The 572,466-nt window shown below is 47.1% G+C and overlaps 10 protein-coding genes, 5 long non-coding RNA genes, 1 other non-coding gene and 2 pseudogenes across 62 annotated transcripts; 8 read left to right on the plus strand and 10 right to left on the minus strand.

Annotated features, from left to right (window-relative positions):
* The first annotated feature begins 5,463 nt into the window (after window positions 1–5,463).
* Window positions 5,464–9,488, plus strand: LOC144281776 (uncharacterized). The gene is made up of 4 exons (XR_013350173.1): window positions 5,464–5,744; window positions 6,747–6,927; window positions 8,205–8,306; window positions 8,472–9,488. It is a non-coding gene; the product is annotated as an uncharacterized LOC144281776 (long non-coding RNA).
* On the minus strand, window positions 6,198–10,833 carry LOC144281775 (uncharacterized). The gene is made up of 3 exons (XR_013350172.1): window positions 10,697–10,833; window positions 8,433–8,628; window positions 6,198–6,612 (listed from the first exon to the last, which is right to left on the minus strand). It is a non-coding gene; the product is annotated as an uncharacterized LOC144281775 (long non-coding RNA).
* A 4,205-nt stretch (window positions 10,834–15,038) lies between these two features.
* LOC144281781 (uncharacterized) lies at window positions 15,039–48,635 on the minus strand. 3 transcript variants are annotated; one of them, XM_077844515.1, is made up of 4 exons: window positions 32,239–33,914; window positions 27,308–28,804; window positions 16,530–16,722; window positions 15,039–15,475 (listed from the first exon to the last, which is right to left on the minus strand). In XM_077844515.1, the coding sequence occupies exons 2-4, from the start codon at window positions 27,436–27,438 to the stop codon at window positions 15,386–15,388; spliced, it is 414 nt and encodes a 137-aa protein (XP_077700641.1). In that variant the 5' UTR covers window positions 27,439–28,804; window positions 32,239–33,914; the 3' UTR covers window positions 15,039–15,385. The 3 variants fall into 3 exon arrangements, with proteins under 3 accessions (XP_077700641.1, XP_077700640.1, XP_077700642.1); XM_077844516.1 differs by lacking the exons at window positions 27,308–28,804; window positions 32,239–33,914 and adding exons at window positions 48,130–48,452; window positions 48,529–48,635 and having other exon boundaries at window positions 15,245–15,475; XM_077844514.1 differs by lacking the exon at window positions 32,239–33,914 and having other exon boundaries at window positions 27,308–30,107.
* LOC144282753 (U4 spliceosomal RNA) lies at window positions 22,580–22,720 on the plus strand. The gene has a single exon (XR_013351205.1). It is a non-coding gene; the product is annotated as a U4 spliceosomal RNA (small nuclear RNA).
* SCMH1 (Scm polycomb group protein homolog 1) lies at window positions 47,449–223,728 on the plus strand. 17 transcript variants are annotated; one of them, XM_077844492.1, is made up of 18 exons: window positions 47,491–47,549; window positions 85,856–85,936; window positions 93,741–93,870; window positions 102,963–103,031; window positions 103,489–103,512; window positions 111,865–111,959; window positions 112,354–112,489; window positions 113,379–113,449; window positions 124,820–125,054; window positions 140,068–140,156; window positions 143,078–143,321; window positions 180,797–181,029; window positions 184,508–184,634; window positions 202,407–202,607; window positions 204,347–204,538; window positions 214,174–214,368; window positions 221,498–221,640; window positions 222,613–223,728. In XM_077844492.1, the coding sequence occupies exons 3-18, from the start codon at window positions 93,858–93,860 to the stop codon at window positions 222,736–222,738; spliced, it is 2,193 nt and encodes a 730-aa protein (XP_077700618.1). In that variant the 5' UTR covers window positions 47,491–47,549; window positions 85,856–85,936; window positions 93,741–93,857; the 3' UTR covers window positions 222,739–223,728. The 17 variants fall into 17 exon arrangements, with proteins under 17 accessions (XP_077700622.1, XP_077700618.1, XP_077700624.1 ...); XM_077844498.1 differs by lacking the exon at window positions 111,865–111,959; XM_077844503.1 differs by lacking the exon at window positions 93,741–93,870 and having other exon boundaries at window positions 47,499–47,549.
* Window positions 185,374–186,636, minus strand: LOC144281780 (protein-associating with the carboxyl-terminal domain of ezrin pseudogene; annotated as a pseudogene).
* On the minus strand, window positions 186,397–199,574 carry LOC144281738 (protein-associating with the carboxyl-terminal domain of ezrin pseudogene; annotated as a pseudogene).
* A 218-nt stretch (window positions 223,729–223,946) lies between the features above and the next one.
* Window positions 223,947–227,806, minus strand: LOC144281782 (uncharacterized). Of its 5 annotated transcripts, none has more exons than XR_013350174.1 (4): window positions 227,651–227,806; window positions 226,567–226,831; window positions 224,581–226,065; window positions 223,947–224,390 (listed from the first exon to the last, which is right to left on the minus strand). XR_013350174.1 is itself a non-coding variant. In XM_077844517.1 (3 exons), the coding sequence occupies exons 1-3, from the start codon at window positions 227,665–227,667 to the stop codon at window positions 225,870–225,872; spliced, it is 360 nt and encodes a 119-aa protein (XP_077700643.1). In that variant the 5' UTR covers window positions 227,668–227,805; the 3' UTR covers window positions 225,602–225,869. The 5 variants fall into 5 exon arrangements, 1 of the variants encoding a protein (XP_077700643.1); XR_013350176.1 differs by lacking the exon at window positions 223,947–224,390 and having other exon boundaries at window positions 224,397–224,834; window positions 225,093–226,065; XR_013350177.1 differs by lacking the exon at window positions 223,947–224,390 and having other exon boundaries at window positions 225,602–226,065; window positions 226,685–226,811.
* On the plus strand, window positions 227,243–232,969 carry SLFNL1 (schlafen like 1). 3 transcript variants are annotated; one of them, XM_077844510.1, is made up of 5 exons: window positions 227,243–228,098; window positions 228,988–229,542; window positions 231,071–231,535; window positions 231,695–231,838; window positions 232,438–232,969. In XM_077844510.1, exons 2-5 carry the CDS (start codon window positions 229,156–229,158, stop codon window positions 232,558–232,560), a joined length of 1,119 nt encoding a protein of 372 aa, XP_077700636.1. In that variant the 5' UTR covers window positions 227,243–228,098; window positions 228,988–229,155; the 3' UTR covers window positions 232,561–232,969. The 3 variants fall into 3 exon arrangements, with proteins under 3 accessions (XP_077700636.1, XP_077700635.1, XP_077700637.1); XM_077844509.1 differs by having other exon boundaries at window positions 228,992–229,542; XM_077844511.1 differs by having other exon boundaries at window positions 227,244–228,098; window positions 228,992–229,542; window positions 231,191–231,535.
* Window positions 232,970–232,976: 7 nt separating this feature from the next.
* Window positions 232,977–234,193, plus strand: LOC144281779 (uncharacterized). The gene is made up of 2 exons (XM_077844513.1): window positions 232,977–233,167; window positions 233,236–234,193. The coding sequence occupies exons 1-2, from the start codon at window positions 232,977–232,979 to the stop codon at window positions 234,092–234,094; spliced, it is 1,050 nt and encodes a 349-aa protein (XP_077700639.1). The 3' UTR covers window positions 234,095–234,193.
* An 874-nt stretch (window positions 234,194–235,067) lies between these two features.
* Window positions 235,068–264,430, minus strand: CTPS1 (CTP synthase 1). The gene is made up of 19 exons (XM_077844519.1): window positions 264,304–264,430; window positions 260,124–260,302; window positions 259,081–259,251; window positions 256,633–256,733; window positions 255,596–255,712; window positions 253,114–253,197; window positions 252,165–252,245; window positions 248,380–248,531; window positions 246,903–247,035; window positions 244,563–244,651; window positions 243,625–243,719; window positions 242,691–242,753; window positions 240,803–240,846; window positions 239,482–239,578; window positions 238,558–238,613; window positions 238,370–238,466; window positions 237,728–237,872; window positions 237,187–237,278; window positions 235,068–235,913 (listed from the first exon to the last, which is right to left on the minus strand). The coding sequence occupies exons 2-18, from the start codon at window positions 260,287–260,289 to the stop codon at window positions 237,194–237,196; spliced, it is 1,776 nt and encodes a 591-aa protein (XP_077700645.1). The 5' UTR covers window positions 260,290–260,302; window positions 264,304–264,430; the 3' UTR covers window positions 235,068–235,913; window positions 237,187–237,193.
* A 45,754-nt stretch (window positions 264,431–310,184) lies between these two features.
* Window positions 310,185–335,468, minus strand: LOC144281784 (uncharacterized). 4 transcript variants are annotated; one of them, XR_013350180.1, is made up of 6 exons: window positions 335,412–335,468; window positions 319,819–319,949; window positions 318,238–318,285; window positions 314,380–314,492; window positions 313,035–313,183; window positions 310,185–311,292 (listed from the first exon to the last, which is right to left on the minus strand). It is a non-coding gene; the product is annotated as an uncharacterized LOC144281784 (long non-coding RNA). The 4 variants fall into 4 exon arrangements; XR_013350178.1 differs by having other exon boundaries at window positions 310,185–313,183; XR_013350179.1 differs by lacking the exon at window positions 335,412–335,468 and adding an exon at window positions 320,896–321,743 and having other exon boundaries at window positions 310,185–313,183.
* A 15,838-nt stretch (window positions 335,469–351,306) lies between these two features.
* Window positions 351,307–352,596, plus strand: CITED4 (Cbp/p300 interacting transactivator with Glu/Asp rich carboxy-terminal domain 4). The gene has a single exon (XM_077844520.1). It carries the CDS (start codon window positions 351,572–351,574, stop codon window positions 352,130–352,132), a length of 561 nt encoding a protein of 186 aa, XP_077700646.1. The 5' UTR covers window positions 351,307–351,571; the 3' UTR covers window positions 352,133–352,596.
* An 18,085-nt stretch (window positions 352,597–370,681) lies between these two features.
* On the minus strand, window positions 370,682–422,935 carry KCNQ4 (potassium voltage-gated channel subfamily Q member 4). Of its 9 annotated transcripts, none has more exons than XM_077844525.1 (14): window positions 421,604–421,924; window positions 393,008–393,098; window positions 392,233–392,359; window positions 391,859–392,034; window positions 391,236–391,361; window positions 390,742–390,852; window positions 390,448–390,543; window positions 387,768–387,856; window positions 383,706–383,762; window positions 379,015–379,235; window positions 377,953–378,052; window positions 375,647–375,778; window positions 373,290–373,419; window positions 370,682–372,782 (listed from the first exon to the last, which is right to left on the minus strand). In XM_077844525.1, the coding sequence occupies exons 1-14, from the start codon at window positions 421,915–421,917 to the stop codon at window positions 372,570–372,572; spliced, it is 1,983 nt and encodes a 660-aa protein (XP_077700651.1). In that variant the 5' UTR covers window positions 421,918–421,924; the 3' UTR covers window positions 370,682–372,569. The 9 variants fall into 9 exon arrangements, with proteins under 9 accessions (XP_077700651.1, XP_077700649.1, XP_077700654.1 ...); XM_077844523.1 differs by lacking the exon at window positions 383,706–383,762 and adding an exon at window positions 385,951–386,112; XM_077844528.1 differs by lacking the exon at window positions 383,706–383,762.
* On the plus strand, window positions 372,971–377,250 carry LOC144281787 (uncharacterized). 8 transcript variants are annotated; one of them, XR_013350187.1, is made up of 5 exons: window positions 372,971–373,431; window positions 373,591–374,597; window positions 375,060–375,213; window positions 375,372–375,467; window positions 377,099–377,250. It is a non-coding gene; the product is annotated as an uncharacterized LOC144281787 (long non-coding RNA). The 8 variants fall into 8 exon arrangements; XR_013350183.1 differs by lacking the exon at window positions 372,971–373,431 and having other exon boundaries at window positions 373,438–374,597; window positions 375,372–375,471; XR_013350182.1 differs by lacking the exon at window positions 372,971–373,431 and having other exon boundaries at window positions 373,438–374,597.
* Window positions 422,936–433,113: 10,178 nt separating the features above from the next.
* NFYC (nuclear transcription factor Y subunit gamma) lies at window positions 433,114–500,545 on the minus strand. 3 transcript variants are annotated; one of them, XM_077844532.1, is made up of 10 exons: window positions 500,372–500,545; window positions 462,973–463,085; window positions 455,190–455,261; window positions 453,616–453,729; window positions 450,131–450,226; window positions 444,742–444,915; window positions 441,012–441,170; window positions 437,754–437,861; window positions 435,336–435,395; window positions 433,114–434,058 (listed from the first exon to the last, which is right to left on the minus strand). In XM_077844532.1, the coding sequence occupies exons 2-10, from the start codon at window positions 463,075–463,077 to the stop codon at window positions 433,939–433,941; spliced, it is 1,008 nt and encodes a 335-aa protein (XP_077700658.1). In that variant the 5' UTR covers window positions 463,078–463,085; window positions 500,372–500,545; the 3' UTR covers window positions 433,114–433,938. The 3 variants fall into 3 exon arrangements, with proteins under 3 accessions (XP_077700658.1, XP_077700659.1, XP_077700657.1); XM_077844533.1 differs by lacking the exon at window positions 500,372–500,545 and adding an exon at window positions 484,114–484,259; XM_077844531.1 differs by lacking the exons at window positions 450,131–450,226; window positions 500,372–500,545.
* An 18,496-nt stretch (window positions 500,546–519,041) lies between these two features.
* On the plus strand, window positions 519,042–560,989 carry RIMS3 (regulating synaptic membrane exocytosis 3). 3 transcript variants are annotated; one of them, XM_077844534.1, is made up of 8 exons: window positions 519,042–519,330; window positions 535,163–535,339; window positions 540,919–541,166; window positions 547,234–547,375; window positions 550,527–550,639; window positions 552,974–553,075; window positions 553,402–553,541; window positions 555,110–560,989. In XM_077844534.1, exons 3-8 carry the CDS (start codon window positions 540,950–540,952, stop codon window positions 555,320–555,322), a joined length of 927 nt encoding a protein of 308 aa, XP_077700660.1. In that variant the 5' UTR covers window positions 519,042–519,330; window positions 535,163–535,339; window positions 540,919–540,949; the 3' UTR covers window positions 555,323–560,989. The 3 variants fall into 3 exon arrangements, with proteins under 3 accessions (XP_077700660.1, XP_077700661.1, XP_077700663.1); XM_077844535.1 differs by lacking the exon at window positions 519,042–519,330 and adding an exon at window positions 520,796–520,933; XM_077844537.1 differs by lacking the exon at window positions 519,042–519,330 and adding an exon at window positions 533,396–533,510.
* Window positions 560,606–568,452, minus strand: LOC144281790 (uncharacterized). Its single transcript, XR_013350191.1, has 2 exons — window positions 567,068–568,452; window positions 560,606–560,926 (listed from the first exon to the last, which is right to left on the minus strand). It is a non-coding gene; the product is annotated as an uncharacterized LOC144281790 (long non-coding RNA).
* Between the last annotated feature and the right edge of the window lie 4,014 nt (window positions 568,453–572,466).

Consider the following 572,466-nt stretch of genomic DNA (forward strand, 5'->3'; position numbering starts at 1 on the left):
GTCCCTTTGATGTTCTACCAAGACCTCAGACTCATCACACCCCAAACTGTCCTTCCCAACCTGCTTTCCCCCCTCAATTCCCTATTCTTGGTTGTAGCCACACCGGCTACCTAGACACCCCAACTCAAGCTCCCCAACCCATTCCCCAATAGACACACATATGGAATTCACTGACGCCCCAGGTCCATGAGATCTTCACCCCGTGAACAGCTGATTTGGCCACAAATACAAAATTTGGCCAAATACAAAACTCACACTCCTACAAAACTCATGCATGTCCAGCCGCACAAAAATAAAATCAGAAGCACACAGAGAGCTATGCAGAAAAGAAACTCACACTCCTGCGTCATCACAGCAAGTCATGCATAATGATAAATACACGTACATACTCACACGTACACGGTCCTAGGCGACAAGCCTTTCACCAAGAATGTTCTGGGGAAATGAAACATGGTAAAGTCCAATCATCTTGAACCCAGACCCAGGCCCTGAACCCATAAATCCTACTGGGGGAGGAGGGCAGGCGTCGCCTTTCCCCTGCTCCTGACAGCCGTGATTTGTGCCTGCTCCGTGGACCCTGGTGCCATAATTCACCCTCAGTGCCCACAAGATGACTGTCCAGCCTGGCGATACGCCTGCCTTAAGCTCCAGGTTGGCTGTGCCTGTCCTCCTGGCCCCAGATCCAAACTGTGTCAATAAAGCTAGGGCTGAGAGCAGGGGATAGAGGTCACATAAGGCTCTGTTTCCCAGGACAGAGGACCACAAGATGTGTCTATCACCCCAACATCTTCCAGAATCCCCTACTTATTCAGGAACTCCAGGACAAATTCCTCTCTGTGCCCAAACCCAGACCACAGTTGACATCCAAGCTGCCTTCAACAAATTGGCAAAGAGGATGCCGACAGCCAGAACCTGGCTGTAAGCCCCAATTGTGAGAACCCAGACTTCTTACTGCATGAGCAACCTGGAAGTCACTGCTCCCATCACTCTGCCTTCCCTTTTCCCCACCTCCAAACACACACACAGAATTCCCTGGCTGTGGCCTGCCGGAGGACGGGCAGCTCCTGAGCAATCCCTGGGCCTAATGCTCACTGGGAGGGCAGTGGCAGGGTGGATGAGTAAGATGGCACAACTTCCTTATATGTTCATGTGGTGGTGTGGAGGATCTGGGTGGTGGCTGGAGCAGATGAAGGTGGGAGGTGATGGAGGAGGTGACAGTCTAACAGAGATCCAACGTTACACGGCAATCTACTGTTAAGCCCAAAACAAGAAGGTCGGATTTTCTCCTTAATTGCTGAGAGCTAGGAATAAGGCTGCACACGTAGAGCCTTCTGGAAAGGGCTCTGATAGTAATGACGGTCTGTCTCAAACCCTGTAACATCCTGCCTCTGCCCATTAAGAGTGAGCGAGTCCACAGTGAAGAGAGATTCCACAGGGATTGGCTGCTAGTGGACTGGGGAATCCTGTCTGAACTGCTCTTTTGACCTACTGGCATCCCTTTCTGTCTTGGAACCTTGTTTATTTACCCTTTTTCCCTCTCTGTCCTCACTGGGGGAAAGATCGAATAATCGAATGTTGTGGAGATAATTGACCAACCATTTGGAAAACAATACAGCTGGAGTCTTTACACAAAAAAATAATTTCAAAAGGGTGAAAACATCAAGCGTAAAAAAGTGAAGCCACACAAGTACTAAAGCAAAGTGTGAATATTTGTATTGTTTAAAGGAAGGGTGGCTTTTCTAAGCATGACACAAAATACAAGAGTTCTAATTCTTTTTTTTTTTTTTAATTTTTATTTATTTATGATAGTCACAGAGAGAGAGAGAGAGAGAGAGGCAGAGACACAGGCAGAGGGAGAAGCAGGCTCCATGCACCGGGAGCCTGACGTGGGATTCGATCCCGGGTCTCCAGGATTGCGCCCTGGGCCAAAGGCAGGCGCTAAACCACTGCGCCACCCAGGGATCCCAAAATACAAGAGTTCTAAAGGAAAAGCTTGGCAGACTAGACCACAAGAGAATCAAGTATTTATGAAAGACAAAAAATAAATAAGATTGAAAGTCAGGACAAAGTAGAAAACATTAGGACCATTCTCTCTAATACGTAAAAGAGGTCCTGCAAATACAATTTTTTTTTTAAAAAAGGATAAATATTCCAGTAGAGAAATGGACAAAGAACATGATCCAGACAATTCAGAAGTGAAATGTGATTGCCGTTAAGAACTGAGTATACGTTCCAGTTCAATAGTGATCAAAGAAATGCAAATTTAAAAATGGTATCAGCTGTGACCTAGCAGGTGGGCAAAAGTTTTTTAAAAAACCGACAAGGGTAGAGACACCTGGGTGGTTCAGTCTGTTAAGCATCTGCCTTTGGCTCAGGTCATAATCGCAGGGTCCTGAGATTAAGCCCTGCCCTGGGCTCCCTGCTCAGCAGAGAATCTGCCTCTCCTTCTCCCTCTGCTGCTCCCCCCACTTGTACTCTCTCTCTCTCAAATAAATAAAATCTTAAAAAAAAAATCTGACAAGGGGGTCTGTCATTGGCAACCGAGTAAGGAAAGGAGCTCTCTCCCACGCTGTGTTCATGGACTGGAAGATTCACTTTTGTTAAAATGTCAATTCTACCCAAAGCAATCTACAGAGTCAGTACAATCCCCACCAAAATTGCAATGACTTTTTTTTTTTTTTTGCAGGAAAGGGAAAAGCCATCCTAAACTGCATCTAGAATCTCAAGAGACCCTGAAAAGCCAAAACTATCATGAAAAAAAACAAAGCTAGAGGACTCACTTGCACCTCCTGATTTCAAAATTTATTTCAAAGCTACAATAGTCAAAACAGTGTGGTAGGGGCATAGACACAGACATATAGACCAATGGAATAGAAGAGAGCACAGATATAGACAGTCCAACGATTCTTAACAGAAGTGTCAAGACCACTCAATGCGAAAAGGACAGTCTTTTCAATAAAAGGTGCTGGGAAAACTGGATATTTATATGCAAAAGAATGAAGTTGGGCCCTTACTTACCATTATGTCCTCAAAAGTTACCTCAAAGTGGATCAAGGACCTCAATGTAAGACTTAAAACTATAAAATTTTTAGAAGAAAACACAAGGCAAAAACTTCATGACATTGGATCTGGCAATGATTTTTTTGTATAGGACACGAAAGGCACAGGTGGAAAAAGAAAAAAAGAGAAATTGGACTTCACGAAAATTTAGACATTTTGTGCATCAAAAGATACTATAAAGAGAGTAAAAAAAATAAAGCAATCTACAGACTAGGACAAATATTTACAAATTTTATATCTGATAAGGGGTTAATGTCTGGAATATATAAAGAACTCCTACAGCTCAAAACTAACAACAATAAAACAACCAGATTTAAAAATGGGCAAAAGACTTGAAAAGACAAGTCTTCAAAGAATATATACAGATGGGGGCAGCCCCGGTGGCCCAGCGGTTTAGCGCCGCCAGCCCAGGGTGTGATCCTGGAGACCCGGGATCAAGTCCTGCATCCAGCTCCCTGCGAGGAGCCTGCTTCTCCCTCTGCCTCTCTCTCTCTCTCTCTCTCATATGAATAAATTAATAAAATCTTTAAAAAAAAAGAATATATACAGATGGCCAATAAGCACATGAAAAGATGTTCATCACTCGTCATCAGGAAAATGCAAAACCACGATCAGATACCACTTCACACCCTTTAGAATGGCTTCTAAAAACAAAACAAAACAAAACAGAAAACAACAAGTGTTGGCAAGGATATGGAGAAATTGGACCCCTGGTGCACTGTTGAGGAAACATAAAATGGCGCGACCACTGCAGAAAACACTGAATCGTTTTCTCAGAAAGTTAAAAATAGAATCATCATATGATGCAGCAACTCCATTTTGGGGTATATATCCAAAAGAGTTGAAACTAAGGTCTCAAAAAAATATGTTCATGGTAGCATTATTCAAATGTGAATAATGTGAAAGCAACACAAGTGTCCCCTGATGGATAAATAGATAAACAAAATGTGGTATATACATATGATGAGATATTATTCAGCTTTTAAAAGGAAAGAAATTCTGGCCCAGGCTACAACGTGGATGAACCTGTAGGGCATTATGATGAGTGCAAAGAGCCAGCGAGAAAAAGACAAATATATGATTCGGCTGAGATGAGGCCTTGAGAGTCGTCAAAATCACGGAGGCAGGAATTAGAATGGTGGTTGCAGGGCCTGGCGGGTGGGGTGGGGAATGGGAGCTAGTGGTTAATGGATACAGAGTTTGAGTTTTATAGGATGAGAAGCATTCTGGGGTTGAATGATGAGGGTGGTTGTGCAAGAACGTACTAACCGCCACAGAACTATACACTTAAAAATGGTTAATATGGTAAATTTTGTGTTGTATGTATTTTACCACAATAAAAAAAAAAATGAGGGGTGCCTGGGTGGCTCAGTCAGTCAGGTGTCTGCGTTCAGCTCGGGACATGATCCCAGGGTCCTGGGATCAAGCCCCACATCAGGCTCCCTGCTCAGTGGGGAGTCTGCTTCTCTCCCTCTCCCTCTGCCCCTCACTCTGTCATGCTCTCTTGCTCTCTCTCAAATAGATAAATAAAATCTTTAAAAAAAAAAAAATTGAGGGAGAAAAGCTAAAAAAGAAAGAAACCAAACCCGACCAGGGTGTCCACCTGTGGCAATGGTTTAAAGACAGGGGGTCCCTCCCACACTGATGCAGGGAGACATGAGCCCGGGTCCCGGGGCTCCAGAGGCCGGCGGGCCTGTGTCCCCGTAGCAGCTGCTAACAGATACAACCCTTACCGCGCACCAGGCATCGTTCTAAGTGCCCAGCACTTCATCATCCTAACAGTAATCCCACAGGATAAATCCTATTATTATCCCCATTTTACAGATGAGGAAACCGAAGCCCAGAGAGGTTAAGTAATTTGCCCACCATCCCTTTGCTAGACAACGACAGAACTGGTACCGGCATCTGGCTCTGCTATGCCACATTATACCAAAATGTTAATCGTGCAAACCCTTTGTCCTAGAAATTCCACTCCTGGGAATCAATCTTAAGGAGTTAATTAGGCAAGCGCACAGAGATATATATACAGGGATGTGGCTCCCCATGTCAAATGTATCAGAGAAAAACTGGGAACGGTATCAATATCCATCAGTAGGAGATCCATTGACTGAATTATCTTGTGTCCGTGAAGCAGAAATGCTGCGCAACCATTAAAAAAGTATGAGTATATTATATTCGCTGATACGGAAAGAGCTCAACAACATATTGTTGAGTGGAAAAGCAGGTTGCAAAACAGCATGCATCGTATGATCCCATTTAGGTAAAATTATATATATATCACTCAAGATCCAAGAGGATGCTCACCGAGCGCTAAAGGTTATTATCTCGAGATGGTGGGAATTTCAGGGAACCTTGATGTTCTCCTTTCTCCCTTTCTTGTGTCGTTTGGATTTTGTACAGTGGGCATATATTATCTTTGTAAACAGCAAAGGCAGTTTAAGAAAAATGAGCCTCCCGGCGCCCCCTTGTTTGTATCTCCCCACGCTTCGTTCGCCCAACCTGCCGTGAGTCCCCACGACGACCTGGGAGGCCTCGGACTGGGAGGAAAAAGAGAGAAATGGACCCTCTTTGGATGAATCAGGGGGGCAGAGACAAGGCCACTGCGGGAAGCGTGGGGAGAGCGATGCATACACCCTGCTTGACCGAGACGGAAACCGGTCCAGACACAGAAAGGTACCAAGCAGGTGAGCCAGGGAGGAGGGAAGGCGAGAAGGTGCAGCCGCAGGTACTTGGTATGGGCGCCATGTCTCGCTCCCAGGTTGGCTAATGCTGTCCTGTTAATGAAGTGAGTGATTAATAGCCAAGGGGATAGAGAGCTGGTATATGAGATTAATCCCAGTTAATGAATCCATTGTTAACGGCATTAAATAGCGACGGGGGATGGGGAGGCAGGCTCCTCTCAGCACACCCAGGCCCGCTGCCCCGCAGACAGCAGGGAGGAAGGCCTGGTCTGCTGGGGGTGGTGGGGAGCGGTGGGGAGGTGGGGGGGTGGGGAGCCCAGGCCCCACGCTGACTACCGTGAGGCTGGCACCCTTCACAGGCCCTCGGCCCCTGGCCACGTAGCCCTAGCCCCCCACCCCTCCCACCCACCCACCCCCACCTCCACCCCCACCTCCCACCCCCACCTCCCCGGCCCTGGGAGAGCCAGCTGGCCCCGTCCCTTGTCCCTCGCTGCTGTCTCCGGCCTCCTCAGCCTGACTCCAGGCCGGGCCACGCTCCCTCCCTGGGGAGGCTGAGTGCCCAGGTCTGGGGGCAGTGGGGGCGGAGGGTGAGGAGAAGCAGCCACTGGCCACTGGAGGCCAGAGGACACGAAGCCCTCCAAGGGTCAGGGCACGAAGGGTCCTGGGCGGGGGAGAGAGAGACTGGACGGCAGAGGGTCCTTCCTGGAGGACAGCGGAGTCCGGGTCCGGGTGACCCTGCAGTGCACTGCACATCTTCGGGGGGCCCAGGCATCAGGCGCGCCCTGGGCGACCTCGGGCTCTCCAGGCTGTCTCTCCCCGGGTTCCAGCTGACCTCCCGGAGCCTCGTGGATGAACAGATCCCCGGTGTTTCCTGTGTGTGGGGGAGAGATAACATTTCCTGAACCCTCGCTTGTCTAGGCCCCAAGCTCGAAGCTGAGAACAAGCTCATGGGCGTGGCCCTCACCATAACCCCGAATAATGGCTGTTCTTGTCCCCATTTTACAGAGAAGGACACTAATAAGGCTCAGGGACGGGCAGCGTCCTGCCCACGATCACAGAGCAAGATCGTGGTAGAGCCAGGGTTGGAAATCGGTGCCGCACGGCTTCAAAATCTACGCTGTCACGGCAACGCTTCCTGCCCCTCGACCAAGCGGTGGGCCCCAAGGGGCGGTCTCCACAGCAGCAGGTACAGTGTCCGCCTCACCTGGCAAGCCCTGGGCCCCACCTCGGACCTGGGGGAGCGGCCCCGGGGGTGCTGGCGGGCACGAATGATTCCCGGGATGCAATGAACCTTCTGAGGCCCCGCTCTTCCAGGCCTGCAAATGCTGACGCACCCAGGGACCCTTCTCCCTGTCTACACTCTCTGTCTCTCCGGGTGATCTCATCCCGTCCCCTGGCTTTAAACATTTATATGCTGACAACTTCCCAATTTATATCTTCAGTCCTGACATCCCCGTGAACTCCTATCACATACATCCAGCTACCTGCCTGACATCCCCATGTAGCCGTCTCCAGGATCTCAAAATTAAAGTGCATCCTGATTGTCCCCAATCCTGCTCCTCCCCCATATCCCCCTTCTCAGAAAGTGGCACCAACACTGACCCGAGTTGCTCAGGCCCTAAGTCTTAGAGTCACCCTTTACACCCCTCCTTATCTCGTGGCTCATGTCTAGGCCAACAGGAACACCCGTTGGTTCTATTTTTAAAATATATTTCAAATCTGACTCCATTTACCACCTCTGCATCTGCCGCTATGGTCCAAACCATCTTTCTCTTCTCACCAGGACACATATGTTCACATCCCAAATGACCCCTGAACTCACACGCAGGCTCCTACAGTCTTATTTACTCTCAGTGGCCAGAGTGATCTTTTTAAGACATAAAGCTGAGGGAATCCCTGGGTGGCGCAGCGGTTTAGCGCCTGCCTTTGGCCCAGGGCGCGATCCTGGAGACCCGGGATCGAATCCCACGTCGGGCTCCCGGTGCATGGAGCCTGCTTCTCCCTCTGCCTGTGTCTCTGCCTCTCTCTCTCTCTCTCTCTCTCTCTCGCTCTCTGATGACTATCATAAATAAATAAATAAATTTAAAAAAAAAAAAAAAAAAAAAAAAAAAAAGACATAAAGCTGAGATATGTCACCTTCCTGGTCGAAACCCCTCCAGTTCTCAACATGTATAGGATTAAATCCGTAGTCCTTGCTTGACCTCCAAAGTCTTGTACAGTCTGTACCCCTACATCCCTCAGTCCCCTCCAACCTCATCCACTCTCTCTCACTACACCTGCTCCCCCACACCACAACCACACCTGCTTCTTAACCACCTAGATTGCCATGAGCATGCCCCCACCTCAGGGCCTTTGCACCAGCTATCCCCTCTGCTCGGGTGTTCTTCTAATTGCTTCATTCAGTTCTTTTCCTTTTTTTTTTTTTTTTTTTGGATTTTATTTATCTATTCATGAGAGACACAGAGAGAGAGGCAGAGACACAGGCAGAGGGAGGAGCAGGCTCCATGCAGGGAGCCCAATGCGGGACTCGATCCCAGGACTCCAGGATCACACCCTGGGCTGAAGGTAGGTGCTGAACCGCTGAGCCACCCAGGGATTCCCATCAGTTCTCTTCTTAAAGTCAAAGCAACCTGTCCCACCTCCCACCCCATGCTCACTCAGCTTTGTTTTCCGCACAGCACTCATTGTCACCTGATGTCACGTTGTTTTCATGTCCTCCTCTCCTACCAGGCTGTATGCTCCATGAGGACAGGGACTTCCCATTTGCTCAGCAACCAGAACGGTGCCCGGATGGGAGCCGCTCAATCAGTGTTTGCTGAATGAATGAACTTCCCTGAACTTCTGTTTCCCCTCCTGTAAAAATGGGCATCCTGGCCCCAAGAAGTGCCTGTGCAGATTGAAAAAAAATAGGTAAATGACCTGCGTAGCTCATGATTGGCCTAACGTGGATCCTCAGTGAAGATTTTTGTCATCTTGGGAATCTTCCCTTCCTTCCCATGCTTAAGAATTCCTGCTGGCTCCGCATGTCCTACCACCTCGAGTGAGTGTGGGCCTTGACCAGATCGGGCTGGGGAGGGTTGGCCACGGCCAAGGTGCAACCCAGCCTGCTTCTCCCTGGGCCCCCAAAGAAACTAACCACAATCTCACATCTATCTGATTCTTCACATTTTGCCCCAAACTGAGGTCAGTGTTGACCACACCCTCACCTCCGACCTCTCCCTTGTGCCTGGATCGCCCTCAGCTCTGCTCTGATTCCAGGCCCTACTCTTGCTCTGAGAACCAGCTGGCCTTCCTCCACGCCTTCCTCCTCCTCCTGGAAGCCGCCTTCCTCCTCCTCCTGGAAGCCGGCCTGACTTTCCCTCTCTCCTCCAAGCTTCCCACGTACTGCATTCTGCACTCCCCTGTGCCGTCCTTGGAGTGTCTCTAGGGTGTTTTCCCTCTTCAACCATAACAACAGTGACACCTAATTTTTAAATTACGTTTGCTGCGAAGCCAAACAGATCAGAGAGCTATAGAGGGAAAAGTCGAAGTTCCCCTTCGCTGGCCCTTGTCCAGGCTCGTTCCTCCGTGGGGTGACCCCTGCCAGCAGTCTGGCCTGACCACTCACGCCCCTCCAGGCATTTGCACACCTACCCTCGCCCACACCCCAGTAGACGGGATCATGCTGTACCTCTCCTTCAACCTGATTTTTTGACTTAGCAGTATGTCTCAGTGATTGTGCCCTGTCAGCACCGACTCCCTTTTGAAGACTGCACGGCCGTGGCTGGGCCATGATTTATTTAACCACTTCTCTCTTGATGGACGTCGGGGTTGTTTCCAGTTTTGCACTATCAGAGGGCGGAGGGCGCCCTGCCCCAGCAGCCCCGTGGGGTGGGTGCTGCCCTGAGTGCACGTTTCTGCAGGAGAGAGGGAGGCAGGGAGGCCGGAATGGAGGCCGGGGTGGGGTTGCAGGGGAGAGGCTGCCCCCCTCCAAAGGGCCTGAGCCGCCCTGCCCACCGCGCGGCCCACACCTGACCCTGCGCTCTGATTTCACGAAGCACTTCCACAAGCACTATTTTATTTCTCCTCACAAGAGCCCTGCGAGGTAGTGACATCAGTACCATTTCACAGGCGAGGACTGGAATTCAGCCCATCCTGTCACTCTGCAGAGCTCCCGCTCAGCTCAGCTCGGGTCCTGTGCAGACCAGACAGGTCCCCAGGCCCCAGGGGTGCTGCTGGGGCATGCACACCACCGTCCCAGTGGGGCCGTGGGCGCCAGAGGAGCAAGGGGGTCTGGAGATAGAGGGGAGGCGCTGGGTGGGGGCTCCACAGCCCGAGGAGGGGCTTTCTTCCCACTCCTTCCATGGCTCAGAGGAGCCTGGGCTCAGGCTGAGAAGCAGGGCTGCTAGGTTGCCATGGAAACGGAGGGTTCCTCTCTCCCTCACAGCAGGAATCACGGTGATTGGGGGTGGGGGGTGGGAGGAGGATGTTTCCCTGGCAGCAAGGCGGGTTGGGGCTAGGAGGCCGGTCACTCCTCCCCTCCTCCCTCCCTTCCTTCCCGCTCCCCACCCAGTGTGGAGGCCAGCCGCCAGCAGGGGGGCCGATGGGGGGGCTGGCCTAGACCCCCAAAGGGAGACTGTCAGTTGGTGGCGGTGGGGTGAGGCGGGGAGTCAGGGGATCCCAAAGGAAGGTACAGATGGTCCCTCCTTTTAGACCCCCCACATATGAGGGCCCCCGCCCAGGTGCTCTAACAGGACAGAGCTGAGGTTCCTCTCTCACCCAGAGAGTGGACCCCACTGACTAGCCCAGCTCACACTGACCCCAGGCACATGTGCACATGAACTCCGTACACACACACACACACACACACACACACCACTCACCGGCAGTCAGGCACTGATACGCTCATAGGTTGATGGGTTCTCGTGCACGCTCATTCATACACAGTCACACCCACACACGCACACCACACGCACCTGCTACCTGATGCACGCGTGTGGTCACATATTCCAGCACGCGTGCAAACATGCATCCTCTCTCTGCCTCTGCGACTGCTTGTCAGTCCTGGAAGCGCCTTCCCTTCTTCGTCACATCTTGTCCTGCTCACTCCCCCTTTGCTCTGTCTCTCCCCCTCTCCCCCAACCCTCAGCCTTGTCCTTGGCAGGAGCCCTGCCCTCTGGGCTCAGCCCTGGAAGGAGATGCTGTCATTTCCAAGGGAGCAGATTCTCAGACACAGACAGCACTCAGCCTTGAAAAAGCAAGGAGGGTGGGGGGGGGGGGGTTGTGGGGGGGAGGCGTGCAGTGTCAAGTTTAATACCCCACCCACCTCCTTCTCTTTCCAGATGAGGCTCCTGCCGAATCCTGGCTGGATCTAAGAGCAGCAAAAGTTACCCCCTTCCCCAAACATGACAAACAAAAGCCTCCCACAAGCTCAACCTCAGTGAGTTAAATTGTAAATATCCAAACAACCGTGGTTAATAATAATAGGCAGCTAAGTGGCTACTACTGAGGGCTTGAGTACCAAGTACTATGCTAAGTTCACGGTCCCACTTATTCCTCGGATCAGCCTCTCAGGCAGGGAATATTATTTCCATTTCACAGAGAAGGAAGCTAAAGCTCAGAGAGCTTGTGTAACTTCCAATGATGGAGCTGGGACGGCCAGACCCCAAGCATTCCCACCGAGGGGCCACCCTCCTTGCTCACCCCGCACGTACCGAGCAAGGGCCCCTGGACCAGATGGGAGGCTATCAGCCGGGTGACTGGTGCAGGAGAGCAGACACCTGCTAGTTGGAACTGCATACCAGACACCCTTCTCCTAAGGGTCCTCTGGTCATTCTCTGCCTTCCACTGAGAGCTTGCAGGGTTGTTGTCTCTGGGTCTCTTTTTTGTTTTTTTAAGATTTTATTTATTTCTGCATGAGAGACACACAGAGAGAGGCAGAGACACAGACAGAGGGAGAAGCAGGCCCGCAGGACTCGATCCTGGATCCCGTGAGCCGAAGGCAGACACTCAACCGCTGAGCCACCCAGACGCCCCATGTCTAACCGCTGCTCTATGTCTAGACTCCTTTCAGCCTCTTCGCTTCAAGTCACTCACTTGGTCATCCTTCCAAGCCCTCAGCTGCAGAGTCATCCTTTTGCAAAGAATTCTTCTAGAAGTTCCATTTCCCCTCAGGCCTACTCCAGCCAGACCCACGGAGCTATTAGGTATGAATACAATGGCTCATCAAGGTGTTATGCTAAACACAACTTACTTAATTCCTAAGAGGAATTCTGTTCTCAGTTGTTTTTTTTTTTCCTCCCTGCTACACTGTGATTATATCCTCCTAGCTTTTTGAAGGTAAAATGTTGTTTTAAGTATCCTTACTCAATTTTAAGTTGCCAAATTCTATGAGTTCCTCGATTTTTTTTTTTAAATAAAGGGGTCCGGAACTACCGATTGCCTACTGATCTAATCCAACCCCTTATTTTTCACACTGGGAAAATGAATCCAAGAGACAAGAAGGCTTGACTTGTCAAAAAATTATTTGTGAGCTGCACAGGCTCTAGGGTCAAAAGATCTGGCTAAAGCCAGCCCAGCCACTGCATGGGCACAGATGGGCAAGTCAGTAGACCCAAGTGAGCCTCAGTTTCCTCATCTGTACAATGGACTGATCTGAGAACCAAACAAGACACTAAGTAGTTCGGCACTTGGAAACTACAAAATGCTGTCAAGCATTAGCCATCACATGACCCTTTGGCTCCCAGACTGGAGCCAGGAGCCAGGCTTCCAGATCCATGTTCTATTATTCCCCCCACGGTAGGATGTTCAAGTGGCACAAGGGCGAGCTGTGGATTCGGAGACCTGGGTCAAAGCCCAACTCCTTAGTTCACTAGCTGTGCAATGGTCCTTCATCTGAAAACAAGGCATTTAAATACTTGATCTGTGGGTGACGGGATTAACCGAGTTACTAGACAGGAAGGGGCCTCTGCGGAGCCTAGCACCAGGCTGCTGACAGTGAGCGCTGCTTCCCCCCGCCCCCCCAGCAGATCTTCCGCCAGCTGTCAATCTCTGAATTTCTTCAGTGGTGAGTGGTGACCAATCTCTTGCCTCCTCCGAAGGAAGATTTGATTTTGGAAAGATCCCAAGGTCGTCTGGTCAGGGAGGCAGACAGTTAGTAATCAAGCCCAGAAAGGAACACCCTTTGGAGGTGCCAATGGGTTTCAGCTCTACAAGGGGGAGGAAGAGCTTCTCCTCCAGAGGGAGCCTCCGGAAGGAGGCCAGTCTTGCTGGGGCCTGCAGTTCCACTTTGCAGGGCCTCTCCTGGAGGCCTTCGTAGGAAGCAGGTCTGCACCTTCCAGAGCGGTCGTCATGTGTTGGCAGCCCAGAGGGGTTTCTTTGGCTCTGTGACTGCCTCTCATCCTTGCCAAGCAGATGTCAGAGCCAGAATGACACATCATCTAGTCCACTCCCCCTGTTTTTAAATGAGAGAACCAAAGCCCTTCCCTCCCCTACCTGTTCCCTGATGGACAGAAGCAATGCTTCAAGTGCAACCCAGAGCTTCAAGAGCAACCCAGAATGTCCCAGTCGGAAACTGACCTTGGGGCTCTCCAGCCCAACCCTCTCTTTCTTTCCCACTGCACTTTACAGATAAGGACACAGGAGGCAGGGAGAAAAGAGCCATGTGCTAAAGACACATGCTCCCAAGGTAGTGACAAGGTGGCTGGTACCCCCAAGCCTCCTGTCCCTCAGCCTGTGTTCTTCCACTGCCCAGAGACCCATTCTTTATATGAGGAGCAAAAGACCGCTCTCCCAGCCTCTTCTGAGAACATCCACAGAGGCTAAGGAAGGAAGGCCAGCCCGGGAAGAAGTTCAAGAGGCAGGATGGCAGCCCAAGGGGGTGGCACTTCATGCTTTCATCAGGTGTCCTGTATTCAGTCAGCAGAGGGACCAGCTGGGCACCTGAGTCATAGGGTGATGAGGCAAGCCTCCTCCTCTCCAGTCTTCAGCTTCCTCATCCAGAAGAGAATGGATGCTGCCCTGCATACATCTTGGTTGCTCATCCCATGACCCCAAGGACTGCGGCCCCTAAGGTTCAGAGTCTGATGGCCAGAGTGGCAATGCGTGCCCTGCTCCACTAACTCCCATGGCGCCCGGTGGAGGAGCAGCAGGGATCATCGGCTGCAGATTTTGACCTCAGATGCCCACTTCCTTGGTTTCCAGTATTATCTGTATCCTGCACCGTCCCCCAAATCTTCCCACCCCCTTGGGAGACAGCAGCTAGGTTCAGCCTGGAAAAACTGCGCCACCTAGGGGCAGTTGGCTCCCACTGCAGCTTGGTAGGAAGGAGGAAGGGATGTGGGGGTTCCTTCCTCTACCAGAGCAAGCTCCTGACCCTTGTTTGTCTTCAGGGTCCTCATTACAGCCTCTAGAAGGGCCGGTCAGGGATTCTGAAGATGAGGACACTGAGGAGGTCAAGCCGCCACCATGTGGCAGGGTCCAAACCAGAGCCCAGGCCTCCAGATTCTAGCAAGCTCTAGAATTCTGCCTTTCCTTCCTCCCCGTTCCAAGGGTATCTCTTGGTGGAGTGATAGCTAACACGTAAGTGATGAGTAAGTCTTCAACAACCACCCTCTAGTGGGGCAGAAATCATCTTAAATCGCTGTGAAATGTATTTTGTTCGTTGTGACAAGCACTTGGGGCAGAGTGGGGCCTTGCTCTCGGCTGTGAAAACATCAGAACCTGGGGGATAGACTAGGGGTCAAGTCTTGGCCCTTAGCAAGGGCTCAGCTGAGCTATCCTGATCCCCCACCTGAGAGAAGTCTCGGAACAACCTGCAAAGCAGGTTTGACTTTTTTGCTGGGTTCTTGGAAGGATTAGCAGCCAAGTATGAGAAACAGGGGACACATGACCAGCCTCAGCAAATTAGTCAGAGCCACCCCGACCCTCTGCACCCAGAACCTTCCCCTGGCCTCCTGACCCAGAGTAAGAGCCAAAGTCCCTCTGGCGGCCTTGAGGCCACTTGGGAGCTGCCTCCCTCACCTCCCTCACCATGCTCCTCCTCTATCCTGCCAACCTCACTTGCCCAGCTCATCCTCAACACCCTACCCTGGCCTCTTCACCATCCCTAAACATCTGGGTATGTTGTTTACTGTTCCTCTGTTTGGAGTGACATTGGTATAAGCTGCTCCCTCACCTCCTTTGGGTTTTTACTCAAATGTCAGCCTCCAGAGGGGCCTTCCCTGCCTAAAATTTCAACACATGCCCCCACCAACCCACAGGATTTGGGTTTGTCTCCTTTCACATTTGTTACCATCTAACACATTATCTATACGTAACTCACTTCTCTTATTTATTCTCTCTCCTGTTCCATGTGTTCACTGCTGAGCTCTTGGCATATAGGCGGGGCTCAATAAATATTTGTTAAATGTGTGGGTGACAATTCAAATATTCAAATAATAATTTTGAAAAGAAAGAGAAAGAAAGAAAAATCAGAACATCAACCCTCAATGCCTCTTGGAAACTCAGAAAATAATGAACACGTATAAGACTTTTCTGTTTATAAAAACTGGTTTCCTATAAAGCATTGAGCATTATCCCCAGGAAACTGTGAAGAGCATGGTGGCCGTGCCTACTCTGAAGGTCAGGGAGCAGAAGCCCTGCAGGATGGAGGTCTTGTGTCTGGGTCACACCCCTGGTGCCGGGCAGAGCGAGGAGGATCCAGTCTTCAGGCTCAGAGGCTCCAGAGCTTTCTGCTTCCCACGTTCCAGCAGCTTCTGTGGAGCAGAGAACCTGGAAATGCTTACACTGAAGTACTTGGTTGAAGGATTGTTCTTAGCATAAGCACAGTACTTAAGTGGCCACCCAGCCAGCTTTCAGAGGGCTATCCCAAGGGACAAGCAGAGCCTTTCTTAACATGCGTGAAAGCTTATTGGGCACCAGCTCTATGGCAGGGCCATGAGACCAACCCCAGGGCAGACACAGCCAGACTGCTCAAACCAGTGTGGCTAGCTCTCTAGACAGAAGCTGCTCCTGCGGGGGTAGTCCAGGAGAGTAGATGGATCTGGAGAGAAGTCAGGTGCCCAGGAGGGAAACACTAGAGCAGGGCACAGGGATCCTGGGCTGGAATCCCAGCTCTGTACAACCTGAGGCCTTGCCATCATTCAGGTCGTTTCCCAAAAGCCTCTCTTGGGTTCTGGGCCACGAGGCACCCATGCTCACCACAGTGCACACTGTACTGATGGGTCAGCCTCCTTCCCTCTCTAAGCCAGCAGTTCTCAACTAGTGGGGAGAGTTTGTCTCCCAGGGGACATTTGGCAACGTCTGGAGACATCTTCGGTTGTCACAACTGGAGGGGGGCTGTTACTGGCAACTAGCAGGTAGAGGCCACGGATGCTGCTACACATCCTGTAATATACAGCCTCCTCCCTCGAGAATTATCCAGCCCCAAGTGTCAAGAGAGCCAAGGTAAGAAAGCTTGCTCTAGATTGTGAGTTCCCAGAAGGGTAAGAAGTGTCAGGTTCTTCTCTGCACACCCAGTGCCTACCATGGCATGTGTAAGGCCTCCTATTTGCTGACTGCTGAGGGCCAGAAAACTCTGGGTCCCCGTGACTCTACCCAGCAGGCCCGCCCGCCTTCTCATTGGCAGGGCTGATAGAACTGGGCTTGGAGGTGAGGAGGAGTTCCCAGGAGAAGGGGGCTCGAATCAGCCAGTTCACAGGCTCAGAGTTCCCCAGCTCTGCCCACGTCTTCCCTGTTTCAGAGCCAGCAATAGGCTTTAGAGTCAGTTTCCCAGCTGGAAAGGACGCTTCCTGGAGAATCTCCACTTACCTTGGCCGCAGTCAAGCTATGAGCGTCTGGGTCGCCTCCGAGGCAGGATCCGGCCCAAATCAACAACAAGCTGGCCCCAACATGACGACTGGAGGTGATGTGGGGGTGAGGAAGGAGCCCCTTGAGAACAGGACCATGTCTACAGGGATCAAGGGCACATCCCTGGTGCTCACCATCATATAATATCTGGAACCTGGTAAAACAAATGCATATTTCTGTTGCTCCAGACTGTGTCTGGTCCCTGTCCTGGCCTTGTATGCAATCCCATTTAATCCTCTTAACAGCCCTGCCAAGAACAGCTACATCCCACATTCACAAAGGAGCTGAGGTTCACAGGTGAAGCATTAGGCCCAGGGTCACAGAGCTCATAGGTGGCATCTCCAGGATTTGAGCTCAGGTCTTTTACCAAAGCCCACCACCTTCCCACCGAACCACCCTACATGCCCTCCAGCCAGGGGTCAGAAGCGCCTTTGAGAAGCAGTTCTAGGAGAAAGCCCCTCCAGCCCCAAGGGACTCCATGTTGCCCTATGGAGAGAAACCAGGAGCCAGCTAGGATCCTCTCTCTTCTACTCCCCACACCCAGTCCCAGCCAGTATGGGGGAGTCCCTGGAGCTGGGAGAGACTTCAGCAAGTGCCTAGCACCATTCCTGGCACAGCCTCTGGAATCAAGGTCCAGGAACTGGCCCTTCTCACAGGCAACCTCTGGCTCCTATTCCAGAACCTCTGGGGATGCGCATAACAAGGCATTCGAGGCTGGGCACCTCCACCTGAAGTCTCCTATCCATTGCCTGCCAGTCTCTTTAAACACCTACCGTTCCACCTCCCAGGACCACATGCTCTTGCTAGAACCTGCTGGCACCCTCACTCCTCCCCGTCTTTCCACATCCTGTTTTCTCTACCTGGGAATGAATGCCTTTCCCTGTCCTGTTGGCTGAGCCAATTCTTCTTAACCTGGGCTGGCTTATCCATTAGGCCTAACAGGCATCGTGCTTCGGGCCTAAAACACTTCTAGCAACCCATGAAAATGTTTTCATTTCCCTTTTTTATTTTTAAAGATTTATTTATTTATTCATGAGAGACACAGACTGAGAGAGAGAGGCAGAGACACAGGCAGAGGGAGAAACAGGCTCCATGCAGGGAGCCCAACATGGGACTCAATCCCGGGACTCCAGGATCACGACCTGAACCAAAGGCAGGTGCCCAACCTCTGAGCCACCCAGGTGTTCCTGTTTTGATTTATTTTAAAATCAGAAGAAAAAAAATAAACTTTCAGGTCAAAGAATATGTTTTAAGATGTAACATTAATAAATTGCCTTTACACTAGTACGGTTGTAAAATATCCTTTTTCATGTATATTTTCTGTTTTTAATATACTTTTAAATTCTGTGTGTATCATTGCATCATTTAGTTTGAATAATGTATATTTATTTGCATGTGTGCACGTGTGTGTGTGCGCGTGCACGCGCATAAGGAATGGTCCACAGAGGCCAAGTTCAGACCACAAAAATCACAATGTAGCCCTGTCCTTGACTTCCAAGCCCAGCTATTGAGTCATTTCTCCTAAGAAGTCATACCAAGAGCCCACCCCCAACAGAACTGTCTATTCTCTGTGTCTCTATCCATTTCCTTGCTTAGCATATGGTATTATAATCACGTGCTAACCTGTCTTTCCATTAGATGGTGAGCTTCATAAGGGAAGGGTCCAGGATGTGGCAGGTACTTGGCAAATGTTACCAAATTCGGTTAAAGCTCCCTGAATGCCAGTGAGGAACAAAGGCCTCCCTTCCTTGGGTCACCCACAACGTACACAGCAAAGCCGTCTCTCTAATCACGTCTTTACTCAGGTGGGGCAGTTACCTGACACTGTCCTAGGCAGCAGGGGTCAGCCTGCTGCAAAGGAAGCCGTCATGGTTCTACCCTCACAGGGCTTCTACGGGTAGGCCCCTCCTGCCTAGGAGGTCTCTACCCCTTGAACTCTGCCATCGTTTCCCATCCTGCCCCACGAAGCTCCCCCAGTGCAGAGGGGCCAGGAGAGAAAGCGGTGCTAGGGCAGGCCTCCTTCCCCCACCCACCCCGGACCCCCATCCCAGACCCCACTACCTTTCCCTGGGGATCGCATTCCTCCTCCAGGGCCCTCCTGGAAGGTGACTACTGCAGCTCCTGGGTGCTCATTAATTTCATGCTCTGTCTCCTGCGTGACTGACCTACTTTTTGCTCTTCCCCCACGTGGCTGCCCAGCAGGCGGGGGCTTCCCACACCTGGGGCTGGGTTTCCCTCAGCCACTCCCCATCCCTGCAGCAGGCTACTCGCAAGGCCTCAGCCCTCCTTACCCCCACCAGAGAGCCGAAGCCTTCTGGCCTCATTCCCCCCCAAACACACACAACACCCCCAGGGGGAAGGTAGGCAACCTTGGATTCAAATCTCAGTTCCCTCCTTCCCAGTCTCAGGGTCCCCAGCCAGTCGTGGTCCCATCTAGCCTGATGTCCTCCTCTGTATGCGAATCTACCCTGCAGGGCCCTTGCGACAAGAAAGCAGCTGCAAAGGGCCGGGTGTCCCAAGCAGAGGCTTTGTCCCTGCCCCATGGGGACCGGCCCCAGCTGGAATTCCATCCTCTCTGAAGGCGCCTGGTATGTCCCCCCTGCTCTGCTGGCAGAGGCGCCCACCTACCCGTCGTCCTGGCCAAGCCCCTTTATCTGCCCCCAGCCTCCTTCGAGGCCCAGCCGGCTGTGCCCCCTGGCCTCCCCACTGCTCAGGACCCCCCCAGACCCACACCAAGGCCTGTATTTCTTCATACCACCCCCCCTACTCTGGAGCAGATTTGAGGCAGGGCTTTTAATTGGTAATCCTCATTTGGCATTCATCACAGAGACTTACATCTGGGCTTTTCTGGGAGAGCCCCAATGTCGAATATCCTGCTTTCCCATTCCCATGACCGCATGGTGGAATAATAAGAATAATAGCTAACATTCGCTGTGGGCTACGCTGCTCGGCTCTCAGGACTCTACACAAATCAACTTCATTACTCCTTGCCATGATTCTATGAAGTAGGTACCCCCGATTTGCAGTTGAGGGACCTGAGGGACAGAGAGGGGAAGAAAACTTGCCCAAGGTGGTGGAGCTGGGATTAGAGCCGAGGCAGGCTGGCCCCAGAGCCCAGCCCTAAGTCATTACCACAGCAGCCAGACTACAGACTGTCGCTTGCACTTAGAACTGGCTTAAAAATCCCTGGGTCAAGAAAATGGTCCCCAGACACTAGATGTAACTTTCCTCCTGCAAATGGGACTGATTGTCCTCTCTCAGGTTCCCTTCTCTCAGGCAGGACTTAATGGCAGGGTCCAGGCTTCTAGAACTCCATGTTCTTTCTAGGACATCAAGCTGGAACCAGGGAGCTCTGGGTTCTATGCATATGTCTGGAAGGCCAATGCCTATGCCAGCTCCCAGGAAACCAGACTACATGGCTGCCCTGAGTGAAGGGGATCATCTAATCCACTTGGAGGCCATGAGGACAACCGAGGACACTGCATCAGGAGTGTGGGACAGTCCCTGGCTCCAGAAGTGCCATGTGGAAATGCAGATGCCAGGCAGGACCTGCCCACTCCGCTGCAAAGTCCATTTAAAAATATAAGTGGTGGGGAGGGTGGGGACTGGGCAGCCAGCACTTGCTCTCCACCTGCCTGGCCCAGCAGCAGGTGCTTAAGCTCCAGGAAAGGTGCCTGGACAAGGGTCTGCCCTCCCCATGGGGAGGAGATGCTCTCCAACACCACTTGACTAGAGGGTTAGGGAAGTGACTTTGTATCCAGCAGCCTTCATCTAGTTTTAATAACGCATATTTGTTTCTGATTGTAAAGATAAAACGTGTTTATTGCCAACATTAAGAGAAAATTGAAAAGTCGTCTATAATCCCTCGATCCAGAAGTAAGAACCTTTAACACTTTGGTGCTTTTTCTCTAAGCCATTCTTCCATACTTAAGTATTTTTACATCATTGGGATTTTAACGGTATATTGTGCATACTTTCCCATTCTGAGAACTTTCCAAACCATGATTTTTTTTAAAGATTTTATTTATTCACGAGAGGCACACACACAGAGAGGCAGAGATGCAGGCTGAGGGAGAAGCAGGCTCCCTGCAGGGAGAGTCTCATGAGAGACTCGATCCCAGGACCCCAGGGATCACCATCTGAGCTGAAGGCAGATGCTCAACTGTTGAGTTACCAAACCATGATTTTTAGTGACTTTCTAATGTTTGATTCTATATAGGACATCTCACGATGTATTTAACTATTCACTTCTTGGATGTCTAGGTTATTTTTGAGACACTCCATTTCAAAGCTGCAGTGGCTATTGGAGCAAAAGACTATACTTTCCAGTCATAAAGGATCAAAGGCTTAAATGAACGAAGAGGGTCGGTCCAGATGCTTAAGACTCTTGAGTAGCCAGGGAGGGGATTTTGGCCCTGACGCTGTGGTCGCCAGTGGGGTGGAGGGTCAGGAGTTGGCCGTCAGAATATTGTTTGGACTCTTCTAAGGCAGGTGCTGCAACCTTGGCCTTCCTGCGGGCTGGTAAAGGGGCACTCCCGCCACCCGGGCCTGGCCTAAGGGACAAAGCACTGCAGCAGCCCCGGGGAGCTTGCCAACCAAGCTTCCCTGGTGGTGCAGGGCTGAAAGAGGCACTCGCTCCACTTTTCACAACATTCAAAGGCAGAACTGTCAAAAGCTGGCCCCCAAATGCTCATATTATGTGGGAGAAAGTCTTGGGGAGAAAATGAGGAAGGAGGGGAATTATGCAATTGAAAACATGTACGAATCCAGACAGAATAATGAAGCACAGACACAAGATTTTGCACTCAATGGAAATTGCATTTAGCCATGTTTTGTGGTTTGAGAAAAAGAGAGAGACTGACTCAGAGAGGCAGATGGAGACACACGGGGTGAGGAGAAAGAGAGGGGAAAAAAGAAAAGAGAGATGCAGAGAGAGAGAGTCCTCACAGCCAGCTGGAGTTCCACGGAGGGGAGGAGAGGGAGCAGCCACGTGGCTTTGTCTTCTCCCTATGCCAGTCCTCACCTGGGCCAGAGGGAGACCAGGAGACTCCCCCCTCCAATCTGGGGGCTTGGGATTGTTTTCCCTATCTTTTTCTGTATATTTTCTGGACGTCCAAGTTCTTAAAAAAAAAACAAAACAAAACTGTACCCACCCCCGGCCCTGTGGAGTACTACTTAACAATAAAAAGGAACCAGCTGTGGATAGAGACAACAACCCAGACAGAGGGCAAGGGCACTACGCTGAGTGAAAAAAGGCAATCTCAAAAGGTTACAGACTGTGGGATTCCATTTATATGACATTCTAGACATGAAAACAATGACGGGAACGGAGAAGATTCGCAATGGCCAGGGCTTCGAGAGAGTGGGAGGAAAGTCCGTGATGTAAGAGTCAAGGGCAACATGAGGGAACTTCGTGGTGATGGGATGTTCTGTATCTCGGTTACAATGGTGGTGACATAAATCTATACGTGTGACAAAATGACACAGAACTGTACCCACGCATTGTACCAGTGCGGATTTCCTGGGTTTGATTTGATAGGTACCCTTTGTGGGGGGTGGGAAACCTGGAGGAAGGGTCATGTGACCTCTGTGCACTATTTTTGGCAACTTCCTACATATCTATAATTATTTTAAAATAAAGAGTTATCCTCCAAAAGTTAGCAAAGAACAGATCGCATATTATACTGATAATCAGAAAAGGTATCTCAAAATGCAAAGTGCCACACAGCTGAAAGCTAAAATTGAAGACACTGTGTCGTGACCTAAGGGCTCTAATCCACATAGAAGGGGTGCCTGGGTGGCTCAGTGGTTGAGCGTCTGCCTTCGGCTCAGGTCCTGATCCCGGGGTCCTGGGATCGAGTCCTGCATCGGGCTCCCTGCATGGAGCCTGCTTCTCCCTCTGCCTGTGTCTCTGCCTCTCTCTCTGTGTCTTTCGTGAATAAATAAATACAATCCTAAAAAAAAAAAATTCACATAGAAATTCTTGCGTAAGCAGAACAAAAATCCTCCCAAGCTTTGCGCAGTGGCAGGATTGCAGCAAATGCGGTTTCTCCCAGGTGCAATCATTGCTATTTGAAAACTTTTCCCAATACCCTGCGGTGAGGAATTGAAATACGGTCAGCATTGGCAATATTTGCCAGTCTCTACGGAGACTATTTTTAAAAAAAGGCAGAAATCCTCTCTGAGAAAAGGTCAAACAGAGACCAACTAGAGGATGTAGAGAGAACATGGTTGAGAGAGAGTAGGGCACTCAGCCTCTCCCTGGCTGTGTGACCTTGGGCAAGTCACTTCACCTCTCTCAGCCCTGATTCCTCATCTGTAAAATGGGAAGAATGGGACTGCACTGTAAAGACGAAGCACACAATTCCTTCCTCCAAGAAGCCACCAGCAATGACAAGTGCAATGGCCGGCAGGGACCCTGCCTTCACCTGCCAGGGCCCAGAAGAGAGGTGGACAGTGAAAGGGCCCTTAGGAGACCCCCTTGTATGACACCAATCATGCTATAGAAACTCTTTTGTGCTGCCAGTCATGCTATAAACCCCACTAAAGTTGGGGGGAAAATACCCATTTTTTTCCTGAGAAGGTCTTTCTGGGATTACATTTATCCCTTTGAGGACATTTTAAGGGATAGCAGTGAAAGAAAAAGATGCTATGGCTTTAAAACACAGACAAAACCAGTAATTCCATTAGTATTTTTGAATTGTAAAAGATGAAGATAAATCTGACTGCTATGGTAACTGTGAAACATGAAAGATAACACAGGCTTTGAAGCACAGCCGCACCGGCAGCTGGGATCACCTCTTCTGAACGGGTCACACAGGTGGGTGAGCATGCGTGGGGTAGACTGAGGGGGCTGAGTTCTGGGGAGCAGAGGGGAAGCTCCTCGTGGCCTGGACCCTAAGATCTGCTGGTGGAGACTCTGAGAACCCCTGTGCTTGAGTCCAACCCTGTCATTCAGGGGCCAGACCCCCAAAAGGTGACCTAGGCGCCCCATTCTCAGGGTACCAGCGTAGGATACGCTTTTGGAAACGTATCAGCATGGGGAGCGAGGCTGGCTTCAGAGCAGTAAGAACATCTTAGTGACACTTTTCAGCTGCTTCTTTTGCTTCTCCCAGAACCCTCCGTCTTGCCTCCAGATCCTTCCATCCAGGGCCCCGCCCGGCGCCCAGTGGAAGGTCAGCCGTCCACCGCTTGAGTTCCTCCAGTGACAGCAGCCCACGCCTTGTTGGACAGCTCCTGTCGTCAGAAAGCTCTCCCCGCCAGCCAGGTGTGATGTCTCTGACCCAGCCAATCGACCCCACACACAGCCTGTCATTCCACCATTTGAATTCCATTCCTGTACATTTTAAAGATGAAAACATCTTTATGAGTCCCTTGTTGAAATTCAAATATGGCCATGAACACCTAAAGCCCCGCATCAGTGAGGACCTTTGAGGTGGAGTGTTGGCAGGGAGCCCTGTGACGGAATGACTTGGGACAGTCAGGGGGCAATGAACCAGGAGACTGGGAGGCCAGGAGGCCCAAAGAAGCCTTATTCAGGGGGGCTCTCTGGGTCCTCCAGAGCCTGCGTCTCCTTGGAGAAGAAAATAGAAGCTTCCAGAAGGGCAGGTTCCTTTGTTCCCCCTATCTGCCTGCCTGGCTGCTGGAAACAGTCCTCTTCATAGGCAGAGGGTCTCCACTCTGGGGAGATCCAAAGGATCCAGAGACTTCTGGTCAAGACGGTACTATACGTTCATGTTCTGAATCCCACCTCCATGCATTAAACTTAGAGCAATGATTAAAGAAAAAAAAAAAAGATAAATTCAAAACAGGAAAAGTCGTGCTCAAATCCAAGATAAACATTTTTAAGGCCCAGAAATGTAAGAGACACCCAACAGGCTAGGTAACATGGAAGCTAGAGATGTGGGTGCATAAGCCGGGGGAGCAGCCAGGAATTCAACTCCCTTGGGGGGCTGAGGGGCTGAAGGACCCTCAGGTGGGGCCGGGCCCAGGCTCCACTCAGGTTCCGTGACCGGACGTGTGACCCCTCGGCATGAGGCCTGGTTCTGGATGAGGGGCCCCAGGAGGCCGAGGTGTCTTTGCTGTGGCTTTCGTGCTTTCTCTTTATCCTTGGTATGTTGTAGGTTCACTACAGCACATCTGGGTGTGAATTTACTTCTCCTTGCTCCGTTCAGCGCTGAGCTCTCGTGTCTGTCTTTAATTCTGGAAAATTCTCAGCCTTATTTTTTTTTAATCTTGCTTCTTCTGCACTCCCCGTGCCCTCCTGGAACTCCTGTATGGCATTCTGTAGACCTAAACTTCTTCACTGCTTGGGGGCATATAATGCAAGTTGTTCCCCAGTATCTATTTTCCCCCTTTTCCTTGAAATAGAATCTCTGACTTGTAACTAGGCCCACGGCCGCTTGGAATAATGACTATACTTCTTCCTTTTATCTACTTAATGGATAAATAACTGGGTTCTGCCCAATGGGTAAAAGCATGAGTCTCAGGGAACTTCCTTGAAATGTCTTTAAAGCAAATGCTACCCTCTGACCTGCCCTTCCTCCTGCCATCTGGAAAATGCACGAGATGGCTGGAGCTTGGTGGAGTCATCTTAGACCTTAAAGTAGAATTGAGATAGAAGGCGTCTCCATGACGTTATGAGGTTGCCCTAAACTTCCTAATGATGGGCCACTACTCCATGAGCGAGAAATGGACTTGTATCTTGTGTAAGCCACAGTTATTTTCCTGTCCTTAGTTTGGGTTTCCCCAAAACGGATCCCAAGACAAGGATTGGGATGCAAGTCATTTATTTGGGAAATAAGGCCAGGAAGCGCAGTGAAGAAGTGGGGAAATGAGACAGAGGAGAGATATAGGATTGACCACGAGCAGGTTCCTGTTGGGAGTCACTGAGGTCCTATGGGGCGGGGGGGAGGCTATGGGAGATTGTGCGAAACAGGCTGCATAATTGTCCCACTAAGGGGCAAGGAAGGTGAAGCATTTATCCATTAACATTAGTTAATGTCCCTTATTGCTTGAGGGTCTTTCCTGGGGCCAATGCCCCAGCACTCTGTCCACCCTTTGTGCAAGCTGAGCAGGCTCCTGCAGCCAGACAATGCTCCCAGGTGGAAAGGCCGAGGGTGTGGTCCTGTACAGAGCGGTCTTCAGGTGACTGCAAGGATCAGCCAAGGGAACAGGGGCACCCATCAACCCGGGCTGCAACCTCTCTGCGGCCCGTAGAGCCCCTCCGACTTCTCCACTGCCCTTTATCCCTGTTGCATCCTAGGTGAGATCCCCAATTCTCTCTTCCAAATAATGAATCCTATCTTCTAGTGTGTCCAAGCCAGATTTATTTTGTCTCCCCAGTTAATTTCCATGACCGTATTTCTCATCCCCAGAGTTTAGAAATGGTTTTCATTTCTTCCTGCTTTAATATTATAATTTATGTTTCTCTTTTTATGGGTGGATGTTATTTGAAGAGCTTCAACATCGATTTTGAAGTTGTTTTTAGATAATTCTTTTACTTGCTTTTGTCTGTAGTGGAGTCATTCTACCAGTTACTGATTTTGTTGGCATTATTAGCTTTAGCTTTCCTCGTGTGTTTTGGAATTTTAGTATGTAGACTTTTCGTAAGTGAGATTAATTTTTCTCTACATAATCACCCTGTCTTGTGGTTTGATGGTTTCTCCTCAGACCTCTGGGGCCTCATCCATACCACATTTAATGCCAATGACTCAAGACTCCCACGCTGTGATGCTAGTAGGGTCTCAGATGTCTAGTCACTAAGCCTGAGTGGGGTTTGGCCCAAGCTGCAAGTGGGTCCCCTTCCATGTAGAGGAAAGACAGTTACTCATTTATTAATCCAATAAATATTTATTGAGTGCATTCTTTGAGTCTGGCCTGTTCTAGGGATGGGAATACAATAATGACCTAGACAACTAAGTATAAAAAAGTCTAACATTTATCACCACTGATTGGTGCCCTTACAGAAACATAAAGCAGAGTTAGTGACAGAGGGCAGGGGTTCATATATATATATATATTAGGTGAGTTGTTCAGGGAAGGCCTCTCAGCAACATCTGAGCAGAGAACTAGATGAAGTCCAGCAAGTCACGCACAGATCTGGGGCAAGAGCATCCCAAACACAGAGAAGAGCAAGTGCAAAGGCCCTGAAGTAGAAGTGTGCTTGCTATATCCAAGAAACATTAAGAAACCCAGGGATCCAGCAGAGGGAACGGGGGGAGTAGGATAAGAAGTTCCTCTGGAGAAGTAGTCTGGGACCAGTTCCTACACATGGGGCCTTGGTGAAGCACTGTGCTGGAGCCAACTCAGACGGGCTCTGGAGCACTCATTGTCCAGTGATGTCATACTGGAAGCTTGAAACTGGCCTTGGAGGGAGAAGGCACTCTACAATTAGCAAATGCTACAAATCAGGGCTCCCCACCCCTGAGAGCCCATTATTAAGCATTTACCAGCACACCACTGCCTGTAGGGTTGGTAAGGAATTTGTTCTGATTGGGATAAGAAGCCATGGGAGGGTTTCGAACTGGGGAATAATGCGGTCTCACAATCAATACAATCACTTAAGAGATTTTAATACAATCACTTAGAGAACAGACCGTTAGGGGTGTAAGAACAGAAGCAGGGAAGTAGATTAGGAAGCTATTGCAGCAGCCCATGTGAAAGGGGCTGGGAATTAGTGCAGAAAGATCACAGGAGAGGAGGCGGTTTTAATTCTGCCTCCTAATTCCTGGTCTTACCTCCCGTAACATCCTGGGTGGCCTCTTTCAATAGAGGGATTTCCACTGGCTGGTAGCAACCTATTTCCTGGAAAGATGGTGGGCTTTGCAAGCAGAGGGCCTGGATTCAAATCCCAAATCCACTTCTTCATAGTATCCCTTGGGGAAAATTAATTTCTCTGAGTCACAGCGCCTTATGTGGAACACTGAGATAATATCTGACAGAGTGGCTGGTAGGGAGTGTGAAATTCCTGTTTATCCTTTCCCGGGGCACAGCACCCGGGGTCCCTCCCTCTGTAGACCCCCGGATCCCTCTGCTCCTTGAAGCCAGATCCCTCTGCTCCTTGAAGCCGTAATGGAAGCGCTGGTCACCCTGCTCCGGGGCAGCCTGCTGAGTTCTCCTGTTCCCAGGTGGGCCACCAGTGCCACCTAGTGTCCTATCTGCTTCCTGCAGGCCAGCCTTTTCCATAGGATTTCTCCAAAATCCATCAGCTCAAGGTTAAAGGCTCCTGTGCCAGACAGAGCCAACCCCATCGCCCCCTGATCATCCTAACATTCATTGTCTGACCTGACAAGCGAGCCTGAGGTCCCCCAATCCCTCCTTGCGTGTTGTGACTCTTGCCTCCATACCCTGAAGGGCAGGCCCTGCATCTTCAGAACCCTATTTCTGAACCCAGAAATAGTTCCTATTTCTTGAGCAATTACTTTGTGCCAAGCACTCTGCTTCGGTAATCAGATATTTATTCTTTATCTGGAGAAATTGAGGCTGAGATGTAAATCGAGTCCCTTAAGGTCCCTGGGTAAGCAACCGAGGTAAGATTTGATGCCAGGGCTTCTCTCTGCCAGTCCAAGGTTTGGGTTTGGTTTTCCCACAAAAGCATCCAGCACAAATTGGGCAACCAGAAGATGCTCAGGGGTCATTTTAGTTATTAGGCTCTTTGCAAGTAGTGAAGCAAAAGGAAGACCAAACGGGAGTCGGGAGACCCACGCTCAGGTTTAAAGTCTGCCCTGAAAAGCGTGCTGAAGGATGCCCCTCCTCCCATCCTTGGGCATGCCCCCCTCCATGGTCTTCACCATCCATGTGATTAAGGAAATGGGTTGGACTAGATGATCTGGAACCTCCCTCAAGTCCTGATATTCAACACCAGCAGAGTCAAGAGGGTTCTTGGTCCAGATGAATGTTCTGGGTGCTGAGGCCACTGCGTGTGTGAGACCGAGCTCCACCACCTGGTAGTTGTGAGGTCTTGGGCAGGTCGCGTACCCCAGCCTCTGTGCCCTTGTCTGTGGAGGGAGGACGATGAGGCCGCTCGCTCCCTCCCTTACAGGGTGCTAACTTATCTGTTAGGCCCTCTCAGACAGAGTAGGTGGTAAGTTCCTGTCCTTTTAACAAAATATGGATTCTACTTGCCACTTAATTCTTTTTGTTAAGCCATTGAGCCACATCCTGTACGAGTCTTGTGCAGCACAAACAACGTTTTCCGTTGTTCGATTCCTGCGAGCTCCAGCGCACGGTCACACCTGTAGCCCCAGATAAAGCAACACTAAAGGTCACACGATTGACATACAAGTGGCATCACTTGGATTACGACTTAAATAAAACCCGAATTGCCTAAGATAAAATGAGACCATTAATGGCCTAAGACCATTAAAGTACCCAAAATCTCATCCTTCTAGATAGCTCGGAAATCTGGAGGTCTGAGTCCTGAACAAGGCTACTCTGGACTTTGGTTTCCTCAAGAGGAAACTGAGGCAGGGTAGGGGGGACTAGCTGAACATTTATGAAGTCCCCTATTATGGGCAAGGTGCCATGAGAGGTCTCCATCTGGTGAAGTCAGAACGTAGCGTGTACTGACGAATGGACAGAGAACCCCTGTCTTCTTGGGCCGGGTCATCATGTGACAGGAACCAGGGGCTGGGCAGTAGAATGGTGTGTCCACTCTACCCTCTTTTGGGGGATCTCCTTCTGAACAGGCAAGTGGGGAGGCTGGAGAGGCTGCTCTGTGATGGGACATATCTCTTCCCTTCTCAGAACCACAAGCCTCTGGTACAGCACTGCCCATAGAACTTACCGACATGATCACATTCAGTATCTGTGCTGTCCCATCTGGTGGCCACTAGCCACCAGGGCCTTTTGTGTATTTGAAACGTGGAACTGAATTTTAAATTAATTTAATGTTAATGATTTTAAATGTAAGTTGTGCCTTGGGCCTAGTGGCCACCATATTAGATAGAGCAGCTCTACAACACCCAATGCAGAGCAAACTCCTGCTTACAACCAGCCCCTCCTAGACCCCCTGACACAGCCCAAGTGGCCACACGGAGTGCCGTGTCCTTCACGCAGCAAGTAACGACCCCAAGTTTGTTTCACTACAGGTGTGTTCCTAGTGGTCTTTTGCTTTGTAAGTCATTTACAAAGACTTAAGTGTTGGGAGTTCAGCCCCCATGTTAGAGTAGTGGAGGGACACACACACACATACACACACACACACACCCCATGTGTGTATATCCAAATGCATATACATTATATATATCTTAAGCTTTTGTCTGAAGGATCTTCACCTCAAATCATACAGTGTGGGTGACTCACTATTTTGCTTATAAATGAAATTGGCTATTTGGTCCAACCAGGCTCTAGTAAAATCTGGAAAATAACCATCACAGGTAAGGGGAGAAACAGAGACAAGGAGAGAGACTTATGTTTATGGAAATCTTACCATGTGCCAGACTTTATCTTATTTAGTCCTTACGGCCATTCTGTGGGGGTAGGTACAGTGTTATTTCCTGCAGTTTACAGATAGGGAAACTGAGGCTTATAGAAGCTCGGTAAGTGTTTGGCCAGGGTTTGAAGCCCATGCTCCTTCCATCCAGCCTGTGAGCTCCTCTGCCCTCCTAAGGACGAAGGAATGAGCAGAACTGCGACCAGTCCGTGTCCCTGTCCCTGAGTGCCCTGGCACACCAGACCCCCTAAATCTGGCTTCTCTAAACCTACAGACCTGGGTAAGGCCTACTAATCAGAAATGAGTAAAGCATACTCTATCAGAGATCAGAAGCCCTTTGTGCATTCTCATTTTATAAGTGGGGAAACTGAGGCCCAGGGAAGTAAGTGCCCTCCCCTACCGGGGCTTCCTCCAACAGCTGCCAGAGCTGATTCCTACCAGCTTGCAAGGGGCCATGCCACATATCCTAACTCAGTGTTTAGCGATGTCCCTTTGGTAGCTTGCTACCAGCCGTGGTATGAGCATTTACACCATGGATATTGGCAAATGTTATAAATCAGAGTTTTTGCTTGTTTGTTTTTATTCCTTCTGAAGAGAGCCAGTTAAAACATTCACTAGCACAGCCCTGGCTTCCTCCCTCCCGTAAGGAAAAGGAATTGTGAACAGTAGCGGGGATGTGTTTGAGAACAGCTCCCACCAGAGTACAGGCAAACTGAACCTCAGCCTGGCGTGGCTGTGATTTTGTCACTAATAGCCATATGCTTGGTGATTTATTTGTGTCAGAATAATCCGAGGGTCTTGATGAAAATGTCTCCTGCGCCCCACTGAATCAGATGCTCTGCAGGTGGGGCTCTGGAATCTGCATTTCAATAGGTCTCCTCAGGTGAATTTTTCTTGGTTCCTGAGTTTGAGTATCACAGCTGTACATCCTCACTGCCATACTACACAGTGCTCAGACACAGAGGGCAGAGTTTAGGCCCACAAAAATATTCAATTCAGCCTCCATTCTTGAATGTTCGCCATGTGTTAGCTGAGGGTGGATGAAAGTCTGCTTCTAGCTGCTTCCCCCTGTCTCTGAGGTGATGTAGAGAGTTCAGGGATACAGTGACACTAGAATTGGGCAAAATTCCACCTATGTCACCTCCCAGAGAGTTCCATGTAAGTTTGCCTACTGGAAAGTTCTAGTAGAATCTAGAAAACGTATAGCTGAGTTTCAATTGTCCAAATAATTTGAAGCAGAAGGATCAAGTTAGAGTCCTGGATATGGTCTCCCCTAGGTGTGTGATCTAAGGCAAGTCCCTTAACTTCTCTGGGGTTTAGCTGCCTTTAGCATCCTCCCCAGGGGTTTATAAGATTTAAATGAAATAACCCGGGGAAGGCAGACTCGTTTATACAATGCTAGACACGCGTTTATCTCCTTGGCGTCCTCTTCTTTGCGGGGTGGACCCTCCCCAGCTCTAGCACCATGGAACCGGCTCCCTCTCCAGGCTATGAGCACCTCAGAGAGGGCTCTGGGATTGCCTATCTCTGTGTGTGTCCCGCACATAATAAGTATTTCCTAAAGATCTGTGATTGAATATGAATGTATGGCGTACACGTGGATATAGACAGATAAAGCCTCCCACACATAGATGCACACAGATACTGGCATGGGATTACTCACAGAGAGGTGACATGAAATTGTAAATAGAGCACAGGGCTTGGGGGCAGGAGTTTCAAGTAGTAGGGTAGGAAGCTGAATCTACCGCCTACGTAATAAACTATCACAAAATTAGAGGCTTAAAACAACACACATTTATGATCTCACAGATTCTGTGGAGCAGGAATCCAGTGTAGCTTAATTGAGTCCTCTACCTAGAGCCTCACAAATAGACAGCCAAGGAGTTAGCCAGGGCTCCGGTGTCATCTGAGGCTCGACTAGGGAAGGGTCTGTTTCTGTACTCAGGGCAATTAACAGAATTCAGTTCCTTGCAGCCATAAGACTGAGCACTTCACTTTCTTGTTGGCAATGAGTCAGAGGCTGCCCTCAGCAACTAGAGTTGCTGCAACTCCTTGCCACATACGCCTCCCAACATAGGCATTCCATAGACGGCAGCTTGTTTCTTCAAAGCCAGCCAGGGACTTAGAGAGAGATGCCAGCAAGATGAGTCCTACAATTTTAAGTCATGTAACCAGGTAACCACTTATGTAATAATGCATATCCCGTCTAATCCATTGTGTCTGTTATATTCTTACCAGTTAGCAGCAAGTCCCAGATCCTGCCTATGCTCAAGTGGGCGGAATTGCACTAAGCCATGAATGCCAGCAGGTCTGTCCACCGCAGGAACTCAGATGAAACTCATGAAGGATCTTCCTTGTAAAGCTGGCAGACAGATCTGGGAGACAGTAGAGGTCTGAGGGATACCCTATAACCGTTTCACTTTCCACAGGAGAAAACGGAAGCCCAGAGAGACTGAGTCACCGGTAAGTGGATGGCAGAATCAGACTGGAATCTAGGACACCCCCCCCCCCCCAATTTCCACTCTACTGCTTCTCTCCCCGCTTATTGTTAGGACTTTGGAGCCAACAGACAAACAAAAATTTAGGTGACACTTTGAAGATTCTAGCTCAGTGGATATTGGAATGTCTTGGAATACCTACAGGATAAATCCAAATTTTAGCATGACATTCAAGGCCCTTTGACTGTCTGGTCCAACCAAGCTTTCTTGTCTTAGCTTTTACTATCTCCCCCTGGTATGTTCCATCACAGAGAACTATGTGCACTTTCCCACCAGGAATGCCTTTCTCTTTCTATGCCTGGAAAATAAACAAAACAAAACAACAAATAAACCCACTGATCCTTTGAGTCCCAGCTCAAATGCCACCATTTCACCGGGTGAAACCCTCCTTAATTCTTATAGGCAGAACTAATCACCCCCCCCCCCCTAATCTGCTGTCCTGGGATTTCGTTCAGTCTGCTGTATATACCTTTTCATATGTGTGATCGTTGCTTTTGAGTTCTGTTTCTCCTGTGAAACTAGGACCTTAGAGCAGGGTTATTAGAAAGATATGAAACTAATTTGGTTTAAACAAGTCTATCCTGCCAGCTGGCCTTGTCAAGAGACTACCACAGTCTCTTCTGCTGAGCTGAGACACCACCAAGGTTAATGAGAGTATTTATTTCAAAGTTGATGTCTCCAGAAGCTCACTGCAAGTCAAGGAAAGGCAAGCTAGATCCCCACCCAATTACATTCTCCTCAATAGTTCCCCTAGCCCTTTGCTCCCGCCAGTAAATCTTCACTGATTGATTGAATAGAATTGGACTGTCATTCAATAACCATAATTGATGTATACCAAAGGCCGGGTCTATTCTAAGAGTTGAGGTTACAGAGACAAGTAAGACAAGAAAAGGACATGAAAAAATCTAAAGCACATGGGCTTTAGAATCAAAAAGTTTGATTCAAAGCCAGACACCATTACTTATCAGTTCTATGACCTTGAACAAGTAATTTAACTTCTCTGACCTCAGATTCTGCAGCTAAATGGGGAATAACAGTGTACACTTCCTAAGCGCTGCAGTGTGGGTTACGTGAGAGGATATAGGCTCCTGGCCCATGGCAGGTGCTGTGTCCCTGCCCGACCCACGGAGAATCACTCGCCACGTGGTGATACTTACCCTCTGTGACAAGTGCTGTAACAGATCGGAAGTGCTGGGAGAGCAGAGTGAGTGGAGGGACTTGTTCTATTATACAGAAAAGGAGGAAGAGGGGCGCCTGGGTGGCTCAGTGGTTGAGCATCTGCCTTCAGCTTAGGTATTGATCCCGGGGTCCTGGGATCGAGTCCCACATCAGGCTCCCTGCATGAAGCCTGCTTCTCCCTCTGCCTGTGTCTCTGCCTCTCTCTGTGTGTCTCTCATGAATAAGTAAATAAAATCTTAAGAAGAAGAAGAAGAAGAAGAAGAAGAAGAAGAAGAAGAAGAAGAAGAAGAAAGGAGTAGGAGGAGGAGGAGGAGGAGAGGAGGAAAGGCTTCAGACAGGATGAGCAGTAATGGCCAGAAGGACCTTCCAGGCAGAGGGAACAGCAAGCACAAAGCAGGTTGTCCTAACACCTAGTCTTCATTTTGTCTGCTTCCAGACATCCAGGGCGGCATCTAGGCCCTGATGTTAATAGAGACAAGACGGCATCTTCTATCTGTGACAGATGACTGACATTTTTATTTCTTTGTCACACTGGAGAAAGTGCCTTCTCTCTCAACCAGAAATATGAAATAATCCAATTTGCAGCTGAGTTAGTGCTGAGAATTGAAATGCACTGAATTCTAAAGTTTCTGATTCTAAGAAGAATGTCAAATGAGTCTCATTCCCAATCACACGTATGAGATACATCTTAAAATATGTTTTACAGAGTGTGATGCTATTAAATTGAGACATATTATGACCTGTGGGGGAGGTCGTTGCTGTGGGAGCTCTTAGAACCGTCTAACATTTTACATCTATAATTGCATGATCCTAATATCTATAACTCCCTGAATCCTAGAATGTTAGCGAGGGAGGACCCCGCAGAAGTTCAGCCTCCACATCTTCCCGATGGAGAAACTGAGGCCAAGGCATGGGGAATGAGCTGCTTAAGACCATACAGCAAAATCTGACACTGGAATGCAGGTCTGTAAACATCAAGTCTGGGCAGGGCTCTTTCTCCTCTATGATGGTTGCCTACTCCTGAGGGGCTGTTAAAAGTTTAGGGTGGGTCTTTTCAAATTGTATACTTCAGTATGTTTCGAAAAGGATTCATTTCCTTTAGGTCCAATTGGTCGTTTTTAACATGGTCAATACCAAAAGGTTTTTTCAGTCTCAAGCTCTTGACCATGCCTTTAGGACTCAGGCCCTGAAGGTGACAGGACTTACCAGTACAAAGGGATTTTAGAGGTGCATCTTGTTCAACTTCCCTTCCACCAGAGAAATAGCCTTCTTGAGCATATCCAGTAATGCTTTTACTTTTCCCAAGGGAATTTATCCCACTGGGTGGCCAGGAATCCACTTATCATTGAGCAGAGCTCTGTTTCTCCGTCCACTCCATCCATTAAGAGAAAGGGAAGGAAGGAAAGGGTGCTGACTTACTGAGCACCATTCAGGTACCAGGCATAGATGAGGGGCTTGGGTAGATGACCCCATTTGGTTCTTAACACGTCTCTCTAAAGCAGATGTGATCATCTCAATACGTGACTGGGGAAAAAAAAAAACAGAAACAAAAGACAAACAGACTCATAGAGAGTTTAAATAATGTGCTCAAGTTCATTCACAATAAGTGGAAGATTCAAGCCCACATGTAACTCTTTGGAGTATCCTGTCTCCTCTGCTTTCTGTCTCTCTTCCATAAAGCCTTTCGGCCTGCCACACTACAGCATCCTTTCAAAATAAAAATCCCCTGCTTAAATGCCTTTGATGGCTCTTCAATACCCACTCGAGGTAAATAGTCCAAACTCTTTACCTTAATATCCAAGGCCCTTGACAATCTGGTTCTTGCCGGACTTGCAGGCAAGTCTCTTCTCTCTACCCTGCCAGGGCATCTGAGGTTTGCCAATGAGGATGCCTTTCCGTCTGCACCTGCTGCCTGAACGCCCTTCCCTTCTTCCTCTGCCTAAAGCTCCACACAGATGTCACCTCCTTGGTGGGCCTTCCAGGCTCCCTGCAGAATTCATTTTTTTCTGCCTTCCCCCAGCACATCACACATGCCCGCTTTTGCACTGTTAGGTCCTGCATCGTCTAAGAAGACTCTTCAGAACAGGGATTGTATTTTACTTTGCTTTGCATTCTCAGTTTTTGACACTTAATAGTGAATACTATAAATATCTGTGGAATAGGACTGATGCTTAATCCTTTCCTGGATGTGAATCCATTACTCGAAGACCCCTCTGAGGTCTGTCTATGTCATTCTTTTCCTAGTGATTTCTTCACATCAGAAAGTCCTAGTTCCTCTAGCTGTTTCTTGCAAAGCCTGATTTCCAGGTTCTTAAGGCTCCTGGGTGACTCAGTCGGTGAAGTGGCTGCCTTCGGCTCAGGTCATGATTTCGGGGTCCTGGGATCGGGCTCCCCGCTCAGTGGGGTGTCTGCTTCTCCCTCTCCATCTGCCCCTCCTCCTGCTCCTGCTCTTTCTCTCTCTCTCTCTCTCTTTTTTTCTCTCTCTCTCTCTCTCCCTCTCAAATAAATAAATTCTTAAAAAAAGTCTGATTTCCAGAGTCTTATCATCTTGGTCATTTTCTTCTGGGTGACAATTTGTCAATATCCTTCTTTTAAAATATGATGTTTAGGACAAACAGGAGCTTAGATAAAATCTGGCTACAGCAGAACAAAGTAAGAGGATTCCTACTGTTTGATTCAGAGGTTACATTTCTTTAACCATTTCTGTGTGCCAGGCATCTCTGCCTATCTTATCTTCTTTCACTCATGCAATAATCTGGCAAGGCAGGTGCTATTTTTCCTGCCTTATAGATGAGGATATTAGCCATCTGGTAAGGTACTTTGAGAGCAAGTTAACTTAGAAGTCACATGCCCAGAGCACAAAGTGAACTTGTGGCCAACTGATAGGTTGAGCTCATTTTGACGTCAACTGCTGTCAAGTCATTTTTTTCCTGTTAGCAGCTAGTGACAGGCTTAAGAGTAACTGAGGACAAACAGGATCCATGCCTTTAGAAGAGTGTGGAACCCCAGCACAGAGAAAAGGCAGGTTGGATTAATGACCAACTTCCTAACAATAACAGCCTTTATCTAGGACCTCAGAGAGAGTCTGGAATTTCTCAGCCACATAGCTTCCTGGAACTATTTTTATTTGGTATTTTACAGAAGGAAAAGGAGCAGAAGTGTCTTAATAAACAGTGAGATTTGGGTTCAGCACTCCTCTGCAAAGCCCTCAGACCATCAGAATCTGAGCAGCCAGTCCCAGGGTGGGGGTGGGTGGGTAGGGCCAGGGACTGTGAGTTATAGAGTAGGCAATGAGGAAGCTGCCCCTCTGGTCTATGGCCTGGGCCTGCGAGGACCCTATGCACACATCATTCCATAAATATCTACAGAGCATCATTCTGTTCTAGGTATGGTGTGAGGTGCTGGGCGTGTAATAAAGAATGCAGAGTCAGTTCCAACCTTCTGGAGCTTATCATCAGCTGGAAGACAGGTGCAGAAGCAAAGGATATGCACATGACCTAGTGATATAATGATGAAAGGATGTGCACAGGTTACTAGGAGAGCAAGAGGAGGGGTATTTATTTATTTATTATTTTTAAAGACTTTATTTATTTATTCATGAGACACACAGAGAAAGGCAGAGACACGGGCAGAGGGAGAAGCAGGCTCCATGCAGGGAGCCCAACGTGGGACTCAATCCCGGGACTCCAGGATCACGCCCTGGGCCAAAGGCAGGCGCTAAACCACTGAGCCACCCAGGGATCCCCAAGAGGAGGGGTATTTAACCTATCCTGGGCAAGGGTGGAAGACAAGGGATCAGGAGAAACTTTAGCTTCATGGATGAGCAGAAGTTAACCTGGGGAGGAAGAGACAGAAGAAAGAAGAAGTTCCAGATATGAGCAGAGCCTCAGAGGCATAAAGTTCCCAGAGTGTGGAAAAAAAATTACAGGCAGCTCGGTGTTTAATTACACTTCAAGAGGCCGAGGAAGTAGACAGGATTATCAAGTGCGTGTGGCGTGTTAGGCACTGTGATAGAACACTCACATGCAAAACACATTATTTCAGATCATCAACTCAACTGTGTGACTTTGAGGGAGTGGCTGCACTTTTCTGGGCCTCATGAGTAAAATGAGGACTAGATGGATTCCAAGGTCCCACCTAATCTCAGCTCTGGCCTAACCGAGGGGAAGGCATTCTACTCTGTGGTCTGTCTACCATGTTTACAGAAATGCTAGTCAGGTTGATGGAGCATCATGGTCCCATTTCCCCAAGTTACAGGCCAAGTATTCAAGAGGAAGTAAATTCTATTAGACTTGAACATGTTTACCAAGCTTCTAATGTGTGCAGGATTCAGGAGAGAAACACACACACACACATACACACACACACACACACACACACCCCAGATTAAAATCTCTATCTGGCAGGGTGGGCGATGATAAATGCCATTGACAAGGGTAGGATGGTGAGTTGTGGGGAGCTCAGGGTTGGGAGAGATCAGAGCCAGCTTGAAAGGCTGGAGCAGGGCTTCCTGGAGGAGGAGGCATTTGTGATGGGCACAGGGTGCACAAAATGTCAAGGAAGATGCTGAGCAGAGGCAGCCCAGGCGAAGGAAGCAGCAAGAGCCTGCAAACCAATCAAAAACTGTCCTGCTCCCCCCACCTGCGGCCCCACTCCCCCCTGCACGTCCTCTGCTCACCCCACACTGCCCATTCTCAGGATTCTTAGCTGACAGTTGAGACTCTCCAGAGCTGAGCCTCATTCTCTGTCCAGCCTACTGACCCACGTTGCTCCTACGTGGACCCTCTGCTCCAGCCACACACAGCTCCTCGCCATTTCTTACATGCTCCCTCACTTTTCTGTCCCTATCTCACTCTATCTTCTCCAGACAATGCTTCATTCCCCTAACACTCCCTCTTCTGCCCCTAACTTTCCTACCCGTCATTCAAGGTTCACCAAAACTACCACCTTCTCTATAAAACCCTCCCTGAATCTCTTCCAAACACCGTAACATTCTGACTGCATTTCGAGCTTCCTGCCTTGGGGCACCTGGGTGGCTCGGTTGGTTAAGCGTCTGCCTTCAGCTCAGGCCATAGTCCCCGGGTCCCCGGATGGAGCCCACATCCCCTGCATCAGGCTTCCTGCTCAGCTGGGAGCCTGCTTCTCCCTCTGCCCCTCCCTCCTGCTCCTCCTCTCTATCACACTATAAATAAATAAATAAATAAATAAATAAATAAATAAATAAATAAATAAATTAAAAAAAAAAATAACTTTTGGCCTTGTATAGTAATACTTTTCCTCACAAGACTGTAAGCTCCGTGAGCAGAATGCCATGCTATGTGGGTGTCTCTCCCAAGGGTCTTGCACAGGGGCACTCAGTAACAGATGGTCAGCTGCCCGGCAAACACACAGGCTGTAAGTGAAGTGCCTCTGGGTAAATAAACCAGCCCTTGGACCTTCATCTAAGGAGAACGGGACTTCTTTCATCGCTGGCCATCTAGCATCCTCGTCCTGAACCCAGGGGAGGCATGGAGCTCACCTCTGGCTCCTGCAGCTCACTCTGTTCTCCTATCTTCATAATCGCTTCTAGGAGGTTCAGGGCTCCTGGTGAACCTGATCAGAAAATTTCCAACTGCTCCTCTGATGCCAGACTTAGTATACAGATGAGAGCTGTTGACATAATGATCTTAGGCAGCCTTGACGCAGAAAGCAGTCACTAAAGGCCGACAACCAGAGGAAGGTGTGAAAGGGCGAACATCCATATCAAGGTGGAGGCCAAGAGCCTGCTACGTCTCGGGGCCGCCCCCACTCCCCAGCCCCCTCCACCTCACTTGTCTTAAGCTCCAGAAGCCATCTTTTCCTTTTCCTTCACCACTTCTCCCTTGGGGATCACTGCCACCCAAAAGTGAAAATAAAATGCTGGACTATAAAAGTAAACTACTGTTTCCTTGGTTGTCAGCCCCCAAATAAACACTTTCTTGCTGTCCCTTATGGACAGCTCTGCCAAGTTTAGTCCTTAATGCTATGTATAAAACAGCAGGCCTGGGGGTTGCTAGCATTCTTTCTTGGGAAAAAAAAAAAAAAAGAAAAAAATTTCCCCCTATTTTCCTCCCTCTCTGCTGCCTCAGCACTTCTGGGCTTCTGCCCCTCTTGCAATCCTTCCCAAGGGTCTGGTCTGCTCACAGCCCAAATCCACTCTCCATCGCCTCTTGGTTTTAATAACTATGTCTCCTTTTTAGAAATTCGTACATTAAACAAGGAAATCTATGATGCGCTGTGCCCTGGGATACGAAAGGGAATAAATGGGAAGCGCTCCCCTATGGACTAAGCCACTACAATATGACACACTCCATGCAGACATATTTACCAAGTGACAGCACAGAGGAGGGAGCAAGGAATTCTTCCTGAGGAGTGTCAGAGACGTTTTGACCTGGGGACAGAATAGAAGCCAGAATCCAAAAGACAGTATCTACCCTTTTCTATTTCCTTAGCAAACACAGAGGCATAGCTCCAGAAGAAGCCTCATCTGAGACATTGGAGCTGCAGGTGTGAACAAGGTTCCCGATCCCAAGAGACTTTCAGCCCGGAAAAGGAGTTTAAAAATGTACCCTAATAATGGCAAGACAGCACATATCATGCCACGGAGTTTCAGAAGAAAGCACCAGGGGAGTTCATAGAGACCGTTAAAGAGAATGCTTCTCCCTGGGTGTCGTAGGCAGAATTTTTTTAAAAAGATCTTATTTATTTATTCACGAGAGATACGGAGAGAGAAGCAGAGACACAGGCAGAGGGAGAAGTTGGCTCCATGCAGGGAGCCCGACATGGGACTTGATCCTGGGACCCCAGGATCATGACCTGAGCTGAAGGCAGACACTCAACCATGGAGCCCCCCAGGTGTCCCTAGTAGGCAGACTTCTAAGAAGGTCTCCAAGATTCCTGGCCCCTAGTCTGTGCACCTTGCATAATCCCCAAGACAGCATATATGATGTTTTACTCTCCAGATTAGGTGTACGTGCTGTGGCATTGTTGGCCTCTACTAGAGGAATTACCGGGCTTCACCTGACCTTATTACAAGTTTTGTAAAAGCTCAGAGCTTTCTCTGACTGTTGAAGTAGGGGAAACCAGAGAGATACAAAGAGTGAGCAGGATTTGATGTGAGAGAGTCTCTGTCGATGAGATGGAAAGGGGGCCATGTGCTAAGGACCTGAAAGTCCTCAACTGCCAGCCAGCAAGGCAGTGGGGATCTCAGTTCTATAACCATAAAGAAATGAATTCGGTCAAGAGGCAGAAGGAGCTTGGAGTGGACATTTTCCTAGTCAAGTCTCCAGATAAGAAGGTAGCTGGTCAACACTAACTTTAGCTATATGATATCTGAGCCGAGAACTCAGCCATGCCTCACCAGACTTCAGAACTACAGAACTGTGAGCTGCTCAATGGTGGTGTTTTAAACTGCTAAATTTGTGGGGCACCTGGGTAGCTCAGTGATTGAGTGTCTGCGTTTGGCTCAGGTCATGGTCCAGGGGTCCTAGGATCAAGCCCTGTGTGGGGCTTCCCACAGGGAGCCTGCTTCTCCCTTTGCCTGTGTTTCTGCCCCTGTGTCTCTCATGAATAAATAAATAAAATCTTAAAATAAATAAACTGCTAAATTTGTGGTAATTTGTTATGAAGCAATAAGCACTTAACAACATTGTCTTCTTGTTGGCTGTTTATATACCAGTTTCCCCAACTGTGTGCTCCTTGGATCCAGGCCACATCTAATTATCCTCATAACCTTAGGCTACTAGTAAGACAGGTACTCCCTGAAATTCCATCAAATGAATGTTTAAAGGCGACTCGAGGATGCAGATGAGGACCTGGATGCAGATCAAGATCTGAGACACTCTGCCCACTCCCTCCTCCCAAAAGCGGGGAGACTGACGCTGGGCCCAACGCTCAGACAAAAGGAGGAGGCCCCCATTCTCTCCAGTGCTCCAAGGCCTATTCTACAGACAAAGCAAGTAACTCGGCCTTAGCTATCCCAGCTGCAGCCCCAAACTTGGCTTTGGTGGACTTGTTTTCAAGGAGCACTGTTCACAGAGGCATCGTTAATCAGGAGTCCCTGTGTGACCTGAGAGTTACCATGTTCTTTTTTTTTTTTTTTTTTAAGATTTTATTTATTTATTCATGAGAGACACACAGAGAGAGGCAGAGACACAGGCAGAGGGAGAAGCAGGCTCCACGCAGGAAGCCTGACGTGGGGGACTCGATCATGACTCCAAGATCACACCCTGGGCTGAAGGCAGGTGCTAAACTGCTGAGCCACCCAAGTGTCCCACCATGTTCTAAATAATACCCACACCCATCTCAGCAGGGCTTTTGGGATTTCTATTTCTCGGGAGATCTCAGCTATAGGTGAAAGCCAAATAGATTTTCAATCAGCCAAAATAAAAGTAAATAAGCCCTTGAATCTCATCTATTCATTTCTTATGAAACATTATTATTCATATTAAAAAAATAACACAGTGAACACTTGTGCACCCTCCACCTTGCTTGAAAATAGTTAAAATTCACTGTGCACTCTCCCTGATAGCATTTCCACCCTCAGCCCTCTAGAGATAACCACTCCCCTGAACTTACAGTTTCCATGTTTGTCTTTATGTTTTCCTACATGTGTATGTGTGTCCCTAAACAAAACTACACTTGATCTTAGCCAAAAGGCCGAGAAGTGATCCCTAAACAAAACTGATAATGCTTCGCTTATTTTTAAACTTTATATAAGTGGCAACATGCTGCTTATTCCTTTTTGGTTGAATGCTACTTCTAAGATATTTTCATATTATTACATGTGGCTCTAGATTGGGGTTTGGCAAATTTTTCTATATATGGCCACAGAGTCAATATGTTAGGCTTTGTAGATCATAAGGCCTATGGTAGCACAAAAAACAGCCATAGATAACCTGACTGGGTTCTAATAGACCTTTATTTTCATATAAGTTTCACATGTCATGAATATTCTTCTACTGATTTTTTCAACCATTAAAGAAGGTAAATGTTCTTACCTTCTGGGCCATATATAAACAGGAGTCAGGCCAGATTTGGCCCAAAGACCCATGATTTATCAATCCTGCTTAAAAAAAAAAAAGATTTATTTATTTATTCATGAGAGACACAGAGAGAGGAAAGCAGAGACACAGGCAGAGGGAGAAGCAAGGTCCACACAGGAAGCCCGACGTGGGACTCGATCCCGGATTCTGAGATTATGCCCTGAGCCGTAGGCAGACGCCCAACCACTAAGCCACCCAGGTGTCCCAGCCACCCAGGCGTCCCTCAATCCTGCTTTAAATCATTCATTCTTATTGCTATGGAATAGTCTGCCTTTAAAAAAGTTACTAAATATTTAGAGGGTCAAGAAATTTAGTAGGCACTGTTTTAGATCAGACACTGGTCCTGCTCTTAAGAAATTCACTATGTAAGAGGGCAAGATAAAACATGCTAACTGATAATGAGGTAGAAAAGGTTAAAGACCCTAATAGATGTTTGAATGGCCTGCCACGGGCGCTAACAGGAGTGGAGGTGGGAAAAGTCCTTTCATTTTAGTCCAGTGATTGAGAAAATGGGCTGTAGAGGTTCCTATTCTGACTCTACCCAGGCTGCCTGGGTTCCTATTCTGACTCCACCATTTACTAGCTATGTGACCTTGGACAAGTTACTTTCCCTTCTTGTGCCTTGGTTTTCTCATCTGTAAAATGCAGGTCATAGTCATGCTTACTAACTAGGTTTGTTATGAAAATTAAACTGTCACAAGAATTAATTAAGATAGTACATGTAAAGCATGTAGAAAAGTACCTGATTCAAAGTAAGCATTACATAAAATGTTGGTTTTTATTATTCAAACTGGAAGATCAGGGAAGGCTTTGTGGAGGCAGTATGAAATCAGAGTTTTCAAAGATGGGTAGAATCAGGACATATAAGAAATAGAGAGAAAGGCATTCTAGAAGACAGAGCAGTTCCTGGAAAAGCCCAGAGTCGCAAAGGACAAATGTAGAAAAGTACAAGTGAGCCAAGTAAAGCAGAATGGAGAGAAATGAATTTAGAAAGGAAAGTTATGGCCAGATCATGGAGAGCCTTGAGTTCAAGGCTAAGGCATTGGACTTTGTCCTATAGGTACTGAGGACTTACGGAGTTTTAGAAACTGGGGACTGGCATGAAGCTTGTAGGAGGTAAGTTTGGGAGAAGAGTCTGAATTAGGTTACAATTCCTAACCTAATTGGAATTTAGTCCATGGAATGGAGCCTCCACTAGGGAAAAGGCAGGGTGCTTTGGAAATGGATTGGATGCGGAGGACAGACAACAGGGAAGCATTTTAAAAAGCACTATCATGGCATTAAGACTGACTGACCGGGAGGATGGCAGTGCCATTGTCTGAAACGGGGGAACACAACTAGAAAGAGAAGGTTTAGGATGGAGAGTCATGATTTTTTTTTTTTTTTTAACCCATGAAGTTTAAGGACTCTGGATGGAATTGTCTAATGGAACTGAGCTAAGAACAAAAAAGGTTGGGGTGGGGGCTGGTGACCTAGATGACATGCTCTGAGTTACTCTTTCCAACAACTTGATGTGACAGGTACATGATTATCCCCCTTCTATCCTAGAGAGGAAGAAACTGAAACCAGAGAAGTTAAGGCTAACCAACCCCACAGCTCATAATCAACCACCCCACTCTACTGCCACTGCAGCTGGCTTTCACAGGGCTTCACCCTAGGACAGTCCCTCAGACCCTTATTCAGAGACTATTTGATGCTCTGGGGAGCTTGGACTATTTACCTTCTTGGCTTTAGCAAATTAGAAGCAGGTAGGAAGGGGATGGGCATAATGACCATTATGCCCATAAGATAAGTGGCAGCTAACAACCTGAAACTTTAAGAAGCCATCATGAGAACTCCAAAGCATAGCATTCTGGGGTATTTGTTAAAGTGGAATATAATCCTTCACTCTCCAACAGCTCAAGAGGATTTCTTTGTAAAGAAGTGCGATATTGCTACCAGAACATATAACAAATCAAGAAAATAATGAATCTATTTCTGCATACTTAGTATGTCTAGGAAGTTCCTAATACACCTTTAAAAGATTTTCATCTGGTATGGATTTTTTTTTTTTTTTTTAATGTTAAAGGAATAGACTCTCAGCACTGTGGGGGAACTTCTCTTCAAAAGCAGCTTTCCAGACAGCAGAGCTTTTAATTCAGTTGTTTTCCCCCTCACTACCTAAAGAGCTCTAGAGGTTTGTGGAGGATAGCCTGGGCTGTGGAGCTTTAGAGGACCCTTTGCCAGGACTCCCAGGCCTACTCAGGCTGTCTTCAGCAATTTCTTCCCTTCCTCTCATCCACCTCCCTGACAACTTGCTTCTCAAGAAAACAGGCAATAAGAAGGAAGGTGTACTGGGGTCAGAAGGAGTAGCATTCACAGAAAACATGAGCAAAATCCTCAGTACATGGGGCCCAGCGGAAATAAAGGAATAAGACACTTGCCCTGGTGCTGACCTGTCAGAGGATGAGGCCGCACCAAATTAGGAATAAAAAGACTGATGCCATCCAGTGTCCTAGCACTGTTGCTTCTCAGCCCTGCACTTTCCTTTCTCTATCCCTCTGCCTGGTATGCAGGTGCCTTGGGAACATATCCCTCAAGCCCTGGCTTGGGTCTTGAAAGCTCTTTCTGAAGAAGCTTTCAGAAAGAAAGCTGATTAAGTTACTCCCCCATTTAACACTTCAGAAATCTTTTGGTCTCCAGACCCCTTTCCACGCTGTAAAAATTATTGAGGATTTTGAGGGGCTTTTTTTGTTTTTATGCAGTTTGTTCCTTCTGTCAAGATTAACCACATTAGCAATTAAAACTGAGAAATTGGGATCCCTGGGTGGCGCAGCGGTTTAGCGTCTGCCTTTGGCCCAGGGCGCGATCCTGGAGATCCAGGATCGAATCCCACGTCGGGCTCCCGGGACATGGGGCCTGCTTCTCCCTCTGCCTATGTCTCTGCCTCCCTCTCTCTCTCTCTCTGTGTGTGTGACTATCAAAAATTAAAAAAAAAAAAAAAAAACTGAGAAATTTCTAAATTTTAATTTATTTAAAAATTACAGTAATAAACTCATTACATGTTAACATAAACACATTTTTAATGAAAAAGAAATCTACATTTTCTATAACAAAATATTAATGGGAAGAGTGGCGTCTTACATTTGTGCCAATTTCTTTAACGACTGGCTTAAAAGAAGACAGCTGGATCCTAAAATCTGTTTCTGCATTTAAGTTGTTGCAATACCGTATGTCCTATATTCTTTTTTTTTTTAAAGATTCTTATTTATTTATTCATGAGAGACACAGAGAGAGGGGGGCAGAGACACAGGAGGAGGGAGAAGCAGGCTCCATGCAGGGAGCCCGACATGGGACTCGATCCTGGTACTCCAGGATCACGCCCTGGGCCAAAGGCAGATGCTCAACCGCTGAGCCACCCAGGCTTCCCAGTATGTCCTATGTTCTATGGAAAACTTCACTGTACACTCGTGGGAGAATGGGTGAAAAAAAGAAAGAAAGAAAGAAAGAAAGAAAGAAAGAAAGAAAGAAAGAAAGAAAGAAAGAAAGAAAAGAAAAGAAAAGAAAAGAAAAGAAAGAAAGAAAGCAAGCAAGCAAACCACATTTAGCATTATTCTGAAAATAATTCGGAGCTCAGTGACCCCAGGAAGGATCCGAGGGAGATCCAGGGGTCGCGGGGACCACGCGATGAAAACCACTGGCCTACAGGGTGACTTCTAAGGTAGACGGACAAGGACATCCAAGGTCCTTCTGGACCCCCTAAACGCCTCGTCCCGGGTTCTGGCTTCCTTCAGCCGCATCACCACCCACCCGGTCCATAGGTCTCCATACTCCTGCCACGCCGCTCCCACCAGCCAGCCACACGGCGTCACGTCTTTACGCCTTTGCATCCATCCTTCTCTCTCTGCCCCCAAATCAGCCCCCACCCCCACCCCCACCCCCACCCCGCAGGCTCCGCTAAGAGCCAACTTGACCGTGTCGTGTCGGCTCTCGGGGCCTCCTTGGACCCCCGCGGAGCCGACCGCTCCCTGCGGGCGGAGCGTACGCAGGCGTCGAGGTCAGACAGGCGGCGGTCAGTCTTCCCCCCTCAGTCGTTCACTCGCCGGCGGACCCCGGGCCAGCGGTGTCCCCCTGTGCGTGGGGCCATCCGGGGCGGATGGGGGCGGATGGGGGCGGAGGAGGCGGGGAGCGCGGCGGGGCGCCAGCGGGCGCCGGAACCACGACCCTGGGGGCCCACGCGCGCCCGCGGAGCCCTGCGGGGGCGGCGGGGCCTGCGCTGACCGAGTGCAGCACGGTCACGTGACACGCGGCCCCCGGCGGGCGAGGAGCGAGGTCACTGGCTCAAGGTCATCCATCACCCGGCGGGTCAGCGGCGGGGCGGGGACCCGAGCCCCGTCAGTCGGGCTGCGGGGCCGAGACCTGAACGCTCGTGGCCCGGCCGCCTCGCCCCCGGCGGGACTCGAACCTGAGCCCTGCGCCCTCTGCCGGCCTCAGTTTACCCGCCCGGGTCGGGCCCCCGGAGGGAGGGCCGGGCCGCTCGGTGGCGCCCTCGCCGCCCCGCCCCCCGCGCGCGGGCCCAACGGCCGAGGCGCGCGCCACCCCGCGGCGGGAGGGAGGGGCGGGGCCCGGGAGCCGCCGCCGCCGCCGCCGCCGCCGCCGCCGCCGTCGCCGCCGCCGCCGCGGTCGAGCCCCCCGCCGCCCGCCCGCGCCCGCCCGCCGGCCCCGGAGCCGCCCCCGCCCCTCCGCGCGTCCGCTCGGGCTCCCTGCGCAGCGGAAACATGGCGGCGGGAAGGGAGTGAGCCGCCCCGCGCCGCCGCTGCGCCCGCAGGTAAGCGTCTCGGCCGCCGCCTCCGCTCCCCGGCGGGCGCGCGCCCTGAGGGGCCTGGGCCGGCGGGCGCCGCCCGGGGCGAGGAGGCGGCGACGGGCCCCGCGGGCCTCCGCCTCCGCCTCCGCCCCCGCCCTGAGGGCCCGCCGGCCGGCCGCTGCCTGTCGGGCCGGGGGCCTGGCTGCGCTCGGAGCGCGGCCCTCGGCGGCCGCGGCAGCCGCCCCCGCCCCCGCCCCCTGCCCCCTGCCCCCTGCCCCGGCGGCCGCGGCGCCTCAGCGGCCCTGACGCGGGGGGCGCGTGCGGAGGGGTCGCGGCGGGTCCCCGTCCGAGCGGCGGTCGGTCGGTCGGTCGGTCCGTCGCTCCGCTCGGGCGCCGAGGGCTGCCGGGGGGTCGCGGGCGGCGGGGCCGGAAACGGGCGGGGAGAGCAGGTGTGGAGCCGCGGAGCGCCGGCCCGAGGGCCCCGGGAGGGGCTGGGGGGGCGCGGGGTGAGCCCCAGAACAGCCCCTGACGGGAAGGGGCGCTCCCGCCGCGTCCCGAGGCCTCGGGGAAACACCCCCCAAAACATCCTCCTCGTTTGACGAACCTGTCCGAACACCTCGTCCAGGGATGGGAAAGCCGTTCTGTCCCAGAAATCCGGTTCCGGTTGAGGGAAACCGCGGTCCCACGTTCTAAGCGGTTCTTCTCCCTCATGGGCAGCTGTGAGGTGTCTGAGGTAGGGATCCCGTCCCCGGAGTCGTGTCTTCTCTTCAGCTAATTCCAGTTCCTTCGGGTGTTTTTAACGCGGTTTACTCCGGTCTCTCCTCTGAAGGAGCTTGCCCGCGTCCGCCTCGAAGGAGGGCTTCTCGCTGTGTGAGGAGACAAAACCTACAAGTTTCCCCAAGAAGTTCCTTGGTCCCACGGATTGACCTGCTTAAATAAAAAATAATAATAAAAAAGTATTCCCTTCCTCATTTCTTTTCTATCTTTCTTTAAAAGATTTTACCATTTGTTCATGAGAGACACGCAGAGGCAGAGACGCAGGCTCCACGCAGGGAGCCCGACGTGGGACTCGATCCCGATCCTGGGTCTCCAGGGTCACTCCCTGGGCTGAAGGCGGCGCTAAACCGTCGAACCACCCGGGCTGCCCCCCTCCCCGCCCCCCCTTCCTCATTTCTGTGCTGTAGTTTGAACTTAAAAAAAAAAAAAAAAAAAAAGACCAGTGCTGTGTTCAAACGAACTAAAAAGAGATCTTGTTTTAGGAAGCTATTTGGGTTTCCCCCCTCATTAAAAATAAAAACAAACAACTGTGTCAACACTTTATCGAGAGAGCCGATGTGTATCAAAGTGTGGCAGACAGTGCAGCGCGCAAATAGGAGAGCTGATTATTTTTACCCTGAAAAAGGATTGAGACCTAGTTTGGGGCCAGACTGCAGTTCAATATTTAGTTGGAGAGGGGAATGCTTATTACATCGAACTCTTTGCTCTGTTTCTAACTGCCAGCAGAAGGCCCAAAATTACTATGAAAAAGAACATTTTCTGTTGCTCATTTACCAGCATTATTTTTTTCTTGCTTTTTCATCACTCAGCCTTGGTATGTGAGGGTTAAGTTTTTAAAAAGTGCCTTTTACCAGCGTCCTAACGTCCAACCCTAAGCAGCCCTGCAGGTTAGTAATTTTTAAAGTCCAGCAGAGATGTGATGGCCGTGTAGATAAAATGCCAAACTTGTGTCTGGGGACCCTGTTCAAATTCGAAGCAAACTTTCACTGTTTTTATGATGTAGGCAAGCACGTACCAGCAGTCAGAATTGGCTCTTTATCTTTGTTTTTATGTCTTTATTTTTTAAATTGGTCAGTGGTTTTGAAGTTTGTAGCACACATGTCAGGTTTTGATTTCTGGTTTGTTTGTGCAAATGCTATTTCCTTTTACGTCACTTGGGTAAATTTTGTATAGAACCATTCTGTACAGAGCCATACAGGCTCAGGAAAGGCTCTGGTTCCTTCCCTTCACAGAACTTGAAGTTAATGGTTGGAAATACTGAAAACTCTATGAGAAAGAACTGGTGTGAAGATACTGCTGCAGAGTTACACTTGGCATTTACTAAACTTAGTGCTCTAAGCCTATGTATCTACTTTGCGTCTGACACTATGTTTATGACACCAGCCTTTAGCTGGGTGTACTGAGATGAGTAAATTACATTTTCAACCCTTGTGGAATTGGCAAATTAAATGCCCAAATAACTCATCTCAGAATAAAAGGTGAGAGAGATGCATTTGATGCTGTGATTGCCCCACCGTTGGGGTGTTTAGCCTAGGACTTGAGGGAAGTTTTGGAAAAGAAAGGACACCTGACCCAAAGGATAAATGGTTAAGTAGAAGCCAGGCAAGCAGAGAAGGGTAAAAAGTACGCTCGAGGAAAGGCATCAATGTGAGAAGGAAAAGGAACGGCTTGCATAGAAAACCACAAGCAGTTTGAAAGCTAAGAATATAACAGTAAAGACAGAAATGGTAAGTTATAAAGTTGCAAATAGAGGTGGAGACCATATGATAGTAGACCTTGTACTTGTATACGAGGGTGATTTTTCTTTTTTTATATCACTGGAGGTTTTTTTATCGGACGTGGTGGAATAACACTTTTAAAATGTGGTCATAGGGATGAGGAAAAAGGATTGGGGATGCCTGGGTGGCTCAGTGGTTGAGTGTCTGCCTTTGGCTCAGGTAGTGATCCCTGGGTCTTGGGATCGAGTCCCACATGGGGCTCCCCATCCCCCGCATGGAGCCTGCTTCTCCCTCTGCCTGTGTCTCTGCCTCTCTGTCTCTCATGAATAAATAAAATCCTTAAAAAAAGAAAAAAGATTGAAGTTTTGAGAATCTGTGAGGCTTTATGATTGATTGGATGTGTAGATGAGAAGGCCAGGAGTCCAGCATGATGCTCAGATTTTGGTTTGGGTGACTAGGGGGATGGTGGTGACATTAACTGAGACAAGAAACACTGGATGATGAATTCGATTTTGGAATTTGAAGATTTTTCAGTAGCTTGAGTTAAATTAGTGAATAGATGTGGCAGAAATAAGCCAGAAAAAAGGGAGGTTGTGGTCAGAAGGTGGGATATTGGAGTTAACTTGTGTGGTGTGGAGCCCTTCCAAGTGACAGCTCGGTCTCTGTGCTGAGGTACAGCAGAGGTGAAGGTTGGTGAAACCAAGTGTGACAGCAACTGCGAGGCTGTTGTATTGAATGGGTCATCTGTGTGGATAGTGAAGTGATTTAGGGAAGAGAGGAAGATTGTGACCCAGGCGCAGTGAATGGAAGGGATTAATCGAGAGGGTGGCGGATGACAGATGAGGAGGAGGGGTAGAGAGTGATACAGCCAGATGGTGGACACCTCAAAGGAAGAGGAGTTTTTAAAGAGTGGAAAAGTAGTGTTTTTTTACTTTCCTTCTTGGGAGCAGGATTCGGATCTCTTCAGCTTTATTTAGGACTCATATTAATCATTCTTTTTGCTCTCAAGAGTCTGTTCTTTGTCTTGAAAAGTAGGAAGGCGAATACCCTATATCAATCCTTTTTGCTGATTGTTAATGACAAAAGTCAATGGAGGTTTCCCCACTGATGATTAGTAGGTAGGTAGGAAGCAGTCAGATAAAGCAGTGAGATTATACCCATGGTTTCTGGAAAGAGCCTACATTTTGAGTTAGAAAGACCAAGATTCAAATATAGGCTCTGTCACCTACTAACTTTAGGACTATAAGCATATTGTCTAACCTGTGTGACTTGCAGCGTCCTTACCTGTAAAAAATAAATTCCTATTTCATAGGTTGTCACAAATTCTACATGAAATTATGTGTATAAAATCATTAGAAAAGCAATTTAAAGGAAATGTTCTCTTTCAGCTACGTTTAGGGGACTTATGCTCTGCTGGTGGAACTTTTCTCATGCTAATTTAAACTATAAGGCAATAAGTACTCTAAGAAAAAGCAAAGGGATACAGAGTTCCGAGGAGGGAGCCATCATTCCTCAATATCTGGAAGCAAGGTTAGGCTTCACATTAAAAATAAATTTCATTTGGGTTTTGGAGAACAAATTTCAGTGGATTAAGTAGTTAGATGGAGTTACAAAGAGGGAAAAGTGCAGGTATGTTTGTTAAAAATTGATCGTTGCCACAGATCTCAGTATTATTGTGGAAGTCAGCAATGACCGATATGACTGGAGAGATGAGCTGGGGCCATAGTATTAAAGACCTGTAACTATGGAGTTTGGACTTGGTTCTAGATAGACTAGGGAACCATAGATTGTACATTCTCTTTCCCCTACCTCAGTTTCCTATCTAAAATTTATAGTTTCAGAAACTTGGGATTTTTATTTGAAGTAAAACAAGTAGGAAATTCCACATTTGAAAATAAGTTCATATGTAGGCCAGTTTTAGCTTCAAAAAATAACTCTTCAGATTTGTTTTTATTTTTTTTAAAGATTGTTAAAATTTATTCATGAGACACACACACACACACACACACACACACACACACAGAGAGGCAGAGGGAGAAGCAGGCTCCATGCAGGGAACCGACGCAGGACTTGATTGCGGGTCTCCAGGACCACACCCTGGGCGGAAGGCGACGCCAAACGGCTGAGCCACCCGGGCTGCCCCAGATTTTATAGTTGTAGCTTAATGCCTGAGATAACCTTGTTTGGTGTAGGCATAATGGAGTTAAGAAACATATAAGCCCTTATTGGTAGAAAGTGACTAAGGATGCTCTGATTTCAAAATGTCTTTTTTTATGCAAAATATCACTAAATATTAATTGTACAACCCTGGGCAGGTCACTTTGCCTCTCTGGTCCTCAGTTCCTGGATTTTTGTTAGGTATGAGGTTTAACTAAGATGGGAAGTGTAAAGCACTTTACATAATGTCAGTTACATAATAGGCACTCAGATGTTGCCCCTCCCCTCAAACCATTGCCAAGGTCTTAGTGCTAACTCCCTTGCCACCAGGGCACTGCTAGAACTAATTATTTTGATAACCTTATGGCCATATAAAGCCAGCAAGTCTTCTCATCTGTTATCTTTGTCCTATCCCTTCCACTCACTTGTCTTCTGTACTGCTTTTCCTGTGCTGCCTCGGCTTCCTCCTCCTCTCTCCCAACCCTGCTTCCCTGCTTGTTTGTTCCCTCTCATACCTTTCCATTTGCTCTCTCAAACCCCTCCTTCCTACCCTGTTACCCATCTTACTAGGTTTCTTGTGTGTTCTGGCCTTAAATGGAAGTCAGGCCTCTCATCTGAGGAGTCATGGAGAACACTGTCACTTGCACTGTAATTCTTTTAAAAGGGGGCAGTGCATTCTCCCACACTGTACAAAATGAGAGAGACAAGGATGACTGTGGTTTTCTGTGCACCACTATTAACTGACCATTACTTGTCCATCCTCTTAAAATCCCTGTGCTCTGTGGTGCACAGGGGCTATATGGTAACTCTTGTCATCTTGTATGTAGATCTTCTCCATCACTTAGGACCTAGCTGGTACAGTCTTCCTCGCCACCTCAGGTTCCATCCTCACCCTGAGTGACTTCAGTATTCACACAGATTATTATTACTCTATCACAATAGCTTCTTCAACTCAAGTGACCATGTTTTTAGCTTATCAACTCTCATAGTCACACCATGAGCCTTATCACCCAGAGATGGCCCGCCTCTGAAGCTATAAATGAAGACATGCAGCTTTGTTCACAGTGCCTCTGCCTGACCTTGGCTATCCCCACCAGCTCTGTTTGTTCTCATTGAGGCCTATCTTCACTTCCTTCCCTATCCAGCTTAACTTCCTCAGTCTATAATTTAGTTCATTCACTTTCTTGCCATCAGTCCTCTATTCCCTTGCTCTACTGTTCTTCTGTCCTTCTCTGGGCAAAATCTCAAACCTTGTTGAATTGAACCTCTTTCTTCTTAGCAGTAGTTACAGCTCTGAGGCCTACTGGAGAAAATCACACACTTATACAGATTATTGCCATTGGGCCATTCAATACCTAGTTATTTCTTTGCCTGGTCTCTATGAGATCTTACGTCAAACCTGTTTCTTAAAACCATACCTGTGTTTTCTTGCTGCTGCTTCTTTCCCAAGGCTACATCTCTGACCCCTGTCTTTTCATTGCCTTCAACCTTTTTTCCCTCTTCCGGCTCTTTTCTTTGTTTATTTAAATCTCCCAAAATCTGTTTATAGATGTCTCCCATCTTCAGGTAAATCTTATAAATAAAATCTTAAGTCCATGTTTCCCTCCAGGTACCATCTAGTCACCTACCCTTAACTCAAACTTCTTGAGTTATATACATTTAATATATAAACTCTCATTTTTACCTGTTCATCGAGTTCTGGTTTCTAGTCTCTATCAGTAAGTTTCAGTTTCCTTATCTGAAGATGAGGATGATAATAGTACTTATTAAGTACTATAGTACCTTAAGATTTTTGTGTTTTTTGTGTGTGTATGCGTGATTTTTTTAAGTGAGAGAATCTGTATTAAAGAGCTCTGTACAGTGTCCAGTATGTTGTAGAATGCTATATATGTTGCATTCACATGTTACTTTTGCTATTATTGCTACTTATTTAATCTTCAAAACACTCATGAGGAGACAAGTCTCCTTATTTTGCAAAGAAAGGAAACTAAGATATAAAATTTTAGAAACTAGTCCAAATCGTATAGTCTCTGAACTGTTCTCATCAGGGTCATCAGCCTTCTCCTTGTTGTTAATGCAAGGGGGAGGCAAGCATTTTCAGGACTTAATAGCAGCATTTTACATTCATGATAATTCCCTCTTCCTCAGAATGGTATTCCCACCCCCACCCCCCTTTGGCTTTGATGCACTTCAGCGCGTTGGTTCTTCCCTGGCCACTTCATCCAGTGCCATTCTCATCCCAGATGAGAGCCTCCCTTCTCTTGCCTGTCTTTGGTCCTAAGCCACCTTCTGTACATTCCCTTAGCAATCTCATCCACTCACTTGACTTATAAGTAACATCTATATGCTCATGACTCAAATTTCTATCTATAGTCAAGATAATCTCTTCTGAGTGTTAGAACGATATATTTAGCTACCTATAGTTAGCTTCACAAGTAGCTAGGTATCATACCTACTTTAAAATCACTATGTCCCATCACTACAGGTCCTAATATACTAAGTGAAAACCTTCCGACACTGAAATGGACCTAATAAAAAGATATTTCGTGAGAGATAATGCTTAAAGCAAAGTCAGTATGTCCCAGACTGAACTCAACCTTGCCACTTTTCTTGCCCCACCTCTTTTAAGAATATTTCTCTTCCACAAGAGTGAATCTGTTTTAGAGAAATTTACATTTATTCAGTAAATAGTTATTGTTGATCACTCAAGACATTTAAGGCATAGTCCTTTCTCTCAGGGAACTCACTGTTTATAAGGGGAAGGTAAGACACATAACTAACTCTTATATGCAACTCTTTAAACACTCCAGAAGTTCAGCCGAGTGGAGGAGAAGTCACTGACTTCTGCGATGGTCATGTAGTCTCCAGGTTCATTGCTTAAGGAAAGTTCAACATACGTAATCTGAGAATAAAGCCTGGGATGGAAAGGATGAGAACTTGGCAACAAAGTAGTTTTTGGAAAGATAAAAGTGAAAAATTTGTCCTCTCTCTTAAATCTCTGGCATATTACAAACTCCATTAAAAAAAATTCTCGTAGGCTAGATTAGTTCTAATTGTTCCTTGATAGAAAGTGTCATAGGTTGTTACCAGCAGTTTATTGGAGCCTTCTGTTGAACATACACTCTGTTAGACACTTGTGAGATTAATAGGAAATATTCAAAGGGCACCTGGATGGCTCAATTGGTTGAGCGTCCAACTCTCGATTTTGGCTCAGGTCATGATCTCAGAGTCATGAAATCAAGCCCCACGTCAGGCTGTGCACTCAGTGCAGAATCTGCTGGTCTCTCTCCCTGTGATCCTCTCCCTTACACCCTCTGCTCTCTCTCAAATAAATAAATAAATAAATAAATAAATAAATAAAATCTTTTAAAAATTTTAAAAAAGGAAATATTCAGTTCTGTGCAGGCATTTATAGCCTACTAGAGGAGACAAAAATGGTAGTTCTATTACAATATACTAAGTGCTATAGCAGTGGTGGGTGCTGCATGGTTGCTTTCTACGTATTTGCTATGGGCTGAATTATGTCTCCTGCACTCCCACTCCCCTCAAAATTTTTATGTTGAAGTCCTAACCTTCAGTATTTCAGAATGTGACTGTATTTGGAGATAGGGCCTTTAAAGTGGTAATTAAGATAAAATGAGGTCATATGGATGGGCCCTCATCCATTATGACTTGTGTCATAGTATAAGAAAAGAGGTTAGGACACAGACACAAAGGAAAGACCATGTGAATGAAGAGAGAGGGAGACAACAGCCCTCTATATAAACCTAGGGGAGAGGCCTCAGAAGAAATTAACCCTGCCAACACCTCTAGCCTGTGAAACTGTGAGGAAATACACCTCTGTTGTTTCAGCCACCCAGTCTGTGGTCTTTGTTATGGCAGCCTGAGCCGACAAATACAATATCCATTCCAGAGGACTTTATATCTTGTTCTGCCTGGGAGTTTCAGGGATGATGTAGAGGACACTGGATGTGAGGAAGGTTATTATTGAAGGATGTCACATACATTTTCTTATTTAAATTGAAATGCATAATAACCCTGTTAGGTAGGATGCTAGATCATTATGAACTCTATATACTGATCTTACTTACTTACTTACTTACTTACTACAAATCTTGTACTTTGTCCAGAATGATTCATTGTCTCCTGTGACTTCCTTTTTAAGACCTGTGCTGTCTGGGATCCCTGGGTGGCGCAGCGGTTTGGTGCCTGCCTTTGGCCCAGGGCGCGATCCTGGAGACCCGGGATCGAATCCCACGTCGGGCTCCCAGTGCATGGAGCCTGCTTCTCCCTCTGCCTGTGTCTCTGCGTCTCTCTCTCTTTCTCTCTGTGTGACTATCATAAATAAAAAAAAAAAAAAAAAAAAAAAAAAGGCCTGTGCTGTCTGAACTTCTGTTTCTGTTGCAAGTCATCATATATTAATTTCTGTATATTTTGAAACATTTAAGGCTGCTGCATTTGTTTTTTCTCTCTGCATATACTGTAAATGTTACTATACTACAATTGTTAGCTATCAAAATTAAAGCATATGCATATTGTACATTCATTTTAATCACTACGTCTGTTGCTCATTGGCATATTATAACATATTTCCAAGTGTTTTCTTATTTGTTATAATTGCTTTACACTCGTGCTTGTGTAGATTTTCCTCTGGGGCATTCAAACATGATGGAAATAAAGGCTATTTTAGTCATTATGTCCTGTAAAGTATAATAGAAAACATGAGAGCCAGTATACTTGTTCTTGGAGATATTTAAGAAGGGAGCAATCATTTGTCTTAGATGATTTAGAATGTTAGACTTCCAACCTTGATATTTTAGTATGCTATTTTATCTCCAGTTACCTCCAGTTAGCAGGGACTGCCAGAAAGTCTTCAAACCAGATTAAATTTTTTTCTTTAAATATAAATGAATTTTAAATATGAATTTGGGAGTGTAAAAGTTTATTTTTTTAGTAAGAGAGAGAGAGTGCACAAGTGGGGCTGGGGAACAGCTGAGCAGGGAGCCCTATGCAGGGGCTCTGTCCCAGGGCCCTGAGATCCTGACAGGAGCTGAAGGCAGATACTTACCTGACTGAGCCACCCAGGTGCCCTGGGAGTATAAAAGTTTATAAAGCCTAATAGGCATAGACAATCATAACTCCAAATTAAGGGAATATAGAAGTTTTAAAACATCTAATTTCTTTATATTTGTTCAGGTTTTCATTCATTCATTCATTCAATATTCAGCATCTACTGACTGCTAGACATAGTGCTACATACAGTAACAAAGAGGAGTGCCATATTTTTTAACACTATAATTTTTAAAATGCAAAAACAAGTCACAAAATTAAAGAATATATATGGTACATGAATCAGCCAAATATCACTATCTGTGATAATAAAGGATTCCCACAAATAGATTAGAAAAAGACAAATTCATAGAAAAATAACAAGGCATAAAGGAGGTAACCTAAATATTTATTAGCCATTGACCAATAATTAAAGGGAAATTAAAGCTCTAATGAGGGGTCATTTCATAGCTATTAGGCAAAAATTAAGAAGTCTGATAATTTCAAACACTGCTAGGATATGAAGTTAGAACTCTTGGATACTATTATGGGAATAGAAATTGTACAATCATGGCAAAGAACAATTTGAGCAGTATCTATTAAAACTAAAGTACATATAATCTATAGTCCAACAATTCTAGGTCAGTACCCTTTGGAAACTCTCCAGTGTATGTATAAAGAGACATAAAATATTCATGCAACTTTATTATAGCAAAAACTTCAGACTACTACAAATGTCTATCAATAAAAGAGAGAAAATATTACAGTATATTTACCTAATGGAAGTCTATACAATAATAAAAATGAACTAGACCTATCTAGAAACTTGGATAAATATCACAAATACAAGGTGAATAAACCAAATGGCAGAACACGTTTACATGAAGTTTAACATGCATATATTATTTAGGGAAGCATACTTAAATCATAATTGAACAATTGCATGGTCCTGATAAATATCAATTTAAGTATAGTGGGTATTTCTGAATGGCAGGTCAGGGAGAAAAGACTAAGAATAATGCTGGGAGGAGCACACAGGAGGCTTACATGATACAGTAGTCCTCCTTTAACTGCTGTTTCAGTTACCCGTAGTCAACTATGTTCGGAAAGCTGATGATCCTCCTTCTGATGTATGGTCAGAAGATCAGTAGTAGCCTAAAGTTATGTGGCAATGCCTCTGTCATTCACCTCACTTCATCTCATCACACTGGGATTTTATCATCTCACATCATCACAAGAAGGGTGAATGCAGTACCATGAGATATTTTGAGAGAGAGAGAGAACACATTCACATAACTTTTATTATAGTATAACTGTTCTATTTTATTATCAGTTATTGTTGTTAATCTCTTATTGTGCCTAACTTTTAAATTAAACTTTACCATAGGTATGTATGTATGTATAGGAAAAGAGTATATACAGGGTTTGGTACTATCTGTGGTTTTAGGCATCCACTGGGAGTCTTGGAACATATTTACCCCACAGCTAAGGGAGACTAGTGTACTGGCAAATACTTTTTCAGCTAGGCTGTGGATATATGGGTGTCCATTATGCTTTATAACTTTTTCTATATATAAAGTATTATGTATATATTTTTAAAAAATAATAGTGTGGGGATCCCTGGGTGGCGCAGCGGTTTGGCGCCTGCCTTTGGCCCAGGGCGCGATCCCGGAGACCCGGGATCGAATCCCACATCGGGCTCCCGGTGCATGGAGCCTGCTTCTCCCTCTGCGTCTCTCTCTCTCTCTCTCTGTGACTATCATAAATAAATAAAAATTAAAAAAAAAATAGCGTGTAGTTCTTGTTATGAGTGTAATGCAGGGAGGAAGGGAGTAGCAGAAATATAAAGAGATGTTATTAGGATGAATCATGTAAAATTGCTATTTTTATTGGTCTAAAATGGTCTAATAAGCAATTTCAAATGGTTCAACCTCATTCAATCTATTATAAATAGTGTTCTCATTGAAATATTGAGTGCTATAGGAACACAAGGGCAAGAACAACTGACTGCTAAGGCAGAAGGAGTAAGATCTTGTAAAGGGTTAGCAAGATAATAGATGGATAACTCAGAATAGTAGTGACTCTGTCTACCAGTTCTGTGAACTAGTGATTGTAATTCCATTTACACTCTGATGGAGTCAGACTATTCAAAATAGATCGTCTCTATATTTAAGTATTTGAAATATCAACACAATTGAAAATTTTAATCCTCTGCAGTCTGTATCATAGTTTCCCTAGTTAGCATTTTAGCTAACTAGGATTAATATTGACAGCTTTGTTTATTCTTCTTTGTCTTCTGGCTTTAATAAAGGTAGAAGTAAGGATGTTATTGACTTAGTGGATTTTTAGAAATGGATAATATTCCAACAATCAGTACTTCAGTCTCCAATATTTCATAGATAAGGAGGTGAAAGAGATCTGAGGTGTGTGGAAAGAATTATGACTTGGTGATTGGGATTTCCAGTGAAGTCCCAGTCTGCCCCTCACTGTATCTAATTTAGGCAAGGGGATTGCAATAGGTGATGTCTAAAATTTCTTCCAACTCGTAAGTTCCATGACTATTAAGTCAACTATTCAGTGAAGAAATTGAGGCTTAGAAAAGGGATGTGGGGGATCCCTGGGTGGCGCAGCGGTTTGGCGCCTGCCTTTGCCCCAGGGCGCAATCCTGGAGACCCAGGATCGAATCCCACATCAGGCTCCCGGTGCATGGAGCCTGCTTCTCCCTCTGCCTGTGTCTCTGCCTCTCTGTCTCTCTCTGTGACTATCATAAAAAAAAAAAAAAAATTAAAAAAAGAAAGAAAAGGGATGTGGGGGACGCCTCGGTGGCTCAACGGTTGAGCGTCTGCCTTTGGCTCAGGGCGTGATCCCAGGTCCTGGGATCAAGTCCCACATCGGTCTCCCTGCATGGAGCCTGCTTCTCCCTCTGCCTGTGTCTCTGCCTCTCTCTCTGTGTCTTTCATGAATAAATAAAATCTTTAAAAAAAAGAAAAGAAAAGAAAAGGGATGTGGTTTGTCCAGGGTCATAAAACAGGAATCTCATTCTCTTGACCAAAGAAATCTAATAGAGGAATCATCAAACATTTGAGTGGCTTCTCTATGTCAGGCACATAATTGGTACCTGAAAAAAACATGAAGGCATGTGAAATTGTCTCACAATTTATTTATCCAGTATAAAAGTAACAGCCAGTATCTTCTGTGTTTATTTATACATATCCCACTTTATTCCAGGATGTATTTAAAGCATATCAACTCTGTGTAGTGTACCATACTAACAAAGAGAATAACTTTTTTTGAGTATCCTTCAGACATATTCCAACATGCAGGTGTATGTTGTTCTCACCCACCTGCAAAAAGGTATTATTAGCTCCACTTTATGCGTAAGCAAACTGAAACTGAAAGGATATGTGGCCCAAATCATGCATTTATAAGTGATAGGACTCAGTTTCAAACCCAGACCAGGCTCACTTCAACCCTAGACCTCTTTGCATTTCACTGTGCACACTTCGTCACAAGCAGTGTGATGTAGTTCTAAGACTCTCTGTACAGGAGGCAAAGTAGACTTGTAAGAATTAACTCTTTTTTTTTTTTTTTTTAACTGAAACCACAGTTAAGGGAGGACTTCTGTGTAATTGAAGTCCCATTGTGCTCTTCCCAGCATTACGTCCAGTCTTTGCTCCCCTCTTCCCAGAGATGCCCATCCATATACTATCCATATAAATTTTTTAAATCTCAGTGTCTCATACATGTAGATGACAAAAATATGCCAAATGCTACTCAACAGGGAGGACTCAGAAAAATGTAAAAGATTCTTACCGCATAATATTGCCTGTGAAAGCACCATGCCATTATTTGGTAGAATTTTTGTAGATAAGTTCCCATATTTGCTTCTGAACAAAAGTGATGCTGTTCATACAGGAATGTTATTGTATTTGAGCTATTTGAGCGACCCTAAAATAGCGCTAATACCTATTGCCAATATATGTGTGTGTGTGTGTGTGTGTGTGTATAAGTTGCATAGTTATTTTTTCTGCAGATGCTATATAAGTTGATAAGTCCTGGATTTAGTTTTTAAGAAAAAACTTTCTTTTTTTAAGAAAGATTTTATTTATTTATTCATGAGAGACACAGATGTTGAGAGAGGCAGAGACATGGCAGAGGGAGAAGCAGGCTTCCTGCGGGGAGCCCTATGTGGGACTTCATCAGATCCTGGGACTCCTTAGGCCCTGAGCCAAAGGCAGACGCTCAACCACTGAGCCACCCAGACATCCCAAGAAAAAACTTGAGAAGTCGCTTAATTACAGAGTTTATAGTTTTCTACTAAGTATATTTTAATCATCAGTTGTAGTTGTACCTACATTTAAAGATAACCATTCATAGAAATCTATCTTCAAGAACACATTCTGTAAATAATTATTAATGACCCTAGATATCCTCTCTCTATATAGAAAGCTTAGAAAATATTGCTAAACAAATACCATCAGAGACAGCAATTCTTTTGCTTATTTCTTGCTTCAGAACTTACTCTCCAAGAGATGTTATTCCTCTGACTTAATTACTTAATGCAACTTAGTGAATAAACAAGAATTGGTTGTTTGGGCTGAATTCTATTAACAGCCTTAACAATGAGTGGATGATGTTTTATGCTGACCTGGACACTTAGGTGTCAAAGTTGTCTTTTTGAGAACCTGCTATTTGAATTTGGTAAAATGTTAAGTAATGTTTTTGTTGACTTTTTTATTCTCAGCACTGACAATTTTCTTTTGATATGTTAAATTCCTTAATGATGGTATTTAAATAAACCATTAGGCTGAAAAGAGAAATGTCATTTCAGACAATTTGCTAATTTGCTGGTGTTTCTGAATATTAGTAATCAATGAAAACCTATATTTAGGTGCCTAATACAGTAAATGTTTATATAGTAAGTGCTCAAATATATGTTGGTTAAATCAAAATTAGAATTAATGAACTGTTTCCATTATGTATATTTTTTTCCTTTTTGTGCTCCTTCACCTTATAGTAAGAGGGAAGTGTATTTTACACTGACCATATTTTGAAAATGGATTTGTTGTCTGATGGAAAGGGGTTTAAATCTTATGTCTTTCACCCCTAATCTACCAAAAAGATACTTAATTTATTCCATTGATCAGACACATTTAGCATTGTATGTATATGTACGTATTGCCTTTTCCATGACTTAAAGGCCACAAGATCCTAGTTAAGCAAGGCCACATCTTACACTTTTCATGCCTCACTATATGCATACTATGTGGATTCTGATATGGTGATGGGCTCTTAGTGTAAATAAATAAATAATTAAATAATAATTATTATAATATTCTTTCTCTGTATTGCTGGGAAATAACAATTACTCTTTCATGAATAAGGGAAGAGACAACCAGACTTTTGTTTTCCCAATTTGTTTGATCATCTGGAGCACACATTAAGAATTAACAGATACCTTGAGTTGGAAATTCTGTTTTTAGTAGATTTGAGGTTAGTGCCTCTGGTGATCCTTTTGGAAAAAAAGCAGTGCACTAGTTTTTTTTAAATGTGCACTAGTTTTTTTAAATGTTGGTAGTATATTAACAATTTTTGATTGTAAAGAACAGAAACCCAACTAACATGGATTGAAGCGAAAAAAGGAAATTATTGGCTCAATTAATTTGAAATAGGGTCTGGGGAAGGGAGTTATTAATAAACTCCTTCTAGATTGTATCTCAGCTTTATCAGGCAAGAAGTGCATAACAGACAGAGGTGCTTGAAAGGACCCTAGGGGAATCAAGACTCTTATGTCTCAGTCTTATCCATAGTTGTAGGTCCTGCCTTTCTGTCTTTCCTTGTGCCATTTTTAGCCCTGGGTGATTTTACAGTTCAGCAAGCCTCCTATGCAGGTTCTAGGCAGAATGAAACTTTTTAAGAAAAGCTATATTTCCTACCCAGTGTTTTCAGATTGACCAGCTTAACTCAGGATTGATGTTCCTCGTTATTCACTGGTATGGCCTTATAGGCTATTTAATATTTTTAGTATCTCCCTTATTTCATATTAAACAATTTCTTTTTTATAGGAACTGATTGAAGGCCACCTATTGAGCCAATTCATATCACATCTGCGTTTTCCCTACCATGTCTCTTTGCAACGTACATCAACAATAATGAGTCCTTTTTTTTTTAATTTTTATTTATTTATGATAGTCACACAGAGAGAGAAAGAGAGAGAGAGGCAGAGACATAGGCAGAGGGAGAAGCAGGCTCCATGCAGGGAGCCCAGTGTGGAACTCGATCCTGGGACTCCAGGATCACACCCTGGGCCAAAGGCAGACCCTCAACCACTGAGCCACCCAGGGATCCCCTTGCCAGTCTTATATTTAGCATTTATCACAGTGTTGGGCATATAATGGCATTCATTAAATATTTGTTGAATGAATGAATGAATCTTCGTTGCCACTATCCTGGTTCAAGCTTCTGTCCTCTTTCCCCTGAATTAGTACAATTGCATCCTAACTATTCTGCCTACAACTGTTCTGACTCCCTTTAATCCATTTTCCATGTTGTTTCTAGGGTAAATTTTTAAAGACCTGAAGTCTGAAATAAAAACTTACAGTCTGATAATTACACTAAAATTATTCACATACTTCCTGTTGATCTTAATGTAGTTCATAGAACTTTAAAAAATAATTTTGAAAATCATGGTGAAATATACATAATAAAATACATCATTTTAACCATTTTTAAGTGTACAGTTTGTTGGCATTAAGTATATTCACTTTGTGTGACCTTCACCACCATTCCTCTCCAGAACTTTTTTCATCTTGCAGAACTAAAGCCCTGTACCCATTAAACGATAACTGCCTGTATCTCCCTCCCACCCCTCCAACTACGATTCTTTCTGTCTCTATGACAGAACTTTCTGTCTGTCTTTAACTCTTCCACATACTTCATATGAGTGAAATCATATAGTCCTTTTGTGACTGCCTTATTTCGCTTATGTCTTTATCAATGTTTTTGCTTCTAGAACTTTTAATGACCTAGCCCATCTACCTTTGTGACCTCTTTTCACTTTGCTTCTTGCTTTCTGTGCATTAGTGATTCTTTCTTTCTGTTCCGTGGACTGTCAATGCCCCATCTCACCTCACAGTTTTTTCTCATGCCTGTTCATTCCCTCTGCCAAGAATGCTCTTTTCCTTTCCTCGCCTGGTTAATTTCCACTCATCCTTCAGATTTCAACTAAAACATCATTTCTTTAGGATATACTGCTTTAATTTCCCAGAATCGATTTAATCTCTTAAATTACATGATTTAATAGTGCCATGCGACTTTCCTGTGAGTACTTATAATAATAGTTTTTTATTTTTTTTAATTTTTGAACAAGAGTGGGGGGGAGGTTAGTAAAGGGCAGAAGGAAAGGGAGAGGGAGAATTCCAAGCAGGCTCCACACTCAGATCAAGCCACATGGTCTCAATCTCATAACCCTAAGCTGAAATCAAGAGTCAGACACTTAACCAGCTAAGCCACCCAGGCACCCCTTAGCACTTATAATAGTTTTAAATGACACATCTATTTATGTATTTTGGTGGACTAATGTCTGCCCTGGTGGCAGAGATCATACATTATGTTCAGTATGTATCCCCAGCACCTGGTATATAGTCAGTGTTTCAGTCAATAACATTCCATATATAATAAAGAATATTAAAATCTGTTGACTTCTTGAATTTAGGCCTGGAAAATTTTTTTAAGATTTTATTTATTTATTCATGAGAGACACAGGCAGAGGGCGGAGAAGCAGGTTCCACGCAGGGACCCCAATGCGGGACTTGATCGCGGAACTCCGGGATCACGTCCTGAGCTGAAGGCACGTGCTCAATCGCTGAGCCACCCAGGTGTCCATAGGCCTGGAAATTGATGGCTTCAGGTCTTTCTTCCTCTAAAAATCTACTAAACATGTCTGAGCCTTCCTTGAACTATTTTAGTTTGCAGAGATCTTTTTTTCTGTGAACTTTAATGTTTTTATTCACTTGCCAGCTGCTTAACATTTACACAGGTTATCCTTATGTCATCTGAAATGTTCTATTATTTTATATTATTTATGCTTTATGTTTTCCAGTTGATCTTCCTCTTCTAAATAGCCACTAAAGTTATTTTTCTAATTCTCTAAATTACAGATCTGATCAGTGTGGCACCTCTAGGGCAGTGCTTTTTAAGCTACACATGTTGAAGGAGCCATAATTTTTTTTCAAGTTCTTTTTTTTTTTTTTAAGATTTTATTTATTTGAGAGAGAGAAAGAGAGCATGTGTGGAGGGGAAGGGGCTGAAGGAGAGGGAGAAGCCGACTCCCTGCTGAACAGGGAGCCCAATGCAGGGCTTAATCCCAGAACCCTGGGATCAGGCCTGAGCTTAAAGGCAGACACTTGGGGCAGCATGAGTGGCTCAGCAGTTTAGCGCTGCCTTCAGCCCAGGGCGTGGTCCTGGAGACCTGGGATCGAGTCCCACGTCAGGCTCCCTGCATAGAGCCTGCTTCTCCTTCTGCCTGTATCTCTGCCTCTCTCTCTCTCTGTCTGTCTGTCTCTCATAAGTAAATAAATAAAATCTTAAAAAAAAAAATAAAAAAGGAGGACACTTAACCTACCAAGCCACCGAGGTGCCCTTTTTTTCAAGTTTTTATTTAAATTCCAGTTAGTTGGGCTGCCTAGGTGGCTTGGTCAGTTAAGCAGTGGACTCTTAATTTTGCGTAAGGTCATGATCTCAGGCTCGTAAGATGGAGCCCCATGTCGAGCCCCACGTCAGGCTGTATACTCAGCCAGGAGTCTGCTTCTTTCCCTCTTGCCTAACCCCACCCCCAGCTCACATGTTCATGCATGTGCACCTTCTCTCTATCAAATAAATAAATAAATCTTTAAAATATAAATAAATTCCAGTTAGTTGACATACAGGATAATACTTAGTCTCAGGAGTAGAATTTAGTGATTCAACACTTAACATACAACACCTGGTGCAAAGGAGCAATATTTTCCATTCATCTTAGACTGATACTTTTATAAATAAAAATAAAATATTAGATGAAACTTTTAAAAATCCAAGTATAGACTTCAGAATTTTATTAACATAAAAGTATTCTGTTAAATTGTAGTACAAAGTTTCAGAATGCTTATTCTTAATTACTTATTACAAATTAATAACCATTTGCTGAGGAGGACTACAATGCTGAATACTAGCACCACTTCAGTTTTCTGTGAAGGGAGCCCCAATGATGGGGTGTCAGGGTGAGACAGAATGTATAGACTGAATCTTTGCTTCCCTTCTATCTAATAAGCTCTGTAGTCATTATATATTGTTGTGTTTTGCATAAAAATTTGTTTGAAGATGGTTCTTTGACTTAAAAAGGTCTGCAGAATATATCCTGGATCTTTCCCTGATTCTAACTTGATTTTCTAATTCTGTCACTGCCTTCTGCCATATATTCTATGCTTGAGCTATCTATCATTTTCCACAGGACATCATAGAAGCCCTTTCACTACTTATTGCTTTTCTACTTCCCTTTGCTTAGTTAGAATTTCCTAAACTTCCTTCTCTGTCTGGAATAAGATGCATTCTCCAAATTCTGGTTCAGAAGTCACCTCCTCTATGAAGGTTTTTTCAATTCCTTTAGATGAAGTTGGTCTCCACTTTTCACATACCTATGATAACTATATGTTAGATTCTGTTGTAATGTATTTTGCACTTTCTCCACTTCTAAATTAACATGGTTCAAGTCCTATCCATCCTTATATCCCTAACCCAGAGATTGATACATAGAGTATTCAATAGGTATTGATTGGATAAAGGGAAAGTCATCAATATTTTGTACATATGTCAGACAGAGAAACTTTTTATTTGGTCTTGGACAAGCTGGATGATTTTCTTCTCACTAGGGAACCTATACTTGTATATTAAAAATGACATATATAACAGGGGTTGAAATATGTATTTTAGAAAATACAGGGGCACCTGGGTGGCTCAGTTGGTTAAGTGTCCAACTCTTGATCTTAGCTCAGATCTTGATCTCAGGGTCATGAGTTCAAGGTTTACATTGGACTCCACAGTGTGTGTGGAGCCTACTTTAAAGAAAAAGATACAAATAAGAACCTTATGGCCAGATATCTTGTGTGGACATGCCTTAAAGTTCCCAGGGAAGAGGGTGGGAGGTGTACAGAGGAGGGTAAAAATGAAGTAGCCTTGAAATTGGTTTAATTGAAAAGCTTTCAGTCTGATTTTTTAAATAGCACTCTTGTTTTGTTTCATATTAATTGCATTTATCTGTTCTTGCAGTTTTATGAATGACCTTTAAGTGATCTCTTTCTGGCAAGAAAGACTGGCCTATGGAAAAAGTACAAGATTTGAAGTCACATAACTTAGATATTCTAATCCTAGATTTAGCAATTACTGTGTATTACCAGTTATTTAAACTGTCCGAGCCTTATTTTCTTTATTTCTAACGCACAGATACTAGTATTTGCCGTTTGTACCGTACAAGCTTATGAGGACCAAATGAAGCAGATGATATGAAAGTGCAGCTAAAGCCCAGAAAATGTGCTGTTTATTATCAACTTCTTGACTTCAGAGAAGTTAAAATCTTTGTACTTCAGCTTTCCCCCCCTATAAAATGAGAAGAATGATAATGAATGTCATTAGGTTTATCGTGAGAATTAAGATACTCCTAAAAAGCACGTAGTAGGGATCCCTGGGTGGCGCAGAGGTTTAGCGCCTGCCTTTGGCCCAGGGCGCGATCCTGGAGACCCGGGATCGAATCCCACGTCAGGCTCCCGGTGCATGGAGCCTGCTTCTCCCTCTGCCTGTGTCTCTGCCTCTCTCTCTCTCACTGTGTGCCTATCATAAATTTAAAAAAAAAATAAAATAAAAAAAAACACGTAGTGTACAGTTCTGTGGCATTAAACACATTCTTTTGCTGTGCATCCATCACAACCATCCATCTGCAGAACTTTTTCATCTTCCTCAGCTGAAACCCTGTCCCCAGAAACAAAAACTCCCCACACCTCCCCGACCCTGGCAACTACCATTCTGCCCTCTGAATTTAACCTCTGGGAACTTCGGATAAGGAGAATCAGACATTTGTTCTCTTGTAACTGCATGCCCTTTTGAATTTTGAAATGCAGTACTAATGATGATAATAGTAATGGTAATTCTAACGATTAGTATTTAACTTTTGGGGGTAGACAGGCATATTGTTTACTTAATCTTTGCATTGTTGGCCAAGAAATGACCTACCCATCCTCATTTGACAGTAGAAGAAGATGAGGCTAAGGAGATTAAATTTATCTGGGGTCACAGGTATGTGAAGCATCAGATGCAGAATTTATTCTGTGTTCTCCTAAGCGCCTGCTATGCCTACTGCACCAGAAGTTGATGAAGCAGGCCTGACTACAGCCCATATTGGGACAGCATCAGAAAGGGAATACCTGTTTTTCATGGCCTCCACCAGTTTACCTTGTTCAGATTTCCAAAAAGTAGTGCAAAGAAAGTTCCAGTAAGAAGACATCAACTTTTATGTTGGACTCCTTTAGGTTATGAGCTCTTATCAAAAACAGCCATATCTTTTTTTCTTGTATTCCTAGTGTCTAACATAGGCTTGGTATTTAGAAGTCATAAGAATGTATGTTAACAAACTATATGCTCTCTCAACCTGCCCCTTCTTTCCTATCCAAGTAAGCTGGTCTCTGAAATAAAGATAGCTCTAAGTATAGTTCCTGCTTTCAAGGAGTATAGAGTCTAGTTGGAAATGACACATGTAAAAAATTACCATCACCAAAATAGATTTTTTAAAAGATTTTATTTATTTATTCATGAGAGACACACAGAGAGAGGCAGAGCCATAGGCAGAGGGAGAAGCAGGCTTCCTGTGGGGAGCCCCATGTGGGACTCCATCCCAGGACCCCAGGATCACGACCTGAGGCAAAGGCAGATGTTCGACCACTGAGCCTACCAGGTGCCCCACCAAAATAGATTCTTATTAGAGTCAGTTATTACACATATTGACTTTAAGTGGCTCATTTTAAAAAGTCATTTTGTATTTCAGTTACTTCTTTTTTTTTTTTTAAGATTTATTTATTTATTTATGATAGAGAGAGAGAGAGAGGCAGAGACACAGGCAGAGGGAGAAGCAGGCTCCATGCCAAGAGACCCGATCCCTGGACTCCAGGATTGCGCCCTGGTCCAAAGGCAGGTGCCAAACCGCTGAGCCACCCAGAGATCTCCTGTATTTCAGTTACTTCTAAAGCTTAGTTCATATAAAAAACATTTCGGGGGAAATTAACCGTCATTACTTCATGAGTCAAGGGGTTGGAAACAGTCCCTCCAAATACAGGTATATATCCCCTGGTGAAATTCCCTCAGCTGCTGCCTGCCCACAATCCAGTGGTACTTACTTGCCACTCTGGAATCAGTGAAGAGTGTCTGAGTCAGGCAAGGAGTCCTCCAGCTGAGGATGAAGTCCTTGTGTTGTATGAGCAAATGAGCCTCAATCCTCAAATACCTAGTAAATGCCCCAATTCCGTTCCCTGGTAGACATTCCACTACACATTAGCTAAAAACCATTATCTCTTAAGAGAAATAATGAAAAGCCTGATTCTACATATGATAAGGTTTAAGGGTATTAATATATAATGTATAAAGGAATGATACATGAAAGTTAAATAGCAGAGAGACCAAGTGACTTTTTTCTTGATAGCATGTTTTCTCTTTTTTATCACTGGTTACTGTTACGTATACCAGGCCACCATAGGACTCCGTTATGATATTCCATTTTATTAACCCAACTATTCTGACACCACCTGGTATAATCCAATTCAATTCTGATACTAACCACCCAGAATTAGTGTCAGATTGCATAGGTTTAAGGGAACATGATGCCCAGCAAGATTGCCTTCACTTCATATGCCAGCCTCAAGTGAGGTCCTCAGACTACCTATACTTCTAACCAACTGGCTGCAAATCTGATGGTTCCTATGACCTCCCAAGTTTTGTAATTCACTAGAACAATTTAGAATTCAGGAAGGCACCATACTTATGATTACAAGTTTGTTATAAAAGATATAAATCTGGTACAAATGAAGAGACGTATAAGGTGAGGTCTGGATGAGTCCCAAACACGGAGCTTCCGTATCCTCTCTCCATGGAATCAGGGCATCCTCCTGGCACATTGATATGTTTACCACACCAATTTTTACCTTTACCTTACCAATTAGGAAGCTCCACTGAGCCTCAGTGTCCAGATTATTGATTGGGGCTCTATTATATAGGCCAGGAAGGTAGGCTGGCCCAAAGCCCCAATCCTCTAATCGCATGATTGGTCTTTCTGACAACCAGCCCCCATTCTGAGCCATCTTATTAGTACAAAGTCACGTGTGATCCAAGGGGCTTATGAATAACAAAGATATTCTTGTCACTTGGAAGATTATAGGAGTTTTAGAAGCTCTATGCCAAGAACCTGGGACAAAGACCATACAAATTATTATACAGCATATGTACATGAGAGAAAGTTTAGCATAGTGGTTAGGAATAGTGTGTTAGAAAGTTACTTTATTTTCCTCATGAATTGTAAGGCACTTAACACAGTACCTCGTACTTATTAAGTCCTGAGTATATATTAGTATTAAGGAGTATTTTAGTTTCCTAGGACTGCTGTAACAAAGTACCACACATGGGTGATTTAGAACAATGGAAATTTATTCTCTTACAGTGTGGAGGGCAGAACTCTAAAATCCAGGAGTCAGCTGGGTCATGCTCCCTCAGAGACTGAGTGGAACCTTTCTCTAGCCTGTGGTGGCTGTCAATTCTTGACATTCCTTGGCTTGCAGCTATGTCACTCCAGTCTCTGTCATCCTGTGGTGTTCTCCTTGTTGGTGTCTATCTCCACATGCTTTCCTCCCCTTTAAGGACACCAAACAGATTGGGCAAGGGCTCACCCTATGACTTCATTAGCTTGATTATATCTACGAAGACCAGTTTCCAAATAAGGTCACATTCAGAGGTACCAGGAGTACATAATTCTGGTGAATACAACTTATAATATGATGGATAGTGAATTCAACACGTAGCATCCACGCCCTGGCCCCCCAAAATTCATGACCCCTCATTATGCAGAATACATTCAGGCTTCCCAACATCCTCCCAAAGTCTTAACTCATTCCAGCATCAGCTCTTAAGTCCAGCATCTCATCTAAATATAATCAACTCAAAAAGTCCCAAATCTCATTTTCTAAATCAAGTATGGGTGAGACTCTGGTATGGTCCATCCTGGTATGAAATTCTCCATCTATGGACCTTTAGATCTAGAAAACAAGTTATCTGCTTCCAAGATACAAGGTAGGACAGGCATAGGAAAGACATTTCCATTACAAAGGGAAAATGGAGGGAATAAAAAGGCCACCAGTCTAAAGCAAATTCACAATCATGGCAAATTCCTTTAGGTTTCAAGGCCTGAGAGTAATTCTCTGTAACTTGATGCTCTGTCTTCTGGCCTGATAGGGCAGCCCCACCCTTTTACACCTAGAAGGTCCCACTGGCCCAGACCTTGACCTCTGTGACTTTGCCCTTTGTGTTATTCTTCCTTCATTTTATCCCATCTTTGTTCCCTTCAGTCCAGACTGACAGCACTTCTGCTGGTATTAAATTCTCAAAAACCTTTCAGTCTTCCATGTAGTTCTTAGGGATCCAAACCATCTGACAAGAGGTTTCCTGGATAACCATATCTCTGTTCCTAGCTTTTGAGATGGTTGATTATATCCATGAGTCACAGGCAAACGATTGTCCAGCCACACCCTTGGCCCTATTTCCAAAGCAAGCAGTCTAGTTAGGCAGAGAATTTTCCAAATCATCAAGTGCTGGTTCCTTCTTAATGGTTCATTCCTCAATTTATCTCTGCTCATATTTTACTGTAAGCACCAAGCACCTAGGCCACACTTCAACACTTTCTTTGGAAATTTTTTTCAGCTAAATATCCAAGTTTATCACAAGTTCACCCAATGACCAAACACAATTTAGACAAATTTTCTGCCACTTTATAACAAGAATTACTTTTCCTCCAATGTCCAATAACGTGTTGTTTCCTTCAAATGCCTCACCAGAAGCATCTTTAATGTTCATATATGTACCAAACATTGCTTCAAGGCAGTATAGGTTTTTTTAATTAAGCCTCTATCATTATCCAATTCCGAAGGCACGTCTCCATTTTTAACTATTTGTTAGAGCAGCACCCCACTCTCATCAATACCAAAATCTATTCGTTTCCTGAGACTACCAGAGGCCAAAAGAGGCAAGAAAGGTATCTTACCCCGCAGGGTTTAGAGAAAGTATTGACTCTGCCAGCACACACTGATTTCAGACATCTAGCTTCTAGAACTGTGAGAGAATAAATTTCCTTTATTATATCCAGTTGGTGGTACTTTGTTATGGCAGGCTTAAGAAGCCAAAACAGGGGTATTACTGGGAGGTACTAAGTCATCAATGAAAGACCGTGAGTATGTAGTATCTGCCTATATCCTCAGGGTTTCTTGCTGTTCCTCTTTTAAAACCATATTTATGTCCAGTTGTACTTAAAGTTTACTTTTGTGTGCTGACAGCTTATGATTTGCCTCTCTTTTATTTCAGGAAAGCAATTTTAAATCATTGGTAGGAATACTATGGTAACAAGAAGCCTTCTAACTTTTAGAGGAGTGGTGGCTTGAGTTTTACAGACCTTCCTTCTGCCAGAATGCCTAGTACTGGTTCTTGGTTCTCAGGCATACTGCCTCAATCAGGGTGAAGCAAGAGGAACCCCAGTGGTACTTCACTTAGCCCCTGTATAGGTAATTGACCCATAAATGATGATTACATAATGAGTCCTTTACCATCACTTCTAATAGATGTCTATGTTTTTCAGTTTTGAGTTAGTTATTTTTCAAGAACACATTCTATCAAAATGAGGACCAGTACTTTTTTTGAATTCCCCTTAGTACCAATCACAGTGTTTGTAAGTCTATTAGAAGATATTCTATAAATATTGTTTTGCATTAAAATAGCTTACCCATGACACTGCTGGTGAGAGACTAGCTCTAGTGATAAATAAGAGATGCTAGTTGCCAGGGCTGTCATTTCAATTTGTCTTGCTTGTGTTGAGCTCATTAATAAATTGCCACAGTGATAATATGAAAGTAATGAACCTTCTGGAGGCCCAGCTGGGGCACAGAGTGCCAGCAGGGACCTTCAGGCAATTGCCATTGTTACACACTTTTCTATTAAAGAGTTTCAGGCTCCTTTTTTTTTCCTTTGAAACATTTATATTTTTAAAAAAATCCAAATCCTTTTTTAATATTTTTGTACTTTTTAAGTGAGTTCATTTGAATTCAGCTCAACAAACATGTATGTATCTGATGCCTGCTACTGTCAGGCACTGTAGTAGACCCTAGGGATTTAGAGATGACTAAGACATCCCTTAGCTTTGCTGTCAAATAGGCGGGGGAGATATGTAAACAAATAATTGTAATACAGTATTTAAATGCTGTTAGTATGAACCAGATATAAACATAGAATAGAAAAGGAAATGATTATCTAGAGAAAAGATCCAAGAGGGCTGAGGAAGGAGAGATTCATTGATTACTGAGTTAAATTTTGAACGATGAGTTGTTAAGTTGGTAAGTTGAGTGCATAATGGGAAGAGGGACTTGCAGATGCGTTGAGGGACTGTAGATCATTTAGAATAACTTAAAGAAAGTAAAGTAAGAAGGAGAAGATGGGCAGATGAGGCCAGAGAAGTAGTCAGGGGCTAAATCTTAAAGAATTTTGGTTTTGAGAGGCTATGTATGCAATGCCAAGGACTTTGGTAGATTTCATTCCATAGGCTACATGGATCCATCAAAGGATTTTTTTTAAAGATACTATTTATTCATAAGAGATACAGAGAGAGAGGCAGAGACAAAGGCAGAAGCAGAAGCAGGCTCTCTGTGGGGAGCCTGATGCGGAACTTGATCCTAGGACCCTGGGGATCACGCCCTGAATCAAAGGCAGACACTCAACCGCTGAGCCACTCGGCGTCCCTCCATTAAAGGATTTTAAGCAGAGAAATGACGTTATGGAATTTTTATTTTTGATGGATTACTCTAGTTGCCATACACATGATAGAGGACAGTAGAGAGAAACCAGTTAGAAGGCTAGTTTTGTGCAAGCAAATGGCAACATAGTATACGGCAAAGAACAGTGACTGAGATTGTTTCAGATCCCAGTTTAACCACCTACTAACTCCAACTCTGAAATTTCCTCATCAGTAAAATGAGAATAATAGTAATCTCTCACTAGGTATTATGGAAAATCATATGAAATAACCTGTATACGTGGAATTGGTCCAAAGAGCTGAATATAAATATTAGCTGTTACATATCAACTTCTAGTTTTGTTGAGTTTAGGTAACCTATAACTGAGTTTACGATTTTCAAGAAGCACTTTAATTTTCTTTGTATCATTCTCTTAATAAAATAGAAATCAAGAGGTTTACAAACCTTTTTATCTACATTAGATCCATCTTTCAGGATTTTTCAAATACTTAAAAAATAATGTAACTAAAGTTTATTCTTTTGGACAACCTGCTGGACTCTGAGTTGGAGAATTAAGCTTAAGGTCCTTTTGAGTCAGTGGTGCAATATGAAAAGACTGGAGCTCTAGTTCAATAAATGAGCTTTTTAGCTAAGAAATAGCAGCAGAGTTTACTCTGCCTCTGTTTCTTCAAGTGTTAATAAGAATAATGTGAACAGGTTTCCTAGCTACCTTGTATATCTATTGTGAGGGTCACATCCTTTCCATAAGTAAACATTCACTAAACTACTATTCAAGGTACTACTACAAAGAATGTAGAAATGAATCAGATGTGGATCCTAATTTCAAGGGATTTATAGCATTAAAAGAACTATAAAAGATGTACATAAATAACTCTAGTACCAAGAAGATAATATGTGAATCAGTTAACACTGAACATTATAAAGGACTTTGAAACTAGAAGTCATATTTTTGTATAATATATTGTAAAAAATAACTGTCTTATAACAGTTGCTTCAAGGTGTATTTTACATGTTCTTACTATTTTTAAAGTGCTTCTCCAAGCAGAGGTAAAATAGAGTCACTTTCTTGGATACCTGTGGAAAATAAATGATAAGGATAGATTAAGGTTTTAGGTATATTTTTAAGTATATATGCATTTTTTTATATTTTCACTGATATCCAAGTAAATGTCAAAGTACTCTTTGAGCCTACAGAGTCTGTGTTTGTGTGTGTTTGTGATGTATGTGTGTAGTTTGTGTAATGGAGATGATGTCATGTACCTCAGGTTTGTTGTGATGAATGGTCATTATATGTAAAAGTGCTAAAACAACAATGTTCATTCTTTCCATTATGTTACCTACCTTTTCACTATTGCCTGATGTTAAGCTTTGAGACAGCAGCCTCTTTGGGATATTTTCAAGTTTATTTTTAGTTATGAAAAATTTTAAACATGCAACAAAATCAAAAAGGATTTGCAATGAAAAACCCCATGTCTACCACCAAAATTTTACCATTACTTGTAAATGTCACATATCTGCTTATCTGTCCCTCTACCCACCCAGCTATGTTGAAATTTCTCTGGTGATTCTCTAGGACTTTGCTGAAGGAGGTTTTTTTAATGGAGGTATTTTAACTAATTTGGAAGCCAGGAGTACAAATACGTTTTAGATATTTGTTTGTTTTTTTTTAAGATTTTTTATTATTTATTTAAATACACAGAGAGGAGAGAGAGGCAGAGACACAGGCAGAGGGAGAAGCAGACTCCATGCAGGGAGCCTGATGTGGGACTCGATCCCGGGTCTCCAGGATCACGCCCTGGGCTGAAGGCGGCGCTAAACCGCTGAGCCACCCAGGCTGCCCCCGTTTTAGATATTTGTAATTAAATTACAGTTTTCTTATTTACATTGCTTTGCTCCTCTGAAGAATTTTATTTACTGAGTTATTCTTTTTTTTTTTTTTAGTTACTTATTTTTTGAATCTGTCTCTACTATTTGTACTCCTACATTATCATTTTCAACCTTAAATTGTCCCATTGAATTTTCCTGAGAATGCCTTCAGTTGATCCTCTTTGCAGTGTCATATTTAGAGTAGGCTTTACATAGTCTTCCTTGTTGTCTCTTTCTCCTTTGAAAGTATCTTTAAAAATTAATAAGAGGGATCCCTGGGTGGCGCAGCAGTTTGGCGCCTGCCTTCGACCCAGGGCGCGATCCTGGAGACCCGGGACCGAATCCCATGACAGGCTCCCGCTGCATGGAGCTTGCTTCTCCCTCTGCCTATGTCTCTGCCTCTCTCTCTCTCTGTGTGTGACTATCATAAATAAATAAAAATTTTAAAAAATTAAAAAAAATTAGTAAGAAACAATGGTGTGCATTCTGTGTCTGGTGGCAACCACTACAGCTAGAAGCTTTGTTTGTGTAGAATGGAATGCCTGCCCAGGTCTTCAGAGCTCAGGTATCCCAGCACTTCCCATTATCTCCAAGTTTTTGTTTCTGAGTGTTGCTTTTTCCCAGGATAGTTAGTCTATTTAGTATGCCCTACCAGTAAATACAACCTTTTTACCTATGTTTGGTTACAAGTCCTTAGCATTGATTGATTTTCTCCATTACATAGCCATATTTAGATTACATATGACAGAAATTCTTCAGAGCTTCTGATTCTCTGATGGTACTCTTCCCTGTTTTCCAGTGCTGCCAAGTGTTAGGTGGATTTCCTTAATGGGCTATGAGGACTGTATTCAGAAAAGTTTTTGAAAAACCAAGTTGTATTCATAATTATGTCTCTCAACTGCTTTCATCCTCTCCTTACCTGTTTGTAATGGTCCTGTCAGATTTGAGACTGACTTAGAGATATTAAAAGGACCCAGCTTGTTTTGATCTATTTTGAGAGATTTGCCCTCAACTGTTTCTCTCTCATATTTTATGCCTTTTTTCTATTAATGATTAGCATTCATTTCATTCAAAAATACTTACTGAGTACCTCTTCCATTCCAGGCACTATTCTAAGTGCTAGAATACAGTGCTGAATGGACAACACGAAGTCTCAGTGGAGCAGACAAATGAATAGACAAGGAAAATATTACATAGGGCACCTGAGTGGCTTAGTCGGTTAAGTATCTGCCTTTGGCTCAGGTCATGATCCCAGGGTACTGAGATAGAGCCCCATGTCAGGCTCCCAGCTCAGTGGGGAATCTGCTTCTCCTTCTACCCTTCCTGCCTGCTCATACTCTCTCTCACACACTCTGACATGCGTGCTCTTTCAAATAAATAAATAAAATCTTAAGAGAAAATATTACATAGTGCTAACTGTTGGGGAGAACTAAACGTGGTATCAAACGAAGTCTGGATGACTTCTTCAGATAGAGTAGTCAGGAAAGGCTTCTCTGGGGAGGTGATATTTAAGCTGAAACCTAAATGATAAGAAGTGAGCCATATGAATATGGGGTGGAACATCCTGGGTAGTGCCAAAGCCCTCTGGTAGTGAGGAGTTTAGTTTGCTTCTGGAGCAGAGGACAGTGTGACTGGAGCAACGGGAATGTGGGAGGAATGTAGGAGCAAAGGAGTAGGGGGAGGGGTCAGAGCATGAAGGATGATGGGGGTCAGGGTAATAAAGGACTTGGATTTAATTTGAAGAGCTAGGAGGAACCTTTGGGAGATTTTAAACAGGAGAGGGACATGATCTAACTTATATTAACAAATAACCAGGATAGGGCCATATGATGGAGAAAATTTGCCAGTGCTGAGAGCATCTAACCGGAGGCAGAAGATTGCATTTACTCCTAGGGCAGTAAATACTAAAATGGCCTAGTTTTCCTGGAAAAAACCCAAGCCTCAGAGACAAGAGATTGGCCAAATTATCACAGCTCCACCATTTACTAACTGTGTAATTTGGGGCAAATTCTAAGACCTCTCTCTGTATGGATTTTCTCCTCAATAAAATGAAGATAATAATAGTACCCCCAAGGACACCTGGGTGGCTCAGTCAGTTAAACATCCAACTCTAGATTTCTGGTCGGGTCATGGGATTGAGCCTTGTGTCAGGCTCTGCACTCAGCAGGGAGTCTGTTTGAAATTCTCTCCCTCCCTCTCTCTCTCCCCCTCTGTTCGACTCACATGCTCACTCTCTAAATGAATGAATGAATGAATGACCCTACCTTAATGGGTTGTGAGAATTGAACAACTTAATGTAAGTAAAGTGGTAAGAACACATTAAGTACTTAATGTTTAAGCTTATAATTTATTTCCTCTAGATATGGGTGATCTAACATGATAGCCATGACAGCCATGAAGTTCTGAATTGTAAATTTTCTTTAATTTTAATTACATGTAATTTTTTTTGAGAGAAAGAGAGAGTGGTGGGACAGGGTGGAGGGAGAGGGAGAAAGAGAGTCTTAGGCAGACTCCACACTTAGCATGGAGCCTGACATGGGGCTCAATCCCACAACCCTGAGATCATGACCTGATCCAAAATCAAGAGTCAGACGCTTAACCAACTGAGCCACCCAAGCACCCGCTGAATTATATTTCTGTTGGGCAGCATTGCTCTAGACTGTGGGTCAGAAGGGAGAGCAGTGGGAGAAGCATTTGAGCTGAGGGAGGTGTTTTTTGTAATTACACAAATACCCTTGGAGATTCCAAAACACTTTTACCTAGTGGAGACTCCCCATCAGAGAAGTCCTTTCTCTTACCCTTTTGCTGAAAATCAGTGCATTTATGAACCTGCCATCCTGATAGTGTTTTGTATTCTTCAGGTGTGTCAGAGTGGGGAAAAAATTTATGAATCACTGCACTGTGTTAAAGTGTATTGCCTGGTTTTACATCTATCAATGGTTTTGATTAAGTAGATTTCTGGAGTTCTCTGGAATAGTATCATCATGTAAGATTGTTCTCTGAAATAAAATCCACCACTAATCCTGGCCCAGTGGACCCCAGCGACTTAAAATGAGGAAAAATTAAAGTAGATTTTAATTAAGAAGTGAATTGCTGGTCAAAAGCTGAGGAATTTGAGAAAAGCATCTTGTGTCCTAAAAGCTAGATTTCCAGGATTGGGGGAAAAAAAAAAAAAAACCCACTCAAAAAGGTAAGCAACCAGAAATTTATCTCTGAATAAATTTCTGAAAAAAACATGTTTTTTCTTCTCATGCCTCTTGGTTCCTGCCGGCTCTGTGGTTATATAGAAAGGTTTTCTGACTTGTTAGCACAAAAAAGGTTCCTAGTAAATATGGATGACTATTAGCAAATGGCACCACTCTTCTGCCTTTGCTGTTTGGAATGTTTATATTCTTTATTATCCCCAAATAATTTTATAAAATCAGTGGTATGCCTCAATTTAATACCACATTTCAAAGATTATTCCATGCCCTTTCAGTCTCTTCTAGAGAAGAGAGCCCTTTTCTAAGATTGCTATACTTTCAGACTCACAGAGGACACATTTCACTGGAAGCCCCTTTGTCTCTGGCCTTACTGATACAGAGACGAAAGAGGTAGTCTCAAAGACTCCCAACCAGAAGTGGGTGTCAGGGCAGTTGCCCAAGTAGCTTGCAGGAAGACAACTGCACTTGATAAAGTTCCCTTACTTCATTAACAACAGAATTTTCTATGAAGCCATAAAATCAGACACTTGTGGAGGGTGGATAATGAGAAAACAGGCATGCAGCTTGTTTTTAGTAAATATGGGACCTGCTTGGGAATGCACTATAGAGTTTTCACCTCCTAGTTTTCTGGTGAAGAATTTGAAGCCCTGAAGAAGGGACTCCTCGGTGACCTGGAATGAACCAGCCCAAGTTTAGACCTAAGCTGCAGCTCAGTTCCTTCGTACAGAGAAACTATAATTACCTCAAGTTTGTAATTCTGTAAGATTCATACAGGACCCTGGATAGGGGCACCTGGGTTACTCAGTGGTTGAGCATCTGCTTTCAGGTCAGGGCATGATTCCAGGGTCCTGGGATTAAGTGCCACATCAGGCTCCTCACAGGGATCCTGCTTCTCCCTCTGCTTGTGTCTCTGCCTCTCTCTGTGTGTCTCTCATGAATAAATAAATAAAATCTTAAAAAAAAAAAAAAGACCCTAGACTTTGGGGGGATTTCTAGAATGGTTTATAGATGCCACTCTGTCCTGGAGCCCAAATTACTTTATGTACCTCTCTCAGTGACCTAAGCAGGTGAGGATTTAATCTATTCTCAAGACTCTATGTCTAAGGAGGTAGTTTTCTTTTTTGGGGGGGTTAGGGAGGAGATAGTTTTCTGTACGGGACTCTATCTTCTTAGACTTCAATTTTATTAACTTGATTCTAAGTTGATCTTGAGATCTCTGGTACCTGGTAGATATTTTTCAAAGGGCTGCTTGGGCAGTGTGAACAGATAAAAAGTGGTAAACGGGTTAATAGTCTTTTACTGTTCCCCAAAGCCATCTGAGTCTGACCTCAGATTTTAATTTTGTCACTATGAAAAGCTGTTATTAAGTGGTTCCTGTCTGTAGATGGTGACATACATTCAGATCTTCACTCCAAGGAAACCTTGGGGAAATAAGACTCTCTTAGAAGCTTAAGGTTCTGGATAGCTACAGGTTTGTTCGATTATACATTAAATCTTTATTTTTAAAAATCATTTTAGTTGGAAATTATCCTAAAATGAATTGTACCTTTCTTCTTTTTAATTCAGCTTGTTGAGCCTAATTTAATCTTTTCTTAATGACTCAGATCCTTATGGGGTGTGTGTATGTGTAAAGGATACAAAGCTCTGTGGGCTTTTTAGTCTATTCCTAACTGTTTTTCCCACAAGACCATTTTTAGTGCATAATGTTTACAAAGTGCAGGGTTTTCAGGAATGCATATCGTTGTATATAAATGACTGGAGTTAAGCCTGTGTGGGTCACAGTCATGAAAGATTTGAAAGCCGTTGCACTAGGTAACTCCTTCCTTGTGCTAACAACACTTTCTTCCATTTGCATAGTACTTGACTGTTTGCCAAGCCTCCGTACATATATATGATATGATAAATATACATATATATGCCTATGATAAATAAACCAGGGAAAGAATTAAATTTTTGTTGTTTTTAAATACAGTAAGCAAGCATAATGTAACCAGAAAGAGCATGGACTTTCCAATTAGACATTAGTCTTTAGTCTTTAATTTTAGCCTTTCCATTTAGTAGCTATGTGGCCTTTGATGCCTTAATTCACTCCGTTAACTTCAGAACCTCAGCTTTTTTTTTTTTTTTTTTTTTTAACTGAATGGGAAATGCTAGAATTGTTGGGTCCTTTAAGTCAAGTAATGAAAGTAAAAGTGCCTGCTAAGGGCAACACGGATGAATGTTGAGTGGAAGGAAGTAGACATGAAAGAATATATGTGGTATATTTTATTTAAAGTTCAAAACAAGCAAAACTATTCTATAATGACAGAAGTTGAGACAGTGTTTACTCTTGGGTGGAGTACTGACTGAGAGAGGACACAAAGGAGTACTTCCTTAGGTGCTAGTAACAATCTCTTTCTTGGTTTGACGACACATTGTAAAAGTTCATTGAGTTTCATACTATGATTTATGTACTTTTCAGTATGTTATACTTTATTAAAAAGTCATTTTTAAAGTGCTTGGTACAGAAAGTAGCACATAGTTGATTCCCTTCTCCTATGATGGTTCTGTAAGTTCACATTATGAAAGTCTATTTAACAAACTGATCCTAACCTCTTTTCCTTGCAACCTCTCAGTTTCTTTGTTCTCTTACAGTCCTCTATCTCCTGATTACATCTTATACCTAGGCATGTTTAATAATTATATACAGTGATAATCCCAACTGGTGTAGCTGAAGGTTTAGATCAGTCAGGTAAGGTGCAATTGAATATCTGACCGCTGTGATTTAGGAGTAAATCAGCAATATGAATTCTGATTTGATGCTATTCTCTGATGATTACTTGATGTGATATTTTGCTTTTTTTTTTTAAGATTTTATTTATTTATTCATAGAGACAGAGAGAGAGAGAGGCAGAGACACAGGCAGAGGGAGAAGCAGGCACCATACAGAGAGCCTGACGTGGGACTCCATCCAGGGTCTCCAGGATCACACCCTGGGCTGCAGGCGATGCTAAACCGCTGTGCCACCGGGGCTGCCCGATATTTTGCTTTTTAAGTGGAGATTAAATGTATTTTTAATTTTGCCTGATATCAAATCAAGTTCATTATTGAGTTTTTTAATGGTGGAACATTGGACTTACTCTCTTATTTCTGGCATTTTTAATACAAGTCGATTACAGTATAGCAGGCTTTGAAATAGTCACCATCACACCCTGTCACACCTCATATATTTTGCTTTAGTTCTCATCACTGAAAGAAAACCATATATACTGTTTTTACCTTATTGCTTTGTACTATAAGTATAGAGACAGAACTTATGTACTTGGAAATTTATGCAAAGCCTTGTTATAAAAAAAAACTTAGAATTGTTAAAAAGTCAATTTAAAAACTCAGAAAGTTATTTCTTCTGATACAGGCTATGTGTGGGATATAAAATAAGCCTATTAGAGTCTCTGCCCTCGGGGGTAGAATCCTGCAGGAGAGGTCTGTGAGATAGGCAGAAATGAACCTATCTTTACTTTTGGTCTTCTGGATGTCTTTGTTCTTGGAGAGAAAACTTGGACTTTCAAAGAGAAGGTTTTTCACAGAGGGACTAGCAAGGCCCTTTATTTTATTATTTTTTAAAAAGATTTTATTTATTTGACAGAGAGAGAGCACAAGCAGGGGGAGCAGCAGAGAGAGAGGGAGAAGCAGGCTCTCCACTGAGCAGGGGGCCTGATGGAGGCTCCATCCCAGGACTAGCAAGGCCCTAACTGAATCCACAGAGAGCTGTGGCAATGATTGTGTGAATGCTGATGGAGCCAATAGAGAGAGACCTGACTGACTTCATCAGGGATTAGATACCCTATTACCTGTTAGCTACTTACTTATATACATTGATTAAAATAGATAATGCCATTCAACCCTCATAAACCCTTTGGAGTAGACACTATTATTTCTACTTTAAAGATGCAGAAATTATGGCTTAGAGACATTTAGTAACTTGTCCAAGTTTACAAAGCTAGTGACAGAGTTGTTATTCAAACTCAAAGCCCATCTGTACCACATGCTTTATATAGATAGTAATTTTATCCAAAGAAAGGATGTATCTATGGGAAGATAGCTTAGAAACCTGTGAAATGGAAGGTCATAAAGAAAACTGATGTTGGCTGATTGCATCTAGAATTACCCAGGAAAGAGAATGTTATGACTCCAGAACGTAAGTTTAAGTCCCTGTGCAGCTTTTTGTGTTTCTCTTATGAGATGGTTGAATGGGACTGTGATGCAAATCTACATGTTACCTGTTTCTCTTCTTTCTTCTATTTTGTAGTAAGATATATAAAACATAAAATTTACCATTTTTAACCACTTAAAGGCATTAAGTACATTTACAGTGTTGTTTAGCCTTTACTACTCTCTATCTCCAGAACTTTTTCTTTTTCTTTTCTTTTTTTTTTTTTTAAAGATTTTATTTATTTATTCATGGGAGACCCAGAGAGAGAGGCAGAGACACAGGCAGAGGGAGAAGCAGGCTCTCCGCAGGGAGCCTGATGATGCGGCACTCAATCCCGTGACTCTGGGATCTTGCCCTGAGCGAAAGACAGACACTCAACCGCTGAGCCACCCAGGCGTCCCATCTCCAGGGGAGATGCTTTTTCATCATCCCAAGCGGAAGCTCTGTACCCATTAAATCACTCTCCATTCCCTCCTCTGCCCTGCCTTAGTACTTCTACTTTGCATTTCTGAATTTGCTTATTCTAGTTACCAAGTATAAGTGGAATCGTACAGTGTTTGTCCTTTTGTGTTTGGCTTATTTTATTTAGAATGATGTTTTCAAGATGTGTCTGTGTTGTTGCAAGTATCAGAATGTTACTCCTTTTTATGGAATAAATATTCCATTGTGTGTATAAAGCATATTTATCTGTTCATTTACTGATGGACGCTTGGAGTGTTCCTTTCCTTTGGCATTGCGAATGATGTTGCTATGAGCATTAGTGTACAAGGATCTGTTTTAGTCCCTGCTTTCACTTCTTTTGGATGTATACCCAGGAATGGAGTTGCTGGATCATATGTTAATTTTATGTTTATTTCTTTTAGATTTTCCACAGCAGCTGCATCACTTTTCATTCCTACTAGTAATTTGCAAGATTCTAATTTCTCCACATTCTGACTTGTTATTTTTGTTTTCTGTTCCTTTTTTATGATAGCCATTTGAATGGGTGTGAAGGGGTATCTCATCCTGATGTTGTTTTGCATTTCCCTTATTGATTAATGATGCTTAGTATCTTTTCATGTGCTAATTGGCTATCTGTATAGAAAAAGGAGAAATGTCTATTCAAGTCCCTTGCCCATTTTTTTAAATTGAGTTGTCTGAGGGGTTTTTTGTTGTTGAATTGTAGGAGTTCTTTATATATTATAGGTATTAATCTCTTCTTGAATATATAATTTACCAGTATTTTCTCCTATTCTGTATAGGTTGTCTTTTACACTCAGATAGTGTCGTATGATACACAAATATTTTTCATTTTGATGAAATCTAATTTATCTGTTTTTTTTTCATTGCCCGTGGTTTAGATGTTACAGAATCATTGTCAAATCCAATGTCAAGATTTTCCCCTATGTTTTCTTGTAAGAGTTCTATAATGTTAGCTCTTGTGTTTAGGTCTTTGCATTTTGAGTTAATTTTTGAATTCAGTATAAGGAAAGTTTAAACTTCATTCTTATGCATATGGGAATAGTTTTCCCAACATCACTTGTTGAAAAAAATATCCTTTTCCCATGAATGTTCTTGGCACCTTTGTTGAAAATCATTTGACCTTATATATTAGGGTTTGTTTCTGGGCCCTCTATTCTATTCCATTGGTCAGTGTGTGTGTCCTTATGCCAGTACCACACTGTTTTGATTACTCTAGCTTTGTAGTAAGTTTTGAAATCACAAAGTGTGAATTTTCCAACTTTATTCATTTTCAAGGTTGTCTAAGCTCTTCAGGGTCCTTTGAAATTCTACATGAATTTTGGGATAGCTTTTTATAATTCTGCAAAAGACATCTTTGGGATATCGCGAGGGATGGCATTGAGTCTAAATCACTTTGGGTAGCATTGTCATCTTAACAATGTTAGTCTTCTAATTCATAAACACAGAATGTCTTTCCATTTATGTTTTTTTTTATTTTTTTCAGCAGTGTTTTGTAGTTTTCATCATACAATATTTTACTTCATGTGGCTATTATATTTCTACAGTAAATTAATAAGTTAACATTCTAATTTACCCATCGTTGTTTAATGACCTATAGAACTACCCTCAAGAATATATTGTTTTTAACAGAATCAGTGTTCTGAACCCACAAAGCTGAGGGAAGGATCCTGGAAATTGGATCCTATTTGGATAGGTTTTCCTTTCCTTTGGGAAGCCCTGTCCGGGTGTCCTGCCTGTTGGTTTCCTCTAATAAAAACCTGATTTTACTGCATGTCTTCTTTGATCTACAGTAGTTCACATTTCTAATTTTTTCTGCCTTTACTTCCAGATTTCTCCATCTTGCTAAGGAGGAACACTTTCCTATTTGATATAACTGATGGTACCATGCAAAAATCGGATCCTCGAAAAGGTCAGAACCTGTATTTATATATAATGGAAATAGTTTTCCTCTACTAGATTGTATATGAATGTATGTGTCTCAAAAAGCTATTAGAGCGAATAAAAGAATCTCACCCTTTCTTGCCAACTTATCCTGCAATTTTAACAAATCCTGCATGTCATTTATATAGCTCTTTATAGTTTGCAAAGTACTCTTCATGTAATTTGTCTTACATAGTCTTTACAGTAATCTTGTGAAGTAGGTACAGTTACGTTTCCTGTTTTATGGAAACAATGAGGGGTTAAGAGACTTATTCAAAATCTTGTTACTATGTGCTGCTGTATAATTTAGTTCTAGATCTTTTGCCTTTAAATCTTTTTCTTCTCACTCCATCACAAATTCATGATCAGTATCAGAATTTAGAAGGCATGGAAGTAGTAAGTGTGGCAGCTGTATGAATACGGGAAATAATGTATGTAAAAATCTGTGAAAAAGAGTTAAAATCCCTGTATGGATGTAAAATATCATTAATTAAGTCAGATCATGATACTGAATGTCTAACGTAATCTTTGAGATGACATGAGATGCCTCAATATGTAATGTAATATACCATTGTCTTACTATGACAAATGAAGCTCTGTGTTTGCTGCCTTCCTACTTTAAGATTCTCCTCTCACTTTATCTCTGTAGCTTACCCTGCCCTTTTCTATCTATAATAAACTGCTGGTTGTTGTCCACACACACTGTCCATTTTCATGCCTTAGTACCTTTTATATTCCCTTTGCTTAAAATGCCTATTCATCTTTCTTCTACAGTCCTAGTAAAACTTGATCTCTGTGGTGCTTTCCCCACTTCCCTAAGCAGGGTTAATCATTCCTTTCTGTTTTCCCAGAGTGCTTTGTATAGCACATCGCTATTAGAGCAAAATTCATGTTATGTGATGATTGTGTATTTGTATTGCTATCTGTCCTACTAATCGGTGAGTTCTTTGTGTCCTTACTGCCCCCACATTACTTCTAGGCTTAGATACATTTTGTTTAAAGAATTGAATACTAGCTCTCCTTAAAGATATGTATACCAGTCTTAGTGGGAGACTGACCACATACAAAACTTAGAAGCTTGTAAATAAACATGGTACATGCTTGAAGTAGAACAGAGGGATGATCATAGCCAAGCAGGATTATTTAGGGACGAATTCCTCTAGATAAGGGATTAACAAACTGTGGCTCATGGGTCAAATCCTGTGGGCTGCCTGTTGGGTAAATAAGGTTTTTTGGGACATAGCCACGTTTGTTCTTAATGTGTTACCTATAACTGCTTTCATGCTACAGTGGTGGAGTTGAGAACTTGCAAAAGAAACTATATGTTCCATAAAATTGAAATTATTTACTCTTTGGCCCTTTTGAATAGAGGTTTGAAGAGAAAAGGAACGTGAATTGGTGAAGCATGAGTGTATATCATAATGTAATGAAAACAGGTTGTAGTAGTAGATATGCTAAGTGAGAAAGTTCCACTTTAATTGGGTTTATCAACAAGAGCTTTGTTGAAGTGTTAAGAATGCTTTGGATTGGTAAAGAAGGGACATAGAAATTCAATGGAAAGAAATGACCAACTAAACAGTCTGGATCTGTAGTAAGTTTCTTAATTAAGTTTCTTAATTAATAGCAGGGCATGAGGGTGATGATGACAGAGAAGAAGCAAGCAACAATACAAATTAACATTGATTGAGTGTGTACAATGACCAGGAACTGGTCTAAGTGCTTTCTATGTATCCTATTTAATTCTTGCACCTAAATGTGCTAATTACTATTATTGTCTTTATTTTCCAGATGAGGAAACCAAGGCACAGGGGGTTAAGTTACTTGGCCAAGGTTATACAACTAGTAAGTGATAGAACCAGATCCGAACCCTGGCAGTATTGCTGTAGAATCTTCATAAGAGAGGAAGGAAATCTAGGGATATTTGGTAAAAATATCCTTGAGATTGAACTAAGGTAATTAGTCTGAATAATTAGGAAGTGTGCTAACCCATCACAGTGAAGTGAAAATAAACAGACCATAGATGAGTAATGTTGGAAGGCAGAGTGTCCAATCAGAATAGTTTACTCTGGATTAGGTGGAATGAGAGGGACCAAGAAGCAGATACATTATACAATGAGACAGGTTATATAGTTAGTCACTGAGTTTCACCTTGATAAGACCAGGAAGCAGGTAACTTTCCCTGCACACCAGAGAGCTGCCCCATAATGCCTAAAGAGCAGGCATACTCAATTGTGATAGAGATGAGCAGTGATTTTCAAGGAAGGAGGTGACATTCAACACCTTCCCCCCACCCAAGTATATTAGAGTCCTAAGGGAGGTGTCACATCAAACACATGCCATTCTCTCCCTTTCAGTTTTGTTTCCCTAAGGGGACTTGTTCCTGTCTAATTACCTACCACTGCTGTGATAACCTTTACTCCTTTGAACCACTTTTCTTTTTAATATGTATATGTGTTAAAATTATGTATAAGCACTGTGAAAAATTTGGCAACAGAAGTATACTGAATGAAGAGAAAGTTTTCCTCCCATTACTCTCTTGTTCTCTTGAGAGACCTTTTTTAAAAGTTCAGTTGTAGATGAAACTACTGTTACTAATAAAAGTATGCTGACATTCCCTAGTGGTTACTGAGATAGAAAAAATACTAAGAATCACTTTCCTAAGGCCAAGATCCACAGCCAAGAATGGAAGGAACTTCCTGGGGAGATGTGGAATTTTTATCAATGGCGGTATAAGAAGAGACTTGGTAGGCATGCTAGAAAGAAGATTCAAACACTGGCTAGGATTGGTAGAATTGGAGGCAGGGGAGGAGGAGGCATTGAACTAAATGGCTTTTACTGTTCCTTCCAAACCTGTAGTCCTATACCATCTGACTGATTATCAAGCACAAAGGAAAAGACGTCAATGTGACTGGCATGGATGACTTGAGTGGAAGACAGTGTAGTATAAGAGAAAATCCAATGTATAAAATCCAAATTTATAGAACAAGTTACTTTGTAGTAAGAAATTGAGCTTATTTTAATAGGATTTCTTGTTGTGCTCAAAATAGACTTCGTTTTTTATAAAAGAATTCCATTTACATTAAATTTTGTATTTATTATGTAAAATAAAAGCATCACACACTGTTCATTACTTCAAAGAAAGAAACTATTTCAGGTTATTTGCTTGGTTTTAAGTTGTAACAAATACAGAGTAAATAATTGGCCTGATTCCTTGATGCTGCTGCTCATAGACTCACAATATGATAGAACTTAAAAGGGACCTTACAGATCATGAGTGAAGTTCAGCCTCTTTATTTTACAAATGAAGTAAAAACCAAAGATCATGTGTTACTGGCTCAGTCTCACAGTAGCCTAGCTGGAACTTGACTCTCAAAGATGAGAGCTAAGGTATGTAAAGTGCCTTCTGTGGTGCCAGTACATGGCAGATGAAGACACAGAAGGGAAAGAAGAAGAAGATGATGATTTTATTTCTTCTGCCCCCACATTACATTTCTGTAAGCCTTCAGAGAAAAGTTGGTATTGTAGAAATATATATTGTCCATACTGCAAACCTAAAGTTGTACAGTGTTAAAATGATGAAATCAGGAGGTCCATACCTCCATGAAATTGTAGGATCTCAGATTTGGAAGGCCTTTTAAGGTTACCTAGTCTAACCTCCCTCTTCCTTTTCATGATTTAATACTTTCACTGAGAGGTTATTTTACCTTTGCTTCTATACCCTCCATGATAGCAGATTCACACCTGTCCTTCCAACAGTTTATCTGATAGTTGGATACCTCTGACTGCCAGAAAGTCCTTCCTAGTAATGAGCTGAAGCTTGTCTACCTGTACCTTCTACCCACTAGTCCTATTCTGTCCCTTGGGGTAATATTGAGCAAATAGAACAAATCTCATCTCTCCTCTACATGAGAACACACCAGGTTTTTGCAAACAGCTCTCCTGTTTCCCCCAAGTCTTCTTTTCTCTTGGTTAAAACTCCACAGTTTCTTAAACCTTTACTTTCCTTGTTGCTTTCCTTTGAATAGAATTGTATTCCTGTATCTCATTCAGAGTATAGGAACTAGATTTGAACATAAAACTCTACCTCCAAAGTGTTCTAACTGGCAGTGTAGATCATCCAGTACTGTTATTTACTTTTTTCTGGATACTGATGGGAATGATGGTGGTGGTGGTGGTGCCTTACTTAGTTCATGACATGAGATCGATATATTTCTGCCAGGAAGTATGATGTGGCACCACTGGTACCACTAAACTTCTTCCCTGTTCAGGAAACATGAGCCAGAAGCTTTATAGAAAGCATCAGCCTCTCTTATGCTCTGGATCACACCTCTGTAAGCCTCTGGAAGGGGTACACATTATACATAGTTGAAGTCTCCTAGGTCTGCCTGCAAGACAGAGGGAGTTATGGCTTCTCTGCATTTTCATTAGCCATTCATTGCTAGCTGCCTTGCTTGTTAAAGGAAATGCTGATGTTCTCTGGGGTTCTTCTCTCTCTGTGCACGTGCAGAGATGTATAATTGCTACAGAGGGAGTGGGGGCAGGGATGATTGCCAAGGAGAGATCTGTTCCATCTTCTTTGTTCACAACTGCTGCATGCACAAGACAGGATTTATTGCTCTCTTTGAGAAAGAGATTGCCTAGCTTGCTTCCCCTTCCCCCTCTTCTGGCAGATCATCCCAGAGGAATATTACCATCTCATCACACTTATCTCTGAACAGAATAAAAGTAAATGAAGGAGAGCTGGAGGCAGAGAATCAGCTAAAAGGCACTAGGAATAGTTGCTAATAAGAGAGAATGGCTCAGAGAGAGTGGTACATCCCTGACTAGTCCCTTGTCTGTCTCTTGCCTCCTTTGTAGCTTGTCCTCCGTGACCACAGTGGGGCAGGTATGCTGCTCCCAGCGTTTCCTTTTTGATCTCTGTGCTTATTGGCATAGGATTATGGCTTATTAAAATCATAACTACTATCATTGCTAACATTCAAAGAGTTTTGTCTTCATGAGTTTTCAGGAGTATGTTTGATGCTTCTTTTTCCTCTTTTCCAGTTTATATTTCTGAGAAAAACATCCCTCCTTCTCTGTCCCTTCTTCCCTTTCTCCCTCCCCCCTCATTGATATGTGCATGTAAGCCTGCATTACTTCTTTTGTGTTTTCCAAGCTCAATGAATATTTAAAACATGGTACCTTTGAACATCCTCCATTTAATCGAGTTTTGCCTCATTAAATCCTAGACTATGCTTAATATTAATTCAGTGTTCAGGTCAAACTAATAAGGATCAGTGCTTCAGTCTTTACTGTAGTAAAGTGGGTAGAATATCTAAGTTGGGCTATTTTATGTTAGAAGCATTTGTAAGGTTTATTTCTTGTATTTTTTTTCTTTTTTCTTTTTTTTTTTTTTTTCTTTTGAGAGAGAAGCAGTGTAGTTAAGAGCAAAGTTTGGGTTCAGATACTGGCTTTTCTATTGACTGTAGCCTTTTAGGAACTTATTCAACCTCTCTGGGTATTATTTCCTCAGTAGGTTAAAAAGGGATAATGATACCATACTAAGGGGTATCATACTGGTGAGGATTTAACAAGAAGGTTTTATTGAAATAATTAGCACAATATCTGGTACATAATAAACACTTAAAATAATAGCTATATAATATTAATAATACTGCTGTTATAATATATAAATGATAATTTATAATTAAATTTTTTTCTTAATATATGAAGAATTTCTTCTACTTTTCCCTGCTTCAGGGGATGACCTATTATGATTGTTTTGCCACGTGTTGAAAGGATGCTTCCATAGCCTTGTAAATTTTTCTGTTACATATTATTTTTCTCTCAAGGGTTTCCAGAAATACCAGAATCTTTACATTCTCTAGATCTTGCACTATCCAGTATAGTCACCACTGTAATTAAGTGAAATTTTTTAATTTAGTAAAATTAAATACAAACAAAAATGGAACTCTTCAGTCACACGGGCCATATTTCAAGTGCTGAAGAGCCACAGCATCTACCCATTAGATAACACATTTCTGGCATCAAAGAAAGTTCAGTAGGACACCACCACTTTATATTACTAGTCTATGTTCCTGTGCTCTTTTCTCAGAAAGCAAAGAGGATATGTTTTCTAGAATGTTCTACAGATTTCTCTCTTAGTGTTTCAGGGCTTCAAACATGCATTTTGAGGATTCAGGTTACTCTTCTTATTCCAGTCTCTTAGTGTCATTACAGTCTTTTGGAATAAATATAGGCACTTTTGCTTCCCCCAAGAAGATTGCATTATGATAATTTTTTAAAGGTTCCAGTCAACAGTAAGAGGAAGCCAAAGGGAGAAGAGGCAAAGAGGCAAAGCAGATATTCCTTAGAGTCGCTGCTCAAAAATCAAGTGTTTTAATCCTTAGGGGCTGACTAGTAATAGGAGGTTCTAAAGTACATTGTATTATTCAGGATCTCAGTTTTCCTTCTTAGAAAAGTAGCAAACAGCAAGTTTTTCTTAATAATCCCTATTAACTGTGTTATTTGCTCTTTTTTTTTTTTTTTTAAAGATTTTATTTATTTATGAGAGGCAGAAACACAGGCAGAGGGAGAAGCAGGCTCCATGCAAGGAGCCCAGTGTGGGACTCGATCCCGGGCCCCCAGGATCACGCCCTGGGCCGAAGGCGGCACTAAACCACTGAGCCACCCAGGCTGCCCTGTGTTATTTACTCTTAAAGCCATTTTTTTTTTCATTTGTTCTTTACAACAACCTAGTAAAGCAAGTAGCATTGGGATTACCATCCCTATTTTACTAATAAGAAAACAGGCTCGGTGCAGTTAAGTTAGTTGCCTAAAATCTTAAAAGGAAAATACCCTTAAAGAGAAAATACTGCTGACATTCAAAACAGGATAGAATTTTAATTTCCAATTTGATATTTGTTTTGTTTTTATTTTGTTTTGCTTTATTTTATAGTCAGACTATAGTAAAAGAGTGAAGATTCTTAGGGCAACTTGAAAACTGAATAGTGTTGCATGGGGTAGTTATTCTAAAAAAGAGTGACTACAGCCTCTTTTGTCCTGTGACCATGTGTGTTAGTCTGCTTGGACTTTCACTTAAAAAAAAAAAAGTGCCACTGGTTGGGTGATTTAAACAACAGAAATTTATTTTCTCACAGTATCTGGTCTGGAAGTCCAAGATCAAGATGCTAGCAGGGTTTGTTTCTGGTCAGGCCTCTTCTCACCTTATAGACAATCACTTTTTTGGCCACATCCTCACCTAGCCTTTTTCTCTGTATGTTTGTGGAGAGAGAGAGATCTCTGATGTCTCTTCCTCATTTTATAAGGACAAATTAGGACCCCACCCTTACGACCTCATTTAACTTTAGTTACCTCCTTGAAAGTCCTGTCTCCAAATACAGTCTTATTGGGAGTTGGGACTTTAACATAGGAATTGTGAGGGAGCACATTCAGTCCATAATGGATTTTTAGTATCTTTTGAGTTTTTGGCTTAACCTGGTTAGTTGGAAATTATATTCATATGCAATATTTGCATGGGACCAAATGTAGCAAATATCTGTATTTTTGATTTCTGTGAATATTGAGGCTTAGTTAAGTTAAACCTGTGGTAACTTGTTACAAGGTACTGTCCACCTTGAGCTATTCTAATAAGCAAAAAAGATATATTTAAATGTCCTTACTTTTTATTTTATTTTTTTATTTTTTAATTTTTGTCCTTACTTTTTAAATAATGTAGTCAACTTGTTAATACTTAAGTCTCAGTACATTAAGGGGTAATAAGTGTCCTCCTTCCTTCCACCCCCATTTTACAGATGGAGAAATTAACATACAGAGAAACTGACTTGTCAGAGGTCAGAGTAAGGTATTGGTGGATCCAGGGATAAATCCCAAACTCCTTAATTCCTTGACCAGTTTTAAGTCCATTGACTATGCAGCCTAGTGGTAAGTATCTTTTTACCCTATTTTGGAGGTAAGAGGGATTAAGAGATCTAGCAAGGACTGACTCTAGGAATTCTTCTTGCTAATTTTGTCATTCATTATCCATTTCTTTTAGCCATGATGTCTTTTTTTCAGTTCATGGAAGGAACTTGCTTTCTAAATTCCTAAAGACTTTTGTAACACTCAAGATTATTAAGAAATGAAAGAAAAACCTATTATTTAATGAATTTGTTCTCTGTTAGGCCGCTAGACTCTTTAGTGTTTAAATATTTAAATGTCATTAAAACTTAAAGCCATATCAGGAAGGTATGTATTCTTGCCATTTTTATAGCAATATTTTTAATAGTATTAGTTGAATTTAATAAAAATATCTCATAAGTTTCAGAGTTTAGATTCCAAATAAACTTTTAGCTTTATAGAAACTAAGAACCTTATCAAGAATCTTCAAATATATAAAATCTCTCTGTTAAGCATAGGTTTCTAGTTTATTATGTCTTACTCCTTTTTTTATCCTTTGCTTTGGATTTCCTGAGGTGAGATGATTTGCCTTGTCTAAGATTAAGTTAATCTTGCTCTTCTACTTGACATGAAAATCATGGGAATTTCTCTAAAGTCTTTTCATCTATCTGTACATCTGAAATAGTTAGGATTCCTTTAATTACTAGACAGGTTGAACAGCTATGCCATGTGAAAAGCAAGAGTGTAGTGAGCCTCCAGAACCAAGGTCCCATAGCCATTAGTGTATTCTTTACATTGTCCCTCACCTCTACTTCTGCCCATTGGCTTATTTTTGCTCATAGTAGATCTGCTTTCTCCATTATAGTAAAAAATATAGTCACTGACATTGACCACATTTTACTTCTCTTAGCATACCCACTAACATGCCTTTTCCTCCAGCCACATTATACTACAGTTGCCCAACATGGCACTGTCCAATAGAAATAGAGGGCAAGGGATCCCTGGGTGGCGCAGTGGTTTGGCGCCTGCCTTTGGCCCAGGGCGCGATCCTGGAGACCCGGGATCGAATCCCACGTCGGGCTCCCGGTGCATGGAGCCTGCTTCTCCCTCTGCCTATATCTCTGCCTCTTTCTCTCTCTCTCTCTGTGACTATCATAAATAAATAAAAAAAATTAAAAAAAAAAAAGAAAAGAAATAGAGGGCAAGTCACATACATAATTTTAAATTTTCTAATAGCCACATTGAAAAAGGTAAAGACGAAACAGAGGAATTAATTTTAATAATTATTTTGTTTAACCTAGTGTATCTAAAATACTATTTTTGACATGTAACCAATATAACGATACATAATGAGCTATTCTGCATTCATTTTTTTCATACTCAGTCTTCAGAATCTGGTGCATGTTTTACAACTAATAGCACATCTCAATTCAGACACCAAGTTTTATCAGAAATACTTTATCTATATTTAGATTTCAACAATTTTTTTTTTTAAAGATTTCAACAATTTTCATTGGAAAAAGTAGATTCTCTTACCCAGTTTTATTCCAAACAAGGTGGGAGAAAGGAGGGCATTTGATGTAATGAGCACTGGATGTTATATGCAACTGATGAATCACTAAATTCTACCTATGGAACTAATAAAAAAAAAAGTTTTTCCTATAGCTGTACTGAATGTCATTTATGAATCTAAATTAATAAAACATTAAAATTAAATATTTACTTAGTTACATAAACACATTTCAGGTGCTGCATATGGCTAGTGGCTACCATATTAGACAGAGCAGGTCTAACGTAGTCTTTATGGCATCATTTCTTTCTTTACATTATTCTCTCTGTGATAAACTTTTATTACTCCAACCCCAAGACTCAATTACTTTTTCATAGCCTTAATTTTTCCTTCCACCTTCTCCCTGGACAGAACTGTCTCCTCCCCTCTCCTCTACCTTCTGAGCCCCCATATACTTTTAATGCAGCACCTATAATACTTTATCACACTTAGTCATGTATCTTTCTCCCTCTTCTAGACTGAAAGGAGACTTTATTGCTTTTTGAACCCCACATTATCTGGCACAAGGCTAGAACCTTTGCATAGTCAAAGAATTTTTGTTTAAAGAGTGAATGACTATAATTTCAATCTGGAAATAGGAAAGACTTTAGAGGGTTATTTTGAAAATAGCAAATTGGAAATAGAATTTAAATGTCAAATTGAACAGGATTTAATAGGAAGCAATCTACTGTCTTATAGGCCTGTGGCATCGCATTCATTCATTCATTTCATGGACTTAAACACATGAGATGTAAAGGGGAATAAGACATAATTGATATAAAAAAAGACATAATTTATAGCTAAATAGTTCATAGAATGTGTGCATATGCTCAACCACACACACACACACACACATACAAGATATAGTTGTGTATTGCTGCCTCATAATATTGTTTGTTGCTTAGTGAAATAGAATTTCAAAGTTGAATTGGATCTTAGAAGTTAGGTAATTAATCCCTTTCCTACCCATAAATTCCTTCACAGCTTGGAAAAATTTCAGCATCTTTGGTGATAAGTGATCATCCAGCCTCTCTATTTGTACTCTTTGAGGAATGAATAACCCATTCTCTGTAGGATAGTTCTCATTGCCAGGAATTCTCATTCTGACATCTGCTTCCCTGCAATGAATGCTATTTCAAATGTGTCCAGTCAAAAGATCACGTTTTGTGGAACCTGTGGTATAGAATGTAAACTTCATGAGAAGCAGGAGTTTTTAATCTGTTTTTAAAGACCTATCTTCAGTGCCTAGAACAGTGCCTGACAAATAACAAATAATAAATGTTTATTGAATTAATAAGTCTATATAAACCAGATTCAGGCATTAATTCAATTCAGTTTTTTATTTGTGAACAGTTATTGCACATCTTTCATTGCTGCTGCCTCACCAACCCTTCCCCTCTGTGGCACTGTTAAACTTTATGTGCCTCAGATTCTTATTATTCACCTGCAAATAGATGTTGGTAATACCTGAGATGATATGTGTGAAAGTGCCTGGTGCTGGGCCTGGTATATGGTAATGATAGGTGTTGGTAGAATCTGAAATGGAATCAGTGTGGCCTCCTGACTCGCAGAAATGGAAGTCCGTTTTTTTAAATTAAATGAATCTTAATAACTGAGACAAAGGGGCACCTGGGTGGCTCAGTTGGTTAAGCATCTGCCTTCAGCTCAGGTCATGACCCCTGGGTCCTGGGATCCAGCCCCTGCTTAGGCTCCCTGCTCTGTCTCCTTGCTTTCCCACTGCTCAGGCTCTCCTTTTTGCTTCACTCTCAAATAAATAAATAAAATATTTTTTTAAAACTGTGATAAAAGACATAGAACTTAAAATTTACCATTTTAACCATTTTTAGGTGTACAGTTTAGTGCCATTGAATACATTCACATTGTTATGCAACCGTTTCCATCTGCAAACTTTTTTCATCTTGCAAAACTGAAACCGAAACTCTGTATGCATTAAATGATAGCAAGCACGTTTTTAATATTAGCCTAGGTATTGAAATAGTAAATCTGTTTGGAAAAAGTTCCAAAATCAGTATATAAATGATTTGTCTATTATATGCAGTTTTAGATGACCTGTTTTTAAATTATTATTCCTATTTAACATGAATAATTAATATCTAATTGTGCTGGATTCTGTATCTAAGTATCCATTTATGTGTCAAAATTGTTTTGATAAAAGCTTGCATTTAAACATTGATTTCTTGGGGCACCTGGGTGGCTCAGTTAAGCGGCTGCTTTAGGCTCAGGTCGTAAGCTCAGGGTCCTGGGATTGAGCCCCAAGTTGGGCTCCCTACTCTGTGGGGATCTGCTTCTCCTGCTCTCTCTGCCTCACCCCCTGCTCATGCTCTCTCTCTCTCTCTCTCTCTCTCTCTCAAATAAATAAAATCTTTTTTAAAAATAAACATTGACTTCTTAATATGTGTGATTTTCTCACATTGCCTAATATTTTTCTGAGTTTGGCAAAAAGACAAACTTTTTTTTTTGAGTGTTGTGTGCCAAGCCCCAAAAACTGGATTAGTAGTATTTAGCTGTGACACTGTAGAGCTGGTATAGAAGTGGAAGGTGGCAATAGTGCTCTGCTTAGAGATATTGCCAGAAAGCTATTACAAAGTAACATTATCCTGGACCATAGTGAATAAATGGGAATCTCCCAAGTAGAAAAGTGAAAGTCCAGACACAGAAAACAATATGGCCTGTTCATTATGGAGACAGTTTAGATTTTGATCTTTGAAGATATTTAAAGGAGTAGTGACAAGTTTTATCTAATCTGTATTTTAGAAAATGAGCACTAGAGCATGGTTTGGAGAGGGATGGGGTCCCACACAGGACTTTAGTAACTGTTTCTGTCAGGCAGGTGAGAGAGAATGAAATCTTAAACTCAGAGTAGGAACAGAGGAGATGGTCATTTCAGAGGGAGAACTGACAGATTTTGGTAACTGGTTGGATCTGGAAGACAAAAGAGAACAGACAATTAAGGAGGTCTCCAGGTTTCTGATTTGTCGCTGTTAACTAGAAGAGGGAAGACCAGAGAAGAAATATACTGCGTGGGGAGACAGAATAAAATAAGACTGATTGTTTAAAAATAGTAGCTACATATCATAATATATTCTGAAACATGGCCATTAATCTTAGAATGCTCTGAAAAATAACTAGCTCCCTTTTTTTTTTTCCTATCAGAGGCTGCATTCTGTTCATTTAGGAATTGATACAGGGATGATTCCCTAATCTACTGAGTAATTTATCGTGATGCTTAAAAATTAAGCAATTTGCTGGAGGGTATTATGCTGAGTGAAGTAAGTCAGTCGGAGAAGGACAAACATTATATGTTCTCATTCATTTGGGGAATATAAATAATAGTGAAAGGGAATATAAGGGAAGGGAAAAGAAATGTGTGGGAAATATCAGAAAGGGAGACAGAACGTAAAGACTGCTAACTCTGGGAAACGAACTAGGGGTGGTAGAAGGGGAGGAGGGTGGGGGGTGGGAGTGAATGGGTGACGGGCACTGGGGGTTATTCTGTATGTTAGTAAATTGAACACCAATAAAAAATAAATTAAAAAAAAGAAATCAAAAAAAAATTAAGCAATTTGTAATGAATGTAGTTGTTGTCTCCTTTTCTTCTCTGGAGGCTGCTTTCCAGATTCCACTTTTTTGTGCCAGGAGTTTCAAGTATTTCTTCTCAGGAGTTCCTTTATTCATTGTCTTGTGGAGCCTTATTTGATGCCTTTCTGCCCAGTTAAGTTTATTAATTATTTTGTTCATTTTGCTTCATCATTGAGTCTGGCTTTTGTTTTTTCTCTTTACTAGAGAATTTTTTTCCTAAATTGGGTTGGTTGCTTTTGAATTGTCTTATTAGTGATCTTATAGCCCGGTTTCTATTTATTGTGGCTTCCTGAATCTGTTTTGCGTATACTGATAGCTCATCTTTACTTGAGTGATGATAGTGAAAACTTTTGTACATAAGTGGAATACATATTATATATTTAATTTTTAAGAATACATCCTAAGTATAAAATTTTTTTAAATTGTGAAAACTTTTTAATATAAAATCAGTTATGATACCCTAATATCTTTTGTCTCTGTCACCAGTTTTTTAGCCTGATCAAATTTGTAATCTTTATCAGTGATTTAGGGGAGAACAAACATGGCAGGTATTAGAAAGACAGGGGACATCCAACTAGGAGAGAAGACACTTAGGGTGGAACACTGGCCAGTGTGACTGGAGTATAGTGGAAAAGGGAAAAGCCATACAGGCTGAGATCAGAGATGTGTCAGCAGCCAAATCCTGCATTTGCTGTGCAAGGCACCTGTAACTCAGTGGGAAGCTATTGGGAAGCCATCCATAAGCAGATGAATGACATCTGTTTTGTGTTTTAAAATGCTCATTCTTGGGACACCTGGGTGGCTCAGTGGTTGAGCATCTGCCTTTGGCTCAGGGCGTGATCCTGGAGTCTGGGCATTGAGTCCCACGTGGGGCTCCCTGTGTGGAGCCTGCCTCTCCCTCTGCCTATGTCCCTGCCTCTCTATCTTTGTGTCTCTCATGAATAAATAAATAGAATATTTTAAAAAATAAAAAAATAAAAATGCTCACTCTTGGGGCACCTAGGTAGCTTAGTCGGTTGAGCATCTGACTCTTGCTTTCAGCTCAAGTCATGATCTCAGGGTCATGAGATCGAGTGCCTCTCCCCCAAATCAGTCTCTGCACTTAACAGGGAGTCTGCTTAAGATTCTTTCCCTCTCCCTCTCCCCCTGTTCTCTCTCACTCTCACTCTCTAAAATAAATAAATAAATCTTTAAATAAATAAAATGCTTACTCTGAGCCCTGTATGGTGAGTAGATTGGAATAGACCAAGAGTGAAGAAGGGATTCCAGTTAGCAGGTTGTCATAACAGTCCAGGTAAGAAGAAGTCCAGGTAAGAAGGTAAGCAGGGATTCCAGTCAGCAGGTTGTCATAACAGTCCAGGTAAGAAGAAGTCCAGGTGATGAGTGACTGGAACTGGAGTGTGAACCATGGGAGGAGAGTGACAGATGGGTTGGGACATGGTCCAACAGAGTTTACTGAGTGGGTATGAGTATGAAGGAAATAGAGGCATCACAGACAACTTCAGGGATTTTTTTGCTTGAGCAACTCGGTAACAGAGATACCATTTACTGGTTTAGAGAAGACAAAAAGGAACAGATTATCTTCCCCAAAACCAGTAAATGGCATCTCCATCACATATAATTTCACTCATATGCAGTATTTAAGAAACAAAACAAATGAGCAAAGGAAAAAAAATGAAGACAGACAAACCAAAAACCAGACTCAACTATATATAGAGAGCAATCTATAATGGTTAGCAGAGGGAAGGGGTTAGGGGGTTGGATGAAATAGGTGATGGGGGTTAAGGAGGGTACTTGTGATGAGCACCAGGTATTGTATGGATGTGTTGAATCACTATATTGTACACCTGAAACTAATATTACACTGTATGTTAACTAACTAGAATTTAAATAAAAACTTTAAAAAACAAAAGAGGAACAGATTGGTAAGACATGGCATTCTGTTTCCGTGATGTTAAGTTTGAAATGTCTGATTTGATGGGTCATATATGACCTATAGGTAGTCATATATGTAAGCATGGAATTCCAAGAGGAGGCCAATGCTAGAAATATAGATTTGGGAGTGATCTCAGTGGAATAATAACCAACCAGAAAAAAAAAAAAAACCTATTTGGATTAAGAGATAATGTGAAGAAGGGAGAAGGCAGTGATGATAAACAACTCTTAAAATAAGTTTCCCTGAGAAATAGAGGATATAGCAGGAGGGATATATGTGGGATTGAGAGTAGGAGGTGGGGTATTTGTTTGTTTTGTGTGTTTGTTTTGATAGGAGATGATGGAGCAGTAAGGATGCGGATGCAAACAGTCTATTAGAAAGAGAATACTTGCAAAGTCCTTGAGAGGATGCGAGAAAAATGAGATCTGGAGCAAAACTGGAGGGTTGCTTTTTGATAAAAATAGATACTTCATCCACAACAATAGAGAGCAGTCAGAAAGAATGATGAATGAGTAGATTATTCATTCACCAAACACTAACTGAGCACCTGCTACTATACTGTGCATGGAGGATATACCACTAAACATAATCAGATCTCTACCTTCCTGAAATGAGTCATATAGAAAGTTCCTGTCCCTTCTGTTTTCTCAATGAACACGGAAAACATCATCTTTAAGAGTGAAAATGAGGGAGGGAATATTTGGAGTATGAGAAGAGAGAAAAATATATGAATTTTTTTTTTTGAAGGTGGAAAAGCAAACACAGTAGGGAAATGTATGATTTCTCGATGGTGTCAAGTTGCATTTGAGAATTATGGCCATGAGTTTAAAGTGAGACCAGTAAGCTTGCGTTTGTTTTTCTTCAGCATTTGTGAGCTGTTGGGTTAGGCATGGTAGATAAGTGGACAAGTGGCTTTAACCAGAGTTAAGACTGAGGCTTTCCTAGGCAAATTTGACAAAAAAGAGATGGGAAAGAAGAGTATTTGCCAGGAGGTGTTTTTAATGAGGGACCATGGAATTTGAACTGTGTAAGAAGGGAAGTAAAAAATGATGGGTAATTAATGGCAAGAAAGTGGTAGGGTCAGTAGAAAGTAACTTATACTCTTTATAGAAAATTTAAAAATATATGAGATTAGAAGATAGGGGGAAAAAATAGGATCACTGCCTAACCATAACCAGATGTTTATATTTGCTGTGTTTTCTTCTTCTTCTCCTCCTCCTCCTCCTCCTCCTCCTCCTCCTCCTCCTCCTCCTCCTCCTCCTCCCTCTTCTTCTCTTTTTTTCTAGTGGTAACTTTGTAAGGTTGTATTAGTTTGCTAGGGCTGCAAAAATTATAGACTTAGTCATTTAAACACATTTATTTTCTCATGATTCTGGAAACTGGAAGTCAGAGATCAAGGTATGGTAAAGTTATTTTTTTCTGAGGCCTCTCTCCTTGGCTTGTAGATGTCTGTCTTCTCCCCTTTTTTACATGGTCTTTTCTTTGTCCCTGTGTATGTCCAGATTTCCTCTTATAAGGACACTAGTCTTACCAGATTAGGGCTCACCCTAATGATCCCATTTTAATGTAATTACTTCCTTATAGATCCTATCTCCAAATACAATCACATTAGAACATTAAGGAGGTTGGGCACAATTCAGTTCATAACAGGGCTGTTCTTTGTTTTCAGTTTTTTTACATAATTGCAATTATTCCATAAATATAATTTTTGATCTGATATTTTACCAGATAACATTAAACATTTTCCTATTTCATTGTGTAGCCTTTGGAAAAATTTAACAGCTGCAAAATACTTTATCAAGTGATCAATGTATTGTGGTATCTTCATCAGTCTTCCCGACATTTAGGTGCCATCCCCTCAGTTTTTTGTTATTATAAACAAAACTAATGCTTTTTAAATAAAGCCGTTTTTCTGTATTTTTGAGCATTTCCTTAGAATACAATCTCATAAGTGGATTACTTTATCAAAATCTGTTAATACATACTGTTAAATTAGAGAAGTATTGAATCTTGCATTTTCTTTTCACGTGACTGTTTTCTCTCTTCCTGCAGTAATAGACTGGAATGATGTTAGAAAACACAAATATGGTCATCTCTCAGAGTCTGCATCCCAATATCAAGGTAAGGAAAAAAAAAAAACTATGTAGCATGGAAAAATTTAGTTTGACATCTCTTACCATGAAACCTCTGTTCTTAGAGGGCTGTGGTACAAAGAACTCACTTATTAAAGCACAAGCAAACATTAGAGTTTGTAGTGGTGACTATCAAAAGCAATTTGCTTTGTTTTGAACCAGAAATCAGGACTCTAAATACAGGTAATTCCAAATTAGCTTCCTAGCCTTAGGCCTGATTGCTTGGCCTGTCTGCATTTCCAGTTTCTAAGAGTTTAGCCTTAGGAGTGAGGCAGAATTAGGCGGTATATTCCACAACTACTAGTAACACATTCAGTATCTTTTAAAATGAGAGGGTTGGATTACACAAACTCTCAAGCCTTCATTTTACCCCAGAACTTTACCTTTCTATCATTTTGGCATGTTTGTCATGATGACTTACACTGTAACATTTTTTTCTTTAATAGAAGCTACTGACATCCTGGAACTAGGTAAGACTTCTTTCTTGTATTTCTGTTAAATATGAATACTAACCAAACCAGAGATTAGAGTGTGACTTGGAAAAGAATGCTATGCTGTGTGTCCCATGGGCTAGTGAGTCCTGTGCTCATCTGCTTTAGGAGCCTTTGCAGCCAGTCCTTATCAGGAGGTGCAGACCAAGCTAACAAAGATGAGGGGTAGGGGAGGCACAGGGGCTGACCCAAACTGGAAGTTACTCTTAATTCACTGAATCTAGAACTAAAACAAACCCTGATGGTCCATAAATCAGAATTTGGTGGGGTTTTCCCAAAAGAAATTATTCATGAGATATATTGAACTGAAATTTAACCTAAATATTTTCTTTAAATTTTAACTAAACACAATCAGAAATATTAACAATCGAAATAGCAAGAATCAAAGTGCTACTACATTTAGTTTTCATCCCTACAGGGTGTACCTCAGGACTAGGATTCAAGAAATAATGTTAATGTTAATAATTCTTAATCAGCCTTCAGGATTTCTACATAAACTTCAGTCTTAACTTCTTAGTCCTTTAAAATCTATATTATATAAATATTATTATCCTAATGCCTTTATCAGTTTTTGTTCAGATATTTTTATATATTTTGTTACTGCAACTTCATGTGTTCAGCTCTATTATGATCACTATCTTTTTATTCCCTCTTGCCTTTTCTTCCAAAACCATTACTTTTATTGCCAACTGACAAAAAAGATAGCGTAGAACACTAGACTAGGAGTCAGAACTCCTGGGTTCTTCGAAAGTCTGCTACACTTAATAATTTTGTGATGACGATCCTTAGTTTTCTAACTTGGAAAATGGGGATAATAATCCCATTCTCCCTACTTCACAGGGTTTTTAAGAAGATTATGTGAGCTAATAGATGTGAAAGCATCTTAAAACCTCTCAAATACTTTTCACCTTTGGATGTTGTTATTTTCATTCGGTTGAGGAACTATCCTCAGATAATTACTCTAAGTCAAATCTTGGAACATTCTTTGAAGTGAAGTATTCTATGAATGTGAGCTGAAAAAAATGATTGAAATGAAATAATGTAGGTAAAGGGCCTAGCACTTGATAAACAATAAATGAGAATCACTTTTTAAGGACTTAAATCTTGCCTCAAGCTAAGGCATTGGTGTATGATAGAAATAGCACAGACATAAGAATCAGATAGCCCTTCATTCAAATCCCTGTTCCCTACTTACCAGTTTTGTGACTTTGAGAAAATTACTTAATCTTTCTGAGCCTATTTCTTCATCTTTAAACTGGCAATAAAACATACTTTTCTGGTTATAATGAACTTAGGAGATATTGAACACTGTGTGGCATGGTGTAGGCAAATGGAAGGTACTCAGAGCTGCTGCTGATTTTGGTTCTGTTGCTAATATGGTAACAATTACATATGGTTCAGTGACAAGGTATGCTGTGAACAATCTATTTTGTTGGTAGGTAATTGTAAAAAGTGGATACTCAATTTAGCATGGAGTACATAGAGCAATGTTAAAATTTGAGAGTATATTTTTCCTTGTACAAGGAGTAGAAGCTGTGCCAACATAACACAAGCATAGCCAGGCATAGCTTCTGATGAGTTGATCCTGCAGGTTTCATTTTGCCCATCAGGCATAGAGAGCAACCCCAAATATCAAACTGAAATGAAATTCAGTAGATTTTTAGAATCTCCAAGTTTGGAAAAGACCTTAAGGTAATCTAACTTGGCCCAGCATTTCAAATTTGACATTTTGAGTATCTTATAAAATGCCTTGTCTTGAAATCCTCAAAGTTGTTGGGGACTTACAGCATCCTCAGGAACTCTCTTCATATTCAGACAGATATTTATTGGGCCCCTGATTTGTTTTTTTGTAAATTTTCTGTCAATCATACTTACAACTTTCAGGGCAATATGGAATAGTTTAGCCAATTTTTCATTCACCAACCTCTAGTTATTAGAAAGCACCTCTAGGGACTGCCTGTTCACTGCCATGCTACCTTCCTAGTTGAAGCACCATTATCTCATACCTGGGTTATTAGAATAGCTTCCTAATTAGTCTTCCTGCCTTCAGCCTTGTCCTCCTCTAATCCTTCCTTCACACTGTAGACAGAATGACTCTTCCCCCAGAGCCTTCAGGGCTTCTTATTAATGTGGTGTAGGAGACTTTCTGATACCTGAACACCACTTTGATCTAAAACCGCTTTTCTGTTTTTGTTTTTTTTTAATTTTAGCATGAGTTTCTATTTATTTTTTTTACTTTTATTTTTTATTTTATTTAAATTCAATTAATTGACATATAATGGGTTATTGGTTTCAGAAACTCAGGTCAGTGATTGATCAGTCTTTTTTATTTTTTTTAAGATTTTATTTACTTATTCATGAGAGACACAGGCAGAGGGAGAAGCAGGCTCCCTGCGGGGAGCCTGATGTGGGACTTGATCCTGGGACTCCAGGATCACGTCCTGGGCTGAAGGCAGGGGCCAAACCGCTGAGCCACCCAGGGATCCCCAATCAGTCTTATATAATACCCAGTACTCATTATATCCTGTGCCCTTCTTAATGTCCATCACCCAGTTACCCTGTCCCCCACCACCCTCCCCTCCTGCAGCCCTCAGCTTGTTTCCTATGATTAAGAGTCTCTTACGGGTTTCCCTCTCTGATTTTGTCTTGGGTTTTTTTTTTTTTTCTTTTTCTTCTTCTCTTTTTTTTTAAACTCTATCCATTAGCCATACCAAAATATTCAGTCTTTAGAGGTACCTTTTCTTACTTCTGGGTCTTTATACATGCTTTTCTTTCAGACTAAAACAAAAGATTCTTCAAAGAATTTTCTCTCAAATTTCCTGGGTGGCTCAGTCAGTTAAAGCATCTGCCTTCAGCTCAGATCATAATCTCAGGTTCCTGGGATCCAGCCCCACATTGGGCTCCCCCCTCAGAGGGGAGTCTACCTCCTCCTCCCCTCTGCTTGTGCATTCTCTCTCTCTCTCAAATAAATAATCTTTAAAAAAATTTTTGTCTTGGCCGACTTGCTGTTTATCATTTTAACACTTTAATTTAGAAGTGTAGAGGTTACTTTCTCTGGGAATCCTTCCACAAGCCCTCCTAGAGCACCCTCTGTAGCCAACTATAGTACTTAACATACTTTATTATAGTTGGTTGTTTAATTTCTGGCCCTCAGTGAAGCTCTGTAAGGGCAAGAACAATATTTTGATCATAGTTGTATCTTCAGTGCCCAGCACAATGCTTTGATACACATGATAAATAGATTTGTTGAATGGATAGATGAATGGATGGTTAGATGAAAAAATGGCTCCAAGACTTTGCTTGCCTCTTCAAGCTGAATGTTCATTGATCCTTCAGCTGTTCCTCAGGTGATGTGATTTTGTGTGGCTTCATTTAGGCTTTGGTTTGTTAGTTCTTAGAACTAAATTTGATATCCCAGGTGTGATTTCACTAGTCCAGAAAAGAGTAGCACTGTTGCATGCTTGCTTCTACTTTTCACTCACTTTTCATTCACTAAACTTTTATGGAGCCAGTGGTAAGTTTCAGGCACTGTGTTAAACAATGAAGATTAAAAATAATAATAATAAAGATAGCTGCTATCTGTAAAGAGCTTAAATAAATGGATGATGTGAGAAGTATGAAAATAAAGGTATGAACAGGATGTTACAGAAGCTAGGAAATGTTGAGATTTGTTCTGGGAAACAGGGAGAGTCAGACATTTCTTTTTGGCATGGTGTTTTATCTTTAGATGATGGATTAAAAATTATCAAGTTACTAATCTCAAAGGCCTATGGACACTGTTTTGAGAATGAACCACTGTGTATTCATAAACTTAAGCTTTGGGCATTTAAAAATGTCTAGGTCTTATTAGTGCTCGATATGCCATAACTTACTACTCATTTGAAAGTGCCAAAAAAACATGGTTTAGGGTATGCCTTATAAAAAATACTTGCTCTATTTAAATTGGTTTTGAAATTACATGAAACGAAGTGCTCCTTGTGCTGGAACAGACTAATGAGAGGAACAGAACAGAGACCAGAGATAGGTCTAAATGTATATAAGAAATTAATATGTGATCAAGGTGACATTTCAATGTCCCCAATCAATGGGGAGAAGGTGATTTATTCAATAAATTGTGGTGAGCACATTTATTGAATAAAGGTGAAAAGAAAGCAGCATCTTTGCCTTATCTCTGAAAATAAATTTGAGATAGATCACACATTTAAATGTAAAAAAAAAAAAAAGTGAAACCTGAGAAATCCTAGAAGAAAACATGGTTTAGTGTTTCTTAAATATTGAAGAAAGCATGATGTAAAAGCCAAGAAGTCATAAAGAATAAGACAGAGAAATTGAAGGGTAAATTCTAGCAGATAGAGACAGATGTCTTCAAGATACATGACAGGCAAAGGATTAATATCCTTAATCTACATGGAACTCTTAGAATCTGTGAGAAAACCAAAGAATACCTCAGTGAAAAAATGATAAAAATAAAATATAAATGGACTAAAAAGCCTAAAAAGATCTTCAACTTTATTAGTAATCAAAGAATTGAAAATAAAAGTGTAATAGTATTTTGTTTTTTCTCTGGTAAGATTTAACCAAAGTATAGAGATTATTAAAGCAGTTTTATTTATTTTATTTTTTTTTATTAAAGCAGTTTTATCAAGGATATAAGAAACATTTTCTTGGGGATCCCTGGGTGGCTCAGCGGTTTGCCTGCATTTGGCCTAAGGCACAATCCTGGAGTCCCGGGATCAAGTCCCACATCGGGCTCCCAGCATGGAGCCTGCTTCTCTGTCCTCCTGTGTCTCTGCCTCTCTCTCTCTCTCTCTCTCTCTCTGTCTCTCTCTATCATAAATAAATAAATAAATAAATAAATAAATAAATAAATAAATAAATAATAAATAAATAAATAAATCTTTAAAAAAAAGAAACATTTTCTTATGCACTATTGGCAGGAATTATATTGTATCAAAATATAAAATATGTCTGCTCTTCGTCCATTCATTCCCCCCACTTGCCCTAAAGTGATAATCTTAAAAATGTTAAAAGATATATACAAAAAATACTCATCAAAAATTAGAAAATGCTAAAAAAAAATTAGAAAATGCTTATATGACCATTGAGAGCATATAGCAGATACTTTTGTTAACTAATATAAATTATGGCACATATAAACTGTGGAACAGTTTTCAGACAGTAATCTTGGGGAAGAATTTCTGACCTAAAGACTATGATTATCTTTATTTCTCTTAGGAATTTAGGTTCCACACTTAAGGTGGAATGAGGGTAGAGTTCTTGTAGAGAAATGTGGCCAAATAGTAACCAGCATGAGTAGAGGTGCCTCATGTAACCAGGTCAAATTACCAGCATTTGAGGGATTTGGGACATATTTAGAAAGAGAGGTTTGTGTATATTATGCCTGGGACCAATAGGTAGAGGTTAAAAGAAAGCAGACTTAGACCGACTATAAAGGTTAAAGTCTATCCATTTGTACTATGGAATAATAAATAAATAAGGAATTTATCATCATTGGAAGTATTCAAGCAGAGGCTAGAGGGAGCTTGAGGTCTCAACTTTTATATCACCCCATCAAAATGCCTTTCTTGACTATCTGCCTAACATAGGACACACATAACCTCAGCACTCTTTCCCTTTTACCTTGCTTTCTTTTCTCTTTATTTGAAAAAGGCCAAACAGGGGCCACATAAAATGTGTCTCTCTATTGCCCTCTAAAGCAACTGACATATTTATTTATTTATTGTTTTTCTTCCCCTTTAGAAAGTAAGCTCCATGTGGACAGAGACTTTGGCTATTTTATTCTTTGCTATATATCACTAGTGCCTAGAGCTAGGATTGGCACATAGTAGGTGTGCAGTAAGTATTTGTTGAATGAACGAGTATTAGGGAAAGGTATTTATGCATTCGACTTGGTGGATCCTTGTGCTTGACATTTTGGGGATTTTTAATTTTTTAAAGGTACTTCTATGTAGTGTGTCTCTTCAGGGCAGGGATTTCACTTCCTAATAAGTATAACTATCAAGTCATATGCATTAGAGTTTAAGTATTTCTTTTTTTTAATGAGGTTTATCATTTTAAAAAATTTTTTTATTTATTTATGATAGTCACAGAGAGAGAGAGAGGCAGAGACACAGGCAGAGGGAGAAGCAGGCTCCATGCACCGGGAGCCCGATGTGGGATTCGATCCCAGGTCTCCAGGATCGTGCCCTGGGCCAAAGGCAGGCGCCAAACCGCTGCGCCACCCAGGGATCCCTGCATTAGAGTTTATAAGATACTTTCATAAGCGTTATTCAGTAATATAAACGAGATGACTTTTTTTCTTATCTGTAAAGTCTCAGGTCCAGTGATTCCTTTCTAGAGCATCTGTCCATAACTTCGCCATCTAAGATAGTTCCTAGCCTCTGTCCATCACATTATTTTATTTCCTTCAAATACTTACCACTTATTAACTTATTTATTTGGTTATGTGTTAATTGTGTCTCATCTACCAGAATGTAAATTCCATGAGGGCAGGGACCACTTGTCTTATCCCAGCACTGAGAATACTACCTGGCACATAGAGGAATATTCAAACATCAGTTGAATGAATAATTGAAATCATTTTGTAAATTATAAAACATTATACTTACATGAGTTAATAATATTAATCTTCACAGTAATCCTTGACCCCAGTAACAGATCAAATTTTCCTGTTCTGCATTCTCAAGGCAATCTATACTACCTCATTAATTTAAATTTATCATAATTATATCAGATTATTTGTTATTATTTATTTAATATCTCTGCTTATTTCTAAACTGCAAGCTCCATGAATTTAGGAACCATGTCTGTCTTATTCCTCTTACATTTAACACAGTGCTTTTGTACTTGGATGGAGTTTAATAAATATTTATTGAATGAATAAGTGTGTGTACAATTTTGCATGATAGATACTATCTCTATCCTTATGATGAGCAAACTGATACTTGGAAGGATTAAATAATTTATCCAAGATAGTTATAGAAACAAGACTTTAGGAGTGTAGTCGGTTAAGCATCTTCCTTCAGCTCAGGTCATGATCCTGGGGTCCTGGGATTGAGCCCTTCATTCGGCTCCCTGCTTAGTGGGGGGGCGGGGGTGTCTGCTTTTCCTCTCCCTCTGCCCCTCCTCCCTCCTTATATTCTCTCTCTCTCTCTCAAATAAATAAACAAAATCTTAAAAAAAAAAAAAACCAACACTTTATCCAGCTTCTTCTGACTCTCAATATTACATTCTTTTAACTACACCAGTAATTCCTAGACACAGATGTGAATCAGAATTACTTAGGGAACCTTTGAAAATACAGATTTTCAGACCACACCCAAAGCCCATTGAATGAGTACCTCTGAAGATGGGGCCCAAAACTTGATTGAAAGAAATGAGAAAAATTATTTAGGAGATTCTGGTGCTAAGTAACATTTGGGAATCAATGATCTATGCCAAGGGTTGGCAAATCCAGCCCACTGCCTATTTTTATAAATAAAGTTTTAGTGGGATCAACAGCCATGTTGATTCATGTACATATTATCTGTGGTCATTTTCAGGCTACAGTGCACAGCTGAGTATTTGTGACAGAGATTGTGTGGCCCACAAAGGGTAAAATTTTTACAGTCTGGTCCTTTACAGAATGCTTGCTGACCCCTCCCTGATCTATACCTTGCTGCCTGTCCTATTTTTGTGTGTGTAGTTGGAGATGTAGTAGACATATGGAGATGACATTTGGCTCCATTATGGGCATTACAGTAGGTGCTCAAACATTCTTATTGAGTCAATAAAAATTAACTTGTTTGCAATTTACCTGAAATTAAGAGACTAAGCCCTAGGAAGCATAAGCAGCAAAATTTAAGAAAAATACTAATCTAGGTATGGTTCAATTACAGTTGGTGAACTGCTTTTAACAAACAGATTCATTTTCATTCAGTTGGTAATAGGGTGTTCTCTAAATGGAGAAAGATGTGAGGTTTCTTGCCTAACAAGGGACTGATTACCAAAATTGATGTGTAATAGAGAACTATAATTAATACCTCAACTATTTTGGTACCCCTGATACTGCCATAATTTTTAAAACCAAAGTCTCTTGGGTGCTTGTGGTCAGAACTCAAGCTACTACAAGCAATTACCCAGGACTGACCAAACCTCTAGACCTGCGCTGTCTGATACAGTAGCTGTTAACTAGATGTAGGAATTTAAATTAAATCAAAGTAATTTAAATTTAAATTTCTCACTCACACATCTCAAGTGTTCAGTAGTTACCCGTGGCTTAGTGGCTGCCTTGCTGGACAACACAGACACAAAACATTTCTGTCATTACAGGAGGTTTTAGTGGACAGTGCTGCCATAGATGCTGGAGTTGCAGGAGTTGCAGTTCACTCAAATCCCAGACTTTCTATGTGACTCAACCTTTATTTGTAAGAATGGGATAGTACTTTTTAATGTTTTCTTTTTCTAACAGCAAATAGTGATGAAATCTATTCATTCTTTGGTGTAGGGATGTCTCAGCTAAGAGCAAACTCTTTATTACATTCTGATAAGCTCTTTAAATCTTGATTCCAAGAAATATCTATCCCATTTACCTTATGGACTCTGTATTCACGATAGTTAATCACTGGCCAGTAGGTTAAGTGGTTCAGAACTGATCATGATTTCTGGCCAAATCTATTTGGCTTGCTTAAGGATGATGGGAAAGGGACCAGTTTTAAAACAGAAGCTGTAAAGTCAATAGAGTATATAAAGTCTTGGCAACATCTTTGAAGTGATTTAGATTTCATCATTCAGTGAATCATTTTTATTCCCAACATCTAGTGCTTTTTACATGGTCCAAAGTGGCCCTGTGCTACTCCACTGCAGAGGAAACATCAAGAAATGCTGGTTTGCTACAGTATTTTAGTTTGTGAGAGTCTCTGGGATCTTCCCTGCACCATCATGGGGTCACCTCTAGGTGGGTATTAGGGGGAGATTGGTAATTGATTTAACCTTTAATAAAGAACTTAGTCATCTTTTGTGATTTTATAAGATAGATATATATATATTTAACCGCTTGTTCGTTAAAATGTTTTCCCTGACCCCAGCAGTGTTACCTTGAAGACTTTCTCTAGCGCAGTGTTCCTCAAATTTTGAGAGGCTCTGAAAGCCACTTTAAGAGGCTAAAAGATCCTGTAGAGTCCCTAACTTATTCTTAGTTACTCTCATCAGAAATGCTACCAAGGACCTACTTTTCTGTAAAGTACCAGATCTTTGTCATTTTGCACCTCAGCAGCACAGCTGTGGCAAGAATGGGAGTGGATTGGGGATGGGTAAGAGAGAGAGAGGAAGGATTCAAGTATAATCTCACTTATTCTGGCTTTTCATGCCATCAAACCATTTTACCCTATTCTCTCCTTCATTCTTTCTGAGCTAAGATGATGGGATCCAACTGTATTGGGTGTTAAAAGCTATCATTTGATGGTATTAAGGGATCTGTTCAGGAGTCAGGTGTTCAGAAAGATTCTCCTCACCCACACTCTATGTCTGCTGTTCTGCTGTCCACAAACTTCCTGGACATTTCTGTGAGATTCTGATATATCTTGCTCTGGCATTTGGATCACTTTAAGGACTAACATGAAGAACATGTAAGGTCATCTTCAGACCATGATGTTAAAACATTGACCTAAAATGATCCACTCTGGTCACCTAGATTTCTACCCCTAGATTTCTACCCCTAGATTTCTACTCTTGAGCCCAGTAGGGGAAAATAAGTTTTTTCTTACACCTAATGTTTAGTCTAGATTACAGCCCAAAAGGACTTTTTAGGAAGTTGACTGTGATAGAGATTTCTATTTCCTTTACAGGTCATTTTACCTGGGACAAATACCTAAAAGAAACATGTTCAGTCCCAGCGCCTGTCCATTGCTTCAAGCAGGTAATTGATTCTCAACATCTTTAGTAGGTGGGAGACAAGTAGATTTGTTCTGGTCCTTAGGACAAGTAAAACATGAGGTAGGAGTCCTTGGACTTCTCACCTGAAGGCTCTAGAGTAAACTTCTATGGTAAGAATACAGCTCAAGGCTCAAAACTCATGAGTTTTGGCAGCAGTCTCTCCGACTTCTTCCCAAATAATACCTTTTCTTTTCTTAACCCCTTTGAGAATATGTTTTACTACGAAGAACAATACCCAATTTTTATGATAGCTCTTAACTCAGACAGATAGGAAACAGAGTTATAGCCCCTTGACAGTTCTTGCAAGTGGAGCAGTATTCATTTCTCTTTGCACAACGCCCCAGCCAGTCTTACCTTTCCATAAGAATAATGGCAACGAAAAAAAAAAAAAACAGAATAATGACAACGAGTTCCATTGGAGAGTATGTTAGGACCTTACTAGAGGTCACTCTGAGCTTCCCACATAGGATTAAGTGTCCCACACAATGCATAGATAATGTTGACTGTATCAGAGCATGATAAGGCTGGTAAACAAAGAAGTGTACTGCTGCTAAACAGAGCTAAACATCAGGAAGATATTTATACCTTCCTTTATTATCCAAGTGTTTATTTCCTCGCATTGTCAGCATTTCACTTTGAATTTTGTGTTCTAAATAAAAAATCTAGGACTTCTGCTCATTTTAAATAATAGGGACTAAAATCATAATACCACCTGAAATAATAATAATAAAAGACAATATGTTAAACAGTGGTTTTCAAGTTACTGAATATTAGGCAGCCAAGCACAGTGATCTCTGAGGGATGAAAACAATGACTTGAGCCCCTTATGATTTCCCAGCTGTCTTAAGAGAATTTAGAGACAATGGCCCATTAAAGAGGAGCCCAGCGTGAGCCCAGTAGCTCTCTAATTTGAAGAAATGGAGCTGAGTGGGGAAACCAGGTGGCTAGAATTTGGAGGACAGGGTGCCAAGAGCTGCACAGAAAGAAAACCACAGAGATCTGCAGAGAGCCCTATTTAAGTATTCAGCAGAGTGATGTTGTTCCATGTATGCAGATGAGGAAACTACCCGAAATCCAGAAAAAAAAAAAAAATCTGACAGGACTGGAAGGAATAGAGCCCCATACTCCCACAGGGCTGGGAATGTTGACTGATTCTACCAGCCAGACTAGAAAATCGCATAATTCATGTGGCATCAGGTGGGAAACTTGGGAAGATCTTACTCAGTAATGGGAAATAATTAGCCTTAGAATGAGCACTTCTCTGGACCTGCCTAACAAATTATAAAAGCATGACTCAAGGGGATCCCTGGGTGGCTCAGCGGTTTAGTGCCACCTTCGGCCCAGGGCGTGATTCTGGAGTCCCGGGATCGAGTCCCACATCAGGCTCCCTGCATGGAGCCTGCTTCTCCCTCTGCCTGTGTCTTTGCCTCTCTCTCTCTCTCTGTATGTCTCTCATGAATAAATAAATAAAATCTTTTTAAAAAAAAAACACGACTCAAAATTATCAAACTATTTTCAGGTAACTTAAATGCATCTAAGAGCACAGCACAAGACAAAATGCAAAAATGAACAGTAACCAACAAGGAAAAAGTCAAAATGTCTGGCATCCAGTCAAAGATCACCAGGCATGTAAAGAGGAAAACATAATCAGTCATAAGCAGAATAATCATACAGTTGAAACAGACTCAGAACCTATATAGATCTTAGAATAGCAAGCAAAAACATTACTTTTAATTCCATGTGTTTGAAAGCTAAGCAGAGACATGGATATAAAAAGACTCATATTGAACTACTATGTGCAAAATGAAAAATACTCTGGATGGGATTAATGGCAGAAGAAGAGATCAGTAAACTTGAAGACATAGCAGTAGAAGCTATCCAAAATGAAACACAGAGAAGAATCTTAAAAAGATGAAAAAGAACATCAGTGAGCCAAAGGATAACTTCCCTTTCCATGGAATAACTTCATAGACCATCTAATTAGAGTGCCTAAAGCAAAGGAGATGAGGGACAGAAAAAGTATCTGAAGATCTAATGGCTAAAAAATTTCCAAAATTGAGGAAAATGTAAATCCACAGATTGAAGAGGCTCTAAGATTCCCCTCCCCCAAATAAAAGACAAGAAAACTACATAAACACATCATAAATGCTCAAAAGTTAGCAATAGAGAACATCTTAAAAGCAGCCAGAGAAAAAAGACACTACATACAGGGTAAGTAAGATGAGAACATTATATTTTCTTGTTGGAAATGATGCAAAGAAGAAAGTTGAATAACATGTTGAAAGTACCAAAAGCAAAAACTGTCAACCTCGAATTCTATACTTAGTAAAAAGATCTTCCAAAAACAATACCAGATGGAATTACAGATCTATAAAAAGGAGTAAAAGTCTCTGATAATTGTAATTACAACGGCAGATATGTAAGATTTTTCCTTATTATTTGAATCTCTACAAAAGATAATTGTGTAAACAATAATAATCATATTGTTATTGTAGAGGTGATAATAGATGTATAAGTAAAATGTATAGCATAAATGCCCAAGAGAGGAGAAATCTTAAACATACTGTTAAGATTCTTGAAACAGTATGATATTATTTGAAGACAGACTGATAAGTTAAACATGTTAACTATAAACAGCAAAGCAATCACTAAAATAGTAGGAAATAAATAGCAGCTGGTAGACTTAAATCCAACCATATCAGTAATCAAATTAATTATAATTGGTCTAAATGCCCATTTAAAAGGTTGAGATTATCACATTGAATTTTAAAAAAAGATCCAATTATATATTGCTTGCAAGAAATTATACTTTAAATATAAGGACATAAATAACTTAAAAAGTAAAAGGATGGAAAATGATTAGCCACAATAAAACTAAAATGACTGTATTAATATCAAAGTATATTTCAGAGTAGAGAATACTGCCAGGGATAAAAAAGGTGATTTCATCATGAAAAGGGGACAGACATTTTTACATGATGCAAAAAATGATAGAAATATAAGAAGAAATGAATACATCTAAATTTATTTATAGATAGAGTTCTAATACTCCCCTGTATGATTAAAGAACAAGTAGTAGGAAATCAACAAATGAATAGTAGGCATCAGCAACACTGTCAACCAGCCAGACCTAATGGACAGGTAGAGAGCACCCCCAGCAACAGAATGTACATTCTTTTCAAGTGCACACAATGTTTAACCAAGTTAGACCATATTCTGGACCATAAGGTTAGTTTTGATAAATTTAAAAGGATGTAAGTAATATAAAGTATATTCTCAGGTTACATTGAAGTTAAATTAAAAAATTAATGCAAAAAGTTATCTGGAAAACCTCCGAATATATGGAAACTAAGTAACACATTTCTAAATACTCCTTGGGTATGGAAAAATTAAAAATGGGCATTAGAAAATATTTTCAGGGCAGCCCAGGTGGCTCAGCGGTTTAGCGCTGCCTTCAGCCCAGGGTGTGATCCTGGAGACTCGGGATTGAGTCCCACGTTGGGCTCCCTGCATGGAGCCTGCTTCTCCCTCTGCCTATGTCTCTGCCTCTCTCTCTCTCTGTGTCTCTCATGAATAAATAAATAAAATCTTTAAGAAAAAAAGAAAGAAAATATTTTCAACTAAATGGAAATGAGCATTTCAAAATTGTGGATTGCTACTAAAGCAGTCCTTATAGTGCCGAACACTGATATGAAAAAGAAGAGTTTCGTTTTCTGACCTCAGCTTTCATTTTAAATAATGAAGGGGAGAAATAAATCAAGTTAACTGCAAAGTAAGCATAGGAAAGGATATAATAAAGATCAGAGCATAAACCAATGATAGAAGAAACAAAAATAATAGAGAAAATCTTTGAAGTCAAACGCTGATTGTTTGCAAAGATCAATAGAAATTATAAACCTCTAACTAGATTAATCAGTAATAAAACACAGATTACTAATGTCAGAACTGGAAGTGGTAACATCACTATTGATTCTATGAATATTAAAAGGATAATAAAGGATTATTATGAACAAATTTATACCTTTAAATTTGACAACTTAGTTGAAATGGATAATTTTCATGAATAACACAAATTACCAAAGTTCACTGAATAGCACTATTTCTGTTACAGAAGTTGAATTCGTAGTTAAGAAATTTCCCACAAAGAAAATTTCAGGCCTAGATGACTTCACGGGTGAATTGTTCCAAACATTTAAGGAAAAGGTAATACATATTCTACACAGACTCTTCCAAAAAGTTTAAGAAAAGGGAATACATCATTCCAGCTCATTCTACGAGGCGGGTATTATGCGGATACCAGAATCAGGTAAAGATACGGAAAGAAAAGAACTACAAAGCAACATCCCATATGAAAATACATGTAAAAATTCTAAAGAAAATTCTAGGAAATTAATTCTAACGATATGTAATAATTTAACCATGACCAGGTGGAGCTTAATTCCAAGAATGCTAGGTTGATTAAACATTCAAAAGTCAATTGGTGGGACGTCTGGGTGGCTCAATGGTTGAGAGTCTGCCTTCAGCCCAGGGCATGATCCTGGAGTCCTGGGATTGAGTCCTACATTGTGCTCCCTACATGGAGCCTGCTTCTCTCTCTGCCTGTGCCTTTGGCTCTCTTTCTCTGTGTCTCTCATGAATAAATTAAATCTTTAAAAGCAAAAAACAAACAGACAAAAAAACCGAAAGTCAATCAGTGTTTCACCATGTGAACACACTAATGAAGAAAAAGTCTGGTCCTCTCAATAGATGTAAAAAGTCCACTGTCTATTACTAATAAAAACTTTCAACAAATAAGAAATAGAAGAGAATTTCCTAAATACTACACCCTAAAAGGCATCTATGTAAAACTTAAAGATATCATATTTAATGGTAAAAATTTAAATGCTTTTCCCTTAATGTCATGAACAAGACAAGGATGTCTGCTCTTGCCACTTCATTCAATATTGTACTGAGAATGTGACCAGGCAAAAAAATAAAAGAAAGAAAGAAAAAGGAAAGGAAGGGAGGTTGGAAGGGAAGAAAGAAAGGGATTCTGATCGAAAGATTAGAGCAACTACCAAGGAAAATATGTGGGTGGCAAATAAGTGCGTAAATTGATGGTTAACATTTTTTCATTAGGGAACTACAAAGTAAAATCATGATGAGAGGCACACCTGGGTGGCTCAGTGGTTGAGTGTCTGCCTTTGGCTCAGGTTGTGATCCCAGGGTTGTGAGATAGAGTCCCACATCAGGCTCACTGAAGGGAGCCTGCTTCTCCCTCTACCTGTGTCTCTGCCCCTCTCTATGTGTCTCTGATGAATAAATAAATGAAAATCTTTTAAAAAATTATAATGAGATATCTCTATACATTTATTTAAATGCCTCTGATAAAAAGGACTGACCATACCCAATAGTGGCAAGGATGTGGAGTAAATGGAACTTTCATAAAGTACTGGTGAAAACATACAATTATTTAATTGCTTTAAAATGTAGTTTGCAAAAAACTTCAAACTACTGAGCCAAAAAAAAATCCACAAAATTAGGAATTGAATAATACATCTTTAACTTGAAAAACTGTTTATACCTCAGTACTATAGTTAAAAGTAACTCAATAGAAGACATAATAGAAAAGAAACTCTCATTTACAATAGCAGCATTTACAATAGGTATATACATACATATATGTAATATAAAGTGTATTCTCCGGTTACATTGAAATTAAATAAAAAATTAATATGAAAGAGTTATTTGGAAAACTTCCAAATATATTACGTGTGTGTGTGTGTGTGTGTGTGTATGAATAAGCTGACAGATATGCAAAGCACCTTACCTAAAGCATGATTCAGTAAAAAAATTGACTTTGACTTTGTCAAAATTAAGTACTTCTGCCCTTCAAAAGACACTGGTAAAAGAGGGAAATATAAGCCATAGTCTTGGAAAATATTGGCAAATCAGACAGTTGACAGCAATGCTCTCCAAAATAATCAATCAATTTGGTGTAATTCCTACCAAAATCCCAGGTAGCTACTTTCTAGAAATTGAGGTTATCCAAAAATTCTTAAAGAAACACAATGGAACCAAAATAGCCAAAACAATGTTGGAAATGGAGAACAAAATCACATTTCCTGATTTCAGAACTTACTATGAAGCTGCAATACTCAAGACATTGTGGTACTAGCATAAAGATAAACTTATAAATCAATGAATTAGACTCAAGAGTCCAGAAATAAACTCATGCATTTATGTTCAATTGATTTTGGATGAGTATGCCAAGACAGTTCAGTGGTATTTTCAACAATTGGTGCAGGGACCACTGGATATGCACATACAAAAGAATGTAGTTGCACCCTACCTCCACATGATATACAAAAATTAACTCGAAGTAGATGATAGCCCTAAATGTAAGAGCTAAAACTGTAGAACCCTCAGAAGAAAACGTAGGAGTAAATCTTCATGACCTTGGATTAGGCAGTGGTTTTTTAGATATGGCACCAAAAACACAACAAAAGATAGTTTATACTTCATAAAAATTAAAAGCTTTTGTGCTTCCAGGGACACTATCAAGAAAGTGAAAAGATGACCCACAGAATGGGAAAATATTTGCAAATCATATCTGTTAAGGATTGTATCTTGAACATATGAAAAACTCTTAAAACTCAGTAGTTAAGACAACCTAATTTTTATTTATTTATTTTTTAATTTTTATTTATTTATGATAGTCACACACAGAGAGGGAGAGAGAGTGAGGCAGAGACATAGGCAGATGGAGAAGCAGGCTCCATGCACCGGGAGCCCAACGTGGGACTCGATCCCGGGTCTCCAGGATCACGCCCTGGGCCAAAGGCAGGCACCAAACCGCTGTGCCACCCAGGGATCCCAAGACAACCTAATTTTTAAATGGGCAAAGAATTTGAATAGATATTTCTCCAAATATACACAAGTGACCAATAAGCACATAACAGATGTTTAACATCGTTAATCTGTAGGGAAATACAAATCAAAACTGCAGTGAGATACCACTTCACGTCTACTAGGGTAGTTGAAATTAAAAAGGCAGACAATAGGGATGCCTAGGTGGCTTAGTGGTTGAAAGTCGGCCTTGGCTCAGGATGTGATCCCAGAGTCCCTCCACGGGGAGCCTGCTGCTCCTCTACCTATGTCTCTGCCTCTCTCTTTGTCTCACGAATAAATAAATAAAATATTTTTAAAAAATAAAAAGGCTATGAAGAAATTGGAACCTTCATATTACTGGTTAGATTGTAAAATGCAATAGCCTCTTTAGAAAAGTTTAGAAGTTCCTCAAAATTTTAAACATAGAATTAGCACATGACCCAGGATTCTCACTGTTAGTTATACACAAGTGAAGGGAAAACATATGACCACATGAAGCACACACAAATGGCATCATTATACATATATTGTATGTTATATAATATTGTACATGTTACGTACATTATACATAATAGCCAAAAAGAGGAAACAAATATCTATCAACTGATAAATGGTTAAGCAAAATGTAGTATGTCCATACAATGGAATATTAGTCATCAATAAAAATGAAGTACTGATAAATGCTACAACATAGATTAACCCTGAAAACATTATGCTAAGTAAAGAAAGGAACCACTCACAATATTAAATCTTCAGAATAGGCAAATCCATAGAAACAGACGATTAATGGTTTCTAGGGACTGGGGTGAGGGCAGAATGGGGAGAGTATGGTAATAGGTATAGGAATTCTTTGGAGGGATGATGAAAATGTTCTAAATTTAGATGAAGTGATGTTTGCACAACTCTGAATATACTAACAACCACCAAGTTATACACTGTAAAAAGGTTAATTTTCTGGTATGTGAGTTAAACAAATACATACCATATGATCCACCCGTTTCACTTTTAGATAGTTACCCAAGAGAAAAGAAAATATATTTCCATAAAGAGATTTACACATGGGTGTTCGTAGAAGATTTGTAATAATCAAAAACTGGAAACACACCAAATGCTTATCAACATGATGTACTACTCAGCAATAAAAAGAAGTAAATTATTGATGCCTTCAACAATATGAATGAAATCAGAATAGTTTGTGGAGTGATAGTATTTACAAAAATCCTATAGCCAACATTACACTTGATGGTGAGAAACTAGAAGCTTTCCCACTAAGATCAGGAGCAAGACAAGGACGTCTCCTCTCACCTCTCCTTTTCAGTATCATAGTGGTAGTTTTAGATACTGCAAAAACACAAGAAAAGGAAATAAAAAATATACAGCTTGGCAAGGAAAAATTAAAACTCTTTTGCAGATGACATAATTAAACCCTCCTAGAACTAATAAGCAGTTCTAGCAAGTTTGCAAGATACAAGGTTAATATATAAGTCAGTCATTTTGCTTTATACTGTAATGAACAAGTGGAATTTGCAATTAAAAACACAATTCCATTTAGCACCTCCAAAAATGAAATATTTAGGTATATATCTAACAGGATATATGCAAGATTTATATGAGGAAAACTATAAAATTCTGGTGTTGAAATCAAAGAGCTAAAAACAGATAGTCCATGTTCAAGAATAGGAAGACTTGGGGTTCTGGGGTAGCTCAGTCAGTTAAGCGGCCAACTCTTGATTTTGGCTCAAGTCATAATCTCAGGGTGTAGTGATTGAGCCTCACATCAGGCTTCGTGTGGCATCTGCTTGAGATTCTCTCTCCCTCTGCACTTCCTCCCACTTGCTTGCTCGCTCTCTCTTTCTCATAAATAAAGTAAATAAAACCTTTAAAAAAAAAAAGACTCCATATTGTCAAGATGTCAGTTCTTCCCAATGTGACCTATAGATTCGATGCAAGCCTAATCAAAATTACAGCAAGTTATTTTGTGGAAAATTGATTCTAAAGTTTATGTGGAGAGAGAAAATATCTGGAATAACCAACATAATATTGAAGGAAAACAAGTTGGAATACTGACATTATCCAACTTAAAGGCTCGTTGTAAATAAACAGGAGTCAAGACAGTGCAGTATTTGCAAAAGAAGAGCCAGATGTATCAGTGGAACAGAATAGAGAGTCAAGAAATAGTTCCATATAAGTAAAGACAACTGATCTTTGATAAAGAAGCAAAACCGATACATTGGAGCTATGATAGTTTTTTCAATGAATAGTGCTTAAACAACTGGACAGCCACATGCAAAAAAAAAAGGAATCTAGATAGAAGCCTTACACCCTTCACAAAAATTAACTCAAAGCAGGCCAGAGACTAAATGTCTAACTCAAAACTATAAAACTCCTAGAAGATAACATAGGAGAAGAACAAGATGACTCTGGGTGAGGTAATGACTTTTTAGAAAGGCACTATCCATGAAAGAAATAATTGATAAGCTGGATTTCATTAGAATTAAAACCTTCTGCTCTAAGAATGACAGTGTCAGGAGAATAAGAAGTTGAGCCATAGACTCGTAGAAAATATTTGCAAAAGGCATATCTCATAAAGGAATGTTATCCAGAATATACAAAGAATGCTTAAAGTCTCAAAAAAAGAAAACAACTTGATTAAAAAATGGGCCAAAGATCTTAATAGATACCTCACCAAAGAAGACAGGCAGATGACAAAAGAGCATGTGAAAGATGTTCCACATCATGTATCCTCAGAGAAACAAACACAAATTAACAGTAGTGAGATACCACTACACACCTATTAGAATGGCCCAAATCCAGAACACTAACATCACTGAAAGCTGGTGAGGATGTGGGGCAAAAGGAACTCTTATTCATTGTTGGTGGGAGTGCAAAATTACACAACCGTTTTTGTAAGATAGTTTAGTGATTCCTTACAAAACTGAACATACTCTTACTAAATACAATCTAGCAATCACATTCCTTGGTATTTACCCAAAGGATTTTAAAATTTTTATCTGCACAAAAACCTGTGCATAGATGTTTATTGCACTTTTATTCATAACTGCCAAAACTTGGAAGCTATGAAGATACCCTTCAGTAGGTGAATGAAGAAACTGGTATAGCCAAACAATGGGATGTACTTCAGCCCTAAAAAGAAATAAGCTATTGATCCATGAACAGACATGGAGAAAACTTAACTGCCTATTACTAAGGGAAAGAAGCCAGTCTGAAAAAGTTGCATGCTGTACAATTCCACCTATGTGACGTTCTGGAAAAGACAAAACTATTGAGACCCTAAAAAGATCAGTGTTTGCCAGTGGTTGAGTGGGTGAGGGATAAATAGGCAGAGCACAGAGGATTTTTTTAGGCATTTAAACTATTTTGTATGATCCTATAATCACAAATAAATGTCATTATACATTTGACCAAACCTACAGAATGTACAACACCAAGAGAGAACCCTAACATAAACTAGGGACTTTGGGTAATTATCATTGTAACAAATGTACTGCTGTGGCGGGGGATGATAACAGGGGAGACTATGCATGTGTAGGGCCAGGGTGTGTATGGGAGATCTCTTCACCTTTCTGTCAGTTTTCTTCTGAACCTAAAACTCCTCTAAAAAATAAAGTCTTTTAAAACACAAAATGAATTGTTGATATATTCAGCAATATGGATATCAGAATAATTATGTTGAGTGAAAGAAGCTAGACACACACAGAAAGAATATATTCTCTATGATTCCTCTTAAGACTATAAAATGCAAACCAGTCAATCTACAGTGATAGAAAGTGACAGGAGTCTGGGTAGGGCTAGACAGGGATTATAAAGGGACATGAGAAACCTTGGGAGTGTGTCCATTTTCATTATCTTGATTGTGGTAATGGCTTCAAGGGTGTATGTGATGTATATGCTGTCATGGGTGTATACATATGTCCAGATTTAACAAAGTGTATAGTTTATGGTATGTCAATTATAATTAAAATTGTTTTAAAATATGAATTGATTTATAAGTTAGTGTCAAAAGAAGAAAAATATTAACCCCCAATAATCTGTGTGGTGAGTATACAAACCAACACACTGAAATGCTCCATTAAGAGACACTAAGGATATGAGATTTTAATAGGATGATTTCTGAGAAGAAAATTTTATGACTACCTGGAGAGTTAAGGTGCTGGAGAAGATAGGATGAGAAAGCATTTAAATCAGGACCATTTGAGACACTGCTGTGCTTTTCTTACTAGTGAGAGTCAGTATTTGATGCTTCTTTGGAAAGTAATTTTTTTCCCCTTCATCTTACCTTCTAGTCTCTCTTTTACATGAAACCCTTCCTAAGGATTAGGGAATAGTTCAAGGCAGTTGACTCAGGCCAGCTCTAACCAATTTCAGTCCAAAACATAAATTGTCAGGTTCCATCTCGTAACATCCTTACTGAAAATGCCATTTACTCTTAGTCTTCCTAATCCCCATGGCTTGTTTTTCTCAGTCCTACACACCTCCAAGCAACGAGTTCAAGATCAGCATGAAATTGGAAGCACAGGACCCCAGGAACACCACATCCACATGTATTGCCACAGTAGTTGGACTGACAGGTGCCCGCCTCCGCCTTCGCCTTGATGGTAGCGACAACAAGAATGACTTCTGGCGGCTGGTTGACTCAGCTGAAATCCAGCCTATTGGGAACTGTGAGAAGAATGGGGGTATGCTGCAGCCCCCTCTGGGTGAGTAACTAGACCCAAGCTCTCCTTAGCCAATTAGTTATCTTCCAAAATTGTACATCCTATTATGGGAAAGCCTAGGATCCCCCACCTATTCCTTCTTTCTCATATGGCCAAAAGGAAAGGCCCACCCAAAATGAAATGAGTTGTAAAATCTGGACATATTCTTCTCTACATTAGCTTATGATATCCAAACTTCGCTTAAGCTCTCCTTTTTCCAACTAGAAACCACACCTTCCATCCTTCTTTGTCAGTTCCTATTTACCCTCAGAGACAGAATGGAAGGAGGTCTTACCATTTAACCTGCCTCAGAAAACCACAGAGCTTTTGCCAAATCCTACAGTGATTACACAAGAGGTGAGAGAAAATTTCCCAGTAAAATGATGACTGTTATTGGGGTTCCTTCTTTCCTTTCCCCTAAATTCTCACTTGGTCCTTGTCATATTCTCACTTTGAATTAATTTGTATTATTTTACTTAAACTAATAACCCCACTAGATTTTACCTTTTTTTCTCCTCAGTATATCGAAGTGATTTAGACCATCTTATCAATTACTATCAATCACTGTTGGAGTGAGTCTCAACAGGGAAGAGAGAGAGAGAGAGAGATGGGTGATGAGCTATGGGCTATGTTCCCCTCAGAAGGTTGTAGTAAATTGAGCATTAGGAGACAGCTGTCATTTGCAGGAGACCACAGGTAGTTACTGAATATTATCCCCCATTAAAAAAAATTTATTTGTAATATAAAAATTCCAAACATAAAAGTAGAGTAGCGCAGTGAATGCCCATGTATTCTTTATCCTTGATAATTATCAGTACATAATCAATCTTATTTTATTTGTACCTGCACATACTCCCTGCCCCCTCCTGCCCAATTGCCCAAACATCATATCATTCTGTCATTAAATATTTAGTAACTCTGTCTCATAGATAATATTTTTAAAATGTAATCATAATGACATTATCATATGTAAATAAACTAATGATAATTTCTTAATAACCACAAATATTTACTCAGTGTTTAAATTTTCCCTGTTGTCTGTCTGTCTGTCTCTCCTTCTTTCTCTCTCTCTCTTAAGTTTCTTTGAATCAGGATCCAAATAAGATCCACATATTGTAGTTGGTTGATATGTCCTTTAAGTCTCTTTTAATCCATGAGTTCTCCTTCTCTCTTATTTTTTCTCACAATTTACATGTTAAAGAACCTAAATAATTTGTCTTTCATATTCCTCACAATTAGATTTTGCTGATTATATCTCTGTGGTATCATTTGACATGTTTCTCTGTTCTCTCTTTCCTAGAAATTGGCAGCTAGATCTAGAGGATGGATCAGGTTCAGGTTTAATTTTTTCATAAGAATATTTCATAGGTGGTGGTGGTGTTTATTTCTAATAAGAAACATATATGGTCTTGTTATCTTTCATTTTATAATGTAGCAGCCATTACTACTTGTGGTCTAGATCAAGGGTTGACACATTTTCTTAGAGGATTAGACAGCAAAACTTTCAGGCCTATTGGCCATACATTTCTCTGTTGGCAACTAGTCAGCTTTGTCATTGTAGCTATAGACAATACATAAACAAATGAGCAAGGCTGTATTCCAACAAAATCTTGTATTTACAAAAACAGATTACCAGCCTTCTGGCTATAATTTGCTGACCCCTGATTTAGATCAATCAATTCATTATGGTTGCAAAATGGGGAATTTTAGTCTTATAATCCCATCCACATAAATTAAATGGAATATGTCTATTAAACTTACATCATTTATTTGGATATTATGAGGATATCATTCATGGAAGAAAGCTTAAATGCTTGATTCTTTTCTTTATTTACCAATTTTCAAAATAATGAATTGGCTTAATACCATCCTTCAAAAATATTTAGGACAGTTTTTTTGTTACTGTTTAGTATCATAAATCCAAGAATTAATACATATTTGATGTTTTATTACATTACACTAATTATTCTTATTGATTCTTGATTTGTCCCATCATTGGCTGTATAGGAGCCTCATCAAATGGTCTCCTGACTCTTTATTGCTTGATAGCTCTCTTGGATTTTTAAAATTTCAAAATGTTCCAGGCTCATCTTCTATATTATCTACCCCCAATATGGAGTCAGTTATCTTTTAAGTGCCTGGGTTCCTTTTAGTGGGAAATGATATTTAGAGACTATAATCTGAACGCTAGAGTGCTCACCTCTACTGGGTTAATTCGTTCTTTCTACATCTTTTTGTCATAGATAGGAACTGCCTTATTAGTAGTAGTAAAGATAAAATCATTAGTTCATAATTGATACTTCCTGCCAAAATTCAGGACAAATGGTGTTTTTATTTACTTTGTCTTTACTGTCTTAAGTCTGTCTCTCCTCTATATCACAACAAAACCCTAGTTTTCCATGTCATTAACAAAATAACCCATTTGTTTTATCCTACAGTACACATACAAGAGTCTCAGAATAATAATACAAACACTTACCACTGTAATCATTACTGACAGTATTTGAGTTACTTGCATTTCTTTTTTCTTACCCTCAGGTGAAGTATAGTCAATAATACATTATAAGGTTGTTTGGATTGGTTTCTCTCTGGGTGGCAGTGCCACCAACTTGATATAAACTTAGGTTCGTTTATTGCATGTTTTAAGATTTATTTATTTATTTTAGAGAGAGAGAGCATGTGAGTGGGGGAAGGGACAGAGGGAGAGAATCCTCAAGCGGACTCCCTGCTGAGCATAGAGCCCAATGTGAAGCTCAATCCCACGACCCTAAGATCACAATCTGAGCCAAAATCAGGAGTAAAACTCAACTAACTGAGCCACCCAAGAGCCCCTGTATTTTTTATTTATTCATTTATTTTAAATATTTTATTTATTTATTCATGAGAGACAGAGGGGCAGAGACACAGGCAGAGAGAGAAGCAGGCTCCGTGCAGGGAGCCCAACGCAGGACTCGATCCCGGGACTCCAGGATCACGCCCTGGGCCGAAGGTGGGCACTAAATCGCTGAGCCACCCAGGGATCCCTGCTTGTATTTTTAAAAAATTATTAGAGATTGCTTTTAAGAAATGTTCCTTTATAAATATATATGTGGAATACATCATTTTTTATACACATCATTCTTAAAGTCAAATCCATAAAACAAAGTATGTTCAGAGAAATCCCCTTCACCTTATTCCTTTCTCCTACCATAGGCAGCCACTTTCTTTTAATTTTATAGTTTGTACTCCATTTATTAAAATACAAATATATTTGTGTGTGTGTCTGTGTGTGTACATATATACATATATATTTCCCACTTAAATACAAATGACAGCATACTATACATACTGTCTTAACCTTGTTTTCTTCTATTTAATGAAATATCTTAAAGATGACTTCTTAGTACTATGGAAATATTTCTCATTCCTGCATAGCACTGTATAATGCTCAATCTGCTCTATGAATTGCTATTTAGAAACATCTTGGTAGGCTATTAAAAATACAGTTAACCCTTGAACAACATAGGTTTGAATTGCACAGTTCCATTTTATACATAGATTTATTTCGATAAGTATATCTTTACATTATCATTAAGTTTTTTTATCATTAAGGTTTTAACTACTAAAGCTTAGTCGTTACGTTTTAGGGGAGTCAGATGTTATACATGATTTTTTAGTGCATGGGTTTCAGGGAGGGTCAGTATCCCTAACCCCCACATCATTCAAGGATCAACTAATAAGCTCCCGAGGATAATGGTGATGATTTAAATCACAATCTTTTGATAAATTCTCTAGAAATAAACAGATCAAAAAGGAAACCAAACCAACCCACCCATAATTCATGTTTAAATATTACTGGGAGTCAAAAATACCACAGATTTCAATTACATGTTGTCTACTTGTTCAGATATAAAGGTCTGAAACCATTAGAGCTAGTTCCTAACTCATACCAGAATAATAGTTTTATGTGGGTAGAAATTGCATTTAAAGAGGGGAGGGCAATGGGGGCCTAACACAATCAAAATCACCTCCAGGAAAAGATAGTCCAATTTAGAGTGGGAAATACTGAGAACAGAGCTAAGACCTACTTGATTAGAGCATTGGCTACTGAGGAATCCAAAGGAAGAGAGTAAATTGAAAGTGTGAGAGACTAGGGAGAGCACTCTTGAGAAGATAACTGTCTTTGGGGAAGGGTAGATCTATGTTTTTTTTTTGTTGTTGTTGTTTTTGTTTTTTTTTTTTTTGTTTTTTTTGGGGTAGATCTATGTTAAAGGAGAAAAAGGAAGCAGGGGTTGTAATTCAGAATTATACAGAAACAGAAGAGAATCATAAAGTCAAAAGGCACACCAGTCTTCCTGTCCTATCCCAACAGGCTCATCTACTAAAGAAACTGCATTTCATTATGTCAACAGAAAATTCATAACCCGAGATCCCTGCCAAAATAGAACCTCCTGTTTTTGCTGGTCCAGGAAAATATAAGACATTACAAATTATTAAGAAATAGCAGTCAACATCTGTTAAAAGGTTCTATATGATGAAAAACCAAAGATGAGGATAAAACCATTTTTACTACTGAAAATTCTGCCAAAATCAATGACTAACCAGAACAAAACTCTTGCACAACAACCCAATTTGAATTAAATAAGTATTGACAGGTATGAAAAAAAGCACCATGAATCATAAATTCTAAAAGTCAGACTAGAAATGTACAATATACGGGAAGATGTGAAAATAGAATTGTCCAAGCTCAAGAAAAAAATTAAAGACAAAATAATCTCAATTGCAGACTCAATTCTAGGATGCCCAATGGACAGTAGGTATAACTGAAAATATAGTAAGGGACATTGAGAAGAGAAATAAAAACAACCAAGAGAATAAATATAAATATTAGGAAAGGTTTAAAAGTATCAGAAAGGAGCTGTTAGATATAGAACATAGTCAACAAAGATTCAGTGCATATATGTGAATGTATATATGCATGTATAATTAGAGCCTCTGAAGAAGACGAACTAAACAATGAAACAACTAATACTTACAAGAAAATTTTTCCAAAGCTACTGCAACTAAGGACCGATTTTTTTTTTTTTAAAGAAGCACCTGGATTTTTAATTTTGTTTAATTGCAATTTAAAGTTAAAAAGCCTATGTGACTGGTGGCTACTCTACTGGACAGTGCCGTTCTAGGTAATAGAGAAGTAGGAAAACATCCAGATTCTTTTTATGAGGCAGGTAGAATTTTGATACCCAAGCCTAATTTAAATTACACACACACACACACACACACACGTATATGTACAATTCCTTGTATGAATATCTTTATAAAAGTCTTAAATATTAGGAATTAGAATTCATCATATTTAAAAAACAATAATTTATCAAATCAAAATAGTGGTTTTTTTCTGGGAATGAAAGAAGGTTTAACTTTAGAGAAATCATTAGTGAAATTCACCACATTAAGATAGCTAAGCAAGAAAGTCATCTGACCTTTAACAGAAATTAGCATACTACCTAGGATTCATATTTCCTGTTTTCACAACTTCTTACAAAGCAGCAGTGCCCAAGATATGTGGGACTGTTATAAAGATAGACTTACAGATCAGTGGATTAAGTTTGAGTGTCCAGAATTAAACTCATACATTTATGTTCAGTTGATTTTCAACAACGGTACCACGACAGTTCAGTGGATTTTCAGTAACTGGTGCAGAGCCAACTGGAGAATACATAACAAAAAAATGAAGCTGGACCATATATATAAAATTAATTCCAAGTGGATGATAGTCCTAAATGTAGGAGCTCAAACTATAAAACTCGTAGGAGAAAATACAGGGGAAAAGCTTCATGATATAGGAATTGGCAGTAATTCCTTGGAAATGACACCAAAAGCACAGGCAACAAAAAGAAAAAAAATAGTTAAATTGGACTACATAAAATTAAAATCTTTTTCATCAGTGGACAATATCAACAAAGTGAAAAAGGAACTCACAGAGTAAGAGAAAATATTTGCAAATCATGTATCAGATAAGAGGTTAATATCCAGAATATTAAAAAACAAAACCAAAAAGACCATCCTTCAACTCAACAACAAAAGCAAACAACCTGATATAAAAATGAGCAAAGGACTTGAATAGACATTTCTCTAAAGATATACAAATGATCAATAAGCACATGAAGAGATCTCAGCATCACTAATCATTAGGAAAATACAAATCAAAACTACACTGATACTCTATTTCATACCCATTGAGATGGCTATTATCAAATAAATAGAAAATAAGAAGTATTGGTGAAGATATAGAGAAATTGGAATCTTTGTGCACTATTGATGGGAATATAAAATAGTGCAGCCACTATGGAAAGCAATATGGCATTTCTTCAAAAAATGAAATACAGAATTACCATGTAATTCAGTGTTTCCACTTCTAGGTATATAGACAATTAAAAGTAGGGACTCAAGCAGATATTTGTACACCTATATTTAGAAGCATTATTCACAATAGCCAAAATATCAAAGCAACTCAAGTGTCTATCAGTGGAAGAATGGTTAAACAAAATGTGTCATATGCATACAATGGAATATTATTGAAGCTTAAAAAGGAAAGAGATTCTGACCCATGCTACAATGTAGATGAGTTTTGAAGACATTATGCTAAGTGAAATAAGCCAGTCACAAAAGGACAAACATTGTATGATCCCACTTATACAAGATACCTAATTAAGGCAAATTCATAGAGAAAATAGAATGCTGGTTGCCAGGAGCTGGTAGTGTAGGAGGAATGGCAAATTATTCTGTAATGGGTACAGAGTTCACTTGGGAAAGATGAAAAATTTCTGGAGATGGATGGTGGTGATAGTTGTACAACAATGTGAATGTCCTTGATGCCACTCTTGAGAAAGGGAAATATATATACACACATGTACATCTTATACATGAAATTATATATTTTGCATACATACTTTTATAAGAAGAAACATAGGAATGTTAAGTCAGAAAATAAAGAAAAGATCACCTATTGGGAGTGTCTGGGAATAGGGTCGAAAGTAGAGCAATGAGAGTGAGACTTTTCTAAGAATACTCTTTTATAGTCTCTTGACTTTTGTGTTATATAAATATTTTACTCAAAAAACAAAATTAAACCAGAAACAAGAAAAATCATAACCTAAAATTGATTACAAACAGAAACAAACTGAACTGTGTATCAAATGGATATCATAACAACATTGAAGAAAAAATTAATTCCAGTACCTTGAAAAGAAAACCTTCACAGTATACCCTTGAGGGGACATATTTCAAAGAAAAAATGGAAACTTCAGATAAATTCTGATGTTTTCTTAATGTTAGTGGGTTATCCTTAATAATCTGAAGTGATTTTGCATGCATTGAAGATAGAGCAAATGAGTAAATAAGATACAAATGAGAGATGTGGAAGGTGAAGAACCCTGTAGTATAGAATTTGAAATTGGAGGTATCTATATGAACTCCTAAACTTAAAAAATGTATATAATTTTATATATAGTTGTATTATAATTTTATAACTTATGTTCATTGAAAAGGTCTAAAAGTAATGACACCTTAGTAGCAATGTGGTTTCTAAATCCCATTCTTCACTAGATGGAATCATGGCTCCTTGGAGGAATGACTTATTCCAAGGCTGAGCAGAAGAGAAAATGTAAGATGAATTTGGAACATTCTATTATGCCAGAAAGAAAAGAAGTCTCAAAGAATAATGAGGACATAGCAGAAAGACACAGGAGCCAGCTTGAAGGAGCTCTGACCAGCCAAAATTGGAACAATATGAATATCAGAAAGAATAATGAAAACAAAAGAACAGTGGTATTGACATCCATGGGTCCCTAGTGTAGACACAAAAAATTTTAGAGTTTCAGGAAAAGGTCTAATTACAGAATGCCAGCTAATAAATATAGAAAGAATGATAGAAAATTACCATTTTGCAACCACCATTTTAATTGATTCAGGTGAGGATAATCAATGAATGCTAAAAGCATTGAGTAAGAAAAGCTTACCAGAGAATAGGATATTCACATAGTCTCAATGTTTTTCTACCACTGATTACCTATTAATTACAAAGAGAAGTTATAATGAAGAAATCTGTCAGTCACTCCTTAACAAGTGATCAAATTTAGTATCATCAATAATTAGACAAACTGACATTATGTGCTTCTTAAAGAAATGAAGTGGGAAGTATTCAATATCACATGTGTTTTTGTCAGAACTGTTTAGTATGAATGTAAACATAAGGAAACAATCAGAAAAAAATCTGAGTTGTGGGATACTCTGCTAAACAGCTAGCCCACGGTCTTCAAAAATATCAGTTTCATGAAAAACAAAAGCCAACAGGACTGCTGTAGATTAAAGGAGACTAAAGGAACATGACAGCCAAATGCAAAATGTAATTTTTGATCAATTCTTGTATTTAAAAAAATTAAACAGCCATAAAGGACATTTTGGAGAGAATTGAGGATATTTTTAATGAAATTTCTTGGGTATGACAATATTACAGTTTTAAAGGAGAATGTCCTTGTTCTGAGGACAAATGTACTGGTGTATTTAGAGGTGAAGTGTCACTATGTCTCTGACTTTCTCATAGTTCAGAGGACAAAGTATGTAGATAGATGGAAAACAAATATGGTGAAATGTTATTAGTTGTTGAATCTAGGTGAAGGGTACATAGTTCTTGTACTGTTTTTGCTACTTTTCTCTAGGTTTAATATTTTTCAAAATAAAAAGTTTAAATAAATTATGTATGTAATTATACATATATATGTGTGTGTGTTCATGTTCCCCAGGCCTCCTCTGGACCTCTCCCCAGAGTTGCTGAATCAGAATCTCTAGGTAATGGGGCTTGGGATTCTGCATGGTAAAATGACTCTCCCCAGACTCTTAACAAAATTGGTCTATATTTGGGAAACATTGCTCTAGAAGAGCTTTCTTCTCTTGTAAAATCTTGTATGATTTATGTGTATGTATGTGTGTTCTGTTCACAAAAGGAAGATTCATACTCCCTTACGGAGTCCTCCAGGGGAAAAGGTGGAAAGGTAGAATGACCCTCAGGTGACATTATTAGCTCAATGCTGCCAACCTTTTCCTCACACTCCTTTGTTTTATTGACCTATTCTGCTACTCGAGACTGTGATTATTTCTTCTAAACAAGACTGTTTGGATCACTGGTTCTCAAACTTGGCTGCCAGTTAGAATCACCCAGAGAGCTCGTAAAACTTTCAGTGCCTAGGCATTACCTCAGATCAGTTAAATCAGAATTTCTGATTCTGGGTGGAACCAGTGTATTCTTTAATGCTCCCCCAGGGGATTCCAGTGTCCACATTTGAGAGTCCCTGGTCTATAACAGAGGCTAGCTTCTGGTGAGGCTTCCCTCCCCCACCCCCAGTGAAATGTGTCAGAATCCCAGTACCAAGGGCCTAGTCAGTAAGCTGTCACATGCTCTGGGGTATATGTGGTACCTTGACTTGAAAGGAACTCTTTGTATATTTCTGTCCCTGACCAGTCTTTTCATTTGCTAAGTAACCTCCAGGGCCTGTCAATAGAAAAGGGGTTTTAAAAAGATACACATCTTTTTTTGTGATCACAGAATTTGAACTCTTTACAAAACCTGTGGGGGTAGAAATAGCCCAAAACTTTGGAAGTTTATTTAACCATGTTGTCTTAAATGCTTATTTTACAAAGACAATTTAAAAAATATTCACTAAACTCCCTCTTCTCTACAGCAAGGACCCTGCCAGACCCATGTATATACCTATCTCAAGATTAGTCACAACCAATTAAATTAATTAAATTAATCTGAGTTAACTTGTGTTTGAGAGTATATTTGGGAGTTACACTCCCAGCAATATAGGGATGGAATCGTATCAGAGCTAAAAGGAATCCAGTCTTCCCTGATAGTCCGGCTGGATCTTCACTTCTTCCTCAGGGAAGACACCCTGTGTGTTCAGCACCTCTCTGTCAGTTTCATTTCTCCTTTCTTTCATGTGTAGGGTAAAATTGAGATAGTCCACTCAACCTCGGTTTGGAAGCATAGCTTTATTTAGTTCAGTGTCGTCATCTGACAAATACAGAAACAAGGAAAGGGAAGTAAGTTGTTCAGGGCCGTACAGTGAGTGGCATGTTTCTGTACATGAATTTGTAGACATGTATGTATGTAAAGCTCCTGTGGGAGAAGAGAATGAGTTGAGCATCATTTTGACAGGGATAAAGTCTAATAACTTCACAAAGCTTGGAATTATTAGATGGGACAATGGCCTGGTAGAGAGTGGAGCCCATACCCAAGTGGTTCCTGGTGTGAGTGCTGTTCTGGCACTCGCCACCAGAGGGCATGAACCATGACTAAATTGTAGACCTGCTGATCTGTGCCGAAGTCCAGAGCTTCCTCAGGTCAAAGTTTGTTTAAACAGCTGGATCCTAACTCACTCAGTGTCCCATCGTCTTGGGAATATCTAGAAGCTCTTTATAACTGGTTCTTTATAAATATTTTTTAAAAGAAATCCTAGGTAAACAAACACAGAACACTTGTAGCATGCCTGGGTTTAGAATTAAAGAGACCTGGCTTTATCATATTAGCTCAGCCACTTATAAGTTTAGTTATGTGGCCATTGATAAGTTGCTCTTCCTTGACTTTTAACCTTGAACTTCAGTTGCCTCACCTGCTAGATCATTCATAAACTCTGCCACACCGGGGTTTAGTGAATATTAAATGGAATAACAAAGTATCCATCAATTCTTGATAACCTTTTTACTAAATGGACATTTTTCCTTTGTTCAGTAAGACTCTCATGGAGTTTTTTTTTTTAAAGATTATTTATTTATTTATTTATTTATTTATTTATTTATTTATCTATGATAGACACAGAGAGAGGGAGAGAGAGAGAGGCAGAGACACAGGAGGAGGGAGAAGCAGGCTCCATGTCAGGAGCCTGACGTGGGACTCGATCCCAGGACTCCAGGATCGCTCCCTGGGCCAAAGGCAGGCACTAAACTGCTGAGCCACCCAGGGATCCCCATGAGCCACCCAGGGATCCCCTGGAGTTTATATTCTAGTTGGAAAATGCATACACATTACTATGAAAAAAGAAAGGAAATTCAGACAACAGTGAGGGCTAAGGATAAATAAAAGGGAGCAGGATTTAGAAGGCTATTCTAGGGAAAATGGTCTAAGAATGCCTCTCTGAGGAGATGATATTTCAGCCAAGAACTAACAAAGATTTGAGAAAAGGGAGGGTGTTTGAGGCAGAGGGACATAGCTTGGAGTGTCTGAGGAACAGAAAGATCAGTGAATGGGGTGCAGAGGAGTGTCAGGAGATGAATTATGAGAAGTAAGCAAGTTCTAGACCATGTAAGCCTTGTTAACATACCCGAAGACCGAAGGTTTATTTAATGGGATGTAAGCGTAGCAGTGATATGATCTGATTGATAGTTTAAAAAAAAAAATACAACCATAGAGGCAAGAGTAGAGGCAGAGAGTCCAGCTAGAAAGTTGTTTGAGCATTTTAGGTACAGTGAGATCAGAGGTGGTCATTGGTTGTTGAGAAATCTTGAATGGTGAGAAAATGGTTTGAAGATGCACACGCTATCAAGCCTTGCTGACTAATTGTATTTGAGGGGTGCTAGAAAGGAAGGAATCCTAGGTGATTTTTAGGCCTTTTGATCTCAGCCACCTGGATTTAAATAAGTGATGCCATTAAGTGAGATGAGATGACAGGAGAAAAGAGCAAGTTGGGGGCAGGCAGCAAATCCAGAGTTCTGCGTGAGACTTACTCGTTTTGAGACCTCTTAGCATGCAAGTAGACTTACAGAATAAGGCAGTTGGAAATCTGAGCATGACACTCAGGGCAGGGATTTAAGCTCAGGATATAAATTGGTGGTTCTATTTGCCAAGAGGAGACTGGAGACCAAGAAGAGGAAAATGGGTGGCCGAGCACCGAGGTGCTCCCATTCTCAAAGGTTGGGTTTTCTGACCCACCTGTTCTTTTCCTCACAAGCACCTCAGGCCACTGCTTAATTTGAGGAGATCCTCAAATTACTATTTTTATTCTTCTCTTCCCTCTTGCACAATTTTATGACCCAAACTCCTTTTACCAGTGAGAACGCTATGGCAGGGTGAGTGATGAAATATTTGAAGACCTTAACTTGCTGATTGATAATGAAGGTTCTGGAGACAGAGGACTTGGGCTTAAATCCTGCCTCTGCTATTTATTAGCATAATAACCTCAGATATTTTACTTCATTTCTCTAACTCAGTATTTCCATCTATAATGGCTAGCATTTATCTAACACTTGTTATATACTAGGCTGGGTTTTAAGTTTTTCACATGTCTTAACCTATTTTAATCCTTAGAACAACCCATTGAGCTAGTTACTGTTTTTATCCCACTTTATTGTTGAAGAAACTAAAACCAGAGAGAGGTTTTTATAATTTGCCGTTAAGTTGCACATCAGGTAAGTTAAGTGACAGAACTAGATTTGAATCGAGGCAGCCTGGCTCCTGAACTTCCCTGGCTACTCTTCTCATAGCTGATTCACAGAGTTGTAGTAGTGATTAAATGAGGTAACCCACTTAAAGTGCATAGCACATAGAGCCTAGCATATCATATGTGCATAATAAATGTTTTCTTTGGAAGGTAGCATAGTGTAATGAAAGAGGAGCAAATGAAAAGTCCTAGGGGTCCAGCCTGATTCTACAAGAGCAACTTATGTGACCAGAAATAAGTTTCTTAGCCTCTCTGGACTTTAGTTTTATAGTCTGCAACATAAAATCTTTTTACTATATGGTCTCTGAGGGCCCTTTCAATGTTAAAATGCTATCTGTGACTGCCCGAGACAGATTATGGATACATTTTAATTTGGCCCCACATCACCTTGGGGGTTGGGGAAATAAGGTGCCTCAGTAATTCTTTGGTTTGGTATCATTTCTGTGTTGCCCTGCTACTCTCACTAGGAGGTAGTGAAACAGAATAGTTAGAAACCCTGAGGTCTAGAGTAAGACTGTCATATGTTGGCAATCTTCATCGCTTACTACTTTGGACAAGATATTTATCTTGAGTTTCCGTTTCATCTTCTGCAAACTAAAGGTAATAATAGTGCATACCTTGTGGTATTATTTCAGATATCCAGAAAGAAATTGCATGTGAAGAATTTAACATGTAGTAAGGAGTCAATACATATTAGGCCTGAATTTCTGAAGAAATTTAAATTAAAAAAAATTTTTTTTTTACCCTGATCAAAGGAAAAGTAGTCAAGACTCCTTTGGCTGTGAATTCAAGAACTCAACTCACACCAAGTTAGAGGAGGAGAAAAGGAGGAAAGAGGAATTACTAACTCTGTATAACGAAGAAGTTAAGGTCAGCTGCTGAGTGTGTTTGGACACAGGATTTTAAACACTCTCATGGCTCCCTGTCTCTTGCTCTACCTTGGCTTTATTCTCAGTTATGCTTTCCATTTAGCAGTGCCAAGCCAAAGACTCTGATCTGACATGCCTATGGTGTCAGAAAACAGTTGACCCAGCTTGGGTCAACTTGGTGTGGGGCAATCTGGTGCCCTCAAATGGCATGATTTTCTACTCCATGGCAAGGTTGGTAGAGTCATGCCATAGACATCAAATCACATAGGGTTTTTCCAGAGGGGAAAAAAGACTAGGCAAGCAAAGAAGTAAACAATAGCAGTTTTAGATGAAGTGATAGGAACGTCGGCATTGCTGTCAACATTGTTGATATCAATGAGTTCTCACCGTGGGCAGCTCGGCTTAGCCTAGCCAGCTTTGAGATGTAAAGTTTAAATCAAATGGGGTAGTAACTCTCTTATTTCTTTTTTTCTCTCTTTTCATGACCTCCTCCTCAGTTATAGTCATTAATTAATACTTAATCCCCAAAGCTGATTCTTCCTTTTTCATTTTACCTGCATGCTGATAGTTTAGCATAGTCCATAGTGTGGACTTAAGGGACTGGGTTTCACTTCCATCTTTCTTATTTGCTCACTTCGAAATCTTAAGAAGTTTATTTTATACCTCCCTTCTTGTCTATTAAATGAAGATAATATTTACTTCCTTGGGTTGTCTTGAGTAGGTGGTCTATGGAAAGTGATCAGCACAGTGTTGTGCACACAGCAGGCTCCTCAGTAATAACAGTTGTTATTTCCAGCCCTGCAGCTTGGATGCAGCCTGTCTGTTCTTCTGTCAGGGATGGGAAAGCTGAGGGCAATGGGGAGACTCTCAAAAAGCACTAGTTTTGAATATCTCAGAATAGAGAGTTGGAGCCAAAGAGAAGGAAGCATTCGGAGCTCTAATTGGAAGGCCTAACTATGATAACAATGAAAGACAATGGACAGTTAATCTCTCTGGGCTTCTTTTTACTCTTTTGGAAAATGAGTAAAATCTTCGTTATTGTCTGATCCTTAATTGTTTAAGTAAAAATGAATATCAGAAAGTGTTTTGTACTCTGTGTTTTTGTGTGTGTGTGCGCATGTGAGAGAGAGAGAGAGAGAGAAAGAGAGAAAGGAAGAGAAAGTGAGAAAGAGAAATAGTGAGTTAGTTTATATTGAAATAAACCAAAAAGATTTACTGATATATTGGGTGTATCGGTTCACATATTTGATTTCTTCTTAAGATGTTATCCTATCCCCTTTCACACTTTACTGTCTAGATCATTTCTAAGTATTGGTTAATCTTATCTCACATATATTTTGGACTTTTCAAGAAAAGCTTTATAGACATCATAATACATATTTTATAATACTTGTCATAGAGTCAGAAAAGTTTATTGAGGACTTTGTTCCACTGCTTATCTGCAACATTACCTTGGGCAAGTTACTTTCCCTCTCCCGTGCCTCATTTCCTCGGCTGTCTAATGAGGCATTTCTTCTATTTAACCTTTAAGTCCTTTCCTAACAGTCTATGATTTTGTAACTATCACAGCATAGGTTGTGGCAGGAGTAGCTGGATTGCCAAGGGAAAACTTAATATCACCAGTCCCTTTGAAACATATTTTTTACCTGTTGCCCATTATGTTTGCTGCAGGATTTCGGCTGAATGCCTCCTCTTGGCCCATGTTCCTTTTGAAGACACTAAATGGAGCAGAGATGGCTCCCATCAGGATTTTCCACAAGGTATGGTGTCCTTCAGTTATCACCACTTGCTTAAGGTTACATGATTCCATTCTTGCATTTTACTAAGCCCCTACATCAGTAGGCCCAACAAGCAGTAAGGCTATAAACCCAAGGACTTTCAGATAATAGAGATATCAGATAGAGATTATAAATTCAGTATTTAAAAATAAAGAATGAAAAGAGGGAATTTAAAAATTGAGAGAAATACAAAGCCCTATTTCCAAAAGTATTTGAAAACAAGCAAATTGAATATCTAGAAATGAACTTAATGATTAAAAGAACAAATTAATGAGTAGGAATATAAGAAACTAGGACTTCTGTGAAGAATTAACTGAAAGACATGTGTAACGATTTTCTCCAGAATGCAGTGCAGAGAGATAAAGAGATGGAAAATATTAAAGAGAAAAGACAGAATAGTAGAAGGTCCAATATATGCTGAACATGAACTTCAGAAAGATTAGTAAGAAAGATAGGGAAGAGTCATATTCAAGAAGGTATTGACAGAATTCTCCAGAGTGTGTATTAAGCACGAGTATGTTTTAAAACATCACAAAATGACTGAAGCCCGAAGAAAAGATCTGAGCAAATAATCACACAGAACACCTTCCAGAGGATTCCTGGTCGGCTGGCAGTGCATCTCCTGACAGCAGTACAAGCCAAAAGATATTAGAACAGTATTTTCCAAGTACTGAGAAAAAATTACTGTCTACCTACAATTTTATATCTACCTATGTTATTTCAAAATGAATGTAAAATCAAAACATTTCCAAACAAACTAATACGAGTAACTGCTAACATAGATGCAGAAAGAACAACAAAATATATTTCAGGAAGTAGGTGAGTGAGCTCAGAAAGTAAGAATGGAAGAAGTAGTGGTGAGGAAAGATTGCTTAACATGTGGGTAAACCTAATCAAGCATTGCCTGTAACTATATAAACTAAATATAATAACAGTGTGGAACTAAATTATCAAACACCTATTAACTCAGGAGTAGGTAAAATAGTCTAAAGTCTTTATATTGTTTGGGACTGTACATAAAGATGAGCTTAGATTTAATTATGTCAACTATACAGTTACAATCTTAAGGGGATCCACTGAAAGAACTATAAAGAAAATGATTAACATCTGAACCAATGGAGAGGTGGAAAGGAAAGAAAATTCAATTGATTGTAAAGGAACCTGGAAAAATCACGTTACATAGAAATCTAGGCAATATGATAATTGTAATAAATTTAAATACTTCAGTTATAAAAAATGAGCTTAAACTCATCAGTTCAGAATACATTAGATTGTTCTTAAATCTAGCTACATGCTATTTACAAGAGACACTGCTAAAATATGATACCAAAGTGTTGGAAGGAAAAGAAAATACCATGAAAATCTTCATCAAAATGAAGCCAGTCCTAACCATACTGACATTAGGCAAAGGAGACTTTGCTAGTGAAAGACATTCTAAAGAGGCTGCCATCTAATTAAAAAAATACATGCTTCTGAAAAACAGTGCCTCAGATATGAAAGCAAAATTTGACAGAATTTGGACAAATTGGAAAATCCACAATTGCTACGGGATATATTGGTACAGATCTCTCATTAATTGATAAATCAGGTAGATGAGGAAATTGATATATCAGCATAAGCTACTCAGTACTAAATTGGCTGATGAGTTTTTAAAAATCAGTTGCATTGTTATTTAACAGCAACAAGTGGTTGAAAATAAAAATTTTAGAAAAAAAATTTTAGAAGAAAGCAATAATATTGTAATATGCCTAGAAAAATGTTAGTAAAAAGTATGAGATATTGGTGGAGAAAATGTTTAAATTCATATTAAAGAAGAAATCTACATTAAAGAATACTTAGTAAATGGAAAATACTGTCATGTTCATGGATGAGAATGCTAAATATTAGTTTTACAAAGGTTTCTTCCTAAATCTATAAATTCATTAGGATTCCAGTCAAAATATCCAAATAGGGGTTTTCTATGGACTTAAAAAGCTTATTTTTTGAAATCAGCTCTTATATGAAAGATCATAAGAAATTCATGTGAAAGATCAATAATAGCCAAAGCCATACAAAAAATGACAAAGTAGGGGACTTTTTCTCCCAGATACCCATTTTGTAAGACAGTGTTATTGGTGCAGGATCAGAGTCTAAGTCTAGGGAAAGAATAGAGTGTATAGTACTTTTTGGGAACTTTATCTTTGGAACTACATTGCAAATTCACACTGCTGGAGAATGTGTGATGTTAAAACCACTTAAGAGGGCAATTTGACAATATTTTAATAAAGTGTAAAATGTATATATCAGTCCTATAACCCAGCAATTCTGCTCCTACAGTAACCCTCCCCATGTGTGTAGAGGAACAAGTACAAGAATGGTCATTAAAAATCTTGAAATAGTGAACAATTAGAAAGAATCTTAAATGTCCATCAGAAGAGAATGAATTAATAGTGATATATACATATAATGGAATACTGTTAGCACTTAGCATTTATCAACAGAGATAAATTTCAAAAACATAATGTTACCACCAAAAAAAGTTGTAGAATATGTACAGTATAATATCATTTATATGAAATTTTAAAGTGTGTAAGTGGATGTGTGTGTGTATATATATATGTATGTATATATAGTTAAATCGGAAAACATGCATGAGGCATGGGCGCAAAAGGGATTGAACTTTATCGGTTACCTTTTATTTCTTAAAAGTCTGAATCAAAAGTGGTAAAATGTTAGGACTTAAGTAATACTTTGGTACCCTTTGAAATTCCAAACTTTAAATTTTAAAACTAAAACTAAACCTTCGTGATCAGTCTTCAAGAGCAGCCAGTCACTTTGTCATCATCCAAATATGGTGACAGTCTTTTGGCGTACACAGCCTCTGTCTTTGCCTCTAGGTTTGCATATTTCTGTTTTTCATCTAGGAACCACCATCGCCTTCCCACAACTTCTTCAAAATGGGAATGAAGCTAGAAGCTGTGGACAGGAAGAACCCTCATTTCATTTGCCCAGCCACTATTGGGGAGGTGCGGGGCTCAGAGGTGCTTGTCACTTTTGACGGGTGGCGAGGGGCCTTTGACTACTGGTGCCGCTTCGACTCCCGGGACATCTTCCCTGTGGGCTGGTGCTCCTTGACTGGAGACAACCTACAGCCGCCTGGCACGAAAGGTAAAGGCTCATCTGTGAGCTCTTGAAATCAGGACCCAAGTCGGGAAGGGGGATTGTCTGGATCTCCCATAGTCAGCATCTCTTCAGTAAACCTCACCAGTAAGCAACTGAGGTAAAAAACAAGGTCTACCAGAGAGTAATTAGAAACAATAAGAATTGAATATCAAAGGAAGCTAGACGTGGAGTTTGGGATAAAGTAAACGTTCTTTGCTCTAGAGATCCTGGTTTATTCTCAGGCACCCAGCCTTTCCTCTCTGTGACTTTGGTTCCTGGCCTGTTTCAGAGTTTGCGTAGTATTGTCTCAGGGTGCACTTCTGTCTTGGGTCTCAGCTTTGTATATGAGCTGAAGTATCACCATGTCGTCAGAACACTTGAGAAGCATTGTAGCACAGTGGGAAAAGCGTGAGTTTTGAGACCTAGGTTTGAGTCCCAGCTCTGCCTTTTCTTCACCAACTGTGTGGCTTTGGGCACCCTCTTTAAACCTCAAATTCCTTGTCTGTAAAAGAACACATGCTTCATAAAGTTATTGTGAAGAATAAATGAGATGACGTGGGTAAATGCTTACATACTATTTGGCAGATAGCCAATGCTAAACAAATGTTTTTATTATATTCTGTTATTATTATAGTTATATGCTATATGTCTTATAATTATTATATAATATATATTATGCCACATTATTATTATTATGCTATTATTATAAAAATAACTACTCCCAATGGAAGAGTATATATGAAATACTGGAAGAGTACCACAGGATAGTTAAATAGTAAATTATATTTCTAATGATGATTAGAGTTGGACATCATCCAGGATAGAGTTTGAGGTAGCTGCATCTCATTCCTGAAGTCTAAAAGTACTAGTTAATCTGAGGGAATAGAAAGCCACCCTTCCTGTGGTCTGTCAGTCTCTTTTCTAAACCTCTGTCAATTTCATTCATTCATGGCACCTGATATTTATTGGCACTTAATTGTGAGCCAGGCTGAGGATACAGCAGTTAGAAAGATGAAAAAGATTTCTGCCCTCCTGGAACTTCTGTTCTAGAGGGATGAGATAGCTGATAAGCACTGAAATCAAGAAATAAACAAGCTGATTTAAGATCAGTTTTTCCTTGGGACTAAAGTATGTGAGGTAGTGGCAGTGAAGGAGTGATTGTGAAGGGAGTTTTTGTTTAACAGCTTTATTGAAGTGTAATTGAAGTGAAACAAATGGCACATATTGTAAGTATGCCATTTGAAAGGTTTTGGCATATGTGTACATCCATGAAACCATGACCATAGTCAAAATAATGAACATATCCATCATGGCCAAAAGTTTCCTTTTTTCTCTTGGTGGGAGGGGGAGATTCGTTAGATAGAGTTTCTTTTCAGGAAAATTTGTCTGAAAAGGTGATATTTGAATTGAATAACAAGAAAGAGCATTCCAAGCAGGGATGGGACGTACATACACCCTGGTGCTGAGGCATGAATGAGCTTATGTGTTTCAGGGGCAGAGAGAAGCCTACTCCTACTGTAATGCACTGTGTGAGGAGGAAAGTAGCAAAACCCAGTAGGACCCCGAAAGCCAGAGTGAGAATTCAGATTTTATTCCAAACATAGTGGGAATTGTTAAAGGGCACTATGTAAGGGAATGACAAAATCTGACTTACTTTTAAAGAGTCACATGTACTTGTATACAGAATTCAACTCAACAATGAAATAAACTACCCAGTTAAAAAAATGAGCAAAGGGTTTGAATAGAATTTCTCCAAAGAAGATGTATAAAAGGCCAATAAGCACTTGAAAAGATTCTCCAGGTCATTAGCCATTAGGGAAATGCAGATCAAAGCCACAAGGAGATAGTACTTCACACCTGTGGGTATGATCTCACCAAAAGGCAGTAACAAGTGTTGGCAAGAATCTGGAGGAATTGGAGCACTCATACATGGCTAGTGGGATTGTAAAGTGATACAGCCACTGTAGAAACAGTTTGGAAGTTACTCAAATTGTTAAACATGGAGTTACCTGTGACCCAGGAATACCACTCATGGGTATACACCCAAGAGATAGAAAATCTTTCCACGGAAAAATATATCATGGATGTTCACAACAGCATTATTCATAGTAGCCAAAAAGTCGAAGTAGCGCAAGTGTCCATCATGTAACAGACAAATAAAATGTGGTATATCCATATGAAATATTATTGAGCAATAAAAAGAAATAAAGTCCTACAATATGCTACACCCACAGATATACCTTGAAAAACCTTATTTAAAAAAAAATAAAGCCAAAAAAAAAGCCAATCACAAAAGACCACACATGGGATGATTGCATTTGTATGGGTTGTCCAGAAGAGGCAAAAATAGACAAAAGTAAATTAGTGGTTGCCAGCAGCTTGAGGGAGAGAGGAAATGGGAAGTGACTTTGATAGGTGCAGGGATGATAAATATGCTCTAAAATTAGATAAGGGTGATACTTGCCATTCTGTGTATCTACTAAAAACACTGAATTATACACTTAAAAGGGGGTGAATCTTATGGTATGTAAAGTATCTATTAATAAAGCTGTCATTTAAAAAATCACTTGGGGGCAGCCCAGGTGGCTCAGAGGTTTAGCGTCGCCTTTGACCCCGGGCGTGATCCTGGAGACCTGGGATCGAGTCCCGTATCGGGCTCCCTGCATGGAGCCTGCTTTTCCCTCTGCCTGTGTCTCTGCCTCTCTCTCTCTCTCTCTCTCTCTCTCTCTCTCTCCTCTCTGTGTTTCTCATGAATAAATAAATAAAATATTTTTAAAAAATAAATAAAAATAAATCACTTGGGCTGCTATGGAGATTGGATGGCGCCGTGCTAAGTGGACAGGAAGAGGTGAGGGTTGCTGGAATTAGGTGGGTGGCACTGAAGTTGAGAGACCTTGAGGTGGGGGCAGGCAGGTGGGGAGACACACTTCTTGCCTCAGGAAAGTGCTATTCCTCTCTATGCTTCAAGAAACAAGTGCCCTGAGGTTGCTATGAGAAATCCATTGCCGTCCTTCTGCAAGCCCTGTGAGGCGGTATCTCTGTGGAAGCAGCAAGAAGAGACGTGCCTCGGAGGTGGTAGCGGAGTCATTTTTTGTTTACTTGAGACAAACAGGATAACCCTCAGTGCTCCAGGCTGTGTTCAGTGAGTAGGTTGATTTTCTCACTTTCTTGCATAGAGAATTTTTTATTTTGATCAGCAAATGTCTTAGAGCAATTAGGCTGTTCTCGAAAGCCAGAAATGCTGGGAGCCTTCGTGCCCAGGAGTTGCTGGGCGAGCATTCCTTTCTGACTGTATACCATGCTGATAAGCATGACTCACTCTGTGGTTGATGCTTCCAGAGGTGTTTGCTGACTGTTTTCATCCTCTGCTGTGTGTCTGTGGATAGCTTCGATTTGTAACAGAAGGTGACCAGGAAGACCAGGCTCAGAAGGTGGAGAGAGACCTTCTTCCACCTTCTGTAGGCATTTCCACAGCGGGTCCTTTGGTCATCATTCCAGCAGCCAGGGCTCCTCCAGTGACTCCCTTGCCCCCCTCCTCATGCCCTCAGGAGGTTCTGTAGTGTAGCTTTCAGTAACAGCGGAACTTTAGCCACCTCAGTGTCCTGGCGAGGGAGCAAGTGATCCAATGTGGAAAAAATGTGGTTACTCAATTCATTTCTCAAAACAAGATGTTCTCTCTGTGTAAGCCTGTTCTCTTTCTAATCATACTGTCTCTTCTTCCCTTTCTACCTTCTAGTCAGTAGTGTGTAAATGTTAAAAAAAAACAAAAAACAAAAAAAACCTCAAAGTAATATGAGATAGTTTCTTGCTCACAATGAGTAGGAAGAAATACCGATTTTATTTAATGTTGTTTTACATGCATTATTTCATTTATATTTCTGGTAACTCTGCAGTAGTATAATTATTCTCAAATACTTTTATTTATGAGAAAAGTGAGGTCCAGAGGATTAAGTGACCTAGTTCTCTTGATAACTGAGTCTAGAGGGAGAAGTCATGGAGATCTTCCAGTAGGGCCAGCTGTTGGGGCTGTTTTGAGTCATACTGCCTTTATGCCCTGTATCCTCCCCATTCTCTTTCAGGCTTTCTTCAAAGCTCCATATGAGATCCTGGATTTTGGCATCCAGTTCCTGATACAAAATAGAAAAAAAAAGTGGTGTTGTATACGATAAGAGCTTTTAAATCGGGTCTCATCCCAACTGGGCCACAAACTTGTCTTATATCTTTGAGCAAGTGATTCCTAATGTGAGAGTTTGAACTAGATGACCCTTAAGGGCCCTCCCACCCTGTGATGGGTGGGTAACAAGTGTCTCCTGTGACTGTCTCCTGATTGGTTCCAGGTCCACACTGGCCTTGGGCTCTGCCTCTCTCAGGGATTCCTGCATGCTGGCTCTTTCTCCTCTGCTAAGAAGTAGTATCCTTATTAGAGTTCCTGAACTCCTGGGGCCCAGCCAGCACTCATAAGCAGCAAATACCAGGCTTGCAACTAAGCCAGGGTGTAGTTGATTATAAAAGGTAGAAGCTTTTTTTTTTTTTTTTTTTAACATTGCTTGTGTGTGTGTGTGTGTGTGTAACTTAACATAAAACTGAAACAGAGGCAAGCTTTACTCTTTAAATTTTGAAAAACAATGTTTAGTCCACTTGGCATGACTATAATGCTAAATTAGACTTTTCACCATCATAACAATCCACCTAACTCCCCCTCACACTGCTTTCAAGCTGGGCAAGCCCGTTCTAAATTATAGTCTTGATTTAGCTTCCTGTGCAATTTTACAATAGGAAGAGAACATGAGATACAAGCTATTCCACATTTACATTTTTATTATAAATTAATATATTGGTCTCTGGATTATACTTCACTGTCTTGTGACTTCGTAGAGCTGGGTCCGGCTGCTCTCCATATACTCCCTGGTCTAGAGAGTAAGAATTTGAGCTTAAAAACAAAACTTTAGACTGTCTCTTCCAATTGTTTCTGTAAAACATTTAAAAAGTATTTCCCATACTTTATGGATGGCCTCTTCATCTTGTAAAACTACATAGGAAACTATACTTTAGTCACTTTGGGATTCTGGGTCAGAAAAAGAATTGGCTGAATTGTAACCCTAAACTATATGCAGGGGGAAAGTAGGATAGAGGCAAGAATAACACAACCCAGGCTAATCTGTAGGTCATGGCATGTAGGTTAGCTGATAGGCTGATTTTCTTCAGCCAGCCAGCCATTCATTCAAGTTCTATCAGATCACAGCTGAGTGCTAGTAATTGGCCTAATCAATGGAGCTTCTCCCTTTAGAGTTTACAGATTGGGGAGCATATAGATAAGTAGATAATTACAGCTTTGAAGTAATAAAGTACAGAAGGGCCCATAACCTAGTTTGGAGGATAGAAGGTGAAGGTCAGAGGAGGCTTCTGAAGGAAGTGACTTCTAAGCTGAAATTGAAAGAATGGGGAGGTAGAGGAAAAATTCTAGCTAGCAGTGGGAAAAATTCTAGCTAGCAGAGGAGTGGAGGCCCAAGATTTTTTTTTTAAAAATGTGTTGGGGAACTGAAAAATGTTTAAACTAGATTGCAGAGTATAAAGAGAGGAATAGAATGAGGAAGGGCTGGAGAAGTAGCACAGGAAATATACAGCTTCCCTTTTAGACCATTTTAAAGATCAGAGTCTTTGCCTTAAAAGCAGTGAAAGCCATTGAATGGGCTTTAATTAGTAGAGTTACAAGTCACATTTGTGTTCCAGAATCATTCTGGTAGCAGTGAGACGACAGATGGCTTCCAGAAGTTGGAGGCAGAGATGTCCGTTCACAAGCTGTTATAATGTTCCAGTGAAAGAATTGAGGCAGTGACATTATGGTAAAAAGGGAAAAACGATTGTGGGAGGGGCATATTCTTTGAATAAAGAGCCAAAATATGAGTTCTTACAGTTCAACACCTGTCATAACTATTTTATTTATATAACAAGTAGTTACCCCTATAATGTAAAATATTGCCAGTTTTTCAGTATGCACATTGAGAGAGCTAAAATTCTTCTTTTTGGGGGTCCCTGGGTGGCGCAGCGGTTTGGCGCCTGCCTTTGGCCCAGGGCGCGATCCTGGAGACCCGGGATTGAATCCCACGTCGGGCTCCCGGTGCATGGAGCCTGCTTTCTCCCTCTGCCTATGTCTCTGCCTCTCTGTATGTGTGTGTGTGACTATCATAAATAAATAAAAATTTTAAAAAATTCAGGTTTTAAAAAAAAATAAAATTCTTCTTTTTGTTTTGTCTAGGAAGTTAGGATTCATTACTTCCTGGAGTCTTCGTTATATGGAACTAATTTATTAATTTCATCTTTATATCCCTAGCACTTAGCACATGGTAGTTATTCAGTAATAATTTGTTGCATGAACTAGATTGTGTTATTTCTTTTTTTTTTAAGATTTTATTTATTCATGACAGAGAGAGGCAGAGACACAGGCAGAGGGAGAAACAGGCTCCATGCAAAGAACCTGATGCCAGACTCCATCCAAGGACCCCAGGATCACGCCCTGAGTGGAAGGCAGACACTCAACCACTGAGCCACCCAGGCATCCCAGATTGTGCTATTTCTGATGCCATTTCTATTCATCAACATCTAAAGCCACTAATCACTTAATTACAAGAGTGAGAGTACTACTCTCATTTTAATAGCAGATTCAAATCTATTTAAATTAATGTCTTGTTATTTAAATTTGGGAAACCTCACAACCAAAAGAGTGGCAAGGGGCACCTGGGTAGCTCAGTCAGTTAAGTGACCAACTCTTTTTTTTTTTTTTCTGTGACCAAATGGGGTTTATTGTAAGGATGAAAGATTGGTTCAATATTCAGATCAATCAATGTAATCTCCTTTATTAACAGGCTATAGAAGAAAATCCATAATCTCATCGGTCAATACAGAAAAAGCATTTGACACAATTCAAAACCTATTTGTGACAAAAAATCTCAGGGAATGAGAAAGAGAGAACATTTTCCGCTTGTTAAACAAAAGTATAAAATACCTATAGCTTCCACACATGGAGATGAAAACATCCCCCCCTAGGGTGGGGACCAAGGCAAGCATGTCCAGTCCCTCCATTACTATTCAACACAGGACTGGATGTTCCAGAAAGAACCATAAGGAAAGAAAAGACAACTCTCCATTTTCAGGTGAGACAGTGATCTACATGAAAAATACAAAGAACACTGCAAATGTACATATAACTATATAAATTCCAAGGATGATAAGTAATTTCAGGATGATCCTGTGATACAAGATCAACATAGAAAGATCATTTAGATGTGTACACACTAGCAATAACCATATGAAACAAACTCTTGATTGCAGCTCAGGTCATGATCCTCAGGGTCACAGGATGGAGCCCTGTGTCAGGCTCTGTGCTGAGTATGGAACCTGCTTAAAATTCTTTCTCTCCCTCTCTCCTTTCCCCTCCTCTCTCACTCACTCTCTCTAAAAAAAAGAAAGAAAGAGCACTCATTTCCAGAAACATTAGTACAGCTCTATAGCTGCCTTCCACCCAACTTCTTTTGCTACTAAGCCACAGCAAACAAGAGAATGTCCTCTCTCTAGGAAACTTCTCACAGCCGATATACCCCGCTTGTCCCCTGAGAAGGTGTGTTCACTAAACCATGTCAGAAAAGGTGCAGGCACACTGATTAATAAGTGAGACAAATTCTTTGGTACCTTTAATGAGGACAGCCTCTCAGCAGTTTGGCTGTTTTTTTTACCCTCTCAGATATTCTATCTCTAGGCCTTGCCTTCTCTGATATATCATTTCCTCCCTCCACACATTTGCATGCATGCACATACAATCTCTGTCATTATTCCAGCTTCGGCCTGGTACTCGACTCACACCTACGAGCTCTGGCTTTTATTCATCCATGTGCCCGACAGTTGTAGAGCAGTCTCCTTTAAGTAATGCTGGGCTCAGGGGAGGTTATAGAGAAGTGCCTACTTCCCAGGTTGAGTGAGTAATTGAAATAAGAGAAAGAGCATGCAAATGTATAGCACCAAGTAGCACATGATAGATGCCCACTATATGTTATTTCTATCCGAATTGAGATGCATGGACATCCCAAGAAAAGGGAACTATGCACAGAAGCATTTAAATGCTCTATTTTGGTTAGAAAAAAATACATATACTTAAGAGATAAGGTTTGTACAGTGAACCAGTACTCCCATAACTGGTTTTTTTTTAATTTTTATTTATTTATGATAGTCACAGAGAGAGAGAGAGAGAGAGGCAGAGACACAGGCAGAGGGAGAAGCAGGCTCCATGCACCGGGAGCCCGATGTGGGACTCGATCCCAGGTCTCCAGGATCACGCCCTGGGCCAAAGGCAGGCGCCAAACCGCTGCACCACCCAGGGATCCCCAACTGGTTTTCTCTTCATTGGATGCTTATGGTACACAAATAAAAACAGGTAAATGGGGAAGAGACCTGTTGACACTGGATTATGAAGTGGGGGATCTGGGTTCTCCCTTTGATTCTATCTGCTAAGGGACAGAAAAATCCTGTCCCAGGCCTCTCTTCTAGCTTCCTTAAGCTGCATGTAGGTTCTGCGCAATTCCTTGGCTGTGAAGGCCACAGATGCCTGAGAATGGTAGCAAATTTTTGGCACATGTAATGAAACAACTGGCATCTCTCAAACTCCTGAAAATAGTGGGATGCGACTTAGGCAGTTCATAGATTTGGCCACACTTGCTGTTGTCTTCAGAATTCTTAGACTCATGTAGTTTTCTTTGGCAAGCTTTTATTACATACAGCACCTACTGTGTGCCACCAGCAATACATATCAGCTTGCAAAGTCCCCTATTTTAAATAAGGTATGTGGTTTTTCAGAAAGCCATACTGGAAACAGTAAAATATAAACTCCATGTAACTACATTCTCTTCCTTAATTAAATCTATGATTTTTTGAGAAAATATTACAGTTATAATCTCAATAATGACTTACTAAGTAGGAAAAAAACATAAACATTCAAGTGTATCAAAAAAGATGAGGAAAACTTGGCAAACTCTTCAACAGAGCAAAGAAAAAAAACAGATTTTGAGGGTGCTACAGCAAGAAATCAGGAGTTTGACTATAAGCTTTTGGGATTCATTGTTTTACTCTAAAGACAGCTGGAATGTGCTCATGGCTGACCAGCGTGTGGTTCATCATAGTGTGCTCTCACACTGCCTCTCGGAGGGCTGTGAGTTTCATGAGACCAGTTTGCAGATCTTCTTCTGAAAGCAAATAGCCCTACACTTGAAGAAACTGGTCCCAAATCCTCTTACCTATCGTCCTAGATAGCTAAGGTCAGTCACTCCTTTGAATGTCAGTAGTAGAAGGTTCTTAAATTTGGCTTGTGGTCCCATCATGTATGATTTTGTTATCCTCTCTTTTCCTCACTCTCTATAGATTTATCAGCCTAAAAAATCCCCAAGAACACATGAAATGTCTTTATAGTTGCAGAGGTTTTCTCTTCATGCTGTAGGAATTAGAGTCAGAAGGGAGAGAAGAGTTAGATCTGGAGAACTGAAAGTGTTAATTGGGCTAGATCAGAGCAAAAGGAAACCCATGCTTTATTAAGTGAACTTGAATTTAGAGGACTGGAGTTTCAGCCTTGGCATCAACCCAGCTGGAAGCACATTGCTGAACCCAGCCAAGTTGAGCAAAGCTAATAAAGAACACATCCTCTAAGTAACTATGCCAAGGCCAATGATATACTGCTGTGAATGAAAACAAGATCCCAGTCCAGGAAACTGATAAACCAAATGGGTTTCCCCCTGTTCCTTTTTCTTTTCCATTGTTCATGTTCTATGTCATATAGACACATACATACCCACACACACACAAGCTGCACTTACTTACATTTTACAGATCAGTTTCCAATCCCATATACTGTGTTGTTGCTAGAGAGAGGAGAGATTTGATAATGAATCCTTTTGAGTAACTAAGACTCCTAACTAAGGATTATTGGAGAAACCTAGAAATCAGTAATACCCTGATACCCTTCATTATTATAACTAGGCATGTTATAGGTTCATTATCTTCTACCCTTTATTTGGGGGATACACTCTTGTTTATCAGTTTTAGGGTAAAATAGTGGAAAGAGCATGAACTTTGAAAATCAAAAAAGATCTAGGTTCAAATCTTTGCTGTAGCTGTGTGTGCTTTGGCAACCTCTGTGAGTTCAGTTTCTCCATCTTTAAGATATCCGAGTAGAATGGTTGCCTCAGGAAAAGGCACTTGTGGGATTGTTTGAGTTGCAAGCTCAAGTAGCCACTTTTTCATGGAACATCATCTCTTTAATTAAAAGAACAACTGACTTGGATATTTGACAGACTCTTCCTTCAAAATTAAGTGAGCTGGTAACTTCAAGGAAGATAATCTATAAGCATTTACTATAAATGAGAAATTTAAAGTTTCAAGTGAAATCAGATTTTGGGGATACTTGTACCTACCAACCTGAGCTTATCTTCCCAATATGTAAAGGCTTCAGAGTCACTCTTTGCCATGTTCTCTTCTATCTCAAAGTTGCTTTGGTTAGTTTCAGTTCTCCTAACTCTGGGAAATGAACTGGGGTGGTGGAAGGGGAGGTGGGCGGGGGGTGGGGGTGACTGGGTAACGGGCACTGAGGTGGGCACTTGTCGGGATGAGCACTGGGTGTTATTCTTTATGTTGCCAAATTGAACACCAATAATAAATAAATTTATAAAAATAAAAAATAAAAAAATATTAAATATGAAGTGTCAGGGAGTAAAAAGTCATAGAAGCCTAGGATCTCAGGGTTAGAGTGAACTTCAGAAGTCATCAAATTCAACTTCCACCTGATTGAGGGCTCCCTTTGAGAGCATCCCCTGTAATTATGCATCTAGCCCTTACCTCAGTTCTTCCAGAGATGGAGAGATCGTAACTTCCCAGAGGTGAGCCTTTTCCATTTGTGATAGCTCTAATGACCAAAAATGTTCTTTTTTAAATTTTGAGCTAAAATCTGCTTTCCCCCATTATCTATCTCTTGGCTCTAATTTTGTTTCTTAATTCACCTGAAACCTTTTTCAGATAGCTCTTGATACTCTTTTCCTCTGGGCCTTTTTTCCTCAGATATATCTGAAATTGGATAGTTTCTGAGCCCTTCATCAGCTTGGTCTCGGTTCTTAACTGATTTTAGCTTACAGTGTTGTGCCCAGAGTGAACTCAACACGTCAGGAATGGTCTAACAAGTGCAGGATGGAGTGGCACTTATACTTCCCTTAAGAGGGGACTCCACTAGTCTAGCTTCTTGAAGATAAGGGATTACATTGTGTCTCTTTTTATATATTTAAAAAGGTTAGAGTAGATGTTTAATGATACCCCTTATCAAGTCTCAGCACAAGTTGAAACAAACTTCAGAACATAATGGCCATGTTGGAGAAGGGATTTTCTGGTAGTGTGGTTTTTTTATCTTTGCCACTAAAGGGATGGTAAATACAAGATTTGGAACATGCTTTTACAATTTTTTTTAATCACATTGTCCAGATTGCAATACACCCAAGTATCTTCCTCAGGGAAGTTTCACCAGATAAATGTATTCCACCTTTTTCCCAAGAATAGTTTTTCCTCATTCAGACCAGTAGGGATCATATGGTATCAGCTGTGTAGAAACATGGAGGGTGGCCTTAGAGCTTAATTTGCCCATGTACCCATGGTCAATAGAGTATACTTTAAAACAGTCTTATTTGTAACTTTCCATGGAAAAGAATGTAGATCACAAAAATGCTTACCTTTTTTTTTTAAGATTTTATTTATTTATGAGAGACGCAGAGAGAGAGAGGTAGAGACATAGGCAGAGGGAGAAGCAGGCTCTATGCAGGGAGCCCAATGTGGGACTCTATCCCAGTACCCTAGGATCATGCCCTGGGCCGAAGGTAAATGCTTAACTGCTGAGCCACCCAGGCGTCCCAACAAAAATGCTTACCTTTCTGTGTATCTGCTATTTTAGTACTACATTAAACCTTTTATAATGTCGTTTAGAAGAATGTTTAATGAGCACCATTCTAATAAGAAAGGAAGTTAACCTTTACAGTGCCCCATATAAGGTTCCAAATACAGCCAGCACTTTGATACATTATCTCAGTGAATCTCCCAACTGCCCCTGTAGGGTTTATAGTACAATCATCCCCCACTTATCCTCAAAGAATATGTTCCAAGATTCCCAGTAGATGCCTGAAACCCCAGGTGATACTGAACCCTATATATACTATGATTTTTCCTGTACATACATATCTATGGTAAAGTTTAATTTATAGGTTAGACACAGTAAAAGATTAACAGGACTAGTGAAATAGAACACTTATAACTCCATACTATAATAAAACTTATATGAATGTGGTCTCTGTCTCTCTAAGTATCTTGTTGTTCTGCACTCACTCATCTTGTGATGATGCGAGATGATAAAATGCATACACGATGAGATGGACGTTGTGATATAGTGTTATATAGTTGATTTTCTGACCGTACATCAGGAGGATCATTTGCTTGTAGCTGAAACCATGGAAGACAAAACTGTGGATAAAGGGGAACTACTATATTTAACCTTGTTTTACATATGAAGAAACTGAGGCCAGGAAGTTTACCAGAAGGAATAAGAAGTAAAGTCCTTAGGTCATCTCAGACACAGCGCTTATCATATCCACATCATCAAACTTTCTCAAACCTCATAATAACCCATAGCTCAAAGGGATTAAATGATTTGTAAGGACTTGAACCTATCTCCATGGGTTTCTAACTTCAAAATCTATGCTCTTTCTACTGTACCACACTTCTCTATGCCTCAAACAAGTTTTAGAGATACCCATTAGGTAAATAAGTCTGAGATAATTGTGAATAAGATTGAGTTAGTGAATGTTAAAGTAATTTGAGAATTGTGATGTGTGATTCTCATATGAGAGGTTTCCATCAGTGATTTTGGAAATGCATGGTGAAATTGACCAGAAACTCCAGGGCCCATTTTCACCCTAGCAGCTGAGGTGGGATGAGTTTGAAATGTGTGTTTGGGGTAGAATGAGAGGGAATGAGAGTGGGAAGATAGACCTTTCAAAGCACCAATAGCTAGTCACTATACATCTGAACATCAGAAGTCAGTTTTCCAGGCCAGTCATAGCCAGCTGTTCATCCATGGAAAATGAAATATAGTAGCTCTCACAGGGAAAATCATTCATAATTGAGTAGAGCCACCTGTATATATTATATAGTTATGCAGTCAACTATACCAATTGAGATATTCCTGGGAAATTTAACATTCATGGAAGTAAAATAGAAGGAGAAAGCCATCTAGGGACACTGGGTAGGATCCCCCCCCCCCAAGGATATTTTGAGTACATGCAAGTTTCTCTATTTCTTCTTCCTACTCTTGCTCTAGCTGTCCATGACCTTTTTCTGCTTTATACCACCTGGAAGCCTATGTGGATAGGGACTAACAACACTTATCTAGTTACTTGTACATTTTAGTGACAGTGTATCACCACACTTTGTTTTTTCATTTGTTTATGCATGTCTTTGTTTTCAAAATCATGTTAACATATGTCAAATGAAATAATATTCTCATCTTAATTAACTTGGCAGAAGCTAACCCCCAACTCCATCAAAATCTTTAAACAATGTTAATTTTACTTTCCACATTAACATTGAGGAGTAGTTGGATTTTCTTTACCTTATCTTTCCCAGTAATGTCTTTTGATCTGTACCTGGCTTTTAGTGTAATATATGATGCTAAAAATTGAAGTTTCACTAATTTATTAGAAAATATTGAGTTCATATGTGTATTGGCCAGTATGCTAGGTATAACAGGGAATATAATTTTATTAGAGGAGATGAGATATAGGTAAATAGAATATGAAGTAGAAACAGTTGTTACTGATTTGACTTTCTTCTGCATTCAGTTTAGATTTGAGTATTTTTAGAACCATAGAATTCTCATAGAACTTTCAAAATGGAAGGGCTTTTTAGAGATTTACTAGCTGTGTGACTAAACAAATTATTTAACCTCTATTAGCCTTAGTTTCGTCATCTATAAATTGGAGGCATTAATCGTTCCTACTTACAGTGTTGTAAGAAGTTAAATGAGTTTGTATATTAGAACAATGGCTGGCACCTACTAAACTCTCCAAAAAATGTGAGTTATTAAGTCATCCTCGCTTGATGGCTGTGATTTTTTAAACAAGAACATTGAGGTCTAGGAAGAGTAAGTCACTTCATCAGGTTTTATTTGGATTAGCTATTAGATGATGTGTGTTTTCCCTATGATGATAAATAAGGTGGTCTTTCATGGGTCATATGAAAATTTTCAGTTTATGTGTCTTACATAAATACTTGTAAGTTACATGTTACATAAGCACTTGTAAAATAGCTGTCAAAAATAGAACAAAATATTTAAGAGTTACCCACAAATAAATGAAGTTCAAAATATCATTCAGATTGAATCAGTGAAAAGAGGGAAGTTGGGGAGGGCTTCTTGGGATTTGTGTCATTTACTGAAGGACACCTAGAATTGATAGCCACCTGAGGAAGTGCTGGGGAGGCATATTTGAGGGGATTTCACAGGTACAAGACACAAGGTAAAAAAGGCATATGTCAGAAAACTAAAATCAGATAATAAGGATAGGATAATAAACAAAGCCTGCTCAAGGGGACTTGACCCAGAAGATAAGAAGAGACCATTGAAGGATTTTAACCAAAGGACTGATGTGATCCTATATGTGTTGTAGACAGCTCTCTATGACCTGTCACGTAAGGGATAGAGATAATGATTAGTGCAAGTGAGTTAGAAGGAGGGAAACCAGCTAGTTGACCGTTTCAGTGATTAAGGCAAAAGATGATGAGACTCTGATTTAAGGTAATGTCAGGTGGGATCAGCGTGAAAGAAATGAATTTGAAACATCAGGGGACAATTTATCTGGGAAAATCCATGCTTTTCTTGAGACATATTGCTTTGCTCTTCCAGTGCTAGAGAATCTTATAAATCGTGGACTTGATGTCAAACTAAGTAAATAGAATAAATGCTAAGTTAGACCATGTTATCAGCAGAATATGCCAGATCTATAGGCAGACAGAAAAACTAGAAAACTGAATCTGAAATCAGTCAACTGTTGCAAATCAAGAAGATCAGTTGCTCAGATGAATTTGTGATGAAAGATACAATTTCTCCAACCTTAAAGGCATAGCACTTTGAACCACCTCCTGACAGGCTAATTTGGTTTCTAGACATACTTTTTATTTCAAAGACACTAAAATAACTACTGTACATCCATTGTTTTAAATAAGATATACTTGCCCTTTCCTCACTTAGATATCCTGCACATTACCAGAGTTGGAGCAGAATTGAAGGTTCCCAGAATGATTAAAAGCTAACATGTGAAGAAATGGCATTTCTTTGAACTAGGTTAAAAAGCTAGAAATTGCTGCTAATGTGCATATCCCCTAAAGCAGCTGGTCCCAAATATTGCCCAAATTACTCTCCGTGAAGTGGAAAGCACTAGAAGAACTTTATAGTAATTATCAGCATGAGAATGAGCACAAAAAAGCAAGGCAAGGGGAGATAGGAGGATGGCCTGGGTTGTCCTCTTCAGTCTTGAGTGGCCGTCTTTAGTCTTAGGACAGGACTCCCTTTGTCTGTCTTTTCTGCTATAACAGCTATGCAGGGTCCCAGAACCATGAGGATCACAAGTACTGTTTTGCTATCAGGGTCCCTTGGCTGCTTTCCTCTCTTCCTTTCTCTTTCCAGCCCTCCCCAACCTGCTCTCCCCTACTACCTCCTGTGCAGCAGCATAGTAACAAACTGTTCTCTAGAATCAGAAGGGAAAGAGCTAATGTTTATTGAATACCATGCAGGCAGCACTATAGTGGTCCCATCCTGTTATTTCATTTTACCTTGGCAGTAGCCACTTAAGTAAATACTACTATCTGTTTTGCAAATGAAGAAGCCATAGTGCAAAGATGTGAAGAAGTTACTTCCTCAGAATCACACATCATGTCCACATGTCCGTGGTTCCACTCCAGCATTGCCATTAACTTCCTGGGAGATTTTAAGCAAGTATTTTTTTCTCTATCATCTTTAGTTTCTTCTTCTTTTTTAAAAGAAGGAGATTAAACTACATGATATGTCAAGTCCCGACCAACTCTAAATAGTTCTAAGACTGTTTTGGATATATCGAGTTAGTAATTGGAATAAGACATAATACATTAGTGTCTATTAGTTCATATAGTTGTTTTTGTTATTGGATCTGTTCTGTTCATCTGAGCTTCCCATCTTCCTCCTCTCTTTTGCCATTGTTAACAATTTGTATATTTTATTCTTATTTTTATTCTTTACAAATACTTTTTTGAAATACAGTTTAATCACATTGAATATTAAGTTTTATAGTTTTTCACTTAAAGGATGTCATCTGCCTAGTTCTGTTATTTTACACAGTCTTTATAGCCATCATTTTTAATGATTACATAATTTGATTGAATGGATATGCAACTGTTTGCTTAATTATTCCCCTAGTTTGATGGTCCAACTTTTATAATAATGTTTTGATAAACATGTAAGCATTTTTTTCAGTGCTGCAGAACATATTCTTAAGTTAGCTTCCCAGAAATGCAAGATTAAGTCAAAGAATTAGAATATGTTTAAAGGTCTTGGCTGCACAGAGTCAAGTGTGCTCATTTAAAAAATAAACCTTTGCATGTTAAACCAAGAACCTTCTGGTTAAGACCAACCAGAAAACATCAGAATGGCAATTTTTTTTTTGTTTCCCACATTTTTGGTTAGGAAACACAGAGCCACTGAGCTGAGGTCATCATTGTTATATACCAATTACAGTGTTTCTACAGTAGAAATTGTTGCAAACCAGAAAGAAATAGGTAAAAAAGTTTTGCCAATTTTCTGCCCCTCCACATGTGTACTGGCTATGAACAGAGTTGACTATGGGACTACAAATATTCCCTAGGGAAGAGAATACACATAGTATGTCCAAGACAAGTGCCAGAAGCTTTGGAGACTACATGGAATGTAGATTAGCCTCTGGTCTTGGAGTTTATATTCTGTTTGGGAAATAAGATATAAGTAACCAAAAAAGCAATCTAAGCAAACCAAAATCCTGGAATCAAATGCTGGATTATGAGTTAGATTAATTCCTCAACTAAGATTTATTGAGCATCTACCTTGTATAAAGGATGATTCTAGGAGGTGGCAATAACAGCATTTTCCTTAGAAATTTCTGTGCTAGTTGGGGGAAATGGAAAATAAATAGCAAGTGATAATTTCTCTGTAGAAAGATTGAGTAGAGTAAAGGGAAAGCGGGAAGTGGAGTGTGACAGAGGATGGGGGATCCAGCGGGTGAGTGGAGGTATTATTTTATATAGGATGATCAGGGAAAACCTCACTGAAAGGTACCATATGGATAATTGGGCAAAAGAAATTCTTTCCTGGCAAAGGAAGCTGCAAATTTAACTGTACAAAAGCAATAGAGAGTTTAGTGCAGCAGTTGTCAAATTGATCCTTGGATCTTTGGCATCCCCACGATACTTTCACAGGATCTAAGATCCAAAGTATTTTCATAATAATACTAACTCTATTTGCCTTTTTCACTGAGTTGATATTTGCACTGGCAGTGCAAATACAACAGTGAGTAAAAGTAAAACTGCTGGCAGCTTGGCACAAATTAAGGCAATGACCACACATTGGGGCAAGGCAGAGATGCCAGACTCACTAAGAGTGTTCTTGATGAAGCAGTAAAATGTGTTAATTTTATCAAATTCCAATCTGTGAGTACATATATTTTTAATATTCTGTATGAGAAATGGGAAGTATGAATAAAGCAGTTCTGCTTTACATCAAAGTACTTGGTTGTCTCTAGAAAAAGCACTTGTAAAATTGAGCTGTCAGTTGAATTATTTACTTTTTTTATGGGTCACCTTTTTTACTTAAAAGAATGACTAACAGGCAAACTGTGATTATTCAGATTTGGTATCTGGCAGACATTTTCTCAAAAATGAACTAAGGGAGCCTGCCACTTCAAGGAAGACAACTAATAGCATTTGTTGACAGTGATAAAATTCAGGCTTTCAAATGTAAATTTGAATTTTGGAAAACTTGTGTCTGCCACCATGGATCTTGACAGCTTCCTAGTAATTAATACAGATTTTTAAGTTAGGATTATGATGATGTCAAGTATTGTAAATTTTTGATGTTGCATAATAAATGTGCCAACATTGGGAAATCTGCATAACTCAGTGAAACCATATTTTCCAAATGACCAATGCATGATGTTACGAAATCCATGCATGTATACTTTGGATGGAAGATCCATTCAAAGTATAAGGTTGACCAGTGGATATTAACATTAACAGGATATGAAAAGTTCATCAGTAAGGTTTCAGATTTCATATTTCAGCTAACATGTAAGAAAACAACCACTGGGTGAGTTTTGTATAATAGTAAAGGATGATATACACGAATACCTGAAAATTCTATTTAAACACACCTCCCTTTTCCAACTACATATCTCCAGAATATTTTCTTCGTATACCTTACATACTTCAGCCAAAAAGATATACAGTAACAAATTAATGCAGAAGTGGAGATATCCAGCAGTCTTCTGTATTAGGTCAGGCACTAAAGAGATTTTCAAAAATGTAAAACAATACCATTCTCACTAAATTATTTTCTTTTGGAAGATACATTAAATTTCATAAAAATATATTATGTAAACATGTTTTGTTAGGTTAAAATTAATATGTTTAAATAATTTCTCAATTTTAATCTCTAATATGATAGATCTAACCCAGATAAACAAAAGCTCCTTGCAGTCCCCCCAAATTTTAAGCATTTAAAGAGTTCCCAAGACCAAACAGTTTGAAAATCCCTAGCTTTGAGTAGAGTAATTGAGGGAAGGTGGTGGGAAAGTAGGTCAAGGAAGTAATGAGGAATCAGATTATGTTGGGTTTAGTAGGTCTGCATGAGGACTTGGCTTTAACTCTGGGTAAGACAGGAAGCTATTGGAGGTTTTGAGCACAGGAATGCTGATACCTGAGACGTGTTTTAAAAGGCTCACTCTGGTAGCTGTATTGAAATTAGATTAGAGGGGCAGGGATAGACCATTTAGGAGGCTATTGCAATAACTCAGGTTAGAGGTGATGATGACTTAGACCCAAGGAAGTAGGAGAGGAAGTGGTGAGCAGTGGCCCAAATTTGGACATATGAAAATTATGGCCAATGGAATTTACTGCTGGGGACATGGAATATGAGAAGAGTCAAGGATGACTGCAAGGATTTTAGCCCGAGCCATTTTAGAAGATGAAATGAAGCAGAAAAGACTAAGAACAAGTTTGAAGGCAAGAGGTGGAAGAACTAGGAGCTTAGCTATAGACATATGCTCAGAATAACTAATAGATTTTCAGACGATTGTGTTGTTTAGGTCTTCTTTATCTTTTCTTTTATTTTGTCCTCTTGACCTGTCTTATTCTGAAAATGGTGTGTTAAAGTATTGTATTACTAGTGTTACTCTGTTTTTCCTTGCATTTCCTATAATTTCTACTCTCTAATAATTGCTATTTTGGTGGGGATATAGAAATATTTATAACTCCATGTGGCAAGTTTATGATGCTTATATGGAATAGTATACCCTTACCTTATTCTGAAGAGATACATGTTGAAGGAATAGCAGAACATAAAAATGGAGCACAAATTTGCCAAAGTGATATAACACTTTAGCTTCAGAAACAGAATTATGTTTGCTATGTCCTGGGCCACTATTCTTTTTATTGTACCACAGTTCATTGAAATGTGATTGCTGGAGATTTATTTCTTCCTTCCCTGATTTCTTTTCATCTTTTGGTTTGGGATCTTCCAGAATACTGGCTTTATGTAATAGTTTTCCTAAGACCCCAGGTCTCTTGTTTTTTTTTTTTTTTCCAATATATTTGACTTTATTTAATTTGTTGGTTATATAATACCAAAGAGAGCCATCATATGTTTCCATGGAAATAGCTATAAGCTTTATTCCCTTATGTCTTATTCCTCAAGAAAGTGTGATTAGTTTCCCAGTTTCTAGACTAGTTTTAGGCTGACTTCACACACTGTTTTTTACACATTGTCCTATTGCAGAGAGACTGAGCAACCTCTACTTTAATGATTATACCTTCTCTTGCTCCCCACCGCCAATTTGATACATTCGAACGAACTACTATAACATGTGCTTGGCATAATTCAGGGTGTTAGGATACATGCCATGTAACTTTGGCCATAGGGTTCTTTTGGGATATCAACATAGATAAGAGAATGGTATGGCCGAAAACAAACCATAGGCCAAAATCAGACCTTAGGAACTCTAGGCCAGTCACCAAAGCTGTGTTGAAGAATAGGTCGGAGAGCAAGCCAAGTACATGAATCAGGCATTAGCAAGGCCTAGATACCAAAGGCTTATAACAAATTTCAAAGAACATATAGAACAAGAAGGAAGTCTAAATGATGTTTCCCAGACATTGCCATACTATGGATCCAGTGGGCCTGCTGTTGCAGATTTGAAATGGGTGGGGATACTCCTAGCACTAAAAAAAAGTATGCTCTGGTTAAATTATATAGCTAGTTGGAGAGATAAGACTTAATAATAGTGAAAGTAATTAGAGAATGAACAGTTCTCCTCCTATTCCCCCAAGATGTGAAGTTATGTTAATGTAGTATTTAGCCAAAATACTATTAGATTAATGAGGCCATCATGCAAATTAAAGTTTAGAACAGTTAAGAGTTTGATAAGAAACAGGCAAAGCTGGGAAGTTAAAAAAAAAAAAGCAATAGAGTGGATTTAGACCCAATATACCAAAGGAAATACGTGGGTGTGCGCGCACATGCGTGTACCCATTTAGATGGGAAAAGAATATTGAATAAGGAATCAAGAGACCTGAATTATCTATCTACTCTTGCTGTTTCTTCCCTCCTAAAGGAAATGCCTAGTACTAGCAATTTGAAAAACTAAAAAGCAAAACATCAACTTTATTTTATCAGGATTCCAAGACCTCAAGAGAAAATTAATGAGAACATGTATATGTTTGTTCAGTTGTTCTGAAGATTGAAAGAACTGAAGGAAATAAACATTGGTTGTGGAGTTTATATGTCTCAGGCACTTTACTATAACTGCTCATATAATTTTCCAACAATGCTGTGATTCTGTGAGTGAGATTATTCCCCATTTTAGAAAGGGGATAGTAAGCTCAGAAATGAGATATGACTTGTACAAAATTATACCACTTGGAGATGGAGATTCAAGGTGGAAACCAGATCATTTTGATTCCAAAACCCATAAACTTTTCACTAGGTCTGACATTTGAATCATACCAGTCTTACTAGGCTCTATCAATCAGTTTATTTTTTGCCAATATTTTTGCACCATAGGAGAGTACTGCAAACATTTAAAAGAACAGGCTGAGTAGGAGTATCTGCTCTGTGATAGGTACTATATAAGGTAATTTACATTATCCCTAGTTCTTTTAGTGTTGTGAGGTAGATATTATAATCCTAATTTTTAAAAAATTCCCAGAGTTTGTGACTTGCCCCCTGTCCTACACCTACTATGTAGTAGAGCTGGAATTTAAATCCAAGTCTTTCTGACTCCAAAGCACAAGCATTAGTGTTAGTTCTTGATTCAGGTTAAATTGGAATTGATTCACTACAAAAAAAAAGCCCCAAAGAAATGTCAGGTACACTCCTACACTGTGTTCCAAAAAGGTCTTTGGATCTGAATGAATTACATTTAAAGGGCCAAAAGAACACTTGGAAGAGAAGGGTTTCAGTATCACCATTGACTGCCCAGCTACAGGCTTGGGCAGAGCAGCATAGGGAGGCCATGGCATGGTTTATGGTGCCTGCTTGTTACTACAATAGATGAAGAGCCTCTGCGCCTAACAGAGGCCAACCCTCCACTTGTTCCCTTTACTGCATCCTCTCTTGCCTCTCCTTCATCTACCTCACTGGTTTCTTACTGCAACCTCTCCTTTCTGAAACATTCTCATCAGCATACGGTCAAGTTGTGATGACTTCCATCTTTCAAAACTCTCCCTTGACTGCTCTGCCGTGCATCTATGAAGTTTCACAGTATGTTAATTTCCTATGGCTGCTGTCGTAAATGACCACAAACTTGGTGGCTTAAAACAACACAAACTTATGATGTCGCAGTTCTGCAGGTCAGAAGTCTGAGTGAGATCATTGGTTCTCTGTTCCAGTCTCACGCAGCCAGAGTCAAGGTATTAGCTAGCCTGGAGCATCTGGGGGAGAATCTGCTTCCAGGCTCATTTGGGTTGAATTGGGAGGATTCCAGTCCATTCAGTTGTAGGCTTGCGTCTCCATTTCCCTGCTATCTGATGTCTGGGGGCGCGGGGGGGCTTGCTGGGAAAAGGGAGAAACTTAGCTTTTAGAAGCTTCTTATATCCCCTGGCTTGTGGCCCCTTTCATCATCAAAGTCAAAACAGAGGATTGAGTCCTTTGCACATTTTGAATCTCTCTGATTTCCACTTTATGCCTCATCTCCCCTACTTCCAGCTGGGGAATGACCTCAGCTTGTAAGGATTCTTCATGTGATTAGATTGGGCCCACTTAAATAATTTATGATAACTCCCTATTTTAAGAATTCAACCTTAATTATATCTGCAATATTTCTTTTGCCATGTAACATATTTACAGGTTCTAAAATTAAGGCATGAATAGCTGAAGGCCATTCTGCCAGCGACACACAATAAAACTTCTTAAAAAAAAAAAAAAAAAAAAAAAAAACCTGATCTGTAATCATTCTACTTCTATTATTTCATGAGCTCCGCAGCCCCTTCCAATTGCTCTTCAGTCCCCACTGTTCTGGCGAACTGCACTTAGCAAGAACACATTGACCTCCTTGTTGACAAAGCCTTCTCTGACCTCATTTTGTGCAGTATTTCCAGCACTCCCTCCTCCTTGAACCATTACCGTCTCTTAGCTCCTGGGATGTTACACACACTGGATTGTCAGTTCCTGTCCCACTCACTATGCGTTGCCAGTTTCCTTTAGCTAGACTTCTCCACTTTTCAGCCTCTGGTTGGGAAAGGGCTCCAGGGCTCAGTCCTAGGCCCTCTCCTGTACTGTTCTACATACTCTTTCTCCTCCCAAGTGATTTCAGTCGGTCCCCTGTCTTTATATACTGTCTGTATGCTAATTAATACCAAAATTATCTCTACCCTTGACCTTTCTATAGAACTCCAGACTCATTTATTTGACTACCTACTTGTTATCTCTACTATCTAAGTCATAAATGATGCACATGATACAACTAGAACAGATTCTCAAGTCGCAATCACCTCCTCCCAAACCTCCAACTCCTTTTGTCTTCCCTGTTTGGTGAATGATCAAAGACCTAAAATTCATCCTGAATCACTTTCCCTCCCTCTGTTCCATCTGTGAGCTCTGCTTACAAAACCTGTCTTGTCTTTATCCACTTCTTTGTACCTTCATGGCTGTCACATTAATCTCCATCACTGTTACCTTTTGTTTTTTTGTTTGTTTGTTTGTTTGTTTTTTTATTTTTATTTTTATTTTTTTTAATTTATTTTTTATTGGTGTTCAATTTACTAACATACAGAATAACCCCCAGTGCCCGTCACCCATTCACTCCCACCCCCCGCCCTCCTCCCCTTCCACCACCCCTAGTTCGTTTCCCAGAGTTAGCAGTCTTTACGTTCTGTCTCCCTTTCTGATATTTCCCACACATTTCTTCCCCCTTCCCTTATATTCCCTTTCACTATTATTTATATTCCCCAAATGAATGAGAACATATAATGTTTGTCCTTCTCTGACTGGCTTACTTCACTCAGCATAATACCCTCCAGTTCCTTTTGCATGGACTTCTACAGTCAGCATCCTACCCAATGTCCCTGGTTCCGATATTTGCCTTCCCATAATCCATTCTCCATAGAACATCCAGGGAGATATATTTCAGAAGCAAATTAGATCATGTTCTTACCATGACCCAAAAAACCCTGCATGATCTTACCCCACCTGTTTTCTGACTCCCTCTTGTGCCATTATTTCCTCTATTCCCTCTGCTGGAGTCTCTCTGGCCTTCTTTTAGTTTCTTAAAGAAGTCACGCTCATTATTTTCTTAGGGCCTATACACCTGCTGTCTCATCTGCTGGAACACTCTGCCCTAGATCCTCATATGCTTGATTTCTTCTTGTTGTGCCAGGCTCAGGTCAAATGTCACCCTCTTAAGAGCTTTTCTTGATGATCTCTCTGTCATTCTCTGTTTTTTTCTTCATAGCACTTAACCACCATCTGAGATTAATTTGTGTACTTCTACTCCTGCTTCATACTGGAGCCTTCCACATAATATATTCTTAATAGAGAATGTTTGTTGGATGAATGAATGTACAGATGAGTGAATGGTATGATGGAAAGAGCAAGGATTTTAGAGGTAGACATTCTGGATTTGAATTCCAGCCTTGCCTCATTAGTTACATGCCCTTGGCCAAGTTACTCAAGTTTTAGTAGCCTCATCCATTAAATAGAAATAATGACATTTGCATCATAGGCAAGGCTTCAAAGCCCATTGTTTTAACTGCCAGTATATACAGGTCTTACGCACCCTAATAAATTTTATTGACAATGATAATTGTCCATATTGCCTTACTGCCTCTTTCATCATAAGTGCCCAATAAATAAATGTCTGTTCCATTTAAGTAAATTTAATTGCATCATTAGGAGATACCCATTTGTAAACTGCTTCTTTTCTCCATTCTTGGCCTTAACAGTTTGTCTGCCTTTTAGCAACTTTATTAGTCATTGTTATGGCCAAGGGAATAAGGATTAGATATACACATTTGTGCACAGATCAAAAAAAGTTCGTCAAGGAGAGATCATTTCTATACAACTTTATATGCTACTACCTGCCTTAGATGTGCTTTTGCCTTTATGATGAACCTCACCATTACTTTTTCCATATGTAGGGTCATAGTACCCACCCTGCATCTGTTGGCAGAATCATTGTATGTTAGCACCCCTTAAATGTCCTGTGGACTCTTCTCAAGCTGGCTTTAGCATCTCTCTCTAACCTTATCTGTTTCTCCTTCTTATGGACGTAAGTCACACAGAACATGCTTTTCTGTAGCTCTGTGCTTTTTTTATGTACTTTCTCCTCTGTTTGAAGTACTCTCACCCTCCACCTTTGCCCTTTTCCTAATGCAAGATCTAGTCATTCTTCAAAGGTTTGTTAAAATGTCACTATGAAATCTTGCCTGAGAAGTCTCCCCTGCCTGTCTCCCTTGCACCCTCTCCCTTCCCTTGCAGAGTTAGTCACTCCTTCCTCCAGATTCTTAAAACCCCTGCATATGGATACATTTTGGTACCACACTCATGAATCACCTTTAATACTTTATTTGGGCACACCTGGGTGACTCAGTGGTTGAGCGTCTGCCTTCAGCTCAAGTCGTGATTCCAGGGTCCTGGGATCAAGTCCCGCCTCAGACTCCCCACAGGGAGCCTGGTTCTCCCTCTGCCTATGTCTCTGCCTCTTTAAATAAATAAATAAAACTTTATTTTGACATAATTTCAGCCTTACAGAAAAATCGTAAGAAAAATACAAAGAATTCTCTAAGTATTAACATTTAGCACATTTGCCTTAGTAGTCTCTCTCAATAAATAATACATATTTTTTCTGAACCATTTGACAATCACTTGTATACATAATGTCCCTTTATTATGATAGACTTTAGTGTATACTTTCCTAAAACAAGGGCATGCTCTTCTGTAAGCATAGTACTATTATTAAAATCAGAAAATTAGGGGCACCTGGCTGAATCAGTTGGTGGAGCGTGTGACTCTTGATCTCCAGGTTGTGAGTTCCAGCCCTGCGTTGGGTATAGAGATTACTTAAGAATAAAATATTTTTAAAAACCAGAAAATTAATGTTGACCTAGTATTTAGAGATAATCTGTAGACCTTCTAATGTTATTAAAACCAGAAAATTATGGGGAATATAAAAATTAATGAAAGGGAATAAAGGGAAAGGAGAGAAAATGAGTGAAAATATCAGTGAGGGTGACAAAACATGAGAGACACCTAACTCTGGGAAACGAAAAAGGGGTAGTGGAAAGGGAGGTGAGCGGGGAGTTGGGGTGACTGGGTGATGGGCACTGAGGGGGGCACTTGGAGGGATGAGCACTGGGTGTTATGCTATATGTTGGCAAATTGAACTCCAATAAAAAAAAATTTTTTTAAATAGAAAATTACTAGCCATACAATACCAGTAGCTAATCTATAAACTTTTTTCATATTTTGCTAGTTGTCCCAATGATGTCCTTTGGGGATAAGAAAATTGGAGTTCATGAGTTATGCTTAATTATCATGTCCTTGTAGTCTCCACTTAGCTGGAACCATTTTTTTCTATCATTCTTACTTGTCTCATTAATATTTCCTTCTAAATATTTGTTCAGTTATCTTATAGATTGGGTCTCAGTTTAGGTTTGTCTGGTGTTACCTCATGATTAGATTCAGAGTGTATATTTTTGACACACATATTCTAGCAGTGACTTTCTTCTCAAAGCACATGATAATCTGTTCGTTTCATTACTATAGTAACTTTGGTTACTTGGTCCGGCAGTATCTACCAAGTTTCTTCACTTCATTCCTTTGTGGAGAAATATTCTGAGACTATAAATATCCTGTGTCTCACCAAGTTTTCACCCGCTTTCATATTTATTAGTTGGGGTTCTACTATAAGCAACAGCTTTCCCCTTTTCTATGTTTTTTTTCAATGCATTAGTTACATTTAGTAGGGTCCCACACTTATTTGATTCAATAATAGTTTATTGTCATTATTTGTTTTGATGCTCAAACTGTCCCAGATTTGGCCAGTAGAAGCCCCTTGAAGTTGGCTCCTGGTGTCCTCTTGACATGTCCCCATTGCTCTTTGAGCATCCCCATTACTTTCTGACCAGTATGTTCCAGGTTTGTCTTGTACCTTCCCGATCCCAGTCCGTACCCACTGAGTTGTTATTGTGTAAAGGTAACGAACCTTCTCAACATTGTGCTTTTGTAGGACAACAATCCTGTTGGGTTTTCACCTTAGACAACTGGCAAACTTGATACTTAGCATTTACTAAATTGTCAACTGATGTGGTCAAACGAATTAACATATGAATTGCCCCTTCCTGGACTCCTGAAGGAAGAAAGACTGCTTCCTTCCTCCTAGGCTACCAGACAGAATGTGTGCACCAAAGACTAGAATCTTGCATGGCTCTGCCACCTTCACTCCTCTGAGGCTTGCTTACCTTACTTGTCAAAGAAAGATGATACATCACCCTCACAGGATTGTTACGAAGGCTACATGAATATGCAAGAATTTTGTCAAAGTTTTGTTGATTAAGAGTGTAATCCTGTCAAACTTAGTAGCATCAAATGTGTTGGAGAATATTCCGATCTTTCTAACAGAAATTTCTCTGAAGTAGGACAGTCATTAAATTATTTAATTATTTACATTTGGAAAAATAAGAAAAGATTGTGTTTAAATGACAAACTCAAGGTCATACCATAAGGGACAGAACTAGAATTAGATCCCCAGTCCCCTGACATCACTCCAATTCTTTTTCCCCAACTAGGATAATTAAGTTAGAATGTGGCAGAAGAGGACTTCCTGATGGGAAGAACTTCCAAATCCTGGAGTCCCTCAGGATAGTTTAAGAAATCCATTATTAAGAAGCTTTTAAATTAGTATGAAGCTTAATCTCAGTGCTGGCTTCTCACACGTGACCTGAATGCCCTGATTTTTCTGAACTATTGAATGTAATTGGTTAGTTCTTCTGCCCAGATCTTTCAGGTCAGAGAGGGCAGCCTCTCTGACAGTTGGCATCATGGACGTTTATGTGTAGCTTTAAGGGAAGAACTATCTTCTGATTGTTAGAAGGCCACATAAAGACCTGTTCAATTCATCTCATCTCTGTTTTCTTTTTTTATTCTACAAACACGTGCTGGGTCCCAGCTAAGAACTTGGTACCTTGTCATATGATGGCAGGAACTCCAAAGTAAATCCCTTACTTCCTTGCCCAACTCAGACTCCATGGTCTTACTAGAGATACAGGGGACAACTTAGGATTTTAGAGTAATCAGTTTAAATATTTGGGGGACACCCGGGTGGCTCAGCGGTAAAGTGCCTGCCTTTGGTCCAGGGCGTGATCCTGGAGTCCCAGGATCAAGTCCCACATCAGGCTCCTTGCATGGAGCCTGCTTCTCCCTCTGCCTGTGTCTCTGCCTCTGTGTGTGTGTGTGTGTGTGTGTGTCTAATGAATAAAATAAAATCTTTTAAAGTAAATAAATAAATATTTTATTTGGCATGTCTAGTTACTCAGGTTTGGGTGTAGAATAAGTAGAGAATTAGACTGGGACTTTTTCTAGGCATGCGTGTTGGGAAAAGAGGGGCAAGGAAGTGATTATAATTATAGGTCAGTGGTTCTCAAACTCTTTGGTGTCAGGAAACTTTGGTATTTTTAAAGACCCCAAAGAGCTTCTATTTGTGGATATTATCCATATCACTATATTAGAAATGAAAACTTAGAATTTTCAAGATATAAGAATATACAAGTGTATATTCTGTTAGCTGTCAAAATAATGATATCACATATAGAGTCTGGAAAACTCCATTGTGAGAGATTCTATCTAGTGGCCCTTCCAAATTCATTTTTTAATAGGTTTTGTAGATGGGAGGGGGGGTACTTTATTCATGAGAGGTACAGAAAAGGGGAGATAATGTTTTAGTATCATGAGAATAATTTTCATTTTACCCCTAAAAGGATTTCAAGGTCCTGAAGGAGCTCCCAGAGCACACTCTGAAAACTATGGGTTTTGTTGTTTTTTTTTTAAAGATTTTATTTATTTTTTCATGATAGAGAGAGGCAGAGAGAGGAGCAGAGACACAGGCAGAGGGAGAAGCAGGTTCCATACAGGGAACCCGACATGGGACTCGATCCTGGGTCTCCAGGATCAGGCCCTGGGCTGAAGGTGGTGCTAAACTGCTGAGCCACCCGGGCTGCCCAAAAACTGTGTTTTTTAAGTGCATTTTACTAATAATGGACATAGGATCATTTCAAGTTTTCAGTTACTACAGTAACACTGCTGTAAACATTCATTTACACATATCTGAAGTGTACATGTTCAAGAATTTCTCTGGAGTTTATACCTAAAGTTGGAATTCCAGAATCATAGAATATGTACATCTTTTAGACTTTTTAGATAATGCCTACAATGTCTCCCAGAGAGTCTTCAGAAAAATGCTGCTGTGAACACTCTAGTACATGTCTTTTTGGTGGTCATGCCACTCATTGCTCTTGGGTATGTACCAAGGTGTGGAATTGCTGGGTGAGAGTATAAAGCTAAGTGGTTTTCCAAAGTGATTTATATTCCCATCAGCAATGCACAACAGTTCTAGTTGCTTTGTATTCCTCACCAATATAGGCACTGTCAGCCCTTTAATTTTAGCAGTTTTGGTGGAGATACAGTGTCTTATAGTTTTAATTTGCATTTTACTGATAATATTCAGCAACTTTTCATATCTTTATCTGCTATTTGTATATTTGGTTTTGTGACATGGTTCTTCAAGTCTCATCTTTTGAAAATTTAATTGTTAGTCTTTATTACATATTTTTAGGAGATTTTCATATTTTCTGCATATTACTTTTCTGACATGTGTTTTGTATATCCTTCCCCACTTGCAAGATTTCTTTTTCTTTTTCACTTTCCTAATGTCTTTTGAGAAAAAGAAATCAATCTTTTTTAGAAATCAATCTTTTTATAATTAATCTTTGTGTGTCCTGTTTGTCCTGCTTAATCTTGCTTACCCCAGAGTTTTGAAGATACTCCCCTCTGTGTCTTGGAAAAGTTTGATGTTTTAGATTTCATGTTAATTTTTGTATCTGATATAAAATGCAGGGTTCAAGTCTCACTTTTTTCCATATAGATATGTTTGACTCAACACAATTTTATTTTATTTTTAAGATTTTATTTATTTATTCATGAGAGGTACAGAGAGAGAGAGAGAGGCAGAGACACAGGCACAGGGAGAAGAAGGCTCCATGCAGGGAGCCCGATGTGGGACTTGATCCCAAGTCTCCAGGATCACGCCCTGGGCTGAAGGTGGCACTAAACCGCTGAGCCACCCAGGCTGCCCAACTCACCACAATTTTATTGAAGAAGTGTTCCCCTCTACCACCACCACAGAATTACAGGGTCACCTTTATTATAAATAAGACAACTGTGTATATTTTAGTTCTATCTCTGGACTCTGTTTTACTCCATTGATCCATTTGACTATCCTTAACACCAATATCACATGTCTTAATTACTCTAACTTTATAATAAGTCTTAATTTCTAATGATGTAAATACTCCCTCCAGCTTTGCGGTTATTTACCAAGATTAACTTGGCTGTTCTAGATCCTTTGCATTTCCTAATAAAACTTAGAATTAACTTGTCAGTTTGTATACATGCACATTAAAGAAAAACTGCTGGGTTTTGATTGGTATTGCATTGACTCTAAGTCAGTTTGATGAGTATTGAGAGCACAACTTGAATCTTCTGATTCACGATTGTGATATATCTCTTCATGGCCATGTGGTATCTAGATCTTATTTAATTTCTCTTGGAATGTGTTACAGTTTTTACTGTGATATATTGCATGTCTTTCACTGAATATTTGACTTGGGGTTTTTAAATTTCATTTTCTAATTGTTATATATAGAAATAGAATAAAGTTTTGTATTTTGAATTCTATCTAGTGGCCCTTCCAAATTCATTTTTTAATAGGTTTTGTAGATGGGAGGGGGGGTACAGTTAATGTAAAAAAAATTATGTTATATGCAAACAATGCTTCTTTTTTACAACCTGTATTTATAGCTTTTATTTCTTTTTTTTTCTCCTTGTTACATTGGCCTTCAATACAATGTTGAATAGAAGTGGTGATAGTGAATGTTTTTTTATTTTGTTCCATAATTCAGTAGGAAAGTACTCAATATTTCACCATTAAGTTTGCTATTGCCTCTATTGATTTTTTTATAGATGACCTTTTCTATAAGGAAATTCCAAACTTGCTGATATTTTTTATGATGAATGAGTGTTAAAGTTTGTCAAATGCTTTTTTATCTGCATATATTGAGATGATATATGGATTTTCTTTATTTTGCTTATGTGATAGATTCAGCTGATTTTTTTTCTATTAAAAAAATCTTTGTATTTCTGGGATAGATTCTGCTTAGTCATGATATGTTATCCTTTTTATATATTGCTGGATTCAGTTTGCTAATACTTTGTTAAAGATTGTGCATCTATGTTCATGAAGGATGTTAGTCTATAGTTTTGGTTTCTTTTAATATCTTTGTCATGTTTTGGCATGAGGATTATGTTGGCCCCTAAAATGAGTTGGGGAATCTTTCCTTTTCCATTTATTTGAACAGATATCGTACAATTTGTTGTCATTTTTATTTCTTCTTTAAATGTTTGCTTAAATTCACCCATGAAGGCATCTGGGCCTGGAATTTTCTTTGCAGAGGGGTTTTTCATTGCAATTGCAATTTCTTTATTATGTATACAGCTGTTCATATTCTGTGGTCTTCTCTCCATTTTAATAAGCTGCTCTTACAAGGAAGCTGCACCGTTCCATCTAAATTTTCAAATGTAGTTGCATAAAGTTATTTATGATGTCCCGTTACTATCTTTTTAATGCCTGAATTATCTATAATGAAATCTACTCTTTCATTCTTGATATTTGTCTTTTTATATTTCTTAATAAGGCTTGTTAAATGGTTATCTTTTCAAAGAATCAGACTTTGGCTGTTGATTTTCTCTGTAGTATGTCCGCTTTCTTTTTTCCATTGACTTATCCACTCATCTCTATAATTTCCTTACTTCTATTTTTTTCGAGATTAGTTTGCTGTTCCTTTCCTAGCTTTTTGAAATAGAAGCTTAGGTTATTGATATTTAACCTTTCTTCTCTTCTGATACAAATATTTAAAGCTATACATTTGCCTCTTGAGCACTGCTTTAACTAAATCTCACACAGTTGGATCTGTCATATTTCATGAATTTTAAGTTCCAAGAATTTTCTTATTTCTGTTTTTATTTCTCTGATATTTAAGTTATTTACAAGGATATGTTACTTAATTTCTTAGCATTTGGGGGTTTTCAATTAATTTTTTGTTACTGATTCCTATTTAAATTCCACTGTGGTTGGGTGAAAGGGAGTCTGGGAGGATTTATTTATTTATTCATGAGAGACAGAGAAAGAGAGAGAGAGAGAGAGAGAGAGAGGCAGAGACACAGGCAGAGGGAGAAGCAGGCTCCATGCAGGGAACCCAACATGGGACTCGATTCCAGGTCTCCAGCATCACGCCCTGGGCATAACATATAGAGATGTTGAATCACTGTGTTGTTCATCTGAAACTAAGGTAACGCTGTGTGCCAACTATACTCAAATAAAAAATTAAAATAAAAAAAGAAAAAGCCGCAAGATATCAAGGCAGAAATATATTAAGATTCTTCCTTTTGTTTTTTTTTTTAAGATTCTTCCTTTTGACACTTTGCATTTCTCTTCTAAGATAGACATATAGTTTATGCATAACTATATTAACATAAAGTTATTAAGCAGTGATTAGAATAAACAAATGAATGCAAATTTATGAATTGAATCAGTTAGTACAAAAAAATCTGCAAATTCTTATGTTCTGGCTTACAGGTCTTTGTTTTTAGAGCTATAAGTCTTTCTGCATTACTGGTAGTAGAGCTGAACATACTAACTTGTTTATCTTCCTGCTGTATCGGAATTTGTTAATATAGAATGATTTATAAAACTTTTCCTAAAACACCAAAGCAGTAGTGTTTTCTAAAAATAAATGTTGAAGATTGTGGCTGAGACTAAATTAATTACTTATTTCTGCTGTGGCTAGAGAACATGTTCTGTATGATTTTAGTTCTTTGAACTTTATTCAGGATTGCTCTTTCACCCAGCATATAACAAGTACTTGAAAAGAAAGTGCATTCTATACTTATTGGGTATAGTGTCCTACAGATATAAATTAAGTTGATTGGTTAATTGGTTGTTTATGTTTTTATCATTTAATTGAGTTATTCAAATTTTTCCTATCCTTACTGATTTTTTTCAACTTCCTAACCTATCAGTTATTGAGAGAGATATGTTCAAAATCTCCAACTCATAATTTGGATTTGTCTGTTTGTGCTTTTCATTCTCTAAATTTTTGCTTTATATGTTTTGTGTTATTACATATATATAAATTTAACTATCTTGATGAAATGTTCCATTTTAATCTAGACCTACTTCTTCCCTTAAAGACTAACTTGTTTGATATTAATATAGCCACATGAGCCTTCTTTTGGTTACTGTCTACAGGGTATATATTTTTCCATCTGTTTGTTTTTATCTTTTTATCTGTGTCATATTTCAAATGTCCTTATATTTCAAGGCCCTCTTATAAAAAGATTTAATTAGGTACTGAGGGGTTTTGGTGCAGTATGTTAGTTTTTTCCTGTTGTTTTACCTAATCCATTTGTATTTAATCTTAATTATTTATTTGGATTTAATTTTGCCATTTTCCTTTTTATTTTCTATTTGTCAGAGTTCTTCCTCATTTCTTTATTCCTCCTTTCTTGCCCTTTGGATTAATCAGGTGTATTTTATTATTCCATTTCTGTCTCCTTAGCTTTTAGTGATACATTCTTTAATTAGTGATCCTATGAAACTTGTATTCTGGACTCATCAATATCTTCTTTAAATAAGTGCTTTGTAACCACTCCTTTGTAACTAGCAAGCACTCCCCAAATAATGTAAAATCCTTAACAAAGTTTGGCTCAATTTATCCCCTACTTCCATCCTTTATGCTGTTGCTTTCATATAATTTACTATAATTATAATATATACATTATAAATTCTATAAACCATTTTATAAGTTTTTGTTTTAGTCAGTTCTTGTTCTAAGTTCTTTAGTCAGTCTAGTTCTTTAGTCAGTCTAGTTCTTTTGTCAGTCTAGTTCTAGTCAGTCTAGTTCTTTAGTCAGTCTAGTTCTTTTGTATCTAGCACATATTTTCCCTTTCTTATGCTTTTCATTTCTTCCTGCAATTCCATCTCACTATCTGGGATTACCTTCTTTCAGTCTGAAGAACTTCCTTTTTATTTCCTGTAGTTTAGGTCTGCTGGTGATAAATTATTTCAACTTTGATTTGTCTGAAAATATTATTTTACCTTCAGTTTTAAAAGATACTTTTACTTGGTATAGAATTCTAGGTTGGCAGTTTATAAATCTTAGCCCTTTTATGTATCATTATATTGACTTCTATAGTTTCTGTTAAAAAGTCAGCCATCAGTCTTATTGGTGTTTCTATAAGAGTAATGCTTCTTTTCTCTGACTACTTTAAAATTTTTTTATGTCATTTCATTTTATTTTCTTTATTTTCAGCAGTTTAACAGTTACTTGATATAGTTGGGGGATTTTTTTTTTTTCTGCTTGTTAGATTGCTGAGCTCCTCTTTTCATTTGTTTCTAAATATTATGTTTGCCTAATTCTCTCTGTCTTCTTCCTCTGGGATTATAGTTACTCATATTTTGGATCCATTGACCATGCCCACATGTCTCTAATCCTCTAATGTTTTTTCCATATTTTTGCTTCACTTTAGATGTTTTATGGGATTTTTCTTCAAGTTTATTAATCCTTTCTTCTGCTAGATCTTATCTTCCCTTAAATCCATCCAATGAGTTCTTAATTTCTCATGTTACATTTAATTTTTTTTTTTTAATGATAGTCACACACAGAGAGAGAGAGAGAGAGAGGCAGAGACATAGGCAGAGGGAGAAGCAGGCTCCATGCACCGGGAGCCTGACGTGGGATTCGATCCTGGGTCTCCAGGATCGCGCCCTGGGCCAAAGGCAGGCGCCAAACCGCTGCGCCACCCAGGGATCCCCTCATGTTACATTTATAATTCCATAATGTTCATTTGGTTTTTTTTATGTAGATTCCTATTTTCTTGGGTGTTTTCCTTTCTTGCATTTTGTTCATCTTTTCCTCTACTTTCTTTAACACATTAATTATGCTTATTTTAAAGTCTCTATTCCATTACATGGATCATATGTGAGTCTCCTTCTGTTGTTTTGTATTTTCTCTTGATTACCAATCACTTGTTTCTGCCTCTTTTTACATCTAATATTTTTTTGTGATATACGAATATTTTATATAAAAGAACTGTTGAGGCATCAGCTAATCTCTTCCATCAGAAAGAATTCTTCCTTTCCCCTATTTAAGCTAACAGGATAAGGGCTGATCCTCTCAATCTAATCCTGGATTGAGCTAGTTCAGGTCTGGATTATACCTGTAGTTTATATCTGTTTCTTGGATGTGGGCCCTCCTGGGCTCTTGATTTGAGAACCTAATAGGTCTCTCTATCTCCTCAGCCCTGAAAAATTGCAAGAGATTGTCCTACCTTTAGAGGTTGGGGGTTTAGTTCTTTAACCTCTTAAATTCAAAATATGGCATTTATCTTGAAGAAGAGATACATGTCTGAGGTAGACCTCCCTCCTTCTAGTGGGACTCTATTTATCCCCTAAAGTCACAGGATTATGGGAGATTTCATTCTGCCTTCTAGAAGCTCTCAGCCTAGCTTCACATGTCCAATGTGCAGGCTCAGAACTCAGCAAATGTCCCGTGGGGAGAATTGGCCACACACGGAGTTCTAGTCCCAATCTGTCACAGCAGCCTGTTGGATTTCTTTTTCCTCCAGTAGAGGTCCTCTGACTTCCATTCATGCCCCAAATTGACAAATGTCCTCAGGAAAGAAAACATTGACAACTATCTCAGAAGCCCTCCTCACTCAGTTCATCTAGTCCTTGTGATTTCTACAACACTGCAGTGTCACTTCAAAGAAGTATCTGACTTTTCCTAATTTTTGAATCAGCAACACTGCACTGCTGTCATCTGTTACATTCTACCTAGAAGCATAATCAACGTTACCCTCTACCTGCCCATTGTAATTAGTTTGTGAAGTAGTCTCTCTAGTTCTACTCATGCAGCTTCTTTTCATGCTTATAATAAGTTCAGATTCATTTTCACCATCTGCAAAGTCCTACACGATCTTATTGCTACTTCCTTTCTAACCTGAATCCCCTCCACTCCTCTCTTTGCTCACTCAATTCTAGCTGTACTGACCTCCTTACCATTTCTCAAATACACTAACATGTTCCCATCTCAGAATCTTTGCACTTGTTATGTACCCTCTACTTGGGAGGGTTTTTTTTTTTCAGATCTTCACATGGCTTTGCCTTTATTTCATTTGGAAGTTCTGTGTAAATGTCATCTCCTCAAAGAGAACTTTCCTTACTACCCCACATAATTTTCATCATAGCTCTTACCTGGCATAATACAGTATATTTATTTGTCTGTTTTCTGTCTCCTCAACTAGGAGGTAAGCTCCACAAGAGTGGCAACTGTGTTTTGTTAACTTATAATAAGTGCTCAGTAACTATTTGTGGGATGAATTAGATCTGCTTACCTTGAAGTATTCTCGGTTTAAAGAATAGATGAATGGTTGGAGTAAAATTGAAAGTACTCTAACATAAATGTCTCCAGAATGCTTTGGGGGTAGAGTGGTACTGACTTATTTGGGGAATAATCAGACAAGACCTCAGTAAGGAGGTGGCCCTGGAACTGAGTGCTGGAATCTGAGTATTGATTTTTACTTGACTAGGAAGAATAGGGAACTCAACATATATGAATAAATTGGTTTTCAGAAAACAATTGAGCTAGAATATAGGGGGGGCTGTGTGTCAAGAAGTGACAACAGACATCACCAGAGAGCAAGGCAAGGGTAAAGTCACAAAAGTCCCTGGATATCAGGATAAAGAATTTGGACTTTACCTTAAAGGTAATATGGAGCAAAGATTTTTGAAGTAAGGAGAGATGCTGTCAGATGTATTTCCATGTGTTTCACTACTCCTCATTGCAATAATCGTACTAAAACTTTACGTAGATTGGTGAAGAAAATGTGTAACTTGGTTGTCAGGGCCTAGTTTCAAAATATAAGTCCTCATCCTAGTTCACTGTATAACCCGGATAAGGCATCATTTCCTCTGCTGAGCTTTGGAACTTCATTCTTAGCAGGAAGGGATTGTAGGCTTCTAAAAGTCATTCCATCTCTGAGCCTATGGTTCTGTTTATATGCTTTAACTAGATGCCTTGGGGAGAAAAATTTAATATTTTCTCTGCATCTGTCAGAAATAATTAAAACTTCCAATTCTAACCAATCTAAATTCAGTTCTCCTCTGAGATTTTCTAACATTTAGGTCAGATGCCAGGAAACTAGCTTCTTGAAATAAAACTACCCAAGCAGAAGTAGCAAGGTTTTTTTCCCCCTCTCTTTGGGATGGGAATACAGGTGGGAGGAGGGGGTGATAGAATGAGTCTTTTTCTTGCAGTTGTGATTCCAAAGAATCCCTATCCTGCATCTGATGTGAACACTGAGAAGCCCAGCATCCACAGCAGCACCAAAACTATCTTGGACCATCAACCAGGGCAGAGGGGGCGTAAACCAGGAAAGAAGCGGGGCCGGACACCCAAGCCCCTAATTCCCCACCCCATCTCTACCCCATCCAAGTCAGCTGAACCTTTGAAATTCCCAAAGAAGAGGGGTCCCAAACCTGGCAGTAAGGTAGGTAAAAATGTGGGTTTCCTAGAAAGGGATAATGGGCTTTAAAGGGATAACTCACCCATATCCATCCATCTTGGAAAGGGGCATGTCTGGCCCTATTTTCCACCTTGTGTATGCTTTTAACAGGAATCTCCTAGATTGTCATCCCTGCTTAGCTACTTATCTGGGTGTTAGTAATATCAGAGATAGGATGGTATGGATAAGAAACAAACTTTGACCTTGAAAGCTACTCACATTTGCGGGAATTCTGGTCTAATGTTTTCCCTAGATGGAAGACCCCACTCCTAATTGTTAAGCTACCCAGAGTGGATGCCCAGGCACATGAACAGAAAGAAAGAGAAAATTGACTCTATAAATGTATTTCTTTTTCTATCCCTGCCCCTTCTTTTTAAAAAGAAAGAATTATTGAATAACTTGTAAGTATCGGACTCTGTATCAGACACCATTACATACATATTACATAATGATCACAAAACCCTAGGAGATGAGTAGTGTTTATGTTATCTGATAGTTAAGAAATTTGAGACTTAGATATGTGAAAAGACTTCCCTAAGGTCACATAGCTAATAAATGGCAAAGGCGCCAGAGATGGGGCTCCAGGTGTTCTGGTTCCATGGTCACTGCTGCCCAACCATGGGTACCATGAGCACTCTCCCACATTTCCTGAAGAAGATAACAGTTATCTCTAGTGCAGGAAAAGACTACTGAGTTAAGCTTCACTGAGCACTGTAACTGCAAGTACCACCTTTTAGTCATGACCAGTTTTTCATGCATGTCTTCCTTAGGGAAACCATTGATAAGAAAATTCCTCAGCTGTTTCTCTACAGCTTCCTTTAGCATCACCTTCTCCACTCACCTCTCGTCAAGGGATTTCTTTGCAGATCCCTCCTGAACTAGACTTCCTCAATTTTAATGTGGAAATGATAGCTAGTTCTCTTTGGGCACCCCATCCTAATCTCATGAGTTCCTTCCTAAGTTTGGTTGGTTGGTTAAATGGTTGACTGATTGGTTTTGTTCTGTTTATTAACTTCAGCTGACTTCAGTTCCTCTAGAATATAAGCTGCTCAAGGTCAAGAATCTAATCTTGTTCTTCTCTTTTTCTCCTGTGGTACCTTATATCTCAGTCTCTTTGGAGATGTTCAATATGTGCAGGATGGATGATTTTAGTTATGATGTTCTAATTGGGATTATCTCTTAATTGGCTTTGAATTCTTGATATCACATCCTGATCTTTCTGTGTAACACATATGATCCTGATCTATCTACCACTAACTCCTAACCCAGGTCCTGATTCATTTTTGTCTCCACTACTCTCTTCTTATTCTTCTGCTGTGGAGAGAGACTGAAGGCTCTAAAGATTCCAAGGCCAGAAAAGCCATGCATTCGATGATGTGAAGACATTTTGAGGACATCAGATTAAAGAGGGAGAAAACTTGTAAGGTTTCAAAGACAGAACCAGAACCAAAAAGTAGAAACTCAAGCAGACAGGCTTTGTATCAACATATGAGGAATAGTTAAATCTATCCCAAACAGATGTATTGATCTGAAAAATAAAAAAAGGTGGAAAGGAAAGAGAGAAGGAAGGAGAGAGGAATAGTGATGTACCATCACTAGAGGCATTTTGTCAGGGACTGGATGACCCGTATGGGAGGGATGTTTTCAGGAAGAGGGAAGTAGGAGAGGGATGGTTGGATTAAGTGGCCTATGATTCTGTGATTGCCTCTGCTTTGCTTCCTCAAGCAGTCCTAAACATAGTAATAACCAAAGTCTCCTTTCTTTCCAACCCTCTTGAAAACAAGAATTCTCTTATCCGGTATTTTATGGGCTGGCATTTGACTCGCAAATTCTCCCTCCTATCCTTTTGCCTACTTTTATAAATGAATATGCCTTCCACTTAACCCATGACCTTTCTGTTCCTTTCTGAAGCAGAGTGGTTTCATGATGAGAGCAGAGGCTTCGAAGCCAACAAACAGGTTTATATCTCATCTCCATTTGTTACCACATGTGTGACTGTGGGAAACTTTGAATAAGGTTCTGAGCCCCAGTTTTCTCACCAATAAAGTGGATATGAGGTAATATATGAAGAGATATAATGAGTGTAAATGCACCTATCTCAAAACAGTAATGCCTTCCATCTCTCTGTTTTCTACTACTATATTTGGGCACCAGGCATTTTCCTTCAGGGACCCCATGAAATCCTACCACTAATTCCATGAAGATGAACTGCCATTTCCTTTCCTTCCTGACCCCTTGCATATTTAGACTTTTACTTTTAGCAGTATTAGAAAAAAAAAATAAGGAGGAAATGTCTATGTCCCATATATGCTTTGAATGTTTCTTAAGTGTTTGCATGCTAGCTTCCACAGACAAGGCCATCTTATATATGCCCGTTGTCACTGGTACTATTGCTTTATATAATACACTCCTAGAAGGCAGACAGATTTATATACCTCCCAGCAGTGGACCCTACATAGGACATTTAGTAAAAAAGGGATTTCTGGATCTCAGTGATGATTATGTTTTTCTTGCACTCATAACGGCTTTTAGAAAACTTATTTCTTGAAAGGAACCTTCTGGGATCTTATTCCCCTAGAGACTGCCCCGAACAGCATAGAGAAGATATTAGATTTTTCTCGAATCATTTTCATTACTTCCCCCATTATTGGGTTTCTGTACTGTGTGCTTCATTGAAAATATTTATTGAGACTTATTATATGGCAGTTGCTGTGCTAGAAATAGTACTCAGACTCAGAACCTCAAGGAGCTCCAGGCTAACAGAGGACACCAGTGTCTAAATATATATGACAATACATTGTGACAGATTCAACACAAAGTACAGAGGTAGCACAAAAGAGACAGTAGAAGAAATCTAGAAATATTTCCTGGAAAAACATATATTTATGAAGTAAAAAAAAGAAAGAAGGGGCATTCCGGGAAGAAAAGACAGTTTATTACTGTAAAGGCATGGCCGAGGTAAAACCACAGGGTTTTTAGAGAAGTAATTTAGTTAGAGATTAAACCTTAGAGTATAAAGTTTAAGATTGGAAATGGCAGATGATGAGCTAGAGGTAGGCAGAAGAACGAGTTTGTAGTTAGGGGAAGGAGAAGCAAAGTACAAAATAACATCAAAGTAGACTTAAAACCTCAGCATTTTTTTTTCCCGTTTTTGCTGTTGTCTGCTCAACTGATAAAGAACCTGGAATTTCAAAGGATAGTATTGAATCTAGTATAAAAGACTGTGCATTAAGCTCCAGCTCAATAGGAGCCCAGAGTCTTATACATAAGTTTAGAAAATTTTTACTAAGCCACTACTATATGTAAAGTGCTGAGCAAGATTCTGTATGGAAAACCAAGATAAAACACAGCCCCGTCCACAGAAATATTTCCATCCCATGGGTGAATAAAGGGCTAGGAAAGAGGAATCAGAAGACAAGTTACCTGTCACGGGTAGCAAACTTCTCCCCATCCATTTTGACAGAGGAAGCCTCGGACTTTGCTGAACCCACCACCCACCTCACCAACAACCAGCACCCCCGAACCGGATACCAGCACTGTACCCCAAGATGCTGCCACCATCCCCAGCTCAGCCATGCAGGCCCCCACAGGTAAGAGCAGATCATGGGATCAGCTGCCACAAGCCCCAGGCCCCCCTATCTGTCCTTTATCTTATCTTGCACCAGCAGTTAGCCCCCCAGTTAACCTAAATCAAATCTTTAAACAGATGTTTTATCTTTGGCATTTGAAATCGTTTCAGAGAAACCTTCATCCTTTCAAAACAATGGAAGAAACTTGGATAGATATCCTGTGAACTCGGAATTGGGGAGCTGGGGTGTGGGGATAGGACGGAAGTGGAGCTAGCACCAGGAGCACCCCCATCCCACCCCACCCCGTGCCCAGTTTGTATTAATACCCATCCTTTCCAGTTCTGAGTGCTCCCTTTTTACTGATCCTTTCTAGCATTACAATAATTCTGCCATCCCTCCAATATGTGTGCAACTGCTCTGATTTTTTTTCTAGTGAAAATAGTCTTTATGGAATATTTAGAAAACAGGACTGTGGGACATGTTGCTCATTAAGAACTTTGGTACAATATAACACATGTGGGACAGTCAGTACCTGCCCAGTGCCCACAGGGCTATGCATTCGACAGCACAACTAGACACCCATTAGCTGCATAGGAAAAGCTTAGCAATTTAAAAATCATTCATATACTTTATAGATAAAATTTTTTCTGTAAGTTTTATTTCATAGTAGAGCTTACTCTTCTGACTTAAAGAAATAGCACAGAACTAAGCTAATCAGCTTGGCTTTTTGTATTTATTTTCTTTCTTTACTGGAGGAAAAACAGTAACAGTGAATTCAGCCTTTCAACAGCCACTTGTGTTTCACAGAGCTTCTAGTCAAACCCACGCAGCCTTTCCTCAGAGAAACCAGAGCTGTGAGCCTCTTCACTGCCTGGGGCTCTTAGTTGCACTCAGGGGTGCACACTGCGGGTAGCACAGAGCTCCTGCTACCGCAGAAACAAGATGCTCTGGGGGGCATTGTCTGCAGAGCCTGCTTTTGAGGTACTAGTTTCATGTGGTATTTTTTTCCCCTAAAGGAATCCTTTTTCCTATAGTGTAACTGCCACACAGTGTCATAGTTATTGTTTTCCTAGCTCAGGTCCCTTCCCCTCCCCAGCCTTCAGGCCCTCCCTCAGTAATTTGTGCTGCAGCAAAGTTTGAGGAAAATTGCATGACTGGTGAGACATCATCCTTGAGAACTTTGCTCTCAATCAGGTAAAATAAGAATAGCAGTTACAGGCTTCATTTCTGGGATCGTATCAGCAAAACAGTCCAACTCAGGATCTTGTACTGGCTTCTTTTTTACTTGAATTGGTAAACTCTCCTAAACTCAGTTCTGATGGAACCTTAGGCCTCCTTTCTTGTGACACATTTCAGTGGCTTGGTTTGATCTGGCTCATCCCCACTTTGTGCAAGACTGGTCTTTTGGTGTAAGCTTGATCTTAAAAGCTTGGACTCTTCAGTGAATGGAAGCAGAGGAGGAAATGCCTTTTGCTCCCCGAGGTAATAGGTTTTGCAGCCATGGTTCCACCTCCAGAGTATATCTCAGTGTCTTAGCTGCTGAGCTCAAAGTCATCCCGCATCTCCTCGTTAGTGAGCGAGGACTTGGCAGCGTCATAGCATTTCTGTGGGGCAGATATATACATGGACAGTTTTGTTTGCCGACCCCTTTAGCTCACTCTAATAAGGCCCCTCTTCAGCCTTTTTAGACCTTGATGGGAAGGAGTTTTCACTGTGTTCTGAGGTACTTTTTACATCTGAGATTCCATTCATGGGACATTAAGTAGGCTAAGAAAATCCACCATCAGGAAGGGTCAATAGTTTTCATAGAACTGGAAACAGTGTGTTTGAAGATATCTTTCTCCTCCTACCATCACCTCTAATCCAAGTAGACCAGCATTGCTGGGCTGTAAAGAGTAACTGCCACAATGGAATCACTGGCATCCCGCCAGCCTGGTGACACGTGTGGCAAGGTGACTTTCTTCAGGTGCTCCTGAATGAATCGCTCCATGTTGGCCTCCAGGTGGGACAGCAGCTTGTTCCACATGTGCTTCACCTCAACAGCTGGAGCAGCACGGGGCTCACCTAGGACTGGAACAGAGCCAGCAAGAGCAGGCAGGGGGTTCTGGGGTTTTTCCCTGTGCATTGTTTTTATGGGGTCAAGCAGGGGAGGAAGAAAACTCTTAAAGGCTGCTGGCTCTGCACACACCAACTGATTAAGCAGAAGAGGCACCAACCACAATGCTATTAATTCCTCTTACTAGCAGCTGAAACTTGAAGAATTCCATTTTTCTCATCTTTACTCTTCAATGTTAAACTTTTCAAGAAATCCACAACTTCTAGAAAATCATTCTTGAAGAAGTCATGGGACAGTTACGTGAGAGCACTGGCTGACATTTTAGGATGGGATTCCACAAAGTCTGTTGAAAGCTGGAGAGAACGTCCACCAACACTGAAATCCAGAGCTACAGTTCATTTCCAGTGAGAGCCTTCACCTTCTTTTCAGGATGATGAGGGCAAAAACCAGTCTGTAAAATCCCAAACAAAACTCTGGCTAATTTTTCTTTTAAGTCCTCGATAGTGGCAAACCTTGGTACTGTGAGAGTGAACTTGATTTTGGAGACCAGCCAGTGAACATTTGATTCAGAGCAGTGTGGTGGCTGCAGTGGGCAGGTAGTAAACCAGGGTTATGTATATCTGTTTCCATTTCATAAACCAGCCATCTATGAAGGTAACTTTAGAAGAGCTACACCGCTGGAATCCCAATGGGATTACTGTAAAGAACAAGACTCATTTCTTACGTTGTAAAGAGACATGTGAAACCTCACTCTGGTTATTCTGTAGATCCTCCACCTTCTTTAAGCAATTGGAATGATCTCCAGGGAAGTTAGCAGAGTCTTTTTCTTAGGAGTTAAGTATGTCTCCACCCAAATCCTAGAACATTTAGTTTCATGGGAAGGCCAGCTCTGGTTTCTTCTCCACATAACCTTTGGGTCCTATTACAAAATTTCTCCAAATATATTATCTGCATCTAAGCCCAGCCAGTTGTTGGGTTAGCTTCATGCAAGAGTATCATTAAATTAATGAACAGTGGCCTTTGCTCCTAAGCTCCATGGATGAGGAAGAAAAAACAGATAAACACCTTAGTAACCATACTGATTATATGTTTTCCAACCTCATGGCATGTCCCCTAGATGCTTATATATTTGCTTGGTTTATCCACATCATTCTAGATACCACTAAGGGACTTGTGCACCTTTTCAACCTTACCTAGAAGACCCACAGCAATGACTGTACCTCACTATTCCATTTAAGGGATGCAGGTTCCATTTAAATCTGACCGTCACTGAGCTGGCATCCCTTCCTCAACCTGACTCTCACAGCCTAAGAAAAGTGGGAACTTGCTTTCCATCTCTGTTTCCTGCTCCTGGACAGACTATAGCAGTTTTGACCATTCATTGTGTGGCTATCCTCTACCTGGGCCTTGGCTCATTCTGTGTGTCCTTGACATCACTTCCCTTTCTAAGCCTCAGTTTCCACACTTATGCAGTGGAAACATTAGATGAAGTTACCGTTTACAGACTCTTCAAATGTGAACAGTAAAAGCTATCATGGATTGAAAGCTATGTGCCACACTGTATCCTTTATACCTCCCTCTCATTTTTTTAACTGCACAACACTTTTTAAGAGTTAGTTTTTTTTTTTTCAGTTATATACATGCTCATAATTTAAAGGAACAATATGTTTTTAAGAATTACGACGAAAACAAAACAGACTGGTCACCTTTTCCACCTGTCATTTCTCACTAAATGCAATCACTTTTAATTCAGCTATTCTTTTATTTACCTCCAGATGTGTGAATGGCGTGTTGATATTGCTAATTGTTTTTATGCTTCAGGTATTTTTTAACTGACAACCCACTTTAGAAGTTGAAAATTTAACTCTTCTTAATCTCCTTGTCCCTTACCCACCCACACATACCTCCCTATTTTAATACCATGATATTATAATTTTGATTAGATTTCAGTATTTTGTCTTTTTTTTTTTTAAGATTTTATTTATTCATGAGAGAGAGAGAGGCAGAGACACACGCAGAGGAAGAAGCAGGCTCCATGCAGGGAGCCTGATGTGGGAATCAATCCCGGGTCTCCAGGATCATGCCCTGGGCTGAAGGTGGCACCTCTGAGCCACCCGGGACGCCCAGTATTTTGTCATTGTAATTTGTGGCATACTGTTCTCAACTGAGCCAAGTAGTGTACTATGATTACTTTTCCTTTGTTGCACATGTTTTCAGAGTAAATCTTGTTGATTTCTTTATGTGTTTATTTTGCTAGTACTAATTCAACCTTAAGCTCTCACTACTGTTTACATATCTCTTTATGTCCAAGCACTTTATATATTCTATCATTTCATACTGTCATGAAGAGTCTCTTCTGAAGCCTGCTGAGTTCCTTGACATCTTCTTTACCTCCCTTTCGTATTATTCCCAGTTTGCTACTTCCCCTGTCTTTGTTTTCCCATGTAAATCTTACATTGCATGTTTAATTTTACATGAAACCTGTTTGTTTTCTTCGATGTTCTCTTCATCCCTAGTGTTCTGCAGTCTTACCTAGGATGAGACACTGCCATGCTGGCCCTTGTGTGTGCCCATTCATTTAGTTTCTTGAAATTTTCTTAAAATCTTTCGTCAGGGATTTTCTCCTTCTTCTTTGTCTCTCTGTACTCCTCCTGACACACATTGTTCATGATGTTGAACCTCTTGAACCTGTCCTATAATATTCTTAACCCTCTTTAATCTTCTCCTTATTCTCTTTGACTTTTTGCTCAACTTTTTTCAAAGCTTTCCTCAACTCTATCTTCCAAATTTTGTATTGAGTTTCTCATGTCTAGCATCTTACTTTTAAGTATCATTATTCATTACTCTAGTGGCATTTTCCAATGGGTGTTTGGTGGGAAACCAGTCCTGCAAAATGATTGCATAAAAGAATTTTACATACATTTAGGATATTTGTCACATATATTTAGGAAAGGCTTATGCTCTACTTCCCCACTCTTGGATATTTGCATCTGCTAGCTCTTTTTTGTTTTCTGAATTTTTACTAGACTGTTTTTTCAGGTTCACAGCAAAATTGAGCAGAAGGTCCAGAGATTTTCCATATACCCCTGTCTCCACACATGCATAGGCTTCTCCATTATCAACATCCCTTACCAGGGTAGTAACTACATTTGTTTCAAGTGATGAACCTCCATTGAAACATCATTATCATTCAAGATCCATAGCTTACACTACGGTTCTCTCTTGGGGTTGTACATTCTATGGGTTTTCACAAATGTATAATGATATGTATCCACAATTCTAGGATCATACAAAATAGTTTACCTGCCCTAAAAATCCCCCATGCTATGCCTATTCATCCCTCCTTGCCCCCTAACTCCTGGCAACCACTCATCTTTTTACTGTCTCTATAATTTTTCCTTTTTCAGAATGTCATAAAGTTGAAACCATGCAGTATGTATAGCCTTTTCACCTAGTAATATGCATTTACATTTTCTTCATGTCTTTTTCATGGTTCATTTCTTTTTAGGGCTGAATAATATACCATCGTCTGGCTATACCACAGTTCATCTATTCACCTACTGAAGGACATCTTGGTTCCTTCCAAGTTTGAGTAATTATGAATTAAGTGGCTATAAACATTCATGTGCAGGTTTCTCTGTGGACATAAATCTTAAATTCCTTTGGATAAATACCAAGGAATAAGATTTCTGGATCATATGGTAAGAGTGTGTTTGGTTTTGCAAGGTACTGCCAAACTGTCTTTTCCAAAGTGGCTGGACCATTTTGCACTCCCATAAGCAATGAATGAGAGTTCCTTTTTTCACATCCTCGCCAGCATTTGGTGGTATTAGTGTTCTGGATTTTGGCTGTTCTAATAGATGTGTGGTCGTATTTCATTGTTTTAATTTGCATCTCCCTAATGACATACAGGGGAGAGCATCTTGTTATATGTTTATTTGCTATTTGTGTATCTTTTTTGGCAAGGTATCTGTTTAACAGCATTGACCCAATTTTTAATTGGGTTGTTCATTTTCTTATCATTGAGGGTTTTTTAAATTCTTTGTATATTTTGGAAAACAGTTCTTTATCCGGAGTGCCTTTTAAAGATATTTCTTCCCACTCTATGGCTTTTCTTCTCATTATCTTGATTGTCTTTCACAGAGCAGAATATTTTCATTTTAATGAATCCAGCTTATCAGTTATTTCTTTGGTGGTGTATCTAAAAAGTCACTGCCATACGCAAGGTCATTTCATTTTTCTCCTAGTTTATTTTCTAGGAGTCTTATAGTTTTGAATTTTACATTTAGGTCTGTAAACTATTTTGAGTTAATTTTTGTGAAAGTTGTGTATACGGCAGTCCCGGTGGCGCAGTGGTTTAACGCCACCTGCAGCCCAGGGAGTGATCCTGGAGACCCAGGATCAAGTCCCATGTCAGGCTCTCTGTATGATGCCTGCTTTTCCCTCTGCCTGTGTCTCTGCCTCTCTCTCTCTCTCTCTCTCTCTCTGTCTCTATGAATAAATAAATAAAATCTTAAAAAAAAAAGTTGTGTATAGTCTATATCTAAGTCTCTTTTTTGCATGTGGCTGTCCAGTTGTTTAGCACTTGTTGAAATGACTACGTTTTTCTTTATTATATTGCCTTTTTTCCTTTGTCAAAAATCAGTTAACTATATTTATGTGGGACTATTTCTTAGCTTTCTATCTGTGCCACTGATCTATTTGTCTATTCTTTCACACTATCTTGACTACTATAGCTTTATAGTGAGTCTTGAAGTTGGGTAGTATCAGCCCTCCAGACTTGTTCTTCTCCTTCAAAATTGTGTTGACTATTTAGAGGTTTTTTTGCCTTTCCATATAAACTTTATAATCAGTTTGTCAGTAGCCATAAAATAACCTGCTGGGATTTCAGTTGAAGTTGCATTGAATCTGTAGATTAAATTGGAAAAAACTGACATCTTAACAATATTGAGTCTTCCCGTCCATGAACATAGGATCTCTCTCCATTTATTTCATTTTCTCTTCTTTTATATTTTATTTTATTTTATCATGATAAGTGTATTCTTTAATCCCCATCACCTATTTCACCCATCCCCCCACCGACCTCCCCTCTGGTAACCAAACCGTTTGTTCTCTATAGTTAATAGTCTATATTTAGTCTGTATTATAATATTAATTATAGTATTAACTGTATTAAGAGCTTTTTATTATTATTATTTCATTCACCAGAGTTTTTAGTTCTCCTTTTTTGAAAATATTTTATTTATTTGAGAGACAGAATGAGAGAGAGCATGAGCAGGGAGAGAGGCAGATAGAGAAGGAGAGGCAGACTCTCTGCTGAGCAGGGAACCCAATGCTGGGCTCAATCCCTGGGATCATGACCTGAGCCAAAGGCAGATACTTAACTGACTGAGTCACCCAAGTGCCCCTGTAGTTCTCCTTATATAAGTCCTGTACATATTTTGTTAGATTTATACCTAAGTATTTCATTTTTAGAAGTACTAATGTAAATGGTATTGTGTTTTTAACTTCAAATTTCATTTGCTCCTTACTGTTATATAGGAAAGCAATTGACTTTTATGTATTAACCTTGTATCCTACAACCTTATTGTAATTGCTTATTAATTCCAGAATTTTTTTATCAATTTTTTCATATTCTCTACATAGACATTTCTGTCATCTGTGAACAGAGATAGTTTTATTTCTTCTTTCCCAATCTGTATACCTTCCTAATGTGTTTCCTTATCTTATTACATTAGTAAGAACTTCCAATACAATGATCAAAAGTTGTGACTTGACACCAGGGTGGCTCAGTCAGTTAAGCATCCAACTGTTGATTTCAGCTCAGGTCATGATCTCAGGGTCATGAGATTGAGCCCTGCATCAGGCTCCATGCTCAGTATGGAGTCTGCTTGAGATTCCCCCCACCCCTTTGCTCCCCCTGACCTCCTGCTCACTCTCTCTGTCTAAAATAAGTAAAATCTTTTTTAAAAGAGAGAAGTTATGGTTAGAAGGAACATGCTTACCCTGTTCCCGATCTTAGTGGGAAAGTTTCTAGTTTCCTACCATTAAGTGTGTTAGCTGAAGTTTTTTTCTAGATATTTATCAAGCTGAGGAAGTTCTCCTATATTCCTAGTTTGCTGAGAGTTTTTAATCATAAATGGGTCTTGGATTTTGTCAGAGGTTTTTTGTCATCTATTAATATGATTATGTGATAGTTCTTCTCTAGCCTGCTCATGTGACAGATTACATTAATCGATTTTTAACTGTTTTGAACCAGCTTTGCACACCTGGGATAAATTTCATTTGGTTGTAATGTATAATTCTTTTTATATATTGTTGGATTCGATTTGCTAATAATTTTGCTGAAAATTTTTGCATCTGTGTTTATGAGAGACATTGATCTTTAATTTTCTTGTAATGTTTTTGTCTGGTTTTGGTATTAGGATAATGCCAGCCTCCTAGAATGAGTTAAGAAGTATTCTCTCTGCTTCTATTTTCTAAGAGACTCTAGATAACTGGTAAAATGTATTTCTTAAATGCTTGGTAGAATTCACCAGTGAATCCATCTGAGTCTGGTGCTTTCTATTTTGGAAGGTTAATTATTGATTCAATATGTTTAATAGATATAGGCCTATTCAGATTATCTTTTTCTTCTTTATGAGTTTTGAGAGATTGTGGATTTCATGGATTGGTCCATTTCATCTAGATTATCATATTTGTGGGCCTAGAATTATTCATAGTATTCCTGTGTTACCCTTTTAATGACCATGGATCCATAGTGGTGTCCTCTCTTTTATATCTGATATTAGTAATTTGTGTCATCTTTTTAAGAAATTAGTCTAAAGGGTTATTGATGTTAATCTTTTCAAAGAACCAGCTTTTGGTTTCATTGATATTTTTATTCTTTTTTTAAATTTTTATTTATTTATGATAGTCACATAGAGAGAGAGAGAGAGAGAGGCAGAGACACAGGCAGAGGGAAAAGCAGGCTCCATGCACCGGGAGCCCAACGTGGGATTCGATCCCCGGTCTCCAGGATCACGCCCTTGGCCAAAGGCAGGCGCTAAACCGCTGCGCCACCCAGGGATCCTGATATTTTTATTCTTCTATAGATTTCCAATTTCAAAAAAAAAAAAAAAAAAAAAAAGATTTCCAATTTCAGTGTCACTGATTTCTGCTCTAATTTTTATTATTTCTTTTCTTATGCTTACTTTAGTTTTAATTTGCTCTTTTTTCTAGTGTTCTAAAGTAGAAGCTTAGATTGTTGATTTCAGATCTTTCTTCTTTTCTAACACATACAGTGCTATATATTTCCTCCCATCCATGGCTTTTGCTGCATTCCAGAAATTTTGTGTTTTTATTTTCATTTAGTTCAAAATATACTTAAATTTCTCTGGAGATTTATTCTTTGACCCATGTGTTATTTATAAATATGTTGTTTAACCTCCAAGTATTGGGGGGATTTTCCACCTGTCTTTCTGTTACAGGTGATTTTTTTGTTTAATTCCATTGTGGTCTAAGAGCAAATATTGTACAATTTCTGTTCTTTTAAATTTGTTAAGATATGTTTTATAGCCCAGTATATGGTTCATCTTCATGATGTTTCATATGAGCTTGAGAAGAATATGTGTTCTGTTGTTGTTGAGTAAAGTATCCTATAGATATTGGTTATATCCAGTTGATTGATGGTAGGATTGTGTTCTTCAATGTCCTCAGCGATTTTCTGCCTGCTGGATCTGTCCATTTCTGAGAGGGATGATGACGTCTCCAATTATAATAGTAGATCCATCTGTCTATCCTTAGAGTTCTATTTTTACCTTTCATATTTTGATGGTCCTTTGTTAGTTGCATATAAGGTAAGAATTGATATATCTCCTTAGATAAATGACCTCTATATCATTTATGTAATGTTTCTCTTTATCTGCAGTAACTTTCCTTGCTCTGAAGTTTACTCCATCTCAAATTAATATAACTATCCCCACTTTCTTTTGATTAGTGTTAGCATAGTATATCCTTCTCTACCTCTTTACTTTTAATCTATATGTCTCTTTATATTTAAAGTGGATTTCTTGTAGGCAACATATAGTTGGTTCTTGTTTTTTGGTCCACTTTCAGAATCTCTGTTTTTAATTGGTGTAGTTAGGACATTGGTATTTAAAATGATTATTGGGGCACCTGGGTGGCTCAGGCACTTAAGTGTCTGATTCTTGGTTTCTGTTCAGGTCATGATCTCATGGGCCATGGGATTGAGCCTCACATTAGACTCTGAGCACAGTGCCGGGTCTGCTTGAAAGATTCTCTCCTCTGCCCCTCCCCTTGCTTGCTTGTGCTTACTTGCTCGCTCTCTCTCTCTCTCTTTCTCTCTCAAATAAAGAAATCTTTTTTAAAAAAGGGATTATTGCTATAGTTGGTTAAATAGCTTCCATATTTGTTGAGTTTTCTATTTGTTGTCTTTATTCTTTTTTTTTAATTTTATTTATTTATTCATGAGAGACACAGACAAAGAGAGAGGCAGAGACACAGGCCGAGAGAGAAGCAGAATCCATGCAGGGAGCCTGTTGTGGGACTCGATCTGAGGACTCCAGGATCACGCCCTGGGCCAAAGGCAGGCACTTAACCACTAAGCCACCCAGGCATCACAGTGTTGTCTTTATTCTTTATGTCTATTTTTGTCTTCCACTTTTCTCTACCTTTTTCTTTTAGATTTTAGTTATTTATTTGAGAGAGAACACAAGCAGGGTAAGGGGCAGAGGAAGAAGCAGACTCCCCACTGAGCGGGGAGCCCAGTGCATGGTTTGATACCAAGACTCTGGAATCATGACCTGAGCCTAAGGCAGATGCTTAACTGACTGAGCCATCCAGGAGCCCCTTTTTCTCTTGTCTTTGGTGGTTTTAATTGAGCATTTTATAGGAGTCCAATTTTTCTCCTTTTTAGTATATGTTATACTTCTTTTTTATTTTTTAGTGATTACCTTAGAGTTTACAATATACATTCATAACTAATCCAAGTCTACTTTCAAACAGCACTGTACCACATCACAGATATAACAAATAATCCTAATTCCCCCTTTCCATCCCTTGTATGATTGCTGTCATTCATTTTACTTATACATAAGTATAAATAAGCATATACACACACATAAGCATACACAAATACATTTGTTGTTATTTTTATTTTGAAGAAACTGTTATCTGTCAGACCAGTTAAGAATAATAAAATTAAGTTTCTTTTTTGCTTTCATCTATTCCTTCTCTAGTGCTTGCTTTCTTTATGTAGATTTGAGTTTCTGATCTGTATTATTTTCCTTCCCTCTAAGGAGTCCCTTGAACCTTTCTTCCAAGGTAACCTATTAGCAGCAAACTCCCTCTTTTTTTTTTTTTTTTTGGTCTGAGAAAGTATTTCTCCTCCACTTTTGAAGGATAATTTCACAAGGTACAGAATTCTAGGTTGGTTTTCCCTCAACACTTATACCACAGTATTTCCCTGTGGTCTTTTCCTGCTCACATGGTTTCTAAGGATGTTAATTTTTATTGTTGCTCATAAGGGGGCTTTCACCTCTGGTTTCTTTCAAGATTTTGTTTTTAATTTTTGATTTTTTGCATTTTTATATACTATGCCTTATTGTAGGTGGTTTCTTGGTATTTTTCATGCTTGGTATTCTCTGATCTTCCTGAATCTGTGATTTGGTGTCTGATACTAATTTGGGGAAATTCTGTCATTTGTCTTCAAAAATGTCTTTTGTTCCTTTCTTCTGCTGGTATTCCTACTGTGTGTATATTATACCTTTTGTAGTGTTTCCATAATTCCTAGATAGTCTCTTGGGTTGTTTTGTTTTGCAGTCTTTTTTCTCTTTCCTTTTTTAGTTTGGCAAATCTCTATTGAAATACCATCAAGCCTGGTGATTCTTTTCTTGTCCATGCCCCCTAATGAGTCTACTAATGAGCCCATCAAAGGCATTCATTTCTGGGGCACCTGGGTGGCTCAGTGGTTGAGCATCTGCCTTTGGCTCAGGTTGTGATCCTGGGGTCCAGGGATTGAGTCTCACATCAGGCTCCTTGCAGGGAGCCTGCTCCTTCCTCTGCCTGTATCTCTCATGAATAAATAAATAAAATCTTTTTTTAAAAAGGCATTCATTTCTATTATAGTATTTTTTATCCCTAGCATTTCTTTTTGAGTCTCTCTCAGAATTTCCATCTTTCTGCTTACACTGCACATCTGTTTTTCATGCTGTCTACTTTATCCATTAGAGCCCTTAGCATATTCATCATAGTTTTAAATTTCCAATCTAATACTTACAGCATCCCTGCTATGTCTGAGTCTAGTTCTTATGATTTCTAGTCTAAGACTAGTTTCTTATGCTTGTGCTTTATCTCTTAAAACTGCAGTTTTTGTCCTGTAGTATACCTTGTAATTTTACTCTTGATAGCCAGACATAAAGTAGTAGGTAAAAGGAATTGTTGTAAATAGGCTTTAGTAATATGATGATAAGGTGCTGAGGGAGAAAGTATTCTATAGTCCTGTGATTAGGTCTCAGTCTTTTAGGGGGCCCATGCTGTGAACTTCACCAGTATTTCTTATCGTCCCTTGCCCTTAGATGGGACAGGATGACTAGAGAGGGCTGGAATTGGGTATTTCCCTTCTCCTAGTTAGGTTAGGCTCTGACCAAATCCTGGCAGGGCAAGCTCTAGTAAAATAATTTTTCCGGAGGGCAGGCCTTGTTAAGAAGAGTAGAACACTCTAGCATGTTTTTAAATGGTTCCTTTTCCATGCCCAATGCTTTTCCATGCCCAATGCATGAGGGGATTTTCTCCAATATTCACTATGAGAATGTTAGTTGATCTCCTGAAGTAAAACTCTTAGAAAAGTATGGGACATCCCCACCCCCGCCCTGAGTGGGTCCCCCTGGAGTCTTTAACTCTTAGACTCGTCCACACTAAACTTCCAGCAATTGGTCAGTTACAGTTTAGATTTTCCTACCTTGGCACTGGTTACTGTGGAGGTTTCTGCTTGGCAAAATGTGATTTTCTGTACTCACCTATCTCTCCAAACTTGGGTGGCTGCAGTTTATCCTGTAACCTCACTCCTCTGATGGATCTAAAAAGGATTGTTAATCTTTTCATTTATTCAGCTTTTCATTTGTTGTTAGGATGGAGTGGCCACTTCCAAGCTCCTTATATACTGAATCCTTCTCCAATTTTTTTATAACCTCTAATTTCATGGGCACAGCACAAAACCAAAACATGACAGTTATAAATATCTTTACAACCTTAAGATAGGGAAAGAATTTCAAAACAAAAAAAAAAAAGAATTTCAAAACAAGACAAAAGCATGACCCATAAAAGAAAGGTATATAACCTTTCATATACCAAAAAGAGTAATATCAATATATTCAACTGTATTAAAATTAAGACAGTTCATCTCTCTTCCACATGGCATCATTGGGGTGGCTCAGCTGGGGCCAGAGGATCCAGTTCCAAGAAGGTTCGTTCACATGGCTAGCAAAACTGGTGCTGGTTCCTCTACACAGACCTCTCTAAAAGGTAGCTTGTGCTTCCTCATACCATGGTGGCTGCATTCCAAGAGCAAGTGTCCCAGGAGACAGGAAGTGGAGGCTTCCATTTAAGACTTAAGCCCCAAAATTAGTATAGTGTCATTTTCACCATATTCTACTTACTTAAGCAGTCGTAGAGTTCAGATTCAAGAGAAGAATAGACCGTACTCTTCTATGAGAAGAGGGTCAAAGAATTATGGACCATATTTTTAAATCCCTTCACTCTACTCTCTGGACATAAATTATTTACATTTTGCCTGCTTGGGAAATTTATTCTTCTTGCAAGATTCTCCATTTAAAGTTCCATCCCTTTACAACATCAGGCTCTGGATCTAGGATCTCATCAGCTATATCAGATCCAGTTGCAAATGAAACCTCTCAGGTGCAATTCTCAAGTTTAGTAGCTCCTTGAGTGTACTTGTTCTCAATCTGAAGATCTGTGAACTAAAGAAAAATGTTGTCCACTCCCCACAGGTATAGGATAACTTACAGGTATACCCATTCAAAAGGGAACAGTCACTGGCTTGTAGAAATTCTGAAATCCAGCTGGGCACATGTTGCCAGTTCCTTAATTAGATCCAATACTACTTTCCTGGGGTTTTCCATGGGTCTTAGTTTTGTCTTCTGAATCATCCCTCCTTTTCCATAAGAAAACTAAGGTTGCTTTCTTGGTCTTCATCCCATCTGGAAAAGGTTTGGGTCTAAAGGATTCTTTCATTTTGTACCATTTCTGTCCCTTTTAATCTGAGCTGACAGTGTTTATGAATGATTCTCTTAGAAACTTGAGGGGTTTTCTGTGACTACCATTGAGATTTCCTTCATTAGACAAAAATCACAACCTTGAATCTTTTAAAGGTAAGCCCTTCCCTACTTTGGGCTTCCAGTATGGCTGCTAGGAGACAATGCCTTTAAGATTCTTAAAAACTTACCGTTTAAGGGAAAGAATCTGCAAAGCTGACCCTTAAGATTCATGGAGGGCCTTTTGGTCAGAAGGAATCTATGAAGCATAGTCTTAAGTCATTCTAGCCCCTTAATAAATTATTTTATTGCCCCACTCTGTATTTGATCCTTTCTTAATTTAGAATTGTTTGTCTTCTGGAAGGACTAGAAATGAGAAGCACTTTTATTTGTGGAATCTATGAGTCCTGGGCTTTTTTATTTTTTATGTTTTTTTTTAAACTCATCTCTCTCATTTTGCATTTTTATCATAGGCAGTAAGAAGCCACCTGGCACTTTAATTACTTCGTCTGGAAATCTCTATCTACTTCACTGAGTCCACCGGGTACACTTACTTCCTGGTTCCACGTTACTGCAGGTGACAGTGTTGTCAAACTCTGCATCACTACCTTGCAAGTGTCTCCCATCCTTCATCTTCCAATAAGATTTTCCTCACTTGCCTTAAGTGCTCACTGGCAGCCTCCTCAAAACCTTGTAGGCTTCCACTCTCAAGTTTCTAAAAGAAGCCTTCTGGTAAAAGCATTATCAGGGACAGAGACAGTACAAAACAAAAAAGAATCCTTTGATTCTGCCACATTCTACAGGCTTCTACTTCAGCCCTTTATGCTTTCACTCCTACCCTTTTCATGGCCCTGTATTGCTGCTTTCTGCTTCCCAGTCCCAAAGCCAAAGCCATGTGTGTTATGCTTTTATTACTGCAGCACCCTATTTCTGGTACCACAGTCCCTTCCACTAATCCTTTGCTACACAGCAAACTACCACCAATTGTGTCTGCTCTACACAGTGTCAGCTGACATGGTTGACAAGGATTGGAGGACCCACTTCCACCAAGTGGCTAACAAGTCACTTGTAGCTATGGATTTCACTCCATGTGGACTTTGCCACAAGGTGGTGGGTTCTACTCACACATGGTAGTTGGGTTCTAAGAGTGAATGTCCCAAGAAAGCGGAAAGTTGTTTTGTGGGGAGGGCCACATTTTTAAAGGTTTTATAGTTTAGGAGCACCTGGGTGGCTCTGTCAGTTAAGCATCTGCCTTCGGCCCGGATCATGATCTCAGGGTCGTGGGATCAAGCCCAGTTTCAGACTCTGGCTGCTGGAGATTCTCTCTCTCCCTCTGCCCCTCCCCACCACTCATGCTCACTCGCTCTGACTCTGTCTCTCTCAAATAAACAAATATATCTTTAAAAATAATACTAAAGGTTTTATAGTTTGCCTTTTGTATTTCACACTTCAATTCATGTAGAATTTCTTTTTATAATCATCACTGGGCTGGTTATATTTTTTCTTTTCATATGTTTTAATTAAGTAAAATTTACATGCAGTGAAGTGTGCGTATCTTAATGTACAATTAGATGAGTTTTAATCTGTGTAAGCACCATGTAACCACAACCCAAGTCAAAATAAAAGTCATTTCTACTGCCCCTAGAAGTCATATCATACATCCTTATGATCAGCCTTCTCTCCTACCTTTATTCTGATTTCTATCACTGTAGATTAGATTTTCCTATTCTTCAACTTAATATATAAATAGAATTATATATACCTTTTGTATCTGCTTTCTTTCACTAAAAATAATGTTTTTGAGAAGCACCCTATCAATAGTTCATTCTTTTGTACTGCTAAGTGCTATTCTGATAAATGAATACACCATAATTTGTATATGTATTCTCTTGTTGACAGACATTTGAGTCGATTCTAGTTTTCTGCTGTTATGACTAAACTGCTATGACCATTCTTATGGGTGTCTTTTCATAGATCTGTGTCTTCATTTATTTTAACTACTCTTCCTACTCCTTTCAGTTCCTACATTTTTACTTGTTTTATTTCCAGTGAAAGAGTCATATCACCCACTTTACCTGCTACTTTCAGTAGATCTGCCTCACACCCACCTCCAGAGGCACCTGCCCATTCTTGGGCCTTTTGTGAATTATAAGAAAAAACAGCTTGATTCTTATTTTTCCCCATTGTTGGTTAAGGATTCCACTTTTTGGGAGTCACTCAGTCAATTGCTACTTTGTTTATCTGCTTTCCAGCTTCCAAAGTTTTTAGCTGTCTCCCTTATTGTCTGACTCACTTTAGAGGGTTTTAGGAGAGAAGGAAGTTGAATGTGTATTTCAATTCCTCTTGCTTACCTTTTACCTTTTTTCCTTCTTCTTTTTCCACCTGTCACCTTCCACACCCTGCCTTTCTCACTATTTTCCATTTCCTTCTCTTCATCTTGCTTTGCCTTAGAATTAAGTGAGGAGTCCTCGGACAGCACATGGCTTAGCCCCCTCACTTTCCAGAGGCTAAAACTGAGGCCCCCTGCATGAGAACAGTAGTCCATCCACAGCCAACCCAGCTATGCACTTAGCTTTTTTTTGCCTTTAATAGCAAGAAAGGCCCTTTGCCCACCTCCTCCTTTAGTTAGTGATCCATGGCAGTGTGAGAAAGCAGAGTACCCCTGCTCAAATGGGGCCTTAAAGGCACATCAGAAGAGAGAATGTCATAACTGGCCAGGCTGCCATGGGTCCCCTCTGGAGACCAAGAAAGTACCTCCATTGCCCAATCTGTTCCCTGCCTAGCACCATGCCAGGTAGAGGGCTGCAGTAGGAGAGAGCCCTGCTGGCCTGACAGGAGAGACTCCTGAAATGAGCAACACTCTCCACATGGGACCCTCTAGCCCTTTCCATGGTTTTCTTTATTCCCATATTTGTCTATTTTACCACTTTCTTTGGGCCTGACTACTAATGCAGAAGATAACAAATAGATTCCCAGCCCCAGAACAAAAATCAAGGCAGGTGACCTGTGGCGTGACCATTCTAAGTGCAAGGCCAAACACACACAAGCACACATTCTGGCTAACATTGCCATGGTCCCTACCACTCCAACACACATAACATAAGAGATCCAAAGAATGTGTGAGGTGACCAAGTATTGAACATGAAAGTGCATACATCTGCAGGAATTGTTTAGATTCCCTTTTCCGTGCACAGAAGACAAAGTACAAGTCTGGGCCTTGGCTTTTGGTCTGGACTGTTCTTCCAGCAGGCTGTGTTCCCAGAGCCTTTGGTCATGCATTTTGGGCTGGCTGCAGCTGGACGCAGGCCTCCACCCCCACCCCCCTCCTGGTGTTCCACCAGCCTAGCAGCTGAGAGTCTTGCGAGGGACCAGAGCCCAGAGTGCGAGAGACAGAAGAGAGCACTGTTCTATCACTTCTGTAACCCAGACGCTCTGTAAGCTGCTTTGGCTCTTTGTCTCCTGCAGTTTGTATTTACTTGAACAAGAATGGCAGCCCAGGCCCCCACTTAGATAAGAAGAAGGTCCAGCTGCTCCCTGACCATTTTGGGCCGGCCCGCGCTTCCGTGGTGCTGCAGCAGGCTGTCCAGGCTTGTATCGACTGTGCGTATCATCAGAAAACCGTCTTCAGCTTCCTCAAACAGGGCCACGGTGGTGAAGTTATCTCAGGTAAGTGCCCTTGGGCCAGTGTGGCCTCCTAGTCAGAGGGGCAGGCCTTCTTCACTGGCTGATTTCTGGCAAAGTATCCCTGTTCCTACTCTGTGCCTGTAGGCTCTGTTGAAATGGGAAGGGATTCCATTCCTCTGAGAGTCCTGCTTTTCAACTCCTGGGACCCTTCTGAGCGTCACACACACCTCTGCCAAGCAGAATACCCACACAGACTCCACTTATAAGCCCCTGGGCAGACTCCCGTCCTGCTACCTGCTCAGCCCCTGCATACAGAAAGTAGATGTGTGTTGCTTTCCAGAAGAAAGAATCCAGAGGGGCTGCACTGTGGCAACAGGAGCTTCTCCAGACTGCCACAGCCTCCTGCCTAGCCTTGGAGGGACCACAGGACTCTTATCATGTGCTTCTGACTCCTTAGCCACCCGGTCCCAAGCCAGCCCTGTTACAAGGAAGTTGAATCCCAGGGCAGAGTGGGAAAAACCATTTCCTCTCTTTCTCCTGCTGTGTCTGATTCAACTGCACTGTGTTTTTTGTTGTCATTGAGAATATTCACTTTTTCTCCTGTGCCCTGGTTCTGTTTCAGTGTTTCCAAGTCCAGAACCCTATTCCTTACCCATCAAACCCATGAAGACTTGACCTGGAGCCTTTCAGTCTCAACCGCACGATACTACATAGTCTCATACCCCTTCCCCCTAACAAGTTGCAGTATCAGCTTCAGGAAACCCAGCTATCATGGAAGACTCCATGAATACCTGAATTCTTTTAGAAGACTCCATAAATAATTCTTATTTTGTTAGCAAACCTTTAGTGAATGTTTATTATATGTCCGAGGTTATTGCCAGATCCTGGCCAAGGGAGAGGGAGGAAAGATGATAGGTGAGAGGTGTTCTGATGTATGAGAAATGTGTATAGGGTGGTGTGGGAGCCCAGGCTAGGGAGCAGTTGGCTGTGTGGAGGATGGGAGCAGGCATGAAAGGCATTGTTCTAGAAGCCTGAGGGACTGCTGGGAAATCAAGCCTCCTTCTGAGGAAGACTTCTGTGCCGTATAGTCTGCGGGAACCTGACCTTCCCTGCTTCCTCTGTGGAGTTACTGTTGCCCACACCTTCTCTAGGGTTCCTCTTCTGCTCCAAAACTGGTTCTTGGGAATGGCCTATCTCCTCATTACCTTGCTGCCCTTAGAGACAAATGCAAAAGCCTGCTTTGTAAGGCTTATACAGATACTTCCTTGAATAGAAATAGATAGGGAGTAAAATAAAACCAGGCGTGGGATGCTTCCAAACGTTACTGAAACTCTAGCACCCTTATACAGATCAGATTGTGCACCTAAACCATTACTGGCAACAGCTGTATTCTCATCTGCCCAGCTTCTCTGTTCTCGGGCAGTTCTTAGGGAAATAGAACCCGAAATGAGCAGATTTCCTGGAGGAGGCCCAGCCAGCTGATGGAGCAGATAGAGTCATGTTCACAGTCGTTTTCACAAGTTGAGTGAAATCACACCAGAGCCCCTGCAGCAGACCTGGCTTGGCCACTCCCATTACTGCCAGGCCTTTGGAGTTGGAGGCAAAAACCAAACCCTTGAGGGAGGGAGGGGAAGGGAGGGGAGGGAGGGGAAAATCCTGGGCACTGATTGCTTTGTGTAACCAGGTAAGCCGGAGGCAAGCAGTAGGCTGGGCTCTTCCTGCCCCGCTCTGCCCTGCACCGCCAGGCTGACGTGCTCGGCCCTGTTTCCTTAATTCCACAGCCGTGTTTGACCGTGAGCAGCATACTCTCAACCTCCCAGCAGTCAACAGCATCACCTACGTCCTGCGTTTCTTGGAGAAACTCTGCCACAACCTTCGCAGTGACAATCTGTTTGGCAACCAGCCCTTTACACAGACTCACTTGCCACTCACCACCACTGAATACAGCCACAGCCACGACAGGTACCTACCAGGTAGGAGCTGGGATGGGGCCGGGGCTAAGAACGGGGCACAGGGCTAGCTGGTAGCAGCGCCAGTGAGGGCCCTGGGGCCGGCCCTCACACCTGCCAGCCTGGTACCTATGCTCCAGAGACCTGGCCTTCTGTTCCTTGCCTTTGCCATTCCTGGGACTCCTTGGTCTCTTCCAAACTGTTCTTTCCAGGATTTTGTCTCCTATCTCTAGAATTAACCTTCTCTCCTCTGGATTTTTATCCCTAGAAAATAGTGGTTCACAATTCCCTTTCTGAGCCCCACGCAGCACGTGAAGCCACCATGAAGTCACAGCACCCCTCCTAGGGTGAAGCCGGCAGCAAAGGCCTAAGGGAGCTCTCCCTTGCCAACAGGAAGGTTTAGTCTCAGGCTACAGATTGAGAAATGCGCTCCCTCGTGATTGGCCGTCCACTCTTTCCTTTGGCGCGTGGCCCTAGCTCCTCTAGCACTGCCTGTCTAGCAAGTCAATTCAAGTTCCTGCCATCTCGACCTGAGGTGGAAAATAACTTTCTCAGTTAGTAGAGCAGACCCACAGCAGGAAGGCGGAGGCCACGTGGCCCTGGCCAGATCAGTGACTAAGCACTTCCGAGAGTGGTTACAGAGGGAAAGGAGATCAGCATTGCTTATCTGCTGCCCTGGACACAGAACGGAGGGGAGGAGAGCTCGGCCCCACACATAGTGAGGTAGGTCACTGTGGAGAGAGGGAGCAAAGGCCCTTGAGAAGAGTCTCGTGGAACTCATCCTGGGCAGAGGAGCAGAGAGGTGGTGCCATCAGTGCCAGGGCTGTGCTCATTGCTGAAGGAGCCAAAGTCAGAGAGGTGCCCACACCTCTGACCTGCCCAAGTCTTGTTCCACAGCATCTTTTTATCGTCATCTTAATGGAGTCACTCCTGATAAAAGTGCCACTTCTAGAGAACGTGCCTGGGGAAGTGACTTCTCACTCAGCTCCCCAACCCTGCCTCCATCTATGTCTGTGCACCCCAAAGACCGCTGCTCATATGACTTACCTGCAGGGCAAAAAGACAAGCTGAATTTCAGGTACTCCTTGGGAGGGCCAGACCATCTGGTCCTGCAGACATGTCTGTGCCCCCCTCACTGATCCATTTCTTGGGAGGGAACTTCTTCTTTAACCTCTTCCCCTACTTGCTTTCATCATTAGAATCTGAGAACAGAAAAGAGCTTTCTTATCATATTGCACTGAGATCTGGGCTGGGCATGGCGGGGAGGGGGGCAGACAAAGGCAGTTGTTAAATATCCCTAGCTGGTGGCCTTCAGGAACTCTGAGCTGCACTCAGTAATGAAAGTGAAGCCTACCTGAGATTCTGGAAGATGAATATCATGAGAGGAGATAGTGTGCACCAAGGCTAGCTGCTAGTCTAAAGAGATTTCTCAAAGAACCAGGAATCCAGAATTTTTAAGTGGAGTATCATCACTAAGAGCGAAGAGAATCACACTGGTAGCAGCATGGAGAGGCCAGGAGGGGTGTATTGGGCCTGCAGTCATGGAGGGAGTTTGGAATCAAGGCCTGGTATTTCCTGGGAATTGTTTCAGTTTGCATCTCTCTGATTCAGCTGCCAGATAGGAGGAAGCAAGCTTTGGCCACTCTGCCCTCTTGCCTCATCAACTAAGAGACAAAGACCAGGGTTATCACATTCCACCACTGGCTGCCCCTATTCCTGCCCTCATTTCCAGATGATTCAGCCAACTCTGTGCCTTCCTCTGCCCACTCTGTAACTTCTGTGGCCCATCCTGGGTGCTCAGCAACTTGGCTGCTCTCACCCCAGTTTCTGTTTACTTCCCTGAAGTGAGCGTTCTAATTGTGCCCAGACAAGCCAGAGCTTTGCCTAGATTTCTCACTCCTCTATGCTCCTTTGCTTATCTTTCCTGCCTGCTTACCTGCCTGCCTGCCTTACTGACTCTTTGCTCCACCTCTGATCATCTGTTATTTCTTGTACTTTCCTGTTTACTTACCCCAGCCTCTGCCAAACAGCTTGGTCTGCACAGGGCTGTCTTTTGCTTTGCCCTTTGGATCTGGAGTTTATCACTGCTGCCCTTCTACCTGGCTACGTACTTATACTAGTTCAACACCCAAAGCTACCAGCTCTCTTATCTAGGTACTTACTGGAGCCCCCGCCCCCCCTTCTCTACAGCTTGTCTCCACACTACCCTAGCCCTCAGGGTTTGGACCTGACTGACCATGCATTTCTGGTATAGCAGGTCCCATTAGGCTTCCATATCTAAGTTGAGACTTCACTTTTTTCCTCTAGTGTTTTATTTTGAAAAACTTCAAACCTACAGAAAAGCTGTACAAATAGTACAGTGAGCAACCATGCACTCTTCATCTAGATTTACCACTTAACTTTTTGCAGTATTTACTGTACTTATTTCTCTAAGTACATGCACATATATTAGTGCCTGTATATTTTTATTTATTGAACCATTTGAGAGTTAACTGCAGATGAGAGCCTTAATCCTTAATAAACTTTCCTATGTATCTCCTAGGAGCAGGGAACACAGTACTATTATCTCACTCAAGAAATGTAACGTTAAAAAAAAAAAAAAGAAATGTAACATTAATCAGCTCTACTAGTTGATATATATATGGTTTGTATCAAGTCTCCCCAGTTGTCCCAGTAATGTAGTTTTAGCTATTTTTCCCCCTAATCCAAGATCCAGTGAAGGGTCATCCACTACATTTAGTTGTTCTATCTCTAGTTCCCTTATATCTACAGCAGTTTTCCATACTGTTTTCTACCTTCCATAACATGACACTGGCATTTTTACAAGTCCAAGCCAGTTGTCAAACACTCTGTGCCAGATCCTGAGGAGCCAGAGATTAAACAGACTCCATCCCCTCTCTGAAAGCGTGCCAGCTAAGAGAGAGGCATAGGTAGACATACTTGTGGTATGAGCCGGGAATGATGAGCAATGGGCAAGGTGAAAGAGGAGGTTAAAAAGAGTTCCTGGGGGAGGCAGTGCCAGATTAGGGGTGCAGTGACAGGTAAGAGGCCTGTGAAGGTGAGGTCACAAGGAGCTCCTTCCAGCCCTCAGAACAAACAGTGAGACAGGAGATAGCTAATATAGCTGGTCCCACAGACTCTTAATCTTTTTTTTTTAATTAATTTTTATTTATTTATGATAGTCACACACAGAGAGAGAGAGAGAGGCAGAGACACAGGCAGAGGGAGAAGCAGGCTCCATGCACCGGGAGCCCGACGTGGGATTCGATCCCGGGTCTCCAGGATCGCGCCCTAGGCCAAAGGCAGGCGCCAAACCGCTGCGCCACCCAGGGATCCCAACTCTTAATCTTATTACAATTACCCAGCCTTAACCTCTAGGTCTTATATTTAGAGACTTCCCAGATTCCTCTCTGCTGGAGGAAGGGGTTCATTTGTCCCATGGTGGTAAGCTCCCTGTGCCTGTCTTTCTAAATTGCCATGCCAGGTCTTCTGAGCTTATAAAGTGGTTCTCCTTCAAAATCCTAACATTCACAGGATTAAAGCCAAATAACTGTGAACTCTGTTAAGATGCCCCTTCATCCTCATACAGAGTTTCCTTGTAGAACTGTCAATTCTAAGATGACACATAATTCATTGAACCTGTATTTAGTCCATTACTCAACCAGTCGGTCAATCAGAATTTATTCACTGCACAATGCCAAGCTCTGGTTTAGGCACAGAGAGTTCCACAGTAAACTAGGAGTCCAGGTCCTTACACCAAGTTTACAGCCTAGTAAAGAAGAGGAACAAACAAGTGAACAGTGAACTTGTGGTGATATACTTTAATAGGACAAGTTCCGAGTTCAGCAGTTCAAACCAGATGTCAGGGATGACTTTCCAGAAGAAATGATATATCTAAGCTTGGCCCTGAAGGAGCAAGATAATCAGGTGAAGATGCCACAGACCCAAGGAGATGGAGGAGGGGAGTGAGGAAGAATGCTCCGGTTAACTCAATAGCACGTGAGACCGTGAGGGACAAATGGGAGCACAACCCAGGTCAGAGGAACTGGGTGTCTGTAGGGCTGGGAACCACAGCGTCAGGGAGGCAGCGGCCGAGTTGGAAAAGCCCTAACTGACCATGTTAGCGGCTTTACCTCATTGTGCAGTAAGGACCCAAGGAAGGGGCACGGTCAGTCCTGTGCTTCAGAGAGGTCACTCAGGATCCTGTGTGGGTAAATGGCTTGGTGTGGAGAGACACGGTAGGCAGGGAGACTGGCTGGAGGTTTTTGTGGATCTGTGAGTCCTCTTAGATTTCGGGATGATCCTTTCCTTTGATATCCAAATCTGAATAACATAAAATGAATCCCCACCCCATGTAATTCAGACTAGGTTCCCTGCTCTGACTCAATTCTTATCCTCTTCTTTCCCTGACCACTCTCAGAGCTGACCATCTCTCCCTAAGCTCCTTTGTCCCAACTTTTGATCCAGTTCCTCAGCCTTCATTTCCCTAAGGGAAAATGAATACAAGGCTGCTAAGTGTAATAAACTTATACTTGAAGCTCAGGAGGTAAAAAAGAATTGTCACATAGAACAGAAAGCATTTTAACATATTTGTTTTAATCTTAATGTTTATCAGTGGGGCACCTAGGGGACTCAGACAGTTAAGCATCCAGTTCTTAGTTTCAGCTCAGATCACGATCTCAGAGCTATGAGATTGAGGCCCACGTTGGGCTCTGCACTCAGCTGGGAGTCTGCTTGAGATTAACTCTCCCCCTACACTCATGTGCTCTCTCTTTTTTAAAAAAATTATTTATTTATTAGAGGGCATGAGAGTGAGGAAGCACAAGCAGGGGGAGCGGCAGGCAGAGGGAGAGGGAGAAGCAGGCTCCTCTCAGAGCACGGAGCCCAGTGTGAGGCTCCATCCTAGGACCCTGGGATCATGACCTGAGCCAAAGGCAGACGTTTAACCAACTGAGCCACCCAGGTGCCCCTTTCTCTTTCTCTCTTAAATGAAACAAACCCCCCCTCAAAAAAAAAATTAATGTCTATAGCTATTATAGGATATATCTTATTGGCCTCCTTCACCTTAGGCCTCAGCCTGCTGCCATTTCCAGGACCCACTCTGGGCCTGGGGGATTTTCTTCTCTATTTTCTATTCCTTCCATCCTCCTCCTTTTCCAGCTACCAGCAGGCAACTCCAAATTAATTTATCATACACAATCATTTCATTTCCTTTGGTCTCTGTTTTCCCTGACCTTGTCTTTCGTAACCATAATTATATAAATAAAACAACGTAATTATATAAATGAAAGAACCATATAGCCCACAGATCTATACTTTCAGCAACTCAAAGAACAAAGACAAAAGCTATTGGTAGAGAGATTTATTCCATCTATCCTGTGTTTTTTTCTGCCTTCCTGTGGATTAATCCAGTTGTGGTGTGTGTGTGTGTGTGTGTGTTTTGTTTTTTTAATGATTTTGTTCTCGTTGGCATCCTGGGTCATGCTTCTGTCCTTTGCAATTTTTCTTAGGGATCAAGTGGTTAGGTAATGCTTGGGATTCATTGGGGCCACCAGTGAATCCTAAAACCAAGCATTGTCTAGCACACCTCCACTTGGACTCTCCTTCAGGCCACAGCTTTTAAACATCAACTTGTCAGGAACAGTTCTCAAGGTCTCCTCATCTTAAAAAAGCTCCCCTTGGGCAGCCCTGGTGGCTCAGAGGTTTAGTGCTGCTTTCAGCCCAGGGTGGGATCCTGGAGACCTGGGATCGAGTCCCACATCCGGCTCCCGCATGGAGCCTGCTTCTCCCTCTGCCTATGTCTCTGCCTCTCTCTCCCTCTCTGTCTCTCCTGAATGAATAAATAAAATCTTAAAAAATATATATTACTGGGATCCCTGGGTGGCGCAGCGGTTTGGCACCTGCCTTTGGCCCAGGGCGCGATCCTGGAGACCGGGGATCGAATCCCACATCGGGCTCCCGGTGCATGGAGCCTGCTTCTCCCTCTGCCTGTGTCTCTGCTTCTCTCTCTCTCTCTCTGTGACTATCATAAATAAATAAAAATTTAAAAATATATCACTAAGCAAAGGAATAGGATATTAAGACAGAAAATAACAAGGGGAGCTTTTTTTTTTTTAAGATTTTATTTATTCATGAGAAACAGAGACAGAGAGAGAAAGAGAGAGAGAAAGGCAGAGACACAGGCAGAGGGAGAAGCAGGCTCCGTGCAGGGAACCCGGGATGTGAGGACGATCTGGCTGCAACATCTGTCACCCCATTGATCGCCAGGGTTGATTCGGCTAATCTGGCTGGCTAGGCAGGTGTCCCCTTCCTCCCTCACCGCTCCATGTGCGTCCCTCCTGAAGCTGCGCGCTTGGTCGAAGAGGACGATCATCCCCGATAGAGGAGGACCGTTCTTTCGTCAAGGGTATACGAGTAGCTGCGCTCCCCTGCTAGAACCTCTAAACAAGCTCTCATGCAGGGAGCCCAACGTGGGACTCCATCCCGGGTCTCCAGGATCACACCCCGGGCCAAATGCGGCGCTGAACTGCTGAGCCACCCAGGCTGCCCTGCTTAGTAATATTTATAGTAGGTTCTCACTTTTTATAAACTTGTGCTTGTCATCCTTCCCACTTAGGTTACTTATTCCATGAGGAGGGGGAGGGACAGTATCTGGTTTTTTCATCGTTCTCCATATCCATCATTGTCACATAGCAAGTATTTAACAATATTTGTTGAATGAAAGTGTAGTAGAGAATGTCAGACATACAGTTCAGAGAAGGATTCTTTTTTAATGAGACAAACTTAAGCATACACAAGAACTCTGGGTCCTGTGTTGGTGGAAGAATTTTCTTAGATACATAGCACGAGTCCATTCATTCATTTCACCCCTGGAAGGGGAAAGCGTGGTTGTGAGCACAGAGTCCTTGAATCTCAGAAGTGGAGAGTCCTCTGGAGGTGATCTAGTGTCTAGCCCAACAGATGAGGGTAGTTATCTGACTTCTGCTTAAGTGCTCCCGATGACAGGTTGCTCACCCTCTCCTTCGGCAGTCGATTTTGTTGAACACTTCTGATGGCTAAAATGCCTTCCCTTTTGAGCCAAAATTGGTCTTCTTATAACTCCTTTCCCCCATTTTACTCTCTGCCTTTCAAAAAGGCCAATCTGCCTCCAGTTCTCTTCCCTTCCTATGACTGCCGTTAGGGTATTTGTCTCCCCTGACTTTTCTCCAGACTCTATATTCCCAGGCTCTTTCTCCTTTGCATGATTTCTAGACTTCTCCCCACCAGTCTTGCCATCTTCCCCTGGGAACTCTAGTTTTTAAGGTAGCCTTGCAAGGTGATAGAGAAAATCTGCTTCTAACTGAAAATCAGTGGGTAAGGAAAGCTCCTTATCTGTCTGTTTACCTCTGCACACCCCCTCCCTAGCATAGCAGCTAGTACACAAATGTTCGTTGAATGTAGGAATGAGCTCCCTCTCATACTGACTCTTCTCATGTCTCTAGCACATCCATAGAAAATTTAATATAAATTGACCCTATGAGGCAACTTTTCATAGATGGCCAAACTGAATCCCAGAAAAAAGGCAGTGATCACCAACCAGTGATCAGGCCAGAAATTGAACTCAAGTCTTTCAGCCCTAACTTCTGAGCCCTGGGCCAGTGGTTACAAAGTTTCTTTTGTTTCAGTAGTAGAACTCCTTTTTGCAAAGTTAAGATTATATGAGAACTCTGGTGTATAAAAGTTAAAACCAGAGCTATTCTGCTAGAAGCTGGCCTTCCTGTGGAAGTCCTCAGGGCTCTGTGGAGCAGTTTGAAAGCACTGCAGTGTTCTATACAGCATTGTCTTACTGAAGCAGCCAGGGCCTTGTTCAGTTGGCCTTAAGTGGACTAGGACCTTCCAGAGCCCTAGACATGAGTCTTCATTTGGCCACTACATCTCATTAGTGGAGGTTTGATGACATTGTCAGTCCAGGTGCTACCCATCCAGATTTCCAGGCCCCTCAACTCAGACTCCAGGGCTCAGGTGCCATTCCTAGCATTGCTGAGAGGAAGACACACTGACTTGCATCAGCAGCTGGTGAGGCCCTGGCACTGTCATAATAATTCTTCACATCTGTTAGCGCAGGGTAGGCAAGTGGTACTGGCCCCAGGCTTTGCTGGGTAAGATGAGGTCTAGAAAGGTGAGATCACCCTGCCGACACATGCAGAAACTAGATGTCAGCTTTTTCTTGAGTTACTGCAGAGGACGTGGGTTTGCCATTCTAACTCTGAGTGAAGAATAAAAAAAATGGCAGGTCCCCACCTTGATAAAGTCCGTCCCATTGCATCTTCTCATCTGATGTTTTCAGCATGTCAAAGGGTGATGTTTTTCCCCCATTTTACAGATGAGGAAGCTGGTGCTGAGAAAACACAGCTTGCCTGAGGTCAAATACCTAGTGAAAGGCAGGAGCTCAGGCCTAGAATGCAGGCCTCCTGTCTGAGGGTCTGTGCGCCTGTTCTTGTCTCAAAATGAGATGCTGCTATGGTCATCTCTTCTAGAAAACAGGAATCTGAAAGCTCATCTGCAAAAAGGGGTGGGCTGTGGTTCAGGTACCCAAAGCTTCTCTCTTCAGAAGCATTTCTGGGGAAGGGTTTCATCAGTCCCAGTCCCTGAGAGAAGGGCCAGTAGCTCTCTCCTGCTAGACTTGACTTTATGCCCCTGGTTACCAAGCAAGTTCAGGGGAGTATTAGAAAGTAGTCCTAGAATCCACAGAGGTCTTACTATGTGCCAGACATTGTGCTCAACCGTAGTGTTGACCACAGGCCCTAAGTGAGTCCCAAACATTACCTAAATAGCCGAGACCTCTAAGAAAAACCACAGAGGACAGTGGTATGATGCCCCAGGAGCCAGGATGCCCTCCACAGGCAGAGATGCTGTGACCAGGGTGAGAAACTGGCCTGTTGCAGGTAGACCCCAGTCATGAGAGGGAACCTGCTTCAGGTTCTGGAGTGCACTGTCAGGGGCTGCTGCCTGCTGCTGGACCTCAGAAGAAAAGAAAGGCACTTCCTGTGTTCTAAATGAGAGTGTGGCTCCTAGAGAAGCACCTTGCCTATTCAGTGCCAGAGCCAAGTTTTAACCCTGATTCTGGTCTCCACAGCCCTACTCTCACAATTGCAGAAGCCTGGCTTCCTTGGAGTGTTTCTCTTGAGCAAGGCAAATAAGAAAGGAGGGGAGGGAACATAGGAGCGGACCTTTCACAGACAGACCTTTAGCCAGGCATTGAAGAGCAACATTAAATGTCCTGCTGGCTGAGAGGGTCACCTTCTAAAGTACCCTCATCTAAGCAAGTGTATCTCTTCTCCAGCACCAGTCCCCTGCACTTGCATCTCATGTGCAGGGAGGCAGCCTCTTCCTAAAATAGCTCTATTTGTTTTAAGGTTTTCCTTATCCAGAAAAAGCATAAGACAGCCAGTCTGGAAGAAACTTCAAAGACCACTAGTCTAAAACGAAGAATCTCTAAGGAGATCCAAGCCCAAAGAGTGGCATTGGGCTTGACCAAGGCCACCTAGTGAGAGCCTGAGACACAGCCCAGGGCTTCCTGTTTTGCTGCCTCTTGCTCCAAACAGGTACCTGGGAGGCCAGCACCCTGCCAATCATTCCAGGGTAGTTCCTGCTCTAACTCTGGCTTTACTGTTTTCCAGGTGAAAGCTTTGTCTTGGGGAATAGTCTGACTCGGTCTTTGGAACCACACTCAGACTCAATGGACTCTACCTTGAATCCCACCAACCTTGTCAGCGGCTCCCAAAACCTTCGAACCCATGGGTACCGGCCTTTGCTTCCATCCTGTGGCCTCCCACTGAGTACTGCCTCAGCTGTGCGCAGGCTGTGCTCCAGAGGTAAGCTGACCGGAGTTCCAGCACTCCCACCCTCCCTCACTCTTTCCTTCTTCCTCACTCAGATCTGATTGCCCCTCATCTGGTAGTTGGACTCGGGTCTAGACCCATTTGTGTCTGACTAGGTATCTGGGGGGCAACTGAAGCTCTGGAATTGGCTTGAGAATAATGGAAACTAAGAGCCAAAGACCTAGAATCAAAGGGACAGGAAGGGATACACATTCACTTATTACCCATTTATTTGAACATCATCTGTGTTTGGCATGGGAATACAAAAATGGATCACTTCTTGTCCTTAAGGAGCTCACAGTCTTAGGGGAGAAACAAACAGTACTGCAACACGTAATTGTAAAACATCATCTTGAATTCAGAGATATGCTGTGAGTAGTATGAAAACTGTAAGAAGAATCACCTAACCCAAGCTTGGTGTCCAGGGGAAGCTTCTTTGAGGAAGTGACACCATCTCTGATTTAAAAGCTTGACTGAAAAAAAAATAAAATAAATAAATAAATAAATAAATAAAAGCTTGACTGTATAAATGGTGATCTCAAGGGTAGTAGGGGAGAGAGAGCTCTCCAGAAAGAGAGTGTAGCAGGAACAAGGGCAAAGGGATAAGAACCGGTACAGGTGGTGTGCATGGAACTGCATGCACTTTGGTATTGTTGAACATAAAATGTCATACTGGGACTTCAAGCAGAAAAGCCTGGAAAGGTCAGAGGCTACTTCATAGAGGACCCAAATGCCATGGTAGAGTTTGGAGTGGATCCTGCAGGCAATGTGAAGCTGCTAAAGGCTTCTAATTAGAGGTGAGACCTAAACAGGTTTGTGTTTTCAGTAGATCATAGGCTACTGTGTTGAAGGTGCATCTAAGGAAAGACAGATCAGAGAACCAGTTAGGAGGTTGTAGAGTGGACCAAACCAGAACAAATAAAGGCCTAGACTAGGATGGTGATAGATTTATAGAAGATTGAATCAATTAAAAAACAATTCACATGGTATATTTAAACAGATTTAAGGATTGTGAGAAAGAAGGCAGCAGGACTGTCTCCTCGGTTTCTAGAGGGTGGCAGGGGGGATGGTGGTGCCCCTCACTGGAGAGAAGAGACCAACCACGGAAGAGAAAGAAGGGGAAGGAGACCATGGGTCATCTAGATGATACCCAGCAGGCACTGGCTCTGCAGGTCTGATTCTCAGGGAAGTGGACCGAATCAAAGATAAATATTTCGGAGTCATCAGTATCTAGATGGTAGTTGAAGCTGTAGGGTGAATGACAGCCACTTTCCAGGAGCATTATTGTAGAATGAAAAGAACAATTGACCAAAGATAAGGTCCTGGGGCCAACAAGGTTCAGGAAGAGGATCCCAGAAAGAGACAAAGGAGTAACCAAATGTGAGGAAAATCAAAATTTGATATGGCAGTGGCCAGGATGACAGAGTATTTTAAAGATAGCACAGCCATACAAAGGTTTGGTAAAGCAAGGATTCCCCCCGCCCCTGCGATGTGGAGATTAGAGGGCAGCTGACAGCCTTAGCAAGAGCAGCTTTGATGGTGGTGGAAGGCGATGAGGACAGGTTGCATGGCGGGCTATTAGGGAGGGTTTAGTGACCTTCAAAAGAAGGTCTTCCAGAGCAGGAGTGCACTGGGTGAGTATCAGCAGACAAGTTGAGCCTTCCAAGAAGAAGAGATACAGGAGAGAGGAGAGAGCAAGGTGTGGATGTGGTGGGAAGAGTTAGGGATCAAGGGTACAGACAGAAAGATGGGTCAGTCTTAAGCATTGTCCTCTGAGACTGGAGGGAAGATTGACAGTGGCCACAAGGGCACAGAGAGGGGGCCGAGGAGGAGAGGGCTTAGGGGTGCCCCCAGAGTGGACTGGTCAAGAGAAGAGGGAGGAAATGGAGTGAGGAGAAGGGAATGGCCTGCAGGAAATACCAAAGGCCCAGCTGTGCTTGGACACTAGTCTGCCAGTTTGCAAGAGAGGTGATTTTCCTCTATGGTTCTTAGAAACCTAGAAAAGCCTGAGAATTAAAGTTTTCTGTTGAGCTAGGAGGGCCAGAGGGCTGGGTTGAGGGAGTGTGCGAAGGAGTGATAGCAATGGAGGGACAGTTGTTTAGGTTAGCAGCACCGGATTTGGGCCGGGCAGGGAAGAAGCACAGCTGGGACAAGGCTGAAGGATGGGGGAGTTTGTAAGTCTGATGTGCTAAATCTCCCTGTGAGGTGACGGGTTTAACGGACTTACGTCCAGGACAGTTGCAGAGATGGAAGGTTGGGATCAGAGAAAGGGATGTTTGAATTTCTGAAGTGGGTCTGTTCCAAGTGATGGCAAGAAGCAGACAGTGGCCTTAGCAGGAGGTATTTGAAGTAGTGGCTCAGGGGTTAAGCGCCTGCCTTTGGCCTAGGGCGTGATCCTGGAGTCCCGGGATGGAGTCCCACATCAGGCTCCCTGCATGGAGCCTGCCTCTCTCTCTGCCTGTGTCTCTGCCTCTGTGTGTGTGTATGTCTCATGAATAAATAAAATCTTTAAAAAAAAAAAATGAAGTAGAGTCGAGGTGAAGGTCACTGGAGGCATGGTGGCTTAATGGTGTGTGCCTCTGAAGATGATGATAGGACCTGGCTGGAGCACGAGGGAGTGACCAGTGTAGCCAACAGTCTTCATTTAGCAAGGGATAGAAGCCCAGGGGTCAGCAGGCAGCAGTGATGAGGAAGAGCAGATGGCTGGGGACATATCTGGCCTCTGAAGAACATGAACTTTCCTAGGAGAACGGCCTAAAAGCAGCCGTGGAGAGACAGGAGAATGCCACCTCCACACCCCCGCTGTGGCCTCCTGCAGCCCTAGCTGTGGAACAGGGGGAAGATTCCATTGACAAGGCCTGCAGAGGAGAGAAGTGGCCTCAGGAGAGAGAGTATTCAGGGAGACTGAGCAGGAGGAGGGTGGGAAGAGGCTGGGACACCCCCTAGCCCTCACCCCACAAGGCAACGTGGGGAGCTCTGCAGTCCCTGCCTTGAGTCTGAGGGACGTCCACTCCCCTCTCAGGCCCCTACATTCCTCTCATGCACAGCAGACGTGCTGATAGTGGCCTGGTGTTTTCACAATGGAAGCAGGGATATGGGGTCCCTCGGGAAGCCTTAATCGTTGCCCAGGTGTGAGGATTACTGTCCGTGTTCTGCCTCCCAGGACCCTCTCTGTTAGCCGTGCTTCTTGACTGCTGCCCTGTGCGGCACTGGCCTCAGAGGCCACTGTTGTCTCCAGGACACTTCCACTCCCCCTGTGGGATGCCTGAGTCTGCTGACCAGGTTATGGTCTACATCTCTTCTGACCTCGAAGAACCTCATAAGGCTATGAAGGATTCCACATTTGGCACTAGGATTTTTTCCCTCAAAGTATTCAGATGTTGAGTCTGTCTGTCCCTCTTATTTCACTAATGGAGGATGAGTAGGCATCAGTTTGTTAGTCTGGTGTCCTGCCTTAGATGCACCTCACCTGCCTTAGTCATTCTCAGACGCAGACTCCCTGTCTTCCTTGAGGGGCCGCTGTACTCACTGGACAGCAGGGGAGAGGCCCGCTATAGTCTGTGTGTAGAAATAGGAATGGGAAAAGACAGATTCACGGCACCAACCTGCCTTCTTCCTAGCCATGTGGTCTTGGGAAAGTCAATTCACTTCTCTGGGCCTCCGTTCCCCCATCTCCAAACTGAAGATGATGCTACTTCCTTCAAGGGCTGTTTTAAGGGGCAAACAAGCTGACAGTGGGGGCGAGGGTTCCTTGGTGATGTTCACATTCAGACCCTGCTTCCCCACCGGCACCACCACCACCTGGGGCATGCCACAGCCATGTCTCACTGGGACCGTGACAGCAGCGTACCGGTCTCCACTCTGCCCTTACCCAAAGTCTAAGCCTGTTATCTGCATGGACTCTGAGAGTGATTCTTTCCATTGTGAGCTGATTCAAGTCACTCTGCTCAGAGCCGACCTACTTCATAGAAAAGCCAATGGCTTCTCAGTGGTTTACAAGGTCCTCTGTTACCTGCACCCCCAGGCCCCCCACCCCGTCACACATACTGCCTCTCAGATGTTATCCCCTACCCCTTTCTCTTGATTCACTCTACTCCTGGCTCCACCTTACACGTACCAGTCACTCTTCTGCCTCAGGGTCTTGCTCAGGTATCATCATTTCAGAGATGTCTCTCCCAACCTGCTGCCTGCCCTCCTGGAGCGTGTATTCTAACAGAAGAAGGCTGACAGACAAATTCATAATATATAATAGTATAGTATATGTGACTGTGGAGTGTGTGTTTATTTCTGGTCCCCAGGGGCTGAGGAATTGGCTGAGGTGGTCCAAGGACACACCCAAGATGTATCTTCTCTCTGCTGTCCGTGACCTCTAGCTGGTTTCTCTGTTAGCGTCACGGTGGACTGTGAGGGTGGGCCAGGAGAAGTGGCTGGCTCACAGAGCCCTCCAGCTTCCTGCCGACCACCAGCTCTGAAGGCCATTGGAGTCTCTGTGGCTGTAACACCCTACTTGCTCCAGCACACCTCTCCCCTGGCCAGTGCCCAGCTAGAAGTCTAAGATAGAACATGCTGGAGTCTCTTCCCCAGGGAGCAGGCCAAGCCAAGTGTGCTTCAACTTTTAGACCTGGGACCCAGAGTGAAGGGAAATGGAGGAGATTTTTAGCCTTTGTAAGAGATAGGTGAAGAGTGCACCCTTCTGCTTTCTTAGCTGTGTTTCAGCCCACCTCTCAGCTGTGTGCCGCATCTCCTGGGTGGTGAGGATACAGACATGAGCAGGGCAAGGTCCCTGCCTCAACGCCGTCGTCGTCTGGTGGGGGAGACAAAAATACACAAATAACTATTATGTGCGGTCATTCATTCATTGAACAAACCCGTTTGAACATCTGCCACGGCAGACCAGGCATCTTTCACATGTTGGGGACCGTGAAGGAAGACCCTGCTCCCCCGTGTGTCTCCCCTACTCCTAGTACTCTACTCAGCAGGACCTCACCCTTGACACCAGACGCGGGGGTTCTCCACACACCAAGCGATTGTGCCACTCCACCTGGGAGAGTGTCCCATCCCACGGGGTAAGGGTTCCATCACACAAGCCTGCCCCCCCGCCCCCAGGCCACACAGCACTCCAGGTTGTCACCTGTGCTTCTGACTGGCTGTAAACAAGGGTTCCCACGATCTCCTCCTCGGGTTCACTCAGGAACACCGTTCCTTACTTAAGTTACCAGCTTTTTATGAAAGGATATAGAAGAGCTGCCCAGGGCAAGGCTTGAAGGCGGGGCACGGACCTCCACGCCCCACCCCACCCCGCCCCGCCCCGGGGTTCTGCTCTCCCCACACCTCCATGTGCTCACCAGCCCAGGTGCTCTCCGACCCCCATCCTTTTGGTTTTTTATGGAACCTTCATTACACAGGCACAGTTGATGAAGTCATTGGCGATACTTCTTCCCAGGGAGGTCGGCAACCAGCCCCATCCTCAGGGGTTTTCCAGAAGTGAGCTCATGAACATAGGTGCGACTGAAAGGGGCTTATTATTACACATAGTAAAAGACATCTTTATTTCTCTTACCATTTAGGAAATGCAAAGAATTTTAGGGTTCTGTGCCAGAAACAGGACAAAGACCACATGTGTATGTTTCTTATTAAAAATCACAGTATCGGGCAGCCCGGGTGGCTCAGCGGTTTAGCGCCGCCTTCAGCCTGGGGTGTGATCCTGGAGGCCCAGGATCAAGTCCCACGTCGGGCTCCCTGCATGGAGCCCTGCTTCTCCCTCTGCCTGTGTCTCTGCCTCTCTCTCTCTTTCTCTCTCTCTGTCTCTCATGAATAAATAAAATCTTTAGGGATCCCTGGGTGGTGCAGCGGTTTAGCGCCTGCCTTTGGCCCAGGGCGCGATCCTGGAGACCCGGGATCGGATCCCACGTCGGGCTCCCGGTGCATGGAGCCTGCTTCACCCTCTGCCTCTCTCTCTCTCTCTCTCTGTGTGTGTGTGTGTGTGTGTGTGTGTATCATAAATAAATAAAAAATTTAAAAAAATAAAAATAATAAAAATAATAAAATCTTTAAAAAAATAGTGTATTTAAAAAAAATCACAGTATCACCAGGAAAAAGGGCAGAAAATAGACTACAGACAGTAAACATAAATACATGAATTATTCTAGGTCGTGATACGTGCTGGGAAAACAGAAGAGTAATTGGATTGAGAATGGCTCTGGGGGGAATGGAGTACTTTTACTAGGAGGTCAGTGACGATCTCTGAGGAATTGATATTTGAGATAAATATTGAGAAGGAATCAGATATGCAAAGTCCTAGGAAAAGAACATTGCAAACAGAGGAAATTAAAGGTCAAAGAATAAAAGCATAGCCTATTCAAGAAGCAGGAAAAAGCCAGTGTGTCTGGAGTGTGGAAAGGAAGGGGTGGGAGTAGGGGGTTGAGATGCAGTCAGAGGTAGAAAGGGCCAGATGATGGGGTTCCTTCTAGACCGTGCACGCGGTAAGGAGTTCAGATTTCAGAGAGCCCAGATCCCATCAGGGAAAGGAGAGGATCTGTACTTGAGCCAAGACTGATACAGAAGCTCTGAGCAGAGCACTACATTAACGAGGTTCCTCGCAGCCCAGGCAAAGCTGTCTTCTTCCTCTGTGCATCATCAGGCTGTGACGAGGTTAGCCACTCTCCAGGCCTTGGAGGAGGCATAGGGTATTAGCCACCACTTTTTTTCTCCCTAGATCCCAAGGATTTGGCTTTAACCTTCCCCATCTCCCAAAGTCTCCCCAGAAATGGTCTCCAGAGCCAGGACAAAAGCAGCCTTCCCCACCAGGCCCCCACTGAACCCAAGTCATCCCCTTACTCACTGTTACCAGACTCAGTTCTAGGCTGAACCACAACCTTAATGTAAAATTCCTTCTGACCCTTTCCAAAATCAGATCTAAAAGAACAAAGAGTTGACTGAAGAAGAGTCTCAGAGCTTCATCCCTTTGCAGAAAAACCCTTCCCTCCCTCGGTCACCTCCAGTTCCTCTGCTCTGGCACTGCCACGAGCCTCACCCACAGGGCCCTTGGGACACACCACGGAGAGTGGTGGGGCGTTACAAACCAGTCCCCACCCGTTATGGCAGGTTCCCTCCTGTCCTGCAGGGTCGGACCGATACCTGGAAAGCCGGGACACCTCTCGACTGAGTGGCCGGGACCCCTCCTCATGGACAGTGGAGGACGTGATGCAGTTTGTCCGGGAAGCTGATCCTCAGCTTGGACCTCACGCTGACCTTTTTCGCAAACATGTAGGTACCCCTGCCCGACCAGTCCCGTGTCCACCGGGAGCCTTGCTTCCTCAACTTGTAGATGCTTAAAGCCCCCATGGAACTGAGCACAGGAGACCCCCAATGAAAAGAGAGCCAGAATCTTGGGTCTCAAGCATCCCTGGTTGGGCACCGAGTCCAGCCTGTGCCTATAGTGTCACATTCCTGCTGGCTGCATGGCCAGGGGCCTCAGGGCCAGGGCAAGGACTCTCCTCTTTTCCTAGGAGTGCTTGCTCACACATCTGCCTGCCATGGCCTGAGAACCAGCGGCCTCAGCCCAACTTAGAGTTCCTGCCACATGGCTCCCACTGTCTGACCTCCTCAGCCCCCATCCTGTCCTTGCTCTTCTGTGAGCCTGCAGCATCTCTTCTGTGACTATTTGGCTGTGCAGCCAGGTACTGCTGCGGACCTGCCAGCAGCGACCATACTCCTGATCTGGGGTGCAAGCCCCTTTCCCCGCAGCCCCCACTGCTTGGTGCTGCTCTGCCCTTTGGGCGCTCAGAACAGATGTGCTGCCTCTCATGAATCATTTCACTTTTCCGTGCTGGTGGGTTTCGGGGCAATCTTGGGTCAAGCCTGAAAGTCTCACAGCTGCTCAGTAAGGGCCTGCTCTGGGCCTAGCTCACACAGAGGGGTCCCTGCCCCCCAGGAAGAAGGTGGCTCCCAGAGAAACAGTCTGGGAGAGGGGCTCCAGCACAGGACTGGGGGGGTGGGGACTCCCGGGAACTGGAACATAGAGGTCAGCCTGTCAGCCATCAGCGGTCAGCCATCAGCCGCTGGGAGGGTGGGGACACTGCCTCAGGCTGCAGCAGGGCAGTAAAGCTGTGAGGAGCACCCACTGGGCTCAGGAGGAGTGGCGGGTGGGGGAGGGGGGCTGACTCACTGGGCCCCGTGGACCTGGCACCTCCCAGGGGGTCAGGCCACCAGGCCTCTGATGGCACATTCCCCCCGCAGGAGATCGACGGCAAGGCCCTGCTCCTGCTGCGCAGCGACATGATGATGAAGTACATGGGGCTGAAGCTGGGGCCAGCGCTCAAGCTCTCCTTCCACATTGACCGGCTCAAGCAGGGCAAGTTCTGAACCGGGAGACGCAGCCTAGACCACCGAGGGGTCACCCAGAACGGGCCAGCACTCTTCTCCCCGGAAGGGGGGCCAGCAGCCCACTGCCGGCGCCTCAGTGGAGTTCAGGGCCGCCTCAGGACTCCGGAGGCTGTGCGGAGCCACCACCGCTCCCCCTCCTGCCATGATATGTCCTTCCATGAAGGACCAAGGGGAGAGTGTGGGCCCAGGGCTGGCGCTTCTCTTCCCCTCAGCCCTGCCTCAGCTCTGAGGTCCCTCTGTATTTATTTCTCAAGCCTGGTTGGCTTCTCACAGGGCGTTTAGACTGACACCTGGGCCCCATCCCCCTGCCACCTGCTGGGCCTGGCGTGGCACCCCATTGCCCCGCAGCTCCCACCACCACCTCATGAGAGCCCCAGACTCCAAACTCATGGTGCAGACCTCTACCTTTTTTTAAAAAAGATCTTTTCTTATTGTTTAAATATATTGTTTCTGGCACTTGGGCAAGCCCTCCAGCTCATACTCCTCTCACTCCTGACACTGGGCTTCAGGAGAAGGGAGACTGCCTGGCCCTGGTCCCCAAGAGACATGGGCCCTCTTCAGAGGCCATCAGGGCCATCCCCCGAGGGCACGTTGTCTGTAGGATGGACAGATCCTTCAGGCCTTGACCATATCACTCAGCGGGGGGAGGAGAGGGTCCCTGTCACCTTTCCCTCTTCTGCCCCTGGGCCCTTTAGCCCTGGACCTCCACTGTGGGAATGGGAGTCCCCTGCCCCATAGCTCCTTGCCCTGGCCAGAACTACTGCCGAAGGAGGTTAGGCCCCATGATTTTAGGTCACGAAGGCCGTAAGGTGGATGGAAGGGAAGGGTCTGCAGGCTGGAGTCTAGTTGTACCCTCTCCGTCATCCAGATGCTTCCTTTATAAGCAAGTCAGCAGCACAGCTGCCCCTGCTGCCATCCAGACTTCTTTTATGTCAATCTGTTTATAAATAAAAACCAATATAGATGCCAGTGTGGTTTTAATCAGTCGACAGAGCACTGCACTTCCAATGGCAGAGCACTCCCCTCTCTTGCCCTAGTTTCCTCATTCTTAAAGGAGGTGTGTGGACAAGGTGATCCCCAAGAGTCCTTCTGATTCCAGCAGTCCCCAGAAGCAGACTGTCTTCCCTATGCCTACTGGGAAGGCCGTGTGGAGCTCATTCCTGCCCTCAGAGGGCCACGCTCTGGTGCAGCAAGACAGTGGGGAGCACAGAAGCCACACGAAGTCCAAGCAGGAAGAACAGTATTAAAAAGAAAAAAAAAGGAAGAACAGTATTTGGGTCAGCGGCTCTGAGAACCTCCGTGGCTGGGTTCATCTTCTTCGTCACTGCCTTGAGGTGAGATGCAGGCTCACCCAGCTTGCATTCTACCCTTTGTGGCGACCTGGGGCCCACTCCAGTCCGGGGCCACATGGCCTCATTTCTATTGGGGTCACCGGAGGTGGTGTAGGGGCAGCGGCGCCATGCAGGAAAATCTGATAATAGCTGACACTCTTGTGTCACTGTGGGCCCGTGAACTACTCCACAGGAATTAGAATTGGCCCATTAAATCTTCACAGCAAACCCATCTTCTGGATGAGGAAATGTAAGGTCAGGTCCCAGGAAGCACCAAAGCAGGTGTTTGAGCCAAGTACTCTGAAACCAAGGCCAAGGTTGAAGTTCTAGTGAGTGTGTTTATTGTAAGGCTTTGGCTGGGTCATTTCCCTTTGTTGGGCCCACGTGGCCATGAGGGCTTCAGATGATGGCCCTGCCAATTCTCGCCATGGCTGGCGTCAACATGGGGAGTAATTTATGTCTTTTACACTTGGCCCCTGTGAGTTCTCACCACGGTCGTGCGGTCTGGGTCCAGGCTCCTGAACCAGAGCAGGACTGTCTTCTCCACAGGCTCCTGGACATGGGGTGTGGTAGGCGTGCCGTCCGTCCAGAGACAGCCTTACTGACCCCTGACAATGAACTTCTGGGTGTGATCCTTCCCCAAGAGACAGACGCAGGGACTGGAGGTAGCGCCAGCACGTGGAGGCAGGCCAGATACCCTGCAGGGCTGCCCTGGTGGAGCCGGCCAGCTCCCGCCTCTCCTGCCTGCTGGTCGCCAAGAGCATAGTGTACCAGCTTGCTCGTGCTGACTTACTCATGCACAGTCTTGTTTAAACCTCACCGTCACCCTGAGGGACTACCATGCCCGCCCCTCCCCCCACACCCTTTGCAAGTGGGGAAGCTACAGCTTGGACAGCTACTTGACCCCAAACTCCACAGCTTATCAGGGGTGCCTGTCACACCCTCCCGGGCCGCCGTCCCAGATCCTGCTGACCAGTCAGACTCAGGGCTTCCACAGGCTACCTTGAAGGCTGTGAGATGGAAACTTCCGCCACCGCAGGACAGCATGAAGCAGTCTTGTTTGGGGTAGTCCCTGCAGAGCCCACCATCATCCAGGTGACAGCTCAGGTGCAAGGGGAGCAGTGGGGTTCACCTTGGCCTAGCAGCATCACGCCCCGAGGGACCGTAACTCCCTAGTTTGTAGGCATAACAACTCTGGAGGCATCGCTTCCGGGTCCCTGCGAGGCCCGGGCCCACTGAGCCTCTGCATAGGGAGGCCCAGGGCTGTGGCTTTGAAGCCAGCGTCCCCATCCAGGTGATTTACAGGGAGGGTTCACTCTTACTGTAAGCAACGTCGCCTTGAAGCGGTTGGCATCCCACTTCTACCTGGTTTCCAAGGGAACCGAACTAGAGAGGTAACCAAACGTCAGCTGCTGTAGGAGGGGAGAGGATCTGTTCCCCCTTCACTCTGCCCTCACCCCTGGGATCAGAATTAAATGTCTTCTAAGAAAAAAAACACTTTTGAAATGATCTCCTGAAGCCAAGCCTTCTAATAGTGACCCACAGTCATGCGGAGGGGCTGAAGTGGCCTCTGGCAGGCCCGTACCCACATGCTGCAGGGCGGGGGACACCACTCCGGCAACCCCACCAGTCCAGCCACCCATGAGACGGGAAGGCCTCTGGGACTGGGGGACAGAGGCCTCCTGACACCAGCTCCACGTGCCCCCCGCCCCCATGACAAGGACAGGACATTGGCTCCAGCGCTGAGGACCATCAGGAGAGGACAGTAGAGTCTAGGCACTACTTAGGGAACCATCTGCACCGCTCCCTGCCGCTGGCCACGCCGTCCCTGTCACCACTGCAGTCAGGCTGGAGCCTCCACAGCCCTTCTCGTTGGCACCTTCGTGAAACCACCCAAGACCTCCATGGGCTGCAGTTGTGGCGGTGCGCGTGGACCCCTCCTCGGAAGAGCTGGAAGGTGGCTCCCCCCTCCTCCCTGCAACCAAAGCTGAAAACTTAGAGAACCTTCTTGCCTTGGAGAGCCCAGATCCCCCTCCCTCCATTGCCCTCAGCTTTGTGCAACCTCCTTATCCTAATACCCCAGGTCACCCCAGTCACCAGGAAGCTCCACAGCTGGAAACCAGTCCAGGCACCATGGCAGCCAAGCGTCATAACTGCATTAATTAATGCCCGGCCTGTGACACCACAGCCACTGCGGGTGCTTCAGGAGCCCACAGGTGACAAGTCCCAGGGTGAAGACACTGGACCCAAGGCTCCTGTGGGAGGCTGGGGCTGGGCCCTGTGGGACGTGGGTGGGAATCCACAGGCAGGTGCCCATACGCAACGGGAGGGCTCAAGACAGGCCAGAGTGCCGGGGCCCAGATGGCCAAGGCCTGTGTCCACACCACCTCTCCCCTGAGGTCCAGTTTGCTCTCCTGGCCTCTCCCACCCAATGGCCGAGCTCAGGTGCCATCGCTGCCCCTGCCCCTTCACGCACCCATCCTTGTGCTTTCAGGGATCACAACCACGTGGGGCCACCAAGTGGACACTCCCCAGGTAGCACGAAGACAGCCGTATCCGCAGCTGCCCTCTCCCTCAGCTTTGGGTCCACTCACGGTCTGAACTTTAAATTCAAGAGTTGTTTCCCTCTAGGTGCCAAGTAGAGAGTGTCAGGAAGGTCACAGCCCTCCGGTGAGGGGACGCGGGGCTGCTCGTCCTGGAACACCGAGCCCATGTCGGCCACTGCAGTTAGGAAGCGGATGCTGCAAATAACCCGGTTACACTGCAGTACACTCCAGCGTCTGAAATCCTATTTCCTACATGTATTCAGTGCTGACGGTGACCGTTTCGCGCCCTCCCCAAGCAAGGACGTGGAACGGACGTTCCTCTCATGTAAGGTGAGGAGAGATCCCGGGAAACACGCGATCCAGTGTTTGAAGGGACCCCAGTAAGCGCGGGGGCTGTTCGGGGACTCGGGGGTGCAGACCTCGCACAGAAGGCAGCCTGTCCGCGGGCCTTGGGACAAGCATCACGCTGCGCAGTCGCGCCCCTGGCCAGGCCCGCCAGGTCCCTGCGGCAGCGCAGCCCCAGGGCCTCCCTCCCGGGCAGCAGAGCCAGGCCATGCGGTCCCCACCTGAGTGGCTCGGGATGGCCCGCGGGACAGGGCAGGGCAAGCCGCGGCCCTCGCCCCCATGCCCTGGCACCTCACACCGTCTCCCCCGCCAAGCTTCTCCTCCATCCCGAGGGGAAACAAGATGCCCTTAGCTTCTTCGGGATGGCTGCGCGGAGAGGGGGCGCCCCCACGGCCCTACAGGCTCCCCGGCCGAAGCCTCTGCCGCCCACTCAGGGCTTCCGGAAGCTGCGTGGACTGGGCTACCCACATCTGCACAGCAGAAACATTTACCACCACCCCCCCACCCCCAGCTGCGCTAACAGAGGCCGTGTATCCCCCATGTCTCGGGCCCATCGAGCAGCAGGTGACAGGCCTGTCCTTGACAGGGAATGGCAATTCTTGACCTATTTCTCGGGGCGCTTCTGGCCACCAGCCTCCGCCCCGGGCAGGGAGAGGACCTGGAACCAACCGTGCGCATTGCTTCATCTTGGTAGTAGCTAGGCCATCTGCGCTCGTGAAGCCTGGGACTGGGGACTAAAGGGGAAGGTGGGGACCTGTGGCCCCCGGCCCTGAGGCGGCCAGGAAGGCATTGTTGACTCCTGTGAGATCACAGGCAGTGCCCGGCCCCGCCCATTTCCCCCCAGCTTCCCTCTGGCTGCCCCGCCAAGCCCCCAAGGGTCCCCAGGAGCTGCTGGCTGGGGGTCAGGGGTCTGTGGGAGCTGAGGGCTGGCACCTCCCACGCTCCCCCAGGAACATCGGGACATGAGGGTCATGTCCTTTCCTCCTGTTCCTGTTGGTCCTGAACGCCCCCACCCCAGCCGCACTGCTCTCCCGGCCCTGACTGTCCCAAGGATCCACTCTGGAAAGATGCAGGCCGGTGGCACCCGCCACGCAGAGCAGAGGTCAGGCGTGTGGGGGTGAGTGGAGGTGCTGCTGTGGGCCACACAGGGCACAGCTCAGGAGTGAGGCCCCTGGCCCGGCGGGAGGGGCGTACTTCAGGGCCCCGGCTCTGCCCCCCCCTCACTTCTGCTCTCTGGACCAAGATCGGAGGCCTCCGTCTAGACCAGGAGCTCTTAAGAAGGGCCACAGCCGCCTCAAATTAGCTGTGTATGGGTGGAGGCCGTTTTTCTGGGGAGGGGCCAAAGCTTTCCTCGGTCAGTGTGCCTGAAGCAGAAAGATGTCTGCTCTAAAACCCCCTGGTTCACACCAGGTTCAGATGAGGCTCGCACCAGGTTCACACCAGGTTCACACCAGGCTCATACCAGGCTCACGCCAGGTTCACACCAGGTTCAGCCAAGGCTCACCAGGTTCAGACGAGACTCACACCAGGTTCACACCAGGTTCACACTAGGTTTACAGCAGGCTCACACCAGGTTCACGAGGTTCACACCAGGTTCAGACCAGGCAAGGGCAAGCAGCACTGCAGCCGCTGCCAGTCCTCAGACCCCTGGGTGGCGGCTGCTTCTCCGAGGTCCCCTTGAAAAGGTTTCCCTGAGGTCTGGAGGCAGCAGGAATCTCTGATAGCCAGGGAATCCCAAGCGTTTCCTCCAGCCTGTGGACTGGGGGGTAAGACAGGACACCTGGGGCCCGTGAAGGGGCGTGGCGGGGCCCTGAGACCTGAGCTCTGGGCCGCTTGCCCTCTGGGGGGCACATCCCCTCCGTCTTCCCCTCTGTGGGATGGAGGGGCAGGCCCACGCGCTCTGTTGTCCGCCTCGGCCCTGGCTCCCCTCTCCTCTCCTGCGCCTCGGCGGGCCGCAGGCCCCTTTCGGCTGGCCCTCCACCCTTCCCCCCTCTGCTCCTGCCCAGCCAGCCCTGCCCAACTGTGAACCTCCCAGGAGTGTCAGTGCCCCCTGCGCCCCCTGGGCGGTCCTGGGAGGAACAGGCGGCAGTGAGGAGTCCCAGAAGCCCTTCTGAGAGAGACCTCTCCAGAGACCCCCAGGAAGAGATCACCGCAAACAGCGGCAGGAGCCCCTCATGGAGCCCCCAGGCGAGCAGCCCCTGCAAGAGCCCCCGGGGAACAAGTCCCTGCCCCAGGACTCGGGCCTCAAGACCGCACCCGGCGCACACATTCTCTACGTGGGCCACCTGAACCCCCAGTTCTCCGTGCCCGTGCTCACCTGCCTGCTGCGAGACACCCTGGAGCGGCTGGAGCTGCGGGTGCCACGGGAGCACATCGAGGTGGTGAGGCGACCGCGCAGGGCCTACGCGCTGGTGCAGGTGTCGGCTCCTGAGGACACCCTGGCCTCCCTCCCCCGGCTCCTGCAAGCAGCCTGGGAGGAGCAGCAGATCCCCAAGGAGCTGGCGGCCCGTGGGAAGGAGCTGGTGCTGGGGGAGGGCCAGGGGCCCCCAAACTGCAGGGAGGTAAGTGCGGCCTGAGAACCCTAGAGCCTCGCCCTGGGGGAGGGGCGGGGGCGGGGGTACAGGTGTGTCTTTGAGGAGCCAGGGTCGGATGTGCTACCCCGATGACCACAGCCTGCGGCTGGCGCTGCACGCTGCCCCCTCAGCACAGGGCGGTGGTTGGCTGCAGCCTGGAAGCTCCAGCCTGGAAGACGGGCCGCGCGGGGCCTCCCTGGGCCCCCGTCCATCCTCCCCGGGCCCCCTGTCCATCCTCCCCGGGTCCCCTGTCCATCCCCCCTGGGACCCCCGTCCATCCTCCTGGCCCCCCTGTCCATCCTCCCCGGGCACCCTGCCCATCCTCGCTGGGACCCTGTCCATCCTCCCTGAGGCCCCCCACCCATCCTCCCTGGCCCCCCGTCCATCCTCCCTGGGCCCCCTGTCCATCCTCCCCGGGCCAGCCCAGGCCCTAGGGTATGCACTGTCCACTTGGGGGCAGGATCCGTGCTGGCTGAGGCGGGTAGGAAAGTGTGGGCTGCTCGGCTCTGCCCTCAAGGAGCCCCCAGCTCGGAGCAGAGCCGGACCCGACGAGTCACAAAGCTGCGGGCGTCACAGAGCTGTAGGGACAGATGCGCAGGACGGAGGCCCCAGCGGGGACTAGGGAGTGGAAGGACGTCCTAGGCGGGGGGACCGTCCTGCGTGCATAAGGACAAGCCGTCTGGTGCCTCCGGAGCTCAGGCTGAAGGAGAGCTGGGCCAGGGGGCAGGGGCCAGGCCCCAGGGGCCGCAGGGGTCCTCTACGGGGGTGGGAGCGGCCACGCCAGGGCACTTGGCTTTCCTTTTCTTTTGGGATGAAAACTCTGTGTTTAGATTGTTGCAGAGCCGAACAGCTCTGCGGCTGGCACTTCAAGGCGCGTGCGCACGTGTGCGGGACAGTTTCCTCAGGTTTCTGATAAGCTGTCTTCTCTGGGGGTTGCGGGGCGGGTGGGGCCGTGCCCCGCGCCACCAAGCCCCCCACACACGCTGGCTGGAGACTGGAGGCCACCAGGAGCCAGGGACAGCAGCAGAGAACCCCGTTAGGGGGGACGGAGAGTCCCCCTGCATCCCAGGGTCCTGGAGGGAGGGAGGCAGGGAGGCCGCGAGGAGGCCGGGGCCAGGCCAGCGGAACAGAGCAGAAACGGTGGATGCGGCCTCAGGGGCCCGGAGGAGGCAGGAGATTGGGGGCGCGGGGGGCGGGGGGGGGGGGGGGACGGGTCCGTGGTCCGGAAGCAAGAGGCAGGCATCCCAGGGAGACCAGGAGGGGGCGGGCTTCTGGGAGCCCCCTCACCCGCTGTCACAGGGCCTCCGGGTCTGTACCCTAGTAGGAAGGCACTGGCCACAGGAGTTGCAGCGCCAACCGCAGGCGGGGGAGCCCGTCAGACCCGCCATGCACCCCGCGGCCCGGCAGGAAGGAGCAGGGGCGGCTCAGAGCTGGACCCCGCAGGTTCCCCGCCCGGGCGAGCGGCAGGGCTCGGGGCTGCTGACTTCCGGCTCACCCCCGCCCTCCCGCCCCGCAGGAGGAGGACAGCGGCCCGAGCCCCTGCCCCAGCCCCCCCAGCAGCACCCCGGGGCGGGCCCTGCGGGGGTCCCGGGGCCAGGCGGGGGGCACGCGCTCTGACAGCGCCATCGCGCACCAGGAGATCCTGGGCCAGGAGCGCCTCTTCCAGGGCGCCTTCCTGGGCAGCGAGACGCGCAGTGTGGAGTTCAAGCGCGGCGGCGGTGAGTACCTGAGCCTGGCCTTCAAGCACCACCTGCGGCGCTACGCGTGCGCCTTCCTCAACAGCGGGGGCGGCAGCCTGCTGGTGGGCGTCGAGGACAGCGGCCTGGTGCACGGCGTGCGCTGCGGCCACCGCGACGAGGACCGCGTGCGCCTGCTGGTGGACTCGGTCCTGCAGGGCTTCCGGCCCCAGGTCTTCCCCGACGCCTACACGCTCTCCTTCATCCCCGTGGTCAGCACCTCGGCCGCCAGCACGCCCCTCAAGGTGGGTCCCCCGGAAAGGGTCCAGGTCCGTCCGGGCCTCAACCCTGCTGGGCTGGGCAGGGGTGGGGCCGTGACCCGAGGAGGGCCCCGAAGCCCCCCGCACCCCAGGTGGCCCCAGGCGCCCCGAGGAGCCTGCCAGAGCCGCCGTCGCCCCCCCAAGGTGATCCGCCTGAGTGTGCACGGCCCCCGGGCCCCGGCACAGCCGCAGCTCTACGAGACCGACCAGGGTGAGGTGTTCCTGCGGCGGGACGGGAGCACCCAGGGCCCGCTGTCCGTCCACGCCATCCAGGAGTGGTGCCGGCAGGTGCGCTCCCGGGAGGGCCGGCGTGTTCCCCGGCCCCGGCACCCGCCCCCCGCCCCCCGCCCCCAGGGGCTGAGCGCGGTGACCGCCGCCCCGTGTGGGCTGGGCCAGCCGGGGGAGGGGGCATGGCGAGAAGTTTTAGGAGCACCCGAAGACTGTACTGCGTTTGGGGGAGGCCCTTATGATGGGAGGGAGTCAGTGCTGGACTCGGTCCCACGTCGGGCACAGGAAAGCAGAGAGGGACAAGGGCTGACGGCCAGAGGGGGGCAAGTGGCCACGGAACTGGGAGGCGCCAGAGGCTGGGTGGGCCGGGGTCTGGGATGCTGGCGGGAGTCGGGTCAGGCGGCTTCCCTCCAGACCCAGGCCTGACTTGTCAGGGGTGCGGCACAGCAGGGACCGGCTCCCACCTCGAGGGGACGGCGGGCCTCCCAGTGGCCTCCAGGAATCACCCTCCCACCCTGGGCCCCCTGGGTCTTTCCCTCCATCGGTTCAACCCCCACCCGGGGCCCCTGGGTCTTGACCCCCTCCATCGGTTCAAGGCCAGGTGGAGGGGGCCCCCCCAGGCGGCCCCGCCGTGGACTCTGGCTCTGTGGCACCCGCAGAAGTGGGCGGCCGAGCTGGGCAACCTGGAGCAGAGGCTGAAGGTGCTGATGGCAGAGAAGGAGCAGCTCCAGCAGCAGCTCCAGCGGCGCCGGCCCATCTCCTGCACCTGCTGCGTCCTGTGAGGGTCCAGGCGGCGGGCGGGCGGAGGCCAGCTCCACCTGGAGGGGGCGCTCCCCCGATGGCCTCCCACTGGCCGTCCGTGCGGGGGCCTCGAGCCGAGCAGATCCGGGTCCGTGGAGCTGAGAAATGGCTCTTCGCACGAAACCCCAGCAACCATGCTTCCAGAAAGCGCTGCTAAAAACGGCCGGAGCCACCCTGGGGCCGAGCTCTAAGGACGGCCCTGCTTCCTCGGAGGCTCGTGCCTCGGATGCAGCAGCGAGACGCACCAGAAGGAATGTGCACTGGGAAAGCCTGGGGAGGGCCCACTCGGTCACATGGCTCCGGGGCCAACAGGCCACTCCGCAGCCCCCACCGCGGCCTTTGCTGGAACCTGTGACCGTCACAGCCCTTTAATAAATTCCACACACCTGGGGCGAGGATGGTTCTTTCTAGGACGCCCGGTGAGCCGCTGCGCGCAGCTGAGTGGGGAGTGCCGCGCCCGCCCCCATCCACGAGGCCAGCCAGCGCGGGGCTCCTCCCGCCCAGAGCGTGGGGCCCGGGCAGGTGCAGCTCGGCCTTAGAGACAGGCCCTCAGCGGCCAAGTGCTCCCGCTGTTCAGTTTCTTCCTCTGTAAGACGGGAAATGGGCGCGGGCGGGGGCCCACGGTCACCATCAGACTGACGCCCGTGTCTCCCCAGCACCACCAGCGCCTGCCAGGAGGGGTCTGACCTCCACGCCAGGCTCCCTCCAGCCCCGGGCGAGGATCCCTGCTCAGGCCACCCCCGTCCAGGTCCGCACACAGAGCGGAGATGGCCAGCGAACGTCGGGTGGCGTCAGGGCGCAGGGCCCTGCAGGAGCTCCCGTTCCACCAGAGGCAAAGTCGGAACAGCGGGCCCACAATTCCGCAGCCCGGCCCTTCTGCCCTCGCCCCCTCCTGACCCTCGCCCACGTCACGGCCACACGGCCACCCCGTCCCCTGAACACACTTGCGGCAGGGCCTTCGACTGGCCGCCTCCCCCCCCGGAGGGCCCCTTCCCACGCTGCAGGAGCCTGCTCGCTCTGGGTTCAACTTCCCCCCTGCCCCACTGCACCCCCCTTCCTGCTTCCAGGAGCCCCCCGAGCCCCCCTTCCTGCTTCCAGCCTCCTGCCGCAGCGTCGGCCATCACGCTCTGCAGCCTTTCCTCGCCCCCTCGCCCAGCGCAGGCTCCAGACCACAGGGAGCGGGGGCATAGGGTCGCGGCTGCCGTCCAGAACCTACCTCAGGCAGGTAGTAGGGGAAACACACAAGGATGCCCCTGGACTCGGGGTCTGAGCCACGGGGAAATACGGAACCTGGTGGAACAGGGCAACGCCCGGGGCCCCGGAATGCACGGCTCCCCCTCCCGGGGCCCCGGGGCCGTGCAGCTGCCAGGGCCGGCGCCACGCTCCCACCGCTTCCCAGACATGCGGATAATGGATGTGTGTCCTGACTGGTCACCTCCTGCCTCCTGTTCCTCGGCCCCTGGGCCCCCGGTCACCCCGGCCCGGGGCCTGAACAGGTCTGCAGAGGCTCCGTGAGGACAGCACAGAGTAGATGCTGCTCGGGAAGCCAGAGGAGCAGGGGCGCCGGGTCCAGGGCAGCTCTCCCGGGATCTGGGGCTCAGAACCGGCCCGACTCTGCCGTCTCGGGGGGGGGGGGGGGGGGGGGGCGGGGGGCAGGGCTGTTCAGGCCCCCAGGCCCGGGGAGCCGATACCCGATGGCGGGTCAGCTGCAGCGCGCTCCGGCACGGGCAGGACATCGGCGCACCGCGGGGCTCTGCAGACCACCCCACGCCCAGCCGAGGCCCCGTTGCTGCAGGGAGGGCAGCGCGGCTGTCGTCAGAGCCTTGGTGTGGGGAACGGCTCTCTCGGAAACCATCCTGTGTGACGCGACCCCGGGGCAGCAGGGCTTAGAATTCACCCCATCAGCCGCGGCTGAGGCAGTCGAGGTATGAGGCCGGCGTGACGGGCTGGGACACGCCTGGCTTGGGGCGGTGGGAATGGGGACAGAGGGGGTGCGGCTACCCTGCCGGGGGAGGGCAAACCCCAGCTCCGGGGCCCCAGCGGGGACAGGCGTCCGGGGAAGTCCGCTCCTCTGGATCCACGGAGGAACCGCACCACGCGGTAACAAAGAAATGGTTTTCTCCCCGACCCGGGGACCCGGCTTCTCCCGGCTGCGAGGAAGGGCAGTGCAGGCTGAGCCTCTGCCCCGCACACCGCGTTGCCGCCAGCACGTGGGCTCAGCAGCCAGAGGGTGGGTGGGCGGGTGCCAAGGTCACTGCACACGCAGGGAACGGACTCGGCCTGGGACACACAAGGCCAGGACAGGAGGACCCGGGGCGGATAAAGCCGTCCTGCCGGCGTTGAGCCCTGGAGGAAGGAAAGGCTCCTCTTAGTTTCTGAGCAAAGCTCGGCTCCCCCACTGAGGCCGCCCCACCAGAGGGCAGGCAGGTGCTGAGGGTCCGGGGCACGAGGCCACGTCCTGCGCCAGGAGCACGACACACGCAGTGGGTCCCGTTCTGTGTCATTTATTTCTTAAGTTAGAGAATACACGGAGTCTGGCTAGGGGTAGCGGGCACCGCGGTGCCTGTTGATGCACCACGATAAGAAAATAGCTTTCGGATTGCGTTTCAGCTGCAGTAACACCGTTCTGGAAGCAAGAGCTCCCCTCAGGCAAAGCTGTCGGTACAGGAGAGGCTTCTAGAGGCAGTTTCCCCCAAAGATGCTTTGTTCTTTTTTTTAAGCAACCCCTTGATGCAAGGAGTACGGCCCAGCCCCAGGAGGAGAGGCGTGGCCAGAGGACGGGGATTCAGAAACTACGCTGCAGACACCGAACGAACCGTCCCCGCCGGCCACCGTGGGCACCGAGGCCCCGTCCTCTCACTGCTCCCGGGGGCGGCGCTGCCCTCCGGCTACCAGCACAGAGCGTCCTGAGCTGTCCCTCCGGGCACTGGGTCTGCGCGGCGCCTCCTATGGCCTCGGCCTCGGCCTTCCAGGGAAACCACGGCTACCCACGTGAATCCACGACGACGGGAGGTAGTTGGAGAAACAAGGTGACCGACGGGCGCTCCCCCAGCAGGGGCATCCTCCACTCCCGCCCAGGGGCCGCCCTCCTCCTCCTCCTCTTCCTCCTCCTCGGCCGAGTGCGGCGGGGCCCACGTGGGGTGTGGATGCCGGGCGCACGCTGTCAGGGGCCGACACACAGGATGGGCCACGTGAGTCACAAAGTCTTCCAAATACCTTTGCCCCATAATAAAATAATCTTAATAAAAACATAATTTAAAGGAAGTGTCAAAAGCTGAGTGTAAAATCAAAGCTGTAAACTCTCAGAGTCCGAAGGCTCTCCCGAAGATCGCCCCTGTTTAAAACAAGAACAAAAAGAGCAGTTACGTGATGCCCGTTCAGGTAGGAAAGGGAGTTTACAGTCAGCTGCTACCGCAAACCACGCCCACCCCCGGCGAAAGCCAGTGGTGGGAGCCTAATATGAATAATTAGAAGCTAAATCTGTAATTCCTGCACAATCACACATTTTCCAAATCTCACAAGGCTCCTTCCTCCACCCGCTGCCTGCACTCCTGTCCGCGCATCAGTGTCCTCACGGCCACCAGCACGGAGGCCCCCATGTGGCGACGCAGGAGGATCCAGGCTCCACCGACCACCCAGCCCCTGACAACGTTGTTCGCTTTCTCTTTAGGGAGGTTTCTCCGACTCGCAGGCAGCAAACTGCCGGTGGGGAGATGGGGTGCGTCTGTGCCAACACAACACAGCCCTCCTCTGGGCGAACCCACAGGCCGGGGGGCTCAGCGTCCAGGGCAGGAGGGCACAGGTGTGTGCCTGCGGAACCATGCACGCAGCCAGAGGCCCCGGGGTCAATGCGAGGTGTGCGGGGTTCAGGAGGCCGCCCGCCCGGGCCGCTTGGTGGGAGCTTTCCCCACCCGTGGTGGGACCCCCCGACATGGGCCCACACCACATCCCTGCTTCTCCTTTCAGACCCCACAGACCGCTGACAACCCAACACCCTCCCTCCACGCCCACCAGGAGGTGCACTCACAGCAGGCGGCCAACACGGTTGGCTCCACTGTCACAATACTTAGCATAATTTTAGGGCAGTGCCCACAGCTACCCCACGTCATAAGCATATGAACCCTGTCAACGTAAAGATCAACGTTCAAAGCATGCCCGGTGATTGTCCGGATCTTAGGGGATTTCCAGAATAAACAGCAACCAACATAAAAGTGTTGCGTGTTGTGTCAGTTTTTAAGCACTCCCTGATGGAAGCCTGAGTGGCTGCAAACGTGACCATTCTGTCTCCGTGGTCACCTCCCTCAAGACCTCCCAGTTCGCGGCTACACGAGGTACCCAGGTCTGAGAGCCCAGTTCCCCTGGAATTAGGTCACACCGGCACCTGAATGTAGCGGCGACAAGACCAGTGCCCGGTGACTGGAGCCCCCGGAGACAGGTGCGCCGCCTCCCAGAGCGGCCTCGCCCACCTGATGCCCACACGGACCTTATCACCCACATCCTCCGGCAGGTAAAGCTCTCAACGCCAAACTTTGGTGGTATCTTAACTCCAGCATTACCGCCATTAAAACCAACGCACGCAAATACTAGAGCTGAAGAACACCACTTACGTGACCATCAGTCGTGATTTATGGACGGGAACTTCAACTCAGTGATTTCAGAGTCCGGGGAGCTGCTGCCACTCCTGTCGCTATAGGTGTCCCTGTGGAATTCAGGCAGTTTATTCACTACCACCAAAGACCCGCTTTCCCTCTCCGTCCTCCCAACCACCAGCACCGCAGGGACACGGTCCGCATGCAGCAGGAGTCGGAAAGATGCTCCCCTGCACCACGTATTTAGCACAGAGATGCGGAGGAGGCATTTTCTGCTTCTGGTTAGACAAGATACACGTTCGATTTCTACTTCACTCCTGAAACTCTAACCACCAGCTCAGCGTGAGTAGTAACTGGGCCCAGATAAAGGTGGCGGTGGGGCAGGAGACCCGCTGTGGCTGCCAGCGGGAAGGGGACCCCAGGGTGCTCCCAACACCTGCGATCCCAGAGGCCAGGTGAGGGCCGGGCGGCACACAAGCAGCCCAAGGACCCCAGGGAGGAGAGCACGCCCGCGGCAACGAGCCGGGGACCCCGACGGACCAGAGAAGAGTGACCGCACCTGGGCGAGAGCCTGCAGCCCTTCTGGAGGTAATGCGGGAGCCTCCCCACGGAGGCCAGCAGGAGCCCAAAGTACGGAGGCGAAGGCTTGATGGGCCTGGACAGAAACTCCGGGTGGTACTGAACCCCAACGAAAAAGGGATGATCTGAAACAGACACAAAAGCACTTTTGTCCTGTGCATCCACACAGAAAAGGAGCAAACCCCGTCCAACGTTTGTTCCTACAGACCCTACAATTATCTAAAAATAGCATCGTAATCAGGACCTGGGTGAAGGCAGCCATAAAGTGGGGGCGGGGGGTGGGACACAGACGGAGGAGGCTCACACGATGCCCTGGCCCTGCCCGCTGGTGCCCGGAGGGCTCAGGAGGCCGCCCCTCCAGGGAGCCTGCCCCCCCAGGGAGCCCGCCCCAGCTGGCGCTGCCACAGGACCGAGTGTGCAGCAAATCAGAGCAGCAGCAAGTGCAAGCCCTCATTCCAGACAACGAGGCCCGAGGCCGGGCTCCCAGCTCCCAGGGCCTGGTCCCCGAGAGCACCCCCCACAGAGCAGGGCTGCCCGCGCTCACTGTCCGGCCACCAGCTGGGCGCTCACGCCCCCGTGCCCGGCACCCACTGACCCCCCCCGACACGGCCGCCGCGCTCACCCTCCAGCTCCACGATCTCCATCCTCTCTCCCCCAACATCCTGGCCAACGAACTTCAGGCCCTGCTCTTCCAAACACTTCTTCAAGACTGGATTCACCTGCGGACACGTGAAGAGGAAGTTGGCAGACCTCTCGGCTTCCTGTGTTTCCAGAGGAGAAGCGGTTAAAGGTCACAAAGCGCCTCCTCACCTCAAACCTGTGGCGGTGCCGCTCTTCCAGGTAGTCCGGGTCTCCGTAGAGCTTCCCTGGCAGGAGAGAGCACGCCAATGCAGGGGATCCCGGCTCACGAGCTACTCGCGACCGCACCTGCTTCTCAGCGTACGGCTGTCACCCAGCAGCCAGGCCCCTGGAGGCCGTTTCTGGGCTCCTCCCGCCAACCCCGGCTGCCTGCTCGCAGCAGCGCAGCTTAGGCTCATTCTCGGGCTTAGTTTTACTGACCACGCCAGGAAAACCGTAACAAAAACAGACGTTCCCATCACCAGCTCCCAACGCGGGGCTACTGGGGTACGAAGCACTTTCCTCCTGGCAACTGCCTGGGAAAACCCCCCCAGACACATCCAATAGCTAAGCCCTGACAGAGACACTCCCAGAGCCACGGCGATGGCCTCGGGGACCCGGGGACCAGGGAGCACCGTGCAGTTAAGCGACGGTCCGCAGAGCGCCCCGGCGCCAGCGCTGCACCTGCTCAGGGGGCGGCCGGGGTAGGCCCCAAGCCCGCGGACTCGCAGCCGGACTGCAAGGTGGCCTACTCCAGGGACGCAAACTACGACAGACTCTGGGACAGAATTTTCCCAGTGAGCAAGAAAACGACACTGGAGTAATTCTCAATATCTTCCTCCCCCAATTTTCCCTACATCTTTAACACCGATTAGTAATTTTATCACTGCCCCCTCCCAGCCCGCCCGCACCCGAGGCCCCCAGGCCCCTGACCGCACCACCCATGGGCTAAGAGCCACGCTGCTTCCTCGGCTATTGAGTAGGAAGGGGAAGAAAAGAACTCGCCTAGTGAGAAAACCCAAGACGCCTCAGCCTGGCCCTTCGCAGCCCAGCAGCAGCCCCAGACGTGCGTCCTGGACGTGCCCGCTGCAGGCGGGCCGGGGAGGCAGCGCTTACTCATGACCGAGTTCTTGGTCTGGAACAGGGTTCTCCTCTTGCCCAGCCGCATGGTTCCGCCCATCTGCCCGGGATTGTGCTCCGGCATGTCTATGACCTGGAGGCATCCGAAAAACAGGCACGCGCTACCACACTCTGCTTCCGCTGGCAGAGAGCCCGCCTGCCCGGGGGCCGGGGCCTGTGAGCAGCTCTGATCTCCCTGCGTGGCGGGGGTGTGACACTCGGGGGTGTGACACTCGTCGCTGGGGAAAGGCCTTCCTCTCGGCATTTTCTACCCCGTGCTGGGTGGGGCTTAAGCACTTCAGGCGGCTGCCCTGGGCTGCAGGAACACAGCGGCCCATGCCCCTGGCCCTTCCTGCCCCCAGCACTCCGGATCACGAGGGCTGCTGGGCCACAGCACCTTCTAGAGCCTAACACGGCAGCACGGATGCGAGATGGGATAGGTTCGAACACACGTCACCTCTCCTGGACTGATGAGCCGCTCGAAGGACAGCGCGGAGCTCGGTCCCGGGCTCCTCTGGGCTCCTGTGGGCACCTCCCAGCCTCGAGGACTGTCTCTGGGCCCTGCTCTCCCACCGCCGAGAGGCTGCACACCTCAAACCCTACACTCTTCTTCTCCTGAGCTCTTCACGTGAGCAAAGTTCAGTTTCAGGCCAACACATGCACACGGATGCTGTTAAAATGCCCTGAGATCCAGAGCTCTGACCACCTTGTATCACAGCATCGCTGCTGTCATCGAGAGCAGACCTGTCACCCCCTGGCGCAGTCTGAAGAGGACCAGAGTCGCTGTCCCTCCCCCGGAGCCCCAATCACAGGAGGCATGCGGCCCCCACAGGCTCCATGGGCCCCCACGGGCTCCGGTTACCACTAAGCACATCAGAGCCACATTCCTCAGCTCTCGAATAATCTGCCCACCCCCCGGGCTGTCGAGGATGAAACGAACGGGCGTCTCTAGAGGGGTGAGGTCTCTAGAGGGGTGAGGGCGGCGCCTGGCACACTGGGTGCCCCGCGAGTGTGCACTGGGTGCAGCCGCGTTACAGCAGCGGTGTTACAGCCTCGTGGGGCCCGAGGGAGGGCGGACAGAGCATTATCCTAGCCGGGAACCACCAGGCTGCTACCTGTCTTAAACCTTTTCTGCTGCAAACTAGGAAGAGAAGTGAGAGATCACGCAATGAAAATGGAAAGTTCTTCCATCCAGTCGGGCTGAGGGTCCCGGGGATGGGCCCAGCGGTCCCCTTCCCGTGTCTGAGCATTAACGGCTCCCGCGACCGCCCCCTCCGCACCCTTCTGAGCCCTGGTGAGGCTCAAACACTGGACTCACCACAGGATGATTGGTCTTAGGGTCAAACTCCGTAGAATTGGCATCTGAAAAATCGAAAACCTTACGTTACAACAACAGTTACCAACAACACTGATGATTTCCAAGGGTCTTTCCTTGGCTCTGAACCACAAATGCCCTCCCCAGTTCAACGTGACCATTCAGCGATCGCAATGAAACCAGGGGTAACCCGAAGGCCCGAGGCACCAAGCGCACAAACGCGGGGAACATTTTCCACCTGCTGGCTCTCTGGAGCCACGCTGCAAAAATGGGGAAATCGGAACCAGCGGCACAACCTCGTCACGTCTGTTCAGGGAACAGTTCTGTACGGCAGCTCTTACGCGGGTGCCTCAACTCTCCCCTTCTTGTTTTAGGCCGTCTCTCATCCACAGCACCTCACGTTGCCTAACCGCCTCGTGCAGCAGGAAGTCACTGATCCCAGAACCCTGTGACCTCCCTTTCCTTTACTGAATTTATGGTCCAGCTGTGAGCAAAACCACTAAAGACTAAAAGGAAGAGGACCCAGTTCCTGGTCCCGCCCGGCCCCTTGTGACAGGCCGGGTACCGTTCCCTGCTGGGCCTCAGCAGGGCCAGCTCCCCGCTGAAGGGAGGCTCGTCACCGGGTGGCTCACCCACCTGGGACCCCGAGTGGGCGGTGGAGCATGGCTGGGAGGGTCCAGGGGCCCAGAGGGCCAGCTCCAGGGTGGTGGGTGGTCAGGACACCGGCTGCCAGGGGCTCGGGAGCCACAGCTAAAGGGTGTGCTGCCCACAGAACGGCCACCAGCCCCTCGGGGTACCTGGGAGGCCGGCCTCTCAGAAACACGTACAAGGAGCCCAACCCTAACAGGAGAGCCCCTCGTCCCTTGTGGAGCAGGACCGCTGCTTACGCTCCTCAGGATGCTTGGTTTCTTTCTTACAACTCATGAGGTCTTTCTGAAAAACCTTGTCGGCTGGGCCGCGGGGACGAGAGGGGCCGTGGGGGCTCTTCATCGGTGGTCCCAGAGCACCTCGCCCCTCAGGGGCACTGTGGTCCCCTCCCCCGCCAACCGCGCTTGGCCCTGGAACATTAGCAAGCTTGTTGAGCGCGTGCACACCGGGCCTGCGATTCTGGAGGCTGGTAGGTCACCACGCTGTGAGGGGCTGTGGCTGAATTAGTGAATGATGAGCCTTGCTGCGTGGAGAGAAGCATCTCTATGTCCCTGCTGGGCAGGGCTGACTGCTCGGCAGGGTGATCTGATACAAGACCGGGAGCAGGAAACCAGCCTGCTGAGCCCAGTCGACCCACAGCCTCGTGAGACCTGATACGTGGTGGGAGGCCACGGAGCGTTCGGGTGGGCTGGAGGCACAGAGAATCTCCCGTCTGCCGCGCAGCATGCTGGGACTACTTACACACGTTTTCATTTCCTTCTTACAAGCATGAGAACTAGGGGCCAGCATCACTCCGTTTGACAGAAGAAACAGAAGCCCAGAAAGGCTAGGTGAATTACCTAAAGTCACCCGCAACGAGGCAGAGTCAAATGTGAGCCCGGGTCTGACCAGTTCCGGGGCCCGAGCTCTTAATAACCGCACAGCCTCAGGGAGGCCAGAGCTTCCTTGCTCGGCACCAGCTCAGGGACGGTGGCTACGGCGAGGGGGGTGCAGGCACTCCATCCAGGGCAGGAAACGCAGGCAGAGAGCCAGGGCGGTCCCCCCTTCCTGCAGTCAGTAGGCTTGGAGGAGCCGTGCTTTCCCTCGGTGCATCCGGCGGTTCCCCTTCCCTGTGCCCCGACGACGTCCCGCGAAGCCAGGCTGGGCCCCCTCCACGGCCCCCGTCACCCACCGGGCGCCAGGCTTCAGACCCTCCACGAAATGCTTCGGCAAGAATTTAGCAAGGTTTTTAACGAACACTTACCTTGCCATCCCAGCACATTTCTTGAAAATTCAACCACCGCCAACTGCATTCCTAAACATACACCTTGCAGGTGGAGAGAAAACACACGTGAAGCTCCGTCGAAAAGGCAGCTCCCACCTTCCCCCAGTCTGCCCTGGCCCCTGCGGCCTGGTGCTCCCAGGAGGACAATCGCAAGCTCTCGTACTTTCCTGTCACAAACAAGCCCCCCGCCCCCGCTGTATCAGCTTTCAAACACTGGGGGTCTCAGCTCTCAAAAACTTCTCATACGAAGATTTCAAGTTTTAGAAGCTATTCCACTTAGAATTAAGCAATATTCTATTCATACTAAAAAATTCAAGTTTTCCTCTCTCCCATGATGTCCCCATTTACAACCGATCATGTTGAAAATTATTCAAATCTGCAGCATCAGAGAGCATCCAGAACCACTCTGCCTGATTCCAAGGGACGATGTGAAACTCTGCACTACGTGTCCTGTCATGCAGCTGGGACCAGCGAGGGGCCAAGACTTCCTGCTTGCTATTCCGTTCTCCCCAAATTCCAGGATGCCTACACGGGATTGTACACGCTCTTAAAACTTTTCATGGTGGGCAGCCCCTGTGGCGCAGCGGTTTAGCACGGCCTGCAGCCCAGGGCATGATCCTGGAGACCGGGGATCCAGTCCCACGTCAGGCTCCCTGCATGGAGCCTGCTTCTCCCTCTGCCTCTGTCTCTCATGAATAAATAAAATCTTAAAAAAAAAAAAAAAAAAAAAACCTTAAAATAAAATGAAACTTTTCATGGTAAGATGGTCTAATTTTCTCCCAAAAGGAACCAAAATGCTTCTACTTGAGTTGTTACCCAGAAAGATGGCACCTAATGCTCGGTCTCAGTAACCTGGCTGTTTTATTCCCCAGCTCCCACGTGGCACCTTTTCTTGATCTCCACTACTCCTTACCCAGAAAAGGCTTCTTCTGTTTCCGAGCCCAGGCGATTGCTTGGATTTTTCCTTCCGTCCCCCGAACACCAAATCCCCCTGGAACCAGCACTCCACTGTACGAGAGAGCACACCACAAGGCGATTGGCCCTGCCCGCCAGCCTGACTCGCAGTCACCACCCAAGGAGCCATTCCCAAGACACTGGTGCCACCAAGTCACTCTGTGTGTGTTGCTACTGGGGCTCTGACGGTGATTTCGAGATCGCCAGCGAGCTGTACGTAAACACTATGAACTTAGAAAACGTGCACTAAATGTTTCTGAGTGATGTTACAAAATGCTTAAAGTTAAAAAAAAAAGGTACATGTGGATTCTCTCATAATTTTTAATATATGTTAAAAATGCACGTAAAAAATATATGTTAAGAATGCGACTTGTTTAAAAAAAAAAAAAAAAAAGAATGCGACTTGTTACTTCCTGGCTTAAAGTGCTCCCTTGAGCGGAAGGGGAGCCTCTCCTTGTCAACTGAGCGTGCCTGCTGAGCGGCGGTCTCAGTCACACTGCAGGGCTCTGAAACACCCCACCGTTCCAGCAACTGAGGCTGTCGTGCCGATTTTACTATTATAAAGAACAGCTGCTGAAAACAAACCAGGATATTCTGCTGATGGGCCCTTATCCAACGTCCCGGGTGAAAATCTTTAAATAAGCCTCATCGGTAGACGCGTACGGCAAACGTCAATAAAATCGGAACACATTTTCTTCAGGTTCAACTACACCCTACTTTGTATAAGCCACGTTTTTGTGAGGCTGGCATCGTACACATTGTGGCCTTTGCCATAATGAAAAGATCTTGGAAAAAAAGGGAGCTAACCTACTCCCGGCACGGGAGAGCATAGCGCTGTGCTCATGGAAGCTGCGGCCCTCCGCTGCCCCCCACCCAAAGCCAGGGGGCACCACTCACTGAGCACTACACAGTTTCTGCCACGCTTCGTGGTAGCGCACGGGCTCCTCCTGCAACGTGCTCGGCTCCAGGTCCGTAGAATCTATGTACTGGGGGTTATTCAGACAGAGAGAGAGAAGGTCAGGGTTCTTGCTCACTCCCACGTAACACTCTCAATGCCCCATCTTCCTTGACTTGAAAATAAGCTTCTAAAATCATAATCTTCAGATATTTTAACTTAATAATTTTCAAATAAACTTTAAAATCTTATATTCTAAGATACAAATGCTGCCTTCAAAAATCCGTGGCCCCCCCCCCAATCCGTCTCCCCACCGGCCCTATCCTCAGCCCACTGGAGGGAGTCTAAAGCGTCTGCTCTGCTCGGAATGCATGGCCCCAGCCCATCTCCTGCCTAGATGGCTTTCCACGTCTGCACCTTTACTGAAGCGTGACTCACGTACGACAAAATCCAAACATCTTAAGTATACGCTCCAATGAGTTGTGTCTGACATACACACAAAGGTGTGACCACCAGCTCAATCAAAGATTAAGAAAATGGCTGTCGTTCCAGCAAGTTCCCTCTGCCCTCCTGCCAACCGCCTCCTCTCCACCTCCTGCCCCGGACGCTCCTGGCTCGGCGTTCTATCCCCGCAGATGCCTCTTTCAGAACTTCACAGAAATAAAAACATACAACATGCAGCCTTCTGTGTCTGGCCTTTTTGGCTCAGGATATCTCCGAGCTTCATCATCCCTGTTGCTGTGCATGTCACGAGTTTATACCTTTGTACCCCTGGGTGGTTTCCCTCCACAGAAACAGAGGACCATGTGTAAACGGACTCATTCTGGACATTTGCACTGGTCCCGGATTCTAGATATCAAAATAGTAGTCCTAATAGTCCTCTTGTATAAAAATATGCTTTGTGGCCATATGTTCTCAGGGTAATCATCTGGCAGTGGAAGTGCTGAGGGTCATGGAGTAAGTGTATGAAAGTTTACCTTCGTGTGGGTCCTAAGGTGCCTGTGACACCTCACAGGCCCACCAGCAAGGATGTGAGTCCCACACCCTCACCCTGCCAGGTGTGTGTTAGTGACTCACAGTGATTTAATTTGCATTTGTTTCCCTGACAACCAAAGGTGCTGAATTTGACTGTCTTTCCACACACATCAGGTGTGTCATTTAGGGACGTGTCCCCTCAAATCTTCTGCCCACCTTCTTATGATGTGGTTCAACTTTTTCCCCCCACTCCTTCCTGCCCAATACCCTGCGACGACTTCCCTGAACCTCAGGGTAAGACCTGCTGCGGCCCAGCTGACGGGACTCAGGATCTCACAGGCCTGTCTCCAGTTCACCCTTTTCCATCCACTGAGTGCCCATCCAGCCCTGCCTCCAAGCCCGTGGATATACTCTACCTTCTGTCTGAATCCCTTCCCTTCCACCTCACCCATCGTCCCAAACTCTCCCAGAGTCCCTCCTCGAGGAAGTTGGCCCTCCTCACACATCCACCCAGACAGGTTCACCCCTCTCCTGCGTGCTCCCTTCACACCTTCGAGACCTCACTGACTCATTCCCCACTCGGCCCCCATCAACTAACAGATTACGTCCAAGTGGATATAACATATGAATGAGCCAAATAACTAGCAAAAGTCAGTCAGGGAAGTGTGATAAGCTCCCGTAATTCTTAAAACGTATACACTAGGTCATTGTACAGTAATCTGTTTGCCAGCACAAAGCAAACTAAGTGATGGCACCGAGAAACACCTGGAGAAGGAGGAAGCCAATCCCAATGCCAGTGGTGAGGACACCCAGAATCTGAGCCCTGAACCTCAAGACCTCACCGCCTGAAGAAGACAGGCAGGGGCCAGGCCCTGACATTCCATCAGCTTGGCTTCTGCACATCACGTCATGGAGCAGAACACAAGAAGTACTATTCTCACTGGGTGCTACCCATCCTCCAGGCACTGGCCAGGCAACTGAACACACATTTCAAAGAAACTGCTGAGCTCTAGGAGGTGGTGATTAGCATTCCCATTTCACAGATAAGGTCAGGGGAATAGCAATGTGCCTCTGGCCCACCAGGGCTCCCCTGTTCTCGTGGGGCAATTTTACTTGGTCATCTGATGCTCAGATTCAACCGTTTGCTCTTTCTCAACTACTACTCTGACCATCTCTCCCTTTCGTTGTTTCCTGAAAATGTTATACTGTTCTTTCTCAAAGCCAGGGGCCAACCATGAGTACATTTTATTTCTAAAAAAGAAATTCTGAGCTCCAGGAATACAGAGCAGATATGCCTGCAGCATCTATGAGAATACAAAAGCCCTCCCTGTTCATGCCTCGGCTGTACACGTGCCACCTCTCCTTACCTTGATTTCTAACTTGTGGTTGATGGCCAGTGCAGAATGCTCCAGAGCTTTAATGACAGAGGCATAGGAGTCCGAGAACTTGGTGTATTTTCCCACAAGGGCAATAGAGCAGGTCTCCAGCAAGCGATCGTATCTATCAAAGGCCAAGAACCACCAAATTATTTAGAATGTATATACCTATCGTGAGATCAAAATTGCTTTCTATAAAGAAAAACATCTCTGGGAAGAAATATAATGGGACTAGGGATGATCTGAATTCTATGGACAGAATAGTAAAGAGGAAGCAACTTTCAAATTCATGTAGCAGACTTTGGAAAGGAGGATTTTAGAATCATGCATGAAGAAATGGCTTTAAAATCTCAAAAATCTTTTTAAAATTAAAATCCAAATAAATAAATAAAATTAAAAATTAAAATCCCAGGGCCGGGGTGGCTCAGCGGTTGAGCATCTGCCTTTGGCTCAGGGTGTGATCCTAGAGTCCCGGGATCGAGTCCCGCGTCCAGCTCCCTGCATGGAGCCTGCTTCTCCCTCTGCCTGTGTCTCTGCCTCTCTCTCTCTCTGTGTCTCTCATGAATAAATAAAATCTTAAAAAAAAAAAAAAAAATTAAAATCCCAAAGAGCAAAAAAAAAAGAAAAAAAAAAGTAACAGATAATTCAGATAATTCAAAAGAGTTATTAACCTAATGAAGGAAACAGTCAAATAAATTACAGGACATTAACACAATTGTCTATATTCACTAAAAATGTTCATTATAAAGCATAATTAATAACAGAGCAAAAACGTTTTAATACGTTTTAAATTCTTTTTTAATGAAAAAAAGATCACAGAGCCGTGTGCATTTTCATGGCTACCTACGGATTTATGTGGAAACGCATAAAGACTGAAAGGGAGGATGTCAAAGTGAAAGGGAGGATGTCAAAGTGAAAGGGAGTATCAGAGCCAGAGCAGCGCCTCCCCCGTGCAGCTTCAGCGGGGCACAGCCAGTGCTCTCAGGCACTGCGGGAACACCTCTGATGTGATGCCAGAGCATCGCCCAACTTTCAGAGGAAGGGGGACGGTCCTCCAAGCGATGAGCTTTGGCAGCAGTAGTAACACAAGACTGGACACCCCTGCGATGCATCCTCTTCTGGTGGGCGGGGAGTGCCACATGCCCAAACCACAGTTCAGCTATCTGCAGGGGACCCAGCAGTGCCATCCAGGCAGGCCTGGCATAGGAGTGCTCGCCCTTGGCCACTAGACACCTGTTCATACTGATTTTTCTAGTCAAGGGGACACAAGGTCATGGGTGTGTGATCTGATCTCAGCTCACCAGGACTTCTTCATCCCCGATGCAACTGAGGGCTGAGAGCCTGTCTTTGCATTTCTTACCACAAAGTCCTTTCCTAGCATGAGCTGCCAGCACGGGCAAATTCCTTGCAACCCTCCGGAAAAGAGAAATAAAGGCCCGATCTCCCAGCTCCTCATAAAGAGGCAAACCTGTCTGCCATCTCTTTCCACTTCATCAGCATTTTCCGTGGCTGCCTCTCGATTGGAAGGTCAAGTCTCCGGAGAAAATAGTCTACGACCCCCTGCTCCTCCAATAACAAGGGAACTCGGTAGATAGATGAGACATCGTGGACACAGATCACCTGCATAAAAATGAGCAAAGGTTATTCAATAAAAACAAAAACGAACCGGACTGATAGCCTCCTACTGGCTATGTCACCTTCAGAAAATAACTTCTAAATCTGAAAATGGCAAGGGCAATCTTCTAGGAAAATATACGTTACCAACACTGACTCAACACAAGAATAAAAAACTAGTCGCCAATCCCTTATGAACATGAATGTAAAAATTCTTAAAAAAAAAAAAAATCAGGGGTGCCTGGGTGGCTCAGTCTATTAAGCATCCAACTCTTGATTTCACTCAGGTCATGAGATTAAGTCCCAAGTTGGGCTCTACACTCAGTGCAGAGTCTACTAGAGATTCTCTCCCTCCTCCCCCTCCCCACCACCCACTCATGTTCAGTCTCTAAATAAAATCTTAAAAAAAAAAAAAAAAAAAATCACAAACCAAACCACAAATGTAGTTTAAAAAAAGAAAAAAATTCACTTATCCAAGTAGGATCTGTCCCAATAACAATAGCTGTCAAACTTGGCTATACACTGGAATCACTTGGGTGAATTTTTAAAAAAATTCACAAGTCCACAAAGCACCTCGTACCACTTAAACTAGAACCTCTAGGGGGAAGCAGGCAGGCCTAAGTAGTTTTTCAGGCTGAGTCTGAGAACCACTGCATTAGGATACTTAACAGTGGAATTCACTACACAAATAGATTAAAGAAGGAAAAACAGTCACCTCAGTTGATGCAGATCTAATAAAAATTCAAAACCAATCCACCGAAAAAATTCTTGGTGAATTAGGACCAAGAGGGAAATGTAAAAAATATAAAGAAAATAAAACCCCTCATTTGGTTCTCAATATTTAATACTAATGCTTAATCTTTAAATTCTGAAACAAGGTAAAACTGGCCACCATCACTACTGCTATTCAATAATGTACTGGAGATATCAGCCACTACCATTAAATAATATATATATATATACACGAACCAGAAAATAAGAAAATACTGCCAAAAACTGCAAACAGTATTACTACTTATCCATAAAAACCATAAGAATTTATAGGCAAATAATCAGAACTAGCAGAATTTTAGTAAGGCTGCTAAGCTTGAGATCAATGAGTAGAAGTCAGAAGGGTTCCTATACATAGGTTGTATCTAATTAGGAAACACAATTTTTTTTTTAAAGATTTTTATGTATTCATGAGAGACAGAGAAAGAGGCAGAGACACAGGCAGAGGGAGAAGCAGGCTCCATGCAGGGACCCCGATATGGGACTCCATCCCAGGTCTCCAGGGTCACGCCCTGAGCCAAAGGCAGGCCCTAAACCGCTGAGCCACCCAGGGATCCCCAGGAAATATAATTTTGTTTTTTTTAAGTAGGCTCCATGCTGAGCATGGAGATAAACATGGGCCTTGATCTCACAACCCTGAGGTCAAGACCTGAGCTGAGATCAAGAGTCAGATGCTCAACCAACTGAACCACCCAGGTGCTCCTAGGAAATATAATTTTTAAAAATATACCATTCATACAGTTACAAAAATTATGAATAGCTATAAATAAAGCTAGACTAAAACTTTACAAAGATAAACAATCCTTAAAAAGCACCTTTATAAAGAAAAGTATAGATTACTATTGAAGGACAGTCCTTCCAACGAATGGAGTTGGAACAACTGGCTATCACAGGCAAAATGAATTTCAACTTTTACTAGAAAGCTGCTATACATAAAAGCTAACTGACAATGGATCCCAAGCCTAAATATAAGACCCAAAATCACAAAACTTTTAGAAGAAAACATAAAAGAAAATCTCTGTGGCATTTGTTAAGTGGAGTTCTTGGATGATACCAAAAGCACAATTACAAAGAAAAAAATTGGATAAACTGGAGTTCATTAGAATGTAAAAGCTTGTGCTCCAAAAGACACCACTAAAACAGTAAGACAAGGGCAGCCCAGGTGGCTTAGCAGTTTAGCGCCACCTTCAGCTCAGGGCCTGATCCTGGAGATCCGGGATGGAGTGAGTCCCCCATCAGGCTCCCTGCATGGAGCCTGCTTCTCCCTCTGCCTGTGACTCTGCCTCTCTCTCTCTGTCTCTAATAAACAAATAAAATCTTTATAAATAAGTGAATGAATGAATGAATGAATGAATGAATATAAAAACAGTAAGGCAAGCATGGACTTGGAGGAAAATGTGCAAATCCTGTATCTGATAGAAGACTTCTATTCAGAATATACCTTTCAACTTAGGATTTTTTCAACCTAAGAACAGGTGCATTAGGACTTAGCCCATCGTAAGGCAAGCAAGATCTGTACTTAGTAGGAAGAGGAATTCCTGAGCCAGAGCACCCAGCTCCGGAAACACACCGGGAACATTGATCTCAGGCCCTGGGCCACGCTCACACGCTGACACCTGAGTGCCTGCAGAGACGGGGGGCGGGGGGCGGGGGTGGCTGCAGGTCAGAGGCTGTCCTGCTCCGTTCATTCCAATGCCAGTGACTTTAACTTTTTGGACCCTCACTTCTGTATTCCTTGTAGTTTTGTAAAAGGATTTCCTCTTATTTCAATTCTGCTGCTTTCTTCTCTCCTCACTAGGCCAGCCAGGCTCTCCTGCTTCATCTACTGATCCTCAGTAACCTGGCGGCAAAGCAAACCACTCACAACCTAATCACAAATTCCTTGACCTCAACTTCCCCGCTCCCCTCCTTCAGCCGAACCTGACCACAGCCAACATCTCAACTTACCACCACCAGGACTCCCCTACCATGCCCCACACTGGACAGATGAGAGGTCCCAAAATCTTGAATTTCCTATTTAATAGGTACCCTCCGTTAGCACAGGTAATGAAAACTAAAATACGTTTAGAGCCTACACCACCTTAGATACCAGGCACCAGGAATATAAAGCCGAATGAAGTGGTCCATGCCTTGAAGAAGCTCCAAGTCTGGGGGCACCTGGTGGTTCAATTGGTTAAGCATCTGCCTTCTGCTCAGGTCATGACCCCAGGGTCCAGGGATGGAGCCTGTGTCAGGCACCCTGCTCAGCGAGGAGTCTGCATCTCCCTCTGCCTCTGCCTACGGCTCTGCCTACTTATGTACATGCACTCACTCTGTCAAATAAATAAAGTCTTAAAAAAAAAAAAAAGTTCAAAGCCTATGAGTAGAGACAAATATGGGGACAGGGACGGACACACACACACACACACACACACACACACACTGAGGGGCAGTATAACAGGCCCACCACCAGCACCCCTGAGACAGAGGTCGCCCCAGAAGGATCCACCCTGAGGATCCACCTTGAGGTCTGAGGGTGAGGCAGTCTGACCAGTAAAGCTTCACGGACAATCCTGTGTTCTGGCTAAGCCCTGAAGGATGAAAATGAATAGGAGACGGCCAGGCCAACAGGGAGGGCTACATCCATTCAGCATGGCTGGAGCAAAAAGTACAAGGAGGAGGGAGAGAAGTGGCAGGAGAGGTCAGGTGTGTCCAGAAAACCACAAGCGATAAGGTGATGGAGAATCACGGGGCCAACAGACATCAGTTCTAGCGGACAGTCTGCTGTCTCGAATTATGAAATGCCAGGAGCCTCACGAAAGTGGCTGGGAGACCTCAGGATAACTAGACGCAAAGCACGACTTACACGAAGGCGGAACTGCTACTTACCTGTTCAGGTTCAACGTGGCAAAACATCGATATTTTCTCTTTCACTGACGTGTCAAGAGGGTTTGAGCACCTGCACACAACCTAGCAGTAAACAGAGGAAGATGTTCAGACAGAAGAAAGGGATTACGAAGTTGGGGTTTTTCCCCCAACTGCAGTTAAAATAAACATCACCTTTTGAAGCCAGATCAAAACATTAACTCCAGCACAATGCACACCCACTGTTTAAGTATAACCCGTTTTTCAAAATTGAAATTCCTAAATCTCAGTCTGGAGCAACTAATTGGGGGGCGGGACAGACGACCACAGATAAGGATCTACTGGAACCGAGGAACTGAGGCTTTCCTCAGTTTAAGTCCTGGATGCAAGGGAGGGGACAGTGAATGATGGACGGAGGGGAGAGACCAGGCATGACCTCATGCTTGCCCCCGAGGACATGTCTGTGAGACAGCCCCAGCGCAAAGCACCAACCCTGTTTCCCCACCATCAATGAAAAGCATGCCAAGAAAAGAAGATTTCAATGTGCCATGGAGCAAAGATTTTCTTGCCTTTTTTTTCTTTTAAACTGAAGTGTTGTTGACACACAGGTTTACATCGGGTTCAGGGGTCCAGGGGTACGACACAGTGATTTGACTCTATACCCTACGTTATGCCCACCAGGCGTGCCGGGTCACCAGGTGACGCCAACACAACACTACTGACTTCATGCCCTGTGCTGTGCTCTTCTTCCCCATGACTTACTCCCTCACGGGACGCCTGTGTCTCCCCTTTGGCCGATTCCCTCCCCTCCCCTCTGGCAACCACCAGTTTGTTCTCTATCTTTATGGGTCTGCTTCTGCATATTGTTTGCTTTGTTTTTTAGATTCCAAGTTAAGTCACAGGGTACACGGAGAAGAGATTTTAATTAGGCACACAAGACTACCCTGAAACCAGGGAATCATAAAAACCTTACCAGATCTGGAGAAAGCCCGAGCCCTCTGAGTTCCCGCACACTATTCTGGGTGGGTTTAGTCTTCTGCTCTCCTGTTGAACTTGGCTATTTTACAAAAGGAAGAAAGTTAATTTCTCTCTGATAAGGAATTTTCAGGTATGATTGTTCTCTGTACCCCTTTTATTGACCATTATCTAATTTAGTGGTGTTTTGTTTGTTTGTTTGTCTTGGTCAAAGGCATGTGTGCATGTATTTTAGAGTCAAAGAGCTCCAAAGTCTGTTTTAAGGATGGCGGTACTGGTGCCCGCTGAACCACTCCCCTTCCCCAATCCCCAGAGGCGGCCGGCCCCTCTCCCACTCTTACCTGATCCTTCTGGTAGGCTTTGAGCTACTTCTTGATTTGTAGCTTAAGACATTTCCTATGGATTCCCCTGTTAGAGGAGAAACCTTCTCTCTCTACTACATATGAACCTGTCCTCTGGCTACAACCCATCTCCTGATACCTCTCCAGTGCTACGTGTGTTGAGTGTTTAAATACTGCCCACCATAAACCAAGCACCATGCTTTTCCTTTCTGTCCAAATTTGGTTTGTTTTCCTTTTTGGTGTTTGTTTTGTTCTCTTTTCTCGGTATTCTGAGTTTCTTAAGCACTAAATTATCCCTTATCTCCCCTCACACTTAGTAGATTTGCTGGGAATAGAATTCTAGGTTGGAAAGCATTTTTCCCTGAGCGCTTATAAGGAAATAGCTCCAATAGTCTTCTAGTTTCTAGTATTGCTGCTGAGAAAGTGTAATGCCTTACTGACTCTTGGTTTTTCTCTTTAGAGCCTTTTAGAATGTCTGCCCCATTATTCTGAAATTTCAGTGATGTGTCTTGCTGTGGGTCATTTCTCACTCAATATGCTGGGCATCTGGTGGGTCCTTTCAATCTAGAAACTAATGTCCTGAGATCTCCTTGAATCATTTAAAATCAAAGGATCAGAAAACTTTCCCTGTAAAAGCCAGATAATATTTTAGGTTTTGTGAGCCATACAGGCTGTCATAAGGACTCGAACTCTGCTGTTTTAAATAAAGAAGTCGCCACGGACAACACATAAACACTTGGGCAGGGCTGTAGTTCCATGTAATTTCATCTGCAAAAACTGGGAGTGAGCTGACTGGGCCTGTGGGCACAGTTTGCTGACCCCTGGTTCTGATTACACATCCCCTCCGTTTCTCTATTATTTTCTGGAAATCCTAGCCCAGTCCTCTCGTTCTCTTACCCCTTCTCTCACATTTCCTATCTCTCGATCTTCTTGTGTACTCCCCGGGGTAGTTCCTCCACCTTCTTTCTCTCTTTTTCATTCCTGCTATCCCATTTTTAATTTCCAAGAATTCTCTTCATTCTCTGAATGCCCCCTTCTTAGGCCCAATTCTTGTTTCATGGATGCAGTTTATTTCCCCTTGACCCCTTGACTCTCTGAGGACATTAACGACAGGTTGTTCTGGCTTCCAAGTTAGGAGGTTTCAGCTTCCTCCAGAGCCCAAATTTCCTCTAAGTTCCCCCTTTGTCCTGCCGTTTTGATTTCTTGTGAAGTTAGGTGCTTTTCCCAAATATCTGGTGAGCACTGGCTGCCAGTTGACATTTAAAATCTAACTGGAAGTTCTGAGTGGGTGGATTTGTCCCCTGGGGTCCTCACTTGTGTCACTGGGGAGCCTCGAAGGGCATTGTGTTTTCTCTTGGGCGAGTCATATACCCTATCATGAACCTTGTGGGAAATGGTCCAAGACTGGATATGATTCTGGAAACCGAGGGACAGAAGGCAGGGTGTCCCAACAGCATAGAAGTGCGCTTTACCCCTGTGTTTTTAGTTCAGTATTACCACTCTTCACTGTTCCTAATATCTGCTCGTCTAGAATTCCTCTCCAGAGAAAAAGCTTGGTGGAGAGGGACTGATGCCCAGTTATGCATGTTAGGGAAGGAGATGCTGGGTTCTAGCTGCTTCTCGAATAGCAGTTACCATGATCCGCCCCCCAGCCCTCACGGCACCTGGCACTACCCCTGCCTGGGCCCTGGGGCTTCTGCAGGGCAAACAGGGCTGCTTCTCAGCTGGCCCTGCTCCAGGCTTAGGATTCTGCTCCCACCTCTGCTATGTCACTTTGTACACATCACCTGCTTTCTGGCCGCCTACGTTTTGCTCCCATTGATTATTTCACATTATCTTTGTGAATTTTTCTCTTTAAAAAAAATTCCCTTTACTCTAGTTGTAGCAGGCTTTCACCATGTAGTAGAGACAAATGAATATTTTCAATCCACCATCCTCAACTGCAGCTTCCCTGGAAAATCTTCTAAATGTTTTCCATCCGATCTTTTCAAAAAATAGGATTACAATAATTTTAAATTCACAAAGAAGGTCTTTATTCCCTTCACCTCACATATCTAAAACAGATAAGGAATGACAACCATCCTCTTCTCTTTCTTTTCCACAACCCCCTCTCCCCAAAGTAAAACTTAAATGCCTTACCTGAGGAACCAGACTGACGTGAATATTACAAAAGTTCTCTCTTTTGACCTTGAACTGGAACTGACGGAAGGCCTCAATAAAGGGCATGCTTTCTATATCTCCCACTGTTCCACCGAGCTACAAGAACAAAGGTACCGTAGAGGTCAAGCACTAAGCCTTTTTCTCGTGGGTTAGTTTTCTAACACTGCACCTCATCAGCTCAGCTCTGTGATCAGAAACAGCATAATGTGGACTCTCTGAGCCCAGATAATGTCACTAAGGAGTAACTGACATTTCTTTATGCTGAAAGGTTACTTTCCTGGACAGGCTCTCCATTTTCCAAGGTTATAGATCTGGCCAAGAAAAAGACTGGGTGAAAAAATGAACTAGAGGTTTTATTTGCACAAAGTTGCGAAGCAAAGAAAACCTAAATCTTATCTACTTGGTTAGCTGTAAATAACTTTTGTATAAAAATGTATCAATCATAAACTGCTGGAATTTCTGAGTCCCCTACTTTTGTGGGAACATGGATCTAGGACCATCAGAGCAGGAGTAAAGAAACTGAAAGCCATGGGGCTCACTGAGAGAGATCAACATTCCTACCAGAGGAGGGCTGAAGGAGCTGACTTTCTCAAGAGACGGAGGAAAACATGTCCTGCCGCTCTCAGCGGTACTGTCCACAAAGAGTGAACGGACACATGCTTGCACAGAGTACTGCTTGCAGTGGTGTGGCCGCTCCCATGACTGTGCCCTTACCCGCCCCCTGCAGTGAGGAGGGTCAAGGGCCTCACGGGGCACCTCTTATCGGGAGCTGATGGCCTGAGGGGAGGAATATGTACACTCGGTTAGAAAAGATTCATACTGGGCGCCTGGGTGACTCGGTGGTCGAGTGTCTGGTTCGGCTCAGGTCATGATCCCGGGGTCCGGGGATCGAGTCCCACATCGGGCTCCCTGCATGGAGCCTGCTTCTCCCTCTGCCTGTGTCTCTGCCTCTCTCTGTGTCTCTCAAGAATAAATAAATAAAACCTTTAAAAAAAGAAAAGAAGAGACATACAAACCTCAATAACGCACACTTGAGGCTCCAGGCCATCTTCATCCACAGGTATTAATGCCTGTCTCATGACCCACTCCTGGATTGCATCTGTGATGTGAGGGACAACTGGAAGAGAGAAAAGAAATACATACCTTAAACTTTTCTGTCAGTGCTGGTGGAGGCAGACATGCTTACGAGGACAATAAAGTGCTGCAGGCTTTGCCTGGAGTGGTGATGGGGTCATAAACATATTTTTGACACAGCTCCAAGATGGCGTTGAAAAATCCTTAGGTTCCTCATACTTCCCACAGCCTCCCTTCCAGGTTCCCAAGTTGTGGCTGAACGTACAAGAGGGTAAGGCCAAGCGTGCATCCTGAACCACATCAGAGCACTTGGCCCTGAGCAGAGTCTACCCCGGCAGCACCACAACTCAGCCCCACACCACTGATTGTGGAAGGCGGCCACTTCACACCCGGGGGCTTCCCAGGCCCCCATTCCATCGTGTTCCGGTTTACAGAAGGATAAACAATCCCCCAAGGAGAGACAGTTGGGTCCGGCAGGGTGGTCAGGAGCACAGCATCTGGGGCCTGAATGTCTGGATTCAAACCTCAGTTCCACCGCTCATTAGGTACGGATCCTTGAGCAAATGACTGAACTATTCTTAAGCTCGATGTCCCTATCCACTCAGGGGCAGTAAGAGCTTCAACTTCATGAAGTTGTGGAAATTGTGAGCGACACTACTGGTAAGATGCTAGGTGGAGCGCCTCGCATGCCAGGGCTCAGCGGAGCCAGCTACCAAGCTAAACACTTGTTAAAATCCTAGTTGTAGGACTCGGGAGGCAGCCTCCTAAGGGGCAGGGATTACTGTTTAACTGGCTCGTGTTTATAACCAGCAGTGCCTCGGGCACAAGGATACTCATTATCTATTCCACACACAGCAGCCAAAGGGATCTTCTAAAAATGCAAAACAGAGCTCCTCGGCTCCCATGTTCTAAACTCTTCTACGGCTTCCCACTGCTCTGAAATCCAAACTCGGGGACCATGGCCCAGAAGGTCCTGTGTAACCTGACTGCAGGCCACCTGACCCCCCCTCCACGCATCCTATCCCCCCAACCACAGGTCACTCTGCAGGACACCCTCCACCCCCTGACCTCTATGACAGGGCCCCTGCAGCCCGGGCCTCTGTGTGCTGTGCCCCATCCCCTCCGGCCCCGGCTGGCCTCTCATCACAAATGCCCCTCGGGGAGACTTCCCCTAGCCACCTGTCCAAATGGGCTATCTCCACACACTCTCTCCTCACTATTTATTTCCTCCACAGCTCTTATCAGACGCCGTGTTTCATGTATTTTTGTGTCTCCCACTCGGTAGCCTCCGCCTCCGTGGGGGCAACGAGCTCACTGGTCTGGTTCATCATGTAGCCCCAGGGCGGGTGTGACCGTAGTGAGGATTCAAAAAATATGTGACGAATGAATATGTACACGAATGAATACCCCGGAGACCTAGAACAACAAACTGTATCATCGAGATCGTCATAATTCCTAATTGACCCCCTTTCCGTGTGTCAGGAGCCCAGAGTTTTATTGCCCTCTGAACAATCAGGAAGGGCAGGTAGTTTATCGCCATCTCCCAGAAAAGGGAACCAGATCTCAGAAGTTAGGTATCGGCCTGCCTTCACACCGCTGGGAAGTGGCAGGGCTAAGGCTCTAACACATGACCCCATTAGCCCCGAATCTGACCAGGGCGACCCCAGACTAGAGCGGCCTGTCAGCCTGACCCTCGGCTTAGCAAAGTCTAAAGCTAAGAGGAGAGCCACTCTCATAACACACACGCCGCCCCCAATCTAGACTTCGGCCATTACACACTAAACCAGTGGTTTTTGAACCCCACCTTTTAAGAGTGGCAATTTTCTCAAAAGAGTGCTGTGTGAAACCCCAGGGCAGCAGACAGACACAGGTGAAGCCGGCTGATGAAAGCACAGGAGGACCCAGGGACCGGCCTCTCAGACTCGCCCAGGCCCATGTGCGCCAATGAGCAGCCTGCAAACCAATGAACACGAAGGACATTCTTTTCCTACCACCGCCGAAATCCATCCCAGATGCACGACATATACACACACCACCTGGCTTGCTGCCCTGGCCTAGCTGCCGTCCTTAATTCACACCCATCACTGCGTGCAAACAACAGCTCTCTGGACTCAAATCCTGCCACAGGACTCACAGCTTCCGTGTCATTCTCAGAACAGCAGGGGCTTCTTCACATTTATTATTTTTTTTTTTTTTTAGTAAACAGCAGCACAACTCTGAATTTTCAACCGAAGGCATATTTCAGTAACAATACCTGGACACTTCTGGCTGCAACTGCACAGATAGTAAATTTCTATACACAAAAGAAAGCAAATTGGAATAAAAAAAAGAAAAGAAAAGAAAGCAAATTGGTTAAAATATTTATACCCTGAAGGCAAACCCAGTTTTACCTTGGACGGTTTTCCCCAAGTAATCTCCTTTGCGTTCCTTGTTAATGACGTACTGGTAGATCTTTCCAGTCGTCAGATTATTGTCCTTGGTGAGGCGGATGTCAAGGAAGCGCTCATAGTTCCCCAGGTCGAGGTCTACTTCCCCACCGTCATCCAGCACAAAAACCTCACCTGTGATGAACGGCGGAAATGGTCAGGGTAAGTGAAAAACACGTTATGTCATGGCAAACGCGAGTCTCAAAACGTAAACACTTAAGCAGAACAAAGTCTGCATTACCTTGATACGAAGCAGAGAAATTTATTTCTAGAAAACTAAACATGACACAAAAGAAAGAAAAATCACCAACCATTCTGCAAAAGGTAATAGGATACTTCCAGTCTATCAACAAGCTCAGTCTCAATCAGGAAGTAATGAGAGGGCGAGGAACGAAGGAAATCATAGCCTCAAGGGCGGTGGGTACGGGGAGCTTGACAGGAGTGTGCTATCTGCTGCCTAAAGAGAAAGAACTTTCAACAAAGCCTCCTACAGAAAAACGTTTCTGATGTGATCAAAGCATGATTTCCTTCAGAACTCATACCGGATATTAAGATCCTGTTGATCAGAAAAACCAACTTCTGGGCTACACTTTGGTTCCAAACAAAGTTGTGAAACTCAAAGTTTCCCCCGTTCCTTTGTTTAACATTCATTCCTTGAGACGTCATCCTAGAAGTTCTGCCCAGGATGGTTCATTCTCACCATCACAAAAGGAGAAGAGCTCACAAATGGGAAAAAGAAAAAAATGTCTTCTTTTCCCCCCTCAGAGAGAGGGTTCTCTTTCAGAAACCTCTAGACTCTCCTCATGACGTTGCCTGTTTAGATTTCTGCTTCCTGCTCTCTGTTCAGGTGAGAAAAGCATATTCCACTACACTAAGGACTTTTCTGGAAGGAAGGAAATGCAAGTTATGTTTATGCAAAATATACACAATTTCCAAAGGCTGACATGTGCTTCTATACACTCCACCATCATTATGTTAATCAAAGAAAAGAAATGCATCGTGCTTACCATGTTCATAAGGAGAGAATGTTCCCGCATCAATGTTAATGTATGGGTCAATTTTAATTGAAGTTACATGTAAACCACATGACTTCAGTATGGTGCCTATGCTGCTGGCGATGATTCCTTTTCCAATTCCTGATATAACACCACCAGTGACTAGAATGTACTTCATTTTACTTTTTGACCTGGGAGTGGGAGAAGGAAAAATTTCAGATAAAGTATATCTCCACAAAGCATGCGTATCTGGGCTCAAGGGCTCTGCCTCTTACTGGCTACGCACCCTCCAGGAGCCTGTTTCCCTATCAGCCGCACCACTCTAGAAGGTTGTCAGGTGGGACCCTAACAAATACTTCTTGGGAATCACTGAATGGCTTTAGTGAAACGGGAGTCAAAAAAACAACTCGCTTAATCAAATAATGAAGCTCTTGTTGAAGGCTTGGACAACTAACAACCTTGAGAGACAACCTAAAAAAATAAAAATAAAATGTAAAAACTTAAGAACAGCTCTGTGGACAGAGAACACTATGCCCCCGATGTTGGCTGACATAGCCACTGGACCCAGGAGTTTGGAAGCGATGCCTCATTATCTTCCCTGCGTGGAAGTGGAAAAGGTTTCAGTCTTGGATGAGCACTTTGGCCACGAAAGAGAGAACGTCTCTGGCCAATCTACAACGTATCACCAAGAAAACACAACTTCTCTAGGTTATGGAAGACAGTAGAGTTTCAACGCTGAAAAGGAGTCACAATGAAGCCTCAAACTCTTCATCAGAGGTGGTTCTCTCCTGTAATTTTCGAATAACTTACTCCTTGCCAGCAGTCTCGCCCAGGTAGGGCCGGGAAGAGAAAGCGCATATACTGCAGGGAAGGAACATCGGATGCCCACCCGGCCTGAAGCACACAATGCGCAGAGGATGCAAAGGGAGGGCAGATTTGATTAAATCCAAAGAGCAGCGCAGCTGTGGCCGGGAATGGAACAGATGCGGTGAGAGATAAAAGGGGTAGATGTACGCAGGAAGAGCAGAGGCTCGAGGTGAGGCGACAGCCACAGGCTTGCCGGGGAGAAATTATCACTGGCCCCTCAGCTACAGAGGCCCAGACACACCATGTGGTTGGTAAATCCAAATGTGACCAAAGGGAGACACACAATCACCAAGCAGAAGAGAATGCTTGCTTTGGCATGGTCAGGACATTTTCCTCCTCCGGGAACACTTCATGTGAAGCCAGATTATAATAAAAATAAGCTCAGAAAGAACAAGGAAACAGGGGAGTTCTACTTGAAGCATTCCCCCGCCCCACTCCTCCCCGAGGCAGGAATGAATACTCTTGGCAAAGTAAGACCGCTGGACGCGACTTCCCCCTTGGACCTCAAGGAAGACACCTAGAATAGGACTTGCTCTATCCTGTTAGAGCGTTTCCAAAAGCATGCTCCTTGGTTTCTGCAAAACGTATATGGGGTTCCCACAAGGCGGCCTACAGACCTATAAATGAGAGAAATGCTGTTTAACAGTCAATTGGTTTAATGCCAGACCTCCAGTAGCCTTTAATAACTTAATGCACATTGTGATCTCCCCAAATGGGTATACGGTATGCATTCTTCCCAAGTCCCTAATACCTGGGAGGGAGGGGCTGCTACTGTCACCTCAGTCAAATGGCTCCTTATGGACACACAAATATCAGAAGTCAAATGGCTCCTTATGGACACACAAATATCAGACTTGGCTACATTTTAGATGTGTTCTTATCAGGTATATCCCTGACACTATATCCAGTCTCAGACTCAATTTTCGTCGTCCCTAGAAATTCCTCGGCCACCCTGAGTGGGTTATGGAGTAGGTTACTTTTACAGAAGACCCATCTCATCCATTTGCATTTGATTTGCCCCAACTTTATTCAAAGAGGGTTAAAGCTCTCTTGAGGGATGATTCTTGCAGGCTCCCACAGTGCCTGACAATGAAGATTCCAATGTGCCCAAAGACCAGGAGGGAGAGGCTGACAGGACCCACTCACTCACCCTGATGCGCGACACTGATGTGTAGGTGCTACTGTGCTGGACACTTTGGGAACCACAAAACCATTTTGTTTTGGGTTTGTTTGGTTTTTTTTTTTTACCTTTATTTGCATTTATTTTATGCAAAATTTACTCCCAGGCCATAGTTTTTTGTTTCTTCAGTTTCTTCTGGGCAACCTCCTCTTCTGGTTTAAGGACAATCTGCTCTTTTTCACTACGGATGGGAGAGCTCACATATGGGTGAATCTGGCCATAAGCCCTGTAAATTCTACACCACGCCTTGGGGACTTTGTTCACCTAGATGTGCTCAATGACCACATTTAGGGGGGACACTGCTCTGTCCCCTCTAAATCCCTAAGTTCAGCAGCCCTCTCTGAACTTTTAGGCACGTGTAGTAAAAATCCAGCACGCTTTTTGGGCCACCGACCCTGTGTGCATGCCCATCATGTGGCCTGGGCACACCTACCAACTCCACCACTGTAATGACCGAATGGCACATAGTACATCTACAGAGCGACAACCTTCAGATACTCGGTGGCTTTTTCGATATGCCTATCCTTGATGGCCTGAGCAGTTTCACGCATGCTCTTAAACTGAACACGAAGATGCGAACCTCCTGATTTGCGAGATTTTGTAGGGTTTTCTGGGTCAAGTGAAGAGCGAACCATTTTCAGAGATCGTCTCAGGCCACTCACAGGAAGAGCAGGGACCACAAAACTTAATCACATCTGGGCTCGTAACTGAAGTTGCTGGCAGTTTGGTTAGAGACAAAACAGTTACAGATAATGAGTAATCCAGTGATGGTGGGAAACCGGGACAACATGTGAAAGGCATACGTGGAGAAGGCGGAGCAGAAAGCTTTCAGTGGCAAGACCAGGGCAGAGATCGTGGCCCAGCAGAAGAAGGCGTGAGAAAAATTAAGGCAGGGAGAGGATCCAGACTGCTCCTGCTTCGCTGAACTGAGACTTGCAGGGAGTCTTCAAGGACTGACTGTAAGATACAAAGCACGGGGAAGGGAGGAGAGTGAACAGGAAGGTGAAGGCCATCTACAGAAAACAGAAGTAGGGCCAAGAAGAGAGATAGGGAGACGGTGGGAAAGGCGGAAAGGGAGGACGGGGACACGGTGGGAAATAAGCTGGAAATGTAAGCAAGGGACCAATTCATTTGGAAACCTGAAGGTCCTATCTGAACTTCACTCTGAAGGCAGTGGACACATCAGGGAGTTCTCAAGCACAGACGTAACATAAATCAAGATGCTTCAGAGGCCGCTGGCTGGCTGGCTGGCTACCTAGGTAGAGGAAGCAACTCTGCATCTCCAAGTTGTGAGTCTGGGCCCCCCCAATGGGTGTAGAGACTACTTAAAAATAAGAAAATCTTAGATAAAAAATGCACAGGGGAATTCAACAAAGATGGAAAGAAAGAAAAAAAAGAAAGCTTTTTTTGGTTAAATTGGTGTTTGAGAGCCACCTCCTGCCCTAGCACTTTGTGCACTGAGACCCATCGGGTTGCTCCGAGCTGCCTGACGCCCCGGGTCCTTACAGCTGGTAAAAATGGGGTGAGAATGCCCCGCATGGGCCGTCACCGCGGCGGCCCAGGGCTGGGCGTTACGACGAGCGTGCACCTAAGCGGGCCACGCAGACGTGGTGAACTTCTGCAAAACGCAGCAGGTCCGCCGCGGGGCAGCGGGGGCCGCACCCTGAGCCCGGAGCGCGGGCGCTGCAAGGCCCCTCGGCCCGCGGGAGTCGGGGCGCGCCGGGGGCGCCGAGGCCGGGCCACCGAGCCCATCCCCCGCGCGGCGGCGCCTCCGGGACCCGGGGCGCCCCCCGGCCGGGCCGAGGCCGTGCTCCCGGCCGCCGCGGCCGCTCGGGCAGGGCTGGGCGCAGGGGCTCCCTTGCGCCCCCCGCCCCCGCGCCCCCCGCGCCCCCCGCGTCCCCGCTCGCCCGCGGCGCCCGGCCACGCGGCCCCGCGCGCGGGAGCCGGCTCCTCGCCGGCCCGGCCGCCCGCCCGCCCCGCTCGGCGAGGCACGCAGCCCATTGGCCAGGCCCGCGGGGCACCTCTCCCTGATTGGCGCGAAGCCCCGTCTGTCCGCCGGCGGTGTGGCCGTCCCGCGCGGCGCTCGGCGGGCGCTCGCCGCTTCCCGCCCGGGAGAACGGCTCCCCTGGCCCGCAGGCAGCCTACCTGAGGCCGGCTCGCAGGCCTGCCGTCGGCGGGGGCGCTGGGCGAGGGACGCGCGGGGCCGCGGGCAGCCAGTGAGCCGGCGCCGCCGCATGCGCCCGGCAGTCTCTCGCGGGGGCGGGCTCCGGGCGCTGCGCACGCAGGGCGGGGGGCGGGGCTGGCGCGCGGGCCCTCCCCCGGGGCGGGGCCTGCGCCGGCCCGAGTGCGCAGGCGCGGGCGGCCGGCTCCTCGGCCCGGGGGCGGTGCGCGGGCGGGGCCGGGGGGCGGGGCGGGGCCGGGCCGGGCCGGGCGGGGCGGGGCGGGGCGGGGCCGGGCGGCGCCGCTGCCTCTCTGGCGGGGGAGGCTCTCCGACCTGGCAAGGCTGTCGCCGGGCTCCTGCAGCCTCCCAGGCGAGGCTAGATGGTCCCGCCGCGTCTCTGAGCCGCCCGACCCCGTGAGCACTAGGTTCACGGCTGCCGGTCGCGGGCCCGCAGCTCATCTCTGCGGCCACGCCGCGCCACGCCACGCCCTCGGGACCGGGGACCGGGGACCGGGGACCGGGGACCGCGGCAGTGTCACCGTCCCACCCACCCCCGCTGGCCTCTGAATGCAAAAGCCTGGAAGGAGGACGCCCGGGCGCTCACTGCTTCCCCGCAGCTGGCTTCCCGTGCAGCTGCACCCGACCTGAGGGCGGCCGCTTTCGGCGGAGAGGGCTCCAGAGACGGGGTTCCCGCCGGCTGACGCTCATTGAGCACCCCCTGAGTGCCCCACGCTGGGCCGGGCTCCAGAGGACCCCGTGTCCTGGGTGTGACGACGGAGTGGGGCAAAGCGATCAGCTAGTTGCACGTCATCGTGATTCCCAGAAGTTCTTGCTGCTGGAGTGCCCAGCGCGGGAACTGACCGAGCCTGGTGGGGGTCGGGGATGCAGGCAAGAAAGTCTTCCCTGAAAAGGTAGTTCAAAGCTGACAACTGACATTTACTGGCAACGAAAGGGAAGGGAGAGGTTGGGAGTGAGAATGAGTGAGGCAGGAGGTAAAGCATGTGTAAAGGCCCTGAGGCCCAGAAGAGCCCAGCACAGCTGCATGGGAAGGCCAGCGTAGCAGCATTGGAAGAGCCAAAGGAAGAGAGATTATGAGACCAGACTGGAGAGGCGGGCAAGGCCTGGCCATACCATGCAGAGCATTATATAGTCCAAGTGACGGATTTTCTCTGTCCTACAGGCAGTGGAAAGCCATAGAAATTTTTTTGAGGAGGGGATTTTGTTTTTCTTTCGAATGGCGAACACATGCAGATGGTTAATTTTTTTGCCCCTCCAAACACTACACCAGATATACTCGAAAAATCTCACCTCTGTACCCCAACGTTCCCGTTTTCTTCCCTAGAAGCAATTTGTCACAAGCTCTTGTAATCTTCATTGAAAGATTCAAACGGAAGGTGTGACATGATCACGTTTGTTTTCAGGAAAACGACTCAAACAAATGGTTTCCAAGGAACCAGTTAGGAGCCTTCTGCAGTGGCCCAGAGAGAGCTTCTGGCTTCTTCCAAATCTGGATCACCATTGCTCCTACCCTGCCAAGCTACCCAAGCTGCACTCAGCTCCAAATCGAAAACATGCTTGGGATGTGTTTGAGGATGTGCTATGGCCACACATTCTTTCGAGAAGCATTTGGTGTTTATCTTAGCGCTGGGACATGATAGACACTGAGAACATACCCGCTGAAGTAATCGAGATGCTGTAGGAGACACGAGCACGAGCCACGCTGTATTCGAGATCATCAGTTTACCCTTTCCTTGCTTGCCTCGAACCTCCACCTTCTCCTCCCCGATGCTCTTTCTCAGCAGTGGTCTTGCTTCCTATTCCACTGAAAAATAGAAGCCATCAGGAGAGGCCCCCTGAGCTCCCACTGCCGTGTCCCCCAGCCCCCTTCTATCTGCACGAGCTCTGGCTCTTCCCGGCGCTGTGGACAAACTATCCCCATAGTTGTCTTCTCCTCAACTTAGGAAGGTCACCCTGGTGATTCTCCCCTTGTGCATCAGCAGTCAGGTCCCCCCCCCCCCCGGATCATTTCCACTAGCATGATGCCATTTCTCCCATCTTAAAAGCTCTCTCTTAACTGTACATAATTCTCTGGCTACCCCTCATGTCTCTGTGTCCCTTTTCAGCAGGGCTTCCAGAAAGTGCTGTTTGTACTTGTTGCCTCTGGTCTCCTCCCTGTCTCTGGGACTCATTCGCATCAGGCTATTGCTCACGAAATTCCAATGAAACTGGGCTTGTCGAAAATTAACCTCTGTGTTCCCAGACCTCTGGAGTCCAGGCTAGACTCACAAGTCCTGGGTAAAGATGCCAGTGTGGCTGTACTTGCACAGTGTGAGTGTGTGTGTGTGTGTGTGTGTGTGTGTGTGTGTGTTTGAGCTGCTCTCCTCCCCCAGCCCTGAGCTCACAGACTCCCTGGGGGCTTGTGGGTGCAGCTGCACTGCCCCCAGATCCTGCTCCTAAACTGAACACTTCCTAACAGCATTTGTCACAACTAGTTACTCCCTCCTTAAAACATGTTCTTGGGGCACCTGGGTGGCTCAGTGGTTGAGCGTTTGCCTTTAGCTCAGGGCATGATCCTGGGATCCCATGATCGAGTCCCACATCGGGGTCCCTGCAGGGAGCCTGCTTCTCCCTCTGCCTATGTCTCTGCTTCTCTCTCTGTGTCTCTCATGAATAAATAAATAAATAAATCTTTAAAAAAAAAAACTGGCTTCTAGGAAACCACTTTTTCTGTTTCTCTTCTATTTCATAGGGCTCTCCTTCTGGGTGCCCCTTCCTAGAGCCGTTCGTGTTCCTGACCTGTAAACATTGCTATGCCCCAGGGCTCAAAAGATGCCGTCTCCATCTGTAATCATTCTCTACATGATCTCATCCCGATTTTAAGTACCATCTATACTCTGATGACTCCCACATTGGTATTTCCAGCCTGGACCTGTCTCCTGAACTCCAGGTTTGGGGCTCTTCTAAGCATGAAAGTCACCGGCTCGAACAAACAGTCACCTTGTCTCCAGCTAGGATAATTCTGCAATACTGGCTCCTGCTCTAGAGCTCCCACTGGGAGGCCTAAACCAGGGGGCAGCAAACTGTCTGAAAGGGGCCTGATCATAAATATTTTAAGCTTTTAGGGGGTCACAGAGTCACAGCTACTCAATTCTGTCTTCGTAGCACAAAAAGTGTCATCCCTGAACAAAAGAAACGCCACCAAAATGGAAATAGATCTGAAGGCCACAGTTTGCCAACCCCTGAACTAAACACACCCCTCGTCTTGACTAGCTCCTTCGCTGCCCTGTGCTGCCTCCCCGTTATGGGTTTCACTTGTGAGCATTGCTCAAGTGAAAAGTGAGCATTCCCTTACACAAGAACCCCATCTCAGTCTTGATTTCTAGGGAACGGGATCTAGGACAGCGCCTCTCCTACAGGTCCTCCCACGGGGCGCTCACTGCTTCCCTAAGACATTTATTCAGCCGGGTGCTGAAATTGCTCGTCTACTTGGACGTCTCCTCCCCACCCGATTGTAATCGCTTTGAGACTGCTTCACATTTCTGTGTCTCAGATCCCTTATCAGACATAATTCCCATTCACCTTTTAATAACTTTAATTCCCACTATTACCCTGTGATGCAAATGCCATCCTTATCACTACATCCCATGTGACACGAAACTGGGAGTGAAAAGTAAAAATGCCCTCCTGAGAGCACATATGAAGGTTCACTTTGACTCCTTTCTGTTCAGCCCCCCTTCCTCCCCCCCCCCCCCCGCCCATCACCAAATCTTGCTAATTGTTTCCCCACCAAGGCTCCTTGGAGTGACTTTCTTTACTTTCACATCAATATGCTGTCACCCTGGCCGAGTGTTCTAGTATATTACCTGGGTGAGGGCCGCCTGGGTGGCTCAGTTGGTTAAGCATCTGCCTTTGGCTCAGGTCATGATCCTGGGGTCCTGGGATCGAGCCCCACATTGGGCTCTCTGCTCAGGAGGGAGCCTACTTCTCCCTCTCCTCCTGCCACTCCCCCTGCTTGTTTTCTCTCTCTCTCTCTCTCTCTCTCTAATAAATAATAATAATTTTAAAAAACATTATCTGGGTGAGCTGCGGAGGAGGACGGAGCCCACAACTGCTGACTTAAATTTGTATAGTTTGCCCAGATGGGGGCTAATTATACTAAAATAAAAAGGTTGTTTTAGTTTTTAAAAAATACATAAATTGTACAAAATTCAGAAGGCAAAAAGAAACACACAGTAAAAGCTTTCCCCACATACCTATTCCCCGGCCACCTGGTTTTCCTCCCAGAGGCAACCAGTATTACCAGTTTCTTATTTGTCTTTCAAGAGATACTCTGTGCATAGTCTGTATCCTCTCTTATTGGCTATATATTATTTTCATACAATTGTGATATGCTGGATTTTCCTCACTTGAGCCAGTTTTCTTTAATGATGGTTAGTGAATTACGTGGTTATACCCTCACTTGGACATGAACAGATTAAAAGCTCTGTGTGTGTGTGTGTGTGTGTGTCTGTCTGTCTGTGTGTAAGATACGAGTGAAAAAAATGAGGCAAAGAGAAAATTAAGGTAGGAACTTTTTCTCCTCAGTGGCACTCCACTGCCTTCAAGATAAAGTCAAAACTGTAATTTGATTTAATGAGGCTGCCCACAAACTGGCCTCAGTTTACCTCACCAGCCATATGACCCACCCCATGCACTTGTCATGCTGGACTCTTTCAGTTGCCTGAATATGCCATTTATTCTCTTTCCCACATCTGGATCTTTGCATAGACCTCTGTTGGAAAACCCCCTTCCCTTTGCCTTACTAATGTCACATTGCAGCTTGGCCTTCACTTGCCCAGGTAACTTTCCTGGACAGCCTTCCTCCCCCAAGCTGGGTCTAGCACTTCTCCATTCTTCTCTTGCTGCCTGGACCTCTCCAAGCACAACACCTACGAGTCGTGTTTTGACAGTTCATTTCCATGTCCAGATCTCCCCCTTACCTACAAGCTCTTGAGCTGTGGGACCTGTTTATGTGATTTACTGGTATATGCCCAGTGCCTAGCTGGTCCCAGCACATGGTGAACATTTGGAAAATATTTTTCCCCTACAAATAAATGAATCTAGAAATTAAATTAGATCCCAAATCCTATAAGCTTTCTAGAGGTGAGTCACAAATTTGACTTTTACTTCCCAGCAGCCAAAATGAAAAGGGTCAATATGATTTATAGAACACCGTACAATAGTTGCTCAGAAGAAATATAACCCTTCGCTACCCCCCTAGAGCCTCCTATTGGCACCCGTAAGGGGCCCCTACACTATTTTTCCCTGGTCGCATTTATCAAAAATATAACAACTGATGGGGTAATTAGTTATTTGATGTGTGTCTTCTCTACTAGACTGTATTTCATCTAGGAGTGTATCCCAGCACCTCTCACATTGCCTGCAAGTAGTAGGTGCTCAGTTAGTGTTTCCCAAATGAATTAAAAGGACTTTTATTTCTGTAACTAAGATCAGAAATCAATTTCTTCTCAGAGTCTTCATGGAGAGGACGCAGGATATGTAATGCATGGATAAAATGTCTCAATCACACCCATACAGCAGACCTCTGGTCACAGGGCTCCTCCCTAGAATGATTCTCAATAAGGGCTGATGGCAGTGCCGCAAAGTGCAGTTCAGGCAAAGCAGCTCTGCTGAGAGCCAACAGGATGCCAAGAGTATGCAGTGGGGGGGGGAGGGAGAAGCCACTGGAAAACCTGGCTTATTCAAAAGTAAATTATGAAGCCTCTTCTCGTGCTCATCTATAAAGAAAGTTCTCGAACCTGAGTGCTGGGTAGATTGAAAGGGGCAATGATTACACTCTGAGAGAGACATGGAACAAAGCTATTCATGTTACAATCAAAGGCTTTCAACAGTTACTTGAGCTTGGGGTAAAATTCATATCTACCTCAGAATTAATTGATGTCCTTCATGAGAATATGATGGGATGTTATAATCTGATGGAGACATCTGTCTCATATAGGGCATATAATAATATGCATTAGTACTATATATAATCCTATGCTATGATCATACACTAGTACCTCAATAACACGTTTAGGGAAAAACATAGTAAAAGACAAAGAAAAAAACACCTTATATGTTATTATGCAAGCATAATAATGAATTCTTAGTTGACAAATACGTTTACACAGCTGACATCACCACCTATCCCAGATTCAGAAAGACACTTCTGATTTCTTGGAATTTTACTCTTTATTCTTTTTAAGAAAAGTAATGTGTTATGTGTGTAACTGAATGTCATTTTGTTTTTATATTCATATAAGACTTTCAATGCAAATAAATAGGCAGAGAAGAAAGTGACTACTTTTTCAGACCATATATTTTGACTTTTGGGTTCAGAGAACATGGCAAGCAGGACTCATTTCCAGTCTCCTCACCGTTTAGCACCCCTCCCAGCTCCCCATGCTAGTTGATTGCTACTCCTCTGATCTACAGAGCACGCTGTAATGGAATTCATCCATTCCAGCATTTACCACATTATATTGAGATTATCTGGATTTGCTTCTCTCTAGACTGAGAAAAAAAAAAAAACGGCCTTTTTTCAGCTGCAGTAGCTGCAGGAAGGGGTGGCAAAGCCTCCCTCAAGCTTCAGAAGCCCCCCCGGAACCACCTCAAACATCTAATCTACCTAAAAAATCTGCACTCGTTGTGCAAACAGAGCTTCAGAACAAGCTCCCACCACTTGTTTCCAACCAAACTGCGGCCCTTACACCCTTTCAGTATGAAAACTCTAGAGGCAGAGCGCTCTGTCCACAGTGCCTAGCAGAGTGCTTGGCACATAGCAAGCCCTCAATAGACATTTGACGAGCTGAATTATGAAATTAACCTTGTGATGTTCAGTTTTCTCATGGTGTGGCCTTTCCCCACCTATTTGTTCAAGACAAATGAGTGTTATTGCAAGAAAACCAATTATACTTCAGTTGGGAAGACACCACGAAAGCAACTTCAGCCCAGCTCAGTAATCCAAGGGACTCAAATGTTTCCAGGCAGTGTTGCCTCAAGGTGTTTTGTGGACTGAGAATCACTAAGGGGGTCAATATGTCAATATTCTCCAGACTCTCACTGGGCATCTAGCATTCTCCCAGCTGCCACAGAGTTGAGTGACTTAATCAATTGGCACAAAGAAGATGGACAGTCAGGAGCTTGAGAGATTTAGAAAGATTTGCATCCAGGAAGCACTCAGTGGAGCCATATATGTGTATAAAACTCCATAGTTATAATTTCAAGTTCTGAGGCCAGGCTCCAGACATCTGTATCTCGATCTCTCAAAGAGATCTATTTCAGTCTCTAAGAACAACTCCTGCCTTTAGTGCCAGGATCACTTGAAAGGCACCTTTTAAACCTGGGGGGAAATAGGGACAACTCATGTAGATCTCCAACAACTCCCACGTTTGCATAATTAACACTTCGATTCCTGTAGCACATGATGAGAGTTTTAAAAATGATTCAACCTTTTAAAATACCTGCATTCAACACACATTTAGCTAATCTGATCTCAAGGAGGTATGGGGGAAACACCCATATGTTTGTGGGTTTAAATAACTGGAAAGATGGATGAGGCTGATATGGTAGGTAGAAGTGATGTTATTCTGGAAGAAGAAGTTTGGGGCTGAGTTATTGTTTGTTTGTTTTTTAACTTTATTTTGGGGAGTCCATTTGGCTCTGTCAGAAGAGCATGAGACTCTTGGGTGCCTGGATGGTTGAGCATCTGCTTTCTGCTCAGGTTGTGATCCCAGGGTCTGGGGATCGAGTCCTACGTCAGGCTCTCCGAGGGGAGCCTGCTTCTCCTCTGCCTGTGTCTCTGCCTCTCTCTGTGTCTCTCATGAATAAATAAAAAAAATCTTAAAAAAAAAAAAAAAAGAGCATGAGATTTTTCATCTCAAGCCCTACATTGGGTGTAGAGATTACTTAAATAAATAAAACCTTTAAAAATATCTTTTAAAAATTATATTTTGTATAACATACTTACAAAAAATTGTAAAGATCATAAATGTACAACTTGATGTATTTTTACCTATTGACCACATCCATGAAACTAGCACCCAGACTAAGAAACAGAACATTACCAGCACCCCAGAAGGCCCCCTCGTTCCCCTCTAGCTACCAGTTCTATGTCCCTCAGCCCCCACCTCCTCTGCAAGACCACCACCCTGACTTTTGACAAGACAGATTAGTTTTCTCCGGGCTCTTTTTAAAGCTAAACTGGGAATAATAGGCTCCTCTACCAAAGCTCTTATTTTTTTCAAGAATCAACATTTTGTTTGGCTCCTTTAAGTTGTAGCTGTCTCCTCTCTCCCCCCTCCATGCCAGATCCTCTTCCTTTTTAGGTAAACAAGTCATCTTCCTCTGTTTCCTTTTATGCAAACAAAGCAAAAAAGTCAGCAAAATAAACATCTATTTCATTCATTCACTGACGCCTGTATTGGCCTCCCCCATGTGCCAGGCACTGTCCCAGGGGCCTGGGTCACAAAACAATTACCATACCGAGGTCAGGATAGGATTGGGGGAAATGGAGGGGCACCTTACGCAGCCAGATGTCAAAAAAAACTTTCCAGAGCAGCATCTCTAAGGCTGGCGAGGTGGGGGACGGAGGGGTCAGAGGAGGGCCTCACGTGCTGTCACAGATCCTGGTAGGAAGCTGTGAATGGCTGGCTCCCTGCGAAGGCCTCAGTGGTGAGAAGACTTCGGGGTTACAACACTAGATTGAACAAACACGCCAAACTTTCCCTCCCCACTGAAGAAACCTCATTAAAACTACAATACAGAGGGGCGACTGGAGGGCTCTGCTCGTCAAGCATCTGCATTCAGCTCAGGTCAAGATCCTGGGGTCCTGGGATCAAGCCCCACATCCTGCTCAGGGAGGACCTTGCTTCTCCCTCTCCCTCTGCCTGCCACTCCCCCTGCTTGTGCTCTCTCTCTGTCAAATAAATAAAAAAACTTTATTTAAAAATAACTCCACTAAAGAAAAGTTTTTAAAAACACATTAATCCAGGGGCACCTGGGTGGCTCAGTCGGTTAAGTGTCTGACTCTTGATTTTTGGCTCAGGTAATGAATGATCTCAGGGTCATGAGATCGAGCCTCCCTCAGCCCTGGAGCCCACTTCAGATTTCTCTGCCTCCCTCTGCCGTTTGGCCCTCCCCACTCCACCCCCGAAAATAAATAAATCTTTAAAAAATACAAATAAAAACCCGTTAATCTGTATAAAGGCAGGAGAGCAGGAGAGATGATGGGGGCGGTGGGCTGGCGGGGAACTTTGGCAGCAAGAAATCAGATGACTGAGTGAAAACCTAAGAGACTCAAGGAAGCTGAGAGCCCAGCCAGTGGGGGAAGCATCGAGAGTCACCTTGACTTGCTGAGGCTCCAGGGATTTGCTATGGGAATTAGACTGTCAGGGGAGCTAGGGAAGTGAAGGCCCTGGGTGGGGAGACTGGGGCGATCAGAGAAGGGTCACTAACGAATCCTTGTGAAGAAAACCATCCAGGGCAGCCCAGGTGGCTCAGCGGTTTAGCACAGCCTTTAGCCCAGGGCCTGATCCTAGAGACCTGGGATGGAGTCCTGTGTCGGGCTCCCTGCATGGAGCCTGCTTCTCCCTCTGCCTGTGTCTCTGCCTCTCTCTCTCTCTATCTCTCATTAATAAATAAATATTTTAAAAAATCTAAAAAAAAGAAAGAAAAAGAAAGAAGAAAGAAAGAAAGAAAGAAAGGGAGGAAGAAAGGAAGAAAAGAAAGAAAGAAAGAAAGAAAGAAAGAAAGAAGGAAGGAAGGAAGGAAGGAAGGAAGGAAGGAAGGAAGGAAGGAAGGAAGAAAGAAAGAAAGAAAGAAAGAAAGAAAGAAAGAAAGAAAGAAAGAAAGAAAGAAAGAAAGAAAACCATCCAGGCTGGGCTGTGGAGAAGCCAGCCACAGGGAAGGGGAGCTCTGGGGGGCACCCAGGCCTGGGGGGTGGGCGCCTGGGGCCCCCATGCTCAGCAGGGCCAGCAAGCCCTGGAGCAGGGGCGCCGGTCGAGGAGCAGAGGACAAGCTGGAAGCCACCCAGCGCCTCGGCATCCATCGGTCCCCAGAACCCCCTTGGGAGAGCAGTGGCCCCAGCTTCACTTGGGCCGCCCAGGCTTCGAGGCAGCTCATCTGCGCCCCCTGTGTGGAGCCCTCCAGGGGCAGGGGTGCAGGACCCGCAGCCCCAGCTCACCCAGCTTGGAAGTAAGGCCTGGAGCCCTGGGCACGGGGGCGCACCATGGGCGCGGAGGCCAGACTGGCACCAGGGAGCCACGCGGGGCCCCCCACGCTCAGGTGGCACAAGGCAGAGTAGGAAAACCGCCGTGGGCCTCCTACGGCGGCCGGGGCTCTGTCCCTTCCTCAGATCACGGGCCCCAGAGAGGACACGCTCCTGGACGTCCTGCCCCCTCTCTGGCCAGCCCGCCGCCTCGGTCGCCTCCTCAGGCACGTGCTGTACGTCGGCCCTGGGCCCCTGCGCTCGGCCAGCGCACCTGCCGGCACTCCCCAGAGGCTCCCGCACGGCCCTTTGGGGCTCTCCTGCCTCCAGCGGGGACCACCTCACCCCCAGGAACTCCAAACTGTGTGGCTTCAGTAAGAGGCGGTTTATCTCTCCCGGCATCACAGCCTTAGGGCGAGTGGTGGCCGACCCGCGAGCCACCCCGGACCCAGGTTCCTGCCAACTTGTTACTCTGCCTTCCTCGCCCTCGGCCGCCTGGGCCAGGCTGGCTTCTTGCAGTGTCTGGGTTCACATCAGCCAGGAGCAGAGACGGAAAGGATGTGAAGGACAACGATTTCCTTTGAGGCAATAATGTAAGATGTTGGGGTGCCTGGGCAACTCAGTGGTTGAACAACTGCCTTTGGCTCAGACTGTGATCCCGGGGTCCTGGGATCGAATCCTGTGTAGGGCCCTGCTTGGAGCCTGCTTCTCCCTCTGCCTATGTCTCTGCCTCTCTCTGTGTGTCTCATGAATAAATAAATAAAATCTTTAGAAAAAAAAATAATGTAGACGTTGCCTGCACCCCTTCTGTCCCATTCCATGCATGGATCAGAACTGAGCCGGAGGGCCACATGTGGGCTGTAGGTAAGGCCAGGGAATGTCCCCTCTAGCAGGGTGACCATCTGCACAGGGAAGCTCTTATTACTAAGGAGAAGCAGAGAATAGAATTGGGGGGTGGGGGGGGGCAGATAACCACAAGTCCACCACAGCCAGGCTGCTACCTAAGGCCTAGAAGATAATCACCACTGCCCGCTTCTCATAACATTCCTTCCACATCCCAGGCAAAAGGTAGGGTCCACCCAGACATTTCTCTCTAAAAACAAAACAAAACAAAAGGCAACATCCAGTGTAGCCAATATTGTCATCACCTGGCCCATGTGCTTAGCCCTCCAGGGCACATTACCTTGACTATACACTGTCCAGTCCCAAAAATCTTTGCCTAGGGCTTCCTGTGGCTCCTAGAACCTCTGTGCACACAGGGCAGACCTGACGTGGTGGAGGATTAATGTCCTTCCCCCGAGCTCTCAGTCCCCTTCATCTCATCCAACACTGATGCAGGCCCACCAGTTCGAGGCTCAGGGCTAGGTACCAGGTAGAGACAAATCCTGAGCCTTATCGCCCTCACTCTCCGCCAGATGCCATACTGAGTGCTTGACCCGCCTTCCTCATTTAATTCTCCCCACAGCCCTTTGAGTTTTATTCTCTGCTCCCCATTGTAATGGATGAAGAAACTGAAAGTAAGAAACGATGAGTACTGCCCAAGTCCCCAGCTGGTAATCAGCAGAGATGAGGTTTGAACCCATGTCTGTCTGGCTCCAAGATGCTTCATCCAATGAGAGATGCTCCCTGCCCTGAAAGCCTGTGGTCAATAGGAGAACAGGACAGGTAGGAAGATCACTAACATCCCCTGCTGGATGCAACAATGACAAAGGTCAAACTCACCCCTTCTTACTGGCTGACATGTGTTCAAGTGATGACCCAAGGAGCCAACACATCATCCCAGAACTGCTTGCGTTTGGACTATTACCTGACAAGGCAATACAACTCCGTATTTGTTAAAGATTTATTTATTTACTTAGTTGAGAGAGAGAAACAGAGAGAGAGAGCATGGGGGGGTGCAAAGGGAGAGAGAATCCCAAGCAGACTCTGAGCTGAGCTGAGAGCCTGACTTGAGAGTTGACCCTGGACTCTGAGATCAACTGAGCTGCAAACAGGAATCAGTCACTGCCTGAGCCACTCAGGTGCCCCTATAATTCTGTATTTTTAAGCCCCCATAATTTGAGTCTTTTTACAGTAGTCAAATTCTTTTAACTCAGTGCTTCCCAAACATGTTCCACATCATGGGACATATAGGAAATGGCAGTATTTATAGGGAATATCAGAATATACTCAAGATTTGGGGCTATTGATATAAAACTTTGTGAAAATACTATATTTTCTTCATGGTACATAATTATGAAAGGAAATAAAATACAAAGTATTTAGGAAAATAGTAAATATTTAATAGAATTAAATTAATAGAGTAAAATTAATTAATAGATTTAAATTAATAGAATAAAACTTCCAAATAACGTCTCTTCAAATGTCAGATAGGAATTCAGCTTGCTTTTATGAACGTTTTCTATTAGATTCTATCTTGGAAATGGCCACAATATTTCTGACTGTGTTTTTCCAATTACGCTCCCTTCTAATTCATGATCATCACCATTGACAAGAAACATTTCACAAGAGGATACTGGGAGTGACAGCAACATCTCTAATTTTCCCCCTCCAACTGTCAGAAACTCCTTTCTTACTCTTAATAGAATTAGGATCCTTTGAATTTTACTTGAATGAGTCAATTGTTCTCAAAAGCTAACAGTTCTGCTTTTTCTTTGGTTGACAACATGTAATGTTGAAATTTCTGGTAATAATATAAAGGGCTTTAGAATACAATGGTACTTTTCTCAAGTCAAGTATTTTAAAATTATGATGAATTTTTCTTCCAGAATACACAGACATTGCTCTACCAGTCTTAGTAGTTTCTTTTTAGGGTTCAAATCATAATTCCAAGTTAGTTCACCAGTAATTTCACTTCTCTGAAGGTAAAGTCTTTTTCTTTGTCCCTAAATGTTGGTAACGTGTATTAATTAATACTGGAGGGGAAATCCCAAGACTGCCCCTAGGCTCTGATTTGCTAGGGGATTCATAGAAGAAAATCAGTGCAGGAAAAAGGTGCTTGGGTGAAGAAGTCCAGGAGAAACTAGGCACAAGCTCCTAGTTTGATAGAGTCACCCAGAGAGGCCCTAGTTCTCCCAACAATGATATGTGAACACATAGGCAGAGTGGTGACAACCAGGGAAGCTCAGCTAGCTTTGGTGTCCAGGGTTTGTTTTTGTTTTTTTTTTAAGATTTTATTTATTTATTCATAGAGATGCAGAGAGAGAGAGAGAGAGGCAGAGACACAGGCAGAGGGAGAAGCAGGCTCCATGCAGGGAGCCCCATGTGGGACTTGATCCCAGGTCTCCAGGATCAGGCCCTGGGCTGCAGGCAGCGCTAAACCGCTGCACCACCGGGGCTGTCCCGTCCAGGGTTTTTAATTTGGGTTAAGTCACTTAGGGATGCAGCACCCACATGACTGGCCTTAGCAACCCCATCTCCAGGTCCCTGCATATTAAACTAATGCATCATAGACCATGGTCCAATATGTTTCAGAGGCCATCTTCCAAGAGCTGGTCAAGGGTTAGTCCTAAATATCTTTGGAATGTGCAGAGTTTGGGGAACCTGGTCCTGCTGAGCTAACCCATTACTGCACAAATGTACTTTTGCCTAATTCTCACAATTTTTGATCAAGTTGATTCAGAGACTCAAAAATGTCAACTAAGTAAGTCAGATTCTGAAGCCACTTACAATCCTTCAAAACAACTGCAAAGTGAGACTGGTTCACAATGTTTATACTTTATTTTTATTCTTTTTAGGCCCAAAAACTCTTGACAGAACTCTTCTTGGGGTGAATCAATGCATTTCTGTATGAAACAGCAGAGGGTCATATTATTGGCCTATTTCTTCACATGAAGCTGAAAACACTTGGGACTAACAGGCTTGGGGGGCTCTCTCTCTCTCTCTCTCTCTTTAAGTGGATTCCATGCCCAGTTTAGAGCACTACATGTAGGGCTCAAACTCACAACCATGAGTTCAAGACTTGAGCCAAAATCATGAGTCAGATGCTCAGCTGACTGAGCCATCCAGGCCCCCCATGGCTTGGATTTTAATTTATCACATTATTTATTGCAAAATGCAAATCTTTACATATGATAACTTCCTGTGAATGAAAGAATGTGTTTCTCAAGTCTAGGATTTAGGGGATGAACTTGTGAAGTCAAGCTTCTGCATCTTGTTGCTGCAGCCACCCCAGGGGACCATAATCCAAGGTGCTTGCTTACCCCTGACTGCTTGCTCCTCACTGGTTCTGAGAATTTTGCTAGCTGCTGCTTCTAGCTGACCACTGTGATTGATGACTGGAGGTTCAGCATTTTGCACAAAAGGTTTTTTTGAGCTTCTAGTTCTACATTACCTGAGATGTTTTCAATGAGTCCATAGGATTGTTTGGAAGAGGCAACTTTTTATATGCTGCTTTTTGGGAGGGAGGGGTAGACAGTAAAAAAATTTTCAATACTTACAATTTGAAGGAACCAATGTGACATTGGAATAACCTTGAATTGACAGGAGAAAAAAACATCCAAATTATTCTTTGCATATATCTTGATGAAAGGGCAGGGAAATTTATAATTATTCATGAGAAAAGGTGTAGCATTCACATTGAGCAAACCTATGCATAACATATATTCCCATGTTTACTTTGGGGTGGAGACTTCCTATCAGAACGAGGTGGAATATAGTCCTTGATGTCAGGAGGTTGTCATAGGACACGGAGAAAGGCCTATGGGCACACTCTAAGAGCTGATATAACATGGATGGGAGTCTTAGGCCTGTTGTCTCAAGCAAGGAATACAGGCCCTTATTTATTTATCAATGGAGACCATATCAGTTGACCTTGAGTTCAAGCTTTTGCAGAGGCAGTTAGTGAATATGTTAGTGGGGTGTGCTAAGGCTGTTGGGAAACTCCGTAAGCAAGGTCTCAGACCCACATTTCTGAGGGCCTTCCTTGGCTTCATAAATCAACCTTTTCTTAAACTTGTCTGGTCATATCTAATTCAAGGCATGTTTCTCTTAAACATATCATTCCAGTCAAAGCCTTGGTAATACAAACAACATTTCTAATGGTGTCCTCTGTGAGCATTGGTTCCTCCCCCAAAGCCGGGGGCTTCAATGAGCAAACCAAAATCTCTATTTGTTTCTTCAGCCCCAAACTCAGTATTGATAGTTCTCATGCAGACTGGTGAGATGAGCCAACAGATAAAACTGGAGGGTCCCAGAGTACAAATGGGTGATTATCTTGGTGTATTTATTGACTGTTGAATGACAAATGCTTTTTTGTACTACTGTGTTTAGTGATTCTGATGACATCCCAGTTTTTTTTTTTCAAAGATTCATCTATTAATTTTAGAGAGTGAGAGCAGGAGTGGGGACCATGGAGGGGCAAAGGGAGATGGAGAGGGAGAGAGTCTCAAGCAGACTCTCCATGGAGCTTAACATAGGGCTCTATCCTAAGACCATAATAAGATCATGACCTGAGCTGAAACCAAGAGTCGGACGCTCAACCAACGGAGCCACCCAGGTGCTCCAATGACATCCTAATTTTAATTTAAAAGCTTCCATTATAATGGAAAAAATAATTATCCATAAATATTATGCAATGAGATACCACCTCACAGCAATCAGAATGACTAGAATTAACAACTCAGGAAACAACAGTTGTTGGTGAGGATGCGGAGAAAGGGGAACTCTCTTACACTGTTGGTGGGAATGCAAGCTGGTACAGCCACTCTGGGAAACAGTATTGAGGTTCCTCAAAAAGTTAAAAATAGAACTACCTACAACCTAGCAATTACACTACTGGGTATTTATCCCAAAGATACAAACATGGTGATTCGAGGGGGCACATGCACCCCAATGTTTATAGCAGCAATGTCCACAGTAGCCAAACTATGGAAAGAGCCCAGATGCCCATCGACAGATGAATGGATAATGAAGATGGGGTCTATATACACAATGGACTACTCAGCCATCACAAAGAATGAAATCTTACATTTGCAATGACGTGGATGGAACTAGAGGGTATTATGCTGAGTGAAATAAGTCAGTCAGAGAACGACGGTTATCATATGATTGCACACATATGTGGAATTTAAGAAACAAAACAGATGAACAGAAGGGAAGAGAAGGAAAAATCAGATGAAAACAGAGAAGGAAATAAACCATAAAAGATTCTTAACTCTAGGAAGCAAACTGAGGGTCCCTGGAGGGCGGTAGGTGGGGGGATGGAGTAATTGGGTGACGGGCATGAAGGAGGGCACTGGGAGTAATGAGCACTGGGTGTTGTAGGCAACTGAGGACTCACTAAGCTTGACTTCTGAAACTAATAATACAGTGTATGTTAATTGAAATAATTTTTTAAATTATATCTATTTAAATAAAAGGTAGTTAAGGTTACCATAGGTCCCTATGCCCATATGTCTTCTGCATCTCTAAGAATGCTTTATACGCATTGCATTAAATTTTTTTTATTATTTTTTAATAATAAATTTATTTTTTATTGGTGTTCAATTTGCCAACATACAGAAGAACACCCAGTGCTCATCCCGTCAAATGCCCCCCTCAGTGCCCGTCACCCAGTCACCGCCACTCCCCGCCCTCCTCCCCTTCCACCACCCCTAGTTCGTTTCCCAGAGTTAGGAGTCTTCCATGTTCTGTCTCCCTTTCTGATATTTCCTACCCATTTCTTCTCCCTTCCCCACTTTTTAAAAAAGAATTCAGCAGGCAAAGTAGGAAGTACTAAAATGTTCATTTTATTTAACTTACTAATTAAATTTCTGAAAATTCGTGACATAAAGCTATTACTCATATTCAAACAGAACAAAAATATTTCAAAAACCCATTTTCTGGTGCCATAAAGTCTAAGTCTCTTAAACATTGGATTTGATTATTTTTAATTACTTTCATTTCCAGGCCTAACATTTTTATTGTTTGTTTTACATTATTTTTATTGAGCTATGATACACAGAGTGAGATGTGTGAAGTGCATGAACCTGCAGCGTACACTTGTATTTTTCCATTTCTGTGTGCCAGATCCAGATAGAGGCAATTTCCATCCGCCCAGAAAGCAGCCTCATCCCTTTCCAGGTAACCACCGATCTGATGTCTCTCACCTTAGGTTACATTTGCCTGTTCGAGGACTTTATGTAAACAGAATCCTACGGTGGGTGCCTTTTTACCTGGCTTTTTCACTTGGCTTCATGTTTGAGAATTCATCCTCACGGTGTGGATATGTCACACTTTATTCATTCATCTGGAGATGAACATTTGGGTTGTTTCCAGTTTTCAGCTTGGATGAACACGGCTGCTCTGAACATGCCTGTGCGTGTCTTTTCGTGGACGCGCACTCTTCCTGCCACTGGATAAATCAATACCAAAGACTAGAAGCGCAGGGTCCGTGCAGGTATGTTTTACTTTTGAAGCATTTTCTCATTTTTAAAAGCTCACAACGACTCATTCTGAAATTCCATCAGGAATCACACTGACTTAAACATTAGCATCAAAAATCAATAGTCATTCACTCAGTCAAGAAATGACAAGGGGGAAAATTAACACGTTCATTAGTTTTTATACAGAAGCACTTGCCACGACTAATAATAACATCCATCCTCCCATGTTAGCAAAATGGGGAAAATAAGAGAATTACAGATATGTCAGTATTTTATAGGTCCTCGCAAAATAAACAGTGTTGTAGTTGCCAATTAGGGTGCTAATCAGCCGATCTGAGATGGTTCGCTCTGCACCTCTGGGAGGTGTGGCCTACCTAATGTGGCCCTGACAAAGCCTTGCTGGCAGCAGGTGGCTTGCCGTAAAATCTTGGCCATAAAAATAAGTATTGCCAATCACAGAGGGAGCCATCTGATAGGGTTCAAATATATTTTCAGCTGCAGTAACTTTCTGAGTGGTGGAACAGATCAACGTGCCCACAGCCCGTTCGTGGCACATCAGCTGGAAAGCTCTGTCCTAGCTAGTAGCCAAAGGGACCCCAAGATGAAACATGTTCTGTGATCAAATAATTTTGGAGAATTCTTTTTTTTTAAGATTTTATTTATTTATTCATAGACACACAGAGAGAGAGGCAGATACACAGGCAGAGGGAGAAGCAGGCTCCACGCAGGGAGCCCAACGTGGGATTTGATCCCGGGTCTCCAGGATTACACCCCAGGCTGCAGGCGGCGCCAAACCGCTGCGCCACCGGGGCTGCCCAATTTTGGAGGATTCTATGCTAAAATTAAGCTGTACAGGAATTCTCAGAACCTTTAAGACACTAATGCCCGTTGTGAACCCTTTTGGGTCCCCAAGTGAAAACAGGCAATGCACAAAAACATGTCGTTCACATAAATGTAAATAGTCAGTAAACATATAAAAATGCTCAGTCCCACTCATAACTAAATAAATGCTCAATAAAACAAGATAAGAAAACAAAACAAAACAAAAAAAAACAAGATAGGATGAGTCACACAGAAGATCAGCAAACCTGAAAGAGCTTTGCGGCATCCACCCTACTTGGGTGGGAACAGGTGATCTCACAGAAGGTAGGAGGCTGTGTAGACTCCCATACTGCTTAGAGGCAGTGTCATTTAGGAATGATGCTCAGCTGCATATAATAGAAAGCCCATGACTTCATCAAAGAGGAATTTATTATCCCCCCCCCCAAAAAAAAAGGTTGGAGATGCAGTCACACTGCTGCATCCCCAGCAGTTCAGACCCCTCCTGTCTTTCTGCTCCACCATCCTTAGCGTGAAGCTCTTATTATCACGGTTGCCTCGTTGTGACCGCATGGCTACAGGATGGCTGCTTGACCTCCAGTCTCAGGTTCACATTCCAGGTAAGAAGATGGGAGTAGCAAGGTGGAAGAGGTGATGCCTCCATCAGGAAATCAGTGCTCTCTCACAAGCCTCCAGCAGACTTCTATCCACTTAGATCTGTCTAGAACTGGCCACCCATAGAGGCAAGGAAGGCTGGGAAGTATAGGTTTTTAGCTGGGCACTTTGCCTCTTTGAGCAAAATCAGATGTTGGTTTACCTAATCTGGCCTTAGCTGACTCTTGGATCTCATTTCCTAATTCTTCCCCTTGGCTTCTCCTCCTCAGCCTCATTGACTGTAACAGGTAATGTCAATGCTCCACTAATAATGTTTGATAATATTACATGGCTTCAGGTTCTCCCTTTGTGCACATCACGTGCGTTCTCCAGCTTTGGTGCACTTCTGCTTTCAACACTTAGTACCCATGGCTCTTTGGGGGGAAGGGGGTCAGGGCCACCCTCAAGCTACTGGAGCCCACTTTGCTTGCATGAAGCATCTGAGCTTGTATTTCTCCCTGGGTGACCCTAAACCAAGGGTGGACGGGAGTATGAAAGTCTCAGCAACCTTGCCTTGGGTTGGGACAAACTCTAAGGCATGACTCACGCTCCAGAGCTCCCTGTGGAATCAGGCTGGGCCCACCCTCTGCAGCATCCTGCCTGAAGTCACATCTTTGCTCGGACTCCTCTTCCCTGCCTTGCCCCCCCGCCCCCCCCCCCCACGCACTTGGTGCTCACCCCTAGGGGACCACCCAATAAGTCACTTGCACGTGAATCTTCATCTCAGAGTCTGCTTCAGGATTCTGACTTAAGACCCTGGCCTTCACACTGTTCCTAGAATACGCCAAGCCTGCTCCTGCCACAGGGCCTTGGCATATCATCAGGAACGCCTTCTCCCAGATATATGCCCGGTTCAGAGCGTCACTTCGCTGAGGTCTTTGCTCAAATCTCATCTCAGCAGTGAGGCTTTCTGAACCACACCTAAAATAGACCCCGTCCATCAATTGCCATCTCTTGCCCTACTTTTCTTTATAATTTCTTTTCTTTATTACTGCTTAACAGTATATATTTTGCTTATTGTCTTTCTCCTCCACTAGAATGTAAGTTCCAGGACTAGGAACTTTGTCTTTATTCTCCTCTATACACCCTGCGCTAGGATGAATGCCCGCAGGAAGGAATGCCTCAAATATGCTTGGAGATTGAATTAACGAATGAATTATATGTAAGGATTTATGCAGCCTTAGGAATTAGAAAGTGATTTTCAGCTTTGAAAGGAGGGTTTGAGTGGTGGCTGGGTGGCTCAGTCGGTTAAGTGCCTGCCTTTGGCTCAGGTCATGAGCCCCAGATCCTGGGATCGAGCCCCGCATCAGGCTCCCTACTCAGCAGGGAGTCAGCTTCTCCTTCTCTCTCCTCCAGCTCGTTCTCTCTCTCTCTCTCTCTCAAATAAATAAATGCAGTCTTAAAAAAAAAAGAAAGAAAGAAAGGAGGGTTTGAGAGAGTATTGGAGCTGTGTGTGTGTGTGTGTGTGTGAGAGAGAGAGAGAGGAGAAAAACAGCCTTTCAGATTCCATAAGCATTTATTGAGACACCAAAGCTAAGTCAGGAGCCCCAAAGAAGCTCATGATGTCAAGGAGGACCCAGACCCCACAAACCAGTACTTACAGGCCCCATGGAGTCTCCATAACGGCCTAGGCACAGGGTTATACGAATAATCACTTCTGTCTGGGAGAGACCAGGAGGGCTTCATGGAAGAGGCCACATTTGACATTAACAGAAGAGTAAGTTTCTGGGAGGGGAAGGTGGGCTGCAGTCCTATTAGGAAGAACAGCATATGGGAAGGCACGAAATCCGAGGCTTGTAGCTGTGGATGAAACCTGGGGTTCCCGAGGGGAGCAACAGAGTACTGAGGGGCAGGAGGCAGGAGAGGAGAGGCGGGCAGCAAAGGACCGGGAACGCTTGGCTTCACCCAGAAGGCAGTAGACAGCCGTGGGTAAGGTCTAACCCGGAGGAGGGGCAAGAGGGAGAGAGGGAGCAGAGTCACCTTTCAGCAGGTGGCGCGAGGACTCATCCCCTCCGGCCCAGCCACTCGCTCCAGGCGCAGAGCTGAGCTGGTGCCACCAGAGGGTGCTATGACCTAGGCCACAGGCCTCCAGGTGCCCTGACCCTCGGGCGGCCCCCCATCTTCAGCCTTCAGGCTGGTGGCACCTCTGGCTGGGTCACAGCGCTGTCTGGCTGCCAGCCCACAGAACCCCGGGAAACCCATGCTGCATGTTGTTATTTGACTTTCTCTGCCATCGTCACAGGTGACACGGAGGGGCTGCCAGAGGTGCCACGGTATAAACCGGTAAGATCCGTGGCGTCTTAGAGAACTCAGGGAAGCCAGAGGTCCCCCCGGCCTGATGCCTGGGGCCAGCAGCAGCAGCAACTGCTGTGAACCTGTGAGAAAGGCGGATCCACGGGGCCCACTCCAGACCCACGCAGCCCTGCACTCGGCAGGGGGCCTTGACATCTGTCTTAACAAGCCCTCGGTTTGATTCTGATGTGTGGTCCAGGTTGAGAATCACTGCTCTAAGAAAGCTCTGCACACTGTAGTGGTGACCTCAAAGGAGTGAGGTCACCTCCCGAGAGGCTTCCTGGAGGAGGTGTCATAGGAGGCCTCATAGGAGGAGTCAGTCGGGCAGAGAGGGGGAGGGAAAGGCATTCCAGGCTGAGAGAACAATTGCACCAAGGCTCCTAAGACAAAGGCCTAGTCTCTTATTAGACTCTGGCAGGAAGGAGACTGACACAAAGGGGCTCTGGTGGTGTGTGTGTGTGGGGGGTTCATGTTTTGAAAGTTGTTCTCTTCCAAAAAGCTGCTCTAAATAATTCATCATTCATTCATTTCCTACTATTTATTAATCAATATATGTAGCTCCAATCAGTGTTTCTGATTGGCACGAGATGTCCAGGCCTCCTACCCTGAATTAATAATGACAGTAACTACCCTTTACTCCAGGCCAGGCTCGGTGCCAAGCCCCTCTACCTGTGCCAACTCATTCCATGGGCTCCGTCATCCTCTGAGTGGGGGGACTGTAATCACCCTCATTGCCACCAAGAGGAAACTAACACCCGGGACAGGCTGACCTGGCCAAAGGCCCAACAGGATATGACCTAACCTGGGTCGGCCCTCCTGCGGAGCGGGCTGGATCCAAATGCTTTCCTGTTCCTGGGGAGGAAGGAGTTCCAGCCCCAAAGATAGACACCTGGCCGTCAGCACATAGTCTCATCCTGAGCAAATGCACGATTCCTGTTATGCATTTAGAAGTACTAAAATAGCTTATGGTACCCATTTCTATCTCGAGAGTTCCCTGGGGTTTTGGGACTCCAGGTCAGAATCACTGAGCTGGCCCAACATTCTTGCTCCCTCCCAACACCCACTGAGAATATGGAGGACGACTGGGTGGCTCAGCCGTTGACTGTTTGCCTTTGGCTCAGGGCATGATCCTGGAGGCCCAGGATCGAGTCCCTTATCAGGTCCCCCTTAGGGAGCCTGCTTCTCCCCTTCTCCCTCTGCCTATGTCTCTGCCTCTCTCTGTGTGTCTCTCATGAATAAATAAATAAAATCTTAAAACAAAATAGTTAAGAATATGGAAGCCCAGGGAGGCGCAGTGAAGTGGAGGCAGTCTTCCAGGACCTCCTCGAAGCATTCTCTGGGAGCAGGAAACTAGGAGAGAGCTCGCTGGTTCGTGGGCCATTGGCCCCCCCCACTCTGCTGCCTGGCCCTGGCCCCCATCTCTGCCGCCCTCTTTTGCATCCTCCTCCAGCATCCTCCTAGAATCCGCTCTGTGCCAGGCCCTGGGCACGGGGGATACCAACCCAAAGAAGTGCTTCACGTCAGCCTCTCAATTGCACGTGGGCTGTGGCAGGCCGCAGCTACCTGCCTTTCCCGAGCTGTGTCCATCACCAAGGGGTTTTCAGGCAGATATCCTGAGCAGCGACCCCAGCTCTCTCCTTGCCTGCTAGCTTTGTAGGACAGCACGCGGTATAGTCTGTCCCACCCGCCACTCCATCCGCACCCACCACTCTGCCTTCTGTTCCCACGATGGACAGGCTCCTTGCCCAGCAGTCCTGCCTGAGATATTTGGAGGGTGCTGGCTGCCTCCCCCCTTTCTCCCTTTCATAAACTGACTTGCTGTATTTGCTCTTTCTCCCTCTCACCCTCCTGCCATTGATGGCTCACTGCAAAGTCTGTTCTCGCTTCTTTACATCCATTGGCTAGCCAGACATCACCACCTGCCTGGTGGGCAAGTCTTCTTGGCCTATGTTTGTGTTCCCAAATTAGGGCCAGTTACCTTTTCTGAGCTGGCCCCTAGGAATACAGACAACAGTGGGATGGGGTGTCTGCCCTGGGGGAGCTCAGTCTGGGGTGGCAAGGGGAGGATGCCATTACCATGCTGTGAAAGGCCGACCCAACAAAGTAGCTTAATTTTTCAGGGTTTGCCTTAAAGCTAAGGGTTCACACTTGGGCCACTTTTACTATGTCCCAGTGAGTCCTGGGCAAGCACGATTGGCTTCTCTGGGTCTCTCGGGAGAAAGGGCAGTCCTCCCAAACTCTAGCTCTCAAAGGAAGTTGGGGTTCTTGGTGGGAAGTCCCTAAAGCTGGGAGAGGAAAATGTGATCCAGCAGAAAGCCAGAATTGCTAATTGTGTTAGCAATTGGGAGTCTATCCTCAGAGGCAGACTTAGTAACCAGCTCACAAACACTGATATATTAAACCAAAATAAATATTTTAAATACAGTTAAATATTAAAAATATTTTTAATACAGCTGTTTTCTAACATTGCTGTAAAAGTATTATGTGCTCACTGGAAAAAGTTTAAGTGATATAGAAAATGTGAATTTTAACCTTAGCCTTTCCTTTTTTTTTTTTAAGATTTTATTTATTTATTCGTGAGACACACACACACACACACACACACACACAGAGGCAGAGACACAGGCAGAGGGAGAAGCAGGCTCCATGCAGGGAGCCTGACATGGGACTCGATCCTGGGTCTCCAGGATCACACCCCAGGCTGAAGGCAGCATTAAACCGCTGAGCCACCAGGGCTGCCCCTCAACCTTAGCCTTTCAATCTAAATCACTATTAACATTTTGGTATATAAGTTTTCAGATATATAATCACATATAATTAGATATTATGTGTGCGTGTTTTCTACAAACATATGGAGAGATCATTTTAAAAATATAAATTAAAAATTAATAGCATTTGAATATGTATTATAATATATATTAGTGATATAATATTACATATGTAGATAATATATCCGCTATTCAGCTTGGTTTTTTTTTCAAAGATTTTTTTTTAAATAATCTTTACATTCAACATGGAGCTCAAACCCACAACCCCAAGATCAAGAGATACACACCCCACTGACCAAGCCAGCCAGACGCCCTTCCATTTGGTTTTCTTTCAAAATAGAAAACTGAGTTGTGGGCATCTTTCCACATTGGCATATATAGATAGTTCGCTCTCATTCTTTATCAGCTGTCTAATGTGGACATACCATGATTCCTCAATCCTCTGCTGATACACACACATTTCCAGTCTTTTGTTATTACAAGCAATGCTGCAAAGAACTTCCTGTGTATTTATCTTTGTCCCCTCATACCAGTGTTTCTATAAACAGATTCTCAAAGCCAGAGTTAACGAGATCAAAGTCATAATGTAAATATAAAGTCTTGGTAGAAATTGATGAATTTCTCTCCAAAAATAATGTGCCTATTTGCATTTGCCCATCGGTCATGAGAGGGCCCAAGGCCACTCTGCGCCTTTTAATTTTTGCCAATCTGATATATAAAAAATATATCATCACATTGTCATTTTCATTTGGATCTGGTTTTCTGGAATCAAGCATCTCTTCATGTGTTTTTGGCCACTTGAATGTCATTTTCTATAAAATGTATTTTCCCATGTTATTTGCCTATTTTTCTTACTCATCTTTTTCTGTCTTTTCTTCCTTTGTGCTTTTTTTTTTTTTTTTTAAGTATTTATTTATTCATGAGAGACACAGAGAGAGAGGCAGAGACACAGGCAGAGGGAGAAGCAGGCTCCATGCAGGGCTGATGGGGGGCTCAATCCCCGGACCCCGGGATCACGACCTGAGCTGAAGGCAGCCGCTCAACCACTGAGTCATCAGGTGACCCCCTTTGTGCTTTTTTTAAAATGCTGGTTTGTGAGAGTTCTTGGCAGATCAGCTTCTTAGTCCTCATCTGTTACATGAAAAGCAAATCAGTATTTTCTTCAGTTGAGCGTGTCATTTGCTTTGCATATGCCTTTTCCCCGTATAAAAGTTTGAAAATATTTAAGTAGTCAGAGCTGCCCATCCTTTTCTCTTTTTTTTTTTCCTTTCTTTCTTTTTTTTTTCCCCATCCTTTTCTTGATAACTTCTGGGATTTGTGTCACGTTCTAGAAAGGTTTTCTCTACTCTGTAATTACAAAAGCCAATAATTCTCTGATAGTTTCTTCTATTATTTTTATGGTTTTTGTTTTTGTTTTTACATCTTGGGCTCATCTGGAATTTGTTTTAATGTATGCAATGAGTTAGGGGCACAGCTAGATTTTTTCCAAATGACCCATCAATTGCCCCTAAGTGGAATATCCTGTCACATACGTGAAAGGCCACCTTTATCATACACCAAATTTCCTTGTAAGTTTAGGTCTGTCTGTGGCTTCCATTCCTCTCCATTAATCTCTCCAGTTTCTGAGCCAGTTACACACTCTGAGTCTTGCAACCTTTAATATACACCTACTCTTTCCTGAACCCTTTCTCTCAGTAAGACTTTACCAAATCAGCAGGGAAGCTGCACACCTTTTCCCTGGCTGTGCCAGGGTCTTTAGGATGAGGATAAACTGTCCCTTCCAGGTGACTCTGCATCTCTGTATGTTCATTCACTCATTCTCAAGCATTGGCTCCATGCCAGGGGCCATGGTGGGAACAAGAGACAGAGAGAGAGAGAAAGAGAACAAGAACACAGATGTGGGCCCTGCCTCGTGGACTGATTTTAGCAATTAACCCTCACGGCCCCTGTGACGTCCATAATTCCGGATTCCTGAGTTCCAGGGACTGCTTCATGGTCAGCCCAGGTTGCCGCCCAGAAGCCAAACCCAGACCTGGTTGCTTTCAAGATGACCCTGAGCCATAACTCAGCCAAGGCCTGTGGTAACAGGGCCACCAAAAGTTGGATTTTAGGGGCACCTGGATGGCTCAGTGGTTGAGCATCTGCCCTCAGCTCGGGGCATGATCCTGGGGTCCTGGGGTCCTGGGATCAAGTCCAGCATTGGGCTCCCCGTGAGGAGCCTGCTTCTCCCTCTACCTGTGTCTCTGCCTCTCTCTCTGTGTCTCTCTCATGAATAAATAAATAAAATCTTTTTTTTTAAAGTTGGATTTTAAATAAATCTGGCTTCCTCTCCAACATTGTTAGAGAGACCCTTAACCAGTCCACTCTGTTCCCATCAGATAAGAAAGAGCCAAAGTAGATGGAGATATTGGGAACTATGGTGTGCCATGAGCTTTCAGAAATGGATTTGGGGATGGGGGGAGGTGGAAAGAAGGGAAGGGAGAGAAACTGAAAAGGCTTAATTAGAAATTATCTTTGAATCCGAGCAGCAAGAAGTCAGCATGGGATCAGTCTAGTCGTGTGACCTTGAGCATGGCATCTAGCATCTCTGGGCCCCATCTCACAAACGAACAGGTGCTGGACTGAGATCTTTGCTTATATGTTTTTATCTGACCCTCAGGACATCTTTGTTGGGTAGCATCCTTACTCTCAATTTGTACACAGAAACCCAAGACTCAAAGGGGAAACTGATGTGCCGGAAACCACTCCTGCAGAATGAACAGAGTTAGGATGCGATGGGGATTGGGTTCTGAAGTCCTCACCCTTTCTGTTTGGGGAGATTGTCCAACTCCTCTCCCTTCCCTGGTGGGGGTGCCCTGCTGTGCTCGGGGCTCTTCTAAGGAGGGCAGGGAGGAGGGACTTACTCTGAAGCTGTGCTCTGAAAGCAGTGTGGTGCTGCTTCGGGACAGATGAGACCCAGAGCCAGACCCGCACAACTACGGGACCTCAGTCCATGGCAGAGGTGGCAACTTATTATTTCACGGTGTAGAGAGAGATTAGCTCTCCACGGATTGAGAGCTTGCATTTCAAACATAAGACTCCAAAACTCTTAGTAGGAAATACAGGTAAATATCTTTTAGAGTTTGGAGTAGAGAAAGATTTCTTAAATAAGGTCGCCAAAGCATTTACCACAAAATAAAAGAGTGATAAACCTGTGTTAAAATTAAGAATTTATGTTCAACAAAAGCACCTTAAAGGAAGTAACAAGACAAATTATGAGGTGGGAGGAGAAAAGGGAAAAATATAAAAAATGTATAAAGAACTGGGACACCTGGGTGGCTCAGCGGTTGAGCATCTGCCTTTGGCTCAGGTCATGATTCCAGGGTCCTGGGATCGAGTCTTGCATCGGGCTCCCTGCATGGAGCCTGCTTCTCCCTCTGCCTCTGCCTCTGCCTCTGTGTCTCTCATGAATAAATAAATAAAATCTTAAAATATTTATATTATATATATATAACTACGAATCAGTAAGGCAAAAAACAACAACAAAAGAGAAAAATGGACAAAGACCATGAGCATGATGTTCCAGTGAGGAAGAAGCACGGAGAGCCAGTGTGAAGAAACATCAAGTGTTGTTAGTGATCAGGAAAACGCAAATGGAGGCCTCTGGGAAACACCATTCTACATCCACTCACTCTGCAACAGTTGAAGGTCCGGTAACACCAAGTGTGGGAAGGGCGTGGATCCCTAGGATCTTTTGCACACGGGTGGCAGGCATGTGTATTGGTGAAACCTCTATGGAAAGTCTGGCTTTATCCTCTGAGGCTGAGCATCCATGTAGCTAACGACCCAGCAGCTCTGGCGTTACCCGTGTTTCTAGCAGGGCTGCCCATGTAGTAAAACCTGGAAGCCATCTGGGATCGATTGCATTACTTATTCATAATTGTTTATTCCTTTTCACCTTTGCCAAGTCTCCCCATTGGCAAAGACTCTTTCCCAGCAGAGCCACATGGGACCCTCCGCCTCCCAGAATGAGAGCTAGAAGTGACTTGGTGCTGGAAGCCACTGAAACATTGGGGTTGTTTGTTCCTGTAGGAAATGATGGAAAATGTCCATTTCAAATGCCCATCAGTGGGAGAGTGAGGAATAAACTGTGATATAAGCTCACACATGATGTCTGATAGACAGCGGTCCAAATGAAGCAGCTCCAGGGACATGCCTCAAATATAAATTAATTTTACCGGTCTAACACTAAACAAGGAAAGTAAATCTCAAAGGATTGCATACAGTACGATAGCCTTTTGTGAAGTTAAAAATGACTAAGATAGAAAGGATTCTTTAAAGGAATACAGAGAGGTGCAATAAATTCTAAAAAATGGGAAAACAAGGATTGATGAGCATAGGATCCAGGGCAATTGGTACCTCACTGTGGGGAGTAGGGTCAGCTTATCCACTGGGGATAGCAGACTCAGTGCGTTAGGCCCGAAATATTTGTAGGGCCCATCAAAATGTTTTAATTTCTTTTCAATCAGAAGCAAAGGTCAAAGAAAATGTTTTAATGTATAATATTAGTATATTCTTTATATCAATAGTCATATAATAAACATAGATGTTTGTCTGTGTGTGTATGTTTGTGTGTCTTTGTGTGTGTGTGTAGGAATAGACCCACAAAGGCAGAAGCATCCATATCCACGAAAGTCAAAATGTGATACTGGGTGAGACAGGGGCCGGGATGGGGGGATTTAAGTTACTTATAGATAATGGCCAGAGTGCTAGCTTTGGTTTTGGATAACATATTACATTACTATAAATAACAAAATGGAGTATAATATACGTGGGCCAACTGAGTGTGCCATAAATGGAGGTGCCTGGGGGGCTCAGTCAGTTAATCATCTGCCTTCAGCTCAGGTCATGATCCCAGAGTCCCAAGATCGAACCCCACATTGGGCCCCCTGCTCAGTGGGGAGCCTGCTTCTCCCTCTCCCTCTGCTTCTCCTCCACTTGTGCTTGCTTGCTCTTTGTCCCACTCAATCTCTCTCAAATAAGTAAATAAATAAAATCTTTTTAAAAACATTTTGCCATAAACCAAGAATTGTGATCATTTATTTCTGTATACCTAGGATCCCCTGGAAAAACAGTTAGCAAAGATACTAAGTGCTGAATCTATACCCATTCAAATACAGTTTTTTCAAAATTTTTAATTAGAGATTTGACCTTGCTTCTGGGAACCTAAATTTTTAGATCAGATTTTGTATTCGCAACAGCTACCCAAAATTCCTGATCAGAGCTAATAATTACCTCTAAAAATTACTATCAACACTTTTTTGCAACCACAATTGAAATTTTATTTATATTTTTATAAATTTATTTTTTATTGGTGTTCAATTTGCCAACATATAGCATAACACCCAGTGCTCATCCCGTCAAGTGTCCACCTCAGTGCCCGTCACCCAGTCACCCTCACCCCCCCAAAATTTTATTTAAAGAACTTAACAGCCCTTCCTTTTCTGTCATTGATGACTGAAATGACTTCAAATGATGTGAATGGACTTTGAATTCAATAGGACTTTATGGTACCAAGTATTTCAAACTACTAATGAAGCTCTTATCTGCAGAGTGTTCATTGTTATGGCAGTGGCCCTGCAGCTACCCTGGGCATCTTCAAAAGAACACAGCCACCAGGGATCCATCCAGATTTTGTAGAAGCCTGAGATTTATACAATTTGGGGAGAGGAGCTCTTGAAGGTAAAGATTATGAAATTAGAAGTGTAAAAAAATTTTTAAAGATTTTATTTATTCATGAGAGACACAAAGAGAGAGGCAGAGATACAGGCAGAGGGAGAAGCAGGCCCCATGCAGGGAACCCGATGCGGAACTCGATCCCAGGACCCCGGGACCTGAGTTGAAGGCAGACACTCACCCACTGAGCCACCCAGATGCCTCTAGGAGTGTAAAATTAGATCTGAATAGGGTATTATGTGATTGAGCCCAATTCTTCACCCCTCCTTGTGTGCACATTTCTGGCATGAGACCTTGCAGGTCTGGCCACTAAAGATGCAGAGTATATCCGCAGGGATATACTGATGCTGGGTTTGGTCACACAATTTGGTTTAACCAATGGGATGGAATGGAAATGACAGTGTGACACTGGTGAGCTGAGTTTTGCCTGCCATCAGCACAAGGACATGCCCTGGAGCACCTGGATGACTCAGTTAGTTAAGCCTCTACTCTAGTCCTGATCCCTGGGGTCCTAGGATCAAGCCCCACGTCCGGTTCCCCACTCATCTGCCTCTCCCCCAACTCATGCTCTCTCCCTCTGTCTCTGTCTCTCTCTCCTAAATAAATAAATAAATAAATAAATAAATAAATAAATAAAATCTTAAAAACCAAAAACAAGGACATTCCCTGGTTAGCACACTGGTCCCAGGTGGAAGAGGAGACCCTTGGAGCAGAGCCATCCCCCTGGGCCTGTCCCAGGTCATCTGACTCCCAGCGGCTCTTACCTAAAGCTGTGGCACCCCAGCTGATCAACAGAACCATGTAAATAAATAATTAGGGTTGTAAGCCACTGAGTTTGGGAGTACTAGAGCAGAATTACAGCAATAGCTAATGAATTTAGGTGCAGGAAGATTTATTTGCAATGAGAAAATAAATCACAACAGATTATAAAATTTTAGCAGCTGACAAATAGCTCAAAAGTCACAGAATCCAAAAAGGTACATGACATTTTTGTAAATTGCTTGTCTGACATCCCTTTCTTGTTTCCTGTGTTCGGGGCTACATTTTCTTTGCTCGCCTCTTCACACTCGGGACAACAATTTTGTAAGTTTGTGTTTCTATACAGAGAAGAGAGGGACTATTCCGCTTTCCCTCCAGCACAGTTTCTTTTCCAGCATGGAAAATAAATAGTGTTGATAATTCAGAAAACTTTCTTCCCATTTCACAACTTGCTATTGGTCACGTTTATGGACATTTTCAGGACTGTTCTCAAGCTCAGGAAAACCTGTCAGGTTTCTTTCAGAACACCTTACATCTCACGCAATGACTAATCCTGAATCCTTTGTTAACTGATGAAACTCATCCCTCAGTTTGCCATCCGTGTCCTTTTGTAAGGGCGTGTTACACCTTTTACGTTCTCCTAGTCAGTTCAGTACTTTGTGTCAAGTCCACAAAAAATGTCAGTATTCATGCGATCCACTCCTTTGTGCTAAGTGGATCGTGAAAGCCTCCAGGAACCTCTACATACCTGCTTTTCACACTTACCCATCCCACTTAGGGATGTATTGCTTTTGGAATGACTGGAAACAGTTTTTAATTTTTTTTAAAAAGATTTTATTTATTTATTTGAGAGAGAGAGAGAGAGAATGAGCAGGGAGAGGGGCAGAGGGAGAGGGAGAAGCAGACTCCCCATTGAGCAGGACCTTGGGACCCTGGGATCATGACCCGAGCCAAAGGCAGATGTTTAACCAGGCACCCAAGGCACCTGAGCCACCCAGGCACCCAAGGAAATTCTTTGGTTTTAATTTTCTTCCTTGATTTCATGGTTCATTTTTATGGCTTCTGTTTCATAAATTTTAAATATTCATGTCAGTTATTTCATAATATACATTTAAAGATGACAAAAATATAAAGGTCCCCTTACATATATTTCCAAATCAGAAATCTGTGATTTCTCAATGGTTTTATTGAAAGGCAAATGCCTCTCCTTCAGACAGACTCAACTCAGAGAACTTTCCCTGTCACTTTCTAATCTGTGATTTTCCCTTCTTTGCCTTTATGGCAGTTGATTTGAGATTAACTATATGCTGATGCTTGTTGTCTGCCTCCCTCTATAGAAGCTAAGGGATTTTTAGATCCATTATGCCCCTAATCCCTAGACCATTGATAGATAAGTAAACAAGTACATGTTTGTTGAATGAGTGAGTGATTGAGTCAGTGAGTCTCCTAGGTGACACCGAGCATGTCTGAGCGGTGGCTCCTGTCTAGATATTTCACCCACTTCCAGGACCGGTCAAAGCCACTACCTGCTGGGAGCCTGCTGTGGTCTAAACCCTACTGAAGCTCCCCATGCACATCTCTGTACTCCAAACATCTCCATCTGCAGTGTCTTTTCCAAAAAAAAAAAAAAAAAAAGGAACAGATCCCCCAAACCAAAGTCCCTGTTTGACCAATAATTACTTTACCTGCCTCTCTACTCCTAACACAGCACGATTTGGCTTAATGTACTCTAGTTTACTCTCCTTAAACTGTTGACCCCTTTGCACCCCCAAACTCAGCCTAAGCTCATCATGTCCCTCTGCATGTGAGCAGGTTGGTCTTCCGTTCTCCAGTTGCTCCGCGGAGCACCTACAGGCATCCTGGCCACTATCTCTTCCCATTGCTCCCAGTCCGTGTAGGCATCCCTCCCTGTTGGCTCTTTGATCTCCGGACCACTCCCTGACACACGCATCTCTCCTTCCCCACAGCTTGCTCTCCGGTCTAAGTGTCTGAGACCAGTCTCCCACTAGGGTCCTCCACCCATCTCTGGAATGATCTGTTGAGATGCGGATACCATCACTGCCCTAATCCAAACCTCCAAAGGCTTCCTGAAGCACCTGGGATGAAGCCCCAAGGCCTGACATGACCTACCCCACCCTGCACACTCATCTCTACCTCTGCCCCCCATTCTCTGAGCTTCCCTTACTCTGGTTTTCTCTGAATTCCTCCAAACAGCCCTCCTAACGCTGTGTCACTGCACATGCTGTTCCCTCTGCATGGAACACCCTTCCATCCCCACTTGGCCTGGCATCTCCTGCTCATCCTCTGTCTTGCCTTAAACATCATGTCCTCTGAAAAGCCTTCCTCGACCCTCTGGGAAAGTCCAGGCCATCCATTTTATACACCAATCGTGCACTGTCCTTTTCCTTCTTGATACATCTCAAAAACAGTAATTCGTATAATTAGTTTTTTAATGTCCATCTTCCCTAGAGACAGCAAGCTCTGTGAGGCAAAAGTCATGTATTACCAATAATAATACCCCATGTATATGTGGGCCTTACTCCGCGCCAGGTAATATCCTAAGCACCCTGCATTTGTCATCTCATTTAATCCCCACAGTAACCCCTTAAGATAGATCTATATCTCTTCCTGTTTTAGGAATGAGGAACCTGAAACAGAGAGGTCTGGTAACCTGCCCAGGGACGCACAGATAGTAAATAGTGGAATCAGGATGTGAACCTAAGCTGTCTGCTCCCGAGTCCTTGCTTTTTCCCACTTCCCTTGTGCCTTCCATGTCTGTTCTGTTTCCCATTATATCCCCAGCACTCAGCGCTGAGATACATAATAGGTAGTTTCACAAATATTGGCCAAATGGATGGGAAAACATGCGTTTGCTGAGCACCTACTAGCGCAAAGCACTGTGGAGAAATTTAAAATGTGGACCCTCCCCTCACCAAGCTTCAACTCCAAAAGCGTGAGAAAAAGAGAGATTTGTCTCAACTGGAGCATGAAGAAGAGGTTCTTAGGGGAGGTATTTCTGATGTTCTTTGGAGAACAGAGGACAGACAACAGGATGTAAGTGGCTGGTGGGCAGGGGAAGGGGGAGCATGGAGGCAGACGCTGGGGAGTTGAGGTGGGAGCCAGCAGCCTGGCAGGGGCGCCCACATGCTGGGGGGGTGGAGCAAAAGCAAGAGAAGGGACAGGTGCACAGAGCTGAGGGCGCCCCAAGGAGGCGCTCACCCTAACCAGACCAAGGAGAGATCTCGGATCTGGGCCTCCAGGGATTACTGACTGTGCGCTGGGGAGGAAGCCTTTGTGGGAAGCAAGACCCACCTACGCAGAGCATGCAGGCAGGAAATCGCAGAGGGTGTTCAGGAAACACAAGCATGTTCTGTGGGATATTAATAGGGTTTCACAGTCAAAGTCATTTGGAAAACTCTGGATTGAACAAGGTTAAACAGATTTCTATCCTGAAAGGCTTTCTCAGAATGCTTAATCTGAGAAATAAAGAGCATCGGGTCTACAAGACAGGGATGCACATGCAACAGCTCCAAAAATGGCTGTAGACTGGCTTTTTTTTTTTTTTTACAATTTTTAAGGTTTATTATTTATTCATGAGAGACACACAGAGAGAGAGAGAGAGAGAGAGAGAGGCAGAGGGTGAAGCCGGCTCCCTGCAGGGAACCCGATGCGGGACTCGATCTGCGGACCCTGGGATCACGCCCTGGGCCCAAGGCAGACGCTGAGCCACCGGGACGCCCCCGTAGACTGGCTTACTAACCTGACAACACCTTAGGTTTGTTTTTTTTTTTTTTAAGATTTTGTTTATTTATTCATGATAGACATAGGGGAGAAAAAGAGAGGCAGAGACACAGGCAGAGGGAGAAGCAGGCTCCATGCAGGGGGCCCGATGTGGGACTTGATCCCGGGACTCCAGGATCACACCCTGGGCCGAAGGCAGGCGCTAAACTGCTGAGCCCCCCCAGGGATCCCCCACATTAGTTATAAAGAGGTGGTGGAAGGGGTGGAGGGGTGATGGGCAGCAAGGAGGCCACCTGATGTGATGAGCACTGGGTGTTAGATGCCCCTCCGGAATCCCTGACCTCTACCCCTGAAACTAACAATACAATATATGGTAACTAATTGAATTTAAATAAAATAAAAAATTTAAAAAATAAGTCAAATAAAGAGATGGCAGAAAAGGGGGCAGGTGGACTAGCCCAGGTGTCCCAGCTGCCAAGCCGAGGAATTTGGTCCGTAAGTGAGACCCGCCCACCCTCCTTGGCCCAGTGGGTCCCGGGGGCTGCCTCAGGTCCTCTGTGAGGGAGAAGCCACTGCGGCCCCAGCATCCAGGATGGAGCCTTGCCCCACGGCCCACTCTGGCTGGGATTTGAAGGTTCATCCCTGCCAACAGCCCAGCTCCTGCCCACTCTTGTTTTGTTGCCACTCACGCAAGCCCACAGGGGCTGGGGGTCGGCAATGGTGCCTGCAGAGCAAGGAAGGTGAGGAGGAGATGGGGGTTTCAAGGACCTCAGTGAGACCCCGTGGCGTTCTTGGGTCTGCCACCAGCTGGCCGTGTTACACAGCAAGCCCCTGCACCACCCCCGAATCTCAGCCCTCTCACCTGTAAAATAGCCCTAGTGGCACCCCCCCCCAATGGAGCTGCTGGGAGCATGAACATTTCCCCCCAGAGCCCTGCCCCTTCTCGTGCTCACTCCCAAAGGCCTGCAATGAGCAATCGAGAAACAATCATATATCATGTTGGTGGTGGTTGTATGCTGTTTTGTGTGTCTTTATATGGCCTGCACGATCACGGCCACAACTAGCAATTGCTAAGTATACAATACGCTCTAGGAACCTTTCTAAGTGGTTTAGAGACCACAGCTATTGTGGACCAGAGCCAGGGCTTGAACCCAGACTCTCTGACTCCACGGCCACGCTAACCACCCCATATTTTGCTCAGTATAAGTCTTCATGTATTAGACCGTGAGCTTCCAGAGGACGTGGACTATGACTTCTGCCGGGAGCCAGGAGCCAGCTCAGGCCCAGCCCTGAGTGGGTTTCAATAAATGCATTCGTTTGTTCATTCATTCATTCATTCATTCATTCAACAAGTATCTACTGAGCACCTTTGATATACCAGGCACTGTTCTAGGAGCTGGGGAGAAAGCAACGAGGAAGGTAGAAAAATCCTCTGTTCCCATGGCAACTACATTCCAGGGGGGACCCAGGCACTAGACAAAGGGACAAATGCACACACAAGAGGAGTATCTGCCAGGGACTCAGGCAGAGAGCTCAGACAGGGTTCTATGGCAACCAGAGACCGGGGACTGCTTTGACGAGTGGGTCAGGCAAAGCCTCTCTAAAGAGTTCACATAGGGGGGATCCCCGGGTGGCGCAGCGGTTTAGCGCCTGCCTTTGGTCCAGGGCGCGATCCTGGAGACCCGAGATTGAGTCCCGCGTTGGGCTCCCAGTGCATGGAGCCTGCTTCTCCCTCTGTCTGTGTTTCTGTCTCTCTCTCTCTCTCTCTCTCTATTAATTAATTTTAAAAAAGAGTTCACATAGGAACTAAAACCCGAACGATAAGAGGAAAGCAGCCATCCAGACAGAGGGAACAGCAAGTGCAAAGGCCCTGCCACAAGAACAAACTGGGCCTGTTTGGGGAACAGAGGGAAGCCCAGTGCAGCTGGAGTCAGTGACGGGAGCCAGGGAGCCAGGGTCCACATCACAGGAGCTTCGTCAGCTGGAGGGAAGAGTTTTATTATTTTTTATGATTTTTTTTTTCAAAATGTGACAGAAGCCGTTGGAGAGTTTTAAACAGGGAAATGACATGATCTGACTTTTTTTAATTGATAGTCTTTATTTTTCAAGGCCATCCTAGGTTTTAGGTTTGGAATGGTTTTAGACAAATTAAGGGTAAAGTACAGAGAATTCCCATATACTCTCTCACCGCCCCCCCAACACACACACAATTTTCCCTATTATTAACATTGTGCATTAGTGTGATACATTTGATGCAATTAATGAGCCAATATTAACCTGTTATTATTAATTAGAGGCCACAGTTTACGTTAAGGCTTACTCTGTGTGGTACTAATGTGTAATGAATGGCATGTAACCACCACCACAGTATCCTATAGAACAATTTCACCGCCCGAAAAATCACCTGTGCTCTATGTTCATCCCTCCCTCCTCGTGAAGTCCCTGGAAACCACTGATTTTTTTTTACCGTCTCCATAGCTGTGCCTTTTCCAGACTGTCATGTAGTTGGAACCGCACAGTATGCAGTCTTTTCAGACTGGTTTCCTTTACTTGATCTGACTTTTTAAAAAAAAAATTTTAAGAGAGAGAGAAAAAGCACATGCACACCCAAGTGAGGGAGAGGAGGGAGGGGGAGAGGGAGAGAATCTTGAGCAGGTTTCATGCCCAGCGCAGAGCCCCATGCAGGCCTCAATCTTACAACCCTGAGATCATGACCTAAACCGAAATCAAGAGCTGGACACTTAACTGATGGAGCCACCAGGGCACCCCTTGATCTGACTTTTTAAAAGATCACAGTGGCTGGCTTGTAGAGAACAGGTTGGAAGGGGACAAAGTAACAGCAGGCAGGCAGGCTGATCAGGAGGCGAAGCAGTTGTCCGGGGTTCGAGCAATCGGGTGGGGAGAAGTGATGGCCTCAGACACCTGTCCTGGGCTGTAGATCTGCTGGTAGACCAGCTGCAGAGGGAGTTCAGGGGAGAAAAAGCTGATGGTTCCAGTATAGGGTAACACAGGGAGAGAGGCTGCTGTGGGGTTTTTTATTTACTTAAGTATATAAGAATTTTTTTCTCTTTTTTTTTTTTTAGAATTGAAAAAACAAGGACGCCTGGGTGGCTCGGTGGTTGAGCATCTGCCTTCAGCTCAGGTCGTCGTGATCCCAGGGGTCCTGGGATCGAGTCCCGCATCAGGCTCCCTGTGAGGAGCCTGCTTCTCCCTCTGCCTGTGTCTCTGCCTCTCTCTCTGGGCCTCTCATGAATAAATAAATAAAATCATAAAAAAAAAAAGAATTGAAGAAACAGGTGCAGAGAGGTCTCCTGGTGTGCTTAGGATCACACAGAAACCAGGTCTCCCTTGGATGGCGGACCTCCAGCCTCTTCATCCAGAGCTCTGCCGTCGGCTGCCAGCAACCCATCCCTCTGGTGCCTGCGTGAAGTATTTGCTCTTCTCCGGTGGTCGTTTTGTTACATAATCGATAAACCACTAACAGAAGTATAAGGCTTCCAGATACACTGCTGAGTCCCTGCCTGGAAAACTGTCCGCTTTGCCCTCCTTAAAACCCTCCTGGCTTCTCATTGCACCTGGGGGAAAACACCCACTTGGCATCGAATCTCTGCAAAACTGCTTGTTAACTTATCCTGACCCCTGAATTACTTTGGCTTATTTTGGTCTCAAGTAGCTACGTTGAGTCCAAAAAAAAAAAAAAGTGGAGGTAAGAGGGGCTGATGGATTTCTCGGGAGGCTCTACAGGCACATCACAGATCAAGGAAGGGGAATTGAATAAACAATAATTAATCTGAAGGACAGGTCCAAGGTCCCACAGAAGCCTGCTGCCTTCCAGGGGCAGGGCTACTGTGACCAGTTCCTGGGTCTCTCCATGACATTTGTGATCCTAGAAGGCACTGGATGGCCTCAGCTTGAGCCGGGAGTGCATTGGCCCCTGCTCAGATCTCAGATCTGGGGGACGGAATACAACACCACATGGTATGAACTGGGTGGTTCCCCATGAAGGTAAAATCTTCTTGGGGGATGGAGCTGCTAATGCCCTGCCAGATAGAATTGGCCATCTGTCCCCCGTAATCCTCTAACTCAATCACAGCACCTCTTTGTCTTTCCATCATTTCTTGACATGTGTTTCCCCTTCGTTGGACAGTGGGCTCTTCAAGGACGTGGCCTCAACTTATCCAGCTTGGCATGCTACCACAGAGGTCCCCAGTTGCCATCTTCCCTTCTTCTACACTAGCTAGGCTCATCGCCTCCCAAAGTAATGCCATGTCCCACTCTACTTTGCTGCTTGGGGTGACCGCATGATAAAGGTCTGACCAATGCATAAGAATAGAGATGGCATGAGCAACTGCCAGTCATACCTGTCCTGGGAAGGGTATGCCCTCCCCTTTCCATCCTCCTACTGGCTGGAAGGTGAACGGGGTGGTGTACTCTATGGGACCACGCGGAAAGGGGCAACTTCTTGGCAATGGCAGAGTCACCAGACAGAGATCCAGGGCCCCTGACACCCTGAAGCTGCCATATCAGCTTTCAACTGCTTGCTTCCAGAATATTCTGAAAAGCAATAAAACCTCTTTTCTTGAGGCACCTGGGTGGCTCAGTAGTTAGGTATCTGCCTTTGGCTCAGGTCCTGGGATGGAGCCACACTCCAGACTCCTTGTTCAGTGGGGAGTCTGCTTCTCCCTCTCCCTCTGCCCCTCCTCTCTGCTTGTGTCCTCTCTCTCTGTCTCTATCTCTCTCTCTCTCAATCTCTCTCAAATAAATAAGTAAAATCTAAAAAAATAATAAAACTAAGTAAAAATAAAATCCATAACACTATTTAAAAAAATACTTAATTTTTTTAAAAACTCTTTTCTCTTTAAGCCTTCCTGTTAACAAACCCTAATACAATCCACACTAACAACCATGCTTAACGTGGTGGCTGACATTTAGTAATGGCTCAATAAATTATGGTTGAATTATTAAACCCCTTGCAAAAGATAAGAAACCCTCGATTCCAGGATTTAACATATCAACTCTTTGCATGTTCCCTCTCCACTCTTCTCTACATGCAGGTGATAGCTGTAATAGATGGATTCTTAGAGCAGAAATAGAATCCTATACCCAGCCTTTTCCCTTTAACAGTAACATTGTCATAAACATTGTCCATGTTAGGTCAGATTATCATCATTTTATTTCTTTAAAATTTTTTTTTAGATTATCATCATTTTAAAGAGATCAACCATAATTTGCTAAATCACTCCCTTACTGCTTGATATGTACATTTTTTCTATTTTTTGCCAATTACTGGTAATGCTTATGATGCTCATCCTTATTTTTTTTTAAGATTTTATTTATTTATTCATGAGAGACAGAGAGAGAGAGAGAGAGGCAGAGACAGAAGCAGGCTCCATGCAAGGAGCCCGATGTGGGACCCGTGGGACCAGATCCTGGGACTGGGGATCACGCCCTGAGCTGAAGGCAGGCTCTAACCCGCTGAGCCACCCAGGCATCCCCACTCATCCTTATTTGTGACGGATTTCTTGTTGCCCCTTCTAATACCTTCGAACACCCTCGACCCTCACCAGCTGCTCTCAAGCTTTATAATTCCCAGCTTGCTCCTGAATGACAGTCACGACGAGGCTGATAATTTTAATAGCAACAGGTGCACTGCTGACCCCGGATTATGTAAGTGCGCCGTGCTGGCCACCGCGGCGTCAGTATCTGCACGTCTGTATATACTTTAGCTCGTACTTCCTGCATGCTGGGCAATGTTGCCAAAAAACCCCCACAAATCCCAGAGTTTGACTGGATTCAAATGACAGCAAGATAACTTCCTGTGAGACCTCAGAGAAGCTACCTAACCTCTCTGTGCTCCATCGTCTCATCTATAAAATGGGGATAGTGGCACTTTCTGCAGGGGGTTCCTGCGGCCAAGTGAGAGAACAGTAACAGCTGGCATTTCTTGAGTGCTTCCTAGGCAGCCAGCAGGGTGCTAAAGGCTTCGTCGTGATGACCTCATTCATCCCTTGCCAGCACCTAGGAGGTAAATGTCTCCACCCCCATTTTGCAGCCAAGCACCTGAAGCTCAGAGCCAAGCGATTCTCACATGGTCAGGGGCTGGCCTCAAAGCCCCAAGTTCCTTCTAAAAGGATTCTTCTCTTTCCTGAGCTCAGGAAGCCAGAACCCCCAAAGCCCAGCTTCTGCAGCACAGTCTCCCCGTCTACCCGCCTCCCCGCCCCTCCATCCCACAACACGCAGCCTTCTTCTCGGACCTGCTGAGCCATCCACTGTCCTTCCCACACTTGCCATTGAAGCATGGAACGCCCCAGAAGCTCACTTAGGAGCTATAACCGTTTACCACGCACTAGATCTGACCGGACTCTGTGCTTGGTGCTTTATGCCATTATCTCATTTAATCCTCAAAACAGTCCTAGGACATAGGCACCATCACCCCTACTTTATAGGTGGGGAGATCCAGGCCCGGAAAGGTAAAGCAACTTGCCTGGTATCACAGGGCTATTGCATTTTAGAGCTGAGTGTCGCAGCCAGGTGGGGAAATGCGAGCCTGGCATCTTGCTATCCTCACCCACCGTCCTCGCCTGGGATGGTGGTTTCCGTGGGCCGGGGAAGGTTGTGCTGCGATGGTCCCATGCTGCCACTACCTACCCCAGAACAGCCATGCAGAGGGCACCAGCACAGTGCCCACCAGGGTCCCCTGGCCTCCCAAGGCGCAAAGGCAGAGACAGGATCCAAGCCAGAGCTGTTGGATGAGCTTTCTGTGCCACCCCTGAAATAGCCCAGCTCTGCAGCTCCTGCTCCGGGAGGTGGCAGGCGGCTCCCGGAATAGCTCTTTCCTACTGCAAGGTGACCTAGTTAGCAGGTTCCTCTTGTCATGTGAGGCTGGCTGAGCAAGACATTCACCTGCCTCTCTCTACACAGAGAAGGCCCAACCCAGAACTCTCCTCTCCCCCTCCCTCCAGTGCTGCTCTGGCCTCTCCCCCCCGTCTGCTCATCCTGGAAGTCTGGGGAGTGGGTAATAATACACTAGACACGGCGCTTCATGGCCTCAAAATATGTGCACAAACATCACCGTGTTTCTTTCCCCCAGCAGACAGAGAGGGAGGACCTACTATCATCCCATTTCACAGGGGAGGAGGTGAAGGCACAGAGAAGGGAACAACACCAGCAAGGACACACAGCTGGGAGGAGGTAAAGCCAGGATCTGCATGACACCAAGACCAGTGTTTTTGCAGTGTCCTGAGCACCCCGGTTCTGTCTCCTCTCTGAGGAGCCCCAGTAACGACACCTGCCCTCCACCCTGGTTGCCACCTATGATGGGGCTCCCAAAAACACCTGCAGTAGAGTGGGCCTCAGAGGTGGGGACCAAAGACTCTGAGGTCCACCAGACCATGGGTGGAGCTGGGGTTTGCATTGCAGCATTTAGCACCTCTGTTGCTTTATTTTTTTAAAAGATTTTATTTATTAATGAGAGACACAGAGAAAGAGAGGCAGAGATATAGGCAGAGGGAGAAGCAGGCTCCATGCAGGGAGCGCAACTTGGGACTCGATCCCAGGACCCCCGGATCACGTCCTGAGCCAAAGGCAGACGCTGAACCACTGAGCCACCCAGGGATCCCACCCCTGTTGCTTTACACCTCTGAGACTCAGTTTCTAGATCTGTAAGATGCGAACGATAATCACACCTGCATGCTGCGGTTGTCGCAAGGATTCAGTGAGCTAGCCTGTGGAGAGTGCCCAGCAGGCTCCTTGCGTTCTGCATGGCCTTGATAAAGTAGCTATTCTTGTTACTTTCTATTAGCACTGACATCTTGAATTTAACCAAAAAAGGAAAAGTTTAAGAGTTACTACAGCCAAGGACTTTATGGCTTTTCCCACACCGTCATGTCACAAGCCTGGGAGATATAGTTGCATTTATGGTATCACAACCCTAGGATATGGCAACTTTTCCAAGGCCTTGGGCCCTGGTTCTCCGGATGACTGTGTGGCCCTGGGGTAGGCTATTGGCTGGAGTGAGATCCGTCCCTGACTCTCATGGCAGAAACCCACAGAAGGGGAGACAGAGAAGTGGTGGCAGGGCCCCTCCTTGGATGTCCCCATCCTGGGCTGTCACCTGTGGGTGTGCTCATTACTCTGCAAGGGGCACATCACACCAGCAAGCAACGCAGAGAAGGGCAGGGTACATGCCCCCGTGGTCCCTGGAAACACAGGGTCCCCGTGGAAGAGAAGCTGCAGAAAGAGATCGGGGCAGGCCTGAAGGGCCCTGAATACTTAACCTCAGGGGAGAAGCCCCTGTGAGCCAGTGAGGACAGAGCTGGACTTGGGGGGGTCAGATGCTGGCCCTTCAAATCCTGCACCCCCTTAAATGTGAGGCCACAGATAAGTCGCTGAACCTCTCTGCACCTCATTTTACCCGTCTGTAAAAAACTGGGCAGAGCATGAACCTCATGGGGACGGGGAGGTGGCAAGGATTGGGTGAGTCACCCACACGTAGCACCGGCTCACAGTGGGTGCCGGGTAAACGTTCGAGAATCTGAGCTTGCTAAGTCTAGGTAATGACGCCCCAAGAGCAGAGGTACCATGCTAGGAATTGGGAAGGAGAGATGATTGCACCCTGGAGGAAACCAGGCTGGCTTCGGGATGATGGGCAGACTGGCGCTGGGCACGGAATCCAAGCAGGACGGAGGCAGACGGGGAGGCGCGGGTACCGGCACTCCAGGCAGCCCCGTGGGCCGAAGCCCGGAGGCGGGCGTGGACAGGACACACCGGCCCGACGGCAGCTCCCCACGGCACTCGGGGAGATTTGAGCTCCTCCCTGTGGCCCGGTTCCTGGGCGACCCCGGCCCGCACACCCCTGTCACGGTGCCCACGCCAGGGCCCCCTCCTGGAGACACACTGTCATCACTCCCCATCCCCGCACCCTGCCGGCCCCTGCTCGCAGCACCCATCCCACGCTCCCTGCTGCGTTACCTGCGCCCACATTTACTGTCTGTCTGTCCACCCAAAGAGACTGTAAGAGCTGCGAAGGAGAGGACTTGGTCCACCTGTCCCCTGGAGCATCCCCAGCCCCCAGAGCAATGACAGCTCCACCAAGAGCCCTGAGGCCTGGCGGTGAATAAGCAGCAAGAGCCCAGGCGGGCAGGAGGAGGGGGCCCCCAGGTGCAGTCGAGTAGGCTCAGGCCAACCTGGGGAGGTCTGGGAAGTCGGGAAAGTGGGGGGACGCTTCAGGGGGAATCAGCAGAGCTTGTGAGCACCCAGGTATCCGGCTGGTCGGGTTCCAGGCCTGGGTGACTGGGAGGCCCGTAGTGCCACCGATGGAACTTCGTTCATTTGTTCCTCGAGACCTTGATGTGTCTCTTCTGGACCAAGCTCTGGGTTGGGCCCAGGCCTACAGGTAGGACCAAGCCGCGCTTCCTCCTCTCAAGAAGCTCCCCGGCCTAGTGGGGATCCAGGTGGGGAGGATGCAGCGGGGGAGGATTCAAACACTGAGAGATCCCGACGGACCCGCCCCCCAGCACCAGCCAGTAAGGACAGGGTGACAGGGACGGGTGCAGAGAGCCCGGGAAATGGGAGAGGAGAGAGAAGGGACAGCAGGACACAGAGGCCTCTGCGGGGCCCCGGGGTGACATTCCGTCCCTTGCTGCCCTCCGGGGTCCCCGCAGGAGGAGCGGCCAGGCTGCTTCCTACCTGAAGGCCTCTCCTGCGGGCAAGGACACAAGGAGTGGGGGGGAAGCGCTCAACAAAGAGGCATTCTTCCAGCCACGACCCAGAATCAATGGAGGCTTGTTTGCCCGGCTGCCTGGGGAGTAGCCAGGCGTGCTGGCCGGGGACCTGGGCAGCAGGGTGGGAACACCGCGTTCTGAGCCGCGCCAGCCTGGAGCATTGTTCTGGCCCCGGAGGAGCCACACCCATGTCTCCCAGCAGCTTCAGGAAAGCACACACACACACACACACACACACACACACACACACACACACAAGGAGGGTGAGGTGCATCCAGAGAACACCAGGCCCATCTTCACCTGCAGGGGGAGCCTTGGGGCTCAGAGACTGAGACTTTCCCACCGGGATGGGGCACATTTGCCCAAGCGCCTCGGTTGTCCAGAGTGGCACCAACTGGGCTTCATGGAGCAGAAGGCCCGAGCCTAAGTGCCAGCTCTGTGATCTCTCCCAGCCTCAGTTTCCTTATCTGAAAGATGGGACTAACGATACCCTCATCACAGGTAGGAATTACTGGGTGGATCCAAGGGGACAGTGTGTTCAAAGGGCTTTGACAGCTGCATGGTGACTGCACCTGGGAGGATGCTGGGAGAATGGTGGCCTGTGGATGACTTCGCAGAGGGGGTGTGAGCCTCAGCAGGGTAACAGGGTGGGGTCCCCATGGACCTGCCCTGCTGAATGCTCGCAACTGCGGGGAAAGACAACCCGCCCCTCCAGCCCTGTCTTCTCTCCTATGCCACCAGCACGTGTCCCATCCCTCATAGGTAATCCTCCTCTTCTCTGCCGGCTGTTGATTTCGGACAGAAATTTCGTGGGATTGGAAAGAAGGACAACAGCTACCGCCATGGAGAGCTCACTGCTGCAAGCAGGGAGGAGCCCGAGCTCACAGGATCCTCAGGGCAGCCTCATGAGCCAGATCCCATCACCGTCCCCATTTTAGAGAGGACAAAACTGAGGCTCAGAGTCATGAATTAACTTGGCGGATGTCCAGCTAGAGAGTATGCAAACCTGGGGCGAAATACACATCTTCGGATTCCAAGGCCAACCAATACAGCTCTTCCCCAATCCAAAATTTGCCCCAATCCCAGCTGCCACTTCCAGGGACAGGGCAGGCTACCTTCCTGCGGCAGCCTGTTCCACTGATGGGGCACCAAAATCCACCCCTAGAGAGTAGACTTGGCTCAGACTTGGGATGTGACACGGGATGGATGAGGTGACAGGAAGAGGGGGGAGATCTGTGGCACAGGCCAGCAGGGCCCACGGAAGGTGCGGGGAGGGTGAGCCGAAGGTGGCCCAAGGTGACCTGTACCCGGACTTCTACTTGCTACCATGCACCTGCCCAGGTGATTTCCTCTTCTGCCTCTCCAGAGGATGGGGCCCTCCTGAGGAAGCCAAAAAGCAGCCAGAAGGACACAAGGCTGGATTCACCCACGCTGACACGCCCGACTCTGACTCCTGTCTGCCCCTCGCCACCACAGTGAGACGTGGCCAGGAAAGGGATCATTGCCCTCCTTTTGCAAATGACCAAACTGAGGCCGAGAAGTGAGGTGGCGTACCCGAGAGCATTTGCCCATCAAACATTTGTTGACACCTAACCAGGTGCCAGTCCTGGGACACAGCTGAATGAGGCCCCACCCGAGGCTGAAGCCAGGCCACCAGACCAAAGCCGGGAGCCCGCCCCGCAGAAGCGCATTGTCACTTGATTCTCCAGCCTTGCCTCTCTCACCACTGTCTTCTGCCTTGGAATTCTACAGACTGAGTTCATGTTCGAAGATTTGGCAGACGGATAAATGGTATTTTTGTTTACTGATGTCAAAGGGAATAGAAAAAGCTTCCATAACAGGGAGAAATTATTTCTCTATGTGCCCCACAACCCAAACCAAGGAGAGTAGATGCTCAAGCTCCGGAAAGAGGGGCTTCTATTTGCTGGGAGGGGTGATGCTGGCACAGTGGGGGGAGCTAGGCCACCTCTACATTGCTCTGCCGAGAGGCGGGGGAAGGGGGTTGGGGGTTGGGGAGCTGGGGAGAGGTGGGGGGTGAGGAGAAGGGAAGATGAGGACCAGGGAGTTGGGTGCTGGGCAGGGGCGAGGGGGCAACAGGAGACGGAAGCCAGAAGCGAAGATGGAAATTTCTGGGGTAGGAGGAGTCTGATCAGCATTTGTGTAAGTTGTGCTCTGGGGTGCCCAATGTCACCCTGTCTTCCATCTTCCGGTGAAATCTTCAGCAAAATTGGGTTTATTCGCTGTGCCTTCTTGAGGGATTTGGATTAGCCTTGGCCGTCTTGGCTGAAGAGCTAAGCCCTGGTTACAGGTGGGTGCAAGCTACCAACAGACGTTGTTCCTAGGGTTCTCAAAACTGGTTTCCATCTCCAGGTAATTTAAAAATGGTTCAGTATGAAGCAGAACAGAAAGATCTTTTGTCTTGAAACAATGAATAATGAAAGTCCCGTTGTGTTGCCTGAGTGATCGTCAAATGCGATACTCCTCTTCCATAAGACTGGCGCTTTTTGGTGGCAGGTTATTTTTCCTCCTAGACCTGTTTTTTCTGGCTTCAGCCTCATCAGTAGATGTACCTCTGTCTGCTAACTCCGAGGACAGCGCCAGCCCAGGCCCTTCCAACTGCCCAGGCTCCGGCTGGCCCCACACAAAGGGGCTTTGTGGGTTCCCGTGAATTAAGCACGGATGGGTGATGGGGACCAGAAAAACTCGGTGACCAGGAGTGCTGAGTCTTGCCAAGTCCCCATTCCAGCACTCATCCTCCCCTGGAGGTGGTGGCGGGGTGGATGTAGCAGGAGGCCATTGTATACTTCTGAAACTGGGAACAAACTCGCAGGGTATTAAAATGTTTTATCCAAGTTGAATATAAACGGTCTCAAGCACCTGCTGACTCGAGCACCTGGATGAGCAGAGAGCCCAGGATCACCTCTTGTGGGCCGTGCCTTACCCCCCTGCCACTCTGACCACTTTGGGCCTTTCAAGAATAGCCGAAGCTTCTAAAATCTGAGAGAAGTGAACCTACTTGACTTTAACTCCCAAGGTGGGGACAAGAGTTTCAAAGTCTAGAGGCGGTCATGTGATGCCTCTGTCCCTGCCACTCTGATGCTGCACTCCAGCTGCCCAGGGGCTCTCCTGCCCCTGCCCCAAGCAGTGAGGGGCTGTGGGCACCACTCCCCCTACACCAACCAGACGGGGCCCAGTCACCTGTGGGCCTTGCCTGTTAGGGTCCCAGGTCACCCACTGTCGGAGCCAGCGCTTCATTCTCAGTCCCAGGTCCCAAATATCCGGGTAACTCCTTTTAGAAGAGATGTTGAATTGCCCCGAAGCACGGCCAGAACTTAGAAACTCAAAACAGTTCACCTGTGGGGGTGGACCAGGGGTGGGTCCTGGAGGAAAGCCCTTCCATCCCTTTTCACCCTCTGGAGGAGAGACCAGAGGAAAGTTTTGGCATCTTTTATGCTAAAGCAGAAAACAGTTTTCAGCAGATCACCCCCCACTTTTATTTTTATTAAGGAGAAGCCCCATTTTTGTTGTTGTTTGTGAGGAGGGTTGCACGTGGTTTGTTCCCTTCAGACTTTTTAGGAAGTTTTGTGAGATCTAAGAAATGGTGACTGGGGCACCTGGGTGGCTCAGATGGTTAAGCGTCTGCCTTTGGCTCGGGTCATGATCCCAGGGTCCTGGAATCAAGTGCGCATTGGGCTCCCTGCTCAGCGGGGAGTCTGCTTCCCCCTCTGCCCTGCCCTCCGCTCGTGGTTTTTGTTTTTTTTTTTTTTTCTCTCTTTCACTGACTCTCTCTCTCTCTCTCTCAAACAAAATAAGATCTTTTTAAAAAATGGATGACTGGATAGTCATTCTCCAATGGGCACCCCAAGACAGTGTTTGTGGGGTGAAGCATTGCCCAATGACTGTTTCTAAACAGTTACACTCTGCCTGCCAAGTGTCTTATTCCATGTTTGTTCTGGGTAACTGCGTGAATCTCTGTGCCTTTTTATCTGTCTTCCTCTCGCTATAAAGTTATAAAAATAAGTACCAAAGCCTGCTGATGTCAGAAATATTTCATAAAAAGCCAAAGGTCTCTGTGTAGTCTGCAGCAGAAGCTCCCAACCTGAGGGCTATAGAATTCTGGAAGGCTTTCGAGCTATTGCCAGGTATTAGTGAGCACCCGTGCGTGCTGTGTGTTTATCGTGGAGCCATTGATGTCGGGCTGCCTGGGCTTGAACCTCAGCTCCATCAACTTTCTGTGTGAACTTGAGATGTGTTTTTTGAATTCTCTGAGACTGGATTTCATCACCTGTAAAGTGGGGGTGATACTAAAAGCATCTAACTCATAGTTATTGTGGGGATTAAAATAAATAATACATGTAAACTGTTGAGCCCTGTGCCTGACATAGTAACTGGTCAATGGATATTTATCATTGTTATGAAGAGCCTTCCCATTTATCAAATTATTTTTCAGGCACAGTGCTAAAAACTTCCCCTCCGTTATCTCAAATCCTCAAAACACCCCTAATTTATAAAAAGTGAGGCTTGGTAAATTGTCAGATGCTAGACTATTCCAGGACTTTTATTTTATACTGGTTTTCAAAACTAGCTCTTTTTTGGATCAAAAGCCCGCTTTCTCTGAGGCGGATCAAACTGTACCTGAAGTGTACTGCAGGCTGATTATTCAACAGGTCTTGTGTATATATGCAAAACTTGCGTTCTCTTCAAAGTATTTCCGAGTCAGTCCAGCACAGAATGGAAGGTTCCGAGCCGCGAGCTGGGGATGAAGGGTGAGGAGGGCTCCAGTCCTGTGGCAAAAATGAGCGCTTCAGTTGCGGAATGGTGTCAAATCCATAAAATCATCCCCAAACTCATTTCCAAAGCCCATGCTCCCGCTTTACTGACCATTAGGCAATATTCTCTTTTTCTCACTAATCTAACAAAAATTATTCTAGTCTTTTTCTTTGCCCACAAAATGTCTCTCCCTTGGGTGAATCTTCTAATTGCCCTGCTGGAGACTTTTCCCCTTGCAGTGAGATTATAGCAAATTTCAATGTGTACTCATAACTGAAATGTCTGGAGAGTTTAGATTTTTTTTTTTTTTTAACTGTGGAGACATGAGGAGAAATCACCAAAGACTCAGGGAGGGTGGGACTTGGAATAGGGTGGAAGCAGTCAGTATTTACCAATGAGGGCAGAAGTATTTCAATAATTCCAAACCAATGTGGCCTCAGTGGTGGGTCCCAACTCTGAGTCACCCATGAATACAATATGTTTTAAATCCAGCTAGACTGTGTAGATTTTATTGTGGTTTATACAGTATAAAAACTGATTTCACAATAGCTTATTGACATTATAAATTTTCACAAACAATGGATACCATGGTGGGTTTTTTTTTTTTTTATGTTAAAAGTATTCTTCTACAGCACGTAGCTAACTGCCACAGGCAAGGTCACTGATGCATGTGCAACAGTAGGGGAAATTTTAAGGAGAAATAAAATATCTGCCTAGCCTCAAAAGGATCTTAAAATGTTAATCACCATAGAGGCTTTAAAAGATGTCCTTAGGGACAGCTGGGTGGCTCAGCAGTTGAGCGTCTGTCTGCCTTCTGCTCAGGAGGTGATCCTGGGATCCAGGATCGAGTCCCACACTGGGCTCCCTGCATGGATCCTGCTTCTTCCTCTGCCTGTGTCTCTGCCTCTCTCTCTCTCTCTCATGAATAAAAACATACATCTTAAAAAAAAAAAAAAGATGTCCATAGATTCTTTGATACTTTTCCCTCTGGGAAGCAAAGCTTAATTCTTACTCAACCTCCCCACTCCCAGGACCAGACTTAGTGACTCACTTCTAGAGTATGGAAAAGAAAAAAAGAAAAAAATAGCAATTTTACAGTGGAGAAACCTGGCAGACATTACACTAGCCAAGTGATTAAGGTTAACATCGGCAGCAACAAGACAGGTAGCTATCATATACCCCCGGATAGCACGCAAGAAGGCCACCCCACCTCTGTGACATTCTCCTTAATCCACAACCTGGTTCTAATCATAAGAAACCTGGAACAAAGCCTCAGGAGCATCCTACAGCAGACCCGACCAGTGCTCTTCGAAAGCCAGGGTCCTAAAACACAAACAAAGAAAGAAACGGTCACAGAGTGAAAGAGCCTAAGGAGACATGGTGGTGACCAAATGCAGTGCGGGAACCTCAATGGGATCCTGGAACCGAGAAGAGACACTAGTGGAAAAACTGGTGAAATCCAAATAAAATCTGTAGTTAGTAGCGTTGTCCAACATCAATGTCTTAGTTTTGATGGATGTGCCATGGATATGAAACATGATGTCACATTCAGGGAAGCTGGTGAACTCTCTGTACCATTCTGGTGACTCTTGGCTAAATCTAAAATAATAGGACCAAAAAAAAAAAATGACCAAAGGAATAACAAAATCACAAAGCCTTCAGATTTCTCATTTACACAACAGAAGGGGTCATCCTCACGAAGACTGGGAACTGCCATCGACACAACCCGCAGAGAGCTGAATGAAAGGAAGACCACTGACAAAACACCATGGGCTGCATAGACGTCTCCAACCATCCCAATGGATGCACAGGCCGGGGGAAGGGCACCCAGCTCGAACAACACGGAAACTGTGAGGTTTCCCAATCGGGCTGGGCGGATGGAGGGAGAGCATCCCAGCATGAATGGAGGAAGATCATGGGCATTAAAATAATGAACAAAGGGGCAGCCCGGGTGGCTCAGCGGCTCAGCACTGCCTTCAGCCCAAGATCTGATCCTGGAGACCCGGGATCGAGTCCCACACCAGGCTCCTTGCATGGGGCCTACTTCTCCCTCTGCCTGTGTCTCTGCCTCTCTCTCTCTCTCTCTCTCATGAATAAATAAATAAAATCTTTAAAAAAATAATAATTAACACATGTAACACATGTAAAGTGCTCAGCCCTGTGCCAGACCTAAAAACCAGTCAGTAAACATTGTTTATTATTGTTTTTACCAGTAGCAGTAGAAACGGTATTGCCATTTATCACATACCTGTTGTTTGGTAAGGCCTGTGCCAAAAAACTTCCCATGGGTTATCTTCAAATCCTTACAACGCCCCCACTTCATATAAAGTGAGGTTCAGGGACTTGCCCAAGGCTGAACTGTTCCAGAACCTGTGTTCATTACTGGTCTGCTCAGCCCCTTCCTCGTCTCTGTTTTTCCATAAGGTGAAAGGATAGAACTGGCCCCAGAAGGGCGGTGGAGCACAGTGGGGGAAAAAAAACTCAGGCTCTGAAGTCATAGAAACCTTTGTACTTTCCCCAGAGGGTTGTTGAGAGGACAAATAGGATGCTGGCTGTCGTGCTCAGCGTGGCGCCAAGCGCATAGTTAGTACTCAATTTGTGTTATTGGAGCAGGATAATATTGGGAATTTTTAAATTGAGGGTTTTTTTTTTCTTCGCCCAAATGTTTCTTGCTGTTTAATGGCCCTTCACTCATTGTCTGAGGGGGTGGTGGAGAACAGGCTTGGAGAAAGAAGTCATTGTTCGCCGCTGAATGTCAAATTGGACTCTTGAAAGAGTCCGAAGCAAAATTGCTTTGAAGGGCCAGGCATTCAATTGCAAGAGTCAACATACATAGGAGAAAAAAAAAAATTTTTTTTCCAGAACTCTAAAATCTTCTCTTTAAGTAAACGTTCGTGTAAAACTTCAAATAAAACTTGGTCGACCCAGCGCATGAAAGTTTCCCTCTAGGCAGACAGTAGGCCGTTCCTCTCAAGTCAGACAGGGAGCTCTTCCTGTCTGGGTTGAGAAGAGCAAGAGCGTGGGATTGGAGGCTGGAGCCTGCTTCTCGAATCTTCTGCCCAGGGTGAACACCCCGTGGAAGCCGACCCCAGGGCCGAGAGGCTTCCTCCTGGTGCTGGAGGGGACGTCCCCTCATAGAGGGACGTGGGAGCCGTGCTGGGGCAACGACAGTGAGGTGTATCTAGGGAGAGGACCTCACAGTCTCTCTGCCCAGCGACACCCCCCCTTGCCACCCCTTCCCATGACACTATTAGCTCTTAACCCCAAACCCACCTCTTCTCTTCTGTCTTGAGACACGTTTCCATGGTAGGTTGTGTCCATAGGGGCACAAGACGGGATGCAGGGCAGAGGACTTGAGGTTTTGCTGGCTAGTCCTTTGGGGCAACATCACCACCCAACAGCCCTTCACCCTGGCAACTAGACCCAGAAACAACTGGTCTTCACCTTCCCAGAAGCAGCCTCCCTGTGGCCCGGCTGGCAGCTGCAGCACCTGCCACAGGTGTGCCCTCACCAGGGTCGGGGCTCCAGTCTCTAGGTTCTAATAATCTCAGCTTCTCCCTCTGTCCTCCCATCCCGAGGAGCAGCTCTGTTTCCTGCAATTACGCCTCAGACAGCTCACCGTTTGCTTTTCCGCTTGTCCAATACTGTCAGGCCAAGTCCTAGTATTAAGATTTCTCTCTTAAAACACCCAGTGTGATTTCCATTTTCCCTATGGGACTGACGCCTAGAGGGCCAGACTCCCCCAAGGCCTTTGTGGGTCATGGTAAGCATCAGAAGTTTCCAGTGGGGGCGTATCCAAGCATTGATAAGACATGGATGGTGAGAGGCTTGGGGTCAGGATGAGAAGGGCTCGGAGGGGACAGCCTGGACATCAGAGGCCTTGACTGCTCGGGAGCCACGCACACTCAGGACCCAGAGCCAGGCTGGACCGGTTATGCCAGCAGAGAAGTGATGGGGAGTGAAGCTGACACCGGAGACCCAACAGGGCAGGGCTGGCAAGTCCAAGCCCAAGGCCCCAGGTGTCCCAGAAGGCTCTGCTAGCAGATGTCATCTGGAGGGGTGGGGAGCGGGCTCCACCAAGAGAGGGAGTAATTCCGAGAGAGAGTTTGGATCCTGAATCGACTTTCTCCCCCGCCCCGAACAAGAATCATTTTTTTTTAATTTACACTTGCTTCGTGCTTCTGACATCATTTGTAGAAAAATTACAAGAATAGTGCAAAGAATTCCAAGATACCCTTCACCCCAATTCCCCAAATGTTAACATTTTAACACTTCTGCTTTACCCTTCTGTGTGTTTTTCTGCAGGGCATCTATAGGTTTTTCTGAAACAGTTAAAAGTTACAGACACGCTACCTCTTTACCCCTAAATCCTTCAATATGTATTTCTTAAAAACAAGGACGTCCTGGGGCACCTGGGTGGCTCAGCGGTTGAGCATCTGCCTTGGGCTCAGGTCGTGATCCCGGGGTCCTGGGATCGAGTCCCGCATAGGGCTCCCTGCATGGAGCCTGCTTCTCCCTCTGCCTCTGTCTCTGCCTCTCTCTCTCGGTGTTTCTCAAGAATAAAAAAATAAAATATTTTTTTAAAAACCTCATGTTCCTTTCTGTCCTGGGTCTTTATATCTTTGAGTCATATTTGTGGCCATTTGCTATCAGCCAGTTACTCACAAAACAAGTTATTGAGACAATATAGTTTCACGGGAAAGGCAGGGGTTCTGGAGGTAGATCCGGGTGGAAAGCAAGCTTCGCCACTTGCCAGCGGTGCGACCTTGGCCCAGCTGGAGCCTTTCTGGGTCTCCACTTCCTTGCCTTTACCGTGGAGGGGAGATGAGCACAACGGGACCTGGAGCCCGGCAGAGCGACGTTCACATCCTGGCTCTGGGCTTACTAGTTCTGGGACCCCAAGCATGCGCCTTCACCAGTTTGGGTTTTGGTCTGCTCGTCTGTCAATGGGGAAAACATGAACAGGGCATCTTGCTGGGCTGGTGAAAGGAGGCATGGTGCTTGTACAGAACGGGGCCGGCGTGTAGCATGTTCTGGATGAAATGTTAATCCCTTTCCATCAGCCCACCTGAGTTTGCACGTGTGATTCTTCCTCTTGGGGCCTCAGTTTCCTCATCTGTAAAACAGAGCCAGGGATACGCATCTGTCACGCTGTAAAGAACGCAGACTACAGTTGGATGGGCTGGGTGCTCTGCAAAGCCTGATGCACTGTGGCCTTGGCAGAGTAAGGGACTGGCAGATGGTGACAAAAACAGAAAGTGCTTTGCAATCCCCGGGGCCTGCCAAGAATGTGGGCGAACCTGTCCTTGCACTGCTGCCCTGGAGCTCCAGGACGCCGTGTGCTCCCACCACCAGCAGGTTCCTCCTGCCTCCCCTGGGTGCGTCTGACGCTGGGCCTGTCCTGGAGCCTTCTAGGAAGCCAGCCAGTCCTGCCTCCGAGACGGAGGAAGGGTATCACTCTGTCCTCCGCAAGCTGTAGGGCAAGAGGAGGCAGCTCCAGTGCCGCCCCACTGCTGGAGGAATCTGCAGCCTTCCAGGCTCTCCCCGCAGAGGGGTCCCCCCACCCCGGGGCTCCAGCCCTGCCGGTCTCCTCCCTGGCTCAGGCACGTACGAAGGTCACTGTCAGATTGGGGAAAGTAGAGAGGTCCGGGGTGGGAAGGGCTGTAGCCTGGGAGGAGGAAAGCCCACCATAGCACTTATGGGATCAAGAGAGAGCTGGGGCAAATCTTCAAGAGATGGGAGGGCCTTAGCCAGAAAGCCTGCCCCTGGGAGGCAGCCAAGGGAGGCAAGGGGCGGGTGTGTCCTGTCCCAGAGGAGGGGCAGGCATCCGGCTCCTCCAGCGCCTGCTTGGACGATGGGCCCACACATGCTATGTGCCAGCCTTTGTGCCACGCTCTTGCCATATTTCTACCATCTCATGGGACCTCCTAAGTCCTAAGGAGCTTGGGGGCATCATCCTCCTTTGATAACAGGAGACACTTGAGGCCTAGAGAATGAAACTACTGGCTCTGATTGGTGTTTGCTAGGGACTGAAACCCGGATCTGCTTGATTCCAGTCTGGAGCTGGGCCAGGGCTGCCCTTCACTTCAAGGTCCAACACCTTTCTGGGTGCAGCCCTGTAATCTTGCCAAGTCAATCACGTATTCCTCTCCCTGGACAGACACGCTCTGGGGATCCCAGGTCTGGTGGGGGTTGTCCACGCCACCTGGCACGGAACCAAACTACGTTCCTTCTCCCCCAGCCCACCTGACCAGGTTATTCGAGGCGCTGAGTCTGAGTCCTCTGTTTGTCTGCCCATGTGCCAAGCAAATGCCAGGAATGTAGTTGGAGTTCAGTAGATGGTTTATTGGGTGAACAGACCGATGAAGTGGAGTTAAACTCTGTTTATCAGAGGAAGCATCTGAGACCAGTGCAGGAGGGTAGGGACTTGCCCAAGGTCACTTAGGCCTTCCCACTTCCATCCAGGGTGGTTTCCCCTCCATTACTCAGGCCTGGCTCAGGCCCAGGGTTTTGCCAAGAAGGAGAGCTGGCATTTAGGGATCCCGAGGGGAAGCCAAAGACCCCATCTGGTTCCTCAAGACCCTCCCTGCTATAAGATTAAGGACAAATCCCCCAAAGCAGCTGGGCCACCAGACCCTAAGACACCCACCTTGGAAGGTAGAGTCAGTTGCCCCCGAAGCTAGAATTTGTTGATCTGAGCAGTGAGACCAGCATGGTAAACAGTGTTGTCCCATATGGTAAGAGGCACGGTACCTGCGAGGCTAGGCTGGTGCCTTTGACCTAAAAGGCAAGAACTGGGCAGTGATTCTGAGTCTATAAGGAAATGAAACCCAAGAGTCCACTGTTGTCCATTATCCATGCATTCATTCATTCATCTGTTCGTTCACTCACTTATTCATCAATGCAGTGTTTCCTAAACTTCACTCATGCCATAGTGCCAAGGCAAACAGCTTTGCCTTCTCCAATAAAAATTACAAACTTAGGGACTCCTGGGTGGCTCATCAGGTTGAGCATCTGCCTTTGGCTCGGAGTGTGATCCCGGGGTCCAGGATCAAGTCCCACATCGGGCTCCCTGCATGGAGCCTGCTTCTCCCTCTGCCTGTGTCTCTGCCTCTCTCTCTGTGTCTCTCATGAATAAATAAATAAATCTTTAAAAATAAATAAATTACAAACTTATTTATTTCATGTTTGTCTTTATTTTACTTCAGTGACTTTAGCCATAGCCCAGGCAATCGTGGAGTTTTTTTAAACACAGCCGTGAGAGCAACATCATGTTTGTTCACACACTCGCTGAAATCCCCTCCCGGACCACCCTTGGGTGTCTTTGCATTTATTCACCTCTCCTCTTCTGTGTCTCAATTTCCCTATTTGAGAGGTGGATGGCATTTGGATGCAATGGCCTTCCAGTCCTGACCTTCTAGAAGTCTATGGTTCAAAGAGCCACACCCAGCAAAGAAAAACACAGAGACCAGATGGGATCAGCGGGAGAAGTAACTGGTCAAAAGCCACAGGTTTATCTGTCATGTTTCTGGGCAGTGACTCAGGAGGCAAGACAGGAAATCCCTCGGGATTGGTCTGTAAGCCACCCTTCAGGGACTAAGAAAAACAAGTAGGCAAGTCCCCAGGAGCCTGAAACAGCCCCCAAAGCACAAGCCATACATACTTCACTTCCCAGAATCTTCTGGAGTTTCCGGAGGCGCTGGGATCTCTGATAGATTAATCTTACCCTTGATGATGCTTGGCACTGAGAAATGGTGAGGCAGAAAAATGACCCAGCTGGCCTCCTCCTCATCCCCAGGACAGGCCAAAGGGACGTAGGCTCCTTCTTGGGTACCTGCTTAGTCCGTGTCTACTTGACCCCAGCGTGGGCCGGGAAGGTGACTGAGGCCCATTTAGGCATCAGCTCCTCCTCATCCAGCTGACTGGCCAGAGGCGGGCACCTGCCTCAGAGGGAACCACTTCAGGGGCCAGGCTGGGCCAATCACATTCCCAAACTTTACAATTAGGATGAGGAGAGCCCAGACAGTGAGGCCCAGGCCAAGGCCAGGCAAGGTAACGGATAGGCGCAGAGGAGACCTGCTTAGAATGCTCATCTAAGAGAAAGGAAGGAAGCCAGTGGGCTGAGAAAAGCGGGGGCGGCTGGAGGGTAGAAGCTGGGCAGTCCCAGAGAGCTTTCCACCCTGATGGCTTGCCAGCCCCAGGAGTGAGGTCCTTGTGTGACCCGCCTGCCCTTGAGATCTGTGAGATAGCCCTGACTCCTCATACTGAATTACACTTGGTGCTTAAAGGAGCTGGAGTGGGCTTCTGTTTCATGTAACCAAATCAATCACGGATACAGTGAAGCCAGTCTACGGCCTCCCAAATTAGATTTGGCAAGCCAGGCAGTGGCAGTCGTGCAATCGTGACAGTACTGACCCCCCCCCCTTACATGTGATCAGTGCGTTATAACTTTAAAAGTCCTTTACACAGGGGTCATCATGCCCGGGCTGGAGGACTGGCCCCAGACTACTCATGCACAAGACTTTTCTCCCAAGAGCACAGAGGGAATAGCCCCGCTTTGGAGACAGGCAGATCCAGGTCCCATTCCTCACTTATCTGTCGACTTACCACCTACGCAGTGGAGAGTGCAGGCCAGCAGGAGGAGGGGTCCCCAGGACGCAATTGAGTGGGCTCAGGCCAACCTGGGGAGGGCTGGGAAGCCCAGACTAAGAAGTCAGGGGGACCCTTCAGGGAGAATCAGCAGAGCTTATGAGCACCCAGGTGTCGGGCTGGTTGGGCTTCAGGCCTGGGTGACTGGGAGGCCTGTGGTGCCACTGACAGAAATTTGTTCATTTGTTCCTCGAGACCTTGATGTCTCTTCTGGCTGATGACCTTGGGAAAGTGATGTCATTTCTAAAAGCCACAGGGTCTTCAACAAAAAGGTGGGACTAATAAAATGGTTGTTGTAAGGCTTGAATGAAGTATGCAAATGTTCAGAGCTTGAGGCCTGATCAAACTGTGCCTGAAGCCCTACAATTCCTAGACATTTAAGTTCCATTAGCCAATAAATTCCCATAGCATTAAAAACAAATGTGTGTCGGGATCCCTGGGTGGTGCAGCGGTTTGGCGCCTGCCTTTGGCCCAGGGCACGATCCTGAAGACCCAGGATCGAATCCCACGTCGGGCTCCCAGTGCATGGAGCCTGCTTCTCCCTCTGCCTGTGTCTCTGCCTCTCTCTCTCTCTCTGTGACTATCATAAATAAATAAAAATTTTAAAAATAAAAAAATAAAAAAAATAAATAAAAACAAATGTGTGGCACAATGTCTGACACATACTAAAAGTGTTCAGTATGTGGTAGCCATAATAATAACTTATTAATGTAAAATACCTAGCATGAGGCTTGACACATAATGATTAATCAAAAATCATGTATTATAACATGTACATTGCTCACTACAGAGGGTTTGACTTGATCTGGCTTAGCAGGATCATTTTGGACAGAAAAAGAAATCTTAGTTGATAGCAAGCTTTAAATGAATCAACAGTAAGCTCACTACAAAGCTAAGTGTGATCTCAAGACATATTTTAAAAAATACTGTCTCTAGAGGATGGGAGGTGTTAGTTCTATCTCCCTCGGCCTTGATCAACAGCACCTAGAGATGGGAAAGGGTGGGGCCAGGGAAAGCTGCATGTAAGCACTCACTTTCTGAGGGAAATAAAAGTTCTTTCTTAGCAAGTGTACCTCTTCGAAAAAATGAATTAAAAAAAATATATACACACACATATATGCATACACAAAGATTTCCCTTTTTTTTTCATAAAAAAAGGTATGATAAAGGTATCAGTTATGTCTTCATTTCAAAGTAAGCCACAGTAATCGAGATAGTGTGGTATCGGTGTAAAGCCAGACAAATGCACTATTAGAGCAGAACATAGAGTCCAAAAATACACATATAAATACAACCAATTTTTGAGAAAGATACACAAGACATCCATGGAGAAAAGATCGTCTTTTCCACATATGGTGCTAGAACAAGTGCTCATCCGTACGTTAAAACACACATACCCACCCTCACTCACACACATACACATACCCTCCAATCTACCATTTGCATCACAAGTAAAAAGTAACTCAAAGTAGATTCATGCACCTAAATGTATATAAATGTATATAAAATATATAGAAGAAACATAGGGGAAAATTCTGTGGTCCTGGCTTAGGCAACGATTTCATAGCTACAACACCAAAAGCATAATCCATAAAAGAAAGAAATCAATAAACTGGACTTCCTAAACAATAAAAGTGTCTGCTCTCTGAAATACACTCTTAGGAGAATGAAAAAGACAGTCTATAGCCTAAGAGAAAATATTTGCAAATGATACAGTCAATAAAGAACTTGGATTCAAAATTATAAAGGATTCAAAACTTAATTAAGTGTCTGACTCTTGATCTCACCTCAGATCTTTTTTTTAATAATAAATTTATTTTTTATTGGTGTTCAATTTGCCAACATACAGAATAACACCCAGTGCTCATCCCGTCAAGTGCCCCCCTCAGTGCCCGTCACCCAGTCACCCCCACCCCCCGCCCTCCTCCCCTTCCACCACCCCTAGTTCCTTTCCCAGAATTAGGAGTCTTCATGTTCTGTCTCCCTTTCTGATATTTCCCACACATTTCTTCTCCCTTCCCTTCTATTCTCTTTCACTATTATTTATATTCCCCCAATGAATGAGAACATATAATGTTTGTCCTTCTCCGATTGACTTACTTCACTCAGCATAATACCCTCCAGTTCCATCCACGTTGAAGCAAATGGTGGGTATTTGTCATTTCTAATGGCTGAGGAATATTCCATTGTATACATAAACCACATCTTCTTTATCCATTCATCTTTCGATGGACACCGAGGCTCCTTCCACAGTTTGGCTATTGTGGACATTTCATGGTCATGAGTTAGAGCCCTGCATTGGGCTTCACACTGGGCATGGAGCCTACTTAAAAAAAAAAAAATGGACAAACTATTTGAGGAGACACTTCCCCAAATAAGATATATGGATCACAAACAAGCACATAAAAGATACCCAACATTATTAGTCATTAGGGGAATACAAATTAAATCCACAGTGAGATGCCAGGACATGTCAGAGTGGGTAAAGCTAAAAAGACTGACCTATAGCAAGGGTTAGTAGAAATGAGGAGGTACTGCGACTCCCCTACAACACTTCTGGGCATATAAGATGCTATAACCACTTTGGGCAACAGTTTGGCCATTTAACAAAAATGTAAACATCTACCTACCATATGACCTGATCATTCCAGTTCCAAGGAATATGTCCATACGAGATTTATACCTGAATGTTCACGAGCAGCTTTATTTTTTTATTAATTTTTTTATTTTTTTAAGATTTTATTTATTTATTCATGAGAGACACAGAGAGAGGCAGAGACACAGGCAGAGGGAGAAGCAGGATCCCCACAGGGAGCCCGACATGGGATGTGGGACTCGATCCTGAGGCTCCAGGATCAGGCCCTGGGCTGAAGGTGGTGCTAAACCACTGAGCCACTCGGGCTGCCCAAGCAGCTTTAAATATAAGAGCCAAAAGCTGGAAACCCAACTGTCCATCAGCAGACAAGTGGGTAAGCAACCTGGTATATCCATACAAAGGATACTATGCAGTAAGAAAAAAAGAAGGGGCCGCAACCAGTTGGAGAAATCTACACATAATTATCCTGAGTGGAAAAAAAAGCCAGACCTAAAGGGTACTGACTGGGTGATCCCATTTTAATAAACGTTTCAAAATTGGAAAATGCATTGGTAGTTGCCTGGGGACAGAGAAAAAGGCTGGAGGGAGGGATTACAGAAGGGCAGGAGGGATCTTTTGGGGGTAATGAATTTGTTCATTTGCTTGATTATGGTGATGGTTTCACAGTACACACATGAATCAAAACTTCTATGATTCCACATATTAAATACACGCCGTTTTATTCAGCGCGGATGTAATACCTCAGTAGCACTGTTTGAAACAACAACACAACAACCAAGCGCCTTCCCTGTGATTCTTCCAACCAGGGCTTGCCATAGGATCCCACACCACATCCTAACACGCTCACCCTCATTGAGCACCACCGTGTGTGCTGAGTCAATAGACCCATCTGCCTCAGCTGCCTGCGCCACAGCCTACGCCACCTGGAAACTTCTCTTCCTCTGGGCCCTACTCCAAGGGGAAGCCTTGTGGATAACTTGGCAAACGGGTAGGAATAACTTACCCAAATATGGAAAACCATGCCGCCAAATTCCATAGGCCCACCAAATGCCGTGCTCCTTCTTTGGCAGGGGAGGCGGGCGGTCACAATGCAGCAAACTTGACATGTTTCCAGAAGCATCATAAGGTACTTCTAGATTTCCGGAAGCATCACGAGGTACCAGCCCCTGAATGTCTGTGGTCTGCATCTCCTACCCAGGCATGCATATATCTTAACAGGTGACCTAGAGTGTCACTGAATCTCATCAGCATGGTGTCATCAGGGAGCAGCATGGTGGTGGGGTGGTGAGAAGACCGGGCTCCCTTACAGTGGCCCTGTGTCCCCAGGGACTATATTAAACTCAGGACTCAGATATCCCAAAGATCTGGATTTTTCCCTCTCCCCCAAGTACATTCACCCTGGCAAATTGTCATGGTTTCCTTGGGGGGAAGAAGACACGTAGAGGGTGTTGGTGATGGTATCACAGGGTCTCATCTTGGCATCCGGCCTCCCTTGAATCCAAGGAATTCTCCATCTGCGATTGACTTAATTCCAGAAATCGAGTGAGGAGCTTTGATTCTTATCAAGGTGACTCAGAACTACATGCAGCTTTATGACAGAATATGGAAGAAGCTGCCTAACAGCTGTCACTGACACGACCCTGGCTTTGTTCTAAGCCCTTCGCATGCGTCAGCTCATTTGGGCCTCACATAACCCCTGTAGGAGTGCTTACAGCCTGATGTTTGCCTGTGGACCAGGAAACTCAACGGGCTGGCACAGAGAAACATGGGATGGACCACAGCAGAAGCAATTAGTTGGCTGGCACCCATAGCCCAAGTCAACATGCTTCAAAGTCAGCCAGGCACAGGCCTTGGCCGGGCCACGGTTAGGTGGAGTGAGGGTAACCTTGACCAGGAGTGGCACGGGCAGGGCGTGGGCATCAAGCCAGTGGTGGAGAAGCTCATCTCACTGCACCCAGCCCCGGGAACATTCAGTCTCAAAACCTCCTGTTGGCAGGGTGGGGCCCCTAGGAGGACAAAGGTATGTCCCTGAAGGCCACTAAACTGGAGGAGATGAGAGCAGGGAGAGACAGGGGAAGGAGAGATAGAAGCTGAGGGGTGGTGGGGGGAAGGGAAGGGGGAAGGCAGGACAGATGATGGAGGAGGGGGAGAGAGGGAGGTTCAAGGGTCAGAGTCTGAGCCCCCTCATTGGCTCTGATCAAGAAACCTCCAGGCTCGGGGACACCTGGGTGGCTCAGCAGTTGAGCTGCCTTTGGCTCAGATCATGATCCTGGGGTCCTGGGATCAAGTCCCCGCATTGAGCTCCCCGCAGGGAGCCTGCTTCTCCCTCTGCCCATGTCTCTGCCTCTCTCTGTGTCTCTCCTGAATAAATAAATAAAATATTTTGAAGAAGAAGAAGAAGAAGAAGAGGAGGAGGAGGAGGAGGAGGAGGAGGAAGAGGAGAAGGAGGAGGAAGAGGAGGAGAAGGAGGAAGAGGAAGAAACCAGGCTCCAGCCCCGGGACTGGGGGGGCCACTGTCCTCAGCACTTTATAGCCATTCTCATCCCTCACAGCTGCCCTGTGAGGAGGGCATTTCAACACCGACTTCACCACTGAGGAATCTGAGACTCACGGAAGGAGAAGGGGACCTGCCCGGGGCCCACGGCTGCGGGGAGTCGGGGTTTCCTCTGTTAGAGCCCTGAGTGCTGGCAGCTGCTCCTGATTCCGACCCCCCACCACACCCCCTCTGGAATCCAGAACCAGGCTCCCGGTGTGAGAAAGGCTGCAGCTCCCAGAGGGGAGCACCTGAGGCTGGGTGCCACCCGAAACCTCCCACCAGAGAGGTTCCCCAACCACAAGGGAACACCCCCATAGAATATGCCCCCTATCTCAACTATGCCAGGCTGCTGAGCTCTTGAGGAGCTTTGTAAATAAAATCTTTTTTTTTAAATAATAAATTTATTTTTTATTGGTGTTCAATTTGCCAACATACAGAATAACACCCAGTGCTCATCCTGTCAAATGCCCCCCTCGGTGAATGGGTGACAGGCACTGTAAATAAAATCTGGTGACTTGAACTTGGCTTTCCCAGCCAGAGGAGCCAGGATCCCAAGGATTCTTCTGGCCCCACCTCTAAGGCCCCCCCTGCAGGGAGCAGGGAATCCAACTAAGGCCTATTTCCTTTCTCTGAATTGAAATTTATTGAGCACTTGCTGGGCACCGGAGCTCCATTTGGGGGCTCTCCAGGCCTCATCTTGTTGACTCTTTCCGATGGTCCCATGATGCCCCGAAAGCAAGAAAATCCACAGGACCCTGATGCAGAACTCAGAAGCCTCTTCATCAGCGGATGAACATCTGTTTTCTTCCCTCCCTAACCTGGGGCCCTATGTTTCCTGCATGGAGGGACTTGGGAAGGGAAATCTGAGTCCTGTGATGATAATGGATCCTGGAAACACCACGATGGGAAAAGTCCTGGAGAGGGAGACATGCCCCACTCTCCACGAGCAGGTCCTAGAGACCCACAGTCCTGCAGCCCCAGGGGCTCCTCTTCTGAGCCATTTGTATCCTCCCTGCCCCCATGGGTCCCTCCCTGTGGAGCTTCTTAGTTGAGATTTTGCCCTGTTGTATTAAGTATTGTGTAAGTACAGAAAAAAATTTTATAATGCACATATAGACCATAAAGGTGAGGGAGCGGAGGTGACTCCTGCACCCCTCCGCCTACCCAGCCACCTTTCTGCTACCCACGTGTCCTTCCTGCCCTGGGGCCTTCCCTCCTTCAGGACAGAAGAAACCACTATTCTGAATTGTGTTTGTCATTCCTTATCCTAAAAATTATATTCCCATATGTGTTTCTATCACACACACAAAAAAACCCCACATACTTTTGCCTATTTGTGAACTATAGGTAGGGATCATAGTGAGTGAATCCTGCTGCGACTTGCTTTTTGTGTTCAACATTATCATCCTCAGGCTCCTGGACGTCATGAACTGCCAGTCATTTGTTTTCACTGCTGTGTTCCGTTCCACTGTAGGACACACCACAATCATTCATGCATTCTTCTCCTGGTGGATATTTGGGATGTTCCAGGGTTGTTTTTTGTTTGTTTGTTTGTTTGTTTGTTTGTTGCTGTTATGAACATGCTGCTATGAACATTTCCGTACATACCTCCCAATGCGGGGGTTTCTCTAAATATCAAGGAACCCATGTTAAAAGGCAGGTGGGGGATCCCTGGGTGGCGCAGCGGTTTGGCGCCTGCCTTTGGCCCAGGGCGCGATCCTGGAGACCCGGGATCGAGTCCCACATCGGGCTCCCGGTGCATGGAGCCTGCTTCTCCCTCTGCCTGTGTCTCTGCCTCTCTCTCTCTGTGACTATCATAAAATAAATTTTAAAAAAATAATAAAAAAAATAAAAAATAAAAGGCAGGTGGTCTTCAGCTCTATTTATGATGCCAAACTATTTATTTTCCAAAGTGGACACCCTGAACAGCTGGGATCAGTCTCCAAGCAGCACCCAGGCTAGTGGAGAAGATAGATGATCATTGGTTCATCAAGATCCAGAATGCCAAGCGGCAGCCTTGCATTGGGTGCAGGTGGAGAGGAAACTGCCCTGACCCACCTTCCTGACCTGAACTTGGAGTTGATGAGCAAATAAATACATCCCAGTTTCCTTGCCTGGGCTGCCCTCCTTTGATCCCGATGGCTGACCCATGGATCACATAGGCATCTTTAGTCTCATTTGACAGATAAGGAAAACTGAGGATCAGAGGGATTAAGTAACTGGCCCAAGGCCACTCAGTTTGTTAAACCTCAAAATCTAGATTCCAAGTCATTTCTATCTACTGTGCTCTCCTGCCTCCCATTATAAACTGCTGTACATTAGAAATGTATTTCTGAACCCTAAGGGAGGAATTTATCATTTTTACTTTTCCTTCCCAAGGATTATTATTCTTTAAAACATCTTTTTTTGATTTGTCACCAGCTTCTACAAACCGAGCTAAATAAGCTATCCCTCCCATCCTCCAGGAAGCCTTGTCATTTATTTATTTATTTATTCATTCATTCATTCATTCATTCATTTATTCATGAGAAACACACAGAGAGGGGCAGAGGGAGATGCAGGCTCCCCACAGGGAACCTAATGTGGGACTCGATCCCGGGACCCTGGGATCACGACCTGAACTGAAGGCAGATGCTCACCTGCTGAGCCACCCTGGTGCCCCCAGGAGGCTTCTTCTGATCCCCCAGTGTCCTGGGTATACCCCAACATAGCATTCAGCCCACAGTCTGTGACTGTCTCAGCTGCCTGATTCCTCCTTGTAGGGCAAAATCTAATTCAGAGCATAGGAGGTGCCAGAAAGCGTTTGAGGAAGGAGGAAAAGAGAAGGGCAAATTGGAGAGAAAGAATCTTTTCAACCCATAATAACAGTAAGTACCATTTATTGCATCTTTACTCTGTGCCAGGCCCTGGCTCTGCACATTCTACCACACGCAAGATTTCTCTGAAACCTCTCAATCCCCTAAGTGGAGGACATTTCCGTCTTCAGCCTGCACTCGGAAAGCGTCTCCCACCCAGGGCTGCATCGCCACTAAGTGACTCCACAGCCTGTGTTCTTAACCACCTTGTTGCAGCTGTGGGGCCACGTCCCCGTGCCCTCACAGGAGCAGAAGGATTAATCAATAGAGTTTTGGCAAGAAATTCTAAACTGTGCTATTCTGGGTTCACTTGGGTTCTTTAGGATAAAATGCTCAATCTTTCAGGATTTTTCACTCCCTTTTTTCCTTCTCGTGGGTAACATCAGAGAGGGAAGATGGAGGGAAGGCCTGAGTAACCTCAGGGTGGGAAGGGGGTCTGTGGTCCCACAGATGCCCCCAGGCCCATCTCTTCTCTTGGGTGTCCGCCCTCTATAGCTGTGCTGATGCATACATCCCACTGGTCCTCGGGCCAGGTACCCAGGCACCCACTGCCCTGTGACTGCTCCTGGTCACAGCTTCCACACCCTCTCCTTTGACCCCAGCTCTCTCTGGCCCACAGTCCTCCCAAGCATTTATACACCCCTATCTCCTGGGGTCCTGGAAACCCTCTGTTGCCTTCCCCTCTCCATACCTGCATCCTGGAAGGGGTGAGCTCCACAGGCTGCTGTGTGTGGTGGCTAAGAGCACCCCTGACATGTGGTCAACATCACCTGGGAACTTGTGGCATGCAAATTCTCAGGCCTGACCAATGTGGGAGTTACTGGGGCTGGGACCACCTATCCACATTGGACTAAACCCAGCAGGTGATCGTGATGCACACTCAAATTTGAGAATCACTGCCATACCTCATACTTTCCCTTCTTCCAGGGCTCAGAGTGAAAAGTCTGTGCTCCGTTTGGCCAGATTCCAGGTCTTAACATGTAAAAGGAAGTTGAGACGGGTTTGGGGGTGGGGGGGAGACATTTAGAAAAATTCTCTATCCCTCCCAAGGGTGTCGCTCTTTAAACTCTGAAATTCTGGATTCTGAAACTCTATGTCTGTTCTACTCTTTCAAAATATCCACTTAAAAAGTCAGGCTGAGGATTAGGTTCTTGTCAGCTGCTGAATCTGCCTCCGCTAAGAAGCAGTAGATGCCTCCGTGTCAAGGGTGAAGAAGGACAGGACAATTGCCGGGAATTAAAAATTCATGGGATAGCTTTGCAAGAAAAATCTTTTTTTTTTTTTTTTTTTTGCTATCTATACAATGTGTTGTCAATTCCAGACTAGTTTAACCTTCATGTCAACCCTGAGCGGTCCCACAATATCAGGTTTCCCTGCCAGTACAGCAGTCAGTTCACAGGCTCTGGCCCCATCACCCGAGCCCATCTGGAAGCCTCTGTTGTCATCCATCCTCCAGTCCCCTCTCTCTGCTATCACTGCCCAGATTCTGGTCTCCTCATCCCAGCCCAGTCACTTACTAATGTGCGATGTCAAGCAAACTACTTAACCCCTTTGGGCCTCAGTTTCTTCACCTGTAAAGTGGAGATTCCAATTTGACGTTCAAAACAATTTATTTGGCCGCATATAAAATTCTAGGCTCTGGGGGTACGGCAGTGAAGCAAATAAACAAAAATCCCTGTCCTCGTGGAGCTTATATTCTAGTTTGGGGGAGTGGGGACAGAAGGAGAGCAAGGCAATAAACAACAACAATATATATATTTATATATACACATATACATATATAAAGTATATATAATATGTATATTCTATATTATATATAATGTATTTATATAATAGTGTATATATAATGTATATATACATATATACATATATGTATACATTTAATATATAATATACTTATATATACACACATATACATGTGTATATATATTTTTATATATACACATATACATATATGTGTGTATATGTGTATATATAAAAATATATATTTGTATATACAAATATGTATACAAATATACAAATACAATGTATACACATGTATAAACAATATATATGTATATATTTTTTATGTATATATACACATATATACACATATACATATATATATATAATGTTTCCTATGGTGATATGTGCTATAAACACACAGGGAAAGGGATAGGGAACACCTGCATAGGGGGGAAGAGGGTTTTGACTTTAAATAGGGCAACTAATGTCCCATTAATAGATCCCACTGAGAAGGTCATGGTCGAGCAGAAATCCGAAGGAGTAAACCACATGGGCACCTGGGGAGATGGCATTCCACCTGGAGGGAAGAGCGACTGCAGAATTCTGAGGGGAACAGATACTTGGCGTGTTGGAGGACTGGCAAAGAAGTCGGTGTGGCTGGAGTAGAGTGACAGGGGTGGAGTAGGGAAGAAATCCTAAACGAAGCTGGGCAGAGAGGGACTCCCTGCTATTTGTCTATTTGTTGCCACCTTGACTTTGAAGGGACAGATCTGAGCAGAGCAGGAACCCCATTGGACTTTCTTTCTTTCAATTATTTATTTATTTGTTTATTCATTCATTCATTCATTCATTCATGACAGACACAGAGAGAGAGAGGCAGAGACACAGGCAGAGGGAGAAGCAGGCTCCCTGCGGGGAGCCCGATGTGGGACTCGATCCTAGGACCCCAGGATCACCCCCTGAGCCGAAGGCAGATGCTCAACCACTGACTCCCCCCCCCCCCCCCGGTTCCTCCCAATCAGACTTTCTATTTGAAGGTCATACTGGCTGCTGTGTGAAGAATCAGCTGGAGGAGCCAGGGCCGGGGGTTGGTGGAAGGCCCCGAGACCCGTCAGAAACGGGGCCACCAGCAGTAATCCAGGCAAGAAACGGGGCTCAGCCCAGCTGGCCGCAGTAGGGACGTGCTCAGACCGAGGACATGTGCCGAAGTCAGGATGCACAAGACCCGCAGATGGGTGGGATATAAGGACTGGGGGAAAGGCGGGGAGAGGGTGGACAAGGATGACTTCCAATATTTTAGCCTGAGCAACTTCAAGGATGATACTGCCATTTACTGAGATGGGGAAGGCTGAGAGGAGCAGCTTTGGGAAGAGAGTTTTCAGACATGGGAAGGTGAGGGTTCTAGTTAGAGGTCCAGCAGAGAAACCTATGGACTATTAGGCATATGGGTCCAACGGTGCGGAGGTGCAGGCTGGAGATGGAAACATGGGAGACTTTAATCCCCAGGTGGTATTTCTAGAAGATTCCAAGAGCACCTACTGTGTATGGGTGTTGGGGGGTTGAATGAATTAAAAGAGATAAGCATTTAGAACGGTGCCTGGCACATAGTAGGCACTCAATGCGTCCCTGCTTCCCACCATGGTCACCTCCATGCTGTCCTCCACACTGCTGCTCAGTGTGATCTTGCTTTAGCCCAGATCTAACCATCCCTCCCTGCTCACATCTGCAATGGCTCCCTATTGCCTCCAAGATACAGTTCGGCAGCCAAAGGCCCCTCAAGGCTTTTCCTGATCCAGACACTACCACCCTCACCAGCCCCAATCTCTGCCACCACCCCCCACCTCCCACTTTGTCCTCCAGCAATAATAGAGCAACCTTTGTTCCCCGCTTGGTGTCTTTGAACAAGCAGCTGCCTCTGCCAGGACTTGCCCAGCAGCAAACTGACTGATTCTCACATCTTCTGTGAAGCCTCCCACCCCACCCAGGGGGCTGTCTCCCTTCCCTGCAGCCCAGCTGTCTACCCTCGCTGGTGTCACTTGCCTTCAAGGACTGTGTTCTTGTGGCACCAAACACTGACCCTGCCACAGGCAAAGAGTCAGGGTGGGGGTAGGAGGCAGGGGCATTCTCCATGGAGGGTTTTATTGCTAGACCAGCAAATGGAGGCCCAGAGAGGTGAAGTCACTTGCCCAGGTCACCCAGCTGATAAACACGATGGCCAGGAGTGGGCCCCAGGCTTATCTGATTCAAAGTCCTGGGCGCCAACGCGTACACGCACATGTGCACACATACATAGAATGAACAATCTGGAGCTCCTTGCGGGAAGAGGGGGACTCCCTTGGTCTTTCAGTCATTCCCTTCTCAGGAAAGGAGTCAGGGCTAAGGAGAGAGTTAAGGATTCAGGCTCAGGATAGCTCTTCACTTGCTTATTCAATAACTCATTCACTCATTCATTCCTCATTCATTCGCTTCCTTACTTGCTCATTCATTCAATTAGTCACAGGCAATTAATTGTTTTTCCTCCCAATTTCTACTTCCAGCTGACTTGAACCCTATCCTCTGAGATCTCAGAGTCTCTGGAAAGCCTGGCCAGGGGAAAAGATAGCACGGGTGGGGAGTGGAAACCCAAACGGCTTACCATTGATGTGACAGGTGAGAGGTCACCCAGTGGCCCCAGGAGAAGGATGTTCCAATTGGGGGGGGCCACAGCATGTACAAAGGTCCAGAGGCTTTGAAATAAGCTTCAGGAGACTTTAGTAGACCTTCAAAGGAGGCTACTTGGAGGTGGGGGGGTGGGAACAGTGGTGGGGAGAGAAGGTTGGAGAGTTGGGCAGGGGGCCAAGGTCAAGATTAACTCGGGAGTTAGGTGTGAGCTAGGTTAAGGTTTGGGTTGGTTTTAGGATAGGAGATGAGAGCTTGAAATGGATTGTTTCTTTTTAACCTGCCTTTTCCAGAAGGATTCCGTGTGGTTTGTATCAGTGGTAAGGATCTGGGGTTATGAGCAGGGCTGCCAAGAACCGAAGGATCAGGGATGGGCTTTAGGGTTGGAAGGCAAGGTGCAGTAGACTCCAGGTACTCCGGGAGCCAAGGAGCATTGGCCGCGCACGGAGTCTTCACTTCCCTCCTCTCTGAGGCACAGGCGCACCCGCCCGCCGCGTCACCTTGGGCACAGTCGCTTCACCCCTCTGGGCCTCGAACGCGCACCTGTCACACTGCTGGGCGGATCAGGATCCGTGTCGGAGCCCCCTCTCCCGGCCGGCTCGGTGGAGGCTGGCGGTCGCCCCTTCCCGCGTCTCCCCCGCCAGCGCCTCCAGCCCCCCCAGCCCCTCCTCCGGCCGCGCCGCGGTGGGGGGAGCCCCCGGGCCCTGCACGCCCCCCACCCCGTCCCCCAGCCCCTCCTCGGGTCGCGCTGCGTCGGGGGGAGCCCCCGGCCCCTGGCTCCCTGTCCCTCCTCCTCCCCCCTCCCCCCTCCCCCCTCCTCTACCTGACCCTGCCCTCCCCCCCGCCCCCCCCAGCCCCGCCGCCGGCGCGGCCCAGCGGGGTCCGGAGCTGCCGCCCGCGGGGAGCCGCGCAATTACGCTAATTACAGCCCGGCCTCCGCCGCCGAGGCCCGCGCGGCCACGCCGCCCGAGAACGCCCCCGGCCCAGGCCGAGCGTGGGAACGGCCGGGGCCTCGGCCCGGGGCGGGGGCGGGGGCGGGGGCGGGGGCCCGGGAGGCCGCGGAGCCGCCCCGTCGCCCGCGCGCTCGCGGCCCCTCCCATCCGCCCGCGCCCCGCGCCCCGCGCCCCGCGCCCCGCGCCCCGCGCCCCGGGCGGGCAGAGCCGGGAGGTGCCCTGGCGCCAACGCGGGGGCCCTCCACGCACCCGCCCCGCGCATCCGCTCACCTTCCACCGCCGCGTCCTCCGCGTCGCGGGCAACGGCGCTCGGCGCTCGGCGGGACCCAGCTCAGGGGGGCGAGGCGGATGGCCTCGGTGGCCGTCCTGTGCCAGCCCCAGCGCCAATACCCACAACCCCGAAGGCGGGCAAAACCCCATTCTACAGGCGTGGAGACTGAGGCACAGAGAAGCGACGGGGTCCGCGCCGCCACGCGGGGGATACACCCTTCGTGCCTGTGACCCCGAGGAAGAAAAATGGTAGCAGCTGGCATTTCTGGGGCGCTGCCCCCGGGCCAGGCACGAATGTGAAGCGCTTTCGATGCGTGATCTCATTGAACCTGCAACAGCCACGCGAGGAGCCGCACGTTTGTGTTTCATGCCCCCTTGACGGACGAGGAAACTGAAGACCGAGTGACGGCAGAGCCCAGGGTGCGGCAGTGAGCTCAGAAGCCGCCGGGCCCAGCAGGGGCCTCGAGGCTCTGCAAACACAGCAGCCTCCCCTCGAGGCTCTGCAAACACAGCAGCCTCCCCTGGCCCGCCCCGCCCGGGGCCATCTCAGCGTCCCCTCCACCCCCAAACTGAGGAGGGGTGGAATTCACTGACCACCTCTTCTTTGCCCCGCAGCTCCCACCCCAGGGACCAGCTCAAAAGACTCAGGGGACAGTTTAGAGGAAACCTGGTGCCGGTGAAAAGAAAGGATGAGCAACCTGAAAGCTGAAGCGCTCTGGGCCTCAGTTTCTCCTCTGTAACAGGAGGACAGCAGTCACCTCTCCCGCCTCCCGGACCCAACTGTTGCTCATTTGTTCCTGACTTCGTGGATTGTATTCGCTTAGAACATTTTTTTTTTTCGCTTAGAACATTTTTGAATGCAGTGAACTTGACCTTGGTGTTGGGGCCCCGGGGAGCAGCTGTCCCAGTTTGCCCAGGACCAAGGGGTTCCCAGGATGCAGGACGGGGACTGCTCAAGCGGAGGTAGTCCTGGGCAAAGGGAGCCGGTGGTCACCCTGCGTGTGCGGGCGCGGGGATTTGAGCGGCCTGGGAGCCTGGCCTGGCCCCCTGAGAACCGGAGAGGCTCTGCCCGCGGGCGGGATGCCCCGTGTGAGCTGCTGGCACCGGAACAGGGCGAGGCGCCCTGGTGATGCGCTGCGTTCAGCTTTTTCCCCGTCCCCTGGCTCCAGGCCCAGGCAGATAGGCCGGAGCGATCCTACCCATTGCCTGGGTGGGAAAGACAAGGCTGAAAGACTGGCAGTGGCTTTCCCACAGCAGCTGCCATGAGTCAGTGCCCAGGGGCAGGGGTGGTCAATCCCACCTGTCCCACCCCCTCATGTATGACCTTGAGCAAGCCACCGTACCTTCCATCCTTACCTGGAGGGGTTGGGGGCGGTGGAGCGGGGGAGGCTGGGAGACTGGGTGATCCCCAAGTCCAGTGGGGTAGTGACTGCCTGTTACCGGAGGCCTTTCCAGGAACCCTTCATTTTACCAGGAACTCCCAGTGAAGCAGTCCCCTCCAAAGGCGGGGGTGCCTGCCAAGAACTTGGTCACTGCTGGGTTCTTGGCAGTAGCCAGGTGAGGCCATGCCAGGAAGAGCCTAGAAAGATCAGCCCTTGAAATCAGACAGAGTGGGCCTTAACCCCTTATTGGGCCTCTCTGAGCCTCATTTTCCTCACCTGTAGAATGGGGGCAATACCGCCTCCAACTATGGGGGTAGTGAGTGGCATTGCAGAGATGAGGAAACAAGGCCCGTGCTCAGGACACACCTTCCTGCCCCTCTACTGGTCCCAGTATCCCTCTGCCTGGCTGGCTTGACCTCCCCTAATGTCCTCTTCACCTGCTTCCCTCTTTCCCCTCCAGCCACCCATCACGTGTTGGCCTTCTTAGGACCTCCAGTGGGACAGACGTATAAAAACAAAAATGGAATCTTTCTTCTTTCATGGGAAGCCACGGTGGCTACTGAGACCCGGGGGTTGGAGGAGGAGCGAGCCGTCACCCCTGGGAAAATAGGAGCCCTATTCCTTCACACCTCTCCTCTCTCTGTCACCTTCTGCCTGGAGGCCTTCTTCATTTCCTACCCCCTACCATCCCCTCCAACCCCCAACACACACCCAGTTCCATTGGCCCCCCCACCCCCATCCCCACCCCCACTCAACACACACACCCAGTTCCACCGCTCCTTTCAGGCCAGCAGGGAAGCCAGCCCTGGTTGCCCCAGGCAGAGCTAATTGCTCCTTCCCCCAGGAAGTCTGGCCTGTCTTTTATCTGCCACCAGCACAGGGTCTAGCTCAGTGTAGACAGCAATAAATACGCAAAGACGAGGGGAGGATCAGAAGGGAGGAGGTTGGGCCTGACGTTTAGGGATTCATCAAAGGATCCTGCCCACTCTGTGCCCAGACTGTGATGTTCCCTCCAGAAGGGGAGAAGGTGGCAGAGAAGAGGATGTCTACTGGGGGAGGGCACGTCCTTTCTCCTTCCAGTGTCTTCCTGCCTCCCCTGCTGCCCTGCGTTACACCTTCACGGTGGCCATCAGCATCCCTGCTCCGCTGGCAAGGGGGGTGCTGGGCCCGAGCAGTTGTCTGAGACTGGACACAGACGCACTGTCAGCTTGGCTCAGAGTAGTGGGCCCCTGGGTGCCCTGGAGGAAGGTCCTTTCCCCGTGTGGGACAGGCAAGACCAGATGACCTTGGAGTCCCTCTGAAGGGAATCTTAGGAGGTGGAAGTTCCGAGACTTTCTGATCTTCCTAGAATCCATGGTGTAAAGCTTCCAGAATCCACCCTGTAAAGCTACCCTGTCCAGTAGGGTAGCTATTAGCCACCTGTGGCTACTGAGCACTTGGTGTGTGGCTACTCCAAATTATGCTGCCAATATAAAATACACACCAGATTTCAAAGATTTAATATAAAAATGGGAAATAGCTCATTAATTTTTATATTGATTACATGATGCAATGATGTAATTTTGGATCCATCGGGTTAAATAAAATTTGCTATTAAAATTAATTTCACTTGTTTCTTTTTACTTTTTTTTTTTAAGCGACTACTGGAACATACACAATTTCATGTGACTCACGTTCTGTTTCTATTACACAGCACTGGCTAAAGAGCTTGGTCACCCAGCGAAGCCGAGATTTCTTCCCTGGGCCCAGGGGGTGGGGGGGTGGATGGGAGGGTGGTGAGGTCTCTTCCCAGGAGGGAAAAACCAGACCCTGATGAGAAAGTGTTGCTTCCTCCCCCGGAATGAAGGCGCCCAGCTTCCACCTCCACCCCCATCTCCTCTTTCCCCTTGAGCAGCTGGTTTCTGAGGAATTGGAGAGCACAGCCCATCCTCCTCCAATGCGGTGCTCCCTCCACAATAAGACAGAATTAAGACGCGTCTGGGAAATTCCTTTCCAGGTTGGCTTCCAGCCCAGCAAGAACCAGGCAGGCCCACCCAGAGGAAACCCCTGCTACCCCTTCCTGGCTGACCCAACCCTGTCTCCCTAAGTCTGAGCCAGGCTCGGGGGCACCCCCATCCCATAGCCCCCAGCCAGGACAGCATCAGGCTGGGCGGTAGAAGGGGCACAGGGCCCTGTCCCCTGTCCCCCCCTCCCCCAGGGAATTTATGCCACAGAGTCAAGGAGACAGGCCAGACCCACAGTAACTGGAGATGATCCCACAGCAGTCCCCATCTGCTAGGAAACAGCAGATCGTAAGGGAGACTGGGGCAGATAGGGGCCCGGTTTCTCCGCACCCCAACCCCACCACTCTTCCTCTCCACATTTTGAAAAGGAAATAAAGAACAGGACACTAGTGACGCTAGTCAGCAGTGAAACCCTAGCACACCTTCAGAAGTGAGTTGAAACCCCAGTTGGGCCAGCTGCTGGCTGTGTGACCTCGAGCGTTTACCTGCCTGGGTCCCCAGGCTCCTCCTCTGCAGGGTGAGCCTAAGAATTCAGTGAGGTGCTGCGTGCACGTGGCCTGATGCCCAAAGGGCTCACCAAAGGTCACCACTGGTACTGTTAGTAATGACAACGGAATCCGTCTTCACTCACATATTTCTTTTTGAGTCTGAAATTGGCCAAGCCAGGGCTGTCACAGGGGGCTTCGCTGGGACTCTGAGAACCAGTCATGAGAATGTAATGCGACTAGGAAGGGGTTTTGCAGGGATTTTTCAGGGGTTTTGCAGGGATTTGGGAAGGGATGTCTGGTCTTGTGGTTCATGAAGACCAGCCACACCTCTCTGTGACTGTCTGCAAGAGTCCCCTCCGGTGAGGGCCAGCTGGTCCTGTCCTTGACTGGCATGGATGGGTAGGGAAGGCGGCAGGTGGAAGGCAGCAGGGGCGAGGAGGGCCCACTCCTCAGGCAGCCCCTTCTTGGGCTCCCCTTCCCCCCACCCCACCAGCCAGCAGGGCCAGAGCGTTGGTGTGAAGTTAGTTGGAAAGTGGCTGGAAAAGCCAGAAGCTGTTGTTTGTTTTCTTAATCCCGCCCCCGCCCCCCGCCCCAGTTTGCCTGTAAAATAAAAGAACTGGAAATGTATTGCTTCCATTTCCTTGAATATTCTCACTTGAAACTGGATTTTTAACAATAAGTGGCATTTTTTAAAGCTCCAGAAATCCCAGATCCTCAAATGGACAAACTTGTATCAAGAAAATGGTCATACCGTGGATGGAACTGGAGGGTACTATGCTGAGTGAAGTAAGTCCATCGGAGAAGGACAAACATTATATGGTCTCTTTCATTTGGGGAACATAAAAAGTAGTGAAAGGGAATAAAGGGGAAAGGAGAAAAAATGAGTGGGAAATAACAGAAAGGGAGACAGACATGGAAGACTCCTAACTCTGGGAAACAAACAAGGGGTGGTGGAAAGGGAGGTGGGCGGGGAGTGGCGGTGACTGGGTGACGGGCACTGAGGGGGGCACTTGATGGGATGAACACGGGGTGTTATGCGATATGTTGGCAAATTGAACTCCAATTTAAAAAAATGTAAGAAAAATAAAAATAAAATAAAAAATTGAAGTAAAAAAAAAAAGAAAGAAAATGGGCATATTGGGGACACCTGGGTGGCTCATTGGTTGAGCGTCTGCCTCTGTCTGGCTCAAGTCATGGTCCCAGGGTCCTGGGATCGAGTCCCACATCGGCCTCCTCTCGGGGAGCCTGCTTCTCCCTCTGCCTGTGTCTCCGCCTTTCTGAGTCTCTTGTGAATAAATAAGTAAAATCTTGGGGAAAAAAAGAAATGGTCATATTAGCATGGGATCGTGTGAGACTGTGTTATGCCCAATTTTTCTGCCTTCAAATTGGTTTTTAATAGATCCTCTTTTGTTGTTGTGGTTGTTATGTTTACGTACCTTTGTCAACTGCTCTTCCTTAAGACAAAACAATGACTTATTCTGAGATAATTGCCATTTGGATATTTTGGTGTTGAAATGGCCTTCCTCTCAAGCAGCAGTGAAACAGGTAGTAAGTAGTTGTTTTTGGTTTGTTTGGCTGGCTCATTAGGCTATTTTATATGTCCTCACTTGGTGGGGGAAAAAGAATGGTCATCTTATGTCAGTTCCTAAAATTTGGAAGGGGATGGTTTACTGATCCAAAGATCTGGGACCCACTGATCCAGTCCAGCCGTCTGCCCGCTGAGCGTCTCCCACTCGTTCAGCTGAGCTGTACCTTCAGAGGCAGAGTCCAGGGAACCCCGCTGCCATCCCCTGGCAAGGGAGCTCCTCCAACTTCTGGCAACCAGGCTCTCCTGTTTCGAGGGGCTACCCTCCCATCCCCAGACACCACGACTCGGAAGAAACTCCTTGCATTGAGCTGAAACCCACTTCCTGGTGATGTCTCCTCACTGATCCTAGATTCTTGTTCAGAGGTCACTCAGAACCTCCCCCTCTCACGGCCTCTTGACAGCCACTTAGTGATGTGAAGGGAGTGTGATGAAGGGACCCTAGATCCTTCCCTTCTCTGAGCTGAGCGCTCCAGCTCCTTCCTCGAAGGGCCTCCACCCCACCCACCCTTCTATACGTGGGATCCCCCAGGAGCTCAATACGAGAGGCGGAGCAGGGCAGATGGTTACTCTGGAGTCAGACAGTCTTGGTATGATTCCTGGCCACACTTCTTTCTGGCTGTGTGACCCCGGACAAGTTACTTCAGCCCTCTGTGCCTCAGTTTTCAATCTCCCCACTTCAAAGTAGAGGTCATCACAACTCCAATACAGTTGCTGTGTTTTGAGGATAAAATCAGTCAACACACGTGAAGCCTCAGAACACTGCTTGGCACATCTTGTACTCAGCACCTGTCACCAAGGATACGTTTCATGATCCTGCCCACCCCCCCACCCCTCATTACCAGATGATTGGTCCCAGGAGGCGCTTGACCCAAGCTGGTCCAATGAGTCTTTTCCCTGGAATTTTTAGACCCGGGATGCAGAGAAAAGAGTCCATTTTTCTCCATTAGCTGAAAATGCAAGGTATAAAACTCAACCATGTTTTCTACACCATGAAAAAAAAAATCAGTGTGCTGTGAAAGAGAAAGAAGATAACGTTAAAAAGAAGAAGAAGAAGAAGAAGAAGAAGAAGAAGAAGAAGAAGAAGAAGAAGAAGAAGAAGAAGAAAGGCAAAGACAAGAGACACAGAGAGGAGGTGCTGGTTCTAGTTGCTCCATCTCAACCCTTCCTATAACTTCACTGTTTGTCTCAGTCCGCTTTTGCTGGGTAACAAGTATCTCAAAACATAGGGCTTACCGCAGCAATCGTTTATCGCTCCCTGTCCTGTTCTGCTACACTTTGGCTGGCCCAGCTGCTACCTTCTTCTGCGACTGGTGTCTCCGTTCATACGCTTGCAGTATGTTGGCAGTTTGGCCAGGTCTGGAGGGTCCAGGATGGCCCGAAGGTGACCCAGCCTTACTGAATGTCTGCCACGTGCCAGGCACTGGGGGAAATACCAAAGTGGACAAAATTAATGTTACCGAGCCCCTACTTTGTGTTAGCCAGTGATGTAAGTTTAAGGTATATTATCCCATTTGGCCTTCCTGAGTACATGGTCAGAAGTTATTATCATTCTCATTTTACGGATGGGGAAATGGAGACTCAGAGAGAAAGAATAACTTGCACAAGATTTCCAGATCCAGAAAGGCAGAGCTGGAAGGAGGGAGTTCAGGCCAGGGACTCCTGAGTGTCTGCAGAGCACACACTTTTGCACCGCGCTCTCCTGGCCCTTCCCACACCAAATAATAAAACTCGGCCCTACCCCCATGCTGCTTTAAGTGTCAGCAAGAGGACCGAGTGGACACAACATCCAACAGTGCAAGATTCAATGCCACTTGTTCAGCCCCCATACCCATTTCGTGCCCCCGTACCCATGTCATTCTGGGCACCACGTGAGGTGTAGGGACATGGAAATGACTCACACACAGGATGCAGGAGGAGCTGCGTGGAAAAGGAAATGATTAATCATGCCTGGTTTGGGCTCAGCGTTGACTCGTTTATCAGTCTGGTTTTTAAGGGATGGGTGATGCTAGTGAGAAAATGCAGTTCAGCAACCCCCCTTCCCGCAGACGTGCAGGGCCTCAGAGTCCCAGCTACACAGCAATCAGAAGTCAAGGTCAGCCTCGGGGCTCCGAGACCATCCTTTGAGCCTGGCTCTAAAGCTAGGCACAGGCTATTTGCTCACAGGGTACCTGTAGCTGCCAAGTCAGAAGTGGCAGCTTCCAGGGTGACGTGACACCCTCGCTGGGCAGCTCGGGGATTCCTGAACCCAAGGAATTCCAGTGTCTGGATGCTCAGAGGTGCCCCATTCACGGGCCCAGAGAGCCCTGGCCCCAGTGGGCAGGCATGAGCACTGGGGAGGCCGGGTGAGCCGTGGAGTGACCTGAGCTGGGACTGAGTCAGACCCCGCTGTGCGTCTAGGCCGCATCGGTTTCTGGCTCTGTTCCCATCAGCTGGTGATGTAACCTTCCTGACACTCCTCTCATCACCTGTAAAATGGGGATAAAATTTCTCATCTTAGCCAATACTGTTTGCTTCTCTAGCTAGCTTATGCAACCTCAGGTCTATGTCCGGAGGAGGCCAGCACACTCCTGGAACTCCAGGGCAGAGGGCCGCAGGAGCCTGGGCCTGTGCCTGCAAAGCCATCAGGAAGCCAGGCAGGACTCCCTCTCCACCTCCCTTCTGGTCTCTTTTCCCTACAGGTTGGCTTCATCCTTCTCCTTCTGCACACGGGGTCTCTCCCCTTACCCGGTGCCTCCAGCAAAAGCTTGCTGCCCCCATAGCTCCCATGCAGATTAGTGTGCGACCGTCCCAGAGTCACTCAGCCTAGTTTCTATCTTTCAGTCCCAATTCCAAGTTCTTGGGAGAAAGAATCCAGCCCAGCTTGGGCTAAGGCCCACTGTGGTCTGTGGCGCAGGGGCAACGTCCAGGAAATGTGGGTCACAGAGCATCAGTGGGGATTCCCACAGGTAGGTGAGGAGAGGGTACTTCTCAGCGAAGGAGTGTCACCATGAGCTCAGCAGATCCCCCTGACTTATTGAAGATTAAATAAGGCAATGAATGTCAACACTTGGCACCTAACAGGCATGCATTTCGAAGGAGGGTCTCCGGTCAGATCCCCTAGAAGCACAGCTCTGGAAAAAGAGGTTGCAAGAAAGAGAAAGTCAAGAAAAGATTCAGCTCCAGCCTGGCCTTGAGGGAGCTCTGGAGCACCAGTCACCCCCACAGCGTCAGTCTCACACCAAGGCAAGGGGACTAGTCTGTGTGTCCCCAGGACTGGCAAGGGCTGTGGTGGGCAAAGAGGAGGCTTCCATTTGGCTGGGGGCAATTTGCAAGAGAAGGAGGCAGCTGTGACGGCAGACAACATCTGGGCAGCTGGGAGGCGTTGGAAAGGGGGTCCAGCCCGGGCACCAGCAGCATCCATGGTGGGGAGCTTCACACAAACACACGTGGGCACTAGTTGACTCCTGCCCTTAGCTCTTTCTTTTATGTATTTAAGAGTAATACTAAACACTATCTTTATTTTGTGCTTTTTATAGAATGTATGGTTTTTCCCATACTGTGTATTACTGTCTAGTGCCTACAAGCATATCTATTACTATACAGATCGAACATGCCAGAATGTAAATGCAATAAATTCCACGGGGGATTTTTAAGGACCACAGAGTGGTCCTTATGTGCTGTTGTTTTTTTTTTTAAGATTTATTTATTTATTTAGGATAGACACGGGGGCGGGGGGCAGAGACACAGGCAGAGGGAGAAGCAGGCTCCATGCGGGAGCCCAACGCAGAACTCGATCCCGGGTCTCCAGGATCGTGCCCTGGGCCAAAGGCAGGCGCCAAACCGCTGAGCCACCCAGGGATCCCCCTGGTTTTAAAATTTAATTCCCTACTGTTATTAAATGTGAGTCCACTAGAAGTGACTGAACACCTTCCCCTCCCCCACCCCGCCCCTCCCTAATCTCCCTCTCCCATGGGGTCCCGGGGTTCTGGTCCTGATGGGGGCACAAGAAGCCTCCTGGCTCCCATGGCTTCCTATCCCACTTGAAATGCATCCAACTCCTTGACTCAGCTCCACAGCGCCCACACGACCCTACCCTTGCCTACCAGTCTGATCGTTGACCGTCAGCTCACCCCGTCCAGCCTCAGGTCCTTTGTTCAGTTCCTCACACCCACCAGCTTATTTATTTCTACTCGAGACTTCGGTCGTGTTGCTTCTTTGCCCAGAACGTCTCCACTCTGTTCTTTGTAGGGTTGGTTCCTTCTTTCTATCAGGTTCAATTTAATGTCACCCATCCAAGAGGCCAGCCCTGATCCCTCTTTCTAAAGCAAGTTCACATCACCTTGCTTACTTCCTTCCTTCCTAGCCCTAGACAGTTTGTAATAGTTTGTTTTTTTTCACTTGGTTCTTCTTGTCACTAAGTTGTAAGCTCCATGACGTCAGGAAGTGCCTGGCACACAGTAGAGGCTCAATAAATATTTTTTTGAATGAATGAATGAATGAATGAATGAGTCTGTTGCTATGCCCCAGCAGTTTGCCTCAAATTCATTCTGTCCCTCCCTTTGGCAGGAGAGAAAGTTCCAGTAAAAGGATCCTTGTTGCTCAGAACACTTCTATGGCCCCTCCTTACCCAAGGAGTCATTGACCATCCCCTGCTTGAGCAGGTAAGTGTAGGATGTGAAATTAAAGGACCCAGGTTCAAGTCCTGCCCTTGCACTTGCTAGCTATTCAACACTACTCAAATTGACTCACTTCTCTCTCTTTCTAAAGTCTTTTTTTTTTTTTCAGATTGTATTTATTTATTCACGAGAGACACACAGAGAGAGGCAGAGACATAGGCAGAGGGAGAAGCAGGTTCCCTGCCGGGAGCCCGATGTGAGACTCGATCCTGGGCCAAAGGCCGACCCTCAACCACTGAGCCACCCAGGAGCCCCTCTCTTTCTCAATTCTTGTCTGCAAAACGGGAAATACTTCCTGCCTTTTCTCCTTCTTGGGTTGCTGAGAGAAGATGGAGAACACTCTTCACAGATGATCTTCAGTGTCAGGAGCACTGACTTTCAAGAGCCTTCACCATCCAAGCCTGACTTCCCTCTCCAGACACAAATCATCATTATTCTGGCCCCACCCAGCTACCTGACACTTCCCGGACTTCATCCTGTACATGCATGTCTTGGTGCTTTCACTTAAAAATCTATGCTCTTTGGGATCCCTGGGTGGCGCAGCGGTTTAGCGCCTGCCTTTGGCCCAGGGTGCGATCCTGGAGACCCGGGATCGAATCCCACATCGGGCTCCCGGTGCATGGAGCCTGCTTCTCCCTCTGCCTGTGTCTCTGCCTCTCTCTCTCTCTCTCTCTCTCTCTCTCTCTGTGACTATCATAAATAAATAAAAATTTAAAAAAAAATCTATGCTCTTTCTTGAGAAGGCTCATTTCCCGACCATCTTCATCTGTCCAGATCCTGCCCATCCAGGAAGGCTTCTTCCTCCATGATGTCTCTGCCACTCACCTCCCAGCCCCACATCCCCGGGACTAACTGCATCTTTGACATCTGTGTTATGCTGGGAATGTCTCCCTCCCTGCACTCCAAGCTCCTTTCCTGGATCCGGATGGCTAATCCCAACCTCGCACCACACTCTGGTACAGCCTAGGCCCTGTGCCAGGCAATGGGGCTTTGGAGAGGAGAGAGACTCCATCTCTACCATAAAGAGGAGCACAATCCAGTGGCATCTGAGGTACCAAAGAGCACTTGGTAACTGATTTACAGACTAGGGGGGCTATATTCATGTATTAATTATCTACTGCTGCATAACAAAATTACCCCCGAAATTTAGCAGCTTAAGACAACAAACATTTATTATCTCAGTTTCTATGGTTCAGGAAGCCAAGAATGGCATGGCTAGGTCATTCTGGCTCAAGGTCTCTTGTGAGGTTGCAAATAAGATGTCAGCTGGGCCTGTGGACATCTAAAAGCTTGACTTGCCCTGGAGGGTCTGCTTCTGAGACAGTTCACACATATGGCTGTTGGCAGAAGGCCTTCGTTCCTCGCGGGCTGCTGGCAGGAAGCCTCAGTTTCCAGCCATGTGGGACTCTCCAAAGGGCTGCTTGATTGTCTTCATGACATGTCAACTAACTTCCCCAGAGCGAGTGATTCGAGAGAGAGAGAGAGAGAGAGAGCAAGGAGAAACCTACAGTATCTTTTAGGATCTAATCTTGGAAATGACACCGTCAATTCTGCTGTATTCTTTTTGTCAGAAGTGACTCACTGTGTCCAGCCCACATTCAAGGGGAGGGAAATTTAAGGAAGCATATCAAAAACTTTGGGACGTTTGGGGAAACCACGACAATGAACTGGGTTTCTCGCTTCCAATTTTGGCTCCACCACACACACCTCGTGACCTCCGCCAACCTCCTGGGCCTCAGTTTCCTTCTTTGTCAAAAAGGACAATAACTTCTACTCTGCCTAATTTATTCATTCGGCAAATATTTAGGTCCCTTCTATGTGCCAAGTACTGTTCTGATGCCTCAGAAATACTGTGTAGAACGAGAAAATTAAGAGCTCTGCTTTCGGGAGCCGAACTGCTAGTGGGGAGACATTCTTTCGAATAAAGCCAAGGGCTGGTAAAGGCTAAGAAGCGAAGCAGAACAGAGAGGGGGATAGAGAGGGACAGAGGGTGACCAGGGAAGGTCACTAAGAGGGGCTGACGTCGAGATGGAGATCTGAACAAAGTGAAGGAGTGACTCGTGTGGCCGGCTCAGGGAAAAGCATTCCAGGCAGAAGGAACAGCAGGAGCCCCCAAGAAATGCATGTGCACACAGGGCAGTCCAAGGCAGAGCAAGGGAGCTGTTCATGGAACATGCTGGGAGCAAACGAGGTCCGCCCAGAGCCCTGCCTCCACAGCCTAAGTTAGATCATGTCACTCAGCTGCCAAAGTCCTTAGGGGGCCTAATGAGGCCCCTGCGAGCCCCGCGTGATCTTCCTCCCGCCTCCCTCCTCCCTCTCTCACCTCCTCCAACCCCGTGTTCCCCCTGCCTGCAGCCATACCCTCCGGGGCTCTTGCTCACTCCTAGTGCGAGGCTTTACCCTAACTTAGGGACTCAGAACCACCTGCAGGGCTGATTAAAGCCCCGCTCTCTGAGCCCCAGCCCAGCTTCTGATTCAGAACCTGACTCCCGGTCTGGAACGGGTCCTCGGTGGTGGTGCTGCCTTGGTCTCCGGTGCTACAGTTTTAGAAACACACTCCATTTGTCCCCTCTGTTGGTACGGATCCCACATGGCTACTGCCCTCTCCTCCTTCAAGTCTTTGCCCGAATCTAAGTCTCAGCGAGGCCTACCCTGACTGTCCTGTGCAATACTACAAACTGCCCTCCCCGCACCCCTCATCTCTTCCTGACTCTGTTTTTCTTCTTTTTTTCCCCATAGTACCTACCACTTTCTAACATACAGATAATTATTTTATTTTATTTTTTTAATGTATTTATTCATGAGAAACACACAGAGAGAGGCACAGACACAGGCAGAGGGAGAAGCAGGCTCCATGTAGGGAGCCTGATGTGGGACTCGATCCCAGGACTCCAGGATCACGCCCTGGGCTGAAGGGGGTGCTAAACTGCTGAGCCACCCGGGCTGCCCCCAGATAATTATTTTACTTAGCTTATTCTTTCCTATAAGTCCTCAAGTACTAACAGGTGTCCTTAACCCGAACTCCATGAACCCCTGAGGACCCCAGAGATCCCCCAGAGATCTGCTAGCCTGCTGCATTTATATTCTATAGTTTGTGACCATGATGTCTGCAGCTTTCATTAGATTCTCAGAGAACTACTTGACTCCTGAAGCTTCAAATCCACTAGTAGATTAATGTCTGGCATAGAGTGGGTGCCCAATAAATATCTGTTGACTAAATTAAAGAACTTTTTAAACATTATTCACATGCACACTTTTTTTAAAAAAAAGAAAACCGGGGGATCCCTGGGTGGCTTAGTGGTTTAGGGCCTGCTTTTGGCCCAGGTGTGATCCCAGAGTCCCAGGATCGAGTCCCTGCATGGATCCTGCTTCTCCCTCTGCCTGTGTCTCTGCCTCTCTTTCTCTCTGTGTCTCTCATGAAAAAAATAAAATATTTTAAAAAAAGAAAAGAAAAGAAAAGAAAACCGTTTAGTGACACAGTGGCTCCCAAATGCTGATGTCCTTAGACCAACACTGTCAGAACAACAGGATTGCTTCTTAAAAACACAAATTCCTACAATTCAAAAATATCCACACAGAGTCTGAGTCAGGAGATTTGTGTGGGGTCAGAGATTTAGTATTTTTCAAAGGCCCTCCCACCACCCCACCCTTGACACACACTTCCAGGTGAGTCCAAGGTGCAGCCAGGATTAGGAATTTCCATGCAAAGCCTGAATTGGAGAGAGTTTCAGGGGATTCCGTTCCAGTGTGCAGTTTTTACACTTTGCATAAAATATGATCCCATCCATGGTTACTTGCGACCTTGCCACAAGCTCTCAGGGTGACCAGGCAAGGATTACAATCTCCCTTTCACTGAGCAGAAAACGGAGGCCCTGGGGAATCAAGTGACAACCCCCCTTCCCAACACCCCATGGTCATGGTGTCTGCCAGTGGTGGGGATACGATTAGAACTTGGGCTTCTGAGGTTCTCCCTTCTGCACCAACTGGATAAACCCAAGTTCCAGGAAGTCCCAAGGACACTAGCAGGGGAGACAAGCCAGAGAAGGGAGGGGCAGAGTAGCAAACAAGTGCAGGGCAAGGTTCGGGTGGCTGTCTCCTAGCCACCTGGAGAGGCTCCAGCTGCTTTAAGGACACAGGCATTCACATGCCAGCTCTGGTTGTGCATCACCTGGGAAGGCCACTTGTCCTTGGTGTGCCTCAGTCTCCTTATCTGCAAAATGGGGCTGCTAATCCTTGTCCTGCCCCCACTAGGATGTTCATGGAATGTCAAGCTCTCTAAAGATACAAATGGTTACTGTTATCAAGGGAAGGTGCACATCCCCATCAGAAGATCCCTAAGGACAGAACTAAAACCAGCCGTTCATTCATCTGGGACACATTCTTGAGCACCTACTGTGTGCCAGGCACTGTGATGTAGTTTTTTTGAATGCTGGTGTGTTGATGAGGTTGGTGGGGTCCAGGAGCCTATGGCCAAGAAAGAATTCTGGAAACATCTTCTGTGCAAAAGGGTGGTTTTATTAAAGCACGGGGTCAGGACCCATGGGCAGAAAGAGGGGTTGCCTGCTGCTCCCTGCTGCCCCGGGATTGTGAGGGGGCAGTGATTAGACACCTTGGGGTTGGGATAAGTAAAGATAAGGGAAGTTCCAAAAGGACTTTCATATGTTAAAGAAGACTCACAGGATCCTGGAGGAATGTTATAATCTGCGGATCTCACTATCTCAAGTATTTGTCAACGGGCTGCAGGTTATAAGGAGATTTAATTTTATCTGCCTTTTTTTCCCACATCAGCTGTACAGGTCTTGCTTCATTCAACCCTCGCAAGAACCCAGGGGGGTCAGCGCTGCTGTTGCCCCCACTTTACAGATGAAGAAACTGCAGCTTAAGTGAACGAATTTTAATTCATTTGATCATTTCTTCATTCACCAAGCCTGTACTAAAAGCCTGTTCCGGGCCAGGCTCTGGGCCAAGTGCTGAGGACATGAAGATGAACAAGTCCTTCAGGAGACATGCCCATAAATTACTTTAATGACGACTCAGTACATGCTTCCACCGACAAGTCAGTGGTAGCCGGTGGAGGAGCAACTAGTTCCCCTGGGGTTATGGGGACGAGCAGCTGACTTTCCGTGGGACCTCGCACCGCTAAGGTGCCCGTGCCCGGTGCGGTGGTGGCAATCACAAAGCCGATGAGTGTTCCTTCTGTGTCGCTTCTCTGAAAGCTTTGCTGTGTGTTCCCAGGAAACCACTTCCATCCCTGAGCTTCTGTTTCCAGCTGGAAAATTAAGAGCTTGGGATCCCTGGGTGGCTCAGCGGTTTAGGGCCTGCAGAGGCCCAGGGCGGGATCCTGGGGTCTCAGGATCGAGTCCCACGTCAGGTTCCCTGCATGGAGCCTGCTTCTCCTTCTGCCTGTGTCTCTGCGTGTGTCTCTCTCTCTCTTTCTCTCTCTCTGTGTCTCTCATGAATAAATAAATAAAATGTTTAAAAAAAAAAAAAAGAGCTTGGGCTTGTGATCCTGCAGCCCCGGGGACCTAAAGCTCGGGCTCCTCACCTTCCGGTCAGTTGGAGCCTGGCCCCAGCCAGTCCGGGGCTCAGCCTGGGAGAGTCAGCCCAAACCCCTTGCAAAGGGCCCAAACACCCCCGGGAAGCGCTCGGAGCCCGCGGCACCGCCTGGGGCCCGGAGGGCGGAGCTCACGGGGGCGTGGCCGGAGCCCGGAGGCCCGCCCAGGAGCGTCCGGCCCAGCCAATGAGCGCCCGGGGGCGGGGAAGCCCCGCCTCCGCTATAAGAAGGTGCGGCGCGGGCGGGCGGGCGGGCGCGCAGGTCTGGGAGCCCGCGGCGGTGCGGACGCGCGGGCCCAGCTGCCGGGAGCCGCGACCGCGGGGCGCGCGAGCTCGGAGTTCGGGGCGCCCGGGGCCGGGCGGCTGCACGCGTCGGGCTCCGCCTTCCTTTGCCCGGCTGGGCTGCAGGGAGGGCACGGGACGCGGACCCCTCGCCGCGGAGGAGGAGCCTTCGGCGGGACCCGGGGACGCCCGCGCCGACCCCCGCCCGCATGGCCGACCACCTGCTGCTCGCCGAGGGCTACCGCCTGGTGCAGAGGCCGCCGCCCGCCGCGCCCGCCCACGGCCCCCACGCGCTCCGGACGCTGCAGCCCTACCCCGGCCCGGGCCTGGACAGCGGCGTGCGGCCGCGGGGGGCTCCGCTGGGCCCGCCGCCGCCGCCGCCACCGCCGCCGCCGCCCGGGGCCCTGGCCTACGGGGCCTTCGGGCCGCCGCCCGCCTTCCAGCCCTTCCCGGCCGCCGGCGGCGCGCACTTGCAGCCGGTGGCGACGCTGCACCCGGGCCGCGCGACCGCGCCCCCCGGCGCCCCGGGAGGGCCCCCGTGCCTGCAGCCGGCGCCCGGCGCCCCGGCCCCGGCCCCGGCCCCGCCGCCCGCGCACGCCCTGGGCTGCATGGACGCCGAACTCATCGACGAGGAGGCGCTGACGTCGCTGGAGCTCGAGCTCGGGCTGCACCGCGTGCGCGAGCTGCCCGAGCTCTTCCTGGGGCAGAGCGAGTTCGACTGCTGCTCGGACTTGGGGTCGGCGCCGCCCGCCGGCTCGGTGAGCTGCTGAGGGCGGCCCCGCGGCCCCGCGTGCCCGAGGGGAGACGGGTCCGCCGCGGGCGCCGCGCTCCCTCCGCGAGGTGCAGGCGGCGGGCGGGGGCGCGGACGTGGCCTGGCTCCAGGCCCTGCCTCCTGCAGGACGACGGCGGAGCTCCACCTCCCTGACCCGGAGCCTCAGCGGTAAAGTGGAGGGGCCTGGACCCCCATTTCGGACTCCCGGTTCTTGGATTCTCTGCACCCCCCCACCCCGACTCCCCTCATCTGAGCCATCGCAGGCTGCTGCCTGCTACCCCTTCTCTCCTTGTGCAACCCGCTGCGGTCACTGGGTCCCTGGAGCCGCCCGTCCGCGGGGCCTCCACCCTGCCGCCTGGGCCCCCGCCTTGGGGAGGGGAACGTTGTACAGCCCTCGCCCCGTGCAGTGGAGCAATATGCCCCATCTGGCCTCCGACACCAAAATAAAACTGGGTCACTTTACAGTCTTGCGTTTTCATTTCTTTACCACTCCAACAACCCTGCACTGTATTTGGCTTCTAGGGTCCCCCTGGCCGTTGGGGACCCTGGGTGGGATGGAAGCCACAGCCCCTGGCAGTGCCCAGGAGAGGAAACTGAGAGTTTCTTTCAAGCAATATTGCGAGTTGTGCAACTGTTACATCATAATCTGGAAGGCAGAGGCTGCCAGGCGGTGGAGTAACCCAAAGGCTCCTCGGCTCCTGGGAGGGGTGGGAGGGCTCCGTGGTGCTGCCCTCACCTGTTTGCCCAGGGCGGCAGGGAGGCCAGAGGGGAGCTGCTGGGTGGATCCGAGGAGTCACACACTTCTGGCTTTGAATCGGGACTTTCCTTGGCCAGGACACCATCCATTCAGGTTTCAGAGGCTATTTCCCCAGAGGTAGGGTCCCCATCTCAGGTGTGATGAGGACCAAATGCAACGTGAGGCCTGTTGCACGCAGTGCCAGACACCTAAGCAGCCTCGGTAAATGGTAGCGATGCTTATCCACAGACTGGCCCTGGCTCTATTCCAGGCCTTGTGCCAACCTGGTCAGTGCTCTCCTGGAGTCACACACCAGGTGGAAGTAAGGGGGTGACCTGGAAATCAGCTCGCCGTAGTGACGAGGACTAGAAAACAGGATGGCCAGGTACACAAACCGAGAGGAAGGAGTGGTTCCAGCTGCTTGGAGGTGTGTCAGTTCAGGCTTCCCGGGGAGGCTGTGACACTTGATGTGAACAGAGCCTTGAAGGATGAGTACATCCTTAGGACTTGGAGAGGGTGGCATATAAGTGAAGAGCCTGTTCAAAGGCAGGAAGCATACAACTACAGGGCATGCGCGAGGGCATGAGGTCTCTAGAAGCAACAAGAGGTCGAATGGCCTCACAGCAACTTCGTGAAGTAGACCCAGTCCCTGGTCTACAGAGGAGAGATCTAGAGCTTTCCCAGGCCTGGCAGGATTTGTCCTCAGTCCTGATCACCATTGTGAGCTCCTGGCCCTCCCTCTTCTGTTGACTCTCTGGAAAGATCCCTAGGTGTTTCCAGGGATCTTTCCAGGTCAGAGATGGAGGCCAGGTCAGAGATGCCGAGGACCAGCTAGGATGGGGCAGTGGGGCTGGAGAGGAGAGAATGAATTCCCGGGACTCTGGAGAGGAACACTGGCTGGGTTCACTCTACTGCCAAGCTCGTTTGTGAGCATGACTCTTCCCCAGGCCTGTGAGTTCACTCAGGGTACACTGTGTCACCACCGGCTCTGGAGCCACCAGGACAGGTGTTTGACAAATGAACGAAGGTCCCCCTACGATAATAGGGCTTTCTGGGACAGAACAGGGCGGAAGGACAGATAGGCTTCTGGAAAGAGACTGCCCTGAGCTCTGGGCTCAGAACAGCCAATGTTTTCCCCAGCTGTGCCCAAAACCCAGAGATAAAAACCGGGGGGCTTGGGACATCTGGGTGGTTGAGTGTCTGCCTTTGGCTCAGGTTGTGACCCCGGGGTCCTGAAATCGAGTCCTGCATCGGGCTCCCCACAGGGAGCCTGCCTCTCCCTCTGCCTGTGTCTCTGCATCTGTATGTCTTTCATGAATAAATAAACTCCTAAAAAAACAAAACAGAAAAAAAAAAAAAAAACAGGGCTGGATTGGGATGGAAGGGTCTGGCTCTCGCCTGGACCTGATTCCCTTCTCTATGAACTTCTGTTTTCCCACTAGTAAAATGGGGCTCATAGCCCTGCCCTGCTAAGGCCATAAGCCTCACACAGTAAGTGAGGAGCAAATTCAGGGCTGGGTTAACAAGCAGCTGGTAAACACCAAAGTGCTCTCCATATGGAAGGGATTACAATGAAAACCCAACACCTGCTTCTTTGTAGAGTTATGGCAGGGTGGAAGGGGGTGTAGAAGGAGTCCAGCTGCTGAGCTATTTCCAGCCCCCAATCCTTCCCAGTGGGGCTCCTGACAAGTTGGACAGCAGACAGGTGGACCGAATAGAAGGTAAGGCTGGGACAGTCCCATCCCCCGGATCCCACAATCCCTGATACACTTTGGAGGATTCCTTGGAGGATGGAGTGTCCTTGGCAGCGTGTACAGGCTTGTACGCTGACAGCCTCGGGTCCAGCTCCAGAGGCCGCTCTGACTAGCTGCTGACCTCAACTAGTCACCCTACCTGATCACACCACCTTCCTGCGGATGCAGGATCACACCTCTTCCCTGGGGCTACTTCCTAAAGCAAACTGGTGCCCTCAGGCCTGTGGATTTCACGCCCATACAGGCCCTGGGTCTTTAGGGTTGAGAGGCAGGCTCCCCTCAAGGTTGGGAACTGAGTTGTGGTCCAGACAAAACATCTTGCCATCTTCTTTTCTTTCTTTTCAGATGAAAAGTTCCCCGAGTCCATTATTTTGAATCATCTTTTCGATGATGACTGGATTTCATCACAAAGTAGTGTTTTTTTTTAAGACTTTTCAAACTCATGTACAAAATGGAAATGCTGAGCTTGTAAATAAACCCTCGTGTGTTTGCAAAAAAAAAAAAAATGGAAATGCTAATAGTGCCTCCTCACAGAGCTGCAGTGAAGATGAAATAAGTCCGTTCACATGAGGTGTTTAGAACAGTAGTTTGTAGTTTATCCTCCCTGAGACCGGGTCTTTCAGGGATACTTTGTGATTCGAGTCTTTTTTTTTTTTTTTTTTAAGATTTTATTTATTTATGAGAGGCAGAGACACAGGCAGAGGGAGAAGCAGGCTCCATGCAGGGAGCCCGATGCAGGACTCGATCCCAGGGCCCCGGGATCATGCCCTGGGCTGAAGACAGATGCTCAACCACTGAGGGCTATACTATATGCAGGTCTTTAGAAAGAATGTGCTTGAACCAGCTAGCGAGGGGTTGCTAGAACAATAACCCTGTTGCACCTGGAGGCTCCCAGGAAGCAGAGTCTCTTGCTGTTCAGCCTGCAAGCTTAGTAGGGAGCACCCTAAGGGTCAGCAGCTGTGAACGGGAAGGCCTGGGGCAGATGTGAGTAGTGCAGGCTATGAAGCAGACCCAACAAGAGCCCTGGCCAGCCCCGTGGGGTAGGGGGTGCTCAGGCGGTGGCTGACAGTGGGCAAGGCAGGTCTCCGCTGCTGAGCCATCCCTCAGGGAGCTGCTGGCGGCAGCTGTCTGCCAGCAGCACTCCCACCCGCCAGGACCCCCTGAGTGCCCAGTGTCCACCACAGCGCAGGTGGGGACAAGGTGAGGCCAGCCTCATAGAGTCATCACAGCAAGAGCCTCCTTAAATGTGTGCTCCAGGTGTCTCGCCTGCCTCTCCTTCGTCCCAGGCCGGATGAGTACCTTCCCTGTTAGAGGAAAAACAAACAAAAAATCTTAGTGCGGAATATCGACCTTACAGGGTTCATGAGACTCGGCGTGAGTACCTGGTACATGCTAGAAATAACTGAGAGCCGCGGTCACCAGCGTCATCATCATGCCAGCTCATCAAAGTGTTCAACAGTCATTTGGGGAATAAATTAAACGAGCAGTCTGATCCTAGTTTTTCCCAGGCATCTTAGACCACTCAGCTGATTAAAAAATAATCCTCTTGAATTCCTTAATCCATCCTCGCCTAACTCTTCATGCCACCCCTACCTCCCCGCCGCTGTTGGCAGTGCTGGGCCAGGATTACTGAGTCCCAATTGTTGAGTGCCTACTGTGTGCAGGCATGATGGGACATAATGGCACCCACTAGGTGCTCGCTCTTTTCCCGCCTCCTCTTTAACCGCCACCCACCCAACCCTGCATCTGTGAGCCTCGGTTTCTGTACATGGAGGAGGCTAATCCCTTTGATCCCATTCAAATGGGACCAGGTTTCTGCGAGCACGTAGCAGATAGTGCAGTGCCGCTTGGTTGGGGTGATTTGGGGGTGAACAGCCACACATTCTACCCCAGGCAGCTGGTCTAGAGAGACACCTGCCTGCACACACGGGGACTTGAGGTGTGGGCCAACAGAGGCTGCAACACAGAGTCACGTGCCAGGGGTTCCAGGCAGGGGCTGCTAGGCAGCTCAAGGTGAAAAGGTAGGAGTAGGTCCGCCCCGGGGGGAGGACACCAAGGTAAAAGGCCAAGGCCCGGAGTGTGCTGGGGCAGATAGAGGAAATAAATCTACTCTGAACTCAGTGTTCTCATCAGTCCAATAGAGACACTGCAAGGCTCCTTCCGAGGACGAGTGCAGGTGATGTCAAGTCCCTGCTCCTGGGAGCCGCTCAGGTGTGGGGAAGCACGACCACAGGGACGAGAAGGAGAGCCTTGTCCCAGCCAGCCTCCAGGCACCTCCCACTCTCCAGTCCAGCCACGTCAGGCCCCTTAGGCCTCAATACCTGGGTGTGTCCCTGGCCTGAAAGGCCCCCTCCAAGGTCTTTTCCACCTGCCAGGGGCCTGTTTCACCACATGGCAGGGTTGATGAGGAGCCTTTCTCCCAGACTGTGAGGTTCTGGAGACAGAAGCTGATTCATCACCATCCCACCTCTGCCCACCATGGGGCTCCGAGCGGGTATTAGGAAATGCCAGAGTGACTGCTTCACGGCCCTGGTCTTGGGAAAGACAGTCCAGGCTGGAGATCAAGATAGAGTTGGGAGCACTGGTGCTAGCTCTGCTGTGAACTTGTGGCCCGAGGCACGTTATTGGAGTGCTCTAAACACAGTCGCTGGAGGACCACGTTCCCTACCCCTCCCACCTCGCAGGTGCAGGGAGGCTGTGAGGCTGGACTGAGGGAGGGGGCAGGAAAATGCAACGCTTCCGTGGCATATGGTGGGCCAGCCCTGTGGGGCCGCAGGCTGGCTGTGCACGCCTTCCTCAGGCCCCACCGCAGCTCCGGGAGGGGGCCGTAGTCACTGGCCTCGTTCTATTCTGTTGGCCTCCTTCTCAGCAGCTGAGGCTCAAAGAGGTCAAGTGATCTACTCACTGATACCCAGGACTCTTGGGAAGAGGTTGCTCTCATTTGTAGGGTGAGGGCTGTTGGCCATCAATAAGCAGGAAGTCCAGCCACCCCCCAGAGAGCAGGGGTGAGGCAGGGACGGGGCACAGAATCCGTCGGAGGGTGGTCCCCAGACCAACTTGCTCCTTTACCTCTTCCTAGTGAAAAGTTCCAACTATGAGCTCGGCCATAAAATTGGCACCTCCAGGCAGCACCCTGGTCTGGCAGACAATGTGAGTCAAGTATTGCTTTTTTTTTTTTTTAAAGATTTTGTTTATTTATTTGAGAGAGAGAGAGCTCTGGTGGGGAGAGGGGCAGAGGGAGAGGGAGAAGCAGGCTCCCAGATGAGCAGGGAGCCCAATGCGGGGCTCGATCCCAAGACCCCGGGATCACAACCTGAGCCGAAGGCAGATGCTTAACCGACTGAGCCACCCAGGTGCCCCAAGTATTGTTTGTTTCTAAGAGGAAAAGCTTTGTTTTTAGTCAAAAGCAATATGCACTTGAGGCAAAACAATTTCAAGCAATTTAGAAGGTCCCAAGTGAAAATTCAAAGACCCTACAGGTTTTTCCACGCACATACATACGACATGTACATGATGTATGCGTATGTTATATACACGTACATCATTTTTCACGTAGATAGGATCACACAATTTTATATAATTGGAATTCTTTTTCACTTAATATGTTTTAGAAACCTCTTGTCAGTAAATATGGCTCCACCTTACTCTTTTTAATGGCTGCATTGTGCATAATCCTGCTCAAACTGCCCTCTTGTTGATGGAAATTGAGCTTCTTTCCTGAATTTTGCTGTTACTGTTTAATGCTGCAAGGGGCTTGCCTGTATTTACCCTTGAACGCTCTTGGGAATATCTCTGTGGAATGGATTCCTAGAAGGGGAATTACTGGATCAGAAGATCCGAGCAAAGAAAACTGGGAGAACCACTGCCAAATGGTTCCTTTTTTTTTTTTTTTTTTTTGCCAAATGGTTCTTGAAGCGGCTGTTCCCACTCGCCTTCCTGCCAGCACCATGACACAGTGCCCGCTGCCTCACGACCTTGACCACCACACTGGACGTTAGCAGTGGCTTAAATTGTTACCTCCCTGAATTCAAAGAAAAGAAATCTTGTTTAATTTCTATTTCTTTATCAATAAAAATGTTGTGTATTTGTATTGCTTCCCCTAAGAGTTACTTGTTCATACTCTTGCCTGTGTTTGTGCTGGGCTGTTTGTCTTTTTGTTTACTGTATTATGAGACTTCCTTATGTATTATGAATAGTAAACCTTTGTCTTTTGTAAATGTTGCAAATATTCTGTTGCTGGTCCCTTGACTTTGGTTAAAGTATCTTTTGCTTTTGGAGTTGTTAATTTTTATATCATTAAATCTCTCCATTTATTCTCCCCTCCATAGCTTCTGGATTTAAGTTAAGAACAGGAATGCTCTGGCCCTGGCCCTCCTCAGAGATGGGCAGAGACGCAGATGGAGTCGTGCTTCTGCAGGGGCTCTGCACACAGCGCAGTCAACAGTCTGGACCCTGGGACTTAGAGCCAAGCCCCGCTCTCAAGGTCATACAGACCTGGATGAAAATTCTGGCTTCAAACTACATATAGGACATCTGGCAAAGCCACTTTACCACTTGGAGCCTCTGTTTTTGTTTTTCTTTCTAATCTAAAATAGGTATAAATACATACACACCCAACTGGTCAGATTAAATGAGCTAAAGGCTGATGTGTGTGGGCTCAGCACAGTGCCTGGCTCCAGGGACGTTCCCAATATGTGGCCGCTGTTGCCAACATAAGTACAAGAGGTGCCGAGTAAGCAGCAGCTGGTAACAGTGTCCAGAACAGGAGGGCAGTGTGGGGACGGTGACTTCAAACTATGTCCCAAGTAAACGGTGGAAGGACAGGGCTCTTGTATCTGCAGAGGGAGACCCAGAGGGAGAAGTAGACATTTGCTGTTTACACCTTTCCAGAACCCAGTCATCTTCCTGCTAAAAGGTTTCCCCAGATTCTCTTTGGGGAACCAACTCTCCTTCATTTAGTTTGGGTAAGTATGCCTGTTCCTCTATATATGATTCAAAACAAAATAATATTTTACTGGAGCATGAGCATAGAAATCCCAAAAAATTCTTTAGTTTTTTATGACTATTTTGAAATAGTTATATTTTACCTCCTCTTTCTCCTCCTCCTCTTCTTCACATCAAAGTCTTTCAAATTTCCTACTAAACACATGCCCTAAATACATGAGCTGGCTGCTTGTGAGGTCATCCAGTACAGATCCATAATATCTCACCTAATTCTCCCAGTGACCTGAATTAATACATTATTATTCCAGGCTATGTAGAGGCAGGTAAGCTAAGGCTCGTGGAGGCGAAGTGACTTGCCTACCACCACACAGCTAGTAATTTATGGAATTTAATGTACTTAGGATAGTATGTATAATAAGAGCTATTTAAGTGTTAACCCAGCTGCTGTACAAAGGGAACCAGAAAAATTTTTGAGTGCCTTAAAGAGTAGAAAATCCTATTTCTAGCTTGACTCATTCAGAGCCAGACTGCTTCCTTCTTGTTGCTCTGCCGTTCATGACACCAACTTCATGAGCCAGGATAGCTACTCAAAGTCCAAGGTGGCTCTTTTGTTCTTTGGGGGCTGGGTGTTTGGGGCTGGCATTTTGTTGGGGGGATTTTTGGTGGTTTTTTTTGAGAGGGGGTGTCTTTGTCTGTGGAGTGGAAGCTGAGTCACAGACGCCTCCATGCCCAGCTCTAAGGAAGAAGTTAGCAAGGAGATAAGTACAACATTTTAAGGCCCAGATACACACATTACTTCTACCCAGATTCTCTTGACAAGAATTTACTCACAGTAAATTGAGTAAATTGCAGCATAGCTGCAAGGAGGACTGAGGAATATGCTTTCTATTAGCACAGAAGATGAGAAGGATGGATTTTTTTAAAGATTTTATTTATTCATGAAAAACACAGAGAGGGAGGCAGAGACAGGCAGAGAGAGAAGCAGCCTCCCCACAGGGAACCTGATGCCGGACTCGATCCCTGGACCTCGGGATCATGACCTGAGCCAAAGGCAGACACTCAACCACTGAGCCACCCAAAATCCTTTGTCCAGAGCAAATTTTGATGGACAACCAGCAGTCTCTACCACAGCAGTGGTAGTAATAAGTGACTCAGTTGAGATTAGAACTCAGATATCCCAGGCCCCAGGATATTTGGTGTGGGTGGGGAAGACGTCAGAGGACATGTATGAAGAGAACTGTTGGCACTGGGAAGAGTGTCAGTCAGCCATCACTGTGGATGTGCACCTTGGGTAATTCACTTTCTCTCTTTGAGCCTATGAGAGTAGAAAATCCCAGGTGACAGTGTGTCCAACGGCCAAGTGGCCTGAGTGAATAGGGCTTCATTGGGAAAGGCAACATGTCAGTGTGTTAGCACGTAGGGTGGTGGTCAGAAGAGTGAGTGACATCCTTGAAGTAGACAAGGGCCACAGAGGGATGGCCCTGGAGTGGCAGGCTGAGGAGTCTGAACTTGATCCTGTTGGTAACGGAGAAAGGGGCATGGAGTCTTTGTGCAGGATGGGAAAAGGGTTAGGTTTGTCTTTTGGAAAGATCACTCTGACTGCTATGAGTAGAATGAATTCAATAGGGTCGCAGTGGAGAAATGGAGGCCACTGAGAAGGCTGTCACATAGATTCAGGGTGACAGAAGGGCCCCAAGAAAGAGGTGGCATGGTGGGGTCCATTGGAGAGATGGTAAAGACAGAGGAATGAGCCTTAAGAGAAATTTGGTTTGAAAATGCGTGGCACACAACATCTGGCATAGACACTCTTGTTGAATGAGCTATACATTTAGGATTATTTAGGATGAGGTGAGTGGCTTTAAGTGACAGAATAACAGCAGCTTGGCTAAAATACACCAGGTAGGTGATCCAGGGCTGGTGTGGTTATCACAGTGCTTATACCTAGGCTTCTCTGCCTCAATGCTTTGTCACTCATGGCTTAGACCTCATGGTCCCAAAAAGACTGCTCCGGCCACTGTATCAACATCCCAGCCAGAGAGGAGGAAAGAGCAGGAGGGCACTTTCTGGAAGGTGTGCACACCTAACCACAAAAGAGGCCCAGAAATGTTGTCTTTATTCTGAGTGGCCGTGCGTCTAAGTAGAGTTGGGGGGCGGGGGGGAGGTTCTACTACTACTAGGAAGAAAGTGGGAATGGATATTAGGGGTAAAATGCAGTCTCAAAAATGGGCTACCGAAGTGGAGGCTACAGGGAAAAGAGGAGGCAAAATGATCCCCGGGGTGAGGGTTGGAGGACAGGTGGCTCTTCCCCACAGTGGGAGCAGGAGGGCAAGCAGGTTGGGAGACTAGGATACGACCAGCATGGCCACAGCGGGACATCGGAGTTGGTGACCCGCTGGAGGCAGATTGGAGAAATGGGTCAAGTGATGGTTGGCTCAGCAGTGAGGTCTGGACTGAGAAGAAGTGTGTTTTGGAGTCATTAGGACATCAGTGGTCGCCTTGGGGATGGCCATACAGAGTAACCCAGAAAGTGGCCGAGGACAGAACCGTGGGGAACACAAGAGAAGGGAGCGACAGCCTGAGGAGCAGCTGGGGAGGCAGGAGGAGAAGCAGCAGCGAGGAGGTCATGGAGGCCACCGAAGGAGGTGGTCAACAGCATCTAATGGTGTTGAAACACCAGACACAATGAGGGCTGTTGAGTTTGGCAACCGGGAAGAGAAAACTTTCCCAAAGCAGGTCAGGGGAGTAGAGGGCGGAGGTCAGCAGGGCAGCGGGAGGTGAGAAAAGAGGAAGGGTCAGCAAAGGTGGGTGGCTTGGTTAGGTCATCTTTGGGACCTCAGTGTTTTCATGGGTCAAGTGACCGGAGAAGCCTGGGGCTTCTCCGTTGGGTTTTCCCCAGGGCTTGACCCCCAGAGTGGGGACTCGAGGTGAGATGCAGCACCCCACTTTGCTCGGCAGGTGGCAGCACTATACCAAGTGACGTTGTTGCATATCAGTGTGTTTGGGGGGAAGTGAAGCTTGGTTCCCGGAACAGCAAAGCTTTGGGGGTTTTCTCCATCTCAGAGGCAGAGGTGAGCCTTGAGCAGAGGAGAGCCTTGAGTTCCTGAATGGAACTTTGGGTTCAAATCCTGGCTGTCACATCCTGGCGGTGTGACCCTGAGTAAGTCTTGCTTCCTGGGTGACAAACTGGCGATGATAACAAGTGCAAACCCCCAAACCCCAAATCACAGGTCACTGGATGTCTCTAAGTGGGTGTGGTTGTGTCTGGTGGTCTTGGGGACAGATTCAGGGCAGGGGTGGGCATGGGCTCAGGCTCAGAAGCAGAGGGAGGGGACTCTGACCAGACGTGGCAGGGGGGTACCTGTGGTCACCCAAGGACTGGCTGGAGCGGTGGTTTGGGAATCAGAAAAGCGGGGCTCAGGCTCTGCTGGTGAGGGAACTGAGGCTCCCAGCGAGGAGGAAACGACGTCACAGCATTCACCTCCCTCAAACAGGCAAAGGCGTCAAAACCAACGTTTGGAAAAGAATTGGATTTTTAAAATACCCTTTAAAGCATTGAAATCGTGTCACGGGAAAATCAAAACTCTGTGGGACTTATTTGCCACTGCGGTGTGGTTTTGTGTTTTCTATGCTTCTGACTTTTTTTTTTTTAAAGATTTTATTTATTTATTCATGAGAGACACACAGAGAGGCAGAGACACAGGCAGAGGGAGAAGCAGGCCCCATGCAGGGAGCCCAATGCGGGACTCGATCCCAGGATCCTGGGATCACGCCCTGAGCTGAAGGCAGACGCTCAACCACTGAGCCACCCAGGCGTCCCTACGCTCCCGACTTCTGAAGGTGTCCGTCTCCTCTGGTTCCTGTTTAACCTGCACATTCTGGGAGAGCCACCCTGCCACCTACACTGTCCTCCCTTGGATGACACAGGGCACATTAAGGACCTGAGAGAAGGGAGACCACCCAAGGACAAACCTCGGGTCAAGGATCTCGGGCTCAGCTCTAGGCTCCTCCCTGGATTATTGGGCTTCAGTTTCCCCCTCTGAAAAACACAGCTGTTGGGCCAGCCAGCCCTGGGAGCCTTGGCAGTCCTGACTTTTTATGAAGGCTTTTACTTCTCCTTGAGCTTCCCTGACCATTCCTCCTAAAATTGCCTCTCCTCCATCGCTGCTACCTTCCTATTTCCATTTTCTTGTCTTCAGAGCTCTGACCACTCCCTGAAATTATCTTGTTTGGCTTTTGGTTCGTTTATTTTCTGTCTAGACAGTCATCTGCTATCTACTGCGTGTGAGCAGGGACTTTGTGAGTTTCGGAGAACCACAGTGACCTTGGCACCAAAAAAGTGCTTGGCACATAGTTGAGATGAACAAACAATTGTGGAATAAGTGAATGAAAGGCAGAGAACACAGCCCGTGACTCTCAGAGGCGAGTCCTGGAGTCTCCATTCTCAACCCACGAACTGCTCAGCCCTCCATACCGCTCTCTCTTCCAGATATGCTGGTCCTAACTAATGGGGTGTCCTGGTGGGGTGTCCCGGCCCCAGAGTCCGGGCTCCTTCCTGGCTCCAGGTTGGGTCTAAGACACCACGCTGAGGTCTTTACTGACGCCTTGTGGCCATGGAGACATATAACAGGGAGTGGGAGGGTTCCCAGGTGGTTGATGGTCCATCCAGGTGCTTCTGGCCCTCCAGGAGCTGAAGTGATGCCTGGGAGGAGTCATAAGGTCCTGGAGAGGAGCTATGGGAGGGTCTAGCAGGAGGGAGGGTGGGAGGGAAGGGCACAACACACCCAGGTTCTGAGCTGGCAGGGCAGCCTGGGTCTTGGGCCTCAGGATCCTCCTCCAGGCTATTTTCCAGCAATCTTTCTCCTTACTTCCAGGAAGTCCTCCATGTCTCCCACCCACTTTAGAGGCTGTGCAGACAATTAAAAAAAGAAGAAGAAAGAAGAAAGAAAGAAAGAAAAGAAAGAAAAGAAAGAAAAAGAAAGAAAGAGAAAGAAAGAAAGAAAGAAAGAGGAGGAGAGGAAGAAGGAGGAGAGGAAGAAGAAGAAGAAGAGGAGTCTGATGCCCCCAGAAGCCATTGGGGCAAAAATAAAGGTACGTAAGGAGAGTTTAAAGAATGTTCTGCTTGTGATATGCATTGTAAACCTTTGACCTCACTGCCTCCTATGAGCCCCCCCTTAGTAGCTTAGCTGTGTTAGTCGGGTCTTGCTGCGATACGCTGTGAAACAAGCCAACCCAAAGTCTCAGCAGCCTATAAACTCAAGTATCATTTCACACTCCTGAGCCTGTAGGTCAACTGCAGTTCAGCTGATAGTGATGGGCTGGGTCAAGCCAGACTCTTGATTCCGGGCCTGGTTCAGATCTGCCCCCCACATCTGCGTTCCGGACCCAGGATGAAGGCCCAGGAGCTATCTTCTCGTGGTGGAGGAAGGAAGCACCAAGAGCTTTGCCAGAACTCGCCATGCCTCTCATGGCCTTACCTTGGAACAAGCATACTATCCTTTCCCCCCACGTTCCACGTGGCCAAAGTAAATCCCATGGCCAAGCCCAAAGTCAATGGGGGTGGTGGCATGGATGCCCCTGTGCTCAGATCACTTCGGGGCCTCTGCACCCACTCTCCAGCTGCTGGCAATCTCTGGGCTGGCTCCCAACTATCACTCACTGGGAATTGCCCTTGGCCATAGGGAACTGCCTCCCCCAAAGTCACGCCCCCCCCCCAGGGGCAGCTCATGGCCAGTGGTTGGCCGAAGCATGGAGACAAAGGGGAGCCTCCTTCCCTCAATTCGGCACAATCCTGAAGGGCTGCTTGAGCTCCAGAGCTTCTGAAGGTCAGCAGAAGCCTCCATTGAATCACATTACAGATCAATTTTTCCCTCTGCCCCGTCCTGCCCACCTGACCTCCCCACGCTGAGCACCCCCCAGTGAGCCTGCTGCGCACCCCTCTGTCTCAGAATCTGTTTGTAGGAAACCCATTAAGACAGGTAGGGAGGCATACTCCGCCCAAAGGTAGCCATGGCAACGATGAAGGAAGAACGACTTTCCAACAAATAGTACAATCTACTAGAGTTGTTCGAGAATGCATCACAGAGACAGATCTGATTTATTTTGGTTGCAGATGCCGGGCACATGCTCAGGGGATATGCATCGATTTTGTCTTTTATACTGGGATTCCAGATATTTTTTGTTGTAGCAAAGGTTCTGGGGCTTAAAAAAAAAAAAGGCACCCAGTCTGTAGCATTTGTTAGGGCAGCCCCTGCAAACTGATACCCCAGGAGAGAAGCTTTCACGATTCTGTTGCACACAAGGGGTGGGTGGAAGGGGGAAAATGTGCCCCTCGGCAAACAAAATGGTTCCAGCAACTGGAACTGTTCAAAGTACATCAAAAGAAGTCAAAATAAATTGGGAAATATGGGCAGCCCTGGTGGCGCAGCGGTTTAGCGCTGCCTGCAGCCCGGGGTGTGATCCTGGAGACCTGGGATCGAGTCCTGTGTCGGGCTCCCTGCATGGAGCCGATTTCTCCCTCTGCCTGTGTCTCTGCCCCTCTCTCTCTGAATAAATAAATAAAAAATCTTTAAAAAAATAAATAAATTGGGAAATATGTAGCATGGGTTTTTTTGATCTGCAAGAGTGTAAAAATTGCAATAGATTGAGAGCACACCCCACGTGAGCAGAGGCCCTGGGACACTGCAGTCCTGGGCTGCTCGGGACAGCTTCTGAGCCAGAGGCTTTAAGGGGCCCTCTGCCTCTGTTTCTGCGCCCTCTTCACGTAAAGAAGCCCAGCCAACCGGAGGCTGGTAAACCACATGGAGCAAAGACAAGTCATCCTGTCCATGGAGCAACCAGGGTGCTAACGGCCGGTGAGTGAGGTCCTCCTGGACCATCCAGGCCCAGTCAAGAGGCAACCACATCAGTGGTCCCAGGAGGGACCAGCAGACCCACTCAGCTGAGTCCAGCTCAAATTGCTGACCCACAGAATCAAGAGCGAATAAAACAGTTGTTGTTTTAAGCTATGAAGGCGTAAGGTGAGTTGTTACACAGCAATAGATAAATGACACACCGAGCTAAAATCATATCTGCTCTCAAGGCCATATTTGATGACTGTCTGGGGACTCCCACAGCCACCTGCGAACCCTCCTTGCTGAGCCAGACAAACTTAGAAAGATAAAGAGTGGCGTGTGCATTGGGTAATTGCGCATCTGTTTCCACCAGGGGCTGGATGACCTCGGGGCCAGAGCTGGGCCTCCTGCGTCTGTTCAGCCCGTGCGTTGTGCTGAGCCAGGACCTGACATACAGCAGGTGCTCCGCGGACATTTGTTCAATTAGTGAAATGCTGCGGGACTTGTCTAGGTTAACAACATTGCCTGCTCGGATTGCTGCAGCGGTCTCCGAGCTGGGAGCACCCAGCCTTGCTCCCTCCAATCCATCTTCCATCCGAGGAAGAAAACTTTCTAAAATGGAAATCTGTCCCGGTTTAACCCCTGGTCAAAATCTTTAGCTGGTTCCCAGATGCCCTCACGGTTAAGTCCTATCTCCTTAGGATGATTTATGGACTCGTAAATTTGTAGACCTTGACTTCTAATTCTTAACCTCCGTCTTGCACCATTTTCTCCTTTGCTCTCTGGACCCAGCTGCAGGGACTTCTTTCTTTTCCTGTGTCCCCCACTCTCTGGTGCCCCTAGCCCCTTACACATGCTATATACTCTCTAGCTGGAACATTCACCAACCACCCAATTCCCGAGCCTGGCTAAATCCTACTCACCCTTCGGTACCTTTGGTACTGGTTTCTGTACAACACTGGTTTCTGGGCAGTGGCTAATGGTTTGGCCCCATGGTCAGCAACTTAGCACAATATTGGAGGACTTCGGATGAGATATTTATTTATTTATTTATTTATTTATTTATTTATTTATTTTTAAAGATTTTATTTATTTACTCATGAGAGACACACAGAGAGAGAGAGAGAGAGAGAGGCAGAGACACAGGCAGAGGAAGAAGCAGGCTCCATGTAGGGAGCCCGAAATGGGACTCGATCCCAGGACTCCAGGACCACACCCTGGGCCGAAGGCCGGCGCTAAACCATTGAGCCACCCAGGCTGTCCCGGATGAGGTATTTAGATGGACTTTCAGAAATGGCCACAGAGTATAAAGATATTTCTGTCCCAAGTGAAATCTCACCAAAGTGCATCTATGGCAGGGGAGGCTCTTGATAATCAGATGGCTAAGATGACACATCCCATGGATGCCAGTTGGCCTCCTTCTGCAACTCCTCCGGTGTTTGCTCGACATGCTCTTGCACAACGTGGTCATGGTGACAAGGATGGAGCCTCTTTACAGGTTCAACAGTATGGACTTATCCCACCAAAGCTGACCCGGTTATTGCCACTACTGTATGTCCAATCTACCATCGGCAGGGACATGAATACCCAATATATCACCATTCTGCAGGGATACATCTAGCCACCTGGTGCCAGGTTCATTCCCCGGGTCCTTCCCATCATAGAGGGCACAGTGATTTGTCCTCATTGACACAGCCAAATGTGCAGTTCCGGGAATCAATGGGAGGTAGTGAGAGTAGCTTCTCTCACTATTACACCAAATAACCCACGGTAGTAGTTTCTCGTAGTGACCATAACAAATTGCTATAAACTGGGTGACTTCAAACAACAGAATTTATTGTCTCACAGTTCCAGAGGCCAGAAATTCACCCATCAGCTTCACTGGGCCTAAATCAAGGTGTCAGCAAGGCTGTGCTCCCTCCAGAGCGCCGGGAGAGAATCCTTCCTTGACTTTTCCAGCTTCCGGTGGCTGTGGGCCTACCTTTGCTGTGGCCACGCTCCTCCAATCTCTGCTTCTGTCTTCATACTGCCTCCTCCTCCTCTGTGTGTGTCAGACTTCCCTCTGCCTCTCTCTCTCTCTCTTAAAAGGATATTTACAATTGGATTTAGGGCCCACCGGATAATCTGGGATTATCTCTCCACGTCAAGATCATTAACTTAATCCCAGCTGCAAAGATCCTTTTTCCTTATAAGGTAACATTTACAGATTCCAGAGATTAGGATCTGATACCCTTGGCCATTTATTCCGCCTACTGTGCTCACTCACAAAACTTTTGCTGCTTGTTCCTTACAGTGGTTGGGACTCGCTAGTTTGGAGGTCTTAGTTCTCAAAGGAAGGGAATAAAGAGTCTTCATTGAATGGGAGGTTGAAATTTCCAACTGGCCACTTTGGATTTCTTGAGCCACTAAACCAGCAGGCAAAGAAAGTTATGGTACCGGCTGCCTGACTGGTCCTGTCACCAAAGGAAAATGGGGATGCAGTGGCACCATGAGGATGGAGACGGCCATGTCTAGAACCCAAGGATCCTTCGGGACCCCTCTTCGTACTTCCATAGACAAGAGTAAAAGTTAGCGAAAAGCTTGGGCACCCCAAACTGTGCCAGACCACGGAGAATTCGGACCCTCCAGGAATTACTCAGATCGCTCCACCGCGTAAAGAACCCCAACTAGCTGATGTCCCGGCAACGGGCAATTATATATAAGAGAATTACGAATACATATACGCACACACACATTTACCCATTAGTAAAATATATATATTTTGCATACATACATTTATTCAACTAACAAATATATATCTATCAACTATGGCACTGTGACCAGTTACCAGAAGGAGGTGTCTTGCACTTATGCATATTTTCTTCTTGCTTGGTGTCTATATTGCCTATTAAGTAATTCGTTTTTCCTCACTCCTCCTTCTCCCCTATTATTTTATATAAAGATTATGATTGCTAACTTTACAGTTTACTGTTTACTTGTAGGTGGGCTTGTGGCTGAATTAGAGGAGTAAAAAAATTAACATCCTGCAGATACGGATTCAATGACGAGCTCCTGGAGATGGATACATCTATTGGACAGTGGGACTTTGTGCTTTTTCCTATTTGGGGGGAGAGAGGGTTAGTGTCTTCGTTGTTTTTTTCTTTTTCTTTTCTTTTCTTTTTTTTTTTTTTTTTTTAGTGTCTTCATTTGTATGCAGGGTAGTTTCATCCTATTGGGTGGAGGAATGTGTGTGTGGAATGGTGTGTGTGGATGCCCAGTGCCCAAAGGGGGGACTGTGCCAGTTATTCAGCTACTGTCTTATAGTTCCAAACACAACCTTCCATACTCTGCTCTGTGATCCTGGGGTTGAGACTCTGCAAACCACGTTACCTTTCTTAGCTGGCCTTGACAATAAATAGGGGCATTAAGGAAAGGCTGGAAGGCAGGAGGAATGGAGGCTTCCTTCTTCCTTTGCTTGTAACCTCATCAGCAACAGCCCTATAGCAACAGTTGATACCAGCCTTCAGCTCTTTTCCTGCACCCCCAGACAAGCTTCGCTGTATCCCCGGAGAGGTACTAGAACCAGCCAGCCAGACCCCCTCTTCAGTATCCAGAGCCCCAGCACTATGGGACTCCCCCAAACAAGCCTGTGTGTTCTGCTAACCCCACTCTCTCCCCCTATGATCCTACAGCTGTAGGAAAGGCAGCTGTTTCCTGCAGGGACCCCCTCTCAGTTATCTTCGTTCTTCTGGCTCTTTGAGCCCACCTACACCAGGGTAATCCGGTCCCTATGGTGAATTCTCATCGTTGAAAACCTAGCCTAGTTTCCGCCTTCCTAAGCAGACCCTGACTGACACAAACTATTAGGGAACTGGTACTCACTTTTCACTGGGGCCCTAAGCCAAGAGAAAGTACATTTGTAAGTGCCAGGGTCATCATGAGAGGTCAGCCTGCCTGAGAGGGAGGCTGAGACACAAGACAGATCCCTGACAGTTAAAGCACCTAGCTCTGGCTCTGCCTAAAACCATTCTAGACTCCAGGCAGTTTATTTATCTCGGCTTTCTTTCTTTCTTTTTGCTTTTCTTTTCCTCTTTCTTTCTCCTCCTTCCTTTTTAAAAATTTTCCTTCCTTCCTTCCTTCCTTCCTTCCTTCCTTCCTTCCTTCCTTCCTTTTCTCTTAAGCTATAATGGGTTAGGGTTTTGTGGTTTACAACCAGAAGAGTGCCGACTAATCCAAGTGTCTTCATCCCCACCCCCAGACCAGGTACCCCACCCAGAGCCACTGAACAGCCAAAAGCAACCACCTCCTACTGAAAACTTTAATGAAACCAATAAGTTAATAAGTTAACAAAGTGAGGTACTTGCATATCCGAGAACGGGGTTGGTGGGGGAACCTCGATCGTGGAAAGAGGGAGGGCTTCATCCCAAATCTCCTTTGGTCATAGGGTGATCCCATTCTCCTGCCCCTCTCCACAGCTCTGTCTCTGAGGGGATAGGGGGTGGCTCTCTGGGGACAGTGCAGTGCAGGTGAGGTGAGCCAGGACAGGCTCCATCCAGGGCATGATGGTCACATGCAGAGGGTATGTGGGGGCAGAGGCTGGGCACCATGGGGCTGAGCAAGATCCAGCCCCAGCCCTGGAGCTGGTGCATGCAGGTCCCCAGTCATGAGATGCAGGTGGCTGGGCCTGAGCCCCTGGTTCCCTGGTACCCCACAGACGGTCACCATTGGTCCACTACCCATCACCCTCCTGCTCCCTGCATTGGCTTTGCAAAAAAGAGGGACAGAAAGGTAGGGATGCCCTCAGACGTGCTGAGGGCCTGGCATGGAGGGGGGGACTTAATGCCAGTATGGGGGGGCTGCCAACTGAAGTGAAGAGTGAGGTGCAGAAGGAGGGAAACGGTGCCTGCGAATGCCAAAGGCACAGCTGGTGCCCGACAAATAGGAGTTGCTAAATGCATTAGTATTCTCTCAGGGGCTGAGACGGACGAGGAAGGGGGCAAGTCTAGTGGAAGCAGGCCTGACAACCACCCTGGGGAAGGGCCTGGGTCTTTCCAGTGCCGTCCAGGCCCGAGAGGCCTAGGCCTGAGTTGTGCTGTAGGAGGACCTTTGGGGGCAGCAGAAGCAGCAGGTAGGGCTCTTGGACCAGTGAGAAGTAGATCTTGAGAAACGGGAGCTAGTAAAACTCTGAGGTGAGGCCTGGGGTCACTTCAGAGCTCCCTCTCCTACTCAGATGGACCGGCAGGCTTCCTCTGTCCCCTGGCATCAGCTGCCGAGGCCCAAGAAAGGCTGAATGGCTGTGTGCTCGTGTCTCCAAGTGTGTGTGATCGTGTGCGTCAGTGAGTAGGAGAGGCTTTCCGCATGTTCAGGGAAACTTTGTGTGACCACAGGAGCACTGTCCATGGGAGATTTGGAGGCCAATACAGAAACCTGTGCTGACCGAGGTGTCTGGAGGGCCAAGGAGGGGAGTGGACGTCCAGCAGGAGGAAGGAGCCCCTGGGAGGGGATACCTGCCAATGGGAAGAAAGGCCCATGCGCTGCCCTTGGGGAGGCAAGGGATAAACAGGCCCCATGCTGGGTGAGGAGCGGGTGGTAAGCCAAAGAACAAGGATGGGGGGCATGGCCAAGCAGCCTGAGACCAGCTATTGCTGGGGCCCATCTCCCAATGAGGGAGGGGCAGAGGGACCCCATGGGGGTCCCCAAAGTTGCATATTTAACATAGTTTGCATATATGGTGCCCAACTGCCTTGCGGCAGGGTTCTATGCTTATAGGTACCCCTGGGCACCTTGGGCCCACCCCAAGTGGGGCGGGGACTTGGCGGGAGGGTTTCCCTGCTCTGTCCGAAGGGCGGGCCGGAGACCTCACCTTGCATAGCTGGAAGCTGGGTCGGGGCCCAGGACCCCAGTGCCCCACTCCCACTCCCGGGACACGGCCCCTGCCCAGCGGGCCATGCGGGGCCTCGATGGAACGGGTGGGGCTCTGGGGGGCCGGACATCTCACGCTCCTGAGGTGGGGCAGGTCGCTGGCACCCCCACGCCGGGTATCGCGCCCACCCAGGCAGCTCAATACTGCGTGTGGCCTCCCTCCCCGCACGGGAGCAAGTTCAAGTAAGAGAGGAGTCCGGGGCCTCCGAGGGCGGGCCGAGCGCCAGCCCCAGGGGCCGGCCGTGTGCTGCCCCGCCCCTGAGAAGCCCCTCAGTCCATGTTGGTGCTGACCGAGCGGGAGATGCTGAGCGTCTGCGCGGAGACGGAGATGTCCTCGTGGTCCACGGGGCTGTGGTAGTCGGAGGTGATGTCGGGGTCGAAGAGCGGCACCTGCACGGTGCCCAGGCTGGCCGACGTGCCGGAGCGCAGGCAGCGCGAGTAGAAGCCCAGCAGCAGGTCCAGCTTCTGCTCGATGGACTGCACCTGCCGGGGGCGGGGCGCGGCTGGAGGCGGGGCTTGGGAGGGAGGCGGGGCTCCGGAGGGGCGGGGCTCGGGCGGGAGGCGGGGCTCGGAGGGGCGGGCCAGGAGGCGGGGCGGAGGTGGGAAACGGAAGGGGGGTGGGGAGGTTCATTCCCGGAGGGAAATTTATTTATTTATTTTTATTTATTTTTTTTTCCCGGAGGGAAATTTAATTGTGACTGGTTGCAGTATTCCGGGAGCTAGAGATGGACAACGGAGGCGGGGTCACGTGGCAGCAGACGACACCGGGTCGGGTTCACCTGAGGCCACGCCCACCGGGAGGCGGGGCTTGGCAGGCGTGGGCGGGCTTCCTGGGAGGCGGGGCTTATCTGCGGGGCGCCGGCCCTGCTCCCGCCCCCCAGGCTGGGGTTCCCGGCGGCGGCTGAGGCGGGCAACCTCCCCGCGGCCCTCTGGAGCTTCTCGGCCCACGACCAGCTCCGCCATAGCAGCGAAGCTCCATCCCATACTCACCTGCTTCTCCACCTTGACCACGCGTCCCATCATGCTGATCTCATCCACCGCCTCCGTGTCGGAGGGCCCCTTGTCTCCCTTCTCTCGGGCCTTCCGGTCCCCGGGCCCCCGGCCCACAATCTGGTCCACCCTGCGGAGGAAGGTAACCGTCAAAGGGCCCAGGCACACGCCAGCCACCCCTCCCCCGCTCCCTCAAGCACTCTAGGTTGCCTGGGGAACGGGGAGACCCAGCCTGCACGGGTAGGAGGGCGCCCTTCTGCCCTGACGAATGGAGACTGAGCTGGATGGAGGGGCCTTCCAGGTTTGCAGGTGTTCCAACTAGCCCAGCAGTGGAAGAGCACCACACACCAGCATGATGAGTAAAGCAACTGCCTGGTGGGAAGACGGTGGACGGGAAAAGAGAGACCCAAGCAGGAATGCGAGTTATAAGGCGGACGCAGCTGGAGCTGGCCCACAGAGCCATAGCGTGACTCTTGAAAGCATTCTCTCTGCCCTCTATCTCCAATTTCTTTCCTCCCTCTCTCTCTTAAACCTATTCCAGGCAGGCTTTCATTCCCACCATCTCACCAAACCTACTGCTGTCAAGATCCCAAATGACCTGTGCTGTTAAATTCGATGATCAACTCTCGGCCTCTTTATACCTTTTTAGTGGCACTTGGCACATCTGATCGCCCTTCCTCCTGCACTTCCTTCACGTGGGGTCGCAAACACCACCTTCTCCCAGCTCTCCTCCGGCGTCCCTAACCTCTCCTTCTCACCATCCTTTGCTGGTCCCGCCTCCTTCACCTCCAGGAAACAGCACAAGACCCAAGGCTCACTCCTGGGACCTCTCTTCTCTATGCACTCTCACTAAGTGACGTCTTCCGTTCCACATTTGCAATTCCTCTGTACCCTGTTGACAGCAAATCTGTCTCTCCAGCCCACACCTCTCCTCTGAAGCCCAAACTGCTCAGCCTAACTGCCAGAGCAACACTCCTCGTAGAGGTCCGATGGGCATCATAACCCAACACCTCCCAGCTCTCCTGAGTGCAACCTGCTGCACTTGTTGCCTTCTCCATGTCAACAAACCAACTTTTTCCTGTTCCTCGAGCCATCACCCTTGGCTTCAGCCTTGACTTTCTTTTTTTTCTCTTATACTTCCCATCAGAAAACCCTGTCGGCTCGACCTTCAAAATATATCTGGAGTGTGCACGCTTCTCCCCACCTCCACTGCTGCCAACACTGGTCCAAGTCCTCATCATCTCTTGCCTGCACGTCTGAAGCAGCCTCCTCACTGGTCGCCCTGCTTTCACCCTCGCTCCCTGATAGGTCATTCTCAGCACAGCACCCAGGGTGCTCCTTTTAAAATACAACTCAGATCTTGCCAGTCCTTTGCTCAAAGTTCTCCAAGGCTTGCATCTCCCCCTGGATGAATGCCAGCTTGTCTGCAGTGGCCTACAGGGCTTTATACAGTCCAAGTGCCATTCATCTACTAACCTCGCCTACTTCTCTCAGGCCAGAACAGACACACTGGGCTCCTTGCTGTTCCTAAAACAACACCCCAGACACTTGCCGGAACCTTTGCTCTTGCTGTTCCCTCTGAAAACTCTTCAACAGCCACAGGGTTGCCTGTAGCCTTCAGGCACCTTCAATTCTTTTCTCAAATGTCAGCTTCTTGCCTATTTAAAATCACAAACCTCAACAACCTAACCCTTCTGTTTCTCCTTAGCCTTGATCATCATCTGACATCGTCTAGTTTCACTTACTTATCATCTGTTCTCCTTCCACCAGAATAAAAGCTCCATGAGGCCAGGGACTCTTGCTTTCTACCAGAGCCCCACTGTCTGGCAAAAGTAACAAAAGCTCAATGACTGTTTCTTAAGAGACCAAGTCAATGAGTGGACAGTGAGAATGCAGACCACAAGAGGAAAAGAGCAAGGTGTAGGTGATTAAGGTCTTGGTGCAAGAATTCTTCCTATATGCTGGGTGGAGAGAAGAGATGCGGGAGGGTTCCTGAGGCAAGAGGTGGGCAGCATTGAGGACGATTTCCTATGCGCTTGGCAGATGGGAGATCACTAATTATTTTTAATCCTATTATTTTAGGGCCAGGAAACAGCCATCTAAAGACGTCCCCCGAGGAGCGCAGACCAATAGGGTTCGCATAGAGGACGGGCGTCTGGGTCCTTCTTCAGGCTCAAGGCAGGTGCGCCCTGCAAGCCAGGAGCCTAGCCCAGGCCAGAACCTCCAGCTCCCGCCGCGGCCCCTAGGGGGCGCTGGCGGCTCTGTCCCGGCGCGGGGTCGGGGTGGTGGGGGTGGGTGCTCCCCCCCTCGCAGGGCTCGCTTTGGGGCTGGGGTCGCCTCACTGCCCGTGCACCCACCGAGCCTGCAGGCTCTTGATCCGGCCCAGCATGTCCAGGTGCCCCGCCGAGTACTGCTCGATGACGTCCTTCACGTCGTATGGTCGCAGCGTCTCCTTGAATTTCCTTTTGGCCACCAGGAATTTCAGGATCCTGTCCAGAGAGGGGGGTCTCAGCGGAAACGGATTCTTTCCCAGCCCCCTTTGCTATCCTTCCATCCCTTTGCTAGCTAGCCTTCTGCCCAGCATGAGAGCACCTTCTGCTTGGGTCACTGCAAAAGCCCCTGCTGGGTCTCCCAGCCTCCCTCCTCCCCACCAGGTTCCACCCCTAGCCCTCTGATGTCTCTCCCTGGTATTATTATTATTATTATTATTTATTATTATTATTATTATTATTATTATTATTATTATTAATTTTAATGTGCCTGTATCTGCAGTAGCATTAGCCTGGGAGGGCAGGGTCTGGGCCTGGTTTCTCCCTGCTAGCTGGGACACAGGGCAGGCATCTGTGAACACCGGTGATCAAGACGGCTTGGGGGAAGACATTTTTGCATTCGTTCCACAAATGTTTATTAGCACCACTAATAACTGGACCCTGGACACCCAAAAAGGCATCAGATCCAATCCTTGATCTGAGTAGCCCTGCTGTGGAGTGGGAGACAGGACACAGTTATGGGGTGACAAAGGCCATGGCAAGGAATGGAGGGATGGTCTGGGATGATGAGAAGGGGGCTCTCAGCTGAGGAGGTCAGACGACAAGTCTTGAGAGTGATTCCGGTCCCAAGGGCAAGAGGGGGATGAAAAGAGACCTCCTGGACGCAGACAGACATGGAGGCATGTGAGGGAGATTCTGTTCAAAGGAGCCAGAACTAGGAGCCAGAGTGAAACTAAGGGGCAGATCCACCTGGGGAGGTGGGGTGGCAGGTAAGAAGACAGAGAAAGATGGGGCTCCTGGGTGGCTCAGTTGGGTTAAGCCTCTGCCTTCAGCTTGGGTCATGATCCCAGGGTCCTGGGATTGAGCCCCGAGTCCGGCTCCCTGCTCAGTGAGGAGTCTGCTTCTCCCTCTCCCAGCGTTTGTGCTCTCTCTCTTTTTCTCTCTCACTCACTCTCAAATAAATAAAATCTAAAAAAAAAAAAAAAAAAAGCTGAGAAAGAGATTGGCCTTGAAAAGGAGGCTAGTGGGTGGAGGTGGGGGGTAAGTGAGGAGGAACTCTGGGGAGCCCCGAATCCCTGGCAGAGACTGGGCAACGGCCAGCTGGGGTGGTGGGGAAGGGGCCGTGGGGTTTCCTCTGGTTGGCATGATAGTTCTGCCCGCCTGTGTGGGGAGTGCCCTGGACGGGGAGAGTCTTGAGCAGGAAGCTGGAGGACAGGGGCTTCCAAACTTGCTTGACCCAGACCCACCCTAAGAAATACATTTTACGGGGCGCCTGGGTGGCTCAGTCAGTTAGGTGTCCAACTCTTGGTTTTGGCTCAGGTCACGATCTCAGGGTGGTGGGATCCAGCCCTGCCGTCATCGTCATCGGGCTCTGCACTCAGCCGCCAGTCTGCTTGGGATTCCCTCTCTCCCTCTCCCTCTGCCCCTCCCCCTGTTCACCCCCCCAAAATAAATAAATCTTTTAAAAAATACATTTTACATCAGAAACCAGTATCCACACACACACGTAACTGAAACGTATGTTTCATCAACATTATTTATCCTTCCTACTGGGGAATGCACTCTGCTATTTTCTATTCCTTTTTTTTTTTTTTTTTTTGGTAAATGCTGACCATGGCCCACTAAATTGATTTTACTAAGTTGATTTCAAACTGTTGTGACCTGTGGTTTGAAAAGCTCTGCTCTAGAGGAAGCCCTGAGGGAGCCAGACAAGCTGAGGTCAAGAGACCCAGGAGAGAGAGAAACGGTGAGACACAGCAGCGAAAGGAAGATGAAACTGAGACAGAGATGGAAGGAAAGAGCCCCCAGGACAGACGTGGGGACAGGCAGGAGGTGGTACACAGCTAGAGCAGGGGGAAGGGTTGGGGGGGACTCGGAGAGGACCCTGCGGGTATAGGACAGGGACCCTAGTGGGCAGCCGAGCCTACCGCCCTAGCCAGCCAGCCCTCCAGACGTGAAGAGGATGAGCAAGCCCTGCTGGGAGCCATATGCCACCTCCCACCCCACCCACACTCCGGGGTCCCCGCCAGCCAGCACCGCCAAGGGTGCCAGGCAGGCAGCAGCTGGCATGCCCGGGAGCCAGGCCAGGCCTGGCCATGAGGGCAGGCCCCAGATGGGGAGCAGCAATGGGTGGCAGACAGGTTGGGAGGGGGCACCTCAGGCCTCAGTCTCACCTGACGGAGCGAATGACCGTCTTCACAGCGGGCATGACGTCGTCCACTGTGAGCTCACACTGGTAGCTCTTCTCTTCCGCCACTTCCTCCGAGGGGCCCTCTGGAAAGTCAGGGGGCCAGGTGGTGGCAGCAGAAGGGGCCACTCCCAACCCCTACCACCACCTGCCGGACCCCCCTTTAGAGATACTGATAAGGAGACAGGCTCAGAAAGGGTCTAGAACCTTCTTGGGGGCACAAGGCAGACCAGGCTCCAGCCTCCCTGGCTGCTTTACCCCACGTGGAAAACCCTGGTTCACTGCATGCCCATCTGCCCTATGACCGGTCAGGGTGAGAATCTGCCTGGGGGCCAGGTAAGCGGGAGCTGTTTTAGGGTTTGGCCTGAGGTAAATTCCACGCAGCCCGGGAGGAAGTCCCCCTGGTCCCACGAGCACAGCGAGCCCCAGAGACCAGGGACCCGAGGCCTCTGCACATAATCACACATGCGGTCTTATCCTTCAGCCACGAGGGAAGGGAGCTTGAGCCCCTGGCTCCTGTGCCAGCAGCTCCGCTGCTGGGTCAGGCCCTGAAAGCCAGTCCTTCTCTATCGGGGTGAGAGACGCTCCTCCCAGGCTGCTGCAGTGCACGGAGAGGGGATGCTATCCTTGCTCCACGGGGCCAGGGAGGGTGGAAGGCAGGCAGCTTCCTGGGCAGGGAAGACGAGGCCCTGGGCGCCAGCCGTGCCCAGGCTCCCATAGGTCAGCGCTTCCCAAGGACTGGCTCATGGGATCCTAAAACTTTCCCATAAGTGGCAAAGCCGGGATTCAAACCCCAGCAGCCTGGCTCCAAAGCCTGCCCTCTTAACCCCTCCCAAGTGCCACCCTCTACATTCTCATTTGATTCTTGAACAGTCTGCAGCCTGGCAAAGCAGGTGTTACAGCGCCCAATTCACAGACCAGAAAACCAAAGCCCAAAGACGGTCGAGCAGTTAGAGAGCTGGGACCAGAACCATCCTGCCACCCCTCGTCCAGACTCGGTTCCCCCCACCGCAGGTAGGTCCTGGGCCCCAGGCCCCCAGGGGCTCACCCTCGGCCGAGGTGCGGGGTTTGAGTCTCAGGGAGGCCCGGAAGCGGGTGCGATCATTGAAGCTCCAGCTCTTTTGCACCTTGGTGGGGCTGGCGGCCTCGCCCACCTGCTCGCTGCCTGGGGAGGTGGGCATTGGCGGAGGTGCCAGGTGCTGCTTGGAGGGGCCCGTCCGTCGCTGAGAGCTGCCCATGCGGATGCGGTCCTTGATGCCCATCCGGCTGCTGGCAGGGCAGGTCGGGTGGGGGAGAGAGCCAAGTTAGCTGGAGCAGGGAGGGGGAGTGTTCAGGGGGCTTGGGGGTGGCTACTGGGTTTTGATTCTCCACCAAGTGGAGGCTTCCTGGGTTGGAACAAGGGCGTGGCAAGGGGTTCCCTGACCCTTCCAGAAGCTGATGCGGGGTCAGTCTGAGCAGATCCCCTCCCTACCCCCATCTCCCACCCCTCATTGCACAGACAGATAAGGGAGGCACACAGGAGACAGATGTCAGAGCGGAAGGAGTGAGAGAGACCCAAGAAGCAAGTCAGAGACAGACAGGAGGATGGGAGAGCTGGGCCTGGCTCAGGTGGGTGGGTGGAGGTGGAGGTGGCCACCCCTTTGCGCACAGACGGGCTGCTGAGGGATGGAGAGGCTCACCTGGCCATGCACACTGAGAAAGGCCTCCAGGTCCTCACTGTACACAGAGGCCGGCTGTGGAGCTGGCGGGGTGTGTGTGTGTGTGTGTGTGTGTGTGTGTGTGAGCACGGTACCAGTGTGTCTACACTGTCAATTTATATTTTCCTCCTTTCCTGCTGGAGCTCTCCGATCCCACACGGGTCGGGTCAGGGCTTTAGGACGTGGTACCGCTTTGCAGGCAGAACATTGCCAAACTCCCAAGGTGTGCATCGCAGACTCGAGCAGAAACAGTGCCCCCGCCCGGGGTGCAACGTGCCGGCCGCAGAGGGCCTTGGCCTTGTGGTCTGGCTGCCGAGCCCACATCTACGCCCGGGACATGTCTGGTGCCCCCTCTCCCCGCCCCAGTGAAGGTCTTAAGCCGTTCTCCTGTGGTCCCCCCTGCCTGAGAGCTGCCCACCTGGACTGAGGCCCACTCTCCCAGCTCCGCACCCCCCACTGCCTAATGAACCCCCATTTTAACAACCCCTGCACATCTGTGTGCACAGGTACACACATGTGCACGTCCGGGTGTGTGCTCAGACCTCCCTTCCTGCACCCCAACTCCCTACCACATCCCCGATCCTCGGAGGAAGACCCCAGGTGGCCCAGGACAGGCCCTGGCTAGCCAATACCCGGGAGGGTAACTCTGTGTCCCAGGGTTTCAAGGATCATGTCGTCACTGTCTGGTAGGACCTATGCAAACGTCCTCCACCCCATGCCCTCGTGACGACTGCCTCCTTGCCGTGGCTTATGGGCAGGTTGGGAGCCCTTTCACCCCAAATGTCTGGGCCCTGGCTCAGGAGAGCACCAGCCAGTCTTGGAGGAGGCCTAAGGTGGGACAGGGATGCGGGGAGGAGACTGGGCCACCGACTGTCAGGCACTTCCAGGTCAAGAGCTGACCAAGGGACACGTTCTGGTTTCAGGGCTGGGTGGGAACTAGGATCCCCCATGCCCTGGGCATGGGGTACAGGGTATAGAGCCAAGGTGCTGAGGTGAGGAAGATCTCGAAACCAGGGGCACCTTCGAGAAGGCAGCCAGGATGTAGAGCCATCCTTAGGAGTAGGGGCCTCTGCCCAGAAGGGAGAGGTTACAGGTCGTGGATTGGGGCCCTGAGGATATCAGAAGGGAAGGACGAGGCAAGCCCCACAATCCAGCATGCTGTCTGCTGGCCCAGGATCCCCTCAACACATCCCGGAGATGCCAACCAAAGTTTGAGGTTGGCTCTCCCAAACTCCTCTACAGAGCCATTCCTTCAGGCTCTCCTCATGCTGGCAAGCACCCCCCACCCGCCCGGCCCGTGCAACCCCTCCCTCTGTCCTGCACTCCTCCGAGGGGGAGAGCAAGAGCGGGGTGGAGAAGGCCCTGGCACACAGCCAAAGGCCTGGAACTCCAGATCTCTGCGCCCAGCACATCACTCCAATGATGTTCTGGGAGAAGGGGGGGACCTCCCTATTCACGAGAAGTGTGCAAGCAAGACTGGGCTTGCTCTCAGCAGGACTCAGGGAGGAAGGGGTCTGGAGGCTTGCACTAGAGGCCTTGAAAGGTCCCTTTCCAGCTCTGATTCTGTGATGGTTGGAGGAGCTTCCAGCCTGGTTTGTGGGGTTCTGTAACTTTCCAGCCAGCCAGAGGCCCTGGGCTCCTCTTGAATGTAAGAAGGCACTGTTTTCCCAGGGGTGGCCCTGGATTCCAGCTCCTTGGGCAGGGCCCAGGAAACGGCTCACGTCAGCCTCTCTGGAGCCTAAAAGCTCAAACAAAATGGAAAGAAACCTGGCACGCGGTGGACATCGGGGGAGCTCCTTCCCACCCCAGGCTCCTCGGGACACGCAAGGTCCTGTCTGAGGCCTTGGCCCTCCCGGCCGCTTTGTGTGGTGGGCTCCGCGGGTACCATCCCTCGTTTACAGACTGGCAAGGAGGTCAAACGACCTGCTCAAAGCCCCAGAGGCAGCAAGGATCAGAACTCAGCCTTTTCTGAGACTTCAGAGACTGTTCTTTCTCGGGGACCAGCGATCAGGACAGTGTCCAGGGCAGCAGCTCTCTGCTGGGGGCAGTTCTGCTCACCCGGGGACACTCAGCAACGCCTGGAGACATTTCTGGTGTCGCATTGGAGGGCGCTCCTGGCATCTAGTGGGTCGAGGCCAGGGAGGCTGCTCAACAATGCTAAATAACGCATGTGACAGCCCTGTCACCAGTGAAGAATGATCCGAACCAAGACTTCCCTGGTGCCAACGTTGAAAGACTGGTCTGAGGGGGCTGTCAGGGTCTGGGACACGGAGGGGTAGGCCTGACTAAGGTGACCCCGTGGGGGAGGACGGGACTGGACACAGGCTGCCCTCCGACTGCCCTGCTGGATCAACCCCTGTGCTCCCGTCCACAACGAATGACTTTAGGGATTCCATCTGGCCCAAAGGCCACGCTCCTGGAGGGGGAAGAGGCCGCCCATCCCCTCCCATGCTGCCTACAGCCCCTCTGCGCAGCCTCATGGCTGGCTCCCCTGGCCTGGCCTGGCCCTTCCTGCTCATCATGCCCACGCTGCTGACGGCGTCTTGCAAAGGGGCAGGTCCAACCCAGAGACTCCACAGCTTAACCTCTCAGTTGTGTCCCCGTTGCCTTCAGCCATGGTGTCCAAGCTATGCTTAAAAATAAGATCTGGGACGCCTGGGTGGCCCAGTGGTTGAGTTTGCCTGCAGCTCAGGGCATGATCCTGGAGCACAGGATCGAGTCACACATCGGGCTCCCTGCGAGGAGCCTGCTTCTCCCTCTGCCTGGGTCTCTGCCTCTCCCTCTTTGTCTCTCATGAATAAATAAATAAAATCTTTACAAAAAATAAAAATAAATAAAAATAAAAATAAGATCTTAGCTGCTCCACACACCACACTGAACAAGGCCAACCACTTATCTAGCACTTCCTATGAGCCAGGCACGGTTTGAGGGGAAGCAGATGCTATTACCATCCACAGAAACTGAGGCACTCGAGGCGTCTGGTGACGGTCCCCTAGCTAGTGCGTGGCGGCCAGGTTCGGATCCAGGACACTAGTTCCGAAGAAGCACTGCCTTTTGGACGGGCAGCCAGAAGCTCTGTCAACCACATACTTACGGGCTCCCCAAACCCACAAGGCTCCAGAAGCCCTTCTGAGGAGACCCAAGACGCCGTGAGCCCAGCCTGCCAGGCAGGGCCTACTGGATGACCCTCAGCCAGGGCCTTGGGGTTCCTCACGATCCGGCTCAGCCCCCAACCTCACTCCTGAGCCCACACTCTCAGATCTGGCCACACTGGGTTGCCTGCTCCCTTTCCACAGCTGTGCTCTCACCTCCTTGCCTTGGTGCACGCTGCTTCCTTGGCCTGGCAGGCCCTCCCTCACGTCCACTCCTTTTGGGGGCTCCTCTAGGTGAAGTGCCTGACCCTGGCTCCGTAGCCCCTCTGCTTCCTCATTTGTTGCATTCATCACACAGAACAGCAACTGCTCTCTGCAACTCTGCAGGCACTGTCTTTTATGCACTGCTACGTCCCTCGTGCGGGGCCGGGCACAGGGCAGGTACTAAGGCATGTAGTGGTGATGCGGCTCTAAGAGCTGGGCTCTAGCGTTAGCGAAAGAGGTGCCAATCCCAGCTCCTTCAGGCATCTGCTCGGTCCCCGGGGGGTGGGGAGGGGGTAGCGGGAAGCCAGGAAGCTAAACCCAACACGTGGCAAGTCAGAGTGGGAAGGACCCTCAGAGAGCCTCTAGTTCAATCTGCCCGTTCCTAGTTCCACAGGTCCAGAGAAGGGAAGCAATTTGACCAAGATCGCACAGCGGGTCAGCGGCAGAGCCAGAACTCATCCCAAATCTCCTACAGATGTCCCTCCTGGCAGAGTGGGCACCAGGCCCATGCCCTCCGACCCGGCAGAGGCATCCCCAGGAAGGTAAGAGCCTCCTCAGGGCCCCAAGGCAGACGGCAGGCTGCAGGCACATGCACCTTGGCCTTGGCCTATCCTGTCCCCCTCTCCAGCCCCCGAACTGGGTGGGGCAAGGAGGAGTGGGGACAGGAGGAGCAGGCGAGGGGGTACCTCGGTCTCCAGCTGGCGTGGATCCGAAAGAAACTCCGTTTATTACTAAACATCTGGCTGGAAGTTGAGAACAAGACACAGAGGTTAGTGGGAAGGGGGCAGGTGGGTGGAGCGTGGGGAGCTGCCAGGATGGGGCTGGCTTCCTGTGGCTGGTGGGAGAGAAGAACCCCCACCCAAATCCTCCTCCAGCCCGCATCCCCAGAATGCAGAGATTATCAGGGTTTGCATAAGGATCTCCTGGGGAGCAAGTTGAATATGCAGAGTTCTGTGCCTCTTCTCCAGAGAGTCTCCTCCTGTGGCCCTGGGGAGAGGTCCAGGGATCTGCATTTTTTAACGCAATGCCCCACAGATGCTGATGCAGGAAGTCAGTGGACCATGCCTTGAGAAACAGCGTCTTAGTGCCTCATGGAAAAACCTCAAAGAGAGGAGGTGCTGGCCCTGGCAATGCCATCCCCCAGGTAGTCCTGCTTCTTGTAGTTCTGGGTCCTTCCACAAGCACCACAACCAGCAGAAGTGTAGATATGTATGTGGGTGTGTGCGTCGGGCGGGGGGGAGGGGGTCCTGTCTGGAGCACCCACCCCATAGGGCCCAGATAGCCAAGAGTTAAGGATATGGCCATTTGGCCTGAGCCTGGGGACTGATGTCCTAGAAGTCACAGCTCGACCTCCTGCAGTGCCTGGGGAAGAAGGGACACTCCACCACCCTCACCAGGAGCCCCAGCCACACAGACAGTCCAGGGCAGACGGAAGCAAGGCTGGGGGTTAGTGAATGCCAAGCCCTCAGCAGTCATCTGGCCCTAGACTTAGGGGGACCCAGAGCCCCACAGCAGTTGTGGGTGGGAGAGGTGCCATGCACTCTCTTCCGGAGAGTTCCCAGCCAGGCCTGGCCAGTCATGCCTCCCTCCCTCTAGCCCCTGATCTGGAGGGGCCTTCCGTCTCCCAGTCTCCCGCTGCTTTCTGCTCCCTGTTGGGCCCCTGGTCAGAGATGCCCTCACTGAGAACAGGGAAGAAGTGCTGCTCCCGGCATCCTCTGCACCGACCCCTCCCCCTCTCCCCCACAGGCCTTTGAGCCTGGAGACCCCAGAGCCCCTGAGCCGCCTACACATTGCTGCCTAGGACCCAGAGGCCCAGAGTGACATGATGACTTTCTCAAGGACACACAGCATCAGGTGGCAGAGGCCAGCTTCCACCACGCGGGCCTCCTGATGGCTGAGTGGCTGGCCTCTCCCCTCCCTTGCTCTGGGCCCAGGGCTCAGAATCACACCTGAGGCTCAAGGCCCAGACGCCCACCTGGCTGATCAGGGATGATGTGTGAGGATGAAACAGAGCAAAGAGATGGGGAGGGGGCAGGGCAGGGGAATGAGGGGGGATTGAACCCTCTACAGGAGCAGCCGCTCCCCCATCCTGTGAGCTAGAGAGCTGCCCTTCTCCAAAATTGCCTGAAATTCCACTAGTTTGAACATGTACGTAGGGGTAAGCATTGTTCTTTCTTGGTTCTTCTTTCAGGATGCAAAAGCTCCAGGAGAGACAGGCCAAGGGGAAAGAGACTGTTAGGAGCAGCAAAATGTCCCTCAGTGAGGAAGAAAGGCATTGTGGGAGAATCCCAAGAGGACCCTCTGGGATTAGCCAAACTGTAGACAAGGGTTGCACGAGACAAGAGCATTAGTCATTGGCTGAGTTTACGTAGGTCCTACAGCGGTTCTTAGTCACGGATCTCTGTCTCCAGCTGGCACCTCGTTCCCTAGAGGCAAGGTGGCGAGCCCCTTCTAGAGGAACATGCTGGGGGAGGGGGTTCCCTGCCCTTGCGCCCCAGAATGGGGCCCACGATTACCTGAGCCGTAAGCACCTGTGGCCAGCGGCCTCCTCCTCTCTCCAGCTGCCCGGGAGGGATGGGGGTGCAGGGATGGAAGAGTGAGGGGACGTGGAAACAGAAAGAAAGAGGACAAATGGAATGAATGGAGGAGGTGCCGGGAGAGGACGGTGTGGACATCTCCCCCGCTCAGACCCTTAGAGCCCCAGGTGACAAGCAGGTGAGTCCAGCCTGGCCTCTCCAGAGAGGCTCTCAGTCTGTACCTGTCAGGCCATCCGACGACAAATGCCCCGGCCCCGTGACAAGGCCTGGGAGTCCCCAGAACAGGCCCAGACACCCACATGGTGGCCACAGGCAGGTCTGAGAGAGGGTGAGACAAAGAATGGAAGAGGAGGAAGAGAAGCAAGAGGAGGTGGCGGCCCCGGGGGGCCCCTACCTTTCCCCAGGGCAGAAGGAGGCGCTGCCCGGCCGGTGGCAGGTGGCAACGGGCGGGTAACGGGAGGGCGCTCCATCGGGTACCGGCGCCCGCCGCACCTCCAGGGGCCGTAGGCCCCCATTGCGGGCCCGTTGCACGTGCTCAAACAAGAGGGCCAGCTCTCTGCAGGAGAGGGCGCCATCAGCGGCAGGCAGGGCCCTGGCACCCCCCCACTCGCCTGGTGGGCACCGAGCTCTGGAGCTCAGATCCTTCCAGGCTCTGCCTCTAGAGGGGCTCAGCAAACACCCCAAGTCAGAACAGGCAGGGTGGGGGGGTGGCTGGTGGGAAAGACTAACCTTCCTCCCTCCCTTTCTGCACTCAGTTCCTGGGAAATCCTCAGGGCTGCCGAGTATGGTTGTGCAGGTTGGGCACAACTTGAGGGCACCCTGGGAAGGCGGCAAGCGGGAGCTTGAATGTAGCCTACTTCCGCTCATGGAGCTATGCCTCCCGGGAAGCCAGCGGCAGCCCTGAAATCCTCACTCTCCTCATCTGACTGGATTTTAGGAGAGAGACTTGATGGGGTAGCTAGCCCAGCCCCCCACTCCTCCAGCATCCACCCCTACCCCTGGTTCCTGGAGACTAGATTTGGGCCCAGCTCCTTCCTAACTCTCCAGGCCGTGTCCGCTTCCATAACCGAAGGAGGGTACCTGCCCCCTGCCTGCCCATCACAGGGGTGTGACAGTGAGCTCCCAGGAGCAGAAGGCCCGCGGACCTAGAATCTCTAAACCAAGTTCCATCCCTCCTACCAGAGGCCCCGGGACTACCCCAGATCTTCCCTCCCTCTCTCCCAATCAAACACCCCATTCCTAACAAACCAGCTCCTGTCCGGCTCCCTAAAGCCTTGAGTCCTTAGAGCTGCCCCTGGAAGGGGGGGCTCCTTCTAGACCAACCACCAACCCCTATCTCTGAGATGGGAGCTTGCCTCTGCCAAGTGGCAACGAGGGAGGGACCCAGTATGATTCTGGGAGCCCCCTCCCCCACCCCTTCTCTCCTAGGCTCCCCTAAGAAGCCTCTGGAGCCTCCCCTAGGAAGCCCCTGGAGCCCGGAGGGAGCAGGGAAGGGGAGCCAGGCATAGGGGTGAGTGGGATCATGAATCAGCTGCTCTTGGAGAACTAATGAGGAACAGGCCCCCCCCACCTCACCCCCCACCCGGGAGAAGCACTGAGCGCAGCAGCCCTCGCCCAGCCTCGCCCAGTCTCCCTTGATGCCCGCCTGCCCTGGGGACTGAGCCGCACTCTCTGGTCTTCACTCCTGCCCAAGGACCAGGCACAGGCCCCAGGGATGACTGTCACTAATAAGGGGCAGCCTTCTGCCGACCCGGGCCAGGGGGGTGAACCCGCTTCTGGGCACAAGGGCCAGGAAAAGCAGGAGCAGGCTCACACACAGGGGCGCTGGGGTGGGCCCGGCGCCGACCTCTGGCACACACGCTCCTGCCCATAGCACACACTTCCTCTGCGCAGCTGCCGCATGCCAGGTAGCAGGGGCTAACCCCTCCCTCACCTGGGACGGAGGGGAGATAGCTGTTGTGTCACCGCCCTGAGGGGCAGCAAACCCCCACACACACCCTGTACCCAGTGTCCACCACCTTCCCGGGGCAGAGCAGGACGGGAGAGGACGCTCCAGGCTCTGCATTACACGGGATTTGCAGAGCCAGGCCCCATTCCCACCCTCCAGCTCTGAGTCCCAGCCTCCCCCCCCCCCCCCCCCCCCCCGTCCTCAAGGGGCATGGCCAGCAGCCCCCTCCCACCCCCACCCTGTCCCCCTGCAGCAGGGCCTACCTGAACGATGGCAGGATACTGTCATAGTAGTACCAGGTGGCCGTCAGGTAGGCCCGGCTCGTGTCGGTGGAGTACAGGCGCCACGCGGCCTGGTCGGAGGAGGGAAGGAAGGGGAGGGGGGACAAGGCATCAGCGAAGCCTCTCGCCCCTCGCTAGCCCTCTGCCCTCAAAGGAGCCAGTCCTCGGGTCTGCCGGAGGGGACCCAGAGCCAGAGGCTGCGGGCCCCACAGCCTGCTACGAGGATTAAAAGGGCCAATGTCTACCAAGTGCCAAGCACGGTGCCCGGCACACAGAAGGCACCTGACACCAGGCTCCCCCGTCCACACTCCCATTCCCTCCCGTGGCCACAGCCAGGGAGCAGCTATTCCCTGTGTATTTGATGAGTCTTTCGCGCCCTCTGGACTCTAAGCTGTGTCTTGGTCCCCGCTGTACCCCCAGCACGCGGTAGGTGCTTGGGACCAATACTGGCTAGGTGAATTATTATTGCTCCTAATAAATCCACCCTGTGTTTTCCCAGCTGCCTGGCACTGCCCATGGGGTTTGAGGAGGGGAGGACAGAGCGTGGCCTACCCACCCCTCAGCATGCGGGGACTTGCAGGATTGTCTCTGCAGCAGGAGGGATGAGGGCTGGACAAGAGGAAGGACTGTCCTTCTCCCTCCGGGTAAGAAGAGGAGCCAAGGAGGGGCTGGGAGTGGGGTGATTAGGGAGGGCAGGGAGGCATGGACAGAGCCTAACTGAGACCCGGATGCCTCCCCGCTGTGGGCACCTCTTTGCCCCGAAGGCACTGCCCACTGCTGAGCTCACTGGCCAGGCACCCTCCTAGCACAGGGGTATTTTTACGTCCTGCTTGCCTCGGCCCCTGGCTTGAGCCAGGGAGCAGCTGCCAGAGCTGTCGCATTAATTATGGGCCCCACAATGCCAGCTGTCTCTTGGCCTGGACAGTGCCAGCCGCCTGCCCTCACGATGGCCCTTGGAAGGCCAGGCCCCAGGGGACCACAGCCATTGTGCCCCAGGGGACGCTGAGAAGGAAAGGCTGGGCTGGCGGCTGCAGATAGCAGGGACGCGGAGGGGGTTCCACCCTGGGGCGGAAAGATAAGGGGGGGTCGAGTCAGGCCTGGATGGGGGAGCACGAGGACGGGCGCCGGGGGCAGGCCGAGGGGGCTGTATCCCCTGAACTACTTCCAGTAGGCCCTGCTCCCCCTCGCACCCCAGCTAGAGGGAAGCCCAGGGCTGAGTCACAGAGTCCCAAAGCCCCGGAGCCCCTGCCTCCCTCCCCACTCCGGCCTATCAGCATGCCTCAGCGCGGCGGGGGAAACTGAGGCCACGCACTCCTGCTTTGCTGGTTCTCTTCCCCCACCTCTGGCGGCTCCTCCTCTGCCTCCCTGACTAGCCCAGCCCTGCTCCCCCCAGTCACCAAATGCTGAGGTTCCTCGAAGCTCGTCGGGGACCATCTTCTCCACCCCTGCTCTCCATCCCGGGCCAGCTCATCCTGGCCCTGACCCCATTACTCTCCACCCCTGCCTGCTCAGCACATCCCACTCCTCTTAGCTGCAGACCCGTATGTGCAGCTGCTTCCTCCATGCTGCCCCCCAGGGCTCAGGCCCTCAGGCTCTCCCTGCTCTGGCCAAACTCATGTGCCTCATGCCCCAAGCCTGGTCCCCCTCTAGTGGGGAGGGTAGATCATCCAGTTGGGAGAGCTAGAAACCTGGAAGTCCCCCGCCACACACCTCCCCACCCCACTGCTGAGGCCACGAATTTCACTTCCTAAATATACAGAATCTGCTCCCTCCTTCCCACGGGGGCCAGTCCGCCAGCCCGTCTTGCCCACACGTTGCCAGAGCCCCTTATCATCTCCCCCTGCACACCCGGGGCACTCTCCAACCCACTCACCTCCTTTCAAAATGCAAATCTGATCCTGTGGCCCATTCCTGCCGTTTCATACTGTCCGTGGCTCCTCATCACTCTTAGGAAAATGTTAAGCTCCTCCCTGTGGCCCTTCAGGCCTGGGCCTCACCCACTTACCCAACTCCTCCTTCCTCTATATACCCTTCTTGGAGCTTTTCCAGCCTCGCTAGCTGCCTTCCAGTTCACCAAACACACCATGCTCCTTTCTACCACCGGGCCTTTGCACATGCAGTTCCTTTACTTCACCTCTTCCCCTAGTGGACTCCTACCGGTCCTCCAGCTTGCAATGCAAGGGTTAATTTTCTAGGGTCATCATCCCTGAGTTCCCCTTCAAGGTCACATCAGGCCAGAACCCTGTGAAATGCTCTGCAGAGAACTATGCTTTCTTTTAAGGCGGTTGTCTCAGCCTATAGTCACAACATTCATTCGTGTGAGTGCTGGTGCAACGAACCGGTGCTGGGAGCAGCGCAGGCCCACTGACGACTGCACAGCCTTCGGGTGACTGTGGGGACAAGAGGACAAGAGGACTGCAGGCCACGTAGGGTAGGGGCTAGAGCGGGACAGTGGGGCAGCTCTGACGAGGCCTGAACCGGTGCATGGGGCACAAGGGAAGTTTCTGACAGTCCCACTTAGCATCTCAGCTCTAGCCCGGACTTGGCACGTGACCTCAGAAAAGCTTCAAAGTGGAGACACAATCACGAAAGTGGGACACCCAGGTCAGCACAGAGAGGTGACCCACCAGTTCATTTCAGGGGCTTCCCGAGCCACTCGTACCTGGATGAGGTTGGCTGCAGGCATCCTCCTCTTCTCGAAGTGCTTCTGACGGTGCTGCTCCTGCACCTTCAGGGCAAAGCCAGAGCCAAGGATGCCCTAGGGGAATAGGGGTGGTTGGGAAAAAGGTGGTGGGGGGGGGTACAGCAAAAGGCCCAGAAGGTCTCCATCCCAGCCCCATCCCCCCCGCTGTCACCTCCCCCACCTGTGCAAATGCAGGACAGAGTTGGGTTCCCCAACTCTGCCCCCAGGGCCCTCTCCCCCAGGCTGGGGGACCCTAAGTGCAGGGGGACTCACAGCAGGCAAGGCAAAGAAGGAGATGCCTAGTAAGGCAAAGCCGGCGGCCAGGACCCTGCCCAGCCATGTGTGTGGTGTCTTGTCACCATAGCCAATGGTCGTCAGTGTGATCTGGGGACACAAAGAGTTTACCCTCAGAGCTGGTTGGACCCTCAGAGCCACCCACAAGAGCTTGCTGGGGCACAGGCAGGTGGGAGCCTGGCCATGAGGGGTGCCCTGCGGTGGTCCACAGGGGCTGGCTGGGGGCATAGGCAGATCTCTCCCCTTCCCTGTCCCCTGGCTGGTCAGGGCTAAGGTGGCAGGGGCTTGGTGTGGGGAACTAGATGGAGCACAGGCAGGTCTACTGGGGCAGGTTGGGGGCCAACAGAACCTGGAGGGGGCAGCCCCCACTGAGAGGACAGGTGCAGGCTCCCTCAACCCAGAGTCAGAGTCCCAGTGGTGACGCAGGGGAGGGTCTGGGGAAGAAGGGCGGCCCTGCACGGACCCTCACGTACCGTCCCCCACCAGAGCGAGTCGGCGTAGGAGGAGAAGTCGGAGTTGGCGTCCTTCTCGGCCAGGTAGACCAGGAAGGAGGCGAAGATGAGCACCAGGAACCCGATGTACCAGGCGGTGATCAGCTCCTGCGAGGGCAGCAGGGGGCATTAGGAGGCCAGGGGGGAGGGGTACGAGGAGGGGGGTAACACGGCGCCCAGCTGGCAGCTCTGGGCAGCTGGGGGGTCCCCACAGCGGCCTTTGAGAGGTGCTCTGGGGGGAGACAAAGATCCCCCACGACTCCGAGTTGCTCAGAGATGGCTCTCCCTGCCTTCCTTTCCCTGCTCCTCCCTGCAAGGGGACCCTCCCCCGCCTTCCCACCTTCCCGCCCCCCAGCCCCCACCCTGGCCTTGATCTCAGTCCCCAGACCCACTGCCCCCCAGCACCCCACACCCCCCACAGACTCCGCCCCAGCTCCCCACTTTACTGTGCACAGAGCCACCGAACCCAGAAGCTTCCAAGCCCTGCCCGGCAGGCCTCGCCTCCTGACCAACACCCAGCCGGGGCCCCCAGAGACCGTCCCCTGTGACCTGGCTGCCACAGGGTCCCCGGCCTCGCCCTCGGCCCCCTCGGCCTGCAGGCGCACCTTGCTGTGCGCATAGACCACCGAACCCAGCAGCTTCCAGGTGCCCCCGCGCCGGTCCATGCGCACCATGCGCAGGATCTGCAGGAAGCGCATGCTGCGCAGCGCAGACGTGGCGAAGATGTTGCCCTGCGTGCCCGCGGCGATGACAGCCACCGAGGCCACGAACACGATGAAGTCTGCAGGGTCACAGAAGGCGAGGTCACAGCCGGCCGGGACCCAAGGTGTGTGGGGGGGAGTCTTGGGGCCACGGGCTGGGGGGGTAGTGGCAAGGGGATGGGGGGGTGGAATCTCTAGCTGGAGCTGGGGTCTGGGGCAGGGTGTCAACCCTGGGGCTCGGGGGCAGGGGGCAGGCGCGGGTGCCCAGGTCTTATCACCGATGACACAGAAGGGCTTTCTGGCAAAGCGGAAGCGGCCCTGCCATCCTCGGTAGCGGCAGCAGCATCCCGCTGACCAGACGCGGATGATGTACTCCAGGCCAAACACCACGATCATCACGAATTCCTGTGGGACCAGGGGCCTGAGTTCTGGTCTCCCCGCTCCAGGAGCAAGGGCCCGGGGCTCACAGCACTGGCCCAGCCCCCAGTCCTTGGGTTAGGAGGACCAGGATTTCCTTGGGCCACCTCTCCTGGATGTTCCTACACCTGGCTGGACCTGAGGAGGATTCCAGAAGGCACGTGGCCCCTCCCCAGACTGCCTTCCACTCCCTGTCCACAAGCTGTCTGGGGATTTCTGCCCTTCACCCAGCCCTCCCCCTCCCAGCTATCCCAGACTCAGTAGCCCTGCCAACCCACCAACCCTGGGTGACATAAGAGGTGGCTGTCTGTCGGCTGTCCACTTCCAAGGTGCTTCTATTTGGAGAGGAAAGAAAAAAACAAAACAACCACCAAACCAAGGGTTGAGTTGACCCTTTGGGCCCCGAAAAGGAGTGAGGCTTATCCACCTCTTCCTGGGCCCAACATCAGCCCTGGCTCAGTGCCAAGAGGTCCCTCAACATCCGTTCTAAAGCAGGACATGAAGTCCAGAGAGGGGCAGCCATGCACCCAGGGAGCACAGCGCGGCAAGCCCCTCTCTGAGCCGCAGGGTGAGAAGCCTCTGTGCGCCTCCACCCTGAGCCCACAGCCTGGCTCAGGCCCGGCCTCGGGCACTCACCAAGATGAGGAGACATTCGTTGGCAAGTTCCTGGTGCTCCTGGATCGTGGACAGCACGGACAGCACCAGGCAGCTGAAGACCAGCAGAAATCTGCAACAGCAGCGCGGAGAGGGTCAGACCGCGGCCTGGACAGGACGGCCAGGGGGCTGCCCAGGTGCGGGTGGAGGGAAGCGTTATTTGGGAAGAACTGTCTGGAAAGCAGAATCCAAATCAGGGTTCCCCGGAGCTGCGGTTCTGTGCTGGACCCCCAGGGGCAGAGCCCCCCACATGCCCACTGCCCCCTCAGGGGCTCCGGCTGCGGCCTGCGGCTCCCAGGGTGGTCACCCAGAGGTGGGTGGCGGGGCTGTCCGGGCTGCCGGTGGGAACAGTCACGAAGCACCTGCAGGCTCAGCCACTCACAAGAGGGGTCCTCAGGCCTTGGCTCGGTTTTAAGACTGTTTTAAGAGAAGTACCCCCGAGGTCAGCCGAGGGGCCCGGGAAGGTCAGCAGCTAAGAGAGAGGTCCCTGCTCCCTGTGACTCCGAGGTGGCAGGAACGTCGCTTCATCTGGGGACAGTTGCCTCTGCCTTCGTGGGCTCTCAAGGAATTAAAGAAGGAAACAACTATGAAAGGAAAGGAGACTAGGGAGGCCAGGGAAGGGGGGAAGTATGCAGAGTGGGACGAGGTCTGGGGAGGGGAGTCAGGCCTCATGGTCCGTGGCTCCCCTGAGGCAGTGGGAAGCCCAGAAAGAGATATTTAGAAATGGAAAGAACTTTATAACCCAGCTCATCCAGCCCTTCCCTCCACCCCAGCTGCACATATGAGGAAACTGAGGCCCAGACAGGGAAAGGGACTCATCCAAGGTCACTCAGTGTGTCCAAGACAGAGGCAAGATTACAGCCAAGGTTCCCTCCTTCCCAAGGGATGGGAAGAGGGGGAAAGGGCACGAGGGGAGAGGCTGGCGGCCTCGGACAGTGTGTGAATACGCAACACAGGCCAGGCTGAGGGGCACAAGCTACAGGGGAAGGGACCTGGTCGGAATCCCAGAAGCGCCCCTCTTTGGGAGGGGGATGCGCTGGACATGCATGTGCCCTGGGAGAGGCTCTGGAGGGAACAGGCTTCTCTGCAAACACCTCCCTTGTGGACTGACCCACAGCCTCCCCCAGATGCTCCCAGAGTCTCCCCACCTGGGAAGGCTGCTGATGCAGCATTTTGCCGGAAACAGCCCACCTCCAGGGCCTGCGGAGACTCTGCTACCCCTCTGCTCTGGGGAGCCCCCGGGGAGGCCCTCCGCACCCCCTTCCCTCTTCCCCTTCCCACCCCTGCCCGGTGCTCGCTTGTGTGTCTATGGCCCTAGTCACTCTCTACGTGGCTTCATTTGTGTTCCTGTTTCAGGGGCCCAGGGGCAGAGAGGCTTGGGTTCAGGTCCTGGTCCAGCTCGTACAGTCACCTCCCTTCTGTGAGCTGGTCTCCACCTCTGTACAGGGGAGCTGATGGGAGGACAGACGCGGAAAGGACCTACACCCTCCTTGGGCCGGGCTCCCAGGCTACTTGGAGAGAGGGTAGGTGGTGGATGTCGTAAAGGGTTTTGAATGAATGAGCGAGGGGGAGGCCTCCTTGGCCAGTTCCAGGCTAGAGCTGAGTCAGCAAAACAGAAGGCACGGGGAGGTAGGGGGAGCCCCAGCTCCTCATGTTCAAGAATTAACCACAGAAAATGCAGCATCCACATCCCCCTGGGATGGGGACTCCTACAGGCCCGGGTCCCTCTCTGAGGTCGGCTCATCCAGCCCCCTCCCCCGGGAAGGGCTGCCTCTGAATCTGATAGGCTTTCACCCCAGCCCTGAACAGCAATCCTTCAGTGGCCCCAGTGCTCGGCTGACCCTGGATCCTCAGGTAAGGGGGCCGCACTAGGAGCTTCCTGCTGGAGCTTTCGGAAACACATCTTTCACCACACTGTGCCTTCCAGGTCAACAGTTACACGTCTATAAAATGGACACATCCCAACGGGTTAAATTAAAAAAGCAGATTATCACATCTGAAGGGCAATGTGATCCCAATTTTTAAAAATATATATATTTTTTATATTCCTACCAAGAGTCAGCAGGGCTTATCTCCGGGTGGCAAAATTAAGAGGGATTTGGCTTCTGTTCTGCTTTGTTGCTTCTCTGCACTTCCTTGTATTTTTTAGAATAAACAAGGGTGGGGGCGCCTGAGTGGCCCCATTGGTTGAACACTTGACTCTTGGTTTTGGCTCAGGTCCTGATCTCAGGGTCCTGGGATCGAGCCCAATGGGGTCTCCTCTGAGCTGGGCGGGGAGTCTGCTTGAGATTCTCTCCCTCCCCCTCTGCTCACACACACCTTCTCTCAAATAAATAAATACAATCTTTAAAAATAAATAAACAGAAGTAATAACAAATAGGAATTTAAAACTGCATTTCCTTAAATATACAGACAGAGACACAGCTGCCTTCAGTCCTGCCCCCACCCCTTTACCACAAGAGCTTTGCCATTTCGCAGGTGTCAGGGTGTGACGGCCTCTCCCAGAGTCCGGCTCACATGTCCAGCTGTCTACTCAGCTTCTCTTTCTCAGATGTCTGGTGGCCTCTCAAACCCAACATGTTCAAAACCAAACTTGATTTGCCCTCAAATCTTGTTCCCCTCCTGTCTCCCTATCTCCATTAATGGCACCAGCTGCCACCCAAGGGCTCGGGCCAAATACCTAAGAGTTGCCTCTGATTTTTCCTTTCACTCACCCTCCACTTCCTGGCCTTTAGCAATTTTCTCTTGGCTCTCCCTTCAGAATAAGTCCCTGGACAGACCACAGCTCACCACCCTGACTAAGCCGCCACCATCTCACCTCTGGCTGGCCTCCCCGCCTCCACTCTGGCCCAACTGTGACCCACTCTCTTCATAGTAGCCAGGGTGACCTTCCTGACAACGCAAAGCTGGAAATCACTCTCCTCAAAACTCTCCCTGACGTCCCATCACATTTGGAGAGCGAAGGTTAACCTCCTCAGTGTGGGCCGGAAGGCCCTGAGAGCTCTGGCCCCCACCACACCTCGCAGACTTGACCCCCTCTCCCCATCCCCTCCATCACTACGCACCAACCATCCTGACCTCATGCCATTTCTGGAGCACCAAACTTATTTCCACCTCCAGGCTTTGCACTTGCCCTGCTGCTTCCTATGCCTATTTATTTTTCCCTTACTCATCCAGGTCTCTGTCCAAACATCACTTCCTTGGAGAGGCCTTCCCCAACCACCCCCTCTCTCCAAAACAATGGCCCTATCCCCACTCTCTCTCTCTCTCTCCTTGCTCTGCTTTATTTATTTTTCATAAACTGAGTACATGAATAGCAGACATTCACATGAAACAAATATTAAAACACCATGTCATCAAAGCCCCCAGTTGGTACCCACTGAGAAGGCTCCAAAAGCTCCAAAAACGTCCCTCCCTGGCCTGTTGGACTCCCCAGCATCCTTCCTGAGAAGGGACGAGAAGGCAGGTCTCTGACTTTGACCAGCTCCACATGGTAGACACTGTTTAAAAAGCCCCAGAACGGGCCGCCCGGGTGGCTCAGCGGCTGAGTGTCTGCTTTCAGCCCAGGGTGGGATCCTGGGGTCCCGAGATCGAGTCCCACATCGGGCTCCCCGCAGGGAGCCTGCTTCTCCCTCTGCTTCTCCCTCTGCCTGTGTCTCTGCCTCTCTCTGTGTGTCTCTCATGAGTAAATGAATAAAATATTTTTTTAAAAAGCCCCAGAGCTTCACCTCCCCTGCCTTCACACCCTGGATGGGGGTTTCCAGATGCTCAATACAGTGGAACAGATACGTTAAATCTGATAGAGAACATCTTTTTTGTTTTGTTTTTGTTTTTTACAGACTTTATTCACGAGAGACACAGAGAGAGAGAGAGGGAGGTCGAGACACAGGCAGAGGGAGAAGCAAGCTCCATGCAGGGAGCCCGACGTGGGACTCGATCCCAAGACCTAGGATCACGCCCTGAGTGGAAGCCAGATGCTCAACTGCTGAGCCACCAGGAGTCCCTGATAGAGAACATCTTGTGTCCCAGGCACCTGAGCAATTATCTTCCAGATGAAGAAATGGGGCCCAGGGAGGGACACACTTGCTCCAAATCACACAGTGAATCAGTGCGACCTCTCAGGCTACCTTGGTCCTCCCGAGGGGTCCTCACACAGACACCCACTCTTGGGCCAGAGATCCGCGTCTGGAGCTTAGGCAGAGAGGAGACAGGGAGAAGGAGCCCGAAGCCGGGGTGCGGCTGTGTCTGCCAGAACCAGCGTATGGCTTCATTCATGCAACAGATAAGGACTAAGGATTGTGTCCGGCCCCCTCTCGGGCCTCGATTCTCTGCCTCTGCAATTGTAGTTGGCACCCAGGAGCTGGCTGGCTTGGGCTCTCTACAATGGCCCCTAGCTGGTTTGCTTAGATCCGTGGTTCTCGAACTACAGCTGGTGTCAGGATCGCCCAGAGGACTCGCTAAGACCCAGGACTTCTGGGCCCCACTTGTGGAATGTAAGCGTGAGGTGGGACCTCAGAATCTGCACGTCTGCAAAGCTCCCTGGTGATGCTCCTGCTGCTCCTCCGAGAACCACACTTGGAGAATCACTGGCTCAGCTGATCGGAGTGGTTGTGGCTGATTCAATTATTAGCCAGTTCATAGCTTTTTAAATAACTGCAATTATTGCCTTCCCCGCCTCACCCTGCCCCCACCACCTCCCTGAATTCGCTGCAGAAACAGCCACAGGGCACGGGGAGTGAGGACAGCCCCACTGGGGACGTGGGCCTCGTGCCAACATCAACTTCACCCCAGTTTGCTGTGTGACCCCCGAACCGCTCCTGCTGGCTGCGGACTTCCTATTGGCCAGACACTGTGCCAAGCCCTCTACATGCTTATTTTTAATTACTTCTCACCACCACCCTGCAAGAGCAGTACCATAATCACCCAAGGCTTATCAATGAGAAAACACAGCTCAGAAAGGCCTGCTAGGATGGCTGCACGGCTCTGCGACTGTACTAAAAAACACTGAATTGTAAGCTGGGATTTTCTGGTATGCGAACTACAGCTCAATAAAGCCATTATTTTGTGTTTTTTTTAATTTTTATTTATTTATGATAGTCACACACAGAGAGAGAGAGGCAGAGACACAGGCAGAGGGAGAAGCAGGCTCCATGCACCGGGAGCCCGACGTGGGATTCGATCCCGGGTCTCCTGGATCGCGCCCTGGGCCAAAGGCAGGAGCCAAACCTCTGCGCCACCCAGGGATCCCAAAGCCATTATTTAAAAAGGAAAAAATAGGGGCACCAGGGTGGCTCAGTGGTTGAGCATCTGCCTTCGGCTCAGGTCTTGATCCCGGGGTCCTGGGATCGAGTCCCACGTCGGGCTCCCTGCATGGAGCCTGCTTCTCCCTTTGCCTGTGTCTTTGCCTCTCTCTGTGTGTCTGTCATAAATAAATAAATAAAATCTTTTTAAAAAGGAAAAGGAGGGTGGCGCAGCGGTTTGGCTCCTGCCTTTGGCCCAGGGTGCGATCCTGGAGACCCGGGATCGAATCCCACATCGGGCTCCCGGTGCATGGAGCCTGCTTCTCCCTCTGCCTGTGTCTCTGCCTCTCTCTCTCTCTCTCTCTCTCTCTCTCTCTGTGACTATCATAAACAAATAAAAAAAATTAAAAAAAATTCAAAAGGAAAAGGAAAAAAGAAAAGTATACTAGATTGTCCAAAGTCATAAGGCTAGGACCTAAACCCAAGTCCACCTGGACCACCAAGCAATACTTACTACCTCAATTTCCCTACCTGCAACATGAGGTGGGGGACTAGACTCTCCGGCAGAGGGTCTGCAGGGAGAGGGTCTGTCATGAGCTCAGTTCCAGATTCCCTGAACCCTCAAGGCCATGGGGATCCATGGGAGAGTTTCGAGAAAGGAATGCCATGGTGTGATATGTGTTTCACGACCACACTCACGGGTCGTGGGGAATGTGGACTGGAGGGGGTGAGAGTGATCGGGAAAATGCAGAAAGTTCCACAATAATTCAGATGAGAGATGAGGGTGCCAGCAGCAAAGATATGTGCAGGATGGAGGTTTCTGGGAGCAAGATTTGGTGATTATTTGGAAATGGGGACAAGGAGGGAGAAGGACTCTCCCGTTTCTGGTGTGGGCACCAGGTGGATGAAGGATGAGTGGGCAGAGCCGGGAGACCCCACGGGAGGAGCAGGTGGGGGCGATGAGCTCCCCTGGGGTCACTGCCCACAGGCACACACTCAAGGTCATGAAAGCAGAGACCTGAGCTGGAAATGTGGATTTGGGGCACACAGGGGAGCGGGTAGAGACCATGGTAGGGGCCAGACAGTTCAGAGGGTGTGTGGCACATTTCGAGGAGGACCCAGAGGGACCCGTGGGCAGAGACAGGAGACACACTCCCCCTGCCAGATGCCAAAGGAGCTGCCAGCAAGACAAGAGGGAAGCCAGGAGAAAGAGGTGGCAGGGATGCCAAGCAAGAGGGTTTCAAGGGGGGAGCGAACCATAGTGTCAAATGCTGCCAAGAGGTCAAACAAGATAAGGCTTGAAAAATGTCCACTGGGTTTGGTGACGAGTTGGTCACTGGGCACCTTGGGCAGAGGAGCGGAGAGAGCGGGCAGGAGCAGCGCCAGGCCACTAGGATGAGGAAGGTGGAGGCTTGAGAAAGAGGGATGGGGAGCCCAGGGACCTGGGCTTGGTGTTTTTTTTTTTTTTTTTTTTTTTAAGATGCAAGAGCCAGAGTGGAAGAAGCCAGAGGAGAGAGGGACAAGTCGAAGATGGGGGAGAGAGAGGGAGTGATCAATGGAATGAAGTCCCCAGGGCAGCAGGGAGGCAGGGATCCAGAGCAGGGCAGGGCTGCTGCTGGGCAGAAAGGACCCTGCCAGCTAGTGGGGAGGCCCGGGGGAGGGGCTAGGTGGGACCGGAGGTTTGGGGACCGGGAAGCCAGAGCACTCCCTGGGGGCTCCGACTTCCTCTGTGACCTTCAGTGACGGAGGAGTCAGGGCTCCTTCCTGGAGGAGGCGGGGAACAGAGGTGGGGGAGGTTTGAACAGCTGACCGGGCCCTGGGGAGGGGTCCCTGGGGAACACAGGACCTTTATCCCCTACCCTAAGCATGGGAGAAAAGATGCAGAACACCACAGGTGCTCCACACATGCATTTCTGATTTGCTTTGGCTTGGGACTTTTTTGGGTTTATTTTTAAGGCTTGATGATCCTGAGGGAGGAAAGCAGCCATGTGGGATGAAGGGATACCCCCACCCCCAACCAGGCCAAAGTAAATGCAGAACCGGGCCATGCCCCTTCCTTCCTCCTTGGGCCTCCTTCCTTGTCCCCAGTGGCCCTCCTCCCAGGCAGCTGCCGCCTGCGTGGCCACCAGCGGGCTCCCTTTCTACAACTGGCCTTGGGAGTATGTGATCCCACCCAGACCAGGACCCCGAAGGCAAGGTTCCACCTTCCCCCTGGGGACGGCCAGCGCCAGTCTGTCCCCATTCAGCCAAGGTTCTTGGCGGACAGAGGCCATAACCCCGCCACCTTCCAGCACAAAAGGGCTTCTTAAACCACAAACTAGGGTTGCTACCGAAGGAGGGACCTAAGCTAGACCTGAGGGGCTCCCCCCGACGGGGAGGGGGGTGCAGTGTGGCCCAGAGGGCCCCAGGCTCCTCTGGGGGAGAGCAGCCTCCTACTTTCTCTTGCAGGGGGATCGAGGGGAGGGGCAGCCGGCCAGGCCTCAGAGTGAGGCTCTTTCCAAGAATTCTCAGGGGCTGGGACGAGAAGTTTCCCCTGATCCAGCGATTCTAAATATGGCAAAGGGAGCAAAAGCACGTGACCCAGGGCCCCACACTAGGGCTGCCGCTGCGGCCGCTGCTTCCCTGGGCCAGAGGCCTATGCTGGGGGCTCAGGGTGAGGGATGAGGGCTCCATGGAGCCTCAGTTTCCCCATCTACTACGTGAAGGTGGGCCACGCTCTGAAGACTAAAGTCCCTTCAGCCTTGCTGCTCTCCAGAGCAGGGTGGAGGGGAGAGGCCTGAGCTCTCCGCTCAGTTCCAGATTCTCTGAGGATGTCCCTGGAGGGACAGCAGCCGCCAGCACATAGTACAAAATATGACAAAAATGCCCCCTCTTGGAGGACCAATTAGAAAAAGGCGTTCCCTTCGGCCTGAAAAATTATAAAAAGTTGGCCCCTCTGGATGGACCCACTAGAAACAGGCAGCCCTAAGCTCAGGCTGGATTTCTGTGCCAGCGGCGGCCTCCCAGCCAGGCCCCTCGCCACGCACAGGATGTACAAGGCCACGGGGTCCCCAGGGACGGCTCAGACAGCCACCACAGCCCCCCAAGGGCCAACCCCGCGTGGCACCAACGTGGCTCCATGCCGCTCTCCTGGCCACCACTGATTCATCCAGAACTGGAGACTGACCAGGAAAGCTTCCCCCCAACGCCACCCGTAGGTGCGGCCCAGCCAGTCAGGTGGTCTTTCCCAGGAACGGAACTGAGAACCAGAGAGGAAAGTTGGCAGGAGTGCATAGAAAAATGGACCTGAGGCCACTTGTTCCCGAATCTAGTATCTCCCCTTCTCCATTCAGTGAAGCCCCAGTGCCTCCCTCCACGATGCCACACAACTCTTCCCTTTCCTGGCAGTAGATGTCCCCCGCCCTCACATGCCAGGTTGTCTTGAGCTGGTGTGAATGGTCTCGGTGCCACTAGGGTGTGGAAGGCAGTGTCTCCTGGGCCAGGTGTTTAATGAGTCACAGCCTGGTCGTCTCCCACCTGGCCCAGCTCCAAACCCTCCTACTCCATCTCGCTGCTTCACCTCTGCCGTGCCAGCCGGACTACCTGGTGCGCCAGGTAAGGGGGGCTGAGCAGCATGTGCCCACCTTGGGTGGGCACCAGGAGGGAGCAGGGGCCCTCCATCTGTTTAGGGCTGGCTGGGCAGCACCGACGCCTCAAATAAACAGCGTGGGATCCCCAGCAGGAGGCCAGTGGAATGAAAGACAAGTAAGGGGTGGAACACAGGCAGCCTGGATTCTGAAAGCTTAAACCAAAGAGCCAATGGGAACCTTCCCCCCGCCCGCCCCGCTCCACCTGAGCAGCTCCATGTGGATTCGGGTGACTCAGTTTTACATTCTGGGCTTGGCAGGAGACTTCACTGGAACGCAGAGCTTTGCTGCTTTTTTAAAAAGTGTGAAATCCACCGACTTACAGGCTCAGGCCCAAGCTCCTAAGCACAATTGCAAGGAAGGCCCTTCCCACCCCACCATCTCACTCCCCACCGCAGAGCCCAACCCCACGCCGGCTACTCCACGGTCACAGCTCTGTTCTTCTCCCACAAAAGCGAGCGGCTTTTCCCTCCCTATCTTTGCTCATGTCATGTCTGCCCCTCCTCCAGGGAGGCTGGGTGAGGTGGGAGCCCACCTTGGGCTCCCTTAAGTCCCCACCCCCATCTCTCTGCCCACCCCAACATCATGGCATTTAGTTCAACTGGAGAAAAGCCGCTGGATGAAGGGCCTCCTCCCCCGAACCCAGAGCTGGTTGAGGTCTTGTCCTTTTCACCTGGAATGCCCTGTGCCCAAATCAGAATGGGTGCTGGATGAAAGCTTCCTGAGAGAGGGCACAACCTAGGTGCTGGACCCCAGGCATCATGCTCCCTCTACCACCCTCCCCTCCACCGCCCCCCCCCCCCCACAGGTGCCACTGCCACCCTGCTGGCTGCTCGTGGTTCACTCGCATCTCAACCCTCCCTGCAGCAGGTGGTGTGAGAGCGAATCTGGCCAGGTAGCAACTCCCAGGCCAGCACCACGGCACTCACTTCCTCACTCACTGACTTGTGGGGTGTGTGCTCTCGTGGGGGACATGGGTAATAAGCGAGTCAAGGTTCCAAATGTGATTTGCGTCCCACATTGGTCGCAAAGGTTACTGGGGGAGCCTGGCTGGCTTAGTGGGTGGAGCAGGTGACTCTTGATCTCCAGATGGTAAGTTAGAGCCCCACGTTGGGTGTAGAGCTTACCTATATTTAAAAAAAGGGGGATCCCTGGGTGGCTCAGCGGTTCAGCACCTGCCTTTGGCCCAGGGCGTGATCCTGGAGTCCCGGGATCGAGTTCCGTGTCAGGCTCCCGACATGGAGCCTGCTTCTCCCTCTGCCTGTGTCTCTGCCTCTCTCTCTCTCTCTATGTCTATCATGAATAAATAAAATATTTTAAAAAATGTTTTAATGTGAGATGATGATGATGATGGGAAAACATTAAGTGGGGAGAAGAGAGAAGGAACATTGGTATGGGAGTTGGGGACTATTTTATAGAGGGGGATTGGGGAAAGCAGCATCAAGAAGGTGACTTTTCAGCAGAGATCTCAAGGAAATGAGTGAGTGAGCCAAGTGGGTATCTGGGAAAAACGGGATTCTGAACAGAGGGAAAAAGCAAGGGCAAAAACCTGAGCCAGACGGTGCCTGGTATGTTCCAGACCATCAGGAAAGGTGTGCCCCCAGAGCGGAGTGAGGAAAGGGGAGAGTGGTGGGCAGCGAGGCAGTGGAGGCAGGAAGCAGATCACCTACTGGCTCTTGTGAGGATTTTGGCTTTTACTCCAAGTGGGATGGGGACTCCTGAGCAGGAGTACACGATCTGACTTGCATTTGCAACAGCACAGGCTGTTGAGTAGAGAACCCACGGTGGTGGTGCAGAGGGGGACGGGGAGGGGGTAATGACATTTGCCCCACAGCTGTATGATCCAAGCATAAGATGCGGGTGACTTGTACTAGGGGGACCAACATGGCAGGAGATGAGCAGATACTGACTCCAGCTTAGCACGGAAAGATCCCTTAGAGTAGATCAATCCTCTATTTATACAGGGGACACTGAGTCCTAGAGAGGGGCATGATCTACCTGTGATCATACCCCCGATCAGAGGCACAACTGGGTCTGGCACCCAGACATCCTGATTCCTGAGGTAAGATTATTTTGATTTGTCCTCTTCCTATAGGAGGAGTCAGGCACCTGCCTCTCACCCCCACCTCAAAAATTCCATCATCTAAGCATCAGGCTGGGGCCTGGCCCCTGCCCTTCCTGCTGCATGTGACAGGGTGGCACTGGGGTCAAGGACTGCTCAGGCTTCCAGCTACTTGAGCCTGGCAGGGGTCAGGGTCACCTCCAAGGAGCCTTCTGTCCTCTGAATCAGCAGAACCTTTGCAAAGGGGGGAGGGGGAAGGAGGGAAGAATCCAAACCGGGGGAAAGAGCTTAGTCCCCCACACTTGGTTGTCAGCACTCCAGGGAGCAGAGAGGGTACCAAGAGCTGACAGGGTGGAACAGGAGATTTGGTGAGGGCGGGGCACCCTGGGGAGCGCAGTCCCCAGGTGCTGCAGACTCAGCCACTGAGAATCCCACCCAGTGGGAGGTGCAGGGTGCATGGCAGGGAGGGGTGTTCCAATGCCTTTGCTACCAGTAAGCAACACAGTATGCAAACTCACAGGCCACACCTGGGGCAGTCGGTTACAGCTGCCCTGGGAGCCTCACTGCCCATGGGAACCTCAAATCCATGTCCAGCCAGACTGAATCCAGCAAGACAGACTCCAGGGGGCCCCTGACAGCCAGGAAAGGTTTACTGTATGACCTTAGGCCAGGAGCACAACTTCTCCGAGCCTGTCCCACAGCCAAAGTGGAAGGGTGGGTAGGTGGGTCTTAGGCTGCAAGCCAGAAGCACATCTGCAGACATCCTCAGTTCTGCCTTTAATGGGAGAGGCTGCCCAGCCCTGGTTCCGGCGGATTCAGAGTCCTTTAAGAGCCAGGAGCGGTTTGTCAGGGTTGGGGGCTGCAGAAGGGGGGCACAGGGGTGTGGACAGAGCTAGGAACCTAGGTCTATGGGCTCTCTATTTTGATTCTTCCACCACTCAGCTGAGGAGGGGGGACGCTGTCTCTGGGTCTGGCTTGACTCCCGAGGAAGGGTCTCTGAGGGCCCTATTTTTCGCTCATCCATCTGGGCCTGGTGATTTCAGCTTCCCCAATGGGAAGGGCCGCCCCAGCAGCTCTCCAAGCCGCCAGTCCTGAGGAGCTTCTAGTCTGAGGAGAGGGTCTTTTACATTTCATTTGCATGGTGCTCATTTGCATGGAAAGTCTACCTCCCAAACTCCTCTATAAGTGAATAATAACAGCAAGGAGGAGTCAGGGTAGACCAAAGGGAAGCTGCCAATAGCCCATTAGCCACAGAAAGGGCGCTGGAGGTCAGGGAAGGGGACAGCCTGCACCTGTGGCCCTGACGCCCCCCCCCTCCTCTAGCGGAGGAAGACAGAACCGTACAAGCATCAGAGCCAAAGGCTTGAATTCAGCTCTGACCCTGACCTCTGCCAGGCTCAAGAATTCAGCCTTGTCTGGGGGACCTTGAGCAAGTGAGCTGTCCCTCTCTGGGACTCAGTTTCTTCGTCTGTCTAATGGGGCCAGGGATCCCTGGTGCAGCAGGCTGGAGGCAGGGGTCTGGCCCAGGTGAACCTCGCGCTGAGGGGTTGCAGAAAGGCTTGGGTTCACTTCGGGACACGGAGAAGGCTGACTCCAGGCGGGACGCCTCGGGAGAGGGAGGGGCTGCCAAGAGGGGAGGGGCTCCCGGGAGAGGCGGGGCTCCCGGGAGGGGAGGGGCTCCCAGAGGGGAGGGTTCCCGGGAGGGGAGGGCTCCTGAGAGGGGTGGGGCTCCCGGAGGGGAGGGTTCCCGGGAGGGGAGGGCTCCTGAGAGGGGAGGGGCTCCCGGGGGGAGGGGCTCCCGGGAGGGGAGGGCTCCTGAGAGGGGTGGGGCTCCCGGGGGGGAGGGGCTCCCGGGCTGGGAGGGCTCCCGGGAGGAGGACGCCAGGGGACCCCTCCCTCCGCACGGCGCCCTACGCGCCCCCCCTGCCGGGGCCCCTTCCTCTGCGGCCGGCGCACCGCTCGGCGCTCGGGGGTCCGCAGGGCCGGCCCCGCCCCCTCGGCGCGGGGCGGGGCTTACTGGAAGGGGCGGGGCCTGGTGGGCGGGGGCGGGGCGCCGGGGGCGGGGCCTCGCCGACACCCGGCACCGCGCGCAGGAGGGGCGGGGGCGGCGCTGCGGCTCCGGTTACCTCCTTGCGGCCTCCCCCGCCCCGCCGGCTTCTTTTTCCGTTTCCAAATTAACAATTGAAAACGCGGCGGCCTGAAAGGCGAGCAGCGGGCCAAGCGGAAAGTGTGAAGGTGCCGCCGCGTCCCCGAGGCCGGGGGCGGAGAGGGGGGCGCGACACCCCGACTGCCCCGGGCTCGCCCCCCACCCAGCTGGGCTGCGGGCACCGAGCGCCCCAGGGCACCGAGGTGCCGGGGCCCCTGCAGCCCCCCGCGTGCTGCCCCGGCCCAGTGTCGCAGGACCCGGTGCCCGGGCTCCGCGCCGTGCCGGTCCCCGAGGGCGCTGGCGGAGGGGGCACCGGGGCTGGGTTACTGCTCGAGGCTGAGTGCCCAGGAGGGCAGGTGCCAGGCAGCACCCTCAGCGCACCGGCCTTGAGGGCTCCCAGAGTCAGCTAGGTGTGCCTGTGGCCTCAAGCAAGTCGTTTCACCTTCCTGAGACTCAGTTTCCTCGTCTGCAACATGGGGAGGGAAGGCAGAGCTGGTTGTGAGGAATAAATGAAAGTGGCGGGAGGCGGGCCCACAGCGAACACTGCAGACAGCGACGATTCTCCGGTGTTGATAATGATATTGAGTCCTTGGCATCCTCTCACCGCCCTGTCCACCAGTGGGGAATGCTGGAATCCCCTGGGCTTTTCCTCCCCTCATTCCTTCGGGGCCTCCCCAAAGCCCCACCTAACAGATAAACTGAGGCCAGGAAGGCCCTCATGAGGGGCTCCAAGCCGTTTGCGAGTGCAAAGAACCACCGCCTGAGGCCAGACCTGCCCCTCAGGTCTGGACTCCTCTTACAGAGATGAATGGTCCCTGGGGTCAGGGCCCTGGGTACTGGGCCCTCCTCGTCAGTGTTCTCAGACCCCGGTGCAGATACTAGGGCAGCTGGGACAAATGAGTGGGTAATGGGAAGTCCCCTCTCCCAGGCATGCAGGAGCATGGACCAGTGAGCCAGAGGGGGGACACCAGGGGGAGCTACAGTTTCTGATCCCCCAGTCCCCCCCCCCCCCCCAATGTAAGCTCCATGAAGGCAGAGACTTGATCCTGTCTCCACTCCCTCCCACACCTGGAACAGGGCTTCGTGCACTGCAGGGCATCAATATTTGTTGAGCGCACAAGTGAATGAACGGGCAGGTCAGCTCTTATACAGCTGTGGCCTCTCACTTGCCACCGCCGTGAGGTGGTCTTCCTTAGGGAGGTGGGTTTGCGGTGAGGCACCCCTCTCCCCAGTGTGGAGACACGGGGCCATAGAATGGGGGCGGGGAGACAGAAAGCAGGAGGAGAAGATGGAGGAAGAGATGCCCGAGCGCAGATGGAGATCGGCTCCTTCTTCCTGGCTTCCCACTTCCCACTCCTGTCCATCCGGGGACTGACCCCCTTCCCCCTCCCTCCAGCCACCTCTTCACTGACTGCCAGGATTCTAGCTCCGTCCCCACCCCAACCCTGGTCCATGTACCTGTGGCTGAGTGCTCCGTCCCCATTTCCAGTCCTTTGATGACCCCTTACCGTGTACCATCTAAAATCCAAGCTCCTCAGCCCAGAGCTTGAGGCTGTAAACACGCTAGCATCAGCTGCACCCCACCGCTCCATACCCGGTGCATTCCTACCTTGGTGACTTTGGTGCTCTCTCCCCTCCTTCAGATGTACCCCTTCCTCCCCAAGCACCCCTGATCTGCTTCGGGAAGCGGTGCTCCCACAGCCCCCCGGGATCCCTGGCCCCGTCTGGGACTCCCAACCCCCGACTCCCTCGTGCTGAGGCTGCTCCTGCCTCAGTCCACGCCTCCATCCCCACCCCCACCCCCTCATTAGGATCCATCCACCAAGGGCAAGGCTAGTTGTGACTCCCCCACATCCCCCAGGCTGGCCGATTAGACGTTCAAACAAGTATCTGGAAAGGAACAGGGGGACCCAGGTCACCGGGGCCTTAGCATCCAAGTCAGGACTTTCCAGCTTTCCTGCGAAGCCTGAGAGCCTTGGGTGAGGGTGTCTCCGGGTGGCTGCAGAGATGGGTAGGTGGGGTGAGGGCAAACGCAAGCCCACCCCAAACACGGGCAGGGCTTGGGAAAGAGTACAAATGGGGACCCACAGACTATTAGTCTAAATATTTAAAAGTTTAACTCAAACTAAAAAGCTGTTAGAGAAAATGTGTTCTACTCTTCCTGACACATATACCTTCCTAACAGTCTGGAAGGCCAGGTCTGATTTTAAAATCTTGGACTCCTTGGAGCTCTGAGCTGGAATCTGGAAGGGAGAGGTTGCTACCCTCCCGTCCCCAGCCCATGGCATGCCCCCTTATCTTCCCACACTGGGCTCAGCCCTGGCCAGGAGGGGTCTGGGGTACACTCCTGGGGCTGCCCTCATCTGCTCTTCCAGGCTCCATCTACACTAGTGGCAACCAGCTGCCCTTGGTCCTAGAAGTGCTCCTATACTTTGGCTCCCCAGATGATGAACCAGCCAAGAGGCCTGTACGAGCCCTGGAAGCAGGCACAGGGATCCGGGGGCCAGGAACTGCAGGCTTACCTGGAATGTGTTCTAGAATAAGCAGGGCTGTGTACCGGCTCTGAGTTGGTGGTATGCAGAGCCATACAGGCTGAGTGGGCAGGATTCTTCGGGGCCCCTACCCCTGAATCCACCCAGAGCGATGCTGCTTTGATATGTTTTACATATTGTGCTCCTGTGTCATGTTTCATCTAAGAACTAGATCTACTGCTGAAAACAGTTTGCAAAGCACCGATCTAGCCCCTTCCCTCCTACTGAACACGTAGCTAAGGCTATGGGATTAGCATAGCAGTTTAGAGCAAATCCAAGGCTCCTGACTCCCGCCCAGGCCTTGGCCTCCAAGAGCACATTTCTGATCTGCGAGACCCAGTGCCTTCAATGGATAAGCTGTTGGGAGGGGATGAGGGCCCAGTCCCTGGTGCGGTTTGAGCAGGCCTGCTGCTGAGGCCCCCTCCCTTGACAGGGGTCTGACCCTCAACTCAGGTTGCCCAGCTCAGGAGTGGACTGAAAGGCCAGACCAGGCCTGAGAAGGAGAGAGGGAGTCCTGGTATAAATAACCGTGGGGGGCCTGGATGTTTGGGACCGTCTCCTGGGCTACGGCTGTGTTTACTGCCCAGAGAGGGGGGGCATAGCCCACACATTTGCCTCCCTGACTTGTAGCCAAATTTCTCCAGAAAGGGGTGGCCCAGGATTAGCCCGAAACACTCCAGCTCTGCACCTCCATCAGGTCCCCCCCAACTTTGCCCAACGTGGGCCCTAAACCCCCCTGATATTGCCCCGCCCTTTCAGCCCCAAATGCTGCACAACACGGAGTCCCCATTAGCCCCAAGTGCCCCAGCATTTGCTCCCGCAAGTCTCAACCCTGTTCAAATGGTGGGAGAGTGAGGAGCATGAGTATGGCCGAGGAAGGCCCCAAGCAGAGGAGCTGGGTAGGTGCCAGGGATCTGAGCTGGGGCCACTGGGCAGGGGTGGGGGGGGTGGGCAGAGACAAACCTCTCCCACGGCCCTGGCCAACACCGAGGAAGGCTGCGGCCCCTGGATTAAGAGAGTGCAAATCCCTCTCCCCAGCCCAGTGCCCGTCCCATGCCTGTCATGCGCAGGGCATTAGATGGCCAGACCCCAGCATGGGCGGGGCAGGCGGTCACGGTCACGCTGCGGCCAGCGCCCCTCCCCAGAAAAAACCCTCAGTGCAGGAGGGCAAGTGGGTCCCCTTCCGCAGGGGGCAGCAGCTGCAGTCTGCTCAAGCATGGAGGCACACGGTTCCAGCCTGCAGCCCCTGCCTAATACACACACACACACACACACACACACACATATGCACACACAAACACACTCTGCCTAACTGACTGGTGGGTCTTGCCTGAGTCACTGAGTGGTATTCACTGAGAGCAGAGGCTGTGCCCATCAGGGGTCTCAGGTGCCTAGACATCTGGGCTCCAGGCCCATGATGGCCACCTCCCAGCTGAATGACCTTGGGCAAGTCACTTCTTTCTGAGCCTCAGCGTAAAATAGCATAACGATATCTACCTCCAGGGTTGTTTCCGAGAGCTCAGGGGGCTGCAGTGAGCAAACACTAATGAAGCCCCACAGTGGACCATCCTTCCCAGGACAAGGTGGTACTTTGGATCCCGTGGCCAAGGCTCAGGGAACGTTGTGATGGGGCCTGCCCAAGGCCACCCAGAGAGGACCTGAGCTCAGTTTTTCAGTTATTTATTGGGCTTGGGGACAACTGAAACTCTTGAGCTAGGCTGGGCTCCAATCTGGGCTCCACCACTGACCTAAGTTTAGTCCATGCCCTGTTCTGGGCCCCATCAGTAGAATGAAGGGAGAGGGTGAGACCAGCAATTTCCACACTCTGTTGAGCTGCAAGACAGGGAGGGGACAGGGGACACGGAGGTGGGCCGAGCCACCTGGGCTCTGCCCTGTTCTCCAGGACATGCACAGTGAGCCAAACCCCTGGGTGCTCTCACGAGCCTGTTCCAAGACCATTGCTCTGGGGACGGCCACAGAGCCTAAGCCCTCATCCCCAGACCCCCTGCAGACAGCCTCAGGGCCTGCACCCACCCCCTCTTCTTCCAAGGGCCCCTTGGGCTCAGCCACACACACACCCTCCCCTAGGCCACCCTTTGCATAAGCCGCTCCGCTTTCCCTACAGGCAAAGTCCCAGGGCTTCAGGCCAGGTCCGCCAGGCCTGGGCAGGGCTGGTGGGCAGCTCCAGAGGAGCTGCTCAGGGGGCCGGGCCATGCGGGGAAGGCCGAGGGGACAGGAGACCAAGTGGACAGCATCCTGTGGCTTCCCCCCCTTACCATCCTCCCTGTGAGGTCCAGAAAGGTGTTTCTAAAATACCAATCTGCCCAGGACATTCCTGTCTTCAGGTCCTTCTCGAACTGTTTCCTCCAAGAAATCACTGCTCCTCAGCCTGGCACCATTGGCTCATGCCCCGGCCTCCTCTCTGCATGCCTCCTGTCCCTGCCAGACTCCCGCCGCCCTGGCCTCCTGGGTTCAGCTTCACCTGTGGCCTTTGCTCATGCTAGTCCGCCTGTCCAGAATGCTGTTCCACGCTCCTCTTTGCTCAGGTGACTCCTACTCCTGCTCATGTCACAGGCCTCAACTTAAATCTTCTCCTCTGGGAAGCCTTCCTAGCCCTGTGCGCTGTGGGGCCAGGTTTGGGACTCTGTGCGGCCCAGACCATTGCCAGCTCCTGGCCCATGTCCCCAGGGGCCCAGGGAGGGTCTGCTGCACTGCTCTGCCCCCAATACCTGGGACAGTGGCTGGCCCCAAGGGACCAAATGAGAGCACGAGTGCCGAGCACAGAACTGGGGTGGCGGATGAGACCCCCAACTTTAAGGCCCCACTGGTCCCCGTACGGGCTGCAGACCCGTGAGGGCCAGCTGGGCACAATATGGTGGGTAAGGACACAGCCCCCGGAACTGGGCTCCTGCCTGGACTCCGGGCAAGTCTCTCCACCTGTCTGTGCCTCAGCATCCCTGGCTGGGAAATGGGCATAACAACAGCACCCACCTCATCAGGCTGCTGAGAGGAAAGATCGAGAGGAGCCACAGTGAGTTCTCAGAGCAGTGTCCGGCGCCAGGTCAGCGCTCCCTCTTATTATCAAGAGCCCCGGTGGGAGAGGGAGACTGAGGCAGAGAGGGATGTTGACTGCTGGAGGCCACCCAGCAGGAAGGTGGCCTTCCCACCCCACATCCCCCATGAGTGTCCCCTCGGCGCCTCCCTCCCCACTACACGCACACTGCCCACAGCCCCGAAGACCTGCTCCCACCAGAGTCCTTGCACGCTCAGCCCTCAACTGCTGCCCACCTGGGCACTCGGCACCTGTGAGCTGTGTGACAAAGTCACATGCTTAGCTTTTCCGCATCAGCGTCCTCTCCGATGTGACGGGGTAATAAGAGCAGCCCCCTCCTAGGGCTCTTGGAAGGATTAAATGAAGTAGCATATGGAGAACATGTGGCACAGTCCCTGGTACGGATTAGACTAGACGTTATCCATGTACGACAAAGTCTCGAAGCCTGGCTCCCACTTAGTGCACTGTGGTCACCGTGTCGCCAGGCCCGGCCCAGGGCCCTGGACAGGAGGATGCGCCGTCAGGTCCAGGGGCTCTTACGTGGCCTGCACACCAGCCCCTTGCTGTGCAGCATCCCCTCTTCAGGGCTCAGACCAGAGAGGGACCTGCTGGCTCCTGCTCCAGTGCTCCTTTCACTGAGGGGTGAGGCCTGACTCCGGCTGACCCCGTCCCCGGCACCGCCAGGCCAGTCTTGGCTAGAGCCCTGGGCTGGTGCTCGCTGCTCTCCCGCCAGGCCCAGGAGGAACAGACAGTGAGACTGAGCGCGCCTCCATCCCCCCAATGCTTCCACCCCCACCGGACTCCTGTGGCCGCTCCAGCTCAGGAGGGAGGAGGCAGGAAGGCGCCCGGACGCAAGGATTTCACGCACCGGTAAAATTCCCAAAAAATACTTGGGGACTGGTTGTCAACTTTTTATTTTGCCAAGTAAGGACATTTGAAAAAAAATTCCCAGCCCCGTCATTTCATAAAAGAAAGGACATAATCTCAGACTAAAAGTCCTTTAAATGGAATAAATTTAGCTTTATGAAAAAGTCACCACATTGTCATTTCCCTCGATTTTGCCTTAGGCCACCGAGAACCGCATGGGTCTGCTGACGTATCTGAGAACCACTCCGAGCTTGAGCTTGGGAGTCACACAGACACGGGTTCAAATCCCGCCTCCAGCACGGACAAGCTGTGTATGCCGGTGCACGCTATTTGCCCTCTCTGAGCCCCACTTTCCTATCTGCAAAATGGGAACAATAGTACTGTTTGCAAAGTACTACTAGCTCCTGGGAAGAAATCAGGCAAGCGCCGGCTCCCAGCAGGGGTGCCTCCCCATCCTGTCACTGCCTAGGCTCCCCCTTGTCCGCAGGGCAAAGCCCAGCTTCACAGCTTGCTGATCCAGGACAGGGCAGACGGAGGAAGAAAGTTCCACCCCAAAGCCTGGGCTCTCACTGTTGCCTCCAAGTGGAGCGCGCTCAGGATCCAGATCACAAGAGCTTCCAGCTTGGTGCCTGCACACTGAGCACCTGGGGTCCCTCCTCCAGTTTCTTGCTAGTTGGCAAAACCCTTTGCATCCCTGTAACCGGCCTCAACGCCCCCCTCATTCCCTGCCTCAGCAAACGCTTCCAAATTACCGACCACATGCCAGGCACTGTGCTCAAGCCCCACCTCCCAGACCTCACAACCCAAGGCAGAAGCACAGGGACCCCCATTGAGCCTGGGGTGGGGGTGGGCGAGGAGTGATTGCAAGAAGACGGGGTGCTCCAGCTGAGAAGGAGGGATGGATAGGAGTTTGCTAGAAGGACGAGGGAGGGAGTTTAGGGCCGAGGAAAAGCAGAGAGAGCAGTAGACAGCACATCTGGGGGACACTACCAAGTTGCTTCTTAGGTGAAGGACAAAGGATGCTTGAGGGACGGGGTTCCTGGCTTGGGCAGGAGCATAGGGGAGTCACTGTCAGGGGGGCTGGGGGAGCCTGGGTGGGAGGGAGAGGCTGACCTCGAGCCCCACCCCCCCGGGATGAGGAGGCCAGGTGTCCACGGGCAGCTCCCTAGGAAGCTGGGGATGAGACCACAGAGGGGCAGGCTGTCATCCCGGAGGGGACCCCCGTGTCACAGGAGTGCGTGAGCCCACCCCACCCCAATAGCTCTGTACAGTGAGGAGGACCCAGGACAGGGCCCCGAGGAACCCCAACATTCAACAGGCAGAGAGAGAGAGAAGAGCCAGGGAGGCAGACTGAGGACCCTCAAGGGAAGGCCCAAGGGGCTCAGGCCCTCGGGGGCAGCGCGGCAGCGTTCCCGGGACCCGCGTTCGGGGTTTGAATCCTACCTCTACAACGTATTGGCCTCCGGTCCCCCCAGGCTGCACCTGCCTCCCTCTGCCGGCCACGGGGCACACCTTGTCCCCCTCTCCGTCTCTCCCACCAGACAGACTGCCAGCGATGCCCAGAACTTGGAAAATCAGACAAGGGAGTGAACTCAGGGCTGGGACGCCAAGGGAGGCATTCCTGGGTCCTGGCGGCCCAGCGCAGCCCCCATCATCTGCTGAGGGGCCCCGCGTGTGCTGTGTCCCTGGGGAAGCCAGGTCCTTTGTCCTGCCTCAGTTTCTCCATGCGTGCCAAGAAGCCCCAGTTCTGCTTGAGCTCCGAGGCCAGTCAGGCTCTGATGCTCTGCGGCAGGACAGATGGAGAAAGGGTGAGGGCATTACGGCCTATTTTGGCCCCAGGGGAGGAAATCCCATGGGGGTGCCGGGGCCCTGTTATGCCCAGCGACTGGTCCCTCTGGAAGAGGGTGGCAGACGGGCCAAGGAGGGCAGGAGCAGAGGCGCCCGAGATTGTGCTGACACAGCCGCTCCTCTCCCCTTCTTTGCTCCCTGCCCCCTCCCCTCCCCAGGGACAGCCGAGCCCAGCAAAAAATAAACCCAAAGACAGTGACCTGGGGAGGCCTGAGGCTCCCAGGGAGGAGTGGCAGGGAAGGAAGGGTGGCAGAGAGGCAGCCTGTGACCACCCCCCACCTCCAAAAAACCTCCAAAGCCAAAGGGTGCCTGGTCTGACCCCTCTTCCCCACTCCCCAGAGCTCCCTCAAAGGGAACAGGTCCCATCTACTCCCTATCCTCACTCTGTGAACCAGGGGTGCCCCCTGCTTGACAGGGGTCATTAGCAGAGTAAACCCTGCCCAGCCCAGCTCGACGTGGTCCCCAAGTTTTGGGAAGAGTACCCCAGGGGATTGCACTCTACCTCCTGCTTACTGGGCAGTCCTTCCTGCTGTCTGACCCCCATCCCTTGTGCTGCAGGGGGAACGATGCTCCATTGATCTCCAGCAGGCTTTCCCCCTCGCCCACCTGCTTGGCCCTGATGTGTGAGGAGTCTCAGGAGAACGTGCACCCCACCCCCAGATTTCCCTGCGGACTGGGGAGGGCCCCTAGGCCAGAGACCCGCACCCCCCACCGCTCCCCAATCTCCGGGAAGGAAGCAAGAAGAGAGGAATCGCTGAGTTCCCTGCTCTCCCGGCCTCCCTCCCTGAGGCGCTGCCCACGGATTCCCAGCCCAATTAGTCTGCAGCCTGGGGCTGCCCCTCCCGTTCCTCCCTCACCTCCCCCCCAGGTGCCCACCCGCAGGGCACACAGATCCTGCCCTGAGGACAGACTTGCCCGGAAAGCCCGGAGCCCTGGGGGCACTTTCTGGGGGGCCCAGAGGTCTGAGCAGCCCCCATCTCCCCAGCCCCTCAGAGCCCCAGCTGAGGGGGGGGGCAGGGGGCCTCCTGGGTGCCCTTCTGAGTGCTCCCCGTCCTCGGAGGGGCCCAGGGAGAAGGTGCTGGAGACTCCCCCATCCCCCGCCCTGCAAAACTCCAGAGTAGCCCTGTGCCCAGCAGCCTTGAAGGGCCCACTAACCTCTTTAGCCCCATTTAACAGAGGGGCAGAGTGAGGCTCGGGGCCTGGGGGACAGGTCGGGACCTTCCCAGCAAGCGCTGAGAGCTCTGAATGTCCTTTGGGATTCCCTCTCCCCATTCCCCAGGATGACAGGCTCAGCAGAGCGGGGTGTCGCCCTCCTCTCCCAGGGGAGCACCCTGGACACATTCACACCCACCCGCAGACCTCTCTGCCAGGGTCTGGGAGAGGAGGCAGGAGAGGCCCACGGCCGGGCAGGCTCAGTGGCCTCCTACTGGGGCCGAGTCCCAGGCGGGGCGCAGGACTGATCTGTCTCCCTGTGCCCCCCCAGGCCCAGTACAGAGTGACCAAGGGACCTGGGCTGGGGTCCTGGGGCCACCATTCACTAGCTGGGTGACCCTGCACAAGTGGGTGGCATCCCCTCACCTTCCTCAACTGTGAACTGAGGATCAGCAGTGCCTGCCAGTGGTAAGGGCCACGGGGCTCAGGTGAGGGACCCCCAAGGAAGGACCCTGCGGAGAGCTCCTGCCCCGCCCCCAGGCAGTCACACTGGGGCCACTGTCGGGTCTGTCAGGTCGGACCCCCCATAGAGGAGAACAGCGCAAGCGACAGTGACACGAGGACCGGGTGCCAGCACCCAGAGCCGGTGCTTGCCCCCACTCGGCGCGACTGTGCCAGCTTTCAGATGACAACATGGAAGCTCAGAGAGGTTAAGTAACTTGCTCAAGGACACATAACTCCACAACCAGAAGTGAACCCAAATCTGTCACTCTCTGCTCTTAACCCTCTGTGGGGCAACCTCTGGAGAGACGGCAAGTCCCCCCTGGCTTGCTGTGCCCCAGGCCCACAGCTCCCACTCTTGGGTCGTTGGAGGGGGGCTGCCCCCTGCACTCCCTGCTGGGACTCCCCAGCCCACAGGAGGGCCAGCCCTGTGCAAAGACCCCCACGGTATGGGTCCAGGGAGGAAGGGCGCTGAGCTGGGGAGGAAGGGTGCTGAGCCGGGGAAGAAGGGCGCTGAGCTGCTCCAGGTCTGCGCAAGCTCCTTGTGCGGCCTCCTCTGGGGCAGGGGCAGGGCCTCGGCCCCTCCGTGGAGCCTTCCTTTCTCCGGTTCCCTAGGAGGCTTCAGCTCCCCAACTGGCTCAGAGAAACTTAAATTAATCACCCACTCAAAGTGCTGCCATCAGCCCAAGAATAATCACTTCTTGAAACACTTCTGGCCCCAAGGTTCGGAGAACCTGGGCTCCCGCAGCAATGGGACTATCGTCAGACACCGGGTGGGCTTCCTCCACGGAGGCAATGACCGGAGCACGGAGTTGGGGTGGGGCAGCGACGGGAGATCTAACCTGCTGCTGTAACCCCAAAGGAGAACTCGGGCAGAAAGGCGCACGGGGGCCGGAGGGCCAGGAGAGGCCTAGAAGGGGTGGGCGCCTGGCGGGACGGTCTCTCCATTCGCCCCCTCCTCGCAAAGACCAAACAAACGAATGAGAACTGAAAAAGACAGCAGCGTGAAAAATCTGGGTCACACTCCCAAGACTTTTGCCATCATAAGGCCAAGTTCTCGGGGCATCAGCCTTCACCATCAGCGGAGGCCAGAACAGTGTTACCCAAAGTCCTGATCCGGGAGGCAGAGGCCTGGGTTCCCCGCACTGCTGCACCACCCATCTGCCAGGTGTGACCCCGGACAGGTATCATCTGCCTCCTTCCGTGCCTCAGTGTACCCAGCAGCACCCCACAGGGTAAGCAAAGGCCAGGCAAATTCTGGAGGCCAGCCACCCCGCTCCCACGCGGCCCTGGGGCTGCCCACCCAGGTGGACGCACAGGTCAACGTAGACCTTGGGGTAGCCTGCTGGTGTGGACGGGTGAAGGCAAGAAACTCAGGGAATGGGGTCAACTCCCTTCCGTCCTGGGGGTTCAGGCAGGGGGAAGCTGCAGGCCCAGGTGTGTGTCTGTGACGTCAGAGAAAAGCAAGAGCCGGGGGCGGCTCTGTATTAGCTTTGCTGCCGCTGGATGCCTGCTGCAGGCGCGCCTGTGACACCCGAGGCCGTGTGCGTCAAAGTTGTAGCGAGCGGGTGCACGAGACAGACAGCCAAGCGTGCAGCGGGGACGTGTGGGTGTGCAAAGCCGCGTACGGCAGAAGCGTGACCGCCTCGGGTGAGGCTGGGCAGCTTCCGGCCAATCTCACACACGCTCATCCCTGGGTGCCGGGTGCTGGGTGCTGGGTGCCAGGTGCCGGGGGACAGAGAAACCAATGGCACGGGAGCGCCGCTCCTGGGGTGCTGGCTGAAGCCAAGACGCAGGAGAGAGACAGCGCTGAGTCAGACCTCGCCCTGAGGAGGCCCCTCCAACACCTCTCCTGAGCCTCAGTCTACCCATCTAGCAAGTGAGGAGGATAAGAGCACCTGCCTCTCGAGGTGGTTTACGGAGCACGGTGCCGGGGCACAACTGATGCTCCGCGGGCCATCAGAAATTTCCATCCAGACTGCAAGAGGCCACCCAGGCCGCTGGGAGCAGGGGCGGGGGGGGGGGGTGCGTGGGGGGGTGGCCCTAGATAGGGAGTCAGGAGTCTTGGGGTCTGCTTCCGCATCTGCTTCTGATTCACTGTGTGACTTCGGTCCCCAAAGCCTCAGTTTTCTTATAAGCAAAATGGGCTGTCAAGATGTGAGGACCCATCTAGCGGGGTCGCCTGAGGGCTCTGGGCCCCCTTGGCTGGGCTTATTTCCAACCCAGGCAGTGATCTTTCTCAGATGCTCAGGGTGGGAGCTCGGGACACTCCAGGCTTAGGAGTCTGAGGGCCCCAGGACTGCCGCCACCTCCTCCCCTCCCCATTCCCACAGCTTCTGACCCCAGGGACAAGGCTGAGGAGGATGTTTACAGAGTGTAAACCTTCACATAGAGAAAGTGCTGGGCAGCTGGGGGCTGGGAGCAGCCACAGTCTCCCAGCGGCGCAGGGAAATGGGGGGTGATGGGGCCTCGCCCTGTATGGGCCCCTTGCAGCCCTCTGACTTCAAAAGGGAGGCAGGGGTGGCCTTTGAGAGGGTGCAGTGAGGAGGTGAGCACCCTCACCCCCCACGACCCTGAAAGCGGGATGGCCAGCGGTGTGGTGTTTCTCACAATTCAGAGAGCAGGGCCTGTAAAGGGGTGCGGGCTTAATCAAAGACTGGGACGCCGGGGAGGGATTGGGGTTTGGTGACGACAGGGCCAGGGGCCTAGAGAGCTGGGGGAGGGGCCTGCCGTCCCTCATTTTGGACCTCGGTAAGGAGAAATCAGGAGTCAGTGGCTCCCACTTTCCAGAGGCCACAGCTGTGCTGGGCGGGAGGAGGGGGGACGGAACCGGGGTCGCGTGCCAGGCTGTGTCCCACACCTCGGTGCCAGAAAAGGGGCAGGTTCCGTGGGGCCCTCAGTGGCAGGTGTGAGGGCGGTCGGCTCTCCCCAGTTCCCTCCTTCCAGAGCCCTTCTTTCCCAGGTTTTTTCACTGGGCCCCTCCTGCGAGGGTCCGAGACTCTGGGAAGGGGGTGTTAGCTGACGGTGCGCATGGGGGACCCCTGCACTTGAACCGCCTCTGCGCGCCCTCGTGGAGCCAGAAAGGATCTGGCCAAAAGTGCAGCCCGACGGCCAGAAGTCCAACAGCAGGAAGCACTTCCTGGCAAGAGCAGCCAAGACCCTACAGTGAGTGACTGAGAAACCCCACATTTGGAGCGCCTCGAGAACAGCAGAGGCCTCCCGTCTGGCCCCCTCCGCCAGCCCCGGGAATAACCCCCATCTTTCACACTCGGACAGGCCCTTGCGGCAAACCAAGCTCTTTCCCACCTATTACCTCATCCAAGAGGGAGGCCCACAGGGTTGGGGTTTCCGCCCACTCTGACGGCATAGACACCTAAAAGTTCAGAGAGGCCCGGAGATCAAGCCAAGATCACACAGCACCCGAGGCGTGGGGCTCCCGACCCCTCACTCCGTTTGATCTCTAACATAGACCATCAAGTCCCTGAGGTCCCCAACCGTCTGGACGTTTTGCACCACATTTCCTCCCCAAGAGCTCCGGAGACGCCTCATCCCTGGGCTCCCGGGGACAAGTGGACAGAGCGAGCATGCCCCCGGCCAGGGCATTCCTGGCATCCGGAAAGGGCAGGATGTGGGGCAAAGGTGCCAGCAGATTTAGCTCCTGGAGAGGAAGGAGAGGCCCTTCCAGAGGAGGTGAAGACAGTGGCTGTCCAGGCCTCATGAGGCGGGTCCTTCACCTCCAGTGACTCCCACGGGGCCTGACAGGCCAGGCCTCAGGACGAAAGACCCCTGCCTCAGAGGCCTACTGGCTTCCAGGGGACAGTCATCTCCCGAGAGGAGCCCACGGACGACACAGCCGCTCTCTGGAGGGTCTCAGCCTCCTTGGGCACCCCAGGCTGCATGTGGGCAACGCGGCCACTTAATTAGCAGTCCTCTGCTGCTCTCACCTGACCCCGCCGTCCCTTGTGCTGTCATCACTCCGACAGTCCTCTCTGCAGCCACAAGTACGCATCCCGGACCCTCCCGATGGGCACGGGGGCTTGGGCCTCTCCTAACAGCTGACCCCGACGCTGAGTCTGACCCCGTGTCCTGACAAACTCAACTCTGCCCCGACCTAGCCCGGCTGGAGTCTCTGCACAAAGTCAAGGCTGCCACCCGGAGCATACGGGCTGAGAGAGTTCCCTTCCTCCGCCTCCCCTGTGGCCCCGGGGGCCCGGAGGGCCGCTCTTTGGCCAGCATTTTCCTCCCCTTTGCCTCTGGAATTCTGTGGGCCCAGTTAGGATGGGGCAGAGGCAGGCAGGAAGACACAGCAAAGACAGGCAGACACAGACAAGCAGAAGAGTGAGACGGTCCGACGGACAGGCAGATGGACAGCCCGACAGACAGGCACACACGAGGGATGCCTGTCCCACAGAGGGACGGAGACAGACAAGCAGAAGGACTGCTGGACAGTTAGGTGGAGAGACTAACAGACAGGCCGACTCGCACACAGGTGGAAACCCTGGCAGAAGGACAGCCGGGCAAGGCAGAAAAACTGACAGGTGGACGGGCAAGGGGTCCACCCAGGAGACCCCTGGACCACAGGGCCCCGAGGGCGGCGAGAAAGGGATTAAGGTCGGTCCATTGTCCAGGGACCGGAGGTCTTTCTCGGGCACCTCTGGGCGTCCCAGCGCCAGGCCCAGCCCTTCAACTGATATCCGCGGGGCCTCTCATGTTCCCGGCCGGGCCAGGCCGTCCCCCAAGACCAGGCTCTAGGCTGCCAAAATTCACTCTTTACATCCAAGAGGGGTCAGTGTTTTTGAAAGTTGTAGGAGCGGGGCGAGGGGGAGGAGGGGGCCGGCGGCGTCAGTGTTTCCAAACCAACTCCTCTCCTCTTTCTTTTTCCCCAGGGTGCCCGGAGCCAGGCCTGGCGCAGCAGCCAGCGGCCCAGCCTCCGGGCGGCAGGGCGGCCCCGCGGGTGGCGGGTGCAGGGGTGGCTGGGTGAAGACAGTCCTACAGCACACACGGGTGTCGGGGCTCAGGCGGCTCACCGCGACCCCGGGACGGCCACGGTGGGGGGCCCACCCCGGACCCGGATGGGGGCCGACCCTGTAGAGCTCCCGGGGGAGCCCAGGTGGGAGCCCGCTGCCCCGACAAAGTTGGGGAGAACGTAACAGAAAGTGTGCGGGGGGGGGCCAGTGGGTCCCCTTTGTGTGTGAGGCGCAGGAGACGGAGGCAGGGAAGAGGAAAGGGGACCCCACTGTGGTGGCTCCGGACTGCAGAGGGGAGGGGGTACCAAGAGGCTGGATGCGGTGGGGGGGCACCTGCCACAGAGGAGCCGGGGCGGAGGGCGGGGTGCAAACAGCCGAGGTGGGGAGGTCAGAGGCGAGGTCAAGCAGGGGTCAGGCCCCGGGCACCGGGGTTAAGGTCAGGCTGGGGGATCGGAAACCGGGCTCAGGCCCGGGGCTGGGGGTGCCGGGAGGGAGGAGGGTCGGCCGGCCGTGGGCATGGGGGGCCGGGGGCGGAGCCGGGGCGGGCCCCGGGGGCGCGGCCAGGGCCGCGGGGTCGCAAACTCACATGAAGACGTGGTAGACGAAGGCCCAGCCGCGGGGTCGCTCCAGCACGTTGTACACCCAGTTCTGCAGGCGGCGGTAGCGCTTGTGCGCGGCCGAGGAGCGCTGGCCGCAGGCGGAGCCCGAGCCCGAGCCCGGCCCAGGGAGGGGCGCGCCCGGCGGCAGGGGGCTGCCCAGGAGGCCCAGGCGGCGCGGGGAGCCGCCCCCGCCCGCCTCGCCCCGCTCGCTCTGCACGGCCGTGAGCGCCACCAGCTCGGCGCGGGGGGCGTCCCCGGGCGGGGGGGCCAGGCCGAGGCGGCGCGGGGGGGCCTCGGCCATGGGCGGCGCCGGGCGGGGGTGGGGCGGGGGGGCCCGGGGCGCGGCTGCGGTCCGGGGCGGGGGCGGGGGCGGGGGCGCGCGGGGCGCTCAGCGGCGCATGGCTCGGACCCGGGCCCGGCGGGGGCGGCCCGGGGCGGGCGCGGGCGGCGGGGGCTAGGGGCCGCGGCGGGGCGGCGCGGGGGCCGGGGGCGGGCGCGCGGAGCCTGGGGGCCGCCGGAGCCCGCGCTGACCGCCCGCTTCCCCGGCGACTGGGGCGGCTCTTTCCGACTCCAACTCTCTTATTACGCGCTCCATGCCGCTCGCCTTTCCACCTGCCTCAGGCGCGCCGCTCACATGTCATCCTCCCCCGCCCCGCCCCTCCCCCGCCGCCCCCGCCCGCCCCGCGGCCGCCTTCCCAAATCGGGAGGGAGCGGGCGGGCGGGCGGGCGCGGCGGAGGGGGGCGCGCGGGGCCGGCGGCGGGGCTGGTCCCCCGGGCGCGCGGGCCGCCCAGTCGGTGCCGGGACCCGACCGCGTGGCGGCGGCGGCCCCCGGGGGCTGGCCGCGTGCAGGGGCGTGCGCGGCTGCGGGGGCGGCGGGCGGCGGGCGGGGGCGGGACGCGCGGCGCGGGGGGGGGAGCCGCGGCCGCGGCCGGGCCTCGGGGCCGTGGGGCTCAGGTGTGAGCGGCCGCCGAGGCGCGCGCCCCGAGTGTGCGGCCGTGGGTGCGCGGCGACGGGATGGCGGTGCGTGCAGGTGTGTGGCGTGGGCGCCGTGTGCGTAGGTGTGAAGGTGCGTGTGCGCCGTCCAGGCCCCGCTAGGCGGTGGTGGCGGTGGGAGGCACGAGGTGTGCCCCGTCGGGCGGTGTCCAGAGTGCGCCGGGCGCGCGTGTACCTGTGCGGGCGCCGCGTGTGGCTCGGTGAGCCGCTCCTACCTGGAAGGCCTGTGGCCAGGCGCCGCCCAGCCGTGTCACGGCGTGTCGCACGGTGGCCCCCGGGCGTGAGCGCTCTTCCTCCCACGCACCCCCACGTCCGAGCTTCCCCCCTCCACGCTGGGGGCGGAGCCCCCAGGGTGGCCACCCCACCCCGAAGAAGGGCGTCCCCGGAACCAGCGGCCTGCTCCCCGCCAACCCAGGGGGACCGGCTCCCCCGCCTCCGGGGTCGGGGTGGGGTCGGGGTCGGGGTCGGGGTCGGGGTCGGGGCACGTGGTGCGCGGAGGTGAGCTCCGAACCCGCGCGGCGGGCTGCACAACCGTCTCCCAGGGGCCCCCGCCCGATCCCACCGCAGAACGGGAGACGCTTTCCCACGCACTGCCTCTGCAGCTGGAAAGTTCTGGGCGCCTGACCTCCTCTCGCCAGCAGTAGGGGGCAGCCCTCTCGTTCCCTTCGGCCCGCCGGCCCGCGCGCAGAGGCGCTCTGGGTTCCCCGATGCCCCCTCCCTCTTCCCCGGACGGCAGCTGGGGCCACACCGGCCGCTCGCTGCGCAGGCCCGGCCCCGGGGCCAAGGCTTCGGCAGCCGACTCTTCCCGTCCCTCCGGGCGACTCTCGGGGGACCGAGCCGAGCGGGGGGGCGGGGCGGGGCGGGGGGCGGGAAGGCGAGCTCGATTCTCAGCTGTCAGCAAAGGCGGCATTGATCCGCCGGGCGCCCGCGGGGGAGGGGGGAGGGGGAGGGCGGGCGGCGGGGCGGGGGCTGCAGGGCCCCGGGGGCTCCCCGAGCTCAGCCAGGCAGCTGGCCCACACCCCTACCCCGACAGGGGCCCTCGTCTCGGCATAACAAGGGGTGCCTTCTGGGGTCTGACCTGAATCCTCCCTGCTGCTCCCGGCGCCAGCCCGGGGCCTCTGGGCAGGTTATGCCCGGACCTCACCGGTAGCTGGGGAAGGTTTCCGGGCCCCCGGGAGGTCGGGGCTGGGAGGCGGAACCTGCTGCAGATGCGGGACTGGGTTACCCCCTCCTCTCCCTGTGGGCAAAAGCCAGCAGCCCCTAGAGCTGGGGCACCGCCCTCCGGCCTCCATGGCTTCACCAGTCAAGGCCTCCTGGAGGCTGGGACTAAGGCCTGGGGACTTGAAGGGTAGATGGAAAGAAAATCAATTGTAAGGGATTCGGGGGGTCTTTTTGAGGCTCTTCAGTGGCAGAAACTCCACTTGAACGCAGGTTGCTCTTAGCATCACACAGAATACCTGAAGCTGGGTCTGTTCTTGGAAATCTGATCCTTAAGCTTAGCGTCACCTCTGGACCCCACACTTCTCTTCCCATTTGGGGGACTGAAAAAGTCTCTTCCTTTCTTGGTGAGGAGCCCTCACTGCCAGGAGAGGGCCCCTCGTCACCTCTCCCAGCTCCAGCTCCAGCTCACCCCCCTCACAGGCAGCAGGACGAGGAAGGAGACCATGGTTGCAGCTCGGGGTGGGGTGGGGGGATGGAAGTTAGATCTAAGGAAGGACTTTCAGAGGACACGGAGGCCGGTTTCTGCTGCAGGTGTGTGAGTGGAATGAGCAGAGGGACAGGCTCACTCCTTTTTAAAGCAGAAAGACAGGGAACTCTTCTGGAGAGGTGAGGGGAATGGAGACGGTGGTCCTAGAGGCCACAGGCAGTTTATTTGTGTGCACACGCGCACACACGCAGGGACCGGGGGAAGCAGAGGAGAAAGTCCGGTTCAGAGCGGACAGGTGGCCACTCCAAGGGTCACCCGGCGGCCTTCCTGCCCCCATCCGGATTCCCAGGACATGACTGGGAGGCTGGACTTGCCCCACTGCGGCCTTTAGTGACTAAGACACTTTTCTGAGCAAACAGCTGTCTCAGGCTCTGTCATTCCTCCTCCCTGCTGCAGGGGTGGGGGCTGTGGTTTCCCGCCCTCCTCCCTGGCACCCTCTCTCCCACCTGTTCCCTCTACCCCACCCTCCTGAGCTTCTTGCCCACCCCCAGGCCCTGAATCTCTCCCTGGTCACACTGCCAGGATGTCTCCACTCTGCTCAGACTCACTGGGCCACCTGGACAGGTGCCTTCCCCACTCTGGGCTTCCGATTCCCCATCTGCAGGAGAAAAAGGGGGCAGGGCTCCAGGATCTCCCATCATCCGTCACCGTGACCACCATCCATCAGTGGAGCAGGTATTGATTGAGAGGAAGGGGAGGGAGGGAGAGCTCCAGCTCGCAGGGCCCCCACTCTGTGCCAGGCCCTGCCCCACCCAGGACAGAGAGCAGCCATTAGCATGTGTGGAAGCTGAGGCCCAGAGAGGTACAGGGAATCACTGAAGGATACACAGCCTGGGGGTAACCCCGGAACTGTGTATGAGCTGTCCTCTCTGCTGGCTGGCACCTACCTACTGTGCAGGGGGGATGCTGGGATGGATGCTGCGGGCTGAGGGCAACTGGAGATGGCCAGTCCTGTCCTCTCCAACTGTCTCCTGCCAGCGGTGGGGACTCCCAGGCCTGCAAGTGGCTGGGACCTGGGTCCCGGGACCAGACTCAAGCCTGCCATTGACTGTAACAGCCACCAGTGTGACCTCAGGTCATCCAAAGGTGCAGATTCCTTTCTTGGAGCAGGAAGGGGGTTTTAATCAGGGGTCTTCAGACTTAATTATTAACAATGGCATCGGGAAGCAGCGCCCAACGTGTAAAAAATATTAACACAGGTGCTCTGCTTGAATTGGGGCCGGGAGGGGGGGTCAAGTTTCCACCCACCGGATCTCCTCCTCTTCCTTCTCCACATCCCAGAAGCCCTCTGGGTTTTCTTACAGCTCTCAGGGCTGCTAGAGGTCAGACAAGGGAAGAGTCTCCACTGGTGATGTCCCAAGAAGGGGACAGGGGTATGGAGGGCTCGAGGAGGTGCAGAGAAGTGCAGTCAGTAATGCCTGTGGCCCCCCGGGCTGAGGTCCAGGCTACATGCTAAGCCTTGGGCACGGTGCTTTATCTGCATTGTCTTATTTCAGCACCCCAACGACTCTGTGATGCTGCTTACACCCCCATTTTACAGACAAGAAGAGTGAGGCTCAGTGGTGAGACTCGCCTAATCTAGCTCTCCACCCCTGTGCTGTAGTGTGTGCGTCCGCGTGTCTGAGTGTATGTCTTTGTGTAGGTGGGGTGTAGGGAGGGGAGGAAGGTCAGCTTGGCAAGGGGGACTCCAGGGGCCTTGAATGCTAAGCTGGAGGGTCCAGTTTGGCCTGATAGGAAAGAGTCTGGCCAAGGCCTTAGCCCCGGGCATGCTACAGAGGCCGGGGCTCTGCTGGAGTGGGTGCAGGAGGGGTGGGCTCAGAGGGAGGCTGGCAGTGCCCGGGGCAGAGAGAGCACGGAACTATGAGTCATGGCTGGGCTTCCGGCTCTTCCTGGACTAGCTGGTGACCTTGGGCAAGTCATTCCTCTGCCTCACCTTCCCCGGCTATCAGGAAGACTGGATGCATGGAAAGGTCATGATCGTGCAGGGAGCTGTACACATGAAGCCTTCACCTTACTGCTCTTCGGGCAGGTGTGCGGGTGGACAGGGGAGCTGCTGTGAGAGGTCCCCAAGGCAGCTCTTCTCAATCTGGGGAGGCTTCCTAGGAGGAGGGGTTTGGAGTGCAGGTGCTCATGGGGTGATGGCGTCAATGCCTGATTGACCTATTGACCTCTAGGGCTCCACTCCACTGTGAGCAGGAGCAGGAAGTGCAAGAGAAGCATCAGGCCTGCTAATTTTCCCAGTGAGGCCAGAGAGCATGAGGGGCCTAGGCCCACCCGGCAGGTGGGAGGTACCAGAGAGGCCTCTCTCCCCACAGATCGCCCAGTGCCACTGAGCTGTCCCCAGCCCACACCAAGCAGGGCTTCTGGACCAGTGAGCCACAGAAGCGGTGTCGCTGAGCTCAGCGAAAGTGAACCCTCATTGATCCTCAGGGTTGGAGGGGGGCCCACAAAGAGGAGACACCGGGAGAGAACGAGGTGTGGAATTGCAAGTCAAAACCATCCCTTCTCTTGCGGCTCCTCCTTTGCCTTCTCCTCCTTTGCCTTCGGGATTCTTCCTCCTTGACCCCCAACTCCAGGAAGACCATGTAGAAGGCACCACCGCTACTGCAGGTGCGCTGGTAGGCTCCGCGTTCTCAGGGAGTACATCTGGGGCAGTGGAGTTGGTCAGAAAATGAGGAGGAAGGACATTTCTGAGTTGCTGAGAGTGTAGTGGAAGAAAGCCTCCCCGCGCCATGCTCCCCTGCTGCAGGAAGCTTGGACGCAGAGAAGGAGGTGATGTTGGCAGGAGGGATTGCAGATTGAGTGGCACAGAAGGGGGTTCAGAGCAGCAGTAAGACTTGGTAAGGGGCATAGGGGTCCAGGGAGGAGAATGGAGGCTCAGAAGGGAGCAGGGAGGCTCAATGATGGGGGTGGGAGGCCCAGGGGGTGGGACTTCCAGGTCGAACATGATTGAAGTCATACTAAAGTCTCTCTTCCCTGAAATATTCGATATATACAAGATAAACACTGGATAACTTTTTAAAAATACATATCCAAACTCAGAAGCAAGATTGAGAACTCCCTCGGGGCCAGAAATGAGAGGGAATTCTGGTGGTGAGTAGGAGTGGAAGCTGTAACTCTGAGGAGGCATTCAGCAGGATGGAAGGTACAGCTGCAAACCCCAGCAGTGGCAGGGGCTACAGTAGGCTCCCTGCCTGATGCTCTGGGAAAGTGCTATCATAAGCACGGCTAAACTATCTCTGCCTGCGAGCCTCCTGGTCTCAGCTTTGGGTAGAAAAATCTCAGCCAAGACACTAATAAAAGAACTAGTTTGGGGCTGGTGCACATCCACAGATTTAACTGAGCTTCGGCAGATTTAACTGAGAAACCATCCCTTAGGGTGGCCTCTACACTGAAGGTACGGTCACAAAAATGTGCTGAAAATAACTCTCACAAGGATAAACCTCACAACATATAAGAAAAAATGTAAGTACAATATCGTGAGAGAGAGGCAACTCTCTCATGGGAGAATTCGTATTTAAAGACGTAGAGATAACAGAACAAAGGAAGTTTGATATGGTTAAAATCTTCAAAAAGATCAAGGAAGGCATAGCATCTATAAAACAAGAACAGAAAGATATGAAACCATGTAGCAGATATGAACAAAACTATCTAGAAATTCTAGAAAAGAAAACTAAAGTCACGTTAACAAAAAAAAAAAAAAATAGATGGGTTAGTAGAGTAAATGCGGCTGAAGAGAGAATTAGTGAATTAGGAACTAGAACTAGGGAAATCCTCCAGAACAAAGCAAAGAATGATGAAGAGATTACACATACGAAAGAAAAGAGACATCAAAGATTGAATGAGAAACCCCAGCATATATTAGTTTCAGAAAAAGATACAGCAAAGAGTGACTAAGATCTTTCCAGAAATAGGAACATGAGTTTCTAGATTGAAAAGGCCCAGACTGCCGAGTAAGAGAAACTTGAAAGCAAAACAAAACTACATCTAGACACTTTTTGGCCAAAGTGTTGAATATCAAGAATAAAAAGGAAATTCTAAAAGCCACCAGAGAGAAAAGATAGCTTGTCTACAAAGGTCCAATAATTGAATCGACAGTAAGCACCTCATCAGCAACAACAGATGCCAAAAGACAATGGGATAGAATCTTCAGAGTGCTGAGGGCAAATAGTCGTGAACCTAGAATCCACACGTCGCCAAACCATCATTTAAATAAAGGGCAACCTAAAGACATTTTGACACATACGAGATCTTAGAAAGCTTCTGTCTCAGAACTTCACTCAAAAGGGACAGGCACGGGGGCTTGGGGGAGCTTTGGGGAGCTGGAGAGGTGATGGGGCTCCAGGCTGCAGAGGTGGGGTGGGGGGGCAGGCTACTGGGGACTGCTTCTCAGCACCAGCCCGGTAGAGGAACCCAGCTCAGCCTGGCCCAGCTGGGTGCTCGCCTCCTGGGCGCCAGCTTTGCTGTCCTCCCATCCCCTCCTCCTGGGCCCTGAGGATGGCCAGCACCCAAGCCATGGAGTAACACTGCCAGCCTGGCTCGGGGGCCTGGGGGAGGCCACACCCAAAGTGCTCCTGTGACCAGGAACTTGCTCTCTGCTCTAGTGTCCCCTCCTCCTGGGAGGCCTGACGCCACCTTACCGAGGCCTGTGGATGGCTGGGGCAGTGGGACGGGAGCTAGGTCCCTTCCTGGGGAGGGGCGTGCAGGGGCTCTTACTCTCTCTAGGAAAGAATCATGGGCCCAGGGGAAGAGACCAGTAGGGCTGAGCTGGCTGGAGAGGAAGCTTCTTGAAGCTCCTGGCTCCATTCAACCAGCTGGTGCCCTTGGGTACTTTCTTAACCTCTTTGAGCCTCAGTTTCTCACTTAGGAAATGAGAATACCTACCTTATGAGGAGGTGAAGATGAAATGAGATCATCCATCAGGTATCAAGCTTAAATATGTTTTCCTACACGGAAATTTATGTTATTATTATTTTTAAAAGATTTTATTTATTTATTCATTAAAGACACAGAGAGAGAAGCAGAGACACAGGCAGAGGGAGAAGCAGGCTCCACGCAGGGAGCCCGATGTGGGACTCGATCCCAGGACACCAGGATCACGACCCAGGCCGAAGGCAGATGCTCGACCACTGAGCCACCCAGGTGTCCTCCCCTCCGCCTTTTTTTTGTTAAGTTTTATTTATTTTAGAGAGAGCATGAGCCAGGTGGGAGTGGGAGGTACAGAGGTAGAAGGAGAGAGAATCTCAAGCAGACTCCATGCTAAGCCCAGAACCTGACGCGGGGCTCGATCTCATGACCCCGAGATCACGGCTTGAACTGAAACCAAGGGCTGGGTGTTTAACCAACTGTGCCACCCAGGCGCCTCTCCTACACAGAAATTTCTTAAAAGAATAATCTCCATCTGATACCCCTGCCTAGCATATTACTAGTGCCCAATTAAAAAAAAAAAATTGTTAGGAAAAAAACAATAGCGAGAGCAAACAAGTAGCGGTGGGAATGTGCACAGGTGTGGAGGCCCTGTCCTGAGGGAAGGGTTTATGTTCACTCACTCTTCATCAGTCACTGCTCTCCCCAGCTGCCAGGCCCTGTGTTGGGCTCTGGACGTGCAGATGGGACTCTGACCTGGAGGAGGACCATCTGTGAGGAAGATCGCTAAATCCAGAAAATTCTAACAGAGTGATAGGGGGTTTCTTCAGAGCCTAACTGGTCCTGGGTTTCTTGTCTCTCTCTCACTCCCATCTACCCTTGCCCCTAGCTCCCAACCCAACATAAGCTCCACCAGAGCACAAACCTCACCTGGCTAATTTTCAACTGTTTTTTCGACATCCAAAACAATTTCTGACACGCAGGAAGTGCCAAATAAATACTTGCTGAATGACTGTGGAGAGGAGAGTGGAAAGACACAAACCTGGGGCCTTGATAGAATTTGGGCTGCCGTGAAGTCCTTATAAAATTTGAGAACCAGGGTGCCTGGCCGGCTCAGTTAGCAAAGCACGTGACTCTTGATCTCAGGGTCATAAGTCCGTGTCCCATGTTGGGTGTAAAGATTACTTAGAAAATAAAATCAGGGATGCCCGGGTGGCTCAGTGATTGAGCATCTGCCTTTGGCCCAGGGTGTGATCCCAGAGTCCTGGGGTCAAGTCTCACATCGGGCTCCCTGCACGGAGCCTGCTTCTCCATCTCTGCCTCTCTCTCCGGGTCTCTTATGAATAAATAAAATCTTAAAAAAAAAAAAAAAGAAAGAAAGAAAGAAAAGAAAAAATAAAATCTGCCAACCTACCCTGATGTGATACTTGGATACTGCTTCCAGCCCTCAGCCACCCCAGGGATGCCCCTGCCTTCGAAAATCAAAGGTCTTAGCAGGGAGGGTGTTAAGGGCCTAGGACCCACTGAGAAAGGGACAGTCCTACTTCCTGGAGTTTCTAGAATTGTCTCAAGTTGGGATAAAGGTTGGACCACACACTTCCTTGAGGCTCAGGGAAGTGCTGCATGCTGCCCCCTTGTGGCCTCTGCAGAACTGAGTAGCAAGGAGGCAGGCCCGGTGGTCTGTTCATGATCCCAGGGGACTCCAGTCCCAGGCACCAGCCTCCAAGAGCTATCCCAACCACCAGCTGTCTACACACCAGATCCAACTGCTCTATTTATTGCACATAAACTCAAGACTGGGCCCATGGTGTGGGGGAGGTAGTAAAAGGAGACAGTTCACATTTAGTAATGCCTTGTGTTCACACCCACCCGGACCACCACCGCCATGACAGCCACCACCCTTTGGCCAGAAAGCCACTATGTATGCACAGGGGGTCAGAAGACCAATATTTTGGCCTCAACTCCACCTCAATCCATGGAGTGACCTTGGGCAAGTCACTGCACTTTGCTGGGCCTCCCATGTCTCCATCTGTAACACGGGGATCATGATCCCTCTTCTTGTCTCCCCTGCAGGGTCACCTGAAGATCACCGCGGGGAGGACGGGGAGGACGGATGCTGCAAGTGCTAGGAAAAATGTTGAAAGCATGCTCCGGATGTAAGGGGATCGTGCTGGGGATTAGATAGGGGCTCTCTTGGGCTGCACTAAAGTGTTTGTTTACACCCAGATGGGCCCTGCTGGCGGGGAAATTTAAAGGGAACGTGCTCACTAGGAAAGCTGCTTCCCAATCCAATCACAACTGATCGAAACATGTCCAAAGGAAGAATGGATGTCTATGGGAAATGCCCCACTGCCTGGTGTGAAAATCCAACTACTTGGGTTTTCGGGAATGAGTTGACGAGCAGCAAGGTGGGGCAATGCAGTGGCCTCAATGTGTGGGGTCAGCCAGGAAATGAAAGAGATGAGCTGCTGCCTTTCCTCTGAGGCCAGGGTCCCCAAACTTGCATCTCTCCCCTTGGGGCTGTGCTTTCAGGACGATTTGCATGTCCGAGAATTGGTACAGGACAGTGGGAAAGGCCAGATGATCCCCTTCAGAGAAAAGTCCAGAGCTAGAATGAAGACAATTGGATACAGGGTGGGGTGGGGGGGGTGGCACTAAATTTGGGAGTCAGAAGCCTGTGGAGCAGACCCACTGATCTCTTGTGATATTACCACCCGTTTCACCTCCCAAGATGTCACTGGAGGGGCGCCATGTATCCAAAACCTCAAAACTAAGAAACTTTTTGCTTTTGCAAGAGAATTTTATTTTTCTTCCCTTTGGTATGAATCTCTTACCCAGTTCTCTTCTCTCTTTTTTGCTTTGGCAGCCAGGAAGCCCAGGGTCAAATGTGAAACTAAGTAGGTCTTTATGGCTAGAATATTTGTGTTCTTGCTTTTTATGATCCTGATTTCCTACTCAATTATATTCTTCTTAATTCTAATTTGTCATATTTTGTTTCATTATGTAAGTTTCCAATGCAAACCATCTTAATTTTTCTTGTGGAATGAAGTAACGTATACCTAGGCAAATGACTGAGGAGTAGATGATGGATGTCCAAGTACTTACCATGGCTCACAATGGGGGACATTTGGTGTGAGAATTACCAGGGTATCAGGGTCAGATTTGCAATCGCCTAATATCAAAGCCCCTTCCCTATCCTCATCTCACCCCGTAAGATAGTCCAAAGAGAAGGGAGTTGCCCAAGGTTTTATGGCATATTACCTACCATCCGAGAAGACATTAATACCTACTTTTCCTGGCACTCAGTTCCCTGCTCTTCCCATGACGACAGGCCTGAGTTGTAAGGATGGCATGGTGAAGGTCAGGAAGGTGGCTCACTGCCGGCTTCTCTAGCCAATGAAAGCCAATGAAGAAGTGGAATGCTCTACTCTTCTGGCTTTAGTTCTGAGGAAGCGAACCCTTCTGACGTGCTGGCTGACAAGGGGCTTGGGCTGCCCTCCCTGGCAGATACCACTTCCTCTGGTAATGGGCATGGCTGTAGAAGGCAGCTCAGAATGCCAGGCTGTGTCAAGGTGGAAGTGGAGGGATGTGTCTGAAGGACAGAGAACGTTTCTTCCATGAGAGATGCTCTCTTGACCCGCAAGCCAGCAGGACACAGCTAAATCCGGCCCACCAGTGGTAGTCTGGGTAAGGCAGCAGGCAAGTAGTAGCAGCAAAAAATTCTGACCTAGTTCATCTTCAAAATTAGCTGAAGACTTCCACTCGAATCAGACATGTAGCATAAGTTCCCTTAGCTTGGGAGGTCCTCTCCTCAGAAAGGTCCCCCTCCTTCATAGACACTCAACCTGAGGCCAAACAAACCTTTGCAATTTTCAAGCCTTCCCAAAGTGGCCCCATGAATGCCCCCAGACACAGAAACCAACTCTAAATTATCTAAAATGAGATTTATTGCATTTCATGCAGTTTGAAGTCCATGCAGCAGAGGAGACTAGCACAATTTTTAATGCATTTTAAAAATTAAAAAATGGGGGTGGGGGCAGGCAAATGCACAAAGTTCTAGTCTCCTTGGGTCCCTGGGAGAGAAGGGTTTGGAAATGAAACCATCCACTTTCCATGGTGAATGAGTTCATCTTCCAAACGCAAGGAATGTTTCCATGGCCTCTGGGTGCAAACACACAGAGCTCTGGGACAAGCGCAGGGTCACGGGTGAGGACCACTAGTGAAGAGGAAGCTACGTAGTCACCTAACTCAATCTGAGGGCAGAACAAGATGGCAAATCCTGGGGGCAGCAGCTATTCCGAGTCAGGAGAAAACATACCCCCCCATGAGGAGATTTGCTCCGGAAGTGGCGGTAAGAATCAAAAAAGAAAAAAAAGAGAAAAAAAAAAAAAGAAAAAGAAAAAAAGAAAAGAAAAAAAAAGGGAAAACTAAAGAAATAGTTCTTCAACCACACTCTTCAAGAAAATGCCATAAATATGTTATTTAATATTTTCATTTCATAGCATTGGACACACAGCTTAACATACTGAAATATTGATTCCTTGGAGAAAAAAATGGAAAAAAAGGAAATAAAAAATATTGCATCTTTCTGTTGGAGAATCTCGGCCCCCAGGCGTGGGGCGTAGTGCACCAGTGTCCTAGCCTGCAGGGGGCGCCGAGGTCGCCGGTCCTCTGGGGAGGGAGGCTGTGCCCACCGCCTGGGGCTCTATGGCAAAATCTGTGTTGGGTGTCCTTGGTCTTGGCAGCTCAGGCGCTCAGTCGCCGGTCACCTGGGGGGCCTGGCCGTCGGAGGGCTGGTTGGCTGACTGGATGAACATGGGCTGGGCGAGGTCCTGGCCGGCAGGCATGGTAACTTGCTGGATCTGGTAGAGCTGCTGTGAGGGGTGGAGAGGAGAGGGAGGTCACCCCTGGGAGAGGTGCACGCAGCTCCCTCCGGCCTCCCCTGGTTGGGGCCCAGATCCCTCAACCACCCCTGCTGTAAGGCGTCAGAGGGAGGAGGGGATGTGGGGCTCTGCGGGGCCAGGAGCAGCGGACACAGGGCGCTCCGGCCCCCCTGGGCTCCAGCCCCCCTGCGGCTCCAGCCTGTGGCTTGCACTTCTCTGAGCTCTGCCCCTCCCGTGAGCTCAGAGCCTCAGAGCCTCGAGCTTGCTGCACGCTGTTCCTCTGACCAACACAAGCAATCCGAACCACTACTGTAGCAGCAGTAGCAGTAGCAGCAGCAGCAGCAGCAGCAGCAGCAGCAGCAGCAGCGTGGAAGCCAGCACTTCCCCAACTCAGTCTCGGTTGTCCTCACTAGCGGGGGAGGAGGATTACCCTCTCACCTCCTCCTTTCCTCAGAATATCTGGCTCGGGCTGAGGCCACGCTGAACCTGCGCTTCCTCCTTGGGGCCTGCTGAGGAGGGCGCCTGGTTTTAAATACTAAGCCAGGACCCGTGAAGCATTGAGAAGTAGCCCACGTAGCCACTCCGGAAGGACAGAGCCAGAGGGGCACTTGACTTCTCAGGTGTCCCCCCAAAAAACCCACAGGCAAAGACCCATCACACGAGCCCGGGCATGTGCGCCGGCCGAGGCCAGAGGTGGGTCCTGGCTCCTGTCCCTTCTGGGCAGCAGAGGGCACTGGCTTGGGTGTGTCATCCTGTCATGTACTCGGAGTTCTCTGGGACCATCAGTGTGAGGGAAAGGAAAGATTCCTTCCTCACAGGAGCTTAGAATTACTGAATTCCGGGCACCAAGAGAGTTCCAGAGATCCCATGTTTTCTGCATGTCAACAAATCCGTGCTATTGAAAAGCAGCATAGCCTAGAAAAAAACCAGCCCTAGAGATGGAAACAGAAGACCTGCATTCTAGTCCTGGTGCTGCAATGAAGAGCTGAGTGAGCACACACAAGACACTTCTGATCTCTAGGACTCCATTTACTCATCTATAAAGTGGGGACTGGTGCTATATAATGTCTGAGATGACATTCAGCTCCCACAAGTCTAAACCTAAAGGACTGGCACTCCAAATTAAAGACTGTACTTGCTTTAACAAGTTTTGTTCACTTGTTACCAGGAACTGGAACAGTTGCCCTAACCATCCAAATCCAGAGATCTCACCTGCTGCCCCTGACTACCCCTCAAGCCCCGACCCCGGCCAAGACTGGGTGTCCTACCTGTCCATCCGTGAACTGGCTGAACTGCTGCTGTCCTTGCTGCACTTCTGTCTGCGTGATCTGCGGGAATCAAGATGACAGAGGAGGCAGGTCAGCTGCAGGGTCTGGTTCACCGCTCCAGCAGCCCACAACCAGAAGGTTGTGAAGACCACATGAGACAATGCACATAAAATGCCCAGAATGAGGCCTGGCACAGAACAGGTGCTTGGGGAGTAGCAGGAGAGCAAGGGTCCTCCCCAATCCCCTGCTACTGATGGCTACTCAGAGTTGACACCACACAGGACCACAGAGGTCCCCCCCAAGTGTGTAATATATACAACTTCCACAACCAGCTCTCTTAATGTCCACCTGCTCCCCGCCTGCCCCTCACTGCACGCTCCTAGGTGCCAACACGGCAGGGCCTAACATTTATGGCTTAGGCAAAAACCCTAGCCAGTGACTGCAGACTGCAAAACACTGGGCAGAGTGGGGAGTGGTCCCTTTCATTCTTGGAAGGTGGGCTCCAAACCAAACCGTATCACCTAGATTATCTGACTGGAATATGAAACACCCTGGCGAGGAGGTGGCCTTGGCTCTGGAAGCCCTTGTGGCACACCTATGAAGTTTTTTCCGAGACAGGCCACGTGCAGCCCTCTCCGCCAAGCAGGGGGTGGGGTGGGGGGTGGAGGCGGGTGGAACGAGGCAAACATTTACCACATGGGTTTACAATCTTACATGAGGATTTTAAGTACATTTGAAAAGAAATGTGCTGACATGTAGAAATGCATCATTTGGTGTCAGGTGCTTGACATAGCCTGGCACAAGCATACTTGTGTGCATTCCTGTATCTACGGAACATCTGACTAGTACGTCCTCTATGTACCATCTCCTGGAACCATCACAGCCAAGCTGTAAGGTAAGGACTGTCCACTTGAGTGTCCTCACAACAGCTGAAAACACCCCAGCAGGCTTTCCCACGAGGCTGTCAGCAGCAAGAGTGGAGCAGGTGTGAAAGGGCTTCATGAGGGTTTCTTATTGTTGTTCTTGTTTGGGGTCTTTCTTCTCCTATAGGTTGTAAGCGGCTAGAGAGCAGCAGCTCTAAGTTTTGTCTTTTTAGCCCCCCAGTGCAAAGAAAGTATTTAAGAAATGTCTGCAAAATAAATGAATGACCCTGAGACAAATGTATTCTTCATAAATGAGGTCAACTGTGCCTTGTGAGCCCCCAGGATTGCCCTTTCACATGAGCTGAAAGTTTCATTTACCTTTACATTCCATTTACATATTATTCATTCAACAAACACAGACCAAATAGCTACTATGTGCCAGGCTGTCACAATTATGATCTGTTGTAATGCAGAATCCAACTGCGCTCAGGTGCCCACCCCCCGCCTTGCTTCTCCCCTCTCCTATCTGAAAATCTGACTCTCCCCACTTTCTGACTTTAGTTTCTGGTCCCCAAACTAACCTCTGAGGAACCAAAAACTCTTCCTTCTTATTTCCTCCACCCTCATGCCATGAAGTTTTTGGATTCCAGGTTAGAATCTCGCAAGGATTTTTTTTTTTTTTTTAAGAGGGGTACCTGACGGTGTGACCAGTCTGGAGATGTAACTTCATGCCAGTTAGCCCCAAGGAAGTTACAGAAAAGCCCACGCCCTTACGTGAGCCAAGGAATGGGTCTGGAATGGGCCCTTTAACGATCCCAGAAACTACATGGAACTCTGAAGCCTTTTTGGCTCATTCCTCATGTTTTCCCAAATGAGATCTTTGGAGACCTGCTCTACAAACTCAGCTCTGTCACCACTGTCAATAGATACATCACCAGAAATGCAACTGGGCCAGACTTGTCCAGCTCTTAAACGATCGCTGCTTTTTTTGGGTCTGAGGCAGAAGAATCCATTAACAATGCCTCCCCTTGACCAGCATTCCCCATCCCCTACAAATGATACCCGTGCCCCATCAAGCCCCAAGCCTAGGGAGGCTGCCCCCTCAGCACCCATGGCTAACAGTCTTCTGTATCATAGGGCGTGAGAGGAGATGAAGGGGGCAGTCTCTAGCTAGGCGTGCCTAAGTAAAATCCACGTAAGCTTTCCAAAGTGCACAGAGGGTGCCAGAACACAATAGCTATTTGGTTTTAAAGATAAAACTCAGCCTGACGATGAGGCACACTGTCAGAACGTCTCCTCTGGTCAGACACGCACACACATACATCAGGCTCTCTTTAAGTGTCCTTGAGATTTCCCATCCTTCGCATTTCTTTGTCCCTTGAGAGTAAGACCGTAAGTAAGAGACACACTTTGAATCCAATCCTCCAATAAACTCCATCTGTCCTTTGGGATGAACAGATGTGCAGGGTGCAGCTCTTGCTGAAGGGTGAGGTGGCAAGAGGGCCATCGCTCCAGTCAGTCCCCTAGCCATGCCCTACATCTCTGGGGCACGTACCTGTTGAGCATTGGTGGCAAGTGTCTGGATCTGTCCCTGCACGACTTGGGTGCCTGATACAGGCTGGGCTAAGCGAATGTACTGTAGCTGGCCGGCATTCAGCTGAACCTAGAGCGGGGCAGACAAGCAGGCACGGAAGACTGAGTATGACCCCAACAGGCAAACTTCCCATGACCAGAGGTGGTGACTGCCACTCCCCTTCTGAGACCTCCAAAGTAGCATACTCTGCAAAGTTTCTCTTCAACAGCAGTCAACATGAGCAAAACCATAACATCCCTACCCGGCAAGTCATAATACACAAAAGAGAGTATGTTCCCTAAGTGGACTTTGGAGAAAATTCCCAGAGGATCTGGTCACATATGTGAGGAACAGCACGGCCACACCTTCAACATTCACTGGCTCTCAGCCGTTTGTTCAGTTTATCTTAGGATTTTATCCCATACTGTCAGACATGATTGGAATGCTTTGTACCGTAAGTGTGGGCCATTCTCCACTCTATCTCCAAACTCCGTCACGCCAATTCCTGGGATGGCTGATCTAATACTGAGAACTCCAGCATCTGTCAGGAGCCCAAAGCAGATGGCCAGCACTCTGCGCCCTAGCCCTAGTCCTGCCCGACCCATGCTGCACATCTTGGAAGAAAAAGCTAGCCTGCTTCACTATCTCGGTCCCCAAGAGCCAGAACCAACAGGGGTCTGTGGGACTTTTAGGATCCTTGGTGTTCAGCACTTTCTTCTGGCCAAACTCCTCCCAAGGGGAAGCTGAATCAATAAATATTTCACAGAAAACCCCATCATGGGAAACCAAAGCTACAAAAATGCCCTTAGAGTCCCTCATGCTTAAGATTAAGTCTCAGATAATACAATAATACCACATGCTGCATTTAATTGTTCACTAAAAGCCTTAACTCAGACTCTTAACGCTCCAGTGTACCATGAAAGTCTCAGTGCCTCGGGCAGGAATGGAGAGACCAAGGCGGCTGGCTGCAAGAGAGGAACCGTGGCTCAGCAGAGGAGAGTCAGCAGAGCACTGCCAACATTCACACTCAGGATTTGGGTGATGAAAAGTGGTGCTAGGAGGACAGACTGGTCTCTATCCGGGGGCTCAGAAACCACTCTCCCTGGCTGCCCAGCCTGCCATTGTTGCAGCAGTGAACTTCGTGAGGCCAACGGGCAAGTCATGTCTCTTTGTCCTGGAGCAAAGGGAATTTAAGACCGAATTCCCTTGCAGGGAATTTTACTTCCATGAGGAAAATGCTGATACACGAAGCTGCACTCCTGCCTGCAGTGTTAAATCACACTGCTTCTCTACAACTTCAGCTTCAAAGAGGATTTGAACCACCAAGAAAAGACAAATACTTGGTAGTAAGTGTAGTTCTTAGAAGTTCTTGGTAGACCAAATTTCAGAATTGTCCACTTACAGCAAATTGGAGGAATAGAAAACCTAAACTCGTTAATCTGGTTCACACGAGACAGGGCAAGATATTATGACCTGCAATTCTTTCTGAGAGACTATGCCAAGAAGAGCTGCTGGAAGTTGTGATGCCAGGCACAGATTGGCCCCGCCTGAAGTCCCATAATGTGGCTGCTGGGCAACAACACTAAGCTGCTTTTGGGGATGAAGGCAGCTGGCTAGAAGCTGGGGAAGATCGTCTGCTGGGACCAATCATGGCTGGTCCCAGAGTCACCAGAACTCCAGCCAAGGAACACAGGATGAAAGACTAAAGCCTATTCCCAAGAACAGGGAAGGTGTAGTGACAACCACAGGGATTTTACATTTCCTAGCTGGGAAGAGCTCTTTGCAGAAACTCAGATGCGACTGAAAAGTTGTGAGCCAGACAGTTCCAAGCAGTTCTTAGAAGCAGAAGCTCTTTTAGGCTTAGGTTTACACATCTGGTGATGCTCTGCCACAATGATAGGTCTGGGGACCCTGGCAGCGTTTTGATGTTAATTACAGGACAAATACACCTGCCCTTTGGACTTTCAAAAAAGAAGCAAAGCTTCCTTCCTGAATGTCCTCTCTATTGGAGCGAGCACTCTGAGGAATTTAGAAGTGCAGACTTCTGCAGAAGTTATCTGAGAATAGTGAATTCTGCAGCAAATCTGTGCTAACGCTCTGTGTCCTGGAAGGTTAAAAAGACTGTGGAGTTAAAGTTACTGCAAAGAGGGAACTCTTCTTCTCTGGCTTAAGTTCTGGCGCCTTCACATGTAAAACTGAGAACCATTCAAGAGAGGTCTTTGGTTGGTGGCTGAGACAGTGAGGGAAGGCACCTGGAACTAAGAGGGGTATGTATGTGAGAAAGAGACAGAAAGAGAGAAAGAGAGAAAGAGAGAGAGAGAGAGAGAGAGAGAGAGGAAAAAAGTGGGAGTGAGAGGGTGCAAGCTCTAGCAGAGGGAGAGTGCACCAAAAAGTAGAGAAAAGGAGGAAGGGCAGGAGGGGAGACGGAAAGATAGAGACACACACACTCCACTTTCCCTAAGTTTTCTCTTGGTCTATTACCCTGTTAACTTAATAAGAACAGTTTCAAAAATGGAGCTTTTTCAAAGAGGAAGTAGTTAACCAAGTCCAAGCGAGTTTCTCTATCTGCCTACGTGTCATTTACAAGAGGAAGGGCAAGGGGCAGGAAAGAGAAGTACTGCTCCGTGTCACTCACTTTCCACACCTTTGGGTGGCAAAATGACCAATGTATAGATGGCAAGTGTTAAGATGGGGCATTTTTTACAAAAGAGCAAGTATAAGTAAAAAAGCCAACAAATCCAAGAAATGAAATCCCTCAAGGCACACAGGAAGCAGCAGTCCACAGTGAAGGGATGGATAAGTTAAATGAAAGCCAAAAATACACTTTGCTGCAGGCTCCACTGGGAACTGACTCATGAATATGCAACAAGTGTATTTATGGCCTTCTCTGTACACCTCCCTCTTATTCTCTGCTAATCAAAAGACAGGGAGGGCTGCCTCACAGGGCCTTTGGGTCTTGGCATGAACAGTGGTTACGAGCATTCTTTGCATAGGTGGAGTGCAGGGAAATCGAGAGGAGCTGCCCCACGGTGGTAAACCTGAGCAGGATTAAAAGAGAGCAGTGAGCATACAGTGAAGCAAGCTGTGGTCTGCACTTACACAGATATAAGTTTAGAGAAATGTACGTACATATATACACATGGGTATATGCAATATTCTGTGTGTGCGTTTAAGATCTATAAGCACTCTCGTTACAACAGGAGCACAGTGCCTTGCAGATGCAAGGCAGAGCAGGCTTACCGGGATCTGCTGGATCTCTCCTGTGTTCGTGATGATCTGCTGCATCACCTGCATAGTCTGTCCGGTGCTGCTCTGGGCCTGCTGGGCTTGACCCTGTGGCTGAGCCTGAACAATCTGGACCTGCTGACCTTCTCCAACCTGCATGGTCACAGGCGTGGTCTAGAAAGAAGAGTAATGAGAAAGCTGATTCAACCCCAGCTCAGAGCCATTAGGCTTACCAAGGGGTTAACGATGAGCAGTTAACCGGCAGCAAACCTCTTCCATGGATGCCTAAACTCATCTTAATACAAATTAACAACACTCAGAGTCTTTTGGGCCTACAGCACTGCTGAAGTTTATTCTCCAAAATAAAAGATGAGAAAGCCATACAGATTTGTAGTCTCACAGTACAGAATAACTGCCCAGGCCCCAAACATCTCTATGGTTCAAATGCTGCAGCTTTTCAAGCCTCTTCAGTCACCAAAAGGCACATATGTTACAAAATAATCCAAAGTAACCATTACAGTTCACTTGAGAAATGGCCAAAGTCAAGTCGGGAGCAGGTGAATTTGGAGAACAAATTAAATGGAGTGGGGTTGGTATGAATTTACTGAGTTCAGGATCTTGGGACTCCTTTCTAGGGATACCAGACACTGGAAGGAAAATAAACTACATGCTGGCTTTGAGCAAGCAGCAGAACGACTCCAGCCCACACTGGCCAGCTGGCTGCTGTGGATCAAGCTCAGCTTTCCACCAGAGAGGCAACCACCACTAAGACCTGGACATTAACTAAGGCTACCCAAGGAACAGAATTTAACAAACAAGAACTTTAACTCTCTAGAAACAGGAACCTTAGATTTAAGAAATTTCTGTCCAATGTACATGACTTGGCAGATTCTGAGTCTCTCAAAAATGTTCATGGACTAGTAGTCCTATGAAACTTACGCCTCTGAGAGATGGCAGACTTAACTGTCAAAAGGGTTGGTCAGTCACTTGTTCAAATTTCAAAGCTTTAGGGATGCCTGGGGGGCTCAGTGGTTGAACATCTTGCCTTTGGCTCAGGGCATGATCCTGGGGTCCTGGGATCGAGTCCTGCATCGGGCTCCCTGCATGGAGCCTGCTTCTCCCTCTGCCTGTGTCTCTGCCTCTCATGAATAAACAAATAAAATCTTAAAAAAAAATTTTTTTTCAAAATTTCATCCCCAAATGTGCCCTTTACAGATTACCTAGAGCAGGGAGCCCAGCACATGCTGTTCATCTGGTGGGGGTAGGGGGTGGTCATGGTGCCAGAAGGAAGGTGGAATCTTTTAAAAACTACACCTACACTCCCAATGCCCGGATTCAGCGGTGACCCTCCCCACTCTGAATCCAGAGTCACTTCAGTAAGAAGATGCTGCGAGCCTTCTATCGAAGTGGCTATCTTACGTTTCTGACTACACAGGTCTCCTATGCATCTGAAGTTACAGGGGAAGGGGACGTGCTCTAGGAACCCCAGATGAGATTCAAAGGACTACTAGGTAAGGAGAAATTACTATGACCTGGAGGTAGAAGGAAAGAGGACAGAGGGATCTGTGTAAAAATACATGTAGTGGGCTAGGACAACAGGAAACACCTCCCGTTCTCACACCCGTATTCTCAACTCAGCCTATTCCCCAACCTCCAGGAATAGAAGTTTCCAATTTTATGATAGAACACACAGGATTCACTTTACCAAAATATGCTTTCCTTCCAACTTTAATATGTATTCTCTCTGCAAAGGTTATCTGAACTCAACTTGAAACAGGCATTACTACAGGTCCAAGGAGGGGGACACAGCACAAGGCCACCCTGAACCAGAAGGACAGAGAAACAGCAGCTGGGAGACACTGGGAGAGACCAACTCCACCATCCCTGCAAGCTTCCTCACCAGCTCCAAGCTGAGCAAGTCTGGGGTGGCAAAGAGGAGAGATGAAATTCTTGCTGACTAAAAAAAAAAAAAAAAAAAAAAATGCATACTGCCAACTCATCACTGTACTTTATCAACTCAATTTTCCCAAGAGGATTTCCAAGGTATTTCTAAATCCTTTCAGGAAAATGAAGGCTTGTGTTAGCATGGCAGCTGTCAAATCATGTATGGGGTGCCCTGCTGTCAGGGCACAACAGCCATGAGCCTCTTCGGATGTTCAGCCAATCAGACCCTGTGCTTGATGGACTCCCTTAAAGTTTGCTCTTGTAAAGGGATAAAGCCTTTGCCAGGTAAAGCTCTCAGCACCGCAGGGGCACAAGCATTAGCCAAAGAAGGTCCCTTAGGCATCAGGGTATAGTGAACGCCTTGAAGCAGGGACTGGGCTACAATCATCTTTGCCTAGCACAGTGTCTGGCAAAGAGAAAGCACCCTAGAACTTTCGTTATATGGATAAAAAAAAGTGAGGCAGGAAATAAATCCTGAGGTCTTAATTAATATTTAAATCTACCTCAGCCCCAATTTAAAAAAAAAAAAAAAAAGATTTTATTTATTTATTCATGAGAGACACAGAGAGGCAGAGACACAGGCAGAGGGAGGAGAAGCAGGCTCCATGCAAGAGCCCGACGCGGGACTCGATCCCAGGAATCCAGGATCACGTCCTGAGCCAAAGGCAGACGCCCAACCACTGAGCCACCCAGGCATCCCCCAATTTTCTTCTTGTAAGCAAACCTAGCTCCTTACCAGCAGACACAAGGCTACCTGGGATGTGTCCTCCACCTCTCTTTGCAGACCTGTCTAGATGTTCCCTCAAGCTGACTGCACCCTCCTACCACTCCCTATGCAGGTTCCCAGCTCCAAGCGTTTGCTTGTGCTGTAATCTCTTCTGGAAAGCCCTCCTTCGCCTCTTTACATGATTCATTACCATTGTTTCCTCTAAGATTCATATTATTCCCTTCAGGGAACCTTCTCTGACACCTGCTTCTACCACTTCCCTCACATTTTGTTAGGCATCCCTTTAACAAGATCCCATAACTCCCTTTACATGGCCCTAAGAATTTCTTAACACTTCCCATGTGGTGGTATTATATTCTTTAAGTATTTGTACCCTATTAGATTGTGGAGATTCTTAAAATAGGGACTGTTTTATTCATGCTTGTATCCCTAGCACACAGGATAGGCCTCAATGTTTGGTGAATAAATTAATCTTGACAGGGAATTTGGATTCAGAGCTCAGAGAACAGAGTTCTCTACAGCCTCTCTGATCTCCAACAAACATGGATGTTACTGCTTTCACAATAAGACCGTTACAGAGAAAGAATATTCTGATTGCTACTGTAAAAAGAGGTCACTTGACACAACTGTGGTGCAACAGAGAAATGACAGGGACAAGGGGAGGAGAGATATGCAAGCTGGTGATGATTCCTACTCTCCTCCTTAAAGGTCTAACAGTCCAATTCCGGTGTAGACAGCAGACACGGAGTTCACTTACAATACCTCCTACAGGGATGTCACTACTCTTCATGGGGGCACTTTCTCCCTTCTAAAATTTTTTAGCTCATAGTGATCCCAGAGAGCATCTCATTCACTGCACTCTCCTCATGTGACCCCAGAGGAAACCAGGGCCCAGAGAGGTTAGGGTGACATATCACCTGGGCAGCTGAACCTGGGGAGAAGCCTAAGTTTTCAGACTTCCAACTCTGGTGTCCTATGATGACTGGCCTGCCTCTCCGCCCAAGCCAGGCCTTCCCCACCCCAAACCTAAGTGGCGCAGTCTTGCTGGCAGGCACCCCCATACAGCTCACGGACCTGGCCCTGCTGAGGCTGCGCGATGATGATCTGCCCGGGTTGGATGGTGGTTGTGGAGCTGCTGGTCTGCTGGCCCTGCTGCTGTCCCTGGACTTGGACGGCGGCGGGCTGCTGAGCCAGCGTGAAGTAGTACTGGACGGGCTCGGCAGGAGTCACAGACTGGCGCACCTCCTCCTGTGGGGTAGAAGGAGAGGCAGGTAAGAGGAAAAGAACTGACTCAGCAGCTGCCACAGTGAATTTCCATTCTTCCCCCACACAGACTCTGTGCAGTTGCCTGCTGAATGCTGAGCTCTCCACATTTGAAGCCAAGGGAAAGTGGAATTCGAAGAGACCAGTTGTGCTAAATCAAACTAAAAATAACAGATTCCATAGGCTTCACAAAACATACAGCCAATTTTCTGAAGTACAGAGTAATCACCCATTGCGTGATGAGTTGCAAATGGGCAAATAATTACCGTAACTAAAAACCACGCACCAGCAGTGCTTGTCAGTAAACGCTGTTGAGGCCTGTGATCTGCAGACGGTGCTAATTGCGAGCAATGGGAAGATGCTACCCAAACATCAAGCTCTCAGGCCAGCCCCGTATCTCCCAAATAGACAGCACTCTCCTTATGTGGTGCCCACCAGCTCTGGAAGGACAGAGCAGGGGAGAGGGAAATAGGGCTTTTCCTGGGCTAGAACTTTAGAATTCAATGTCAGGATTGAGAGCACTGGTAGGCAAGTGCCCCGCTTTTCACAGTACACCAAGAGCTCGGTGGTCACCGAGGGCCATGTCTAGCCAGCATCATGTCTGGTTCTGGTTGTACTTAGCCACAGAAGCGCAACCCAGGGGGCCTGAGGGACACTCTCCGCTGGGGGGCTGCCTTGGCTGACTAGGGAGGTCGCACTCTGTCCGATCTGCTGGGTGAAGAGACCGCTCCTTCTTCAGCTGACGTTTTCCATGGCAGAAGGAGTAAACAACCCTCTCCCAGCCACCTTGAGCTCACAGCTGAGAGTGTAGGATGTTTACACACACTACGGCATGGTTAGAGCCTGAGGGTCCGGGGTTGATAGGCCCCTGACCACTGACACAGAGATCGGCGTCTGCTCCGGAGAACCCTGCGACACACGGTGCCCCTGCCTGGGACAACAAAAACAACAGAAACATACATCCACTTGGGCTGGCTGAGCAGAAAATTAGCTTAATTTACTCACTTCCTTGTTCTGGGCTAAGTTTGTCAGATTCAAGAAAAGAGGAAAAGACACTTCTCCAAGGTAAAGAGATGCCGTGGACTGCCTCAAAGCTCCCCAAGTGACAGTGACCCAGTCGGTACTGACTGCATACCCTCAACTAGGTTAGGCACCCCAATCTATGTTGCACAGTCCCTTCCTCACTACACTTTGTTGTACCTACTTATCAAATTCACTGTCTTCCCTGTTCCAGTGGAAGTGCTATGAGGGCTCAACTTTCTCTTGCTCTCCGATATCCCAACCATTTATTCCCTTGTAGGTGGCACTCAGTAAGAGGTTGCTGAATGACAAATTTATAGAGCCAGGCAGAGAACTGCAGGTAGGAAAGTGGTTTATTTTTTTATTTTTTATTTTTATTTTTTTTTTTTTTTAATTTATTTATGATAGTCACAGAGAGAGAGAGAGGCAGAGACATAGGCAGAGGGAGAAGCAGGTTCCATGCACTGGGAGCCCGACGTGGGATTCGATCCCGGGTCTCCAGGATCGCGCCCTGGGCCAAAGGCCCGTGCCAAACTGCTGCGCCACCCAGGGATCCCATTTTTTATTTTTTAAAAGTAAACTCTATACCCAACATGCAGCTTGAACTCACCAACCTCAAGTTTATGAGTTGCATGCTCTTCCAACTGAGCCAGCCAGGTGCCCCAGAAAGTACTTTTTTTAAAACTTAAGTTGGTATTATGACATAGTCTCTTGAACCTAACACCTGTTACCAATAGAAAAGAGTATATAAACTTTCTTTTGCTACCTCTAGGATTCTGTGGCCATGGTGTGGGGAGAAGCAGATGTCTGCTGTAGAACAGAGCCTGCCTGGTGACTCTGGGCCCTGGACACTAGAAGTAGGATTGCTGCTGTCTAGCCTTTCAGGAACTGGGGTCTTGGCATGGAAAGGTTCTCTAATGGCCACCCACCCAGCCTCAGAAGACACTTTTACCATTCTGGGTTTCTAAGCTAGTCCTCAAATATGAACAAATTTTCTAGGTTAATGCATTCTGTGCTTCAGACCCAAACAGTTTGAACCCTGAACATAACCATGCTAAGGCAGAAGAAAAAGGATGGCCCCTTTATTTTCATCTAGGATTCAGTTTCCAGAACAACGTAACTGTGACAACAGCACCTCCATTTCAACTCAACTTTTCACCATTATAAATGAAGGTCAGCCTGTCAACTAGCTCTTGACTATGGCAGGGATAAATACTAATACCCTCCCTTAACCAAGAAACAGGGACCAACTGCTCTTTTCAAAGCTCTTGAAATAGGTTCAATGTATTTATTTTCCACTGAGAGTGCCCCTCCTATTTTATAAAAAACATCAATCACTATAGCCTAGACTTAACTTACAAAAGTTCTTGGGTAAACAAGAGGGTAGAGGACTGAGACTTCCCCAGAACCAACTTGAAGGCAGTCAGGGAGGAGGAAGAAACTGGTATTTCCCAGCCTTGACCTGTGACAATTCTGTCTCCAGTTATCTCTCATTACAACTAACCTGCAAGTGAATACAGCCTTTTCGCCAGACAAAAAGAAAAAAGAAAAAAAAAAAAAATCCTTAAAGCACCTCTTCCTGAAGCCAAAATACTCCTTGCCAAAAACTGTGATAGCAGGTAAAGAGCTTCTCCTATACTGCCTACCATACCCTCTTAAGTTATTTATGAACTAGGCAGTGCCTAGGACACCTGGGAGTACCTAGCAGAGGTGCCTGGATTGGTGCTGGGAGGACCAGGCATGGCTGCTCTCGAATCACTGGAATGGAAGGAGGCACATCTAAAGTTCTGCATTATGAAGACTCACCCGGCCAATGGAGAACAAGCTAGCAAGGGAATGATTATGCTTGGTTTAAAGAAATGGGTGAAGAGAAAATGACATTTCAATGGTCAGGAACTTTCAACTCATAGCTTTAGTGGGGGTAGAAGTCAGCCTCAACTATCCTCTGCTTCTGAATACTCTTTCCTTGCTTCCCCGAAGAACAAGAGAAATTTCCAAGCATCTCTGAGAAGTCAAGGATCTTAGATCTACAACTCAATATTCCTGGCTAGTTTCTTTCCCCAGCAATGGGAAATCACCCCTTGTGCTAGAACAATCTCTGAATGACTGAATCAATCCAGAATGGGGCACTTGCTCAGCTTTCACAGTGGCCTCCCCGACCAGAGGACGTGCTCTTGGAATCTTTTCAGAAGTGGAGACCGACGAACATCAGAGAACGAGCAGCATCCCATCCTCGGGCCACTGCTACAGGGTTGCACAGCCAGCCCCAGAATGAAAAAAGTACATTCGCTTCAGTAGCCAGAAATGAACTGCTGTCTCCTTCAGAAAGGGTGAGTTTTGGAGAGTAGGCGCTTTTAAAGGACTTAAGGAGGTGCCAGCCAATTTGGAGCTGGGGAAAACTTCATGTCTACAGAGGATTAAAAGTGCTATCTTAGAATTTCAGGCCAGCTTTCAGCAATCTCAACCTTTCAAAGGCCAGGCAGCAGCTGTCCCCAATAGGACGCCAATCAATGGCTTGAACACCTACAAAGACCTGAATCCAGGCAGCAAGGAGCTGTTTCAGCTAGACACACTTTAAAAGGAGATGGATCACAACATTATGAGTCAGGCTAGGATGGAACTAGGAGCGGCCTGACACCCTGAGACAGCCAGGGACTGAGGACTTGAGGAAGGGACAGGACATGACCCCTCCTTCTAGCCGGCTGGTTCAGCAGACAGCCCACAGAGATTGAGCAGGAGTCAGCACAAGGCCTGATTTTGTCACAGAGCTCACCACCCTGTTTTTAAAGGGTGCTTCTGAAACAAATTCCAACAAGGAGAGCAGGGATGCAGTAGCATTTATTTTGGGGGAAGAGAAGCGGTCTGAGTTCTTGCTATAGTGATGTCTCATAGAGGAGAGAAACGCCCCAAGAAGAGGAGCTGAGCCCGTGGGCAAAAACCTGCAATGGTCTAAAAGGCGGTGCGCAGCTGGGGACGACCGTGACCGTGGCAGCCTGCCGCTGTAAACATCCGACTGAAAGCCCCTCTGAGCACCTTACAGCTTCCAGTCAAGGATGTTTACAGTAGCAAAGACTGCCCAGAAAGGACGGAGCCGCAGTGAGGCGCCCTGCTCTAGTGATGGGGCACAGAGGGCTGGCTGATCTAAAGGGCCCCCGGTAGGGCCAGGATTACAGAGGTCCTTTAAGACGCCCACTTCTACACTTCTTAACTGGTTACCAGTGTGAGACAGCAGAGGAGAATGGTGGTCACGAAGGACTCCTGTTCTAAGGCTAATATATTATGAAATAATTCATTAAAAACACTTAAAATTTTATGAGTAAGGTAAAGTAAGCAGAACAAAGCACAGCTTTGCTCCTACTAGACACTGCCACTACTCCCCAAGTGTCTCTACCACACCTACTGAGTCAGGCAATCCGCTTGCCGCAAACAATGAACTATACAGGACAGAGATCTATTACAATTAAGAGCTTGATGCACCTAAGGTGCTGAAAAAAAGTCAGTGTGACCTTTGGAGAGGGGCAGGCAAAAGGGAGGCAAAGACAGATAATCACGTTCTTTCCCGTGATTGCTTAGAAAACCGTTTAAGTGACGGTTCTCAAATCTGGCTGCACATTAAACAAATCTGAAAAGCTTTAAAAAGTAGTGTGGCCCAGGCTTCCCCCTCACAGATTCTGATTTAGCTGGTGTGGGGTGAAGCCCAGACACTAGTATTTTTTAAACCCTAACAGGTGATCTAATGTATAGCCCGAGTACTACACAGAGAATCGCAATCCAGAGTAAGAGAAAACCCAAGTCCATTCACTCCAAACACCACTGTGCACATAGAGCTATTGCTTTAAATCTTGAAAATCTAAAATCTGTACCTTACTGGGAATGTGCTCCCATCCCAGATTAAGAACTCTGAGAGACTCCCTAGGGTACCTTGAAATGAACTTCACTTTACTTTTTTTAACTTGTCTTTAATTCTCATTTTGTCTACTTTCTGAAATACCACCTCAGAGGCACTGAGTTAAAAGTATCCATAAATGAGTAACAGAGGGAGATGTTAAGGATGGATCTGGTCTAGAGAAAGAAAAGCAAAAGGAACAGGAAATGACTTGAGCTGAGAGAGGAGCGTATCTGACACCAGTGTGCAAGGTGCTCTTCGGTCAGAAGCAGCAGCAAGGCCTTCCCAGCTCACCTGACGCTTTGGAGGTTTCAGTTCATCTCTTGGAACAATATCGATGAGAAAGTCAAACTGATCAAATTTTGTAATGGCCATGGCGATATCATTCCTCTGTAACAAAGAAAAGCAGGGTGAAAAATTAGCCTAGGGAGAAACTAGTTCACCTGGCTTTATAACCTCCACATTACAAGTAAGATAAGATGATGACTTCTAAGTCAAAATCAATAACCATGGCCAAGGCTATAGCTGAAATAAGCACAGTCAAACTAGCAAACTTCACATCAGACCTGATGGACAGACACTAACAAAGATATACCTGTAGCTCATGCTCTAAAAAGCCTCCAATTATGACTACTACCACCTCTGCTGGATCCTACCCCAAGTCTTCCCCACAGTTGTTAAATTATCATCCTCCAACTAAATTTGTACAAATCTAGCAATCTCAACTGGCAGGTTTCTGGTTGTTCTGTGGTTAGCAAGGTCATGCTATTATTCAATCTTACAACCTTTTGGGATCTCTACTGAATCCTAATTAAATTACTTTTTAAAATATTTTCTAGTCACTGATCTATAGAAAGTTCCCACAAGGCTACGACTTTTATTTGGAATTTAAAGTCACAATGTTACATGCATGGTTTAAATCCTGTTTAATGTGATATGAATACCAGAAGTCTGAAGTTACTAGAATTGACTGATGATACTGAAACCAAGCCTTGTTCCAATGGAATTCTAAGAGTGATACACTTGTCTTTAAATAATAAAACCAAATTCAAAAAAATTAAAAACTTATATAAAACACATTAAGTATCCTTATTTGTGCACTTCATTGTATGAAAATTTTAAAGAAAAAAAAATCGGCCAGGAAAAAGTAATGAACTCTAGTGAATGATATGCACGTTAAAGTCTTTAGGGAAAAGTAAACTTTGAAATGCATTTAAAAATAGATGGGGGCACCTGGGTGGCTCAGTCAGTTAAGCATCCAACTCTTGATCTCAGCTCCAGTCTAGATCTCGGGGTCGTGAGTTCAGGCTGCATTGGAGCCCAGCATGGAGCCACTTAAAAAAAAGAAATAGATGACTGGATGGACAGAGGGACAGACAGATACAGGGATGAAGCTAGTAAACTGTTAACGGTAGGATCTAGGTGGTGAGTATAAAGGTGCTCGCTATTAACTTTGCTTATGTTTGAATTTTTTCATAATAAAATGTTGAGGGAGAAAGTCAACATAATAACAGAAATCCCTAGTAATCTCTATGTATCACATCTTAAGAGAGGTGACTAGACAAAATAAAGGGGGATGGAAATTTTCTGTATTTTCCTTCTCTTGTCTCTGTGATGGCCCCAAGCCACTGAAATGCAAAACTCCAATCCACCCTTGCCAAGCACCAGCTTGATAATAAACCCTCCAACCGAAGCAGGGTGCATCTTAAGGCTGCCAGGTCTCATTTAAGATCAGTACGATATAGTATCACATTCCTGATGATGTCACCTACTCAAAGCTATCTAAACAGCTCATCTATGGATGGAATTGGGGGAGTGGCAGTGGTAGGGAACAAAATAATAAGCACTTCCAAACATACACCAGTGTTCTACAGAATTTTGGAAACACAAATATACTTAAGTTGGTCTTTTTTAACTTTATTTTGCCTTTGTTAATGCTAGTAATATTTTACTGAATACTCCTATAAAACACAGAAATCTTAAGGACACAGCTTGATGAATTTTAATAAATATCTGCAGCCAGGTAGCCATCACTCAGATAAAAGTATAAAATGTGTCCTTCTATCCCTTTCCAACCAACTGCCCTCCCCCCAAATCTGAGGGAAACCTACTTTATTTCTATCACCATAAATGGTGATAGTATATGGTATTATTATGTGCCACATAATTTTTTTCCTCTGGTTTCTTTGGCTTAACATAATTTTTCAGATTCACCCATGTTGTATGGATCAATAGTTTTTTGTTGTTGTTGCTGTTGAATAGTAATCCATTTTATGAACATATCCCTTTTGTTTATATATCCCCATCTTGATGTTTACTTGAGTTGTTTCTAGTCTTTGGTTATTGTAAGTAAGGCTGTTATAAATATTCTTATACAAAAAAGTCCACCCTTTGGGGTGTATACCTAGGAGTAGGATGGCTGGGTCATACAGTAGGGACATATTTAAGGTTATTAGAAAGTGCCAAATATTCCCCAAAGTGACTGCACCACTTTGCATTCTGCCCAGCAGTCCTATAGGAGTTTCAGTCACTCCACTTCCTCATCATCAGTTGGTACTCAGTCCCATTCCAGTGAGTGTAAACCAGTATCTTGTTGTTTTCATTTCTATTTCCCAGGGGACAATGATATTGCACACTTACTCATATGCTTATTGGTCATCTGGATATCTTTTTTCTTTTTTTTTTTTTTTTTTTTAAGATTTTATTTGAGACAGAGAGAGAAAGAGTGCATGTGCATGAGTAGGAGGCAGGGGCAGGAGGAGAGGGAGCAGCAGACTCCCTGCTGAGCTGGGAGCCTAAGATCATGACCTGAGCCAAAGGCAGATGCTTAACCGACTGAGCCACCTAGGAGCCCCAGGATATTTTTTTGAAGGCCCTGTCCAAGTTTGTTCACTTTACTTTTTAGTCTGAATTGATCTTGAAGGTAGCTTTAACTGGATCTCTCTAGAGTTACAGGCTTCCTTCAAAGCAGCACAAAGTAAGTTCTCAATGTCTAACTGACTAGAATGTAGGCTCCCCGAGGGTGGGGGTTTTGGTCTCTTATGTGTGTTAATCCCCAGAGCCTAGAACAGCACTTGGCACATTGTGGATGTTCAATAAATATTTGTAGAACAAATATGCATGCATCTTCAATTTGGAGGGAAAGGGAAACAAAGGAGAAAACCATTTACTTTCTTGGCTTTGCTGTTGAAAGACTGCCAGTGTCTTTTATCTGTCACACCCTTCCTCTTATGTCTGGGAAACCTTTCCTCCAAGAACTAGGGCCTGGCTGTTAAGAGAAAGCCCTCTAGAGCCAGTGTCTTCACATAATATGAATGCTGATTTTTCTGGATTAAAATAAAGAGAAAATGAAAAAGAAGGAAAGGATTTCCAGGAAGGCAGACAAGGAATAAAAAGGCAAATGAGGTAGGTGAGATGGATTCTTCCTGGGACTATCCTTTCCTAGAGTCTCTCAAGGCTTCCAACCAGAAGTTGTTTACATCTGGAAATAGATCAGTCTCACTTTAGCCTGTTTATAAGTGAGGGCTCACCAAATGAAGAGATCAGTCACTGAGCTGTGAAAACCACAAGAACTGGCAATGAAGATTCTTGGTGGGGAAATACTGTCATGTCTATAGGGTAGACCTGCCCCATAACAGGAGAGGTAGATGCCAGTTCCACACATCAGCTTGACAGAAATCTAAGAAGGAACAATCTTTGGCCGAAAACCATGCAAGAGAAGCAAGTGAAGGCAAAAGCAGCTCCTTGCCCAGTTTCCTCATGTACATCTACGATATTACCTGTAGAGTCCGGCGCTTGTTATCCTCTGTGTGGATCCAGGCTCGAAGAGTCAACTCTGTGATAAAAATCTGGGCTGCCTTGGCAAAGAGCACAGGGGCTTCTGCACTGATCATCTGCAACAGACGTAGGCCCTCCCTGTCAATCACCAGCATGTCATTCAAAACAGTTCATTTGTCCCTTGCCCCATTGTCCTGCCATGGACAATGGGGCAAGGGTTGGCAAATGAGAAGGTGACAGCCTCAAGAGAACCCAAAGTAAAATAAATCCACAAGTAGGGACAAAGCAGGTAGCAGGGAGAAGAAGGGAAGAAGGAAGAATAATACTTGCTTTTCTAGCACCTACTATGCACTTTCTTATTTTCATAATAGACTTTCAAAGAAACTAGGGGGTTTAGGAAGCGTGAAGTGACTTGCCCATGGCCATTGACCCAGTTAGTGGCAGGGTTTAGGTTCTTCTTTTTTTTAGGGTTTAGGTTCTAATCCAAGGAGAGGCAATGTGGGGAACAATAAGTTTGAGAGCCTATGGATGGATTTAGGTAAAATTTCAGGCTTCCCATCATTCTGGGCTTCATTTTCCACATACTGAAAAAGAAGACAATCTTTCCATGTTGCTGTGGGAATCAAATGAGGTCATATATGTAAAAGCACCCAGCACAGGGCCCGGTATTTAGTAAGTGCTCAAGTAATGTAATCTGCCTTGCCATGTCTGACTTCGAAGTTTAAGCTCTTGGTCAAACAAGGCTCTGAACTCTTGGTAAAGTGGTCTGTGCAGGACAGAGCCATGGGAAGAGGTGTGGAGTTAAGGAAGCAGGAGATAAGAACAGCGATTTTGGTTCTTCTACTACAAAGTGACTCCAGGTGAGTCACTTTTAACCTCTTTGTGTCTATTTCCACATCTTGACAATGGCACTAATAATTCTTATCTTATCAGATCTCACAGGGTTACCATGAGAAGGAAGTGAGAGCTAATAAAAAGGGAAATTGCTGTGAACTGTTAGCTTTCTATACAAACACAAGGGACTATTAGTTTTGAGTGATAAAGAGAGAACACAGCACTGCTCTCTCTCCGAGAACTGAATTGGGAGGTGGGCTTCTAAGAATACAGAAATAGCTGCCTGCAGGGAAACCTCCTCACAGGTAGAAGTCATATAAAACAACTCACGGACAAAAAAATTAGAACAGGAGCAATAATATCATTATCGAATACTTCTTAGAGCTTACATCAACAAATAAGAGACTACAATAAGATGCTGAGAAGATGGCACTGTCCTGCGGATTTGATGATTTGTGTTTACCCAGGACAGTAAAAAGGATGGGTGATTCAAAAAGCAAACCCTCAGCATACTATCAACATCTGGAAAACAAGCTATCCCTAATTTCCAGAGAAGCACCATATAATAATTAAAACTGTTCAATTTCAGCTCACTTTAGACAGAACCAAATAAAAAAAAAAGCAAGAGACAATAACAATATTTTCATTTTGTTTAATTAAACTTTGAGTGCTACAGAAATGAGTGACAACCTATCCACCATTATAGCTTCAATATGAATAATAAAAACGAATATGAATTCACCTTCACATCTTCATCCAGTTTCATAATCTTCTTAATACGCGCCAGTGGGAGTTCCTGTACTCGGAAATCCTTCTGAAATGAATAACAAGAGGCACATAAATGGTAGGGACAATCAGCAGGGCATGACAGGCATCATGAAACACTGTGATTGGCCTAGTCCCTCCTTTCAGAAAATATGGCAGGAGAGGAGGTACATATTAAATGAAGAGAATTCAAGTCCCGAAGCAAAATTCTTCTTACCCCATGCAGAGTTTCAAATAATTAAAGGGTTTCAAGATAAACTTACGATGCCATCTAACAGCGCCCTCATGAAAAGCAGGCCTAAACAATATCAGATTCTTTGCCGGCATAAAATAGAGATGCATTTTGAGCATCTCCTCTGTACTGCCCCCCAAAGTTTATCAGTCTGCAATACGTAGGTTAAAATGAGATTTTTTCCGCAGGGGCATTCCTTTAAGTTGCCAGTTCTTTCTTCTATTCTGGGACTACAAGGGCAAGATACTGGCAGCACCAGATCACGGTCACCCTCAGTTGTCTTCAGCCAGTCCTGGCTGACTATGGCTACTTCTGACCTTTGCACTAACCTGACACTGGAATTTAGAGAGGAGGGCCTTTCCTACCACAGCAGCAAAGGCCTTGTCTCCAAAGTATGCGTGGGGGTAGGGGGTGGGAGCAGAATAGTATGGTGAAAAAAGGATGAATTTATTAGCTGCCTTTCAGGAACAGCCCTGGCACTTTTTTTCTAACAAGCAAACCTGGACTGGGAGGAAACCACATGACTTTATTGAGGACAGGATTTAGGAAAGGGCTTTTTGACCAGCACTACTTCAGTTATTTGCGATTTAAGCCCTTTTTTAATTTTGATACTACTGGTACTCAAACACATGCCCAGTGATGGATGCAATTCTAGAAATAAAAATCGATTCTGGGTTTCACAGCTGCAGTGAAAAGAAAGGTGCAAAGGCAGAGACTAGCTAAAATCAGCAAAATCCCTACTGGGCCCAGGTGTCAAGTGCCTGATTCTGTAAGTGGTCTGAAATGTGACTCACCAAGCCCAAGGGGCTCACCTGGGAATTTGCACCATCACATTATGGAAGGAGGAGCTAAGATTTGGTATAATAAATCTGTGTAAGTGAACTTTCTTTTCCAAGACCAACAGAAACCGTCAAAATATATGTCAAAGAAGGCAGTGGAACCTTTTGGAAAAACGTCACCAGCCTCCCCAGAATCCATCTTTATGACTACAGAAGGAAGATGTACAAACACCGGATTTCTCCTCACAAACCCAACAAGCGGCTTGGGACCACTCACCTCTACAAACCTCCAACATCAATTTTTTTATCTTTTCCCTTTCCAGCTTACGTAAAACATTTCCCATGAAGCTTCTACTAAAACTAATCCTGGAGTGGCAGGGCTTTACAAGTCCAAATTATTAAAATCTCACCCAAGAAGAACAGCAGGATACATTCTTTCTACTCTTATTTTTTTTTCCTCTTCTTTCATTTCCTCATTCATGAGACTCAACTGAGAGTGAATGTATGATACCTGCTACTATGTAAAAGATGCAAATCTATTCTTACCTTTGAACAGATTATAGTTTATTAGAGACTGTCATATAAAAATATTATAAGCCCCTATGCTATACTAGGTAGGGTGGGGGTGTAAAATCCCATAGGGACAAGAAAGGAAATAACGAGCTGGTGCGGCAGGGGGAAGGGCTGGAATGAACAAGAGGAGCTGGCAAATGTTCCACAGAAGGGTTGACATCTGAACTGTGTCTAAGGGATGTTTCAAAATTTGCTTGTTGGAAAAGTATGAAAATGTTATCCAGACAGAAGCAGAAGTACAGCAGCACAAAAAACATGGTCTATTTAAGTTTTAGATGTATGATCTTAGTACAGAGGGGAGCAGCAGGAAAGGGAATGCTGGATTGGGGCCAGACCCTAAAGGGATTTAAAAAAGCGTTTACCCACAGAAATCAATCACTGGTCTTCCTTCTTGTGTGGCAGATCACACAAAATGATGATGCTAAACAGAAATGCCAAGGAGAATGCTGGGGAATAACTCCTTTGAAAGGCCTCCCAGGAAGATACACACAGCACAAGATTATGACCACAAGGTCTAACTTGCTTGCACATGCACTCTCAGTGGGCTTGGTTATTTAATATATTTCTATATGACTGCGCTAAAGTTTCTTAACCAAAGCCCAAAGCTGGTAAGAACACTTCCTTCCCCAACCCAAAACAGAATATTACTTTTAGAATTTCTGAGACTATTCAATCAAAAGCAACAACAGAAGGTCCCACCCTGTAGAGGTATAAAATAAGGCAGAAATTTACAAAAAAACAAAAAACAAAACAGAACCCTGCTCTAAGTCTCTCCCTCAAAAACCTTTTCTTTCTGGAAACTTTCTCATGAGCCACAAACCTGGAGATCTCAAGGGGCAGTGTGTGAAAAGCAGATCTTCAGATGTGCATGTATGGTTCATTATCACTGACAACAGCCCAGTCTTCTATAATCTCATCCTAGCTTTCCAGTCGTGTATGTATATAAGGGTTTATGACCAACTTACTGGAGAGGGCAGCACTCTCACCAGCCATAGGTTGAGGTGCACTCAATTGTCTTTCAATTCAGTGACTCCTTGTCATTGGCAACCACGCAACTGATGTGAATACCATTTAACTTCTCCTGATGCTGATCCAAGTGGACGAACAACTGACACATACTTTTTTTTTCCTACCCTTGGGCGTGATATCAGCAAGGTGGAAGAACAGATTCTCAGAAAATGCTCGTGCTCCTGACCACAACCAAAGAACTACTTTTAAAATGCTGCCATCTGAAACTGCCGAGTTTCAAGAAGTCTGAATTCACTCAATGAGAATCTGGAGCCAAGGAAAAGTCAGTGGGTCTCAGGCTGCACTGAAGAACATCCGGAGTTTCAAATAATGATGAGAAATCTTTTCCAGGCCTACCCAGTCAGGCACTCCAGCAAAGTCAAGATTCTAATCCTCTCCAAAGCAGTGATTCTCAACCTTGGCTGCCCGTTAGAAACACCTGGGGAGCTTTTGAAAAACAGGAGGACTGGGCTCTACCCCAGAGTAACTGAACCAGGAATTCTAGGAGGTGGAGTCCAGGCATCAAGTATCTTGAAAACTCTTCTGATGACTCTGACCCACAGTGAGGGTTAAAGCCTTGCAACTCTAAGTAAGGTCCTTAGGCCAGCAATGGCATTACCAGGAAACTCAAAAGAAATGCAGAATCTCAGGTTCCACTCCAAACATACTAAATTAGAATCTGTATTCTACAAGATCCCCATGTGGTTCATACCATTAGCAGCATTGCTCTATAGGAAGGGCTCAAATAGCACAAGACTTATTTTCTAACAGTCTACCAACCTTCATCTCCAAACTTCTGTTTAAATAGTTAACCTGGTTTGACTGTAATGTTAGAAATGTCATTGTCCAATCAGAAGGCACCAAAGAATAAAAAGATGTACCTGGCAATTAAAAGAAAGTGTGGCCTAGGCATCAAATTACAGCTAACTGAAGGCTGAAAGGGATAGAGGGAAAAGGGGTGGATGATACTTTTTTTTTTTTTAAGATTCAGCATTGTTCCTCCCCACCTTCCCCCAAAAATACAAAGTTAGCTTTTTCTTCCCCACTTTCTTTTTTTTTTTTTTTTTAATTTTTATTTATTTATGATAGTACACACAGAGAGAGAGAGAGAGAGGCAGAGACATAGGCAGAGGGAGAAGCAGGCTCCATGCACCGGGAGCCCGACGTGGGATTCGATCCCGGGTCTCCAGGATCGTGCCCTGGGCCAAAGGCAGGTGCCAAACCGCTGCGCCACCCAGGGATCCCTCTTCCCCACTTTCAAAGAGGTCTTCAGAGGAGTAAAACTCAATGCCAAGAAGTCTGTTAATTATTGTTCCCAGAGTTCTGTTGAACAGGAATACAGTATTTTGCACCATCATCCAAATGTACAATCATTTCGGTATGATTTTTAACCAACTTCAATCCCAACTGAACATCACCTGGATTTATGGACAATTACAGAGCCTTTTAAGAGTGAGAAGAACATAATGGTCAAGAAGAGATGAAAGATAAATTGCTTTTGCAAAGCTCAGACCAAAATAATTGAGGATTGAGGCCAGTGTTTCCAATACATCATGAAATATATCATCTAGCAAACTTCAATTTGTTTTTGGAGCAATCTTTGTCCCAGTCAGAGAAAACACAATACCTTATGAACATTCTCAAAAGTTTAATTTATGTTTGGACAGTTTGAACATATGGATTTTTTAAAAATCTGTTAAGACATTTTGAGACGTCAACCTAAGAGACTCTGACATATCTGAATTCTGGTTGTAAATGCTGCTGAGTTCTGGAAAGGCACAGACTAAATGCTCAACTATCTGGCCATGTTATATAGGCTGGGGTGCAGAGCAGCAGATGCCTTCATGTGCCAAAGGCAGAAGGAAAAATAAGAGTCTTACAAAGGGAAAGAGCACCCCAACTTTCCCAGACTGCACTCTCTAAGTTGGCTCTGATGTTGCTTTAGACTAAATCTGAGGTGGAGGAGTCTGATTCCTACAAATATTTATTGTATACCTATTAAATGCCAAACTTTGTTTTAAGCATCTGATGTTAGAGATCCCATGGTAGTGATCTAGCAGTTTTATCAAGTGGAGAAAACTACTGTCATCAATAAAACAATCATTAAAGACAACTACCTCCTTGCTGGTCTTTCTCTTCATTCATAAAACGTGAACTGTAACAATCCCTCAAAGTAACCCACTTTGAACCTCTGGTGGACTAGCTAGCTGTCTAAATAATAAGTAAAAGTTGGTCAACAGCACAATCTGTTTTGGCAATCAAACTTGAAAATTAAACCAAGCAGAATAAAAATCAAAGCTGAGTCTCAAAGAGATTATCTGAATACCCATATTCATTACAGCACTATTCACCATAGCCAAGAGATGGAAGTAACCCAAATGCCCACTGACAGATGAATGGATAAACAAAATGTGATACACACATACATATAGAATACTAGTCAGTGTTAGAAGGGAAAGAAATCCTGTTAACATGCTACAACATGGATGAACCTTGAAGACATGCTAAGTGAAATAAGATAGTCACAAAAAGACAAATATTGTATGATTCCACTCATATGAGGTATTGAGAGTGGCCAAATTCAGAAACAGAAAGTAGATGGTAGTTACCAAGGGCTGGGGAGACAGAAAAGATAGTTATTGTTTCAGAAGTATAGAGTTTCAGTTCTGCAAGATGAAAAAGTCCTGGAGATCTGTTTCACAAGAATGTGACTATATTTAACACTTTTGAATTGTACATTTTAATTTAAATTGTTAAGATGGTATATGTTATGTTTTTTACAATTTTTAAAAAATTAAAACTCAAAACAGAAAAGTTAAGTGATGAACTTGAACCTCTGGAGTTTATCTGGCCACTTGCCTGATCCTGGATTTTTGCTTCAATGTTCAAACTGGAGTGCAGACTTGCAGCACTGCCCTAATCCCACCACAGCTCAGGAGGGCGCTAGCTTTATGCCAGGCTGACTCCTGCCCTAAAACTTGATAAGCTTAGAAGGTTACCCACTCAAAATATGAAAATATCCTAGTTTTTACTTAATCATTTCTTTTCCTCCTCTTATATCTGAGACAATATAGATAACTACCACCTTTACACTTATAGAAAAGAAACAATGATTTTTCAGTGGAAATTGATCTGTGAACACAAGCCACTCTGAGAAAGGCCAAGTCAAGTTCAGTTGCTGAAAATGTCCCATTATAAACAAACATGACCCACAAGTACATCAAAATATGAATCTTTTTTTGTTTTATCCCTGAAGTCAGTGGGGCATTTACCTAATGAGTAGTTATTTTATTTTATTCACTCATTACCTGTTTATAGTCTATCTCCCCCACCAGAATGCATGTTCTGTGAGTGCAATGATCTTGTCTGGCTGGTTCACTACTGGATTCACAGTATCCAGCACAGCCACAGTAGGTATATAATAAGTATTTATTGAGTAAACAAATACACTGACCTCATATGTCTGAAGTTTAAAGGCCACTAGCTCTAAGAAAGTGTAACATTAATTCTACATTAGGAAGGAGTCCAGTGTCTGCTCTGCCAGGATACTTAATGCCTTCAGGGCAGGAATGACACATCTAAAACAGAAAGATCTTTCAGTATTTCCTAAATTGAGACCAAACGGAATTGACTTCATTAAGGAAATTACACTCTGAAGATACTCTAATTCTAATGTGTCACCTCCTGCTACCACTGTCATACCACTCTACTCCTACTCCTGCCATACTATCCACATAGTAGTCCCCAGCCCCTCTGAATTTCTTGTTGTTCCTCAAAACATAAGGCCCTCTCCTCTGGGCCTCCAGGCCTTTAGAAATGCCATTCTCTTTTCCTCAGATACAGCTGCCTATCCTTTCCATCTGGTGAATGCATCTCAATATTTCAAGATCCAAAAAAAGTCACCTTTACTTAAAGCCCTCCTAACTCAACCAGGGAGGAATAAACACTATGTCCTCTGTAATCCCATAGCACTTTGACTTTTACTGCTTCAGACTCCTCACTATGCCTCAGTAAGTATTTAATAAATATTCACTGAATAAATAACCCTGGTTATAATTTTTTTTTAAGATTTATTCATTTGAGAGAGAGAGAAAAAAAAACAAGCCAGGGGGAGCTGCAGGCAGAGGGAGAGGAAGAAGCAGATTCCCTGATGAGCAGGGATGTGGGGCTCCATCCCAGGACCCTGAGATCATGACCTGAGCCAAAGGCAGCCACTTAACTGACTAAGGCACCCAGGTGCCCCAACTCTGATTGTAATTACCAGATTGTAAGTTCTGCAAGGGCCAGGGTTATATTTGATTCTTCTAAGTCAGTGGTTCTCAATGAGATGACTTTAGTTCCCAAGAGACATCTGCCAATGTCTAGAGACATTTTTGGTTATCACAACTGGAGGAGGATTGCTACTAGCATGTAATAGGTAGAGGTCAGAGATGCTGCTAAACATTCTACAATGCATGGGACAGCCCCTCGTGACAAAAAATTATCCAGCCTAAAATGTCAATAAAGCTGCTACTGAGGAACTCTGATCTAAGTGTATCTTTTAGCTCCCAGAAAGAGTGCCTGCTTACAGAAGATTTGCTGTTGAATAAATTGCCCATCAGCGTTTACCAGATTCTAAAAATCCGGCAGGGCCAATGAATCAGGACTAAGAAATGAGCTACAGCTATTGAAGGAAGGTAAGAGCTCTGCTTTTCTGCATCTCTAAAAGATATGCCTCACATTAAGCTACTGCCTCTGAGTCAAAGCATCCACTATACGCCCACATGCCTAAGGAAAGACACTAAGACATTAAAAAAAAAAAATCCTTGTAGTCACCTCAACTAAGGTAAATTATATTTTCATGTTCGCACCCAGAGGTCAAGAATGAACTGTGCCTATATGCTTGAGACTAAAAATGTTTCACCCTATGGGACACCTGGGTGGCTTAGCAGTTGAGCACCTGCCTTTGGCCCAGGGCGGGATCCTGGAGTCCCAGGATCCGGTCCCACATCAGGCTCCCTGAATGGAGTCGGCTTCTTAATCTGCCTAGGTCTCTGCCTCTCTCTGTGTGTCTCTCATGAATAAAATAAAATCTTAAAAAAAAAAAAAAAAAAAAAAGTTTCACTCTAAGTATTGGTTATTCATCTGATAAGCCCTTTACATTCTGCAAGTTTCTCACTCTTTCTTACCACTGTTAAATTCCGAATTTCTTCCATGACACGAGGCCAGAAGGACTGTAGGCTTTGCTGGGCATCACTGCTGCTAGTACCACCAAATCCTCCTTCTGTGGACATTTTGACAACTGAAAACAAATACACACATGAAATACATTAGAAGTAATAAAGACAGACTTTCTGTCCAGGTCATTTATATCTCTCCTTATGGCTGTTTTCACTAATTCATTCAATTTTTCAATCTGAGAAGGTATATAATTGTGCTGAAGAGGTTTTTATTTTTTTATTTTTTTTTTTTTGAAGAGGTTTTTAAACATAGACTTAAATGTTAGCAAAAACAGGGAAAAAGTTTCCCCTTTTATCCAACTCATACCACAGAGACTATCAGGGAGCTCTCACTAGAAAATATAAAATTACCAGAAATCCAAACTGAAATCTTAATGTGAATCAAGGCTTTTAATGTCTTATCTTAGGAAGAGACAAAAAGGGCACTTGGTTGGTGCCCTAGTCTGGTCCATAATTTTCAATGCCATTTCTTCTAGTGTTTTTTTAAGTTCACCATGGTTTCTCATACTCCATGCCACAGCCTGCAGCAGATATATTAAGGGTCTCAATGACTAATACTGTACAGAAATATAACCCAAGTTTTAACAATAAGCGCCCATTTTATTCTTTTGTTTTAGACACCGGGGCCCCATTTCTTTGAGGCTACTGAAGATTATTATTTCTTCTAATCTCAAGCTAATCTGCTTCAGAGGGCAGAGAAGTGCTAAAGCCTTGGCCAATAATTCAGTGGGTACACTAATTCTCTGAACTGAAACAACTTCCCAATTCTTTCCTTACCTGAACCTTTCTGTTAGGACCAAAGCCAAAGCACACCATCAAATGGAAGCCTTAAGGTCATTGAAAACAATAGGGAATTAAATTTAGGATAGAGAAAAGAATCAGAACCTGCATGTGGTCAATTGCTTTTGTGAATGACAAGGGAAGATGAATGAGGATCCCAGTATCAGTTTTAACTGTAGACAATATTGTATGTCTTACAAGACTTACAGGGAAAAAGTAAAAAACTCCAGATGGCTTAAATGCTTATCTGGCAAATACTTAAATGCAAGAAACAGTTTAATTAAACACAAAGAATAAGAAATTTAGTGATGTCCTAAGAATTTCTATTCTGGGAAATTATTTTAAAAGGTTTAAATGCCAGTGACAGGATGCTGGCCGAGAGCTATGTAAATCATTAAGAACTAATTCTGAAAGGCTGAGAGAAAAGTACCAAAGCCAGGTGTCACATGACTAAACGTGTTCCTTTCCAAAGCCCATGAGGACACATGCTGGGCAGATCATTCTCCGTCAGCAGAGTGGAATGAAGACTGATAAATCTGGGTTTAGACTGTGAGGATGTTTGATTCCCTCTTAAATGTTTGCCTGGGATTGTCCTAGAGGTCCCTATTTTTTTTTTTTTCTTTTTCCTTCTAAAGGAAATGATGAGAGGAAAGAGATGGAAGGAAAACAAGAATACAATCTTCAAAGCAGATTTCACTCTGGTGTAATGACATTAGTAGGTGATGATGTAATGGGAAAAGATTTGGAGCCAATTTCTGTTGCTGGAAGCCAACAAGCAGCTCTATACATCAACAGGAACTCTTAAGTACTGGGAAGCAATATAATCTTGGAGTTTCTGGAGGGAATTAAAGTGAAGAGTGTTGAATCACAGTTGAAATAACTAGATAAAAATTTCAGTCCCCCAAAACCAAGTATGGTCTCATGATATTTTCATTCATCACCATATGCATGCGGCCTATACACTATTCTCTTAGATGTACTGAGAACAAAGAAATCAAAGTAATCTAAGTTTATCTTTATTAATAAAGACATAAGGCTCTGATGACAATGAAGAGAGACTCAATCTTTTAAAATGGAGCAAACAAAAAAATCTTTCTAGAAATAAAAATATCAAAAACTTAAGAATCTAACCTTTTATTGTATGGATCCACGGATAGCTCTGATCTTAGCAAAATTTGCCACACAAACTGCCACAGTCAAAGGAGGAAGATGCATATTGTTGCCAAAGATATCTGTATCCTTGCTAATGATGGGTAGGTAGGTTCAGTTTGAGTGAGATTTAGAAAGTTGGTAACAAGTTTTGGTTGTCCCCTAATCTGTTCTAACATTACAAAGGCACACAATTCAAGAAGCACCGCTAAATTTTCTGTGTACGGTCTGCTTTTAAATTTTGAACTATCCCAACTAAGGATGTGCTGGTGTGATCAGTTCCCAAACATCTGTGCAGTCAACAGACCATGAATGAATCTGGTTGGTTCAGAGCCACACACTGGTGGGAATGAGGGTTAGGTACAAAACAGAAGCTAACAAGTCTTTCTGGAACTGAGTAATGTATTAAAAGTTAAAATTTTAACTTCAGAGGCCCATCTGCACTAGAAAATCACAAATAGTTAATGGCAAAATATACAAATCAATAATAATGTCCTTTATATTTTATTGCATCATAAAAGTTTAGGACTTTAAAAAAGACATCAAGAGTCCCTAAGCCTCACTCCTCTAAAAGTATGCTCACAGCTCTATTTCAACCTCTGCCAACCTCCTCCCATCCCAAGTGGTCATTCAGCATCAAGTGTGAGTATCTCCCTCCCTAATTCTGGGAAACTGGCTTACTGGTAAGGTGCTCTTTTCCATCTTTGGACAGCTCTGACTGTTCTTTACATTAAATTATATTTGCAAAGTTCCATCTGAGCTTTGGATTTAAAGTTACAGCCCTATGGTTTTTTCATCCCGAAACCTCTTTTTATAAATTCCTGACTTCTAAAACAAAAGTATTCTCATCAGAAACAGATGATCTTCTCATGAGGAACATGATTTCTAGTATCTTTGCACAGAGATGATTAGCAGGTAATTCTTTTTAATACCTCCTGCAAGAACATAAATTGCTACTATAAAATAGAAAAGGTGACTACTTTTATTCAAAAGATTTTCCTTGGGATGCCTGGGTGGCTCAGTTGGTTGAGCAGCTGACTCTTGGTTTCGGCTCAGGTCATGATCTCATGGTCATGGGATCAAGCACTGCTTTAGGCTCTGGGCTCAGTTGAGAGTCTGCTTGTGGATTCTCTCTCTCCCTCTGCCCCTCACTCACTCACTCACTCTCTAAAATAAATAAATCTTAAAAAAAAAAAAAAGTTTTCCTTAAAACAGATTCAGCCATTACATGGAGCTTTAAAAAATTAAACCAAACCTCAAGCAAAAGATTTTATAAAAACAAATTGGTGTTCTCACTATTTTCTAACTGAGGCACAGGATTAAAACAACGAAACCTAATCAGTAAATTTTGCTCACTAAACAGCCCAACAAGTTAAAAATATAAACCAACCTTAGTTAAACTTTTTTTAAATAAAGATTTTATTTATCTGACAGAAAGAACGAGCAGGGGGATTGGCAGGCAAAGGGAGAGGGAGAAGTAGGCAACCCACTAGCAGGGAGTCCAATGCAGGGCTAGACCCCAGGACCCAGAGATCATGACCTGAACCAAAGGCAGACACTTAACTGACTGAGCCACCCAGGCACCCCAACCTTAGTTAATCTTATCACTTCTTACTTTAGTACTTAAATACATTAATTGCAACTAAGTTGATTTTGCTATAGAAGTAGTCTATAACATTTACAGCTCATGAAATATGTGCCAGATCCATTTTCTAGGGTAATGAGAGAAGGTATGTAATTTAAAAGTAAGAAAGATTTGTATTTCAGTATCCCTTTTTTGTTTTTTGTTTTGTTTTGTTTTTTGAGAGAGAGAGAGCAAGAGACCAGCACGAGTGTGGAAAGGGGCAGAGAGGGAGAAGAAGCAGACTTACCTACCTCTAAGCGCAGAGCCCAACACTGGGGCTCAATCCCAAGACCCTGAGATCATGACCTGAGCCAAAGTCAGATGCTCAAATGAACTGAGCAAGTCAGACACCGCCAGGATCTTTTTTATTCCATGTTAAATTGCTATTTCTAATAGCTATCACAGGACAAAGCTATTTATTTACAGTTGACAACAAAACTGCTTAAGACCAAGCTGCATTAGGTTTAGATCACTCATGAAACATGCAACATAGGGGCGCCTGGATGGCTCAGTTAAGCATCCAACTCTTGATCTCAGTTCAAGTCTTGATCTCAGGGTCATGAATTCAATCCCCAGCATGGAGCCTACTTTAAGCAAACAAAAACAGGTGACTTTTGGGGCACCTGGGTGGCATAGTTGGTTAAGTATCTGACACTTGGTTTCAACTCATGCCCTGATCTCAGAGGTGAAGCCCTATATCAGGCTCCTTGCTCAGCAAGGAGTCTGCTTGAGATTCTCTCGCCCTCTCCCTTTGCCCCTCCCTCTCTCTAAAATAAATAAATCTTTAAAAAAAAATGTGGCATAGAATTTCCCAGATTTAATTCATCGTTAAAATTAGATTTATCATTCATGTTCATTAATTACTTTATAATACTTGAATAAGATGTTTAACTATTTAATAAAGACATTAGGATCAGATGAAGTATCAAATAGTTGTTGCCAGAAGTAATCTCAACTCCCAGTATCTATTAATTTATCTCCTTTTAAAAACAGTTTGCTTTCCAAAGCTAGAAGGGGGAAGACTCAAAGTCTATCACAAAAAGGCTGTTTCTCCAATGCTCAACTTCAACTGCCATCTGTCCACAAATCATCTCTAAACATCCCCATCCAGACATGATCACTCCTTCCTGTGAATCTTCAGAGCCCTTGATCTGCACCTCTCTGCCTTCACCACATTATCTTGTATGATCATTATTTATGTGTATGTCTTATCGTATTTCCCCTTCTGGTTTACAAGCTCCTTGTGGGTAGGACCTGGGATCCCTCACAGCATCTAGCACATAGTCTGACCAATTACTTCTGAATGAAGGGACAAGACAGTTGCTAGGTACAGCCTTTCTGAGAAAAAGAGGTCTCTTGGAAAGGCTAGCCCTGAAATAGACTTAATGGGACTGCCTGAACAACTAAAGGAAGTGGTTATACAAGCTATTCTGGAAAGCTCAGAATAAATGAGTTCCTCTCTAGGCCTTTAAAATAAGAACAACAGTCAGAAATCCACCTGAAACTGACTTACTGAAGCGAATTTAAGATAAAAGGATAAGTCAGGAAGGCCACAAGCACACGCGCACACACACACACACACACAGCCCCAAAGATGCAAGGCAGACTAGAAGCCTGGAAGAATGGGTGCATACCACTCCTAAGTATAAATTTTTTGAAAGACAGAACTTTCTCAGAAAGGGGACCAGGATAGATTAGTATAGTTTGAAAAAAATTAATGACACTACGTAAGTAGGAGGAAGGCAAATACCTCTGTTTGGCCATTCATTAGTAGGAAGATAAGGAGAAAATCATGGAGGAAATAAGATGATTCAATCAGATCATTCAAAGATGGAAAATCTGGCTACCATTCTAATAACCTTTATCATTGATGAAGAAAGAAAAAGATGAAGAAAGAAAAATTTTATTTTTCTTAAAAATATATAAAGCAACATAAGGTTTTATTGCAGTATTCCCTAGTTTTTAAACTCTGTACCTTTATTTTTTAAGATTTTTATTTATTTACTCATGAGAAACACAGTGAGAGAGAAAGAGGCAGAGCATAGGCTGAGGGAGAAGCAGGCTCCTTGTAAGGAGCCTGATGTGGGACTCGGATCCCAGATCCCAGAATCACGCCCTGGGCCAAAGGCAGATGCTCAACTGCTGAGCCACCCAGGCGTCCCTAAACTCTCTACTTTAGACTTTAGCTCTCTTTTCTTGGCATATACCTCATTCTCTCTATGAAAGTCCTTTATAATATGCCTAAACCCATTATACAGTTCTTTGAAATAACTAAAACCAAATAGATGTTGTTGGGCGATAATAACCTAAAACGCTAACATAACAAGTGTTCAAGGAAAAAAGATCAAAGAAAGCTCCCCTGAAATGAAACCCAATCCCTGACCAATACTGCTTCCTATTAAAGTACTAGAGCTGACCCATCCCAGGTAGTCAGGTTTTACCTAAAAACAACACTCTCATTGTCAAATGCAAGCAAATATATCCTAGCCCAATTGTGACTGAAAAACAAATCTAAATGTTGGTACCATGTTTCCCTTTAATGACCCCCCCCCCCATCCAACTTGCAGTCTTTAGGTTATAAGCAACGCCAATCATTCCTGTGTCTCCAAATTTATATCCGGTATCTCCCCATGTTCAAAGCACTTTTAAGCTTATTTGTGCTTGCTATTTTAGATATTCTTCCCAACTACAAAGAAAGGTGTAAAAAATTTTGAGAACTAAGACTTTTGAAACAATTTCACCAACAGACAATTTGGTTCTAATGTTTATACAGATGGATCTACGAATATATGCCATTATCAATCATGGCTAAAGAGCATTTCAAGCCTTAAGGACGCATATGTTCTCTACAATAAAACCAATCTCAAATCGACAATTTTAGGAGAAAAATAGCACTACTCTGGAAATTAAAAGACCTATGTTTGTGAACTGGCCTGCAGCCTACTAACTGGTGGCCTTGGGACAATCATTCAACTAAGCCCCTCCAGAAGCAATGTATACTGAACATATGCCAAAGGGGTGGTCTAGTATGGAAGACCTACACTTGACTACTTGAGGATGCAATAAATGAATGAATACAAAAGAAGGCAAGGTGATTATAAAGACAAGAGGGGTCAACAGTCTTTATTTAAGCTCATCTAAGGTTTCGATTTAATCACACAAGAAAGCACTACGCTTAGTGCCAGAAAACTTACTACTTAAGTTCTAAACCCTTACATAACTGGATACCAGCTAGTCATACTTACTGGCAGGTTCTTACACAGTACCCACTATTAGAATGAATAATGTACCCTGGGACGCCCAGGTGGCTCAGCAGTTAAGGTGTCTGCTTTGGCTCAGGGCATGATCCCAGAATCTTGAGATGGAGTCCCACATCAGGCTCCCTGCATGGAGCCTGCTTCTCCCTCTGCCTGTGTCTCTGCCTCTGTGTTTCGCATGAATAAATATTTAAAAAAAAAAAAAAAAAAGAAGAAGAAGAATACAGCTTGACTGGAGACCCCTTTCCCCAACCCTGATTAATGCCAAGTTCAATGTTTGAGGGTGTGTTTGTTTCTAGCTCCAAGAAGCTAAGTCTGAAGCTGCTTTTCAAACTGCCTACTGGAAAAACCACGCTTCCCAAAAGACTAAGGTTTGGAACTAGCTGCACTTACTTTCCCTAAAGAGCTGTTCACAAGGACACATTTTTAAATTGGCAGCAGAAACACTTTTCCTTCAAAAACAAAAACATGTTTCTGTTTGCTATCTACTATAACATAATCTTTTCAACAAGGGCCAGATCATAATACAGTTATAACTGGAAAAAACTGACAGCATGGCAACTGGTATAAGCAATGAAACTGATAGGAATGCATGAACAAAACACTTTAAGATCTTTTCCTGCAGAAGAGAAAATGATATGCAAGCATCTTACTTCACATACTTTCTTTCTCATTTTTCTCATTTGTTCATTACTGTTCAACTTAAACCATCCCTGTATATATGACAGCAATACAACACTATTTTGTATGATGAAGGAACAAGTATTTCAGTGGAGTACTCCAAAGTTTAAGGCTGCTCGCATGCTACAACAGTAGAGTTGAAGAGTTATAACTTTTAAACTGTATGATCTGCAAGCCAAAAATATGTTTTTTAAAGATTTTATTTATTTATTCATGAGACACACAGAGAGAGGCAGAGACATAGGCAGAGGGAGAAACAGGCTCTATGCAGGGAGCCCAATGCGGACTCACTCCCAGGAGCAGGACCTGAGCCAAAGGCAGACGCTTAACCACTGAGCCACCAGGTGCCCCTGCAAGCCAAAAATATTATCTGGCCCTTTACAAAGAAAGGATCAGATAACATTTAGAACTCAGTTCTAAACTGTTCAGTGCTTTGAATTGAATCCTTCCATGACAGAAGTAGTGTTTTCTCTCATTTACTGATGCGGCAACTGAGCACCCATGTTTGAGAAACTTGCCTTACAGCACACAGCTGTTACACAGCTCCCTCACATGTTCAGCCTCCATTAGGAGTGAGCTGGGCCAGCCCCCTTTGCCCCACAGAAATATTTGTTAATCTCTCTGACTCTCCAACCTAATGAAAGTAAATAAATTCTTGCAGGAAGAATGGGGAGTTACTGGTTTTTCAGGCTCTGAGCCTGAAAGAGAATTCTGACATGAGCTGGAGACAGAAATAGTGCCAGTAGCCTGAGTTAGGTTGTATCCTAAAACAAAGAGGCATTTTGCCTACTGGATCCCTTCTGAGATTTAGAAACCCTGGGAACAACCTCTTCTGCTTCTGACAGGACCCTGTAATTTGTGCCCAAGAAAGGTAAGAAGTGTGATTCTGAAGAATGTCTCAATGCCAACTTAAGAGCTGTAGAGTTCACAAACTACTTGTCACATACATTACCCTCAATTGATCTTCATTCAGTTCAGTGATAAAGACATCAATATTATTCCAATGTTACAAATAAGATAGCTGAAGATTAGTTACTTGCTCAAAAGCACAATATAGTAAATGGTGCGGTGAGAAACAAAAACTCAGGGCACCTGGGTGGCTTGTTCCGTTAAGCATCTTCCTACAACTCAGGTCATGATCCCAAATAAATACATCTTAAAAAAAAAAAAAAAAACACACAAAAGGTCTGCAATTCTCTTCCTGCCTTACTATAGCTTGTTCATGGGATCCCTGGGTGGCGCCACAGTTTGGCGCCTGCCTTTGGCCCAGGGCGCGATCCGGGAGACCCTGGATCGAATCCCACGTCGGGCTCCCGGTGCATGGAGCCTGCTTCTCCCTCTGCCTATGTCTCTGCCTCTCTCTCTCTCTCTCTCTCTGTGTGACTATCATAAATAAATAAAAATTAAAAAAAAAAAACTATAGCTTGTTCATTGTTCATTCTCACTCTTTGCAGATTTTTAAAAATTTTTTTTAAGATTTTATTTGACACAGAGAGAGAACATGAGCAGGGGGAGCTGCAGGGAAAGGGAGAAGCAGGCTCCCCGCTGAGCAGGGAGCCCAATGGGGGGCTCGATCCCAGGATCTTGGGATCACAACCTGAGCCAAAGTTAGACGCTCAACGGACACAGCCACCCAGGTGCCCCTCTTTGCACCGTTAAGATCATTTTTATCTGACAACAGAAAATACTAATGGCACCCCTATTTACTATCATATGAAAATCTTTTTATTTCTTTGTTGTCTTTTTCCAAGCTCTGTTGCTTTTTTCTTTCCTATTTTATCCTTCCCCCTTTGCGTGTCTCCAGGTCAGTCAGTAGCACCTATGAATACTCAGTTGTGAACAGTGGGGGGCAGTAAAGTACAGAATAAAGACAAAAAAAATGTACTGGACCTCCAGGTTCTCACTCTCTGGCTACTAACTTGCTATGTTTATGATCTTGGGCAAATCGCTTAACTTCGTGGAGCCTCTGTTCACCTGTAGGAGCACCTAACAGGGCAGTTGCAACACATAAATGGGAAAATATCTACTAGAAGGCCTCGAAAAATACCCAGCATCATATAAATACCAGATGGTATATCATTTTTCACTGCTCAGAGCAAGACCTACTCCTGGCCTGAATGGTCGCAGAGCACCAAGCCCAAAAACCAATCTCCCTTAGGTACTGTAGCAAGTAACCCAACTTGCTTCTCCCTCTAATTCAGACTTTCTTTGTTGTTAATGTAATTTCTAAGAGTCTAGTTTCACATGCATGGAAACACATAGAGATAAATCTTTTCCTATCTCTTTTATAAACATGAAATAAACTGTAAAACCCTCTATTAAAATTAGAATGAGTGTTTTTCTTCCAAATAAGCAAAGAATTTAAGTGGAAATGACTAGGAATGATCCAAAGTTAAATCCACAGGAATGTCAATGGCCAGTAGCAATGCAGGTTTTCCCTCCATACTAATCCAAAAACATTCCAATTCCTAGAACATGTCACCTTGGACACATCAGCCGTCCGTAAGCTAAGAGTGTGTGGTCACTTTGTCCTTCAAAAGAAAATCTTGTTAGTTATGTTAGGGGGTAGAAGAGACCTACAGTTTAGGCAGCATCCAACCTACGGACCCACCACCCAAGAAAAAGATTCTGGTCTGAGCTCTGAAGAGAGCTCTGGCTCCACCCAAAATCCAGGAATACAGCAAACATGTTCTGAAAGCTGGAGCTGTTATGATTATCTCATGGAATGAAACCAACCCTGTTATGGCTTTTTGGGAATAGCACTGTTAAGAAGCTTGCTTTTTACAGTACAACTATAACAAATTAAATATACATATTCACTAATTTGTGACCACTAAATTTTTTTCTCCCCAAGAAACCATTCTCAGCACCTAGTAAAATCTATTTCTACAATTAACATTCACTTTCTTCAGACTTGTGACAAATTATTATCTGGCACATTATTTCTTAAGCCTAAAATTTCCCTGCTCCTATGTTCTCCCCAGTTCTTATGTAATTCTCTTTGTTTCTGGCACATCCTCAAGGCAAACATGCCTTGCTCATATTGGGAATTCAACACACACAAATCTACAGAACAAATACAAGCTCCTCAAGAACTATTTTAAGTCCCCAAGTATCTTTGGCCTCACTCTGGGTTCTTTTCTTTGAAAGGTTCATATGGGGAAATCCCTTCTTAAGTACCTGTACCCAGCTGTGCTATAACCTTTGTGCAGTAATCCCATTGAAAAGTCAAAGAGTAGGGAAGGAGAGAAACCTGTTCTTCTTCAGAAAATAAACGATGAATGGAGAAAATTGTCTAAATCATAAACTCCAATGGAAAATCAGAGATTGTGCTGATCAGTTAATCCATCTAAAAACTGGGGCGGAGGGTGTGGCAAAGAATTCTCAATTAAAAACCTGCAGGTGGGATCCCTGGGTGGCGCAGCGGTTTGGCGCCTGCCTTTGGCCCAGGGCGCGATCCTGGAGACCCGGGATCGAATCCCACGTCGGGCTCCCGGTGCATGGAGCCTGCTTCTCCCTCTGCCTGTGTCTCTGCCTCTCTCTCTCTCTGTGACTATCATAAATAAATAAAAATTTAAAAAAAAAATTTATAAAAAAAAAAAAAAAAAAAAAACCTGCAGGTGTTGTAAGAATGTCAATATGAGCTTGGTCGTATTGATTTGGCTGTATGGATTCAGCTGATTCACAGACACACTGAATCCTGCCCTCTGCTTAGTGTTTTTTTATGGTTGTCTTAAATGTTGAAAGAAAGGAAGGAAGTGAGAAGAGCATGAAAAGAAACAAATCCTCCAAGCCAAACAAGCACTACACCTCCTACCTCCATGTACACAGCTGTCAGGAGCTAAGAGTGTAAAGATTACTTCAAAGTATGGGAAGCAACTGAGATGGTTATGCTAATCCTTTACACCTGTACATTCTTCACACTTTGTACAGTAGCTCTCTTTCTACCATCTCATTTGTTTTTCACTACAAACACAACACAGGTATTAATACTCCCATCTGGCAAAGATACTTCATCCAGATAGACTGAAGGACTTGCTGCAGGTCACAGGACAAGTATGGGCCAGAGCTGGAATGAAAATCCGCATGCCCTGATTCTCAGTTCTGTGTTCTTCCACTGCATGTTCCCCTCCCTCTGTAGGATTAATAACTCAACAGAGGACCCAAAACTTAAAGAATGTATGGCTCTTCGAAGCCTGCGATGTAAGTCCATTAAGCCTTTTATCTTTAGTTTTCCCGATCATTCTCCTGGAAAAAATACTCCAAAAGGCCAAACGGCCAAATTCTTATACAATTCCAAGTGGAAAGCTTAAGGTTTGTTTTCTTTCTTTCTTTCTTTTCTTTCTTTTTTTTTTTTTTAAGATTTTATTTATTCGTGATAGACACAGAGAGAGAGAGGCAGAGACATAGGCAGAGGGAGAAGCAGGCTCCTCGCAGGGAGCCCAATGTGGACTCGATCCTGGACCCTGGGATCACACCCTGAGCCAAAGGCAGAGCTAAACAGCTGAGCCACCCAGACGTCCCAGCTTAAGGTTTTCAAGCTTGTTAAACCTATAGTTGCGCACAAGGCCTGGGAGTTGGGAGTTATCTGGTCACTGGCCAAGAGTGAGGATGAAAAAGTTTGGTAGATCAAGTTCACTCTCTGGAGGCCTGGTGATGGGAAGTCACTCTATCTTTTCCCCTTAGTTCAGAAGAATAGCCTTAGCCTACCTAGCCTCCTTGTTGGAGATGTTTTCATAGGTGCACACTAAGAGGATGAATCATCCGACTCAATACTATGCAGTGTTTCAAAGGGACTCCTGAGTGGCTCAGTGGTTGAATTTCTACCTTTGGCTCAGGGCATGATCCAAGGGTCTGGGGATCAGGTCCCACATCAGGGTCCCTGAAAGGAGCCTGCCTCTCCCTCTGCCTGTGTCTCTACCTCTCTCGTGTATTTATTCGTGTGTCTCGCGAATAAATATTTTTAAAAATTAAAAATAAAAAACAAAATGATAGCTATTGCAACACTGTGAACATGGTGACAATGTTCTTAATTATGCAGTCACTGCTCCAAGAAATCAGCATTCCTTTAACTACCTCACGAAGGTAGTAAGGCAAGTATTATAAATCACAGCTAGGAAATATAAATGATTATTAAAGAATACCATGAATCATCTAAAAATACCAATCTGCAGTTCCAGATAAGAACACAAATCTAGAAAGTGCCTAATACAATAATGTGTGCATCTGCAGCACAACTAAGGAACACCTCAGGACACCTAATACAACTCTAACCTCATATCTACATTGAAAAAGTTCTTCACCTACTTACCTGACACCTCAGTGGATTTAGGATTCAGGAAAGACAATTCCCTACCACACTCACTGGTGGTACTCATTTAGTACCTATCTATTTGCACTATGTTTTGTTCTGAAAACAAAGGTGGCTGTGTCTGACAAAAAATTTAAAAAATAATTCAGCTCGACTATATATTTGCTCCTTTTATGACCCATTTGTCATAGTCACTTCAACTTAGTCACTTCATATAAGATAATGCGTGAACTCTGGGAGAAAAAAATTTTATGTCTCCTTTTTGGGGAAGAGCACACACAGGCAAAGGGGAGGTAGAAGAATTAGTCCTATTAGACAGACATAGCTATAGCTTGTTTTTCACAGGCAGTAACAAGGTGCAGTACAAAGAACACAGAGCAGGGCTTATGTCAGTAGGCTCTGCCTTTGATTTCCTCACCCACAAAATGGAGATAATAACCCTCTGTCCTACCTACCTTAGGTAAATACTGAGAGAATAAATATAAAATCACTCTATAACTGTAAAATACTATTTCACATAAACATTACATACTATTACATCGCTTAACTATCTTCAAGGGTAGCTTCATGGGAATTTGGCCAGTTAATTACCAGGAGAGAAATAATCATGGAATTCAGGATATAAATAAATAATAGGGTAGAGTGGCTGGAAATTTACCACTTTTATCAAGTGAAAAGTTTCTTATTACCTTTATTTTAGATTGAGGATAACTATAAGATACCTAGCCTAGAAGCTAAATATACATGCCTTCTATTAAAAGTTCTGCTAAGTCCTACAGATGAGGCTATCCTATTCCTGGTAATTTATATTGTATGCTGTTCATCAGTGTTATCATGATCATGTCTATAAATTACTTGCTAAGCAAATGCTGCCAAATTCCTACATGTGTATTTATGCTTCATGCAGAGGCTGCCGTTTGAGACTTTATAAACTAACACTAGTGAAGATTAAGGCCAATGCAACTCAGAAAAAAAAAAAAAACACTAGCTTTTGCACTGGATGGAGATGTGTAGGTATTTAAAACTTAAATAAGAAACTTAAGGCTATACATACACAGACACATATACAGAAACATATATATAACTAATCTCAAGAACTACTGAATAACAGTTCAAGGAACTATTTGTACATTTTCAGAACAGGTGAAGGCCACCAGATTTTAGGGCAGCATTTCTAATCTACATATCAAGGCACATACTGAAAATGTTAATATTAGTTTTCTGAATACTTAACCTATGGGCTGATACTGACACCTTCATTCCATTTAACTTAATCACAAGATCATGTTTCACCAATGGTGCTCTAAATATTCTGAGAAAAATGTAGGCTAACAGTGATACCCTACTTTGTTATGTAGGCCTGAATTAGGGAAGTTATAGATATTCTACAGTTTTAACTAACCTAACATTCAAAAAATGAGTACGTAGCTTGAGAGTAAAGTATATGGGAGCTGCACACTCAGATATAGGGGTGCACAATCAAAAAAGCTAACAGAACACTGACCTAGAGGACTCCATCATGTTCATTTCTACAGGACTCCACTTTTTTGTTGTTTCTAACTTTGACATGAGGCTTTATTCTTCTAGCCCTTCTGTCCATTCTCTCCCTTGACTCCCATCTATTCCCCGGGTTCAGCTATAATCTCTGTAGCTTAAATTCCAAATATACATTACCAATTCCGCTATTACTTCAGTCCTGTAAGCTGGACATCTCCAAATGGCAAGCGACCCAGAACTCAAACTCAAGCTCCATGTGTCCAAAATCTTCCCCTTTCCCCAAACCTGATCCTTCTAACTTTTCAGTTTCCATCCTCCAGTCCACCTAGATTTAAAACCCCAGAGTCATCCTGGACTCTGTTCAATTCTAATCAATTATAGAACCTATAGTAACAGCGCTCCAACAATGTCCATCTCCCAACTTTTCTTCATACGGTCACTCTCTGTTCAGGTCCGCATCATCTTCATATAACAACAAAAATGATGATGATGATGATAATAGCTAATACTCATTTAATGCTGGGTGCCACATACAGTCCTAAGCCTTTTGACTGCTCTCCCTTTTCACCCTCATAACAATCCTGTAAGTGTTGTGAACCTAGTATGTGAATTCATTGCACTATTCACAGTTTCTGATGTTTCTTAATCAAATTCTGCTTATCTCTACATACTGATGCTAACTAAATCTTATAAAAGCACGCTTCTGATAATGCTACATCAACCTATTATCCCAAATATTTAAAAGTTAACCAATATCAACAGAAACGGTTCAAATTTCTTAACCTGGCAGTCAAGGCCTGCCAACAGCTGACCCCAACTTACTTCTCCAGACTTCATTGCTTTTCCACTCCCTCCTATCCCTAACTCATCTTCTATGCTCTAAGCAGACAGGACCATTTACTGCTATCTTCAGCACACGCTGCACTTTTTGAATCATGACCTTGCTCCTCCTTTCCCCATGCCTGGAATGCCCTTGTCCCTATCTCCCTGAGTCCAAAGGCCAGTTAAACAGCCTTCCTTCATTCCTAAGTCAGAAGTAAAGGTCTCCCTTTCTCTGAATTGTGTCCTTTGCTTGTACTTTCCATATCAGTTTCACATACTTGATATACATCCTCTGTCTCCCCTACCTATTATATCCTAGAGTAAAATTTTATTTGTACACGTTTTTAAAGTCTCCACACATAAGACATGCATGGGTGGTGAATTAATAAGTAAAGGGAAGTGTAGAGCATCCACCTTCAGTATTTTCTCATAGGTAAGAACTATACAGCTTAGGGAGAATAAAGGAAAAATCCATTTCATCTGGATATTTCCAGTCAAGCAGGTTATGCTTTAGTTTCCTATGTAAATGAAATGATGAAGACAAACCAAATGACAGTACTTCCAAGAAAAAAGGTCACCAAGTGAATCAGCACTGCTGTTTGCTGTGGTTTGTCTCCCTTCTTCCTTTGAACTAAGGAACACAAGGTCACAAGCTATGTTATGCCCCTTTAAAGTTAAACATTTACTACATGTTTTTTTCTTTAGTTCTGCCTTTACACTGGAATTTACCTTCATTTCTTATCCTTCAACTGCCCTTTTCTCTACAGAGTGCCGCTCTGTAACTTAATTTATAGTAAATACCCCAAACAGAGGGAAATTTTGGGTTTGTGTATTGAACAGGGGGGTGTGGCTTTGGGATACTGAGGGGATGGGATGGGTGACAACACAGACAGAATCTGATCAAGTTTTAAAGGTCCGGGCCCTATGCTGAGGCAGCAGAGTAGTAGTTAAAAAAAATAAAAAATAAATTAAAAAATAAATAAATAAATAAATAAATTTAAAAAAACACCAAGCTTCTGGGAGATGCAGACGCAAGAAAGATACTATCCCAATTGTGTCTACTCTACTTTTCAGACATCATTAGCTTCAGCATTTACACATCACAGAAGATGCACATCATTCAAGCTCTCACTCTTTCAATAAATTGTAACGTTAGTTCAACAAATGAAAATGGTGAAAAGAAATCCAACTACAAAAGAAAAAAAATTTAGGGATGCCTGGGTGGCTCAGCGGTTGAGCTTCTGCCTCTGGCTCAGGTTATGGTCCCAGTCTGGGGGTCTAGGGATCGAGTCCCACATCGGGCTCCCCCACAGGGAGCCTGCCTCTCCCTCTGCCTACGTCTGCCCCTCTTTCTGTCTCTCATGAATAAATAAGTAAAATCTAAAAAAAAAATTTTTTTAAAGGTTCAAATAGATTATGGTCTATCAGAGAATATGCAAATAAGAACAAAACCAAACCCACAACTACTCAAACACACACGTGCAAATACACAATACTACTTTGTTGGTGGTAAAGACTAAAGTTGACACAGTTAAAATATTATTAAGGGAGTATACAAATGATTTCTACTTCAGTCTTGTCAAATGCTTAAAACGAACCTGGGATCTCTGTTTATTAAATACCAGTTGGCTTAAGGACTCGAAGAACCAGGCCTGAACTTGTTTGGGAGTTAGCTTGTTCTTGAGGTGTATTAACAACAACCACCACCAAAAAACAAAACAAAACAAAATCCCAAGGAACTGGCATGAAGGTTGTGTTTGCATACCTTTGTTTACTTCCTTGTAATACATAAAGTATCCCAGCTCTCTGGGACGCCTCGGCCAGGTGGGCACCATTAGCTTCCTAGCTGATTCTCTATTTTCTGAATAAGCCAGTTGGCTGAGGCAAGAAATCTTCAGATCCCAAAAGGGACTGTAAGTCTGCTGCCACAGCAGACTTTCTAACCAACAGACTCCACATGGGGACTTTTGAACCATTTCCATGGCCCATTTTCTCTCTTCCTTCTGTGTAAAATAGCAAACCTATATGGATGTACCAAAAGGAGGAGAAGTATGAAAAATAAAAAGTAAAAACAACCTAGAGGAATAAAAGAAATGTGGAATTAACTAAGGAGTTGAATCTCTGAATCTGCATAGGCCAGTCATTAAAAAGCTGAAAGACTGGGGGCACCTAACCTCTTTGGGCATCAATTTCCCCACTTTACAAGAAGGGAAGTAGACTAGATCCTATATAAATTTTCATCAGCCTAACTTACGAGTATAAAAACTCTGTTTGTATATATTATTGGGGATAGGAATAAGCGAAAACAATTCTATTTGTGAAGACCATGTATAAATGATAAGCTCTAAGGACACTTTGGGGGTTACTGAAGCCTCCACAAAAATATATGGCTTCCTTACAAAAAAGCTCACAGTGACCATGACTCCTGTTTTCAAACATAACTCATCCCAGGAAGTGGACTTTTATTTGGAGGCCAATTCCAATTTTGCCAAACCTTATTCTGTGTAAATCATTCTTTCAATGCACAGAAAGGAGGCAGACATCAATGCTGACTGACCACGCCTGAAAGGAAGTGACTTAATAGGACAGGAAATCAAACAGATCACAAAATATCCACCCCACCCCAGGGGAAGAAAGAGTCCTAAAAATAGATGATACCAGGCATGTAAAATGGGTGAGAAAGAAATGCCCGTTGGTTTCTACCATTTATCTTGGTATGTATAAGCTATGTGAAATTCATGCTAGTGTTTATATTCTGATGAGAGACCAACTATTTTTTTTTTCAGGTCGTTTCCCAACATTTACTTGATTGCTACTACTCAGCAAGCTGTAACTACCTCTCAAGTTTGAAAACTGACCAAGAAAATATGACCACAAAGCAAACAAAAAAATGGCTCCAGCTTACTTCACAAATATTTGTTGCACAAACTAAAAATGTAACCTCTGCTTAGTAAACATCCACAACTATTAGAAATTACCTGCATTATAACACAAATCTCAGTATCCAATCGGAACAGGTTCCTAGTTTTCATTCTGAGAGGCTCCTATCTAGTAAGGGTTTTTTTAAAATCGGCATTCTCATTTCATCTGAGACACTCTTAATTTTTGACAAAGGGGTTAAAACTCTTTCAAAGGAATCCTGGTAAGGGAAGGTTTTGATGGTCTCAACAAACTACATAGGGGTCATGTCAGCAAAAACAGTGGAACGAGGTTTTAAAAAAAAAGAGTTGTGTTGGGTTTAAGCAAACTCTTGTAAACATATTAAAATACTGGCATTTTTCTTTGATGCCCCACCTATCTTCCTAAGTATTTAGCGTGTCCCCCCCGCCCCAATAGTCTGGATTAATAGCAACTAATATTTATGTAGCAATTCACAGTTTGCAAAGGACTTTGACATACACGATCTCATTTGAGACTCACCACTAAATAGGAAGGTGCTATTTTTAGGTCCCATTTTTACATGTGAGGAAACTGACACTAAATGGCTGACTTGCCCAAGCTCACAAAGCTGGTGATAGCTAAGTAGAACTTGAACACAGGTCTCCTGACTTTAAATGGCCTGCTTTTAAAAAATAAATAAATAAATAAATAAATAAATAAATAAATAAATAACTAGCTAGCCTGCTTTTGCTACAGCACCATGCTGCCTCAAATATTGTAATCAGAATATAAAGAAATGCCCCCCCCCACCAAAAAAAAAAAAAAAAAAAGGAAAAGAAATGCTCAAATCTAAGACCCTATCTAAGTCACCCCCACCCCCACCCACCCACCCCTAGTCTAAGTTATAGTTAGCTCTGGAAGGTCTATGCTCCTTATGAAAGTAGAATTTTCTTCATTTTTCTGGAAAACCTTAATCTGGCTAATGTGCTAAACAAGGAGATCACATAAACACCATTCGGCATATACTGGAAGATATCTTAGTCACCAGGGGTTCTGCATAGACATGCCTATGTGCATTTTTCCAAGTAAAGGGTCAGATTCTGAGTCCATGACTCTGAAAAGGTTAAGAACCCAAGCTAGAGACAATGGCTAGATATCTTTCCAAGAAGTGAAATCCACAAAGTTTTCAATATAAAGAGTTTTTATCAAGGCCTCATACTGTGCAACACTTACCTTCTGCCTTCCCTGCTCCAGGCCTTCTCCCAAGCTAAAAGAGTCATTTGGTATCTACATTTGTCTTTTAAATCATACATAAAACCTGGAGCAACTGATAACATATAAATCAATGACTTATAAAAAAATAAATTTAAATTATCTGTTAAAATGTAATCCTTAACACATACTCCCTTTCTCTTATGACTTAACTTCCCAGAATGACAGTTTTCTTACCATAAGCATTCCAATTCCCCCAAAGAAGTTTTACAAACATAACTGCTTTGAACTCATGAAATGCCATTCTTCACTAAGAACCCTCTAGATTACACAAAAGACAAGGTAGCGTGCAAGGAATTCTGAATCTCTGTTAGGCAGTTCACTCAACTATCATACCAAAAGGATTTAGAATTTTTTTGCTGGGGGAAGGAACGGAGAAGAGTGGGAGAGAGAATGAATGCAGCTCTATTGTCTTACTGCTTGAAAACTCCTAATCTGAATCTATAACATATTCCTACTAACCACTCAACTTGAACATCAGAAGTACAGTCTCTTTTCATCTTAAATAGAGCTTTTCAGTCTAAATCTGTATAAACAAACTTTGTCCTTCAATCTTTCAACTCCTCGGCAGTTTTTCAAGGTCACTTTTGCGAGCAACGACAGAGGCCTGCATCTAGTAACTTTGACTGCTACACCACTCCAATTCGAAGAGCCCAAAATCTAAACCCCTATCGATCCTCTCAGGTAAATCCTTTACACGAGGGGAAGCCAGGGAAGGCAAATCAACACCCTCCAAACTTCTCCTCTACTAGGGCCTGCTCCCTTTCCCTACCCGGAGACTGAGTACTGCTGGCTCACTGCTCCACATTGAGTCTGCTGCAGAAATGTTCCAATGACCTTCATTCCATATTTGCAAATAAGAAAACAAAGAATTGCTTTTTAAAATTGAGTGTATTATAGATGTTAGTACATGGGACAGAAGAGTTCACTATTCACAAAAACTGGCTGGTTACTGATTAGCAACCAGCATTAGCTTCGTATCCCTAAAACAGGGGAGAAAAATTATCAAGGGCAAAAGATAGGGTACCTGTACTCTTAACTTTCCTATTCACAAATTGCAGGTAAATTAGGATTCAAAATATTTCATACAGAAAATGAAAAGCACTTTGCTCACATCATTTTCAAAGAACCAAACCAATGCCTGACAAAATGTGTGAAATTGTAGAAAAAGATTTGCTCTTGTCACTGCCAATATAGTGGAAAAGTATGTTTCTCACCAACATTCTAAGCTGGAATGTGCATTTTAAAACAAAGATTGTTATTGATTAACTGGTACGTATTAGAACAGAAGCAGGCAGGTAAATCAAGAAAGTTACGGGAGAATTTCACATTGGCATGTGGGCCTTCACCATCAGAACCTGCATCCGTGCAAACCATATTTTCACACAAATTTAGAACAGCAATAGTGTTGCTTCCACCTCTGAAAACACAGATGTCAACAAAGTGCATGGAAACAGAAAAAGTCTTACAACAACTCAGCTTACTCTGTAGGAAGGCTTCAGTGCACTTGAACAAAGGAAAATTATTTGGAAAACAGTTAAGTTTACCCAATGCAAAGAGAAAGTGCTTTGCTTCTGTGTGCCCCTGAAAAATGATTAGCCTTTCTTCATGTACCTGATCTTGTCAATACTCAACTAGGAAAAGAAATCCTAGGTGAAGGGCATGCAAAATCTTAACAGAGCCAAGGTATTCTAGGTGCACCAAAAGGTATGCATGGAATGTAAAGTGGCCATTTTCTGAAACAGTGCAACTTGTCTACACTCTCTGAAGCTAAACAGTTTCTACCATTTTAACACAAAACAAAGAATTAAACTTACCGGGAACTGCATTAATTTTACATGTAGTTATTTATATCTCCTCGGACAGGGAGAATTTAAGTCACTCCTAGCCCTCCCCCCCCCCAAAAAAAGGACGGAGGAAACAAAAGCAGCAGGAGATGCAGAAACCTGAGTCTGGAATGTCCACTCCAGTGAAAACCCGAAGAGCTGTCCCCCCACCCCCCAGCAAACTATTCGCCATTTTTCTTTGTCTTTCAGCTGACCCCTGCCTCAGTGAAAAACTCCGAGGCTCCAATGAAGCCCTGCAGCCTCCTTCCACTTTAACAGTCAAAGGCATTCAATCTAGCATGCTATTTGACACCAAACCTTGCCTCCAGAGTGGTCCCATTGGCTGAGCAGCTTTATCAGCTAAGAACACAAAGCCATGATTGGCTGTTCACGTCATCAGTTACCTCCTTTGTACACTTCCTGTTTTAAAGTTACCTTGAGAAGCAGAACAGGGGTCAGATCCAGACTTCAAACTACAGGGGAACTTAAGGCTTGGAAATGCCTGGCAAATGCACATAGCAGATGCACTAGGGCCTCTTGTGTTTCCAAAACAGAGGAAACTGCGAATTTACAATTGTTCTTAAAATCACACGAAAGGGTTGTTACAGTTCCCACCCAAAGGATTTCTTATTGGCTCTCAGAGTTCCATTTAAAAAATTTAAGGTAATTTAACTGCTTCTGATTGGCCATCAAAGATGTCAGTAAGATATTGCTATAGTATCCTATGGCAGTAAACCAGAGAAGCAATGTGCACAAGATCGGAAAGTTGTGACTTAACTATCTAGTTTTCTCTGAGTATTAACAGAAGAAGAAAAAGAAAACGGGGTGGGCTCATCCAACAGCTCCAAAGGAAATGTTACCTTTTTAACAGTAATAAAGAGTGAAACCAATAGCATACAATAGCTTGTAGGATTTCTAAAAAGGCATCTGTCATTGTCTCCAGTAATTTTAAAAGCATGTATTAGTACTAGAATAAATCACCTTATTTTGAAACACAAACTAATCTAAACAGGAAAATTCCAGGATAATGTAAGAAGGTAGTGACAGAAACGGTAGCATTTCCAAATGGTCTACCAGGAACCCAAGAGGGAAATACAATGATGGGGGGCGGGGGTGTGGACTGGCAGAGATAGAACGCCAGTGACTATTAGCTCATAGTTTGATGGACTGATTTATTTAGGATGGTCATAAAATGCTGATTATCTTTTAATATTACAGAGTTTTGGTATCACAGCGAATAAACTTTTCTACCACATTTTCAAGAATAAGTACCAGGGATGATCTCAGGAGAGATTCTGTAAGTACTACAGTTACTGAAGACATTCTGGGGATGCTGAAGTTTATCGGTGGGAGTCAAAGATTTGCTTTTGGATTTTGGGCCCAACTATTGAGATTTTAAGAGGAGCCTCTTAATATGGTGAAAATCAATTAACATGTCTTTTTTCTCTTCACAAAATATTCAGATAGAAACATCACACTATTACCAAAGACCTTTAACAATCTCTTTAGATCTGCTTCCTCCCTTGAAAGCTAAGTATCCCAGAGCTAAACAACACAACTGTTTTGCCAGGGGGAAGGAGACCTTTGGTAGAAATAGCTTCGCTGAACTTATACAAGAGGTCATGATGGGCATATGCTGAGATTTGGCATTCCCCCGAAACAGAAGGTGGTCTGGTCTTTCCGATCGTTTTGCCATATTAACTTCTCTACATACATTCCACTCATTTCTCACGTTGTAATGAATTTATTTCTGAACATCTATTAGTGCCAGGTTCTGTGCTAAGTAAGCTACAGACTTTCCCCCCTCTAATCCTCACTATCCATTTTTTACCTGTGAGAAGAATGAGGTTTGGAGAAGTCTGACAACTGGTTTCTGGCCATACACTTAGGATGCAAACTCAGGTCCCACCTAGGGTGCTATTCTTTCTATTGTACCATAATGCTGACACCGAGACATGCGGCATCTCAGGGCACAGCCAAGGAAATTCTTAGGGGTCACATATACGTAGAGGTAGCATAAACCATTACACCCAACTTCTTTAATTTAAAAATTAGAAACCTTGGGATGCCTGGGTGGCTCAGCAGTTGAGCGCCTGCCTTCAACCCAGGGTGTGATCCTGGAGTCCTAGGATCCAGTCCCACATTGGGCCCCCTGCATGGAGCCTGCTTCTCCCTCTGCCTATGTCTCTGCCTCTCTATGTGTCTCTCATGAACAAATAAAATCTTTTTTAAAAAAATAAGTAAAATAGTAAAATAAAATAAAAATTAGAAATCTGACTCCTGAGCTGAGTATGTGATGAAACAGCACCCTCTCCTTAAGGCTCCAAAGCTACTAGAAGGAACTGTCTCTCTTCTATCTCCAGCATACCCTGAAACCCTACAGAAAGCAACTCCTAGGCCATAAAGGGCAGTGTGGGAGGACTACCAGCTGCTACAAAACATCTTCCCCATGCCTTTACCACCAATTCAGGCTGAGATTTATTTGGTTATTGTCCCAAATGCCCATCCCTGACTCTGTGTTTGATGTACCCAACTAAACCAAACATGTCCCTTAATACACTATGAAGGTCTTTGGCACAGTTTTTATTATTTCTTAGAAAGTCTGCAAAAAAAAAAAAAAAAAAAAACACTTCAACTCCTATTTCTTTTCCTTTTTTAAAGACTTTTTATTTGAAGGGGTGGGGGGGAAGGAGAGTGTGGAAGAGAGGCAGAGGAAGAAACAAGCAGACTCTGCACTGAGCACAGAGCCCTACTCAGGGCTCTATCTCACAATCCTGAGATCATGATCTGAGCTGAAACCAAGAATCAGACACTGAACCAACTGTGCCACCCAGGTGCCCCTCAACCCCTATTTCTCATCAACAGCCACCTTACAAGAATTCAAGCTACTAGTGGGAAGAGAACTGAAATTATCCTAGAATTTCCATCTGGCAGTCTGACCCATTGACTTAGTATTGCTTTCCCTTCTCTAGCCTGTTGTTACTGTGGACTAAGACCCTCATGTGACCTCTGGGATTCCCACTCACATTCTTCCTTGGTCCTCGATCTCAGCAGCCCTCCAAACTAGAGAACTGTATCATCTTGCCCTAAAAAAACACCCATATCACTATGAGGCAAAGTGAAGGCCTCTGATTACATGGTTCAAGCTTAAATGCTCTCAGAGTAGGCAGGGTGGGAACTGATGCTCTTGGTCAGAAAATTCTAGGACTCTGGCCAAGTTCCTTAACCATCTCTGAGCTCATTTCTTCATGTAAAAAAATGAAAAGAAAAAAAAAAAAAAAACAACCTATGAGAATGTTGAGGCTTAGGATACGTGCTGCCGAAGCGAAGAGAAATGTTAAGGCTTAAACGACAAGGTAAAGCACTCAGCATTAATACCTGCATGTGGTAGGTATTCAATTAATATGTAAATATACACTTGACTAGACCATTATCATACATTATAGTCTTATCCATGTCTATTACCAGAAGAGGGCTTCCTGAAGACAGCGGCTACGTTTTATTTATACCCACATATATCCCCAGTGCTCAGTACAGAGATATACATCAAACACAACCTTAGCCGTAGCGTCAACAAAATAACATGGAATAGTAGGGACTGAGGAAAACTGGAGGGTGCCTGTCCCATCTAAAGGGGCAGCCACTGTTCAGCTCCAAACTGACAAAGGCCATGAAAGAATACTAGTCAGCTGCAGCAAGAGCTTCAGAATCCATAAAAGCAGCAAAAGCCAGATTCTGAAAACAAAAAGATGATGCTACAACAGCTCTTGATCTGGCATCCTGAGGAATGACTGAAGGACCAGAGTTATGGCAGAAGTTGGCCTTAACTACCATGACAATTCTTGTCAAGGACAAGGTCTTGCTCAGTCCACAAGATGACCTGATCTTGGAGGTTATACTATATCATGTCACAAGCATAACTAGCAGCAAAGAAACTGGGCTCTTCAGTGCCCTGAACAAATAAATATTTTATTGATGGTGCCCCTAGCTGATTCCTTTGGACTTAGTAACGTAAACCTAGAAGCCCCAAGAAATATCAGAGAACCTCTAAAGAAAAACAAACTCTTCATATGTTGTGATGTGAACACAAAGCCATATTCACTTGAATATTACATTGTATGACTTATTATATACTAAGCTGATGAGATGGATATATAATGGGTTTTTTGTTTGTTTTTTTTTAAGATTTTATTTGTTGGGCAGCCCTGGTGGCTCATCAGTTTAGCGCCACCTTCAGCCCAGGCATGATCCTGGAGACCCAAGATGGAGTCCCATGTGGGGCTCCCTGTATGGAGCCTGCTTCTCCCTCTGCCTATGTCTCTGCCTCTCTCTTTGTGTCTCTCATGAATAAATAAATAAAATCTTAAAAAAAAAAAAGATGTGTTTATTTGAGAGCACATGCTCATGAGCAAGGGATGAGAGGGAGAGGGAGAAGCAGGCTCCCAGCTGGGGAGCAGGGAGCCCCATGTGGGCTTGATACCAGGACCCTGGAATCATGACCTGAGCCCAAGACAGATGCTTAACAAACTGAGCCACTTGGGCACTGCTAAAATAGGGTATTTTTAAAAGAGTATCTTTAATGCAACCATTCAGAATCAAACACTATATTTTACTTATGTAAATGAGAAAGCTAAGTCTCTAAATATAATACTATATAAACTGTTTTTGTATTTTTTTCCACTTAAAAAATGTGGACAATTTTCCACATCAAATATATATCTGTATCCTTTATAATTGGGTTATATTCCATTGAATGGATGTACCATAATTTTCAGTTAGTTTTATATTAATAACTTCCAGTAGCTTCCTTTTTTATTTATTTTTTACCTTTTGAATTTTTTGAGTACAGCTGACACATGTTACACTAGTTTCAGGTATATAACATAGTGATTCAACTTCTCTATATGTTATGTTATGCTCACCACAAGTGCAGCTACCATCTGTCACCATACAACACTACTATAGTATCATGAACTATATTCCCTATGTTGTGCCTTTCATTCCTGAGGTTTATTCATTCCACAACTGGAAGCCTGTATCTCCCACTTCCCTTCACCCATTCCATGCCCCTCACCTCACTGGCAACCATCAGTAGTATGTTCTCTGTATTTCTAGGTCTAACTGTGCTTTTATTTGTTTTGATTTTTAGATTTTAGTCTTTCTCAGTATGACTTATTTCACTTAGCATAATACCCTCTAGATCCATCCATATTGTCACAAATGACACAATCTCATTCTTTTTTTGGCTATGTAATATTCCACTGAGTGTGTGTCTGTGTGTGTGTGTACCACATCTTCCTATCCACTCATCTATTGATGGACACTTAGGTTGCTTCCACATCCTAGCTATTGTAAATAATGCCAAGGCTACAATGAACATAGGGGTGCATATATCTTTCTGAATTAGTGTTTTCATTTCCTTTGGGTAGATACATAGTAGTGGAATTACTGGATCATATGGTATTTCTATTTTTAATTTTTTGAGGAACCTCCATACTGTTTCCACAGTGGCTGTACCAATTTATCCCACCAACACCACACAAAGGTTCCTTTTTCTCCACATCTTTGCTGACACTTATTTCTTGTCTTTTTTAATTTTAGCCTTTCTGACAGGTATAAGGTAATATATCATTGCAGTTTTCATCTGCATTTTCCTGATGATTAGTGATGTTGAGCACCTTTTCATGTGTCTGTTGGCCATCTGTATGTCTCCTTTTGAAATGGCCATCTGCATGTCCTTTCAAAAATGTCTTTTCAGATCCTCTGTGCATTTTTTTTAAGATTTTATTTATTCTTGAGAGACACAAAGAGTGAGGCAGAGACATAGGCAGAAGGAGAAGGAGGGAGCCCCATGTGGGACTTGATCCTGGGACTCCGGGATCACGCCCTGGGCCAAAGGCAGGCACTAAACCACTAAACCACCCAGGCATCCCATCTGCGCATTTAACTTGACTTTGTGTGTGTGTGTGTGTGTGTGTGTGTGTGCTGCTGAGATAGCTAAGGTCTTCATGTATTTTAGATTTTAATCCTTCAATGTCTTCAATTTTAAAATATTGTAAATAGCATCACAGGGAACATCCATTATGCCCATTCCTGGTACCTTCATTATCCCTTCCAGAACCACAGCAATGGCTTCATAAGTAGTATCATTTTGTATGGTTTAAAAAAAAAAAAAATGAAAGCCAAGTGGTTTTAATTTTTAATGTCAAATCTTTCCTTTTTCAATTCTGGTTCAAAAAAATTTTTTTAATTATAAGCAGAACAAAGAAAATTAAGGGCTGCCAGATTGTTACTGCTGACCCATATCTTTCACCTGACTTGGTCCTGAACAACTTATTAGTTATTTCCCAAACCAAATCTACCTTCAAGGTTTAAAAAAGTGCATCAACACACTTTCAAAACAATCTGACAGAAGTTTTGAAGACAATCCCCAAAGAAGTCCCAGAAACATTTTGAGTAATGACAATATCATTAGAATTAGGAACACAGCACTTGCTGGTGCCCGTTAAATGGCTGCTCAATAAATGAAGTAAACCAATAAATGAGACCTTAAGTGGATCATAAATTCTGAATTATTTGTTTTTAAAAAATAAGTTATAGTCTCCAAAGCATAAATTAAGACCAATGGATGGAAAACTATTCTATTCTCTCAGAGCTGTCCAAAGATGGCACAAGCTGCCTCAGAAGTTATGGATGGGGTTGTTAGCACAGGCTTTTTGAACACTTGACAGGAATATGTAAAGACAAGATGAAAAAGAGCAGCCATGTGGAGAAGCAGGGGAGGGAAAAGCCCAGTCTTTGCAGCTAGACAGATTTAGATTCTAATCCCTCCTCGCCTCTTTTTAGCTGAGTAACCTCAAACTAGTTACTTAACCCCACCGAGGCCAATTTCCTAAACCATAAACCATCTTGTAAAGCTGTAAGGATTAAGGATACTTTCATTTGTTCAATAAATACTTATATGTAGGCATTGTGCTAAGATCTGGGATCCTACAAAATACACAGTCCTGTCTGCAAGGAGACTATAGTCTATTATAACAAAGAAGAAAATTAAAATCAGCAATCATAGTGCCGTTGTGTTAAGAGTTACAACAAGAGAAAATGCATAGTATAGGAAATAAGCAGAGCCCCTAGCCCAGGGCCTAACTCAATTTCAGGCCAGCCAGAGATGGCTTCTTGGAAGACTGAAAATTTTAAGAAGAATAGGAACCTACTGAGACAGGCAAGCAAACTGCATGTGCAAAAAAGTCCTGGAGCTGACAGAAAGGATCACATTCCTGGAAGGGCTATAGTTTGATATGGCAGTAGCCCAGAGATAAGAGGCTAGAAGTTAACCTAGAAAAGTGAACAGGGCTAGACAAGACTAAGATACTAGAACCTTATTCTGAGGATAACAGTAAGCAACTGAAGGGTTTTGAGCATGGGACCAATATCGAATTACCCTTTCAGCAGATCATTCAGGGTATAATATGGAGAAGTAGACAGGGTGGAAGCATGGCAGCTCCAGACAGCAGAGAAAACAAGACCCTGTGGTCATCTAGTTACTGGAAAATGTAATAATGCAGATGTTGATGAATTGGAAATTTTAAGAAGATAAAAATCATTAAGACCACTGGCTAATAATGCCTGGAGAATAACAACACTATGACTGATAAACAGCAAGGGCTCTAAAAAATGGTAGCTACTAGTGTTATTGTTGATATTGGCAACTGGGTTAGATGATCTTTTGAAATCACATTCATCCCTAAGAGTCTTTATGACTTTGGAGACATGTTGTATGTTCCCAGAAAATTCCTTTCCCACTATGGGCCAAGCTGTCTTATACAAAAAGATTCATTTTTTACTCATAAACTCTCTACACTAGAACCGTTCAACTGGGCCCCACTACACACTAGTCATAACATGAAATGCTTATTAGATGTTCTCACAAACAGGGTTCCATGGCCAAATAAGTTCAAGAAACACTGCATTATGTATCCTCTCTCTTGAAGAGTCACAAGGCACGTCAACTCAAAGGCTCTGAATACTAATCTGCAGTAAAGAAATGCATTTCACTTTAGCCATCATTCTGTCAAGGATCCTTTTTTCAACATTCTGTCAAGGATTTTTTTTTTCAACGCCAGAGAACATTTATTATATTGTACAAGAAATAACAGTCGATGAAACAGCTTAGGAAACACTTCTCTAAACTGCGATTACAGATTTTGGTGGAATGAAAAGATTATAGGCAACTCTACTCTGACCACCTTCCAAAATGGTTGGAGTTTTACCCACATTATGGCATTTCCCTTTTAATTTAGTCCTACTGAAAATGACATTAAATATCACCATAAATAGCAATCCTCTGCTTCCCAAATTACTGCCAACCAAGTGTGCTTTGCTTTTTAAAAAGGCCACAACTTTGTCAGCTGATAATGAGCAAATTCTAAGCTACTTACCTTTCAGGGCACAGTAATAATTTTTAAGACAGTTAAAAATGACAAAGATGTTCAAGTGTGCAGATTGTATGTACTTTCACTTTCCTCTTTTAAATGAACAGATCATACCAGTAGTGAGGGGATATGTTTTTTTAACACTAGGCAAAAAATCTCACTTCATATAGATCACTGGACAATGTGCAGCTTGAGGGAAGGGTTAGCAATAATAGAAATTATGAAAACCTTCAGTACAGTAGTCCTCTCTTACCTACAGAAGATATATTCCACAAGCCCCCCACCCCCTGTCCAGTGGATGCCTGAAACTGAGGACACTACTGAACCCTATATACACTATGTTTCTTCCTATACGTACATACCTATGATGAAGTTTAATTTATAAATTAGGCACAGTACAGATCAACATCGATAACTAATAATAAAATAGAACAATTCATAGCAATATACTATTATGTGAATGTGACCTCTCTCTCTCTCTCAAAATCTTTCTGCGCTCACCCTTCTTGTGATGATGTAAGATGATAAAAGGCCTGTGTGAGGGGATGAAGTAAGGGGAATGACAGGCATTGAGATGTGGCATACTGATCTTCTGACAATAATCAGAAGGAGGAGCAGAACCTGTTTCTGGATCACAGTTGACTATGGGTAACTGAAACCACAGAAAGCGAAACCGCAGAGAATGGGTGGGACTGCTGTAACTGATAGATTTAAGCCAATGACATCATACAAAATATTCTATAATCCAATATCATTTCCTATGAGTCACTGAAGCATTTATTGAAGCACTGCTCAAGATCACTATTTACAGTTCATACCCATGAATGTACTTTAAGATTAATTTTTGAATCTGATCTAACAACATACTATTGATTTTAAGTGAAAAGTATGCATCTAAATAGGACACCTTATTATATACCTTGGACATGAAGATCTGAACCTCTGAGTTAAACTTATTCTACTAGAAACATTCAAAAGCAAAAAAAAAAAAAAAAAAGAAAAGAAAAGAAACATTCAAAATCAAAGGTTAGCCTAGTCCCTCTCTCTAAACTGCACCTGAAGTTTATCTATTAAAAAGTTCTCATTGTATAAAAGTATACTGAATTTAGAAGTAAAGTAACCTATCAAAAGACAGGTAAGGACTGTTTTTTTTTTTTTTAGGACTGTCTTTTTAAAAATTCTTCACACTCAACGTGGGGCTTGAACCCACAATCCCAAGATCAAGAGTCGCACACTCCACCAACTGAGTCAGTTAGGTGACCCCAAACAAGTAAACCAAACAGCCTTAAACCAAAATAGAAAACACAACTCTCATGCTGAAAATGAGTACAGATCAACATCTGTTATCAGGTAATCACTGCTAAAACATGGAGAAGTGTGGGAAGGGTGCAGGAAATTTTGCAACCTGGCAAAAATTTCTGCAGGCAGAGAGATTTTTCCTGAACCATTCCACAATGTTGTCTTCCTGCTTACTTCAGAGAAAATGCTGCCCAGGTGACTACAAACCAAACTGACGGTCCTGCCTCAACTGACAATTTCTACAACTGGAAAATGTTTTAAAGGACTATAATGCAACTCTCTTTCTGGACTGAAGGATAACACTGATTGTTCTGATTTCAATAAGTATTGCCATTTAGCAAATATGGGAAAGTTCTCATCTCCTCAAAGTCATTAGCACTCAGAACCTGGGGATTAACAGAGCAATCAGGAGACAAGCTAATCCTGAAATAAATGGTCCTACTACTTTGTATGTTTATAAATATAAACTAGTAATAATATGGACCCACCATAAATCAGCTTCTAAACCACAACAATACAACTAAATTAGGTTATTTCTTTCATGCCAAGTGGTTGCTTCCACCATGTAGAAATCTTACTGTATATAAAAGAGTAGATCATTTTTACAAAAGGCCTCCTCATTAGGGAAGCTCTAACAGGCTGAAAGGACAGATTTTATGCTGTTCTAAAAAGTGATGTGTCCTCTCACATATTAAGGTCCACTTGGTGACAGGCACCCACCATATGCTACTATATTCATTTTTCATAACTACTCTGTAAGACAAGTAGCATTACCACTACTTTACAGAGCAAGAAACTAAGGCTCAAACAGGCTAAGAATCTGACCCCCAGCTCACACTAGAGGGTAAATGCACTGCAGACAGAATTCTTTCCCAGGTCTGACTCCAGCATCAGCAACTACACTACCCCCACCTAACAGCACTTTTTGGCCAAAGTACTTTAAATCCATTTCCTCCTACAATTAATCTCCTTAAATTATGTTAGGTGCTTTCGGTCTCTGGGAAAATACTAAAATGACCTTGTAGCCTTTCTAACTAGTCACCACACACGCATGAAAAACTGAATAAACAAAATGAAAAGAGAGACTGAAAGACATCAGATAATTCACAATCAGTCTGCTTTGAGCACAAGAAACTGAATGGAAAAGAACAACTTGCTGGCTAAGGAATGTTCTTCCTAGGTTGTATGCCTGAGGCTGGAATAAACCTCAAGAAGGTCATCTGTGACCTTAATAATGTCTTTTGCCATTCTCCCTCCTATGAATGAGGCAAACTTGTCAAAAGGTGCCTTAAAGTCATCTCTATCATCATCAGTGTTTCCACAGAAGAGGCAATATTGTCCAAAGGAATGAACACTGGTCTGGGAATCCAGTAATCTGGGTTAGACCCGGCTCTCCCCTTGCAGAGTCAAGTGACCTTGTCAAGGTCACCACAGTCTAGGGCCTCAGTACAAAGCACTTACTTGCCTGAAAGAAATTAAAAATCACTTCCTGATCCAAGATGCATTTTTTCTTTTCTCCTAATAATTTATGGTGCCAAGAGAACACAGTGTTTGGGGCACCTGGGTAGCTTAGTTGGTTAAGCGTCTGACTCTTGATTTCAGCTCAGGTCATGGTCTCAGGGTCATGGGATTGGGCTCCATGTCAGCTCCATGCTCAGTGCAGAGTCTGAGATTCTCTCTCTCCTTATCCCTCTGTGCACCCCATGCTCTCTCTATATGTATATATATAAAAAAAAAATCTTAAAAAAAAAAAATTCTCTCCCTCACCCTTCCCCACCTTGTACATTTACACTCTCTAAAAAAAAAAGAAAGAAAGAAAGAAAGAAAGAAAGAAAGAAAGAAAGAAAGAAAGAAAAAAGAAAAAGAGAACCCAGTATTGAAGAGTAAAGGTTCCACAAATTTTATAAGAGTTAAAAGTTATAGGGGCACCTGGGTGGCTCAGTTGGTTAAGTGTCTGTCTTCAGCTCAGGTCATGATCCCAGGGTCCTGGGATCGAGCCCCACACCCAGCCTCATGGGCTCTCCGTTCAGTAGGGCTTCTGCTTCTCCCTGTCTGCCATCTTCTCTCTCTTGCTCTCAAATAAAAATAAGTAAAATCTGAGGATCCCTGAGTGGCTCAGCGGTTTAGCGCCTGCCTTTGGCCCAGGGCACGATCCTGAAGTCCCGGGATCGAGTCCCACACCAGGCTCCCTGCATGGAGCCTGCTTCTCCCTCTGCCTGTGTCTCTGCCTCTCTCTATGTCTATCGTGAATAAATAAATAAAATCTTAAAAAAAAAAAAAGTAAAATCTTAAAAAAAAAAAAAAAAAAGAATTAAGAGTTACAGACCTATGCTTGAATCTAGGCTCTGCCACCTTGTGTGATATTGAACAAATTACTTAACTCCTTTCCTTTAGGTGTGAACCTAAAACTGCAGGTGGTAATAGGATCTACCACACAGCATGTGCAGATAATATATATAACACGTTTATACCCTAGCTGATGCAATGTAAGACTTAATTAAAGGTAGTAACTATATCATTCCTGAGTTTGATTCATAGATTTTTAGTGGTTCAGTATCTTTGAACTAAGAGAGATGTGAATTTCAAAATTGCCTCCAAGACACCTAGCATCAGCTCCTCACTTCACTTTGCCTCTACTCTCTAAATGGGGTAAGAAACCCTGTATCTTCTCTAGTACAATGAGTCAGTTCTGACCAAATGGAAAATATGTACACATAAATGAGATAATAATAACCTGTTATAACGATTCAGATAACAAGACATGGACACAGTCTGTTAAGTATTAAACATTAGTGTGAGTCTACTTAGATGGCAAAGTTGATGTTCTCAAGTTTTTACCATAAATTCAGACCTCCTGTGAGTTCAAGACTTCTAGTATGGTCAATTCCAGATGTTAACAAGGCCCAGCAACTGGCCATGGGTGCAAGGAGCAAATGGGAATGAAGGCGATCACTGGTGTTAAAGAGCAGATAGTTAAGAAAGGCTTGCTGAATAAAAAGCAAGTATGTGTATGCTTGTTTTTGCAACCTTGTCTGGATGCCCTAATATTCTTCATATTTGGCTACCTTAATGACTGAGTCAAAGGAAGGTGAGATGACCAAGGTACAAAATGCATGGCAAGCCCTATTTCCTCTTGTTCTTTTGACTCTAACTTCCACACTGCAATGTAATTGTTAATTGCAAATAAAAGAGAGGAGATCCTCACCTAATTGTATCAAGTAGCAAAGCAACTCAAACTTCCAATTCGTCTCCCCTTGAAACTTGAATTAAAGATTTCCATACAAATACTAGAACTGCAAATAATTTTTTATATCCAGACACATCATTCAGAATAAGTATATAACAGAATCACTATCCCATGGTTTGAAGAAGGCAGTAGGCTTCTGGATAGATCCCAGTGTTTGGAGACTACGATTCTAAAGAACTAGTGATATTTGAAAAAGCTTCCAAATGAGTTCTTTATACACTTGGTAGTTCCTCACTCCTTGGCATTAATCACTTCCATATATAGAAGGATTATGTCAGCAATTTTCTGAAGCCTGATTTTATTTTAAAGAATGCAGATTCTTAAACTTTCTGTACATACTTTTCCCTAGTATCTACCTGGCTTCAGAAAAACTCCAACAGTTTACTTTGTAAATCTTTCTCTACACAACAGAAAACAAGAGATATGATTTAAATATCCAGCTGGGGATCCCTGGGTGGCGCAGTGGTTTGGCGCCTGCCTTTGGCCCAGGGCGCAATCCTGGAGACCCGGGATCGAATCCCACATCGGGCTCCCGGTGCATGGAGCCTGCTTCTCCCTCTGCCTGTGTCTCTGCCTCTCTCTCTCTCTCTCTCTCTGTGTGTGGCTATCATAAATAAATAAAAATTAAAAAAAAAAATATCCAGCTGAAGAACCTATATTCTATCTGGTTCCTATTCCGTGGTCTGAATCATTGAAACACTACAAAAAATTGTTTATATTCTCCCCATTCAATACAGTCCTGACACCCATCAATCAAAGAAAGATGATTCACTTTGAAATATAACGCTATCTGAAGTTTGACTAGTCAGGTTTATATGGACAGCACAACATAGCACTTAAAACTACAGGCTTTGGCAACAGACAACTTGGATCAGAATTCCAGTTCAACCACCGAGTGACACTGTATAAGCTACATAACCTCTCTGATCCTCAACTTTATCATCTGCAATATGGGAATGATAATGCCTACCTAACAGAACAGGGTGGTAAATGTGCTCTAAAATGTCAATTCCATTCCTCTACTACTTTCTCTTTCTCTCTTGAAAATTTTGTTGCATTCACATAAAACTGACCAAATTTGAAAACCAGAGAAGTTTCTTGAAGCTGGTATGAAAACAGAAGTATAACATTCATCTAAAGCTAGAAAGGATCATCTAACATAGACGAAGAAAAACAAATTAGGAAACACAGAGGTTTAACACAAATGTGTTTCCATGATCCCCTAACCATGGGAAGAGCAAATACAGAACAATTCATTACAATAAAATGGAAAGTGATAAAACACCCCAGCTGACTCTAACAGCTCTTCGACTAGAACAAAAGTTGGGTGAAACACAAACTAGAAAGTGTTGACAAGTCCTGTAACTCATGACAAGATGCAAGAAAATGATGTACTAGTTTATTTTCCTTCTAAGCTGCTTCTTTACTTATTTTTAAAGATTTTATTTATTTATTCATGAGAGACACAGAGAGAGAGAGGCAGAGACACAGGCAGAGGGAGAAGCAGGCTCCATGCAGGGAGCCCAACCTGGGACCTGATCCCAGGACTCCGGGGGTCAGGCCCTAAGCCAAAGGCAGACACTCAACCGCTGAGCCACCCAGATGTCCCATAAGCTGCTTATTTAAATAATAATAATAATAATTGCACACAAATGTGGGTATACTTTTTCAGCATATACATATAAAAATAATAATAATTATAATTATAATTCAAGGGTCCAGGATCTCTGTTAAGCTCTCTTCCACTAAAGAGGAACCTAACAATATCTATTCAACAAATAAATGCCAAGTAACTAATATCTACTAGCAAGTGTAGCTTTAGAATCTCAGCCCTGAAGTGTATGCTTCCTAAGGCAGGAAAACTTCATATATCAATACCTCAAAATCAACTGCATGGTCCTGAGACCCAATCATCTATAATTCCCAAGTCTGAAAATGTTCCCCCAAAATGCTTTGCACTTCTCATTCCTAAGTATCTGTCACTACTTAATGCTGTGCCTCTTAAGGCTTGGCGGCATTCAGTAAAGACCCGGCGCACTGACTCAACGGGATCCCTTTCTCAGGCTGGTTCTGTTTAGTTTTCTCCTGATATCACATCCCAGATCCGGTGGTTAACTGAAACCTCGCTTTCAAGGCTGGCACTCTCCGACAAAATCCCTGATCTGATCCTTTTATTTTTTTATTTTTTATTGGAATTCAATTTGCCAACATATAGCATAACACCCAGCGCTCATCCCATCAAGTGCCCCTCTGATCTGATCCTATCGCTTCGATCCGTCCCTAACGCCCTGATGCCCTTTCCTCCTACACCAATGCCCTCAGATCTAGCTAGCATCCGTGGACATCGAGCTCGCTCACAAATTGGGTTCGACTCCAGTGTATCTTAACCATAAGAAAACAAACCGATGATGATCAGAGAGGGGGCAGGTCAGGGGATGAGGATCAAGGGATACACTTGGGAGCGGAGCACTGGGTGATGCATGGAATTGTTGAATCACTACCCTGTGCACCTGAAACTAAAATAACACTCTATGTTAACGATGCTCGATTTAAAAAATAAAAATAAAGATAAAAAAAAAAGTCCAGGTCTAGCTCTCCCGGCTCTAGCAACACACTCTCAGCCCTTGACCCCGGTTTCGGTGTTTCCAAGCCTTGCATCCTTGGGGCTTGTACGGCCCTATAAGGGGCCACGCAGGTTCCACGGAGGTACCTCTGGAGTTAGGGGCGCGCCCCACCCCGGGCCGTGCACAGTACCTGCAGGACCCTCACCTTGTCTTCCCCCTTAAGGGGTCCAGGCCCGCCCCCAGCCTCAACCCCGCGGCCGCACCGGAGGGGGTCACCCCCGGCCGCCCGAGCCCGAGCCCGAGCCCGAGCCCGAGCCCGAGCCGCGCGCATCCCTGCAGCCTCCGATCGCTTCCTCACCCCCCAGGCCGGAGCCGGCGCGACCAATAAGGTGCCAGGTCCGCGGCCTCCCCGCCACCGACCAATCACGAGCGAGCCCCCCCGCAGTCGCCTTCCGCCAATGGGAGAAAGCCCGCGGGCCGGGCCGACGAGGCGCGCGGACCCCAGGAGCGCGGCGGCGGCGACAGCGGCGGGCCCGGCGAGGACACAACATGGCGGCGGCCAGGCCGGACCGAACTACGGCAGCGGCCGCGAGAGGAAGCGAGGTCTCCGCCGAGGGCGGGAAGCGCTGCCCCTCCCCCCCGCCGCCGCCGCCGCCGCCGCTCGCCGCTCCCCTTCCCTCCCCGCGGACACGCTCCCGCACACTCACACGCCTCTGCTCAGGAGTCCAGGGAAGACCGGGAGCCGCCCCCGCGCTCCTGCGGAGGCCTGGGCTCGGCGGAGGGGAGGGGGAAGCGTGCGTCACGGAGAACGGAGCGCGCGCGAAGCGCGGGCACAAACAAGATGGCGGCCACGCCGTTTGCACCGTCTCCCCCCTCCCCCTCCCCCCTCCCCCCCCCCCCCCCGCGCCTGGACTCCCTGGGTCTCGAAATGCGCAGAAGCTGACTTGTGTGAAGTCTCGCGAGAATTAGGAAGGGGCGACGACCTGGGGAGGCGGAGCGAGATCAGCGGGCCTTCTGGCCCCGCCCCCTCCTAGGGGCCCGGAGGCGTTGCCTGGTGACCGCCGCGGGGCGTTCTGCGCCTCCGGACCTGTGATTCGGAGTGCACGCTTGAGTGTTAAATACGGTTTTTCTTTTTGGGGTGGGGGTAAATTTGGGAGAAAAGAGCCGGGGTACGCAGGACCGCATGGGGATGCCAGATTCCGTGCGCTGCTGCTGGAGAAGATAGCTACCAGTACCATAAAAGGAGATTTAACACCAAAACTGCAAAATGCTATATTCCAGGGTAAAGAACAGCACCTCCCAAGACGTAGCCTTCCGTCGACTTAGACATTTCTTTTCTCATTTGAATGCAGTTTAGAATTTCTATCTAAACTATTTTCTATTGAAAAAATAAATAAATAAACTATTTTCTGTTGAAAACCCATTACAATGAACATACGTGTTTTTCATACCTTCTGTCTTCAGTCTCCACAACCAGGTCGTCCCAAGGCATTAGTATTACTGTCTTAAAGATAAAACTGATGCTCAGAAGGGTTAAGGAACTTGACCAAAGCCCCACAGCTAGCAAGTGTCAAAGCTCAATTTTTTTAAATTTCTTTTTATTGGAGTTCAGTTTGCCAACATGTAGCATAACACCCAGTGCTCATTCCCATCAAGTCAATTTGAGTAGCTTCGAAATCTGTAGATGAATTAATCTACACTGAGCCAATGGGTTAGGTGTAAGCGCAGAGTGAAGCGAAACTGCACTTGCTGGTGGTTACCTTGACTTTTTATAAAGGATCTCTGAGCCTTTCTGAGACTTGGATTGCAGGAGCCTTCAACAATATAATCAACACTGTTGTTATTTCCTTCCTTTGAGGGTATGACTCTGGTGGGAAAGGTGTTCAGAATACCGGAATAGCCCTTGACTTGGATTCAGGAAAATTGTTTTCAAAATCCAACCTGAATAAATCTCACTTCAGGCTCTCCATAAATATTTGATGAGTGAATGAACAGAACCTAACCAGCTATAAGACACCTGACTTCACTGAGTCTCAGTTTCATCTGTAAAATGATCTAATTCCTGCCTCCTTGGAGTGTTGGGGAGATTGAATGAAATAGGGTAAAGGAAAGTGCTTTGCAAATTGCAGAAGTGTCATAAAGAAGTTGGCGATAATGATACTTTTCAGACATGAGAAATAGCATTAAAAATTTCAAAACAGACTCAAAATAAATAGTATGTTAAGATAGTAGAAAGATAAGGGTGCGTGGGTGGCTCAGTAGGTTAAGCGTCTGCCTTCTGCTGAGGTCCTGATCTCAGGGTCCTGGGATCAAGCCCGGTGGGGCTCCCTGCTCAGCGGAGAGTCAGTCTGCTTCTCCCTCTCCTCCCCCTCCCTCACTCATGCTCCCTCTCTCAAATAAATAAAATATTTAAAAAAAGGAAAAAATGAGCTTAGCTAATGAGAGAAAGCTAAGTGAAGCTCTAAAATACTGAGTTAATTATTACATGTACTTTGTTACAAAAGATATAAAAATGTGTAGCCATCAGCATAAATTAGCATTATCCACTATTACTGTTATAATTAAGTATTGACACCACATAGGGGCTGCAGTCAGTTTCCCTGCAAGAGTCTGGAAATCAGGTTCCCCTCAGAATTAAACGAGTAAGAATTAACATAGGGGAAATAAAAGGTGATCATAAACGTACTTAACAACAAGCGGTGTTCAAGCATTTATCTAGCAGATTTGAAGTTCATAAAGTTGTGGAGATACCTTTCTGTGCTAGGTATTAACCCTTTCGTAGCTAATGTGTGAAGAGTATGTCCCAAGGACTCCCAGGGGAGAGGAGCTGTCAGGAGGCTTGGGGTAGCAGGTATTTATCAGCTACTATGAAACTATTTCAATGTTTTAATAGTTAATATAATATGCCAGACATACTGGTTCATACAGACTGAATATTATCAATATTGTAGACTATTATCAATATTCTCTGTCCCTGCCTTTCTGAAATCCCACCTATCTAATCTGTCCCTAGAAGATTATACTTCTCACCTAATGTCATCACATTTGGCATTATTTTGATCAATGAAATATGAGTAGAAATGGCATGAGCCTCTTCTGACCAGAAATATATGGGCCATATAATGATTCCTCCATATTATTTTTCATCTGCCATGAGAGCAGCATGTCCCAAATAGAACTGCTTCTCCAGTGTTGGTCCCAGAATGAAGATGTGCAGAGCCACAGCTGATGTACATGACATGTAATGTAAGGTGAGCAAGAAATAAACCTTTGTTGTTGTAAGCCACTGAAATTGGTTTAGTTGTTTGTTACTGCAGCATAACCTAGCTAGCCTATGCTAATAAAACCTTAAAATTAGCTATCCATGGTGGTAAGCCAAGATTTTATGTACAATCATGATCAAAAAAACAAACCAAACTCTGATCTAGGTCATACGAGAGAAATCTCAAGAAGGCAGATGTGATTGTAATTTAATAAATGGATGCCTAATCAGTCTTATCAACTGTTTGTTCTGTATCCTATTTGGAAAGCGATTTTGTGAACCAAAGGGCTTAATCAGCTATGACAGCCCAAAACAAGGGAGTCCAGAGGCGAGAATTAGCATTGCCTTTTTAAGTCCTGCCTTGGTCAAGCCCACCTAAGTATTAGCATTTCCTTTTCCATGTCATCCCTACAGTGGGTGAGAATATCTCAGGCTGCCTGAGCTAAGAAATGCTTCTTAAGATCAACATGCTTCCCTGGTGTGATTCTAGACTCACCCCGCAAATGACTTAACTTGGGACAGAATTTAGTGATCTGCCACTGGGAGGATCTGTTCTTTTGATAATTACATCTTTCATTGTAAATCAACCTATTGGCTTCTGGCTTACATAACCATCAGTTTCTGTGAATTTAGTGGATACAAGAGCCCCCATGAGATGGTTCCACTCTGCTTACTATTAAAATCGGGCTTCTGAATTTGCAAGGCTAGAAACCAGTTCTGGGATTCCTTAAGGTTATAAATTCCTTAAGGTTATAGCTCTCTAGTAGAGGAACGTGTCTAGAGGGCCAACTAGACTACCCTCAGCCATACCTCTCTATCTCATTGTGTACTAAAAGAAAAGCAGTAACTGTTAAAGACAGACATAATTCACAAGCTGTGGGAGTTCAAAAAAGAGAGCAATTACTTCTAGTTAGTATGGAAGGGTGGGAGGAGAAAGATTGGCAAGGATGTGATCTTTGGGTCTTGAAAAAAAGTAGAACTAGGGGAAGAGCATGCCCTGAATAGGTAGTCACTGGAGCAAATACAGGAAACAGGAGATCAATTGGGGAAATACAGAGTAACAGGAAAAGGAAGAATCATCTGGAAAGTTATATACGGTCAGATTAAGGCTCTTGGGTTTTATTTTCTGCTAAGGAGAGATAGTATGGAAGCTTAAGGTTTTGCATGTTTTACCTCTTCAGCCATTTTTAAGCATACATTTCCTTGGCATTAAGTACATTCACATTGTTATGTAAATATCAGCACTGTCCATCTCCAGAATTGTTTCATTGTCCCCTGCTGAAACTCTCTATACCCATCAAACAATAATTCTCCATTCTCCATTCTCCCTTCCTCCAGCTCCTGGTAACACTGTTCTCTGTCTCTTTGAATTTGACTATTCTAGGTATCTCATATAAGTGGAATCATTCAATACTTGTCCTTTTGTGTCTGGCTTATTTCACTTAGCATAATATATTCAAGGTTCATCCATGTCATACCAAAATTTCATTTCTTTTTATGGCTGAATATTATTATTTTGTTATGTGTATATAGCACATTTTATTTATTCATTTATCCAGCAATGGATATTTGTTTTTTTCCATCCTTTGGGTACTGTGAATAATGCTGGCTATGAGTATTGGTGTACAAATATCTGAGTCCTTGCTTTCATTACTTTGTGGTATATACCTAGAAGTGAAATTGCTGGATCATATGGTAAGTCTATGTTTAATTATTTGAGGAGATGCCATACTGTTTCCCACCATGGCTACACCATTTTATGTTCCCAGTGATAGAAATTTTTACAAAAATGAGGGATTGACATGATGAGAACTGTAGTTACAGACAATGTGGCAGAGATGATAAGATGGAATGGGATTGCAAAATGACCATGGGAGACCTCCACAGTAGTTCAGGCAAGATGCAATGAGTTCCTGAACACATCAGGAATGAGAATGGAGGGAAGAGGTACAAATGCAGAGGATATTGCCAAGGTAGGATTGGAAGGACTTAACTATTGATTGGCTATTTCGGGAGCAAGGGGAGATGGTATCAAAAGATGTTTAATACGACTTCCAGGTTTCACAGTCGGGAGGATGGTAGTCTCCAGATGAAGACTTCTGGGCTTTTCCAGAGCATGGAGAAATCATGAGTTCAGCTTGGAACATGTAGAGTTTGAATTACAAATGAGATATTGTAAGCTGTAAGATGGACATTGTCTTACCTGATCAACACCTTTGCTCCTTCAACTGGTAGTGGCACTCTACTTTTTATTCTTCATTTAGATTGTAGAACCGTCCTTCTTATCTACATGTAATGCTGGGCTGAGAGGATATGTGACCATGAGAATACACTTTTCACTCTCCAACTGGGAGAAATTTAATTCAGCAGCAGCCCAGGTATGCAGCTCTGAAATCCATCACCCCTCACTCCTAAAGCCTCCTCTCCCTAGGCTGGTCCTGACCACTGACAGCCCAGCAGGAATTTTAGGACAGGTTTCTTTCCAGCATAAATGATACTCTTCCGATGGGCCACTTAGGCTCAAGGACCCTTAGTGGCCTTGCCAAACTCTCCCTAGATCTACACTGCAGTCTAAGACCCTTCCACCTAGAACTCTTTCCTTCTCCTTAGGATCTGATCTGCATCATTGTCTGATGGTCCTCTCCTCAGTCTCTCTCAGCTCCTACCCCATTTTCTCTCACAGGTATTGTTCATCCTTGTATTTAATCCTGTTTTGATCCCTGATTTTCTGAGGATCTGAACTGGCATGAGGGGAAGGAGGATGAGATATTTCCTTCCACAGCATATCTTCCACATCCCATCAGCCATAGGGATAGGCATATGACCCAGTCTGACTGATAATGAACCATACTATTTTGGAATGATGGAAATGTTTTATTTATTTATTTATTTATTTATTTATTTATTTATTTATTTATTTTATTTAAAGATTTTTTTTTATTTATCTATGATAGACATTGAGAGAGAGAGAGAGAGAGGCAGAGGGAGAAGCAGACTCCACACCGGGTGCCTGATGCGGGACTCGATCCCGGGACTCCAGGATCGCGCCCTGGGCCAAAGGCAGGCACGAAACCGCTGAGCCACCCAGGGATCCCTTATTTATTTTTTAAGATTGATTGAGGGATGCCTGGGTGGCTCAGCAGTTGAATGTCTGCCTTCGGCTCAGGTTGTGAGTCCTGGGATCAAGTCCTGCATTGGACTCCTGGCACGGAGCCTGCTTCTTCTCCCTCTGCCTATGTCTCTGCCTCTCCTGTGTGTCTTTCATGAATAAATAAATTTTTAAACTCTTAAAAAAAAAAAGATAGATTGATTTTAGAGAGCGTGCAAGTAGGGAGAGGGGTAGCAAGCGAGGGAGAAAGAGAATCTTAAGCAGACTTCTCGCTGAGCCCAGAGCCCAATGTGCGGCTCAATCTCACAAAGCTAAGATCATGACCTGAGCTGAAATCAAGAATCGGACACTTAGGGGATCCATGGGTGGCGCAGCAGTTTGGCGCCTGCCTTTGGCCCAGGGCGCGATCCTGGAGACCTGGGATTGAATCCCACGTCGGGCTCCCGGTGCATGGAGCCTGCTTCACCCTCTGCCTCTCTCTCTCTCTCTCTCTCTCTCTCTCTGTGTGTGTGTGTGACTATCATAAATAAATAAAAAAAAATAAAAAAATAAAGGAATCGGACACTTAACTGACTGACCCACTAAGGCAAGCCAGAAATGTTTTCTATTTATGCTGTTCCGTATAGTAGGCACCAGTCACATGTAGCCGTTTAGCACTTGAGGACAGGTAGTACAACTAAGAAACTGAATTTTTATTTTACTTTATTTTCATTTCAACTTAAATAGCTACATACATTTAATCACTACATGCTGGACAGCACAAATCTAGACTACTAGTCTGCTTGGGAAGGCAGTATGGAATGTTAGCTAAAGCATGTGCTTTGGAGTCAGCCTACTCTGGGTTCAGGTCCCAACTGTACTTCTTAGTGATATAAATTGAACACGTATTAACCCTTTCAAGCTGTAGAAGTTAAAGATACAAAGAACAGGAAATGATATGTAGTACCAGAAAAAGAGAAAGAGGCAAAAGATCTGCAAAGGCACAAAAAGTCTATTGAATTTGGCAATTAGGAGACTGAGTGGATTAAGACAGAAAAGTATTAAAAATGTGATGGGGTGAAAGCCAGACCCGCAATGTACTTGTCTTTTGGACATCTGCTATTTTTCTTTCCTCTAGAGGGGGATCCCAGGCAGGGAGAGATAAGGAACACAAAAATTTTCTCTTAATCCTAGTGGCTTGTGGAGAGCTGAGAACTGAAAGGCGTGTCCTGAAAGTAGGGCTCCAAAGTCAATCCAGAAAAACAGAATCAAACACCATCAGTCATTAGGTGTGGAGCCAAAGATTGAATTGCCTAGACTAAGGAAGCCACAAGGAGTGAACATCTCATACATATCCCCTCATTACATGACACTTATTGTATGACTAGACTTGCATCCTTCAAGGTTCAGAGCCTTATTCATCTTGATATCTCCAACATCTAGTAAGTTCCCAGCACCACAGTAGGTGCTTAACTAACTACTATAGAATGAATGAGTGCAAGTAAGCCAGTTCACTCCCTAATGCATGCTAGACACTCTATAAATGTTAATTACATTATCAGAGAGAAAAAAACTATAGTACGAAGGTGCCAAGGAATCTTTTCTTGGCTTGGAAACTATTGGTAAGGTCTTTAGCATACTGCCTGGCACAGAGGAATTGCTCAACAAGTGGTCACTATGGTAATTATTATTAGTAGGTGGGGGGAGGTAAGGTTTTATGTAAGGATAGGAGAAGACCTTAATAATAATAACAGCTAACATGTATTGGTTTCATTTAATCCATAAGCCAACTTGATAAGGTTTTATTAGACCAATTTTACAGATGAGAAAACTTAAGAGATGTAATTTATCCAAAGTTAGCCAGTTCAGGAATGTTAGAGCTATACTGAACCTGAGCTTATATGACTCCAAACTCCAGGCTTTCCCAACAAAAGAGCCAAGGGAGCAAGATTCCCCAAAGAGGAGTTTAAGGAAGGCAGTTCTTGGGTCAAAATTCACTTGTGATTTCTATCTGTTCACATAAATTGCAATGTCTTATTCTCCCTTCCACGTCTACTACTTGCCTTCTTGACAGGGTCCTCGTCCCTTCACTGAGTTTACCTCTAGGCCACACTTCTACTTCCTATCCCATTCAACCATATCTACTCGGGGTTGACTTAAGGAAGTGGCAGTTGAAATGAAGCCAAAATGGGCTTTTTATTTATTGGTTTGTTTTTGGTTTTAAGAAGAGAGACTTGAGCAGTTTAATAAACTAAACATTCCAGTAGACAGGCAGAAATTGGCAATGCAGAAGAGGGTATCTACAGAGGTAAGTTCTTGGTGTCCTTACCTCAGGTTGGGGAGAGATTGGCCTCTGAGACCTGGGACACTGTGACTTTCCTTCAGAGCAAAGGAAGACAGAGAATATGGGTACAAAAGCAGGAAAGTTAGTAAAGGTTAGAATGCTTAAAATCAAGACTTAAATTTGACAGCAATTGATGATGGCATGGTACAGGGTAATGTTTCTCATATTGCAGGTCATACCCATTAGTAGATCATGAAATAATTTAAAGCTTGCAGCCAGCTTTATTTAAAAATGGAATAGAGGGACGCCTGGGTGGCTCAGTAGTCGGGTGTCTGCCTTCAGCTCAGGGTGTGATCCCGGGGTCCAGGATTGAATCCCACATTGAGCTCCTTGTGGGGAGCCAGCTTCTCCCTCTGCCTGTGTCTCTGCCTCTCTCTGTGTGTCTCTCATGAATAAATAAATAAAATATTTTAAAAAATGGAATGGAATTGAAAATTTGAATTAATTGCACATAGCAGGATAAATACAGTGAAAACTTGTGAAACTTTATTTTGGTTTTTTATACAGCTATGTGTGTTCTGGTCACACTGTACAATTGGTTTCTTATTATTGAGCGTACAATAAAAAATGTTTAAAAGCTACTGGTTTAGGATGTGACCATGGGAAAAGTGGCTGATTCCTAGGACTTTCTCTTCTAGATTTTTCCATGATGCTCATAAATTGATCTTGCTGGGATGCCTAAGTGGCTCAGTGGTTGAGTGCCTGCCTTCACCCCAGGGCGTTATCCTGGAGTTCCAGGATTAAGTCCCACATCGGGCTCCCTGTGAGGAGCCTGCCTCTCCCTCTGCCTGTGTCTTCGTTTTCTCTTTGTGTCTCTCATGAATAAATAAATAAAAATCTTTTAAATAAATAAATAGGTCTTGCTTTGTGGCACAAGACTGATCAACTATGCCAGAGCTTCATAAGCAGAGGACACGGCCGGTTACATATGTGCCCCCAAATTAATCTCCTAGTCATCAGGCTACTCTTTCTTCCTTGTTTCTGCTTCCCTTATTGCCCCAAGATGAGTGCCAACATCTCCCAAGGCCTCCCTGCTCCCTCATTCACGGTTAGCAAAGAACGTGGCAGCCTTCTCAGCCAAAATCCTGAGATTCCCCTCTGATTGGACTGGCTGATTCATATGACCACCCTGAACCAATCATTCTTGCCACTGACTGGCTTCCTGGAAACACATAGATCCTGGAAAGTAATGAGGCAATCAACTAATGTCCAATACATATGGCCCTAACGTGCCAAAATGAGCTGTAAGTTGCATTATCACTTTTTTTTTTTTTTTTTGCATTAGCACTTGTGCTGGTCATTTGCCTGTTGCTCTAGCCTTTCCAGGCTCTGCTTTGTACTGGAGGGTGCTGGGCCCTGAAAACTACATTTCCCAGACTCCCTTCACCAGCTGAAGGGAGTCAGATTCGGTGAATGGGAAGTACAGGTGAGAAATTGTATAGGTGGAGATGGTACGGCAGTGGGACGGGCAAAGTCATTTTCTCTTTGCATCCACTGGAGACTCTGGCAGCAGCTGGTGGTGATGGGCTCAGAGATGTTCAGCGTTTCCAGCAGTGGTGGGTTACTGCCGCAGGATCCAGCAGTGTCGGTGGTAGTGGAGGGGCAGCAGTGGGTACCTGCAGGCTCCAGCGACCTCTGGCAGTTCTGCTAGCAGCATCATTTCAAAAACTAAGCTCCCAGCTTAGTTTCTGTGAGCAGCAAATGCACTTCTGGATCCAATAACACTCTTCCATTTGGTCTTCCAAGCCTAGGGGTGATAGAAGCTTCCTGCAACTCTTAATCTCTAGGCAGCCTCACCTTACCCTTTTGCTCCTTCAAACCAACAAGTTTCTAACCAGTTCTCTAGAATAATGCCCTATGTTTAAAATTTCAAGGACATTTTCTGTTTTCTTGTCTTTACCTCGACATATTGTTATCCGGGCCATTGGATAGGCCAACTCCCTTGACTAATTTCCAAGTTGTGCTGTTTGCAGTTGCTGGGGTGGATGAAGCCACAAGAAGAGCGCACTACACTCTCCAGGGGGCGCTGGGGAAAGAGCAAAGGCAGACCCTGGAAAAAGCCCAGATGAAGCTTTACTCCCATTGCTTCCTTACCTAACTGTAACTATTAGAACGTACTGTTATCTCCCAGGATAACTTGAGTCCCTGTTGCGATTGGGAGGGATGGGCTCATCTTGACCAAGTGGGAGTGCAGCACTGAGTGTAGTTGGCAAGGGTCCCTAAACAGGGGCCAGGACAGGGTGTCCTTGCTGCAGAGTAGAGTTTAGGAAGGGGGGATGGGCAGGAATGATTACCTCTGCTTCCTCTTTTTCAAAGGTGCTGGTGGGAGGGTGGACCTATGGTTCTCAACCTTTCCTGTCCTCCCTTCCATGAAGTACTCTGTAATCAAACCAAGAAAACGGACTCTTCCACTAGCATTCATCCTTGCCAGTATGTAAGGAACTGTTTCTAAATGTTTACATCTAACCTTCTGGGGGTTCCTGGTGCTAGCCTAGCACAGTTTTGCACTGTGGGGCAGCAAAGTCTCTATAGGGACTGGAGGGGTAAGATCATGAATGATTCCTGGATGCCTTAAAAGGGCAGCAGTGCCAAGAATACCACTTTTCTCAGGGGTCCCTTGCCGTGGCCAGCAGTGTTTTTTGCAAGGCAATGTTAGGCAAGTCCTGCTTAAGTGTGATCTGTGATTGAAAACTTTCTAGATCCAACTCAGCCATCTTCTGCTCTGTGATCCTGGGCAAGCCACTTAATCAAGCTCAGTCTCAATATTTTCATTTATTTTAAAAGCAGTGGAGGGATAATTTTTTCTAAGTTTTTAAAAATAAATAGTTTTAAGGGAGTGGATGGGATGGGGGAAATGATAGGTATTATCCTTTACATTCTCCTTCTTGCCTATTCTCCCTGGGTTTCTTTTCTTTCTCTCTTTTTTTTTTCCTCCCTGGGTTTCTGTGAGTATCAAATAAGACAAGCATGAAAATGCTCTGAAAAGTACAAAGCACCATACAAAAGCAAGGAAGTATTATTATCAACATAGTTGTTAGCTTAGAAAGATGGAGGCAGGGCCCAGGCTGAGAGCCAAACAGCTGGAAGGCAGGAAATCTTAACACCAAAGAAGGAAACTTTCTTTGTTCAAAATCTTCCTGGAGTGGCACTTTCTTTGGAGCAGACCTGGCACTGGACTCCTCTGAAATGCTGAAGTGGGTCCAGGAAAGTGTTAAGGGGGTAGGTAGGACATTCAGCAGCCAAAGACACTGGAGAAACACCAGCCCTGGTTTCTCAGTTCCTTTATGATCCAACAAAGGATGCAGTGGACTGAGGGGAGGCGGGCTGTATCAGCAGGACTCGGGTTCAAAGTCAGGTGTGTGTGTTGGATCCTCCTACAGGCTCTTTAACCAGTTACCAAGCTATTTTGGGAGCCGGGATGTCATGGCACTCTGTACCTAATACTGAACTCAGTTGCCAGCAACCTAAAATCCATTCTCTCTACATGATGTTCAAAGCAAACATTGATCTGGAGAAGACCATAGAGATGGTCTAGTCAGACTGAGGTGCAGAGAGGGACAGAGATTGACCAAGACGACAAGCGGAATCAGGCTCATTGGGCTGCAAGGTACAGAAATCTGCCCAATCTAGCTCAAACATAAAGGATTTTCTTACAAGGACTGGAATTAAAATGCTACCAGGAACAAGGCAGCTCTAGGACTCACTGTTCTATTCAACTTCTCTCTCCTGACACCCTCCCCTATCTCTGCACAGGGCTGCTCCTTTTTCTTCTACCAAGTAACCGGCTCCTGCTGCTTCTTGGTCTCTCCCCCCTCTTATCTTGGCTTGCACATGGCTCTCCTGGCCAAGGCTCGTTTGTCTCTGACCTCCCTACTCCAACTCCCTCTGCTACCTGACAGTTTCTTTCTGTTCCTTGGTTCAAGAGAGCCTCTAATTGGCCTGTCTCCGATTGTTGTGGTAGGCCATTAGTTAAAGGTCACCAGCTAATATATGAAATGGTAACCCTTAGTTCTGGTGCTGGCCCCATTTGTTCAAGGCTAGAGGCCGAAGGGACCAAGTGGTCTAAAGCACAAGCCAAATAGGGTTTGTGGTCTGGGCAGCTCTTCTTCCAAGTGAATGTACGTTGCACTGGGCAGGCACTGTGCCATCACTGGGACCATGTGACTAGAGCCCAAGGCTCCAGATTTCCTTTTTTCATAGAATTTGTCATTTCTTTATTTATGCAGCAGACATGTCTTAGTTCCTGTTCAATGTCATTCATAAAGATCTTCTTCTTCCTTCTTCTTCTCCTGCCTCGAGGGACTTATGGTATAGTGAAGATAAAGGCAGGAGAATAAATAGAATATATGAGTGCTTTAGAAGAAGTATAAATAAATGAATAATACCTACCACTTACTGAGTATCCTGTACCAATCACTGCTGATCCATTTACATACATTTTCTCATGTAATCTTTACCAACCCCCACCCCCCCCGCCGTGAAGTTGGTACCACATTTTACACATGTGGAAGCTGGCTCACAGAGTCATTCACAGATAATAAATAGCACAGCAGGGCTCTGATGCCAAAGTCTAGTCTGCTCTATGCAGCCTTTACCATGCTGTTAGAGCACAGAGGACCACCTTGGCCTAGGGAGGAGGCAGGGATGGGAAGCGAGAGCAGTAGACTTCCAGGAGGAGCCGGGCCTTGGAGCAGGCGTGAGCCTTCATCAGGCCAACGGGGAGGATCTTTGTAAACAGAGCCATGTGTGTGCACAGCAAGATGTGAGCCCCAAAAAAGGCTGGAGTAAGGTGTGAGCAGGGAGCAGGGCCAGGAGCACGTTGCATACCCTTGAACCTGAGTGCCTCCCTAAGTTTGTGCCCTACGTGCCTCTCTTGCCCTGCCTTTATTCAAAGCATGTGGTGCTGAGGCCTCATGGAGCACCGAGAAGGATCTGGAAAAGAAGACAAATTGAACACAGCCTATGAAATGCAACTACCAGTATCTGGGCACTTGTACCTGAAATAGACGCTCAGGGCACATGGGTAGAGTCCAAAGTGAGGGATCCCTGGGTGGCGCAGCAGTTTGGCGCCTGCCTTTGGCCCAGGGCGCGATCCTGGAGACCCAGGATCGAGTCCCACGTCAGGCTCCCGGTGCATGGAGCCTGCTTCTCCCTCTGCCTATGTCTCTGCCTCTCTCTCTCTCTCTCTCTGTGACTATCATGAATAAATAAATAAAATCTTTAAAAAAAAAAAAAAAAAGAGTCCAAAGTGAAAAATTCAAGAGGGAAAAATCTTTAAAATAACTACATAAACAGTCTTCTCCAGGGGCACCTGGATGGCTCAGCCAGTTGAGTGTCTGACTCTTGATTTCAGCTCAGTTTGTGATCTTGGGGTTGTGAGATTGAGCCCCATGGCAGACTCTGTGCTGGGCACGGTGCCTCCTGGGATTCTCTCTTCCTCTCCCTCCAGCCTTCTACCCCTCCTCCTGAGGAAACAAAACTAAACAAAAGCACATACACAAAAAAACCAAAAAACGCCAATCCTCTCCACTCCAGATTTCCCACACAGCTTTTTTTCTGCCAGACTTTCAGATCTTGTCTTGGATGTCAGTTCCTCTAGAAGCTTCTTGGTCTCCCAGGCTTGCCTTTGGGCACTTGGTTTACTTTTTTGTAATCACCCTTTGCTTTGTCTGTCTCTGCACCAGACGGAATTCCCTGAGGGCAAGGGCTGGGTGTTGTCCACTCTTCCATCCCCAGTAGAGCATTAGACTCCTAGTAGCTGCTCAGTAAAAAAGATAGATGAAAGAATAATAAGTAGCCTCCGAGGAACCTCTGCCAAATCTTTCAGGCCCATGGATCCTCCTTCTCTGTGGGCCTACTAACCTCAACAATTAGAATCTTATTCATGTTGGAGAAACCTTAAAAATCATCTAGCATCTCCTCCTCCTACCATTTTACAGATGAGATGATTGAGGTTCAATTTTCAGGTATTTGTCAACAATCCTAATTTTTTTTTTTTTTTAACAATCCTAATTTTATATCTTTGGCCACAATTTCTCCCCTGAACTCCAGACCCAAGCAGCTGCTTCTGCATCCCTGTATCCAGGACACCCCACAATGCTTGTGCATGAAAGCATCCCCAACTGGTCTCAGCACCACCCCCAGGCCTGGTCCTCCTGCAGGCTCCCCCAAACTGGTAAAGAACATCACCACCCACCCTGTTGCTGGGTCCAAGGCGCCAAGATGTTGGGAGCCCCCTGCCACCTCCCACAGCTTCCCACCACCAATCAAACACGAAGGCTAGTTATTTTGCCACCAAAATCACAAAATATCTCCAAATGCTCTTGGCTTCCTTGGTTTAAATGCCCCACAATTCTCAATGGGCCCCTGCAAAGTGCCCTCATTAATTGCCCAAATCTGTTCTTTCCTTGTTTCAATTCATGTTCCTCACTGCAGCAAGAATGACCTTTAAAAAATGCTTCTTTATAGGGCACCTGGGCGGCTCAGTCGGTTGAGCATCCAACTCTTGACCTCAGCTCAGGTCTCAATCTCAGGGTCTTGATCACAGAGTTGTGAGGTTAGGCCCTGCATTAGTCTCTGTCCTGGGTGTGGAGCTTACTTGAAAAAAAAAGCTTCTTTATGATTTAACTACTTTGCTGATAGACCTTCAAGAACTCTCTAAAGAAAATGAAATAATTTTTTAAAAAGATTTATTTATTTATTTATTTATTTATTTATTTATGATAGACATAGAGAGAGCGAAAGAGGCAGAGACACAGGAGGAGGGAGAAGCAGGCTCCATGCAGGGATCCCGACGCGGGACTCGATCCCGGGACTCCAGGATTGGGCCCTGGGCCAAAGGCAGGTGCTAAATCGCTGAGCCACCCAGGGATCCCCAAGAAAATGAAATAATTTTTATTATTATAGCCAACACTTATGGAAAATTTTTATGTCCTAAGACCTGTTCTAAGGACTTTATATATATTAACTCGTTTAATCCTCACAACTATAAATGTCCCCATGATACAGATGAGAAAACTGAGATTCAGAAGCACCTTTGGGGCTTTTTTGCATAAGCTCTTACCCTATCCTTGACTCGATCTGATTGACTAGTATCTAAGCTTCAGATGAGCTACCTTGAGGAGCATTCTAGCAAGTTCTCCTATGGCACATATTCCAGTTTGTAATTATGTCTTATTTTGGTGTGGGGGTAATTTGATTGGTGTCTGCCATCCCAATAGATTTTATTTTTATTTTTTTAGATTTTATTTATTTACTCATGAGGGACACAGAGAGAGAGGCAGAGACACAGGCAGAGGGAGAAGCAGGCTCCATGCAGGGAGCCCGACATGGGACTTGATCCCAGGTCTCCAGGATCAGGCCCTGGGCTGAAGGCAGGTGCTAAATCGCTGGGCCACCCAGGGATCCCCTAGACTTTATTTTCTAGAGAGGGACTGGAGCAAGGGGCAGAGGGAGAGTATCTTAAGCAGGCTCCCTCCCAGTGTGGAGCCCCACATAGGACTTGACCTTCCAGCCCTAAGATCATGACCTGACTTGAAATCAAGAATCAGACACTTTACCAACTGAGTCATCCTGGTGCACCCTAATGGACTTTAAATTCTGTGTTTTGCCCTTTGTTGTGTCCTCAGCATTTGCAGGTGGCACCTACACCAAGTCAACTGAACAATGGAAAAGTTCTCAAAATCTTTGTGTCCCAACTCCTCTGTGCCCAAACTCTAGCTTGGCCCTGGTATACTTGTCCAGTCTCATCTCTAACCAACCCTGGACTCAGGGCAGGTAGACCACTGCTCCTCCCCCAAGTTCTACTCTTCCCCTGTCCAGACTTGTAAGTGTTGCCCCACTCTTTCACCCCACTCTTAAACTCCACACGACTCATTTCAAGGACATCTCCTCCTGCAGCCCTCCTCTCTTCCACTATTCCTTGTGGTTAACAAGTCCTTGGCTGTTTCCAGGATTCCCCATGTCAGAAATGTTTCTCTCCTGTCTCCCCTAATGATTATTTTTCCCAATTCTGAATCCCTAGCACCTGGGACAAAACCTGGAACAAGGTTGACTTCAAAAAACTTTGTTTTATTGATTCTTCCTAGACCTTGGCCTTCTTCTATCAAGAGTGTGGCCAGGAGTCGGACTTTGAGTCCTGATGCTGCCACTTAGAATTTGGACAAGTCACTTCTCTCGGACCCTGTTTCCTCATCTGTCAAATTGAGCTGATAATAAAGTAGACCTACTTAGTGGAGCACCTTTGAGCATTAAACAAAATGCTGCATGTTAAGTGTTTAGTACAACGCCTGGAACATTGTTAGCTCCCTCAGAAGTTTAGTTGTTAATTATTTTAAGAAAAAAAATTTCCACGGGGCGCTTGGCTGGCTCAGTCCATGGAGCGCGCGGCCCTTGATCTCCAGGTTGTAATCTGGAGCCCAGGTTGGGTGTAAAGATTACTTAAAAATAAAATCTTAAAAAAAAAAAAAAAAAAAAAAAAATCCCGCCGTAAGGATGGGGAGTTGCATGAACTGGAACCAAGGATGACAGTTCTCAGGATGGCCAGGCGAGGGAAGCGGTGAGCAGCCTCAGGGCCGGCTCTGGCTCTGCTGGTTGAGGCACCTGCTGGGGACCCAGATGGCCCGGCTGGGATTTCCGGGGCTTCCCGGCTCCTGAACAGGTGGGCACTGGCCAGGGCGCTGTGGGAGGAACCTCCGCCGTGTGCTCGGGCCTCTTGAAGCCACTGTCTTCCCTCCTGCTCGCCCCCTCTTGGCTTCGGCCAGGGGCTGGCAGGCTAGAGGGGGCCCGAGTGCAGGGCTGCTGGGATTTATCCTCTCCAGTTTGTCCTGTGTCTTCCAAACTTGAGTGTGATCATTTCTTCTCTACAGAAGTTTTTATGGCCAAATTTATCGATGTTTTTTCCTTTGGCTTCTAGGTTTCATCACGCTTAGGAAAGTTCCATCTCCAGGGTTATTAAAACATTTCACTCATGCTTTCTTCTGGTACATAAAAGGTATAAATATGCTCGTCACCTGGAATGTATTTTCGTATAAGGACACAGTTTTCTCTGATTTCCTTAAATGTTTTGCCAGTTATTTCACCCGTTTACCTGAAGTGCCATCTTTATCATACACTGAATTACTTTTTGTAATTTTGTGGTTGGATCCACTTCTCTATTCCAGTTTGTTCCAATGATTGGTGTAGCCCTGCTTCAATACGATGGTGCTTTATGTTTTAATATTATATAAGGCGGAATCTCTTTCCATTCCTTTTTCTCTAGATTTCAAAAAAATTCCTGCATGTTTATTCCACATGCACTTAAGAATCAACCCTGCAGGGATGCCTGGGTGGCTCAGTGGTTGAGCGTCTGCCTTCAGTTCAGGGCATGATCCCGGAGTCCTGGGATCTGAGTCTCTTGCAGGGGGCCCTCTGCAGGGAACATGCTTCTCCCTCTGCCTATGTCTCTGCCTCTGTCTGTGTCTCTCATGAATAAATAAATAAAATCTTAAAAAAAATCAACCCTTCACCCAATCCTTTGTCTTTGGGGTACCTGAAATTATATGCAAGGTGTACATTTGCACATTCATCCAGAGAAAAGGCCCAAGTTTTTTTTTTTTAATTTTATTTATTTATGATAGTCCCAGAGAGAGAGAGAGAGAGGCAGAGACACAGGCAGAGGGAGAAGCAGGCTGCATGCACCGGGCGCCCGACGTGGGATTCCATTCCGGGTCTCCAGGATCGCGCCCTGGGCCAAAGGCAGGCGCCAAACCGCTGCGCCACCCAGGGATCCCCAAGGCCCAAGTTTTCACCAAATGTGCAAAGGGAACATGATTCCAAAGGGAGCCCCTGGTTTCCCTGTCTGTGATAGGTGCATGGGAAGAGCACAAGGGGATTTTGATTCCTACCCCTCTCCCACTTCCTCACAGGCGCTGCTCTCCCCATCCTTCACCTCCACCATTGTTTCAGCTATTTCTCTGCCCTCCATCTTGTCCCTTTAATCTAGTCCCCCCCTGCTGCTCCGGAACAATCATTCTAAGACACAGGCCCTAGCTCTAGGCCTGATGGAGATGAGATGATAACAAAAGTTTAATCAATAGGTGAATAAAATTGAGTCCTGGCCTCACCTCTGGCCAGTTGTGGGACCCAGCTTCAGGCTCTCCACGTTTCAGGGTCTCACAAAGTCTTTTTCTTCCCAGCAGGAACTTGGGCAAGTCATGTCTCCTTGTCTCGGCTTCAATTGTTCCACCTGTACATTGAATTTGAGTTTGTAAGCCATTTCCCCCATCTCCCACCATCTGACTTTCCTGGATCCGGTCCAGGATAGAGTAGGGGTGCCGTGGTGCCAGTGATGCCCTGCGAGGTGCCCCGAAGAGGAGTAAGGATGAAAAAGTACAGATAGAAATGGTGGTGGAGGGGGGGACAGGCATGAGGCGGGAGTGTCCTAGGGACGTGGAGAGCCTTGAGGCGTCCTCTAGACCCCAACCCTTCGAGGTCGGTCTCAGGTCCGGTCTCAGGTCTCGTTAGCTTAAGGGGTCGCCTGCAACCGGGCAAACCCAGGCTGGATCCGTTCCCCTGGGTCCCGCCCACCGCCCGAGGCCCCGCCCACCGCCCCAGGCCCCGCCCCTGGCCCCACCCGCCGGGCCGAGGCCCCGCCCCCGCCAGGCCCCGCCTCCCTCTTCGCCTCCCGCCGGCCGGGGCTTGGGCTTTGCACCCGGCGGCGGCTGGGAACCGTGGCGGCTGCGGAGCCGGCAGCGCAGGCGGGCGGAGCGGAGCTGCCCGGCCCGGTGGCGGGCGATGCCCCCGTGAGCCTCTTTCGCCGCCCCGCCCCGCCCCGCGCCCCCACGCCCTCGGAGTCCGCCGCCCGCCGGGGACCGGGCCGCGCCCACCGCCGGGTCCGCGGGGCGGGGTCCCCGGGGCAGCACCTGCCCCGCCTTGCGGAGCCGCCTCGCCCGGCGGAGACCCCTCCCTGTCTGGCCCCTGGCCCCACCTCCGGGTAAGTCGGTAGGCCTTGCTCGCCTGGGAGTGGACGTGGGGAGGGGGCTGCGGAGGTCCGGGGACCACCGGCGGGGGGAGGGGGTTCCGGCCGCGAGGCGCCACGTAGGGCTGTGAGCGTGCGGGGTCTGGGGGGAGGCGGGGGCTCGGAGGATGAGCAGAGTGTGTGTGATGGCTCTGGGGTGGGGGCCAAGGTAGGAGAGGGGAACGCGGGGTGTTTGAGGAAGCCTGGAAAATGGGGTAGGGGACCCCAGAGTCTTGAGTTCTTTGCTGATTCTCAGAGCACCTGGGCCCTGGTCTTCAACAGCATTGCCTCGCATGGCATTTTTGGAAAGTGCTTAAAATCTCTCCTGGAAAGGGAGCTGGAAGGCAGCCTGCTTTCTCCCTCCTGCCTGTGCCCTGGTTGAGAAGCAGCCACTCTTTCCTCCCAATGAAATACCATTGTGGTGCCCAGCGGACCCCCATTACCCCCCCCCCCCCCCCCCCCCCCCCGCCCCAGCCCATGAAAGAAAAGGGGTGGTACTCACTCCAGCCCTAGGATAGGAAGAGGGGCTTTGGGGCTTTGGAGAAGCTGGGAAAGACAATTGGTCAATCCATGGTGGAGAGCCCAGGTTTCAGGGAGGCATGGCAGGACTCTTGTGGACAACCTGGAGACCCTTTCATTCAGGCAACTTCGCTGGCTGGCCTCCAGGCTGTCTGGACCCATGGCCACATCACCTTCTCTAGGTACCCCAGGCCAGAAGAGTGGGTTTGTTCCCAGTATCCTGGGCCTGGAAACCCAGGGAGGGCCCCATAGCTCCTGTGGTCTTGAATGGAGTAAGCAATGCCATACCCAAGGCCAGAGAACAAGGGGTGCTGACCGGCACTGCCCCTTTGGGGCTGAGGAGCCTGGGTGAACGTCAGTGTCTATCCCTAGACCCAAGGGTGTTGTCTGAGTATGAAGAGGAAGGCTGATACTCCTTTGGTCCTGTCCTCTGCCTATGATGCCTTTTTAAGTCTAGGGTCCTTGGGTTTGGGGCCTGAAATGTCAGGGAAGAGGGCCTTTCTGGGCTAGGCCTGGTCACCAGGGGGTTAACCAGCCAGCCCCCACAGTTGCTGCCAGCCACCAATTAGTCCGTAATCAGGCAGCTGCCAACTGTCCCTGGGGACATGTGGGCAGCCTACTGGGACATTCTCTGGTTGGGGGGAATTGGGGAAGGGGTTCATGAAATCAGTGCTTAAGCCAAGCACTATGCCCTTCTGAACCTGTTCAGGGCCCAGAGACCCCTTTCCTGCCCTCAGTGCCAGGCTGCCTGGTTTAGGGACCTCCAGCCCTAGGGTTTGACACCTACTCAACCCTCTGCAGGGTCTGAAGGCAAACTTGACTTCAAACCCAGGCTCTGCCACTTTCTGGCTGGGTCCTATTGAGGGAATCACTTCCCCTCTAGGAACCTCCTTTGGTAAGACAGACGTACCTTCCAGCTCTGCTGGGAGGAGTGAATGAAATGGTGGATCTGAGCTGCTTCGCACAGTGCCTGGCACTCAGGGAAGCTCAGAAGAGAACTGCTGAACTCACTAGCAACCCCTGCGTCAAGGACTTGACGGGACAGGCAAGTAGAAGCCAGGTGCTGAGGACCCAGCCAGGGACCAGGTTCCTTTCCCTCAGGGCATGTGGTTGTGGGCCAGGCGCTGTCTCTGTCTTAACTCTCATGTCTCCCTCCTTGCTCACAGACATTTCTGGTCCCGGACCTTAATTGGATTTTCCTCTGCAGAGCCTGGGGCCAAGCCGCTACTTTCTGGGCTCCCCCTATCCCTAAACCAGGTGCTAAGCTCTGTGGGGTCTCTCGGGGGGGGGGGGCGGTCTGGGTGATGTCTGCAGCTGCAACATCAGCTGGCCCTTTAAGGAGGGAAGAAAACAATTATCTGGCCTGGGCATTGCATCAGCTGGAGCCTGGAGGGTCCCTGGGGAAGGGGGGGCAGGCTGGTGGTTGATTTCATTAGTGCCATGTGAGAACTCTCACCCCCGTCTGCCCGCTCCCCGCTCCCCGGCTGCAGCCTCCTCCCCCAGGCAGCGGCAGCCCCACTGCTTCCCCCTAGCCCACCCCAGGAGCTCTACCTTGGAGGACTCTGCGCACCCCTAGCCCATGTCTTGGGCCTCAGGTAGAGAGTGATGGGGAAGTATCTCTCGCATTGGCTTTTTGCTGACTTGGGGTCCAGGGTATACCTCTTGTACCAGCATTTTGCTGACATGGGGAGTGTCTCCCCCATTAGTGTTTGATGAGGGGCGGGGGGCATTTCTACTACGCTGTCATTTTGTTGACCCAGGGGAGGGGTGACTTCACACTGGCTCTCACTGACAGTGGAGCTGCCTTCTGCACTAGGGTTTTGCTGACCTGACAGAGAAGCTGAGCTGCTTTGGATGTGTGTGAACTGAAGGCCCGGGTGAGAAACAGCTGCTCCCTGGTTGGAAGTGAGCTGGCTGTGAACAGTCACAGGGGCAGAGAGGACACCAGGTATCTGGGTCTCAGCCAGACCTGGGTTCAAATCCTGAATTCTCCACCACCAGGCTCTGTTGCCACTTCAGGCAAGTGATCTCAGACTCCTCTGGAACATAGGAATGATTTATACTCCTACTGCCCCACCCCCATCTGGAAGGTGCTTGGGGATTAGATGCAGTGACCAGATGCACAGCACCCAGCCCAGGGCTTGGCAGGTGGAGGGTGCATACTATATGGTGATTCTCTTCCCATTGCAAGTTTGGGCTTCTCCCATTTGGAGCTCAAGATGAAAGGGGAGTGGAGAGAAGGGGAGAAGGGGTGCAGGACCCTCCTGCCTCTGTTGCAGGGGGATGCATTCAGACACCTGACATACCGAGCTCCGTGAGCCAAGCAACCCTGCCTCCATGGAGCCTGCATCCTAGCCCAGGATGGTCCAGGGCACCTGTGTCGGTGTGTTGAAAGGAAGGATTCAGGGAGCCTAGGGCAACAAAGCATTGAGGAGGGCAAAGAAGCAGGGATTAGGGGAGGGAGCCGTGTGTGCTCAGGCCTGGATGATGGTGGGAGGGGCCTGGTATGGTGGGAGAGGGCAGCTGTGGAGGAGAGAGGAGAGAGGGTGCACAGGTGCCAGAGGCCAGACCTTCCTGGTCAGTAGGATCCTCAAGGCTTAGGAGCTATCTGAGGCCAATGGCAGTCCCTAAAGACCTTGAAGCTGAGAAGTCAGGGTTTCATTTCCAGAGAGTGTGGGCTGGGGTCTGTGGCTTTCAGGCAAAACCTTCTCCGAGTGACCTTTTGCCCTCTCACACCCCCTTCCTTGGGTAGCTTGTAGCCGGCCCTGGTGCCCAGGGAGCTGGTTGTTTATGTGGCTCACCCCAGGAGGGAGGGGGCCGGTCCCAGTCCCTCCAGCTCCCTCTCTCTGGGCCTTGTTGACAAAGTTCACCCCTTGGGGCCAGGTTCTCCCTACCTCCCCCAGGAGCCAGAGGGCAAGAGGCAAGGCTTTGGCACCAGGCTGGTCTCTGTTCACATCCCAGCTCTGCAGTTCATGAGGTGGTTTGACGTCTGGCAAGGCACACCCCATCTCTAACCCTCAGTGTCATCAACTATAAAACTGAGTTGATGTTATTTCTATGGGAAAGATAAAATGAAATTCCAGATGGAAATTATAAAACCCTATCTCCATGTCAGTTGGCATTTTTATCTGTTGCTTGGGGCTGACACCTACTCCAGGCCAGGCCCAGAGCTGGGTGGGGGCGGGGACAAGGCTGGTTTCAGGAGTCTGTGGCTGCAGAGCCCTGGGTTAGGACCCCATGTTCGGGGTCCTTGAAATGCCTAATTTTGCACAAGGGGTCCCACATTTTCATTTAGCACTGGGCCCTGCATATTATGTAGCCCCACAAATTGGGTAGGGGTAGGAAGAGGCAGGGAGAGACACAGACCTGCAAATAGTTCCCCAGTGGAGGAGGTACAAGGTGGAGGGCATGACTAACTGTCCCAAGGTGGGCGGGATGTTAATAATAGTAACATTTATTTAGTGCTTACTGTGTGCTAGGTTCTCTGCTAAGTACTTTACATACTCACCCTCAAACAACCCTACGAAGTAGATACTATTATTATTTCCGTTATATAGATGAGGGAGGTGAGGTTAAATTTCTTGGCCCAAGTCACACAGCTATCAAGTAGCGGAACTGGGATTCAAACCCAGGTTGTTGGACAGCACAGTGCATGTTGGGACCAAGGAAGTCTTCCTGAGGAGGAGGGGCCCCCTGATCTGTGTGCTCAGAGGAGAAAGAGGTGCTGTGGGGGAGGGAGGGCTGTCTCAGCTGGAAAGTGTCTGTGCTGAGGCTAGAGGCTTGGCCAGGAAAGGTGGAGCCAAAGCCTGGTGCCTCCTGGGGCTGAAAGAATTAACCTTTGGATCTCATGGTTCTGATTTGCCAAACTCAGAGCTTCTAATCACTCTGTCCCCAGGCCCTGCTGCCACCAGGACTCCCCCCACCTCTCCTTCTCATTTCACTGCCCACTGCTCTTCCTCCTCCTCCTCCTCCTCAGCCAGGTAATCTCACCACTCTCTGGACTTGAGCGGTCTCTTCTAGGCTCAGGCCCTGCAGGTGTAACTGCTTCCTGGGCCACATTTAGCTATCTCACAATCAGCCTGGGGTCCAAACCCAGGTCCCAGGTCCCCAGCTCTGCCTGCCGGCACCTGCTCTGCCTCCAGCATCTCCAGCTCATCTCTGCTGCCACCATCCACCCACTTGCTCAAGCTGGAAAGCTGGAAGTTCTCCTGGACACCTCCCTCTCCCTCACCCCCACATCCCACAGGCGTCCTCAGCAAGTCGTGTTAGCTCTCCTGTGTCTCTCTCCCTGCCCACCGCCCCTTTCCAGACCACCCTCGGCTCCCACCTGGACCACAGCGACAGCCTAGAGTCCAGGAGCCAAGAGTGGGCTCCTTGTGTTTCTCTTCTTGCCCCACTTTATTTCATTTTTCACACTGCAGCCAGAGTGATCTTCTAAAGATAAACGTTTGATTGTATCGTCTCCCTGTGTAAGACCCTTCCAAGCTTCTTGGAACAAACGCCAGACTCTGACGCAGTCCACGAGGCCCTGTGCGATCTGGTCCTTGCCCACCTTTTTCTCTCATCTGCTACCATTCTCCCTCTCTCAGTGGCAGGACTTTCACACATGTTCCTTCATCCTGGAATGCACTCCTCCTCCTGGTGTCTTGTTAACTCCTACTGAGCTTTCAGAGAGATACCAGCTTGAACATCATTTACACAGTGAAGCCTAAAAACCAGAAACGAAACACCGCCCTCCTCCGTAGGACCTGGTACTTCTTCATGACACTCATCACACTTGAATTGCTTCTTCCTTTCTCTTTCTCGCTAGCCTGTGAACTCTGTGGGGTCAGGAGTCCTGTTTTGCCTAGCCCCAGCACACAGTAGGTACACCATGAGCTGTTCGGTGGATGAAAGGAACAGATGAATCATTGTTGCAGCGTCCTAACTGGCCTCCCTGCCTTCAGGCCTGCCTTCTCCAGTCCTTTCTTCCTGTGGCCCCAGGGCCATCTTTCTAAAACACAGAACTGACCCTGTCACCCCCTGCTACTTAAAATACTTCAATAGCTCCCTATTGCTGACAAGAAAGGCCTCAACTTCTTAGCATGGAATTCAAAGCCCTTTGTGATCCTGTCATCCGCACCCAACTGCCTCTCCAGCTTCGTCTTCTCTGCTCCACCCCCCCAACACACACTTTGAACTTCTGGCAGTTCCTCTAACACGTCAGGCTGTTTTGTGCCCCTGTGGCTCTGCACTTGCTGTTCCCTCTACCTGTAATGCCTCCCCGCCCCTGCTTTGTCCCCCTGGAGAATGTCCTTCACTCTACAGAGCTGGCTCAGCTACCAGCTTTGTTGCAAAGCCCCCAAGGACCCTCCTGGCCCTTCCTGGGTGGTGTTAACCCACCCTCCTGTGGCCACATCTGTACAGAGTCTATATCTCTACCTTATTTCCAGTTGAGCTAAGCTCATCCAGTGCGGGCCCACTGATTCCAGCCCTGCCCCAGGATTGTTCATCTTTGTGCTTCTAGCTCCCAGCTTCTCCTCTGTCTTAATTAGGTCTTTGCTTGTATATAGAAACCCACTTAGTAATAAAGAAGGGTTTAATACCAGGTCACAAGGGATTCCTGAGAACGGAGGGGCAGAAAGATTGTTAGCTTTTGGGAGGCAGGACCTGTAGGCGGGGAGAAATTGAAGCAGCTGCTTTCTGCACCACCTTGCTGGCAGCCTTTACCTTTCTTTCTCCGCAGACTAGGTTTTCTCTGCTTTACCAGATCCTGGACCACCTAATAGTTGCTGTCTTGTGTCCTAACTCACCACCGCATTCAGAGGGGTCTGACAGATCCAGGTCGGAACTTGTATGACAGGATCTGATTGGCTCTGAGTGGGTCAGGTCCAATCAACTGAACCTGCTGGGAAGGCTCTCAAAGTCAGACCAGCCCACCTCGATCTTGACCCCCTTGGAGAAGGGTGGTGGTAGGGAGGGTCTTTGTTGTCTGAGCAAGTCCGTTAAAAGACATCTGCTAGGATCCTTGGAGGGCCAGGGTGCACCTGGCCCCCAACCTTCCATGGATGGCAGGTGGAGAAGACTGCCCAGGCATTGTGACTTAAAGTGGGAGGCTTTCCTGAGGCAGCAATGCCCAGGGCAGGCTCTGAAGAGCTTGTCTGTCGTCATTCAAAGGCCAGAGCAGAGAGATTGGAAGGTGACACCCTCAGTTTTCTCACTTCTCTTTGGAGTGGGAAGAGAAAGAAGAGGAGGGCTTGAGCAGACAGGATAGTTCTCCTTCTCCAAATCCTATTCATTCTCTAAGATGGAACTCATATCCTCTCCTCAGTGAAGGACCATGCCATGCCTACCCACCCCAGCAGCCATTTTTTACTTGAATTAATTCTATTCTTTGTACTTCCATAGTAATAAGTGGTTTTCAGTCTTTACTCTGTGCCAGACTCTCTGCGCATGCATTATTCCATCGAATCCTTATGCCCCATATAACAGGTACTATTATTATCCCCATTTTACAGACAAAGAAACTGAGGTTCAGAGAGGTGCCATTATTAGATTAGGAACACGCAACAATATAACTCTAGAGTAAAAGCTCTTACTTGCCTGTTTGCCTTTGGGGGTTGTGAGGGCCTCATAGGCAGATGCAAGTTTATCATTTTACCTCTACTCCCCACTGCCTAGCAAGGGTCCAGCCCAGTGGTAGGAGCTCCAACAAGAGCTCCCCCAGTGATGGGAACAGATGGAGGCAGGTAGCATAGAAAAGGCATCTGGGCGGGAGTTGAGGACCTATCCTGTGTAGCTATGTGACTCTGAACAAATCTCTTAATCTTTCAGAGCCTCTGTTTTCTCATTCAGAAATGGGGATGATAATTCCTACTGTGTAGCTCATACTAGAGGGTGGCTGTAAGGCCAATTTATAAATAGGAAAAAATTGAGCAATATCTAAGGATTGTTATTACCAGAATGGACCTTGGCATCGAGGCTCCAGCTAGCCACTGTGCCCAAGCTCCTACAGGAGGCGGGCAAGCCTCGAGCTTCTCACTGTGGGGAGTAGCACCTTCAGCAAGACCTGAGGTGACTTTCAGCGGCTCGTGGACCTGTCACTATGTAGAATTGGCTCATGTGGTAAGAAAGTTGGCTCCCTTTCAACTCTGTCAAGTCCAAGGTTGTCCCAGGGAGAAAGTGCCAGTGTGTCTTTAACAACTTACCAACACTGCTGCCCTTCCCTTTATTTTATTTATTTATTTTTTTTATAAATTTTTTATTTATTTATGATAGTCACAGAGAGAGAGAGGCAGAGACACAGGCAGAGGGAGAAGCAGGCTCCATGCACCGGGAGCCCGACGTGGGATTCGATCCCCGGTCTCCAGGATCGCGCCCTGGGCCAAAGGCAGGCGCCAAACCGCTGCGCCACCCAGGGATCCCTGCCCTTCCCTTTATAATGAAGAGGTCTTACTGGCAACTCCATGTAGCTAAAATTTAATATTACAGTTGGCTTTTACTGTATTTATTTTACCATCATTTTCTATTTGCTAAAAGCAATAATAGGGGCGCCTGGGTGGCTCAGTCGGTTAAGCATCTGCCTTTGGCTCAGGTCATGATCCCGGGGTCCTGGGGTGGAGCCCCGCATCGGGCTCCCCACTCAGTGGGGAGTCTGCTTCTCCCCCTCCCGCTCCCCCTGCTCACGCTTTCTTTCTCTTTCTCTCTCTCTCAAATAAAATCTTAATTTTTTTTAAAAAAAGCAATAATAGCCTTTGCATTTGTAGTAGTAACACAAAGTTTCTATTTACAGTAAATGTATGTAAGTTAAAAGTGTCAATTTCAAGACTATAAATAAGGAGTAGTGCAGAGAAAGGAGATTTGGCAGAAATCGTTGAGGGGGCACACAGTGTTATGTGGATAATGCACAATGGGGAAGAGATATGGGGACATCGGGACATGGCCTGTTGGCCTAGATAATATCGAAGTGCCCTTCCACCTGCCTGGAAAATCTGGGAATCTCTTCCTGCTCTGCCAGCCTGCTTCCTCTCCTCACCTCGTGCTCTGTCTTAGATTTCTTTCAGAAAATCTTACCATGATTATTCTGCAGGCAGGAGAATTTGTGCCACTCTACCCAACCCTGCTGGAGAGAGAGGCTCCAGGATGGGGTTAGCATGTGCCCTTATCTCTGAGACAGCTCTTGGGCACTCCTGGGAAGAGCAGGAGCTGCAAACTCTACAGTTCTCCTGGTCCCCACGCACAACACAAACCTCAGGGCCCCCTGAGGGTGGGAGTCCCAGGGCGTACAGAGGCTGTGGGAGCTGCAGGTGAGGGCAGGGCCATCCCTGGAGCCTCATGCCCCAAAGCTTGGAGCCCCGGGACAGCAAAGCCGGGGAGGTCCCTCTCCCCTGCTTCCCCCTTCCCACCCCTTTGTGCTGCTGTCTGCCCCTGGTAATTGGGCAGCAACCCTCAGAGGCCTCAATACACACAAAATTTATCCAGAGGACTCAACACCAGGGCCAGTCAGGAGGGATAGAAGTCCTGCCTGTCTCTTCCCCAGTCCCATGTCCACAGTGGGAGGGCAGCCCTGGGCTCCAGGAGGGTGGGGGGCCTGGGTAGTGTGAGGCATGTGCTTCTGTATCCATGGTGAATGCCTGAGGGTCTCTGTGAAGGTGTACAGTGTGTGTGTGTGTGTGTGTGTGTGAGAGAGAGAGAGAGAGAGAGAGAAAGTTTATGTGTGATGAAGTAGCTCTGGGTGACATGTCTGAGGCACTCAGTATGTGTGTGTGCACACACAGCGTGTGATGTGTGTGTCTGTAGTAAATGTATTTCATGGCATATACCTGAGCTACCCTGCGGGAGTTTTTGTGCAGCATGTGGGTTTGTGCAAGTGTGGCAGGGTGTCTGCGTGCAGGTGGGTCTGCGGTGAACTCCTCTCCATGCGGTGTGTGTCTGCGAGGCATATCGTGTGTGCTGGGTGTCTGGGCGGCTGGCTGCTGGGTGTGGTGTGCGCCTGTTGGCCTGTGTAGCCGCCGGCTTTGGACAGCGCGCGTCTGGCTGTGCGGTGCGGCTGCGGGTCCCTGCACCCCGGGAGGGGTCCGGGGCTGGAGCGGGCGGGGCATGGGAGCGCACCCGAGGGCGGTGCTGTCGGAGCCGGGGGAGGGGGGCGGCGTGTGCTGGGCTCCCGGGGAGGGTCCCCAGGGCGGGTGGCGCCTTCCGGCTGGTAACCCGAGCCCCTTCCCCCGTGAAATATTGATCAGGCCCCCGGCGGCCCTGGCGCAACAGGGGCGGGGGGCGGGGAGCGGGGAGCGAGCTGGCCGGTCGCTGTCCGTGGTGCTGCCGGGGGGGGGGGTAGCCGGAGCTCCCCGTTCACCAACATCCTCCGCCGGGCCCCTGCCTCGGAGCATGAGCTTGCCTGTTCCTAGGGCCTGCGACTCAATCCCGCCACCCCTCCTAGGAAGGGGAACAGGGAACAAACGGGCATTTTGGGGACCCAGTATCCCCCAGGGCTAGAGTAACGATAGGGCTGGGTTTGCCTGGGACAGCCGTAATGTACACCTGTGGTCCCGGTGTGATGGTTGGTGAGCGTCTCCGCTCACTCTCAAAAGAGCCCTAGTTGGGTGATAAATTATGCGCTTTGCGGCAATAAGGTTTTGCTCCGAAGACCTCTACTCCCACCTTCTCTGCTCTGCCCTGGGAGGTCAGTAGGTTCTGAGGTGTGCACATGTCATGTATGTGTGTTTGCAAGCTAGGGGATCGTCCTTACTGTGTTTGGGCTGAACTGGAATAAGTGCTTTGGAGCTTCAGCCCCCTTCTCCCCCCCGGGATCCTGCTAAAGTCCAGACCTACTCCAGGGAATCCAGTCCTCTTCTCCACCAATTCAAATCCTGCTTTCCATTCAAGCAGCGCCCCCTTTTTTTTTTTTTTTGAGCCCGGGCTTCACATGCCCTCCTGCATCCTTGGCTGGGCAGGCCTTTGCTTGGTTTTGATGTCACAGTATGGTAGGGCCTCCAGGTTGGCCATCTGTATACTCATGGTGTCTTCTCTGCCTTCTATGCTGATTCTCCCTGCTTCAATGGATTCTATTTTCCTCTTACCCCTAGCTGTGAGTATTACCGCTCACCCTTTGCTCACTCTGTACTCCCCTCTGGGCATTCTCTTTCCTCTCCATACCCCACTTTTCCCTTCAGGGTATGCATCCAAATCCTGCCTAGTCACAGTGCTCTCCTGAGCTCTACTGAATCTGCTTACCTGCCCAACGCCTCTCTGTGGGAGTTGCAGTATTATGTCAGACTCATCACATCTAAGATGGGACTTATCTTCCCCTTAAGCCAGTGCTTTCCCCTGGGACCTCAAGCTTTGCTGATGGTGCTTCTTAGTCTCCACCCTTCGTGTAAGTCACTTTAGATTCTGTTTTTTCCTCTCCCCAACTTTGTCCCGTCGCTAACTCCAAGCAACCCCCCAAGCCTTCTCGTGACTCCTAGCCACCCCTTCCCTCTTCCTATCTCCATTAGCTGAAGCAATGCAGCCTTCTTATCTGCCTTTGACTGTTCTTCCTTCTGTCAGGCTTTCTTCTGATTCTGCACTCAGTGTCAGATTGATCTCTGTAAAACATTACATCTAAGTCATGTCAGATTTCACTCCCTACAGGATTAAAGCCAAGCTTCTTAACCCTGCATTCAGAGCCCTTCATTGGCTGTTCCTAGCCTACCTTTCTAGCCCTCCCTTCCACAACTGTACCTGCCTCCTGTTCCAAGTGCACTGCTCTATTCACTATCCTGTGAACAAAGTACTTTCTCCCTGGACCTTCCCAGGCAGTTCCCATCTCTTCCCTGCCACCTCTACCTCTCTAAATCCCACCTATCTTTTGAGGTGAGGTACTCTGCAATGCACTTCCCAATGTGCCTTTTCTGGTCTCCCTATCCTGAAGCATTCACTCTTACAGAACAACCAGAATAGACCAGCAACAGTGGGGTATTGCCTGAGACCTTGTTAAAATTGCAGTCTCAGGTTCCACCTGGGACCCATGGGACTGAAATCTGCATTTCTTTTTTTTTTTTAACAGTTTATCTTTTTTTAAGATTTTATTTATTTATTCATGAGAGATACAGAGAGGGAGAGGCAGAGACACAGGCAGAAGCAGGCTCTATGCAAGGAGCCTGATGTGGGACTCGATCCCAGAACTCCAGGATCATGCCCTAGGCCAAAGGCAGGCGCGCGAAACCGCTGAGCCACCCAGGGATCCCTAAAATCTGCATTTCAACAAGATCCCCAAGTGATTTGTGTAAATATTCAAGTTTGAGGGTACATTCATTAAGGGTAGGATTTTGCTTGTTTGGGAATGGTCTTCAACCAGAGCTGGTGATGTTCTCAAGCGCCAAGTCTAGCAGCTCCCATCAGGTGACAGGTACCACATCTGGCCAGATCCTACAAGCTACGGGAAGGGGTAGATGGCTGAGAAGCATGCATACATTGCTTAGATCCCTCTCACCTGGAATCTACTCCTCCCAAGGGCCCGGGAGCTCAGGCTCTATAAATCTGACTCCAGAAAGCACTCTAGCGACACAAGAAGGAATCAATTAATCAATGAAAAAGTAGTTATCAAGCATATAGCAGAACTTCTTCCTCTTCACAATACATGTATTGGTGGAAATGGTTGTCATTTTAATGTATGTTTTGAAAAGAAAAATATGTATTTTAGTTTTTCTTTATGATAACATCAATATAGTTTCTGAAGTGGAAACTTAGAAAAACACAATATGTCACATGAAGAAAATAAAAATGACTCACCATTCTACTATCCAACTATAAATACTGTTAATTTAATATTTGTTTGAGATCATCATTCATTCATTCAACAGTTTTACAGAGCCCTACTGCGGGCCAGACCTATGCCAGGCACTGGCGGTTCAGGGTGAAGAAGACATGGTGTCTGTTTTTTGGCAGCTCACAGCCAGGGGCTGGGGGTGGGAGACAGGCACTGAACAAATTAGGAATAGCAGTATATGAGCTTCCTAGGGGAGCTCTAACAAAGTACCACGAATTGGGTTCCCTAAAACACAGAAATGTATTCTCTCATAGTTCTGGAGGCTAAAGGTCCAAGATCAAGGTGTTGGCAGGATTGATTCCTTCTGAGGGAAATGCTGTTCCATGGCTCTCTCTTCACTTCTGGTGACAGCTGGCAATCCTTGGCATTCTTTAATTTGTTGCTGCTCACTCCAGACTCTGCCTACATCATCACATGGCATTCTCTCTGTGTAGCTGTATTCTTATAAGGACACCAGTCATATTAGATTAGGGACCACCCAACTCCAGCATGACCTCAACTTAACTAATCACATCTGCAATGACCCTATTCCAAACAAGATCATATTCTGAGGTACTGGGGTTACTACCTCAACATATCTTTTGGCATGGGGGACACAATTCACATACCAGGTAGGGACAGAACAGACTCTGGGAGAGCATGACCAGGGGACTCACTTTGTCTGGGAAGACTCTCCTAGAAAATGACATTCCAACTGGGACCAAGCAACAAGTAGGGATTAGCCAGGCAAAGGTGGCACAACAGATAAATACTGGGCTTCAGTACATGAGGGTGGGGATGGGCTGGAGAAGAGCATTCCAGGCAGACAAGAGACAAAGGGTACTTTTGAGGAATGAGAAAAAGGCAAGTGCCGCTGGAATACAGAAGGGCAGGGGCATGGGATGAGCTGAGTCACTCGGCTTATGGGCCTTGGTGTGAGGGGGTTTTACTTTATCCTGGAGGAAATGAGGAGCTATGGGTAGCTGTCATGCAGGAGTGGTTCTTTCTTCTTTGTGAGCAATCTCACAAAACTGAGCTGTCTGAAGGCTGTATGGTTCCTCTATATCCCCAGTTCGGAGGGAAGACACTCAGCCATATCCTCAGGAGTCTCCTGGCTGAGAGAAGATACATGGCAGCCCTGTCTGAGGAATGAAGGCATGACCATGCCTCCAGCAGCCCCTAGTGCAAGTGGGGAGGACAAGCCCTGCCCTCAGCAGCCTTGATCTGAGCAGGACACAGGGTTCAACGGCTCTGGGTCTCTCTTTCCCTTTGGTGTCCTGAGTCCTTGGAGTTGGGGACACAGATTTGGGCTTGGCCACCCCACCCTCTGCTCTGCCATGAGGACTGTGTCTGAGAATGTGTTCAGGGCAAGTGCATGACCCACATAGGTCCCTGAGGCAGATGCTGAGGGAGGCCAGGGGCTAGGTTTAGCAGGGGCCATCTTCTTAGTACTTCTTAGATCCCCTCAAAGAATGTCTGGCTCTCGCCTTTCTATGCAGGAACCAAATTGGCCCTCAATCCATCCCTTACTACATCCTCAGAGGGCCACCTCTTTACTGTGTGTGATGGGAGAGGGCCCCCCACCCTGCCCAAAGCTGCTTGTCCTCCCTTGCCTAGGCTGGGTGGGCCAAGCTGGGTGGAGGAGAAGTGGGTCAGCTCGGTAGCCATGGTGACAGCAGCTGCTCCCTGCCAGCCTTCTCATCTCCTCACCACAAACCTCACTGAGGAGCTCTTTTGTCCGGCCTGCAGGGATGGGGGCCAGGAGAGTGGTACTGGGGGCTGGAGCGGGTATGAGTGTGTGTGTATTCAAGCTCACACGAGCAGCTGCTCAGAGCTGGTGTGCATGCCTCAGCCAAGGGAACCCAAGATCCAGGTAAGATACTTCCCACTTCCCTGCCCCCTGAAGGGATGGGCTCTTCCCACCTCTCTGGGCTGGGCAGAGGCCAAGGAGGGGGTGTGTGTATGAGTGTGTGTGAGTGTGTACACATATATGAGTCTGCAAATGCCAGTGACTGTCAGTGTGACTGCTTCTGTGTGCCTTTGTCTTGGGGGTGCATGTGCGTATCTGTGTACGCATGTGATTATGTCTTTACGGGTATATCATCTGTCTGGGTCTGTATGGTGTGTGGTCATACATTTGAAATTGAGTGCCCTACGTTTCTCCCTGTGTGTATATAGTGTTGTGTGTGTGAGTCTGGCTTGGGAGAGACAAAGGTCACGTAATCAGGAGGGAAGCTGGCCTGGTGCTCCGCATGCAAGCTGGGTATGCTCCCTTGGCCCAGCCTACCTCCCCCACCGTGTGCCAGCCCTGTCACCTACCCATCTTTTCCTGAGGGGGGAAAGGAAATGCTGGAAAAAAGAGAACCCTTCTCCCCTTCTGTGGATGCAGACACTGGCGTCTGGCATGGGCCCAGACTGGTATGGGAGACGTGGTGGGCAGCCTTGGTGCTGGATTAAGGTTGGGTCGGGGGTCTCAAATGCCAGACCCGCATCCAGTGAGGGACCAGGAGCTGAGATGCTGGGAGAGATGAGTATAGCCTTACATGCCAGCTTCTCACCTTGGCTGAGAGGCACAGATCCCATGCCATCCCGGGCTCTGCGTAGAAGCAGCCCGGGCTGGAGTGAGAGGTGATTTTGGATTCTGAGCCTTCCCATGAAGTGGCTGCACCTGATGTGCAATCCAGACCAATAAGCATTAACACCTGTGCAGTCCTTCACAAGGCACCGGTATGAGGAGTAATAGTGGAATTGTTGCCCAACTGAACAGTTAGTACTGTACCGATGCTTATTTTGCAACATTTCATCTAAGACAGGCATTATTATCCCCACTCTAGAGATGAGGAGCAGTAGGCTTGAGGGGTTTGTTAAGGAAATTGCCCTGGGTCATACAGCTTGTTAAGTGACAGATCTAGGTTTTGAACCAAGTCTGTCTTTCTCAAAAAGACCAAAACAAAAACAACCTCTGTTTTTAATCACAGTGTTTTCCTGTTCTTCATTATCCCATCTGACACCCAGTCCAGACTGGAGAGTGCAGCTGGGTCCAGGTGGCAAGTAGACTCATCACATAGAAGAAGAGATGGAAATTCAGGGAAGCTGAATGACTTGCTTAGGGTCATATGGCTAGGGGTGGAGCCAGGAGTCCCCCCCGAACCCCACCCACCCACCCACATACACATACTGGGCAGGGACACAGACCCCATTAGTCTGGGAGGACTGAGGAAGGAAGGATAGGGTCTAGAGCTCCTTAGCACTTGGACCTCCATGTGTCCCTTATGTCTTAAAACCCTTAAAGTTGTGGAGAGGCTTCAGCAACAGCAGTTTGACATTAAGGTGCCAACAGGAAGATTAGAGGACCCAGGAGCTGGGACAATTTTACAAAGTAGGAAACAGAATCAGAGAGTTTAAATGATTGGCTCAGCATCACACAACTATCCCTAAAGTCTTTTTACTCCACAAGCTACTGGAACCTCTTAAGGACAGATGTTTTCACTAGCCCTTCCTCTAAACTTCCCTCTTTCCTTTCAGATTCTTATCACTTCATCTCCTTGTGGGACCTACCCTGACTGCCTTTGCCTCCTTTCTTGGAAACTGGTGTCTGGACAGAAGTGACCTAAAACCTCGTGTAAATGCCCTAGGGGTGTGCTGTTGGGAGGGGCACAGCCCCCTGTGATGTGGAACACCACGCTCAGATTCATCAGTTCAGTGAGTTTGGGTTTTCTTCAAAGTGGGGAGGAAGGGCAGCCTGGGTGGCTCAGCGGTTTAGCACCGCCTTCAGCCCAGGGCATGATCCTGGAGTCCCAGGATTGAGTCCCACGTCGGGCTCCCTGCATGGAGCCTGCTTCTCCCCCTGCCTATGTCTCTCTCTCTCTCTCTCTCTCTCTCTCTCTGTGTCTCATGAATAAATAAATAAAATCTTTAAAAAAAAAAAAAGTGGGGAGGAAGCACCTACCAGGTGATGTGGGATCTGAGAATTACGAGGCTTGAGTTGGAGCTTTGGTTTTGTCACCAACTTTTTGTGTGACCCTGGGTGTGTCTCTTTCCCATCCTGGGCTTTGGTTCTCACTCTGTAAAATGAAAGACTTGGGCTGGAATAGGATTGGCAAATCTATTATATTTTTAAGATTTTATTTATTTATTCACAAGAGACACACACAGAAGAGAGGCAGAGACATAGGCAGAGGGAGAAGCAGGCTCCATGCAGGGAGCCCAGGGTCTCCAGGATCACGTCCTGGGCTGAAGGCGGCGCTAAACTGCTAAGCCACCTGGGCTGCCCAGCAAATCTATTTTATTTTATTTTATTTATTTGTTTATTTATTTATTTTTGCAAATCTACTTTAAATCATGAGCCAATTCTCACCAGTTGGTACTAGAGCTATGTTGAGAGGGATTCTGAGGTTAAATCTGGCCTTGATGGGAAAGAGATGGATTAGTGATGTCTACTGTGGGGGGACCTTCCAGTCTATCACCCTCTGACAGATTTCTTGGTTTCTTCTGTTAGAAGAAGGGTGGGTAGCTAGGTTTATCTTGGGCTTTCAGATGGCCTCATTGACTTTCAAAAAAGGCTTATGATCTGGTTAGACACATGGTCAAAGGGACCAAGGGGCCTGGGTAGCCCGGCAGAGCCCTGAGACCCCTATTGTTAGGATTCAAGAGATGGTTCAGAGGGCTAGGGTACTGAGACTCCAGGGTAGAGGCCAAATATCCACACCTGGAAAGAAAACAGTAGCTTCCTTCCTTGAGGACCTTGGAGGGTCTCTGCTGGCATGGAGCTTTGGCAGGAGTTGGAATAGTAGTCCTTGTCCCAGGAGAGGAAATCTGAGCCATAGTAGTAGATGCTGCTGTGGCAGTAGATGGGAGTCATCGAGAGAACTCTAGAGTGAGGTCCCCATGACCTGGTGAGGAAGTGTTCCCTTTCTTGGGGAGCCATGAACTGGGCTGGCAAAGGGACAGCCATGCTCAGAGGCAGAGAATTATTGAGGTGACTTCTGTAGGAAGGAGGTAGTTCATTTAACAATCCTTCAGAGCTACCAGTCTATGAGGTGCTGGGTTCTGTGCTGGCCGCTCCCCACTCCCCCATTTCTGCCTGCTGCTCCTTTCCCATCTCTATAGTGTCATGGCTCAGGAGTCACTGTGAGTAGAACTTCCTCCTCATAGTGACCAGGTGGCCAGCTCTGTCTCTTTGTCTTTTTTTTTTTTTTTTTTAAGATTTTATTTATTTATTCAGGAGAGACACACGGAGAGAACTAGAGACACAGGCAGAGAGAGAAGCAGGCTCCCTGCAGGGAGCCCGATGCGGGCCTCGATCCCAGGACCCCAGGATCACACCCTGAGCTGAAGGCAGACACTCAACCACTGAGCCAGATGTCCCTCTGTCTCTTTGTCTTAACTCCTCTGGAGCTAGGCCAGCTGTCAGAGAAGCAACTGGAGCCCCAATTCTGAGCCTGCCAATGCAGTATATGTTCACAGGCTCTGCTGTCTAGTTAAAGGGCTTCTAGAGATCACCTAATGCAACTTCTTTGTTTTACACACACACACACAGGTAAGGAAACCAAGGTCCAGAGAAAGTGACACAAGGAGTCTGTATACATTTTAATCCCACTTCCTGATTCTTACTTCTCTCACGCCACCCAATCCAGCACTCTTGTACTAGGGGTCAGGCCTCAAGGCCTTGGGTCCACTTTTCCTGTCCCCTTGGGGGTGGCCTATCTGGCAGGACCCTCTGAAGCATTCATCAGCTCACCAGGCCCTCTGGGTGATCCCTGGGTGGTTAAAGACGAGAAAGTGGCTCCAGATGGTGCTGAGTTCCTGATGTCAAACCATCTGCTTGTCAATGTCATTCATTATTCATGAGGAAACATGAGCCCCTGGGTTGGCGGGGTCAGGAATTTTGTCCCATGCCTTCCTCCCTGCTCAGCTTTGGGAGTGGTACTCTTGAGCTTCCTGTAGGCTTCGCTGGGGAAGCACTTGCTTCTCCAGCTGTGGTCTGGGTAGGGTTCCTTCTGCCCCTCACATGCTCATGCCAGCTGTGAAAACCTGGGCCAGAGAGGTTTTTCTCATCAGAGATCTTTTTTTTTTTTTTTTTTTTCAGGGTTTCCAAAGAACCAGAGACTCAGGGCAAAGGCTGAATGGGAGGGATGGGCCCACACCTTTGAGTGAGCTCTGGGTTGGAGGGGCAGGAGCTGCTGAGTCTGTCTACATCCTTTTTTTTTTTTTTTTTTTTTTTAAGATTTTCTTTATTTTGAGAGAGAGAACACATGTGAACCTGCAAGAGTGCGCAAGTAGGGGGACGGGCAGAGGAAGAGAGAATCTCAAGCAGACTCCCTGCTGAGGTGGGAGCCTGAGAACTCGGGGCTCCATCCCATGACTCTGAGATATGACCTAAGGCAAAACCCAGAGTAGGATGCTTAACCAACTGAGCCACCTAGGTGCTCCTATGTCTGCATCTTCTTGGGAAAAGGAGACCTAGGTGTGAGTCCAGGTGCTACAATTTCTTAGCTGAGTAGGATGGGTAAGGCCTTGACTTTTCAGAGACTCAAGTTTCTCATCCTGAGACATAGAGATTATGTGGCATAGAGATTACCACGCACTTAGTAGAAATACTTTAAAGAGCAAATTAGGCTCATGTTGTAAGCCCTCTCCCACCACCCACCAAAACACCATGCAGATACCAAAAAAACCCCACACAAACTGGCACCAGAATTGGAAACTAAAGAGAAGAGATCATCATAGGCCCAAGTCCAGGGGGACTTTCCATTAGCTGCAAGGTTAATGGGGGATAGATAAAGAAATATAATACAGGGCTCTGCATACATCACAGGGTGAGTGAAAACGGTCCAGACGACCACAAAGGAGGGAGAACACAGCTTTGACTCATCCCCACTGTCAGCCCCAATTTGCCTGGTTGGCAGGAGCCACGCTGACCAGGAGGCTAAGTGGCTACCATTCACAGCTCTCTGGGGACTGAATCCTCTAGAGTGGCCCCTTCCCTTCTCCCTCATTCTTCTCCACCCACCCACACACTTCAACTATGTCCTTTTAGAAAGTCAGATTCCCTCAGGGTGACAGGCCTGAGGGCAGAGGGTTAAGCAGAGTGACCTGAGCCCTGGGATCAGGAGCTGACCTGGGAAGAGCTCTGTAGGCAGAGACAGAGCTGGGAAGGGCTGTAGGCAGAGCCCGCAGGATCAGCTGCTTTTCCTATACTCTGAGCAGAGGACACCCACTGCTGCATTGGACTTTCAGCCAAGTTGTAGAGGCCGACAGCTGGAGATCCCATCTCTGTGCAGAACCGAGCTATGGATGCCTGCTGCCCCGCTCCCGCAGAGTGGCTCCCAGTGCCCTCTGTCTTCCTAGCCCTCATCAGAACTGTCTGATTTAATATTTAATTACATAATCAGTTATTTACTATCTGCCTCTCCTCCTGGACTGGAGGCTCTGGGAGGGCAGGACCAAGTCAGCCTGGCTCACTGCTGTATCCTTGGCACTCAGCATAGGCCTTGGAACTTTAAGAGCGTAAATATTTGTTGAATGTAGCTTTGGAAAGGAATTTGGCAATATTTTCCAAGAATCAAAGAAATGTTTATATCCTCGGTATCAGTTGGGATGCTTTTGGATGTAACAGAGAACACTTGATTCAAACTGGCTTAGCACATTATCTCCCATAACTGGAAGGGCAGAGAAAGGCAGGCTCCTGGGTGGCCTGAGGTCCTTTCTGTTGCTGTGCTGCACTCATCGACACTGGCTTCCTCCTGGACCTGGTGCTCTCTAGGGGGAAGGGTCTTGAGGGAAGAACTGGGGCAGGGGAGAGGGAGACCCTACCTCTCTGGTAAGCATGGAATCCAAACCTCCCCCCCCCACCCCTTAAGTCAGATCTGGCCAACTTAGTCATATGCCTGCCCTCGGACCAGTAGTACGTAGGAAGGTGAGTGCCACTCACGGATTGGCTTGAACTAATCCAGATCAGCCTCTGAAATGGGATGGGGTGGTACCCAACAAAACCAATCCTCTGTCAGGAAGCAGGGAGGGAGAGTGGACGTTGGAGACGCTCCCAGCAGTATCCACACCCAGCCCCCTCACTCTGTTTCTGGGAATCAATCCTAAGGAAATAAGCGGATCCAGGCAGCATAGAAAGATGTTTATAGCAGCGTTGTTTAAAAGGCAGGAGAGAGGGGAAGAAGTCAGACCTGATCTAAGGGGTCACTGTATTGAAGTAGTTAAGTCAATTATGCTCCCTCTATACAGTGGAATATTCTAGTGGTATTGAAATGTTAATACCATATGTTAAAACATGTTAATGACTTTGGGAAACGCTTGCGATATGATGTTAAATGAAAAATACCGGGGTGTAAAATTGTATTGGCAGTATGAGTTCCATTTTTTTAAAGATTTTATTTATTTGAGAGAGAAAGAAAGTGAAAGAGAGAGAGAGAGAGAGAGAGAGAGAGAAAGCACAAGCAGGGGGAGGTGCAGAGGGAGAAGCAGAGTCCCAGCCACATGCGGGGCTCCCACACATCCACAGCCCAATGCAGGGCTCCGATCCCAAGACCCTGGGATCATGGCCAGAGCTGAAGGCACATACTTAGCCACTGAGCCACCCAGGTGCCCTGAGTTCATTTTTAAAAATGCATAAGAAAGACCCTGGGAAGGAATGGGGTAAAACACCTCCAGTGGCTGCCGCTCTGTGGTGCGCTTAAGAGTGACTTGTGCCTCCTTCCTTAGACTTCTCTGTGCTCCCCCTTAGCGGGAGGTCCCCTTCCATAGTCCCCGCAGACTGGGGCCAGTTTTGCTCTCCCTGTTCTTATTATTGGCTCTGAAAGTAATCACACCTGCTAAATATTTACTCCATGCCTGACACCGTTCTAGGCGCCTTCATTCACATGCTCTAATTTAATCCTTACGACAGTCCTATGAGGTAAGTGCTTTTATTTCTCATTTTGCTGAAGTGTTCACTGAAACCCCAAGGTGCTTGGTCACAAGATCACACAGCCAGTGTGTAGAGGCCTTTAGAATTCAAGAGGGGGTTGTATGACTCCACAGCCTCTGCCTTCACTGCCAAACCAGGTCACTTGCCAGGACAGCCGTGTGCTAATAAGAATATTCTGTTCCATTTATTGAGCCAGACCCTGTGTACGCTCTTGACATTTATTTATTTACTCGATCGCTACAGCGTCAGGGAGGCCAAGTGACTCGCCCAGGGTCACACAGCTTGGTGGAAGCGGTGGGCTGCAGGATAGTGGCCCCAGGGCCTGAAGGGGGACCCCATTGTCTCCCGCCCTCCCCCACAGGGTTGCCTGACGCCTTGCCTCCCCTCGGACCATGTTTAACGGGGAGCCGGGTCCGGCCTCGGCCGCGGCCTCCAGGAATGTGGTCCGGAGCTCCAGCATCAGCGGTGAAATCTGTGGCTCCCAGCAGGCTGGGGGTGGCCCCGGGACCACCACAGCCAAGAAGCGGCGCAGCAGCCTTGGAGCGAAGATGGTGGCCATCGTGGGCCTGACCCAGTGGAGCAAGAGCACACTCCAGCTCCCCCAGTCCGGTGAGAGGGCCGCGACGCGCAGGGCCTGGGTTGGGGCCCCTTGCAATGACAGGGCACCCAGGGAATGTCCTCACACCCACCAATATCCATATAGCACTTACTGTACACCCAAGTACTGAGCCTGGGACACATCCTGACTCACTGAATCCCCGCAAACTCCACAAGGCAGGTGCTAAAGCACAGAGAAGGCAACTGAGCTGCCCCAAACTACAGAGCTGGTGGGTTAGTGAAGCCTGAACTCAAACCCCAACAGCCGGGCTTCTGGGTTCGCACTCCTAAACTTTACGCTGCGCTACCTCCACGCACAGACTTACACATTCATCATCAATCATGTATTTATTGAAAGATTTATTTATTTATTTATTTGAGAGAGAGAGACAGAGAGAGCATGAGCAGGGAGGAGGGGCAGAGGGAGGAGCAGACTCCATTCTGAGCGGGGAGCCACGTGGGGCTTGATCTCAGGACCCTTGGGATCATGACCTGAGCTGAAGGCAGAGGCCTAACTGACTGAGCTACCCAAGTGCCCCTCATCAATCATCTATTAAACAGCCATCGTATTCCTGACACCATGCTAAGTGACACAGCTTCCTAAACACACATCCACAGGATTCAGTCGCACCTGTGTTTTCTGAGTTTCCTGAGTACAAATGGCCACACGAATGTCATTACAGGTGTACATTACAAGTCACAGGACACACACACACACACACATTTTGCGTAGTCATAGAGATAGTGTGCTCAATTGCTCAGGAAGCCATCCCTACTGCCAGGAAAGCATATTACGGTCATTCCCACTGTTTGTGGTCACAATAAAGCCAGTTGTGCACGTCACACAAGCACAGCCCTCTGAGTACTAATGCACAGACCCAGATCATAGAGACATAGTTACACACATGCATACACAGCAGCCCGTGATCACAGAAACGCATTGCACGTGTATATGCACAATCTCATGAAGCCACATTCACACCCACTTTAACAGCTACATCCTGAAAAATACATTCTCTCAGACACCTAGTTTTAGAATCCTAGTTATGCCCAGACCGGCGGTGGGGGGGGGTCACCTACTTTGTCACACACAGTCACATTGGACCCCACATCACAGAGGAGCCAGCCCTCCCCTCCAAGACCTCCTCACTTTGTGGCATCAGCCCAGACACCAGCTGGTTTTGTTTTAAAATCTCTTCCTGCTTATTTTGTTCAGTGTAACAACTTCCCCAGGAAACCTTCAAATAGGGCAGCTGGATGGGGGTGGTGAGGGGGCGGGGGCTCCGGAGGATCCAGAAAGAATGCTCATCAAGACTCCCAGTTGGGGCTGAGGGTGGGAGACTTTTCCAGGCCTTAAAATAGATTTTTACAAAGCCCTTCACAGGAGCACGTGGGATGGTCTTTTCCAGCAATCAAGCTGCGATGTGGTTTCTGGCTCAGGGAGATGCTAGATGGGGAGGGGGCTTGAGGTTATCCATGCCCCAGGATGGGCATGGCCTCTGTGAGCATGCAATATAGGCTTGCACTAGGGAGTCAGGGAGATGGGGATCCAGGAGTCGGGTTTGTAAAGGACAAAGGGGTGGGATTAAGGTCAGGGGATTAAGATTAGGTTGAGGAGGTATTGGGCCCCAAGAGTGTGGCTTCAGGAGACCAAGCCCTGCTGATCTCCAGCTGAATGCACCTGATGCAGCTTCAGACCCAAGGGCCTCCTCATGTCCAAGAAATTTGGACAGACGGTCATCCAAGGGCAGGGCCGGGGCCTGAGTCACTGGGAGACCTTCTGGTGGTCTGCCTGGGGCTATTCACCTACCCAGACTCCACAGTCAATGGGCAGGGATTGGAATAGATGCCAAGACCTCAAGCCTCCACGGGGGATGGATGACGACAGGGCTTCTGGATCACTTGTCTCTATTGTATGCAAGGGTGCAGCTGGAGGCCTGGAGCCTGAGCCAGGTGGATGGCCCAGATGCCCTTTTAACTGAAAGTCTCTGTGAATCATCCAATCTTTCGATGTGAGAGCAGGGAGGGCCCCCTTGGGATCATCTAGTCTGATTTACTCATTTTGTTGATGAAGCATTGGAGCCTGGAGAGGAGAAGGTATTTTCCTGGAGAACAACTTGAAATTGGCCTTCAGAGCCACACCCTGTCATTTGCTAGTTGGATGATGCGGGCAAGTGACTTCATTCCTCTGAGCCTGCTTCCTTGATTGTAAGGGCAAGATACCTGCCCTTCAGCATTGTCCAGGGAATTACAGGAGACAGGGTATGCAAAGCCACCCACCCTCTTGCCTGGCACATAGTAGATACTTGGTAAATTGTTGGTGTTATTATTGGCCATGGTTACGCAGTAGGACCAAACAAGAAATGAGTTCTCTAGCCCCCACAGCTCTGCCCCTTGCTTGTGGCATACTCCTCTCCCATCTATAATTCTTTCTCCCCAGCTTTGAGGATGCCAGTGTCCCAGCTTGGAGCCCCATCCTGGGTAGGAGAGTCTGGCCCCAGAGGGATGTACGGGCTGACTTGTCATGGGCAGTGGCCCTGGAGACTCTGTTCTGGGCACAGATCCTAGCAGGGTACTCCTACTGCCCCCAGATGGGATAGCTCATTCCCTGCAAGGCTGGGCTGCGTGAAGTGGGGAAGAACTCCTCTTCTGGACCCAGTCTTGTGAGCTCTAGGTCTGCCCCTCTAGGGGCTTCCCTCCCCCTGATCTGTCCATACTCCGCATTGGCTCCAGCTCTGCCCTTCTCTTCCTCTTTGTTTCAAAGCCTCTGTTTTTTTTTTTTTTAAGATTTTATTTATTTTTATTCATGAGAATACACAGAGAGGAGAGAGAGAGGCAGAGACACAGGCAGAGGGAGAAGCAGGCTCCATGTAGGGAGCCCGACATGGGACTCGATCCCAGGTCTCCAGGATCAGGCCCTGGGCTGAAGGTAGCGCTAAACCGCTGAGCCATCAGGGCTGCCCTCAAAGCCTCTGTTTTAGTTTAGGTCCCATGATATCTCACCTGGACTATTGCCCCAGCCTCCTCTCTAGTTCCCCTGCCCTTTCCTCTTTATTCCTCACATTTTCCTCAAATGGCCTTCCAGAAACTCATCCTGAAACTTTAGAGTTTAGTTCTGGTTCTGTAACTCCCCCATGGGACCTTGGGAAAGTCACATTCCCACTGGGTCTCCATTTCCTCTTCTGTAAAATGGAGCTATAAAAACTACCTCCCAGCTTCCTTCTATTTTTTAAAGGTTTTATTTATTTATTCATGACACACACACACACACACACAGAGAGAGAGAGAGAGAGAGAGAGAGAGAGAGAGAGAGAGGCAGAGACACAGGCAGAGGGAGAAGCAGGCTCCATGCAGGGAGCCCGACATGGGACTCGATCCCGGGTCTCCAGGATCACACCCTGAAGTGTGTGAAGGCGCTAAACCTGAAGGCGGCGCTAAACCACTGAGCCACCCAGGCTGCCCTCCCAGCTTCCTTCTAGATCTAACATTCTCTAAGTTGTAGGAGCAAAGGTGAGGGGAGGAGCAGAGCTTTGGAGTCCCAGGACATAGGTGGTTCTGACCTGGCCTTAGGCTGGGTCTACTCAGGGCCACCCTGGGCCATTCCAGCCTCTGCCCGAATGGAGCTTCCCTTTTCAGTACCAGGGACAGCAGCTCTTCCCACCTGGGCTCTGGAGAGGAGAGGGCTCAGGATGTTCCAGGAGATGCCATGGGGGGTGCTGCTGAAGGCTTTGCCTCTCCCTTGCACGTGGTGGGACAGATGGGTTGGTTCCTGGAGTCTTTCAGTCTCCAGGCACCACAGAATTATTGTAAGCAACTTGGCCCAGTTCTCTAGAGAGAAAAACAGAGACTACATAAAGTTACTCCCCAGATCAACAGAGTTCAGACTGGACAAGTATGAAACCAGTAGATGAATTTTCTCCGAGGTTGCAAGAATGTTCTCCCTATCCAGAAGACATGAAACTTAATCTCTGCTGAATCACCTCTCAAACCAATGTGGACTTGATGTAGAGTAGTGAAAAGTAGACTGTCAGTAGACCAGGAGAATGTGGGCCTGGAGTCTGGCTCCAGCCCTATGAGTATGTGGCCACCTCGTTCCCCAATGGCAGCAGGAGGCTAGCGAAATGTCTCTAACACTTCAGGATTCTGTGACACCCCTACCCAGGGGCTCACAATGGGTTGGGTGGGTCAAAGAAGGTAAATTTTCTCCCAAGTGGGTCTGAAGAGGGGTATTGGGGCCATGGGGTGGTGAAGCTGTGGCCTCAGCTCAGGGTATGTGTTGTGGGGAGAGGAGCTATGAGGAGAGAGGGTGACATGCAGCTCCCACAGACCCATCTGTCTCCTAACTGGGTTAGAGGGGATGTGGCAGTTAGGATCCAGGGCCAGGGCAAGTCCCCTACACCTACCATCATTGCCCAGTCCTCTGTGTGGTAGGTCACATGCCATTTGTGAGTTTGTATCTCTGTGTGTGATTGAGTGGAGGGGTTCAATCCAGGGGTTATGCTGTGACAGTCACATGTATGCGGCAGAGTGTGTGGTGTGTATGGATGACTAAGACCTGGCAGGACTGTTCGTGACTGTGCCCGCTCTGTGAACCTACATGACCTGACTTGTGAGACCACTGTCCTCCTATGTGATTGTTTGCACTCTGCTTGTGTGAAAGAAATACATATGAGCCAAAGTGACTGTATGTGTGCATGAGAGAGAGAGGCACAGAAGGTCAGTGGTCTCATTGACTTGTGGATAGTAGCCATTCCAATATCCCAGAAGCTGGGCTGGTTTCAGAGAAGACCTTCCTCCTCACCACCAGCCCATCCCCCCTCCCAGTCCCCCCATCGCATCGCGTAGTGATGCCAGCCCTCTCAGCCTTCCCTCCCCCATTGGGACTTCCTGAAACGTAAGTAGGGTGAAGCAGGACTGGCCTTTTGAATAACCATCCCCCCCAACCCCTCATTGGGTGTGGCCTAGACAGGAGATTGCCAGCATAACCAGCTCCCCACTCCCCACTGCTTTTGGAGGCTATGCTGTTGGCCCCACTCCCAGCGTTCCTATCCCCATTGGCAATTCCACTCTGAATTTGCCCAGGTCTCTAACCAGTGACAGCAAATGGCCTCCTTTGGTGCAGTCCTTATCTGAATGCTGCTTCCCTCTCTATCAAACTCTTGGGGTGCTTCAGCAAGGGAAGGCCCTGCAGACCTTCAACCTGTCTTCTACTCCCCCCGCTCCCAGGAGGAGAGGGTGTCTAGAGGGACCTCACTGCAATGCTGAGGAGGTTGCCATGGAAACCCAGGCAGGATGGTGTGCTGCTAGGAGAGGCAGAGTGCCCCATGTTCCCTGCAAGGCTCAAGAGGGGGGCTGGGGTGAGGGTGGAAGGCCCTCCAAAAAAGAGGTACAGAGACACGGAGTGAGCTCTCACCATGTGGCTCCTGGGGTTCTTCTGCAGAGCTTTCTCTCAAAACCAAGGTCACTTCAGGTCAACCTAGTGGTCCCTCTCAGTCTTGCTTCCCTAATGGCCTCTCCACCCCTCCACACACATCCCCCTCCACATTCAGACACACCTTGAGAATGCGGGTTAGTGTGAGAATGGCCAAGCTTTCCATGGGGATTTTTATAGGGCCTATAAAATATCACAGAGAGTGGAGTATGAGATCCGGGTGTGATAGGGTTCATGCGGGTCCCAGGAAGGAGGAAAGCAAATCTGGGAATGCCAGAGAAAGCAAACTTTCCAGAAGAAAAAGGAACACCTAACCATTTGGGGCAAAGGCTAGAACTGAATTGGGAAGGTGGCCACCAGCGAGCCTGGCAGGGTGAGGGTGAGCACTGCAGGCCTGGGTTCCACCTGCTGACTCCCCACCCCACAGCCGCACCATCCCGATTCTGCCTCCAGCCATCCTAGTCTCCTTTGTCCCTGTCACTGCCCCGAGTAGGGTCAGGAGTCAGGCTGCAGGCCGGCTCAGGAAGGCCCCTGCCTCCAGTCAGAGGCAGTCCTGCCCCCTCCCAAGAGGTGACCTTGGCAGCCCTCTCACCGAAGCCTCCTCAGTGAACTGACCTTGTCCCCTTTCTATGTCTTTGGGGGTCACAGAAGGGGCCACCAAGAAGCTGCGCAGCAACATCCGGCGGAGCACAGAGACAGGAATCGCAGTGGAGATGCGGAGTCGGGTCACACGCCAGGGAAGCCGGGAGTCCACGGATGGGAGCACCAACAGCAACAGCTCCGAGGGCACGTGCGTGCAGCCCACCCCCACTGCTCCCACCCTCCCGCGTGGCCCTCTAGTCACAGAGAGGGGGAAAGTGTGGGGAAATCCTCTGGCTGGGCTTCCATCTGGATGTCTGGGTTCCTCTGCATCCCTCCCTTCCCTGGACACCCACCGCCTGGGCCTCAGTCTTCTTGTTCCTGGCTGCTTGCTTCCCATCCGCACACGCCAGCGGCCCCGGGGGCAGTGCATCCCCTCTATGTTGCACACCTCCCCACCCCTGACCCTGCCCTAGCACCTGCACACTGCCCTGCTCCAGAGGAAAATGTGGACCTGAAATCCTTTTCGATCTGAAACCATTGTTACGGCTCAGATGAATGAAGTTCTCACAAGTGGTCTTGCATGGAGCTTATAGGAGGAGGTTGGACTAGATCAGTGTTTTTCAAACTGTGGTTGATGACTCAGGCAGGAAGTAAAATCAGTTTAGTGGGTCAAAACCAGCATTAGGGAAAGAAATAGAAATTTCAGACATATCCTGTGGAGTGACAATGCATTACCTTGTGAACTTTCGGTTTTTTAATAGATGGATGCACAGAGGTCTCTGATGGTAAATTTATTTTTTCCATCGCATGGAGGCTGCAGTCAAAAATGCGGAAGTCACTAGATTTAGATATTCCCTTGGTCTCTCCTAGATCTATGAAAGCGGTTATATGACAAAGATTTTTCTGGGTTTGGCTTCATCAAGGCCCATGATTGCAGGGCCCTGTGGCTCTCTTATGTAGGATTCTGAGATCTCATGTCTCGCTCCTGTGTCTACATCTATGAATGCAGATGGCCAGTGGCATGTACTGCGCCCTATGGTATGCAGGGCCTCCCTGGGCACGTCTGATGAGTGCTCCTTTTTTTTTTTTTTTTTTAAGATTTTATTTATTGGGATCCCTGGGTGGCGCAGCGGTTTAGCGCCTGCCTTTGGCCCAGGGCACAATCCTGGAGACCCGGGATCAAATCCCACGTCAGGCTCCTGGTGCATGGAGCCTGCTTCTCCCCCTGCCTGTGTCTCTGCCTCTCTCTCTCTCTCTGTGTGTGCCTATCATAAATTTAAAAAAAATAAAAATTAAAAAAAATTAAAAAAAAGATTTTATTTATTCATGAGAGACACAGACTGAGAGAGAGAGAGGCAGAGACACAGGCAGAGGGAGACGCAGGCTTCATGCAGGGAACCCGATGTGGGACTCGATCCTGGAACCCCAGGATCACGCCCTGGGCTGAAGGCAGGCGCTAAACCACTGAGCCACCCAGGGATGCCCAGATGAGTGCTTCTTACTCTGGGATCTCCCAGCCACCATCAGACCAAAAATTGTGTCTCATTTAATACTGGGGAATGTCAGCACTACCATTATCTCCATGGTCCACATGGAGAGACTGAAGTACCTTCCCCAAGATCGCCACTGTTCGGTGGTGGAGTCGGGATTTGAATTAAGACCATTTGACCCTACGGCCTTTGGTCACAACCTCTCAGCTCTCTATACTGAGCTCTTAAAAAAAATTTTTTTAAAGATTTTATTTATTTATTCATGATAGACACCGAGAGAGGGAGAGAGAGGGTCAGAGACACAGGCAGAGAAGCAGGCTCCATGCAGGGACCCCGACGTGGGACTCAATCCCGGGTCTCCAGGATCAGGCCCTGGGCCAAAGGCAGGCGCTAAACCGCTGAGCCACCCTGGGATCCCGAGCTCCTAAAATTCTGTGACCTTGCGAGTCTATGACCTTAGTTAACCTTCTCAGAACCCACTTTCCCTCCGAGTATGGTATGAGGCTGCCGCTGATGGCCAGTAAGATTGGAGGGGTGGGGGGCTTGAATCAACCCTTCCCTCGGAGTGGAAATCCAGGCCCTCTCCAACAAGACGAGCGTAGTCAACCTCTCTTTCTCCCTGCCTGTCGCCAGCCAAGAAGGACTCAAGGACAAATTTTCCAACAGGGGAGTCAATCTGATCTCTCAGGCCAGACACCCGGGCTGTCCTAGGAGGTCTTTGGTCCATTGCAGCCCCTGAGCAGACCCGGGTCAGACGTCCCTCATTGGTCCTTTCTCTGCTGCCACCCCCCCCAGAACGTCTGGGCTTGAGCTCATGAACAAGTAGCACTTCCCTCGGTGTTACCAGCAGCAACATCAGAACTACCATTTTATTGTTTCCTGCTTGTCTGGAACCTTCCATGCACCAGCTGCCCCGATCTCCACCATAACCCTAGGATCTGGGCATCATCTCTGTTTTGCAGTCAAGACCAGCCTCTTACCTCTCGGAGCCTCTGTTTTCTCATCCGTAAAACCGAAGCAGGGCCCCTGCCGCACAGAACGGCTGCAAGGATGGAACGACACGATGCGTGCGGTGCATTTAGCAAGCCACTGGCTCCCGGCCAGCTTTCAATCACTGTCAGTTTTGCTCGTTCCTATTTCCAGGACTCCACAACCAGGGACCACCCACCATCACTCGCCTTTTATCTCAACCCAGTAATTGCGTTATTTTGGTTTCAGTTGCTGTTTTGGGCACCACCTCACATTATTGACTTGGATTTCAAACATATGGTCAACTGAACCTCAGTTCTTGGAACTTGCTCCAGGCATTGACATTTCTGGCCTCTGTTTCTGGTTCTTGGCATTCGTTGCCCCTGGGGAAGACACAGGTGTCCAGCAAGCCCTACCTGTTAAGGATCACCTGAGAAATCCTGGTGCTTGAGGATTCGATAACATTATTATGTTGTTATGCTTATTTATTTCTCAAAGGACACCAAAGTATTCCTCTTTATTTACTTTAAAGATTTTATTTATTTATTTGAGAGGGAGAGGGAGAGAGAGAGCATGAACAGTGGGGAGAGGCAGAGGGAGGAGGAGACTCCTCACTGAGCAGGGAGCCCAACACGGGGGCTTGATCGCAGGTCCCCGGGATCATGACCTGAGCCGAAGGCAGACACTTAACCAACTGAGCCACGCAGGCACCCCAAAGTATTTTTCTTTAATGTGCAGAGATGAACCGTTCTGTTTGCCCCCAGCTAACATGGTGCACTCGTGCGATGTCGGGGGGGTGGGAATGGAGGCCCAGAGGGGCATGGCCCAGTGTCCGGGGGGCAGAGCCGCTGCACCTCACCACCCAGACCATAGCATGTGCCCCTCTGCTTCTTCCTCTAGGTTCATTTTCCCCACCACTCGGCTTGGGGCTGAAAGCCAGTTCAGCGATTTCCTGGATGGCCTGGGACCAGCCCAGATCGTGGGGCGACAGACATTGGCAACGCCACCAATGGGTGAGTGTTCCTGAGGGCCGAGTGGGTGGGGTGATGGTGGCCACATAGTGGGAGGGGTGAGCTCAGTGGGGGCCCCGTGAGGTGCAGGGCCGGCTGCAGAGGAGAGCACGCTCTCTGGCTTTTGCACCGGTGAGGAGGAGTTGGCCCAGCTCTCCTGCTGACCCTCCCTCATCAGAGAGGACAGGGGTTCCAGCTTTGCTCTGCCGCTTCCCCGCAGCAGCTTTACAGCGCTTTCCCTCCCTCACCTCCTCACCACCCACCCACTCTCCACGGCCAGCTGCATGCCAGGCTGTGCTGTGTGCCTGCAGGATGTGAAATGGTGAACAAAAGTCATCCGGCATTGACATTTGGCCAGTCTGTTCTTCCGCTGGTGCTTTGCGTGACCTTGGGCAAGTCACTCCCCCTCCCCGAGCCTCAGTTTCCGCATCTGTGTAATGGGAATGATAATCCCTGCCTTAGTTCTGTGATCTAACAGCAATTCATTGAGTGTTCCCATTCGATGCTTTAAATGAAATGTGCCTTTTTTTTTTTTTTAAGATTTTATTTATTCATTCATGGGAGACACAGAGAGACATAGGCAGAGGGAGAGGCAGGCTCCCTCCAGGGAGCTCGATGTGGGACTCTATCCCAGGACCCCAGGATCACAGCCCGCGCCAAAGGCAGATGCTCAAGCACTGAGCCATCCAGGTGCCCCTGAATGATGTGCTTCATTTACTCCGTAGGAACCATGTCTTATTGGACTTGTTACTTCTGCCTGGCACCCAAAAGCCTTTAAAATAATTTCCTCATCCCCTTCCCTGCAGCTGGGACCTATTTCCCGGAGCCTGTCCTTGGTCCTCTCAGCTGTATTTCTGGCTCCCTCACACCTCCCCTGCTCTCCCTCTGACTTAGATACTGGCAGTGTTGGCTTTAGGCTGCTCCTCCCAGGAACTAGCTCCCCCTGAGGTGCCCCCCTTGCCTCTTGCCCTTCCCCATCACTCCAGCCTGAGCAGTCTGCCCCAAACATCTGGACTCAGTCCTCATTGGGATAGTGTTCGGCCTTCAACCTGACAGCTCGTGAGGAAGCTGGGCTCAGACAGTGCTCTCCTGCAAGCCGTGCAGTGGAGCTGGGTTTCTCTCCCAGGCCACTAGTGTTCCCACTGCACTGCCCTGTTTTCCTCTAGCAGGCTTCCACTCGAGCTTTTGTCTGCTGGACTTGGGGCGGGGGGTCTATGGGGACCCTTGGAGGGTGAGCACCAGCTCTCCTGTGGCCCTGGGTGGGATTTGGCTAATTCCCGACCCTTGCTTACAGGTTCTTAAGGGCCTGGGAAGTCTGCTTTTCCCAGCCCCAGGCCCAGCCAGGGGCTGGGAGGCGGTGAGAGGAGCCAGTCACCTCCGCGAGGCTTTCGGGCCTTCCCAAGCCTAGAACACTTGTGTGTGGTGCCTCCTGGTGTCTAGAAGCGGGAAGGGCAGGCTTGCATCTGCTCATCCTCTTAGGGATGTTACAGTGAGCTCTTCCCCTTTCCTCCCCCACGGGGAGGTCAGAAATAGCTAGAGGGAGGGTGATGACTTCTAGGATGTTTCCTGAAAGTATAAATCCCCATCTTCCCAAGTATGCAAATACAAACAATTGCATGATAGCTCAGAGTATCTAAAATGGGTGGCTGAACCCAAAGTCTGGCCAATTTTAATTTTTCTGCATCAGGCTTATGATTCTGCATTCCTTTGAAGGACGCTCCAAGTGACTAATGCATAATTTCAGATTCCGCTAACCGATGTTGAACAAAGCTAAGAGTTCTAGAAATAACTGACATGACTTCATACAGAACTTGCCTTGGCGAGGTAATCGTTTGGGGGAGCGCAGTGAGGAGTTCTCAGTTCTCTGCTCCCAGGAGATCCGGCCTGCCTCCCATCCTTTGAGCCAGGGTACGATCGGGCCCTCCTTCCCAGGCAGCGCCTGATGGCCGGTGCAGGCTCCTATCTCGGCATCTCTCCAAATTGATATTCCGTAAATATTTGTTTGATAGATATTTAGGGGAGCGGCCAAGGGCTGCTATCCTGCTCAGTAAAAAGAAGCCCCCCAGCTAACCAGACTTCCCCGGGAGTTGGGCGGGCATTCGTGGTTACCCAGGCATGTCCCTTGAGGGTCGTGCCCCTGCCTCGCCCCAGGGGAGGTACCAGAGTATTTCTCAGCTGCTTTCACATGCTCTCGAGAGCAGTTCAGGCACATGCAGTTTTCTGTATATTATGCCCTTTCCACACCGTAGCGTCCTCTGCAGACTGCGTCCTGCACAGCAGCTGGCCGGCCTGCCCCAGGGCCTGCCTCTGCTGGACTGTCCCTCTTCTCCCCTGCAGGGGACGTGCACATTGCCATCATGGACCGGAGTGGCCAGCTGGAGGTGGAAGTGATTGAGGCTCGGGGCCTGACCCCCAAACCAGGCTCCAAGTCCCTCCCAGGTGAGGCAGGGCAGTGGGGAGAGGGGTTTTGGATACAGGGTCCTGCAGCTGAGCTCCAGGTCAGGCGTGTCCCCAGCTGTCCCTTGACCTAGATCCGTACTCTCAATCCCAGAGTCATGATTTGTCTGGGAGGTCGGTGGACAGGGCTGGGGGGAGGGAAGGATGGACGGGTCGGTGTTTGAGTCTGTCTTTCCTACTGCTGTCCACTGGCCAGCTCATCCCACTCACCTTGCTCACCTCCAGGACCAGCTGGGTGTTAGGGGATGGAGCAGGCCATAGCAGCCTCTCCCAGACCCCTCCCCATCATGCTTTCTCCCATCCCTCAGCCACCTATATCAAGGTTTACCTGCTTGAGAATGGGGCCTGCTTGGCCAAAAAGAAGACAAAGGTGGCCAAGAAGACCTGTGACCCCCTGTACCAGCAGGCTCTGCTCTTTGATGAGGGGCCCCAGGGCAAGGTGCTGCAGGTGAGTGTCACGGGGACCTCAGGGCCCACGGGGCAGGGTGACTCTCGAAAACTGCAAGCTGTAATTTAAAATCTTTCACGTATGCTGTGCTCTGTGCTGGGCACCGTACCGGCTGCACTGATGCACATGACCCATTTGTTTCCACAGCCCAGTGAGGGGTTATTGCCCCTGGTTGATTCATGAGGAAACCAGGGTCGGGGGGTGGGGTGGGGAATAAACCCACTGCCCTCCCCACCCCCACCCCCCGGTTGCTCAGCTGGTGGGTAGAAGCAGGGTTTGCTCGCCACCTTCTCTTTCTGCCTGGTGCTAAAACTTACTGCGCATCAGCTCCGTGCCAGGCTGTGTGTGAAGCGCTTTCCAATCCTGACCTTGCATCCTCGAGATGACCCTGCGAGGTAGGGACGATTCTCTCCATCTTACAGCCTCAGAGAGGTGAAGTGACTCGTTTCCAGCCAGCGACTTGCAGAGCCGGGGTGACGCCACCCCAACTCCGAGAGGGTGCGCTGCCCTTCGCTACGGTGCGGGGAGGGAGGGGCGATCAGGCCCATTCACAGATGAAGCACCTGAGGTGCGCGGGAGGCTGAGTGGGGTTAGAGCACAGTGGGGGCTGGTCTCTGGGTTCAGGCCTGGGTTCCAGTTCCAGCTCCATCACAGTCTGCGGGTGGCGTATGGTGAAGAGTAAGGAGAGGTGTGGAGGGCCTCATGAGCGTCTGACCCACAGACAGCTGCTCATTGAGCATTGGCAGTAGTGGCTGTGGCTGGTGGCCTTGCCTGGGGCCACATGGGTGGCAGGTGAGAAGACTGAGCCAGGGCTCAGGGCTGGGCTGCATGACTGCTCATCTAGGGCTATCCCTCTGCGCTGACGTGGTTGTGTGGCAAGGACCCTTGGTCGCCTTCAGATGGCGAGGACCCTTGGCGACCCTTGGTCGCCTTCAGATGGCGAGGACCGCAGGACCCTCGGGTTCTGTGGGGTAGGGGTGATCATGGGAGTCTATATGGATTCCATTTGAGAAAAGGATCCACTGATAAAAATACAAGTTTGAAAATCACCGAGCTAATCTATTCTGCTCTTCCAGTTTTATGGATGGGGACACTGAGGTCCAGTGAGGGCAGAGGGTCTCCCCAAGCTCCTCTGTGAGCCCGCAGCAGACTGGTTGCTGTGACTCAGGTCCCAGACTCTCAGTCTGCTCCTTCATGCTGTCATCTGGGAGGCTGGGGGAGGCTCCGAAGTCAGACCCGCGTTCCAGTCCCAGCTCCGCCACCAATTTCTTTGCGTCTTGGGGTTAATTAACCTGAGCTGTGGTTTCCTCGTGGTCGATATGACGACACGCAGCACCGTCCCCTAGATGGCTGTAACAGTCATGGTCATGGGTAGGGGTCCATAGGACCGAGCCTGGCACATCGTAAGTGCTCAATAGTCGTAGCCCTCAAATCAGTCTCAGTTCCGGCTCTGTCTCATCTGTGCTCTGGCGAAGCTTGTAGGTTCCTGGGCCCGCTACCGAGCCCTGGAGTCGGGGTGTTGGCTCAGCGCCCCTGTCTCCTGCTGCCCCCCCCTCCGCCCCCGGCAGGTGATCGTCTGGGGAGACTACGGCCGCATGGACCACAAGTGCTTCATGGGCATGGCCCAGATCATGCTGGATGAGCTGGACCTGACTGCCGCGGTCACTGGCTGGTACAAACTCTTCCCCACGTCCTCAGTGGCAGACTCTACGCTTGGATCCCTCACCAGGCGCCTGTCCCAGTCCTCCCTGGAGAGTGCCACCAGCCCCTCGTGCTCCTAAGGACCTCCGGACCAGGCCGGGATGTAGCGTGGGGAGGGGTGCCTGACGGCCTCCCCCGCCCCTGTACATAGTCTTCATGTCTCTCTGGACCCCTTGCCCTGCTGCATGCCTGTTGGCTACTGGGCCCGTCCCAGCTGGCAGTGGAGACTGTAGTGTGTGTGTGTCTGTGTGCGTGTGTGTGTGTGTGTCTGTGTCTGTGTGTGACCATGTTATATCTGTTCACGTGTCTGGGTATAGTCAGTCTTGGTGACTACATGAGCTAAACTCCACATCTCTCTGTGTCTCGTTGAAAAGAAACCCAAAGGAGTGTTGTGTGGGCACGGGTCCCCGAGTCCAGGGGCGGAAGTCAGGGACGTGGCCACCAATCCACCCTGCCTGGCCCTGCGCCCGCGGCAAAGCCCACGTGTCCCTGTCCAGGCTGCCTCTTGGTGGTCCCTGCTTAGTTTCCTGTCTCGTCCTTTGTCCCACCTGTGCTTCTCCCAGCACCACTGCTCTTTTTCGAGGAATGTAGCACCCACTGCAGCTGGTCACACTGAGGCCCCTCTGGGACGTGACACCCCCCTCCCCCCGCCGAGCACACTGACAGCTCTTCCCACCGAATGCATCTGCAGCATGTAGCATGCTCATCTAGTGCCCTGGCCAGGGGCCGGGGGAGCAGAAGACGCCTGGGAAGCTGAGGGCTTGGACATCGCCTCCTCCCTTTGGCTGGAGCCGCCTCCTCCTATAAGCGAAACACTAGGAAGTCTTAGTTCCCAGGGTTGCTGGCCCGGCCCCTTAGAGGGAAGTGCTGGCACCTCCCTTAGCGTTGTTCTTCACCTCCTGTCTTCCTCTGAGCCTCCTCACTTCCAACATGCCAAAGGAGCTCTCCCAGTGGGACCCCAGGAGGTGTGGATTTGGAGGATCTTGACATCCCAGAGGCTGGCCTCAGAGGGGATGTTATCTGCCAAAGCAGATAGTCCCTGGAGGCGCCTGTGTCCTCCCCAGGCCCTGAGGGTGGCTCTGTCCCCCTCTGGGCTTGTCCTGGTGGGGCCTGGCTTGTGGAGGAAGTGCTGAGGGTAGGGCTGTTTGCGGGAATGAGGAGGGTTGGGGCTGACATGCTCTGCGCCGCTGTTGGGAATCCTGTCTGATCTTTGGGGATTAGCTGCATGAGGTTGATCATTTGGGTCTCTCTTTGTTTGCTCATTTCCAGACCAGGGTCCCTGTCTGGGAGCTCAGACTCACTCGGGCTCCAGCTTCCCGGCCCCATGGACAGCCTGGCTCTGGACTCAGCTAGACTGCCACAGTCACCAGCTCTGTACAAGCAATACTTTCCCCTCTCCGCCTCCCTGCCTCCTTGCGCTCCGCAGCTGCCCTCTGGAGAGTGGCCTGGCCTGCTCTCGGCCCCTCACAAGCCTCTGCTTTCTTTCTACCCTTGTCTGGTTGGAGCTTCCCAAAGCCACTCAAACCCTGACTTGATTTGACAACTGGGCCCTGGGAGGGGGTGGGGGATACGGCGGGGACCAGGGCCTGGCCTGGACCTGTGAGATGTCTGCTAGGAATGCCCAAATCTGTCCTCTCCTCCTCAGGTCTGGGGCAAAAGGTGAGAGGTCGTCCACGGGGTGGACACAGAAGCCCTTGGGTCCGTGTCTGGTGGGGAGGGAAGAGGTGGCAGGAGGGGTCCAGGTATGGAGAAGACCGTCCCTCTGCCTCTTCCCCAGACGTCGGCCCCGGGTGCTGCGATGACTGTGACCCACATGCTCAAGGTGGAGGCGGGGAGAGGTCTCGGGGCCTGAGTGCTTGGACTCCATTGGTAACCAAAGCCGGACGGATGGGTGTAGAGGGCAGGTGGAGGAGGAGGCTCTCTGGAGATAAAGGCACCTCCGCCCAAAGGGCCTCCCTTTCTGGCAGGGACTCACATCAGGTTGAAGCCAGAGCCTGGTAACCTCCCCCGACCCCCCAGGAAAACCCACAGACGTGGGTAAGGGCGTAAGAAATAAACCAAATGGGCTCCTGGCTTATGATCAAGACGAGGACCGTTGCGGGTGTAGGACGAGGGAGGCGGCAGCTGGGTCAGAGTTTTCTCTTTAGGCAGAAATTCTCTCCCGTCGTCGGGAGGGGGCAATGCACGCGTTTCTCGTGTTTTCTAAAAATAAGGCAAAGGGCTCTGTCGTCTTTGACCCTAGGGTGGGGAGAGGGAGGAACCTCGCTCCCAGAAGGGTGTTTTGTGTCCTGCGATGTGTTCGCCGCTGGAGCAGTCGCCCTCAGGTCGGCGTGCACACACTCTGCGCCTTTGGGTGGGGTGAGCGGGGACTCCTCGGACAGCGTGGACATTGGCTGACGTAGTGCTGAGAGGTGCTCCCCACCCCATGCGGTCGTCCCCAGGGAATGGGGGGGTATCAGTGAGTGGTATCACCCTCATTCCTCTCGGGGTCCGGGAAGTTGGGGGGGCTGCCGGCAGAGAGCCTGGGGCCCCCTTGCCTCTGGGGCAGGTTAGTTAGCATCGTGGAAGTTCTAGCCGGAGCTCGGGCCTGACGTGTTGGTACCTCGTGCTGGCTGCCCACACGCCCTAGCTGCCAAGCCGCCCCAGCTGGGCCGCTCGCCATCCCACTTCTCCAGGGGGATGGCATTCTCCCCACCTTAGGGCACATTCTCCTTCACTAACCCTTTGCACCAGTGACGAATCCCCACCTGATCTTCCCCCCATGGTGGTGAGGCTGACACGTGTGTGATGGTGAATGGCTGGGTTCCAGGGTCTGTTTCTCGTCCTCCTCGATCCAGGGGCCAGCCTGTCCCAGGAGAGGAGGGAGCACAGGGTGCTCCTGGCCTTCCCTGGGGGAGGGGGGGTGTGGAGGGAGCACCTTCAAAGAGGGGATGGTGGGGAAGGCGGGAACGCGATCTCCCCTGGAGTGCTCCCTGGCCTGGGGCTGAGGCGCTGCCGGGGTCCGGGGTCCGGTGTCCCCGGCTCTGAAGGCCTCCTTCCCCAGGTGAGACCCAGAGCGGGCAGAGGATGGGGCTCTTTGTCACTCCCCGGCCTCTGCTCCGGCGGGGTTCGCGGAGGTTCTCGGAGATGGGGGTGGCCCTGCAGCCCCGCCGGGCTGCTGGGCTGTGGGCAGGAACCGTGATGGATGATTCAGAGCATCTGTCTTCACGTTCCTGCCCTGCTCAACGTGTCCCACTTCTTCAGAGACTCCTTCCCCTCGGGGACGTCTGAGGGCCCCTGGTATGAATCAGGCTCCAGTAAATGGGGCCACGTCTGGGTTTGCCAAGGGGGATTTGATCCTCCGGGGAAGGACCAGCTCCAGAACGACTCCCCATCCCGTCTCTCCCACCTCCCAGTTCTCCCAGGAAAGGAGCGGAGGGCTTCGGAGGCTCTCTCAGGCACGCCAGCATTCCCGGGGGTGAGGCGGCCCCAGGAGCCCTAGAGACAGGGCCCCGTGGAGCTTGGGGCTCGCGGGGGGTCTCCCGGGGGCGTGACACCCACCAGGGCAAGCATGCCTGAGCTCTTCTTTACTGCCAGCCTTGAGGAGACCAGGCCCCTCTCCCCACCCCCTTAGAGACCATAGAGACCTCCAAGGGTACGTCTTTGGAAATGAAATGTAGCACAATCTTCGACTGCGTTACCAGGAACCCTGACCCGCACCCAGGGTTCTCGCTCCACGCCCTGCTGCCCGGGAGACGCCGAGCTCCTCCCCCGGGGGCACCAGGGCTCCCCATGCCTCCGATCCCCTATCTTCCTCGGCCCGGAAAGCAGCAGAGCTTCAGGAAGGCTGCTCTTCTGTCTCTGATTGCTTCCTGCACTGTGCAAACTCTGTGCAAGAAACGGCTGCCTTTGCTTGACGATGTAGACGAGTCATCCTCCCCCTGGGTGGAGAGAGGGAGGGCGCACTGCCCAGGCCTGGGGGTCCAGGCGATGGAGCGGAAGAGGCCTGCCCTCCTGCCGGAGCCTCCCTGGACTGTGCTCCTCTCCTCCTGAGCCTGATGCGGAAAGAGGCTCCCGACCATGCTGCTTCCTCCACCGGATTCGCTTCCACCCACCGGAGAGGGAGGAGATGGGCCTGCAGACTCTCCCCCGCCTGCCTCCTCGAGTCTGCTTTTCACTCAGGTCAGAAGAGGATGGGGGCAGGACCCAACACTCAAGACTAAGGGCAGGGGAGCCCCGCCCAATCAGGTGAGGCCCGGTGGGCTGGGAGAGGGTGATTTTGAGAGTGCCTGAGCATCTCAGAGCGATGTCGGTGATGCCAAAGAGAGCAACTTGGTCTCCCCGCTGGGCCTTGGCCTGCCTGATGGGGGGACCCAGTTCTCTGACAAAGGGCTTAATCTTTCCATGTAGCAAAGCAACTCCTTCTCCCCCCACCCCTGAGCTCGGGCTTTCCTGGGCCCAGCATGGCTGTGCCTGTGAGGAAAACCACTCCAGTAAGAGAAACCGAATTCTTTCAAGGGCCTAAGACTAGCTTGGGGCGGGTGCTTGTTGAAAAGGGCGTCACCGCTTTGGGGAAACCTTCCCGGGCTCCAGTTGGAAGCACCTGGGGCCTTGCGCGCCCCCTCCCCCAGGGGGGTTCACCCCCATGTCAGGGAAGGGTCCCCTGGGACTGGGCTCCAGATGCGGGCCCGGGAATCCAGGGGCAGCAGAGCACCCGCCCCACGGGGTCGATGGCCTGGACAGCTGGCTACAGGGATTCCAAGGCTGTTCTGTACAGTTCGATCCCAAACTGTGACCTTGTGCAAGACTCCTCACTTGTCTAGGCCTCAGCTTCCTCATCTGCAAGATCAGAGCATTTGCTAGTTGCTCCGTGGTTCCCTCTGGGTTTTAAAAATCTGATCTGGAGCTGAGGAGGGTTTCCAGCCTGGTGCGCCCGGGCCGGTTCCTTCCAGCCCCCGGTGCCCCAACTGGGTGCAGGTCCTTCTCCATCCACACCCAGAAGCTGCTTCGGACAAGAACTCGGGGAATCCTAACAGACTCTGCTTCCACCTCCTTGTGGTTTGTTGTCCCTCTTCTTGTGTAACGACGAGAAATACTTAAGAGTTGTCTACAACGGACACTTTTCAAGGTGCTGATGTGACGTCACCACCTCAGCCGCCTCCTGCGTAGGTCAGTACCCCCACCAGCAGATGAGACTGGGCCAGTCCTCACTTCTGCTTCTAGAACGTCGTCGGTGGGCAAGTTGAACACCTGAGAATGTTCGAGGCATTGCTCTCTGGTGGAAGGAGAGAGGGCACTTATTTCCCATCAGCGTAGTTTGCTTCTTAAGACCACCCCTCTCTCCAGGATCTCTCGCCAGACATCACCTCAGCAGGCAGAGTGGCTGCTTCCTTAGGAAAAGTTGGCCTGATTATTCCATCCACTCCTTTAGAATGTAAATTCACAGGAGGCAGGAACCCCTTTTTTAGAATTTCCAAATGCATCCTGCAAAGAAAGAGATAAGCTGATAGGGCCTGACAAGCACACTGTTTAGATAAGAAGCAATTAGCCTTTTATATCTGTGCTCTATACATTTTCTATGTGCAGCATCTTTCCAAACTTGCTGTGGCTCCTAGGTGGCAGGTGGACGGCTGGGGAGGACTGCCGGCTGTTTCGTACAACATTCTTGCCAATTCCCTTGAGAAGAAAATTCTTTCACATGGCTTCTGCATGTACAATATTTGGGCAGCAAAAAAAAAAAAAAAAGATTAAAGTCAGTTTGAAAATGGTTTCACGTGTCACTTTCTGAAGACGGTTCTTGATTCTAGGAGAGAGAAGACAGAGTTCCAGGTGACTAAAACGTGGAGGAGGAAGAGGCACCAAGGCCCAGAGGCGGGAGAGAGCAGTGCATCTCAGGAAAAGGCCTCTAAGGTCTGACGGGGCCTCCGACTCCCGTGGGGGAACTCTGTTGCCACACTGATGGCTGTGGGCTGTGGAATCTGGCTGGGCCAGGTGGCTTCCCAGCTGTCCCGCGTTCCCGCTCATGGGACCTCGAAGCCTTCTGTTGCTTCGAGGCTCATGAGGGAGGCCCAGAGGCAAATAGGGGGGAAGGTAAGAGGGAGCCAAGGCCACTGCTTTTGATCCTTCTCATAGGTCTCTTTCTGAGCTCTCAGGTCCAGGAGTTCTGCTCAGGCATAAGGCCAGGGCAGTCTTGTTTCCTCCAGCCACACTTGATACAAGCAGTAAACATAGCAGTTCACCCCCAGTGCTGTGAACTACAGCAATCATTGACCCCTGGGGCACCCCATTCCCTCCCTGCCTCTTAGGGAAGGACAGAAAGGTATGTTAACATTTAACCACTTCTGGGCCGTGTCCTTGTTCCCTAGGACTGGGTCTGTGGGTTCAGAAGATGGATAAAGGAAGCGTCCCAATGTCATATGCCTGCTGGGAGAAAGGCTGGCATCCTCCTCCCCCAGGGTCCTCCAGCATGACCCCCACTGCTTTGGCTCTGGCTCTTGGCTTTGTAGAAGTTCTTCCCTCTCTTGAGGGAAGGCTCATGAGACCAGGCTCACTATATGAGTTTCAGTGCTTCCCAGGTTTCTGTCTTTCACTTCTTTCCCACTCTTGCTCTCTGGATTATCTGGGTGGGCCCAGTCTTGTCACTTGGATCTTAAAAAGTGGAAAATTGTTCGTAGCTGTAGTCTGAGTGAGATATGATTGCAGAAGAATGGTTAGAGAGTTGCAGTGTGAGAGAAATTAAAGACTATATGGAGAGTAAGTCATACCATGTTCATGGAATGAAAGACACAGTATTGTGAAGATGTCAGCTCTCCCCATATTTATCGCTAGATTCATTATACTTTCAGTAAAAAAATCCCAACAAGCTCTTTGGAGAAATTGACATGCCAATACTAAGATTTATTTAGAAAGGCAAAAGGCCTTGAATAACTAAAGCAATTTTGAAAAAGAAGAACCAAGTTGCAAGAGTTATATAACCTGACTGTATGACTTACTATAAAGTAATGCTGGTCTTGGCATAAGCATGGACCTATAGACCAATGGTACAGAACAGTGTGCAGAGATAGACTTACCCATAGCCAATTGACTTTTGACAAAGGTGCCAAAGTAATCCAAACATCTTTTCAACAAATGTGCTGCAACAACTGGATATTTGAATGGAAAAATATGAACCTGGACCCTTACGTCACATTATGCACAAGACTAACCCAAAGTGAGTCATAGACCTAAATATAAAAGTTAAAACCATAAAACTTCTGAAAGAAAATTTCGGGAAAAAAAATCTTCACAACTTTATGGTAGGCAGTGGTTTCTTAGAACATTAAAAACACTAACCCCGAAATAAAAAGAAATTGGATTTCATCCAAACAAAAATCTTTTTGAAAGACACCATTAAGGGCAGCCCAGGTGGCTCAGCAGTTTAGCGCTGCCTTCAGCCCAGGGCGTGATCCTGGAGACCCAGGATCCAGTCCCACATCGGGCTCCCTGCATGGAGCCTGCTTCTCCCTCTGCCTGTGTCTCTGCCTCTCTCTCTCTCTCTCTCTCTCTCTGTGTGTGTGTCTCTCATGAATAAATGAATAAAATCTTAAAAAAAAGAAAGAAAGAAAGACACCATTGAGACTCCTATTAAGATGACAATTTAATAAGAGAACATAAGTAAAAATGGGCAAAAAGTTGGAACAGATGCATCACCAAAGAAGATGTACAAATTGTCAACTGGCATATGAGAAGACATTCATCAGTTAATCATCAGGGAACTGCATACCCAGTAGAATAGCTCAGATTAAAGACTGGCAATAGGGGGATCCCTGGGTGGCTCAGTGGCAGGGGATCCCTGCCTTTGGCCCAGGGCGCAGTCCTGGAGTCCCGCGTCGGGCTCCTGGCATGGAGCCTGCTTCTCTCTCTCTCTCTCTCTCTCCATGTCTGTTATGAAAAAAATAAAGACTGGCAATATGAAGTGCTGGCAGGGATGTGAAACATATTGCTGGAAACATAAAATGGTACAACCACTTTGGAAAACAGTTTATCAATTTCTTTTAAATTTCTTTTATTTTTAAGTATAGGAGATCATTATTTTTTAATTTTTTTTTTAAATTTATGATAGTCACACACAGAGAGAGGGAGAGAGGCAGGCTCCATGCACCGGGAGCCTGACATGGGACTCGATTCCGGGTCTCCAGGATCGCGCCCTAAGCCAAAGGCAGGCGCCAAACCGCTGCACCACCCAGGGATCCCGAGATCATTATTTTTTTAAAAAGATTTATTTATTTATTCATGAGAGGCACAGAGAGAGGCAGAGACACAGGCGGAGGGAGAAGCAGGCTTCCTGCAGGGAGCCCGATGTGGGACTCGATCCTGGTCTCCAGGATCATGCCCTGAGCCAAAGGCAGACACTCAACCGCTGAGCCACCCAGGCTCTTTTAAATTTCTTATACGCTTATCCCATGACCCAGCAATTCCACTTGTAGGTTTTTATCAGGAAAAGTGACACCATGTGCCCACCCAAGACAAAAATGTTCATGGCAGCTTTATTCCTAATAGCCACAAATTTGAAACAATACAAATGTCTAACATATCTCTCAGGGGCCAACCAGGATACGGAAACCACACAGTAATATGATCAAGGAAAATTTAATTTTAAAAATTACTACCTCAGCAGTGAGGTGATAAGAATAATAAGAGAACTCTACAGAGTATTCTAAGGCAGAAGGAGAGGATCCAAGGAGGGAACGGATTGGAAGAGGACCCTCTCCATCAAGCTGGGATTCAAACCTTGTTGAAAAATGCATAATGCTTGCCCCATTGTCTCCAGGTCAGTGAAATGGTGGTGGCAGAGACTAGCAGGGAGGGCCTGGGGGAGCCGAGTCAGGAACCTCCTTGCAGGCAGAGTAGTGAAGGTCTAGGGTGCAGGTGCCTGTGTCTGGAGGGCCCACTGGAAACACTCCCCCAGGGATCTGGTGGGGGAGGCCAGAGGGTTGGCAACACAGGGGAGTCGGTGCCCTGCTCACCTGCAGGGCATGTGAGGCTGGAGGTTTACTGAGTCCACGACGGGAGGGCTGTAGCCAGGTGGGCCCTGCGCTGCCTGAGCCTAAGGCCGTGAGCCCCCAGGACTGTGTGCTCTGGATGCATAGCTAGGGCAGTGCCATGGGGGTCCCCATGCATTCATCTCTGGCTGCAGTCGCAGGCAGAGGAGAAGCAAACAGAAGCACACTGGGTGGGGGAAGGGAAGCGTCCTCCTCCTTAGTGTTCCGCCAGCGCCATCTACTGACATGACATGGCTCTGGATGTTCTCACCATAAAGGAGAATTGCATCAAGGGGCTATCCTACTACTGCCCAGCAGGTAATGAAGGGCTGATTTGGGGTTGAGAGGCAACAGATTGATACTTGTCATACCTGGCAATAAGTGCAATGGAAAAACAGGTTGGTATGTTAATATCATGGGATCCTACTCAGCACTACATAGGATGAACTACTGATACACAGAACAACGTGGAGCGAAGGCAAACAGCATACTGAATGAAAGAAATCAGACACGAAAAGGTAAATACTGTTATACAAAATTCTAGACGACACAAGAATAATCTAGATGGAAAAAATTCCAACCAGTGCTTCCTGAGAATTAGACGTGGGTGGTATTGACTGCGAAGGGTCACAGCGTGACTTGGGGTGATCATGAAACCCTCTATATCTGGATGGGGTTACGTGGGCATGTATAAGTAACCGTGCTCACTTGGCGGGATGAGCACTGGGTGTTATGCTAAATGTTGGCAAATTGAACTCCAATACAAATTTTTAAAAAAATAAAATAAAAAAAAAAAAGTAGCAGTGCTGCTTCGTAAATTCCAGGGTAAGGGCCATGTGAGAAGATCACAGCTTTGATAGGAACGTTGGAAATCTTTCCTCTTTCTGCAAGAGGTGCATTCTGAGTGGGAAGGCCTCGGTGGCCATAGAGCATTATTCTGGGTGTTGCTGGGATACAGATGAGATGGTGCACGAGGAGGGAATTTACCCAGGAAACTCCAGCCACAGTCTCTCTTAGGGTGGGCTCCTGCATTCTTCGCCAGCTCACCATCACTAGTCCTGCATCTTTGTGGTTTCGCCATAGGTCCAGGCAGTGTCAGGACAGTTACAGAGGGAGGTGACCTTCAAGACCGGCCAACCAACCAGACAGGTATAAGGGACATGGGAAGAGCAGCCTGCCTAAGAAGAAGGAACTTACTAAAGATCCCTCTACATCTGAAACTGTGAGGGTTTATGGACTGACATAGAACAGTAATCACTGTAATTAGTAATACTAAATAATAATTTTAAGACAAAATTGCAAAGAAGTTGCAGAAGATGTCCGACAAGCAGTGCCTGACAGTAGATGTTGACCCGTTTGCTAATGTTGGCTGGTGCTGGCGGTCAAGTAGAGAGTCTACACAGTGTTGATTCATGGGCATGTGTACTTGCCTCCAAACTCCAGAAACTGATAAAGAACCACCACTGAGATCCAGGAAAATTTGTAAAATATCGGCTGATTATAAAAGGCCAAAAGTTCTCTTGTGGGTTTGAGAAAACTATTTCACTTCCTTGGTCTTGGACGTAGAATGACTTATCGAACTCAGCTTATGAACATATTTAATGAACAACTTCTCATCCTGACAAAACACTTGGACATGAATGATGGAGATTAGACCCTTTAACTCCGGGCCCCAAGAACCCTCCCATAGAGTCACAAGTGGGCATGTAGCAGGATGGTTGGTTTGGAATCGTCCACCGTGGTGGAGAGTCAGAGGGTCTAGGTGTGGGGCTGTCCCCGGGGAAATGGAGGAGTGTAATCTGGAGGAGACGCTCGGCAGGACACAGGGTGGAAGTTAGAAGCAGAGATGACACACACACGTAGGCACATTTTGAAAATAGTGCTGGGTGAAAGGTAAGAAGTAGGATGAAGTCTAGCACATAATCTCACGTATGAAAATTAAAAATACAGTGGGATCCCTGGGTGGCTCAGTGGTTTAGCACCTGCTTTTGGCTCAGGGCATGATCCTGGAGTCCCAGGATCAAATCCCGAGTCAGGATCCCTGCTTCTCCCTCTGCCTGTGTCTCTGCCTCTCTCTCTCTCTCTCTCTCTCTCTGTGTGTGTCTCTCATGAATAAATAAATAAAATCTTTAAAAAAAAGAAAATTAAAAATATTGCTCACAAAATAACACCACGGATTTTGTGAGAATACATACACATACGTGTCAAAATATTTTGAGTAGTACTTTCATGAGGGGAGGAGAAGTGAGACATGGGCATAAAAATGAATAAATAGAACAGGAGAGGGGCCTCAGGCAGGCAGGCCAATGATAAAAGCATGATTAGCTCAGTTCTCTGATCCTGATGTTAAAGAAGAAAAAAAATTTCCTTCTCCCAGGGGCAATGTGTTCTATGGCCGAATGGGCCTCATCTGATCGATATGATATAGAAGCTGAAAGATCAGAACCAAGTTTTCTGGATTGGATAAAAGGGCTGGAAAACAGAACGTCTCAGAACATTCCATTCACACCATCATCAGGCCACAGCTGCCTCACACCGTGCTGATCTCTGTGCAGGGTTATGGTGACCTGGACCTGCTGGTACACACAGCGCTTGTCCGTGTGTGTGTATCAGGGTCCCTGACTTCGGTGTTGAGATGAATAAGGAGCATCAGGATCCAGCAATCTGCCCCAAGCTTTACACCCTGTGGAGTCTCTAATGTAAAATAATAAGATCCCCATTTACATGTGACATAAGGAATGAAAACGGAGGCATGTGCTATACTGGAGCAGCAAGAAAACCACATGGGGGTAGCCGAGCACCCCATCTTAGGAAAGAGACCCTTACCTGAGTGAGGGAGGTGCCCCTCCTGGTTCTATGCCTGCTGGCCATCATCCCCCATGTCCACTGGGTCACCAGGATGCTGGGTACCATCTTCCCAGGAGTTCTGGCATGGGCCAGGGGCCCCATGGGGAGAGACGCGAGGCCCTCACGATGGAGCATGGGAATCATCAGGCCTAGTGAGGGCTGCTTGGGGCAGATGTCCTAGCAGGAGCAGGAGAGGCCTATCTGGGCCCAAGGCCCATGCAGGTGGGGGAAGAAGCAGAGTGAGGAGGAAGGCCTGGGGTAAAGGGAGAGGGGTGGGGGAAGAGGGGGGCAAGTCGGAAGGGGCGGCGGATGCAGGGAAGAGGGAGAGGGGGAAGGCAGGTGGTGGGAGGAGCAGGGGGGCAGGAGAAGGTGGAGGGGCCCCAGGCTGGGAGGTGGGAAGAGGTGAAACCGGTAAGAGGAGGCAGGCGGTCTGGGCATGAGGTGGGAAGAGGACCAGGTTGGTCTGAGTAACTGGTGACCAAGGCAGGCGCAGGGCGGAGAGACAGGGAAGTCATCGGGACAAGAGGCAGGACAGGAGGCAGGGAGGGGGCCGAAAGCCCAGCTGGGGTCGGAGAAGTATGATGAAGAGGATGTTGAGCAGGAGCGAGGCCAGGCAGCTTCTTCTGCATGGCTCAGTTGAGAAATGAGGGTCTGTGTGATGGGTTCACTGCTCTGCATTCTTTCTTTGCTGGTTCCATTATGACTCCGATTCCATTAGAGGAGAGTCCAAGATTCTACAGCATTTTCACTAGGAGGATACTTTTGAGAGCCTCAATTACAGCCTTCTCCATCTTATAAATTAAGAAACAAAGGCCCAGGGAGTTGTTCAAAATCACCCAACAACAGTCAGGGACACGGTTGGGACAGAGCCCAATCCGGAGCTCATAAAAGCAATCCCAGGGGGCCTGGGTGACACAGTCGGTTAAGCATCTAGCTTTCGGTTTCCACTCAGGTCATTGTTAAGTTTTTTAGTAACTAGATGGAAATGAGACCGCCAAGGCAAGCGAGGGTCCAAGAACAGATTTTATTGCAGGCACCCTCGGGCGAGGTTCCACGACTCACGGGGGAGAGAGAGTGAGTCCAGGAAGTCGCGCCAAGACAAGGTGGTCGGGGGTTTACATAACGTTGTAAGGCAGAACGGTTTCCTATTGGTTGGCTCATATGCAAAGGGAGGATTGCAGTTTGACCAGTCAAAGGTGACTTCCTCCTCTGGGGTTTGAAGGGCATTGGGTTCGGTTGGGGAAGTCCAAAGGAGAGGTGTCAGGGTCTGCTCAAGCTGTCGTCCCAAGTGGAGGTGGTGACAGGAACCTCAGCCATTTTGGCGTATCCGCCATCTTGAGGAGTTTCCCTTCCCGCCTGGCCCCAACAGTCATGATCTCAGGGTCCTGAGTTTGAGCTCCACATCAGGCTCCCCACTCCGCAGGAGGTCTGCTTGGGACTCTCTCTCCCTGCCGCCCCATCCCTCTCAAATAAATAAATCAATCCTTTTTTTTAAAAAAAATATTTTTAAAATTTATTCATGAGAGACACAGAGAGAGGCAGAGAGACGCAGGCAGAGGGAGAAGCAGGCTCCATGCAGGGAGCCCGAGGTGGGACTTGATCCTGGATCCCGGGATCACACCCTGGACTGAAGGCAGGCGCTCAACCACTGAGCCACCCAGGCGTCCCTAAATAAATAACTCTTAAAAAAAAGAAAAGAAAGGGATCCCTGGGTGGCGCAGCGGTTTGGCGCCTGCCTTTGGCCCAGGGCGCAATCCTGGAGACCCGGGATCGAGTCCCACGTCGGGCTCCCGGTGCATGGAGCCTGCTTCTCCCTCTGCCTGTGTCTCTGCCTCTCTCTCTCTCTCTCTCTCTCTGTGTGACTATCATAAATAAATTAAAAAATTTAAAAAAAGAAAAAAGAAAAAGACAGCACAAAACCAAAACCCATCCCAGGCTGACTGGCAGTGGGTCAAAGTGTAGGGCTCTCCAGAGAGTGGCAGGGGGCCCCTCCGGGCCGTTCGGGTCTGCCCTAGATGGAGAGGAGGAAGGGAGACTGGAAAGGCACCTTCTATCCCTGTCCAGCCATTACCCAGAATTTACAATTAGCCCCTTATGTCCCTTCCACAGGAAAGCCCACCGCAGGCACCCAGGAAAGAGACTGAACGTGCAGAGAAACAGCTGAGCTCGCATCCAGGCCTGGGCCTGGGGCCCGGGGGGCAGAAGGCGCTGGAGCAGGAGTGGAGGGGAGTTTAGAGCTTCCCTCTGGCCACTGCGTGAGATGTTCCCACACCTCTCCCACTCTGTCCCCTTAGAATTTCATAGGACAAGGGTGTTAGAAGAAGACACGATGCCCAAATAGGAGTAGAGACAGTTGCCCAGGGCCACACAGCCTCGGAACAGTATCAGAACCAGAAACCTGGCACCTGGTTCTTGGCTCTTTTCATTAGATGACTACATGGGGAAGTGGGATGGGCGTGGAAGAGGACACGGATGTAGTGACAGCAGCCACAACTACCCTTTCTGTCTCCATTGTGTCTCTTTTACGATTTTAGAATTCCTCAAATGTTTGGGATTTTCTCATACTCCTTAGTCACGGATGTGTCCCTATTAGGGATTCCTAATCATTTCTGGTCCACTGAAGACATTCCTTCTTAGTCCCCAGTATAAAAATGGATTTATTAAAAATATTTTTCTTTCATTTCTTTTTTTTTTTAAGATTTTATTTATTTATTCATGAGAAACACAGAGAGGAGGGAGAGAGAGAGGCAGAGACACAGGCAGAGGGAGAAGCAGGCTCCATGCAGGAAGCCCGACATCCAGACTTGATCCTGGATCTCTAGGATCAGGCCCTGAGCTGAAGGCAGCACTAAACCGCTGGGCCACCCAGGCTGCCCTCTCATTTCTCTGATTCAGCACAAAAGCAGGATGTTAGAGGGTTACAAAGCCTCCCACCTTGGGCCAGAACCCCTGCTTTATCGGTGAATCCTGCCCTGTGACTGCATGCATGTATGTGCATGTGCCCCTTCCATGAACTCTTTTTTTTTTTTAATATTTATTTTGAGAGAGAGAGAGAGAGAGAGAGAGAGAGAGAGAAAGAGCACGCATGAGAGGGGGGAGGGACACAGGGAGAGAATCTTTTTTTTTGGAGAGAATCTTTCAAGCAGACTTCCTGCTGAGCCAGGAGCCCAACATGGGGCTCGATTCCCCGATTCCCTGACCCATGAGATCATGACCTGAGCCGAAACCACGAGTCGGACAGTTAACCAACTGAGCCCCCCAGGCCCCCCTTCCCTGAACTCTTAACATGCTGTATTAGTCATGGTCTCCAGAGAGACAGAACCAATAGGGCAACAACCCTCTGTGGTCACAAAACAGTTGCCATCTAACGGGACACAAGCAAAGGGTCATCAGAGACCGCAGAAGAAGTGCTGCTAGGGGAGGCCCAGGGTGCCCCCAAAGCACAGAGGATGGGGCTGAGTCAGACCTGCTGGTTCAGGAAGGAGACAGAGACCCTCAGGGGACTCCTACAAGGGGAAGGGGAGCACAGACACGTGGCTGGGGTGGAGCCCCGAGAGCAGTCAGGGCCCTGAGGCCTCACTCAGGCCCCCAGATTGAGAGGGTGGGGATGGGGAGAATTAGCGGAGCTAAAGGGGTGGGGTTGCTATAGCAGCAACATCCAGGGAAAAGAACACGGAAAATCTGGCCTCAATAATGTGCCCTGGGGGGATCTGGCGGGGGGGAGGTGGTTCAGTCATTGAGCATCCACTGCCTTGGCTCTGGTCATAATCCCAGGGTCCTGGGATTGAGCCCCACATCAGGTTCCCTGCTCAGCAGGGAGATGGGGGGCAGCAGCTGCTTCTCCCTGTCCCTCTGCCCCTCCCCATGCTCGTGCTCTCTCTCTCTCTCTCTCAAATAAATAAAGTCTTTAGGGGTAGCCTGGGTGGCTCAGCGGTTTAGTGCCGCCTTCAGCCCAGGGCCTGATTCTGGAAACCCAAGATCGAGTCCTGTGTTGGGCTCCCTGCTTAGAGCCTGCATCTCCCTCTGCCTGTATCTCTGCCTCTCTCTGTGTGTCTCTCATGAATAAATGAATAAAATCTTTAAAAAAAAAATCTTAAAAAAGAGTGCACTGGGTGTCCCACTGCAGTGACAAGCTCATTGTGAGTGGAGTTTCAGGAGTTTGCAAGTGTGATGCTGGAGAGCTGAGCTGTGTTCTCTCCTGGAAGGGCCTTGTAGGCCGCCTTAAAGAGAATGGACTTTACCCTACGAAGAGTAGGAGGCTCTGAAAGTTTTTGAGAAGGAGAAAGACATGGTTCGAATCATGGTTTAGAAGCTCTGCTGGGATCCCGTGGGTGGGCTGTACCGAGGGAGGAAGCAAGGAGCGCAGTTAAGGGGCTAACGTTCTGAACCTGGAGACAGGTGTAGAGTGGTCTCCCCTGGGCCAGGCCGTGCGGATGGAGGGGGCAATTTGAGACAGATCAAGCGGCAGAATGGGCAGGTCTTACTCCTGGGGGAGTGAGATACCAGGAGAGGTCAGCTTAGCACCCACGTTTCTGACTTGGGAAACCGGGTAGATGGGGAATATTAGCAGAGTAGGTTTTTCTGATGGGATAAAGAATGGAAAGGTAATGGGTTCTGGTTTTGACCTATTAAGAATCAAGTGCCCTGTAGGACCTCACCTGGCTTTTGGGTTGTTTGCCTGTAACTCAGGAGAGAGATCTGAGCGAGGCATGCCATTTGAGAGGCATCTGCAGAAATTTACGCCTCAAAAGGTGTATAAAGTGAGAAGCGACAGCATCCAGGACCAAGGGACAGCATGTATGACCCCAGACAGACAGACAGGCCTACAAACTGGACTGCAGATGAGCGGGCCGAGGGCCAGAAGGAAACCTGGGAGCGTGGGGTGTCATGGAACCCAGGCAAGAGAGTGTTTTAAGAAGAGAATAATCTGAGAGGTAAACTAAGGATTTTTTGAATTTATTATTTTTTAAGAGTTTATTTATTCATCAGAGACACAGAGGTAGAGGCAGGGACACAGGCCGAGGGAGAAGCGGGCTCCTCGTGGGGAGACCCAAGGCCTCAGAGTACCTGCCTCTTGTGGCCTTACGAAGGGAGCCAAGGCACGCTGCCTTCTGCTTGAACCTACCCTGCCCTGGACATTTAAGGAGAATTAGTTCAGTGGATAAGAACCCACAGAATTACCCCCCTCACGGGTATGCTGTAGGAGAACCCCCCATCATTGGGTCAAGGTGATTGAATTATCAGGTTAGCAGTAACCCAACTCAACCAAGCAACTCCCTAAAGGTGGCAAGAACTACAGCTGTGCCGAACAAAGCTCGCCTTGTTACTCTTAAAGGAGGCAGCCTGGGGAGGTGTAGCCCCTGCTCAGCTGAGACCAC

This window comes from Canis aureus, chromosome 13 (genome assembly GCF_053574225.1).
Source record: "Canis aureus isolate CA01 chromosome 13, VMU_Caureus_v.1.0, whole genome shotgun sequence".
Taxonomy (NCBI): domain Eukaryota; kingdom Metazoa; phylum Chordata; class Mammalia; order Carnivora; family Canidae; genus Canis; species Canis aureus.

Bases quoted from the DNA above. Each gene is read 5' to 3' on its own strand.
- SLFNL1 (XM_077844510.1), top strand. From the start codon at position 229,156: ATGGAGCCCCCAGGCGAGCAGCCCCTGCAAGAGCCCCCGGGGAACAAG. The intron at 231,536-231,694 runs GTGGGTCCCCCG...CGCCCCCCCAAG, and splicing joins CCGCCAGCACGCCCCTCAAG to GTGATCCGCCTGAGTGTGCA. The intron at 231,839-232,437 runs GTGCGCTCCCGG...TGGCACCCGCAG, and splicing joins TCCAGGAGTGGTGCCGGCAG to AAGTGGGCGGCCGAGCTGGG.
- CTPS1 (XM_077844519.1), bottom strand. From the start codon at position 260,289: ATGAAGTACATTCTAGTCACTGGTGGTGTTATATCAGGAATTGGAAAA. The intron at 244,652-246,902 runs GTAAGGAGAGGT...AATAACCCCCAG, and splicing joins ACCACAAGTTAGAAATCAAG to TACATAGATTCTACGGACCT. The intron at 237,279-237,727 runs GTGCGGTCACTC...TGAATTCCACAG, and splicing joins GGCTGCAGGCTCTCGCCCAG to GGACACCTATAGCGACAGGA.
- NFYC (XM_077844532.1), bottom strand. From the start codon at position 463,077: ATGTCCACAGAAGGAGGATTTGGTGGTACTAGCAGCAGTGATGCCCAG. The intron at 441,171-444,741 runs GTCCGTGAGCTG...TCTTCTTTCTAG, and splicing joins CGCAGCCTCAGCAGGGCCAG to ACCACGCCTGTGACCATGCA. The intron at 435,396-437,753 runs GTACGTGCCCCA...TGATTCCCGCAG, and splicing joins TTGCCACCAATGCTCAACAG to ATCACGCAGACAGAAGTGCA.
- LOC144281779 (XM_077844513.1), top strand. From the start codon at position 232,977: ATGGTTCTTTCTAGGACGCCCGGTGAGCCGCTGCGCGCAGCTGAGTGG. The intron at 233,168-233,235 runs GTAAGACGGGAA...GTGTCTCCCCAG, and splicing joins GCTGTTCAGTTTCTTCCTCT to CACCACCAGCGCCTGCCAGG.
- LOC144281781 (XM_077844515.1), bottom strand. From the start codon at position 27,438: ATGAAGAAGTGGATTTGGGATTTGAATCCAGGCCCTCTGCTTGCAAAG. The intron at 16,723-27,307 runs GTAAGACCAGGA...TTGTTTTACCAG, and splicing joins CACCCAGGATGTTACGGGAG to GTTCCAGATATTATATGATG. The intron at 15,476-16,529 runs GTAAGTGGAGAT...TCTGCTCCACAG, and splicing joins ATAGCTTGACTGCGGCCAAG to AAGCTGCTGGAACGTGGGAA.
- LOC144281782 (XM_077844517.1), bottom strand. The intron at 226,066-226,684 runs GTGAGTGGACCC...CTTTGGTTGCAG, and splicing joins TTGAATTTAAAGTTCAGACC to GGAGGAGGGGGGAGCCACCT.
- RIMS3 (XM_077844534.1), top strand. From the start codon at position 540,950: ATGTTTAACGGGGAGCCGGGTCCGGCCTCGGCCGCGGCCTCCAGGAAT. The intron at 553,076-553,401 runs GTGAGGCAGGGC...CCCATCCCTCAG, and splicing joins AGGCTCCAAGTCCCTCCCAG to CCACCTATATCAAGGTTTAC. The intron at 553,542-555,109 runs GTGAGTGTCACG...CGCCCCCGGCAG, and splicing joins CCCAGGGCAAGGTGCTGCAG to GTGATCGTCTGGGGAGACTA.
- SCMH1 (XM_077844503.1), top strand. From the start codon at position 85,912: ATGCAAAAATCGGATCCTCGAAAAG. The intron at 111,960-112,353 runs GTAAGAATGGGA...CCCAACATCTAG, and splicing joins ATGTGACTCAACCTTTATTT to TGCTTTTTACATGGTCCAAA. The intron at 140,157-143,077 runs GTATGGTGTCCT...TTTTTCATCTAG, and splicing joins CCATCAGGATTTTCCACAAG to GAACCACCATCGCCTTCCCA.
- KCNQ4 (XM_077844521.1), bottom strand. From the start codon at position 421,917: ATGGCCGAGGCCCCCCCGCGCCGCCTCGGCCTGGCCCCCCCGCCCGGG. The intron at 386,113-387,767 runs GTAGGCCCTGCT...CCTCTCCTGCAG, and splicing joins AGTATCCTGCCATCGTTCAG to AGAGCTGGCCCTCTTGTTTG. The intron at 375,779-377,952 runs GTGAGACTGAGG...CTCTCTGGACAG, and splicing joins ACGGTCATTCGCTCCGTCAG to GATCCTGAAATTCCTGGTGG.
- CITED4 (XM_077844520.1), top strand. From the start codon at position 351,572: ATGGCCGACCACCTGCTGCTCGCCGAGGGCTACCGCCTGGTGCAGAGG.